The 546,265-nt window shown below is 41.9% G+C and overlaps 44 protein-coding genes, 1 long non-coding RNA gene and 1 other non-coding gene across 90 annotated transcripts; 23 read left to right on the forward strand and 23 right to left on the reverse strand.

The window, feature by feature from the left end:
* Positions 1 to 349: 349 nt before the first annotated feature.
* LOC135483053 (chondroadherin-like protein) lies at positions 350 to 1,864 on the forward strand. Its single transcript, XM_064763562.1, has one exon. The coding sequence runs from the start codon at positions 350 to 352 to the stop codon at positions 1,862 to 1,864; it is 1,515 nt and encodes a 504-aa protein (XP_064619632.1).
* A 2,970-nt stretch (positions 1,865 to 4,834) lies between these two features.
* Positions 4,835 to 27,063, forward strand: LOC135483339 (tubulin polyglutamylase ttll6-like). Its single transcript, XM_064764144.1, has 21 exons — positions 4,835 to 4,921; positions 5,533 to 5,772; positions 6,104 to 6,260; positions 8,505 to 8,545; positions 8,870 to 8,988; positions 9,391 to 9,521; positions 10,936 to 11,092; positions 11,356 to 11,499; positions 12,355 to 12,440; positions 12,758 to 12,983; positions 13,125 to 13,306; positions 13,663 to 13,848; positions 14,135 to 14,303; positions 14,544 to 14,558; positions 15,431 to 15,484; positions 16,692 to 16,910; positions 17,648 to 17,668; positions 18,467 to 18,505; positions 21,271 to 21,468; positions 22,130 to 22,373; positions 24,517 to 27,063. Exons 2-21 carry the CDS (start codon positions 5,562 to 5,564, stop codon positions 24,885 to 24,887), a joined length of 2,970 nt encoding a protein of 989 aa, XP_064620214.1. The 5' UTR covers positions 4,835 to 4,921; positions 5,533 to 5,561; the 3' UTR covers positions 24,888 to 27,063.
* Positions 27,064 to 32,070: 5,007 nt separating this feature from the next.
* On the forward strand, positions 32,071 to 77,048 carry LOC135483341 (sodium channel protein 1 brain-like). Of its 5 annotated transcripts, none has more exons than XM_064764145.1 (26): positions 32,071 to 32,996; positions 45,202 to 45,413; positions 48,332 to 48,460; positions 48,663 to 48,772; positions 50,333 to 50,548; positions 50,983 to 51,040; positions 51,283 to 51,427; positions 52,245 to 52,379; positions 54,088 to 54,132; positions 58,090 to 58,548; positions 60,300 to 60,390; positions 61,071 to 61,085; positions 62,667 to 62,893; positions 63,204 to 63,380; positions 63,674 to 64,015; positions 64,213 to 64,411; positions 64,542 to 64,639; positions 64,825 to 65,084; positions 65,226 to 65,541; positions 65,723 to 65,845; positions 66,083 to 66,400; positions 66,654 to 66,791; positions 67,159 to 67,269; positions 69,469 to 69,739; positions 70,305 to 70,316; positions 72,009 to 77,048. In XM_064764145.1, the coding sequence occupies exons 1-26, from the start codon at positions 32,661 to 32,663 to the stop codon at positions 73,139 to 73,141; spliced, it is 5,676 nt and encodes a 1,891-aa protein (XP_064620215.1). In that variant the 5' UTR covers positions 32,071 to 32,660; the 3' UTR covers positions 73,142 to 77,048. The 5 variants fall into 5 exon arrangements, with proteins under 5 accessions (XP_064620215.1, XP_064620218.1, XP_064620216.1 ...); XM_064764148.1 differs by lacking the exon at positions 54,088 to 54,132 and adding an exon at positions 56,792 to 56,818; XM_064764146.1 differs by lacking the exon at positions 70,305 to 70,316.
* Positions 77,049 to 78,008: 960 nt separating this feature from the next.
* Positions 78,009 to 78,884, forward strand: LOC135483054 (fork head domain-containing protein FD5-like). Its single transcript, XM_064763563.1, has one exon. It carries the CDS (start codon positions 78,009 to 78,011, stop codon positions 78,882 to 78,884), a length of 876 nt encoding a protein of 291 aa, XP_064619633.1.
* A 949-nt stretch (positions 78,885 to 79,833) lies between these two features.
* LOC135483342 (uncharacterized) lies at positions 79,834 to 111,159 on the forward strand. 2 transcript variants are annotated; one of them, XM_064764150.1, is made up of 2 exons: positions 79,834 to 80,213; positions 108,174 to 111,159. In XM_064764150.1, exon 2 carries the CDS (start codon positions 108,956 to 108,958, stop codon positions 109,829 to 109,831), a length of 876 nt encoding a protein of 291 aa, XP_064620220.1. In that variant the 5' UTR covers positions 79,834 to 80,213; positions 108,174 to 108,955; the 3' UTR covers positions 109,832 to 111,159. The 2 variants fall into 2 exon arrangements, with proteins under 2 accessions (XP_064620220.1, XP_064620221.1); XM_064764151.1 differs by lacking the exon at positions 79,834 to 80,213 and adding an exon at positions 104,231 to 104,439.
* A 3,282-nt stretch (positions 111,160 to 114,441) lies between these two features.
* LOC135483343 (homeodomain-only protein-like) lies at positions 114,442 to 117,913 on the forward strand. The gene is made up of 3 exons (XM_064764152.1): positions 114,442 to 114,665; positions 116,157 to 116,328; positions 117,069 to 117,913. Exons 1-3 carry the CDS (start codon positions 114,589 to 114,591, stop codon positions 117,144 to 117,146), a joined length of 327 nt encoding a protein of 108 aa, XP_064620222.1. The 5' UTR covers positions 114,442 to 114,588; the 3' UTR covers positions 117,147 to 117,913.
* Positions 117,914 to 118,118: 205 nt separating this feature from the next.
* LOC135483356 (protein madd-4-like) lies at positions 118,119 to 152,305 on the reverse strand. Of its 3 annotated transcripts, XM_064764184.1 has the most exons (17): positions 151,452 to 152,305; positions 132,930 to 133,088; positions 132,503 to 132,727; positions 132,128 to 132,266; positions 130,653 to 130,782; positions 130,040 to 130,241; positions 129,621 to 129,795; positions 129,341 to 129,488; positions 128,956 to 129,086; positions 123,800 to 123,961; positions 123,496 to 123,625; positions 123,004 to 123,217; positions 122,018 to 122,884; positions 121,574 to 121,753; positions 121,263 to 121,410; positions 120,582 to 120,623; positions 118,119 to 119,975 (listed from the first exon to the last, which is right to left on the reverse strand). In XM_064764184.1, exons 1-17 carry the CDS (start codon positions 151,491 to 151,493, stop codon positions 119,866 to 119,868), a joined length of 3,204 nt encoding a protein of 1,067 aa, XP_064620254.1. In that variant the 5' UTR covers positions 151,494 to 152,305; the 3' UTR covers positions 118,119 to 119,865. The 3 variants fall into 3 exon arrangements, with proteins under 3 accessions (XP_064620254.1, XP_064620255.1, XP_064620257.1); XM_064764185.1 differs by lacking the exon at positions 120,582 to 120,623 and having other exon boundaries at positions 151,452 to 152,304; XM_064764187.1 differs by lacking the exons at positions 132,930 to 133,088; positions 151,452 to 152,305 and having other exon boundaries at positions 132,132 to 132,266; positions 132,503 to 132,641.
* A 1,674-nt stretch (positions 152,306 to 153,979) lies between these two features.
* Positions 153,980 to 156,512, reverse strand: LOC135483898 (MORN repeat-containing protein 3-like). The gene is made up of 5 exons (XM_064764961.1): positions 156,254 to 156,512; positions 155,866 to 156,020; positions 155,564 to 155,723; positions 155,097 to 155,281; positions 153,980 to 154,826 (listed from the first exon to the last, which is right to left on the reverse strand). The coding sequence occupies exons 1-5, from the start codon at positions 156,396 to 156,398 to the stop codon at positions 154,758 to 154,760; spliced, it is 714 nt and encodes a 237-aa protein (XP_064621031.1). The 5' UTR covers positions 156,399 to 156,512; the 3' UTR covers positions 153,980 to 154,757.
* A 134-nt stretch (positions 156,513 to 156,646) lies between these two features.
* LOC135483899 (phosphoserine phosphatase-like) lies at positions 156,647 to 158,999 on the forward strand. Of its 2 annotated transcripts, none has more exons than XM_064764963.1 (6): positions 156,647 to 156,788; positions 157,090 to 157,245; positions 157,414 to 157,548; positions 157,927 to 158,072; positions 158,336 to 158,484; positions 158,771 to 158,999. In XM_064764963.1, exons 1-6 carry the CDS (start codon positions 156,679 to 156,681, stop codon positions 158,873 to 158,875), a joined length of 801 nt encoding a protein of 266 aa, XP_064621033.1. In that variant the 5' UTR covers positions 156,647 to 156,678; the 3' UTR covers positions 158,876 to 158,999. The 2 variants fall into 2 exon arrangements, with proteins under 2 accessions (XP_064621033.1, XP_064621034.1); XM_064764964.1 differs by lacking the exon at positions 156,647 to 156,788 and adding an exon at positions 156,889 to 156,943.
* A 549-nt stretch (positions 159,000 to 159,548) lies between these two features.
* Positions 159,549 to 170,296, forward strand: LOC135483344 (protein-tyrosine sulfotransferase 1-like). 4 transcript variants are annotated; one of them, XM_064764154.1, is made up of 4 exons: positions 159,549 to 159,704; positions 163,345 to 164,201; positions 164,460 to 164,691; positions 167,790 to 170,296. In XM_064764154.1, exons 2-4 carry the CDS (start codon positions 163,363 to 163,365, stop codon positions 167,814 to 167,816), a joined length of 1,098 nt encoding a protein of 365 aa, XP_064620224.1. In that variant the 5' UTR covers positions 159,549 to 159,704; positions 163,345 to 163,362; the 3' UTR covers positions 167,817 to 170,296. The 4 variants fall into 4 exon arrangements, with proteins under 4 accessions (XP_064620224.1, XP_064620226.1, XP_064620225.1 ...); XM_064764156.1 differs by lacking the exon at positions 159,549 to 159,704 and adding an exon at positions 160,863 to 161,032; XM_064764155.1 differs by lacking the exon at positions 159,549 to 159,704 and adding an exon at positions 162,323 to 162,449.
* A 3,540-nt stretch (positions 170,297 to 173,836) lies between these two features.
* Positions 173,837 to 176,061, forward strand: LOC135483900 (uncharacterized). The gene is made up of 4 exons (XR_010446394.1): positions 173,837 to 174,072; positions 174,745 to 174,856; positions 175,231 to 175,318; positions 175,622 to 176,061. It is a non-coding gene; the product is annotated as an uncharacterized LOC135483900 (long non-coding RNA).
* Positions 176,062 to 182,092: 6,031 nt separating this feature from the next.
* LOC135483346 (peptide-N(4)-(N-acetyl-beta-glucosaminyl)asparagine amidase-like) lies at positions 182,093 to 186,052 on the reverse strand. Its single transcript, XM_064764157.1, has 5 exons — positions 185,717 to 186,052; positions 185,051 to 185,326; positions 183,565 to 184,765; positions 183,201 to 183,314; positions 182,093 to 182,973 (listed from the first exon to the last, which is right to left on the reverse strand). The coding sequence occupies exons 1-5, from the start codon at positions 185,945 to 185,947 to the stop codon at positions 182,807 to 182,809; spliced, it is 1,989 nt and encodes a 662-aa protein (XP_064620227.1). The 5' UTR covers positions 185,948 to 186,052; the 3' UTR covers positions 182,093 to 182,806.
* A 347-nt stretch (positions 186,053 to 186,399) lies between these two features.
* On the forward strand, positions 186,400 to 191,050 carry LOC135483901 (coiled-coil domain-containing protein 112-like). Its single transcript, XM_064764965.1, has 12 exons — positions 186,400 to 186,415; positions 186,750 to 186,865; positions 187,189 to 187,310; positions 187,432 to 187,521; positions 187,732 to 187,807; positions 188,009 to 188,195; positions 188,455 to 188,541; positions 188,799 to 188,948; positions 189,231 to 189,467; positions 189,601 to 189,750; positions 189,979 to 190,074; positions 190,311 to 191,050. The coding sequence occupies exons 1-12, from the start codon at positions 186,401 to 186,403 to the stop codon at positions 190,455 to 190,457; spliced, it is 1,473 nt and encodes a 490-aa protein (XP_064621035.1). The 5' UTR covers position 186,400; the 3' UTR covers positions 190,458 to 191,050.
* Positions 191,051 to 191,771: 721 nt separating this feature from the next.
* On the reverse strand, positions 191,772 to 213,034 carry LOC135483347 (uncharacterized). Of its 2 annotated transcripts, none has more exons than XM_064764159.1 (7): positions 212,900 to 213,034; positions 210,854 to 211,588; positions 210,479 to 210,611; positions 199,610 to 199,832; positions 197,785 to 198,040; positions 197,280 to 197,502; positions 191,772 to 196,847 (listed from the first exon to the last, which is right to left on the reverse strand). In XM_064764159.1, the coding sequence occupies exons 2-7, from the start codon at positions 211,560 to 211,562 to the stop codon at positions 196,592 to 196,594; spliced, it is 1,800 nt and encodes a 599-aa protein (XP_064620229.1). In that variant the 5' UTR covers positions 211,563 to 211,588; positions 212,900 to 213,034; the 3' UTR covers positions 191,772 to 196,591. The 2 variants fall into 2 exon arrangements, with proteins under 2 accessions (XP_064620229.1, XP_064620230.1); XM_064764160.1 differs by having other exon boundaries at positions 212,912 to 213,021.
* A 142-nt stretch (positions 213,035 to 213,176) lies between these two features.
* On the forward strand, positions 213,177 to 215,449 carry LOC135483352 (glutathione S-transferase theta-1-like). The gene is made up of 4 exons (XM_064764172.1): positions 213,177 to 213,341; positions 213,764 to 213,851; positions 214,148 to 214,298; positions 214,388 to 215,449. The coding sequence occupies exons 1-4, from the start codon at positions 213,230 to 213,232 to the stop codon at positions 214,724 to 214,726; spliced, it is 690 nt and encodes a 229-aa protein (XP_064620242.1). The 5' UTR covers positions 213,177 to 213,229; the 3' UTR covers positions 214,727 to 215,449.
* A 290-nt stretch (positions 215,450 to 215,739) lies between these two features.
* On the reverse strand, positions 215,740 to 222,830 carry LOC135483351 (serine/threonine-protein kinase Chk2-like). 3 transcript variants are annotated; one of them, XM_064764168.1, is made up of 17 exons: positions 222,743 to 222,830; positions 222,063 to 222,208; positions 221,699 to 221,823; positions 221,298 to 221,376; positions 221,068 to 221,133; positions 220,709 to 220,799; positions 220,346 to 220,454; positions 220,084 to 220,134; positions 219,607 to 219,671; positions 219,423 to 219,522; positions 219,078 to 219,116; positions 218,727 to 218,774; positions 218,404 to 218,567; positions 218,073 to 218,188; positions 217,724 to 217,809; positions 217,419 to 217,481; positions 215,740 to 217,100 (listed from the first exon to the last, which is right to left on the reverse strand). In XM_064764168.1, the coding sequence occupies exons 2-17, from the start codon at positions 222,190 to 222,192 to the stop codon at positions 217,032 to 217,034; spliced, it is 1,401 nt and encodes a 466-aa protein (XP_064620238.1). In that variant the 5' UTR covers positions 222,193 to 222,208; positions 222,743 to 222,830; the 3' UTR covers positions 215,740 to 217,031. The 3 variants fall into 3 exon arrangements, with proteins under 3 accessions (XP_064620238.1, XP_064620240.1, XP_064620239.1); XM_064764170.1 differs by lacking the exon at positions 222,743 to 222,830 and adding an exon at positions 222,682 to 222,703; XM_064764169.1 differs by lacking the exon at positions 222,743 to 222,830 and having other exon boundaries at positions 222,063 to 222,667.
* Positions 222,831 to 222,860: 30 nt separating this feature from the next.
* Positions 222,861 to 225,432, forward strand: LOC135483349 (kelch-like protein 32). 5 transcript variants are annotated; one of them, XM_064764163.1, is made up of 2 exons: positions 222,861 to 222,976; positions 223,270 to 225,432. In XM_064764163.1, exon 2 carries the CDS (start codon positions 223,287 to 223,289, stop codon positions 225,018 to 225,020), a length of 1,734 nt encoding a protein of 577 aa, XP_064620233.1. In that variant the 5' UTR covers positions 222,861 to 222,976; positions 223,270 to 223,286; the 3' UTR covers positions 225,021 to 225,432. The 5 variants fall into 5 exon arrangements, with proteins under 5 accessions (XP_064620233.1, XP_064620236.1, XP_064620235.1 ...); XM_064764166.1 differs by having other exon boundaries at positions 222,874 to 222,905; XM_064764165.1 differs by having other exon boundaries at positions 222,879 to 223,029.
* A 249-nt stretch (positions 225,433 to 225,681) lies between these two features.
* Positions 225,682 to 230,630, reverse strand: LOC135483348 (kelch-like protein 13). 2 transcript variants are annotated; one of them, XM_064764162.1, is made up of 2 exons: positions 230,519 to 230,630; positions 225,682 to 227,451 (listed from the first exon to the last, which is right to left on the reverse strand). In XM_064764162.1, the coding sequence occupies exon 2, from the start codon at positions 227,440 to 227,442 to the stop codon at positions 225,682 to 225,684; it is 1,761 nt and encodes a 586-aa protein (XP_064620232.1). In that variant the 5' UTR covers positions 227,443 to 227,451; positions 230,519 to 230,630. The 2 variants fall into 2 exon arrangements, with proteins under 2 accessions (XP_064620232.1, XP_064620231.1); XM_064764161.1 differs by lacking the exon at positions 225,682 to 227,451 and adding an exon at positions 227,819 to 229,890 and having other exon boundaries at positions 230,519 to 230,624.
* A 434-nt stretch (positions 230,631 to 231,064) lies between these two features.
* LOC135483353 (serine/threonine-protein kinase TAO1-like) lies at positions 231,065 to 254,041 on the reverse strand. Of its 6 annotated transcripts, none has more exons than XM_064764176.1 (18): positions 253,892 to 254,041; positions 244,446 to 244,662; positions 244,167 to 244,238; positions 242,120 to 242,221; positions 241,775 to 241,970; positions 241,251 to 241,403; positions 240,857 to 241,032; positions 240,466 to 240,654; positions 240,029 to 240,199; positions 238,330 to 238,368; positions 237,293 to 237,460; positions 236,934 to 237,068; positions 236,592 to 236,720; positions 236,098 to 236,295; positions 235,669 to 235,908; positions 235,243 to 235,455; positions 234,878 to 235,060; positions 231,065 to 234,650 (listed from the first exon to the last, which is right to left on the reverse strand). In XM_064764176.1, exons 2-18 carry the CDS (start codon positions 244,575 to 244,577, stop codon positions 234,408 to 234,410), a joined length of 2,739 nt encoding a protein of 912 aa, XP_064620246.1. In that variant the 5' UTR covers positions 244,578 to 244,662; positions 253,892 to 254,041; the 3' UTR covers positions 231,065 to 234,407. The 6 variants fall into 6 exon arrangements, with proteins under 6 accessions (XP_064620246.1, XP_064620247.1, XP_064620243.1 ...); XM_064764177.1 differs by lacking the exon at positions 253,892 to 254,041 and adding an exon at positions 253,746 to 253,821; XM_064764173.1 differs by lacking the exon at positions 253,892 to 254,041 and adding an exon at positions 248,883 to 248,988.
* A 2,070-nt stretch (positions 254,042 to 256,111) lies between these two features.
* Positions 256,112 to 272,545, reverse strand: LOC135483354 (serine/threonine-protein kinase ULK2-like). Of its 5 annotated transcripts, none has more exons than XM_064764182.1 (24): positions 272,155 to 272,545; positions 271,467 to 271,559; positions 271,105 to 271,155; positions 269,665 to 269,697; positions 268,810 to 268,846; positions 268,395 to 268,445; positions 267,973 to 268,095; positions 267,325 to 267,398; positions 266,955 to 267,115; positions 266,596 to 266,678; positions 266,329 to 266,376; positions 265,956 to 266,071; positions 265,361 to 265,486; positions 264,372 to 264,414; positions 263,955 to 264,217; positions 263,665 to 263,758; positions 263,325 to 263,456; positions 262,643 to 262,669; positions 261,196 to 261,602; positions 260,872 to 260,994; positions 260,413 to 260,581; positions 259,971 to 260,119; positions 259,530 to 259,665; positions 256,112 to 259,228 (listed from the first exon to the last, which is right to left on the reverse strand). In XM_064764182.1, exons 1-24 carry the CDS (start codon positions 272,242 to 272,244, stop codon positions 259,155 to 259,157), a joined length of 2,703 nt encoding a protein of 900 aa, XP_064620252.1. In that variant the 5' UTR covers positions 272,245 to 272,545; the 3' UTR covers positions 256,112 to 259,154. The 5 variants fall into 5 exon arrangements, with proteins under 5 accessions (XP_064620252.1, XP_064620251.1, XP_064620249.1 ...); XM_064764181.1 differs by having other exon boundaries at positions 262,643 to 262,672; XM_064764179.1 differs by lacking the exon at positions 262,643 to 262,669 and adding an exon at positions 262,721 to 262,918.
* A 288-nt stretch (positions 272,546 to 272,833) lies between these two features.
* On the forward strand, positions 272,834 to 282,225 carry LOC135483357 (A-kinase anchor protein 1, mitochondrial-like). Of its 2 annotated transcripts, XM_064764188.1 has the most exons (9): positions 272,834 to 272,991; positions 273,268 to 274,095; positions 274,378 to 274,609; positions 274,831 to 274,973; positions 275,282 to 275,462; positions 275,593 to 275,808; positions 275,993 to 276,132; positions 276,890 to 276,916; positions 278,161 to 282,225. In XM_064764188.1, exons 2-9 carry the CDS (start codon positions 273,325 to 273,327, stop codon positions 278,221 to 278,223), a joined length of 1,773 nt encoding a protein of 590 aa, XP_064620258.1. In that variant the 5' UTR covers positions 272,834 to 272,991; positions 273,268 to 273,324; the 3' UTR covers positions 278,224 to 282,225. The 2 variants fall into 2 exon arrangements, with proteins under 2 accessions (XP_064620258.1, XP_064620259.1); XM_064764189.1 differs by lacking the exon at positions 276,890 to 276,916.
* Positions 282,226 to 287,221: 4,996 nt separating this feature from the next.
* Positions 287,222 to 292,281, forward strand: LOC135483358 (monocarboxylate transporter 4-like). Its single transcript, XM_064764190.1, has 6 exons — positions 287,222 to 287,853; positions 288,336 to 288,475; positions 288,730 to 289,020; positions 289,509 to 289,652; positions 289,915 to 290,808; positions 291,060 to 292,281. The coding sequence occupies exons 2-6, from the start codon at positions 288,430 to 288,432 to the stop codon at positions 291,233 to 291,235; spliced, it is 1,551 nt and encodes a 516-aa protein (XP_064620260.1). The 5' UTR covers positions 287,222 to 287,853; positions 288,336 to 288,429; the 3' UTR covers positions 291,236 to 292,281.
* Positions 292,282 to 293,051: 770 nt separating this feature from the next.
* Positions 293,052 to 296,470, reverse strand: LOC135483903 (tRNA modification GTPase GTPBP3, mitochondrial-like). The gene is made up of 8 exons (XM_064764967.1): positions 296,026 to 296,470; positions 295,604 to 295,739; positions 295,325 to 295,478; positions 295,037 to 295,109; positions 294,659 to 294,802; positions 294,299 to 294,464; positions 293,563 to 293,934; positions 293,052 to 293,310 (listed from the first exon to the last, which is right to left on the reverse strand). Exons 1-8 carry the CDS (start codon positions 296,438 to 296,440, stop codon positions 293,079 to 293,081), a joined length of 1,692 nt encoding a protein of 563 aa, XP_064621037.1. The 5' UTR covers positions 296,441 to 296,470; the 3' UTR covers positions 293,052 to 293,078.
* A 797-nt stretch (positions 296,471 to 297,267) lies between these two features.
* On the reverse strand, positions 297,268 to 304,290 carry LOC135483359 (sodium-dependent proline transporter-like). Of its 5 annotated transcripts, none has more exons than XM_064764194.1 (15): positions 304,192 to 304,290; positions 303,264 to 303,408; positions 302,735 to 302,866; positions 302,361 to 302,528; positions 301,256 to 301,343; positions 300,818 to 300,950; positions 300,408 to 300,542; positions 300,127 to 300,230; positions 299,758 to 299,882; positions 299,338 to 299,450; positions 298,945 to 299,076; positions 298,598 to 298,697; positions 298,385 to 298,485; positions 298,061 to 298,225; positions 297,268 to 297,786 (listed from the first exon to the last, which is right to left on the reverse strand). In XM_064764194.1, exons 1-15 carry the CDS (start codon positions 304,210 to 304,212, stop codon positions 297,598 to 297,600), a joined length of 1,851 nt encoding a protein of 616 aa, XP_064620264.1. In that variant the 5' UTR covers positions 304,213 to 304,290; the 3' UTR covers positions 297,268 to 297,597. The 5 variants fall into 5 exon arrangements, with proteins under 5 accessions (XP_064620264.1, XP_064620263.1, XP_064620266.1 ...); XM_064764193.1 differs by having other exon boundaries at positions 304,186 to 304,284; XM_064764196.1 differs by having other exon boundaries at positions 303,264 to 303,405; positions 304,192 to 304,196.
* Positions 301,537 to 301,618, reverse strand: Trnas-cga (transfer RNA serine (anticodon CGA)). The gene has a single exon. It is a non-coding gene; the product is annotated as a tRNA-Ser (tRNA).
* Positions 304,291 to 305,052: 762 nt separating the features above from the next.
* On the reverse strand, positions 305,053 to 313,276 carry LOC135483360 (sodium- and chloride-dependent glycine transporter 2-like). Its single transcript, XM_064764197.1, has 15 exons — positions 313,136 to 313,276; positions 311,731 to 311,893; positions 311,237 to 311,368; positions 310,731 to 310,904; positions 310,414 to 310,498; positions 310,085 to 310,217; positions 309,693 to 309,827; positions 309,242 to 309,345; positions 308,945 to 309,069; positions 308,395 to 308,507; positions 307,946 to 308,077; positions 307,605 to 307,704; positions 307,323 to 307,423; positions 306,912 to 307,079; positions 305,053 to 306,245 (listed from the first exon to the last, which is right to left on the reverse strand). Exons 1-15 carry the CDS (start codon positions 313,154 to 313,156, stop codon positions 305,997 to 305,999), a joined length of 1,935 nt encoding a protein of 644 aa, XP_064620267.1. The 5' UTR covers positions 313,157 to 313,276; the 3' UTR covers positions 305,053 to 305,996.
* A 679-nt stretch (positions 313,277 to 313,955) lies between these two features.
* On the reverse strand, positions 313,956 to 320,439 carry LOC135483361 (sodium- and chloride-dependent glycine transporter 1-like). The gene is made up of 15 exons (XM_064764198.1): positions 320,206 to 320,439; positions 319,526 to 319,658; positions 319,176 to 319,307; positions 318,800 to 319,003; positions 318,361 to 318,469; positions 318,022 to 318,154; positions 317,576 to 317,710; positions 317,023 to 317,126; positions 316,485 to 316,609; positions 316,169 to 316,281; positions 315,701 to 315,832; positions 315,414 to 315,513; positions 315,081 to 315,181; positions 314,732 to 314,896; positions 313,956 to 314,471 (listed from the first exon to the last, which is right to left on the reverse strand). Exons 1-15 carry the CDS (start codon positions 320,335 to 320,337, stop codon positions 314,271 to 314,273), a joined length of 2,019 nt encoding a protein of 672 aa, XP_064620268.1. The 5' UTR covers positions 320,338 to 320,439; the 3' UTR covers positions 313,956 to 314,270.
* A 1,984-nt stretch (positions 320,440 to 322,423) lies between these two features.
* LOC135483055 (serine/threonine-protein kinase dst3-like) lies at positions 322,424 to 327,746 on the reverse strand. Its single transcript, XM_064763564.1, has 10 exons — positions 327,501 to 327,746; positions 326,945 to 327,052; positions 326,548 to 326,803; positions 325,940 to 326,069; positions 325,611 to 325,729; positions 325,078 to 325,208; positions 324,569 to 324,737; positions 323,948 to 324,234; positions 323,307 to 323,534; positions 322,424 to 323,107 (listed from the first exon to the last, which is right to left on the reverse strand). The coding sequence occupies exons 1-10, from the start codon at positions 327,744 to 327,746 to the stop codon at positions 322,424 to 322,426; spliced, it is 2,358 nt and encodes a 785-aa protein (XP_064619634.1).
* A 584-nt stretch (positions 327,747 to 328,330) lies between these two features.
* LOC135483362 (uncharacterized) lies at positions 328,331 to 335,025 on the forward strand. The gene is made up of 12 exons (XM_064764199.1): positions 328,331 to 328,633; positions 328,940 to 328,996; positions 329,724 to 329,806; positions 330,083 to 330,234; positions 330,557 to 330,679; positions 330,887 to 331,052; positions 331,431 to 331,898; positions 332,471 to 332,577; positions 333,116 to 333,234; positions 333,427 to 333,500; positions 333,848 to 334,009; positions 334,223 to 335,025. Exons 1-12 carry the CDS (start codon positions 328,439 to 328,441, stop codon positions 334,575 to 334,577), a joined length of 2,061 nt encoding a protein of 686 aa, XP_064620269.1. The 5' UTR covers positions 328,331 to 328,438; the 3' UTR covers positions 334,578 to 335,025.
* Positions 335,026 to 335,111: 86 nt separating this feature from the next.
* Positions 335,112 to 341,534, reverse strand: LOC135483363 (ubiquitin-associated protein 1-like). Of its 3 annotated transcripts, none has more exons than XM_064764202.1 (8): positions 341,437 to 341,534; positions 340,664 to 340,725; positions 340,209 to 340,273; positions 339,985 to 340,044; positions 338,333 to 339,703; positions 337,360 to 337,593; positions 336,925 to 337,026; positions 335,112 to 336,627 (listed from the first exon to the last, which is right to left on the reverse strand). In XM_064764202.1, the coding sequence occupies exons 2-8, from the start codon at positions 340,707 to 340,709 to the stop codon at positions 336,502 to 336,504; spliced, it is 2,004 nt and encodes a 667-aa protein (XP_064620272.1). In that variant the 5' UTR covers positions 340,710 to 340,725; positions 341,437 to 341,534; the 3' UTR covers positions 335,112 to 336,501. The 3 variants fall into 3 exon arrangements, with proteins under 3 accessions (XP_064620272.1, XP_064620270.1, XP_064620271.1); XM_064764200.1 differs by having other exon boundaries at positions 338,318 to 339,703; XM_064764201.1 differs by having other exon boundaries at positions 338,318 to 339,703; positions 340,664 to 340,719; positions 341,437 to 341,527.
* A 422-nt stretch (positions 341,535 to 341,956) lies between these two features.
* On the forward strand, positions 341,957 to 343,537 carry LOC135483904 (uncharacterized). The gene is made up of 4 exons (XM_064764968.1): positions 341,957 to 342,055; positions 342,309 to 342,472; positions 342,714 to 342,776; positions 343,034 to 343,537. Exons 1-4 carry the CDS (start codon positions 342,043 to 342,045, stop codon positions 343,103 to 343,105), a joined length of 312 nt encoding a protein of 103 aa, XP_064621038.1. The 5' UTR covers positions 341,957 to 342,042; the 3' UTR covers positions 343,106 to 343,537.
* A 253-nt stretch (positions 343,538 to 343,790) lies between these two features.
* LOC135483905 (zinc finger CCHC domain-containing protein 9-like) lies at positions 343,791 to 345,787 on the reverse strand. Its single transcript, XM_064764970.1, has 5 exons — positions 345,456 to 345,787; positions 345,052 to 345,196; positions 344,705 to 344,797; positions 344,324 to 344,395; positions 343,791 to 343,933 (listed from the first exon to the last, which is right to left on the reverse strand). Exons 1-5 carry the CDS (start codon positions 345,705 to 345,707, stop codon positions 343,812 to 343,814), a joined length of 684 nt encoding a protein of 227 aa, XP_064621040.1. The 5' UTR covers positions 345,708 to 345,787; the 3' UTR covers positions 343,791 to 343,811.
* A 226-nt stretch (positions 345,788 to 346,013) lies between these two features.
* On the forward strand, positions 346,014 to 350,100 carry LOC135483906 (small ribosomal subunit protein mS27-like). The gene is made up of 10 exons (XM_064764971.1): positions 346,014 to 346,089; positions 346,424 to 346,513; positions 346,677 to 346,747; positions 347,003 to 347,067; positions 347,364 to 347,478; positions 347,815 to 347,893; positions 348,062 to 348,210; positions 348,466 to 348,711; positions 348,947 to 349,069; positions 349,410 to 350,100. Exons 1-10 carry the CDS (start codon positions 346,020 to 346,022, stop codon positions 349,806 to 349,808), a joined length of 1,407 nt encoding a protein of 468 aa, XP_064621041.1. The 5' UTR covers positions 346,014 to 346,019; the 3' UTR covers positions 349,809 to 350,100.
* A 491-nt stretch (positions 350,101 to 350,591) lies between these two features.
* On the forward strand, positions 350,592 to 357,737 carry LOC135483364 (ADP-ribose pyrophosphatase, mitochondrial-like). 4 transcript variants are annotated; one of them, XM_064764203.1, is made up of 9 exons: positions 350,610 to 350,663; positions 353,190 to 353,311; positions 353,642 to 353,889; positions 354,080 to 354,187; positions 354,412 to 354,498; positions 354,842 to 354,947; positions 355,206 to 355,349; positions 355,673 to 355,790; positions 356,095 to 357,737. In XM_064764203.1, exons 2-9 carry the CDS (start codon positions 353,198 to 353,200, stop codon positions 356,205 to 356,207), a joined length of 1,038 nt encoding a protein of 345 aa, XP_064620273.1. In that variant the 5' UTR covers positions 350,610 to 350,663; positions 353,190 to 353,197; the 3' UTR covers positions 356,208 to 357,737. The 4 variants fall into 4 exon arrangements, with proteins under 4 accessions (XP_064620276.1, XP_064620273.1, XP_064620277.1 ...); XM_064764206.1 differs by lacking the exon at positions 353,190 to 353,311 and having other exon boundaries at positions 350,592 to 350,663; XM_064764207.1 differs by lacking the exons at positions 350,610 to 350,663; positions 353,190 to 353,311 and adding an exon at positions 352,034 to 352,070.
* Positions 357,738 to 358,959: 1,222 nt separating this feature from the next.
* On the reverse strand, positions 358,960 to 370,240 carry LOC135483365 (TRPL translocation defect protein 14-like). 3 transcript variants are annotated; one of them, XM_064764208.1, is made up of 12 exons: positions 370,065 to 370,240; positions 369,164 to 369,231; positions 367,660 to 367,697; positions 366,931 to 366,968; positions 365,436 to 365,564; positions 363,729 to 363,928; positions 363,362 to 363,439; positions 363,006 to 363,101; positions 361,960 to 362,059; positions 361,039 to 361,130; positions 360,725 to 360,840; positions 358,960 to 360,343 (listed from the first exon to the last, which is right to left on the reverse strand). In XM_064764208.1, exons 1-12 carry the CDS (start codon positions 370,237 to 370,239, stop codon positions 359,998 to 360,000), a joined length of 1,476 nt encoding a protein of 491 aa, XP_064620278.1. In that variant the 5' UTR covers position 370,240; the 3' UTR covers positions 358,960 to 359,997. The 3 variants fall into 3 exon arrangements, with proteins under 3 accessions (XP_064620278.1, XP_064620279.1, XP_064620280.1); XM_064764209.1 differs by lacking the exon at positions 365,436 to 365,564 and adding an exon at positions 366,360 to 366,488; XM_064764210.1 differs by lacking the exon at positions 365,436 to 365,564.
* A 53,140-nt stretch (positions 370,241 to 423,380) lies between these two features.
* Positions 423,381 to 426,056, reverse strand: LOC135483367 (uncharacterized). Of its 2 annotated transcripts, XR_010446311.1 has the most exons (3): positions 425,973 to 426,056; positions 423,849 to 425,745; positions 423,381 to 423,811 (listed from the first exon to the last, which is right to left on the reverse strand). XR_010446311.1 is itself a non-coding variant. In XM_064764211.1 (2 exons), the coding sequence occupies exons 1-2, from the start codon at positions 425,985 to 425,987 to the stop codon at positions 424,534 to 424,536; spliced, it is 1,227 nt and encodes a 408-aa protein (XP_064620281.1). In that variant the 5' UTR covers positions 425,988 to 426,056; the 3' UTR covers positions 423,381 to 424,533. The 2 variants fall into 2 exon arrangements, 1 of the variants encoding a protein (XP_064620281.1); XM_064764211.1 differs by having other exon boundaries at positions 423,381 to 425,745.
* Positions 426,057 to 429,213: 3,157 nt separating this feature from the next.
* Positions 429,214 to 434,595, reverse strand: LOC135483907 (solute carrier organic anion transporter family member 4C1-like). The gene is made up of 10 exons (XM_064764972.1): positions 434,217 to 434,595; positions 433,651 to 433,926; positions 433,121 to 433,291; positions 432,567 to 432,791; positions 431,891 to 432,148; positions 431,394 to 431,589; positions 430,953 to 431,115; positions 430,379 to 430,575; positions 429,892 to 429,956; positions 429,214 to 429,694 (listed from the first exon to the last, which is right to left on the reverse strand). The coding sequence occupies exons 1-10, from the start codon at positions 434,404 to 434,406 to the stop codon at positions 429,384 to 429,386; spliced, it is 2,052 nt and encodes a 683-aa protein (XP_064621042.1). The 5' UTR covers positions 434,407 to 434,595; the 3' UTR covers positions 429,214 to 429,383.
* A 747-nt stretch (positions 434,596 to 435,342) lies between these two features.
* Positions 435,343 to 440,956, reverse strand: LOC135483056 (solute carrier organic anion transporter family member 4C1-like). Its single transcript, XM_064763565.1, has 11 exons — positions 440,389 to 440,956; positions 439,848 to 440,138; positions 439,410 to 439,583; positions 438,671 to 438,773; positions 438,298 to 438,419; positions 437,706 to 437,951; positions 437,182 to 437,386; positions 436,712 to 436,865; positions 436,329 to 436,513; positions 436,031 to 436,095; positions 435,343 to 435,785 (listed from the first exon to the last, which is right to left on the reverse strand). The coding sequence occupies exons 1-11, from the start codon at positions 440,627 to 440,629 to the stop codon at positions 435,502 to 435,504; spliced, it is 2,070 nt and encodes a 689-aa protein (XP_064619635.1). The 5' UTR covers positions 440,630 to 440,956; the 3' UTR covers positions 435,343 to 435,501.
* A 537-nt stretch (positions 440,957 to 441,493) lies between these two features.
* On the reverse strand, positions 441,494 to 445,389 carry LOC135483908 (uncharacterized). Its single transcript, XM_064764973.1, has 3 exons — positions 445,143 to 445,389; positions 442,693 to 442,845; positions 441,494 to 442,493 (listed from the first exon to the last, which is right to left on the reverse strand). Exons 2-3 carry the CDS (start codon positions 442,819 to 442,821, stop codon positions 441,759 to 441,761), a joined length of 864 nt encoding a protein of 287 aa, XP_064621043.1. The 5' UTR covers positions 442,822 to 442,845; positions 445,143 to 445,389; the 3' UTR covers positions 441,494 to 441,758.
* A 1,490-nt stretch (positions 445,390 to 446,879) lies between these two features.
* LOC135483909 (fatty acid-binding protein 1-like) lies at positions 446,880 to 469,757 on the forward strand. 2 transcript variants are annotated; one of them, XM_064764975.1, is made up of 4 exons: positions 446,880 to 447,036; positions 467,368 to 467,540; positions 467,771 to 467,872; positions 468,313 to 469,757. In XM_064764975.1, exons 1-4 carry the CDS (start codon positions 446,958 to 446,960, stop codon positions 468,364 to 468,366), a joined length of 408 nt encoding a protein of 135 aa, XP_064621045.1. In that variant the 5' UTR covers positions 446,880 to 446,957; the 3' UTR covers positions 468,367 to 469,757. The 2 variants fall into 2 exon arrangements, with proteins under 2 accessions (XP_064621045.1, XP_064621044.1); XM_064764974.1 differs by lacking the exon at positions 446,880 to 447,036 and adding an exon at positions 458,456 to 458,760.
* A 2,728-nt stretch (positions 469,758 to 472,485) lies between these two features.
* LOC135483368 (sodium-dependent dopamine transporter-like) lies at positions 472,486 to 502,167 on the forward strand. 3 transcript variants are annotated; one of them, XM_064764215.1, is made up of 16 exons: positions 472,486 to 472,736; positions 478,016 to 478,144; positions 481,091 to 481,178; positions 486,322 to 486,534; positions 488,295 to 488,429; positions 488,777 to 489,107; positions 489,416 to 489,554; positions 489,790 to 489,924; positions 491,507 to 491,610; positions 492,504 to 492,628; positions 493,085 to 493,197; positions 493,459 to 493,587; positions 496,094 to 496,193; positions 497,149 to 497,249; positions 497,605 to 497,772; positions 497,976 to 502,167. In XM_064764215.1, exons 3-16 carry the CDS (start codon positions 481,118 to 481,120, stop codon positions 498,093 to 498,095), a joined length of 1,974 nt encoding a protein of 657 aa, XP_064620285.1. In that variant the 5' UTR covers positions 472,486 to 472,736; positions 478,016 to 478,144; positions 481,091 to 481,117; the 3' UTR covers positions 498,096 to 502,167. The 3 variants fall into 3 exon arrangements, with proteins under 3 accessions (XP_064620285.1, XP_064620284.1, XP_064620282.1); XM_064764214.1 differs by lacking the exons at positions 472,486 to 472,736; positions 478,016 to 478,144; positions 496,094 to 496,193 and adding exons at positions 480,012 to 480,376; positions 496,646 to 496,745; XM_064764212.1 differs by lacking the exons at positions 472,486 to 472,736; positions 478,016 to 478,144 and adding an exon at positions 480,013 to 480,376.
* A 1,228-nt stretch (positions 502,168 to 503,395) lies between these two features.
* On the forward strand, positions 503,396 to 510,877 carry LOC135483369 (serine incorporator 5-like). The gene is made up of 12 exons (XM_064764216.1): positions 503,396 to 503,610; positions 504,266 to 504,433; positions 504,905 to 505,083; positions 505,319 to 505,401; positions 505,788 to 505,881; positions 506,380 to 506,594; positions 506,776 to 506,871; positions 507,155 to 507,344; positions 507,600 to 507,651; positions 507,970 to 508,006; positions 508,195 to 508,333; positions 508,697 to 510,877. Exons 1-12 carry the CDS (start codon positions 503,587 to 503,589, stop codon positions 508,881 to 508,883), a joined length of 1,464 nt encoding a protein of 487 aa, XP_064620286.1. The 5' UTR covers positions 503,396 to 503,586; the 3' UTR covers positions 508,884 to 510,877.
* A 105-nt stretch (positions 510,878 to 510,982) lies between these two features.
* On the reverse strand, positions 510,983 to 512,889 carry LOC135483370 (phosphopantothenoylcysteine decarboxylase-like). Its single transcript, XM_064764217.1, has 5 exons — positions 512,733 to 512,889; positions 512,374 to 512,469; positions 512,028 to 512,156; positions 511,627 to 511,795; positions 510,983 to 511,415 (listed from the first exon to the last, which is right to left on the reverse strand). Exons 1-5 carry the CDS (start codon positions 512,829 to 512,831, stop codon positions 511,324 to 511,326), a joined length of 585 nt encoding a protein of 194 aa, XP_064620287.1. The 5' UTR covers positions 512,832 to 512,889; the 3' UTR covers positions 510,983 to 511,323.
* Positions 512,890 to 513,087: 198 nt separating this feature from the next.
* On the forward strand, positions 513,088 to 528,982 carry LOC135483371 (NBAS subunit of NRZ tethering complex-like). Its single transcript, XM_064764218.1, has 39 exons — positions 513,088 to 513,205; positions 513,397 to 513,466; positions 513,680 to 513,803; positions 514,100 to 514,325; positions 514,574 to 514,671; positions 514,839 to 515,133; positions 515,344 to 515,412; positions 515,565 to 515,754; positions 515,939 to 515,988; positions 516,180 to 516,505; positions 516,620 to 516,689; positions 516,981 to 517,106; positions 517,284 to 517,576; positions 517,714 to 517,897; positions 518,001 to 518,137; positions 518,397 to 518,555; positions 518,792 to 518,921; positions 519,115 to 519,249; positions 519,395 to 519,568; positions 519,769 to 520,026; positions 520,292 to 520,453; positions 520,612 to 520,844; positions 521,057 to 521,169; positions 521,392 to 521,567; positions 521,872 to 521,993; positions 522,823 to 522,910; positions 523,144 to 523,449; positions 523,649 to 524,220; positions 524,487 to 524,597; positions 524,794 to 525,032; positions 525,293 to 525,411; positions 525,588 to 525,686; positions 525,999 to 526,201; positions 526,329 to 526,491; positions 526,629 to 526,873; positions 527,004 to 527,342; positions 527,519 to 527,642; positions 527,876 to 528,004; positions 528,205 to 528,982. Exons 1-39 carry the CDS (start codon positions 513,107 to 513,109, stop codon positions 528,493 to 528,495), a joined length of 7,047 nt encoding a protein of 2,348 aa, XP_064620288.1. The 5' UTR covers positions 513,088 to 513,106; the 3' UTR covers positions 528,496 to 528,982.
* Positions 528,983 to 531,338: 2,356 nt separating this feature from the next.
* Positions 531,339 to 535,956, forward strand: LOC135483372 (monocarboxylate transporter 12-like). The gene is made up of 8 exons (XM_064764219.1): positions 531,339 to 531,411; positions 531,550 to 531,624; positions 532,474 to 532,540; positions 533,323 to 533,529; positions 533,827 to 533,973; positions 534,274 to 535,059; positions 535,240 to 535,385; positions 535,634 to 535,956. The coding sequence occupies exons 2-8, from the start codon at positions 531,622 to 531,624 to the stop codon at positions 535,670 to 535,672; spliced, it is 1,395 nt and encodes a 464-aa protein (XP_064620289.1). The 5' UTR covers positions 531,339 to 531,411; positions 531,550 to 531,621; the 3' UTR covers positions 535,673 to 535,956.
* A 4,121-nt stretch (positions 535,957 to 540,077) lies between these two features.
* Positions 540,078 to 545,438, reverse strand: LOC135483057 (visual pigment-like receptor peropsin). The gene is made up of 6 exons (XM_064763566.1): positions 545,363 to 545,438; positions 544,332 to 544,489; positions 542,621 to 542,759; positions 542,148 to 542,248; positions 540,811 to 541,020; positions 540,078 to 540,443 (listed from the first exon to the last, which is right to left on the reverse strand). Exons 1-6 carry the CDS (start codon positions 545,436 to 545,438, stop codon positions 540,078 to 540,080), a joined length of 1,050 nt encoding a protein of 349 aa, XP_064619636.1.
* Positions 545,439 to 546,265: the final 827 nt, after the last annotated feature.

Here is a 546,265-nt window from a genome sequence, read left to right on the forward strand (position 1 = left end):
GTGTTAGTCACAGGTACAGGACTGGTCCTGTGGACGTTATTGACTGTAAGACAAAACTTATTCAGGAAATCATTCATTTGGATATCATTAGCTTTCGTAAGTTCCGCCTTCTCACCTGGTAAATATAGGTTCCCTAAGGAGTTGCGCCAGAGTAAAGTTGAACTTGCCATACGCCGACTTGGGATTGTACCGGTAGAATAAGTTAAGAGGTTAAGCAAGAGAAAGCAGTATGGCTCGGACCATGTTGTATTTGGTGCTTTGCTTCGTCCTTGTTCAATTTTCCTGGGGACAAACATGTCCCGAACCGGAACATTGTTCCTGCAGCGGGAATTCGGTGCGTTGTGTTGGAATGGAAGCTGCAGGGACCCTTAAGACAGCTGCTGAAGGACTAGCTGCAGACTTCCCAGCCACAGAGGAACTGATACTCGAAGACACCGAAATATCATCAATCGAAGCAGGTAGATTTAAGGATTTATCAGGACTGAAGAAACTGTCTTTCATCAGAGCTGGTTTTTCAGGAGGTGGGATAAGTTCATTAGCATTTGAGGGACTAACGCAATTGACTGAACTCACTCTCTCCGAAAATGCGAACGATCCCCCAATGGTCTTACCTTTCAAAGTGTTCCTGCCTTTATCTGGTCTTCGAAAGCTTGATCTCAGCCGCAACCACCTCCCTGGGGAATCAATCAGTGAAAACGTACTGCAAGGACTATCAGGTTTGGAGACGCTCGATCTTTCCTTCAATAAACTTGACACGTTGTCTGGAAACCAGTTACAAAGGCTGACATCATTGAAGACGTTGTCTTTGAGATCCTCCGGTGTATTAGTGCTAACTCTCACCACATTCACTGGACTTACAAAGCTGGAAAGTTTGGACATTTCAGGCAACCCTACCATGATTCTTTCCGATGATGCACTGAGTCCGTTTTTGTCACTTAAGTCCATTAACTTAAATTCGAACCAGCTACCAGAATTTAGATCCGAAGTACTAGCCCCTGTAAAAGCAACATTGGAAGATTTAGACTTGAGTGTGAATGATTTCGGCACATTTAAAGACAACCAGTATGGGTTATTGTCTAATCTAAAAGTGCTGAATCTAAGTGCAATGATCAACCCCGTTCACAAAATCGAAGCCGATGCGTTTACTGGTTTAAGCAGCCTTGTTACATTGGACTTGAGACGGAATCAAATGAGCCACATCCAGCCTGATTCCTTCAAGAATATCCCGCAGGCAGAGATCAAACTGGAAGGCAATTCTTTCTTCTGTAACTGCGAAGTTGCTGGTGTCCATCAATGGCTCATGCAAGACAACCCTAAAACTGATGTCGTCTGCATGATGCCGTTTAGACTTCGTGGAAAGAGTCTAAAAACAATGGATTTAGTTGATGACATTGGGTGTAAGACACCTAAACTCATTGTGGAGGAGAAGATACGTGCTAATGAAGGATTAACTGCGAGTTTTGAATGTGGGATGAAGGATTACCATGGTTACCCAAAGGTAACCTATCGTGTTGTGTCCGGGTCTCCCCTGCCATCCAATAGGACAACCATCAGGGTTGTCAATACGACAAGCACAACTGGGGAATTCACTTTGAAATATGTGTTCACTGTGACCAGAGTCAGTAGTTCAGACAGTGGACTTGTGGAGTGTTCTGGTAGCGGTGGTTTCGGAAGTAGCAAGGCTACTATTGACATTTTTTACGGCCAGGAAGGACTTCCTCTGTGGACTATCATTGTGATCATAGTTTGTGTTGTTGTGGTTTTCGCTGTCATTGTCATTACTGTCATCGTTGTGAAGAAGAAGAAGACGAAGAAGAAGAGCGAGAAATACTTATCTGTGCCTCGTCACAGCTACGTGGCTTGAAACAGCATCTATTTGTCAGTTGTAGATAGGTAAAAACGTGTAAAGTACCGCACTTCGCGATTGTGCGTATGTCCAGGAGACTCACCGCCGATAAGTCGGCATGAAGACTGATATTATTGTTTAGCATTGTGAAGCTACGTGATATCGGTATCGGTGTCTGAAACATTGAAAACATAACAATATCACTGTTGGACATTATGAATCAATTATTGTTTGTAATAGAGAACAGGTCACTGTATCAACGGATGGTTGAGAACATTGCAAAGATGCCTAAGGTATTGATCACTCGAAAGGGGACTAGGAGGTGGTCTCCACTGATTTGATTTCTATTACCTTTAGAGAATGACTCCTGATTGACTCAGTCAGTGGCCAACATCGCTCTCGTCTAAACTCTCCTTTTAAACTATCTGGTTGGTATCACAGCATTGGCATCACAAAAACATTGTACATGTTGGCTAGCTCGATTTCGTGGTACTTCACATCATTAGAACATTAAAGTGTGACCAATCTGAACTATTTTTTGTGTTTTATCTAAAAGTAATATGATAATTGTTGCATTGTATTTGTCGCACGGTGAAAATATATATACAAAATACTATTTTGTCGACTGCTTTCACACCTCTTCTTATTGATGTAGCGTGGACGCCTCCGAAAGGGCGTGGTCCCGGATGTTTCCTATCCGCAGGGGAACAGCAACGAGCTTGCTTGATGGCGGGAAAAAAACAAGGGAGACGAGGGGCAGGGCCAGGGGGGGGGGGGGCAGATTAAGTTATACAAAGTCGGCCAGGGGTCTCCTATTACTCATCAGTACTACATCAAACGATTCACGCTTATCTGAGAATATTCATGACTGTGGTTTGGCGGCCGCTAAACCACCGTTATCTCTGCGAGCTCCGGCTTTAACCGTCCATGGATGTACTGACCACTCTGAAAGATCGGCTTGGGGATAGATTGGCCTGCTATGCGTGCTGGTGTTATGCTGGATGATGGTGCTGGTGGCATGAACCCTTGACTGAGGCAACATCCAGGTGATGAAAATACCGCGCCGAAGGGCATGCATCTCTAACACAATAAACTATAAATAAGAAAAGAACTGTTCACTGATCAGCATCCAGAATATTCATGAACGCGGGGCCAACACGAAAAAACGTGATTGTTCCTTTGTCGCGCTTTATCCTGATTGCTCACCTAATGTGCAATTTGAACGAGGCAAAGGACTGATCGAAATCGACCTACTGCGATTATGTTTGACCGTGTGACGTAGAGTCAAGTTGTCATTTTCAAGACAATGGTGCGCAGTCATCCGTGGGCGCATGGGTGATATGAAGACAGGAATGTAAGGGCCTAGCTCCTACTCTATCATACATGCAATGAAATAACCATGGCAGTAATACTTGTCACATAAAAGCTGTTTGTTTCAGGATTACCTTTTTATTGATCCACCCTGTATTGTCCCATTTCAAGATGTGATAAAACGGGAGATTTTCCGGGTGGCGGGTATAGGGGTCAGCTTGGTCAATGGGAAGCAAGATCATCGTGATCTCATGAGCTGGTTGACCCGTGATTGAGAGGTTCAATCGTGAATGAAGAGGGGCTCGAGAACAATGTTATATCACGAAACTGCGGGAATAAAATGATGAACTGATGACCGAGTGATAGCAGTGACATCTGCTTGGATAATACTAGGTTCAGATTTTCCAACAGGATGTCCCATGGACATTTTAAAAGGTGCCTGAGCAAATTTTCACAGCGGTTTGGTCTTTTCAGTGGACATTGTGGATGTGACATTGTCTCAAATGAAAATGTAATCAATATAGCCAATGTGAATAGCTGCACAGTTGCGTCTATAGCCTATGGGTTGAATGCCTTGTTTCTTCGGGGCGTTCGTTGGGTGTTTTAGCTCTATTAGTGCTTTTACATGTACATGTATATATTCTGCTTTAGGTCTGAGATGCGAGGGTATGCCATGGATTTGTCTCATACACACGTCGACTACATCACAAGAATGAATATCCCTGGATTACTTCACAATCAATACTAGGATATGACGGGCCTGTTGGGTTCCCCCTGTTTGTTATCAGTTAGGCCTATTATATCATCGTCACAAACACCTCAAAAGCACGGGACACATGTGCGGAGAAACGTTTAATCGACGTAATATTAGGTATCCGAGACAAACATACTGTGCACACTATCACAATAATCAACGGGTTTCCTTCACGTGTCGTTTGTATGCCGCAAATCTAACGTTTGATGACATTCTCCGCATAGGCTTTTCAACTGCAACACGCCGGAAACAGGCTTAGCGTAGAGTCGAGACGACTCCTGGTTGATTTTACAGTGCTACGATTGAGAAGATGTGATTTGTGAGATTACGGGCAACATGCCGTTTTGAAAGCCTGCCCCTTTTCGATTTTACAGCTAACCCTGAAAACTCGTTGCTCTCCGACGAAAATAGGAGGGAGTGGGGCGGGGGGGGGGTCAGTGAAGAACCTCTATAGTCTAAGACATATAGGGGAGTCGTTCTTTCACAGGTGATCCAGGCCATTAAGCCATATATAAATTTCTAAGAAATCATGAGAAGAACAAACTATTATTAGTAGGTGCGTCAGAATACAATAGGCCGGACAACTTTTCCAGCGGGCATTTTCTCCTTCTTACACGTGGCTCGTGTTTCGGCGCGAAATTTAAAAAATCTTCCCAGCAACCAACAACCAATGAACTTTCGAGAAATCGTGTACCCTGTACAACCAGCCTAAAGTAGATATCAATGCGCGCATCGCGCACTTTTTAGAATATCAAAATCATATTTACTACTTTAAAGATATAACTACACATCTGTAGAGTATGAATATATCTTGAAATGAAAAATTTGCTTGCTTTGTAAATAGAAGTTTGGGGCAACTCCTTTGTATGCAGTTGAAATATTGTGGACTACTTTGTTTATCCCAATATCGTGCTTCGGCGAAGTTTCAAAATGGTTGCGGGTGGTTTGGAAGTGTCAGCGGAGTTTATTTTTGGTTCATTTACGGCCTGATAATGTCTTAGTTTTCCACTGTAAGTGAGATAGTTTATGTCCTTGATATGTGTTTTAATGGTTTGATAAATTGCATACATCAACTTGGCACAAGACGCTAAATCAAAGGCGTTGACTGTCATCGGAATTCCATGCATAAAATGTAGTGTGTACTAATATGTACATACATAGTCATGCATGCAATAAACCCTGTGTATGTACTATGTATGTAGGCCTAGTAATGGTCGTGGGATAGATGTATGTACATGTTGGCTAACGATACATCATTAACTGACATGCGTGTCGTCTCACTGACACTGATGAATCAAGTGAATGTGTGTAGTGTTGCCTATCGGTCATGCGAGGACGCCGGGGTAGAAAGTTGTCTCCCTAATTTCTAAACAATTTCAACACAGTTTCTGTGTGCGCCACTCCGCTTACCACTCAGCATGGTCGATGGACCCTGCCAGGGTCGGGATGGTCAGTGTCTTCATCGGAAGCATGATGGCATCTATTGTCTAAAGTTGGCTTATTACGCCAAGCCCCTGGGCTAGGGGGAGGCCTTCTGCCGTGTCCTGAGTGTGCAAATTTGTTTGCACTCTGGTATGTCTTTGACGAAATCGTCCATTTGTTTTTTATTTGTCTTTTCCAGATCCCACTTATAAGAACAGGACTTGCACAATGGACAGGGGCCAAATCTTTGGTAACCTTGAAGTTGACAATGACTCTCTCAGTGGTGAAAGTTCTGGATCTGATTCAGAGAGTGATGTTGAGGGACAGTCTGAACCTATCACTGTCAGAGAAAATGAAACAAGTGAAAGACAGCTGACATTATTCGATGATGATAATGACAACCCTTTACTGCCCTTGCCCCCTGAATACGATGGAGAAGGCAAGTACATGATTGATGTGCACATCAGAAATTGATAGGAACTTTGCCATTGTCTCATGAGTCTCACTCTCAGACCTCAGAGGGTTCATTGATTAGTTTTCTTAGCTCCAAGTTCAAGATCTTTTCTGAAAGTAGGCAGCTGGGAGTCCAGAACCAACCAATCCATGTTCATTCAAAGGTCATTTGATGCCATTCAAAAGCTTCTGTTTGGATATATGCAATGGGGTGGTTATACGAAAATTGTCAAGTGGTCAAAACGCCATATTCTGGCTAGGTCTTTTTGTCACTTAGCAGCTTAGCTTTAAAGAAAATCTACTTTCCTCTTTTGCAGGTGATGGTATCCTTATTGAGGATGATGAAGGAGAGGCTGCATTAAGTGATACCGAAAAAGCATTAGAAACAGGCAAGAAAAAAGGACAGACAAGTGAAGATAGACCAGAAACTGATTCAGAAGAGAAACCTAAGAAAAAGAAAAAGAAGAAAAAAAAGTAGGTACAGGTTACTTTGTGATGTCATTGTGTACTAATGGTCATCTGTCTGTAGTCCATGCCACATTTATGCCCCATATCATAGGCCCATGTGTGAAGTTTTGTATTTGTATGGTTTTTAGCTCATAAACAAGAATGTTATTCTTTGTGTGACCAAAGAACTGTGACAGAATTCTTCCATTAGACCTTCATTTGCTCATTAAGTAATCTGAGCCACTATAAAGTATGTATTGGCATGAGAAGTACAGTTTTGGCAGTGGCCTACCATAGTATGTAGGTCCTGTCTTGATCATTGGATCATTTACTGTCAACACTTTGCCCCTCAAACCTGTCAAGACTCAAACGACAAACTGACGTAATTTTTAGACTTCTGTCTCAAACTGAATACTATATTCAATTGCATGTCGCAGGACATTGATGATCTCTCTCCTTCCTGTAATATTATTTTTGTAGAAGTGATTGGTCACTCGTGTAGTTAGATCACTCCCAACTCTCTCAAACTCCTGTGAGGCTACGCATGGGGTGACCCGATGCCTCCTGCACTTCTTTCTTTTGTCATGCACTGATTCTTTGTCATGTCAGTGTCACATTTTGTTGATTGTGTCCTCTGTTTTCTTTTTGTGCTTCTCTCAAGAACCGCGCTTGCAAATACGAAAAATGGAAGGTGAATGATGTCATTTGTTTCCCAATGTCCTGACAAACCATTGTAAAGTTTCATCCTCATGGCACCAGTGATTTGGTTTTTATGCACTCTCTCCGAGTTAGATTAACATTTTTGATATCTAAACCATTAACTTTTGAAGTAGAAGGTATTTGAATGTCTCCAAGTTCTATAATCTATATTAGCCCTTTTCTAATCACAGAGGTTTGCCTTTCAAAATATATTTGAATTTCCTATTTTATTAGTGAAATTTTCTATTCATGTTTCATTTTCATCAACAAACCAGTGTTTCTTGTTTGACTGGTACAATGGGTAGCACCCGCTATCCTGTCACTCTTTATGATACGAAATACATCAGTTTGTCAACTCTCCTAGGAATTGTCTGTTGAATATTTCTTGAATGACTGCTGGTATTGGTGTATTTCTCCTTGTGTTTGGTGTTCTAAAAAAGAAAACTCTCCATAAATGTTGTGTAAATTATCACCAATATGCAATGTTTGATAGGCTGTTATCATGAACATGTCACGACTGACATTAGTGGTAAGTTAGCAGGCCATAAAGTGTTGTTTCTTGCCAAATAGCTCTGGACAATTGACGTTATAGCTTTATAATAATATGTAATAAGTCAAAAAAGTTTAGTTTTGAGACGTATATTATTTGCCTTGACTGTACTTCTCAGACATAAGATCAATGGCAAGTTCGACTTATGATTATGAAAAATATCTGGTTCTCATTAGTTGGATTTCTTTCCAGCTTTAAAGTTATGTTATAGGAAAGTTTTCAACAATCTTACAATCACTTCCCCCTTGTAATGTATGCAGGCTGTTGGACTAATAAATTCTTTATTTACAACATACCCTAACTGTAAGATTAAACAAATAGTGGATTATCTTGACTTTGCTCATAATGAGGTGGCATGGATTACTCCATTCTTTTAATAAAACACCTTCTGAAAAAGTGCTCTTTACAGAGTGTCAGTTTAGTTTATGGCCTTGGGCTCTATTCATTGAAAAAAGGTATACCAAAGACCAAGTAAAAGATCAATCATGTTCATTTCCAAATTGTATTTCACATGGTGGGGGGTATCACTATCAGCTGAGCCACAAATTCAATTGAAAATATGAGTTTGTGTATTGTTGCTGTGACAACCTTCATCAATTAAATGTAATGAATTGACAAATGGATGTTGTTGGCATGGTTTCCATTGATTGAAGTCATAAGGTCAAATGGAATTGGTTTCAGGTTTTTTGTTAAACATTCATGGTCCAATGAATTAGCTTTTAAAATAAGGACGTCTTGGTGAAACTTTGTTTGATTTTAGCTTGATGACATTTGGGAGCATGAGTGGAGATGCTCTAGATTCTACTTTCTCTATTAAGTCTAAGCCAGTCGAGGAAACACCACCAGGCACAAGTCCAAGGCTGTTAGTCCTCTGGCTCAACCTCCTAGATCATGGCTTGTACAAAGAATCTGCAGACAATACCTAGCTTGGTTGAGATGAGATCTGACACCTGTATGATATTGATATCGTTCATACCATTTATCAGAAAAGAAAAGTACATTGTTTCATTTTGTATTTCCAGATTTCTGTCCATCTGTTTGAGCAACTGCAAGTATGATTCAGGTAAGAACTGCTAGGAATATGTCTCTCTTGGAAGATTGAATACGTACTAACATGAATACTGGCATGTGGACGCATGGATAGTTGCAGAAGAAAATGAAGGGGGAGAGGCTTGCGTTCATGTGTTAAAGTGGGAGTTTTGACTGACAATGATATGCCTGGGTAACTGTCTTTTTAAATCTCTTTAAATGCTGACTGTCGATCATACCGTAATGTAAACAATTGGAGGTTAGCTTAGGTGATTCTGTAAGTTATTTAGATGCTTATAAAGAATGCTTTTCTTAAATTTCTTGCTGAAGGTGGTCATGGTTGTGTTTCTTCTTTCAGTGCGGCGTGTTTCGCGGAGGTATGGTTTCAAGGAGTGCGGAGATGATGAGGACTGGAACATGTTCTGGACAGACTTCTCGGTTGCGCTTGAGCGAGTCATGGATATGAAGAAGTATCAGGTAAAGTAGTGAGAGGATCGCGGAACTGGGCTTAACAGGTCTGCAGTTCACGCTTGTGATTGTGATGCCTCCAGCACATTCATTGGAAAGGACGGCTTATTCACATTCATATTTCAGATGGTCTACTGAAACTAGGGGCTCGCTGCACGAGTTCACAAGAAAATAATCAATCTGGTTGGCTAATCGTTTATCTGAATCATCGCCTCAGATGAGTTGATATGTTCAGATTATCTTGCAAAGATGGTGTCTCCACCATACCAAACACCTTGCTACGAAGGCAACCAACAGGAGTTTAGGGTTCCACTGTGTACCAGTAGATTAGAAATTAGTTTAGAAATTAGTTTGTAGTGGAGTGATCACCAATGTGCAGGTATTCATGAATATGGTGTTTTACTTTTCTAGAAAATCAACCACTTCCCGGGCATGAGTGAAATCTGCCGCAAGGATTTACTTGCCAGAAATATGAACCGGATGTTAAAGTTATTTCCCAAGGATTTCAATGTCTTCCCCAAATCATGGTGTCTTCCCTCCGAGTAAGTCGACCTCACGCTCATTCAACATTTTATTTCACTGATTTTGTTTCACGTTTTATTTATTAGAAAATCAACCATTTTCCCGGGATGATACAGGTCTGTAGGAAGGATCTTTTAGCCAAAAATATGACGAGAATGGTTAAACTTTTTCCAAAAGAATACAATGTCTTCCCCAAGTCTTGGTGCCTTCCAGCCGAGTAAGTACTAATCATTAGGCCATGCCAACTTGGCCATGAATGATTTGCTTCCTGTCCCCATCTGCACCGTCCCTGGCTACACTTTGGCTAGCTTACTGATCTCGGAACTCTGTCACATAGCTCCTACTGCTGATCATTCCGTGTACAGCACCCACATTTGTGTTTCAATTCTTTATACTTTTGAAAACTTTGTCAACACAAGACTTAGTCTTAGATGAAACTCCTTGCTAGGTGTGAACTGCTATAGAACTAAGCGGACATTTCATGTTTTCTCATCTGATCTTATGCCAATAGGTGTTTTGAAAAGATCTTATGAAAGTAAGCCCGGCATTAGTTTGAGCCTCAAAATGTGTAGTGTAAACTTTTGGAAATGACTGAATCATACCTCCAGGCTACATGACAAGAGAGTGTGCATGGTGTTGTATGATAGAACCTGTGGCATTTGTTATTTGTTTTATGAGTGTGAGTTTTATTCTTGGCAGAACAGCTTTTATGGGCTTACTGTTTGGTTCTTCGGGTAGGCCATGACCTGTCAATATCAAAGACAGAAGTATAAAAAAAAAAAAAAAAAAATATCAACCCTGAAAATTGTTCCTTCCTCTTGACTCCTACAAAACAATCCAGTACTCTCAGCTTCCATCATTTCATCTGAATTCCCTCTCCTGGCCTCATAGGGGTGATATACTTGGGTAGTGGACAATACTGTTAGATTAGCTTAGTCAGTTTTATAGCATTACAAAAACAAATGTTTTTAGAAAGTAGCTAGGGGTTGAGTTTTTATGTTTCATCTGTTTTACAGGAACTGAATGCAATCTGAATGAAATGTTCTTTAGCACCGGCCAAACTTATTGATTATATTGATCTTCTCACTAAATCATCTCAAAATGCTTGGAGGTTGTGAGAAATTAGCTATTGATTTTCATTAACTTGATTTATAAGCCGTTCAATTGATTCATCACATTGGGGTGAGATCAGCATGAATCTGGCATTCCTTTGATTTGAAAGTATAGAATGCTCCACAAATGGGGCGGGGGGGGGGGGGGGTGCAAAAATGGAATGAACACACATGGTCACACATCCACTGACCGAGGGCTGCTGGTTTTGCCATGTCACATGTGATTGTCCCTGCCAGCCATTAATTCGATCCTTGAAGAAGCAGGTTACCAAAACTATGGTTTCTGTCAGCTTGTTTTCAGTTGTCTCCATTGTTGTTCCAGTTACGGTGATCTAATGGCGTATTCCCGCCAGAAGAAACACAAGACATACATTCTGAAGCCAGAAAGTGGGTGTCAGGGCAAAGGCATCTGGCTCACCAAGAACGTGAAGGACATCAAACCACATGAGCACATGGTCTGCCAGCAGTACCTGGGCCGGGTAAGTTTGCCGTCGGCAAGACTAGAAACATCTGTGAACGTAATAGAGCTGGCCATGACGCTGGCTTCATGCATGTCAGCTCAAGGGATGGTAACAAGAACTTTCCTCCGTCCTTCCAGTGGCAGGTCATGCTTTTTGGAGTGTTCCAACTAAATCAGTTGATTCTTCAGGCCCATCATATATATCATTATCAAACTAAGATTATGAAATTTCTTTTGTTGGGCTTCAACTCACCATCTGACAATAACATCATTGTATTTCAGCCCTTCTTGATTGATGGCTTCAAGTTTGATTTCCGAATCTACACAGTAGTAACATCGTGTGACCCATTGCGGATATTCAACTTCAAGGATGGCCTGGCAAGATTTGCCACAACCAAGTATTATGAACCTACCAATCACAATACGGTAAGACTCTATTTCAACATTGCCCAAATGGCCCAATGACAAATAATAATTTTCCCACTGAAAGCTTCCACTTTTTTTCTAGTCTACTGAAATTGGTGGATAATCAGTGTTGAAAACTAGGCAGAATCTTAGTTGCCTGGATAATAAACACATACAGTACTGGTACTTATGCACGCATATAATATTCAAGTTTCCATTACAATATTTAGGGGGAGATTACAATCTGCGTGCTATGGTAGGGGGCCTGTGATTGTATACAAGCTTTACTAAATATCAACTATACATGGACTTGTGTACTTAACGTGTTATAATTCTATACATAACATTCAAAGTCTGAGGCTCAGGAAGGCTTATGGAGTCCATATTATATTGTGTATTACTGTCCAATTTCTTATTCAGATAATTCAGTGTAGACAGTTAACCTACATATCTTATGAAATCTCAAAATCTGCTAATAATTCACCCATCAGTTTCATTTATTTCGTTAATCTATGATATTATCTGTTCAATTGTGACCACCCCATGAGAGTTGACCCTTGTCATGTGGGTTATAATCTATTTTCATGCTTGAGTGCAGCTCCAATTGAAATAAATAACATTTCTGGGGCAATCTATCATGTCTTTTATGGGTTTGACTGATCGTTCATAATAAAGCTGTCAAAAGGTTCAATGATTTACACCTTTAATCAATGGCATTTTAGTTTTTTTCGATCAGTTTAGATTTATTACTTGCCCTGGTGTGCACCCAACTACATGTAGAATATGAATGAAGCATCAGCCCTGACTCATATGTGATTAATCTTACTCTTTTTAAAAGTATATTTGAAAGTTTATAAGGTGAATTCCTCTTTGCAGGAAAACGTGTACATGCATTTAACCAACTATGCCATCAACAAGCATAGTCAGAACTTTGTCAGGGATGACGAAGCAGGCAGCAAAAGGTATGGCTTCAACGAGAAATAGGTTTTAAGATATTTTTTTTTTTTGAGAAATGGTCCTGATAGTTGTGGCTGAAGATAAGGAGTTGATGTTGGATTATACCTTGCTAGTGTCTCAGTCACAACACTCGGCTTGAATAGGAATAACCCATAAAGAACAATTATGTGAAGCTCAGAATAAACTACGATTACCGGGTATGAGGAGATTTGATCCTGAAGTCCAGCAAACATAGAACATGAAGCATGGTGCTCACTGTCCAGTAAGCTTTGAATTTGACTACACGATTATTAACAAATCTTGTCTGTTTTCTGACTTGTAGGAGAATCACCACCATTAACAGATGGTGGAAGGAAAATGGCTACAATGTTGACAAAATCTGGGCAGATGTGGACGATGTGATTATCAAAACGTTAATCTCAGCTCATCCCATCCTGAAGCATAACTATCGGACGTGTTTCCCTAACCATGTGCGGGGAAGTGCCTGCTTCGAGATCCTTGGCTTTGATGTGATGTTTGATAAGAAACTCAAGCCATATGTAGTTGAGGTACGTATTACTAATGTTCTCCAAGGTCAAATAGATACTAATCCTTGTGTATATATGGTTGTGTGTCAGCGGTCTGAACAAATGACCTGTGATTGGTCTTGATCTGATGCAAAACTTTACATTTATCATTTCTTTGAACAGGTGAACCATTCGCCAAGTTTCCACACTGATGCCAAACTAGACAAAGAGATTAAGGAGGCATTGTTATGGGACACCCTGAACGTTGTCAACTTCGGTGCTGTCGACAAGAAGAAGTGTATAGAAGAGGAGAGAAGAAAGATCAAAGATCGACTTTTTGCCAGACAAAACAAGAAAGAAACGAAGTATGTTATGCTGCTGTTGTCAGTTGAGCTGTTATTTTAAAGCCCTTGAAGTTTTTGTCTGTAATCTGTGAAGAAATAGTATTCGTTGCTGTCCTCTGAATTGGTATTGTAAAAAGGCAACTACTACCGTCAAGAGGAAATCTTGGAATGGAAGCCATGTATCCATAACTCCTCTACTTATTTTAGAGCACGTCTGTTCTGGCCATTTGTGAGTGGTGCTCTGAGTATACATGTACATCTAAAGTGATCTATTTGCACTTCAGCAATATAATTGTAATGCTATGTGAATCATCCTTATCAAGTACAAACAGCTGGTTCAGCAATCATCTTAATGATAACATTTGTACCTTTTTCAGGGAGGATTTGGACAAGGAGGCTGCAAAGTTCATGGAATACCAAGAAAGCTATGAGGACGCTCACATGGGTAACCTACGGCGTATCTACCCTGCCGAAGGAACAGAGAAGTATGACAAGTACTTCCAGCACAGTGGCTCCCTCTTCCAGGAAACAGCAGCATTCAAGGCTCGGTCGGAAGCTGCACGGTAGGACTATGGTTTTATACTTCTGTACCAAAATCACAGTCTGGCTGTTCGTTGCTGAATGATGTTATTGTCTTGGAAACATGGCAGTGGCACATGACCCAATGCATTGCCTCAGATGCGGTAAACAAACATGACATTGTCCATTGCTGATGTGCCGTCTACAGAATGTTGCCTACACAGAATGATCGTGACCTATGATATGTTAAGAGTTGGGTATGAAGTCACAGAAATACAATTGGATGTGTTCCACTTTTGTAAAGCATCAATTAACACTTGTGATTTGCAGGCTACAAAGGGAAGAAATCATAAAAAAACAAGAAAAACTTGAGTGCATGTTGAAGGGGAAGAAGCGAGATGGACTGCGGCCTGAGAGTCCTGGTGGGCGCCGACGACGGAGCCGGGTGCCCAGCAAACCGCTGAACCAGATGAGGCGACTGAGTGGATCTCGCGCTGAGGTATGTAAGCTTTGGCTGTATTTTTCCCTGAAGCATTTTAGGCATCATCACCCTGTTCCAGAAAAACTGATTAGATTTCCTTACAGAATCCCTGCTCCTCCCTTTGCAGTTTGACCCCAAAATAGATTTAACAGATTCTTGTGCTTCTCCCAGTATTCTTTTCTATGATAATGATAGCCTAACTGTGTACTGGTCAGAAGTTGTTGTAATTGCTCATGGTGATTGGTTTCATTCCAGCAGTTGGGCCAAGCAGATGTGAGTTGATTGATCTGTCAGTCTGCGTGTGTCTTATTGACAATGAAGGCAGTTTGGAGACTGAGGGTATACGCCTGTTGCCGAGTTGAGAATGCAACACCATGCTGGTCCATGGCGAGGCACTGAATATTCTCAGTGGGGCATCACAGGCGCATTACAAGGTGTCTTTAAGAACTGAAATTGACAGTATCAAAGCTGGGTAAAAGTCGGACAAGGTTTTTGTCTGCTGGTAAACGACCATGTCCACTGAGAACTGTACCCTCAGTCTTCAACTGGAAAAGTTATCATGTCCAAAGAATATTAGTCTTGCATCTCTCTGTGGTAGCAAAATATGGATTGTGCATGTCCTGGAATGTTAGTTTTTCACTCTACATGTACACATGCAGTTGGTGCTCAGACAGGCAGCCAGGGTCTGGTTGTTCAAAACCACAAAATGTATGTTATCCCTAACGTTAAGTATCCTTGAGACGTTATCTGTTCGAGTTAGAGCTGACATGCATTTGAACAAAATCTTCATGAACAAGAACAAATCCCTTGCTGCTGTTGTAAGTGCCAATAGGATGTGTTTAAATGTTTCTGTCCGTACTTTGATATTCTGATATTTGATAACGCATCAGGTAAATATGTCTGATGGGGAGTTGACAACTGTTGGCAGTAGCCTTCAGGCCTTGTCAGTGGGAAGTTATTCTTTCCATACTTGCCTTACTTTGAGAGAGTTAGAAAATCCAAAAGTAGATTATATGATTGATAGGTGTTAGAAACGACAGATTAGAATACGACTTAGTTGTTTATTACTGGATTGTTTACTGGTGTGGTTCTCCTTTCTTTGCTTGTGACTTAGTTGTAGTGTTGCATTATTTGATTTTTGCCAGACTCTGACGAGATTAGGCACTCTACATTATGCCTTTAATCCATCTTTTCAACTTGTGAGTAAACATAGAGTTCTTAACAATCAAATCACAGTCAAATCTTCAGTATTGAGGAAAATCAAACATGTATCTTACATTTAGTTAGACAGGTTTGTCATGACAACCACTGAAAACCATTGACTAGAGCTTAGGAAAAGTTCTTCTTGGTCTGCTGCCCCTTAATAAAATATAAGACCTCATAGATTGGCAGTTGAAAAAACATGGTTACTTTTTCATTGGTTTTCCAAAAGTATTGAAGATTTGACAGCCCTTTCTCCTTACCTGAGTGCACACACAGTACAGCTTTGTTAGTTGCAAACACCCTGTACATATTCTTAGCTTACTAGTAGATTGCACTTGAAGAATGCTATTGTTTGAGGTAATTGTCGTTTAAAGGTGTATAGCCAGTGTCATTGAGCTGAAACAAAATCTGCCAATGAACTTGTTTTAGCCTGATGTAATGAGTGTTGTTTGGACAAATACTCAATTCATCTGTGTCAGTTGTAAGAACAGGATTAGGTTAAGCCCATCAATGAATAAGGGTTTGGTCCAGTGCACTTTGTTCATGTCTGTCACATAATTTGATTGTTCTTGTGATTGTAAATACATTGTTGTGTTTGTATAGCCATTATGCCACCATTGGCTACTGATCAGTGCTTTTCTCCAACAAGTTAATTGGTTAGCTTGATATAACAGCATACACCACACACATTAAGTGTCATGCATACACAACACACTATACATGTAGAACAAACACGTTTTTTGTAACCTCCACCTGGCCTTTGCTCTTGACGAGTTATGAACGTCAATTCGTATACCTGCATGGAAATCTTTAAGTATTGCATGGTCTGTTGTCTTTCGAACAAGTCGTTTGACTCTTGTTTATTTGATACGTAACCATTTCTGGGGTTCCATCATTGACTATTGCTATCTTATTTATTGTAGACAACTGACATGGAAAGATCTAGTGAGATTGGTGTTTAACACACTCATTTTTGAAGGGCTTTTGACATGCAATGTGTCCACCATATCTCTGTTCAATCCCAAAAGTCTGGGTTTGATAAGATTGTGCTTAAGATATTGACTCCTGCCAATTTGAGTCAAACACTCTTTTTTCCCTGAGCTAGGAACAGAAAACATTTGGTTCAGATATAAATTGTTACAAAAATCGAGATGGCCCATTTGTACCATTTTGAGAGTAACCCCCATTCAATCTGTTTTCCAGTGCCAGTCCAAGGATAACATGTCCTATGAAGAACCCGTCGATACCCTCAAACCCATGGAGATCTTGGAGGAGGAGGAACTTGAGCGAATCAGCTCTCTCTTGCAGCGCGACAATCTTGTCCGTGGTCTTGGCATTGTCGAGCATGTCTACCGTCTGCTTCACTGCACGCCGGGAACCATGGGATATCTGAAAGGACCGGAGCCACCTCGGCAGTACAATGTAGGTATTTTATAGATGCACGTTAGCTCAGTTTATTGACAGACTGAAAAAGTCACCAGTTGCTCTAGTCTATTTGCATAGGTAGTATGACGAGGAAATCTGATCAGAACCACACCTTAGGATCTCTAGATCCCTGCAGTGACACTTAAAATAGTTATGCAAGCAAACCTTTCTGTCCTTGTTTAGACACATTGAGGTGTAGGGTCAAGATTGTCTTGTGTTATAAATCGCCACTTACTTTTTCACTGTTATTGTTGAATCAACCCAAAAGACATTGGATTTTGCTCTCATCTTTTCAGTAATCACCAATATTTATCACACTTAATATTCTATGTTGCATACTTAGTATAAAACCACAGAAAAATTCAAATATTTGCAGAGTTTCATAATCGGTCTCAAGTTCCTAAGTCAACACAGTAATTGATATATTTTCATTTTGCATGAATCACATTGTTGTGAAAGATGGATGTCACTTTTTTTTCACAAATACTGAAATCATTGTTTTTGAAAAAGGGACTAAAGTTCTGTTGCATGCCTCAATTCACCTCACAATTTTGTGTTTTTTGATGAAAAGTGATACACTACAGTCACACTCCCAAGTGACTACAAATCAAAACTAGCCAATTTGTCATTAATAGCTCTTTCATCCCTTTTTTTCACTCATCAAAACACAGGCCTGTTTGTTAATATTCCGATGGCCTCTTCATCAAATTCTTCCTCCTCTTTCACCCTTGCAGTTCTCTGCGATGAGTTTAAAGGTTAGCATGAACTGCGTCCTCAGCCACATAATGATCACCAATGATTGCACCACACAGTGAATACCACGACCTATAATCGTCATGAGTACCTTCCTTAGCACTTGTAAACCATTTCAGGGAACCAAACAAATGTTGATCGAGCCCATTTGATTAATAAAAGAGATTGTTTTTTTCTTACAAGATTGATCATGGTGCCAGTCCTCTAACTTTACCTACCATGTCTTGTTTGGTAATCAAGTGTGGGTGCAATCATTCATTTTCAATCCATTCTAATTTAAGGTGAATGGATTTTGTTACTTTCAAAGGAATTCTATCAGTTAATCCAAATGACTGACTATAGCACAATTAAAGATATACCTAAACTGTATGGAATTGCATGAAAAGATGGTCAGCTGCATGGTTTACTCTAAATACACTTATCACTAGATATCATTATGTGGCTGATGTATTTGATGACACATGGTGTGGTGTAGCATCTAGTGCAATAGGCAATAACATCACCAATACAATGCATCCTCACTTGGGCTTTGGTCGTATTATTTTCATCGTTTCTTCGGTGTTGTCTGTTGCAGGCTGCACATTGTCAGGTGCAGTGTGCACACTTCAGTCAGCACGAAACATAGATCGCTTTTTTAGTCAAGTATTCATACATGTACATGTAATTATTTGTCAATTGGTTTAATCATCACGTCTGCTTATGATTGTTTGCACACCCTTTGGTCGCGGACGTGTTCAGTTCAATACCCCAACGTCTGTTTACACTGGCTTAGCCAATTATTTCTGTGACCTTCATTTTAGTCTGCAGGATCAGTTCGGCGTCTTTTCATGAACAAAGCTGTGAGTTGTGTCAATAAAAATAACTGTAGGTTTGGGAAGCTTTGCTGGGTGGCCAGATAGGGTCCTTTTTTGTCTGCAACTTGCTAATATGACATATTTGGCAAATAATTAAGCATGAAAATTGACTTTTGTCGTTTGAACTGATCCACAACAAGATCAATTCTACGATGTTGGAACTATCTGGCTACCATGTTGAAAGTAAAATCATTTCCTACTTTTGTAGCTCTCGCAGTATCTAAAATCCCATAGATGTTCTCTAAGAACAATGATCAATTGGTTACGGTATAAGCTTTTCCTGTAAAATTCTTCTCATGACCTATTCACACTCTAGAAACCAGTAATTTTTAGCTTAGTTCTAATCTGCCATTAAGCTTGGTTTCTACTGCAGTGGAAACCGCCAGCCAACACATGAAACAACACTGTTTTCACAGGCGTTGGATCAAGTTCAATAAAAGTTATTTGCTCAGCATTTGTAGCCGACTCATAGCCTGAGGAACGCAGGAAGTCACTGTGGACCAGAATTAGTCGAAGCCATGACTCGTTTCCTAAATTACATCCAAATGACTGTTTTCTAATCTTCTGTATGTGCTTTATGATCATACTCATCCCTTCTTACCAATCCTAGCCAGCAGTGTGAGGGGTGCAGTCTTCCCAGCTTATAAAACCTTTCCCAATAAAAGGCTTTACTCCTTTACTCCTCTTAGTCTTTCCCCAAGTGTGGTCATTGGTGAAACGCTCCCTCCAAGCCCAGTGGTGTTGCCCTTGGTCATACCATACTCACAACATTAACTGCAATATGCCTATGCATCTAATTTTCAGCCTCTGCAATGTGAACAAAAAAACCCTTCTTTGTCTGCAAAGGAAGTTGTCATAAGGGGACCGTTTGAATTCAATCAACGCTTATACCGAGAAAAGGGCTCAGATAACAAATATTACCTGTTCCAAGACTTTATCCCCAACTCTGTCTGGGATCAGAAAAGGGCCACGCCGTGTCGTCGATATTTGCATAAACCGCTAGACTTGTGCCAAGCGGCACATAATATCATGTTTAAAATGAGTAGCGGTAGCACAGAGGCGTCAACGGCCCAGTATGACTTGGACAGAGATGGGGAGTCGAGTCAGACGGAGGTTAGTCTGTTAATGCTACTCAAGTTACTGCTTAGTTTCAGTAGACCTTGCAAAATTTTGTCCGTTGAGGTTGCTCTGTGCTGTGATTGCACGGTCAGAATTTTGCAAAAAGGAAATTGGTGGTGACTAGGATCTCCATATCGTTGGGATGATGTGTTCTTTCGCAAGTCAGTGGCAAACCATTTGGAGTTGGCATTATCAAGGAGTCATTAGCATTGATGAGCTTATTGTGCTGTTGACTTATGGTCAAGAACCTAGAATTCTAGAATTGGTCAGATCTGATCTTTTTTTCTGCAGATGTGTGTTTGCTGATTTCAAGTCACCATCAATTTCCTTTCTAGACCCTTCGGGCAAACACAGGCTGAATTCAAGAAGAGGATCATTCCATGAATAGATTCTTTTGTCAAACCAAGCACTAATTCATTGGATGTGTCAGATTTCCTTTGGTTGACATGCCCATCAAACAAGAGAACTTAAAAGTGCAATGGCCCTGTTCTGCAACGAGAAATTCAGCTTGTTGGTTTGTCCACAGAGAGATGTCCAGGCCAAGTCACTGAAAAAGCACTTCCCACTGGCATTGGTCATCAACGTCTGGGATTAGGTGGCAGCCAACAACACAGACATCGAGATCACCAATGTTGGCACCTTTGCTTTTTCTGTAACTTGGACGCGCGTTTAGTGCTGTTACCCAACACTCTGAAAGTGATGTATTCTCAGTGTGACTATGAAAAATGCAGTGTATAGTTAGGATTATTGAATCTGTCTGCTGTTCTAGATTAGGCTGCTTGGTTTAAACTGGTTACGTTCAATTTTGGTTTGGTGACATTGGGCTCGTTTCAGTCAGGTCATCTTTGTATCATAATTCGTGCAACGACGCTGGCGGCAGTTGGAAATGGGACAGTATGTTGAAATTGAGGGAACAAGGATGAGCTGTATTCATGAACTGAATACTGGGTTCTCGGAGGTTCAAAAGCGCAAAAATTAAACCTAAAGTGTGACCTTACAATGTATGCTTTTGAGGGATTGAAGTAGTGACTAGTCAGATATTTAAAGTCGTCTAATTGCCTACAACCCTCTCCCTGTCAATCCTTTCTATCTGGAGTACGTTCTCCATCTTGCTCATTGTTTTATTTTCATGTTTTAGTTCAATATTTTACTGTTAAGATTTCAGTTGCTATGCATTGTGTACATGTACCTGTACAGTTCAACTTGTTCATTTGTCTGCATGTCTCTTGCACAGTTCAGTGCTCAGTACATACTATAGTTGTATTGTTGTGTTATGTTGCTATTTACATCTTCATAGAAATTGCATGTTTTGCTTTTTATTGTGGTTGGACTCACTTCATTGCATGATGGGGTGGTGGTAGGCAATCACTTTCAACACAGCATGAAAGTTAGATTTTATAAGTTTTATGTTAATTGCCCAATTTGAACAGGAAATGATGCCAAACTGTTCATTCAGCCACTCTCTTCCAAATCAGGAAACCTTGTCAGGCATCATTTTCAATCTTTAGAGAAGGGGTCTGTTCAGAACACGAAGTTGAATCAGAGTTAATTGTTTTGTTTAACTTTCATCTTATGAGTGGATTCTAGGAAAAGGAATTTGATGGTGATTACACTTGATCTTTTACCTTCAGATGGAAGAGCTGACAAGCCGGACGAATCATCTGTCTGTGAACGATCACAGTCACATGATATCAAGTACCTTCAACATCCAGTCGGCACAAGGGCGTGCAAATAGCCAGGTGTCGCAGCCGCCTGTTTATGGTGCTCAGTGGCAGTCGCAGCGAGCCAAGGGCAGTAGTATAGGCCAGTATGGAGTAGGCTCTCTTCAGGTTGGTTCCTCTTTCTCTGTAAGTACAGCCTGGTAAGGAAGGAAGCCTAATCTGTAGTTTGAAAGTCCCAAACCCTGTCCCAAAGTATAATCATCACTTTCAATTCAGAACCACCTTTTTCTCTAGCACTAAGATAAGTAACACACTACCGGTCTTTCAGAAGTAGCAGCCTGACACTAGCAGATGGTTGTTGCTTGAAGCCTTACAAAGAGTTCAGTTGAATATGGACCATTACTATCAACAATTTGCTGTCTGATCGTTGTTACACTCATTGCCAGTGAGGCTGTGATACTGTCACCAGTTTCCTTGAGCTTCCTCCTCTCACCTCCCTTCCTTCCTTCACAGGCTAATACAGTACGAATCCTTTAGTGAAACTATTGATGGTTGTTTCAGCGCAAGCTGCCCTTAGATTCATTTAGTTCTTTAGTTTTTGACTTTCATGGAAGTGACATAATCACATTGCTTGGCATTAGTTATTGAGTCTAAACAGATGAAAGTTGGATATTAACGACAGCAAAGGTTATCGTTACAGGCAATGTTTCTGTCGCCATTTTAGAATACATATTGAGACTTTTTGGTGAACATTATAAAAGTAGGCCTGTAGCTGCTTCTCAAAGGTCGTGACCATCTCCTAATGTAACATTCACATAAATCTTTACAGAGGCAACAGCAACAGCTCCATCAGCGATATGTGGCGAATAAAAAGCCGACGTATCCGAGTCAGCGGAATCAAGGACTGATGCCGGAATCTGAGTATCGTACTATCAATAACATGATGGAAGATGAGAAAAGTCGTGTTTATGCTCAAAATAACTGGAAGACGGACCCAATGAATAATGGGTCAGTGACGCAGCCAGGGAGGCGTACACATAGTGCTAGCTCCAATACTGGGAGGCGAGAACCTGGTAAGGAACGCTCTCTTATTTCTATTGTTAACTACCTGACATCAACGAGGCGGTGGCACTTCATAGTCTGACCCGACGGTGGGAAGTTATGTCTGCAGCAGTTTGGAAGGGCTGTTTTAGAAAAAAATGGTTTCAAAGTACTAACTTCCTTGCTATCAATCAACTAATTGTTAGATTCTTAGCCAAAGGACATGGAGTGTCTCTCTATCAAGTACTGTCAAGGAATTCTTTGATACTATGATGCCAAACTGACATCAAGAAACGCAATAGAACCACATTGGGTGTGACGTCAGGTTGCGTGTTGGATTCGACCAGACATTACACTCGATGTGGCACTGTTGAGTTCCTGACATCAGTCAGCCATTTGGTCATAAAGGTCATCTCTAGGTATAGACATAGTGACAGGTACCTCTTCTTGATCTCTACTTACAGAACAGACTTTCTGAATCTGATTATCAAATTTTTCAGTTCCTCGACTATTTGTCTTTCCCGAACTCTCATGATTGTAAGATTTCCATATCTGATTGGCATGCTGATAATCTCCTGTACGTCCAGGCAATAGTAGATGTCTGTGTAATAATAACTTAACAGCTATGGCTAGTCATAATATTCAGTGGCTTGGCGCCCCAAGTTTTGATGCTTTTCGCATATGCTAGATACGTTGAAAAATCTTGAATGGAAAATTAACTAGTTTATCCTTGGGGTCCTGTCAAAGATTAGAATGGAATGATAGAAGTATTGAATGTTATTTCTACCTGTTTTGCACATTGCTTGACAAAGTTCAATACCAACCCTGGGCGAAGATCCTAACAGAAATTTGACTGGTAAAATGTAGCCTGCATGTTGCAACAATCAAAGCCAAAGCTCTATACTATCACGATTTGTTGCGCAAAATATCTTATAATCTGGTTTATTATATTTTTTTGTCCTTTTCTTGGTTTCTAGGCCGAGTCTCAATGTATCTTTTCAGGTACAGGGTTATTGGGAGTGTGTGGCTCCTATTTCATAATAAAGCCCCTCCCACTTAATAACAAAACATTAAACTCTTAGCACAAGCTAAACATCTAATATCTAGTTTGTGAAAAGCCTCAAAATAAGACATTTGTAAAAAGCCCCAGCCATGCGTCAATACCTGCTTACCTGTCCTTAGATTCTAATGGCTGAGATCCGTACCCCTCTCCCCCTTCCCCACAACCAAGACGAGTTCAAATGGTGTCCAGCCCAGTCACTGAAACAAGACCTTCACAATTTTCCTTCATCTCTTCTCATCCTCATTTTGGTTTTTTCTTTAAAACAATTATTTTCAAGTTTTTTCCCTCTTACTTACTTTTGCCAGTAATCTAATCAATGATAAAAAATCCTCTTTTGTCTACCGGGTAGTACTTATACTTTTGACTCATTGCGCTATTGTATAGTTTGAAAGTCAGTAGGCTTGTTCCTTAGCAACTAAAGCCCATGCATTAAAGCTGCTTGGGTTTAGGTCTCACCTACATTTACATGTGTGATGTTGATGTAGGCATGCATTGTTGCAGCTTTGGAATCCAGGCTATAGTTTGGTTCATAGTTGCATACTGCAGATAAGTGAATAGTATGATAGTCGAGAATGTTCAGTGATGTTTGAGGACTCTCCTATGGAACCTTTATTGGGTTGTGTCACCCCTGAGTGATGCCCTCCTAGTTCTTAGTTATACTTCAGCCAGTTCATTTAGTTGCATCTGCTGTAGGTGCACAAGCTAGCGTATCTGTCACAAGTAGAACATTGAAGGTTATTGAGTTGATTTAGCCGAGTCGTGTCACATATTAAAGAATTGTGGGACATCATTGCAGTGGAATCTCCCTTAGCTTATACTTCTGTTAGCAAGACACCACGTCTATTAAGGATGCTAGGTTTGCTCCCAGATCGATAGTTTCCATTTAACTTGACCTCTCTATGACTCTAATCAGGACATCTTTCTATTAGAGAAGTTCTATTGTGATCATTTTTCAAGTAATCATCAAAATAGATATCTTCTTACCATACCATCTCAATTGAACTCTTACTGAGACTGAATTTGCATGTTGGCTAACAAACAATACTCATCATACAGAAAACTGTCAAACTTATTCATTCATCCGTCAAACTCTCGCTCACTCTCTTTTCCAGCTTCCAAATTTAACCCGCGTGGTTTGATGCAGCCCCTTGGCATTGCGAGCACCCCACCTACCACCCAGCTGTCGGCCGTACCCTTCTACCAGTCCATCTATCCAATACAAAACGCACTAAAAGGTGGCATTCCTCCGCCGATTGGCTCACAGAACCTTTCCGTTGTGTCTGCACCTGCACCTGTTGTCCAGCGGCCTGAGTTATCCTCGGCGGGGACAAATTCTCTACGCGGCGGGGCGCAACCGGAGGTACAGCAGCCAACAGATCAGGGATTACGCTCGACCAAATCTCAACGGATTCGTGGTGCATCTAACAATGTGAGGCTGAAACAGATAGAAATGAGAGAAAATCATGCGGTTGTGTTGAGTTGAGTTAACTGTGATTGAAACATGGGTAGTTCATTCAGTCTGCTGATAATCAATGGTTTCCTGTATACATCCCAAGATAGGGCTCGACAAGGCAAGCTGAATAGTATTAGTCTTGTGCATCAAGCCTGGAACGGTCTACTCTTGTGTTGATATCCCATGTGGACACTTACAAAGGTGACCTTTCAGTAAATCTGTCATCGAGTTACGGCTGTGGTGGTTGAAGTGTGTTGCAAATATGTCAGTGGTCAGACTGATCAGTGACTTGGCAATCATTTGCCGTTGCTTGTATTTGGGACTGAAGTCTCTTAGGCGTCAGAGGGCTAACTTGAGACGTATCTTGAAACTGAATATAGTTGTATGCAATTAACAACATTGTTGAATCTGGTGCCTGGAGTTTCATCACTTTCATGAGCATAGTTGAAGTGGCAAGTGGAGAATCGCATAGTGTTGTTATCCTTTGCAGCTGTCATCTCAGTGCTGTTATTTATGGTAGAGAGAATGTCTCATTTTGAGTGAAAGGTTTGAGTTGCGAGTCTTTACAGGTAAGAATTCCAGGTGCTTTGGTGACCTTGTTGAGATTGCATGCAATTCAACATTGGCTGTGATACTAGAGATTTTTTGTAATTATATTGAATGACATTGAATCTGTGTCTCTCTGCAGTGACTGTCAAACCGAAATGCTACATTTTCAAGTTGACTAACAGTTGCATATAGCAAGTATGGCGATAGTATGTTGAAGTGAGGTGAGGAGTTGTATGGACATGGATGGTATGGTGCCAAAATAACCCCTCAGGTTGGAAAGGAGACTTAAGACTTATCGAACTGATGGAGTCAGGCGTCACTGATTGGATATGCAAGTTAAGAATACTAATCAAACTGTGAAGCGTTGTGAGAGGTCGGTCTGTTACCTTTTGTATCTGCGCTCTTATACTGTACAAGTGTACGATTCAGACGCTCTTCGACTGTAGCACATTGCTTCACGTTGAGTTTGGTTCATTTCTTCTATGCACACTGGCCAAAAACAGTGGGAAATGTTATCTTTTTGTAGTACTGTTATACGAGCTTGGTATAAAGACTGGTGTACCATTGATTATTTTTAAAGATATCTGCTCTATATTTTGTATTTACTGTGATGACCAATTCCTTGTTGAATGGGTACAATATTTTCAAATGATTCCATCCACTTTTTAAATGTATAACATATGCAATGTCTTACAAACAGAGATGATCTGTACTATGATATAGAACTTGTAGAACCTGGTTATATTTGGAACAATTATGCCATATCTGTTTCAATGGTCAATTTTATATTACACCAAGTTTTTTGGCTGCAATTGGACAAAAATATTAGAGACCATTCCGTCCAGTTGCCAGATTTGTTAAAAATCTTTTAATTTTGTTCAATAGCTGAATTATATTTTTTAGGTTTCTATACTGTGTCTACTTTTGTGTAGGGGTTGACAAGATTGTTTTAAATATTCATTGATCTTGACACTGTTTTGAGATGTCATAACTTGGTAAACCACTGTACATTTTGTTTTCCTGTTGTTAACATGTCATACCTCCGTCCGTATCCACGCTGTCAAAGGGCAACATTCTTGTTATCAGTTGAAAGAAATATGCTGTTTAGTTCATTCATATTTCATTTTAGTACAAAGAAGTCCTGTTTACAATGACTGTGAAACCAAAAGCCAAAATGGGTTCCCAGGAAAACTAGCTTCTATGTTTAGATTTATGAGGAAGAGCTGATGTGAAGGACCCTTTCTTGAGATGGACAATGCTCTACTGGCTGAACTGTTCAACTGTTTGGCTGTAGGAGGGGTCATCGTTTGTATTTATCTCGCTACTTCATGGGGTTTGTTTGGGAAATGCCAAAAAGTTACATGTCTGTTCCATGTATGCGTTCTTGTCGGGTCATTAGTTTGTTTTCTGTAGGTAGAGTGCCAAATCATCGTCCAGTGGGGTTTCATAACAGACTGAAGTTTGGTGTGGAATAATTGATGTTAGACTGGATTAAAGTATATTTATTGAATAAAGCTTCTTTTATGTATATTTAATTACATTGTATATACTTGTTTTTCAATGTAAATATGTCTCGGAAGATTTGTAAACAGGAATGAAAGGGTTAATTTGTAATTGTACTGGAATTTTATAAATAAAACTTGTTGTCTTCCTGCAATCTCTGGTCCCAATTGACTTTACTTTGCTATGTCAGTCGGTACTAGTTACCCTTATTTATGTCACAAGCTACTGACCTGATCATGAGTATTGTCTCATGAAGCCGCCTGATTGAGACTTATCAGTGTGACCAGAAGAGACATCAAGGCCACCCGCAGTTTGGCAAGACTATCGAGAGCCGCTGGACCCAATGAGGTGTGGTTTAATAGTAAGTTGTGACTGTCTCCTCTCAAACTCTCTGTTGGCAAAGGGTGGTGGGACAACCAGGGTCGACTCGATCCAATTGTGAGACTTGTCTCTTGCCATCTGGGCAAGACAATGGGGGCAGCCAGGTTGATCTGGCTGTGATTTGACTCGTACTGCCATTATTGCATGATTGTGGGGTAGCCAGGGTCGAAATGATCTGCTTATGACAGTCTCACCTCCCTTCCACGGTTGGCAAGATGTTGGGGGTAGCCAGGTCCTATTCCATCTGGTTGCGATTGGTTCATCGCTCTCATCGTGTTGGGAAGACGGTAGACGGCCCAATTTGAACCAATTGTGGCAGTCTTGTCTTTCAAAGGTTGCATGTAAGCGACAGGTGGCGCTGCCTCGCCCAATTTGTCATGTTCTGAATGTTTCATCTCACTTACCGTGCTGGCAAAACAGTGGATTTGCCAAGGCCATTTTGGTTTGGTTGTGACTGTCTTATAATTGTCACTGGGTTGGCAAGACACAATTCGATGTTGCTCTGACTGCATCTTACTCATCGTGTTGACAAGACGGTTGGGCAGCCAGGTCCCGTTTGGTCTGGTTGTGGCAGTCTCCTCTCTGTCCTCAATGGTGGAAACAGGAACACGAGTGGCAAGGAGAGTAACATCATGACTCTCAATGTATTGACATTTGGTCAGCTTCCAGACAACGTGTGTCCCCCAAGGCATATGGGCGGAGGCTGCGGAGGCAATACCACTCGAAGTTCAGTGTTGGAGAGTATTGGCACCATCACTACCAATGTCAACATTGTCTCTGTGGCAGCAAAGCTGTGAACTGTCTTCTCTGTGGTCATGTTGAGGTGTCTCTCCCTCAGATAGGCCAGGAGTCAACATTGTCTCTGTGGCAGCAAAGCTGTGAACTGTCTTCTCTGTGGTCACGTCGAGGTGTCTCACCCTCAGATAGGCCAGGAGTCAACATTGTCTCTGTGGCAGCAAGGCTGTGAACTGTCTTCTTTGTGGTCACGTCGAGGTGTCTCACCCTCAGATAGGCCAGGAGTCAACATTGTCTCTGTGGCAGCAAAGCTGTGAACTGTCTTCTCTGTGGTCACATCGAGGTGTCTCACCCTCAGATAGGCCAGGAGTCAACATTGTCTCTGTGGCAGCAAGGCTGTGAACTGTCTTCTCTGTGGTCACGTCGAGGTGTCTCACCCTCAGATAGGCCAGGAGTCAACATTGTCTCTGTGGCAGCAAAGCTGTGAACTGTCTTCTCTGTGATCACGTCGAGGTGTCTCACCCTCAGATAGGCCAGGAGTCAACATTGTCTCTGTGGCAGCAAAGCTGTGAACTGTCTTCTCTGTGGTCACGTCGAGGTGTCTCACCCTCAGATAGGCCAGGAGTCAACATTGTCTCTGTGGCAGCAAAGCTGTGAACTGTCTTCTCTGTGATCACGTCGAGGTGTCTCACCCTCAGATAGGCCAGGAGTCAACATTGTCTCTGTGGCAGCAAGGCTGTGAACTGTCTTCTCTGTGGTCACGTTGATGTGTCTCACCCCCAGATAGGCCAGGTGTCTCACCCCCAGATAGGCCAGGAGTCAACATTGTCTCTGTGGCAGCAAAGCTGTGAACTGTCTTCTCTGTGGTCACGTCGAGGTGTCTCACCCTCAGATAGGCCAGGAGTCAACATTGTCTCTGTGGCAGCAAGGCTGTGAACTGTCTTCTCTGTGGTCACGTCGAGGTGTCTCACCCCCAGATAGGCCAGGAGTCAACATTGCCTCTGTGGCAGCAAAGCGGTGAACTGTCTTCTCTGTGATCACGTTGAGGTGTCTCACCCTCAGATAGGCCAGGAGTCAACATTGTCTCTGTGGCAGCAAAGCTGTGAACTGTCTTCTCTGTCGTCACGTCGAGATGTCTCACCCTCAGATAGGCCAGGAGTCAACATTGTCTCTGTGGCAGCAAGGCTGTGAACTGTCTTCTCTGTGGTCACGTCGAGGTGTCTCACCCTCAGATAGGCCAGGAGTCAACATTGTCTCTGTGGCAGCAAAGCTGTGAACTGTCTTCTCTGTGGTCACATCGAGGTGTCTCACCCTCAGATAGGCCAGGAGTCAACATTGTCTCTGTGGCAGCAAGGCTGTGAACTGTCTTCTCTGTGGTCACGTCGAGGTGTCTCACCCTCAGATAGGCCAGGAGTCAACATTGTCTCTGTGGCAGCAAAGCTGTGAACTGTCATCTCTGTGGTCACGTCGAGGTGTCTCACCCTCAGATAGGCCAGGAGTCAACATTGTCTCTGTGGCAGCAAGGCTGTGAACTGTCTTCTTTGTGGTCACGTCGAGGTGTCCATGTTGGGAAGGTGGGAGACAGAGAGATAGAGATAAGATATAGACATCCAGAAGTGATATGGTGCACGACTGTCTCTTCTGTCTCCGTCATTTCTTCAGGTAACAACATAGAACGACGGTAAAATACACAGGCCCGTTGCGGTGGCAAACTGAAATGTCCTCGTTCTGATGTCTTTGAACCGAGTGACACTAGTTCATGTACTACATGGTGGCCCAGAATTATTTTCCCTTCACAATGGATACACAATAGAATTCTATGATGCAAGGGAAAACCTTTCTGGGCCACCCTGTAGAGTTTCGTGAGTCTAGCAGGGGACTCAGCTAGCGCCATCTGGGCTAAAGAAGTGGAACTACTCAATTACTTAAAATTGAAAATTATCCCGTCTCAGGCCTGGGATGGAAATGCTCCCCCCTTTTTAGAGGGGGAAACGGGGGACGAGTTATTCCATGAACCCCAAACATGGTACTGACGACCGTTACCGATTACAGCTTATCTTTATTCCGACCTCAACCCTTATATAGCCTACAGTGCAAATTCTCGTCCAGTGTGGACGTTCTATGTGCGAACTATGTAGTATCGATGGCTAACGGCAGGGGAGCCAGGAGCGGGCTCAGGACACAATTAAATCTGCGATAGGGTCCGTGAACATTTTGTATACATACATTTTCTTGATTTAAAAAAAAAGCAATGCATTTAGTCTCTTGCTTCATCGAGGAGTGCATTTTCCTCTTGGTCACCTAAATCCCACACCCAAGTTCTCGTTCTATATCAATACGATAAACCTTGACGATAAACTATCCCAGCCATCCCTGGTAGCATGCATCTTCGGCCGGCCCGATATCGGCTGAATTATGGCATAGAGCGGCCAAGACGGCCGATGTTGGGCCGATATCGGACGAATTTCGGCACTTTCCCTCCAGATTTCACTCAAAGGTGCCGGTGTGACAGCGGATATAGTCCCCCTGGAGTCATAGTCCGGTAGCATTGTATTTGATCAATTAAGCAGCATGATCTATTGTACCGCTAACCCTAACCAAAACATTTTGCAATGCGGGCTATTGTTACACGGACTATCAGCCCTAGGACTGCTATCCCTTGCACACCGGCATTTGGCCAGTATCGGGCCAGTATCGGCAGGAATATGTTTCTTTGCCAAACTCCAGACAAGGTTAAGGCGATATTCTGGGCCAACGCTGGGCCGGGCCGTTGGCTGCCCTAATCAGATAATATTAGAAGCATTAAAAAATAAGTATTTTTAAAATTTCAGAAAAGTTCACAATATCACCCTTTACCGAAATATAACAGAATATTGCAAAACGTGCAGCCCACTTTAATGTAGGGGTTGCTAAAAGAAACGACCCACTTCATTACAAAAACCAATCGGATGAAAAAAACACTCTTGACTAGACTGTAAATGTTTTGACAGTGACTGTCTCATCTCACTCATCATGTTGGCAGCACGGTGGAGCAGCCAGGTCTGATTCGCCGGCTGTGACTGCCTCATCTCTCTCACTCAATCATTGCGAGTCAATCATCTGAGCTGCCACTCTGTTGTAGTAATGCACCACAACAAGGAGTGCTGGTAGAACGGCTCGTTGGTCTGGTGGTACGATCCTTGCTTAGGCAGCGAGAGGTCCCGGGTTCAATTCCTGGGCAAGGCCTTTTGTTGGTAAGTTGGCCAAACGTCTGTGCTGCCACCTGTTGTATCAATTTTTCACTGCATGGGGATCTGGGGCGGGAGGCTTGCTTGTTCCCCATTCTCCCTGGATGCAATCAAATTCTAATGAATGATACTCTTTTCCACGTTTTTATTTCTACTGTCTTCGACACGAGCTTGCAATTAATATCTCGAATATTTATCAGCGATTTACTAAAACTGTTTAAATTCATATCGAGCCATTATTTGATATGGGAAGGCACCTGACCTGTATGTCTCCCTGTACTGCTGTTGACAGACAGACTCCGTCGTTCGATGGCACATCCAGGGAAGACCTTTCAGACCGTGAAGAAATGACTGTGTACCCTGGAAAGATCGATAGCGAGGTCCCATTCGGTCTGGTTGTGACTTTCTCATCAATCTCACACTTCTTGTGAGACGGTGGAGCTGTCCAGCCCAAGTAAGCCTGGTTGTGACTGTCTCATCTCTCTAACCGCGGAGACACGACAGTGGAGGTAGCCAGTTCCATTCGATATCTGGCTGTGACTACATCTAGGTATTATCACCAATACTGTTAGCACACCTTGGCTACTCTCCAGGTTCGCAGCACGTGTCAGTCAGAGCGACCTCAGTGTTACTTTTTAGTTGATACATCCGTAGGCCAGGTGTCGCTCTGGGATTGCCGCTGAGTTCCGCCAGCAAGCGAGAAGGCCTTGCCATAACATGAATATAACACCCGATTTGATTGGTCGATTTCTGTGACTGCCTGGGGGTTCGAGCAGACGTCAAACCAAACAGTGTAACAATAGCAGGTTGCCGGGCAAGTGTATGCCAACAATTAACAGGCTTAGACTTCGCGAATATTTTATAATTCAACCGTGAGAGAGTAGGCCCTACACAACCTGTATAGTATATATATACATATATTACAGGCATAGGCCTTTTATTAAAGTTAATAAGCTGTGTCATTTTCTTGGTGAAATACTTTTAAACTATTCGACGGACCTGCAACACGTTTTTCGGCGGCAAATATCATTTCCAAGTTCTCTTACTGCTCTTCAGTTTATTTCGAAAAGTGTGGATTTGACTTGGTTATTTCGTTAGATTTGTACATATCGCCTATCTGTAGGCCTTACATAGGAAAACAGCCGACTAATCAAACCTGAGGATTATTGCGTGTTTACGTACACCTTCGAGGAGGTCTTTTTCAGGAATAGAGTTTTGAACAAAATTGACGCGGCTTGGCTTCTAATATGGCTTCATCGTCAGTTCGATCTGCTGGTTTGAGATGAGCATGGGCGCGCCTATCATAAGGCGCCGAGCTCATTTTGGAGTTGGAAATAATTGGACTACGGTGAAATAGTTGACCACTTGCTTGTAAATCCCACCAGTTTGATAATATCCCAACGTAGTCATGGGTGGTAAAAATAGTAAGAAGGAGGAGGAGGATGATGAAGAGGGGCTAGTATCTTACAATCCCTTCACCAAGGAGTCTATGACTAAAGTCCTCCTGAAAGAAGAGGAGGAAAAGAAAAAGGCGTTAGATAGATTAAATAAACCCAAGGAGGGTCGCTTGGTGGATGGGGAGTTGAGATTCGATGATGAGGATGATGACGGTGATGACGTGAACCTAGACAAGGATCCAGCGCTTGTTGAAGGGAATGTGCTACCAGAGGCACACTACGGCACGTGCCCTCGGGATTTACTGGGCAAACCTCTCGAGGAGATTGACAGGTTCATCAAGGACAGGGTAAGTTTAGTAATACGCGTCCCATGCAGCGTTCTTCATGGAAGCTCTGCCTTAGGTCTTTTTACCACTGTTAAACTACTGTAAACTGCAGCCAAATACATAGACCCCCCATCTAATTTTGATTAAAGATTACAACTATATGTATATAGGCGATAACTGGACCTTCAAAACAAGTTTTTCACTGAAACAACTTGCTTGGTGTTACTTATTTTTAACAGTGCGTCCAGTGTGCTTAACCGAAGGATATAACAACGCCAAAATCCAGTAGTTGCAGGTACATGTAGGTACTACCTCACCTTCTTTGGTTGTACCTGCCCCCGGCCATCTTTAATTAAGAACCAGAACCAGTTTAATTCCCCAGGTTACAGAGATTCTGAAAAAATTACATTCTTTATATCACCTCCGCGTAGATCTACCAGCAACTCAGCTAAAAATATCTGGAGCCTATTCCCGGTTTTAGCAAGTTGCAGGTAAATATATCACATAGGTTATTCCCTCTTTAAAATAGCTTGTTAGTCGGTTGAACTTCGAAGCAGTCTGTCAGTTTTTCATTTAAACAAACAGCGAACTTCGTAGTTGGAATTTGAACAAGTGTGAGGAGAGGCTGGATGGTGTTGGGAATTTGAAAGATAGCTTGGCTTGTGAGCAATGATGTGACTGCCAGCCATGCCAACTAGACGTCACTCGTACCTGTACTCTGTGATGTAAACGTTGTGCAATATCGTATCGCCACGTCGTGAGAAGATTATGCGTTATATTACCACTTTTTAATGGGATTTTATAAACGTCATGACGGAAATGGCGATTTAACGCAGAAGTGGCGATATAATATCGTGCAACGTTAGTAATTATCATCGATGCTAACATCGCCAAATTGGATCGTAGAGTTGCGGTTAGAATTAGGCCTATATCATGTCTCTAGGGTTGGGGTTACATGACTGCAAAGTACTCGAAACTCAGTACTCAGTTCTTATCAATACTCAATACTCGTCTCAAGTTGACAAACATTTGTTCATTTTCCCCCATCTCATATCATAATTGATCGTCTGCTACGTTATGAATCCACATCCGGCATAGATTACCTCCTTCTCTGTGGTCCACCAGTTGAGTAATGTTTCGCGCCATTGATTTCTCATCGCCGATCAATCCACGCCATCGTATTATGATTGCTTTCTTGGTAAACTTTCCTGTAGTTATGCGCATGCAAGGAAATATGCCATTGTTGCTACCAACTGCTTGCCACGTTTCATGCAGTCAAACAACAAATGAAGCTTTCCTCTCACTAAGTGATACATGTATTGATTATTAATTGAACTGACTGGTTACTGTGGTTATGTACCTTCATGTGTGCACAGGTCTTCCTCGCGGGAATTCTACATACAAGTTGATATAACGTCAGGCATCATTCGCAAAAAGCTTTATTGTTATTTGGGTGATACTAGTATTACAAAAACTACTTTCAATTAACTAAAATGTTTCATTTTGCCCATGTAGGCTTGTCAAATGGACTGTGTGATCTCAGAGCCTTGTTTGCCTAGATGCAATATTTGTGAAAAAGTAGGGGATACGTAAATTGCAATTCCTAAAGAGCCAACTTAAACTATAATTTAAGAAGTCTTTATTGTTTTCTTATACAAATATATAGACCAGTTATGAAGTATTCATTGACAAGAGTATAAAGTGGTGTACAAAAAGCCCTCCTCATTGTGTTTGAAAACCTCAAAAGTGTTGTCCAACACTCGCATAAGTAGGCACAACACAGCCTGACATTTTGTCAGTAGTACTTTGGCATTACGATTTATTTTTAGATTATGCCAACAAATCGTTCTACATCTCAAAACAGTTCATGTATCAAATAGTCGAGATCGCATGGTAACCTTTCGTTTTACTGGTATCATTTATAATACATCATTAGAGAAGGATATCAAAAGTAGTGGTATTTGAGACATGATTGGATCTATACATGTACAGCTTGAAAAATAATGAACTCGTTTAATTTTCGCACTGGAAATCGATGAAAAAAGGCCTAACAGTGGCCCTGCATCTAATCCTATACATAGTGTACATATGCTGTTACGGGAGTAACTGTGAATAACAACGGAATGAACCAGTATTGGAAATAGTTCCTATTGATTATCAGACAGGTAAATCTAGCATTGATTGGTTTTGTGTCAATAATGCATCAGCTTTCAAAGGCCAGATGCTTTATTCAATTTTCATGTCGGAAGATTACAGAAAAAATATGGTACCCCGGGCGATGATGATATCATGTATTGCTGGAGGTATACTATAGTGGTCGTATCTGAACTGACCAATGATAAATTGAAATACACTCTTAATTCTTATCACGGTGTCACAGTAATCGGGGTGACATTGTTCCATTCACCTTTCATTACTATAATAGAACGATTTGCATATTTTCCCATTGCTAATCATGTAATGGCATGTGCCGTAATGACCGTTGTAGCGGAACCCATATTTCCCCGGAGGCTCTTCGCACCACAACAATTGTCTGGTTGCCATGTTCCTCAAGTTGATGCCAGCTTCAATTTGAAAACGCCCAGATTAAAATGCACTCAACGGAAAAAGCGTTGCTTCCATCTGGTGACGAAGTACTAGTCTGAACAAAATCTGAAACACCTTGGTTACAATGTACCACTGTTTATTCATGTAGTGTATAATGTCTCGTTTTGGTTCAACGGTTATGGTTGGGCAACAATCTCTAAGGTTAGTGCAGAATTAGGAAGCTGTCAAAAAGCTGTGAAAATCACATCGATGTTTACGTTGGCCCGTTTTATAATAGAAATTGATACCTCACTGTCGTGACTAACTATGACATGTAATGTTTCGTTGGTGCTAAGTCACACTGTACAGGTCCTACATGTCTATTCAATACGTGCAAAATATAATAATAGTATAAAGACCTCCTGTCACCGATGCCTCGACCAGCAATAAGGACGTCCTATAACTTCCCATTCTTAGGTGTTTGATATCAAAAGCCTTTTCTCCACTTGGAGAATCATTTCATGGTTTGAATGGAACGAGAATGAATTGAGTTGATATCTCGTATTTATTGGGTCAACAGTTGGATCAAACCTTATGACGTCACAGACCTTGGTCTTAGAACTTTAAACTGAAATGATAAAAGATAAAATGGTGGTTTATTTACCTTTGCTAACACGCTAATCATAACAGTATTCGCTATGTCATGCTACTTTATACATACTTGATATTATGTATACTGGATTTTGGTGCCAGTTGACACCTAAGTATTGAGGTCGATTTTGCGTGGCTGTTTTGTCAACATTTGAGTTTCAAATAAATGTCTAAAAGAAATTGCTCGTCAAAAATTATTCCATTCATGACACAAAGACTTATTTGATAAATCTAAAACATATATGGAACAAATCTGTCAAACTTCTAAAACATTCAATGAAATGAATCAATTAATTATACGATGAAAGCAATCATTTTTTGATATTATTAAGAATATTGTCTCAATCTGTAAATGCATGAAAAGCTTTCATCCTCGGTTTCATTGTTTTAGAATCATTATCGTTTTAGGATGGGCCCAGCTGCATTGGTGCCATTTAAAATCAGATTTGAAATCATTCTTTAACCACCAAGCAAACCCAGCGGAGTTTCCTCATTGTTTTAAAGTCCCAAAGGAAATCTTACTCATCTGACGTAATGAGTGTATCGTGAAAAAGTCCTTTAAAAGATTGAAGATGCTTTAAATTGATGTGCATCTGAACGAATTAAGGGGACATTATACAGCACGAGGCTCAGGATGCATTAGAAGGGAATCCTTTGGTTGTGTGCTTCTCTTAGTGCCCACACTTCGACTTTCTGCCAAGCAATGAGGGCGAAGTACGTTGCCCGACCAGCATCTTGGGGCAAATGTTGATGGTGGGTGAAGAAGAACAATGTCTTTTCGGAACTCAATGGTGGTTCATTTTGAAGAGGTTTGGAGCGGGGTTTCAGATAGCTTTCCATTGAGATCGATTCAAGTGAGACTCCGAGACTCATTATATAAATACATGTACAATGTATACGTATAGACTTGCAGCCATCTCTTAGCGACAAGCCTCCGGCAATGGAATTCTGACTCCAGGTGCATTTGAATTGCTTTTACATCGTTTTCATCCTCATTTGATTACTTGTGCTGTGAAGAAGCTGCAGATTCATTTGATATCATCAGTATAGTACAGGTGTTTATCATACATTTTAAACTATGGAATGTGGTAAAAGATCGATCCTGATATGCCACGAGTCGAGGGGACATGTCCGCATATCTTTCAACGCCGTCTCAATCCTTTGGTGCAGAAATTGACATTGAATTTCCCCTGAGTTAGCTTGGCCTGATGAATTGGTGATGCTTGTACAAGATGAAGGTGGCAAAGTGACATATGGGCAAAAACTCCCTACCAGGCTAATAGAAATGCAGATAGAGAGTCAAGTGCATTACTTTTCACTGGCAAGAGGCAAAGAGGCAATGTCAGCCTTAATTGTATTCGCAGGGTGTGCTGAAATGGCCCCTGAAGTATAAAACTCCACGACTGTCTCGTCAATAACTATACATCTAATAAAGAATAAATCATGTTCATTTTAATGAATCGTGATACTGATGAAGTATACATTGCTGCACTGATGTCTATTGCGCTTACTCGTTGACTACAGTGTCACTTAACCCCAACATAAGCATACCGTTGTCAGTATACGTGTATTGGTATCATGATATTGCTACGGTTTGTTTTATGACGTGGTAGTTTTGGGACCTCCTCAGCGAGTTATAAAGACTTATGTGAATTTTGTCACTTTTTGACACATACTTATGGTTTATTTAGGCTTGCGGCTGGAACATAGGTCAGGACGACTAAAAAATCACGTTATTATAACGCTTTATGTTTGATTGGGCGAAAGCCATGCATGTTATTCTTAATTTGTACCCGAGCCCATACTGTGTATGGTCCATATTAGGCCTACTGCTATGTTATTTCTATATATACTAGTATTCTCAAGCTGTTGTAAAGAATAGTTTCATTAATCGCCTAGGTTTTGAACCTTTGCGGGGGTCGTTGCCGGTCCTCGGTGTAATTGCATGCAATCGTTTAGAATTGAACGAGGAATTAGTATCAAAGGCGAAATAAAAAATGTACCTCAGCTAGACGGATAGGCCATAATACTATATAGAACAGTTCATTGAAATTGAAAGAGTCTATCTCATTAACATACATGTGTTAAAGACTTATAAATGACCGTTTTCCACTGATTAGCTAAGATCATTTAAGTCATTGGCACATACATGTAGGCCTAAGAGGTCAATAGTCTTTTGAAAGATTTCAGCCTGAAAGCGCCAAGATACTCAGGATGTTCAGGCATATGAAAACGAAATGATCTTATCAGCTCAATTGAACTAATGGCCGACAAAAATGGCATGTTCCACTGTGTTCCCTTGTTGGCTAAAGTCATGGTTGCTCTATCAGTTATTGTGTGGAAACACTGAGAGTATTGGGGAACCTGAAATGAATGTTACAGCGGAAGAGCAGGTTTACAGCTAAATGGCCGAACACCTTGGTCAACTCCATTGTAACCATTGTGAGAACTCACTGATTTCTATAGTGGACACTCTGCTGCTTAAGACGCGGTGTATAGAAAACTCGGTTCCGCATACATGTCGTTTCCACGAGGTGTATACCCTTTTGATTATCACTTAGATAAATTGGTGTGAAAATCACATGTCGATGATATGGCTACATGTATACCTGTAGTGACCCCGTACATGCATGTACACGATTGTCGAGTTAATGTCTATAGGAAGTCTCATAGATTTTCGTTTTGTAACCCAATTAGCCAATTCTTTCTCCACGAGAACGGCTTCAAGTAATAAACAAAGATTTTTTTATTACTTGAAGCCGATTAAAATCCACTCCACATAAAATGCAGGTCGCATAAAACAAAGCATGTGCCGATACTTCAAAGTAGCAAATACCACAAATGCTATTTTGTGATTAATGCTTAGGAACAACACAATTCACAAACCAATAACCAATCTATTGATGGACTCTCCCTAGCAAAGTCACGGCTACTTTTGATAATTTTCATATTTATTGAAATATATTTCAATATGTAACGAATGTCATAGCATATAATATGAGAAATAAATTCGCAATCAATAAATTGGATGACAGGACCTAACGGTTTGCTTAGAGTTCAATGATTTATGGGATGAAACGCCTTTGTCCAAAAGCACTTCTGGAAAATTTCAATATTTCACTTTGAATGAGAGGTCAAAATTAAATCCCCTTTAACTTTTCACACCTGCGCCCGTACATGTAACTCTTAAATCAACTTTACACCACGGCTCCACCTCGATGTTCGCCTTCATTTTCAAGTTCATCAAATGTATTCAGAGAATGATACCCTTTTTATTGATAAAGTGTGTCGCAATCTGAAATAGCACATTTTTCTGAGTTTCTACCAGATATCCCGATTTTCATTCTCGACATCATCTGCGTAAAACTTGATTTTGAGTTTTGGTATGGTTTGCATGTGAATAAGCCTCATTCCCATTATATGTTAATGATCCTGAGTGATTAATAACGCCGATAACGTGCATGAAATGACCACTGACTACACCTCACATGCGATCTGACCATTATGTGTTGTTGTTGAGACATGAACAGGAGAGTAAGAACAAGACAATCTTCTTTCGTGAAGGTGAAAATTGAAATGAAAAATGATGCTTCCCGAGGTAGGGGCCAGAATGAGTTGCTCTAGAGTGGCCAATAAGTGTCTTTCTTCCTTCTTTTGATGCCGCTGAGAACAATCTTGAAGTCTGACTCAGTTCCCTATGCATTTTGTAACCTGGGGGCCACCAATTAGACCCCTAGTCCCTGCCTGTAGTCCATATTTTACAATATTAATTTGTAACAAGGCGTTCTTAAGCAGACCTGCTGAAGACAACGATGAACAATCTTACAAAGAAACATTACCAGCTATTGCGGGCCTAGCACACTCTGTTTTGAATAGAGGGAGACTCCATCATTCCTATTGTTTGAGATTGGAAAGGTGTGAATTAATCTGGCAATTAGCCTCCTGTGCATTGGTGCATACAAACACTAAAATGTTTGGTTTTTGCTGATTTAGGGTCAAATAAATCAGCCAAAAGTTTTGAAAGCTTCACAAATGATTGTTGCAAGGAAGTACTTTATGATAGTTTGCGAAATTTTGATTAATTCTAGGTGGAAAGTAATATTTTTCGCATATTTGTTGGGAAAAAAATTGAAAATCCTCCAATTTTCAACCCCCCTATGGACACTATGAATTTTTCTCCAATAAAGCTGAAATCTTGGGAATATAATCCTAAGAGTTATATCAACCACGTCTGAAGTCGGGAGTTTGTATCAAATGTATAGTTTCGGAGCTAGCGCAGCTAGAAAAGCCCCCAAAACCCACTTTCTCAGGAATTTACACTACGGGCTACGAGTGAAGCATTACAGATTTACTAAAATTTTCAACCTATAGATGGACACATCGAATTTCCATCCAAATCACTCCAAATTTTGCCAGTAAATACCTAGACATATATAGAATTGTGTCAGAAGTCGGGAGTTGGGATTATTTTAACACCCCGCCCAAAAAGCCAACTTTATTGATATTTCCTATGCATTTTCCATTAGGCTTGCCAGGACCAATTAAGCAGGTGCACTAATTGGCTTAATTGGCTAGGCCCGCAATAGCTGGTAATGACCTAAAAAAGGATGAATTAACCTTCTTTGTCGCTTATAAAACATAGCAGTTTTCTTTTGTTCTGACCTAAGCTGATACTGCAAATACACTTATCGCTGTGACTAAGTACAAATGCCTGCATTTCATTCCAACACTTGCAGCAAAATCACATAGATTTCAAACTATTTCATACTCATGTTCGGTATGGGTCTCAATCATTTCAATTTCATGCAAAAACTTGCAGTAAATCATAAGATATCAAATAATACTCCGTTTGTACTTGTTAAACTAACAAGCTGCGAAACCAATCCCGCGTGTTAATGGCGTATCACATACTTTTAAAGAGTTCCTATTACCAATTGGAAAGTTCTCCCGACCGTGAGCTTGATACCATGGCAGCAAGTTAAAAATTCATAAGATGTTTTCACTGAGTTTCGGGAATATTTGTCGTCCGTTTTCATTGGATAGTGAAAACAACATGAAATATTCACCAAGCCGCATAATCGCGAAAGTTCCATATGAATCCACTTCCAATATTATTGGTTTGAGTGATGGGGAATATATAGGTTCATTCCTCATGTTTAAGTTGAGAGTAAAACATTTTTTAAAACACATGTTTGTACATGTTTTGTAAGACGTTATATCATCAATTGCTCGTTCCTTGCTTGTGTTGATTCAAGCAGGTTCATACTTGCACTGTGCCTGATGGAAGACGGATAAACTGAGGCAGGTTTGGGGTTCCTGCTATAAATCCTCTCCCGCCCTAAAAATTGGGCGTGATTTTTTTTTTCAGGCAAAGCCTAGTTCCAATGTCTTTGCTTAGATGGTAGCACTTGACAGTGACACGTCACTTGACAGTGACACGTCACTTGACAGTGACGGACTCGTAAAGATGTGACAAATGTCATGCGGATTTATATACCTTGGCCCTATGTTGTATATCTGCTTTGGAGGACCATGTTCTTCAGAAATGACTTTTGGCAATGAGGCAGTACCGGCCTGGCCCTTCCCACTACAACTGTTAGAGGGTAGCGGATCGACGTCTATTTCAATGGACTAATGAGACAGCTGCACTGTATCCTGTCCTCACGCAAGGCAAATCACGTCTCTTGTCTTCCTGGATGAGAGAATTCCACTTGCGGACAACCTCAGCTTCATAATCTTTCCTCGATGTTGGTGGTAGGCGCATTGGGGGAAGCAACCTATCTGGAGACAGCCAGCTCTTAAAAATCTCCCATTTAATTGGTATAAAATGATATTACACTCGATCTAACGGTAGCACATGTATTGTACATGTTATGTCCTTACTGAACACTTAAGCACCAGGCATGTTTGATTCAATACCGATGTTGGTATAGACAGAGTTCTCTATATCTTCATGTTCAAATCAACAATTAGATTAGAGATTGTGTTTCATTGACAACGATGATATATGCGTGATCATGATTATGGGAAATAATATGAACATTAAGTTGTCATAAAAAGAAGGATCAGCACACGCGAGAGCGACCGCCATGGCCGAGGTCGTCACTGATGTCGCAGGTGATGAGATGAGTAGATATCATTTTGCAGTCTGTTGGTGTATTCAGATAACCAACTGTACCGTTCAGGAACCTATTAACGATAGGGATGTGTGTCCGTATTCCGGGGTACTTCTCTTCGCCTAACTCGTGTCAACACTTTTGGAAATAGTCCCTGAAGAGGTCAGTGGCCAAAGCTTGACCTATCGCTCTGCAAATAAAGACTGAACATATTTCCTGCTACTTTCAACATCATTGTTCGCCATAATGCTGATTCTTGTCATTATTTGCCCAAGAAATATTGGTCATCAATTACTTACAAACACGTCTATACCCTTGGGTCTGTTTTGACCTAGAGATGTGAAAAGTGCAATCTGGAACAGAACGCGCGCTGTGGCAACTGCCATCAGGCATAACCTTCAGAAGCTAAAATGTAGAGGAATAAAATCATGAAAGGTTTTGCCCATTCTCAATCGCACTTGGCCACCTTATCGCACAAGCATGTCAAAGTGATGATAGATGTTCTCAGGCACTAAGTTTAATGAACTCTAAAAACGATACCATGTGCAGGTGGTTGTTCAGACTTGTGAATTATTTAGTTCAGATCACGCGCTTTGTCCGACATCTAATCTAAACGCAAGGCGTCCAGATATATAGTTCTGGGTGTATCAAGGAAGTTAGTACTTTAGTAAGCTAAACGAGGCTAAAACGATGAAATAAATCTCGTGACAAATGCGAGCTCCTCCTTCTGTGACCTGGTGCATTGACCTATATCCTTGAAAGCTTTACTGACGTCTTGTAGACCGTTCAATGATTTGTGACTTCTTCATACTTTCCGCAAGAATTCAGATTGTGGTTTGCTCCTAGTTTGCGTCTCCTTTCAGGATGACCTCAATTCGTATTGTCGTCTCAATGGGAAATATTGAATGATATTTTCAATGTGTTGATATGAAACCCAGTTTGAAGGAACAGTTATGATCACCTTAGAATGACTTCAAAATAACTGTCACACATGCATTTTCCTGTACAATCTCAAATGTCCTTTAACACGAGCGACCAAAGAGCACGACACTCCAACATGCCCTGTAAATCATTAACAATCAAACATGTTCAATATATCATTAAGATTCATCAGAACAATCCGAGATGTTCATTAAGTAAATTAAGACAGTCACGGGAAACCGTGCTACACAAGAAAATCAGACTAAAATACTATACAAAATTCAAAACTTCATTGTGCATAGGTTATACCAGTCCTGTGCACGTCTAGGCAATACAATGGACCGACCCGACAAAGCGCGCGTTCACCTCGCTCTCTGGCGTGGAACTGACATTGAATACAGGCATTTCGTTATGTCATCTCGTAGGGTGCCAGGATAACTAAAATAATGCGTTGTATTTATGATGTAGATAAAGGGTGTGTCCACCACCCTGGGGTATTGTGCATGTTTTATTGGGATTTTGTGAGACGAGTTGTTGAGATACTATGATTATGTATTGATTTGTTGGTTCATGCAGCCTATTGCATGATTACGCCTTCGGTGGAAACATTTAATACCCCGCGCTATTGTCCTTTCGAAAATGTCCGTATCGTTTGGGGCTCTGGAGCGCGAACTTTTGAAGTTTGGTTTTAATAGATCAGAACTTCGAAACCAAACAGCCAATTCTAGTCAACTCCAAGGTTGGCCAGCGAATGATCATCACCCTATATAGTTGAAGATGATCGTTTGTCGTTATGTAGCCTGTGAGAGTTCGCATGGAATACCTCTCACCATGGTTCACAAGGGCATGAGCTGAGCAGTAAAATGCAAATCAACTTTGACCAAGTCAACCATTTCTTGACAATGTTAATCAAACTGGCAATCGAATGTTGTTTTGACTTTAGATTAACGAATTCCTCGATATGCACCGGCTTCAGGTATGAAGTGACCAAACGGCCTACATGTATATGATTCGTTCCTGGTGTGATAGAAAGATGATCAGTTGTTTAAGACAGGGGAAGCGTTCCCAAGAAAGAAGATATGGAGAGATTTGTGGCTTCTCTGCAACATCTTGCACATCCTTAGTAGTATCAGCGTTGATGAAATCGACAACCCTTGGCGTCTGTTGATAACTCTAGTATTTTAGAATAAGTTTCTTCATCTTTCGTTGTGCAACATTGAATTGAGTTCTCCCCTCCCTTACAAACGTAATACCTCTTTGATCAGTGTTTTCATGTGATCTCAAGTTGCTTTGGGCTAGTATGGTTGTCGTGTTAGTTGACCAAGGGAAAGCTTTGAATAAATATTGTCCTGATCTGACACATGGTAACAAACCTCTACACAAAGCTTAACCCATTGTTGTAGGCCTTTGCTGTTGGTCAAAGGCCGAACCTTTTGCCCTAAACTCTATAGGTCAATATCACTAGTTCTTGATTAGACTGCATGTAAGCCTATGCACCTAGCCAAGCCAAATAACATTAATGTGATAACACTGCATTGAGAAGATATTCTTATTCTTATATAAATCATTCCTTAGCAAGTAATGACTGCAACTGGAAGGTCATTGAAATCCATCTATTGATTCCATCCGAAGAAAACACATACACGTACTTGTAGTACTGTATATATATTATAACGAAAGATGCCACAATGGCCCTCGATACCTCCACCCATTATTCCGAAAGGATACAGGGGCCCTCCTTCAGTCACGTACCATCAAAATCGTATATGCTGTAATGTTTGAAGATGACATCTGATGTAAAAGTCAGACAAGTCGGCCGATGGAACAGAACGATGAAATCAATCAACGTGGTATTTCAGTGAAAAGAAGATATCCTTTATTGTACACCAATTCTTTGCTGGTAGACCATAAATTCTCACGATACGAACCAAACATGAAAATAATCTATTTGATCTTGTTATTCATCAGGTGAATACAACCAATACTGATGATCCTCCCCTCTTTCCTTTCAGTCATTCATCGTCATAAACACCCGCATCAAGAAGCGTTACATCTACCGTTTCTCTGCCACCAAAGGCTTCTTCCTGTTTACTCCATGGAACCCATTACGTAAGGGCTGCATCCTGATTGTGACGAACGAGTGGTTTGACTACTTCATCATGTTGACCATCCTCGCCAACTGTGTGTTCCTCGCCCTTGGAAATAGTTCTCCAGCAGTTGCAGAGTAAGTTGAGTTTTTGTTCCTCGATAAAGTCTTTATGATAAGCTTAAAGGTCTTGAGACTCTAACCAGAATCCGTCAATCGTTTTTATTGAAGGATTCTAATTCTCATTTCGGCTCAAACTAGGTGGTCGTAATGAAGAGATTCTTCGCTGAGGTTCAGCACTAATGCAAACCTTTGGGTGTAGTTTAGTTAGGCTTTGGGGTTTTTCTGTTGAATTTTCATATAATTTCACTACTGGATGAATAGTTAAGTTGATTTAATATCAAAGGTATTAAGTTGTGGATTAACCATGATCCCGTGGCAGTGTATTGTGGTTATTTCTTAATGCTACTTACACTTGTAATGCCTTTTGATATTGAACACCTACCGTACTTCCTGTGCACGTAGGGTGATGTGTGTCACACTTTTGAAAGATAGATTTTACTCGACTTACAATCGAAGATAGTGAATTAGGAATTATACATTGTCGCATCCAGCTGGCTGTGGTGATGTTACTTTGTAAAATGCGTTATTAACTTAAGAAAGCAACAACATACAAAATGGCTGACGTTTGAAAAATATAGGAAATTATAGGAAAATGATGTTAAAAGCTCATGTAAAGTAGGCCGAAGGCCTGGAAATAGGAGAATAAAACAATATGACTAGGTGCTGCGACGGTATATTGGATAACACACACCAAAATCAATAGAGAGCCTGTATAGTTTAGTGATGGAAGAAGCTTTGTCAGAACTGAGTTGGTATTATGATGCTTGTATCAACGTGTTCTCAGCGATATCAATAATAGATAACAGGATTGGATTATCAGATATTTTTACTCTAAATCAATTGGTATAAAAATAAATAGTAAACGAAGTGAATGTAAGAGTAGGCGAGAGCATTGTTTGGGTCCTTGGTCTTCACGTTGTCTCAGTTATCATTCAGTTGATCAGCATATTATCATTTGAAAGAAAGGCACACGTCGGAAGGGATTATTACCTACTATTTTAAGTGTAAACTTGTAAATCTCTCTACCAGGCATATGGTAACCTACAGCCGCTTCCAACCAATGTTGTGAAAGCCATTCACTTTGCTCTGCATGCAGAGTTCAGACGGTGTAGACAGACAGAGTATGAGGTAGACTGCTCCATTCCTTCACTCGGCAATCTTGGTTTTTACCTCCGTCTGTTCGGATGCCATACCTACTCCGTATCCTTCTCCATCAAGTCACCCCCGAGAGACCCAACCACCGAAGGGGAATCAACGTACTTGTTCAAACGAGAGGAAATTTCCACGGTTTTTTAATCACCTAAAGTTGTTTCAGTGAAAGTTCTACAGCGGGCTTATCTAAAATGGCGTGTCGATTGCAGTAAAATTGGCAGAGAACGTTGGTTAAGGTTTCATTTTCAATTCATTTCGTTGTTTATTTCACTTAATTGTTGGCATCTTCTTCCTCATTGGATATCAACAGTATGGTCTCAATGGATCTGTCCCTGAGACATGGTCTGTGCCGCTCACAGAGTGCTACCATTGTTCATGCAAGTTTCTCTACAAGGACATGTACAAGAGCTTCAGACTAGTGAAGTTAACAGTTGCCGATGCTGGTCAATGCTAATCATATTTTTGTTGGCCAAACATGAACTGAATTTGAAGAAACTGACTCGAAATCTCCCTTTGGGGTGATTTTCCATCCGGCCAATCAGTTCTTTTGACCTCAAGCAATTTTCTTCAATTTGTTATGTTTCTCTGAACGTCTTCTGGACGACGAGTTGCAAAGGTCGAGGGTCAACACAGCCTGCCGCGTGCAGACTCTTGCATTACATTCTGGGTCTGGCCAAAGGTCGGGCTAGGCTATGCTCAACACTTACATGAGTCAAAGAACGAAGCAGATACAGATGTCCCCAGACTCACCTCATTATTTCTTTGAGAGACAAAGAGTCAATTTGATTGATTATAGAAAGACTGTTATCCCTGATCAATGTTCCGTTTTCACGCCCTAGCTACATCAACATTTGTTCTCATGGTAACAACATATCACCTTGGGGCGATAGACTGTAGGCCTAACAGCATAATAGTCAAGATCACTATCAATACTTGCGATGCTACATGTGCATTTTGCTTCTTTCAACTTAATGATATTTTATTGAATATCACTGATGGTATATTTCAGCCGATTATTGGGGTACGTGTAGATTGATATGCGTATAACCTGAAATGTGCTATGGTATCAGCTGTTCAGTGTTAATTGCCGGCTATAGAAAACCCTGTTTGCCAGAGTTTAAATCGCTACTTATTCTGCTATTTGCCATCATATCCTCAAAGATTCCGATGGCCCACCTTTGAACCATATCTTCCATCTGAAAGAAGACATCACACCAACATAGGTGTTACTCCGAAAAGCTAAACGATGAAGTTGAAACTGCTATGATATGCTAAATGCTGTCCCACATTCATTTCGCAATAATTTGTTGGAGTTGAAGAAAACATATGGAAAGTCATATATGACAAAGATGTCATACACCGGATCCATTGAACTGATCATGTTGCTAATGTAAACGACTGACATGTTGGAAATGGTTGCTAAGGAAGTCTTCATGGATTTGTTGTTGTTGTTGGCTACCTATAGTGTTGATTGTCCTGTAGCTGATCAAGCTTTTTGTTAAGTTATATCGTACGCATCATCATCAGAGTACTAAACATAACACCACATTATACAGTCTGATGATTGAATTTGAACATCGGAACTTGGACACCGCGGTTGATCTTTCAGCATCTATATAATAGTTTCTCACATTATGTCTGTAATATATATCAATATTCTGTCAATAAAGTATTCTATCCAGAATAAGGGCTGTTTAGGTGAACGTTTGTTACTTTTATCATCTTTACATTAACAGCGATGTGTGGTATTCATGCTAACTCTCATTTCCTGTCTTCTACAGATATGTCTTCACAGCAATATACACCGCTGAAATGATCCTCAAGATGCTGGCAAGAGGACTGATTGCAAACAAGTACACATATCTACGAGAAGGATGGAATTGGTTAGACTTTGGGGTGATATTGTTAGCGTAAGTGTTGATCGCCTGCTCCTCCCCTTCCTCTTACAATTCAATCGCTATGAATCTGGTACCTTCACACATGCGTGATCTACACCACAATTCGTGGAACAGTGGGTTCAAGATGGCGGTCGGTGTTGGCAGTCACGTGACGTGAAAGTTATTCATTGTTTGTATTTATTCTGCTGTTGTCAATTTCTTTGTTCTCTTCCAGATATACAACTATCATCTTAGCAGAGACGAGAGTCAGTGGAGTTGGAAACCTATCAGGTCTTCGGACACTCAGAGTGCTCAGAGCTTTAAAAACAATCTCTATCTTTCCGGGTATGTTAGAGATGAGAATTGTGTAGAATAAGTGTTTTGCCATACGAGCTCAAACTAAATCTTTAGGTGCTTCTTAAGTACATAAAAGTTGAACGCAGTTACAGTTAACTGTTGAATGGCACGCAGTCTCTCGTCAATAATACATCTGTCATACCGAAGTTATGCAATGCTGATTGATTCAAATTGCCTGCGACACTGTTCGATTATTTTGTAAAAACACCTGTATGATATGTTGTTGGAACTATAATAGTATTACGTTTACTGGGAGACATATTTGCAGTTGTGGTTTATGAATATTGATGTTGATCAGAACCAGCCTATCCGAATAGCCAAGAGTAAGATCTCAAAGAAGACTGGTTTTGTAATACAATAAGACGTACATTCTTTTAGAATGTGTTACTTATACTGGAAAAAAGTTGTGATGGGTTTCAATACTGAACTACGTTGATCATTATTCAGTGATTGCTGGTTTGGTGAATCTCCCTTCTCGCTGGAAACAACGTACACGAGGAGCAAATTCTTCCTTATTACTATTGTCCCCACTCAATAAAGAAGCATATCGTATGGCCCACCTTATTGGATTGTCAAATAATCACATGATTATTAGAGTAACAAGTTAGTTAAAGACTGGACTGTGATAGCAATATGGCAGCTGATGCAGAAATTTGACAGGCTCATCATTCTTGAGTACTCTTGCCTTTTGGCACCCAATGTTACTCTATCCGCCCTTCCGTTGACAATAGTCATTGGATCGTTCATCTTGTTATTCAACTTAGTACATGGTGCCCTAAGGGTAACTGGCACACTACGACCCAGAAGAGCTGGATCAATGATTCTGAAGCAACGCGCGCCTGCTGAGGCCGCCCAGTTTGTACCAACTAGTGATATAACTAAGGAAACATGTTTTCTTTCCATGAAAGTTAAATCATTGGGTATATGTGATCAATAAGGGACCCCGGCCGGTTGTATAGATTTATACATAGGTCGTGAGGATATCGTCAACTGTTCAATAAAACAATTACCTTGCATGGCGTCATTGCACAGAATCGGGGAGTATTCAGTGCACTAAGCAGGAGAAGATTGGTGGTAACCATGGTTTATACTCAGAGGTGATTCCGCTTGGAATCGTTTAAATTGAATTTAAACTGAAAATAAAACAAAAGAAAGCCCTATATTTGGCCTAATTTGCCCCTGAGATTCAGATTGTGTGTACATTTCTGTTCAAAAAGTCACCCCCCTTGTCTCATTGAACACTGACAACATACCCAACACCAGTGCCATTTGGACACACTCCTCTTCCATGTTTTACAAACCTGGTTGCTCTCCTGACCCCAGGCATTTTTGTTTGAAGGGTCTCTGGGCTCAGTTGCTCAAAACGCCAGCGTCTAGTACAGCTGTCCGGCTATTGAGTTATACAGTAATTGCTAGTGTCACCTAGCGATGATTAGTGGCGATGTTCCCTGACCCAGTTTTCCGGTCCAACATGTTTCTGTAGTGGTCCCTTTAGCATCTCTTTGAAATAAAGAACAAACTCATATCCGCTATGATTTGTTTTTTCAGGTTTGAAAACTATAGTCAATGCCTTACTGCGTTCCATGAAGATGTTTGCAGAAGTGTTAACCCTCACAACATTCTGTATGATGGTATTCGCCTTGTTTGGATTACAAGTTTACATGGGAGTATTACGTAATAAGTGTGTCTTGAACTTTGATACAACCGGCCTATCAAACCTTAGCCATGTTCATCAGTACTATAACTCTTGGATAAAAAATACTAGTAAGTACATATATTAGAAAATGAAATATCGTCTTCTTTTGTTGGGCGTTGGTTTATTCAGACCACGATCTCCGGTAGATCTATGCAATGTAGCTTCAATAATATATTGCACATTTGATAAGCTTCTGTTAAGTGAAGTGTTTTACAGTAGCTTGCCCTTAAAGAAAGGTATGCCCTTCACCTGTTGCAAGTCAGCATCATAATAATGGTAGTTGTGGAGTCAGAATTCCCTATCATGCTATTCTTGCTATGTAATAGCTGTAAAGGATATTAGTGTGCAGCAGTACATGTATAAGTAAAACGATCTGAGATTGTTGATGGTTGTCAATGGTTTAATTTTCTTTGATGAATTGGCTTGGTATCATAGCAAAGTATTTCCAATCTCTCACTTTTGCTTTTAGACCTTCTTACACTTATTCTTTTGAATATTCCAGCCAACTGGGAGATGTTCGATGAGAGCTATCGGGTTTGTGGCAACATCTCTGGAGCTGGGTAGGTTACATCATTCAGACATTCTTTAATCACAAAATGAACAAAGCTTCCTTACTATTTAGAACATCAGTTGGTACGGTCAGAGTGCAGAACTCATTAACGGGCTAGCAATCCTCTCTCGGTCAGTATCAGTAACACAGCTGAATATGTCCATTATCTACCAGGAGAATACGTTCTCCTAATTCTGTGAGCAGATAGGGTCCAGTGGATGAATTTTCAAACGATATTTTCTTTCTATGCAGAGGTTGTGCCACTGGATATAGTTGCCTACCAGACATCGGGGAGAATCCAGACTATGGATACACAAACTTCGATCACTTTGGATTTGCGATGCTGGCGTCGTTTCAACTGATCACTCTTGACTTCTGGGAGAATCTTTACAACTATGTAAGTATCCTGTCGTGGCACGCCATGTGAACCTCTGGGGAAATGTGGCGCTTCCTAGTTATAATAAGTCTCCAATCCATATAAGACATTCTAAACTACGTTAGTGGTTTTAAAGATTCATTGTTCTTAAGTTGGGTGTTTTTAATTGCTTGAATTTGTTATTAAGGTGATTTAATATGGATATATGCATAACAAGAATGTCGAATTCTATCCCGGGGCTAATGAGAAATCTCGTTCAGGAGGCGATACTTACAATCAGCTCCTCCTGCTGCTTCATTAATTTCACCGATGATAGTTGTTGACAATGAAAGCGAACTTTAACATCACAGTATGGCATGAAGGTGACGGTCGCTGTATCCTTGATATGCAAACGCAATAGTTTATTGCTGAATGGTGACTCTGACCTTTGTTGTTATGAATTGTTGAAAGTTTAATGACAATATCTGAAAGTCTTGTTAGAAAAGTCATTCCTTCCATACAGCTTCACAGCAGGGTGCCGTGATTCCGATATTAATTTGCCTTGGGCCATCAACGGGAATTTTTCTCTCAGCGATTGGAAGCCTGATGCGTTATTGCTTGGAGATACTACTCCCGAAGGTGAAGAAAGGTCGATTTTCCTTACATCTTCTATTTGAGGTGATCTAGAATGAGATAGGTATTGAATCCTGTGCTTATAGGCTATCGGAACAATTCAAGTACATGACACACCAGCCAGGTCCCCTATAGGCATACTGCAGATGCCGAGACCAATATTCTCCAGTTCGGCATGTATCAGAATCGATAGTTGACCGTATGTTTTTCATTTGTATAATTTCAGATCATCCGAGCAAGTGGCCCTTGGAATATACTCTTTTTCATCATGGTTGTTTTCTTTGGATCATTTTACCTCGTCAACTTGATGTTAGCTGTCGTCACCATGTCGTATGAGGAGGAAGCATTGAATGATGGGAAGGTAAGAACACGGAGAATGAAACAGATATTTGAAATGGCCAAAAAACTAAAAGGCTACATTTCATTTTCAGATAAGAAGATTTGTTTTGGATATTTACAACCAAATCGATAAAAGAACGTGACCTACATGTATATCTATCTTGTAATGACACATCTTCAAGCAGTTTTTTATCTATGCTCACTTGTAGTAGGTGGCTTGAAACGTTTATCAATTCACGAACTGCTAAAAAAGTGTAATGTATTTTATCTTTCTTCAAAAGGAATCTATTGATCTAAATCTGCATGTTTGTGTGTGTTCAACTCCGTATTCATAAAGTCAATCTGTCTTATCATTCTAACACGACACTGTTTAGAAATATGGATTCTATGCTCGTACCCTGGGCTTGGGTGATAGAAAGCTAGAACTGATTGTTGATAGAGTATTTGTTGATTCTTCTCTGTTTAGATAATGATATGCCCATACTTCGCCCATGTGCATTTAGAGGTAATGTCTTTCATAGGCATGCTTTAAAATGTTAGTTAATGGTGTGTTGCTTCGTGGAATTATCACATATAAGAGGCTACCATTTTGTCTTTCCATTTTGGTCGTTTCTTTGTTGATGATGGAACGCTCCTGCATTTCGTTAAGAATTCTTGTGCCATCGTTGATAAGCTTCTTAATGTTCAAAGACTTCGTGTTCGACACTAATTATAGCTCCATTAAGAGTGCATTTCTATTGCATACTTGCCTGTCTCATGGCATGCGTTATACCCTGACTAACACCAATAAAACACTGGGTGATCATGAAATCGGGAGTTTCGTCCGAAGCCTTATTATATTCCTTGGCGATCTTCAGTTTACCCTTCGAGTAACCAGCCCAAACGTAATATTTAAAAATTTAATTTTTGAGTTGCAATGACCAGTTATATCCATCCTTGGCAGCCTTGAGCGCTAATGTGGCACACCTTATGACCATTCCTGTTAATGTTACTGCTAAGGTAATCAAAGCCACTTAAAATGTTTTACTGAGCAAATTGCGTGCTACAGTAGTGAAATGATGGCAATGACCTTGAAATCGTCCGCAGGTGGAGCCTAGAAAGAAGTCACTTTACATTCTTAATTAGGATTTGCCTATTAGGTATTCATGGACAAAGATTTTTTACGCATCCTTGCTCTCTTCGCCCATGTTTCAACATATCTATACTGTATATTCTAGTCACCACGGAAGGCGCTTATAAACGGCACGAGTGCAAATAGTTTGGTGTCGAGTCCCGAGCCTCCTGATCTAAACCCCAAACATGACAAACATGTATGTATGGGACTATCATACACATTATTATAAATAAGTGCATGTTACTTTCAGCATGAATACTTTTAGTGTACTTAAAACTATTCATTCGCATGGAATTTATATTACGTTAAGTCAAGGAAAGACAAAGTAAAAGAAATCGCTTGACATTCGCCATCAAAATTTGCTTCTCCAAGGTAATGGGTAAACATTTACTCCTGGCAGGAGTTCTCATGTGCAATTAAAAGGTTAATGTGCAAACATTTATGTGTGCTTGTATCTAAAAACAAAAAGAAGTCAACATTTCGGTTTTTAATTTGTCTTTCCTTGCATTGGAGTTTTACCTACCCTGATATTTGGGAAAGGTTGGATTATTGTATAGTAGTTTTAATCAACTTTTGGTTCATTTTGTTCAATTATTTGGGTCTGTTCTTTTATCAGTATCGTAGCGAGCAAAAGAAAGAGAAAAAGAAGGCAGAGAAGGAGGTATAGCCATTCACTGTTTTCTCGCTACCAACCGCACTCACCCGCAGATATGGCCGACAGGTTCCCTCACGAAGCTGACAGGCAGGGCAGACTTTGTCACTTGTCACAAATGTTGTTGGTTAGATTAGAAATCTAGAATAATAGATGTCTGAGCAACTCATCTTATGAATTACGTTGAACAACTTGAGATGCTGATTGCTGTTCTGGCATTCGCTGAGATGGCTTCAACTGTGATGTGGCTGGTCTTACCAAACATCATCTGAAATTGAAAACATGTGCAGGCAAGATACCCGTGCATGGAATGCGTACGGCATGAACTGCTTTTAGTTATTGTCAGTTGAATTTTGCAACGTCTTCAGGATATATACGATTTCAAAATTTTCACCCTCCCATGAGTGTTCAACGTTGATATAAACTCAAAAACCTATTCCTTACTTAGTTTGTTCACCAAATCTGTCTTGAAACACCATACTTCTGTTTCATATGCAGAGCACTATGTACACAAATGTACACAGATCAGACAAGTTACGACGAACTCCTTCACAAATCTCTTAGAATATCACAAACAAAAGAGAAGGAGGCACTAGTTACTCCTTCGTTATGTGCATTGACACATTGTCTGGCTTGTTACAGAGTAACTAGGTTAATAAGTTCTTTGTGTACTAGGAACAAAATACTAGTAATTTAATCATTTAACGGACTGAGTAATTTTGTGTTAAGATATTTCTAGTGCATGGTTTAGGAAATACTATTAATACTTTTGAAAGTTACGTGTGATTTATTTTGCATGCTTTGTCATATTCTGAGTCGAATCTGTGAGGCCCTGATATAACCGAATCAATAGCATCCCGAGGAAACTGGTGATACGCCTAATAAGTTCCTTCAACAACAACTTTTGCAGCATGCAAGGAAATTTCAATATCTTTGGAAAGCATGAATAATTATTGAATAATTATGTAATAATGTGTGGTTTATTTTGATCAGGATAAATCCGGTATCCTCATCTTTCTTTGATGTCATAAATCATTGACTTACCTTTGAATGACAGAGATATTGTACTGACGAACACCACAGTGCATGGTTGAAACACCTACTTCAGGTAATTTTCTTGAATTTCCTTAAAACCTATTGATAACCAAACTGATGAACAGGGGCACAGCCATCGATGATCTATAAACTGTTGATCGTGGCTGTGTCTATGGTCGAACTACTTATCATCATTATTGTACCTTATTCCTCTCTACCATCATGTTGGCCGAATATAATCACCTATGAAACCTATCTGAACCTGATTTGACAGAGATACTGCTTTAGAGTGGAGCTGCAAAGGTTGTTCTAAGCTAACTGTATAAGCTTGAATTCCCTCTCCTACCTTAATCAGGACATCGTCTATTTGGGCAAGGTTCTTCACCCGAATGATGCATGCATCATCAAAGATATGTCCTGATCGCTTACTCAAAACGCTAACAAAAGGTAGTACGGTGTTGGTTTACTCCTGTAATGTGGTCATAGTTGGTTGAGGGTTGGCGTAGTTTTGTCCGCTTCTATCATCTCAACGGAAGGGTTCAGGGGAATGGTAACACTAAGGTTATGGGGAAAGTGCTCTAAATACTTGCTTAAACCGGTGTGCAAGGGATAGTAGTCCTAGGGCTGATAGTCCGTGTAACAATAGCCCGCATTGCTAAATGTTTTGGTTAGGGTTAGCGGTACAATAGATCATGCTGCTTAATTGGTCAAATACAATGCTACCGGACTATGACTCCAGGGGGACTATATCCGCTGTCACACCGGCCTAAAGTGAATATCACGTTTATGAAAAGCACATACAAGAACATACTGTAGTTGCTTTATGATGGTATTCTAGATATATGTGCATGCTTTCAGCATTTTATTTAGAGCATTTTCGATGTACTTGTAGATGTTTAATGATGATTATAGTAGTATCCATTGTTAGAGATGGCTGGAGGAAAGGTTGGACAGTGACACCATCCATTGGAGAGTTTTCGAATGATGTATTTCTCCTATTCTTAGAATATCATTACTGTTGTGGTAATATTTATTCAGCATGGGTTCAAAATTATATGTTTTATCAAAATTTGTTTCTTGGATGTCACTTATGCTCATTTGTTTCAAAACTACATAGCAGGTTTTTGAATCTATCATCATCGTTACGAAAGATTTCATCGATGAGTTATTTTAATCATCAGCACATCAATAAAATTACATTTAAGAAGTAATAATCTTAAGCTTTGCAACATGTGCTCTTTTCACAGAAAACAATTGATATCTTAGTGTGATTTGCCTTCATTTGGACTTCACATGTACAAGTCAGTACCGGTGGTTAGAAGTAAAGAAATGGAAAATTGTGATAAAGCATTTGAAAACAGTGTAATGACTATAGTAATAAAGATTTAAGATTTAGGATGTACACGTTAGGATTTGGGAAAGACTGATGAGATTGACGATAAATGCTAATCTGGAGAGCAGTTGCAAAGGCATCGAAAGAACATCTCGTGTTACATCTACCTGGAATAGCTTATATACTGAGACAGGTGATAGCTGTTAAACTCTGGTAGAAAAAGTCCATTAATTGATTTCAACCTTTCCTCAAACATGTAGTAGCATACTAATCTTGTCTCTTCTCCTTTAACTAATTAAGTGGCACATGTACATGAAGTACTATGCTGTAAGTATAGATAGACCACATTCACCATCGCATGGTAACTCTCATGTCGTTATGCGCTTTCACCTTTTGGCTCCAATATAATTCTCTGGTGATAATTCGTTAACGACATAACTGCGTTGACAACGGTTGCATTGCATGTGGCGTGTTGTTTTATGCTCTCGTCACTTTATCGAGCATAACGTGGAGCATTTTGATATTCATTGTGATTTGTTGTCATGTCACATTCTATGTCAGTTCACTGCATGAACGATTTTTTCCCATTAAGGGAGATATCACTTGAGCTGTTTTTTCTTGACAAGCATGATATGTTTTTTAAGGAACCAATCTAACTGTTAATAAAGACACCGCTTTCTCTTGTAAATGGCCTCATATGGTTTCAAGTCTGTCAACCCCAAAATAAGCATCATCGATGAGGTTCCATTGTGCATCACTGAGAGACTTCAAACGTCAGTTAAATATGGTTATTTGATCCCAATGTCCCCAGTGGTCCTTTTGTCCGAATTTGTAGTAGGAATATCTCGATTGCAATGTCAACATTACAATAATCGTTGGTCGGAAGCAGTAGTTAGTGGAATAATTCCGATATTGACCTGACGTTTGATGGCGATGATTAGCTCATTGTGGAGCAATCTATATGTAATCAATGGCAGGTTGTGAGTCAATATGGTAACTCTGTAATGGTTAGAATGCTGTATCTAGTCATTATTTTATTCCATTGGCTCAAATCGGCTCATCAGTTCAGATCATTAACCATTCACATAATCATCCGATGATGATCAAAAAAGATCCCGCTCAGGTTTCACTGTGGGACGAATGTCATATCTGATGACCAATTTAGATGCTATTTTTAATGGCCTTGAATGGACCTGAGATATAGACTGTCTTAAGTATTTCCCTCTATAAAGTTAACCTAAGCCATTGCCCAAGTAAGGGTTTGTGCATGATAGATTATCCCATTCGTATGTCAGATCACCTGATCTTGATCGTACGTTTTTATTGTTGTACATCTGAATGCATATAATGTTGTCAGCGCACCATCATACGTGTCAGCGCACCATCATACGTGTTCTTTGTTATGCGTAAATCTGAGTGTCTTCTGGAACACTCAATTTTCGTCATGGTAAAATTTCTAAACTTCAATAATAACGGTGCCATATGAACAATAAATCGATATCAAGAGTTATATTTTATTATACTTAACTGCAATAGTGCCTGGGGGCGTCTCAGAGTTAAGAGTGAAGTGGATATTTATTGACTCTTTGTATTTTCAGGAAAAAGAGAAGGAAAAACAAGCCAAGGCAAAGAAGAAGGCTAAAGCTCAAGAGAAGATGAAGTTTGATCCGAAGAAGTTACAAGCTAAGATAATGAAGAAGAAGGACGATGGGGATCCCAGCAGTGCTACATCTACGAGAGAGAAAGATCCAGCGAATAAAAGTCAGGTTAGCCTGAAGGGCAAGGAGAATGGACAAGTGGTAGGAGGAGGCAAAGCTGCACCCAAGGATGACGGGAAGAAAAAGAAGGGGAAAGTTAGCCCGGTGAAGCAGGACAGCGTACAGAGTAATGACACTGGTGTTGCTAGTAGTATTGGTAGTATAAACAGTACATCTAAGCCAGATCCGAAGCTGCGAAAGCTCAATAAACAGAACAGCTTGGATATTATGGGCACGAAGAACAGTACGCCCGTCGATTCAGGAATGGGGAGCACGGATCGGTTGATAGAGGAACTAGAGGTAGGAGAAGACGACGAGAAGAATGCAGATGCTAAAGACAATTCTAACAAAGTGCCTGTTAGTGTGAATGCTAATACTAATCGTAGTGCCACTAATAAACCCAACGCCACTCAGCATAATAATCTACCTGTATCAGGTTCAAGCACGAAACATGATAATCAAATTAGAACTATTGCCGAGATTGCACCCCTCACTCAAGAAAACAAACTTGATGTAAGCAGTGACCTCAGAGACCTAGAAATAGCAGTTGACAATGACCTTCAAACCAAGGTCAGCGACCTTGGTACTGCTCCATCAAGTGATAATGCCAGCATCCTTCAAAATGCCGTTGGGAATGACCTTGTGTCTTCAGCCAAAGGCAGTGGTCTTAAGACTGCAAAAACGGGCAATGATCTTGAGAATGTCGGCAAAGAAACTCTCAAAAACGATGACTTTGATAACGGGGCAAAGGTTAGAGACTCTAAACAAGGTACTAGCATACCCGAGGCTAAGGTTGAAATAGAAAAAACTGTCGTTTCTGAAATTGATGCTAACGGTAACTCTGCGCCTTCCCAGTCTATGCAATCTGAACCCAAAACAACACCAAAGCAGGAAAAGCTATCGTTCGCACAAGTAGCTGATGGACTAACACAAGGGAGCGCCAGTAGTAAGAAAACATTGAAGAAACAGAAGAGCAAAAAGAGCGTAAGTTGACACAGTAAACTCCTGGTGAAGCTATTTCTGTCCCCTTTCTGTCTCTCGTTGGTACTTGTTTGCTGACTCTTTGGAAGTTCTATTCTTTCCATCCTAGGAAAACCTGGACCGTTCACACACGAAATTGCCCAAAGGTGACAGTGCAAAATCTCTCCTTTATTCCTTAGGATTCCTTACCATGCCTATGACGTCAATATTTTCTGCATTTAGTTACTCGTGCTTGTGCAATAGCAACAATGACCACGAATATAGCTTCAAGTATTTCAACTAACCTGCATGGAATTGAGAGACTGCTAGTTAGCTTCGTTGTGCTTTCTAACTACGTCATGGGGTTAAAAATAGCTGGGGCTACCAATGTGCAATTGCCATCAAACGTCCGAAGTTAACAAATGATATGGTCTAGCCCCATCTTCAACTCCCGAGTCTTGCTTGGCTGCTTTATTTCTTTCTTTGGCCACACGTTAGCTGATACCAGGGTTTGGCAGTGCCTATATGTCGCTTTCTAGCTGAAAGCATTATCGGGTATCTGGTGTCCACTTAACGAGTTTTGTGTGGTGTTTGTACCATTGTTATTTCACCCTTGACAACACTCTCTCATGGCATTCTCTACTTCTTTCACAGCGACGTATTTTGACACACTATTTTTGTTTTCTTGACACCATATAACGAAGTTGAACTTAAGTTAACCACTGGACTTTAAGTTAACAACTTCGCTCTTATTCATTCCAAGCTCAGCTTGAAAACACTAGCAGTCATGCTGGTCACTTACATCGCTTAATTTCGGATACAGCAACTGAGAAAAATATACATGTGTTAAGCTTCACTTCATTGCCATATTACATTAAAAACGCACGTCACATGTTATAATCGAATATATCAATATGTCATGAAAAGACACTTCTTACATATCTGCTTTGAGACGACACATGCTGGATGTTCAAAGATGGCATGGTTATGAACTATGCAGGCTAAAAAGTCAGCTCCTACTTCTGAAGTAATCATTTTTCGACTAAAGTATCCGTTTGCATACTGACTGTTCATCTTTATTAACCCATTAGCTAACGTCACAGCTCGGAGATGAAGATAAGGACGAATATGACAGTGATTCCGAAGATGATGGTGATACGCATTCCATAGTTGTTGTTGATGGTGAGTAGTAGTTATTCAGTGTCCTTTAAAACCTTTGATTGACCTTTAGAATATACTTGCATGTTCTTAGGAGTCTTGTAAACACTGATATATTGTCAGCCATTTGGTGATGACGGTTTAGGTCCTTTAACATTTGCATGACTACTTTAGATGGGAAGATTCCTGCTGTGGCCATATTCATGAGTTTTGCATGCAATATTTGCTCAAGCTTGGTGCGGAATAGTCATGCTGACAACGTCTGCGATTGCTGCACGCAATCTGTGGTTTTACCTCTTTAGGACTGTGACAATAATCTGAAAGAAGTCTCTGAGGCTATGTCATTTATCACATGGTCGACTTTCCTTTCAAACCAAATGTCCTCTCCTGACAAAGCTGTCCCATGTGAAACCATTTTGATTGTTTGTTAGTTACGAGTAATATTCTAACTTGATTTCGTAAGATGCAAGATACAGACACCAGAGCAAGAACTCCTATTGCGCTGGCAAATTGAATGTCATCAAACATCATACAAGCTTGTGCAGTTTTCCCATAGTTTGCATTTGGATAACTTAGGTAGTAACGAACATTTAAACGTGCATGTCCTTGATATATGCTAATGATAATCAGTAGAATCATCTAAGAGTACTAGGTAGTGATAGCGTCTCATTGCTTTCTCCTGTCTTGTCGTTTATGCGCTACAGAATATGGCATGAGAGGTGAGTGTTGTGTCAAATCACAAAACGTGAACATATTTCCTTCGGTGACGGGTCCTTTGCACTCTCTCGTCGGCTGCAGTGGCACATCCAGTGACTGACTTGTAGTTCCCATTCTGTAAAAGGAAAAGTAGTTATTTCCAGTCCTATTTCTTAAGCAAGTTTCAAGCAGACACTGACGAGAAACAAAGGTTCTGGGTGTTACTTTATTTGTTAAGAACCGATGGCCTACAACAACACACCAGCATGCATTCTGAAACAAACCATTAAAAGGTTTTGTAACATCGAAGATCGCATGGATGAGCCACTGCATCTGTCGTATGAACCTGATTCCCTTTTGAAAAATAAGGTATTTTTTGTTCAACTGCCGAATCGTTTATCACGTTCCTTTCACAAGGGTCATTACAATTACTTTGACAATCATTTTTATCAGCTCACTTTGTTACGAGAAAGTGTTGTTATCTCATTGCATGTGAAGGAATCACTTTCACTTTCATTAAATTCATTTCATTCCAGCAATACTTTCTTTAAGTCATTTAATGTCTCTTTGATTTAATATCTCTTGCCTATGCTGTAAGATATGAATTATGGTTCCCATGTCAGAACTTAGGTTATCAAACCATTGTTCCAACTATTTCTCTCGCTCTCTTTCAAATATTTATCACAACCATAGCCTCATTTCCGTAAAGTAGGGATCCTTAAATAACTTCTTTGAAAATCCTCCAACCTGTCAGTACTTCTAGGGAAATTATGTCTGGTGGTGGTTCAATGTACATCTGAATTATCTCGTTTACAATTCATATCTTCTTGTTTCAAAGGTTGTTGTGTTAAACCAAAGTGCTCTTGGACAAAAATAAGGAAACGACTCTTAAATTATTTGGGAATACGTACGCTATATGAATCCTCTTTGAAGCTTTATGTAAAGCAAGGCATTCGTAGCTGATCATCTCCATTTCAATATTGCACCTAACTGATATGTGTACAGATTAGTTTTTAGTTAAGGCACCACATGCTCACGCACGTTGTGTTGGTAGTCATCACTAAGCGTCTGAATTGCTCCTTTTATTTGTGGATTGATAGTTTCAAGCACAAACCATGGTTGTCTATTGCCTGGCACCCTGCCCCACTCTGACATCAGTCTTGTTTGTCATACAACCTCTGAATTATGTGAGAGGTTATACATGTCTGCACAGTATTATAAGGCACTCTGTTGTAAGATCAAGAAGCATCATAAGCATATGAAACGATGAAGTCAATTTCAATGTAGGTATTCAGTCTAATGGAAATGAAATAAGATTGGTTGTCTTAACTTCGACAGAAAATATGATATCTTTCGCTATCAGCCTTTCTTGACTATCTTCCTGCCTGATTGACATCATCAATTTAACTAATCATCAGAATATGAATTAAAGTATGTATTTACAAATAGCGTGACTTTGGGATCAGTAATGCAACACGTGGCTTTTCGTGTCCGCTGAGTGGTGGCAGTATGTTAGGTGATTAAATCTGTCCGGATTCGTTATAGGTCTTGATGAAGAAAGAAAAGCTTTTCAATCTCTGAAAATCTGCTCTTTGCCTTTTCAGAGGATACGGAGAAGGAATACAAGGATCGGAACTGTCTGAAGTGCAAAGCTTGCTGCAAGTGCTATTTCCCTTGGCTCAAGTTCCAAAATGCTATGTATAACTTCACAATGGATCCACTATTTGAGCTCTTCATCATCCTATGTATTGTGCTGAATACTCTATGTATGGCCATCGTCTCGCATGGCATGTCTGAAGACTTGAAATCTGGCTTGGAGTATGCTAATTACGTATGTATGACTCCTTTTAAGAACAGAGGCAAGAGAGCTCCTAAATATTGTCCCAATCGAAACCCTTACATCAAATGACCTTACTCCACAACTCATAACTCCTTGGTGCTGATTCTGATCATCAATGACAATGACCCTGGCCTTGAAACTATACTTATATGAGTTCCCTGTACCAGTTTTATGGTAAAATAGAGGTAACTGCATTGTCCATTTTAAAAGTGAAACATTCTTACCTCGGTTATTTCGAATATCTAATGTGAACCAATTTGAAATCTTTACCATTTCATTATGATTCTAATGGTTGTTTCAGGTCTTCACAGGCGTATTCACCATCGAGTGCATCTTCAAGATCCTGGCGATGCCAAAGTTATATTGGAATAACAAGTGGAACATCTTTGACTTCTTCATCGTAGTCGTCAGTTTAATTGATGTCAGTCTTCAAGGGATTAACGTGCCTGGATTATCGGTATTCAGGACAGTGAGATTGGTAAGTTTTTCGTGGAGATAATAGTCTGGACTATGTCATGAACTCATTTGCACTATAGTGCTGAGTTCCACTTCCAACAGAACCCAAGATTTCTTTCAACTGGTCATGCTTGTGACAAGTGTAGTGTGGCTGCTAACTGTCATGCCAGGGTCGTGCGGTTAATCCTTTTATAAGCAAAACTGGGTGGTATGCAACCGATGATGGAACAACTCAAGTTGAGTAATAGATTTGAAAAACTATGAGTGCGGTACGTGTGTAAGCATATTATAGAATACTTTGCCCTCTTCTTCCAGTTCCGTGTCTTCAAGCTTGCCCAGTCTTGGGCGACCATGCGCCTCTTACTCACCATCATCTTCAGCGCCCTGGGCTCCCTCGGCAACCTGACCTTCATCCTGGCTCTCTTCATGTTCATCTTCGCCGTGATGGGAATGCAGTTATTCCAGGATTATTATACAACTGCGTATTTCCCGGAGGGAGTACCAAGGTGGAACTTTACTGATTTCTGGCATTCGTTGATCCTGATCTTTCGAGTATTGTGTGGAGAGTGGATTGAGCCGCTGTGGGACTGCATGAGAGCCTACAATGAGACTTGCATGGTCGTCTTTATACCTACGCTCTTCATTGGAAACTTCATGGTAAGTCTTAATAAAGGACAGCGAACATCAACGTAAAATGCTCTTGAACCTTAACTGGAGGTTCTTCAGTACACCTACAAGTATATTTGCGTCGAACATTCTTTTCAACTGACTGACTCTTTCTTTGCAAAGCTTAAGGTGTCAATACTTTTGTACTTCTTATTGTGACTTAAGATGGTCTCTAATCTTTATTACAGGTTTTGAATCTCTTCCTTGCCTTACTGTTGAATTCGTTTGCATCTGACTCGCTCCAAAAGAAGGAGAAGGAAACGAAGCAGGAGACGTCCAAGTTTAAAGCAGCATTCCAGCGGCTGAAGATGATTCTGAGGATCAAGAAGAGCATTTCTGTTGAACCAGAGAAAAAGGAAGAAGAAGATGGGGGTGCAACCAGTAAAGGTGGGTATGGTATTACTGTGACGGACTGAGGGTACAGCTTTAAAGCTAATATATCCTTCCGAACTACATGTGTATATTACTACGATCAGGCTATGGCTCAACCACAATGACATTGCCCTTGTTCTTATAGATGATGAGGTTGAGATGCTCGAAATTACAGCAGATGGGAGTGCCAAAACAGTTGACAAGAAAACAGCTAATGGTCACGCTGGAAATAAGATGTCGAAGGTACGTTATTGCCTTTAAAGGTGTGGAGGTGTTTGTGAACGTAATAATTTATTATTGTGTTCTGTCGTTCTGCCTAAGGTTGCCGCGTCGAAGTGTGTGCTATGATTAGCAACATGTAAAACTATCACTGCCGTATACATATCATTGTACTCCAGAATACTAATAGGTTCTCTTTGTCTTTCCAGTCAGTAGAAGCCTTCTCCGTTCCTCGAGAGCAGTATTCAGAGTTTGGTAACACACTTGAAGCTAACAAGGTCTCAGTTGACAACGCCGATGCGGTGTCGCGTTCAAAATCCAAAACATCAATCAGGTCCAAACAGTCTGTGCGCAACGAAGAGAAGAGGAAGGAAATGGAGAAGAAGATGAAGATGTCTGAAGATGAGAACCAGGAGACTTCCGGTGAAATCGTTGTGCTTGATTGCTTCCCTCTTGCCTGCACAAAACGGTAGGTCTGCCTTTCCGTTCTCAATGATGGTTCTCGACCTAGATAGATGCAATCTATCTAATTTGATATAATTTGATAAGGATGCCTCTATTTACCAATTCAATAGGATATTCTTTCATAAACGTTGATGTATCTTTTTAGGTGTAAATGTTGTCACTGTTGCGATGATGCTGCATGCATGCCAAACTGGGTGAAGTTCCGCAAGGGAATGATCAGAGCTGTCGACCACAAAGTGTTCGAGGCCATAATTCTTATACTCATCCTGGGCAGCAGTATCTCGTTGTGCTTTGAAGACATCTACCTGGAGTTTGACCCTACAAAACAGCTCGTTCTGCAATATCTCAACTACGTATTTGCTATCCTCTTCACAATAGAGATGCTGATGAAGTGGGCAGCCTATGGCTACAAGAAGTATTTTACTAGCTTTTGGACTATTCTTGACTTCCTGATTGTACTGGTAAGTAGTAAAGAATTGTCTCGGATTTTGTTGAGATACACACTCTTGAAAAGTATCTTCAACCACGATTTCGAAATCTCACGAGATATCTCTACACAAACTTAGGTGTTGGCACACATGAATCATATGTACATATTTTATGTTGACGATACTGATGTGATTCCACTATGTCTCCTTCCAGATTTCCTGGACCAGCTTGATAGTGGACCTATTAGGTGGGGCAAACATATCAGCATTTCGTGCATTACGAACCTTACGAGCATTCCGACCACTCAGAGCTATTTCCCGCTGGCAGGGAATGAGGGTAAGAACTATCATCCACCTCAGTTTGGTTTAGGAAGGTATTTCTCTTTCAGTGATAAAGCTCTTATTTGTCTCATTAAGTAGGCTCCACAAATGTACCTGTGCTGTGCCCTTGCAGGTTTTATTGTGGAAGATTGCCTCTGGAAAGGAAGCGAGGGTGAGTTATCTGGGGCGAATTATCCTGCAACTATTGATAATCATGTTTCTTTTTTATAATGCTTTTCTCTTCTCTTTTCAGATTGTTGTTAATGCTCTGATGTTTGCCATTCCCGCCATCTTCAATGTTTTGCTAGTCTGTCTCATCTTCTGGCTCATATTCAGCATCATCGGTGTACAGGTCTTCATGGGGAAGTTCTTCAAGTGTATCGATACCGATGGAAACAGATTGGATCATACTATAACACCGAATAAGACGGTGTGCATAGCGAAAGGATACACGTGGAAGAATTCCTATGTGAATTTTGATGATGCTGGTCAGGGGTTCTTGGCTTTACTTCAAGTGGCGACCTTTGAAGGGTGGATGGAGGTCATGGTTGATGCCATTGATGCTACAGCAGTGAGTGAGGTTTCTTGAGTTTTTCTTGTGAGCGTATCCTTTACTCTGTGATTATGGTCCATAGGCTCTGTAATTTAAAGAAATGGCGGTGACAAGATAGCCAGAAACCCATAGCGGTACACAACTGGGTTCGTACAACAGTTTGAACATTTTCTTGGGATTGACATTAAATTAAAGTCACTATATCTATTCAGATTCGTCTTTGCATCAGTTTAATCACTGCATAACAATCTTGATCCCTCCTTGTTTGCAGATTGATGTCCAGCCTCAAAGAGAAGCCAACTTCCCAGCTTATATCTACTTCTTTATCTTCATTGTGTTCGGCTCATTCTTCACGCTCAACTTATTCATTGGAGTCATCATTGACAACTTCAACATGCTCAAGAAAAAAGTAGGTTTCAACAAATATGTCTATTGTCTCTTCATCAGGTCTTGAGTTTCCATCTGAAACTGTCCTGTTGCTGTTGACACTGTGACAGCTAAGTTTAGAGGTATGGCCACAACTGTCCAATTCGGAAGGTGGCCCAAGTTGTATTATTCGTTGGACAAGTGGGGCCCTTGGATTCCCACGACAAAGTTTTGAAATCTGATGCTGTTGAGTTGACTTGGCATGAAAACCAGTCGAAGTTGGCGTTAGCTATAATCTACAGAGACGTTCGCCTGTCACAGGCAAAGGAACCTAATGCATCAATTTACGCAGCTAACGTGATGATGCTTCCAGTTATTTGTATTACTTTCTGTTGTCTTCTTGTTTTTAGTATGAGGGGACATACTTGGATATGTTCTTGACCAGCAATCAAAAGAACTATTACAACACACTCAAGAAACTTGGCAATAAAAAGCCTCAAAAAACAATAAAAAGGCCAAGGGTGAGTTATTCAATATTGATTATCTAGTGTGTTCTGACATAAGGCCAAGTAAACAAACAGCCAAGGGAATGACATGGGGTATTTTCTGACTTAAGATGCATGGACGAAGATTCTTAGGGGCGTGTAGAATTATATCACTCTATTGTTAATCTATAAGTCTAGTTTTACTTGGCCTAATGTAAACTTCAATGTGACAATATATAACCAGTTTGCCTTTGGACAGTCATGTGTCAGTTTAGTTGTTGGCAAGTGTTAGAAAACTAGCAGTCCCAGTTGGTTAGGTCACTTACGTGCTTAATGTGCTTCTTGTTTCACACCAAATACCGTTACACATCGAATGGCCCACCGGTCTAGATGCATACGTCGAATAAAAAAAAAGTACTAGTACTGGTAAAATGACTACCAATAGCTGTATGGTCCCTACCAATCAATTATTCTGTAGTCTATCAAATTTCACTTTGTTAATGCATGTTATAGATATCTATTAATTCTTTAGTTTGGGTCCCAGAACTCTGAAAAGACCGTAGCGAAATGATACTTTTGCATGAACTAGTCCTTGCTTTCCCTTTGGATTGAGTTAACAGCTTTTCTCCAAGCTTGTAAGCCAAAACCATTCCCTTTTTATCCTTCCTTTGCTATAAAACAACGTTTTTGCATGACAACTCCTCTTAATATTTTTCCATATTTTTTTCGTTATCTTTTCCCCTTTTTAGGGCAAGGTTCGTATCTGATGCACTTGTGACATGCTATCTGTATTTGACAAGGCTGTTTTCATTCATTTCTCAAAAAGGACTCTTACACACCAAGAATGAGTTTGTCAATAGAAGTGAATCTTTACTTTGACTGTTTGGATGATGCCAAATAGAGTTTTGTTTCCCAAACTCTCATTGCAATAAAAGATCTTCTTTTGGTAAACTTTCGTGTTTTGGCTTTATGGAAGTGTTCTGGACTCAACATCATTTAACTTTTCAATTTTATTCATTCATTGCATTTACCTTGTATCTGATAAGGATAGAAAACTGCAGTAGGGGCAGGGGCTTTTTAACTATCAAATAATATGTTAACAATGGATGTCAAATAAACTCTTGTGATACGAAATTGTTCCACTCATTGCATGTAGATGAAACACGCTTCCGTAAAGACAGACAACGTTTGTTAACTATTGTGTGGCACTTAAAATTATTGTTTGGTGAAGGTGAATGTGCACTTGTTGCTTTGTGAATTTCTCACTCAAATAAATGGTCAGCTATGTAAGAAATCAGTTGATGTTGGCATCGGATTTTGATAAAACGCACCATTTATTGAGTTGGAAATAAATTAAGCGTTATTAGCCCCTCCCTCCCTCCCCCAGGGTGCTGTAATTAACCTTTTTTCAGCTCGTATTTGAATAATATACCATTAACCATAGTGTAGTGCATGATCTTAGTTCGTCAGTCCTTGTTGAATTCTGTCGTGTTCTCTCGTTAGATTCTATCACCCAATAGCTGACTTGGGATTAGTGGTAACAAGGAGTAAGAGTAACACTAAATTTAGGTCGAGCACGTCATCTAACTTGGCTTAATACTAGCTCTTTAGACAATGGGTGATATGAATAAAGACTAGCAAATGCTTTTATCTAAAACTTCATGTACATGTACATATACACTAGGCCTTTCTGTACAAAATTGAAGTAAAAGCATTTGCTAGTCTTTATTCATATCACCCAATATTTGGGCCACGTGTACTGTAGGAGGAAACTTGACAATCCTGCGCAAACTTACGCCTTTGCACAGCGCTGGCCTTACCTTACATGCTTTCCTTTCACACTACAGTACAAATATACAAATATATCATTCTGGTAGAGACGATCATATGCGTATGTTTCGCAAACGCTTAGAGGCAGCTGAAGAATGTTGCTTGCGACAAAAAAGTACTTATACACTGTAGAATGAAGCTTTATGAATACCACTCTAAGTACTAGACAGCGTTATCAGCACCACACTAGATTATGAATACCATCCTTAGTAGAATGATACCTTATAAATACCAGTTTTAGTATAGGTTGAAGCTTTATGAATACCAACGGTGGAAGTAGACCAAGCAACTTTACATGAAACTCCTAAGAAACAGAAGGGTGCATTATTACAAATGAACAAGAAGCTTGATCACACCATCCTGGTTAGTCGAATGAAACTTTATGATAGCATCTCTTCTTTCCAGAACAAGTGCCAGGGATTCTTCTTCGATCTTGCCATCAGCACGAAGTTCGAGCTGGCGATTGTCATCCTCATCTTCCTCAACATGATCGCTATGGGAGTCGAACATTACAAACAATCACAAGTCATCACTGACTCGTTAGAGATTGTCAATATCTGCTTCACTACGGTGTTTACTCTTGAAGCCATTATTAAGATCATTGGCTTGAGGTGGCATTACTTCAGAAGAGCGTGGAATGTTTTTGATTTTATCATTGTGATATTATCTATAGTCGGTAAGTAGATAATTTCTTTTTCTTTTCTGGTTGGGTTGATGAAGCGGTGTGTCCAAGATCACTGTTATGGGAAATCTGTTTGCAAGTGGAAAGATGTAGGTTTCTATTTGCTGCAAGGTGGGGAAGCAATTTGATTTTGGCATGTGTGTTAGCGAGTTTACTCCTTACTCTCAAAAGTCACTCGTCTTTTCCTTAATGTGTTAGTGTAGGTAAAGTGTAGACCCACTGAGAAATTAGTTGTCACTTCACAATTCACGCTGATGGAATGAGACAAGATACACAAGTTATATCGGTTGTTCTTGGTCATCATATGATGCAGTTAAGTTGAAGAACAGATTATCATTCAGTTCGAGTGACGGTGCCTTTGTGACATGTGTCTTTCCCACCATATCATTCTGTCGTGATAAGCTTTCAGAAGCAGCAGTTGGGTCGGTGGATCTTCAATGTTTCTTTCTCCGAAATGACTTCTGCAAGTTCATGTTTGGCCTGCTTATTTGGGTTAACCTTCGCTTGGGATCGTGCAGTCCCTCTCAATGTCATCGTCATATGATTTTATTTTGTTTAGATATATGTGCAGGTAATTTGTTTAGATCTTTTCTTTTGTTGTACATTCACCGTATTCTGACAATATGCACTTCGATGTACACACTCTATTCTCTGTAGGCAACTTTCTTAAGATGAAACTCCAAAGGACATAATGATTATTCAAATGATTCAAAATACCTGAAAACCAGCCGAAATTTCTTGTCAGATGAAAGCAAAACGAGCGCACTCAGCACAGTTTCGATCCCAATAATGGTTGGCTATTGAATTATCTAACCACAGCATTCATCATAACCGGCACGGCATCATCAATCTTTGGCTTCACACCGACCTTCGGCTCCGGTTACAGTTTTGCTAATTACTTAAGAACTGCTTAATACGTCTCAGACGTTGGCTCCATTACAAACAAACAGTTTCCCCTTCGATTCGATAGCAAATTAGGTACTGTTGTTCCCTTTACACGAAGGAATACTTACTTCAAGGAGCAAAGAACCCTTCAATCAAAGGCTCCAGGCAGGGGTGCTCACTTTTTGAAACAAGGCCAAACGCCCAAGCTTGGAGACCATAACTAGCACCCCGAGAATGATGAAAATTCTGTTCATGGGTAACTGAACTGAAATGTTGTATACGTGTTGGGATGTTGGTGTATAAGATTGATATTGGTGTTATCACATGGGTGTTCGTTTTATATGAGAACTTCTAAAAGTAATGTTTGAAGTGTTTCATTGAGTGAATCTACCTGTGCGAGTGAACCGTAACCCATTGATTGTTGTGGTCATATAACTATTAGATTTTCATGCGTTTCAAGTTGCAGGTTGATTATTTCAAGAAGAGCATAAATCTAAGCTTATTGTATGGTCACAGTTTGGGATACTAAATTTATCAAGTTTGGCAAAACATTTGATCATTGACAACAAAAAGCCAGCATCAAAATAATTGAACTGATTCAAAAGTTATTCATTTAACCTCTAATGATCAGAAATGTCGATAATGTCATTTAAGTGAACTTCCCCTTAGTTTTACCCGTTGTCTTTCTACTTTGTCTTTACCTTTTTTTCACTTTACCTTCAGTTGCAAATACATGCAATTTAGTATATTTTCACCATACGTTTTATACAATAATAGTAGATGGTACACACATTTATGTCCTCCAACGTAAATCCACCCCCACACGTCTGACTTACAAGATCATTGCATTTGCAAATTAGACATTATTCATAAGTTATAGTAAGACCAAGGAAACACACTCTGTAGTACTGAATACGACTACTTTATCTGTATTCCCCTTATATTCATCTTTTTCTTCTCTCTGCTCAAAGCTTTCCTAAGGTTTTCAATATTCATTTCAAAGTAATAATTCCACTTTAGTTTGTGATAACGGAACTGGTGTCGGGTAGTTTCTTATTCGCATTGGTCGGTGGTGAAGAGTGTATTGGGTATAATCTGTAGAAGAACCTCATATTCGAGATACTTGTTCATCGCTTTTGAAATATCGAGAGGCGGAAACTCCTTGTATACGAAGAGGAATCTCGAACGGCTGATGTCTCATGTTGAGCGAATGAAACCGGTCTCTCAAAAAAGGCTAGTCGAGATGTCAAATACTTTTTTAACCAATGTACATATATATCTAAAGCATGCCTCCTTTTCTATATTGAAGTGATTGTGAGAGGAGACCGAGAGCCCCGAAATCTTGCAGTTGTCTTATACTGTTCTATATGTCTTTCAGGTGTTATATTAGATGACCTTTTGAAGGACGTCTTCATCACGCCAACCCTGCTTCGTGTGGTCAGGATATTCAGGATAGGTCGTGTCCTACGCTTAATCAAGGCTGCAAAAGGCATTCGAAAACTCTTGTTTGCATTGATTATATCCATTCCAGCTTTATTCAACATCGGAGCACTTCTTTTCTTGTTCCTGTTCATATTCGCCATAGTTGGAATGAGTAGCTTTGGTAAAGTGAAGCACACCGGTGCGCTCAATGACTTGGTCAACTTTGAGACGTTTGAGCGTAGTATGTTACTCCTGTTTCGGCTGACAACATCAGCAGGTTGGAATGACATCCTCGACCCCTTGTTCATACAGCCCCCAGATTGTGATCCGGAGTATTATACCAATCCCGTAGGGGTCAAGGTTAAAGTTCAAAATGGCGACTGTGGTACTCCATGGCTGGCAGCTGCATATATGATCGCCTTTGTCTTCTTAACTTTTCTCATCATTATAAATATGTACATAGCTGTGATTCTTGAAAACTTTAATCAGGCCCACGAGCAGGAGGAAGTGGGTGTGACCGAAGATGACTTCGACATGTTCTACGTCATCTGGGAACGCTTTGACCCGCACGCTACTCAGTATATAAAGTATGAACAGCTATCAGACTTTGTGGCAGATTTAGATGAACCTCTAGGTATTCCGAAACCTAACGAAATAGCACTTGTGTCCTTTGACTTGCCGATTGTGAAGGGTGATAAAATCCACTGTTTAGATATTCTCATAGGGCTCACTAGACATGTGTTAGGAGATGTGGAGGCTTCGAATGAATTCAAGGAGTTACGATCACAACTTGAGGATAAGTTCAAGGAGTCGTTCCCCACGAGGATTAGCACAGATGTGGTATCATCAACGATATTCCGTAAAAAAGAGGATGTCGCAGCAAAGACTTTGCAACGAGCTTGGCGGCGGCACAAAGCTGAGAAGACCATGCGTCAGATCACAGCCCTGGCTATGGAGGCGGCAGGGAAAAGACCAGGTAGTGCTCTTAGTAGACGTTTTTCCTCGCAAAGAAGTTCGTTAAATGCTAGTTTCAATTTGCCAGGCACGAGTAAAGGCAAGACTGGAAATAAGCTAACGATTCCGGTATAACACATCCAAAATCAGTGGCTTTTCAGTTGAGTATTGCACACAGGCAGTGATCTGAAGAAGTGTCCTGCATGGTCAAGAGGGCCAACGGTACTGTATCTTGCACTCGGTTATTCCCGAAAGCTGAAATTGGGATAGGCCTAGTTCCGGTGGTAGTGTCCAATCAAAAGTGAAGAATTCGGCGTGCTCATTTGCATCGAGCCAATCAGGAGGCTCTATTGTGGGGTTAGTCCCCGTCAGATTCTGCTGTTGGAATTCGGCGAGTGGTCTGTTTATTAAATTAGATAAAACATCTTGGGAACTTCTGATATTGCTGTTTGCGATGCTCTTCTGATGATAAGCTCTGATATTCACTGCTCAAACTACAACATTTGTGTCTATTTAAAATATGTTTCGTGTTGATTGCCATGCTGCCTTTTAACTGCTGGTTTCGACCAATCAGGTTGGCGTATCTGTGATATAAATCAACGAACTGTAGCTTATGCATACGACCAAGAATACATAAAGACTAGTCTTTATGTATTTTTGATACCATAGTTATCATAAAATCAACTGATATTGCACTGATGCGAACGGTGAACTCTCTTCCAAAATGTGCTCCTTCGTTAAAATCCATCAGTGTAATCGCTCTCATAGTCATTTTTGTTCTCAAAAATATTAATAATCTAAATTAATAGAAATATTGTACATTTGTAGATAATGCTGAATTTTGATAAAGAATATGTGATTTCCAGTTGCCAAACTGCTAATATGTGATAGCCTACTATGACGCAGCTGTGTCTGACTGAGCAGCAGCACTTCATAATTTGGCTAGCTTTTCACTACATGTATTTCTATCGCAGGCATGAAGAGTGCCGAATACAAAATTCAGCAATGCCGCTGTGAAGACTGATATACATTCATGTCACTAACTTCACCTTATGTTAGGTCCATTGTCAATTCAAGATTAGACCAGTTGGTGACCACTTCGTCCTGAACAACCGGGCCCTATCGACATTATTTGCAACAGTCCTGGACTAACTCCATTTCAACCTCAATCTCGATCTTTTCTTCTGCAGATTCTCCTGGCGCGATGATCTGATGCTAAGGTTTTTAAGAAACAAGTTGGCGCAATCAACTTGTCTTAGCTTGCATTTGAGTGTGTTTTCTTTTGCATTACGGAAAGGCCATTTTTGGTGTAAAATGGGGGTTTCTTTATTGACTGCTAAAGGGGTTGTTAAGGAGGGGCAAGAGTCCTATTGATATTACAGTGACAGCAATTTGTTGGCCTTTCTGTTAATGTGGAATACTTTTTTCGGCATGTTTTCATCGATTCTTGTAATTTGATTTGAATTATTTTGCCTTTTTATTATTTTCAGAAAAGAGTTTTTACATTATCATGCAGATTTCTGTTTGTGGTTACGAATGCTAAGCACATTTATATGTACCTTAATTTTGATGCCAATGATCAAGGGATGGCCAGCCCGAAATTGATGTAGTATAGGCATACTTTATTTCTAAGATAAAACAATTGAGACTTTCAAAATGTCATCAGCGTCAACACAAAATGGCTCATCCCTTCGCGTGGTATTCATGAATAAACGATGTTTTCTCCCATTTCTGCATGTTTCCAAGATGCACCATGACTTCAAATTTATGCAAATGAGGTTGTGTCCTTCGTGAATATTCATTTTATAAATAATTTACTTGTGATTCACTTGTAATTGTGACGTGAGAAAGTGAACTTTGTAGTGTTGGATATCCTGTGTATTTGCATGTTAAGTTTCAGTTCATTATATAATGTCCGGTAAATTTTGCCAGTTGTTCATACTTTTTTCTCTGCCTTGTGCAATGTAACCTTCTGGGACTGACGATATCTTGTTACAAACGGTGAAAAGATGCAGCCTGGTGTAGTGGTGATGTAATCCGTGCTCAGATTGTTGGACTAGTATTTCATCGGTTTGAGACAAGACCACAATTGATTTTTTAAGCCTTTTAGCAGTTAAATTGTCAATGTTTGACCGCGACGCATCAAAGAACGCGTGGTGTTGTGAATCTGAAATTTAGATTATGTTATTCCGGACAGTCGGGCAAGTAAATGGTGAAAAATAAAATGGTGATTGACCACGGAAATTTTTTTTTAATCGACAAATTAGACAGACTTTGATATTTCCACTCTTTTCAGCCAACTGGCAGAAAAAACTCAAAACACGCCCCCCTATTACCCAATTAGCAAAATTCGAAATTAATTTTTTCATCAAATAATTTCTTTATATCTGTAGACTTGCCACAACAAATATTTTTTCAATACCTCTCCAAATATGTACTTGAGAGTAAAAAACATGCACTCGTCTAATAGATAGGCCTGGACCCTCCAACCTATGAATATTCATTAGTGGTCTTGTCTCGTTTGAAAGCCACAAGATGGCTGCCGCCGTTAACAAGATGGCTGCCGTTTCACAAGATGTCATATTATGCATGCAGCATGCTGCGAGAGGCGTCAGCTTCCCTGCGTCCCTTTCATTTTATGAAACAACTGTTCATCTTTCAAATTGTACCAAACTATCTTCAGTTCTTTAAGGTTTGCTAAACCCTTTGACTTGTACTTGTACTGTACATCATCACAGGCCTACCTGCCTGTGTAGCAAGGCACCATCTCTCGCTTCGGGCGCTCCAATTTGAGAAGATGGTCAACTGAACGCTGCTGCCTCCCACCTATGACAGACGAATGACCCAATGGTGGCAAGGTCAATGGCTTCTCAGGCTGTCCCTTGTGTTTCCATGTCCTATTCCCTGGTACAACCAATGGTTTCCCTGCCAAACAAAAAGCAAAACAAAGGTTCATTTTGTGTGTGTGGCCGGCAGTGTATGGTGTGGCGCGTCACAAGGTCACAAGGTCCGCTAGCTTTTTGGTACCAAAAGTGTCGGCAGTTTTACAACTTGACCTCTGTATGAAATAGGACACCTCCCTGTTAAGAAGAGCATTTGTCAGTCCCAAGGGTGTCCTTAATAGAAGGGTTCCACGGGTAATTAGAAATTGGCACTGTGCTAACTTAAAATAATTGTAGCATGAATACTTTTTACTCTCTTCTGCTTCTGTCGTGAATGGGGTTCTTAAGTGAGCATTGTGTTTTTACCAGATACTACTTCATCAGTAGGCCCCCGAAGCGGCGAGATTTCGTCATCATATCTGTCTAGGAGGGACTCCGCTGATAGATAGTACTCATTGAGCCCCAGTTTTAGGCCCAAAGAGTGAAGCCACAGGTTCCTCTTTGATATCTCGGCTGCCATGACAACGAGGATGACCTACCACACGACCTACTGGTTGTAACGGCTCACTCTGTTGGACACCAACAACACGGCTCGAGGTTTTCTTTCAATTTCTGTTCTGATCTCCAGATTGCATTTGTCTAGTCAATGATTTTATTCCATGTATCCACGAACTCTTCCAGGGCTGAAAAACCTAAGAATTTGAAGACGGTGGCCGTTTGCCTCCGATGCCTGTTGTGAGCAATTGCACACCTCGTGCTGGCTCGGGCGAAGCAGTTGAACAATCGATCAGTTGTTGTCACGACTTCCTATAGATGGTACTCCCAACTTGGAAGCTGTTGGCTCCTGACACAGATTCAAAGTACATGTAGTGTCACTACGTGTAAGGAGAAAAAAGTATGGAAATGGAGCTCATCGCTTTATGGCGGCGACTCCCGATCAATGCCTGCGAGCAAATGTTCACGCCATAGGATGAGGGCTATGTGCGATATCTTGATAATTGGTTTTTCAGTCCTGAAAGTGTACCTGTTTTTTTTATGAACATACTCATCGACGCTCTGGTGTAAATTATTATTTTTAGACAAACGCTCACAAGTGTGATATTCCAGTGTACATATACAATGTATGATATCAAATATAAATATTGTTTTCTATGATTTAACGGTTGTTTTCCCAAGTTCTTTCGCATCAGAAATACCAATGTCGTTATCATTAATGACGATTCATCGATACCATTCCTTAAATCACCTAGAATCAAGCAGGGTTCCTTACTTGCCGAGCTGGCCTCCGTGGGAAACTTGGGCGAATACCCATCCGCCACAACATCCCTGGCGCTTTGAGAAACATTGTACAAGTTGGTAAGCTTGGGTGTTCGACTGAAAGTGATACGCGTCACAAATTAGATCTCTTTAAGCACAATTGATCAACAATGGATTGATGTTACGGGCCCTGCTTTGGGAAACACACAATTGGTTGGCTTGGGCGTGCGATTGGAACTGAGGTGCGTCACAAATCATGGGTCGAAAGATGCCGGACGTCGAAACGCGGAGACACGTTCATATCCCCCACCCATCGGCAATCCGTTAACATGGAATAACACGGATGTCTATCCACGAAAGTCCGCGATAATAGTTATGTCTACAAAAGCATTCATGAATAAAATGGTTTATGACGAAGCATCTAACGGGATAGCTTCTTTCTTCGAAAAGCATTTGGCCTGATTAGTTAGCTTGGGTGTCTGACCGAAGTGATGCGCGTCACAAATTATACTGTCCCGGAGTTATCCAATTATTTTGAAACATTGACCAACAACCCAGATGGTAGGGGGATCGGGGTTGGAGTGATTAAGGAAAAATGAACACAACAATAGGGATAATTAACCTTTCCTTTGTTCTGTGTTTGTGGTTAATGTCAAAATATTATAAGCGTGATCGCAATCGTGTTTGGAATGAGGTGCGATCGAGTTGCGACAAATACGGCGCACACATTGCTGCCATATCCAATGACCACGCGGCCGTGTGACCAGAATATAAAACCATGCCCGGAGATATCGAAATCATATCACCAATAATAACCATACAGCCAATACAAACGACCTATCTCCACCCGAAGACAAACCAACATGCATCCTTTCAGTATCGAGTACCTGACCTCACCTGCCGTCGGGAAGAAGACAGACCGGCCATGGTCCCCAGCATCTCTTGATAGCGACACTCCAAGGACACCATCCCCAGCCAGCAGCGTCTCTTCACACAGCAAGTCTCCATCCTCCTCGCATCTGGGTCAGGAATTAGATCCCTCGGTGGCCAAGGCTCTGATCCTACTGGAAAGGCATGCATCATCCACTGGAGGAGCGAAAAGGACGTCTGAGAAGCCAGAACATTCTTACATAGCCATGATCTCCATGGCCATACTCCACGCACCAGTCAAAAAGATGCTACTCTCGGATATTTACCAGTACATCATGGATTGCTTTCCTTACTACAACAATCAGAACAAGGCATGGAGAAACAGCGTCCGGCACAATCTCTCCCTGAACGAGTGTTTCATCAAATGCGGCAGAGCTGACAATGGCAAAGGCAACTTTTGGGCAATTCATCCTGCGTGTGTCGAGGATTTCGCTCGTGGTGACTTCAGGCGGAGACAAGCAAGGCGACGGGCCAGGCAGTGTAACAATCGAGTTGACGATGGACGGCTTTCTGGAATGACTGGTAACGTCAAGTACAGCTGCTACGTGCCTGTGGATTCTCATACATCTTTTGCTGGATATCATCCTTATTCGACCCCATCTTACGCTCAACAGCCACCGTACCCCGTTACATCACAGATGACGCCAATGCCAATGGGTTACACCGGATATACGCAACGAATGATGACATCACCAGCAATGTTGCCATCTCCGGCAATGACGTATGACGGGTCAGCTTATACGTCACTTCCGTCTCCGATGTCTTACGTTTCTAAAGCATCGGGAAATATGTCACTACCGGCTTGGTAAGACCATTGAACATTGTGATGCTGGATATTTCACTTGATCGGGACATTCAGCAGGTGTGCGAACGTGCTATTTTATGTGCGAGGACTATTTGACTGTTTTCATGTACATGGCGATGCCCGCTCTGTAACGATTTTGAGTGTTTCCGAGCCAAGGTGCATCAGTTTTGTTTGAACCTCGGGGACAAGAACCACGATTATCAATGGTTCACATAACTATCCCATTGGCTTTCGAAAGTGGTTGCCTTGTGACTTCCCTAACCATTCAACTTGTCAATAGTTCCTTTATTTTGATGTTAATAACTGTACCTGTTATATAATAATGGCAATGTAAATATTGTAGCCATATTAATAGTGTAGATACTCTCAGGTTGTATGCAATACAATGTAATAATGTACAGAGAAGATTTACATGTATTTATCAATTAAATCAATTCATACTGAATTATTGTAGCGACTTGTATGTTAGTCCAGGATGTCCCCTATCACCTCACAACAACCACAACCCCCCTGGATCTCATTTTTTCCCGCCCAGTGGTATGAGCTATCTGGACCAGGGTTCCGCGAACATTGGCGTGCCCACGCTTCTTGAGGACGAGAATATAAACTGGAGAGAATGGAGATCATCCCATGTTTGCCTGCCGTAACACTGTAATGAGAAGCTGATCAGTGCGGTAATATCCCGCGTGGAACGCTATCAATCTTACCATTCCTTTACCAATGAGGATGCTTTATTACGCATGCATTCCTGAATTTACTCATCATGCGCCATGCAATCATCGTTTTATGCAAAACTATTCATAGGAAAAGCAATAATATTTCCAATTAATTCGTACAGCACTTGTGTAAGCACCAAAAAAAGTGTTGTATTGATTAACAGTGCCCCACCTGCTCCGATAGACGATACACGTGATACCAGGGGGAGCAGTGAGCCTTGGCAGGTACATTACTTAAACATTAGTCTAATGGTTCCATACATCTACGGAGCTTGTGTAACAAAGAGGAGGAGGCGGCCAACAAGTCCAATTGCTTGAACTAGCATGCTGACACATTGCATCCAATATGCGATCAGACTTTCAATGCCAATTCACCCTGTGGACGAAATACGCAGGTTGAGGCATTGATTTTCATGTCTGGGTTCAAATGTTTCTCGTAGTGAGGCGATCACATCGTGTACCAGAGCCAAGGATGCGGCCACGTATAGTCAATAAAAGTCTGAAACGTCTTTTGTCCTTATCAAGTGAGACATCGTGAAGGAGGATATATTAAGAGGTATTGAACGCACTCAGACAGCTACGGATGGATATCACGGTATCATCTTACTCATTGACAGGTAAGTCCTCATTACAGTCTACTAATCAGTAAAATCGAACTTTTGTTGTTGCACGCGGTTTGTGAAGCGACTAAGAACTGAGGCCTGGCCAATGATTGACGTCATCGAAGTACTTTCCTTCCTAACCTGACGGACAAACGTATCCTCTCAATACAACGTGTTCATCCGAGGTGAATCGCGTACTATTTCTCCGCTGCCGTTGTAACATTGTTTTGGTTGGTCTACATGTTGCAGTCTTTCCATACAATAGGCCACTAGAGAGACTTTTCAAATGGGGGAATTGGAGAAAAACGTGTCAATTTATCATCCAGCGTTCTCAAACAATGAGGAGAGAGTTCTCCATCGTGCACGTCTAATTTACCTGATTTCATTAAGGGAACATTGCAAGTCCGTTATTGATGCAAGACAGTGACATCCTCAATTACTAACTTGCTGATTACTCTCAATGTCTCCTCTTATGAAATGAATGACATTTTTGTAGCATTTTGTAACATTCTTTGATAAACCTGACAATTATTTTGATATAGCTGTCATCATTCCTTGCCATTGTCAGCCAAGTTGAACGAAGAACACTCAGACTCTCCCATAGCACGCCATCCCAAACAAACCGAGATTTGCTATACGTTTTTTTGTCTCAAATATCATCATGCAATTTAATGCTCACACGAACATGTTTAGAAATCTGACGACACTTTAATGAATGCGTATTGTGTTAAATTCTCGTCTGATCTCGTCTCCCTTCTTCAACTTGATGGATGGGTTAAGTATCGGTGATATAAAGCGGATAACGATCCATCATCACCCCAGGCTCTTTGAGACCATTTCCCTCCACTGCTGAGTAGAATTCCTTGTTACCCACTTCTCTCCTATTACCGTCTTACGCAACGACAAGAAAGCTCATTGTCATTTCATTCTACAGAGATTATGCCTTCGGTAGCGCGCGAGAGGATGGGCCAGGAGAAGTGTTCTCTTCAAGTAGTTCTTCAAAAATGATATATTTTGGCTTTGACAACTTCCGGTCCAGTTATCACCGAATCACGAAAAGTGAGTGAGTTGAAATCTGTTTGATCCTGCATTAAAAACAACTTGCTTGATAATTTCTGGTTGCAGTATATAGGTTCCAGCCGGTAGATTGAAAATAACACACACGATCAAATTGTAGTAGTTTCCCTGATGTCTGACTAATCTTCTCTGGGAAGATTTTTCTTGGTTATACAATCATGTAGTTAACGCAGACATAAAGATCCTTGACAAGTTGTATGTGAAGAAAACTCTGGTGGAGATCGTCTTTATAAGAAACTTTCTTGAAACTGATTTAAGCTTCTGTTCGGTTTCCTTGCATTAAAACATCGTTTTCCGCCTACATATCAATGTTCCCTCCGCATTAGGTTTTCTACCGATATTTTATTTTCGCGGTGCTTGTATATATTGGCAGTGGAAAGAGCACATTTTTTCAGCTGCTTCAAATAGTCACAACCTTCGCTTAATTTTATACAGCAGCTATTGAATGTATTCACATTATATGAGCAGCCTACTACTTAATTGGTTACCAGCCTCCGCGCCATAGGCCTTCAGTCGATATATTGATTATCCATATTTACACGGATGTCTGGTAGTGTACCTTTTCATTGCATCTCGCCAGATCGGCTCAAATAACATATTCATCTTATTCAATTTCACCTTCCTTATTTGTTTTGCTAAGATTTCCCTGGTGGCGACTTCACTTCTCGTCAGACACACCATTCATAAACCACAGCTATACACTGCTTGTCTCAGACAGGACTTCGTAAAGGAAAAGGAAAACTATACATATACATGTATCTCTTATCAAGTTTTTCTCAGGAGCTTTGTGGTCTTGACATCATACTGGCAACAAATAAGCTTTGTGGCCATCATTGCCTTAAATCCAAGATCCTCGATCTACTTTAAAAGTAGCCAAATACTCATTATTTGACAAATAAAGTCAATTAGGCTGCAAATCATGGATTGGGCAGGACGAGATGACAAAAAGGGGAACAAGTCTATCTTAGCGGACACCTTCCCCTTCCCCTTCATTCGCACAGCCACTGACTGCTATATCAACAAGGTAGAGGTGCGTGACCTTCTGAGAGATTTTAAGCAGCTTTCGCCCCCACGCATTCCATGAATCATCCTTTTATTCTCGTTGTGCGTTTTTCATTTGACTTTGTGCATAATCACTATGACAAAAAAACATGGTGTTCAAGTATACTGAAACTTTTAAGAACATCGAGAAATGTACGTGATTACATGTGCATTACATGTTACATGTTTGTGGTCAGAGTGGCTAGGTGTGTATAACACTGGATTAGACCGCTTTATTCCGCGGAAAACTATTCGTGACAAAAGCTATCCGCCATGGATTGACCGCGAAGTGAGACGCATGTCAACAAAAGTGAATGCTGCCCGCCGCTGCGCAAAAAACAGGAACAGTGACTCTTGTTGGAGGAAATACCGGCGCCTGCGCAATGAACTCAGAAATTTGACCCGTGACAAATACAAAGCGAATGTAAACAATCTTGGATCAGAAGTGCGTAGAAACCCAAAACGTTTTTGGAACTTCTATCACGCAAAAACCAAATCAAACTCTATACCAGAGACAGCGAAGCTGGGCAATGAGTCTTTTGTGACTCCTCTGCGCAAGGCAAAAGCCTTCAATGGTTATTTTTATTCCAATTTTTCTCATCACAACGACTTGAGAAAACCTGATGTTACCATGTATGATAATTATAACCTTGATTCTGTTAACTTTACAGCAGTTGAGGTGAAATCGGTATTAAACAGGCTGGACAAGACTAAGGCCTGTGGGCCTGACAGGGTCTCTAATCGTGTTCTGAGGGAGTGTGCCTCTACACTGTGTTCTTCACTCGCATTTTTATTCAACGTTTCAATGCAGACAGGTGTTTTACCAAACGATTGGAAAATCGCTAACGTTGTGCCAGTGTACAAGAAGGGAGACAAGCATTTGATTTCAAATTATAGACCCGTGTCTCTCCTATCTGTGGTTTCTAAAGTAATGGAACGTTGCATTTATAACAGTATCTATCCAGTCTTAAGTCCGTCAGTCTATAAAGGCCAGCATGGCTTCTGTAACAGGCGGTCAACGGCCACTCAGCTTGTTCAGTTCCAGCATAGACTGGGCCAGGTCTTAGATAGTGGGGGTCAAACTGATGTTATATATTTGGATTTTGCTAAAGCTTTCGATTCCGTTCCCCATTGCCTCTTATTACATAAGATTCGTTCCTTTGGAATCTGTGGACGTCTTCTGAGTTGGTTAACGTCGTATCTTACAAATAGGAAGCAGAGAGTTGTGATTAATGGCTCGGAGTCATCACTTTTAGATGTACTGTCTGGTGTGCCGCAAGGGTCAATTTTAGGCCCTCTTTTATTCTTATTGTACGTAAATGATATTGCTGAGGTCGTTAGTGACGGTACTGCCATGGATCTTTTTGCTGATGATTCCAAAATGTGTAGGGAGATAGAGTCTGTAACCGACTGTCTGCTACTTCAGACCGACCTTGATAAATTGTACGCTTGGAGTAAACGGTGGGGCATGACATTTAGCCCAAGCAAATGCATGGTCATGAGTGTTACTAGGAAGTTAAATCCGACACACTTCTTTTACAATATCAATGGTTTTGCATTGTGTCGGGTTGATAAATTCAAGGATCTTGGTATTGTCTTTTCTTCGGACCTGTCATGGTCATCTCATGTCAATGGTATTGCAAGCAGTGCAAGTAGAATGTGGGGTATGATCAGGCGTGTATGCGGGCGTACTGCAGACGTTAATTTGAATATCATGTTGTATAAATCACTTGTGCGTAGTCGCCTTGAATATGGTACGGTGGTATTCGACACACATGTGCGACGTGATCTTGAAACTTTAGAGCGTGTCCAGCGGAGGGTGACTCGTCACATTTTAGGCCCTGATATGCCATATGTGGAGCGTCTGCGAGCGTTGTCTCTGCTGCCCCTGTCGTACCGTCGGGAAATCAAGGATCTAGTTTTTATGCACGATTCTTATTATAATGTCCTGGATTTTAATGCACGTTTTTATATAACCCCGGCTGTAAGGGGCGACGGTTTACGACTGGCGCAGCCGAGATTCCACTCGGAGACGTTCGGTGCCTCATACTGGGTGAGGACACCGAAGCTGTGGAACAGCCTCCCGGTCCAATTACATAATTTGAAAAAAATGCATTTTAAATCGTCCCTTAATGTTTATTATTTTGACAGGTTGGATCGTTTGGATGTCGACGACATGTGCACTTTCGTCACTTTCTGCCGTTGTGCAAACTGTCGGCCCACTTAGTGCGCATGTCGCCGGCACCCCGACGACACAACCCATATTATCTGGTGCCATATAATAGGTCTCGACCTACATGGTTACCAGTGTAATGCATGTACGTTTTATTTTGTTCATAATCCAATGTCTTGTCATGTTATATCAAATATTGTACATGTATTTTACACGAATAAATAAATAAAAAAAAAAACAGCCAGAGAGAATCCCTAAATGTCGTCAACAAAGGCCTCATGCAGAGGCTTCTCATCTATTCACAACTTTCAAATGGCTTGGGGTGATCATCAAATATTCCCGATACTACTGTTACGAAAGTTCAAATTACTCCCACTGAGCCAGTTAATCAATATTTTGTATCTATAGTGGAGTCTATCCTACGACTTGTAATGAGGGGATAGCGAAATCACCTCCTTTTGAGGTCACGAATACCTGGATTGCTCTTTTGACGATGTTTCTGATTACGTTTTGAATGATATTGATTTACTCCGCTGTGCTGTAGCATGGCTTTTGCCATTAAATGATGCTTGAATCAAACAACGATTTCATGAGATTTGTTTTCAGCTGTAATGCATATCCCGTTTGATGTTTTCTCACCTAAACACGAGACACACTGATCTTAAAGCTTGCCGTAATGCACAGTTTCCTTGCAGTGTAGTGCAATGGAAATGAGTCGTTACATCCATTGGATCCATTGCTGGATATCCAATGGATGGTTTTGAAATAATAACAGCAAGTTGCAAGCAAAGAGGAAACGAAATGAATGTGAAGGTATCGTTTCAAATGTCTTCATCTTTGACACCTCTGCACCCTGTCGTATGCATCGCGGTTTCGTAAGTCGGGTGAATCGTCTGCAGAAATGAGCTGTTCCTTCGGTAGCAGGCAGCCTGCCTCATCAAGGAAACAGCGTTGATGGCCTGCTGCCTTGGGCCAACAAGATGGCTGTGTTTCCTGTAGACATGTCGACATGACACTTATATGGACTGGACATCAATACTGGCAGGCTTTTATTGTCTATCAGTGAAGGCCGATGAGTGATATGGAGACCGAGATAGCTTCCGAAATCTTTAATGGACAGCTGATGTCATTTTCAAGTTATATGTACCATCACTAATAGAGATATCTGGTAATTGTTGATGGGTTATTGCTGTCATATCTATATTAGAGGCAACCCTTTAGATCTGAATGGTGACATGTTGAAGTCACCTGTGGCTGCTGCCTGTATTTGATTCGCCGAAGGTACACAGTTCAGCAGTTTTAAATACCTGTGAAAGTGTCCACCCGCAACTTATGGTGACGGATCAGGTACGGGGTATGGTTCTTAATTCATAGAGATCTAAAACCTTCAGTACTGAAGTTTCACCAACTCGGGCAACTTCAGTGTGTACTGGCTAAAGTTCATGGTGAACAAACTTTTGCAAAACATTGAATACTGAGCCAGAAAATCACCAAGCAGACTATACAAAGTCGTTCTCTAGTTGTAGCCATGGGAACAAACGTTGAGAATAAGGGGCTGTAATCAGGAAGGGACATTATTCTATTCAAGACGATGATATGGATCACGTCGCAAACCCTTTGTGGCAGGTTACCATGTTTTAGTAAATAACAAACAAAGCTAGTGGTTTTTACGTCATACATTCATGTAATATGCATTTCGATAAAACACAAGATGTACATGTACTATAAGTGTACCTTCTGCAATGTTCCTTTTAGTAGCTCTAGAAAAAATATGGCTTTCCAATTCGTGTCCTTCGCATGAAGAAATGATGCTCTTTGCTAAACAACCACGTTTATCTCTGGTAACCACAAAGCATGGTAATGACTTATGATGTTCGATGGCGGATCGCGCCCTGTTTCAAAGAGCTTTTCGCTGTTCATATTCCGCCAACGACCAGAAACCATCGTCAAATGTAATGATCATGATGATGGCCGATCACATTTGTTTTAACGGGATATTGTCATGTGTTCATGCAATGTATTCTGCAAGTGCACAGAAACTCCTATAGTTAAGCTTATGGTGACGCTCCCGTGCTACTAAGGATAAAAAAAGTCGATTTACGAGTTTCGTGTAAATGAGTTCGCGTCTGACTTGATGAAACCAGAGACTTTCTTCCTTCCTCGTCCGTTAGGTTCGCGAAACCTGCCTAACTGAATTCACATCAACCCGATTAATTGGGAGAACGATAACCCCCTTTAATCAGTTACATTGAAACCTGAGAATATAGAGACGCCCTAAATGTCCACCGTATCGTTTCAATCTCTAATCATTGTCATTAATGATCACTATCGCACAGAAGTGTGGTCAATAAACTTACCATGCCTCTTTAGTATATGGCAAGCGAAAGTCAAAGCAGATTTCCAATGACGAGAAATACGCACTCAGTTTTTTTCATTGAGGTCCCAGGTCAATTCTCTTGCGTTCACACAGATATTCCTGATTACACAAGGTATTGGAGCTGACACTTATTGCAGCTTTATCGGATCAACGTGAAATCATATAAATAATGTGGTGGTAATATTTCATCCGGAGCTGCAAGATTTATAGACAAAGCTCTATCATCGACAAGTCTCTCGGTTCATTTTTCACACGCGCCGGCCGGGAAACACTGTTGATGGAGCGTCGAATATATCATACCTATTGACCCTAGAGATATAAGAAGGAAGATATCGCCTGGTCATCGGTAATCGAATCATGTCAATGGTGTGTCTGATAGATCACTCCTCAAAATCTGGATAATGAGGAAACAAGACAAGAGCAAAGATCGTACTTTGCCTGAGTGTTTTCTTTGAAAAGAGAGAGCATGACGAAACACACCTTAGCAGAAAGAAGGCTAGTTTACTTAGCGCTGTTTTCGCTTAAAAAGTATTCTTCTGATGAGATCACTCCTCAGAATCTGGCTAATGAGGAGGGAACGAGACAAGAGCAAAGACCATATATTGCTTTAGTGTTCTCTTTGATGAGTAAAGGGAGAAATCAGGACGAAAGACAGCAAAATATGTTCCTCATGGTATATTTGTCTTTTACGTGTCATCAGCAATCAGGTTTAGCTTGGACGACGGCTTTATGGATCAGAAGGAAAGAGTTTGTGAGTGCTCTTTCGAGTGGATGTACATTGCTTGACTTCTTCTTCAGCACATGTCGACCCAGTATCTTGAAATCTAAAGCTTGCATATGTATGTACACCTTAGGCATAATTCATGCAAGAGGAATAATAAAACAACAACCATGAAATATGTTAACACATCATGCCAGTTGCCACGTATGAACTACACATCTACATGTCAAATAGGCTTGCAAGGGCAATACACCTTGATACCGGTAGTTGATAAGAAGGTTTTCCACCAGCAGCTTCGTAATGAAGTACGTTTTAACAACATTTACGCCATCAAAACAGAGAATCCGCGGTATTGAGTGTGCTTTTTATCGGAGGTGGTCAATGAATAGAAGCTTCCAAACCACAACCAAAAAGGTAACTCTTTGAATGGTTTATCATGAAGAACAGGTGACCAATTTGAAATCTGTTCAATAGTTGGAGCTGAATGGCCAGAAGCGCAAGGTTGTAACGTAAATGAGCTGTGGTTGTAGCGGTGAAGCAGGTAAGGAAACGCTCCATCAAAGCCACCTACTGCCTCAACAATAGGTGATTGACTTCCCATCGCCAGTTATCGTAAACGGAGCCTTTAATGAGATGAAGAAGAGGATGAATTATTGGAATCAACTCGGTCCTTTCTCTCCCTTTGTATACCATTGACGGCACCATTCCTTTCAATGTGAACTAACTTTAGCCAAGGTGGATAAAGGATGATGATGTTAAGAGGTGACTTGGTCTCGGGCGTCTTGTGGGTCTTCACGGAGAAGCCGTAAATCTCTCACACTTTCTTCAGGCTTCAGCTACGGAAATGTTCTATTGCTGTATCACTTGATACATGCCATGGTGTCTGCGATGAAATTAAGAAAAGTGATTACAAACCCTTAGTTTTGAACACCTGATGCGCGGGTTTTGGAGAGACACTGTACAATTTCAGTGTTCAAGTCATAGTTTTAGATATCGGTGATCAAAACGAATCAGATTTCCAATACCATGTTCAAAAGACCACCGTTGCACCATTTGCATGGTCACAAGATCACCACGAGAAAGGATGGAACTATGCTCCTACAAAGCCTGCCGTATTGTACCCTAAAGGATGAGTGATTTAGAAGTGGTTTCAGGTTCTTAGTAGGTTAATTATATCTCAGTGTTCCCCAACAAAAACAAAAGATGAAATAAGCCGTTATTTGACAATAGAGTCTCACAAGATAGTTTTGGTATCAAGCGTTCCACATACAATGAGTGAAGACGCTGAGATATTGGACCAGGAACTGTCATGACTGTCTAGAATGTATTGAACAGAATCGACAGCCTTTCAGTGCAAGATTTGGGAACAGATGATCTGATCCTTCTACTTGAACTCCCACATGTTTATTATACTTAATGCCATGGCTGAAGGCTATCACATTTCATCTTTGCAATCTTTTCCATGACTCTTTCCGTGACAGTCTCATCATCGAAAATTAACGTTACTTTACAATCTCGGTAAGAGCTGATAATTGCTTCCTGTCTTTCAAAGCTGGTAGGACAGATTAATTGTTCTCTTAGAGTAAGATGAAATTGCTCATTACAAATTGAAATACATGCTCTGGCTTATAAACAGTTTGTTCCATGTGTGTTGCAGAATCTCCTCATCGAAGATAAATTCATTTGACACGTTTTTAAACAAACATTGGCTACAAAGGTTATATGAAATTGCTCTGTAGGCACCATGACATGTCCCATCAAAATGACGTTTCAAAGATTTAGTACCAATATCATGATATATTGTTTAGTCAGAGGGAATGAACCCCTGTAGATGGTCATCAAGTACGTGGCAAAATATCAAGCTTCCTCCAACATTGAGCGCTATCACTGCGAATATCAACGACTGTGCAAATTTGATTCGGAATATCTCTGCCGTGGATTACATCGTGCATTTCGGCTTGCTTGTCTGCCATACCATTAGAGCAATGCGAGTCCGCATTTCGTCCTGCTTAAGGTAAGATTGCTTTCACGGAAATGAGAATAACACTAATAATAATCCTTGTATCTGCACTCCCAGATATCCCAAGACCGTTCCAGTAGATCTGATGTCATAATAACTTTGAGATCAGGATTCATTACGATTATATCATGCTTACATTGTAACTGTAGCAACTTGATCAGTGAGTTTACAAAGTGTCGTATTCGTCAAGTGAAAGAACCCGATTGCGCTGAGAAGCTAAGAAGCTAAGAAGCTATAAGAAGGATTGAATGTCAATTAACTTCGGATTGACAGGGAAAAAACAATCCAATTTTCGCATGATAAGTGCTTCCCTGCACAGCTACGTATTGTGAAGATTGAAAAACCTTCGGGCGAAGAGTGAAAATGAAATCAGATTGGAATTCACTTTTGATTGAGCTCTCAGTGAAATCCTGCTGATAGTCAATGGTAGTTCAACGTTCGGGACTACGCTGAACGTACAGACGTAACTAATAGACTACGCTAGGTTTAAAAGAAAATGTGTTCTGATTAAGCCTTCCCATGTAGATAAAGCAAACCTTGATTTCAAACCATCATCCGTAAACCAAGTATCGTTTTCCTGATTTGACGTGATTGAACTTCGTTTCTCTGTGGCCTTTACCTCTGATGAGAGCAACATTCCTCTCCTCAAAAACGATTCAGTCGGCGCGTCAGTTGTCATGGTAGCTGTAGCAAAAAGAAGGTTCTATTTGGCGAACGTTAGCTATTTATGATTGACAATTTAATCGACGTGGGAGTTTAGCTTTTTATATCGATTACTAGTATGTTCGCACCAAAATACCAATGTTCGCATTATAACATTTTTTAAACTCGCCAGCACGACGACCCATAGCTCTTGACACAGTTATGGCCGATAGGGATCTTAGAGTGTACCCTTTCTGTTGAGGCTAATGAAGCACACCATCTGTCCAAGGCTATTGATCTCTACCAAAGGCATTGCTCTGATCACTGAGTCTGGGGATGAGCTGCAATATACATGTATAGGATATCTCTTTGATGGTGATCTTGCCTCTGCTGATGCAGGCTATAACCGCAGCATTGTTTGACGTAGATAGAATGCGTCGAAGAGATTCATCAGTAACAATCCAGCAAGCCTTTGTTCTAAATAACATGAGGCCATGCCTCTTACTTATACAAATAGTACGTCACTAAAGTACGAACCGTCTGCTTCTTACAAAAGGGAAGGCCTGCTGAAAGCCTTCCACAAAAAAGCAGCGTACTGTCTGCTAATAATGCACCATGGCGTTTGATCTGATCAGTTATTGATAAACTTGGGTTGCAGTGACAACGGGAGATGACTTTGATGTCCATCACATCGCTACTGCAGTAATATCATTCAGCTTGGGAGGCAGAGATGAAGTGCCCTTAACCTGGCTTGTCAATGATTCAGGCTATCATGATAAAGCCTTAAGGTAGTGATCATAGTCACCGGAATAACAGTGGTTCCCATCTGCTGGCAATACATGTACATATATATCTCACTGCTGCCTCTGAGTAAGACATGTTTGAAAAAAGAAGGCGTTAATCTTTAACCGATAACTTGCTATGTTTAATAGCTTGATAGGGGATTACTAACGGAAAGAAATATAAAATTCAAACTGAGCGTCTTAACTGAATCCGCTCGCCGGGTAGAATTCCGATCCGCTGCTTGCCATCTTCGCGTAACTCGCCTTGACTCTGTGATCGGTATAGCATCTGTCAGTTTACCCACCCCTGACAGAGTTCAGGGAACGGCTTGCGGAGAATCATCACAACGGGCATAACTGACGATTATCTTGTGATGTGTAATCTGTGACTTCCAAATATGATGTGGATACATGCTCTCATATCGGGCTGATCGGAGATGTGTCAAAGTGACTACTGAACATTTAAAGATGCCCACCGCGAACTCCTGATTTATAGAAATATGATGGCGCTATCGCTGCATCGCTGCATCGCGATTGTTGTCTTTCGGGGCATTTCTTCCAGCGGAGAGTTTTCCAAAGTCGCGAACGCTTATATCATCGTTCGACATCATGATCATGTCAAACAACTGGATAGAGGTTCGCTTACTTGGCATTTTTGGAGGGATCTTCGAAAACTCTATCAAGCAGGAACATAGGTTACGTCTTGTCTTGCATCAATTCGGCTCGGCTGAATTTCACCACTTTATGCCGAAACATTGCATAAAATTTTTTCTGTGCTTCTGGCTGCTTACATCCTGGTGCACTGATCCACCTTATAACCTTCATAGCTTTCTGTCATCGAGGACAATTATTGAACATTTCTGAATATCAGGTATTCGTAATCTGCATTCGGTACACAGGGCGGAGTAATTAAGTTTGCCATATGATACATTTGAATACAGCTCAAAATAGCTCAGCATCGTCATATCTATGAGAATTACATTCAGACAATAATTGTCACTGTAATCCTCTTGATAATGTAATACCAAGTAAGCTAATTGCAATCTAATTCCCCAAGTCCTTAACTGCTTTGTACAAGTAGAAAATGCAATGTTCTTTATACTTAGTTGTTTTGGAGTTTGATACCTCAATATAACTTAGAATGATCAGTAATCATATTACAGGATGTTACAAATTCATCGTGCACAGATTTCCAGGCTCAGGTTCGTGGATATCAGCATCAAGATTTTGAAAAGATGACGCTGAATCATAAAGCTAACTTCTCATCGATTCTGGAACAACCAGCAGATTTGGTCTGAAAACGCTACCATGCTTTCACCATTGATGCAATACGTTACGTGAAATGAAACCCGGGAACATCATCGGCATGTGTCTTAACCAAGTGTATCATGTTCAACATGTCAACTACAGTCGCTAATTAAGACATGATGCATAATATACTTAATAATAACACAATGTAATTATCTTGTTTGAAGACTTCCATTTATAACTAGATAAATTCGATCAGGGAAGTGCAGATTCGATCAAATGTTCAATCAGATTGATTTTGGATAGCCGATCAAGCTAATTATTTTCCCGATCGATATAGGTTTTTACGTTCATTCCGTTATTTCAACGATGATTGCCTGAAGAACAAGGCTATTTGTAGGTTTTTGAGTGTGAGACGGAAGCTGTAGCATGTAGCTATAATCAAACGTTTACTTGGCCTATTGTTTCCGACAGACAACAACAGGTTTCGGTGTAAATCCTAGCCTGAAGCCCTTTGCGGGATCAGTCAACATTCCCAGAGAAAGCATTACCAGAGAATGCCACTTCCCTCCCTTCACCCCAAGCCAACTTCTCTCATTGATTAATATGTGTCACTTGAGGCCTGCAGTGACCTTCTCGTGGCCGCTCTGAGCTTCCTGGCATTTCACTTGGTAATACCTCCCTAAACCGCGAGGAGAGGAAAATACAACTGACCCTCTTGTTCGAAGATACCCATCCCTTTCATGATCAGCATCTAAACAACATGCCGTACCAACTAAGTTAAAAGCGGCTTGGACCCACCAACCAACCATCTTTCCTTATCATCAATAAGAAGTTCCTCTTCAAGTCTTGATCCAATTGCCAACAGGACATCGCATGAGTTATGGCTTATGATTAAGCTATTTAGAGAGATTTATGATATTCCTTCGCAGAAGCCAACTTCATATGGATATTGGCCTGCTCCTAAATCACAGCTAATTGAATGTTGACTAAAATTAATTGAATGTATGCCTTTACACGAATGTCATGTTGTTTGTGCTAAAGAGATTGGATTGTGAAAGCTGCCCCATTGAAAATGATACCGCTGCGAAAGTATTAGTTCCCATGGAGAATAAGTCCTTCATCATTTTTCAACGACGAGTTAAGGCTTATGTCTGAAGATGAAACTAGAACGGCTGAGATGGCCACCTTGTGATATCATCCTTAGTTTCCCAATGTCTCTCCAGTGACTCTAGGACCCGTTGACACTGTGGTATTTATCTTCATGCAAACAATGCCCAGGCCCTAGTACCTGATAGGTTTCTAGCAACCATGACATATAGCGTTTATACCATCGGGAACTTCCATTAACTATCAGCGCTATATCCGGCGATAAAAGTCGGTCGCCAATTATCCCACCTTCAAAATATCACCGGCAGGAAAAGTCACCGTTGCGATAACCATAACTCCCGTTGCGACCCGTCAAACTCATAATAGAACATACGTATGCTCTCCTGGTCGGCGGTGGGGGTATATTAGCGAGCTTCCTGGGGGAATCATCGACGCCTGTCACTTGTAAACGTGTTACATTTGTAACTTTCCGGTCCCCTGACAATTATGTGAGGTGTATTGGCATGTAAGGGAGAAAATACCGCGAGGGATGCTGGCGAGTTCCGACGGCTACCTTACATTTTACACGAAATGGACGACGGGGTGTCATTCCTAATTCGGTTGTCAATCTCTGTTTATTGGTGTTTGAGACTTCGATCGCACTATCTCATGTCGTGCGCTGCTGGGCAAGATAAGCCATAGTTGGTCATCATTATTATCAACAATTATACTCGACTGACAGTTTCTGAAAGATGATGGTGTGACTTCATGAACGGAATCGTACTCCAGTGATACCTGTAGTGTATTGTAAACTTGTCAGAGTCATGAATTATAACATAAAACAATGGAGATATGTAGAGTACGGTGGCTGGAAAAGGACATTACATAATTATTTTTTCAACATGACAAATCTTTTTTTAGGAAATATCTCGATAATCTCGAGATAATATCTCGATCGGTCGAGATATTTCTTGGAAAAAAAAGTAATGACCCGCCTTTCCCACTTTCCCAGCCACCGTCTGTTTTATCTTTTCTCTCAAAATTGGACGAATCTATTGTAACACGACCACTCCGACCACGGTCCCATGAGTGGTCGTGTTACCGGGGTTCCACTGTATTCTACAATTTAGGCCCCCGATCTTATCCTGTGTTCTTAAGGACGTGTTCCTTCACACTAATCAAATGCTGAATGTCGCCGAATACCTTGTTTTGTCCCACAAGAGATATGATTCAGCAACCTGACACTGAAATTAGCACCCGCGGTTGAAATAAAAAACGAGATACTGGAGACATTAATGATCATGATAATAATGATTCTCATTGTCGTCAATGTATGCACAAAGATTGGTAGAGTTATGCACACACCAAGATTACAGGGAGATAATGTGGGACATATTGATTCTGGTACTAATTTGAGGTATGTGGGTTGAGAAGACGAAGGGAGATTACAAGGACTCAGATCACCTCATCATCCCGACGAAATTGGATAATGTCAATCCTCATCATCACCCATCTTGGTGATAAAGAAGACAGGACTAGCTTGGCTTCTTTGTACAAACAGCATGTGCTAATTTGGAGACTTTGTGATTAGACAAGGCACTACGTGTAGCTCCTATACAACGAAGAAAACTGCCATAATTGAGACGGTAGCAAGGGCCGGGTACAGGAGTTTGTTCCTTCGATTAAAGGACATGTGTCCACAAAAGTGAGCACCGTTCAAAGAATCGAACTAAGAACCACAGAGGTGCCGGTTGTTCATAATTTGACTGCACGACGTGGACAACCATATTTCGAAAAAAAATGAGCCAGATGCCCCTTTTTAGACGACGCCACTCGTCTATATCATCTCCGGTTTGATCGTCTACTCTCATCCTTGCTCAGCGTCTCAACTAAAGGATGCCCGTCTCCCGATCAATAGTGATCATATCCTATTTGACGGAATCTTAATCTCATCCTCTCCAAGATAAAGGTGTTATTCTTATCAGGCTCGACCCTCGCATTAGCTTATTTCAACCCACGGTTTAAGGGTTCCCCTCGCATTGTGAAAAAAATCACATCACATTTCATCGCCTATTTCTCTTCCGTTCTCCTAAAACTAATTAATTATCTGAACATAGCCATAACCGGGGGCAACAATTTGGAAATAATCATATCGGGAGGAGTCGGGATAACCTGGTTGTCGCCAAGGAAAGGCTCGCTTCCCGATCACGTTTCTCGTGACAGATATTGGAGAGAGACTGTGTCGCGGCTACAATCACCTGCAGGCCTTTTTAGATGTGACATTGAGAAGATCAGTCCAAAATGGAAGGAGACACCCCCCAAGCGAATGGCGAAGATGCAATAAGATATGTTACCATTCCATTTAGATAAGGCTGACACTAACTTTGTCGTTCCTTATTCTTTGGGAGAGAGTAGAGTACACCCCTCAGGAGATGCTCAATACTTACCGAAATCCAGGGTATAGTTACATAGTTTGTGAACGTGAACATGGAGCTGCGCGAGCTGCTCCAGTGGGAAAAAACGAAATTCCTTCTCTTTCTTGTCGACACGGTGTATATATCGGCCTTGGTGACCATAACAAAACCTGTCGAACTCACCCAAAAACTCACCAGATTCCCAATCGCTCATTACTCTATTATGTATCGAGTTTCATGAGTTTATTTGAAAGAACATCTTTTAAGATGTTCTTTAAGCATTTAGGAGTATAGCTATCCTTCGTTTGGGGTGAGAAAAACAGAAATACAAGTAGCAAAAATGCGGTCATGGGAAAATAACCACTAAAACCGTAAGATAGTTGGACTCTTGAAGCCTAAAACACTCACTAAAGCGGTGCAAAATCATAAATCAGTGGATTGAGAATTGGGCTCATTAAATCTGAACAGTTTTTTGTGGCCACGCGATGGAACTGTCTTGATTGGTGGAAATGAGATCAAACAGTCTTACATCTCTATTCTTGGATGCGGGTTGACAACGTGCCATGGTGACATGGGTAAGGAGGCTCAAATGCTTGGTAACGCTGATGGAGAAAGACGGTGATACGACTTTAGACTTTGCCCGGAGAGCTTGGATAGCCAACTGGGGTTTGATAGGAGCATTCCACTCTTTTTCGAGGTATGAACAAAGTCGGTTGTTTCTATATGTAGAACCTGTTTATAGCGTATTCCCATCAAAACCATATCAATATACGCAGTTCATCAAAACTACTGGTCTTCATGGTTCTGTGGTGCTGTGGAGCGTCACTCGTGATTTGGACTTACATGCAGTTGGACTAACGGCCTGTCATCACCACTAAATAATGATACTTATCTGTCTATAAGAAAATTCAATATCGGAAGACACTACTCGTGTTCCATGATGAATACCGTTATTTGAGACTTAATGGGTTTGGTGACGGATGTTGAGAACACTGTCGAGAGGCGAGTTTTATCCTTCATTGTTGGAGGATAGGGGACATTTTATTCGGGAGGGGCTTTCCAGGTGGCAAGGAATGGAATCTTTCGCCGTGCCTCAGGGTTAGGCTTCTCAATTGCGTGCTCTCTCACCCAATGATTAGATTTATTAGCAATCTAAAAAGGTAATTGAACTGAAAAATGCTGTCGTCAAGATTCAAATACCATTCGACAAGCAATTGACGAGGAACTAAATATCCAATATCGTTGTCATGTGATTTATAACCTCGCGACAGGCAGTCGCAAGAGACTGGGGAAACATGGTGGGTGTCCCCTTGGGGCATCAGCTGCTCATAGCTTGCTCCAATCTCACTATGTTTTAGAGACCAGTTTATTCCGCCCGCGGTGTTTCAATACACCAATTACGCGGCAAATGTTCGGTTAACCTCGCGTTTAGTGGCACATCTCGCCTTAAAACATTCTTTTCCAGTAGATTAGCGTGGTGGAAGGCATCGCTTGATGAAGCGCATCTGTGTCTATATGGCGGAAAATGTGCTTCATTTTATTGCCAGGTTTTTCGATGTTCGGCGATTATTCTGACAGATTGAATATGGGAGCAAGCCTCTGATGTACCAACCTAATCAATACATAACCACTGCTATTCTTTCATATAAAAGCGCCACATTTCACTGCCAAGAAAAACAAAAAGGCTTTTAACACGACACATCGGATATCTTATCTGAGGTTGACACAAGATGATCGCTTATGGACCCAGCACACCTTTGTTTGTCGAAGGACGAGTGCGGCCTCTTTTCCCGATATCAAACTAGAAATGGCAGTTAGAAATGGATTTTTTTTACATTACCCATTAGGCATTATAAACAATATGGAGGTTGCTACCTTGGTGTCTAGAAATCAGCCACGGCAACCATGGTTTGGTTCGTTGTTTGGTAATAAAGTGAAGCTGGAGACTCAAAGCCAACATACGGCAGTGTGAACTCAAGTGGATGTGCTCGAGTCGGTGATCCAGTCAAATACACCCGTTTGAACGCATTTGACACCTTCACATTTTGGGAGTAGATGGAATGGACAATGCCAATGTATCCGCTTCAGGATATATATACAATGTACTAGCATTCTTGTGAATATCACCTTGGTTGAGTAACAACAAGAGAAATGATAAAGCACCCACTTCTAGTCTAGAAATTAACCACTTGTCAAAAACGCCAATGAGCAATTACGCCCTGTTAGTCATGATTAGCTGGGAGACGAGCCAGAATTTCGTCAATTAGGCACGAAATCGTCTTCTGAGAGCGACGCGTAATGACTGAATACGCATAATGATTATAATCTGCTAACGGTTAGATTCATTCAGGCTTCAACTCAGCCGATTGTTATAGTAACTTCAAAGATCAGACGCTGGCATTAGATCGTGACAGTATCGTGTTCTCCATCAGAAATAATCAGCGGGAATGTGAGAAACCATGCTTGGTTGCTGATGTGGAAATATCTTCTGAAGAGTTAAAACCATCTTGTTAGGGCGAAGCTCGTATTCTGATTTTCCCGTTTCTCTCAAGTCAAACGGCTAGGTTGAGGCGGAGGAATCAGGCGTATATGTTGACGCTGGGCTGAACCAAGAGTGAATGTACCATTGGCTGTCAAAGGGATCAGGCAGTCGAGTCATATCATGCACACCATTAAGTATATCGTCAAAGATCAAGTGATGTATTCATGTACACTGTGTGTTTGGTCTGTTGCCTAATTCAGCAATCCTGGCACTGGTTTTCCACAATCAAGCCAACCTCAAGTTGATTTTCCCAACCCAAAAACCTATGCACGAGTTCATGGAAACTACACACTGTAGAGCAGTAATAGCAATTTCTGAACTTAAATTAACAAAACTGGCCTAATGAGACTAACCGTGGCCATGGCTGGTTTCAGCCGTGTGTCGCCAGTGCTATCGGAGACAAGGTAGCTTATTTTTTATGTTACTTAATCATTGTTTACGGTATATAAACATTACGTTGTTTCATCTCGCCGAACCTTTCTGGTTTACTAACTTGTTATCTATCATGTTAAGCTCAGGTTTACTTCCAAGCTAGAACTATAATATTAAGAAGTTCATAAGTTCGGGCTAATATGTAACATGTATACCAGTAACGAGTTTCACATGCCCAAAAATACTGATTAAGCAATGTTTTTAACAGGAATCGATGTGAACTCTATTGTCTAATACTACATGTAATTGCCAACTAGTTCATTCAAAATTGGTGCAACATGTTGTCGTGAAGCTCATTTCCTTGCAGGATTCTAAAAAGGTGTGCTTCAATATAGGAAGGAACTGCATGATAATCATTCTAAGGTAGGCATCGCATGTGGGTACATAGGGTTTGAAATTCCAATATCCTTAGCCCTCTCCCAGCCTCAGATGGACAAGAGATGCCTGTTGAACGTTTCGCTCGCCCCATTCTGTCAGCAGATTACTTGATGATACTCGAGGCAATAGTTTTTTCTCTCTCTCAAAATAATCTCCACAGCGTTTAAAAGCAGAGGAAACGGGGAGCCCTTTTTCAATACGAGTTCAGCATTTGGCCAAAGAGTGTCTTATTTCCTAACTCCTCGTGCAGATAGAATGTAAAAATCCGCATTGTCGTTCATACCAAAGATGTCGTTCATTTTAACGAACATGGAGCTTGTCACCATGAAGTCTCAACTACAATTTCCTCCGACACAAACTCTTATTTCAATTCAATGCATCAATTGTCCCAGGGAACCCACGAAATATACCCCAAATTCGTGGGCGATGACATTAGCCCGGATTCAAAGATGTATTATCACCAGATTAAGAGCCAAAGGCCCCATGTTTACATTTTCGACGACCATCATCATGATTTCAATGCGTAGGCCTATGGCTAGTAGAGATTGGTAACCATAGCTACATCAGAGTTTATATGAATAATTTTTTGTTTTGTAGACAAAAACTCACTGGTGGAGAGCGCAAAGGGAAATCAGCTGGTTTAGTAAGCCCTTTCGGAGTCTCTCGGCACTTTGGTTACACTGACAAGAAATCCGGCGTGTGTTTAAACATTTTGTTCTTTTCAGAAAGACCATGATAATATGTCATGTCAATACTACAACTGAAATGAAATTTGTCGATTCTGATGCTGGATCTGTCAACGATAATAAAACGAGTCTTGTATTTCCTTCGGACTTTTCGCCCTGGAAAAACAACAGTGTGGCTGGCCACAACGATATTCGATAAATGGTTATTACATCGTGCAGAGTTTAGATAATAACGCGTAAACCTGATACTCGTGCCTCAGGCTTGGTACAGGAGATGAAATACCGTTAATGGTACAACATAGCAATCAATTAAACAACGTGAATGATTAATGATGCTACATTGTCTCTGAAAGCTCTCTGGCGACACATGGCTGTACCAACCAAGGCCACTTGGGACACCTGCTTAACTCTAATTCTCGCTACCTTTCTGGAAAACCACTGGCCGTAGCTTTTCCTCGTTGAAGTGAGTTGTGGCCATTGTGGCATTTAGAGAATGAATTAATTTGATATATTCATTTCATTTCATTCATTACAACGAAAGCCATACGAGTGTTTGGATGAATTAGTGTTGCCGTTGGAGAAGTTCGTAGCGTTGGTGGTTATCCTGTTATGAAATGGACTATACCCATGTTATATTTAGAGTAACTCATTATTTTGATCGACAAGGGTCAACATTAGATCAGAGACAATTAGTCCAATCTCTACCGGTATGTTGTTTCAGATACAAAGAGGTTACATGCATCAAAGTCATGTTAGTCAAAGTCAGTTATCGGAGTTCTGTCAAGCAGGCCTTTCTGTCCTTTATACTGTAACCTCCTGGCGAAGAAGTTGGAAGTCGTGATCCGGTTATGATGACGTGACGGTGGCGTCCTTATCATCTCTATCGTAAAGGATCTTCTTTGATAAATAGCAGCTATAAAACAACATGCAAGGACGCAGGTGTAGCTACACTTATGAAGTCTTTAAAGATGTTTCCAGTTGATGGCTTGCTTGTTTCATAATCAGCAAGGCCACGGAAAGGCGAGAATATTGATCAGGACATTAAAAAGATTGATGTCCTCTTATCATTTTGCTTTTCATTCATTGAAGTTTCCACACATACCCATAGCATGGCCACGAATGTACGCAAACTGCCGAGGACGTTCTTCTCACCAGTCCTCTTTTCCTTTCACATAATGGTCATTGCCATCCTCTTAAACTGCACATCAAAGTGGTGATAATTAGTAGTGGCGATTGTCTTAAAAGGCTGCTTTGGTATTGCGGTGTTATCGCCTTTCAAAACATTGGTCCTCAGCTAACACATTTTTTGGTGTGGATTTAACAAAGCTCTCGATTACCTCTGGGCCTGGGCATATGCCGAGTGCTGACGTAACCTTACTTCACGTATTACTTACTCAATGCTAGTACTCAATGCTAGTATTAGGGAAATTGCATTGCATTGCGTTACGTCATCACTTACAACTGTCGGGTGACAATGGCACTACACAATGCAAGACTAAGGCTCTGGTCACGCTGTTGAACTACCGCTCAGTCACGACTCGTGAGAAATGGATCAAAACAATCGCGCCAAGACTAATTCTGACCAGGCAAAAGTACATTTTAAAGGAGACTGGTCCAGCACGATTCCCTATTAATTGGGTTTAATCGAGCTTGTTATATTAACAGCCACCAGGTACATAATCTCACATCGTTATCCAGCTGGAAAGTCCATTAGTGATGGACTCATTCGGTCAGAAATTCCTTACAAGTGTATCCCTTCGAGACCACCACCACTTAACTTGTTTAAATACTGCGGTGACAACCAATTTCATCCCAACTCCGCTGATAAAACATGTAAGAAGACTGGATCAATCTGCATTTGATAACCATGAAGGTGAGATCGAACGAACTTCAAGGCAAAATGCTGTCAGTGACCGGTGACCAGGGCGTTGTAATATGCAGCGCGACAACTAATGTAATTTGCATGTTCTGTGCGCATAGCGTTCCTGACTGTTGTGCAAAAATGGATACTACCCAGATCACTGACCAGCCTGCAGGTGTAGGTCAGACCTTGCCCCCGGTATTATTGCTTGGTATGCTAGGTCGATCAAGCAAAAACAGAAATTATTGGTTTTGAATTATTGATTACGTATAAGAAGGGACATATAGGATACAATCCGGATATGTTTTGCAAACATACGCGCAAGACGCAGTTTTAGTAATGAGATTTACCGATAATAGTCAGCGATGGAGATGTTACGTTACATGAACAGTCAGGCAAGGAGCCCGAACGGCTAGATGTAGCCAAAACCAGCAATTCTGCCTAGGCACTCGCCGATTCGGCAACCCCGTGTCTGCTATCCTGACCGTGTCATTTCTAGAAATTGGTTGCGCAAAAAGGGTACATTTTCACATGTCCTTGTTGATTTCAGCGATGAACTCTCTACTTTTTCTGTCAATGACCTTCTGTTATGGTCATATTGTTTACTTTAGGAACACTTGTCCATTAATTGTGTGTTTACTTGTAATGAAAAAGCAGGATGTCCAAATACCACGTGGCGTCTGTAGAAGGACCACAACATGGTGGTAGTTAAGTTGGTTTAATAGATAATTGCTTTGCCGAGACCCCAGGTGATGGGTTTATCGGGATGGATTTTTTTTTTCCTATCGCGAATGAGAATATCGAGACTATTATTTCTGTGGTCATTACTTCTTTGCTCCACACTACCAGTTGATCAGTTGTCAATCAGTAATGAATCTGTTGCAACAAGGTTACATGTCATGGCGTAGGATCCTCAAGTGTGAATTGATGCTCAGGTTCAGTTTGTATCACCGAAGAGCATTTGGTGCATGAAATAGGTCTTTGTTTATCCAACCGTCGTTCCCAACCTCTCCACCTTATGCTCACTTATTCACTATATTTTGATGAGACACCTTGTTTTTTTATTCTTTCCATAATTAATCAATTCGTTACTTCCTCGGTCATGAAATCTAAATCATTGTAAGAAATGATGAAAAACATATTGAACCATGTCACCGGTGATAAAAAGCCGTATATGATATGACACTTTTTATAGACTATACACCATTGATCTGGGACAGGAAGATCGTTTTTACGGTATTACTATCTGACAATATTTGCGGAAATTGTAAGATTACTTAATCCAAGAAAGTGCCGGCTCCTACTTCAGGCGCCGGTAACCTTGTTACGATGTATCCGTGTCTTCAGCGAGGGACTAATGACTTTACCGGAGGGGAATATTATCCTTAAATGCACCCAGTGGTCCTTTCCGCGCTTGAGACAATGGCCAATGCTTGTGTTGTGGGGCTTTGATTGACCGCTGCAGGCAGTTGTACTACATCAGTTTGATGATGATGTCAGGCTGAACACATGGTTACGAGTTAGCTTTGCTGAAATCCCTAAGCTAGGTGCCTTGGGCAAGCAATCGATACACAAAAGGATTTTCAGACACAACAACACCTTTTTCCTCACTCATCATTAGCAATCTAAAGAACAGCATTACCGAGAGCGTACCAGGTGATACTGAAAGTGAAGTGCCCTCCTCACGCCCTGACGACATGTGCCGCGGCTTGTTAAGAGCCTTATTTTACGGCAAAAAAGCAAAAAAAGTAAGAAAAACACTTGTTCAGTTTATAGCTGCACTTTGGTTAATAGGTTCAATTTGAGAAGACAAAAGAATTAGCATGTGCCCTTGTTGGTTTGCGAGCGTAATTGAGGTATCCAAGTAAACCAGTCCAACGGCAATCAACCACCTCGGTACTAGATTGCGTCAATAGTGGTGTAAACACTTTTCTTGTTCGAAAGCAATGACGTTGTCGGTATCGGGGTGTTGGAACTACTTTCTAAAACTGTCAGCTGAGTACCAGGCATATTGGCGTATTGGCCTCTTGTTATGGTGACAAGGCACAAGTCGCGGTAAAGTTTCCTGATGTGATCACGAGGGAGACGGGAGAGCGCCCGCCATGTTCATTAAAATTTGAAAATGAACAATATATATATGAAATATTGCTCATTCTGTAACATTGTTGTTGACATGTCAATTCTCAACTGACACATTACCACACTGATTAGTTGTCCCCATATAATTCAGCGAAGTTATTATCGAAAAAGTCATTCATTAAGTTGAAATATCAACTCGCACCTGCTCTTCGATTTTTCTTAATTAGCGTAACAATGATGGCAAGCCTTCTTTACATCTTGGCAGGACCCAGTACAAACTTGTTAATAAGCTCGGACGAGTTCTTGCCTCATTTACTAATCTCAATAGACGTATTTTCTCCTTGCTTGCTTCGTCAGCGCAGCGAGGCTGAGCGTGCGAGTGCAATCTCGGGATGTCAATCGATCGGGCTTCATATTGGGCTATATAAATCATCATCGCAATCTAGTAGCGATTGCAGTGAGTGCTGAACCACACAATCGCTCGCACTTGTCGATATTAATGTTCAGATTGGACGAGAGGAGGAGGATACCAAGTGACCACGTGGATCGTGTTATTTTCAGTATCACTCACCATCTGGCTCTGCACAGATCTATTCCAGCACACCAGGAAACTTTATGCAAACCAAATTATGTTGTCTTCTTTCTTCGGGTTGATATCAACTTTGGGATATACTGTCCGGTGAGTACTAAATCGGTGTCAAATTATCTTCCTTCACAGGGAAGAGACGACAAACTACCTTTCATGTAATTTGAATCATGTGCATACGCGTGTGCCTGGTTTTTGAAATAGTCGACGTACGTTTATATACTCTGTGGTATAACATTTAAATCGATTATTCACTTGATTGCAATGAGCAAAAACAGATGGATTGTATCGCTTTTTCTCATCTGTTGAGCCATTGAAATCTAAAACTCCAGTTAGAATTTCGATATGTTGATCAAGAAAATAACAAATTTTCCTCATAGATAAACAATCGTGCACAAGATTACCTTATTCAGTGAAGGTGTTTTCAATCGTTTTAACAGCGACAGGGACTTTCGACACGTTATTGTTGAGCTCTACCTTAATGTCATCTGTACCTTTAGCATGATGGGGATGAGAGATTTAGCACTGACAACGTTGGTCCAATACGAAAGGGGGAAAAGTTAAGTGTTTGGCATGATTTTCTTCTCAAGTGGAGAGATATACCGTATCTTTATACCGCCTGATATTTCCTGCTGACAATAAATACCTCTCTGTCTGTTGAAGAGCTCAATCATGTATTTCACCTGATCACAACTTCAGCAAATGTTCCAGGTGCACATTCTCTCTATATCGTGTCAACAATACCTCCTCCCGTGAATCACCAGTGAAGACAGTCATCTTTGCCTCCAGGCCAGGTCTGACACTATGAGTTTCCTCTTACCCACACACGATCCCTATTGAAAGTCTAGTCATCGATAGCCAGTTTTCAATAATTCAAGGGTTCTATTGTGATTAGCGTTACTTGGGTGACGTGTGTCTATTCAATATGGTACAATTGCTTTTTTTATAAAATGTGAGAAATCTTGGAAAGATATATCGTGTTTATATCGGTTTTTTATTGGGATGGTTTTCACCAGGAGTGAACAGCATGGTTAGTCATGACAGTTAAAGTGGGTCCTTTGTGATGCTGTGCTTCTATCGAGCCAAATCTATGCTTGTAGATGATGTACTGTACAATCTACATACTAGTATATACGGTAAAATCCCTTCTCAGAGGTCAATGTTGAGGCCTATGATTGGCAAATCAGAGGCCAGATCTGTAACCTTTTAGAAAAGAGGTTAAGTACAGTAATTGTCCAATAGCGGTCAGTGTGAAACAGTGTGCGATATCTTATCCACTTACGAACAGGATAAATCACTGTGGCTGTAACTCAATTACGAGCATAGACTAACATCGTTAGCCACAGCTTCCTTACCCTGAACCATGGATGAACTAATTAGGCGTATTTAATTGGTCACGGCAATGGGCACCTCGATACCTTCTAGCTATATCGGCGGATTAATGAAGACCCTAACTACATGTGACAAATGTGTAGCCCCCTTCTCTTAGGATCAGCAACTCTTAAAGTGGTAAAGGATTTTTTAAACTGGCGAAAATGTCATTCCCTTTCTGGCTCCTACTTTTCACATATCTAGTATTCACCCACACATGCCAGAAGTATGCCTGCTGCAGCAGATGTATTGGCCTCTGCACTATTTCCAGCCAGGCTGGAAAATCCTCATAAGATTCATAAAGATTCTTATTTGTACACATTGAACATGTACATGTACAATCTTACAACATCCTTGTAGAATTCTCGAATCTTACAGGAATCGTGTAAAAACGATGTCATTAGAAATGTACATCCCTCACATAGGATTATAGAGTCACATTTCTATAGAGCTTTTATGCCAGTTTGTTCATGTGTGCTTTGTGTAGTACATGTACATGTATTTAGACATTGCTAATGGTTAAAGTTTGCATTAGAGACCAGCTCGTTCATTGTTCTCTTGCGATTGTGGGTGCAGAGGAAAACTATCACAGATTGAATCCATAAAATCGTGTAAAGATTCTACATGTGCATGTATACGAAATAAAGTATGATTTTACGTCAATAAGAAGCTTATTGAGATTTTCGATCTGTGGGGTTGCATATGTATTTTCACAGAGCAATTAGAAACGTGGTTGCATAAGATTCTTTTGACCTCATCATTTGCAATCGTTCTGGGCCTGTCCTTTCCCAGGCCGTTCGTGAAAACAGTACAGGTGTTACCCGCATAACAGAAAATGCTATTTCCATGATTATTTTATCCAGGGACAACACGTTGTCAGCACGTTTTGTTAATGTATTGTTGATGCAAATTACATGGCATAATATTTCAATTAATCATTCAAACGAATGATAGCGAAAACTAGCTTATTGCGCACCGAGTACATACAAATGTTGATTTTGTTCTCCTGCTCCTGCAGGTAGTTATATACTAGTATTCAGTATTCGTTAAATCTAACCAGCGTACATCAAGCTTTTCCATCATTCTTGTAGGGACATGCTATTATCCCCTCCGCGTTTCTCAATCAGGGCATTGGGGGTGATTACCAGTCGAATGTTCAATTCACAACTCCCAAGGCCTCCCTCCTTCACTGTGAGCAAACTACTGCCTTGGCCATTGAATGAATGACAAATAGCTTGTCAGGGGAACGGATCCTGGCTTTTGCCATTAACACCGGCGCGTTTTGTCAAACCTTCTTTAAAATACATGTAAACTGTTGAATAATTTACCTCACCGACTATGGCTTAATATCAAGCATGTTCCCGAGTTCATATCCCGACCTCCATAATAAATATCAGCTCTTGGTAAAGCTAAGTATTATCGGAATCTATCCCGAGGCGGCCAGATGGCTTATATTCTCGACTGTAGTTTCATCACAATGATAACGGTAATGATAATCTCCTTGAACATCGCAATACCAATCTAACCAACTAATTAGAAAGCGCCCATTTTTTCAGCTAGGATACTATGAGATTTGGTCTACTTTATGATGAACTTGAAACTGATTGAGATCGTTCTGGCTCACGGCTCAGCCGCCTTCTGAGCTTTGTGACGTTGTTCTCTGTGTTCGTCAGAATCATCATGACGAAGATGTCCTTCCTTCGACGATCTGCTCCTAAAGCATTAAGGAGGCGGAGATCTATAAGTGTTGCTGTACCAGTATCTGCTTAGCAATTTTGTTACTTCACCGTGTTTTTGATTCGACCCCATTTCCAAAACACATCCCCTGAAAATCGGAATGTGTCTTTGGTGCTGTTGGTAAAGCTTTCAACCTTGTTGAAAATTGAGTCCCCCGTTGTCAAGCCGAGTCAAATTGTTAAGACTTCATCAGCAAATGATATCTGCTTGTACATTGACAGAAATTTAAAAAAGATATTGATAAGGAGAAAGCCATAAATCTTTTTTAACATTGGAAAGAATTCTGTACGAATTGGATGCTTTTCCCCATCTATATTCCATAAAAACAAAAGATGTGGTACTCAACAATGATTTATTCAGATTTTGCAATTCAAATCGATGCAAGAACCTTGTTCGCGGGGCTTTGCTTAAATAGAAGAATCCACGAGCTCATCCTTGTCAGCTCTACAAAGTGACTCACTTGATGATTAAGTCGATTAAATTACCTAACTTAAATAGTTGCATTGGAGTTTTTTCGATCGGGCCTTCTTGAAAGATGCCTTAGGCTTTACCATTAGATTATGATTAGAGTTCGTTACGTCAACCTTAAGAATAGCTAGTTGCAATATTCTATTTTCCCAATGTATCTTCACTCACCTGACTCAGAATAAATCCGACAATAGTCAATGATCCACAAAGCAGTCCATCTCACATTTCGCAACTTAACTTATCTTTTTCAGTTGCGGGAGAGGCAGCCTGATGGAAGGACGGCGCCAACACCTTTGATGTTCATCACCAGAATCTAACGCCTTTGACACCAGAGCGGGTCCCTACAAGGTCGACAGGTTTGGAAGGTTTGGCGAGACTGAAGTCAAGGTACGCGGGAAGTGCGATCAGCGGGCGGAGTCGAATGGTTTGAATGCCTGTGGTTTCTCAAGACTGTCGTCGATTCAGGTACTGCGGAAGTTTGCCCAGTGGGCGTTCTGGAAACGTTTGGAATGTTTCTCGAGACATGTCGCAAGTTCCGGGGTTCGATCCGTCAAACTAAAGTCAGCAATTGTTGTTGAAACGGACATACTGAACTGAACTGAACTGAACTGAACTGACGGACATACTGAACTGTCAATCTGTGACACAGGAATTCGACATAAAACGACTGATGCATTGGTTCAGTCTAACTGAGAAACTGATACAAGAATGATGAATGTTCATCGTTAGCTACAGCTGTTAGAGTGAGAAAGTTCATTTCGTTTGTTATACCAAATGCGATAAAGAGTGACATTTTCTTCATTCGTGATTTTTATCTGCTTTCATTTGAAACCAGTGATACATGTTAGTTTGATTAATCTGCAAGTGTTTTGGTGTGAACGAGTGACGTATGGGATTTATGTGATAGAATTCGAGTACATCAAAACGAGTGATGCGTACATCACGACGAGTGGTTGGCTCAGATTATTTGCAAATTAGGTGTCATTAAAACGAATGTCTATTCGACTCATTCAGTGAGAAAGGGAAATCCATCATGGATGTCAAAGAAAAGCGAAGAGAATCGAAATTTGCCGCAAGGTTGTCTCAGAAACGTGACAAGGAAAATAAACGGGCGTATAAGTCGAACGATATTGCGAGACCACTTTACACGAGCTCAGAGAAGGGTAAGTCGAGTAGCCAGAAATCAGATCTCAAACTGGGGACTGGTACTGACCAGGTTTTAACTTGCCTTAGTGATAGAAATCTAAATTATGCAGCAACAACTTTAGAGGAATGGGGAGTGTTTTCCGTTGGTTGGGACGAGATTCACGGAGATTTGTTCCATCTGGATGGACGCAGCCACGAGATGGGACAAAAATATTGCGGAATTTATGAAAAGGAGGTGGATTCACAGCTCGAGAGTGCTTTTGATACGATAGAGATTGAAGATATTGATAGCTGCGATGAGATGGAGTACGATTTAGATTCTTATGAGCGATATACACCAAAATACGACCGGGATGTGAACACTTGGACTAGCTTTGCCATGTGCCATGTAGATGTGGAAAGCCCGGGGAGCATCAGTACATTCAGTGGAGACTTTCCCATGGAATACTTCGCGGATGATATAGTTCCTGGGACGAGTCCCCCAAGTACTGGCAACACCATTGACACATCCACAGATTCTCTAATGGATGGTGCGAATTCTAAAAATGGCAATACCACTTTAGAACCCCATTTCATTTCATTAGATTCCGATGGCGACCCGGTTGATTTCCTCAATGATAACCTTCCCAAGGTCACAGACGCACAGCTCCGGGAGCAGAACTGCCTTCGTGATAAGATTGAGAGTACCACCTTTAGCACAACATCTCACCTTCATAACATGAATAATGATGAAATTGAACGCACTGCAATTGACAATCGGTGATAGTGGAAGTATTTTACCATTAAGGGTCCAGCACTTCCGTTTAGATTGGAATATGAGAATTTTCGGATTCGCGGCTCATCTTGGCGAACTTTCACCACTAAAGTGTTGCCGTTTTATCATTCAAGTGAACGGTCATCCTTAGCCCTGAGAATGGTACACGCATGTTGGGTAGTTTTAACTGGTGATAGTTTAAGTTTGAATTATTTCCTTTTAGTTTTTCTTGCATATTATTATCATAGTGTTGAATACTTTGTTTGTCAGCAACTTCGGATAAAGAAGTTCGGAACGAAAACCATGGTAACATGCGGACAAAGGCGATGCGACATCCTTGGTTGACCCCTTCCTCATCCCATTAATGCGGTGATGCTATTACCCAGGCGGGTTTCGCTCACGCTATCCTAATTCCTGCATGCAAACTTTCCCCATTTCGAATAAAGGAAGCAGTACTGGAGATGATGTCGCAAGGTTTTGCTTCATAAAAGATTGGCGACAAGGGAATAAATGGCATGCTTGCTATATGTTATCGCAGTTACCCCGCACAATAATGTTTTCTTCGCCGCAACAACGATTAGGATACACGATATCTAGCTGTTGGTGACATTTTTTTGGTATATAATAGGAGTTTTTCGCGAACAGTTGCTATCACTGTCGTAGTTAATTTTCAAATTTAAGATATCAGTAAAAACCCAAAATGATTCTTCGCGAAAACTTGGTATTGTTGGCATTGCCTCCCACGCATGCATCTCTTGAAGGATTATGGAAGCCATCGTAATTCAAATTTTGTATGAAGAGCATTTTCATTTGCCGTTGGCTGGTACTGTATCAAGTTTGTTATATACATACATGATGTATCAGAAAGCTTTCATAAGCCGAAGGAAACATACAATAGGGTTTATATTTGGTAGCTATGGCATCGGGAGAAACTGCTATTCATGAGTCCTATATGATACAGGGTCTCGAAGAAAGAATGCAATACTTCCTTGAGTATGGTGGGATCTGGTAGCGTTTGTTTGCCGTCGAGGCGGATGGTAGTGGCTGGGGGCGTCATCCATATATTTTGGAGTTTCAATCCTTAGGCCTTGCAATGGTTAAGAAGTTTGATTGGGACTGGAGGTTCAGTTTGTGACCAATAAAAAAAAACCCATAGTTGTGAACTGGAGGCATTTTTATTACCATGTTTATACTGCAAGTGTGGCACCATCTTCCCTCCAAAAGTTGCATCTGTCCTCGTTAATACGCTGATGTTCTAAAAGCAATAACTCCACAAGGTACGATTTGTATCCATAGTCTTTATAGAATATGAATAGATCAACATATACCAATTTTAACAGTGTTCTTGTTGTTGTTTATTCAATTAAAGATGCCAGTGAAGAAGGTGGTCTCGTGAGATTTATCTCCATTTCGAGAGAAGGACAAAAGGACAATGAGGCTAATGAGAAATGCGAACGGGTTGAATGCTTCACACTGACTATTTAATGTACATGTCAACTTCATACCAGACCTAGAGAAGACTAATGTCACCAAATTGCCATGACTAACCTTCCATTGGCATCTTCAATGGTATTACACTTATGAGGAAGTCCATCAGTTGCATGGCTATGTACCCCCATTTACTATAAAGTCGAAAGTGAATCGCTTCTGGATGCAGCCGTCGACACGCAGCCAACGCCATCGCCCTCTGAGAGACGAAAGACGAAAGGTGAGATATCGCATCATATCATTACCGGCGTCTTTATGCCGGAGGTATGCCAGGTCCACTATGGGCTAGTGCTTGCCCAGTGAGAGATATTGCACGAACGGAATTGTGTAGAACTTGTCTTTTATCCTCTATACTATATACTGGGCTTCATGGGATAATCTCCATGCTCTTTACTTATCGATCACCTACAGTTCAAGGAACAAGAATCTTTCTGTCACTCACAGCAGATCAGGCACAAAACTATCAACAAACCAAGATGAGTTAGTACATCTAATGCCATCAGTTAATATTTTCCCGTAATAGATGTCACTCGTTGTCCGTAACAAATCTGTTGGTTGGATCGATCGATTATCGGCTGCCTGAAGCTGTGCTGTGCAGTCTGTTGTTGGGCCAATATGTAGTGTGCTGCTGCTTGCAGCCAGGCGACCGTCCCTGTACTTCCCAGGCCAGTGAGCAGAAATACTCCACGAGGTTGTTGCTGAGGCTCCTAATCTTGGCGTCTTATCTGCAAACATTTTTACATTGTTGGGCTGTCAGATTCGCCACTGCATTAACCAGATTCTCCTTCGTACGCCAACTGATAGAGCATACGTCAGTGTGGGGACTACACTGCAGTCATCATCAATATTTCCTACGGATACAAGCTTACAATAACGCGAACAGGTTGATTGAAAGGTAGGTACGTGTACCGTCGTTTAATGTTTCTTAACTTATTTTGAAATTGGTAAAGCATCATGATTGTGTAAGAGATGCTGATGTTCTTGATCTACCATCTTTCACAGTTAACATGATCCTGTGAGATAAGAGTCGATTTGCCATTCAGTGGTTGGCCAGCCTGGTTCTCTTAAATAGCGCCAATCGTCGTTGATCAGAAGGGACTTTGCGTTGTTCAACGGGGTAGGCCTGCCATTGCCTGTGGCAGAACCATGGATCATTTTGATTAATGCACCAAAGTATAGGATATATTTATCAAATAAAATGACCCTCTTGACTCAAATGTCAAATAGCAAACCAATTCATCAAATATGTCCTTGTATCTTGTTTGCTGACATACTTCACATCACTCGACTTTATCGGGTAAGTGGTCGCTCTCGATTGCACTTCCTCCCGGGTTCGTTCACGAGCTCAGAATACAGGGACTCGCCTTTTGCCTGCCTGCGAGAACATTGCAAGATCCTGTGCTGTAGTTGACACAGGCCACTGACCATGGACCCGGAGCATCTTTCTCAGACAAAATCTTTACATATTCATACATGTACAATGAGCTATCAACATCACTTAGCAGACCTTTAATGACCATCTGTGAATGGGCCACGTTCTTCGCTTAGCCTAATGATGAATTCTTTACTGTACTTGATAGATAATTGCTAATTTGAAGAAGGCTTTTATTTGCATGGCCTTGGAAAACCGAGTAAAAAGAGACCTATCTGTGTAATGACGACTTGACTTCGCCTCTTCTAGATTTGTGATAATGGCTTGACTGTGTTTGGCCTTTCACAAGAATCATATCACCATCATCATCATCATCATCAACATCATCATCATTGCAGAACTGATCATTCTAGGCAGACAATGGCAGACGCCTCGAGAACGATTGTCTTTTCCATCCATCACCTCAGTTATGTAACTCAATTATTCCGTAGTAATCCTATTGTAACCTCTATTCGTTGCAACTCATGCATTATGTTTGGAATGATGAAATAGCTACTAATCACATTTCACAATGCACGCTGTCAAAATGTTGATGGAGTACGTCTAGTTGTGTAAGTGCCGCTGAAGAAACCATCACAAAAACAGGCAGATGTTTGTGCAAGTTCTTCCTAGTACTTCAGCAATCGACCCATGTTTGAAGGGATTAGTCACCCGCGTCGTTGTCATTTGCACGCAATATGACATATGGTACCACAATAGTATACGTTTTAATGACAATACTGATGATATGTCACCAGATGCTGCACTCGTACCCATGGTCGTCAATATGGAGAATGATGAGCATAAGATGACTGGGGATGAGGTACACATTACACAACGTATTCTGGTACACTCAAATGTCCTAGCTCTCCAGTGTTAGCTCTCGTATGTCGATCAAATTAAACATTATTGACAAAACGCTTCAAGCAGCGTCATGTAACTCTGTTCTATTGCACTAATAAAAATATTTGGATACGGGCGTTGAAGCGGGCAGTTATCAGTGCCAGGGCAGAGATTGAACCCAACAAGACCAAACAGTCTATTGTCTTCCTGTTCGGACTATAACAGTCAAAAAAGGGAAATATAGCACTCAGTGTTTGTAAATCCAATCTAGCACATCGTTCCTGCCAACAGGAAGGATTCTGCACTGAGCACGGATCTTTCGTTCCACAATGTCGATTTGTTACCTTCACAAGCCAAAGGAAGTCAGGTAAAGGACCTGCTCCTGCGTCCGTACGCAAAAGAATCGTCAGTCGATACTGGTGTATGTAGCCAATGGCACACTGGGGTACGACAAGTTTGCTTTCACACTCCTCCAATGGCCCTAGTTTGGCTGAGGAACAAAGCAACGAAGGGGGAAAACGAGGAGCCAATACAGCAGCTAAAGGATATCGATTTCGCCGATGACGTCTCCTTCCTTTCCCATGGTCCCAATGCCATGTAAGACAAGGGTACCGCTCTCGCTGGATAGATCAGGTGGAGAGATCGGACTGAAAGTCAATGTCCTGTAAACCGAGAACATAAGAATCATCTCAAGATAGTTAAAGTTGTTGATGTTAAAGTGAACGTCTAACCTCGCTCTTGACTGACTAATCATGCCTCGGCCCAGCAGTGGTCCCACCTCAGCCAGATGCTAACCCAGCTGACCGCCCAGCTGCCCTTACCATCGCCGGCGTGCCTATTTGATACCAAACGTGCAATAACGTACGTAAATAAAGTTTATGATACAAACAAACAGCCAATTAATGCTTATTGCATCCAGGGGTGCAAATATATGCATTTAATGATTGGCTATTTCTGTTCGGACAGTGTGCGTTTTGCCATTGTTGCAATACTTTGTGCCGAGTAACCAACATAAGGACCAGTGATGTATTTTCCAAGGGAATTCGTAATATGGGATCTTTCAACTGGGAGCCACTTCTATTGTTCCAGGAAGCCTCGAAGGTAAGCAAAAAACAGCATCCGTTGCTTTTGGTCTTGTTTTGCCTGAAACAAGGGAACCATACCCGTCTCCACTTCAAGGAAGGAGTGCCCTTCTTGATGAGTGTGTATCGTTGTTCTCCGGGTTCTATTTTCCCCAGGTCGTATGTTCCCCGGGTCATTTGCTATAGGCGAATGTGTGTCGCGGTATGTTTCACGAGAGACGACAGCACTCCTCGTGAAACGTCTCCTCGTGAAGGAGGGAGGGATACAGGCGCACAAAGCCGAAAGAGCGAAGATGGAGTGATTCTATATCCTATCATCACATTGTCATTGGTTTTCCATTGCTTGGCTGTTTCTCACCACGGGAGAGAAGGTATCTAAAAGAGTAGGTCAGGCTTTGTCAGCCTGTATTCTGTGGTGTTCTATCTATAGGTCACCTTAACAAAGAGACATACAATGAGAAATTATTGTAATAGCATGACTGTTATAATTGAGGCTTCGCTCTACTAATAGTGCTGATATCTTCTGGACTTCTTGCCATAACGTTCAGTTTTTGAAATTGTGCTGCAGTTGAGGATGTCATTGAGTAGCTGAACAGAGGATTTAATCAACGGATCGTTTGCAGTAAGGAGACTCTTTCTGGTTCATTTGGTGAGTGAAGTTCCTGTATAGTGCTTTCATGCTGTACAGCTCAAAGCACTTATGCCTTTATTTCATAACCTAATTTTGACTTGAAACCTTTCTGTAGAAACCATTGCAAGGAGCTCACATTCCGTGCTACTCTTGGCCATCCTGTGCCAGTTGAAAGCACCGACTGACACTGGCTAAAAGTTGAACCCATGACGTTCCAATCACAAGTCAGACGCCCTTCCACTGTGCCAGCTTACTTCCCATGCTGTCAAACATTGCTAATCAGTCATACAACGCCACCGGGACATGTCATGACTAGGCGCCATGATGATGAAGAACCAGCTGTCGATATCAGTCCACACAAAAAATGGCATGCGATCAGTATTCGTTTTCCTCAGACTACACGCAATACAACCTTTCTACAAACAGCAAGCAGCAAAAACACTTTTTACCAGGGACCCTCTTTGCACGCAAGTCGATGCCATTTTGAGATTCGCGGACCATTTCTTGTCAGTCATCAATCGGCCTACCATGTGAATAACGCGACTCGTGAATGAATTGAGGTTTAATGTACAAAACTGATCAATAATTCCTTTTCACCAATTCAACCATTTGTACCGAAAGTACCAGCAACTGCTTCTGATTCGAGAACACGATCGAATCCTGCATTCCCGTATGGCTGTTTTTGTGAGAACTTGCTTCGGTTGTGTTGTGAGCCAAAGACACTTGCCTTTACCTACAAGCAAGTCATCTATATTGTTTTTGAACTCTAATCAAGTGTGTGTTGTGTCTCTTATTGCAGGGGGGGGGTAGCAGGGACCATCTCTTCTCTGCAGACAATCTTATCTCTGATCAAGTGAGTGTTGTGTCTTGTTCTTGCAGGGGGATGGCAGGAACCGTTGAAGCACAGCTCTTCCCTCCTGACAAGCTGCCCAAGATTGAGGAAGACCAGTGTCGGAAGTTGGAGGAGTACTTCCGATCCAATCGCAATGCTACCTCGATAGATCTGATGATTCTGGCGGAGGAGGTCGGGCTACCAGAGGAGGTGGTCACGGTGAGTCTAATTGTTGGGAAGTTCAGATTTCGATCCGTGAAAAAGGTGATTTCTTTTCTTTGGAGAGACAAACTGTTTCATTGCGTTTCTGACTACAGGCAACGTGCTATCCGTCGTCAAAACCCCATCTCGTTCTCTCTTTCGTCCTCCAATCAAAACCTGAACCTAACTTAGTGTTGGCGTGTTCATATCGTTCGTGCCTTTCTATGTAGTAGTGCGGGCATATTCCTATCTTTGTGACACAAATCTTCGACAAAAAATCATTTAGAAGACATGTCATAAAAAGCGAATGATACATGATTAATGTCCTTTTCATGGGTTTGCATACTTGTGGTTCACCACACAAAGCACATAGATGTAAGTCTTCTCAATCAAGCCGAACAACCCTATTGACATAACCCTGATATGAATTAGATTAGTCTCATTTTCGTTGATTGATTTTCAAAAGTGCGTGGGTTACCTTGCTGGGTTATTGGCTGTCAACCAATGATCACTCAGTAAGTTCTAGTTCTTGAAAGTGAAATGTGTGTACAACAGAATGGTAACAACTGGGTTCTACGTCATAGCTAGAACTACAATCGAAAAGTTTTTACCACATATCTCCCTACTCCTGCTGGTTCATACGTCGTGGCCATTAGATATTTCATATCGTGGAGGTTCTGGATTTAGTTCCAGATAGCTCATACGATGTGTTGTAATCTAGCTCAAAATGATTCATTTGTGTTCGTTTTACTTTCCAGATATGGTTCCGTCACAGGCTAGCTGTATGGCGACGTTTGCAAGGCCTTCCAGCCAATTGTGGACACGTGAATGACTAACTGCCAAGATGCCATGACGGACAATACAGTTAATAGACTTGTCTCCTCCTCCAAGCAAGCTTTACTAGGGTTTCATACGTCTTGCTGTGGCGAGGGTGCGGGATGGGGTATGGTATGTTTTAACGAAAGCCAAATGATCTTGGAGTAAGATTATTTGTCTATAATAGTATATGATATACATGTAAATGTTGCTGTCCTCCAATGAATGTTAAGGGACGGTTGATATATATGTTATCTCCAGTCGAACGATTTTTAATGAAACACCGCACCGGCAGAATTCAAGGATCCTAATCGGGAACGCGGTAGTGTCACGAGCACGGCAATTTCGCGTTGAACGAACGCCAATGCAGCTGACGAGTAAAACGTTCATGACGCTAAATCCAGTTGCCTCGTAGGCTGCTAGCATCAAAGACGGCTTTAACGCAGGTGGGGCTTGCCGACAAGTGTTCATCATCATTTCATAGTTATAGATACAAATCTCTCACTTTACTTGGGACACTAGAATTCCCAACTGTCATTGATTTCAAGGTTCAAGCGATTCAGTACTTTTATTGTATGCTTATATAACGGCGAAGTCAGAGTTGAGAGCTGAGCGGCTTAGACCAAGTCTCAACCTGTCAAGATACAATCACGTCATGAAATAATTATGAATAGTGTAGGTCTATCCGTTTCACCCGTAAACATAAGTTTCTTATGTACATGTATAGGTGTTTGTACTTGTATATATACTTTGTGCCATAACGACGATTAAAGAATGTTAGTAAATAGCTATTCATTTCTTGTTTGATTGAACGCCTTCCTAAAATTCCGAGATGAGGTAATCCGGATTGTAAATCGACCCTACTTGGAATGTCTTTATAGTGTCTTTGACAATGAGATGGATTTATTACGTACTTTGTTTGAACTGTTATTTAGCTTTCAATACATTGTTTGCTTGAAGAATGAACACTAAACTAAACGTATTTCATAACATATACATATATTTGATTATGAACTCATCTATGGATAGTATACGACATCTTCATCAATAAACATATAAATGTAAAAAATACCGTACCAAGCTGTCAGCATGGCTATTTATCTTTAAGAGTACAACTACATTAAGAATCTAAAACTGGCCAGTAACGAGGGACTGATATTTACATCCCTTTTGATATTAATAAGCTAATTTTGGAACCTTGAACCATTCATGCGACACACGATGCCCACACCGACCGTCACGCAATGTGGGATTCCCGTAGCCATAGGCTTGTTGTTGGCATCTTTTGTGGCTGTCGCAATTGAGGAATGAACGGACAACCTGATAAAAGTCTTCATAGAAATATTCGGGCCGGTCAGTTTTGGCCAGTTACTTGTATATTCATTTGGCCTGTTGGGCACCGTGACTCAAAGAAAACTTTGCGGAAACCTACTTCGTATCCAAGCAGAGTAAATATGCTAAAGCGATAATACGGTAGTTCATTTCCCACATCACCACATTCAAAATGCACTATAATCTATCATAAACCTCAACGTTTATTAAAGAGAAGCTAACGGAATCGCAAAGAAACCTCTGTTGCTAGTCCGAGTTTTGATTGGTTGTGGTCAACCACTATGATCGTTCTGGTCGTGGATGGATCTCACAGCAGGTGGCATACGACTTGCCCACGTTATCGACACAATCTCTATAAGAAGAGGGTTTAGAAACAACTACATGTACATTCAAAAAGGCCTACGGGTACATCGATATGAATATTTATACTGAAACGTATCATACAAATACTTGTTTAATAGATAGTTCTAAAGAAGCACCATATACAAAGATATTTACATTGGAATTTAAGTTAGGTTGCTATACTTTGCTATTACAGAGACGTAGCCTACAGCTGTATGCATTATGTAAAATAAGCGATGTCCATATTCCTTTAATTGGGATCCTTTGGCTTCTCTTTTAGTGATGGGGCGGCATCCAAGCTCAAGTTACACAAAGTTAGAAGATCGCCATTTACAGAATTGCTTGGAAAGTCTAAGTAGCATCTTACTGGTCGAAAATAATAAAATGAACATAATGCAGATGACGATATGCCGGTAAGGCGAGCATGCGACGATGAAAACGATGACCTCCATTTCTTTTACACGAGTTTGTTGTGTGTAGTTTAGTGACATCAATGTAGATTTCTGAAGAGAGACAGTTGATTGGATGTTGTCATGCATTCGTATGTTATGATATTTTCGTACTGTCAATGAGATTGAGTTTATTTGACGGTCTTAACTATCCTTGACGCCATTTGAGGATGTTAGTGTAAAGCCGAATTCGTACTCTGATCTACTCAGTGCCATCGGCGTCATCCTGACGCCGATTAATGAACTATGATTAGGTCGGCGCCCAGGCTTTGATCGCGCGTCGGAGACCGAGTCGTGCGTTAGATTCAATTCGGCTGAAGAGGATGGTCAATTGCCATTTTCCATTGCGAGAGATGGGCCAAGACCGCGGTCAATCTTCGTATTCCCACCAGACCTGGAGAAGGCCTGGCATACACAGTTGTCAAATGTGTTATTAACGCAAAATAACACTTGACCACCTTCATTGATATCCACATTTCCAGACCATTTCCTTTGCTCTGCACCGTATCATTTCTTCATCGTGCAGGCTTCGCTCTCTTATGAAATACTGATATCCCTTCTACGGACATTGAATTCGAGAACTTTGATGCTAATAGTCCATTCCAGCGTCGTCTCGTCATAATCGGGACCCATAGCATGTCTTGCAGCACAGTTTTAGGTAGGCCTGGTAGCGGCATAGCTTCATCTTCTTGGCTATGGAACAATAGGGTGAACGGTCTGCGCATTCTGCAAAATAAAGTCAACATCGGAATAAAAATTGTACTCTCAATTCGACTATAGGAAGCTATCGCAAACTTTTCAAACGACGACTTGAGGTTCTAACTACATGTACTTGAACAATTCACTTTATCCACGACGGTTTTGAAGATTTGCCCTATTCCGTCTTCAGAACGGGCGATGTTGATAAAAAGTAGGTTGTCTGGAATACATGTAAGAAAGCGGTAACAGAGACACCTCTGAAAAGCTAAGATTAATAACAGCGGTGTTGGTAATGCAAAGAGAAATCAGTAAAGCATTTGCACGTCGAAATATTTAAGCATGGCAATTACAGAAGATGATGCCCAGGAAATCGTCGTAGCACTACATGGACTAATGTAACTCAAAGCTAATATAACCGATCGGTTCTACAAACTTTTGAATACAACATGCAGAGAAAGTCAAGACACTATTGAACACACCCCTTGTTAAACAGCAAGAGATGAAACAGGTCGTATGTACCGTACATTAAGCTGGTTTTACTTTCGCTTCAGTTCGGGCCATGCACTTTCGAGTTATGCGGTTCATCCTGCTATTTAACAAAGTAAATGGAAACTCATTCTAGGCTACACGTACCTTTAGATTTGGGTCTATGTTTGCTAGGTTTAGGCGTGGTTCCTATTGAAGGGGACATTAAAGAAATGGCACTTTATATATAGCATGAAACCAATAGAACATTCAGAACATAGTCATGCATGTCGGGGTGGTATAGATTATCAAAACTTTCTCAAAAGTTCTGTTTTTTAAGGACTGAGCTACGACAGTGAATCGGATATAAGGTTGACAGAGCAGTGGAAGAAGATATTGTGATGTAGGCCCACAAAATTGAACTTGAACAGGTCGGTAGTGCTGTGGAAAAAGCTATGGTATGCAGGAAAGTGCTCGGTCAAAACAACATCCCAACACTATTTGATAAAGACACGAGAAATAATAGAAGTTGAAAGGAAAGATAGACTATGTACATGAAGGGTTATAGGAACTTAGGAGGTATATATGAAGTACGACTATCGTAAAACATCACCATGATATCTAGTAGGCTGTAGTTGGCGGCAGTGGAGGTGTCCGTTACCCCTAACGACATAGAACATGGCGACAACACCCAAAACACGACTTTTATAGTGGCTTTTCATTTATCGTGCCCTTGCATTGATTTCAACCTCCCGAGTTTGAAGGAGTATCTATACAGAGAAGGTGTAATGTACAGTGTAGTCTATGTGCACTACATCTTAGACAACTAGCTTCCACATTTGTACTTACTCGCTGAACATGGCGGAGCCTGGCAATGCTTCTTGACCACTGGTCTATCTTTGTGTTGACAAGCTCTCCCGGCAGGTTTCTTACCCGCTTTCCACACACACTGAAGAACACGGGTCCGGATTCCCTTGCCACCACACTTCACAGAACACTGCAATGATATCGAGCAAGTTGTTATATCAGATTTCTTCAGGTGGCTTCAATTCTACCACTCTTACCCAAGCGCGTCACTAAAATGTCATGTTGCATATGCCATCCTAGGCACTGTTTACTAAATGAGCTATAAAATCGTTTAAAGATATATGGGTACTTACTGTTGACCACGGTGAGACTCTCCAATGCGCTTCACAGCGTCCGTTGGTACATTCTCGCTCCATAGACGGCATATCCGACTGCGAACAGTTCTTGAAGTCAAGCTTGGTGCCATTGTTGTAGATGCAGTGAGCTCTGCGATGCTGTACAGCCAGTCTTTCACCCACACATTTGTTGGAGCACTGCAAGCAAGATTGGGCAAAGGATACCGCCTATGAAGAAAAGCTGACCGTTTTGTCAATCTTCTTGGTGAAACCTGCCTGGCTAGTATCTCACTTAGGCTTGTGAGATTCAGCTTATGATTTGTGCCTTCTGCCACACTGAGTTATGCCTCGTTGAGAGAGACATAACCTGTAGCCTTTAGCGAGAAGTGGAAAGTTACTAAATAGTTCTCTCAGGTGAAATGTCTGGTTGTTTAAAAGCAGAGATGTTACTTGTCAACCTACCTTTTTCTTCCAACCTTTTGTCATCCAGTGCGGACATTCTCCCTGGCCACACGGCTTCTTCGTCTCCAGCTTCTTAGGTATATTCCTCGCACACATGTCTTCAGGAACAACCTTGAAGTACTCTTCCATGATGATCTCACAAGATATTGGTCGAATCTGTAGTCCGTTGCCTCCGCAGGTGGATGAACAGTGACTCCAGTCTCCTGTGACGACGTCGTACGGAGTCATCGAATAATTAAAGGTATTCTGCGCAGTCCACGCATCGGAGAGGAAGCTGTTCCTCGACGTGGCTTGATCCAGCATCTTTGCTCTGTGGTTCAGATACTTCTTCCGCTGCACGAAGAGTGAGTAGCCCACGTGGGCACTGTGGAAATGGACACTGATGTTAGACTTGGCGGCCCCGGCTTCGCAGGCGTACACCCCAGTGTCTCTCGGGCGGGATCGTACGATCATCAACACTCCAGACTTGCTCTTCCTCACCCGGCCAACCTGTTTGATCTGGCGGCCTGCCTTTGTCCACTTCAGCTGTTTCTTCTTGAAGTTTTTCACGGGGCATGAGACGATCAAAGAAGTCCCAGGTATGATCGTGTTGTCACCGCCTACCACTAACTTCATCCGCTTTGTCTTCCTCGTCTGGACGAGTTTAGTGTTGTCTTCGAAGATCTCCGGCGGTTTGACCTGCACTTCATTCGTGGTTCTGCCACCACCACCACATTCGGTGTTCTTGCAAGACTTCCATGCATCGGGCCTTGGTTCTGGACACAGCAACTCATCTGGTCCCCACAGTTTTCTCATTGTACCGTTAGCCATCTTCTGTTGACAGTAGACGTCGCGCATATGGAGACCTTGGCCACACATTGGGGTGCACTGAAACAAGAACAAAACATAAACCATTGGAAAGCGTAGGAACTGACAAACTCAGTTGAATATGATCAAGATGGTAAATGTAACCTAAAAATGTAGCTTTGTAACAAGACAGCACTTACCGCTGACCACGATCCAGTGATCCACACTCTTGGACAAGGGACTTCGGCACAGTAGCGTCCCTTCTTGGGGAGTTCATCAAGACCACAACGATATGAGGGGAGGACGACCTTCTCATGCTCGCTGGGACCATACCGCTGGACACACTCCACATGGAGCTTGACCACGCCTCCGCCACAGGTGACAGAGCATTCGCCGTAGTGTTTCACTACCCACCTGAAAGTTTAGTATCGTTTTTATATGCTACTGGCATGTTTCATCAAGGCGAATTTCAACAAGATTACATGGCAATTTTCAGTTTTTAGCAGATTCCGAGAAGAATGTATATTCCATCCGACCGATAGTGTTCAGTATAGCTAATCCAGGTGTATTTTCTTCTTTGACTTGAACTAGCTTTTTAAGCATATTCTTCTGGTATCGAAGTTGAAGTCGTGATCTGCTCAGATGTGGCAAAGGATATGTGGAATTGTGCAAAATTGACATATCCAACTTACGATGGAGGGCATGGTACATTATTGCATGGTCTCGTGATTGGCGCGGGTCTCCTGGTTGGATCACAGTAGATCAGGCTGACTGAGTTGTGCGTTGTATCTTGAAGACAGTCGATTATCGCCTCCCGAACGCCTTGAAAGAGAAACAACTTCTAGAAACAGCTCGATACGAATGAAACGTCTTAGTCAAACTTCCCATAGAGGACGATTAAGGGAGTATCCATTGATCACCTTAATAGCTTTACCAACAGTAATACTCAACATCCTCCGAGCCAGGAGCATCGATCTTGTGAGTTTAACTACTTACCTCCTAAGCATGATGCACTGCACGACTTGAAGCCAGCATATCGCCAGAGATACGTCACTCTCTTCGGCGAAAGTTTGTTATCTAAACCAGGGATGTCTACTTCAGGTTTCAGGCACGGCTTGTTCTTACACTCCTCAATATCCGATGGTCGAGGGCCAGCAGCTGGAAATTGAACAACATCGTACAAAAACCGGATTTCCCACGTTTTCTTGTTGTTTCTGATGCCGGTGGAGTGACTAGTCACCGTGTGAACCCACTTAATCGGACGAGTCAGAGAAGCTATAATTCTGATGTGTTATTTTGGCTACCGCCTACTGTTGGGTACTAGATTCTTAAAGTGTGTGAGCTGTCATCGTACAAATACGTACCGTATCGTCTTATTCTGAATCAATTTTGATAGCAGAGTATAGCAGCAGTTTGTACCATGTTTAAGCTTAACAGTTGAAAACTTCAACTCAGCCACAAAAGTCCGCCACAAAACATTCACCCCGACAAAAATCACTGTCCGGATCGTATCACCAAGATGTACGATGCGGCCAGGACTCGTGGCGGAACTGACAATGATTCCATGGTTATCAACCGATCAGGACTGAACTGTTCAATTGTAAATCAACTCCTTGGGTTTCATCTTCGAGGTAGAGAGTTTGGAATATGAGCCTGGCAACCTGTATGGGAATTGGGACGCTTGTTTCCCTCCGTTTTGGTCATTTATCAGTAAACATGTGGATGTGTGTGAGAATAAAGGCGAATTGGTTTAAAGGGAAAAAGAAGATAGAAAAGGAAATATGAAGCAATCAATCGGTTATGGCACTGCTTTCAATGATCGCTCAAACAGTGACCTGAAATTGAGGCGAAATGATCTGTTTGAAACGAAGTAAGCCACAAAGTTCATAGCTGAGTCGAGCACGATGAGAAGTAAACCGGTCTTCCGAGCGTAATTGTAAAAGAGATTATCATCGGGGAATGGGGCGCCAGCAAAAAGAACTACGACCCTGTCTAGACCAGGCAATGTTTCACAAATTGTAAACAAGGTTACAAGAGAGATGACAGTCATTGTGGCCTGCATCTGGCCGCGCTCTGGGCGTTCTTTGTTCGCCATTTTGAGCTGTTTGGTCATGGCTCTTCTGACGGAAATGATGAGAATGATGTTCATGGTATATATGAGTATCATGGGAACGAGGACTGTTGCTAGTATGTAATTCATTTGGCGAAAAACATCGGAATCTTCTCGAGACTCCAACTGAAGTTCTATTACCCCGTTGCACTGGTTTGGCCTCCAGAAAAGATGTTGGTGGTAAAACACGGGACGAGGGATGGCCAAACATAACGCCACAAGAATAATCAAGAACACAATTATTCCAACATTACCCTTGGTACAGCGTCTCCTGGCCCACAACGGGAAAACGATATTCAAAAATCGCTCAAAGGTAATTAAAACGATTAACCAATTCCGAGTCTGCAACGACGAATAGTAAAAGGGTTCCGTAGCATACGCTATAGCTGGCGCTAACAGGTGGTCAGAGAGAGCGAAAAGTGCAATTCTATTGCTGAAATATACCACCATGTGACGTACAAAGAAATAAATCAGGCAAACTGTCAGAAAGAACATGTCACACACGGCGAGTATGCGCAGTAAGAAAACAGATGTTGTTGCGATATTCTGCATGTGATGATATACGACGAGATTGATGACGTTAAGCACAATCCCCAAAATGGCGAGAGGGGTGATGCCGCATGTGTAGAGGTAAAACACATCGACGTACACCTTGTTGTATACACAGTTACCCTGGAAAGTGGTCGTTTGAGGGTAACTTTGAACGGCATCCATCCTCGGCGCTGCATCGGGGAAATTGGGCATCTTTAGGCGACAGTGCTGACTAGGAAGTACCAGAAACCCTCGCGCTGTAACAGATTCGTGGGGTTAGACGACATGTATGGTGGAGGTGATAATAACCCCTGGTGCATCAGAACCCCTGCCGATCCATGAAGGGTTACTTTTTCCTAGCAAATACTGGAATCACCAGACATTTTCAAGTGCGTCGATCTTGGTCCGATTGTTTAGAAAGGCTGAATCAGTGATTCAGAATCCACCATCTAATCACAACACCAATTTGCCTCGTGAATGTCATCAAGAAATGGAAACAGTCACCGGCCCAGAAAGCTAGTTACCGAAATCCTAGCATTGAGGGCAGGAACTGGCCTACGTTCTTCAATTCACACCTGCACTTGTAGCGGATTCGTCATTGCAGCATTTCGTTCATAAAGGCTATTTCATAGGATGATCTACTCCTTGACAGAGCAATAACTCGCATGAAAGGATGTTTTTTTTTCGAACTCATCGAAGACCTTGAGGAGAAACATGTAACTGGGCTTCGCACTTCGATGGCCTAGGCCACAATGTTGCAGTACAAGTCGGTATTTAGGCTTGTGTGTTTGCTTGACATCGAAGGGTGTTAACTGACGACGGCAGTGTTATCTTACCGAACATTTATGAAACCTCATGTCTGATTAGCCAACACTACTACCGTTACATGCAAGCACGGCGTTATGGCTTGTAACACTGTGTTTGGTACTGCTTGCTTCGATGCAGAATTCGTGACTGTTTCATCCAATTATGTCGTGGGATTTTACACGAATGGTGGCACATCATACATACATCATACATCTATTTGCATCGAATCGAAATTAAAGCTCCAATGACAGCCTCAAATGCTCATTTATAAGACGTAGGGATCGAATTTTATGAAGTACGTTTATGTTAAATCGTCTGATGCCCGAGGTGATAATTACAAATGTGTCATCGAAATGGAACTACCATGTTCATCAATTTAAACCGAATGCCCGAAGCAAGAGTTGAGATACCCACCAATTACGAAAAGTATCACCAGCCAAGTCACACTTGTCAATGTGAAAAAAATATTTGAATTATGGACAATATAGGGATAGGCGAACTGATGATTATAGAGAGAGATCTACTAGTATGACATTCCAGTATCTACTTTAGTATCGGCATACGTTGTATTTGTTTAGCCAAACACATGCAATGGTACCGGGAATGGTACTCAAATAGAATCTAGTAAAGTATTCAGTTGTTTCCATGCAAGATTCTAAGGTTCTAAGATGTGACGATGCCATCTTGGATAGGTTAGTTGATCGAAACCACCCCTGCCAGTACAACGTTAGTTACGTTGATGGCAGCGTTTGGGATAATAGCAAAAAATAGAGATTCCGAAGAAGGCTACCTGAGAGCAGAAGATGTGTCTAATAGAGCTATCACCAAATTTTTGCTTCCTGTTGTAAATGTGTAGATCGTAAATCACCATTAATGCAACTGCGTTCATTGTTTTGAAGCAATAAAATAGGAAAATAGGCTTACTGCTCTTACGCACTACCCTACGACTGGCCGTCGCCCCCGACTCAAAGCACAGTCGATCGATTTGTTTATGTGTTTAAAATGTAATATCAACATCTACAATATACACCATCTACCAAAGGAACAAAAAAATGGTGATTGGCACAGGTGACCCTCGCCACTTCATGAACTGAAAGAAGATATATATTAACTGACGGTCGGGTATATGTAACCTAAACGGACTTCAGCCGACGTGAGCATTTTCCCGATATTTGACCTCGTCCACAAATAGAACGGGCACCTATCCCCTCCCCGCGCAAAAGCGAGTGTCATGCAGGATATCATATCTACATCGGGTTTTTTTTGGCAGCAGGAGGGCCGTGGTAAGGTGCCATAAGCGCCATTTTGTGGAATCTTTTGCACATATTTCCTGGACAAGGAGTTGATCTGATGTTGTCCATGACATTGCTGCACTATAGGCTTAGTATAAATGCTATTTGTAACACGAACAAGAATCCATTTGAGAAACTTGCTGATAGACTTTTTCAATCAGAAGTACTTAGTCCCTTATACGCGCAATTGGATTATAGACACGAGCAAGCCAGAATGGTTGTTTCGTGGATTTCTGTTCTATCATGTTGAGGAAGTTGAGATATACTGATGAATGTCCGATCCGACATCGTGCCAGCTCGGGGTGACAGCGAAAATCAATGTGACGAATAAGAAAGTGCGGGATAGATTGGTGGGTGACAGTGAATCGTATGTGACTGAGAAGAGGCCGCGAGAGGGAATTGGTGGCTCGATGCGGCAGTTTCAAACGAGCTGGTTGAGGGAGAAGACTATGTCGGATGATCGTTAGAGTAGAAAGTATAAACTTCTAATTTTTTGTTGTGAACGATAGCGCTAACGTTCATATATTGTTTCCGGCGACTTGAAAACCTTCCTCTTCATTGCGCCATTGCGTGAGATTCTGCGGACGAACTCCTGGCGCCAGGAGGAGGAACTTGCAGAGAATATGAAATTGAGTGCTCAGAGTAAGATGTATTGACATAAGTGTGCTGTGTCAGGGTTGCCCGGACAGCAGGTGATGGTAATGGTTCATTCATGTTTACTGTTGCTGTTGCCTCATGGCAACGGTCGAGTCTGGGAATATACAGTCACATTTCTGGACTTGGCCAAATTTGGGTGAATGCGACGCCGGCTGAAATGTGGATTTGAAGGTGTATGTGCCTCCTGAAATCACTTGCTGATATAGCTGACTCAAGTTTTCCTCAATTTTCAGTAAATCTTATTTTTTACCGATTTCAAAAATACACATGTTACTTTCAAAAATGTAGGAAATTGTCGTAAATTCTTTTCAACATAAAGTAAATTTTGTGTGATTTTGTATATGGAAGTTTTCACGAGGCATAATGTAATGGAATGTGGAGAAGAAAAACTATGAGCCTATACCATGACCCAGGTAGAAGCTGGGATTTACAGGATTCGGAGCTAAACCTGCTGACCTTCACCAAAGTTTCGCCAATTCCTTCGCATGACTAAAATATCAAAACAATGCATAACGCTAGATAATGGAATCATTTCTTGAAAGGCTTTCGTGCGCAAACCAAAGAACTTCACTGAATTCAAATAATAGCGCATCAACTTTATCTGCTCGGCAACTAACTTCATCTCGTATCAACGTTAGTAGCATCCTCAACTAAAAGCAGATATTATAACTGAAATTACTTGAAAATCTATTTCCGATTGTCGGAAGGATAAGGCGTAGCCATGCAATATATGGTAATGGTAAAAAAAGACTTACTTAAACACTTGTATGTTGGAGCGGTCTGGAATGTATTTGTCCGATAGTTGTAATGGCGACATTCAATTGTTACAGCCCGGATTCCTGGCCCACAGGTGGTACTGCATGGACCCTTAAGGATGATGGCCCATCTGCGAAGAAATTATAATACATGTATAATTTATTGCTGGCAGGTCCTCCATCAAAGTGGCAACCACGCAAACAAATCTTAACGGATTCAGCATCACGGCGATCTGAAGCTTGTGTGAAATAAAAATGTTGTTCTATCTCACGCAAGGTTCATATCGCCATAGCTTTCAGAGCTTCAAATTCTGAAAAATTTTGTTACACTTTCAAGGGGTATCCATTTAGATGAAAATATCTCTCAGAGACATTTTGTTCTTACGCTGGTTTTGACTTGACTGGTGGTGGTTTGTCAGCCTGTGGCTCGTCATACAGGTTACTGGCATACGGCAATGCCGCCTTCGCTGGCATCGATTTCATGCTGGACTTCTCACTCAGGTCATCAGCAAACTGGAATTCGCCTGAAATGACTAAAAGGAAACTTGCATTCATTGTCTTGCTCTTCTTAACCGATGTTATGACGAATGACAGATCCAAACAGAACAAACCCGAGTTTTGGGAAACACACGAATACCAGACGATAAACATGATCACTGTCTTACCTTCTGCCTCCTTAGATGGATAATCATCAAATTCTGTCTTGTTTGCATACGGGCAGACGACCCCAGTGTGACAGGTTATGGCTGACAATGGGTACTCTGACGGCGGGCAAAGGAGCCGCGAGGAGCTGCAGTAGACCTTTCTATACCGCATCCCAACACCACATGTTACGGAACACTGAAAATAAAGCAGTCGATCAAACTCGTCTTCTGAGCAGACTTAGGAAAGTTTTGATATCTGTAGGGAGCTTGATAGTTACACACATTCTGAAAAGACGGCGATGGCGATACCCATACCGAAGCAATCGATCAGTCAGTGTGTCCATCCAGCACCAACAACGTAGTATGGTATCTTACAGTCCAAATCCCAAACTCCCCTGTGGAAGAGCGGGTGTTTCGAAGAAGGAAATGTCCGACCTTACCCTTGACCACTTCCGTGTGTGCCACACGGGACAGTTCCCTTCGTTGCACTGTCTGGTCGCCTCCGGCCGCTTGGTTGCACACCTAGAGAGGTCTAGTCTCTTGAACATTCCCGAGGGCTTCCTCAGTCCACAAAACACGTCCCTCACTCGAATACCCTTGCCGCAGGACTGGCTGCATTCGCTCCAATCTTCATTGACCCATCTTAACAAGTAAATTATAACCAAAACTGTTACAGCAATGTTTAAACATTTTGCTCCGCCCGGGGTCCTATGTCTGGCGTCCATCCTCATCGAAGACTGAAGATGGCGCCTGGGTCAGCCATTTTGGTAATCGTCATCATATTGAAGATTACTTCTTTGTCATAACTCACGTGTAATAATCATAAGATACTGATATTCTGTTCAGCACAAAAGCAAAATGCTTCAGCAGACAATGGTTACTCAGGTTAAGACTGCATTTCATCCAAAAACATGCATGGGAAGTTGTACCAACAATAACAAAATGCCGAAACCCGGGAACTTTAGATCTTCAGTCTGACGCTCTCTCAGCTGCGCTACTTCGGCTCGTGATGTGTGTCTGGCGGACATTTACAGAATACCAAGTTTGGCTTACTCTGGTGTGCACGCTCCTATATCACAGGTTTTGATTTGTCTCGAAGGTTTCAACGTCGGATCACACTTTCTCGTTTTCACCCTTCTGTCTCGTTTGACATCTTTGCAGTAAAAGTTCTGCGTTTGCCGGCCTGAAAATGAAGGTGAAGTAATAGGTCTCTGTTGCAAACGGGTTTGGTAGCCCTCCAGGTCGGTAGTGAGTGAGATTGGAAGCTTGCCGATACCGATGGTCAAAGCCATCCTTGGCCAGCAGATGCTACAAATACTGCATGTATATGTAGGAGATTGACGTTTCTTCTCCGACAGTAAGGTGGTTAAAAGCAGAGCCAGCATATTTCTGGTTCTGTATTCAACGGAGCGAGGATTTTGGCAGTTCGAAGTTTACACTTTAGAATATTTGCATAGACTTAGACGTTTTCAACTCTACTGAGATAAAGTACATCTGACCTCATTTTTACGTAACTTGTATACTTGACTGTATCAATTATGTCAACGATATACGAACGTCACGACCTTATGTGCAAATCAAAGAAGAAAAATGTCATTTCGTCATTTGTGTGAAAATTACCTTCTGATTGGGAGCTAAGTAGTTCAATAGCATGATCAAAAAATGCAACCACAAGTTATGTTTTACATCATCGACACATTCTTTTGCAATTAAGTTTTAATGAGTCAAGTAGCGCGACTTAAGTAGATCCAGGATGGAGATGAAAATAAACGTGTTGTATATCGGAGAACAACTGCTTTGAGGCAGACAAAACAATTGTATTGGTCTGGTTTTGGTCTGGTATTGGTCTCGTTTTTTAGAAGTCAAAGCTTGTCTGACACTCTCGAACGGCACCCTCGAATTACAGCGTGTGCAACAAGGTATGCTCTCCCGATTTCATGAATCCGTGTGGACGATTTGGATTCACTTAAGTAGAACTCTGTCAGAAGAACGTGATAACCGGCGGGTGTTTTGCTTTAAAATGAATTCATGGCAAGACTATGTATAGCTTTTGACTTCGGGAGCCAGACACTTATTAGATTTATTTTCAATCCTTCCGGGCATATGCATTATTCACCTTCAGGTGAATAACACTGGGTACGAGTGGTTGGGAATCCACCTAATTTCTTAACAATTGTGATGATTTAAAAAAAAGAGAAATAGAACAGCGTTTTTCTTTTCTCATATCAGTTCTTTCGTCAGCCCTGGTATGCGAGGTTCATTATTGTTAACCCACATATGAACGCGTACGTGCCTCAAACCTATTAAGCAGCTATTGATCTAGGTTGGTAAGGTTAATGTCTAATAGGGCAGTATCAAAGGGAAAACCCATTGACGGGTCGCTCTCTGTAATTGTTTTGAGCCTTTGTGTTTGACATGTCCGAACAAAACTTTAACATGACGAATCTTTGTTAGACATCGTAGGTGGCGAAACCCGTCAACTGACTTTCACTTTAATAGGACGAATAAATGGGATGAAGTTCTGTTACCTACACCACAGGTGACAGTACAAGGGGAGAACTCGTCTTCCACCCATACGTATCGGCTGCACGATGAACCATCACCTCTGCATACACCACAATGGTCGACCTGGGCTTCGTGGTCTAAGGTTCCATCACAACCTAAATCCTTAAAGAGAAGAGGTTACAATCATATTAAATGCAAGGACGATGTTCATATTTGCAAAGATTTTGGCATTTTCATTCGATTTTTCATTTCAAGTGAGCAGAATTGCGCTAATGAGGCGCTTAATAGCAAAAGATGGCCCAGCCATGACACCGGAAGTGGCGATGGTGGCGCCTCTGTAGTTTACAATGATAGTATTCGGATAAAGCTTTCAACAGGGAGAATGAGATCCACCGTACCTTGCACACACCCCGGAGGCAGATGGCATCCTTTCTGTGCAGGCATCTCGTACCATCAACAACATGGCGGCTTTTCTCTTCAATGATCCCTGTCCCCAGGCCACGACAGACCAGCGTGCACGGTAAACTTGTGTTGTGGTAGGCGACCCACTCTTCATGTGATCGCTTGGTGTTGTAACCCGCACATTGCAAATCTCGAAAATCTACGGAGTTCTCGGGACATGGCTGCAAAAGGAAGACCACATTTGAGGTTACTGTCGCTGAAAATGCATTGAACGACGAATACATTTTCAGGGTTTGTATCATTACTGGCGCTAACTTTGGCGCTTAACTCTCTTTCCTTGTATGAGGCTACCTGTGATTCAACCTGACTTTATATCAGGGTCCTAGTATTACACTCAATCACATGGAGGTGGTAAGTGCCTACCTGGGTGTTACAAAGTTTAAATCTTGAACGAGGCCCTTTGCAGTCTTCCACAGATGCACATTGTCTGACCTGCTTGGTCACGCCGCCATCACAGAGTTTCGTACAGCTGCTCCAACGACTCCAAGGCGTCCATTGGGCACGTATCACAGACACAAACAGCTGGAACGGGAGAGAAGGCGAGCATTAGCACATGATAGACAAGGAATCTGCAGAAAATATCACCTCATGTCATAATCCTATAAGATATGAATTACATCGTTAATTTACAAGCAGAAGGAATCCTGGTAGCAACATCGACATAATTTGAAGTGGTTTGTTAAAACCAAGTTCCACCTCTGCAACCCGGTTACAAAAAATCTTTTTAGTGATGTGGCGTTAGGTCTGGCCAAGCATAACTTCAGCTCAGGATTGTCAAAACAATAAATTATTGCTGTAATCTTAGCCGCGCTGGCGACTCCTCTTCCCACCTCTTCCCCCTAAACGTTCTTACTAAAATACTTGAATATGTCGGGAGGAAGTGAACTAACTTTGTGTTGTGATAGCTGCACAGAAAAAACAAAGCAAGCTAAAAATCATAGTGCCTAATCTACGAATGTTGAAAAAATCAGTTTCCGTTTCGCTGAGGAAATTCCTCAGCATATCAGACATGCCCTCCCACAAAATCATGTTTTGCACAAACATTAAAGTCACACAAGGCAATTCGGAAAGAGAAACCTGAGGCTATTTTTATTGTGCCACAGAGTACAAATGAAAAATATATCTGTTAAACGATAGGATGGTGAAAGGTACAAGAGACTCGGCCAAATTATACATATGTTCTTCGAAGTATGGTGAATGTTAACCTCAAGTACGTTGTTGAATTCCGCAAGAGAGTTCGGCAATACTTATGTCAATGTACAGATTGAACAGATCGTCATCAGATAGAGATACAACTAGCTGAATGTATGTATTGTTTTATTTTGATTTACTGCCACTTTGAAAAAGATCTCTTCAGGGAAAGGTTCCATGACTCTTGGGTTAAAGCCAACCGGCTGATCGCAGAAAGAAAGCAGTTTTTGATGATCTTTTTATCAGTTACATAAGATGGACTCTTGAAGGCAGCCCACTCCGGCCATCCAATATAAGACAAAATCCGCCGTCTAGTCGTACTTCCGCCTCCACTTCGGTTAATGATATACTCAAGTATAGTTCATGCGCCGGTGGTAAGCTTCAATATGCCATCTCTATATACATGTACTTTATCTTGTTTTCATCATCTTTATATAAAACCATTTCGCAGACGATGGAATCCCGGGAGAAAAAGCATTGCATACGAGACCTCGACATGTACCCGAGAATTCAAACCTTGAAAAAACCCGGCAACCTGATCTCGTGCGCAGGTATAGGGTCTACATGTTCATGGAAGATTTATATCCTGGCTACCAACTTATTTCGACCGTACTCTGACATTCTGAAAGACCCTGGATTTCAGTCGATTTCAACGGCATTCTCGGCAGTCTGGCATTTATTTGGCAGTTGGCGAGCGTTTGAGGGCGGCTGTTCTATATCATAGGTGAATGCTAACATTGAAGAGGTCGAGTCCCCAACATGCTTGACGTACGTGTAAGCGCGGTAAGGATCAAACACAGTGAAAGCGACGCAGGCATAACTTCTTTTTCGACCTTGTCGCGCGCTTATTCCCGGCCCACATGAGTACTGGGCCGAGTTGCTCAGTTGGCGTTAGCAGAATAGCGACCCACGATTGATGGCGTTTGCATAATTTGCTGTAGGAGATAACGCTCAGCTGAGCTAACGCTGGCATTTGCCTCTAACGCGGATTGAGTAACTACTGAGCCCAATCTACAATATATGGTTGGCTCTCAAGGGTATGCGTGATGCTAATTTTGTAGCCTAGTCGGTAGTTGGGTAACTATGTTGTGTTTATTCTCGTCACTTGCACACCAGCCGGCATTTCAAACACTCAGACGGTGGTATGCTTTCTAAGAAATATATAGGTTCATCACTTGGTGAAACGTTTATTTTAATTTTTTGTTGGTTACTTCGCACATAACCGCGCGAGTGGCCTGTCTATAGGGTCTGGTACGTGTACATACAAAATGTAGTTGGACCTGGTGTGTGTACGGGTTACCGTTTCAACAGGCACGGATCCACAAACGGCGAGTTGCCGCCAAAACGAGCTATTCTGCCTTGACACCCGCCTCTTCGACTATACCGTCTTATCTGGGATCCTACTTGCTGTCATTTCTGTAATGAAATAGGTTTGCGCACTGAAAAGGGTTTACATCTCTAGAGTTGGATTCGGTGTTCAATTTACAGTTGATGTCCCTGGTTTTGTGCTCACTATGGCCATTAATGTTCCTGGTTCAAGCTGCGATTTTCCCTTCGTCTCTTGCTCCAAAAATTCAAATACAACAATGCATGTGATAATTTTACTATCTTTTCTCGGACAGTTTGTTTTATCAAGATACACTCCACTAAAAAGGAGCGGTAACTAACACGATGGAGTTCACTGTCCTCTCGATCATTTCACTAATGGTGCTGTAAAAAAACAATACAGTATGATACTTGATGATCGTAATTAAACTCAAGACTACGATGATATTGTTGCATGCATGGGTGGCCTAATTTGACTTTTTCATACATATGAACTCCTTCTCAACACGAGAACACGCACATTAGCGCACAAAATGTAGGGCCTATAGGCTGAACTATAATTTTCCGTTGACTGTTAGTGAAATCGTATAAATATTCCATGAAGTACAACTTGTGTGCAATTACCATCACATCTTTTGATGCCCTTATATGTATTTTGGCGCCTGAACGTAGACCACAATGCAGCCAATGGTGAACCTCAGCAGCTACTATAACATCAACATGATTTTATTGTTAGACTCATCCAAGGCACGAGGTAATGATGAGGGCAATATGGAGAATCCAACTGTGTGTGACCTGCATACCATCTGAGGAGAGGAGGCGGCTACTGGGATCGGACATGACATTTCCTGTTGGGCTGCCTCATTGTACATAATTGTAATTAACAGGGTGGGCGAGTGTATCCCATGTCCTTCAGAATCTAAGTGAATCTCTCGTCCCACCAGTCTGTGACCAGAGGTTTTGGGCGTTTTTTACTTGAAGGTTTAAGAACATGTATCCACGTCGAGTTTTGGACTGGTACCTTTCACTTACACATCCGCCTTCAGTCATGTCGATAGCTGTTGAACAGGCTGCCTTCGTTGTTGGCCGTGTTGTTGTAGCGGCAATATATATCACATACTTGCACGGATTTTTTATCAAGCAAAGTATGAGGTACTTAATGACCGAAATAAGCCGCGTTCATCAGATACCGATGACATTTTGGAGAAAGCATGTTAAGTCCAGAGGTATACATGTACTTGTAGAGGAAAAGAGCAACATGCATGGTACACCATCTATTCCGACCGTAGCCTATTTGAAGGACATATATTTTGCCCAAGAATCCTACAGCCGGCTATGATATTCTAGGTGCAAGTATTAAAATTGGAATCAGCGACTCGTACGATAAATCACTTTTGTCGAGGGTGGCACTATAAACTATATTTCTTACGAAGATTCTTAGAACAAAAGTGTTCGTGTTGTTGACCTACCGTTTATAATATGATGTATGATGACGCAAACCTTTAGAAAAAGTCTTTCAAAGACTCTGCAAAAAGTAAGATAAATTGTCGGGCATTATCATTGATCTTTATATTTGCACAGTGCATCTAAATCATGTCGTATCTTTTTTCTAATTCTATGCAGGGGCGATAATGACAGATACCCGTCTGGTTGCATATCATTCTCGTGCTGACATATAATAACGGTTATCTTGGTACATACATATTTAGCTATTTTTGAGGCATGCTGTAATTACTGTAATTTTGTTTACAGAACAGTAGGAGTAAGACCTACATCTCTACCAAGTTCGACTTCTTTTGTTGGTGCATCTGGTGTCGGATTTAGTGCACATAAATAAAACAGCTATGTTACACAATGTGTATAATCAGTGATGTATGATTTTTAGTACCCGCCCGTCACTCGGACCCCTTTTTGTCAGTATGAGGTCGAATGTGAACCGTAAGCTGGTTGGAAGACGGGGCAACCGTTAGTATCTCTTGATAAAACTGGGCATCTGTCGTTTGCACAATGTTTTCATTTCTGGGCGACACAAAAAGCAGCCTCCAATCCTCCTGTAGCCATTGGATGGTTTACTGGTTTAAAGTTTACTGGAATCGGGTAAATCTGATTGCCACATGCCACGATTCACATCAGCAAATGAACATATCCTCAAAAAATGGTATCTTGGGATCCTACATGAATCATTACAAGATCGTCAATCAACCTGTGTAATGACTAATCCAATAGAAATTCATTTTTTGATTGTCTTAGCCGTATCAGTAGAGTTTGGTTGAAAGTATTCGAGACACGACAATTGTTATGCTTCGTGCCCTATTATTAAGATGAAGACTAACAGAAATACATCGGTCTACTTCTGCCTGCCATTCGTGACCGGAAGGTGGTGCGCTCCAACCAAGCTTTGGCTGACAACCTCTCGCTCAATACGCTGAACTTTTTCGGTGCTTTGCCCGGCGCCACTTGGCTACGCCGACTGAAAAGCATCACAAAAAGCTTGGCGGACCATCATGATTTTGTCATCAACTCCTATCTGGACCCTGTCATCACTACAGCAACGATCCTTTGGGGGTAATAAACTGCATATAACACCTATTGTATTTTATGCCGAAACCCGTCAAACACGTCATCAAACCAATGACATTAATAGCATACAAAAATGCAAACATGCAATTATCATCATAGAGTAATTATCATTGCTCCACGACAATTTGTCTTACACCCGCATTATACTACCAACAGTAGCGTTACTTTTTATGGCAATCTCATTAGATTTATGGGAACAAGTTCTTTGGACACTCACATCAATTAAAAAAATTACATCCCGGCCAGACGAGTCGTGTATTACTGTTGAATTGGGCCTAATTGGGTGATGCATTCTTTCGGGAACGAGGGAACTGACAGGCAAATCAAAGCGTTCTCCAGCAATAAAACAACCTCTGCCATGCAGTGGACATAGGAGAATTTGAGTTCAAGAACCTCTGATGGGTAATTCCCCCTGGTTTTAACATCTCTATCATAAAACCGCCCATCAACTTAAGTAATCGTTGGGAAAGGTACTGAGAGCGAAGGCCTATGTGATATGATGTGAGATTTGCTGATGATATCGTATCGTACAAGATGAAAGCTTATTGATACATTGGCTGTGTTTTCCAATGTGGAGATGTGACGTGAATGCAATAGGTCCGTTGAGCGGGACCAGACCACACAAGACAAGATCACTTCCCTCACGGGTGAGATAAATTACCTTACAGTTTTCACCCTTCTGATTAATAGGTGGCACAAGACTGAAATGAATGGAATTAAGTGTGTAATTGTAAAAAGAGAACCATTGCATTGCAGTAAATCATATTAAATGCAAACAACTTAGTCCCGGAATCCACGCGCAATCAATCTTTGTTATTCTTGTAGTTGGATCGCTGTGAATGCAGCGCAGATACGTTTTTTTATCGTTGTGTCATAAATAACAGAGTGGCTTATAGCAGACACACATATGACCAGAAATCATGCAGCAATGATTCGCCCAGTTTTTTTAAAGAATCTCCAAATCGCAGTTCAAAACCAACGCAAAGGCACTTCAGTTCAACGAATCACTTCACCATGATGAATGAACCGATTCTCAGTTGCGACAGTGTAAAGAATGATAAGGCACTTCAGTTCAACGAATCACTTTACCATGATGAATGAACCGATTCTCAGTTTCGACAGTGTACAGAATGATAAGGCACTTCAGTTCAACGAATCACTTTACCATTTTGATTGGACCGACTCTCAGTTTCGACAGTGTACAGAATGATAAGGCACTTCAGTTCAACGAATCACTTTACCATTTTGATTGGACCGACTCTCAGTTTCGACAGTGTACAGAATGATAAGGCACTTCAGTTCAACGAATCACTTTACCATTTTGATTGGACCGACTCTCAGCTTCGACAGTGTACAGAATGATAAGGCACTTCAGTTCAACGAATCACTTTACCATTATGATTGAACCGACTCTCAGTTTCGACAGTGTACAGAATGATAAGGCACTTCAGTTCAACGAATCACTTTACCATTTTGATTGGACCGACTCTCAGTTTCGACAGTGTACAGAATGATAAGGCACTTCAGTTCAACGAATCACTTTACCATGATGAATGAACCAATTCTCAGTTGCGACATGGTAAAGAATGAGAAGGCACTTCAGTCTAATGAGTGCCTTTACCATTTTGATTGGACCGACTCTCAGTTTCGACAGTGTACAGAATGAGAAGGCACTTCAGTCTAATGAGTGCCTTTACCATTTTGATTGGACCGACTCTCAGTTTCGACAGTGTACAGAATGAGAAGGCACTTCAGTCTAATGATTGCCTTTACCATTTTGATTGGACCGACTCTCAGTTGCGACAGGGTAAAGAATGAGAAGGTACTTCAGTCTAATGATTGCCTTTACCATTTTGATTGGACCGACTCTCAGTTTCGACAGTGTACAGAATGAGAAGGCACTTCAGTCTAATGATTGCCTTTACCATTTTGATTGGACCGACTCTCAGTTGCGACAGGGTAAAGAATGAGAAGGCACTTCAGTCTAATGATTGCCTTTACCATTTTGATTGGACAGACTCTCAGTTTCGACAGTGTACAGAATGATAAGGCACTTCAGTTCAACGAATCACTTTACCATGATGAATGAACCAATTCTCAGTTGCGACAGGGTAAAGAATGAGAAGGCACTTCAGTCTAATGATTGCCTTTACCATTTTGATTGGACCGACACTCAGTTGCGACAAGGTAAAGAATAAGAAGGGACTTCAGTCTAATGAATGCGTTACCATTTTGATTTGACCGATTCTCAGTTGGGAAATGTCTGCACAGCATGGGTCTCTGACACATGTGCCGTTTTGCCTTAGTGACATTTGCTCACGACATAAGTGCTGCTAATAAGACATATAATAAGGTGGTTGAGCGATCTTTCAATTAGCCCTGCTGAGAGTTTATGCGTCGACAATCGACAGAAGTAGGCCACCCAGAGTCGAAATATATTTACATAAGATCTACTACGATAAGATGAAATTGGCGAAAAGGCCTACCCCTCAGAACCGATTGGGAAGCCGTTGACACTAAAGATGGACACTGCAAAGGTTGTCACTTGTAAAAGCTTCCCAAAGCAAAAATAGGGCCAGAGTGCTGAAGCTTTCTTTAATCCCGGTCTCATTGGCCTTTAATCAGCGACCGCGAGCAAGCGGTTTGCAATCACTGCTCAAAAACTGAAGCAGTGTATGAAAATTACTGACCTGGCACCCTTCAGACCACCAGCGTTCATTGCAGATCATTTGGTACCCGACTAACGAGACACTAAATGTGAGAACAATATGAATAAACGTGCCGACAAAGCGGTCTGGCAAATTACATGAGGCAAAAAGTATACTGTTTAATGTAAATAGTAGTCGACCGCAGAATATCCATTATTTCATGTTCAATTATTAGCCCATTTTTATATCAAAGGATCGTTTCATTGAGAGGTCGCTGATTCATGGGTCTGGAAAAAATAGTAAATTTAGGTTTATTTCAAACGGTTTCAACTTACTACATCAATCGGTCACAACCCAATCATCTACCCAATCATTGGTAGTTTGTTCTCAAATTCTGGATTTTAATTACATGGAAAACTTTCATAATCATCATAATCATCATAATCATCATCATCATCATCATCATAATCATCATCGATTGTTGACCTTTGCCTATACCATGGCACGCCAGAGAGCAGGGAGGTCATCTTTACCGGAAGATGGTGTGGGTGCCCCTCACCTGAGTACTTAGACTATAACATCAGATATGACGAAGGTTTTTCTCAGCGAAATTATACACCAACAGTTAACATAAGCACATTTCGCGTTTCCCGCAGAGTTTATTGCTGTAATTGGATGTTGATACACCCACGCAGTTCGAAGCTGGCGACCTAATAAGATAAAAAATTAACGTTCTTTGTATTTGTTCCAGCATCCATGTAAGATCGTATGATAAATACAAGTTGCTGATGCCGGCTAATGTAAGATCGTGGCACCGGCGTGAGGTGAATAGTTGTCTCTTTTTGCATAAGAAGAGCATTATTCACGTCACGAAATGACGAGACACTAGAAATCTATCGGACTCTCATTTCATACAGGAACCCTCTTGGCGTCGTGAGACTAGAATTTGGCAAAAACTGCATCCAAAAACGGATTCTTTCACCGCTATGTCCAGTATAGTCCAGTACGAGTGTTGTTAGGGATACTGCCAGCTTTCTGGTCTGAACAACTTGTTTGGAAGCGAGCCATTCCGTGGTATTGACCACTTCAAACTATTCCTTCCCCAATAGTTGATCAATAAATATGTTTTTCGAGTCCCTTAATAGATACTTAGGAAGATAAGCTTTCTGAAGGCGAATTATATATGCCATTTGGGGATGTTAAAGTGTCTCACGAAAGAAACTAGTGATGCTACACACTGCAGTCATGTTGTTTACATGCAAAAAGAAACATAGAAACTAGACGCTCTGCATAATTTCTAGACTATTGAAAAACCTCATAAAGTTCATCTTTCCATGAGCTAGACCGGTACTAATGAAGACCAATTAGCATGTTATGTGACTGATTAAGGCATTAACCGCTCCGTTGAAATGGCTGTTCACCAGGTATCAAGCTATGTCTCGCAACTTTGAAGAAGAAAATTCTCAATGAAAAAAGTTCAGCCGACTGTCGATGAATGAAATGCAGATCAAATACATGTACTATGGAATGTGCATGGAAATTCTTTTTTTTAGTGGCGAACCAGATGTTTGGATCAACAATTCGTGTGGTTACTGTACAATTTATGCATCAATAACTGAGCGATTATCCATATATCAACAACTAACACACACTAAATCATGTAATCTGGAGAACAACAACAAGGCAAATATTGGTAGAACAGTTTTCCTCTCAGAACGTGTTTGAGTAGGTCTGAGAGAATCTTGTTTTTCCATGTCTGGATTGTCGTGAGAATCACGTATCATGGATAGGATCATGGATTTATTACAGAAGAATGTGTCGGGCCAACTTTAATGAACCAAGTTAAAGGACTACCTTTGAGGGGAGAACATTGTAGGACGCTCCAGAGCGAGTTGTTCATCCTCTGTAATTTCACGATCCATATCTGTGCTGCTGATTATATAGTTTACTGTCGGAAGCATCTGTTAATGTAGGCTAAATGTATTACATATTGACGGCGCTGGAGTCTGACTCTTTAAATAATTAATATAAATAAGACCACGTGACCATATTCTTCTTCTTATCGCATGATGTACGTTCATTTGATATTCTCAAGAACGTTCATGACTGCTGTTGACGCCTTTGGTTATGAATACCAGTACTAGTGGATATATAGGGCCTACGCCATCGCAATTAAATGTATGTCTTGATATCTGTCTCGATATCGGTGTCTATTTGAATTACTGAGACGTAAATCATCTTAATATCAAGAAGATCTAAACTGGGTTCATTTCCGTATTCAGTTGCTTTAAATAGCCGTACTTTTGTACGAGGTGAACATTATAACCTGGGGTTCACCTGATAAGGAGACGATGAACAATGTAACGATTATTCATTCACACTTCAAACGTACAGTTTTCATCCTTCATCACTGTTTTTTCTCTCTCAATGCAGTCGCTGATAACCACTGCTGTATGATAGTTACTGGTATAGGTTGCAAGCAAACACAATATATGACTTCCGAGCACATGTAACAGGTTATTGTTGATTGGTGCAACTGAGACGCCACGTCGTTAACAAGTTAACCAGATTGTCAACAGGCCTAAACCGGAAGTTCGTGGAAATACCGTATTCCCGTCTAAATGTGTCTACCTGATGATGCTTATGTTAAACTACCAGGAAGCCCGCGACTTCACTGCCGTAGAGTTATTGCTGTGCAGTTTTCAACCACTAGGCTACTGGTGGACACCAATTGGTCATTTCAAGTCCGTGATCAACCTTGACAACAACCGTTGTAAACATATCACGTATGAACCATTACGGTCAATTGCAACTCATTAAAGCTCAATAATGTCATCACCTTAACTGCGAAGTAATTGTATCTAAATTGGATATGCTAGTAAACACTAAGTTTGCAAGCAGTTTTAGAAGTTAAACGTTTTGGTTGAAGGTCAGCATTATGTGCCGCCTCGCCAGTATGCCATCCTCATCAACTTTTTATGGACAGAGCGCAAAACTCCACTTTCACCGCATAGTTTAGTGTCACTCAATAGTGTACAGGGATAAAGAATGGACCAATACAAGTAAACATTAACCCGAACAAGACTTTTTCCATCCGCCACTTAACTCAAACTCAATTTAGCCAATCACATAAAGTGGAAGCCGGTGCTGCTGAAAACCGAATCGAAGTTTGAGCATTCCACTGGTTAGATGATTGGGGTACCTGAGCATGTCGACATGGTTCAACTGAATGCTACCGGTATCAAGATAACAATCTCATTCATTCATTACCTAGTTCTACCAGAGTCGTATCTTTCAATAAATTTTATTTCATTTTTTTGCTTCGAGAGACCGTAGAGTTGGTATAACGTTACGATGTGCAGAATTCAATAACGTTACACAGTTTTTCAGTTCAGAAAAAAGCATTTCTTTGATCAAGAATCAAGCAGCATCGGCCAATGATCCACCATGGTAGGTAGTGTAGTGAGAGAATTGGTAAGCAGCATCGGCCAATGATCCACCATGGTACGTAGTGTAGTGAGAGAATTGGTAAGCAGCATCGGCCAATGATCCACCATGGTACGTAGTGTAGTGAGAAAATTGGTAAGCAGCATCGGCCAATGATCCACCATGGTACGTAGTGTAGTGAGAGAATTGGTAAGCAGCATCGGCCAATGATCCACCATGGTACGCAGTGTAGTGAGAAAATTGGTAAGCAGCATCGGCCAATGATCCACCATGGTACGTAGTGTAGTGAGAAAATTGGTAAGCAGCATCGGCCAATGATCCACCATGGTACGTAGTGTAGTGAGAAAATTGGTAAGCAGCATCGGCCAATGATCCACCATGGTACGCAGTGTAGTGAGTGAAATTGCTATAGCAGTTATGTCATTTCTTTGTATATAAACCGGCTATCTGGCTCTTTCAGACACTCTTGCCTTCCCTCACATCATGGCTGTATCGGTGTGTACCAGGTAACAGTTGGTACGTTCAATTCCTTCCGAATTTCTGCTCATTTTTCTCCCTGATTTCTTGTCTGAATTCCTGCCGATTCTCTGAGGGTGAGTAAAGCTGACGTTAAGAAGATTGAGTCATACTCGTCTGTTTTTTACTCTCGTGTGCACAGGCTCATTGGCCATACTCTTGAGCTAGTCTCAGTAGCTGCCCCCATGAATACGTTTCTCATTCTCATTCAAGAGCAAGACCAAGCAAAATCATCTGCCGTAATTTCTTCATGTATCAGTATTACCTTTGTTGCCTGAACGGACGAGGTATAGCAACGTTTTTAGCAAGGAGATTTTGCCGATATCAAGCTCCAGACATTAGGGATAGGAAAGCTCGACCAAATTGTGCTGCAGTCAACATCATTATCGTTTTCAAAAGTCAACGAGGAGCCTGCAGACTCATGACATACATTGGTGCAATTTTGATACAAGCGGTGGAAAAAGAAAAGTTGCATAAACAGACGTGTTTGGGAAAGAAAACGTCAAGCAGCGTGAGTTATTGGTGTTATAGCAGCGGGGAGGGTGAATAATTAGTCTTTTACACAGCTCTGGTAAGAATTTGACACAGATATCAATAAAAAGGATTGTCCTCTTTCGGATGGGTATGCTTTCATGGCCGATCTATTGAGTGACCTCTAAACTCTTGTTCCGGTCCACCAAGCACTAACTGAATCAAATTGCTCGGAAAACATGAGCAGTTATGAAAGCTTTTATGGAATGTAAACAAAATGCCCTGAGGTAAGAAAAATCGTCAAGATATTCACATCAATAATTGTATATCTTGAATAACCTAGTGCCTTTTGAAACATGTAAGCTGTCAGTATTTGAGCCGGCGTTTAATCTTGTGACCTTAATACTTCAGGTGACAAACAAAGTGACTTGTTTGATATGATCAATTAGACACGTTTCTGATCGATTGTATCGACATAACTTATAGTCCTTCTCAATGTCGAAAGTCAGGAATTTTGATTGCTATATTATACCAAGTGCAAAAAAAACGTGTTGCACGATTTCTGTAAGCATTTAGTGCATCATTTCTGAACACTTCCTTCCCGTGAATGCCATGCAGAAACTCAGTCCCTTTATACAGGAATTAACGACGCATCCGAACGACATCTCACTGCTCTACCAGCAACAGCGTACAGAAAGTAGTGACCACAAACACCAACAACATTTTATGTTGTTGTTGGCAAGCCTGAACATGTTGCATTATGAGGAAAGCAAGGATCAAAGTATTGAGTTCCTCTCACCGTTTAACCAAGATGGGATAAGTGCCACTGATATCGTCTTCTCGGCTTTGAGTCGAGAACCAAACCAACAAAAATAAGGGCAGAACAAATCTGTGCCCAAACAGTCTCTCGCAAACCTCCAAACAGTGGCTATCGAATCGATCCCACGTGGGCAATGTGCAAGGTATTCGCAAGTATATATAGGCTACTAATCTATGCTTTCCCCTCAGCAGGCTGTACTTAACCGCATTTTCTAGCCGCTATGTCAAGTCATAAAGGATGAGCAAATTAGACCACATTGATGTTACCTCAAAAAGGCAATGTTTCTCCCGGTATGTGTAGCCCTGGCAAACCTGTAATGCATCGAATATTTTTACATTCTTTGTATTCAGAGGCGGGGCCCAGTGAGCTAGAGAGTCAACGCATGAAGCCTATACAACAATATCCAAAATGCGGCCTGCAAAGTATCGATAATGGAATGAAATAACCCTTTTACAGCCTAAAGGGCGTTTAGGGTGATCGCCAGTTGAATTGCGATTTCCAATCGTCAGGTTATTGTTTGTTAATGACTCCATCAGTAATGACCAAATCTGGATTTCGTTATTACTGAAACATAATAATGATTACTGGCATACCAAGTCAATTTCATATATAATGTATTTCCGGATGATGGCTTATATCTTGATTGAAGTATGAGACACGATATAATACGATTAGACGCCGTACGCAGCTAGTTGACCCGCCTCTTCTTGTCGCCATGAAGAAGAGGCGATCAGGATGACAAAATTGACTGCATGAAAGTCTAATCAGGATCGCTTGACATTCCTCAAAGCTGAATAGGAAAAAGAAACAAAAACGAACAACTACAGTGAACGTCCATTACATTATAGGCTGAGGCGAAGCCAGTGCAATGACCTGGAGAAAGCGGCCGAAGACAGACAAAATTGGAGAAAATTTTATCTTTTCATGTTCGTTATATAGTTTTATCTAATTCAGCAAGGCAACCATCGTGAAATTTCGCACTTAATCTCAAATGGGTTATACATTTGATTTTGTAATCAACCGAAGTCGCGACATTAATTTGTAAACATTGTTATCTAAATTACAGAAATTGATGAAATTGATTTCCAGGTTCTGACCCCATTTACGGAACGATAGGATGCAGTCATCATCATGACCATTTGATGGCGACTTGAGAACATATGGGCTTGAAATGCGACATTAGGATAGTTTGACGAAGTGACCCACAGCGCTCGCATATATAGGAGGCAGCTCGGATTAGAGCTGTCCATCTTTGAGGGAGAGTCTGCTTCTTAGTTTCTAGGTTTAGCACCAACGTTGAAAGGCAACGCCCTGGAATATTGTCGAAAGGCTGGCCACTAAGGGAGCCAGTTAATCTGCCTCGAACATTGGTAGAGCACTTGGGTACAGTACATGCATACACTTGTCGGTTTGGGACCGACATATTCCTGCTACTCGTACATACTGTCTGAAGCGTTGTATCAGCGTCTTCATTAAAGTCCTTATTACAATCAAGCAAAAAACCCAGGTTTGTATGTCGTTTTATATTGCGCCTTTGTTAAAACAAGATTCAAGGCATCCTTTGTTGTCCGAGTCAGATGTCTGCATACCGACATACACGTATCCGTTTGTCGATACCATTTCGTTTGTTTCGTTTTGTTGCTTGGAATCCATTGAGACGATGGGTGATGCCATCATTTTGACAGCAATGATTATGCTATCATTGTGCCATGATATTTGTGTAACTACCAGTCCAACTCATATATCGAGAGCTGGTGAGAATGAGGCCTATGCTTTGTTAAGATATCGGCGAGACGATGATGATCAAACGCAGGCAATGGAATGCACGCAACGGTTATCAAAATATATCAACACATCTTGACACTCTGTGTAAATGTTTACGATAATGCTTGTCAGAATGAAACAAACAATTCGTAGACCACAACAAACTTACATTTGCTATCCGATAGGAAGACTGTCATCATATGTATCATTAGATACTGCTATGATTCAGCAATGCCTTTTGCATTTCTTTTCTCAATAAAGCCCGATAAAAATCACTGGCCGCCTGCTTGCCAAGCCATAATGCGAAGATGCAGTATCTTTATGGTTCTCCTGTTTACCACAGCATGAACTCTGGGTGATACCTTTTTCTCACGTTTGCGTTGAAAGACTGTCACCCCGGGCCATTCACAAAAAAGGCGTTCGAACTGACTGAACTCTGAGTAGTTTATTGACAAACTAGATGAATGCAGGAAATCCTTGTTACTGTTTCCATTTGAGGAAGCTCCCCATGGAGACTAAGTAACGTGTTGTCACTCTACCTCGTATGTCCCGGTGACAGCGACAGTCATGGCAACGAAGACATGTTCAACAACTGGTGCCACACTCATGGAAATTGTGAAAATCTACAGACTTGCAATGGATCTAATTCAAAGGCTGCGTGAAGGAAGGTACGGAGATGACAGCCATAATTGTCCCGAGAGTCAGTTGATGCCCAATTAAGTGATTCACAAACTGACTATGTCAAAGTTTCTTTCTCTTATCTTTTACAAATAATGGGGCACGATATACATTGATATATAAATTGTATTACAATACTCTTTCTATATATTAGTATCAAAAATGTGGGTATACATGTATCTATAGAGTATCTCAGCAGACGAAATGTAAAGGAGTACTTGCTGTAGGAATGGCTCCTCCTGGGGAAATGCCAACTAAAATTGTAACACAAGATGGTACTTTTCATGAAGTACACAGTGGCAGAGTCAACTTGAAAGCCAAATGGTTAATGTAACCACAACACCTTAGACCGAGACTGACAACTCCATTCTTTACGTTCGAGCAAGGAGCTTCTTTTACTGTTGTTTGTTGGATATTACCATTGTTTCGTTAATGATAATGGATGATGTGGTTAAGATGATGATAACAAGTTATGGCACACCCAGGTGAGATGCATTCAGAATGCAGCCATATCCCTATTACATGATGTATCACCTAACCTCCCGCCACCACCGGGGGGGCCATTCGGTTAAGGCTTTCATCTTCTGGAAATGATTTACATTTCCTCTACCAGAAATCATGACCTCAATATGACATATTTCCGTATCTCATTAAATATCCAAATTATAACACATCATTACTGAGACAATAGGCAACTATCAGCATGAAAGGGAACCGCCATTCACGCATTCATTCCGATGGTGGGATATGTTGTTACGTGACATTGTTCCAGGTCAAGCTTTCTTACATGAGGGCACAACGAATTATCAGTTCAGACTATGTAAGGAAAAAACTCGTCTGCCAAACCGATATTATGAACCGAAGTATGTCAAGTTAACTTTGATAATACGGGGTAATAATCAGTATATACACACTAATTCACAGTAATCACTTGAACCTAATGTCAAGTTAAATTGGATGATATCGAATACAAAAGATCTGTCAAAAATCTTAATATATTATGCCGACAATGTGTTATCTACGGAGACCTCAGCTTGAGTTTTTTGTCGCAAAACTCTCTTTGTCCATCAGATTTATGAAACTCAGGTGAGCTCTTCCGCCGCTGTAAACTTGGGAACGAAAAAACATGCGAATGATTGTGTCCCGGTTGTATAGTGCCTGAAGCGATGTCAAGATCTATCAAGTTGACATGCTGATTACAATAAAAGTATAGCGCAGGCATTGCTGTCGCCTGCTCATCAAATAACGTCTTGTCAACAAATAAATGGTGGGTAAAAAGCTATAAATGAGAAGCATCCACTTAGTGGAAGTAAAGGACTTCAGCGTGAAAATGATATGCTTTCAATGCTCTCAGACAGACAAACAAATAATAATTATTGTTGAAAATGGCGTTCTTGAGTATTCGACAAATACTGAAAATGTGCTTCCGATGAGTTGAGTTGGTTTAGTAAATGTTCCGCTATTGTTAAGACAGTCAGGCACAGCCACACTTGCTCAAATGTACATATCCCCCCTTAGTACCTCTTTTCTTGATGACTCGATCACAACTTGTCGGAACGGGCCACTGCAGGAAGGCTTTATCGAATATGCCGTTTATAAACTAGGAGACGTTAGGACTGACGCCATAAGTGGTACAGAATAAGTGCTGACGATTCTTCGCTTTGGCATTACAATGACTCCTTGCGATTGCTTTGATATTAGATAGAGCCGGCGATAAATCCACCTTGTCACTTACAACCAACAGTTCAGCGATAAAAGTATGCACCTTCGAGACTGAAATGTAATGCTGAAGACAATGAATGGTGCAGATACGGATCGCCGGGAAGAAATGTTATCATAGGTTCCACATTTCACCAAGTGCATTTCACCCCAGCAAACCAAACCCCTGTACGGCTTCCTCTAGACACAGTTCGAACGACCATTTGCTCGGGATTGTGGACGTAAAGGCGAGACGAAAGACCCTGTCTAGCTACATGCAGTAGATAACCATGCCTAATACTTGGAATGCCACGGAGTCCAAGCAAGGTGCAGTGTCTTCATTGAAAACATCATCTTTCATGATTCTGCCAGGAGCAACACCGCCCATTGATAGGTGAAGTGGTTTTAGATGTTTTTTTGAGACGGATGGAGATGATAAACTAACATGCAATGTCTGCTCGGAAGCCCGTGGGAGGGAACTATTTGCAGCAGACTTCTGCTGACCCAGACATGTGTACTTTTAATTCTTTAGTTGGACGAAATATCTGTTGACGGGACTATTAAAATACTCCACCGAGAGAGAGTGGAGGCCAAATTGGCGTAGCGAATGGTAACCTAGTGTCGGTCAAGATTCCAAATCACCGGCAAATTATTTCCTCCTAAGAGACATATACATGAATTTCTGCGGCAATCCTTCGATTGCCCCACCCCCTCCTCCTGAATTGACTGAATTAATGATGGGGAATACCAGGATGGGTTCGTCCAGAGCAGAGAGCGTTTTGTAAAAGGCGTGGTTTCAACCGAGCGCACGCTGGAAGAGGAGTTCCACAGGGTTCAGTACTCTGACCACGCGTGTTGAACATTTACACGAGGAGTACTATTAAGGATAAAGCAACGCTGTCCGATTCTTTCGGGGCTGATTCTTTGATACTCCAATGAATATGCGTACCCCGTGTTACTTAGACATCGGTGCTATCGACCTGACAGCTGAATGATGATAATTGATCCTGTTGTCCATGATCTATGAATGACATTTTATTTACTTTCGCCACAGAAATATCAATCAAATTGTCGCCTTGCCGGTGGCTGATTGACGCGTCGGCCACTGGCATATGTTTGGGTTGTTTGTTGTTTTAGGCAACCCCGGCGATTAAGAAAACCCGCCATTTGTCATTGAAATCAAATGAAACTGCATTTTGATAAATGGAAAATCATAAATCATAAATCACGCAATGTCAAAGCAAGTACAATACATCCGCTGCTCATGGGAAGCACCGACTCGACACCACGGTTTATCACTACCCATCCCAGTAGGTCTACTAGAGAGGTTTCCAAACGTCCGTAGTGACCCCCTCCGCCTCTTCAACTATATTGCATCCATGAAATTTGCCCCAAATGTTTGAGGTACTCTTGGTGTTGATTACATTCGGTGCCTGTGAGGGATTACAGACGGAGTCACCTCCTCATTAAAGTTTTCAAGTTTCAAGTGTTAATATTCACGAGCAGGGTCAGTTTGGTGAATGTTAGCCGTTGATAGATCAAGAGACCTTCAAGTCAACGGTAGCACATATACCAGATGTAAAAAATCATCTCCCTTTCTTCAACAAGGAGGACCTTTATGGTTTTATGACTTGCACAGCAGTATAGTACACAAATTTTATCCGTATCACAACATCATAAACACAATTCAAACAGGTAATTTACTGATAAGTTGTTTACATGCCGAGTAATAAAATTCTAACTTACCACCACCAGTGCGCAGAGTAAAGTTGTACGGCACATCCACATTTTGAAGGAATAGTCACAATGTGCTCACAAAGTCAGTCTCATCCGCGCTGAAAGATTCCCTCTCTTACGTAATCCGATATGAAGAAAGAGCTGACACTGATATCATTTTGAGTCAAGAGTCTAGAGTCAGTATTCCATTGATTCTAAAAACCTTCTCTGCAGCCCCCGCCAAATCCAACGTTAGCAGTACGCCATGAGACACCCGTCTGAAAAGAGACAAGGCAGGGATGTGCCAATAGTTCCCGCCAATAAAGCGTCCTCGGACACCCGTCTGAATAAAGAATAGACAGGTATGTCCCAATAGGTTACGACAAAATGAACTGTCCTCGGACACGAGTCTGAATAGAGAGGCCAGACAGATATCTTCCAATAGGTCCCGCCAATGAAGCGTCCTGAGACACCGTATCAAACACAGGTTGCGCGATGTTCCACTATGGTCCCGGAGTGGTTCAGACTATCTCATTCCATGCAGTGATGTGTAAAATGAAACTCATAAACTGGATGAGGACAAGATCTACAGGCTACTTGGTTAAAGTAATCCAAATCTACATTCATATGAATGGCCATTGATGTATTTTACTAGTTCAGTGTCCTGTCATTTAGACGAACTGGTAGAGAGCGCGCTTTTGACAGTCTGCCCCAAATATCACAGAATGTAAAAGACATAATATATCACATTTGACACCAAACGCTGCCCGTGGCATAAAGTTAAGTACATGCGTCTGTGCGAGGTGTGATGCGAAACGCCGGGCCGACGAACGACCAGTGACGCGCCGAGTTTTCCACCAACATGAGAGGCGACTGAGCCGCACTCGCCCCCTGGATTTACACCAATCCGTTCCCTCAAGCTACAAGCAATGACCTCTGCAGGAATTAATGTTTGTTTTGGGCAAAATGACAGGACAGAAATTGCATTGTACAAACCAGGTCAAAAGACTGGGTCTAACTATCATTAGCCCATAAATGAATTATCATATCGCACTGAAGAACTTGTCAGATTGAGACCTACTGGCATGATGATTTTTTTCTTCTAAATGATCTGATAAAAGTGTGTCCTAACCTATGATAAGTATAACCAGAATTGAATTACATCGGTTTGGAGAGTCTGTCCGGTACGCAATGAGCTTTCGGAGAGACATCAGTTTCCAAGAGGAACTTGATATGAGGAACATCCATATCATAAACCGGTATTTATTTGTTCATAATGTTATCATTTCTCGTAAATAACACCAGATCTCAGTATGAAGGTATAGATAGACCCACTGAACATTCGTTTGTTTTTCCTGATGGACAAATGCCAAAGACGAACTTAGATCTGTTCAATAATGCTTATATCAGGTTCTTAGGAATACTGTCTTGGCCCTGTTGATGTGGTTCTTCAAACATATCTAAGCGCTTATTCCATCATATGTAGAACAAATAAGTCGACAGTAATCGTCAAAACTCTTCACTCTAATCCTTTCCAATTATTCCTGTGGCAAGTTTGGGATAGAGGAGTTGCTGATATTTGATTGGTTGACCTAATTATGACGTTGTCCACATCTCTGTGTCGCTTTGGTCATGTCCTCGTCGGAGTGTCGGGAGAAGGTGAATGCGACAATGCCGTCGACGGCGACAAACATTTCTCGTTCATTGTACTGTTTAATGAAATGAATGAAATTTAGCGCTGAATTGGGTCATTTTAACAGGTGCTACAAGAATCTTGCATTCAGCGATAATACAAACATTTGGACGAGTTAAAATGTCAATAGAAAATGGGACAAAAGTTATCTGAAAAAATGAATGAACCCGATCAAGAATTCATATCCGATTAACAGAACAGTGTTCGTCCCAAGATCATTTAATACAATGTCATGTTTGGAAGTGTACGTGACTTTTGGGACAAAAGAGAGAACCGTACTTTTATGAAGATGACATTTGGGCCAGTTTTTGCCGTGAGGTTTGGCGCCTGGGCATTCAAGCAGTGAATAAGAATCACAAGACCTCGCCCAATTGCTTTAATATGCGTTCATCTTCATGAGGTCAGATTTTATTCCCCCCATCATTCTCTGTTCTATCTTAGCTGCAGCAATGAATGCCGTCTCTTTAGGCGCCAACATATCGATGATATATGGCTTCTGTGCTCTATAGATACCCCAACGACAGCTGGCGGTTGATGGCTTTACTAGAAATGAGCCGACCATGGGACTTTACAAAACAGATGAAGTCCGGTCTGTCGATCCTCAAACTTGTCTCAATTTAGGAGGCAAGAGGCATTTCTCCTTGGACAAGCCGAGATAGCTGTGAACTCAAATACATGTATCACTTTTGTCTCCTGTATTACTTTGTTCATCCTGACAACCCCAAGACTCCCTTGTTCAGGAACCACAGGAAGCCTGGATGTACTTCGTTAGGCAAATGTGGTTTTGAAGGTGCAGAAAGCTTCACAACCCTGTCAACAAACTAAGGAGACAATTTAAAAAAGAACAAACACAAATTTCACATAAATATTTATTTGTCTTGTTTGTCTATTTACAACACCTTTATACATAAATACATCAATACATTTCTTACACCATTATCTGATGATTTTGATTCATGTCAAGTTAACACTGACAGTCATATGTCTAAAGACCGACAAAAATCTGTGTTTTTTCAAGTTAAGAAAGACAGTGCTGCAGTTGCTTTCAAGAGCTTATAATTACGATCTGACTTCACAGCTCTCAAAAATGAAAGAGTATATCTCTTGAGTAGAAAGTATTGTACAATCTCCTAGAAAACTGCTAAAAGGAAACTGATCTTATATGTTGTATTTGGCATAATTATGATAGAAACTGAAGATAACTTATTCTACCAGTTTATTATTGATAAACATGTGGGTATCACATAATTAGATGTCAATTCCTACCAATGAACAGCATCTTGATAAGTAATCCCAAACACACTGCTAACATGATTTGACTATAAAAAATGTGATCCCTTTTTCAACTTAGATTAAATTTTATGAAATTTCCAACAAAGGAATGCTTTATCACAGCCTTTTCACTCAATACTGACAGGGATGTAAAAGGTCCTGTCACATCCTGATTTCATAAAACTCACTTGGTAGTTCATTTTCCCTACTTCTGTTAAAGGAGAAGATGGGCCATACTATTCCAAATTTCATTTTTTTAGATACTGTCAGTACAAAACGATCTAACACTTTTTTACATGCTATTTTTTCTTCTTTTTTAAAATCGACCAGACAATGAAGTTGATCATTCAGAGAAAATGCTTTGATTGATCTTAGTCTAGCTCCTGCATAAACCTTTCCTCAGCTTCAGCTAAAACCTCTTCAGGATCTTTTAATTTAATCTGAAAGTGAAATAAAGACAAGGACACTGAATAGAATGGCAAAGGAACTGATCTCAGAGTGACATCAATACTAGTGTTCTACAACTATTCCCGAATTCTCAACTCAACTGCAAACTAACTAAAGCAAATTGAAAGTGGGCATTGCTGCTTTACATTCAGGGTAAGAAGGAAATCAGAAAAGTAGTTTAAGCATTACTTAGTTTTTGCCTGATAAACCATGATGAAGATTCAAGTAAACTGCATTACTGTATGTGACATGCCGATACTTACTTCATGAAGCGGATATTGTGTTGGGTTTGGTGCTCCTTCTCTACCAAAGTCTATCATCTCACCACATTTAGGAATGTCATTTAACCAGGTGCCCTCGTACAGTTGACCTTTGTCCAAATAATAGAATTTACCAGGGCCATTCTTCATATCATTCTTCCATGAGCCTTCATAACGGTTTTCATTTGCTGAAACAAAGCTAACAAACATGAAAATATGTTCTATACACCAACTGATACCACGAATTACTTTCTTTTTGGGACGCCATCCATGTTTGTGGAGTGAAGGTGCCTTCAAATACTTTTAACACTCATGATGTGCAAAATCTCCATAGACTTTCTCTTATTCCATAAAAACACTTTTACTTGTCACAACCTTGCCAGGAGTTGTTTTTTATTTTATTTTAATGCTGCTGCGCCAGGTTAAAGAATATTTCAGCAGCAATGACAGCGATAATGTCTTATACTTACGTAATCTAAGCATTCCTTGGCCATTTCGTTGGTGATCATACCACTCTCCTTCATAAATAGAGCCATCTGAGAAATACATCCTACCCCATCCACATCTCTTGTCAGCATACCATTCGCCTTCATAGTACTCATCATCTTTGAAAAACTGTGTGCCATAACCCTAGAGGAAAGAAAAGTTGTGTTAAAGACAGTTGGCCTAGACTGTAGTGTACTGCTTCTAGGACAATGTTTGAACTTGCTTGAAGAGATAGTTGGCCTTCATTGAAACCAGACAGCACTTCTTACACATCATTGACACTTACATGTCTCATGTCATTCTTCCATCCTCCCGAGTATTGTTTTTTATATTGACCAGGTGCAACTGGAATACTGTATGTTCCAAAGCCATGTCGCTTTCCTTTACGCCAGTCACCATCAAATATTGCACCATTATCCTTCCACTTGTAAGTACCTTTGCCTATTAAGAACAGAACAATATTATTACATTTACAATGTGAAGATATTAGCTGAATAAAGACATGTTCAACTTTTTAACAGATAAGGGCCTAGAACCCTGCTTAATTAATGTCGGCCTAGATCCACCCAGAAGAAAAAACAATCAAAAAGGCCGAGATGGAATGATGCAGCATTCTATTCAAGGCCAAGGGGACTAATACTCGTAGGGCCTAGTCAGTTAATCCAGTTTCTTACCATCCTTCTTGTTATCCAGCCACTCTCCAGTGTATTCATCTCCATTGACAGAATACACTGTGTGTCTCACGCCCTTCTTTTGAGCCTTGTAATCCCATTCTTTCCACAAAGGCTGGGTTTTCCGTTCTTCTTTCAAATGTGGCATATTAAGGAACAAAATTCACGTCTTTCACTGGAAATGGAAGGTATTCTAAACGCAATAAATACAGATTTTGTGCTGTCAAAATCAATATTTTGGTTTCTTGTCCACCATGATGTTTTTGTGAACGGTAACCATAGTAATCGGAGTTCTCCAATAGAAAGGAGGTACAAAGATTGGGTTCGCCACTACGGCTCAAACGGAATTCGTCTCAAGTGTTGGTTTCCTGGTTGCGCTTGGTTGCATCAAAAATAAGAACCCGGTGTAAACGTAACACCTGTTATACATGTTGCGCGTATTAAAAACACAATTACATACAAAGTACACACTTTCAACGAAAAACTTGCATTCCAATTTATTTCTCTTATCTAAAAGCTGTTTTCTAGATATAAAACGGTTAGTGGAATGCAGTAGGATTGATAAAAATTAAAGTACAAATCATGAAATTAATCGATGCAATGCATGTCCCCGGGTCCTCCCCTTTCATCAAGGCTTTTGTTTTGCCTAATCTTGTTATTCTCTAATCATATTCTGGTCCCCAAGTTCTCATGGTAATCAGGGGTAGTAGATGTTCAGGATAGACCATTCTGCAATTGTCCTAATGTTTTTGGTATCAATACTCCCTAACCACATTAACCAGGCCAGGAGGGGTCACCCTGTTTTGTCGATATCTGATTATCTCTTTTAAATATTTCAGCTTAATCTTTCAAAACACCATGGGTAGTGTAGACGTTCAGGATGTCTGGAACAGAGTAAATGCTGTATGCTTTGATGTTGACTCCACAGTATGCATCGATGAAGGCCTTGATGAATTTGCTGCTTTCTGTGGTGTCGGTGAAAAAGTGGCAGAGTGGTGAGTGTCAAGTCGAAAATATATCATCAACAGATGAGGTTCAAAGTTATTTCAAAGCTTAGGCCTAGAGGCCCTTCCTTATTAAGTATTATGTCAAAGGAGTTGCAAGTGACCAAGTCGAGCATTATGATTCATCTGTTCAGGACAGCAATCCACTTTCCACTTCAGGACCAATAAAGCTATGGGAGGATCAGTAACATTTAGGGAAGCTTTATCAGAAAGGCTGAAGATTATCCAGCCAACTAGGAATCAACTAAGTCAGTTCCTGGAGTCGCATCCACCCAAGCTTACCCCAGGGGTAAAGTAAGTATTCAAGCAGAAACAAAGGCTAGTTTTCTACATGTGCTGTCTAGTTAGGACTGGGAGACAGTCAACCTCATTGCACTCTGTATGGCTACTGTTCCATTGCTAAGAAAATCATGTTCCCTTCCTTGTGTTCGAGTATTAGAGTGGAATCCTAGTCCTGGAATTGACTAATGTCGAGCTCTCTCAATTGCCATGTAGGCCCTACATATTCTATTCAAATGCTCCTTCAGAACAACTAAGGATCTGTTGCATCAACCAGGGTGTTAACTGAAGTGCAAGTGATGGACGACTTACATGACTTAATGTAGAGTGTACCCAGTGCTCGATCCACTGAAGTAATCACTTACTTTACTGATGTATACTTGACTTTTTCAGGGCCTTGGTAGAGCTTCTCCACAGTCGTAAAGTTGATGTCTATTTAGTATCAGGTGGATTCAAAAGTATAATTGAACCAATAGCAAAGGAACTCAATGTGCCCATTGACAATATTTATGCTAATCGGTTCAAGTTTTATTATGATGGTGAGTAAATGCCTTCAAAGTGGAGAATTATTGTAAGTGGTGCGTTTAAGCTTACTTTACACTGTATAGTTCCATTTCCTAAACCAGAGTACATCATGTACGAATGAATGCCTCAGATTGAAAAGATCAGTCGTTCTTTGCAGAATCAGGCTGTTAAAATATTACCTGAGGCGATATGTCGTTCACACTCCCAGTCATGTTCTTGATTCTGTTAAAGCTAGATGAAGGTTCGTATATGCCTCTGTTCCTTCTTCATTTCACAGGTTCGTACGCAGGGTTTGATGAAGATGCCCCAACATCAGAATCTGGTGGTAAACCAAGTGTTGTCAAGCTGTTGAAAGAGAAATGTAACTACACTGTCATGGCGATGATAGGGGATGGTGCTACAGATATGGAGGCCTCACCACCAGCGGTATGTCACGTTGATTCTTGCACTAAAATGTCCATTTGTGAGCTCTGCCAAAGCTCTCCCATCAGTTGACAGAACAATATATGTCTGCCCAGACATTTTCGCTTAAGAGTGAAGCTTATATGCAAACTCACCTGGCTTGATTGAGACAATCTTTGAATGAGAGGTACAATGTGGATTCTAACTGGGATGGTAACGTAACTGGCTACTCTAGAGTATGCAGCACTTCCACAACCAGAATTCACTTTGATCTTAAAAACTAGCTTATGAATGTTGTATCTTGTTTCAGGATCTGTTTATTGGTTTTGGAGGCAACAAGATTCGAGAAAGTGTCAAAAGTAAGGCGCCTTGGTTTGTGATGGACTTTAAAACTCTCATTGATGCACTGAAATGATGAGGACTTTTCCGAAGTAACAGTTGGGACATTTTCAGGAATATGGATTCCCACATTGTACTTGTTAGACAATTAATTAGAAGATCAATATGTCTATTTTGGGAAATAAAAGTTATTTGTTAGATTAATAGAGTGCATCTTTGTCTCTGTGTGGTGTGATGGTTCAGTTGCTCAATCAGTTGCAATTGTCCATCAAATTCGTGACAGGAGTCCAGGCTTGGAAAACTCTCAATGATGGTCTTCCTGGACAGCAGTGTGGCACTGTGTCGCTGTCATAATCAAGTGTCGTTTCAGTGTCTACAACAAGAGACCATATAATCATAATCGCATGCCATTGGTTCTCTGGAAGGGTCAACTTGGCTCAGTGATTAGGAAGACCGCCCTGGTTGTGCTTCCCCCTCCGGCTGCAAGGGTAACTCCATTGATTTCCCACTGCTCCCCCTCCACTGGTTTTTCCTCCAATATCTAACCCCCCTTCTTAACTCCTATTATCTTCTAATTAATTGTCAGCCCTCTCCCCAATCCCTCTGTCACAATCGAAACCGTCGCCCTTTCCATCACTGTCGTCAGAATGAAATTGCGGTCGTTTCGCCCCCAATCGTTTCGGTCCAAATCAAAGTCGTTTCATCAGTTGCCTGTCATTCCAGATTTTAGAAGAACCCAACATATTTTGTACTGTGGTAATAATCCTTGGCACGAATTTTCCCGTCAAAACGCAAAATTTCTTCCAATTTTACCACGACTGAACCCATGACAAAATCACCCATTCTTCTTTTGTTGGATACTTTTTTATGCAGCTGTGGCGTCAAATGTATTCGTTCCGGTTCATGTAAGTAGAATTTCATCACCCTCCCTGTTTTTAATCGGCGTTCTATTTCTGCTTTTGGTTGAAAGGCCCGTAATTTGGCGTAAACAACAAAATCGAAATGTCAAAAAGAAGCCATCACCCAAACGTAGAAAAGTAGACACATACATGTATATGTAAACTTTTTTTCAGTGACCATGGGCATCTGCCATGCCATCATAATGTGTATTTGTTCAACATGTAAAGTAGTATAGGCTGTAAAGTGTAAGTACTCTGGTCTCTAATAGGTCGTTGCACTTGATTTGGGATGATGTTAACAAAGACGTTGCGTCACATCACGTTACAGTTATGTAAAACAGTCAGAGTGATGTTGTGACGATGACCAACACTTTGTAAACATTATTCCCAATCAAGTGCGTGAATCTATAGTATGGCGGCGATGCTGTATACAAATTCTGGCAAAGACCCGGACTCCTGGTAGGGGTAACTCATGCACTGGTGATTTTGAAATCAAATCGGATAAGTTTGGTTACTGCTTTGATGTAAACATTTCCAGATTGTGAAACTCATTGATGTTTATGGTCAGGTTCAAGGTCAGGCTGACTTTTACAACGTGTTGTGTGTCGATATCCCTCCTTCACCGACATCAGAATGGCTGTCACTACTCTTACTTGGTTGTCCCCCACTTCTGAGGATACATTGTTAGTGTTACAAAAGGCTCACACTGAAAGGCAAGCCCTAATTATTCATGACCAATAAAAACCATAACAACTGTGCCATTTAATTCTTGCTCATAGTCATTCTTGCTCATGTACAAATTTGATAGCGAGACTCAACTGATTTCCGGGTCAACTAGAATATGATGGCATGCCTTGCATATGAGGCATTTTGTAATGGATGTTATCAAACGTGTAGTTATCAAAATTGTATTCGCTTGCAACTGAACCAGAAGCCTGTTCATTCAAGACTTTATCATAAGGCTTTATATTCTTGATTGAATGTGATTTGTATTTTCTGTTTACTTCTCCCTGGTCCAATCGTGTCAGTGGCCTGATCAACAGTTTTCCTGTCGATATAGTTTGGATGTATAGCCGAGCCCCACAACCAATTACCCCACTTTTAACTCCAGGCCGAGCATTATAAAGAGCTCAGAACCTTGACTGAAGAGGAAATTGGTTCACTCAATGCTGTCACCGTTACAAGTACATGTAGCACAGCTGGTGTCTCAGTTCACTGATGCTCGTCGGTGTGTTTGTATTGTCAATGGGTGTTATTCTGCAGATGTCAGTCGTCAGTCCATAGTTTGAGGTAGTTACATTGTGTCAGTCTCAATATTCAGCTTCAAAGACAAGGTCAGTTACATCACATGCTCGTTTCTTTGTTCACTGTTAGTTGGTTATCTGATCTCATTTATGGTATCTTTTCTGTGACTGTGTCAAATATAAGTTGGAGTCTTATGCTTCTCACTGGTATTTTCACGATCAATTTTTGGCAAACTTTCCATATGGTGTCTCAATTCCAGTTGGAAGCAAGGTGTATTAAAATCATGTTTGTACACCAGGCTCTGATTGTTTCCTTCATTCATTTCGAGTCGGAGATGAGTATATTAATCATGTATATCAATGTACACCAAGCTGGGTTCATTTCCTTCGTGAGGTGACAGGATGCATTAGTAATTGCTGCAGTCATAACAGGCATGCTATGAGAAAATAGGAGATCATCATGCTAATCAAACATCGCCAATATCGGATCATCAATGTCATGTTGACCAACCTTTAATGTCAACATGGATTGAAATAAATGGCACTTCTATCTGAGCGTGACTGTGCATCTTTCATTGTTGGAACAACATGTCAACTTTTCTATTTCTGGCAAAATTCTTGTCTGAAAATTTGGAAATGGCATATTGCCTTTTTCAATATCAGTTGGGCATATCCGACCTTTTCAAATTGAGTATTAGGTGATGGTGCAGTGCAAGTGGAGTGGAATGGGTGGCTAGATCAGGATAAACTAATGAAATCAACTTGCTTGAGTCTTGGCTGCATGTCTTACTTGATGTTTTAGATTGTAGCCACACCTAACACTGAACATCTTTGATTTGGATGAGTGATATCCCTTCAGCCCATTCTAGTGCCAACCTCAATGATAAGTCACTAATAAGTGGAACGTTCCCAAAGGGAACATGAATCCCAAATAATGATGATGATGATGATGATAATGGAATGTTCTGTCCTCCTAAAATAACTCTCTAGTGTCGCTAGAAGTTTTAATGTTTCTCTTATTACCGAGCCATCACCCCTTCTCATACATGATTTATGTTGGTAATGGGTGTCGATGGTTAATGAGAGGCATAACTGCCAAATCTTGATTAAGAGATCTCCTCGCCGGTCATTAACAAAGGAAAAGGGTTGACTACCAATGAGCCTAGGAACTGAGCATGTTTACATTTCCAAGCGTGACTTTATTGTGTTCTCTGATCGGCAGTGATCTTCAAGACAAACAGGATCTTGTGTGAAAACCCAATGGCCTACTTCCTTGTTTCAATATCTGGGTAGGATATTAATTGGAAAAGTCGGATGGGTGACATACATTGATTTGATAAACTACTGTATCATACATTGTAATCATATAGGTCTATGTTCCATTTCTATGCAATGCTTTCTGCAGCACAGCACAGTGTTTTAACTTCTTTGTGCTGAGTGAATCGGTTGACATATACAACGGTGAAAATGGCATTTCATATGGTAAATTCAATATGTGGGTCAGCAGGTTTGTGTTGTCTATGTGTGCTCTAGCTACATGTAACTTATTGTAAGGAAATTTTAGGAAATTATCTGTATTTATGACTGCCTTTGGTCTGTAGATGATTGCAGTCTTACCTCAAGGTAACTTGAAAAGCTACTTGAAAAGTAACTACTAATCCCCGGCTGCTTCCAAACTCGTCCAAAGGAACAGGAGTTTGTTGTGAAGGAACGTGACACTCAAGAAATAGGTGATGCCATTCATATGATTTGTGGCATCATAATTTATTCTATCTTTGCATTTCTCACTTTAATCATTTATGATATCGATGGATCAGTTTCATGACTCTTCACTGCCTGTTGTGGAATATGTTGATTTGCTTGGAAGCATCAGTGCACAAACCTCATCAATGCTACATTGTTTTCATGGTTTTATGAGATCAAAATCAGAAAATGTTTCAAGCAGCTCCCCTTGGTTGTTGTTGATGTATTAAGAGCGCTTTGCGATAGTTGTTTTTAAATTGTTCATTCCCAGCAGCTGCAGAGTTATATCAAATGTCCATGTTCACCCCCCCCCCCCCCCCCCCCCAGCCAATGGCAGGTGGTATTCTGACTCCCAGGCCTTCATTGTTTACCAACGACACCTCTACTCCGCAGCTGTAGAGTCGGATGAAATATCCGTCTCTGAGCGATTTAAGACAATCACTGTGCACATGTTAATGTCACATCCAATCTATGTATATTTGATTTGTGTTGGAAACAAGTTCGATTGGTATTAAGTGTGTTACACATGTTGTCTACATAAGCATGCACATAATACTCTGATTGGTATTTTCTTAGCAGATTTTGATTCTGAATAATTTATTTTCATGGCAGTGCCTTAAACCTACTTGTAACACTAACATCTTTTGTTATCTTTTCAGAAAGTGTATGATGTGACCATGGGCCTGTATCGAGGTGATAAGTATCGGTTAATTTCGCTGGTCCTCTTCATCATCCTCCTCTGCTACATGTTACATGACCTATACAGCCCGGGCCCGAAACATGACAATGATGGATACCTCAGCCGAAAGGGAATGGCAACGAATTATGAATCCGGCAAACCAGAACCACTACATTTTGTCAGCTACGAAAAGAATACTCCACTGATATGGATAGGTGGCGTTCCAAGGAGTGGAACGACGCTAGCACGTGCCATGTTAGACTCACATCCCGACATCCGCTGCGGGGAAGAGACACGCGTCATTCCTAGACTTTTATTCATGCATACAAAGATGCAGATGTCACAAATTGAAAAGTCGCGTTTGAATGAAGCGAAGGTCACCGAGGAAGTCTTAGACGCCGCGCTGGGCTCGTATATTTTAAATATTATAGTAAAACATGGAGAAATAGCAAACAGACTGTGTAACAAGGATCCTTTTGCTTTGAAATCAATGGATAAACTCTTACAAATATTTCCAAAATCAAAATTCCTGTTAATGATACGAGACGGTCGTGCTGTCGTCCATTCCATCATTGAGAGGAAAATAACAATATCGGGATTTGATACTAAAACTTACCGTGGTGCTTTAAGGGACTGGAATCGTGCAATAGATTTGATGTATAAAAAGTGTTTAAAGTTGGGAACAACCGTTTGCTTACCAGTGAACTATGAGCATTTAGTACTCCATCCGGAATCACAAATGAAACGGATCTTGGAATTCTTGGACGTACCGTGGAATAGCATAGTGCTTCATCACGAGATGACTATTGGAAAATCAGGAGGAATTTCACTCTCAAAGTAAGTGATCTTTTAACCTACTCATCATGTCAATATTTGATACGGATCCATTATAAAAAAAACAAGAACTTCCTACCAGTGCAACATGTGCGAAAGCATCGTCATTTGAGGATTGAGCTCTGGCAGAGTTTGTCTAATGATTTTTGTATTGCATCACGCGCACTGCCTAACAAGATAGAGTAAATTGGACTGCTTTGAGCAAGATTAAAGTAGATCTAACATAAGATGATCAAAAATTAATCTCATTTCTCTCTGCAGGCGGGAAAGATCAACAGATCAGGTGAACAAGCCAGTCAACACTGAGGCGCTCTACAAATGGGCAAAATTTATGCCGATTGACGTCCAGCGGGATATGGCCACGATTGCACCGATGCTCAAGGTCCTTGGTTACGACCCAAACAGCAATCCACCCAAATATGGACAGCCAGACCAGCAAGTTGCAGAAAATACTCGAGATATTTGGGAGCAAAAAAAGATCAAGGAATTCCAGGTACCAGATGTCGGCGATTCCTCTGTCGATCACAATAGAGCGAATCCTTACTAATGCTTCTGACCCGCTCGCTACCACAACAGTCATGACACGTAAGATGTACTCATTAGATGTGTCGTGTGTTTTCTGCACTGAATTTGGCTCCCAGGTTGCCCTTTAACTTTCAAGAGTTCAACTATCCTACAGGCCTAGCTTGTTTCTTTGGGTAACACTAATTCTTGATAGACCCTCGCCATCCCATGAATATTGGTTCAACTGGGAGCCCTTTTGCTCACAAATCTTCAGTGTCTACACTTCAATTTAAGATTTTACAATGTGTTTTAGCCAGAGTTCCCTCCTGACTGTTGTAGTTCTGCAGTGCACACTGTTCTTTTTCACTGAACAAGTTTGATAGAGATATAGGTTTAGCCTTGTCTGGCTTGATATTGATATAATGCCATATTGACTGATGAAGCTTAAATCTGTCATTCTGTCTAGCTTATAAAGTCTTGTCACACGAGCTGTGAAATGACTGCAACCCACGATAGCTCATAATCATGGTTCTGCTGACGTCATTGAAATGATTGCTAATGTGCACTATCGTCTGTCAACAACGTGAAGAGTCACGAAAGACGTAGGTTTTACCAGAAGACTGAAATCATGGCTAGATGGAATGTCTTTCCAGTTCAGAGCAAGTGGTACTAATTTTGTTTTTGTATTGCGCTTGTCTGGAATGGCTTGGATTACTATACCTTCTTTCGTTGTTTTCTGATTGAGTTTAGACGATAGCTACAAAATGTAGTTCCTTCTTTTGAGAAACATTTTAAAACAACTCCTTGACAGGCTTTCAACACCAATCACACCAACGGCCTCACAATTTGCGCCCTCTGAGTTCCTTTTGCCATAACTGAAGGTAGTCGTGCATTCCTTGTGATAGTCAAGCACGCATCGCCAAGATCAATCAAGTTGTTAATGGCATCATGAGTAACTCGCTCCCCAGGCAAGGTGACAGTAATCACTTCAGTGACACTGCAGCCATTTACTCTGTGGACTTGAATGTATGGATATTGGAAAGGTAAATGATGGTTCAGAGGTAGTCAGGAGATCAGTGGGTTCTGAGGTAAGGTAATGAGAAGACTAGGAGAAGGTGCAGGGCCTAATCTGTCTGAGGAAGGGATGGCATCCTTGTAACATAACGGAGCACCGTGGTAATATTTAGGGAAAGATTTGCTTAAAATGCCCCATTTGAATACTTAGTTTCAAAGATTCATTCAAATTGGGGGGGGGGGGGTGCACCTGCTCCTCTACGCCGGCCCCTGGATCTCCACTGAGAGGGCAGGTTTTGTCTAACCATGCTCAGTCAGCCAACGTACAAAAGTCCAAATCACCTCTGAGCAAGTGACCATGTCCATCAAGCCTCGAGTTGTTAAGATTAGTCGGAAACATCATTCATTTTGTCTGCTGACATGGCAAGCTCAAGAAGTACCTGACAGGGTTGTATTAACTTATTGGCATGCCTTCACCATCACCAATACATGATTTATCAGCTACCACCCGTTTGGATATGCGGGACTAGATATGGGACTGGGAAGCAAGGCTGTCCATGGTTGCTTCTTGTTTCTTAAGTGGAAGATGCTCTTGGACCAATGGAAAGGTGACAGTGGTTTTTATATCGTGGCAAAATCCTGTTTGTTATTTTGATGGTGTCTCGGTAAAGCAAGTCATGGATAAGACCATCATCAGCAGGCTTTAAGTATGGTGCTGCTGACGTCACCAACTGGGTCTTGGAAACCCTGGCCAATGAGAGTGAAATGACCTTTGGGGAGGCTTCTGCACTCAATGGCTTAGTGGAAGCAGTATTGATAAACAGATTATCTGACACACTGGTGGCGGAAACCCATACTAGTTGTTGTAGCCTGCCCTGACTGCTGTTGTGTGTCAGTCTGATGACATGATTTATTGTGTTATTTCTTCCTCATTCCCTCCTGGTGAGGAACTAATGAGCTTGGCATGTTGGCTGTGAGGGATGTTGCCCTTGCGTGTTTGCTTTGACTGTTGGAATTCACTGGCTGTCAGTCGTCTGTGGTCACGTGGTGATTGCGGTCTTTCAGGGTTTGACCAAATTGTCCTTGTTCGGTTTCTTGTTAGGTGTTACTAAGTATCACAAGACATGTCATGGTTGGGGAGTTGGCTGAACAGCTGGCTGACTCAGTAAGTGTCATTGTCTTTTAGTCAGTTTCATTCACAGTGTTGGTTGCTGGTTGCACAGTAAACCCTTGATTTCACAATGTTTCCCCATAACAGCCTTTGTGAGGGGGTCGGGATTGCAGCAATCTTGCTACAACACCTTTCTCTTTTGCAAAAACTAAGAGGTGTTTTGAATACACATAGAACCACATGAGGCTCTGTAATTTGTCTTAATTTAGTGTAGGCTGACACTTTTATTGCTCTCTCGTGAGAATTCATTGCTGGAGCCACAACTCACAGTAATAAGTTGTTGTACACAGAAAAAAACACTGTGTGACCAGGTCTCTTGGGTTAAAAATACAGGAAGAAGATTCAATTTGTGCTATTTATGGTGTCTCCATAATCTCCTAAATTTGATTCAGTGACGAGTAAATTTCGTAAGGCATTCACATGATGAATGAGTAGGAAATTAGCTAACGAGATTAGGGGACTTTATCCTGCTCCTGGGCAAACTACTTCATTGATTAAGTGATCTAGAATAATGCATCATGTAGTTAAAGCAGCTAATGTGAGACAATTGAGTCTCTCTGGATGCCTCTTATGAGTGGAGCACTGAGGGACAGAATAATGTCCTTTTGGGCTTTAGGCTGATTGGCATTAGCCAAGTCACTTAGAATTCAAGTCGGAGATTGTCTCCGGCAATGCTCTGTCAATATCAATCAAAAATTTTTTCTCAGAGGCGAACACATGCACTTTTGTACTCCTAAAATTGATTTTATTTTGAGCTGTCTATAACATGTTTAAAGGACAAGTGTCTCTTGAGACAATGCAGGCCTGGGGCACTATGCAGGGCTGGTATTTTCTCGACATGCTCCTCCTTTTAAGTGTGATAGCCTTGTTTTTCTAAATGTTGCTGATTTGTGTCTTTTCAGGTTGCCTCAAAGACTCCCGCACCATAGACTTGGAATACGCACAAAGGAGCTTGCTAGAGATAGCTCCACGCAACGACTTAAACTGCCATGGTTACTTGTTGTGGAAGCTGGTTGTGATATCATACAAGTATTTTGTAATCTCAAGTACATGTAGCCTTGTATGATGATTGTAAACCCAGCTGATATGATGATTTCAGAAAGCATGCTATGTTAACCTGATGACCATGACCTGGTTATTCTGTACCTCATATCATATAGTATTCTAAATATGATGCTGCTATGTGTATCCTAGTCGAGGCGGGTTAGCAGGAAAGGTACGCTACTCACAAAACTGAATTGCACTTTTGTAATAAATGCCTGAAACCATTTTATATTGTATATTTTGTGTGGGTTGGGTGAGATGCATTTAGGCAGTGGGAAGATGGCAGTGCACAGTGGGTGGGTGAATTTGTCTGAAGTACATTCCCTGCTAGCCTGAGATGTCTTGTGTGATCTTGTGTAGTGTCTGTCCTGAAATTAAACCCATTATGCCAACAGTGTGCAAAAGGTGGAGAGTATGTGGTCCTTGTAGCACAGTAAGCATTCCAGTGCAAGACTCTGTTTGGTGTTACTGTGTGCTTTTTGTTCCAGTGTATGAGTTTGGGACTGTAACATATTTGGGGATGATGATATTATTTTGGCTTGGTGTCTGCAGTGTCTAATATTGCCTGCACAATCAGTGTACACATGTATTGCATTTACAAGTATACTCCAACTGAATACTCTGTATAGGTATCAAGGTTGTATTGGCATGCTACTCTTGGTTAGAGTTAAAGGTTTCAAGCCCTAGAAGAACAACAACGAGCTAGATAATTTATATTACATGTATTTAACTTAATATAATAATAATTATACAGGTAAGTATGATAGCCAGGTCTTGGCCATTTTGTTCAGTTGTCACAGAGCCTGAGGTTTGGGAGCAGATTGGGGGCTCATGTGTATGACAGTGACATCCCTATGTCTATTGTTATGTGTAACTGTGAATGTATTTTATTTAGATTCATAAAACAGAAATTATTTTAGGAGAATATAATTTGTATAGTGTGTTTTAGTATACTGGTACCTTGTACTTATAGTCTATATTATTTATGCCAGTTTACTCAATACAAATTGAGCTGAAAGTCGGAGACCACCCAATTACCCTCAGTTATGTACTTAAGGATACAGTTTGCTTTGGTTGGATCAAATTCTTGGAAGAGATAGCTGGCCTACAATCAAAGAACTGGACAAAGACACTTATAACAAGCTAATTATCCCACCTATTAACAGCCTCTGTAACAGTAGTGACCTTCAAACAAAAAGCAATGAGCACAGTTCACAATTCAAGGTCACAATTTGCACACTATACACATTCAAGGTCACAAATTTGTACACTATGATTTACAATCCAAGGTCACAATTTATGCACATTACACATTCAAGGTCACAATACATGCGCAATACGCAATCCAAGGTCCCAATTCGTGCACTCTATACAATCCAAGGTCCCAATTCCTGCACTCAATACAATCCAAGGTCCCAATTCGTGCACTCTATACAATCCAAGGTCCCAATTCGTGCACTCTATACAATCCAAGGTCCCAATTCGTGCACTCTATACAATCCAAGGTCCCAATTCGTGCACTCAATACAATCCAAAGTCACAAGTCATTCACAATACTCAATCAAATTAAGGTCACAGTACATGCACAATACACCATTCAAGATCTCAATTCATGCAACTGTCTCAATTTTATAGGGATGAAAATCCAGTGCATAACATGTATACTGTGTATACATGATCATCGAGTGCTTCTGCAGTTAGGTTCCCAAGAAGATGGTGTGTTAATGATCAGTTTTGGAATGCTGCGATGTATTTATAATACATTCTTGAACAAATATTTTGAGTCGTCTAAGGGGTTGCTGATGGGCATGACTATCCACATATACAGGGTTTCTCTACCTGTATAGTGGTTCGGGTTGGAGTATCTTATGAATACCTCTCTTGTTCCCTCTATTCAGACAATGAGTTAACTGTAAAGTAGTGATGGACGTCAACAATTCTGAAGTGCCCACCTTTCCCGCTGACATAAACAGTATCTTTGTTGATGTTTATTAAACTGAGTAGTACTAGTAGTAGGCCATACTGTATAAAGTATCAAACCTGTTGCCTGATAGGTAGAATGTCGTCCAGCCTACACTTCCAGCACGATTTGGCAGTCAAGTAATAGAAATGAGATATATAGAAATTGCTCAATTTACTTAACACTGAACTCTTCTACTAAATGTCCCAGAAGTGTTGATGGTCATTAGTCCAAGGATAAAGTCATTGGCTTGCTATATAAAAAGGTATCGTTGGCATCAGTTGTAAAATGACCTTCCGTTCTTTCTGGGACAACCTGTGTGTGAGATGGGCTTTGATGTTTGATGATTTGTTGTTTGTTTGTTTATAAAATGGAGGTCATTTGATGAAATAAATATACTCTATTCTATGACATAAGACTTGGTTATTTTTAAGTTCAGTACATTTTTGATTGCAATGTTATCATTAGGAAATAATCTTTGAATTGCCGAATTAGCCCTCTGAAATGTTTGTTGCCCCTGGTACTCTATCAAGTAAAAGACTTCCCTCTCTTGCCCTAAGCATGTATAAGTCTACTTAAAAACCTTAGCAGGTTGTCGTCTGCTCACGAGATCCTTCAAGGACCGCGCCCCGTTTCCGACCAGATACCTGTTACTATAGACTTAGCCATGTAATTTCAGCTAATTGCTACCATTAGCTCCTCCACCCACTCCGACCATCCCAGCAAGGTCATTACTGACATTAAACATGACATTTGATTTATTTCTGTACATGTTCATTAGCTGTAAATACCATTAACACATGTGTTCCGAGTTTTTTGCTTCTTGCACCTTTTTTTCCAACTCGATAGGCCATTAAGCCAACACTGATGATACTGATAAATACCAATAACCAAAGGCTAGAGACGACTGACATATTCAACCTCGGGTTGGAAATCAACTCTTCAGGTCAATGTATTAGCGTCGAGTGTTTTCACGCCTCCCCAGCTAGTCTTCAGACAGTTGCCATCTTGAATGATCAGGTCTCTGAGCCTTGTTCATCAAAGAGCCGGTGTCAACATCTGCTCCAATCATTGATCGGCGACCTGATGTCAGAGATCGGTATAGAACTGTCAAAGCTCATGTTCTTGCTACAGACTACTGTTTGCCCTCTGGTTCATGCATCATGGCCCTTTAATAAAACCTCCATGTTGGTATCCGTTTTGTTGGCCCAACACTGTTCCCCTGGCGTGGTTAATCAATCAACTTGTTCCTTCGGTTCATTTCTTATCCAATCCAATTTGATCTTGTGTTCTTGAAGGAAAGTTGCACTCTCTCCCAACTTTATCGCCGACGAAATCAATCCATTGATTTTCCGCACAATGAGTCGATGACGAATGGTGAAACCGTTGATATTATCAGAAGTTAATGAGGTGGCGATGACCTGATGTAGTCAGATTGCTGGACCAGATCTTAGTGTGCGATGTTGGAACTTGAGACGACTGGCTTGTGGCTGTTCTGTTACAGAATTCACCATGGCGCAGAATCACAATGTTTTCATTGCTTCCTTGTGCCTGTCACTGATTTGAGGGGTTGAATTTCTGAAATTTAATGCTGATCAATAGTTATCCCTTCATGGATGCTTAGATGAGAAATCAGAAAAGAAGTTTCATACGGATGACTTCTTTAGTGTTTTTAGCATCACAATTTGTATATGTTTGACACTTCTGATTTCTACTGATATGATCTTGTGAGCTCCTGTATACTGAGTGAACCTATCTTTGTAATCCTTGATTTACTCGGTCAGTAAATCATCATTAAAGCAACTAGAGGCAGTGGGATGTCTGCCAGACATCCATATTGATCAGTGCTCCACCCAGATAATGGTCCGCTGGTATTTCATTTCCTCCAAAGAGGAGAAATCACATTCATAGGGCTTAATGGTGGGACTTGGAGATTTATGATGGCCATTGTAAATGCCTTATTACGCTATACCAGTCTCTAGAGGACAATACTGGGCTAAGTTAGAAATGTCCATGATTTAGACAGTAATTCTTCCATGGGTTGGCCTACAGATGGCACCAGTATGACTGATACCATGGCAACCACAAAATAACCTATACTTGTGGTTCGAATTGGCCTTCCAGAAATCTCTATACATGTATTTGTATAAATCCGAAGACGCTATTGATGTTGTGGTCTCCGGATTGTGACCAGTTGAAGACAGTCCCTGGTTACTCTTCCATTGTGACTTCCTCATCTCTCTCATCATGTTGTCAACACGGTGGAGCAGCCAGGACTGATTCGGCCTGGCTGTGACTTCCTCATCTCTCTCACCATGTTGACAACTTGGCAGAGCAGCCAAGACTGATTTGGCCTGGCTGTGACTGTCTCATCTCTCTCACCATAATTATTGTCAACACGGTGGAGCAGCCAGAACTGATTCGGCCTGGCTGTGACTGTCTCATCTCTCTCGCCATATTAACAACTAGACAGTGCGGCGAAGATTGATGTGGCCTGGCTGTGACTGTCTCATCACTCGCATCATGTTGTCAGTACGGTGGAGCAGCCAGGATTGATTCGGCCTGGCTGTGACTTCCTCACCTCTCTCATCATGTTGTCAGCACGGTGGAGCAGCCAGGATTGATTCGGCCTGGCTGTGACTTCCTCACCTCTCTCATCATGTTGTCAGTACGGTGGAGCAGCCAGGATTGATGTGGCCTGGCTGTGACTTCCTCACCTCTCTCATCATGTTGTCAGCACGGTGGAGCAGCCAGGATTGATTCGGCCTGGCTGTGACTTCCTCATCTCTCTCATCATGTTGTCAACACGGTGGAGCAGCCAGGACTGATTCGGCCTGGCTCTGACTGTCTCATCTCTCTCGCCTTATTAACAACTAGGCAGTGCGGCGAAGATTGATGCGGCCTGGCTGTGACTGTCTCATCACACGCATCATGTTGTCAACACGGTGAAGCAGCCAGGACTGATTCGGCCTGGCTGTGACTGCCTCATCTCTCTCACCATGTTGACAACTTGGCAGAGCAGCCAAGACTTTTTTTGCCTGGCTGTGACTGTCTCATCTCTCTCATCATGTTGTCAGCACGATGGAGGAGCCAGGACTGTCAAACAGTTGTGTGAGCTCACTAGAGCTTGCACTTACATAATAGTGTAAAACTAAAATTTATATAATATATATATATGTGTATAAAACCGTCATCGGATGCGCATCCGATATGCCACGAGATCCTTCACCGTCAATTCCCTGACCGTCTTCGGATGCGCATCCGATATGCCACGAGATCCTTCACCGTCAATTCCCTTACCGTCTTCGGATCCGATATGCCACGAGATCCTTCACCGTCAATTCCCTTACCGTCTTCGGATGCGCATCCGATATGCCACGAGATCCTTCACCGTCAATTACCGTCATCGGATGCGCATCCGATATGCCACGAGATCCTTCACCGTCAATTCCCTTACCGTCTTCGGATGCGCATCCGATATGCCACGAGATCCTTCACCGTCAATTCCTTTACCGTCATCGGATGCGCATCCGATATGCCACGAGATCCTTCACCGTCAATTCCTATACCGTCATTGGATGCCACGAGATTTTTTGTTACCTCACCGTCAATTCCTATACCGTCATGGATGCCACGAGCTTTGTTCGCGTTGTAAAGGTTTCGGGGATACGACTAATGCATGCGAGCACCGTCGGCGGAACCCCAGCGCCCGCCCTCTCGATCTATCCGTAAGAACAAGCCACTCTCGTGACCGTCACATTTACGGACTCCGGACCTCCAGACTTTAGAGACCGAGCTTTTCTTTACCTTACAATTACTGTATACTCGGCGCCTCACTTATATGCGTTGTTTTTTTCACATACATTGTTCTCGTGGTTTACGGAAAAGTAGGCCTAAAATGTTATAGTGTCTAAAAACAATATTCAGTTAATGGAATTACACTTTTTTCCATTACTGCTTGCTTGATATTGCCCTAACAACTTTTTCATGAATCAATTTTGAGCATTATGTTTACAACGTAGTTATTATAGCACGAAATATGAGTCTAAAATGCCAAATACTTGCAACTATTATGTTAATCACTGAAATCTTAGTGTACTAATTGCTCGCTATAAGCTAGGTTATTGCGCCCCTAAACCAACGTACTGACAACGCTACCTCCCCGGAACTCAAACTTTAACGTGAGTTAATTGTAATCTTACTCTCTATATACCAAAGTGATTTACCTAGGAATACAGTTGCACTTCACTGAAAACTAATGATGTGTTGATGAGTTCAATGAATCCTTCGATTCCTTTGGTTTTCTTGGCGAACTGACGTCCGACAATCAATGACCCGTTGACGTGTACCTGCAATACGCCATTGCCGTAGTGTGTAAACAGATCTATTTTTGGACGAAACTCAGCCCCTCACAAACTTTGGTCCATTTCGCCAATGATGACACTGATCTAGACTGTACCACAGCACTTTAAGCTGTAGCAGCGCTAAGCAAGAGTCAAGACAAATGTCTGCTGCCAGCCGCTGCTGGACCAACCCCCTCGCCCGCCCCCCCATCATGATATCAGATTCAGAGGCTTGGCTGAGCCCTGTGATTTAGCCAAATTCAATATGATTCTTTTCTACTGTGATGTTAAGGCCCTTATGTGTCATGCAGCGTATTCGGTAGCACCGGTACACAACTTATGTTAAACCGCGACGTCTGCTGCAATTCAAATTGCATATGACGCCAACGGAATTGTGACGACTTGTTTCTCAAATCTTTTGGTGAACAGTGATCACGGGCTGTGGGAATTGCGAAGGGATGGTGTAGAGTATCGCCACAACAATGTTGATATGATCACTCGTCGTTTCAGTGGGCATGACTTGGTACATCCAGTGACCCAGCAAAAAGTAGCCTCGGTACAGCCAGAAGTAGCAACAAATCGCAAAAGGGGATCCTTGTCTGACTGGTGGCTGGACCACATGGTAGGTCACCATCAAATAAGGGAGTGGATCCAGCACAGCTGGATAGAGGGGGCCCTGTTGAGGGCGAAGCCTGAATATGGTGAGGGCTCGCCCTCACAATCACATGAAAGCGCAGTAGGCGCTCACCCACGAAGGGAGGTCTGGGGGTCTCCAGCAGGAAAATTTTGAAACTGAGATGCGCTCAGATGCATTTCCCAAGTGTCTGAGAGACGATGTTTACTCGTTAATTCACTGCAAAGAAATGCATAACGAAAAAGCCACCTAGGTTTTCTTCTTTGAGTTGTGAGGAGAATATTTCAAATCATTTGAGCAGCAGTGTCTAACCTACAACGCGGTCAATGATTTCCACTGAGTTTTTCTTTTCACTGTTTCAGACACTTGTTGGAAAAGGAAGGACCAAAGGTGCCATCGTCGAGGGCCCAGATAGATGAAGAGATTGAAGCCTGGGCTGCACACAATCCTGTTAGTAACAAAAAAAGAAGGAAAAAATGCTGTCCCATTTGTCCATATGCCCAGCGCCAAAACCCATTTATACATCTGGGTAGTGAGGCAAGTGTCTAAGAGACCTGCCTGAGTCTCTCACCGACTGTAGGATTCGAACCAGGGACCTCTTGACCTCTAGTTGAGAATCTGAGCCACTAGTCCATAGTGTGTTGTGTAGATTCACGCTGGTCTTGCTCTTCGATCTTGTCACGTCACATCCTTGTCCCTTGCTCTGCCACAATCATGTACTGTATTGAATTGAATTCTATTTTCTGTCTTCAGAAAATCTAGGAAGAAGTCGCCACCCACTGATGATCTCATCCAAGTTTACCAAAGACTCCAAAGCAGTGTAGGAGAGGAATGGTGGCCTGTTCGAACAGGCATGGACTGAATCGCCAGCTCTCATCTCCCTAGTCACTCCGATGGCCACGTGTCGCTCCTCGATCAACAGCGATTTCAATGAATGATGCGTTGATGTGGGCAAAAAGTGAATCCTTTCTCGCCTTTGAACTCTGGTGTTCGTCGTATCAATCCATTTTGATTGTCGAGCAACTTGTGGGCACACCTCAACTTGTTAGTGGGAAGTAATTTGCAATAGAGTGACTTACTTTTATTGCTATATTTTATTGTATTTTTTCACTTCACATCATTGTTATTTTGAAAAATCCTGCCAAAATTCTGTTGACTGTTTGTTGTCGACAATAGTCTATGTTTCATGAATAACAAGGCTGTGTTCTGTACATTGTATTCCGTCTTTAGTCTCCTGTCTTTGCATCTGTTTTCATTATTTTGTTGCCTTAAAAGAGGGCAACGTTAAGTCGGTGAATTGGTTTGGATGGAGATGACCCTTAAGAAAAAAATCTCAGATTCACCATGGTAAAATCGGAGTTGACCATGCTCACCATGGTGAATGCAGCGTTCACCATGGTGAATTCAAAGTTTACCATGCTCACCATGAATGTAGAATTTACCATGCTCACCATGGTAAAATATTTCACCGTCCCAATTCACTATGGTGAAGTGCTGTCAGATTGCCATGGCGAAATTGAGACACATTATTTTATCCTTAGGGTAGGCCCCCTACACCAACACCTAACACTTTCTCAACCCCAATACTTGACCTGACCCAATGTATGTCTGCCCTTATCAGCCCAGAAACTCCCCAACCCAAGCAAAATCATGAAGCCCATCGCACTATTGTCCATCTTCTGTCATGGTACAGGCAACGGCAATTGCGATTGGTGAAATCCCAATATCTTTCTGTCTGCATGGTCTGTGGGATGTGGAAACAATCAACCTCTGCCAGCTGCTTATCTATTCAGATTGTGAAGGCCTTGACACAACATAAAAACTCTGTCGCGAAACAACTACCCTCTGCCAGCTGGTTATCTGGTCAGGTTGGGAAGACCTTGACACAACCTAAAAATTACACTAAGGTCACCGCTAATGAACTTTGGAGACGACAGGGCAGCCTACGTAACAACCAACCTCTTCCAGCTGGATATCTGGTCAGGTTGGGAAGACATTGACACAACCTTCAAAGGGTCCTTTAGCTGTACAAGACAACATTACACTGTGATACAAGACAACTGATTTGGTTGTACCGTGGTAATCATCTCACAAGGACGGAAATGGAACAACCAACATCTGCCAGCTGGTTATCTGGTCAGGTTGGGAAGTCATTGACACAACTTCAAATGGTCATTTAGCTGTACAAGACAACTGATTTGGTTGTACCGTGGTAATCATCTCACAAGGACGGACAATGGAACAACCAACCTCTGCCAGCTGGTTATCTGATCTCACGAGACTGGCAGTACACATTATCTACCCGACAACTCTTTAAGTACAACTTGAGTACTACTTGGGACCACAGTCATCTTAAACGTGCCACCAAAATGACGTCAATATCTACATAAAAATACTTTACTTGATCAATTTGTCTACAGTGTAATTTTGGAAAGAAGCCCTCAAATTCGTTGTCAGTCCTCGTTTGATTTTTAGCCGCAGCACTAGCAGCCAATAGCTGGTCTCAAATCATCCACAACAATCAACAGAACATTGGGTTTCTGGGAATGTGCGATACCTGAAACAAATGCCAACACAACCGAGATGAAAGTGGATACAGAATTGTGACAAAGATACTGATGATAACATCACACATGCCAATGGAGTATTTAATTGTGCTGGCTCCTCAATTAGAAATTACTCGAAGAGAAATTTGTCCAAGAGACATCTCCAATAATCATATGGGCAGTCTCATCAGTCAGTCGGTCCTAAAGACATTTCCAATAAACATGGGGACAATCTCTTCCGAGTGGTAATCTGTCCAATTGACCACGACCAAGTATCTGATTTATAGTAGGGGCCTATATGTAGACTAGGCCTGTGGTCTGCTGGTATGACCCATATTTTGGGTATTGTAAATTGTATACTAAAAAAACTCTTACATAAGAATATCAATTGGTGTAATAGGTATCTATCGATAAAATCAAGATCACTTTCAGGTTGATATTTCTTGAGATGAAAACGAAAGAACATATTAGTGAAGGCACATTAGCAAAACCAAAATATTGATCTTTCAGAAATTAATTAGGTATCAAATTTTCGTTTATCTGCTCAACGTTTTGAAGTGGTCGTGATCGCGTAATAGACGAACGCCTGCTGACCAAATACTCGTAGCACAGTGACATGTGCATATCTTTGCTAATTTTGACTATTTTGCTATACAGCCATGTATATGCAACATAGTTAATTTATTCTAAGATATGCATGCATGCATGCCATGGTGACCAATATTGAGGATCACCGATTGTTGATGTCTGGGGCATGACCTATCCTCCCATTGCATGCCCCTACATCCTCTATATAATGGTACCGGTACTGTTTACATCAGTCAAGGAGACACATATTGATGGATACCATCGGTATGTGGTCTTGAGAAGCCGGTTCCAATGACCACTCGTACTCTGGAAAGAAGCTGAGATTGCTCTGGGACTCGCCAGTCCCCACGGGCCCGGCTATAAAACACCGGCACCCCGACATGCTCGTCTTCTATGAGAAGGAAAAGGAGGTCCTAATCATCGAGATAGCTGTCAGCTCCGACAGACACGTCCTAGCACGTGCGGAGGAGAAACGATCGAAGTACTGTGACCATCTCATCTCTCTCATCATGTTGTCAACACGGTGGAGCAGCCAGGACTGATTCGGCCTGGCTGTGACTTCCTCATCTCTCTCACTATGTTGACAACTTGGCAGAGCAGCCAAGACTGGCTGTGACTGTCTCATCTCTCTCACCATATTAACAACTAGGCAGTGCGATGAAGACTGATGCCGCCTGGCTGTGACTGTCTCATCTCTCTCACCATATAGACAACTTGGCAGAGCAGCCAAGACTGATTTGGCCTGGCTGTGACTGTCTCTCATCTCTCTCACCATGTAGACAACTTGGCAGAGCAGCCGAGACTGATTTGGCCTGGCTGTGATTGTCTCATCTCTCTCGCCATATTAACAACTAGGCAGTGCGGCGAAGATTGATGCGGCCTGGCTGTGACTGTCTCATCACTCTCATCATGTTGTCAACACGGTGGAGCAGCCAGGACTGATTCGGCCTGGTCAGAGCTGGTTATTAATTCATAAGTTTTCAATCAAAAGCTCTCCTCAAACATTATAAAAGACAATCACTTTATAGTCTACGGATCGGAGGACAAAACTCTGTAATGCAGGTCACCTCTCACATTTCCCTCTGATAAGGATAATTCGCTTATTTCATGCCAGACTGAAGTACGAAGTGAACAATGGTGAATGACCAACGTTGACAACAGCTCTCAGTTACTCTTCCAGCTGGTTATAAATTCATATTTGAAAGTCTTTTAATCAAAGGCTTTTCTCTGACAGTACTCAGTTACAAGATAGTCTTCAAGCTGGTTATGAATTGTCTTCATATAAAAGATTATAAAAGACAATGGCGTTGTTGTCTCGAGATTGTGACCAGTAGAAAACAGTCGTCGGACTCTTCCAGCTGGTTATAAATCATCAAATATCGGCAAGTAACGCTCTGAAGGAAATGGGAGTCGTGACAGCCACAACCAGACCAAAATGGGCTAGGCAGGTCTACAGAATTGCCAACATGGTGAAATAGATGTGGTAGAACAAGACCTAATAGGACCTGGCTACCCCCATTACTACCCCCAAGCAGCTCCTCTGTCTTCCCAACACGTCGAGAGGTATGGGACAGTCACAACCAGACTGAATAGGACCTCTTTGCCCCTCCCTCTTGCCAAGATAATAAGAGATATTTCACAGTCATAACCAGACCAAATGGGACCTGACAGCTCCATTGTCTTGCCAACACTGTAAGAGAGAGAGGTAAGATGAGACAGTCACAACCAGACTGAATAGGAGATAGTTCCTCTACCATGTCGCTGACACACGGTTGGGGAGACGAGGCAGCCACGACCAGGTCGAAAAGGACCTTGCAAATCCACCAAAATGAGACGGTCACAACCGTATCGGCCCTAGCTGCTCCAACGTGTTGCTGACTCGACGAGAGAGCTGAGACAGCCACAACCAGACTGAATAGAACCGAACAGCTCCACCGTCTTGGCAACATGATAAGTGCGATGAAACGGCTACAATCGGCTTGAATCGAGTAAGGTAACTCCACTTTTTACAAATAAGGTGTGAGAGATGAGACAGCCACAACCAGACGGAAGAAGACATGGCTGCCCAAACACGAAGAGAGATGAGACGATGATAATCAAACCGAATTCGCACTGGGGGCAGCTCAAACGTTGACGCCGAAACTTGTGAGGCAGTCGCAACCTGATCTGGCCTGGATACTGTGGCACACATGGTGAGGCAGGTAAGACGCCTTGCCAACATCGGGATAGAGAAACGACAAACCAAACCCAGACGAAACTAACCCATGGTACGATGAGACGGTCACAGCCGAACCGAATGAGGCGCCGGGCGCTCCATCGCCTCACCCGTACACGGTGGAAGACCCTCACCATATTATGGGTGACACGTTTTAACTGCCAGGGCGACTATCACGCCTCCGCTTTATCGTGTGTGATGGGTCTTATTTGATGTAGGTGTTACACTCCCATCTCCTCTCACCTTGTTGGTAGGAAGTGGAGCTGCCTTACTCGATTCAATCTTGAAACCGAGAGACCGAATCGAACCAGAGAGTTGAGACGGTCACAGCTACATTGAATGGAGCCTGGCTGTTCCACCGTCTTGTTTTATTGGGAGAGTTAAAGCGGTCTCCACAACATCGAATAGGGCATGACAGCTCCACCGTGTGAGCGATGAGACAGCCACAACCAGACCACATTCGCCCTGGAAGCTCCAATTCGTCGCCAACATGGTGATAGTTTAGACATCTACAAGCGCATTGGGCCTGGCTGTTTGACATTGTTGCAGATACGGCGTGTAAGATGAGACAGCCACGCCTGTCATCTCCACCGTCTCGATAGCACGGTTAGAGTGATGCAACAGTCAAAATGAGCCCGAAATTGCCCTGGTTGCCACACCACCGTGTCCCCGACGCGGTGTGAGAGATGAGACGGCCACAAAAGGACCATTCAGCCCTGGCAGCTCCAACGGTAAAAGGGCTGAGACAGCCACAACCAGATCGTATAGCCTGGCTGAGTGACTCTGTTGCCTACATGATGGGCAGGATGAGGCAGTCACGACCAGACCGAATAGAACCTGGCAGGCTCCTCCGTCTTGCCAACACGATAAGTGCGATGAGATGGTCACAGCCAGATTTCATCGAGCAAGGCAGCTCCACATCTAACCATAACAAGACCAGGACCGAATAGGAAATAGCTGCTTCACTGTCTTGCAAACATAGGAAGGGGAACAGACAAACAAAACCAGTCACATCCACATCGGATGGGGCTTTCTTCTACACCATTCAGCCAACACGGTGGGAAAGATGAGACGGGCACAACCACACCGGATGGGGCCTACCTGATCCATCGTCTCGCCAACATGGTGAGGGACTATACAGTCACAATCAGACTACATACAGCCTCGTAGCTCCACCTACCGTTTTGACAACATGGTGAAAGAGACGGGAGTCGAATGGGGTCTAGCCAACATGAGGAGTGAGGAGACGGTCACAACCACACTGAATTGGGCCTAGCTGCTCCACTGTCTTGCAAACATGGTGAGATTTGAGACAGTCACAACCAGATTGCATCAGGCCTGGGAGCTACACGGTCAACCAACATGGTGAGAGACGACACAGCTAATAGGGCCTGGGATCTCAAGTCTTCCCAATATGACTGCCGAGGCGCCGAGATGGTCAAAGCCAAACTGAATGGGGTCCGACCGCTGTGCCATCTTGCAAAAATGGTGAGAGAGACGAGACAGCCACTACCACATCCAACCATTGACCCACCGTCTTCCTAGCAAGACAGACAAGATGGTCACAACCACACTAAATGGGGTTAGACAGCTGTGCTGTCTTGCCAAATTGTGAGAGAAGAAACAGCCACTACCACATCCAACCGAGCATGGTGTCTCCACAGTCTTCTTAGCAAGACAGACAAGATGGTCACAGCCACACTAAATGGGGTTAGAAAGCTGTGCCATCTTGCCAAAATGTTGAGAGAAGAGACAGTCACAACTAGGTGGAATGATGAGGCTCGACTCTTCCACCATGTCACCAATGCAGTGAGAGAAACAAGACAGCCACAAGTAAATAAAATGCAAACTCAAATGAAAGAATAGTTACACTTTTTTTCCAGATTTTGCAATTTACATGATGTCCTCCAATGACATGGTATCCTTAAAGCAAACAATTTTCATGATACTTTTCGAGTACAATCATATGCTTGGTAGTCCTATTTCAAAAAGACAACCTACAATGATGAGAAATGGCACAAAAAGCAGTAGTGAACTAGTTTATGATACAGAGGAAGCAATGTTATAATGCTATCAGTGCTGCTGAACTATTCTTATGTAAAAATATCATTATATTTTGTAAAAACAAATACAATATTTTCCTAACAATTCCACCATACCCATTAATAACTTAGTCAGGACAGTATCCATACCCAAAACAACAACAAAAAATTATCCATTTTTCAAAGGAGACGAGAGGCAGGAGCATGCATGTACCCTTTTATCACTCTGTAACACCAGAACCAGTTCCCTTAACTGGCCATGATATTGATCATCTGGTGACCACCCAGCTCCTGCCTTTAAGGAATCATATGATGCTCGGCATAAGTACATGATATATCGATTACCCAATTATCCTGGCATCAACACTGGTGTAGAAACTCAGCTCACCCCATAGCTAGCTTTTTGGCTGCCCGAAAATCGGCAAAAATGTGCCAGCTGAACTGATCTTTAGAATGATTTTCCAAGCCCTTGAGAAATGTTTATGTATGATAGCAGCAGACTGCTGCGTGGATGATCGCAACTTTTGGGCGACATAGAAATCCTCTGTTACTTGAACGTGATCCTGAGCTCGAGAGGATGTACAGCTGTCTCCTCAGTCCCCTGTCTGAAGAGCTGTGTATGCTGCCATGCTACGTCACCATTCCCTCCGGACATGTCCGCAGTCAGTGTCAAAACATCACTCCCACTTAGGTCCATGGTATCAATCTGTGAACCTGAAAATAACAATCAAACTCAATAAAGTATCTTAATGCATTAGATTGCAAGGTACATCCATTATAAACAATAGCCCCCACCCGACCCAAACTTTATTAGAACATACGCCTACAGGCAAACAGATGACGCATCGTGACTAATTAAGTTTCAAGCCATCCCCCTCAGGTGTGTAGATGATAAATTGGAAGCCCTCAAGAAGAAAAGTTCAGCACTGTGATTGACTTACTTCCATCGAGCATTACACAGGAGGCATCACTGCATAGTGTCCATCGGATAGTCCCACTCTCGTATGTTGCACTGCAAGCCTTGATGGTTACATGGTCCACAACCAAACCAGATTCTGAAAATACGAATTTTAGAAAACATTGTGTGAACATGTACAAGTCACATATCCATGCAAGATACAATCTCTTCTACTCTGTCAGAGACTCCGATCTGAACGTACAAAAAAAACCCAAAACAGAGGTCTCAATCTGTAAATATTGTGATTCACTTTAAGATTAGTGCTTTAAATAAAACAAAGTCCAAAATAAGACAACAACAAGATTACCAAGTTGTACCTTGTACAAGGAACATTCATTCCAACCTACCTCTGAAGTCAAACTTCCATTTGATGCTAGCTGCAGCTGATCCTTCTGTCCTGGCCAAGTACACCATCTTCCAGTCGTGCTCCTCCTTACGAAACACGTTCTCCACTTCAAACAGGCACGAATCCCACCCCATCATTTCAGAGCCGTCTCCGATCCTCTCGTATTTATCACTCGCACAGCAGTAACGTAAGTGGAACACCTTCCTCTCCCTTTCCTTCGCTGTCAGCTTGAACAACTCTCCAGTCTTACAAGCCGTGGAGCTTGCCCCAGTTTCCCCTCGTGCCAGCCGCCATGCAAGCGAACCTGATGACCTGCCTTCCAATTCACCTTGCTTTACATTCTTTGGTCTGAAAAACTCACCAATCTCACGGACTGCTCTTTTCTGAAGTTCTTTCCTTCTCTCCTCAGTTAGAGATTTCTGACGATCGTTGCAGAGTTTTGTGATCTGATGGGCCAGCCACCCTTCACGACACTCTGTGCGCCTTTTTAGAATCTCTTCATTGTTACAAGTGTATCGACAGGTGACATCCTGGATGTCATCTTTTGAAAACGCCAGGACATAACTCAGTTTCTTCCCCCACCCAACTTCGTAGGTCAAAGGTTTATCACAGATATTTTCACAGGGATCACAATGAAGCCATTTTTCTTGAGCATGGGAGTATACCTCAGCCCAGACATGGTCAGTCCAGTCCAGGACAAACCGAGTTTCAAAACCAAGTGCTCGGCACAGCTGGCAAAAACAGTTGGCCCACTCGCCACAGCGGCCCCGCTTAGTCTCGAGAAGCTTCCCTGGATGGTTATAGCGGGGGAATCTCTCGTATCTGCGACACTTGCTGCACCAGTAGTTCTCTACACGACTAGCACCGTACTTCAAATCTTCAGGAGTTGGCTCAGCACTGCCACAAGCTTCAGGAGTCCCGCCACACACCTCACATGGAGGAGCATCAACCCAAGAAAAGAACTGTGATTTAAACCAAGTCAAGAGTTCAAGCAGTATGAAATCATTCAGATCAGGAAGTTTGGAGTTGCTTTCACCTTCTTTCAAGGCTTCCTTCATAGCCTGTTCTTTCTTAGTAGCCAATTCCTGCAGGGCTTCTACTGGAATACACCTCTTGGCCATGAACTGCAAGGCTGGATTCTCATACAGCAAAACTTGGGCAAGCTGAGTTCTCATCTTGGTGAAGAAGGAAAGTTCTTTGGACTGAAAGACAAATTGGAAATATGTTATTGTTCTGTCAACGGATCAGTATTCACACGGGTAGACAAATGTTACTAACCATTACAAATGAATTACATGCTTCTTCTACTTGAGGTATTGGTGCAAATGACCAATCTTTTCAGGGTACCAAACACTGGGTGTAAGGCACCAGAGGTCCGCATATGGAGTAATACTTTTAAATGCATACAAAATATCACAATATCGAGAAGGGAAGTATATTGAAAATCACTGGTTATGTCACCAACAGCACATAATCAAGAGCCTTACCATTCTGCTCATGTAATCATTAGGCTCTCCTTGGACATTACTCGCACTTGCTGAAGGCACACTGGTTGAAGTCGCACCAGCTGGGGAGGGCAACTCAAGGTTCCTCTCATTGCCACCAGATGCTGCTGCAGCACCATAGGGTTCTTGCCTCTCACCACTGGCAGCATTGGATTTGACACCATACTTCTCTCTCCTAACTAATAACTCCTCTCTAATGGCTTTCAGTTGGTCCAAGGATGTGGTCATTGGGAGATTGAGGAATTCGCCATTGGTGTCCTAAAGAAAAGCAAGCAAATCTGGTTAACTAGTATAGGAGTGGATCAGAAAACAGGAAACAGCAATTAATGAAACAACAACAAAATGAAAGTTTATGTCAAATCAAAGGATTGTCCAACTCTCATGTCTCAGTCAAGAGATGTCTCATTCATGTGATTGTGCTCTATCCGTCATTCTTTGCAAATCAATCAAAGCGTCTGAATCAATCATGCCCAGTCACAGTGTCAGTGTCACTGTCAGTGTTGTTCACAATCACATGGCAATTCTCGACAAGGCGATGGCCACATAATGTCAACGTTACAACATAACTTAAGTTATAACCATGGAGGTATTATTAATACCTCCATGTTATAACATACATCAGTGTACACACCCAACAACACTACTAACCTCCTCAAAACCCATTTCAAAAAGACATTGCATTCCACCAGCAACCGGCAAAACTTTGCTCTGTACGTGCTTGTTAGCAACTCTTATCTTCCTAAATTTTTCATTGTTTGGTTGGTCTAGAACATTCTTCGCAAACCTAAGCAGTATTTCGGTGGCATCGAGAAAGACTTCTCGAGTATTTGTGGAAAGTTCTTCCACACTTGTGAAGTTGCTTCCTAAAATCGGAGCCATTTTCGATGGTGTTTTGGCTTAACTTTCTCGAATGACCTATACGAATGACCACTTTCGGTTGGGTGTGGCCAATTTCTATCAATCTGCTTCTTACTTTTTGAATCTCTGCAACAAATTACAACCATTTTGTACAAAATAAGTACATAGCCGGAAAACCCCGAGTGTTTCCGACTGGTTACGAACAGAAGATAGGACTTAATACTGTAGTTTACTGCTCTTCAAAATATTAATTTGTATCGATTAAATAATATTCGTATCATGTTTATGAGTAAAAACTGATAAATTGACGCAAGTAAGAAAAACTACTTAAAACTATTTTAAATTGGCGGAAATATAAAATATTATAGGTAGTTCACAACTATGACTAAGTCACATATTCCTACGCGGAACGCCGAAAACGACAGAGTTTAAATAGAACGATAACGCGTTTTTACATTTGGGAGATTGGTGAAGATGGCGGCCTCCATGGTTTGCAGTTTTTTTGTTTTTTTAACATTATTTGGGCATTTTCAGCTAAACTGGTTACCTTTATCCCGATATTTGTGGTCCAATAGTTAATTCAGTGATCTCTCCATTGTCAAACATACATATCAGTATTGGTCGATTCCTAGAAATGTGTAAATTATGTCCTAAGACTAGGAATAAACAGTATTTGTCTGTGCATTTTGGCAGTTCTTCATCAGTCACCACAACCCTGAAATACTTTGCTTTGGACTCTGTACCACTGCACTGATGACCAGTATGTGCCTCCATAGATGTGATGAAAGCATGATACCTGAAAGAGAATTTATATTGTTTTCAGGCTGTAGACAGTTCATCTGATCCACCTGGATCTGGTGGTTTGTGGGCCACAAAGTCAAAAAATGATCAGGCTAAAAAGATTGAGATTTTGAAAGAGTTGCACCAACTGGAAATAAAGTAAGTTAGCACTCTATTGATCTGTTTGTGCTGCTCCTCAGTCTGTGAATCTAGCAGAAGATTTGAAAATGTTGCTGTTTACAATACATCAGGATTCTCATTAGCATACTCTGTGCACCCAAACAAAATCTGTGTGTAACCCAAACAAAATCTGAACCTCTGTCACTAGTTCCGTCAGTTTTGTAAAATGATAAGGATCACTTTGATAACGGTACTAAAGTTGTCATTACAGCTTACTAGAGGCTTTGCGTGTGATCAGTCTGCTTGCCTACTGATAGGCCTAAATGTCAGTGGGAGTATTTAACCATCTCACTGGTTTTCAGGGAACAGAATCTTGATAAAGAGAAGGCCACCCACGTCTACAGTAAGAGAAGTGACTTCCGCAAAGAGTTCCTGGCCTTGGAAGAAATGGACCAGAAGAAGGTCACGGAAAGGAAAACAGAAAGTATGGCAGTATTCCTTTGTTTATCTTAAGACTTGCAGACTTAAACTATTACTCCATACAACATTATTCTCATCATGACTCTAAGCCTTTGGGATCATTTCTTGAATTATTTTCCTTTCAGAAGTCAGACTCCAACAGCAGTTGAACAAGATCAGAAATATGGTTGCCAAGTTTCATCGTGAGCTGAAGGATGTCAGACCAACACCTGAATGTAAGTTGGATGCCTTCACTTTTTCAGCTCTTTATTGCAGTCCTATGGTCTCTTTATGGCAGTTCTAGTTTGGTTCTGAATGGACTTCATCCACCTGGTGGCAGATTACTGTAGGCTTTTCTCTGTAATGTCATGTGCTTTTTGATAATGGTGTACAGTACATGTTTGGTGCTTGCCTTGTCTCATGACTTTTTCTATTTTCTTTTCCAGTTGTTGAGAAACTGAAAGTTATAATGGAAGACATCGAGCAAAATATCAACCAATTTAAAGAAAGTCAAAGAGAGAAGTGAGTTGTATTTTACTTATAACTGTAGTTTCAGTTATGGCCTGTTGTCGCTGCAATGCTTGATGGATGGGGAGCTTAAGAATTTGTTTATTTTAATTGTTGTATTCAGAAGTATTATAGTGTGCTTATTCACTTGTGTATTGATAGCTTTTGCTTACTCTGTGTGACCTTGACATACATGTATGTTGTATGTTTGTACAGATTTGATGACCTCCTCAAAGATGAGCGTATCGTCTCACAAGAACTAACAGCCCTGGAGAAGAGGTTTGAAACATGGAATCAGATCCAGCCATTAGAGATTGACCCACCTCGATCAGCCCGTCCTAAACCTCCCACCTCCGCCAGGGATGTCCTGAAGGATCTACCACCTGAGGTTGCAGCTCTGGAGGTGAGGGCGATAAGTTTGAATAATGTCATTTAGATTTGCATGCTTCAACTTAAAAATATCTCATTGAAGTTTTTATTTAGAGCTGTGTATAAATACTTTGGCAGGTCATCTCATTTTGTACCACCAGCAAACAAAGCCGTAACCAGGAAGGGATTTGAACCCACCACCCTTAGATTGGGAGTCAGACACCTTAACCACATCACCACAATTCACAATTTATTAGCTTTTCATCTAACTGTTGTGACATTCATGTTTTCAGAAATTCCTGCAGCAAACTGGTGGCATAAAGGGAGGCTGGGATGAATACGACCATCAGACATTCATGAAGTTTAGGAACAGACACAAGGTACAAAATAGTTCCGGTTCATATCTATAAATGGTGTGATGCTAACTCTTTCTTTGTCCTTGATTTCAGCTCTTTTTATGTTTTGAAGGTCTTTATGTCTCTATCATAGACACTCGGAGAATAAACATACTAAAAACCAGTCCTAGGAACTCGAAGAGCGTAAACCCAGACCAAGTTGAATCATTGTGAAGTCCAGATCTTCTAACTTCTAACAAATATTGTGCACCGTAATGAAAGTATTTGTACTTGCTTTCAAGGGCAAGGCCACATTCCTACGAGAGGCCATTGCTTCACTCCCTACCAAGACGGACACGGAGGTGATTGACCATGAGAAATGGTACCAGGAGTATCTCGATCTGAACGAAATCAAGAAAGTGGCCATTCAGAGGTGGAGGGAAAAGAAAGAGGTAATGATGATACACTGGTGGGACACTCTCCTGAAGAGTGGTCTTTAGAAATGTACTACATGTACCACCATTATATGAGGAGTTAGTCATAACACGGTGTAGAGGGGTGAAGATAGAGTAATGGTTTGTCCTTGCAGTTTGATCAAGCTGAAATTCTTCGTATCTTCTCATTTGCTTATGCAGAGGCATGTGCTAATTCTTACCAATAGACATCTAGCCTAGATTTGAATCTCTGGACTGATGGGGTGAGCACTGTCTCACAAGTAATTGATCTTGTTCTAGGATGAAAAGGAAGGACTGCTCACGCAGGCTGAGAGGAATCAACAGAAGAAAGAAGAGGAGCAACAGAGGAAGGAAGAGGAGAAACGAAGGTTGATGGAGAGGGAGAAGGGTGAGAGGTTCTCTAAGCTAAATGCTTGGAAGGTGCAGAAAGAGTTAGAGAAAGCACGAGAGGATGAACTGAGGCTGAAAGAACACCTTCAGAAAGCAAAACAGAAGGAGAAGGAAGAGCAGCGGAAGGTGGGTACATGCTTTGTTCCAGTCCTGTCCTCAGATTTTGTCTGAGCTCCTAAACATTACCCCAGTAGTCTCGGGGATACTGAAGTGCTTTCAGCTAGAATTACTTGTAACTGAGCTGGAATGTTTCTTTCAGGCTGAAGCTAAGGCTCAGTTAGAGGAGTATCAGAGACAGAAGGAGGATGAAGAGGAGATGAAGCGGTTAGAGGAAGATGCACGGCTCGAGATGGAGGAGGAGGAAAAGAGGCAAATGGTACAGAGAAATGCTGCCAGGATCAAAGAGAAGGTAACTGCTTCACAGACGTCTTGAGATATTTTGTAACGGGAGTTCTCTCCTCAGATTCACTGGACATTGAATTGTGAAACATGGACTGAGTCAAAATGGTTCAGATGGCCCTTCCTTGTAAACTGGTAGGGTGCATTCAAGCTTGTGCTAGATGATGTCAAGTCAAGTCACTAACCCAACAACCATAGATACTTCATCAAATATCAAAGTCTGATTAACCTCTTTCAGAATAAGAAGATTATAACGGAGAAGAAGGCCAAGAGAAATGAAAAGTTTATGGAGGAGATCGAAAAGGAGAAACGGTTACAGAAAATGAGGGGAAAGGTAAGATCATTGTTCTATCACTCGTGGCCTACACGTAGTCCTTCAGTGAGGTGGACAACAGATCTTAGCACACAAGAAAAACACCCGATCCAAGTAGAAAGGAGCCTGTGATGGCCGATACTGAACTGTTGTGGCACACATAAACTCTTACTGGAGAAAATGTAGAGAGACAGAGCACCTCTCACCGCTTCTTCATCTGTGTTCTTATATTTGATTTCGCTTTCTACCTGTTCCAGGTTGTTCAAGCCCCTCGGGATCCTTCCAGACTCTACCAGCCAACTGAGGGGACAGAGGCCAGGAAGAGAGACACGGCGTCCAGTGGTGGACAGGTGTATCACCTGCAGCATAGGGCTGTACCAACTTGGAGACAAGGTGTCCATTGATGATGACTGCTGGCAGATGGCGGGACCATCCACGTTTTCTAACGCACGCTGCTTGGCATGAAATAACACATTGACTTGCAATGAATTGTTTGTTACTGACCAAGTTTCTGCTGATTGAGTTGCCAATTTTTAAAGAGATATATATCGAGTGGCAAGTGTCAACCAGTGTAAAAGGTCTTGCATCTTTAGAGTATACCCCCGAGTTATAGATGTGCCGTCCATAAGTCTTTCTGCAGGCAGGAAGGTAGTGTTAAAACTTGATAAAGGGGCCAACGTTAAGACCTTGATATAGCCAACTTTCAGCTGTTGAGTCGTGTTAACTGAATAGTGTTTTATGCTGCACATCTTTTACATTTCCTCAAGATTTAGGAGCATGGTGTCAATTGTTACCCCAACATAGGTTAGACCATAGTAGCAGAGAATAACTTGACATTCAGCTTGTTTGTTTTGATAACACACAACTTTGAAGACAACTATTTTAGGCTTTACAATGACAATGTTTAAAGTTTTTATTTTGTGTATAATGACTTGAAACTCCCTGTTATACAATGTTGCAGTGTTTTCATCATGACCAAATAAAACTGTATGAACTCCAGCAATGTCTTTTTCCTTTCATTTGATTGTGACTGTTGGTACATGAAGGTTAGATCTCCATGCACAATTGTATTGTTTTGTGCTCCTTTATCTGGTTGCAGCCTGGACTTGAGGTCATGTGTTGAGTCAAGGACGAGCTGCCATGTAAATTTGCTTCTCAATTGATAGTGACAACTGGTGCATTTCTAGTTTGATGATGGGACATCCTGGATATTCAGAGACAAGCTGTCGTCCCAATATTCCTTCATTGGGACAAAATCTCTTGCAGGGCTGGTGGTAGAAAGATACCAGCAAATCCAGTATCTGCCGTGCACTAGACTTTCTACAGGGTGTTGTGTCAAATCAACCCCATTAGCTCGGACTGTACAAAGGCTTCTTCAGGAAGACCACTGAAGTTGCCAAGTAGGGTATTAGGGGCCGTCTTCAAGAGCACAGTAAGAAGCTCTGGTGTCTTGATGTTGTCAAAGGTACATGCATGAGCTACATGTACATTGGGTGATTGGCTACTTCAAGTAGGCTACTTGAGTTGCCAAGAATTGTAGGGCTGGTCTTGAAGAGCACACCAGCCAGTGAGTGAGACACAAGCTCTACCAGTAGCAGAAGGGCCCTGATGTTGTCCCAGGAAGCCTACATGAGGTACTTCAAGTAGATGCCATAACGAAAACGTCTGTCCATTAGTGGTTAACTCTTCCATTCAAAAAACAGAAACTACTAGAAAACTGATGTTTATGTAGAAAAGTTACCATCTTTTTATTACATGTATGTTAAAATCCTTTGAAAATCACAGAATACCAAACAACTACACCATCGATGAAAATATAAAATCTGGCTCATTAAAACATCCCAAGTCATGTCACCAACATGTAGTGTATTAACTGAGAAGTCATCGTAAGAAACTGAATAATCCTATTCAAGAAACTAGAAGTACATGTACATGTTGAAACATTTTGCATGTGAAATTCCTGCATTTGGAGAGATGGACAAAACAAGAACCATAATCATGATAACAGATTAGCAAGTTCCAATTCTTGACACAACAAAATCTAAGAATTTTTAGGTGACGATAGGCAGAGCCAGGTAGGCCAGATTAACTTCCTGGAAGGTGTCTCTTCCTGTTACCGTGATAGAAACTGAAGTATTTCTTAAACAGCATGTATCATACAGTACATGTTGCACTAAGTTTAACACTTGGGAACATCAATTCAGCTACTGACAACACCAACACAGACAATATTGAGGTAGCCTAGGTGATGATAACCTGAAGAATATCGATGCATATCTGACATGATGAGATAGCAGGAAAGCAATACTGAGTATTAGTGATTTGAGCCCAGGCGTGTTTTGGTGTTGACAGAGTCCGAGCAGAGGATGTCATCAGAGCGCAAGATACCATTTTGGTTACATCACTGACCCAGTTTGGCATAGTGAAGTGTGACGATATCAACAATAACGTCATGCCCATGTGATGCACTGTATTGATGATGGACATGGACTGACATCTGAAATGACTGACCTAATGACATCACTGCACAGCTATTATACATAAGTAGACATAAACAGAAGTAACAGAGCCAGACTGGCCAAATGGCCATGACGTCTTCTAAAGATCAATGGGCTGTGGTGAATGCATCTGATTTAGATCATTTTTGTGTAAAATTCTCAGGCAAGAAACTTGCCATTAAGGATATTCCATAACAATGAAAAGCACTGGACAGACAAGTTACAAATCTCACATCTAAACAAACAGTAAAGACAATAAAGTGAAGTGCTAAGCCTGAAGATGTAAAGTTACAAAATAAAATATTGAGTACCATAAAAACGATAGACTCTATTGACAGTATATACCTTGTTACCAATACAAAAGATATTCGTCTATAGTCTGTCCAGAATAGGTATCCTTGTTGTTTCAGGGTTGGAAGTCAGTCCCGATTCAAGTGATAATTCTGTACACAATTCACACAAATTCAGTCCTCATCAATTGAACAGTATCAGCTAGTCCTTGCCCAATTCTGGCAACAAACTGTAGACCGATGATAACTTGATGAAGACACTTTGGGAGCACTAGCACCACTCTACCAGCCCCAGACCACAAGGATAACTTGCTGTTCAGACTCTAACTTAAGTATATGATAATCCCATAGGCCTCATTCAAAGGCACCATCATCACTTGGACTGTAATTGTAGACTTGTAGAAATTATCTTCCTTTTTAAATTTTCGATCAAACTGATCAAAGATGTTATAGGTATTCTTCAAGAAATACTTTATATTCAAGAATATGCTATCAAACTTCAAAATACCAAACATTACTTTAATTTTTTAATACCAAATCATAAATTTCCAGCCACGAAATTATGGCCAAAATACTGACATGCATTGAAACGTGCTGCCATAAAATAGCCTTATAGTGAGTCTCTTACAAAACATACTTATATTGTGATTATATAATCTGAATATATCTCATCTTCTGTCCCAGTGCAGTAGACAAGGGGTAGGGTGCACTGACAGACAACACGAATCATCTCAATGACAACAGATTCTACACTTTGATTCAGTTTCCCAACTCAAAGACCAACACACATAGTACATAGTGACGTGTTACCAACTCCTTACGTCATCTCTGTCAATGCCCTTATAGATCCAGTCACATTAGGTGACACTCAGACATGTGATGTCTCACTCACAAACCCTCAAACTCTCTAGCTTTTCACCTTTCCAGGGTTAAATCTCTCAAGTTCAAACATTCTATGGCACAGTACCCAGCATAACCTTCTATACAACAACAAGCAAACTATAGACAGCGCTGAAACAACTGACAGTAAACTTTCCAAACTTCAACACGATATGCTAAAATGTGTGGAACAGGACACCATTTATCACAACAAGGCTAATCACAATGGACCAGACATGTACCAAATAAACACCAACACCTAATATATACAGATTATAATTGCTCATGGTACAGCATCGGGTATGCTAACAATATCAAGCAAATTAACCTGATTTTCCTGAAGAAGTTTATACTCAGCAACAGAAAATGTGATTGTTGCAGTGTACAATGTATATGGTGATAATAATGAACAAAGGTCATGGGTCCAACACCTTGTTAGAGACCCAGGCAGTGGAGCAACAGAATGATAATAGAGAGACTAAACATATTAGCCCAGCTACTGGCTGGTATATTCCGGTTCAAGCTCAACTCCCTGGGGAGTATCACATGTCCTAACTGCACTCACGACTAACATCCACATTTGGCCAACTCTGCCAGCTTGGCATTCATTTATTCCTGGGTGGACCTCGAGAAGCTAATAGGGGCAAGTGACAAGACGACCAAAAGTATAGACTCAATATATGATATATTTTCAAAAATCAAGACTGCTTGCACCATATACTGACTGCTTCGTTGTTAGAAACATATCCCTGCGTTTGAAATTCAAACTTTTCAACAAAATTACAAGAAAACAAGAAACCTCCAAGAACTACTGATACAACAGAATTAAAATTCATACAAAATTTTCAGACTGTTTCGGTTCGAGAGCAATTTTATAATCTTAACAAAATATGCTGCCTCAGCTGAAATCAGCAGTGAAAAATCTCAATTTCACGTAAAACCTGATCAAGTTGTTCACTGTACAGTATTAAGTGAGTGACATATTCCACTTTAAAAATGTCTTTCTGCCTAAAAAGCCCAGTCAGTTGTGCAAATAATTGCTCTCGACAATAAAATTATTACTGCTTCTTATAATCTGATGAAAGGTGACTTTTTTCAGCAAAAAAACAATCTGCATCACTACATCTAATCAATGTGAAATCATTTACTGTCCACGTGTGAAATTGCACAGTCTTCAATGTAGCATCACCTGTGTGTGCTGACCTTAATAAGCGACAACAAGAGGCGTGTTCTTCAGCCTGTAAGGAAATGTCAAAAGATAGCTGGGAATAGCAACAGTAGAAGCTGGTCACATTTCACATCAATAATGTACTATAATGCAGATGGCTCCGTGCCAATGCAGCGTGAGCGTATTGATCGAGAGTATAAATAAAACTTCCATCAACAATAATCATTAAATGATTTTGACACAATTTCCTGTAAACTGCCAAATTTTCGTGATTCACAAAAATTCCTGAAAGAATGCCAAAATTTTCATGATTTGAATTTTGCAAATCTATGTTACTCACCAAGTCCATGAAATTAAAATGCCCACAAGATTAAGTGGTCTACAGCGTCTACTGTTAAAATCTACCTAAATTCATGATTTAAAAGTGCATCCGAAATTCTTTCAGCTATGGCCCATGGACTTGATGCACCTAAGCAACTTACGCCACAACCATAAATAAATTGACCTGAAGCCGCATTGAAACCATAACATATGCTGCATTCAAATGGAAATAACTTGGAATTACAATAAAAGTTCAAGAAGTCTATATTTTAGTGACTAAATCTAAAAATATTTAGCACAGAACTATTGTACATAAAATCTATAGCTGCACTGGAAAATTCTAAGCTTAGCTGAAACGTCAAACCTTGCCATTTGTATTTGTTAACAAGAAACTATAAAATTCATCTCAGTTTTTGAAACAAGGAGAACTGCTCAACTGAGTTTTTTAGCAATTTGACATTTCTAGTGAATGAACCAAGCTCAAGTTGAAGCATTTGGAAATGCATAACTAAGTTCCATAAGCATTAGTAAATAACTTAAGCTGCTTTTGAAGCTTTATGAATTGTACATCTCAGTTCTTATGAATATTTACACACAAAACCGGCCATGTTATAGTAGTGGCCATACTGATATCACAGGCAGGTTATGAGATACATGATCAAGTAGGTTTATACACCAATATAGAGGATCTAGCATGTACAACAATATTTCTCAATCTGTCAACACTACCCAAACCCAAAACTTGCAAACATCACGCAATTCACTGTCAATTTTTTCATTATTTCTTCAAGGTAGCCTTCATTCTTCAGAGTATAACAGGAGTTCAAACTTTGCTCTCATCATTTTTTGTCAACATGGTTGATAACAACGTATATGGAGCAACCTTACCTGCTCGGCACATTTCTTAAATGTTTCAAAAGTGAAGCTTGCAGAAGTCTAGTGGGTTTCACGGTGGTGATTGACAGACTGATGTTAGGACGACGACAACATTAGGTGTAATAGGATGGTTTTATTTCATGTCATTGCTGCTTCTTTTTGCATGACAGACAGAATATTAACCCTGCGTTAAGATATGTATGAGATAAAATGATAACGGATCATCAAATTTATACCATTGTGATGTTATGTAGTATGGTGGGCAAGTACGACCAGGCATGACAGAACTCCATTCTCCTCATCCAAGTTCATCTCAACTCAGATGGATCCTTCATTATCTCTCTACTCAGAGGGATCCTTCATTATCTCTCTACTCAGAGGGATCCTTCATTATCTCTCTACTCAGAGGGATCCTCCATTATGTCTCACCCTCTTACTGGTCTTACTAATCTGACCATCTGGTTGGAATACTTCATTCTTTCATCTCTTTTGGAGGCACAGGATCATCATTTTTCACCTTCACTAGCCTCATTGTCAACAATATCTGACATGGCCAACTTTTTCTTCACAACGAGTCCAAGGTTGTCCTCCATTTGAATTGTGATCATCAGTGCGTCACCAGAGAGGTCTTTGATTTGAGCAGCGGGAAGTCTGAATAGCTTGGGTGCTTCGTCGAGGAATTCCCAGTGATGGAAGACGATGCCATCGGGGAGATTACGCACTTCGATCTGACGTAGGCCATTTGGAGATGTGACTTGTCCTCTGAAGAAAGGTAGATGTTACTCATCATTAAAAGGAATAAGCTTAAGTAAGGTATTGCCTAGCCAGATCCAGAATAGGATACTGACTAAACCCATCACAGCTAAAACAGATTTCGAATAGTTCAAAATATCTCTTTTATACAGTATTAACAGACTCAGTTTTGACGGTAGTGAGAATCTAAACTTTTCTCTCAAGTCTCCTTTAATCCCACTGATTCAACATCAGCTCACGATTACGCACAGACCGCCGTCAACTATAATCAATGAATAGTCCCTGGAGTGATAATGTGAGGCAGGTTTGAACATCTTGTCTACTGTGACTAATTAGAGGCAACAGGGAACTGTAAAGGTGTAAGGAGCACTGATACGTGCTTGGGCAAGTGTTGATAAAAACTACAGGCAAAATCACATTTTTGAGGTGTTTGATACTTACTTTGAAACAATAGGTGGGTCTCCTTTTGGTATGTTCTCAAATTCATTAAACCAGCGGTGCCACCTCAACAACAGTGCAGAAGCGCGATGCCAGTGGGCGCCACCATCTGCAAACTTGACGATGGGAGACCTTGGTGGTGTGGAGGAGGAGGAACTTGGCAGATGTGCTGGCCGTACTCTGATCGGAGAGGAATGTGCCGAGGCAGGCTCACTTCTTGGCTCAACTGAAATAGAGAGGGATCGTTTCATGTACGATACAGAAACTGCCTGCCCTAGGAGAGACGATTTGATTGATCATCGGGACTGGCGGTACTGTGGTCAACTGGTGGTACAACTGGTGGGGTTGGCATCTAGCTGACCTGCCAGGGTGAGACAGAATTTCTCTTCAGCACCATCTAAACAGAACGTCAGGTGTTCAATCTGTGACTGGGCCTTGGTGTCATTCAACTGTTACATACTGAAGTTGCCTGATCGGTATGTGACTGATACAAACCAACTCTCTTTACCTGGTTGCATAATCTTTTTCAGTGGAGGTGGTCGAATCTTGAGTTTCTTCAGCAATTCACTTGGTCCCAGGTCTTCAACTATAACATCCTCTGAGCCATCTGGATATGTTATGAAAGTCTTCTTAGTTTTCGTCCCATCGTAGTTATTGATGATGACTGTCTGCTTGGTCTCCGGCAGCAGGCGATGGAATGCACACTCGACGTGGATGATGTCGACGTTATTTGGAGCGGAGTGATGGCGTATTCGGTTTTGAACCTGAATCGTAAGAAATGTTGCACATTATAATCAGTGGCGATGGACTACCAATACCACAAACGCTATTGAACCAAGAAGAGCCACACAGAGCCCCCGACCACCAGCTCAGGTCAAACGTAAGCAGATTTACGCAAAGGTTTTAACAAAGAATATCATTCTCATCTTCAGCCAGTATAGGATAAAAGGGTTAAATCTGAGGTTTTTGTTTTTACGCTATGACTAAAGATTTCGTTGTCTCTACAAGCCGACTGAGCATTAGTAAGTAAAATGTGTGGGAACACTGACACGTGCAGCTCAATAATGAGCCGAGACCTTCGCTCTTCCAGAACGACTGATGATGAAGTCAGCATTCAATATTGTTACTGTTCCACTTGAATATTGTCACGGTCATTTCACCCAGTTTAGGCAGAATCAGCTGTACATTGTTTGCACTACATTCTGCATCAATCAAAACTCAATTTCAGTTGAAACTGGCCTGTAATTTGTTCCATTTTCAATTCCAATTTCATCAAGTATTCACAAAAACAGTTGGTCTTTGTGATATGAAACAGCAGATAGATGGAGACAAACTTGAAGTATCATGGACTTCACCGCAATGTTACTTGATACCAACATTGAATACTGGATGCTTTATTTTGCAACCAATTTACAGCGTTGATTGTCATGCAAAATGGCTGTTGTGTATCACTAAACCATATTGAACTGTGTACAAATGTACAGGGGGCTACAGCAATCATAGATTGAAACAGACAGTTCAATCCGCGGATGACAGCATTATCAGCGCACTTTTTATTGAAGTGCTTCAGAGGTAGCAGAGATCACTCCATGACTCATGGATAATCGGCTTCACTGGAACGTTATAAAACCTTTTAATAAAGCAGAGTACTCAGCTGACTCAAAGTTTTTCATAAACCTAAAAACTTATCTTTTGTGCACGAAGGCTACATGTATATCTGATGATATGGATAAGAGATGACTAAACATAGCACAGGCATTCTAAGGGGAGTAAAACAGCGGCCCTTGGGCTTTTTACTGAACTACCTTCAACGGTAACAAACATAAGACGTGCTAGCATTTTGAGTAGATGAATTTACAAAACCAAATTTGAAAACCTGTACCCTTCATAATACGAGTCCACGACTGAGCCCAATAAAATGTACCGTACCAAAATGGATACCTCTCTTTTCTCTATACAACCGCAAGCAACCCGAGAAGAATGTGTAACCAATACCTCGACAAATCCAATTTAATAGCAGCAATCCCTTGAGAAAAAGACACTTAAGACATTCTAACAGATTTTGGAATTTAACTGAGAATAGCATTGCATGCTGAGCAGATGAAGATTTGTGGAATTGAAGAAGAAGGATTCATCGATTTCAGATAAAATTACTTCTGACGTGGTTGTAGCTGATGGGTATTGATCTGAAACAGGTGAAGACTGGTATGTTTTGGACACATCAGGAAAACAACATGGATACTCTAAATGTCTCAAGATCTGAATGACCAAAGCAGGTAAACCCTTCTCCTCATGATTTGTCTCTGAATCACAAGGCTAGCAATGATACGTACCCTTCTATGAGCTGGAATGTGTTGGGGACTGTACGGGCCCTTATGGATGGTCTGACCATTGATTGGCTTTCCCTGAGTTGCTGGCTGCACGGTGAAGACCCGATGGAGATCGTCGAAGCCGCGGGCCATGATGCCTGTCGTGGTATGTCCGAGGTCGAATGTGTGACCGAGCTCATGGAGAGAGGCACCAAGTCCTGTAGCATAGTTGGCCCAGTAGTACTGCCTGCAAGTAGAAAAGTGGAGGGCAAATCAACAATGCGTCAAATACACAACTACATAACAAGGCTTACATCAGCTATGCACAACACTGATTAGGTCTTTCTTTCAGATATGAAGCAACGGAAAGCTGAAAAACACCAAGCCTAAATCAATCATTTTTTAGCCAACCGTATGACTGACTGCCAGATTCTGCTTTACATTCTTGCTAGGCTGCATGCACCTCAGCCAACCAACTGAATTGCCCAACGCCATCTGAGACCAAATCATTCACTTCTCCTTCAGTTAGCCGCAACAACCCTGATCAATTCACCTTTTTCTCCACTGAGCATGTTGAATAATAGAGGTCTCATTAACAGTCGAGACACGTTGAATATCTCTAACAGGGCGGAGTAATGGGTAGGCGGCTAGGTGTGTGATAGATGAGGGGAGAGCTCGAGTTGATGAAGTAGGTGAAGAAGCCAGGGATATCAACAGGCAGACAGAGGCTGGCAGATCACCAACACTGTATTATTGATTCTGGAGCGTTGGCAGGGTGGTAGTGGTTTGTAGCAGTCTTACAATGAGATGGCCGGGACAACGCTCTCTTACGAGTATGTGGGTTTGCTCACCAATATTTATTACAAACCCAAAAAACATACCAAAATAACTGATTGGTTTATTCATGCCTCATTGCTTTTTTAACTAGGGTTGATTTGCCCATTGTTTGGTTTTGACTCACAACCTGTCAGGGGTCTCAACCATACAATGACCAGCTCTCTCATGTTTATACGCTCATGCTGACAAGTTGAATTGGAGCTAATGATGAAGCCTGGTACTAAAGTAGTATAATGAAATGAGTTGTATATTCTATCAGTCGGTGTTGACAGACTTGTCAATCAAGGTACAGAAATCCAATAACGGAGACAAGAGATATCAATAGGAAACACAACCACCATGTCATATGATACAGCATGTTCAATGGTCATCATAAAGTAATAATTGCCTCAAAGTTTTTTTAGTAATTAGTTGACATTATTTTCATATTAAGCTATGTTTGTTCAGGTGGTCAAAGCAGGGTCCCTGGATCAGCCTGACATGATGAAGCATGCCCTTAGAGGATGGTTTTTGTAACAGTTAGATTGTCTGACCTTACGAAGTAATGTTTTTAACCAACCCAACAACTGGTAGTTTGGAATATGCATGAGCAAAGCCAGAATAGAGATTTGCAAACAAAAGGTCTACTGGTTGACCAAACAAGACATCCAATAAAAGTGCTGTGATGCCAACCTTTAAGATTGCCCACATTTTTATCACGTGAACTGCAAGAGCTTTGCGATGAGACACATTCCTCGGCGTCCAACATTCACAAAGAGCTCAATCAACAACCTGCTAACACTAATTATGTTGACAGTCAACACTGACTTCCTCAGCCGGGTGAGCTAGCGGGGACAGTTTTATACACGAGCCAGCAGGGACCCGACAGAAGGGATGGTGAGTCTGGTGGACTTCCTCAACCAAAGCAATAAGGCTCGTCGTGGGGTGGTGTTCATTCCTGTTGCATTCTCAAAGTAGGCATACAGGGATTGATTTTTTGCTGTCATATCACAACCAGCAAGTCACAAAGTTCACATGCAAAGGATATCAAAATATTTTCCGTGTGACATCACACGAACGGATGTGGTTTCATCTGGCATTGATTTCCAACCACTGGCAAGCATAACAGATGGTGCAAGAGCACGATATATGTGAGTGATTGATCAGATCGATTCGGGCGATACACATCATGCATACAGGTATCATAGTCTGCCTGTGGAGTGTGCAACTGGAACAACTGACAGACTGGGCTGACAGTACCAATACCAATGTCAAGAAGGTACTGCCGGTACTCTACTCGTTATGACACAATATGTCTTCAGTATGAAATTTGGTACAATTACCTTATAACTGGAGCCTTGTGGTTAAGATATCTTTACTGTCATGCTCACCTCTATACTGCACCAAGGAAGGAAACAGTTCTTTCCAAAACGAGAGGAGTAACTCCATCAAATGATAGAGAAGCTCTCAGTCAGTTAGAAATCTTATGACACATATACTGCACATCAGCTAGAGCCGATGCTATAAACAAGACGCAGTTGATTTTTTATTATCCTACATTATTCACGACATTAGAAAGAGCATCTGCCACAAGACCCCGCTCGTGACTCTAACAATCCCGATCATTACCATGGATTATGCCAGGACAACGGCAGCACAGCGAGACATGTCTCACAAGATCGTCTTAACTCCGCTTGTCATCCATACAAACTATGCCAATTAACTCCTATACTAATTAATTACCCAAGCTAAGTCATTTAATCCACTGCTTTGACTGAGCGATGCCTTTTTAGCAGCTGAGTAAGTTAGTCTGAGAAGGCAGATGAGTGGGATGACATTTTAACACTAGTCTCGTGTGTTTCGTGTTCTTCTTCAATGAGCCAAGAAGTCATTATCTGATGCATCAGAGAAAGAGGTATTCCCATAAAATGTCTCCCACTAATCACCCCAACATACGAAGAAAACCCTTGAGGCATACTGAGGCTCAGTGGTATGTAGATCGAGCACTGATGAAACGTTCATAAAGGTTTTCAGACATTAAGTTTTTTCTCAAGTCTAGAAATATTTGCACTTCAGAGTTCAACTATGGGGGATGGGTCTTTTTAAGGATGTGCCCCAGTTGGATATAGGCTGATGTCTTCTATCATTTGAATCAAAACAATACAGTGCTTCACACTGATTAACTCAGATGCTGTATCTGCATCACTCATCAAGACTTTTTGAATTCCTGTTAACGGTTACATTTATCTGCCCATATTTCTTCAGAAAATCAGAAATGTTTGCCAATGAGGACAAAAAGAAGCGGAAGTGTTCAAGAATTCAATCACAATGATAAAGCACCATTTTATAGCAAGAATGGTGAAAAATAGAATCTTTATCACATAATGGAACTGTTTGAGATGCATGGATGGAGGAAGTGGTTGCTTAGGAATGAAGATGCAGAGCGGACGACAGTGATGAGATGCGTGCTCGTGGATCAATTGGATTACGCTGGGGGCATGGCTGGGGTCTATCAAGTGAGGGCTTCTGGGGTCAGGTATAGGGAGGATGCCATGGACTAATTCACAATACTGATTGGATAGGCATAATTTGCATTTTGGTAAAACCCACAGCAAGACGCTAAACACTTTCTGTGTTTTTTTGCTTCCAGTAGAACCAAAAGCATAACATCAATGACAAAAGAGAAACAGTTTCTCTAAATTACCATTTTCTTGCGGATTTCATTACGGCCACCACAACAAATGGGGCTCTAGCTCATAATGGGAATGGGTTGCATACCAGTTGCCAAGAAGACCTGGGCTACAAATCATCATAGAAAAGAGATATATTTTGCCCATGGCAAACAACCTCAGTGGAGGACGAAATCTAGTTTTCTGTCTACATGCCAGCTGGTTGAACTTGACGTAATCTATGGATGGAAACAGTGTAAACAACCCAAACTTCATTACTCACCAATAACCCGCTGCAAAATTTGACAATTTTCCAATTTAACCTAAGAAGATGGGAACTGTATTCAATCATCGTTGCATCAGATTGTGAATTAAATGCACTTGTAGCAGCATGTCCCAGCAGATCAGATTATCAGGCGCTGCACCAGAGAGATTCGGCAATCGACATTTCAGAATGATCCAAAAAGCTTTCAGATGCCCAAATCAATTTATGTGCAGAGAACCTCATCGAAGCAGCTCCCCAGAGTGATAAATGAATTACATTTGGTACAAGGGGCCAGAATAACTGGGAAGTTATATGTACGTTATGCATTAGGACTTTTCTTCCATCACAGTATTGCCAGATCTCAATGGCAGTCTGTATGGTTCACAGCATGAGTCTGTGAGCGGTAGGGATACCAACACTGACTTTCAATCTTCCCGATTAGTGTGAGCATTATTGATGTGAGTCTCTCCATAATTTGATGATATATCACCAATATAATGGTTTTGTCTCCCATAAGCCAGATACCAATAATGTATTGGCAAAGCTTTCCGTAGACATTTACGATAAATACTTTACAGCTGACGATAAGTAGTGCATTTCCAGAGACAAACTTGATTCAGTTACCCAGGAACAATATGACCACCGGTAGGGGAGAGTGGGGTAGCATGAGCCGTCGGGCACCATGAGCCAGGCCACTTCCAGCCAAACTTTCCTCAAGGTGGCAGTGCAAACGTCCCTCTATTGGTGAATAAAAGAACCACTCATTCATTTTCCATTGTCATGTCTTTGCCAATTTCAAATTTCTTGAGGAAAAAGGTGTAACCAGTTTGGCTGGAAGTGGCCTGGCTCATGGTGCCCGACGGCTCATGGTACCCCACTCTCCCCTACATTTGGATGAGAACCTCTAAGATCTGTTAAAAAAAGATGCACATTTACAACAAAAACAAATTATTAAATAATGGACATACAATACATGTATGTTTTAAGAGTTTACTTTCAAAGTAATGACAGGCTACCACATGAGAACCCAAATGCCACAAAGTTCACCACTAATACAGCAAATGGGCCTAATCCTCAACTCTCTACGGATTACATGGTTTATTGTAAAGCCAATTTGTCACTCTGATTGTATATTCTGCATTCACATGACCAACATGTTCACAAGTGGCTAATATTGACCACAAGGGACACAAGCATCATTCGTCTAATGGTACTGTTCCAATGTGTCAAAACACGATAATGGTATACGCCGCTCTTGAGGCCCTGTCCAACCCAAGAGACTGATTCGTTTTAGCCAACAATTCTAATATGACGATACAAAGAGCTTGCAGAGTGTGAGTTTGCAATAGCTATCATCAGCCAGGGAGGTCTACATGACATGAATACGGACTCCACTCTTCATTTACTCGAGCTGCACACCAGTGATGGGATCACAACTCTGCTGGTTCCAGACGTCCAAACCAGGAGTTCATCAAAACATCCCCTTTACGTCCAAAAGAGAAACTCCTCATGGAGAAATAACCATACAAAACAGAAACAGCCATCTTTAATGATGTCCCCACCGCCATCACCGTGATAAGACCTGAATCTTGACGATGAATAACCACAGAATACTCCATAGAGACCCAGCAGGTTTATGGTGTGACAGATTCAAGACGTGTCTACTTCAGATTGACTTGGAAGACAAATGAACTGGAGTCAGGCAATGACAATAAAAAAGCCCACTGTGGATGGTGGTTTGCCTGTTTTGAAGCAATGAACATTGTAAGAATGATTGTCATATTCAAGACCTTCTCTGATGTACACCTTTTTCTGTACTTGGACCTATAACTGGAGCAGAGTATGGATTGATAATGATTAATGTACTACTGGAAGCCAATAGTCCTAGCACATTGACATCAGTTCTTTGACATGATAGCTTTGAATGTTACATTGGAGACGGAACACGATCACTCCTCCAAGCCAGGTCTGATGCAGCAGCAATCAAGTCGAAACCCCTGCACCATAAACTACAGTAACTCTAAGTAATTACATCATAAAAATCCCTCACCTCCTTCATGTCAATTATTGATGCCATTACTGAAATGATGCCTCCACCAAGACCAAGTTTATTGAAGTAATTTTCATCATATTTTAAAACAAAGTTAACTAAACCATCTTGTTAGTCATTCAGAGCCAAGAGAAGCAATTATAAGTAGCTTCATCAGGTCGATTTTTTTTGTCTGACAGAAGTTAAGTCAATTTTGAAAGCTGAATATCTCGTCTGCATCGTTTTTTCTTGCCATTGGGCGCAGTTTTAGACTGAATGATGCCACAGAGCAAGTCGCCAGAGTCACTTACTCCATCAGTTTTTATATTTGATTACGCATTTTTCTTCTAAGTCCAATCCACAACGGATCCCGTTAATGGCAGAAAAATGCATCTTAAACGACATAATGCTCTCAAGGAAATTGTTCCAGGGGGTGAAATATCCGAGTAGACAAGCCAGGAAGTAATATTCTCATACTACCTATTTGATTAGTCATTCATATCCTTTGGAATCATGTTGCCATGGAAACCATACAAGATAATTTGGGAAATAAAAGGCCAGCCAACTTAAATTTTGAGGGATGATACCTGAATAAAATTTGTGAAAGCAGATGTATTTGTCATAGTTCAAAAGTGTTAAGGTAACCACAGCGTTATCAGCCCAATCTTAATGACACTTCTGGGATGATATTGGAAAACCACTTTAGCACCAAATCGCAGCTGATGAGCCATAGCCATAGCTTATGACCCTGACAACCACTGGCCACCACGGATAAGCTATACCTAAACCCAATAATAACGGCCATCCTCTCGCTATAAATCACAGCTAGCCACAAGCAAGGCTCCGGCATAAAAAGGACATAGAACTAGTTGTGATGGGTTTGTTCTCCAAGGATGAGATTGTGGCAACGCCATGTTGATAAGTTACCACATTTGGTTTCTGCTGGTGTGCATAAGCCAGTGTGCCATCTGAGAGGTTTGAGTGTGTTGATTCAGAGACTAAAGATGACTGGCAAACACTGTCAATTGTTGACACAGAATACACTACAAGAAGGAGACAATCACTAGGTCTTCCATTATTCGAGGTCATGAGAAATGAGTGTAGAAACAACCAGTATCAAATATGGTTCTGGTAACATGAACAAAAATCTATCAGAATTCTCTTTCATGGTATCCTTTGAAGTATTTCAATGGTAATTAGTCTCCATATGGCATCCAAGACTGATTGATTTAAGCATACAGACACAACTTATCCTATAACATTATACCAGGCTCATACAAGGGTTTGCTGCTGCAGTGCACCCACCAATTTCATCTATTAACTCAAAGTTAAACTCTTGTAAAGGAAAGAGCGCCCCAAATGCCTAATCAATGGAATTGTGGGCTTTCACTCGACTCAAGAGAACACTCCTGTTTCAAGTGGGTGGCTTGTAATGCTTCAAGAGCACTTGTTTGCAAATGGTTCCAGCTGCTCATTGCCATAATATAAGAAAAGAAACATTGTGAAATGTTCTCAAATTTTCACTGATTGACATACATGTACGTTTGAACTATTCGACAAGTACTTCACTGCATGGTGTAAGTCAAAATTAAGGCTAAAACGACTGATCGCAGGCCATCGTATGGTTGATACAATCTGTAGTGTGGTACTTTTGGCGATCAATGAAACCACAACGGGACAAATGTCAGGAGACGCAGAGAGGCCAGTGACCTCACCATATTGACATCTGCCCAGCACATATCCAGGATTCCACAATATTGCTAGTGTGGTTGAAGATACAATCATCTAGTATCTAACATGAGGCACCCATCATCGAGTTTCTCTTATCATGTTCTCAGCGTGATGACCGCATAATCAGGTGGGCAAACACGACACAGCATCTTCTCTTTCATGAGGAATTCATGATTGTTGGTGGAGAGGTACTCACAGACTAGGAGACACAACAGAGGAATGAGAAAAGGGGCACAAGGAGGTATCTTAGGTAACTGTAAGGCCTTCCCTCAAGACATTCTTTACCATCCTCTTGACCTTCTTGACAGGTCAACATAACATACAAGACCACATCGTCCTCCACAAACAGACCAACCATGAAATGTCAAACAGCCATGGTCTTCTGTCTCACAAACAGAGAGAAGGGTTCACTATGAGCTTTGTTGCTTGCATCAAATGCTTTCCTCACCGATGGTGCATTGTTTGTAAGATGGTTAACAGTGGCTGAACTGTGGATTTATCTCCTTGTTGACGCAAAGGAAAGGTCAAGCTTGCATGGCTCTGAGAGATTACATCTACTATAATTTGATGGTGAGACTTTCATCAAGAAACCTCTTCGTCTCAGATTCTGACTCAGAGGGAATGCCAAAAGGTGTCAATTGGCTGTCCCCAATACAATACAGAACCCTCACATACAAAAGATACCAACTGTTCACATCAATCAATATACAACCAGATATGTTTCCTCCATCACAAACATGGGATAACCCAAAGCCGGGCGCAACCGGTAGAATCTACATGAAAACGTCCCATTAACTTTATCAACTAAACAGATCAGCTCATGAGTTGCTATGGAAACAGAATCAAACACAATTAATACATCCCAGTGTTACAGGAGTAATCCGGGCCTGTCGCCTCCATAAATATTTGATCATTCTAAGAGGACAGCAGTAAAATGTCTCAAGATGAGGCATTTAGCTAGCTTTTTCAAGCTTATGGTAGTGTACCCTGCATGAGTGGGGAGTATGTCTGGGGGAGAGGGGGGAGGTTACTCGATGAACCATTCAGATGAGTCTGGACCACATTCTCATTGTCACTTGACATACACTTCATCGGATTGCTGTGCAATGAACATTTGATATTTTATCACTCGAGAGTAAAGTGATTACTACAATGATTCATTCAGCTACCCTGACAATAGACAAAAATGACAATAACATCATCACACATTTGATCAAATTTCAATAATTCATACATTGGCACATGAGAATGGCATCCAATTCCAAAGAAGATTTATTATTCAATTTCTGTTCATAAGAAGGAAATTACAGTGTTTTTCTCCCATCATCATAGAAGATTGATGCGTTCACATGAGAGAATGACGGTGATAATTCATCCATCACTATGCGCTTGCAACATGCAACGAAATAAACAATCAATTTTGAAATGTTGGGATGAACCAATCAAACATGTCAAAGGAATTCGACAGTGTGTCTCCAGTTTGTAGCAAAATAGTCTGTGGGGTTTTTCTCAAACATCCTCACATTTGGGGGTCTGTGGGGTTTTTCTCAAACATCCTCACATTTGGGTGAACCTCACTAATCCCCTTTCTCTGGCATGTTTGAAACTCGGGGTGGGGCACTAATGACTAGCTTATAATACGAGCTGTAAAATCAATCTGTATTTCAGTAACTCTCTGGAGACTTCAACAATGAGTGTCAGTCAGAGTTGCCCTTCCAAACAAAATTCAATGCTTATCCACAAATCCTAATTATCTTGATGAAATAATACTGTAGCTTGTAGCAGACAAAAGGCCCTGATAAAACAGTAATCGCTAAATGCATGCTCTTGGTCATGGTGTGCTGCATTTCATCAGATCCATTGGCGGAATGAATTATTCGTGTGTGATTGACAGAGAATGGTACTACATGTACTTTAGCTCTAGGAGGTGGTGAACCGTGAACTAATAATACAACTTCATTATGAGTATCAAAATACTTATATAGCTAGTCATTATCGATTTAATATAAGTAGTGTAAAGAAAGTCATATGATATGAGTGGTAATAGACCTGAACAGGTAGTAATAATGGATGAAGGAGTGGTCATCAATGACACCAGTCAAGTAATGGGCAGACACGCACTGTCTTTTCTATAGGCCAAAGGCACATTGTGAGTGTCACTTAGTATTACACTGAACAGACAAGACAGGAAATTTTATAAAGTTGTTTAAAACTGTCTTTTTAAAATCGTCTTTGACTTTTGACATGTACTATATAATTGGCCTATTGAAATAAGAAATCAAAGACATAAACAGGGCGGTCCTAAAAAGACCATGCATCCTAACTCAAGTCTGCTCTGCAACAGCTGATTCATCACCTCCACAATCAGTCCCGTTGCCCCAATGGCCCATATGTATGATCTTCAAACAATGGCTTTGATCAATTCCAGGATTTTCTCCATGTACCTATTGATTTTCTTCTTTGTTGAAAGATGACTTTGTTTTCAACTGGGACAACCACAGCTGACTAATATTTCGAATGATATGAAACGTATGTAGCAGATGGTAGCTTGGATTTTTTAAAGGACTTTTCCTGCATAATGCATGTATTGTTGTGATTTCCATCTAATTTTGTATGATTCCCCTAGCTTTCCAAAGTATGATGGCAGTGTGCTGCTGCTCACCTCCCCCCACCACCAATCCATGCGATCATTCACCGGTCATCAGCAGGTGAGACGGGCCACAGAGCCATGACAGATCAGGACAATGTTACCTAGGCAACCAATATTTGTTACCATAAAGCTACTTAGAGATGTAGCAGAGGCAAATGCACTGTTTCAGAGAAAGGGGCCATTTCCCACGAATCAATTGAGGGAGTTTGCAACTTTACTTGAGGCTTTAAGACTTCGATGGTGGTCATAAGATCAGAATGGAGGAGGTCACTCAATAACAAGAACAAAACAAGTAGAAAATCAACATTGAATGGACCACTCATACGGTGGCGGTGCAGTCTTCATGAAGCCTGAGCACTTTCTCTTACTGTCTTGGTTCTGACGAACCTCAGCCAATATACAGAATATACAGCTCAGAACAATGATTGGAGAATTAATCAAGTGAAGTAGATTCAGGCAATCAATCCAACAATTTGATTTCCATCAACGAAACCATCACAAAATTTACTTAAAGCACTAAGTTGTGTTCAATACTGCTTGGATCGATTCTGTCACATCACTGCAGCAGCGTAAACAAAGTCTAAAAGGTTTTGATATTGACAAGTCAATGAGATTGTCAGGGACAGATGGGGGGACAGAATAATTTCAAGATCATAGACGAGTTTCATAGAATGACAAAATAAAACCATCAGTCTCCAACAATAACTCTTTTCAGTTTAGAAAGTTGACTTACCTGTAGGCGCTATCATCCATGAACTTGGATTTGTCCATTTTTCTACAATCTGTGAAAGCGGGCACAACGTCTGCCAGTGATTCGGCCCAGGTATGTAAATTACCTGTTCCAAATAAGGCAAGACCACCACCACCTGAAAAAACAATAGAACTCTTTATATTGGCTATAAATCTTTGGTTAAAAAAGTTGAAGACATAACACCCATTAGGCAATGGCATGAATCAAGGGTGTTGTATTCTGATTCACAAGTCTCCAAATTGTCAAGCACGGTCAGATATCATTTTAAAGATCTAGCCTTCTGACATGGTAGTTCGTTGGACTAATCAATGAATTGAGGGATTGTCTTAAACATGAATAAGAAACCTCCATACTCACCAAGAGCAGTGTGACCTTTCGTATGATGTAGTATTTCCCCATGAGTCTTTGGAATAAATCCTAGTGGCACAGTGTAGCGTGTGAATGACATGAATGCGTACCATTTACAAAAGTCTCTTTGAGGCATGTCGGATGTCATGAATTCTCGAGCAAAATGTGTCCACAGATCCCCTCCGGACATGGAATGAGCTTCAGCTAACGTGAGAGATGTTGTAAACACATGACATACAGGCTGATTATTCTTATCCGTTTCCAACTGAAATGTCGTCCTGCCCAGACCATGCTCATGCATCTTCTCCGCAGTAAATGTCTGAATCAGTTGTGCGCCAAGAATAATCCGTTTTTTAGCAGCAGTGGGTGAATTATCAACACCCTCAGGAGCCTGGAATCGGCCAGTGTCATCCTTACATTTGATATAAACTGGACGCACAAAACACTTTCTGACAGGCTTTGCGTAATAAAGAATAAAATCTATCTCAGTATCCTGATAAAGAAATTTTATGACATTTTTCCCTGGTGTTAATTCAACCAAGACTTTGAATTTGGATGAACAAATGGGCCATGATAGTTTTCTTGTTGTATGGTCTGTCTCATTCCAGACTTGGATTTGATCATCCTGAGTTGCACTGGCTTCTACCTCACCAATTAGCAACGGTAGAGAGTAGACAAGTTTTTCCCCTGAGCTAATGTTGTTCACTTTGACTTTCATCTTGATCACTCATTCATAGAGGCAGCCTGAAAGGTGAAAGTGATTCACATGAACTAACTGCTGGCGACAACTTTGTCAAATCTGTAGTGCTCTTTTATTCTATACATTCCAATAATATTTCAGAGGTAGAGATATGCTAATTGCGCACCTTGACCTGGGGTCATCACAGCATGATGAGAGAATAGGGGTAATTCGAGAGGCTCTAGGAAAATTCGTCCCCGGATAATTCGTCCCCGGAAAACTCGTCCCCGGAAAATTCGTCCCCTAGGAAAATTCGTCCCTGGAAAATTCGTCCCCGAGGAAAATTCGTCCCCAGATAATTCGTCCCCGCGGATAATTCGTCCCTGGAAAATTCGTCCCCGGAATATACGTCCCCGAGGATAATTCGTCCCCGGAAAATTCAACAAAAGTTGAAAGTTTCTGACATTACTTTCTAGTAATAACTACTACCTACTCCTTTCGACTTTTCTCATTCAGTGTTATATCTCTATTTACTACCCTACTAGCTAGTTACCTACTCCACTTTTTTCATAGTAGGTAGAGGTAGGCAGGCGAAATAATTTTTTTTCTTCTTCAAATAGGTATTTTTACTGGTCAGAATGAAAGAAAAGCTCTAAATTCTTCAATAAAATATTTTGCCTGCCTACCTCTACCTACTATAAAAATAGTGGGGTAGGTAACTAGCTAGTATGGTAGTAAAGAGAGATGTTACACTGAATGAGAAAAATCGAAAGTAGTAGTTATTACTACAGTCCATTCGACAAGACATAAGAGTCTTGGAGAGTAAAGTCAGAAACTTTCAACTTTGTAAAATTTTCTGGGGACGAATTTTTCTCGGGGACAAATTTTCCTAGGGGACGAATTACCCTCGGGGACAAATTATCCGGGGACGAATTATCCTCGGGGACGAATTATCCAGGGACGAATTTTCCTAGGGGACGAATTATCCTCGGGGACGAATTATCCGGGGACGAATTTTCCTTGGGGACGAATTATCCGGGGACGAATTTGCGGGGACGAATTTTCCGGGGACGAATTATCCGGGGACGAATTTTCCTGTAACCAATTCGAGAATAGGTACGTAAAAGCTAATTGTCAGCGGATACCTTGTGACATATCATAATATGGGCAGCTTCTGCGAGAGAATGTGTTAACTTGAAGGAGATACAACAAGTATAACAACCACAGACACAACACATGCAATGTTAATGTAGCCTATCTTGTAGGGCCTAGCCTATGCACTGTGAGTGACTGTATATGAATGAAGTTAGAAAGAAAGGCGCAGCCCAATACAACTACATTTGGTGTTTTTTCATCATTTGTATCGAAATACTTACGACTGGACACACCTGGCTCATCAGAACATCAAATTGAATCACTCTACGATTTGAATCCAGTTATCCAATCGCTCAGCACATTTGCAGAGCGATATTTGAAGCAACTGAAATCTGCTTGTTGATTGTTTTTTTCTCAGAATCAAACAGTCGCCACATGGAGCGCTGTATACAATGCAAATCTCGTCATCGAGTTCACGCGGTGTGCTTGGTCGTTCTACAAATGTATAGCGCTATGTTCAAGGAAACGAGGTTGCAAGGTGCGCAGCCTTGACATTAACCTTTGGCAGCATTTGTAAACATTGCAAAATTGTGTGTCTGGAGCCGTCTAAAATGGCCTTAAAATTCTATTTCGACCTTTTGTCACAACCCGTAAGGGCAACATATATATTCCTTAAGATGAACAACATTAAATTTACACCGAAAGTGGTAAATCTTGGGAAAGGTAAGGGTGCATTATGGCATTTTGTGAAATGCATTTTGACTAGCTCATCAAAGACCGGCCATGAGCTCAGTTATCAGTATCTGGAATCGCTCACTTTGCAGATAGCATTGTGGCCTCTTCTTATGGGTTGGCCAAGGGCCATCAGGAACGAATGCACCAGTGAACAGGAGGAGCCACAAAACTGCTAGCTGCCACAGGCTAATGTGCCTGGGACTAATCAATTTTAGACCAACCCAGTGGTGTGCAGGGCTGTACCCCGTGGGACGGGTCCCTACGGCCCATGCCATAGCTGCCCTATATAATTCAATATCAATATCATCAAATTGATGAAAGAACAAAGCAGCTCCCCAACTGGACGGTGTTGAGAGAAAAAGGTGAATTATTTGTAACAGTAATGTTCTCTTTTTTATTTCATTTTTCAGGGGAACACTTCACTGATGAATTTGCTGAAGTAAACCCATTCAAGAGAGTTCCTGTCATTGATGATGATGGATTCAAGCTGACAGAGAGGTTGGTAATGACACTGCAATGTGAAAATGAAGGGTGAAAGAATTTGCACTTGATATGTATGCTGCAATTTGAGTACTTTATGGTGGTTGGAGTAACAGTTGTCTGTTTTGTTGGCTACCCTTCTTCTAAATTGCCTTAATTGGTCTTCTGCAGGGCTAGTTTTCCTCAATTTTTAGAATTGCATGTGTCGTTACTCTATTGTGATTGTTTCAGCTGTCCAGACCAACTTGGACCAGGTGGCTCTGGCATATCTTCATCTCAGTTCTGTTTAAACTTTGATCACTCTTTACTTCCAGTGTGGCCATTCTTCAGTACTTGGCAGAAAAACACAATGTTCCCGATCATTGGTGGCCAAAAGACCTTAATAAGAGGGCGAAGGTTAATGAATACATGAATTGGCAGCACTATAACCTGAGATGGAATGGGTCAATGGTCTTCCAACACAAAGTGAGTTTGTTCTAACAATATTTAGTCTAACAGTGTTCTGAAATACTGATGAGCCCATTTTCTATGACCTGTATTACTTTCCCTTGCAGGCTCTAATTCCAAGACTGACTGGCAGACCAATCGATGAGAAGAAACTAAACAGCCATTTGAAGAAACTAGATGATAATTTGGATAGCCTGGAAAACATCTTCCTGAGAGATCAGCCTTTCGTAGCTGGGAATGAAATAAGCATTGCTGACCTCTTGTGTATATGTGAGCTTATGCAACCTCAAATGGCTGGCTATAACTACGGTGAAACACGACCAAAGTTGCTGAAGTACATGTCACTCGTCCAGGGCCAGCTGGAGCCCCATTTTGATGAAGCTCACAAAGTGTTGTACAAAATGCGTGACATGGCTACAAAGAAATTTGGTGTGTCAAAGTTGTGAGAATTTTCATCAGATGTGAAGTATTTTAGGACTGACCAAAGAGTACGTTGGCACCAACCTCCATCAGTAATGTTGTATGTCACGTGGAACTTCGACTCTTTCATCAAAACGGACATTTGGAACTGAACATGAAATCAGAGATAGAAATGAAATTTGAATTTATGAAAAGAATTGTTGCTGGTGCTTTTGTCTCATTGATTATGAACATTGTTTGATTTCATGTTACATGTGTGTCTCAGATCTGCTACACATGCAGGTCATGTGCAAAAACTTCACCTTGTTTCATTTTAATTTGGAATTGGGTTTTCTCGGGACATACAGTAGAACCTCTCTATTAAGGACACCCTCTGGACTGAAAAGTGCTGTCCCTAATAAAGAGGTGTCCTGATTAGAGAGGTGAAATTGAATGGAAATAATCAATTTGGGACCAAAACAAGTGTTCTTAATAGTGAGGTTGTCCTTATTAGAGAGATGTCCGCTAAGGGAGGTTCCACTGTATATTAGAACCAAGTATTATTTTCTGCTAGTCTGGGGTTTGATTTTATTCAAACCTGTGGAGTAATCCCAAGTGAGAATAGGCAACCATTGTTTAATAACCAAGATTTGCGATGCTGTTTATGATTAAAAGTGATTCATACCGTATGTACATGTGGTGTAGAGACTTGTTTTCTATTCTAAAGTTATCGAACAATAATCAAGTGAAAGCTGTTGCGTTGAATGAAACTGTCTTTCTTGTCAGGTTTCTAACTTCAACACCTCACTGCTCGACAGCCAGTTAGGACAAGAAATGCAAAGCTTTGAACAAGTTTATGAATGGACCAAGACCAGTTCAGACAGCTCTGGTTACCTTTCCCAAAAAGCTGTTTATTGGGAGAATTTGAAGATCCCAGCCAGGTGCGTAGTTGGTGTCGGCAATGACATGAACCCAAAGTCAAGATCAGGAGAAGCATGGTGACTGCTCAGGTGCAGGAGAGGACAGGATAACCTTTGGCAATGACAACTATTAAGAAACGTCTCCTAAAATGGTTGTTTATTATTCAAATAATGGCACGCGATATACATATTATATGTATGTTTAAAACACAATACAATACATCAACAAGTATATCCCCCAGAATTCAAGTGACAAGATTGTATACCATGCTTTGAATCCAGCTCAAAATACCACGCATTTACTTGTTGGTACTATTATCAACAGCTCGCAGCTGATATGACCTTTTGAGGATGCCCCATCCATCAAAAATTACAATCGAAATCAACAAAAGTCAAAATTAAAGCTTTCAACATGATACAATGTAACCTCAAAAGGAACAGAGGCTACTTTTCTTTGAAATAAAATGCTTCACTAAGTCCATTGTACGTATCATAAAGAAAACATCCAATGGACAAAGATTACCCAGACTGTGGGACTTAGTTACAATGGTCCCCATGAAGGAATCCAATCATAACAAAACCATACACAGGGCAACAACAACAAAATGCCCATGGTGGTGAAATGATCGTGAAAAACACGAACATAATAAAGAGCATATTTACTCCACCGTTTTCCGCTTTTACTATGAAAGGTAATACATGCAAAAAAATAAGGTAATTTTCTTACATATTCTCAATATTTACGACAGAAATCAAGACACTGCTGTGATCATACTATCAAAGGGATCCACCTTGCCATATCAATGGCACTCTTTGATTGAACATTTTAAAACGACATGGTGAAATACAAATTCATGAAACTGAATGAAGCCCCCCAACTGGTGAGCATATCTTTAAAGACAGCAGATATATGATACATACAACATATAAGTAGTACATGTATGATACTAAATCCTTGTGGTCCTTCAGGAATCTAACATACAGTACTATTCTATTCATTGATCCAATAGCATTGAGCACAATATAGCCTCCTCTAAATCTTAAACATCCAGATCTTTTAACAGACAATCTTCACATAGGATATTGCTTACCAGAGAAAACGGTGAGCATGGTTGGTTCTCCAACACAACATTCTAAGTCTATGTTTTTTTAACAGTGATCATCAGTACCAAAACTTTAACTACCGCGTAGGCTCCTGTAGTCTGACGTAGATTTTACCCGGGCCTACATGTACATTCACCAACAAACAGGTCATGACCAAATGTAAAAACAAAGCCTGCATAAAGATCCTACATTGGAGGTTGAGACAAGGCACAATACATTAAGTATACCGGCAGGTTTGTAGCATACATCAGGAATGACTATCTCTTGCCTCATCAGAACAGTTCTACAATATTGATTGTTCTTTCGTTTCAGTGGGAAATGTTCCAGATCATTTTGCTCTTTTCTTTGGAGAAGACTGCTTTTCAGGACTGTCCCGTGGTCTTTTCTTTCCTGGCAGCTAAAGAGAGGAAGAAAATAACCTAAACACAGGAATACAAACTAAATCAGAGGTACCTGTATGAGCAGCTCCTCGACACCCCCAAGAGCCTCTGAGGAGATCAAAGATAGTGAGGCTTGTTGCCAAGTTCTTTGAGGCAGTCCTATGGCGAGTGTTACAACCCTGCAGATGATGTGTCCATGCCATTGCCATTGTTCTCTATTTACACACCAAAGGTTGGTGAAAAGAACAAAATGGAAAGACTAACTTAAAGTTCAGAATTCATCACAGAAAACTCATGTGTGGTAATAACTCATTTTTGAATGTAAGAAGTTTTACCTGAGGTGGCTGCATTCCATCTGGCCACATCAGTTTCTGAGCCTTTGCCTTCACATCGTCATCCTGAAACGTCAAGTTACCACAGAAACATGATTTGTTTGCAACTTGTATCATATCAGGCATTTAAAATTAGATTATCAGTGTTGCCTAGAGGTCCAGGTTTTGTATTTACTGAACAATGGACCCCAGCTCAAATGGGAATTCTACCATAACACTCGGCAAACTAAGTCATCAAAGTGGGAGAAGGCAGTGTTTCTTCAGGTTTTCCCCTTTATCAAAACAAGAATTGATAAAAAGCAACTCACGTCCAGCCAAGGATGATTCAATGCCTCAACTAATGTGATCCGCTTCTTTGGATCAACAGTTAGTAACTTCTTGATCAGATCTACAGCTGAAAAGGTAATGCACAGAAATGAACCTTAAGGAATCTGCCATTTTTACTGATGTTAAATGCAGAAAGTCCCAATAGATGAATTTCTCAGACAGGTAAGTTATGAAAGAAATGGTTTATTCCCGTTGTCATTTGCTAGACACAAAGATGAGATCAGCCACATCTACATATACTTGACAAAGAGCTGAAATCTTGACTCTTTCTGTTGATCAGACTACATGCCTAAAAGTGCTTCATAATTGCTTAACAAAGCACATATGTACCTTTGGTGCTTATATCAGCCCAATAATCCTTGGGAAAGTCATATTGTCCAGTCGTGATTTGCTTGGAGAGATCCATGTCCTTACGCTCATCTGTGAATGGTGGGTAGCCAACGAGACTGAAAGATATAAATCTAGTTTACCAACCTTTCAAAAGAAAAGAGGCTAAACCTTGTAGATACCTGGAGAGATTGCAGCCAGCACAGAAGCTCATTCAGTCAGCAAGTTATAGCCTGTTTCTAATCAAGTTTTAACAAGCCAAAACTATTCCTTGAAAATGCAATAACTTATCTTTAATAGACATTTCAATTTAGTATTAAAGCACAGCACTTACCATATGTATAGTATAACTCCCAAACTCCAACAGTCGATGGATTTTGTATAAGACCCTATTCCTGCTGTTAGGAGAATTTCAGGCGCCAAGTAGTTTGGAGTACCACAAAACGTCTTCATCATTGTCGCAGAATCAACAAACTTTGAGAGACCAAAATCTGTTACCTGAAACAATATCATGAATATTATGATTTTGGTTCAGGAAGCCTTGGATCAACATCAACACTAACATGTAAGCCTATGCCTCTTCTCTCAAAAAGAGACCTGTAGATGGCTGCAGTATTCTTTGGAATAAGATTTGGGAATTATCACCAAAACTCTTACCTTTATTAGCGTTTCATCTTCCTCTGAAGCTAAAAGGATATTTTCTGGCTGTAAACGAGAGAGAGAGGCGATTACCACAGGCACATTGGAGAATATATACAGTACAGTGTCAACAATGCAACTAGTTGAGCTCCTTATACATGTACCGGTAAGACTCGGAAAGGCAGCAACAAGATGTGACAAAATACACAATTGGGAGGACTGACCAAGGTCTGTTTCAAGGCAACCTTGGATATCATGAGGTGCAGCTAACATAGCTCTCAGCCTGGCAACATTATGCCCAGATGAACTCCATATGATGTACTTGATGAGACCTCATAATAATGGATTATGGTTGACTATAAAACTCACCTTGAGGTCCCGGTGTGTAATACCCTGGTCATGAAGATACTGAAAGGGAGTGGATATCTCGACACTGTAATAGTGTATGATACATGTACAATATTTATCTCTGTCTTACAGAACTAGCAATATTGAACCACAGGCAAATGTGCTGGACTGAATGTTGATTGGTAATGGTAGAAAAATTTTTGCCATCTACTGAATTTTCTGCAACAACATGTGACATTGCATTTAACTGTAGAAGTAAAGACCATCATGAGACACATAATCTGCAGGCTAAGTTGCTGGGCATTTGAGCTCCCTGAGTAAGAGCTTATGGATCATATATTTCACAGATAAAGGCATTAGACTCACCTTGATTGCCGTAACCATTTGGTAGAATAAAAGTTTGGCAGTGGCTTCACTGTATTGGCCGATACTAATGACTTTGTCAAACAGTTCTCCACCCTGTACCCTGCAGAGACAATGAAAATATACAATGCCAGGACTGACCAAGTTACGGCAGCTGTGTGTGTGGATTGAAAGGCATAATACTTACAATTCCAAGACAATGTATATTGTGTCCGGGGAATCTATCACGTCTTCTATACCTATAATGCAAGGCTGCAAAAAGAGGGTCATAATGTTTAAGTTGTCATTTGATTATGCTGAAATAGACACTTGAAACCAATATCTGTGCCTGGTTCTAACATCTCATTAGGAAACCAAACGAACCCTGGGCCTAACTTGGCAATTCTGGTTCAACTTCTGTTGTCTGGACACTCTAGAACAAGAGTGATTACAGGATAAAGCTTCCGTCACAAGTCTGGGACGGCAGGACAATGCAAAACTGTGAGCAAAATGGGCAGCATAAAGTGCTCATCTGAAACTTGCCAGGCACAAGTACTAAAGAGGTTCTTAATTTAAGTATGGTACATGTACATGTTAAATATATCTGTCGAAGTCAGCTCATTCAACATGCATGATATTTCAAGGACTTCTGACGTAATTACTGTGTACCAAGTATGTAACTTACATGTTTTAATGATTTAAGAATGTTGACTTCGCCCATAACATCTAAATTTCCCTGAAATATAGTAGAAGTTAATGACAGCTTCATTCCAGTGCATTTGCAGTAAATATTCATATTCATTTTTCCTCCTCTGCATTTGAAGTTGAAATCTATCTTCTCCATGGAGAGGATTGAAACCTGTAATGGTTAGGTTATTCACAATATAAACTAGTGGTTTACAGTAATATTTTTTGTTGGTGACATCTATTGACAGGCTGGAACTCACCACTGGTGTCTTTCCTCCAATAGAGAACTTCTTCTTTGATATGATTTTGACTGCAAACATATTACATGAGCCCTTCTCGAATGCCAGCCTCACTTCACCACAAGCACCTCTGAAAGTAACGAGATACAAAGAGGTATTTCATCAAAGTTTAATAGCATTTGAAGATAAACCTCTGAACCTCTTGAAAAACATGCTGGCTCAAAAATAGTTGCCTGTCAAGCAGGCCAGTCTGACAGGAGTTAACCCCAGAATGACCCATAATTTCACAAATTCTGGAGAAATGCCTTCTTGAAAACATCTAAATAAGGAAACATCTCAATGAGGTGAGCAATGAAAGGAGACAGATAGACCTTAATGACGAACCTTCCTAGCACCCGTGTCAAAGTATATTTGGCCGCCATCTCCTCTGGTAGATTGAGATCTTGCTTGGCACTCGAGTCCAAAAACACAAATGCTGCAAAAAGAAAAGTTGCAACCTCTACAACTCCTAACAAGCAGAGACAAATCCTTTAACTACTGGAGGTGAACAAAGACTATTCCACTTCAGTGAATCTTCGGCCTCAATATATCAGTTACAACTGTAGTGTTCTGACGACACTGTTCATTCCCAAATTCATCACATGTTTTCGTCTTTCTGTATCAATTGCTCATAAAAACATCAATGGAACCTCTCTAGAGCTTAAAACATGACACGTAAAGCAAACTGACTTAAGTTCACTCACCCCGATTTTTCTTGAAAGCCAGTGCAATTTCATCATTATTGTTCAACACCTGTTTATTTCCTTTACCTGAAATAAAGAGATCAAATCAAGCTATTAAGGGCAATATGTTCAGAACATGTCTGTATTTGAATGACAGTTAAATGCATGGACATCTACATGTACATTGTATATGCTAACTCTGAACTGGAAGACTACAGAGTTTACAAACCTGATTAATGGTGAACACTCACCCACTTTTTCCCCGTTTACAAATGTCCCATTGCTACTTAGATCTTCAAGGAATACATACACACCAGTGCTTGTCTTCTCCTGTAAAATTGCAATGCAAATTAGACACATGTCAATCAATTAGATTGGGTGAGATCTGTGTTACAATAAATGCTGGGTACGTGAGGGCAGAGTTTGTCCTGTAGATTTAGTTATCTTATGAAAACATCAGATCACTTTTTTGGTAAATCGGCCTTCAAATCAAAATTTTTCTTGTACAAAACTGGGAGGTCAGGAATGATGATCAATCATGACCTCCGAAGATCTCATCAATCTAATTGTTCACAACGCCTCACAGATTTAGTTACAGACCAGTCGGTTACTGATCATTACAGTTCTGTACAGAGCATGGGAATTGTCTTACCCGGGTTAATTGGAAGTGAACTTTGCTATACGCCGAGAAGACATTCTTTTGTTTGGTGCATGCTGAGGTGAAACAATAATCACAGGATTCTCCTCGTCCAAAGGAATGTGTGTCTTTCATGCAGTCTACAAAAGAGAGACAAATTTAAGTCAATCACGTTAGGTTCTTTGACCATGAAGACATCATTCATTATCATGAACCCTGTTACTCCAAGTGGAGCATAGGTCGTCAACAAGATTCTTCCATTTCTTCCAGCCCTGGGCAGTTCTCTCAACTTGTTGGGTTCAGTTCATCCCTTAGTGCCCAAGCCTCCTGTCAGACTTACTTCTACCAAGTGCGGTGGAAATACTGCATCATCACTCACCTACAGATAGAAATCCATCTCCAACAGGGAACAGCCTTCCCCAGATCTCATCATGATCATGGGTCGCCCCATCTTCTTCATCTGAATAAAATGAACAGTCTCCGACTTCTTGAGTGGCCAATGATGCCATGGCCAGACGTTATTACCTAAGGAAATTTGATAAGTGGTAAAACAGGTAGACTAGTCAGAGCCCAAACAAACTTCGTCAAAATTTTCTATTCTAAAACCTCGCTTTAGGCTGCCTGTTACATTACATTGTATGATTATTCAGTGAGAAGGAATAAAAGGTAGGGCCTACCAGATTACTGATTATAGCGGACACAAGCCAAGGATATTTTTATGTAGGCCTAACTGAACGCAGTAGTAATGACACCTTTAATTGCCACCTTTGCCTTTATCTTGGTGAAATTTGACAGTGAGTGTGACTGTCCTTCCACTTCGACCAGCATGCATCATATTCAGCACTGTAATCATGCAATGCCAATGCATGAATGCCATGAATGCAAGCGTGCAAAAGTCTAAGACAGAATGGCAACAAACAAGGTAGGTTTGCATGAAAAACCGGTCAACAAACTAACTGTCTTAGCGTGGGTCAGAACCATGAGAGCTGAAAACTAACACTAAAAAAGCTTAGACTATTTATCTCTAACATCAGTTTCATGAACACAATATGTTTTTACCACGTAACACTGCACACAATCAAGATATTTGTGTTGTATTTCTCAGTATTCATCAACTATCGAGAAAATCATGAATGAAAAGGTCAAGGTCGTCCACTCCGATTGCTGTCAGTCTCCACTCGGCACGCCGACGACGACAAATTGTCAGTGTGGTGCATTGGTGGTAAAACCGTTATTTCTCCTAAAAAAAGCTATTCTTTGTTACCAAAACGAAGTCATCTTGAGCAGTTAGTTGTAAGCACGCAGGATATCAAGAACATTTCATTGTAATAGCCCAAATTATCACAGTTAAGTTTATAGTTCGCCTCGAGCATGCATACACAGTACACTACACTACGAGACATGACAGATGACCACTGTTTTAATTTCTGTAGGCCTACAGCCTTTTTCAGGATTTATTGATATTCTTTCAAATATTTTTCTTGTAGGATTCGCTTCACTACAGTTTCCTGATTAACCTTACCACAATGTTTTTAATCCATCTGCTATACGAGTTCATAATCATGTGTTGATTCTTGTCTTTTTAGGGAAACGTCTGAACATAATGTTGCCAACCAAGATGGAGGTGGAGCCAGCAATCCACAATGAACGACTGACCAAAAAACTCCAATCATTTTATGAAAATGGAACTATGTGCAACGTGACTCTTAGATCAGAAGATTTCTCTATCAAAGCTCACCGACTTGTTTTGGCGTCATGCAGTGAATACTTCCTTGCTATGTTCAGTGGAAATTGGGCAGAGTCAAATGAAGGAGAAGTTCCACTCAAAGGATTGACTGCGGTTGGACTTCAGGCAGTAGTGGAGTTTGCCTACTATGGCAAATTCTCACCAAACTCGCTAAACATTTCCGAGATTATTTCAGCTCTTCATCAGTGCATGGTTATCGATGGGTTAGAACTCTGTGAGAACTACATGATTGATAACTTGGATGAATCCAACTTTGCACAATTTTTTGAACTTTCAGAAACTTTTCAGTTTAATCGTGTCATGTCCCGCATAGTTTGTTTTATCTTGGATTTAATGCCAACAATGGTCTCAAGTGAGAATTCGGACATAAATCCTTGCATTTTTCAAGTGGAACGAAACTTGTTAAATCTTGTGCTGGCAAAATGGGATTATTCGGCAGCTGGCTTTGGTCAGTTTGCTGCAATGATGCTTGTTCTGCAGTGGGCTAGATCAGACCTGAATGATCGAAAACAATATATTACTGGGCTGATGACAAGCCTCCTGAAAAGAGAAATCACCACGTCTGCTGCTGGTGAACTGTTGGCGTATGTTGAGGAGGGTTCAGCAGAGCAGGAAACCTGCCTATTAGTTACTGGATCATCAGACTCACTATTGGCTTACAACTCGGAGCTAAAAAAATGGTACGAGTTGCCAACAATTGACATCGCCAGAGATTTTCGCGGAACTGCTGTGGTAGATAATTGTTTGTATATTTGTGGTGGATTTGATGGAACTGTATGTGCTGAATGCTACAAGTATGTTCCTCACATAGACCGCTGGTTTTTGATCAAGTCGATGCAAAGAAAACGAGGATTCTTCCCCCTTGTTGGTTTCTCTGGCAAACTTTATGCTATTGGTGGGATGCCATCGGAGAGTGATGATTATCACAAATCTGTTGAGTTTTATGATCCAGCAGCAAATTTGTGGTGTGAGGGTGTCCCTCTGCCAAAATCACTCGCTGCGCATGCTGCTGCTCCACATGGCGGCAACATATATGTAAGTGGTGGTTTCAGTGAAGTAGAAGACGTTGGCTCGGATGAACTCTTATGTTACAGTTGTGTAGAAGGTGCTTGGTCATATAAGAAAAGCATGCTTGAGGGACGATTGTCTCATGCAATGGTGGCTCATAAAGATTGCCTTTTTGTGTGCGGTGGTGAAGATGACTCTGATCAGCTTCATTCTAGTACAGTCAATGATCCATTGATTGAGGTCTATGACATATCAACTGATAACTGGACTAGAATGAATATCTTTGAAAGACCAGATTTTACCTCAGTGCATGGTTTCTGCTCTTTTGGTGACCTTCTCTACTTCATGTTTGAGAATTGTTTACTTGAAGATGTAGGACCACCATGTCCTAACAAGTCGAAGGACTGGAAGTTGTTAGTGGCAACTTATCAACCTAGTGCTGGAAGTATGATTAGTCTGTGTGAGGGTGACTCCATTGTTTGGATGGCTTCCAACTCGAGTGGCCTAGGGCGATGGTCTGCCCCTGCCTGGGTGGTTAAAATACCTTCTCTGGTGATGCAATACATGTCATTGTACGGGTGACTTGAATAGTTTAAATACCGGTTCTGGTGTTTCTAAGTAAGGAAATCACTGCTAATCTGTTTCACGATGACACTGTGATTCTTGAACCCGTGAACTTCACAGTGCGGGATGTTGGCCAAATGTGACCCGTCACAGCAAAACCAGGCGCATGTCGCTCTGAGCTTGGCAGGTTGAGACGGACTGTCTGTTCATTTCTCTATTGTCTGCCTTTTGTGAAATATGAGCACATCAATTTCTTCCATTATCTCCTGGTGTCATTTAGGCTCATCTTCTGTGCGACAAGCCCTGGTTTTGCTGTGACGGGTCACAAATGGGGAAATAAGAGAATTTTTGGCATAGACTCCTGGTCTCAAACATCAAGCAGATGATCTTAACAAGGACACAATGATAATATCAACTGTTCTATTTTATTACAAAAGTACAAAGAGTATTGAAGCAAATTCAATATTGTTCTCTGGATCATATGAAGCAATGTAGATATACCCCTCAGGAATTTCCCAATTTTTGAAAGCAGTATTTTCCTCTCCATAATAATATACGTAGAGCAGACTATCCCCATCCACATACCCCAAAAGGTAGCACGTTTGTCTAAGGAGACGAGATTGCATCCACACCTAATGTATTCAAACATGTCAAACTATCCTCACCTATTCAACAGATTCTAATCGAAAGTGATTTTGGGCATAGTCGAGTAAACGAATGCCGGGATCATGAAGGATGAAAAGTTCTTAATGTGACTGTGATCAGCACTGGGGCCTGCTGAAGTTTTATACACTTCGAATAGCTGACGAGTTTGGTCTTGATAGCGATAAATGATAAAGGAGTCCTTGTGTGCCCAATCTACAATACAGAAGTACACAGAGTCGCCAGTACTGAGAATACCACACGGATTTTTAGTCATACCAAACAGGTCCAGTCGTATCCACCTACTGTGTTGCGTTGACATATCATAATACTCCAATTTAGGATCAGGTATCTCATACAGGTCATTAGAACCTCCAAACTGATATAGGCAACCATTGTGAGCCACCAGGCCATGGCCACGTCGTGCAGATATCACTGTATTACCCTCAATCCATAAACGTAACTCCGGTTCAAAACAAAACAACTTGTTGGAACATTTTCCATGCATCTGTGTACACCCCCCAGAAACGTAAATACGTCCCTGATAAGCTGCAGTAGCATGGCCATATAACGGTATTGCCAAGGGAACACATTCTGACCAAGTATTGTTTGTTGTGTCGTAGACTTCAACTGTGTCAAGTGTACAATTGTTATGGTCTAACCCACCGAGAACTAACAGTTTCCCGTTTGAGGCAACAGTGGAGAACCTGCGACGAGAACTGGGCAGTGAGCGAATAGGAAACCACCTGTCCAAACAAGAATTGTACTTGTAACTACCAGCAGCAGCCTTGGGGGCATATTTTGTAACCGGTGTATTCCCATAGATGAAATAAAGCTCAGTATCCAGCTGACACAGACAGTATTCCCAAGACTCCACTCCAGAAATAGGGAGAGACGAAATTTCACGAGGAATTCCCTCTGGTCCTTTGTAAGCCACAAGTTTATCACAGGCATTCCCTGAAAAATTTTTGACAGCAGTAATAAAACTTAGGCCTCCATGCTCAGCTTCCAATCTCCTATCGGCAGCTGTCAACTGACAGTATCTCATCACCTCTGCCGCATCAAACTCATCTGGACTCGCAGCAGCCACCAACTCTGCCAAACGTTTCCCCCGTTCATCAGAGTCAAACTGTATCCATTTAACAATGGCATCATAAAAAGCAACCTGCCCAAACCCAAGGGCTAAGTCCTTCCATGTAATGAGAACCTCTCTGAAGAAGTTGTGAGTCGCCGCTGAAATCAGGTTGACCACATCAACATTCGTACTCTCATTCTCAACATCACAGAATAAAGGCATGACATGACATGCAGCAAATGTGACTATGTCTTGATGGAGGTTTTTGAGATCGTAGAGTTCTGAAAGTGTGAAAAGATCACGCACATCATATTTTTCAATGTTTTTACTGAGATAATCCTCAAAGAGCTTGTACGCTTTCACCACCTGGCAGTGATGAATTGCTGACAGAATATCAACAGTGTTTTCAGAGTCAACTGTTAACTTCCCATGGTAACAAAACTCTACCACAGCCTTCAGTCCGCATGGAGTCAACTCATGAAGAGTGATGCTGCTGTCCTGCAGTCCTTCCGACCAAATCCTGGAGAACATAGCACTGAAATAATCACTGTTTGCTGCCAAGACAACCCGGTGAGCCTGAACGGAGTAATTTCCAGCCTTAAGAGTAATATCACACAGGGACTTGTCCTGATAGAATGATAGAAGATGTTCCATAACTTGGCTGTTGTGATCTGTTTTCTCCAACTCCATGACTCCCAGAGTGCTCTCAATATTTTCAGCCATCTTCAGTGCCTATAGAGAAAAAACATATTTCTTATAAATCACATGCTAGAATCGCTACAATGGGTTGAATGCATACATGGATGGCATGGCTGAGAAATAGTCACGGTTTGCAGCCAAGACAACCTGGCCAGCCTGAAAAGAGTTATTCCTAGCTGCGAGAGTGACATCGCACATCATGACATAGACTTGTCCAGATAGAATCACTCGAGGTGCTCAACAGTGCCCTGTGGCCTTCACACCCAATGCCAGGACCTCAGAATATGATACCATACAGCTGGTCTCAGAGTCGGATGTATGCTCCTCCCCTCGCACATGTTGCTTGGAGTTCAGGATGTGGAATAGTTTAAACAGAACAAAAGTGGATCGACATTATATGTATTAATGTCATATTTTTATTTTCATACTGTAAACTGGTAAAGTGATTTTGAACAATACAGAGGTAGAGGTTGCGGCCCACAAATGTAATCCACTTAAACCGCTGGCAACACATGAGACTGTCACATGAACTGGGTATACATGTACAGTATTGCTCCAGTGGAATTAGTCCATTAGTCATGTGGCGTGTTCTTGGACAAATACATGTAACAGTTGTTGCACTATTTACGCCAAATCGACTGCATCACAATAAACTTAACTCACACAATCATTTTGGTTTTAGTCAAACATGTTAAATGCAACCCGTTCACTCTGTATGCATTTTACTGATGAGGACCTGGGCATACATTCAGCAACAAACTTGGGGAACCTTAAAGGACACCAATGCTTCGCCCCAACTCCCATCCAACTTGGTTGGTCATAGAGCTTTGTAATGGTCCTACTCTCTGGATCATATTGAGCAACATACAAGGTATCCTTGCGCTGCGGAACATGCACCATCACTTCAAACCAAATGTAGAACAGATTGTTACACACACAAACACCATATGGGTATGTATTCAAATCATCCTGGAATATATTCAGTCCAGTCCACATATTGGAAGCTATGTCATAGTACTCAGCAGAACAAACCCTCACAACGCAGTCACTTTTTTCACCGCCAAGCTGGTAGAGTCGGTCGCCGTGAGCAACAAGCATATGGTTGCAGCGAGCAGACAACATGTTCTTCTTATAACCCCATGTTTTAGTCACAGGATCGAAACAGAGTAAACAGGCCAAAACATCTCCAAAATATTCAGACTGCCCGCCGCTAACATAGAGTTTTCCACCATGTACGGTAGCAGCATGGGATGCAAGAGGTAGAGGCAATGAAATACTGTCTGCCCAAGTATTGTCTGCTGGGTCATACACCTCTACACCCCGCATAGGGAAATGATGATGATCAATACCACCAAGTGCATACAGCTGACCCTGCAAGGCAACGAGTGGGAACATCTTGCGGCCATTTTGTAACCGTGATATTGGCAGCCACCGCTCTAACACAGGGTCATACTGGTGACACCTGTCCTCCGCCACTTGACATGGATCTTCAGTGAAACCACCACAAACATACAGACAGTTCTCCAATACTGTTACACCAAATGAATCAAACTGGAGTTCTGGACCAGGGATGTTTGCCAGAACATTCCAAGAGTTTGTTTCTTCATTATAAACTGCTGGATCATCACCATACATAAACGTAACAAAGCCCAAGTTGGTTTCATTTTTCGTATTCCTCTCCTCTAGTGTCAAGTTGAAATAGTTCACCACGTCTCGTACTTCTGGAATTTTAACTTCACCAACTTTTCCCCGAAGAATTTGGAAAAGTTTTGGGAGATATTTTTCTCTTTCTTCCAAATCAAACTGCACCCATTTCATCAGCAACTCAATCGCTGCAAAGAATCCAAAGCCAGAATCAGCCAACTTCCATTCCTTGATGACCAGAGGAAAGAAAGTGGCATCCATACGATGCAGGCAGGTCAAGAAACCACCATGAAACATTTCAGATGGCATGAATTGTTCTACAGCAAAAGTCACCAAATTTGCCAGCAATATGTCCAAGCTGAAATCATCTGCCAGCTTCAATAAGTCGAAGAAGTTTGTTATATTGACTTCCTCACTCAGATATTCCTCTATCAGCTCATACGCCTTGACAAGCTGACAGTGGTGAACAGCAGAAACTATTTCTGAGATGTTATCAAAACTCACAAGCAGTTTTCCAAAATAGCAGAATTGAATAACTGACTTCAATCCAGATGGCGTTAAACCGTGAAGAACAATTTCACTGGTTCCTGTTTCTGTCCAATTGCCGGAAAACATGGCTTGGAAGTAATCACTATTAGCGGCCAAGACGATTTTGTGTGCACGGACAGAATAATCTCCTGCTCGTAAAGTGACATCACACATGGTGCCATCATCATAGAATGATTGCAGATGAACTAAGACATGGCTACCATGATCTTCGGTTTTCAACTCCAGAATTTTTTCGGATACAACGCTTGGTTCATCACATTCATCCATCATCTCAGACATCTGAAATGAGTGGATAATTTGACTGTAGGAATCTATTGTCACTTGTGGCTAATCAGTCAGTGACACAAAAACTGGCAGGAATTTCACTCAGTCTCAGTGTGCCACCATCTTTTGTGGCTAAACTTTAGAATCCCTGATCGGAAATGACGTAGTTTGATCGCATTCAACTATAAATCCATTGAACAATGGTGCTTGGTTAGTCAACCGATGACCTTTTTTTGGGGTGTGATCGGGGATTGTAAACTCGTTCCTCTTTTGTTTCTATTTCCTGACAAAATTCTTTCCCTCCTTTTATATATTCAAATCTGAAAGTGATGTAATGTAGGCCTATTTCGATTTTGATGGAATCCTCACAAACGGTTTGACCATCTAGGACCATATGGGCACTTCCAGGCACTGCACTGTCAATGACCGAAACTGGGTAGGCCCTAGATAGAAGACAAGTGGAACTGGAAGTGGGAAAAACGTATCATTTACTGTCAATGATGTCACAATGTCCGTTTACACACAGTGTTGTGTACATGATAATCATGATTATCATTGTAGCAGCAAGAAGACCAATTTTTATCTGGCATATTTTCAAATAATACAGAGCAATTGCAACTACAAATATGTCAGAGAAACGCACCTTGTAACAGTCATCCAAACGAATTCATCAAATATCGATAATCTTGAATAGTTTCGGCTTTTTTATGCTATTTTTGTTGCTTTCGTCGACACAATATTTTTGCTGATTGGGCCTTCAATAAACTAGTGACGCACCACTACCACTGTGGCCGTAACTGCACCAGCGCCCACCGAAGACAAATCTCGAGGTGTCGTTCGTCGAGCCTTGAGCCCAGGGCACTACTGGCAGACACCCGTCCTGTGAAAGGGAAAATCATGACTGCATGACTGCATGAGAAAGTCAGCTTGGCCCTAAGCACATCAATTCACTCATGTATTACAGGAGATGACTACAACCAGTGTTTACCACTCCAGGTTGGGCAGAACTATTTAGAGCAGTGTAAAGTCTCATGATACCAAAGTACAATCCAGATCAAAGTTCCAGTATCAAACCATTTTCACCTGCGCTGCGAACGACCTATTTTGGTAACTTGCAATGAGGAGGAGCATGCAAGTGAATCTTGTGCCTGAAGATGAAGGTACATGAAAGAGTGAAGCTAAAACTTAATTGTCTTTTTATCAAGAGGGATGGTTTATTGATGAGCTTACCAATATATATTTAAAAATACATAACTTCTCCGATGGGTCACACCAATACTCCATTCAGAAACAACCTGTAACAATGGCTGGCCCAATACACACACTTGAACAGAGGAAAGCCATCAAATACCTACAATCGTTCACAGGAGCGAGGTTGTCAACAATCAAATTTGGTGGAGTTCTGGAATTATGCAAACATCTCAAATTACTATAAACCAGGAATATAAAACAAAATTGAGCGCAACAACAAACTACATCAAGAAATGATCATTTACTTGACAGTCAATGGAAATGGTATCCAGTAGTGTCATGCGGTCATTGTTCAATTAGGGATTACAAGTCTGGTACAATAGGAATATGTGGCAAACAAGTTCTACCTTCTTCAGATTAACAACCCTTCAATAGTGCTCTGCTCTTTTGTGACATAACAATCAGGGGTTACATCATTTTGGCCAACATGACAATGTTAGCCTCAGTGCTGAGCACTATTTAACGATTGTACAGCCAAGTTCTTGTTTACACCCAATTGTTTTGTACACGGCCTCAGACATTTTGTACAAATGTGAAGGATTACAAACAGCACCATGCCAAGATTAGCAGATCATTTGATTGAGAGGTTGGATACTGTTATTTAAGAGCCTTGATCAACTCCCAATAGAAAAATTCGAAGAAGACGAATCAGTGCCACAACAAATCAAATGCACACACTCAGAACACATCAGCCAACTTCAGACAATGCCTAAAGACACGGCGATCCTTTGTTCAAGGTGAAACGCATGTCTGGTCAGTACCAAAACAAACTTCTTCGAATTCGTCTATTATCAAGGGTCATGCGGATTATTGTAAATGTACAGTCAAAAGAAGGTAATGTAAAGAGAATAACTTCACTGACCAAAATAATGGCAGAGAAGTATTTGCGATGCAGGCACAGACATACTTTTGACAAACTTAGTGGAATTGAACTTTGTTGTGGTAAATTATTTCTCTTTTCAGTACCAATGCTGGGGTAACTGTAATGTACTTTGTAATGTATACAACAAGAGCAAATCAAAAAGGAATTGTAAAATAATAAACTATGAAAACCAAGTTGGTTTTACCTCCAGATTTCTGAAATCTGGAGACTTGATTAGCGATATCTTGTTGAAAACTGTATGATTATGGTCAGCCTCATCAAGAAAGGTCAACTGGTCTGATATAAAATTGCCATACATTGAATGCAACCATTGTAAGCAGTATATTTCTTATGCATACATGTATATCTATAATTACAATGAGTACTGTCAGTAGGTTAAACAGGAGACTCTTGCTCAAAGCTAGCTCAGTCATTTTATACATAAATACGGATGAAGTTTTGGAAACGGGTCAGGCCCGAGAGCAGTACAGCGCTCCCCCCCCCCCATACCTGAATTCGCTAACACACCAACATACTGTAGGAGAGGTCATCCTGACCTTTGGATGTGCAGTTCTCTCGAAGATTTGTGCATTTCAAACAGTTATCTTCATTCTAAATCGTGATCCTGGATGAAGCCAACAGACAAGTAAGGTGGTTCAGCACAAGTCAGCACTCGATGATGGTCGGCCGCTCACGGCAGCGTGCTCTTGTTAGCATATTCACAATACGATGACAAGTCCATCAGGCTTTCCCACTCAAATTTCGAACTAAGTTTCCAGGATATCACCCCCCCAAGTATTTTCATCTCCACATTGGACTAAATGAGAAAATAAAGGGTGTACAGTGTATCCCGATGGAATACAATGAATTACAATGTCTGCACAAATTTAAACCGAAAGGACATGGTTGGTCTTATAGGAAATAGAATAGTTGATACATTCAATCGGCATAGTGAGAAGGTCTTGGACATCTTGGTGATCATCTAAAACAGACCAGGATAAAGTGATTCACCAGTCTTCCATTTCTTGTAAGAGATGAACCGACTCAAACCTGTAACAGATGACCATTGTTTCTGAGGAAGTTGCTTGCTCTATTCCTGTAGAATATAGTAATGAGTGGTACCCGTATTCCAATGTTGGCGCGGCCACAGCCGATTTTCTTTCTTCATGAAACAGTAAAACAGACAACACCATTATCAATCGCAATCCCATCCCTCCCTCGTGAAATGTTTGTTCCACCAAAAAGAGACCTGCCCACAAATTCACTTCAAACATGTCAGAAGAAAGTGATTCATTCCAACAAGCTGACATCTTTCAGTCTCGCCAATGACTTACTTTTGTTCGTAATTTTCCGTCTGGAAATTAAACACACATTTTCCTAAAAAGGCATATATTTTCATCATAGCCACATCCCAAAGAACAGGGCCGAATATCATACAGTTAGCTAAAATGTTTTCATTTATGTACTTTACATGATTGCAAGTTTGGCATATTTTAACCACTAGTTTGACTATAGCCTACTCGTCTTCATTATGTACAATAGTTACAAAATGATAACCAATTCAAACAAGAAACCAGGCAAGTCATTGCATATTATGTATCATAGATTCACCAGTACCCCTGGCAACACGGTCTATCAGTGCATGACCAAACCTGGCACTCAGAGACACTCCTCGTAACACGCCAATTGATTCCCAGGTTTTGGTTGATTATTGGTCTTGGTAGAATATATGATTAAGATGTAAATGTGCCTTCCCAACCCTATAAGATGATTCGAGAGGACATCACTCCAATGACCACAATATGCAATAACAGAGACTCGGTTTCTGTTCTCTGGTTTTGAACTGATTTCTGCATACTGATTATAAAATGACTATGAACATATGATATGCAGACCACAAATCACCCAACAGGGACCACCAAGATGATGTCGATAAAATTAAATGCAATCAAGGCTCCCTGGTTATACTATGATACAAATTCAAACCCACACAGGACTCGCAGTAACAAATTCCCTTCAAAAACAACGTCATCTATGTCACCCCATTAACCCTCTTGTAGCTCCACTTGTGTATTATATTAAAAACTGAGTACGGTAACAACTTTGTCACATAGTATTTTGGCCACAAACCAACCAAACGATGCAGTATTTGAGTATACATTCCTGATTAGCAATATACAGAATACAGAAAACAATACAAAAAGCCTTCATAATCATATATCCAGTGAATATTCCCCAAACTAAAATTTTAAGTAATTGCCACAAACAGTTGACGAGAACGCCTGCATCAGTACCAGTAGGAATACCATTAGTCCTGTGAGGACTGACATGCGTTCTGAGGTCTGCATAGGGATAATACAACTAAAATATTTTCAATAATTTTACCATATACATGTAGTCTATAGACACAGGTTAACTCTTAACTGTTATTTAGCTGTGCAAATGAGTTGGAGCTAGAGCTTGTGCTTAGACTAATCATGCTCCCTCGAACACTTTCGTCATCTGCATACGAGTCTTGTGTAGCCTCGACTATCTGCATCGCATTCAAACCTAATCTCGTACTTTCTCCATCAAATTCTTCGATTTCAGCTGCCTGCCTTTCATGGAGTGCTCGTATTCTCTCTGAGCGTTCAGTCTGAAAGGTCACAGTCTCCTCCTCCATCTGCAAGAAAAGGAAGATTAGTCGTGTATGGGAAGAAATGGTTATTCCAACACAAAACAGTTCCATAGAACCCACAAACAAGAATCACGTATCAAACATCGATACTTTAATCATGGTGTGTTTAGAGCTAGAATCCTAGCCAAGTGGTTGTGGGTTCGAATTTTTTCATTTAAGATCAATTTCAAGAGATCCTTTGGCAAACCTGATGCATGATCAATTCTACTCACCGTCTGCTCCACTAAAGCCCGCCGCAGTGATACCCGTTCTTCCAATTGTTTCTTTTCCCGCTGGTGCTGTGCTTCTGTCTGCATTTTAACTTTACTCTGGTATGCAATAAGAAGCTCCAACTCCTGTCGTAATCGATTCTTCATATCGTTTTCCTCAGCCAGTTGAGTTTCATCTAATTTAATCTGCAAAAACAAAATACTATAGTTATCAAACCCACCGTCTTCAAATCAAATCTTAGGCATGGCTTATTTAACATGTGTAACATAGCAGTACTCTTGAATGACACACAATGTAATTATCACATAATATCATTAGACAGCATATGCTGCCGAGAATATCTATGGCCATAGTAAAGTGTACTTACATTTTGCTGCTGCAGCATCTCAGCTATACTGTTTTCATACTGCTCGCCTAAGATGGCCAACTTCCTCATCTGTTCTTCCTTCAGTTTCTTTATCACTGTTTTTTGCTCCTGTTTTGGTGTGTTCATCAATATCTGTTCCTTAAGAGCTTTATATTGTCGCGTTTGGATTTTCACAGTATCGTGGAATTGTTTACGTATTTGTTGTTCCTTTGCCTGGAATAAAATCATGAAAGGAATGATGAACCTGCCTTCTGATAAATCACATTCTTGAGTTTATGAAACGCGAAAAGGCTATTACATTTTTGGTGATTTCGCTGAGAAAATGTAACAAAATATCATATTTCATCCTGAAAAGTCTGAAGTATCGGAGTTTTTTCCATTTGCTCTGTCAGTGCCAGTGATAATGAAACAGTTGAACCTCCTTACCCTAAGGCTCTTTGGCTGTTGCTTTATCTCCAGAGCATGTTTCTTCCTGAGTTCTCGTTCCGTGCGTGCAGTATACTCTCTCTGATTGGCCAGTTCTGTTTGATGCTGACGACGCATTTGGTCATCACGTAGGCGGTGAATCGCTGCCTGGTGCTTGTACTCTAAATCTTGTAATGACTCATGGTGGCGTAAAAGCATTGAATGGCAGTAATCAAGTTGAGCCTGACGTCGATTCAACTCCTGAAGAGAAAGGATATTATCGTCAGTGTTCAATTCTTACAAGAGCCTGATATCCCAAGACTAAGTCCTCCCAGGTGGAGCTCATTTGATGGGCACTCCTTCACACCCCTCAACGCCTCATTGAACACCTCATGTTGCAAAGCATTCTGAAAGAGACCAGCGTTATAGGAAATCAACCATGATAGTTACCTCTCGAAGTTGATCCTGATCAAGTTGGTGTCGTTGTAGGAGCTTTCTTCTCTTAAACTTTCTAACTTCTAATTCTAAAAAGTCTTTATGCTGTTTCTGCAGATTCATCTCAGCGGCGGCTAATTGTGTCTGTAAGTTTTCTTTATGTGAGCGGAGGGACTCTTCTCGAACCTTCTTTGGTGTACTCTCGTTAAAGTCCTGCAAACAATTAATCACTGTCAGCAGGAGTGGAGAATTCATGTCATGGACAACAAATTGAGGTCCAAGGAACAAACAGGCCAGTTAAAATTGACAGTTCAACAGAAAATGGGTATGTCCATCGAATCTGACCGACGTCGGAACTGTGGCAAACAAGATATCACATCATCTAACATAATACACAACATGGTAAAAAAAAGTTTGATCTAAACCCTTGTTAGCTCCAAACACAATCGATCATATCAGCAGAGGTCTATTGTCTATTGGCATCAGCCAGGTTGATTGATTGGACCTACCTTCTTGGCTTGCTCAACAGTAGCTTTGAACTCCTTCCGCTGGCCATTCAGGAATGCCTTCATCTCAGATTCCTGCTGCTGTTGGATTTGTTTGTTGATTTTCTTCTCCTGAATCTGACTACCCTTCAACTGAAGTGAAAGACATGACAATGATGAGTTGCTGGCAGGGAGTAGAGTATGATATCGCACCAAGTAGCAAATGAATGGCGTGAGTATTGTTATTTAGATTTGTAACAAGACGACCACCGTTTTTCGAAGAACATAAACTCCAACTTTCAGCAAATCTATCACATCGTGAATCTTAGGAGCAAGACCCATAAAGATGCCATGCTGGCTACTCACTCTTCGTTCTTGTTCACCGTTATGTTTGACCTTGACTTTGTCGAGATCCTTGCCAAACTGAGCCTTTAACTGATCATACTCCTTGTCTAACTTCTGCTTGTGATCATCCATCTCGATCTTGAACTTGCCTTCAACCTAAACAAAATAGAAAATGAAGCAACTATACTACAAATGGCCAATAGGTAATACTCTGAGGTGTCTTATCATGATTACTTCAGTGGCAACCCTTTCACCACAAATTCATGCAACTTCAGGGAAAATCAACCTCCACAAACTCTCCTGGTTCCTTTAAAGCCCTTTCAAGGTAGAGAAGTAACCTTTGGCCAAATGGTCCCGTAATGTTGTTATCACTTGTATACCTGTATAAGCTGCCTCTGGTGTTGCTTCCTCATTCGTTTGTAGCCAGTCATCTGCTCACGGAGCTCATTCTCATGATCGTGTTCAATTTGTTGTCGAGAGATGATATTCGTGGTTCTGATCGTAGCAAAGTTGTTCGCACATTGCTCAGCACCTCCACTTCCCGAACCCTGCAATATCAAGGAGAGGAGTTCAGAATCATTGGAGAGAACAAGCAATGTGATGGCATTGGAGATTGATGTAATCAATGGAACAGTTTAAAACCTTCATCGTCTTTTTTAAGTACGTTTTTATGTCATTCACCTCTAATCTTCCCCAGATACGAGTAGCACATGAGTCAGGCAGATATCAAGACATTGCAACATAGCCTTGCACTAAGTGTGGAACTATTTCAAAACAACATGTACATGTAGTATGAATGTTACAGATAAATTTCAAAAAGTTTACAAGGAAAACTGTTATTAGAAGTACATGTATGATTGTGAAATGATTATGATTGATCAACATGTGAAGACACGTGAGTTTGTACAGCATGACCATCCACCTTTATCAAGACACTATATTGAATAATAAAGCTACTAAAACTAAAAAAGAAATATTGTTGTTAATTCAACAGTTGATAAATAAATACCGCCTAGATGACCAGAATATTATCACCATGCCAACTAATGGACTAAAGATGGCTGCTATGTTACCATGACAACAGGTCAATGTCACAGAAAATACAATGCTGAGGGGCTGCAAATATCCTTAGAACAAAGACCAGAGCAACTGTGATAGTCTCACACAACCGGAGGCGAACATTTTTTGATATATGTGACCCGCTCTACCAAAACTAGGCGCTTGTCGCATCTGAACTTGACAGGTTGATACGGACTTGTTGTTCATTTCCCTATTGTAGACCTTTTGTGAAGTCCGTATCAACCTGTCAAGTTCAGATGCGACAAGCGCCTAGTTTTGGTAGAGCGAGTCACATATTATTTTGTTTTCAAAGTATTTGCAGACCCGGTGCAAAAGCTCACTGTGACACAATACATACCGATGACATAGAGTACCTATGTCTAAGATAATGATGAAGCTAAAATAAAAGTCAAAATAAACTATCAAAGCTGCCGATTCTGAAGACTGGTCAACAAGCTCAACATTAACACCTGGAGAAGCCTTTAAAAGAAACCTGATTGAATGAAAATAGAAATGCCAGTTTTACAAAGTAAAGTCTATTGAAACTGATAGCATTGGACCTAATTTATGATGCAGTTTGTACATGCAGTTTTGATGCCTATTTAAAAGCAACTCCAGGTTGAAATGGGTTCTCTTGCAACAGACACACCCTAATGCTTTCCCCGCAACACAGACTGACAAGGACGTGTGATAGAAATGGTTGTTTCTGTTGCCAATGTCTGACTCGAGACATCATGGCCTGTGCACAGATAAAGCCAGGATGACCGCTATTCCAGCGATCTGTGACTCGGGGACCAAGCAATGGCCAGTACTTCATCCTCACAGATATGGCCAATATACCAACACGCGACTGTATGAAGTCAAGCCAGAGCAGCAGCAACGTCAGCAATCTGCGACTAGGGGTCATAGACATGGCCAGTGGCATTCAAATGATGAAAACTAAGCATAAGGAAAAAGCTTGATCAACATGGAAAAGCTGGCGCTGAACCACTCTTGACATCTTGGCAAGAACAATACAAGAAAACAGCCATAGTGTAAGTTACAAAGACTACACTTATCAAGGTTGGGCTTCAGAGTAAACTTGCAAGTACATGTACAGTGACAACATGGTACCAATGATTTAGATATGAGCAAGGGGGAAGGTCATCCTCTTATGATAGTTGGAAAGGGATTGTCTCATTATTTCATCGAGTCTCATTAACTTGTGGCTATTTTCTTGCGCGTTGAGAGCCAAGTGAGTGCTTGGAACAATTGACAGCAGCAATAAATAAAACTAATCACCAAATAGCATGCATTGTGCTCAAGTGTGAAACCACATGCTACAACTTACAAACAGTAGTCTAGTAGAGGGTTTCGTTTGTGGGGGCTATAACATATATAAGAAAAGACAACTTCAACTTTCTGTACACTTCCACTTATTTTCATGAAAGTTAAACACTCAATTTCTAACATTCCCTCAAATCTGAACAAAATGGTAACAGTGAAAAGCTTGTCACAGACCACACCCTACACATATGTCTTAGGATTTCAGTTGGTTTTAAGTTAACAGACTGTCGTCTTCCCCCCCCCCAACGAAATCTTTTGATAGTGCCAGCAAGTCCTTCATGTTAAGCAATACTAAATTTCTGTAGGGTCAATATTACTGTGTCAGTTTTGATACTGAAAGCGGTGCCACTCATGAAAACTAAACTAAGACCATATCTGTCACACGACTGTGAAATTTGTGAAACTTCTCCGATGGGACTTTTCCTTCATAATTGTTGTCAATATAGTTCAAAATTCACATTTGCGGAAAGGAACACAAACAAAGCTTTTTACGTCTCTCAAGATAGGCGTGGTCATAGGCCCACTCTGAAAAGACGTCATTCTGAGTTGGACTCCGATGCCAGGCAGTGGAGAGAGGAACCCTCACTGCCAACACAGGATGAGAAAACATAGCTAACACCAATATGATGAAAGATGTCGTCCCATGCATGCATTTTAATCCAGTGCACCCTCTGTAATGCCTGGTTATGAAGACAATCCCACTTGGTGATAGAACCGGCAGTGATACTAACCCTTCTCTGTCTGGCTGAGAGGCTGACTATTTCTTCCTCCCTGTTATCTTCTGGAAGACTGTTCATACTACTGTTGCGACTACTCGTACTGATGCCACTGCTACTAGGGATGCTATGGGTACTAGCAACACTGTTTGATTTACTGCTGTCACCTTGGGAACATGAATCATCCTGAAACAACACATACAATGATAAATAAAACTGTAGCTTAAAAGCTGAAGTCACTCTTAGTCTTAGTCTTTTCTTTCTGATTTCAATGAAAAGTCAAAAAGTCTTCCAGGAGAGCGCCAAATGGCAAGAACAAGTGGTGATCATCAGTACTGACAGGCTGCTGCCCGAAAAGATCCGAGATTGGTCGAAGCCTTGAGTGCTTCCTCGACTGTGAGACATTCGTACAAACAGCAGCAAGTGCAATGCAGGCAGTGAACCATACTCACCTGAGAATCATCACCCGCAATCTCATCTGATGGCCCATTGGTCCTCTGTTCGCTCTCCCTCGCATCAACCATAAGTATCTTTTTCATTTTCCTATACTGTAAATTGTCTAGCTCTCTCACAGCATCTTTCGTCCGCTGAATTAGGTCCAATATCACATTCGGATGCCGTGGATCTGAGATAAATCGGTGCTGGAAATGAAACCGAAGAATTAGGTATTCTGGTATTTTCAATTAGTCCGACCAGTAGTGATTTCGGTGAACAAAAACAAACAACTTTTGCTACAGCAGGCACAGAAGACAAGATTTGCTTTAATCTACCACAACACACCAAGGACACTTTTTCAACGAATAAGGTTTTCTTCTTTCCCTCCATTTATGGCGATGAACTTACCTGTAGTAACTCCCGCGTCGACGGTCGCTCTGCAGGATTTTTATGTAAACATGAATCTACAAAATTTCGAAATTCATCGGACCACTCTCCTCCGGATAACGAAGGGGAGTCATTCTGTGCTATATGATACAAGGCACTCATAGCATTCATGTTGAACAGCGGTGGCTTCCTCTCAGCTGCAAAGGCAAGAGGTGAGAAATGAGAGTCAAGAGCCTGTCAGCATGGAGAGAGATTCTACTTTCTGTCCAAACAGGCACTACATAACTTGACCTACACTGTTGCAGCACACAAAGCTCTTCCTTTTACTGCAACTGCAGGAAAGAAACAAGAGAACACCATTGCAGGAGGAATTTCATGAGACAAAGTGTAATCACCATGTTGATTGTGTACTCACCTAATTCAATACATGTGATCCCTAATGACCAGATATCCACCTTGCCATCATACTGCCCCTCATCCATCGCCAGAATCACCTCAGGGGCCATCCAATATGGAGTACCAACAAACGAATTTGCAGGACAACTTATAGACGCTGAACCAAAATCAGCTGAAACACAAAAGAGACGAAATCAGCATCGTGGTCAGTTGATGAACAAATCTACAGGGTTTCAATGTTATGTTCGAGTTGAACAATCAAAGTATGGGAAATGTTTCAGATTTGTTTGAATTCTTCGGCGAAACAAGTCACATACAGTAAAGCTTATCTTCAAGCAAGTCTCAATTTTCAAGTACACTTGCTGCAGTATGTTGTTCATGGTTCAACATACTTTCCCCGAAATACTATGGCATGGTTCTTATTAGGCTTAGTTTATAAAAGGAATCGGCAATACTTCAATGGTGTTTATTGATCAAATCCAACTACATGTAACACCAAGATTAGGCTAAAGTTCCAACAACGCAACAGTAGAGCAAACTTACCAAGTTTCACAGTGCCATTCTCCGTCAAGAGAATATTACCCGCTTTTATATCACGGTGAATTTTGTTTTGACTATGAAGATATTCAAGACCTATCAACGCATCATTAGATATGGCTGATATCTCTTCTTCCTTCAGTGGTTTCTTATGCACCTCCACGATATCTGACGCAGATCCAAGGCAGTATTCCATGACCAGCTGCAAGATCAGAAACAATAGAGGAAGCTTGTAAGAAGTGGCTTTTAAAACAACTCATCTCTCCATTGACAGGGTGTTCATCTTCCAATAAACAATTGGAAAAGGATTAGAATAACATATTTTCTCATGTGAAGTCGAGATATACCTACCCATGCTGTGTGTTCCCGAAGATAACATCCTCGGTAGTCTATTGTGTTTTTACTTTTCAGTTGCCTAAGGAACCGCACTTCCTTCAAGATGTCCTGCCATTTCTGAAAAACGGAACAAACACTTGTCTTTTTATGATGACTATTCCAAGAAGAAGGGTGTTGACCAATAGATTATATACCATGGCCTAATTCAATGGAGTTCAGTCTTCTAATGATTCTTTTAGTTCGATCAAACAGCCACTCCTTATTTGACATACTTGATGATTAAGTCAGTGGTTATATGAAGATCTTAGTCTCCACAGAGCTGGTCATAACACAATTTGGCAAGTTTCATTTTTAGGCCAAATCAACCTAGCCGTGGCCTGTCTGAAAATTAGTTCAGTGACACTGGGTCAACTTAACATCTCTTCATAGCTTCACCATATTTTAAAATGATGTGTTGCATGCATGGACTATATTCATATTCAGCATGTATGTCAAGTTGATAGAAGTATTCTACATGCCCAACACTAATACCCTGAATGCATTGCCAGCTAATACATGTATATTGTATCCTCTACTGTACTGACTGTGTAATCCCTTAATGGAAAGATTAGGAAAGAAGAGCTTGCAATGAGAATACACTGCTCCCAATGCACAATGTGCAAGAATACTAAAAAAACCCAGCTTAGCTGTTTCAAGTTTGATGAAGTCGCAGTCAAAGTAAATTTCTCATTTCAAAACATTTGGAATCACGTCGAAGAAGACTCCTCACATTTTGTGTATTGTTTATGGCCAGAGAGTTTAGCCTTGTGGGTTAATATGCTCAGCCAAGTGCACCCATTTGGTGTGTTACTCACGCTTATACGCAGAAATACTTTCTACAGAAAATATTGCAAAAAATACAAACAAACCCGTGTGGCACCAAGCCAAATGATGAGTGATAAAGTTTTGGCCAGCACTAGGCACATCAAGAGGTGGTGAAGTCTCTCATTCAAATGATATTGGTTGCAATAGATTCATCTCTTTGTGAAATTGGCCAGGTGGCTTTGCTCCATTGGAGCGAATGAATGATTGAATACTACACTACAAGTGCACCATGTTACATGCTGATCCAAATCAGGGGGATCGGTGATCAAGTGTAGAGTGGTCCAGAATAAAAGGTGCTTCACTGACATTGAGTCTGATGACACCTAAGTTAACTGTCAATCAGAGTTATCAATAAACTTTCAAAGTCAAAATTGATTGATTTTTCATGTAAAGTGCATCCTCCATTTCTCAATGCGATCGATGCAGGGATCCATGTGTGCAAGAGGTGGATTTAAAGTAAATGCCCGGCAATCCATGCCCCATGCCGGTCTGACATCCTCACTGACCTCAGTACGTAAACTACTGGCTGGATACACACATACATGGCACAGATCATCTGAATGAGCTACAGTAGAACCTCCATGTTAAGGTCACACTTGGGTATCCCGATAACAGAGATGAATCAAAATGTCAGGTTTGGGACCAAAACTAGCGGAAGGTGTTTGCTAAGAGTGGTTCTACTGACATCAGATTGCATGAGGCATGACCTGCTATGTTCACACTGGAATTGGAAGGGCTTACCAGACTTTTAACTTCTTACTAAGCCAAGCTGGCATATTGTAAAGTCATCAACTCTTGACAGTATTTAGGATCTTAGACACTCAAATACAATGCACCCAGAAATGAGAACATGCACCTTAAGAGGGATATCAACCATACAAATTCCTACCACAATTGCAACTACATTGAAAGAACCACGCAACAATGCCTGCAATGGCTGCATTATTCAAGTCCTGTATTATTCAAGTATTTACTTTCAAAGGATTTACAAAGTGAAGGCCCACGAGAAAATCTATCAGCAGTTCCACTTCTAAAATAAAGAGTTAATCAAACTCAAATATTCAACTTATCTTCTGTGGGTGCTGGTATTTTTGATAGTACAACTGGCAGGTATGTTTACTTTACGCAACAGACACAGACTATAAAAATAAGAGGCAAAGGCATGTCATGTTCAATTATCATCGTCTCTTTTACTTACCTCTGTTGACTGTTTTCCCTGATATGACATCTTTTTGATGGCCACAATCTCTTTGGTGACAGTGTTCCGTGCCTGGAAATAAACACAAAATATCATGGGATTAGGATGATTTGAATTGAAATCAAACTCCTTTTCAACAAAACGACAAGTACAGTTTCAGGTAAGTGCAAATGTACACAAGAAAAATGTTCTGGTCCTCATCAAGATGGCAAATAGAAACTGCCTTCACATTCTGCTCCCCAACAACATAGAACATGAACAGCTTTACGTTATACTTACATAATACACGGCTCCAAAACTGCCATGGCCGATCTCTCGCAAATCCGTGAATATTTTTTCAGGGTCATCTGTGGAGAAGAGTTGTGCTATATCCGGGTCCTTGAGGCTACCAGCCTTCGGGTTGGAAGGCATCGCTTTGACTCGGCAGGGCTCGGATGATGCCCCCTCTGAGATGGTGAGGTGGGATAAGAATACCGCCTGTTTGGTACATGGAGCTCTGGAAAGAAACAACAGGGAAATGGATGAGACGTTTGAGTGGAGAGAGGGTCAGTCTGATGAACTCTGACCAGAGATCTATAGAATTTGTGCAAATAATACCCAAAACAAGAAGCTGAAAGTGCAAGTCTTCTTAGCACCTGTAATTAAGTGCATATCTGTCATATGATAGTGCCAATAACTTTCAGTGTGCCTTCTAAATATTGGCTTCTCTGCAATAACAAATCCTTAGAAGCATTCAAAGGGGTTCTAAAGTTTTTTTAGATTTGTCTCTCTTGTGTAAGAAAGATTTTGGAATACCTATACTTGAGTACATACATAAACATTGTCCCTCTACCCTGGCCCAGTCTCATGTTGTTCAGCACTGTTTCTGCACACAAAACAGCAGGTCATTATATACACATTTTAGATGAATTTGATGCGTTGCATTCTGCTGCAACAGTTGAACCAGATAATGATCATGTGACATGGTTTACAACAATAGCCCTGGATGAAACTGACATTCCAAACATTCACCCAACAGAGAGATAATGATGTCACAGGTCAGTCAATTACATTCACAATGCTGGAGCTCAGTGCCAATAGATTATGTGTGATGTCAATTATGCACAGGTTACAGACAATGGCCATCAAAACATACCCAAGTAATGCATACTGAAACAAACACAACTAATTATGTAGCCTATAAATATAGACTCTTTTCTTCTTCAGCTCCTTCAGCAAGCTCTACACTTGGAGGTCTTATTCCCTAGCAAGTATTCCACCTCTATGGCGGGATGAGTCTATTAAAAGTGCCACTACAAGTGAGACCGAAGCCAATAAACCCAATTGGCGTCTAACTGAAGGACTGTGAAGAGTCAGGAATATGAGTTCCTGGAAAGCCATGCAATTCCAGCCAGATCTTTCGCATGGCTCTCCCCGGGATTCCTCGTAGCCAACATGTCAACCACTTGGCTCTAAGGCTCATCTCTACTCCCGTGAAGATCTTGGTGGTCAAGATGCGAGACCAGGGGAAATAATCCTATAAACATCTCTCCAAGAGATGACTTCCACTGTTTGCAATCGTGATATTTAAAAGCTACTAACACTTCAGCTCTTCATGTTTCCCTCACGAGACATGTCACTTGCAATTTTTTAATCAATTACTAAGCTGTAACTCTCTCTGGAACTCTACTCTCATCATATTCTTAGCATCAGTAACAAAGCCTATTAATGCCTTCTGCAGTTACCATGGTTACTGGATAAAAGGTAACTTGTCCTCAAGACATCAATTTATACAATTGGGCAGGATTCAAACTGCTATGGAATGGAGATTATTATATGACATTTATTTTATACGTGAGCGGTTTGTGAGACAGGTTCATCTTCACTGTTTGTATCCTTTCCCAGTTTATTGAGACCTGCATGTAGGCCATACAATGGCAACGCATGAAACTCGACTGAAATAGAATCAGAATGCTCACGCCTCACTAATTTAGGCTTGCAATGCGTCTTCCAATGTTCAGATTTTATCTGTCAAAAATGGCCAGGGCCATTGTGCTCACCTCATGTGGAGGAAAGATGGATAAAGAGCATGGTCTTGTGTCATGTAGTGTTAGGTTTGATGTAGGTCCAAGCAATTACAATTTCCCCAAAATGGCCAATTTACAGTACATTCGACCTCTGTGACCTTGAAAAGTAGGTCAAATCAAAGAAGACCCGGGTGACACATTGAATGGTTGTTAGAATTAGATGTACCTATGATATAAAATTGGTGCCAATCGGGCAAGTCATTAACTAGGAATAATGGCATTTTGAAGAATTTAGGATTTGGCCCCCTACCTGAGATCACCTGACCAAGGGGTACATGTGTACTTAATTTGTGATCAATAGTCATTGCAGTTAAGAAACGTGCCATAGTTACGGCCTGACGGCGAATTTACGCCATTTGACCTCTGTGACCTTGACAAGAAGGTCAAATTAAAAACCTGTGTGACATATACTGTATGGTGGTTAGATGTACCCATGATATCAAATTGGTGGCAATCGGGCAAGAAGTTAAGGAATAATCACATTTTTAAGGTTTTTGGATTTTGCCCCCTGGTGGTCAAGTGGTGAATCATATTGGACCAAACTTCGGTCCCTGAGATCACCTGACTAAGGGGTAAATGTGTACCAAATTTGGTATCAATAGTCATTGCAGTTTAGAAACGTGCCATCGTTACATCCTAACGGCCAATTTACACCATTTGACCTCTGTGACCTTGAAAAGGAGGTCAAATCAAAAACCCGGAGGATATATGATGCACCTTTGCTAGAAGTACCTACCATATTTTTTTCAAAATTTCCCAACTACTATTAAGGGAGATATTGCATATTTTCACTTTTAACGTTTGGCCCCCTGGTGGCCAAACCATGAAACGAATCGGACCGAAACTTGGTCTCCCAGGTGTCATTACATAAGGGTACATGTGTACCAAATTTCAACTCAATAGCTCTAACAGTTACGAAACGTGCCCTGCTAACGGACGACGGACGACGACGACGACGACGACGACGACGACGACGACGACGACGACGGACGACGGACGCCACGGTATGGGATAAGCTCACCTCTGCTAAGAGGTGAGCTAAAAAGTGACCTGGTCAGCTCAGACATCATCTTGTTTGAATGCATGGAATCATAGCTTGTTTTGGACCTGAATCCCCTTTCAAAGCCTTCAGCAGCTCCCCCACCTAATTCCTACCTTCACACAAGCAATCACACCTGATTTTGGTCAAGAGGCTGATCAAATCAACCAGTGACAAAGAATTCAACAAAACATAATCTCATGTGTGTAGTATCCTTGTCCTCTGACTGAGGTGCGAGTACTGTAAGGTATGTGAGCTATGCATATGCACTACCAATCCATCAGACTAAAGCCCATCATGTAGAACAGAACAGTGGTGTACTGACCCATGCATAGGACAGCATACATACTTGCTGGCTGTATGTAGGTCTTCCTTGCTCTAGGCCTTTCACTAAGTACACTTTGATTCTACATGTAGGGTACAGCAGGTGTGTGTGTGTGTTGGAGATAGCCTATAAAACACAACAGACTACACTGTTTGTTTGCATTTGTGTCAAGGTCATAGCATGGAATTTGGCCACAAGAAATTCAAATTATCATCATGATTGCAATGCCTGTGTATATGGACGGCTTGGCAATCAATTCAATCATAAACTTGTGACCAATGTCACTTGGAGACTACATCAGTACACCACTACATGTATGGTGAAACAATCATTCCACCCTTCAGGACCAGGACATGCTTTGAAAGTATCTCACACTATAGGCCATCTGACTGAAAGCTGGATATGAATTTGTTTCTTTAAGATAGGGTGGAGTAGTTTACTATACAAAACATGTATACCTATCTTCAAGTGTCTACTGGACAAGTACATGTATGCAGGTGACAATACATCAACAGTGTGATAAAACATCTGACTTTCCCATTCAAACCGTATCAAATAACATTAACAACATTGAATCATATCTATTTCAAGTAGGCTCAATTGGAATGGATCCATACTGCAGATGTATTATAGTATAAAGTGTTTTCCTGGTCAGCCATGTTGGACAGTAGTAGAACAATGATTTGTCATACTTGACTAAACTAAATCAAATGCTGTCATGGTCATTTCAGCTTGATTTCTTTTGTCTGTCCCTCCACCATGGCAGGAGATGATGTCACTTGAAACCACTCTATTAGTGTCCATGTACATGTACCACACATAGCCGCCCACAACAATCAATTAGCCTGTTCAATTCAAAACAAGTCTTTGCCTTTAGTCAGGCATGAGGGATTCTACAAGAAATCGTATGTACTGTAGTGTAGGTGCTGTACTAAGAAGCCTACAGTTTAGGCCAGGTGGTATAGCCTACATACATACTATACATTACAACCACTGACTCCATCTGAAACAGATAGCAAAAGAGCAACTGAGTACAGTGTCATTGTCAGATTTAGCTCATATTTCAAAACCATAAACAAAGGTAGAAAACAATAGCATTCATTGACATTTCATCCCAGGATGAGATTCACAGAAAATCAGTTCATCTTTTCACTGTGACTGCCAAATGACTAGTATAGGCAAACATGTAGCTGACCTGAATCATGTAAATGGAACCGCATAGATGTCTGTCCATGTTATGTCTATTTCCATGCACAACAGTAAAATGTAAAGGCTACATAACCTACCCATTCCTGATATTCTGCCTCTCCAATACCATCCTTGCCAGACTAGCCGCTGACATTGTCATTCAGTCACAACAACAATCAATCCTTAAGTTAACGTCCAAGACCAATCGAAGTGCATGTACAGTTTGAAATGTTCAGAACCTGACTCACATCTGTTCTCTGAAGCAACCAGTTTTTGAGTATAAATCCATCCTCTAACTGTCCTGCTTCAATTGCCGCATTCACAGTGAACTCATGAATAATGAATTCTAGGAAATGGCACCACATATTACATCCAATACAACTGATGTATGATAAAATGTAAGTCGACACCAAAAAATATATCAATTAGTGAAAGCATGAGTTCCACTTCAATGAAACGGCCAGGGGCCATTGTGCTCACCGTATAGATATTTGGTGCTTTGTAATTCATCCAGATTAAGAAACATTGTACATGTATAGCATATAGGTCAAACCAAAGTCGGTATGACATGTGATGTATCGTTGCTTGGAGTAAGTACCATAAGAATATCATCAAAAACAAGTCAATAATAAACGAGATATTGCACTTTTTACCTATTTTAGTTTTGGCCTCCTGGTGGCCGAGTTGAGTACCAGATCAGATCGAAATTCGGTGTCCGAGGTTACATGACGTAGGGAGTCATGTGTATCAAATTTCAAGTTCAAAGCTTTAGTGGTTAAGAAACGTGCCATAGTTACAATCAAACGACAAATTTACGCCATTTGACCTCTGTGACCTTGAAAAGCAGGTCAGATCAAAAACTCATATGATATGTGATGTATCCTTGCTAGGAGAACCTACCATAAAAATGTTATTGAAAACGAATCACTAAAAATAAGCAAGATATTGCACTTCTTACTTTTTCCATTATGGCCCCCTGGTGGCCGAATAAAGAATCAGATCGAGCCAAAATTTGGCATCAGAGGTTATCTGATGTAGGGGGTTATATGCACCAAGTTTCAAGTTCATAGCTTTACTGGTTAAGAAACGTGCCATAGTTTACACTCTAACGGCCAATTTACGCCATATGACCTCTGTGACCTTGAAAAGTAGGTCAAATTGAAAACCCGTAAGATATGTGATGTATTCTTCCTAAGGGTACCTACCATAAAAATTTTATCGAAAACAAGTCACTTATAAGCGAGATATCACACTTTTTAGATATCCACATTTGGCCCCCTGGTGGCAAAGTTGAGAATCAGATCAAACTGAAATTCAGCACCAGAGGCTATGTGATATAGGGGGTTATATGTACCAAGTTTCAAGTTCATAGCTTTAGTGGTTAAGAAACGTGCCATAGTTTACACTCTAACGGCCAATTTACGCCATATGACCTCTGTGACCTTGAAAAGTAGGTCAAATTGAAAACCCGTAAGATATGTGATGTATTCTTCCTAAGGGTACCTACCATAAAAATTTTATCGAAAACAAGTCACTTATAAGCGAGATATCACACTTTTTAGATATCCACATTTGGCCCCCTGGTGGCAAAGTTGAGAATCAGATCAAACTGAAATTCAGCACCAGAGGCTATGTGATATAGGGGGTTATATGTACCAAGTTTCAAGTTCATAGCTTTAGTGGTTAAGAAACGTGCCATAGTTTACACTCTAACGGCCAATTTACGCCATATGACCTCTGTGACCTTGAAAAGTAGGTCAAATTAAAAACCCGTATGATATAAGATGTATATTTGCTATGAGTACCTACAACACAAGTTTCATCGAAAACAAGTCACTAATAAGCGAGATATCACACTTTTTAGATATCCACATTTGGCCCCCTGGTGGCCAAGTAGAGAATCAGATCGGAGAGAAATTTAGTGTCACGGGTCATCTGACCTAGGGGGTCATGTGTACAAAGTTTTAAGTTCATAGGCCTAGCGGTTAAGAAACGTGCCACTGTTTTTGAACTAGGATACGACGACGACGACGGACGACGACGGACGACGGACACTGCGGTATTGTATAGACTCCCCTACGGTGAGCCAACAAGTGCTGAAGTAACTTTGCATGATGAGAGAGATAATGTATGGCTCCACACAACATCATGTTGGTATTCGAACATGTCAACTGTGTCACTGATATTAGTTTACAGTCCAGGCAGCACATCCGTAAATTGATATCTTGTGCATTACACATGCATGACAGTGTGACTGTCATCCCTTACCCTGTGACAGTCTATTTTCAATGCTTTCATCACTGCCACATTATTCCAAATCAACTGACCAAAGATCTCATTCTTTTCTTAGTCCAAGAAATTCCAATCTTGCTAGTTGAGACGGTCAACAAGCATTCTGCTTCCAGGAAAAGCTTTTTTACTTCAAAGTGAAGGACAGACCCTGATCAAATACATAAAATACTCGACTGGAGAAATGAAATAAAACAGGCTGTCACCCTCTTCACATGGTGACAACTGTATTATGAATATGAAACCTACAGAACCTTCCCTCCCCGATTGAAATTTTTACCAGGATCAATTTATACAGCAAAGAAAGATGCAGCCTCGTGGATTACACATGTAGCCTAGTCAGTTGCACATCACTACATTCTGGTGATGCTAGCGCTATACACCGAGTACTTCTATTCTACACATGCTGGCACCTTGCATTGCATTAGCACTCCAGCAGATCAATATTGATCAACATCTAGGGGCGCCAGACTCAGGGTAGCATGGAGGTAGAACCAGTCAAAACGGAATAGGAGACCTCAGTGCATGTATTGGATGGAGGAGGCATAATTTTAGGACAATTGTTTCCATCCAGAGAAAAGGGACAGAGATAGAAATCACAAAACCTCCGTAGTCCACTTTTTGCAAGTCTTATTTCTTCAGTCTTTCAGATACATAAAATAGCTATAATATACACACTTGTTGATGGTTACAAGATGCAATCTACCTTTCAACAGAAGTTTGTTTGGGTGCTTACCAGCTATGCGTTTCACCTTGAAACAAAGGGTCACCAGTGGCTTGGCATTGTCCGATGTCGGCCTAGGCCCCCTGCCGTGTTCTGAGTGTGTGTTTTTGTTTTGTTCGGGCTCTGATTCGTCTTGGTCAAAAAGGCCTTTGTAGGTCAGGTGGAGCTGCCCAACACAATGACAAGTGTCACAAGCCCAATCAAAAAAACCTGCAGGGAAACGGTTGGGTGGCACAGGTATGTATTGGTCATGGACTCCATGTTGCATGGGCAGACGTCGCTCTCTCCAATTGTAACCTGTTGTGGCCAGCGGTATGTAGTCTGAATATGGTCAGCTGCTCCCTTCTTGTCAGTTTGTAGAAGCTGGCGTTTGCATCATATCCCTGGTGCTCGTCTTTCTACTTGTTCCAATAGGCAGCTTTGATGTTTTTTTTTGCCTCCTTATAGGTTAGGGAAAGGATGTTTTGCTGTTTCTTGCTTCCTTCCTTGGCTAGGTGGCCAGCCTTCGCATTCCCCTTGATATTGCAGTGAGCTGGGATCAACTGTAGAACAACATTTTTCCTGCATAAAGGGCATTAAGAGCGATGTGGTGAGGTTCTGCATTTCCTCTTTCCTGGGATCTTGCAGGGCTTTTAGAACAGAGAGGGCATCACTGCCATCAGTCGTCTGGTCTTATTCCTCTTCTGCTTCAGTCTCTTGGCTGCCTCTTCAATCGCGACAGCTTCAACTCTTTAGTTGCTGGAGTATCTACCTGTAGATATTTTAATTGTCTCTTCCTCATCTTTGTACTTGATAAGGATACCTCCTCCTCCCATCTCTGAACAATCAGTATAGGTCCACTTCGTGTTTGGGTACTGCATGTGGATGTGATCCATCATCAGAGCCTTCCGTGCCTCATCAGTTTGGAGGTGTTTGCTGAGGATACCAGGGATTGTGTCTTTGATCTCCGGTGACATTCGGGGGTCGAGTGTTGGCTTGGGTCTGCTAGATAGTATATCCCTTGGTGTGCTGACTTTCAGTTCAGGGTGATTACTTTCCAGTGCCTTGCTTTGATCGGTGAAGCTGCCTCATTTCAGCCTCTAGTCTACGGAAAATAAATTTTGGCCATTTTGAAAAGCTCTTTTCAGTTTCACAGGCAATGTTTGTTTACCATGGCATAAATCTAAGAATAAACAACCTTATTCAAGCAATTTACTAGAAGTTGGTTCATGATATTTTGAATGCTTTTGGTGATGATTCGATTTAAAACATGACTTTTATGTCATGGTGAACTTGCGCTGCCTGTGAAAATGTGCCTGCAATGGGCCATGGCCGAAATATATTTTCGCATACGCATACGGTCTATGGTCGTGGACTACCATACAGTATGAAAAAGTCGCGAACACAAGGGAAGGTAATTTGTCACTGTTCCTTACACAATGTAGGCCTAGTTATTGTATGCACCGCCTACCGGTAGGCGGTAGGCCTACATTACAATAAAATGTAAGGAGTGAAGGACAGCCGTGGAAATAATCCCAGAGTTGTGTTGCGTCCATGACTCAAAAAATTGTGAACCCAAGATCATTTTGGCTAAACTTTAGAATCCCCGATCGGAAATGACGTAGTTTGATCGCATTCAACTATAAATCCATTGAACAGTGGTGCTTGGTTAGTCAACCGATGACCTTTTTTTGGGGTGTGACGGGGATTCTAAACTCGTTCCATAATTTTTGCTGTTCTCTACAGGACAGTCGTGGAAATCATCCCAGTCAATGAAAATTGGGCAGTGCATTTCGTATGCAAAACATAAGCCCTAAATGGAGACAGACAAGCCGAAGGCCAAAAGGGACAACAAAATCGGCCAAGTTCAATGACTGTCTGTTGAGTTTTTGGATTGAAAATAAACATACTGAAACAACAAGTACACACATGGCTATCTTCTGAAACATTTTCATTAGTCCATACTCACCAAAGAATAACGTTAGGGGTAGAAAACTGCTTTTGAAATGAGTAATTCACATCCTATTTTCAGTCTGAAAATTCTTCGAACATGGATGTTATGCGCATGCGCATTAGCTACATTAATTTTCACGGGTGCATTTGACGAATTCTCACCTTTAATCCAAAAGAAATATGTTGCACTTCGTCTACTGAAAACTAAACGATCCAAAAATCACCATAATTTTTCTCAAAATTGGGTAAAATAGCCACAAATCACTCCGTTGTGTTTTGTCGACGGACGACAACCATGACGTCATTCCGAGGAATGATAGGTATGTTACGGGCGGCCTAATTATTCATGCTTTCATTGGTCAGTATGCTTCATAAATAAAGGAAAACTTCACCAATAAAACATAAAAATGCACTTCTGTATCAGATGTGAATGCCCATGAGACTTGAAAATATTAATAAAAGTTGAGACTTTTGGATAAATGTTTCATATGATCGTCATATTTGCTGCGGATATGTTGGTTTCTTATAAAACAAGCATCAATTTTGCTTCGGGCTGAAACGAAAAGTTGGAATGCGGATATGACCCAACTTGACAGATTGTTCAGGTCAACTAATTAATTACGTTGTAATTATTGTGCTCAAAATCAATTAATGAAAATAAACATTGGAGTAATATCAACCAAACAATTGTACAGGAAGTGAAAGTTAATTGACTGATACTGATTACTAGACTCAAAATGAATTCAAGTGTTTCAGAATGACAACCATGGGCATAAAACATAACTGAAAGATAATGTCCTTAATCCTAAGAATAGTAGTAATAAAGGCTCACACTCCATTGAGGTGATTGTCCAACTAATCTCACCCAGGTGTTGCTCACCCTCAGATAGGCAAGGAGTCAACATTGTCTCTGTGGCAGCAAGGCTGTAAACTGTCTTCTCTGTGGTCACGTCGAGGTGTCTCACCCTCAGATAGGCCAGGAGTCAACATTGTCTCTGTGGCAGCAAGGCTGTGAACTGTCTTCTCTGTGGTCACGTCGAGGTGTCTCACCCCAAGATAGGCCAGGAGTCAACATTGTCTCTGTGGCAGCAAGGCTGTGAACTGTCTCCTCTGTGGTCACGTCGAGGTGTCTCACCCTCAGATAGGCCAGGAGTCAACATTGTCTCTGTGGCAGCAAGGCTGTGAACTGTCTCCTCTGTGGTCACATCGAGGTGTCTCACCCTCAGATAGGCCAGGAGTCAACATTGTCTCTGTGGCAGCAAAGCTGTGAACTGTCTTCTCTGTGGTCACGTCGATGTGTCTCACCCTCAGATAGGCCAGGAGTCAACATTGTCTCTGTGGCAGCAAGGCTGTGAACTGTCTTCTTTGTGGTCACGTCAAGGTGTCTCACCCTCAGATAGGCCAGGAGTCAACATTGTCTCTGTGGCAGCAAGGCTGTGAACTGTCTTCTCTGTGGTCACGTCAAGGTGTCTCACCCTCAGATAGGCCAGGTGTCAACATTTTCTCTGTGGCAGCAAGGCTGTGAACTGTCTTCTCTGTGGTCACGTCGAGGTGTCTAACCCCCAGATAGGCCAGGAGTCAACATTGTCTCTGTGGCAGCAAAGCTGTGAACTGTCTTCTCTGTGGTCACGTCGATGTGTCTCACCCTCAGATAGGCCAGGAGTCAACATTGTCTCTGTGGCAGCAAAGCTGTGAACTGTCTCCTCTGTGGTCACGTCGAGGTGTCTCACCCTCAGATAGGCCAGGAGTCAACATTGTCTCTGTGGCAGCAAAGCTGTGAACTGTCTTCTCTGTGGTCACGTCGAGGTGTCTCACCCCCAGATAGGCCAGGAGTCAACATTGTCTCTGTGGCAGCAAAGCTGTGAACTGTCTTCTCTGTGGTCACATTGAGGTGTCTCACCCTCAGGCACACCAGGTTATAACCTAATTGTGACAATGATAGTCAGGCTACAACACAATAAATTGATCGGGAAGGTGGGAGAGACAGTTGCCAATCAATAAACACAAGAATCTTTCAAACACACAAGACTCAATCTGAATATTGAAGACATACACTGATTATGACTGTCTTCTCTGTAGCAGGGTCGAGCTGTATTGTCAGATCTTGGGCAACCGTGTACTTATTGCACGCTATAATCGAGGTGATTACGCCCCTAAACCAACTGTTCTGAAAGTATCACTGAGCAGTTTATGATGGGTGTTGCACAGGATTGTGAAGTCAAATTTCCACAATCTGCAAGAAGACAGTACCAGTTGCGTTCTGAACTGAAGCTGCTGCTGCATCATAGCTTGATCTTGGTTGATGGCTCCAGCATACAGCCTTACAGGATTAAGACCAAGACAATACTGAGAAATTGAATAATATAACAAGAATACTCAAGATACGATGTAATGTTCGGTCATCAGAAAACATTTTATTGATGATTTAATAAATAACTATTTACATAATATACAATCAGGTTGGCTGGACACACTCATACTTGGTTGACAAGAACCATCACAATACCAGTACATATATTAAAACATTCACAACTGTTTAGCATTCAATACCCAACAATTATGTACATAACAACAATGGATGTTGTCCAACCCCCACTTATCGTACGTAAACATTTATTACATCACCCATGAAACAGTATGGCATTACACAGAGTTATAATACAACATTTCAGCAAGATCAACTGGAATTGATGGCACCAGATTACCGTTAAATCTTGTGAAGTGTACTCCAGCCATTACATGCAAGGGTAGGTAATATAATCACATGGGTTTTCATATCTATTTTAAGGCTACTTCATAGTCAAATCTTATAAAGTGACAAAACAATAGCATTTCTCAGAGAGGAACCCCTCTGGAGTTGGTTCATTTTGAAATGACGTCTGAGGAATACCGAGAATGAACATTGAAATGTACAGGTAGGCTCATCTGCAGTACAAACCTCAAGACCTGAAGTCCTTCTCAGAATGTCGCAACTCTTACCTAAGATTCCTTATCACTGTACAAACAACCATGGCTATACCGCCTGGAAGTAGAACCCATTGGCCATATTCTTGGAAACTTAAAACTTGCAGTTGTCCACCCAATACAACAAAGACTTGGGCCACTGAAATGCTCTGCCAGTCGGTAAGAACAGGGTTTGCTTACGACAGCCCGTACACAGTGCTTGTAAGAGACCTACAATGTACAAGTGATTGTAAATACAACAAGAAAGTGCACAGATTGATAACAATTTGAATATGACTACCGGTAATTAGTGTAGGTACTAGCAAGAATTGATAAATTCTTGGTTCGATACGTGTACCTGGTTGATCCCTTCCTTATGAAATCAATGGGAGGTCACGTACTATATGATATTCAAAACATTTTTCGGAGACGATCATGAAATATCAACTCTACAAACAACAACAGAAGTTTGATTAGAAAACCAGGACAACACACAGGTGATTATAATAATGATAATAGTAATACCTGGCGCATTCTCTGTAGCACAATATTGCCAGCATTGAGTGCTACGTCAACAGCCACTCCAATTACTTCAATGAGTGAAGGAGAAATTAAGGACTCGAATACCACCAGGATATATTGCACTTAATCCGCTCCTTTTATACAAACTATTTACAATCAATACATCGACGAAATCTCATACTACAATAGACACAGCATAATCTTACAACATTATTAAAACACAATCATAGAATACTCAATTCTTACAATGTCTGTGCACATTTGATTTAAAAACAAAGCTAATGAAAACCATGGTGACCATGCACCGGCTCGCAGACTTGAAGTTTGCTCCTCCAACATACTACCCTGTGTTCATAGACACCACCTGTTGCTGCCAACAAGTGGTGAATTTGTCATTACTAATCAAATGTCTATATATCGCTTGAGTTGAAAATAAAAAGGAGAAAACACTGTTTGAATAAAGCAGCTGATCTAAGCACAAATACTTACAAAGCACACATAATACACGCGTACGCCAAAGACCAAAACAGTGGAAGTCTGCATTTTATCCACCTTATACAGAATATTTAAATCATCTCTGTTTTGAAACCCCAAAGAAAATTGTATTTACCGAGACAGAAACATGCTCGCATTGACAGTCTAAACATCTATGTCAAGCCATTTTTCCCTCCCCAAAATAATTTTCAGAATTATGTACTCAACAACTTATTGTACATGTAACAATGAACTTCTAGCCAGAAATCACTAAGTATTTGATATTGTACACGAGTAGCACTGTCATAATTTGGAACACACTGAGAAACTGAATCTATACACTTGCAATTATATAGTTTGTACTTTGATTATGATGACAATGGCAAAACCTCAAACCTTCCCATTACACCACATATACATGTCTATAGAACGAATACTGATCAGCTACAGCTTACAAAGGCTAGTGTCATGATTGAACGAACTGTCGTCATAATATTGCTGTACTTTCAAGAGATGTTCAAAATATGATATAATTTACTTCCACACATGAATTAAGTATTGACGATATGATTGAATGTACAGGATGGTACATGTAATTTACAAGAGAATATTATGACATTGTGAATCTAATCTATGCTTTTTACTACGATCTATTTTTTAGACGAATTTTTTTTCCACATTAAATGACTACTTATAAGTTGTAGAATCTTAACTTATATCTATGTCAAATTAATTGAATCTGGAGCCAATTCCCTGTGCATGGTAGTCCCCAACATGCTGTCTCGCCTCAAAGGAGGAGAAAAATGAAGCACAGCGCTCTCCACTGATACATCGTCAATAAAAGATCGTGCAAATCCATCTGCACCAACAAAATTTGATGGAATCTTGCACTGAATTTCCAGCTACTTAGATGCCGACAAACCAAGATCACTTACTCAGAATCACAACTCCAACATATCAGACAGAATATCTCCTCAAATTGCACTGTATTCGAGATCGCACTGGGATTGGCAATGCTCTTTTCCCAGTATTTTTGAAGACCACAATGTCTAGCCTTTGTCAGACCTCGGCCCAGGAGAAAATCACTTGTATGAGAAACAGTGTACTGAAGATCCTGTGAGGGTGAGTCACAATACATGCAATATGAAGATAGAGATCCACATATGTGATAAAATATATTCACTTAACAACCTGAACACATCATTGACAGTCGCTCTTCCCATCATGGCCTCACTTGCAGAGTAACCCGTATTTTTCTTCAAGTGTGTACCGACTCTAGTCCAAGTGACCAAGAAAACACACCAAAGACCTTGTGATATATCCTATCTGCAGCGTCTCAATTATCATGTTGAAGTGTTCGCAGGAGATCCTAGTCCATAGTCAATGGCAGTGTTTCCATCTTATTCAAGTCTGTCTCCTTAACGTGCCTATTCACGATAATCCAGTCTGATACCTGAACGACAATGTTCATGTCTGGCCTATGATATCAGGAGGCTTCGTACATGTACACTACACCCTGTCCCTGGAGGTTGAAAAGCCTCTGCTCAACTGATTCTTTATCTGTGAATGTAATACAAGTAAATGAATAAAGCAAATGTATACACAGAAAATGTCCTTAGCTTCTCCCTCAACAAATTGTGGATAATTCACACCTATTTCAAGGTAGCTTTGATGCATTTACTCAACCTCATGTCCTTGGTGTAACAAAATCACAATTGATCCATTAGCGAAGAAGTAAGAGACAGCCATGATGTTCCTTGACTTTCAGAGAGGCGAGTTCCTTTAAATTGCTTAACATTTAGTTGGTTTTCTAGACTTTTTAAGGCCTTCGATGAACATTAATACCGGTTGTTCTACTTACATTTTTCAAGTAAGACCCTGTCTTTTTTGGTCTGTGCCTGCTGTGCTAAGCTGTGCAACAGAATCTGGGCATTCTGATAACGTCTGAAGCACTCACGGGGGTTACCAAACAGTTCATCGAGTGCTGCTGTCTGACACTGAAAGATAACAAGAGCAATTTCTATTGAATGAAATGATACGTTTCAGGAATAAGAACAAGTTCAAGTTTAAGGATGTCGAGCAGACCACTGCAAGACACTGTCCATCAGTCCTTCACCAGCCCTGACACAGACACCAGATCCAGGGATCAGGCTAATGTCTCATTCAAATAGCAAAGTGTCAAAAGTGACTTGATAAATCTGCATCGGGATCACTCGTCACCAACCTGCACCCCACACCACCTAGCCTCGGCAGTGACCATCTGCCAGGTTACCGAAACTGACTCTGCATGCATGGTACCTACCATTTCTATGGCATAGCTATAAATCAACTTCTCTGCTGTGATGGTGGTGGTTTCAGGATTCAGGCCGGACACTGGTGGTATGCCCTTCCTATGTAAATGTTTACAAACACTCAGGCACTGGTGGTACAAGCTGTTCATCTCCTTCAGGACTGGAACAATAACCAATATCAGATATTACTTGTTTTCAGAAATGACAAGGTTGAGGTTTTAATCTTCTTTAATTTGACGGATAGATAGCGACATTTGCTGAAGTTTGTATAATCAACATCCCCTTTGCTACTGGATTGCAACCCATCATGCTGATGACCTTAGGCCCTAGGCCTGACCTCTCGACTGGGAGAGAAGAATGATAGTGCTCTCCTCACTATCTTCTACCTGCTCTCTCCCACAAGATGCCACACCAATGTTGCCAAAAATGGAGGGAAGGGAGGAGGTATCTCACCTTGTTTGACAGCAGATGACGGCTGTAACCTTCTCATTCTGATTTCATTCTGAGCAAGCTGTATCGATGATGATAACATCTGTAACGCTCGCACGTACAACACCAACTGCTCCAGGCGTCGCTGGCCTTCACTGATGAACGATATATGGTCAAGGGTGAACGTGTCGTTCTGAAAAAGCCAATAACATTGATGAGAACTCCAACAACACACATAAAAGTAAATGCTTTTACATATGTAACATAACAGGCCCTTCAAAGAAAGTTGTTTTTTTCACAGACAACTGCATTTAGTTAGTTTGTAACTGCATGCCTAACCTTGTCACTAAGACAGTGCAACAAGGTTCAGCAGGACTTTCGTACCAATAAAGAAGGGTACAGAGAGACCGCATGGCTACCTCCTATTGAACCACACATTGTGCTGAGGCTGAATTACTCCTCTGAACAGCACAACCGACTTACTTGTTTATTTGGTGAGATGATGGAGTCATTGAGTGGTGTACTCCTCGTCTGTGCCAGCTCTATGATGCACTCCACCAGAGCCACAACAAAATTCAACTTGGAGATGGTTTCATTATGTTCACGCTGAAAGAGATACGCTTGGTAAGAAAGACGATATAAATTGGTGTTGCTAACCTTACAGAAAGTTCTAATTCTGATGTCAACACTTCAGCAATACCATCTAGGGACAACAAAGAGAAGCGGAAGATGCAAAGAAATCAGACCCATTTTACAAAGTTTGTGGTTGTAGAAAACAGTTGAGAAGCCTGTGAATGCATTACTTACATCCATGAGGGTTTCCTCAGCCAGCTCAGGTGCCACGAATATCACAGGGCCTTCCATGTTAGGTGGAGACCTAGCATAGTTCCTATGAGGAGATGATGGCTCAATGGCACTAAGGCTCCTGCGCCTCCCCACTTGTCTATTCATGTTCATATTTTCCTTGCCATGTTTTGGTGATGTCACGCTGAACGGCATCCCATGCTGCTGCTCGTACATTGGACTCGTAGCCATGCCGCCGTAGAAACCCGAGTTAGGAGGTGAAGTGGCCACTCCTCCACCACCAAATGCTGCCCTCAGTAACTGTTCCCGGTCGCCCAAGATAGCTCTCCCACTGTTAGGTGATGTCGCAAAGTCTGGATTGGTGACTGCTCGGTCTCGATGAAGATAGTACGGGGCAACCTGATTCTCTTCTGCAAGATGAAGTAAGGAATGATTGGGCATTGTGTCTGAATTACAGAGCATTGGAATAACTAGAAGGCATTTTTCCTTGAGGACGTCCTCTTCCAAATCAACAGGTTCAAAGAGATTATCGGTACCCTGAAGGCAAGCTCACCCAAGATCAGACATACTGGTTTTTATAGATGGAGAAGTAATTGCAGCAGTCTACCATTGAAATGACGACGCATTTAATCATGTCTTACAATTATCAGGAAAACTTTCACATAAAAAACAAATGCGCATTGTTTTGGTCAGATCTTGAAAGCCCTTATCAGGTCTGAGAATTGTGTTTTTAACATTTGACCAGGAACTCTTTATCAGCCCATACGTTACCTAACAAACCAGGGCTGGGTTGTTCAAAATCAGGTTAGCTTTAACGGTGCCGTTAAGCCTTAACATGAAAATTATAATGGGATCAACTGAAAGAGATAACGTCCATAAGGATACTTAACGTAACCGTTAGAGATAACCTGACTTTTGTGCTTTTGAACAACCGGGCCCTGGTCAAGTGTCACTCAACTACACAATCCACATTTCAAGTACAATTATAAACTAAACAATCATTTTTCTGATGAAATCCGATCTGTCTACACAATGTACATATATTTTTATCATCAAATCTGCTATAAGCTACTAATCAGTCTGCAATCAACAATCTCCTACACTTTTTTCTAACTTTAAAGCAGGAAGCCACATTTCACACACAAGTTAAAGTGGCCACACTAGACATAATTTGGAAAAACTTATTACCGCAGAGGTAGTGGTGCACCAGGTCCATAAGAAGTGAGCATGAGTGTTTTACACAGAAAGGGATAGAGGGAAAGATGTGAAGTGTGTTAGCTCAGATCAACCTGTGCCTATTGGTCAGATCACATAGCTCTACTTTTTCTCTTGGGAAGTTCTGCCTGAACAATGAATTCATTCATTTGAAAGAAACCACCACCCCCTTCTCTGTAGAATTCATCTATTGAAGGATGGTCATGCAGTGCATCTGTGCTAAAAAGCTTTGTACCTGATCGTAGTATTCTTCTCTGCCGACCTGCTGAACAAAAAGCCAAAAATTATAAGTTTGATTTTGAAGTGAACTAACCTTCTTCCCACAGACTAGCCATGTCAGGACATGTTTTATGCTTGGTTGTGCCAAACGGTGGATTCAGTGGTAAGGATGGACTGTTAGGATCATGATGACTGCTATGGGAGGGATAACCACCGATGTTGATCATGAATTTCTTGGTAGGAGATCCATGGATGGTCGGCAGATTTCCGCCATAAGGGGGTGGAGAGATTCCTGTGTTAGAGAATCTGAGTTTAGTTTCTACTTTTTGAGGAAAGCTTCTGAGAAAGTGATTAAAATTTGGAATTGAGCATACTCAGTCAAAACCGTACATTTCACATTGTCATCCTAAACAGATTAACAAGTGGCATTAGAGTGCATTTACGAAGGAAAGCTTTTTTAAGGTCTTTCTCAAAGCAGGTTTTAAATTTAACAATTTTTAGTCCACATCATTCTTGTTCTTTTTTATATCTCCTTACTTTCTGGGTCATTTATGAGTTCTCAAACATGAGGTCCCAAACCAACCTCCCTGGAAACTTAACTACGGGTACTATCAAATAAATGGTGTAGAGAGAAAGGGAATAGATCTAAATAGAGTGGATAGGTAGTGGAAAGATAGATCTGCCCCATTCATACTCACCAGCAAACCTGTTGGTTGATTCGTTATTATTCGGGGGTGTATTGCTGGCGTTCCTGGTCGGGGGAGGTGTGCCTCCACTCACACTGCTTCTCTTCCATGTTGTACTCGGAGGGGTACCAATCATGAACTGAACTGGAAGGGAAAGACAGAAAGATAAGAGCAATTAAAACATCAACAGGTGAATAGAGCAAATGGTAGCAATAGCACTAGCAGGCTTTCAATGGATTTGCTCGTTAGGCCATCTAGCAGCATCTCACTTGACTGAATGGATGCCCTTCTTCATAAATCTTTCCATTAAAAACGTATTGTTGTCAATCCATTGCAAATGTAATCTTCTTACCTGAGGGTGGTGACAATGACCCGATATCTGGCCCAGAACTTCCTACAGAATTCCTCTTGTTGGGTATTGCCATGCCTTGTGAACGGGGCATCAACTGAAAATGATAGTGATAATGCATCCGTTAGAAAGATCATAACATATGACACTTCAACACCTATGGAGATGAACAAGGCTTTGGATAAAGAATTAGCACCTTAATCATAGACCTTGTGGCAGGTGTTTCTAGAACAAGGCAAAGGAGAAGCGTGTCACTCCTGTTCAATATGACTGAAATAAATTTAGAGACTCACATGTGGGGATGATTGGTCACACCTGTATGGACTAGTTGGAGAGTTTTTCTGTAATTGTTCGTAAGCTTTGACCTGCGTTGGTACAGGAATAGCCTGAGAGGCTGGGGAGGATGTGGGACTAGGCACTGGCAGCGTTGACGGGCGGTTAGGACTCATTTCCTGAAAGTTTCCATTGTTGTTTCGTTGACATTGGTCGGCGTTGAGTGACGTTGGGTGGCCGTATTCATTCGAGGCTCTACTTCGGTGAGATGTGGCATTCTCATCTGGAATAGATTAAGAAGTTGTTAAACAAATATTCATATCTATGTGGTGTTCATATCCAAGATGCTCATCTAATGATAAAACTAGCCACTGCCTTCCTTTGTAGGAGTGATGTTGACATGAAAGCATAAAACAACAACTGCAAAACCATCTTACCTGAGTTCTCTCCGGACAAGTGTTCTGGCACCATGACAAAGTCCTGAAAAAAACCAGGTAATTTATACATAACCAGGACACAATCAATGAATTTGATGAATTCTTGACAATAAAGCCTTTTATAGAACTTGAGTAAAGTCCATCATATAACTGCATACTTGAAATGAAAATGTTTCTCTGAAGACCAATGATGTTACTTTAAGAGACAACACACAAGTTATTAGAAGATTCAGGGGTCATGCTGATCGATATCCGACACATCCCGTCAACCAAATTATTCGGGGATTCCTGTAAAGGTTCACCTGCCACTCTCAGCGCTGACCAATGCATATGCAAACCAAAAATCAGGAGACTTTGGAAGGTGAGCACTACTATGTAAAGAAAGGATGGATGGATGATAACAGAACACTGCGTTTACTAGCTTTGACAGACTTCCTCTGTGCGAAGACTACCTCTGTGCAAAGACTACCTCTGTGCGAAGACTACCTCTGTGCAAAGACTACCTCTGTGCAATATTCTTTTACAAGGCAATGCAGTAGTTTATCATCAGTAGTTTATAGTGCAAATAAGGTCCAAGCCATTCGTTCTGAGAGGAGAGACATTAGCAAATAGGACAGTCGCAAGCAAGGTCAGGAGGCCCGTTTTTCTGAAGTATTGAGTCAGATATTCTGGCCACATCAGCACCAGTATTTAGGACAAATAAGACCTCCACATCACAAAACTCAGGTGTTCTGACCACTGACAGCCACGAGTGTTTCCATTTTCAACATCAAGTTGTCTAAGCAAACACAGTCAAAGTCTTATCAGAAGTTATCACTATCAAGACAGTAAATCAATACTTTCCTATTGAAAACACCAGATGTCACCATGTACTTCGTTCCCAGAAGGGTCAACAATTAGATAAACCTGAGAAACTTTCTGAACAGAGAAAACTGTAACTGCAAGCATAGTAACACAACTGCATCAACTGAACAACAGTGAATCCTTACCTCCGACGGGCTACAGCTTCTTGGGTTATTATTATCTAGATCTTTGTTGACTATTTTTACAAATCCAGCTAATTCATGCGGAGAGCCTTCATAATCTTTCTGTTTAACTCGCTGTATTCCTGGGCTCTGTAAAGAGTTAAGCAGCCACCCTGTAGTATTTGACATGCTTTTGAAAGTTGCAGTTTCAGAGAGACAGATCTGGCAGCACCAAGTGAAAAATTGAGACCAAGATGACCAAGTAACCTGTACTTACATGTAGGTGTACACTGGCCAACAAACACTTCACATGAGGTCAACATGAGTGTTTAATTTCCAGACCACATGCCCGTAGAGTGGACCGTATCACAAACATGCAGAGCAAATTCAACCATTACTGGAGTGTGAGAGTTTGAATTACACTTTGTCTAAAGAACTAAGGGTACTGTTGTACAATGACCAGCAGCCATTTTGTCATTGTAAACACACTTCTGACACCGGTAGCAGGGCAATCACCGGTAATGGTGGGTTAGGTGGTAGATGAGTGGAAAGATGAAACTGGTACTAAGAATGATGCTCAGCGAGGAAGAGATTGCTGGTGATTATAAGTCCTACTTACTGGAGGTGTAGCCGGCATAAACCCAGAAAGGGGCGATGCACTCACTGTCTTGACGCTCGGTGAATCTGATGCTGAACTAGAACTTGCTCGACGACGAGGCACAGCCATTGGTGCAGCTGAAACAAGTGGGATAGATAATTCAACAGACGGTCTGCAGTATTCCTGTTGGTCTGATTCAACTTGTTACACTTATTTGAACTGTGGCTGCGACGCTTGGCAAAGGAATACACAACAAGTAGCTAACCTGCTCTCGGTGCAGCAACCCCTAGTAAGCACTTATTACAACTGAGGCAATTTCCCGGAGACTTCTCCCAACCGGAACGATCAGTCAGGTCTCTTTCAAACACAATGGTATCTTGGTATCTGCACTTACATTTCTTCTCCCTGCCTTGTGTCAGAAATGGATGCATGAAAAAGTCCTCTGAAAAAGTAATTTACATTTGTACATAAATCAGCTGAAAAAATAAATAAATGACTGTCAAAATATGCTTGGAAGATTTTGTTGTTACAATGTGATAAACAATCTGTTAAGAAGGGACCTGGTTGCAGGACACCATAGATTATTACAGCAATGAGCTGATTATTATAGTAACCACCAACACTGGTGACTCTTCAGATTACAGGTAGAAAATAAACTTACCAAATTCGATCCTATCTCTGGCATTTCTTTTCAACATCTTCAAGAGCAGATCTTTCAGTTCTGGCGAGGTCCCGGGAGGAATACTGAAGAGGGAAAGTTCAACAGTAAAGGTCAAAGGGTTCACACACACATGACAACATATATAGGGTCAAAACAATCTCATTCTGTCATCATTCAGTATTGCATCACTTCTGTGCCTAAATGCCAAGGATAACAATGCCACGTAACCATTAACAAAGACACTTGTATACACAAAAAGGCAGTTTTGTAAATTACTAAATTTTCCAATCAGCTTAAGATTTGGGAACTTGCTGCTGAAGTTGTCACACAGAAGTCTTTGAAGAGAGATTGCTACTCACTTCGGAGCAAGATTGGCATGTTTCTCATAGAACTGTTTCAACTGCTGAGGTGTTTGAGCCTGGAATGGTGCTTTCCCCGTCAGACACTGGAACACAATTGTGCCAATACTCCACAGATCAGCCTTGGCATCGTACTGTAGAGACATGATCACCTCGGGAGCCTGCAGCATGAAAGGATTAGGTTGAAAACAGACGTTTTTGTCACCTCATTTCTCACTTATATCACGTCACAACAGAATATCAAAGTAGTTGATGTACTATCTTTTTAGGGAAAGAGGTTTTCATTGCAGGTATGCCGCTAACTATTCTGATGTTGCCGCTCTTTATCATTTGGTTATTTCTGTTGTTCAAGTCACATTCAATGCCTTACCATATACATTGGTGATCCACAGAGAGTGGCAGCCATCACTCCGTCTTGAAGAAACCTGGCAAAGCCAAAGTCGGCTGAAAAAAAAGTTTTATTTATAGGTGGGACGGCAGATATCATGGAAGCAAAGTAAGGGCCAGTAAGGGTTACTTATGTTGCATAACACTTGACAGCACATTATCATGCAAGGAGTCAACTGATCGTGTGGCAAGGTGTAATAATGTGCAATAATGACTTGAAACAGACATAATAGCAACATAATCTGGTCTGTTAGGAATGGTACAAACACAAGTGGAACCATGCATGTCTAATGTCCACATATAGGTGTTATGACATCATTTATAATGTGAAATGATCAATAATAATGACTACTTTGATAACTGATCATTTGGTAGGTACTTATTGGACATGTATGACAAAGGTCAGCTGTGTCCTTGCACACAACCACAATAGGCCCGACACCATTGTTTAATATTACTTAATCAGTTTTTGATCAGTGATTACAGTTACATACCACTACACAAGCTTGTGACCATAAATTCACCACACAGGTTCACCTCTTTCATAACAAGTCTCATTAAGGCCAGAACAAGGCATGCCTAGATCACTGATAGCACTGATCAGAAATCACGAGACATTGAGTGGTCTTACCGATTTTGATTCTGATATCTGAAGGTTGGGGACTAGGTTTACCAGCATGGCACAATAACAAGTTCTGTGGTTTCAGATCGCGATGTACTATTCCTTTAGCATTCAACGCTCTCATCGCACCAGCTGAAAATAGAATTGGTCATTCAGCTAGTAAAGCTTCAGAGAGTATAATCAAATACATGTGCAGTACAACCTCTCTTTAAGGACACCGTTGGGACTGCTAAATGCAGTCCTAGGTAAGAGGTCTCTTGATTACAAAGGTCAAATTGTGAAGAGACAACCTATCTGGGACCAAAATCTTTGTCTCCACAAGAGGGTAGGTCTAATGCACAAATACCCCATTCATTCACGAAACTATACTTTGAAAAGTACAATCCATAATCAAGGTCCATAATGTGAATGAGTCACTCCAAGAAACTCACCAATTTGTTTGAGAAAACTGGTGATGGTGTCTTCACTCAAAGTTCCTTTTGCTGAAAACGGGAAGAAAATAGCTTTATTCGAACACTTCGTTTCAATCAATCAATGATTGATACACAGACAGAGCATAAAACAGCAAGTTATCCATTAAAGAGAACTTTTGAATTATCAAGTTCACCTTATTGATGTTCATCTAGAATTGATTTATAGGCAAGTCTGACGTAATTTAAGCCAAGAATACATGTACATCAAAGGAGGCACAAAAGCTTTGTTCACCTGAGTAAAACTAGCAAATTACCCATGAAGTGGGCAGGTCACATAATATAGGACTTCTGTCATGTTGTAGCAGGCAAGCAATTTGTTCTTGTGTTAGGAGACGGTTTTAATTGAACAATAAAAACTAAAAACAGTTTGTACCTTGCAGGTAATCGGCAAGATCCCCTCCATTGCAATACTGAAATAAAGTGAGAGTGTCAACAGGGACTTTCAACCGGGTACGCCACGCATGGAGGCAGAGCAGATGATGTCTTCACTGAAAGACACCATTTTGGACATCAAATTCACATCACTGACCCACACGGTACACTTGGTTGTGGAGGCCAGAATGGCAGCAGTGAAGTGTCCGTAGTGCTATGGCCTTGTAAACAGACACCTCCTCCACATGTCACACTCTTTACAAGAAACACCAACTTGATGTCCCAAATGAGTGCCCAAAATGACCTCAATGGACCAGTCGAACTGCTCTTCAACAGCAACATTTTGTTACATGAAATTCGCACTACAAAGCATACACGTCCTATTTGAGATCAACTGCTTTGAAAATTGTTGCAGCACTTGAGTTGTCATACCAGCATATTGTTTGTTTGCAACATTTTTGTATTGAAAATTCCATATGACAATTAGTAGGACAGAAAGTGGTTCCTTGGCATCAAAACCAACAATCATTACACACACATTACGAACTGCAATATGAAGAACATGCTTCATCCAATTGTCCAAATAATGATAATTTGGTGAATTGAGATCACCCATCTGGATGCATGCAGAAGTATAATTGCCATGTTTGGACACGATTATCCTCTAACCCACAAAATCAACGACAAGTCTGTATTGAGCCATGATGGCCAAGACACATATTTCACAACCGATTGGAAATAATACCACTCAACATTGTTAGGTTTTAACATGTTTGCATGAAAAGATTGGGAATGAAACTGTATTCAGTATTCAGAAGCATCAAATGATGAATCAGTCTGAATATTATCAACTTACCTCCATGACCAAGTACACATGATGAGTCGTTTCCTACAACAAGAAAGAGCAACAATCTGGTGAAGATGCGACTCAGAAGACATGCTGTATTTTCAGAGGACCATGTCCAGGTCTACTATGTAAGGTATTAAGTACATACTTTTGTTACATGATTTGTAAAGAACATATTCTTAACAACGACTAATAGGAGAGTCTCATCTCAAAGGTACCACAGATGATTTACTATTTTTAGGTATTCATGCTGATCAATACATTGATTTCTAAACCAGCAGAAGTTGAAACAAAATTTCAGATTCCAGTTCTCAAAAAAATATTGGACACTGACACTGATTGCACCAGGAGTGACCTGAGTGACACACATGACTAAGACCTACTATTATGACCATGAAGTAGGCCATGGATACGTATATAACATAAATGAGGTGGCAAAATTCCAAAGTGTTGAACTTTTCATGCTGTGTGCCATCTCGAAAGTCTAACATATTGTCTCTACGGGCCAAAATAGAAGTCATTTCTAAGGGCAAAAATATAGTTGTCGCTCAGTCCGAGCCTGAGGGCAAAAACAGAAGTTATCCCTGAGGGCAACAGAAGTTGTCTCCAAGGGCCAAAATACAAGAGTGTCTATAAGTACAGAATTTATTTTTTCTTTTAATTTACTACTTTCATGTGCATTTTCTTGAGGTAAATCAGACTGCAAAGAGTGGCAAATATTTTCATTCAGGCTGTTTTTCACAACTCAAATAAACGATTTCACTTTTATTTCATAAGCAAGTTATAAGTTTCCTTTAGCAACACACAAAAGCTTAAAAGCTACTGGCAGCAAGCCCAGAAAAGTCATAACAAATCTGACCCAAATCCTCCAGTACTTATGTACTACAAGGTGAGCCAATCACATACAAGCTTGGGCGTTCCATTAAGTGGCTCAGCCAATCACAACATAATCACTCGCCAGTCACCTGGATGTAAACAGTAACACATGCTAGGCCTTGCATAGTGTTGCATGTCATGCATACTAAGCATGCAATCACTATTGTGCTGGGGGAAACTTTTAAGTTTTATACTGGCACAGGACCAAATGATTTAACAAAGGCACTCACAGCTATAATGAATTATCACATTCACTTAGATGGTCACTGCTAACCAACAAGACCTGAGTAGACAACATTATTTGGGTCATAGCCCTGGCAATTGGGCGTTGTTATTTCTTCGGTGAGAATTTCATCATCTACAAATTGTGGTATGCCAAACAAATCGAGCATGTTACACGAACATACACTACAGAATACAGTTCAGTACTTAGAATCATTAAAATACAGATTCTTTTCTGTAGTAGTTTTTGACATCGTCGTCAGAATTCTTTCAGGTGGTCAGTTTGTTTGAAAGGCACCATGCACATCCCATTTTCAAGCATTAGCTGGAATCAGATTTCCTTTTACCTACCTTACAATCAAGCAAAGCAACCACATTTTCATGGTGAAGATCAGACAGCTCCTGGAAAAGTATGACAAAAGAATGAAGTTATATAATTTATTACACATCTTTTTCAGTAAAAACCAATGTTTTTTTACAAGTAAACCTCTGTCCTTTGGAACCACAACATTGTACATGTATGAATTTACCTTGAATAAAGTGGTAAATTCATTAACAGAGAAAACTACTTTATTTTAAGTGACTAGTTTTGGTTTGAAGCTTCTCAGGATTTCGTGAGCATGCAGATTCTCTTGTCTTGTTTTAAATCCAGTAATTTAATTGAACCTTGTAATTCATGCTCCCATTAGTGGCATTACATAAGGCCTACTCACCTTTAAGATTTTGATTTCCTTGCTGAGAAGATTCTGTGATTTAGCCAAGTTCTTCTTCGTGATGCTCTTGATTGCCACCACACTTTCATGACTCTGAAAAATGATTTGAAACAATTCTGTTCATTAGCAGATCAGGGTATCTATACAATTAAACATATCATATAAGACGAGTTATGGTGTTGGCCACACTGGTGAATGAAAATGATCAGCCCTATTATGACGACTGCGCAGCATAGGGCAATCTGACGAGCTGGCCCTTAGTCTTACATTAATACAAGTAATGTATTGTCAGAAGACATCGCATGTCTGTCATGGCTCATGCCTATAATCACCATTTAATACGTCATGGTGTTTAAGAATGACCCAGATCTGTGCCTCGAGGTAGTTTGAGGCCTGATGATCGGCCTCAGACCTTGGTCACAGCGCAATGTCAATGTGGTTCTTCTGGCGTGGCGTCAAGTCTGATGTTACTTCAGTCCAAGTAGCCTACAATTTCCCCAAAATTGTATAAATGGGGATATTCACGTCTCCATTCTCATCCACCACAAAACATCCGATGCCAAATCTCATCACCAGCATCAGCACAGGTTCACATGCTTTGTAGTGTCTAGTGCATTCATGCACTGTGTACACCATGAATGAACTAGCTTTGTCCTGAATTTGCTGAAACTATAGAAGGTCTTCTTACCTTTTTTAGTCTTCCCTTGAAGACAACAGCAAAGGCCCCATGACCAATGAGGTCCTTTTTGCTGTACTCATACTCCCCGATGGTTTCCATGACGAACCGTCGAGTGGAGAAGCCAGTGGATAGAAAATAATTGTATGCGAATCTGTCTGATTCATCTGAACAACTGCGCCATCTTCCTATTTTTGGATTTTTGAGAGTGGAGGCCTCTCAAAACGTCCCTTCAAACTCAATATCAATCAGTAAAGTCCCAATATTTGACTGTACACGCTTCGTTTATGACGTGTACTATCTGGATTGTCGATTATATCAATCCATTTTAGTATTTTTCGATCACAAAAGGAAATTTATTCCGAGTGACAATGTTGCCTCATCCTTTCATCATCTGCAGTGTTCATTCAGGGTTTGTTTTGGTCTGGCCTTTCAACTTTCGCTTTAATTATATGCATACAGCTACACATATAGTGCGCCTAAGAACTCGTAATTACAACACGGTTTCGACTAGTGATCAAGTAAATCAGTGTCACAAAAATATGGAAGCTGCGATTTACTGTGAGTATGTATATCTTAATTTCATCTTATCTACAAGGAACGTATCTTGAAATTGCGCATAAATTTATCCAATTAAATTAAGAAAGTAGTCCTAAGTCTCGAACTTTCACGGAAGTTACCGCGAGAGCAGGTGCCCATGCTTGATGGCGATGTGATTTCCACGTGTTGTGCAATTTGTGCGCGTAAAATCTCATTTACGGTGCTACAAAATACGATTACATAGTTGTCTACGTGTGCAGTAAAGTTCTGTTTATAAAGATCGTCGATAATAGGAGTTTTCAAGCTCTGGTAAGCTTCCCACTAATCAAAAAAGGTTTCTGAAAATTTCCTTGTTTTGGAAAATCCACCATATTGAAAATTTTCAAAACATTGTGCTGGTGCGCACTACATCATGTACATGCCAATGTAGCCTGCACAGGTACACTGTATACATTCAGTACATGAAGCATGTATTGGTGTATTAATGTGATAGGAGTAAATATGCAACTGCTTGAACTGAAAGAGACAGTACACCACTTTTCCTTTCGTTTCATATGCATTGAAATAAGGTCACTCTATTTTCAGATAAGAAAGGAGATTTTCCCAACACTGCCAACTAGGCGCAGAGACAACAATTAGAAAATGGGGATGAGTGTTCGAGCCGTTGTGGCTTGTGCTATACCCACAGCTGTTGCCGTTATTGGGTTTATTTTCTTCTGGACAAGAAAAAAACCAGAACCAGACAAGCGATCGACAATGGACCCTAAAAAGTCTCATGTGCAGAAAGTAGAGTCAGTTCTTTCTAAACAAGACAAAGTAGACAGCTTGCAGGATGTTGCTATGACATCTTCAGGAATGGATCTAAACCATGTTGAGGAACCTATTATCCTGGCCTCAAAAGCAGTTGACATAGAAACAGTCCCTTTCGTCGAGGAAGAGATCCTGTGTGCCGAAGCACAAAGCAATGAATTTTCCATAGCTCCATCATATGTGAATGACATTCAGTCTGCCCCAATGACTGCTACTAATCTCAGTGCATTACATTGTTATCAGGACAGTTCAGAAGATAAGCCTGAGGTAGTGTCTGAACATGAAACCTGTGCTCCTGTATCAGCCATGGAAGCAGAGAGTAGTGATGGACATTGTGAATGCCCTACTTCTTTGAATGGTGCTGAACCTGGGTCATCACCACAAGAGAAGGGAAGCAAAACAGCAGGTGTATTGTCGGACAGAAAAAGAGTTGACAGCGGTCTTGAGGATGTGCACAATTACGTTGATAAAGTGGACAGTTCACTTGTAAAACCAGCACCGGAAAGACCGGACAGTATACCACTCAGTCCAAGACGTCCAATGCCTGCCGACAGTCCTAATGAACATTTGAATAATTCTGACTCGGTGTCCGAGGCTAGTGAGGTATGAATTCATTCCTGAGGCTAATGTGACTATTTTCGTTGGTAAAAAAAACACGCTGTCATGTACATGTCATTTGTCCTCATGAGGATTACTGAAAATCATGTTGATAACAACTGGAACCTAACCTTGCTGAGTGTCATGCCCATGTTTTATTGTATTACTATTCTACTTTGTTGTAAGGAGTACGATGTAATACTTATCTTCAAAGTTCAATTTTGTATGGATCTATGATTCCTATTCTATTTTCATATACATATGTTGGACTGTGTACTTTCATTGCAGGTGTCTAATGACAGTGGTAAAGGTGCCAGCGTTGCTGAGAACCATCTGATCAATCTTCAGATGAATGGCGAGACTCACATCACCTACCAGTTTGCATTTCCAAGTGAACTCTGTGGCCGTATGGTTGGAAAACATGGCAGGAATATCAATGAAATTAAAGACCGTTCTGGAGCACAAATTACATTGCTGCGACAGCCATTCACCAAGGATGCACAGGTCTGTTGCCTGGAAGGTACGTAATGTAGAAGATGAGATGGATGAGTTACATGACAGGTTCGATTAATCTTTACTGTCAATTACAGACAATTACTCTTGTTGCACTTTGTAGAGATGTGGTTATGCGTGCAGAGGAAGAGAATCTGTAAGAATTGATAGTTTTCACATCTCCTGTCGTCGACGTCTGTGACCTTTTGTGTGGGATGTGTGACTCATTGGTTTCTCCTCTCATTTCAGGCACTGAGACAGAAATTCAACTTGCTTTGGAAATAATCAAGAAGCGATTTCCTTCAGATCGTTTCCCTAAAATCAACTATGACCAGATTGATACCCAACATCCCCCAGCGCAGAGTCCAGTTCTCTCTCCTGACCTCATGCAGGTAAAGTCAAATAATACCAGAAAAGATGATTTTCAGAGCTTAAGGGTTTATTATCATGAGTCATCAAGCTTCTTCTATATGTAAAAAAAAGAACTGTGTGAACTTTTTGTGGGTTTTATGCTTGGTCTTCCCAGAACTGTGTTTCCACTTAAAATTAGAGATAAAAAATGAACATCTGTTTTGCACGTGCATGTTGTGATTTGGAGAAACATTTCAATATGATCGGTTAAGAATTAGGCTGCCTTGCATTTTCATCTTGAGATGATCTGATGCAAAACAAAACATTAATGGTGAATATTCCATTCCAGCTGAAGTTGCCTGCCGGAGTGTCGAGCGATGCGATTGTGTCTAGTATGGTGGATGTGAGTCATGTCTTTCTCCAACAGCCAACCCATCCTTCTTTTCCCTCACTCGAAAGGTTGAACCAGTACATGAATACGTGCTACACCCAAGACCTCACTGTTCCACCACTGCCAAAACCAGTTGAAGGTAATATTTACATCGATTTCAAATGACATTTCATCAATATTTTAAAATTTGAATTTTAAAATTGTACAATTGTACTTTCAATGAGGCTGCTTCTATCTTGGTGTATCTAGCTGCAGTTTTCTTGTTCCAGGTGGAGTGATATGTGCTGCCCCAATCATGGATGGTTGGTATCGAGCCCAGGTCATGACGGTGACAGAAGACGAATCAGAATGTGATATCAAGTTCTTGGACTATGGCGGATATTCACGGGTGACTATAGCTGATCTTCGACAGATCAGAAGTGACTTCATGACACTGCCGTTCCAAGCTACTGAGTGCTACATGGCTAACATTGCTCCTCTAGCAGGTAAGTTCTATAAGTTTATTCTAAGCTCACTATTCTGTTCCTTATCACATTCTCAGCATGTGGCAATGGCAGTGGTGAAGTGGGAACATCTATGGGATTTTGTGTTGTTTTTTAAATACTTAAAAGGGTAGTATTGTCTTATTTTCTCCATCGTTCAAGAACATTTTATTTCTATACATTTCAGATGAAGAGGTGTTCTCGATAGAGTCTGCCGCTATTCTCGAGGAGTTGACACAAGGTCACTTACTGCAGGTCGAAATAGTAACGTATGACGAGGAATCGGGAATTCCATTTGTGAACATGTACAGAATGGACCGGGACAGCGTAAGTGTTCTTATTCAAACTCCACTTGGCTCCTTCCACTCATAGTTCCTCTTTTATCAGGGAAGTATTGTTGCCTTATGCCCCATCAGTCCCTCAAATGAAGAAGTTAAAGCATGCACAGCCTGTTGTGAATGGAGGATGTATAAGCAGTGATGATTCATGAGGTCAATGCCTCGTTGTTTCATCGCTCCCCTGCAGTGGTCTTGTGCAGTCGGCTTTGAAATGTCTGACTGAGGATGCTTGCTAGACAATATTTGGTTAGCACGATATCACCAGTTTTCCTGTTTGAATGTTTGATGTTTTTATTAAATTCCTTTCTTCCTGTTTTTCCCTCATTTTTACATGTTTTACCTGAGATAACTGAGTTCGCACAGCTTTTGGTTTAAGTTGGGAACCTTTTATCTAACATGGTGCAGCATTGTCAGAGAAGAGTGTAAAAGATCCATGATTCACTTATGCAAAAGCATCTTTCTAAGCGAACATTTACTTGATTACGCATGTAGATATGTGTGTGATACATTTGATTTGTAAATATCAGTAGAATGTCTATTACGACACTCTAGTCTTAGAATTGAAAACTGTTGGTTTTATGGAGACAAGGCCATATTGCAGCTCGGACAATACTAAAATGGAAATGACAAGGCTCAAACCATGCTGTTAATGTGTCCTTGACAGAGACTTCCTCCTCCTGGGTGACCACAAAGGGAGGTTCTGTTATCGTCGTTGTGTAAACTGATTGTGCTTGCTGCTGTTTCAGATAGGTGTGCCTGTCAGTGACAGTCATGTAAGTGAGAGTTGGTGTTTCTGTTGTGCTGGGCTGTTCTTCAATCATCTCATCTCTATCATTTCATTCATACAACTCATCAATCATTGATTCATAGCTTCTACATTGAAAATGGGGGCGGGGGGGTTATTTCCATCCTACTGGACTTACATGTATGGTCCATGCAACTGAGAAATGATTGTCAACTTAGAATCTATTAGACCATTGTTTGGAAAATTCAAATTATGCATTTTACCCAAAAATCTCACTTTTCAAAAAATCTACTTCATTGGCCATCCAGTCATTACCCTCCTGCCTGCTTTTACTATTAGCGCATCTGCATATGCATTGAACTTGGAACACCCAAAGTTTTTCACCTCAGATCCATTTCCTCTGTCATTTCCGTCAAACTCCCTCTGTGGTGACAGTTAGTGTTATATTGTAGCTGAGTATTCCGATCACGAAAATTTGAAGTTTCATTGGATTAGATCGTGTAGTTAGGATACCATTTGATCCACACACGAGAGCTTTCTATTGGTGCGACGTGCAAGGTATTGAACATGACCAATGTGATTGGAAAGTGTCTGCCCATTGGTTAAATCATAGCTTCAGTTGTCATGTTCCCTTGGTTGTGTTTCTGGTCAGCAACGAAATGTGCTCATTTGCAGTCAACAGAGCTGTTGCAGTAGAATAACAAATATTTGCAATAAACTGCGGTAGAAGTCATCTAACATGTAGACGCAAGGAATTAATATGTTCTTCGACATTTTGTCAAAATGTAAGTAACAAACAGACTGTAACAGTTCTCTTGTAACCCTGGATGTACAGATGTGTACAAAAGCAGCAACTGTTATGGAAATGCCAAGTAGAGCAAGGTACATTGCGCACAGCTGTATCGGCCTCTTGAAGCAGACTTGAATCCATTATGGATGCAAATCTGTCAATTGATGGAATGTTTACTTGCTGTCACCTGTGTACATTGTCCATGTGATCTAGGGTGCCTCGTTACCTGTTTGTATACAATGTGGTGGTGAATCATTGAGGAAAGGGTGTATCCAATAATCAGGTGGATTAAAGATGTTGTTTGTTTTAATCCACCCATATCCTGTTTCTGTCTTGAAATATTGAATTTCTGAATGAAAATAGTTCGGTTGAATGAAGAAGGGTGAGATGTACTATGATTGCCTTGAGGCATGTCCATTGGAGAAGTTGACCATTGTCATAGATTATAATTCTAAATGTCTGTTTCCTCTCTTTTCCTGCAGGTGGCATTCATCAACCGGGAACTTGTGAATCGTGGTGTGGTCAGGTGGCTCGAGGCTGCATAATGTAGGGTTTTTCATTGACCAGGATGTCTGTGTGTGATGCGAAGGGAGATGGTTAGCTGCTGGACTTGAAGTGAAGACGGACACTCTTCAGATACGTACAATATTGTACCCGCCCCCTCCACTTAGTATTGTTCCTGTGTTTGAACATTTTCTCATTTTTCCATACACTTGTATGTATTTTGAATTGTCCAAACCATTCAAAGAGTCTAGTGGTTGAATCTGTTTTGAATTGTGCTGACTGATCATGTTATAGATTACACTCTCCATGTTGATTGCTGTTATCATATATGTGTACAATTCTTTTGCGGTTATAATTTTGACTTTTTAATTTGTAAAATTATAATGTACATGTAGGTTGGCCATTTTTGAAGTCTGATTGTACATGTACATACTTTTTGGTTTTTGTGTGCTATGGATAAATAGCCAGTTGAAGGCTGCTTGTAACACATTGCTTGGAAAGGTTAGTTAATTATAACTTGGTATTGACACAGGTTTTATGTTTTAAATTTGTTTTTTGACTCTGCCAAGAATGAATTTCTGCACTTTAGATGCTGTCACTTCAAGTGCGACTTTCTCATAAAACCAGTTGTGACCACCTCAAGAATTTTTGGAGCTATGCAAGTGACAAGCGAATATATGTCAAAAAAACATTTCCCACTCAACAAAATTTGAATTTTTATACCAAGAGTTAAGCCCGTTAGTTGATCAAATATATTTATAAACTATCTCACAAAACAATGATGTAACTTTTGTACTAATTGTAGTAACCCACTTGACTGTTGTGCATATTGAGATGAACTGTATACTTTTCTAAAAATGGTGGTGTGGTCTTATGATATGGGTGTATTGTTGTAAACGTGTGTAAATAACCTGCAACTTTTCAAAGTCTTTGAACTGCCATGATGTCTTCGGGAATAGTTGTCATCCATTTATCGAATTGAATTCGATTGTTTGTATTTATGGTAATGGCAGTGTTCATCTGTGGCATTGTGCAAGTGATGGTACAGGAGGAGTGCCTCAAAATAATTTGGGACCAGCACTGACGAAGGTTGCACCTGTAAAGCGTAAGGGTCAGAATCCAGTGGTCAATTAAAAAAGCCAGGCCAATAACTTGCATCATAATAAAAATTAATGAAACGCCTGTGAAAATCGTGAGGGAAACATCCCAATTTCCAGTTGTAGAGGAACCTGAGCTGAGAGAGGTACTGGTACATCTGAAAACGTGCATATATGATATGCGTGTACAGTTTCTAGAAGAACGTTTGTTTTCATTTTCTGATGCTTTCCTGATGCACCCTATGTTAATGAACAGAGAATACTTCGTTAGTGCCGGCCTGTAGCATTAGTTACTCTGCTCTGTTGTTTCTCTGTTTCGTGGGTTTGGTTCTACAATGAAAGCAACAGTTTATTTTTCTCAATCTTTTACTTGCTTGACAGCAATTGCCCGAGTCGAAGTAGTAAAATCTGTAAATATACATAGACTCTTTGACTTTTGTTAGCTTTGGCACATTTGATTTTTAAGTTGTTACAATTCTTTTGTGAGCATTTTGTTAGTTTTGAACTCTAAACGTTTTTACTTAGAAGCTGGCCTTTCTCTGTTAACATCTGCTTTATGTTTTCCTCCAAATTCTCGGTCAACTTGTTGTTGACAAGGTTATATTTGTTATCCATGTGCAGGGTCACAGTGATAAGAATTCATAATAAAACTCATTTTGTTGATTGAAAAGGAGATTTGTTGCTGGCCACTTAGGTATCTGAGAACTTGTATGTGGTTCTTGTCAAATTATACTCTTGACATTTACTGATTTTGAGCCTACTTTATTAAATCAACTGATTCTGTTTGAGTGTTTCTGCATGAAGTAGTAGTCCCTACATTTAAAATGGACCCTTAGACCACAGTGATCCAAACTGATCCTTACAAAAGCAAAGTTCCTGCCACCATGTTCTTTTGGCAGCAGCATGTTTATTTGCCGATTAATGCATTTATTTTATGTTTGTATAAGCATTATCTAAATACTACTTTACAGTTGGAGCCATAGTCATTTCTCACTGTTCATGTTCATAACACACATTCTTATTCAACAACAGTTCATTATTCCCCAAAAGAGCGGCACTGGGCATTTATCATTTATTGCAGTAAAACCTTGTTCAGTGATCCCCATGGGACCAAATTCACTATATCCATAGTTAACTGTTTCCAGGGTAGATTTCAATGCATTGTGGCAATATGGGTCATTGAAAACAGTTCATTGACTTAAAAAATGACACAACAAGAGGGTGAAAAGTGACATGAATCCCATGTGGACCAACCTCTGGAAATGACTTGTTCATTCTTACATTGATGTGTTAGAAATGACAACATGAACTCAAATGTCAATCAATGTCAATCAAGCATGACAGGCTGCTCAAGTTAGGGAACCAGCTTTGTAATGTTTCTGCCAAGTGCAGTAGTCTCAACAATAGATTATAAAAACAGAAGTCAGGTATTTATGGGACTTTTTGCAGATGATGTAATGTGCTAAGAGTGAAATGTGACTCGCCATGACAAAATGAGTTGCATGTCGCTCTGAGCTTGACAGGTTGAGACGGACTGGTTGTTCCTTTCACTATTGTCTGCCTTTTGTGAAATCTGAGCACATCAATTTCTTCTATTATGTTCTGGTGTCATTTTATGCTCATCTTCTGTGTGACATGCGACTTATTTTGCCATGGTGGGTCACAAATGTGGACAGGTCCAACTTGGTTTAGTTTGATGAAATCTGTTGCCAAGTTTGTTTCTCTGATCTTTCTTTAGGGCCCTCAGGTCAAATTCATGGATATGTAGAATGTTAGTAGCTTATCATATGGGATCTTTGTATTTGATTCCTGTGTACAAGTAGCCTTGTTTTTATCTTGTTTTGAAGAAGACGTGAGTTTTGAAGATGTCAATTATATGTATATAGATTGGTTCTGGAGTGTTACTGCATTAACTGTAGATATGTTTGCTTAATACATAAAATGAACATTGTGTAAACAATGGGAATTTGCATTCTTCTTTAGCTGGAATTAAATGCTTCTGAAAAAAAGTCAAATTCTTTGTTTTTTAAAACTTTTTACATGGCCTCTTAACCTGAAATAACCAGTGGTTTTAAATATACATACTCAGCCTCTCGATATTTCAAACAAAGGTAGGAGTATCAAAAACCTGATCTCAGGATGGGCCGCTCTATGAGAGGTGCACAACCTGGCCAACATCATGCCTGCCTTGGAGTGAGCTAAAATATCTCGGTGAAGTTATTAAAGATGGACATAACCTGGCCATTTTTCTCACTACATACAACAAGTCATGATTTACTGCCTTGGTCTGGGCTAATATCTTTTCATGCTCCTGAATTCGAGACATGCAGCATATGCATCGTCCGTCGCCGACATCATGATCGAATGCCTTGCACTGAGCTAATATCTCCCTATCCTCTGGATGACGGGTACAACCTTACTGCCTGTTCACTGTGCCTCTTCTAGAACAGATCATTGGGGGAGACAATGTTCCAAGGGACATGAGAGTTTAGTCGTTATGCGCAGTACAAAACAGTTTGATTTCACATCCAGCAATTATTTGATTTGGGAAGGCAAATTATGTCTTGTATGTCTCCCTGTAGAGACCATGTCACAACCAATCTGATGACAGTAGCTGCTGTAGCTAACAAAATTAGTTCGACAAATTTACTTGCCCAAGTTTCCAATGTTGATGTGGGTCCCAAGTTAGATCAGAAGAAGCTATCATTGATGTAATTATGTATGTTTTTGGTCTGTTTCAGTGCACTTGGGCAGTTGTAGAAATTTTGGTAAGATTAAGGTGTAGATTTTTCGGTGTTTCCCTGAGCTTTACTTTCAACAAGCCGATGCAGTTTTAATTTGTAGATGATGAATAAAAAGCCTCATATATCATATACTCTATGACATTGTAATGATACTTTGTGTTTTTGCTAGTAAATAAAAGTTTCATTTTCAGTATTGTCCGCAGTGAGTGTTTTGGTCTTTGTTTCTGTTTGTTTATCGTGGTTGTGCCTATGTCCTGATCTGGTGTGAACTCCACCTGAGGGCACTCAAACTTGGGCCTCTATCCTTCCTATTGGCCTGGTCACATTATAGGTTCATGTTACAAAACATGAACGGAAGTGATCTTGGCTATATCATTCATTGGTCTGCTTTGAGATGGATTATCAGGTGTGGATCTGCTCGTGCTGTCCTTGGCTCTGGGTGTAACAGCACTTGTTATCTCGCCAGGTCTGGTTGTGACAGTATCTCCAATCTCATCAGGTCTGGTTGTGCCAGCATCACCTGTCTATCAAGTAGGGTTTGGCACAGTATATGCTGTATTATCAGGTCTGGTTGTGGCAACATGTAATGGTCTGGTTGTTGCAGTATCTCCTGTCTCTTCAGGTCTGGTGTTCTGATTTCATGCAATCCCTTTATGAAAGTGATCAGTTATTCACCGTGATAATGAGACACATTTTTCCTAAAGTCCACCCTGTAGAAACATAGTGCACTACGTTGGGAGAGTACACATCTAGATCAGACAGAGTACGCATAGTCAAGGGGCATGGCACGTCCAGCAAAGACTTGGTACACTCTATGGCAATGGGAAAAGGCGAATTAACACAAGGCGAAATGGGTGTGAATCATTTGGCCTGGCTGTGACCGTCTCATCTCTCTCACCATGTTGACAACTTGGCAGAGCAGCCAGGACTGATTCGGCCTGGCTGTGATTGCCTCATCTCTCTCACCATGTTGACAACTTGGCAGAGCAGCCAAGACTGATTTGGCCTGGCTGTGACTGTCTCATCTCTCTCATCATGTTGTCAACACGGTGGAGCAGCCAGGACTGACTCGGACTGGCTGTGACTGCCTCATCTCTCTCACCATATTGACAACTTGGCAGAGCAGCCAAGACTGAATTAGCCTGTTTGTGACTGTATCTGATTTATAGTTGGGGCCTATATGTAGGCTAGGCCTGTGGTCTGCTGGTATGACCCATATTTTGGGTATTGTAAAATTGTTATGACAAATATATTAAAACAACTCTTACATTAGATTATCAATTAGTGTAAGAGGTATCTATCGATAAAATCAAGATCACTTTCAGGTTGATATTTCTTGAGATGAAAACGAAAGAACATATTAGTGAAGGCACATTAGCAAAACCAAAATATTGATCTTTCAGAATTTAGTTAGGTATCAAACTTTCCTTTCTCTGCTCAACGTATTTGAAGTAGTCGTGATCGCATAATAGACGAACGTCTGCTGACCTAATACTCGTAGCACAGTGACATGTGCATATCTTTGCTAATTTTAACTATTTAGCTATACAATTCAATACAGCCATGTATATGCAGCATAGTTAATTAATTCTAAGATATGCATGCATGCCAAGGTGACCAAATTGAGAATCACCGATTGTTGATGTATGGGACATGACCTATCCTCCCATATGCAGGCCCCTCCATCCCCTATAGTGGAACCGGTACTGTTTACATCAGTCAAGGAGACACATGTTGATGGTCTCGAGAAGCCGGTTCCAATGACCACTCGTACTCTGGAAAGATGCTGAGATTGCTCTGGGACTCGCCATCCCCCACGGGCCCGGCTATAGTTTAAAACAGCGGCACCCCGACATGCTCGGCGTCTTCGATGAGAAGGGAAAGGAGATCCTAATCATCGAGATAGCTGTCAGCTCCGACAGACACGTCCTAGTACGTGCGGAGGAGAAACGATCGAAGTACTGTGGCTGTGATTATCTCATCTCTCTCATCATTTGTCAACACGGTGGGGCAGCCAGGACTGATTCGGCCTGGCCGTGACTTCTTCATCTCTCTCTGTGACTACGTCATCTCTCTTGCCATGTTGACAACTTGGCAGAGCAGCCAAGACTGATTTGCCTGGCTGTGGCTGTCTCATCTCTCTCACTATATCAACAACTAGGCAGTGCGGCGAAGACTGGTGTGGCCTGGCTATGACCGTGTCATCTCTCTCATCATGCTGTCAACACAGTGGGGCAGCCAGGACTGATTCGGCCTGGCCGTGACTTCCTCATCTCTCTCTGTGACTACGTCATCTCTCTTGCCATGTTGACAACTTGGCAGAGCAGCCAAGACTGATTCGCCTGGCTGTGGCTGTCTCATCTCTCTCACCATATCAACAACTAGGCAGTGCGGCAAAGACTGGTGTGGCCTGGCTGTGACCGTCTCATCTGACTCATCATGTTGTCAACACGGTGGAGCAGCCAGGTCTGATGCGGCCTGGCTGTGACTACCTCATCTCTCTCACTATGTTGACAACTTGGCAGAGCAGCAAAGACTGATCTGGCCTGGCTGTGACTGTCTCATCTATCTCAGCATGTTGGCAACACGGTGGAGCAGTCAGGACTGATTTTGCCGGGCTGTGACTGTCTCATCTATCTCAGCATGTTGGCAACACGGTGGAGCAGCCAGGACTGATTCGGCCTGGCTGCGACTGTCTCATCTCTCTCACCATGTTGACAACTTGGCAGAGCAGCAAAGACTGATCTGGCCTGGCTGCGACTGTCTCATCTATCTCAGCATGTTAGCAAAACGGTGGAGCAGCCAGGACTGATTCGGCCTGGCTGCGACTGTCTCATCTCTCTCATCATGTTGACAACTTGGCAGAGCAGCCAACAAGACTGATGTGGCCTGGCTGCGACTGTCTCATCTCTCTCATCATGTTGACAACTTGGCAGAGCAGCCAACAAGACTGATGTGGCCTGGCTGTGACTTTCTCATCTCTCTCATCATGTTGTCAACACGGTGGAGCAGCCATGACTGATTCGGCCTGACTGTGACTTCCTCATCTCTCTCACCATGTTGGCAACTTGGCAGAGCAGCCAAGACTGATTTTCGCATGGCTGTGACTGTCTCATCTCTCTCATCACGTTGACAACTTGGCAGAGCAGCCAACAAGACTGATGTGGCCTGGCTGTGACTTTCTCATCTCTCTCATCATGTTGTCAACACGGTGGAGCAGCCAGGTCTGATTCGGCCTGGCTGTGACTACCTCATCTCTCTCACTATGTTGACAACTTGGCAGAGCAGCAAAGACTGATCTGGCCTGGCTGTGACTGTCTCATCTCTCTCACCATATTAACGACTAGGCAGTGCGGCGAAGACTGATGCAGCCTGGCTGTGACTGTCTCATCACTCTCATCATGTTTTCAACACGTTGGAGCAGCCAGGACTGATTCGGCCTGGCTGTGACTGCCTCATCTCTCTCACCATGTTGACAACTTGGCAGAGCAGCCAAGACTGATTTGGCCTGTCTGTGACTGTCTCATCTCTCTCATCATGTTGTCAGCACGATGGAGGAGCCAGGTCTGTCAAACAGTTGTGTGAGCTCACTAGAGCTTGCACTTACATAATAGTGTATGAAATTAATATAATATTATATAAAACCGTCATCGGATGCGCATCCGATATGCCACGAGATCCTTCACCGTCAATTCCCTTACCGTCTTCGGATCCGATATGCCACGAGATCCTTTACCGTCAATTTCTTTACCGTCATCGGATGCGCATCTGATATGCCACGAGATCCTTCACCGTCAATTCCTTTACCGTCATCGGATGCGCATCTGATATGCCACGAGATCCTTCACCGTCAATTTCTTTACCGTCATCGGATGCGCATCTGATATGCCACGAGATCCTTCACCGTCAATTCCTATACCGTCATTGGATGCCACCAGATTTTTTGTAACTTCACCGTCAATTCCTATACCGTCATGGATGCCACCAGATTTGTTGTCTTTGTAAAGGTTTCGGGGATACGACCAATGCATGCGAGCACCGTCGGCGTAACCCCAGCGCCCGCCCTCTCGATCTATCCGTACCGCGCCACTAGACTGTCAGCGCTCACGGACTCCGGACCTCCAGACTTTAGAGACCGAGCTTTTCTTTTCTCATCTCTCTCACTATGTTGACAACACGGTGGAGCATCCAGGACTGATTCGGCCTGGCTGTGACTTCCTCATCTCTCTCACCATGTTGACAACTTGGCAGAGCAGCCAAGACTGATTTGGCCTGGCTGTGACTGTCTCATCTCTCTCACCATAATTATTGTCAACACGGTGGAGCAGCCAGAACTGATTCGGCCTGGCTGTGACTGTCTCATCTCTCTCGCCATATTAACAACTAGACAGTGCGGCGAAGATTGATGTGGCCTGGCTGTGACTGTCTCATCACTCGCATCATGTTGTCAGAACGGTGGAGCAGCCAGGATTGATTCGGCCTGGCTGTGACTGATCCTCACCTCTCTCATCATGTTGTCAGCACGGTGAAGCAGCCAGGATTGATTCGGCCTGGCTGTGACTATCTCACCTCTCTCATCATGCTGTCAACACAGTGGGGGCAGCCAGGACTGATTCGGCCTGGCTGTGACTGCCTCATCTCTCTCACCATGTTGACAACTTGGCAGAGCAGCCAAGACTTATTTTGCCTGGCTGTGACTGTCTCATCTCTCTCATCATGTTGTCAGCACGATGGAGGAGCCAGGACTGTCAAACAGTTGTGTGAGCTCACTAGAGCTTGCACTTACATAATAGTGTAAAACTAAAATTTGTATAATATATATATATGTATATAAAACCGTCATCGGATGCGCATCCGATATGCCACGAGATCCTTCACCGTCAATTCCCTTACCGTCTTCGGATCCGATATGCCACGAAATCCTTCACCGTCAATTCCCTTACCGTCTTCGGATGCGCATCCGATATGCCACGAGATCCTTTACCGTCAATTACCGTCATCGGATGCGCATCCGATATGCCACGAGATCCTTCACCGTCAATTCCCTTACCGTCTTCGGATGCGCATCCGATATGCCACGAGATCCTTCACCGTCAATTCCTTTACCGTCATCAGATGCGCATCCGATATGCCACGAGATCCTTCACCGTCAATTCCTTTACCGTCATCGGATGCGCATCCGATATGCCACGAGATCCTTCACCGTCAATTCCTATACCGTCATTGGATGCCACGAGATTTTTTGTTACCTCACCGTCAATTCCTATACCGTCATGGATGCCACGAGCTTTGTTCGCGTTGTAAAGGTTTCGGGGATACGACTAATGCATGCGAGCACCGTCGGCGGAACCCCAGCGCCCGCCCTCTCGATCTATCCGTAAGAACGAGCCACTCTCGTGACCGTCACATTTACGGACTCCGGACCTCCAGACTTTAGAGACCGAGCTTTTCTTTACCTTACAATTACTGTATACTCGGCGCCTCACTTATATGTGTTGTTTTTTTCACATACATTGTTCTCGTGGTTTACGGAAAAGTAGGCCTAAAATGTTATAGTGTCTAAAAACAATATTCAGTTAATGGAATTACACTTTTTTCCATTACTGCTTGCTTGATATTGCCCTAACAACTTTTTCATGAATCAATTTTGAGCATTATGTTTACAACGTAGTTATTATAGCACGAAATATGAGTCTAAAATGCCAAATACTTGCAACTATTATGTTAATCACTGAAATCTTAGTGTACTAATTGCTCGCTATAAGCTAGGTTATTGCGCCCCTAAACCAACGTACTGACAACGCTACCTCCCCGGAACTCAAACTTTAACGTGAGTTAATTGTAATCTTACTCTCTATACCAAAGTGATTTACCGAGGAATACAGTTGCACTTCACTGAAAACGAATGATGTGTTGATGAGTTCAATGAATCCTTCGATTCCTTTGGGTTTCTTGGCGAACTGAAGTCCGACAATGATCCGTTGACGTGTACCTGCAATGCAGTGCCATTTTTGTGTGTAAACAGATCTATTTTTGGACGAAACTCTGTCCCACACCAACTTTGGTTGATTTCGCTAGTGATGACACTGCTTCTAGGCTGTACCACAGCACTTCAAGCTGTAGCAGCGCCAAGCAAGAGTCAAGACAAATATCCGCTGCCAGCGGTACTGCCAGCCACTGCTGTATCAACCCCCTCCGCCCCAGGCTATTGTCTGAAAAAAACTATATCATGACATTGAAAGAAAATGGGTCATTCTTTGTCATTGTGGCCAGGGTTGTTTATGATTTTCGACATGATTTCATATTTTGTAGGGTTAGAGATTGGTGATGACCTAAATTGAACAATCAACTAAAAGCAGAGGGCAGTGTGGCATCACCATCGCATGATCCAAACATCGACCGGAAAATGGAATTGGAAAACCTAGACTGGCAAGAGGCTGAAGAACATGACGGTTAGTTTGGAATTTAGCAGCCTGGAGACTTCTTTTGAGTAACATATCAAAAATTTTTCCAGCAGGACTTAGTCTGATTTTTATCAACTTGTGGCTCAAGTAAGTACAATGTTTGTACATGATCGGTGAATGCCTTTTAATAATAGTAGGAATACGCCTAATAATCTCCCATGTTTGTCGGGGACTGCTACAGATTTCTGAAATACATTCCTTTTTGTCTCTTTACTCGAAAGTGTTTCAATTCAACATTTCAGGGACCAGTGCTGAGAGTCAGTTTCTTGGAAAAGAGCAATCAGAAGCACCTCCAAGTGAAGATAGTGCAAAACTAGAGCCTCACATGATGTACAAGTATGAACAGGCCAAGCCCAGGGATGGTGGCTGGGGCTGGTTTGTGGTGGTTGGCTGTGCCGTTATGCATGTACTACAAGTTGGCACGGAGCGGACGTTTGGACTGGTTTATTTGGAGATTGAGGACATGTTTGGTGGGAGTTCCGCTTTGACCGCTTGGATTGGATCTATCCTGACTGCTTTTAGGATGGGTTTTGGTTAGTTTTGCAATTGGTTAGATAGCGACAGAGTATCTGTGTCTGGGACATCTGATAATATCTTGTGAAAATATAACCTCTCTGACCTTGATGTTCAAACAGATTAGAGACAGTACATTTGCCTCAAGATATTAAACTTCCAACTTCCTGGAGCACATTTCCAAGGCCAGGTATGGTGAATGATTTTGAATTGCTCGGTATTGGGTTGAGATTATTCTGGCGGTACTGGCTAGTCTTGTCATGCTGGCAGAGGTGCAAGGTGGTTCAGAGATGTACCAGTAGTCTATACTACGAGAGTACTCACAGTGTAGCACTCAAGTCAGTGATTCAGGACAGATATTGGAGCGATGACTTAGCTGTCAAATTGTTGTACGTAATATAATCAGAAAAGTAACACCTTGCTGAAATACTTGTGACACCACTAACACATCCAACCGTGTTTGTGATTGAGACTATGACATCACTAGTAGGTCATGTGCTTATTTCAGGTCCAGTTGCCAGTATTCTATGCAACAAGTTTGGATGTCGCCGCGTTGTGATGATTGGGAGTGTCGTGGTTCTGATTGCTCTGATTCTAAGTGCTGTGCCACCCAATAAAGTCTACTTGGTCTTTACGTGGGGAGTCTTGTTCGGTAGGTAGTTTTGAACAGAGTTTTGCTTAATTTCGATAAGAACCTTTGGTTTAAGAGTTAGAATTTGATTTTCATTTTGTCCATTGTACCTTTCATTATAAACTATTAGTTTAACCATGTGAGCAGATTAGCTAGATGTGAAGAACAAAATCTGCCATCTTCTGTCTGTTGTGGCACCAATTCGAAGTTCTCCAAGCAGTTTTGAATCGGTGAGCTAACTGAAATGAATGCTTTCATGAACAATGTCTGTTGGTCTTTTCAGGTATTGGTGGTGCTCTGGTATACACCCCGAGTTTCATTGCAGTCGGACAAAACTTTGACAAGAGACGCGCCATTGCTAATGGAATCTCCACGGCTGGCGCTGGTGTTGGCCAGTTTGCTATGCCCCAGATCTACCGGTTATGTCTCAATTCATATGGCTATATGGGCAGTATGCTGATTGTGGCTGCACTCAGCTTTAATATGTTAAACTGTGGTGCTTTATACAGGCCTTTAAAACCAGTGAGAAAGCTTGTGGAGGTCGAATTGGCTGACATAGAGCTACAGAATTTAAAAGATGGCAAATTAGAAGATTCAAAAGATGGAAAAGAGGAAGCTAAAAAGAGGAAAAAGGGATGTTGCGGCAGAACAAAGGTTGTTAAAGACAAAAATGATAACAAAGCACTGGCAGTAAAAAAGAAACTTTTTAACCCCGAGTTATTTAAAGAACCCAATTTTGTCTTATTTGCCTTCTGTGTTGGATTGACGACAATGTCTTATATTCCAACAACAACTTTCTTGCCTGCTTTAGCTGTGCAGAGAGGTTTTACTAAAACTGATGGCTCTATTCTGCTATCTGTTATTGGGGCGTCTGATATGGTGGGGAGGCTATCTTGTGGGTTTGTCTTTGATCAGAAGAAGGTTCGGTCAGCGAGACGCTATATTTATTGCGCAACCCCATTTATTTTAAGTTTCTTTATGTGTATGATTCCACAGTGCCAGTCTCTTTCTCACTTTATCGCCCTCTGTGTTTTTTATGGCATCAGCGTCGGCATGTTCGTCTCTCAGATTGCCAGTCTCCTTGCTGATTGGTGTGGGAAGGAGAAACTCGCCAGTGCACTCGGTCTCCTGATGTGGTTCCGTGGAACGGGCGTCCTCGTTGGACCGACAATTGGTGGTAAGTCTGTCTTCACTGCAAAGACATGCTGTCTTGTGTAGCTCATAGTTTCACAGCTCATCAATTGGAGGCACCCAGTTTGAATAAAAACAGGAAAACTTTTGGTTCAAAATTTTCTTTTCTGTTTCCAACAGTCATAATGTGAGAGGTCCTGCTTTGAAATTGACACTACCGAGGAAATCCAACGTGGTGATCTCTCCTTCATCTGCACTTTTAACTGTGTTAAATAAAAAGATGTCTCTTCCATACAGGTCTGATCAAAGATGCCACTAAGAGTTACAACCAGACGTTTTACTTCCAAGCAGCCGTCGCATTTCTTGGTGGCCTTGTTTATGTTCTGCTACTTATTGTGATGAGGGCGCTGAAGAAGAGGCAGAAGGAGAAGAACGGGGGAATGGACCCCGAGGCCTACCCAGCAGTGGATTAAACATGACAGTATTCACTACATGTATAGACGAAATGCTCAAAATAATTTGTATGATGATTTATAGCCTTGTATGAAATTTTGATAAAACTTTAGTGTGGCATTGCTGATTATTAATGCCACAAAGGATCATTAAGCAATCATGTACACGTCTGAAACGACATTTTATGACAAGTTTTTATTGCTGCGATTTGATAAATGATCTATTATATGCATCAGGTAGTCACCATAAGATGCCTTGATTATCTTTCACAGGTGATGTTATTTATAGCCTGCAAATGATAAGCCACTATTAAAGTCGGCCAACTTCAATAGAAAATCAAACTTGTATAGGAAATAATAGAAATAGTCTATAGTATATACCTTTGTATAAATCGGGTTTATATGAAATCTCTTACATGTATGCATTTTAGAAATGCATATTTACACTTTGGTTGTCAAACTTTAGATAGATGTCATAGATTGATCACTCAAGATGGCCAGCAACAGTCTATGACAGGTTGCTTTGGTTGAGTCTGCTTCATTTTCTCTCAGTCCTGGTTGAATCTGTTATAAATCATTGTTTTCGTGTTTTACTGAACCAGACATTTACTTGTACAGTTGGCACCAGAATCTCTTTATTTTGCCTTTTGAACAGATTTTTCCCTTTTTTGTGTGCAGTAGATCTTTATGATATTGGAAATGGTTATATACACATGTAGATCTGTTAGTCTGAGGATTTAGTTTATTTCTAAAACAGAGATATTTATAACTGAGTTTCAACAGAAGCTCATTGTTGTTATAACAAAGTTGTTATTTGGTCTGAATGTATGTTTGAGAATCAGATACCGGTAATGGTCAGATGCCTAGCCAATGTGAAACTGCTGCTTTTCAATGATCTTTCGTACCGGGAATGAAGTTGACAGTCCTTCCTCTTAGGACTGGGGATGATTTATACCTGTATACTGATGAAAACCTTTTATATTAGCTTCATGTTCGACTGAACGCTTGACTTGTGATAAATTATTTATATTGATTTATACTGAATCTGAATAAATTGAACTACGAAATCTGTGTCTTAACTCATTCCTTATCACTGTTGCCTATGTGACTTTCATCATTTCCAATGGTCTTGACCTCTCAAACTTGGCATGATCAATGCCAGTGTTCTCTGATCAAATTCAATGGTCCTTTAAGGACAACATCGCAAACGTGGATCTGGCAGATGATGAGACCGTTTCACAATCTTGCCATCTTGTAACCTTGCACATTCAGCTTTGTACAGCTGAATGTCTTCTTAAGACCATGCAGAACACCCTATCAAGGACAAAGTCACAACCTTCTGTGACAGTTTGCATCTCCAATCTGTTACACCATCTCATCCGGTCACAACCAGAAAATATTCTTATGTTCGAGGACAAAGTCACGAACGGAGGAGTTGAAAGATCCTGACCATCTCAACCAATCAATAGGCACAACCAGAAATTGGCAGGGAATGTCATAACCTGAGCTTTCGGCCCACAACCAAAATTTCAAGGACGATATCACCTTCAATATTGGCCAGTCATGAAGAACACCAAGAATGAATAAAGAAAAGTTTTTCATTATTCTTGATGATACTAAAACTGATCTTTCTGTACAGCTAGACATCGCACACAGCAGAACATCTCTACTAGGGACACCACTGGGACCGACAACTGCTGTTCGTGATAGAGAGCTGAGGCGACTGCAAACACAGTGTCCTTAACAGAAAGGTCATCCTGCTAACAAAGGCACAGGTCAAGGGAAACTTCATGGCAGTTGCTAAGAGTTGACAAAGAAGTCAAAATCTATCTTTTGAGTTAAAAAATAATGTAAAATATTTTATTCATTTTCCAATACAAAAGTCTCTGAAAACAACATCGAGAATATCTTCTGAGGTAATCTTGCCAGTGATCTTTCCAATATTGCGCAATGCTTTCCGGAGCTCCTCTGCCGCGAGGACAATGTCCATTTCATTCATATCGAGGAATGTCTTTAAAGCCTGGAGACAGTTGGTCAAATGCGCCCGATGACGAGCCTGTGTCAAACTGGGATTGCCAGCAAGAGGATTACCACACCTGAAATGTGAAGAGAGAACGCTAAAATGATATTCATTTCAGAAGCATTTAGGTTAACTTTATTTAGACAAGGGCTGATCTGAAATTAGATCAGGGGGCTTGATGACTGTCTTGACGCAAGATTCATGAGACGCATTCAGCACACCTTATTTACAGTACATGTAGGCCTACCGACCGGTACTACTTTTTGTCGTCATGACCATAAATATAATGAAATCACAATGAAGCTGGAGAGTACCTTGATGTACTTACATGTCCTTAACTTTCTGCGCCAAAGCCTCCAGAAAGTCGTCAAATCCGTCTTGAGTAGTACAAGACACTAGACACAACTTGAGACCATCAAATTCCAAATGCTTCAAATCCACAGCAGACGACTTCATCAGATCAGATTTGTTTAACACAATCACCAATTCTTTCGGATTTATCACAGAGGTATTGAAGGTGTCAATGTTTGCTTCTCCTTTTTCTAAGCCTGGCCTACTCCAGGAATTATTGTCCATAAGACCCAAATTTTCGAAGTGGCTTCGGATGAAATCTTGCATTCTGAAATTCCTATTGGATTTGACCTGGTTATAAAAATGGTCAGCCTCTACCACCATTACTTTAAGGTCAGAAAGCTGAGCCCTAAAAAGAGAAGACATGTTCACTTTTTAGAAATCGTCAAAAAGGTAAGGAGGAAGTGGAGCGTCATTATCACTATAAAGACCACAGACTGACACTGTGCGGTTGTTGTCCAAGTTGGGCAACATTATTTAGGCTTTAAAATACTAATGACAAACTTGTGTCTCACCAATGACACTGCTATAGCCTGAGCCAAGGACCATCTATCTTTGCTAATGCCTAGGTGATGTTAACGCAACCTCAACAATCTCTTACTTGTATAAAGCAAGGCTAAATCTATTTGCAGAATGAAAACTACAGCCATGCCATAAGCAGAGGTCTTGCTGGTTTCCAAATATAGTCTTTATAACTATTGTTAGTTGCTCACCTATTGACAGCTCTTTTAACTCCCTCTTTTTCTATGACATCCTCAGTTTGTCTTAGGCCAGCCGTGTCACTCAATAACACTGGATATCCGCCTATATTGAGGGGCGTCTCCACCACGTCCCTGGTTGTGCCTGCTATCGGAGAGACAATGGCTGCTGGTCTCTGGCCTGCAGTAGAATGAAAATGGACATTAGGTGGCATTTCTTAGCAGACTGTTCCCAAAAACAATTGATACAAAATCAAGCCATCAGTTTCCTCAAGGGAGTAATTCTGATATACAATGTACTTCGCAAGGTTGTTGGGATAAGATCTCTTGAGATAACCCACCCATAATCTCCTCATCTTTTCACCATGTACTTACATATAGCATTTAGGAGACTGCTTTTCCCCACATTTGGTTCCCCTAAAATTACCACATGGACGCCATTGCGCAGTCGTTCTCCTTGACGATTGTCTGTCAGATGCTTCTCAACTTCAGCTTGTATGCTTGTCACGTCATTTAGCACTGTAAAGAAACAGTGGTGTTAGAAGTTTTGCATCTTGCTGTGAGAGTACTGGTATGCATGTCAAAAACTCATGACTTTGAGTTTTTGCTCATGTGGATCTGAGAAGAAATCTAATATAATAATTTTGTATTCAACATGTTAACCCTAATGATCAAAATACTTGGAATTTTATCCAAAATATGAATCTTGCAAGAGACACCAAGGAACTTTATCTATGAAGTCTGTGAACCTACCATTGTCCATCACATCATCTTCAATATTCTGATCTTCACTGAAGTCAATGTAAGCTTCCACGTTTGCTGTACACTGTAAGAGTATGAGAAATACTGTGCAGTAGTAGTCGTAAGCATGTTTCAACTATTCAACCTAAAATGTTTTAAAATGATTTTCTGATTAACGATGACGGATGAGTCGTTAGGTCTGTAAATACAAATAAGATGTTGAACACCATCCCCAGAGTGACTTCAAGACTTCAGTATAAATCCTTGTGTTTGTCTCACAAAGTTGCATCTATATCTTACCTTGAGAAGCCGTTTCCTCCAGTTGGTGTAAAGCTTGCTCAGACCCCCCTCCATCTGTCTCAAGGCCTGTTTTCTCTGTGCCTCCGTTTCTGCATGGATCAAGTCAGCTAAGCCTTCAACTTCAGTCAAGTCCAGCTTTCCATTCTGAAATGCCCTGAAAGAAAACAGTAGAAAGTAAATGAATGAGACCAGGGTTTGAGTGAGCACGACCATGTATACTGTATTGGTTAGAACAACTGATGACCATTATGAGAATGTGGATTCACCCCCTGAGCTCACCTTTTTGTGTATTCCCCAGCTTCTGCATGTCTCAATCCTGGTATCTTCTCCAAGGCTTCTAGCACGGATGTTATCACAGCACTCCCCCCGTGGATATGCAGCTCACAGCAGTCTTCACCAGTAAAGCTACGAGGACCTAAAATAACAGATGATAGAGTCAGTCTCTAGTTTGTTTTGCAAGAGTATGAAAGATTCATTGGAACCACACATCTCGTCTTCATTAAGAGCTCAACTGTTGGGAACATTTGGGACATCGTAGTCAGCATAGGGCTTTATAAAATCATCCATCTATAATCCTGTAGTGTATCATCTCATGATCTCTCTACTGTTTACTTGTCTTACAGTATGTCCTCTGTGGTAAAATTTCAAATCAAGGTAGGAACATTGAGTGTTTACGCTAGTTGACAATTTAAAGTACTCACCCGGGAACCAGAGAACAAGTGATTTATCCAAAGGCTCAGTCGTTGATGGACGGTATAACGTTTTCAGCAATGCCTTGCGAGGTCTGGGGAGATGTCCAAGTTTTGTCAAAAGGAGCAGAGCATTCTTACTCTCTCTTCCTGAAACACGTATCACCGCCACACCACATTTTCCATGGCCAGATGAGAGAGCATAAATGGTGCTGTCAGCTTTCTGTATGTATTGATCTTCATGAGACTGCAGAGAGAAGTATCTTTGGGTAATCCTCCTGTTGTTTGCAGGTGGTGTTTGGACTGGAAAACCATTTCTTTTCAGTTTCTTACAGCACATTCCACTTTGTTCGAAGACATTGTTTGTTGAGATCAAGCACAATTTTGGCAAATTCCAGCAGGGGCGGATGTACCTCCAAGTTGACATCTTTAGCCAGACTCTTTCATGTCATGCATGTCGAAGCATTACGCAATGTAATTTTCGTGAATGGAATATGACCGCTATCCCATTTCGTTGTTACGATGCAAGAAATAAGAAAATTTCCAGATTGGCCAAAAATCAATCAACTCATTGTCTTTTGGCATGTTTGCCTTCGGCGCTCGTGTCATTCCGTGCACGGTATTTCGAGACATGGTTTGAACACACGGTCCATGAACGCGTGTAGGCCTACTGATGGAAGGCAATTTCGGTTTTTACTGGAGGTTTGCCCTTGTACAGAGGCGGATGAACATACATAGGCCTACTATACATACCGGTGAAAACCATTCGGCTTGTTCCAGTAGGTTTCATTTTACCCGCAATGTTTTGAGATCGCTAAATCACTCATCTAAACAGCTCGATAGTGGTGATGCAAACGATGAGAGTCAGGATGAGTAGGTTTGAACTTCATACTGTTCAAGAGACTGATATTCGTGAACGTATTCATACTGGTGAAAAACCATTTGATTTATCTTGGAAGATTTCATTCAAACTCCATACGGCTCGTGAACGTATTCAAACGGTGTAAAACATTCAGCCGTTCCCTTCTCAAAAGTTTGTGAACATGCACAGGCCCGGCGGCCCGGCCAGCAAGCGCACCGCTACACATTATTCATACCGGTGAAAAACCATTTGGGTCTTACGCAGGTTTACACTTCCGACTCCGGAACGTATTTCTACTGGTGAAAAACAGTTCAGATTGTCTCTCGGAGCTTTGAACTACTCCATCGTTATCGTTGATTTTGAAACTGATACATAGCACTCCAAACACCATGCAAAAGTCAGAATTTATTTATTCAGAGGGAATGTACATGTACATGACTGTATGATATGATACTTCTTGAAAAATAATTGATTGCTTTTTGTAAAATGCCACTGTCGCACTATTTCCACTATATACACAGAAATACACATTATTTCACCTGCCCAGTGGATATGAGAGACATGAAACTACCGACAAGTGGATGATCTCTATACTCCGGACGCATTTGACCGGCCTTGTCTTGTCGCCCGATATAATTAGAAAAACGCAATGTACTGCCCCGGGAGACTAATGATCTCCTGCAGTCCAATCGGATTCACAGTGAGTGAAGTGGGTGAACATACTAAGCATGATCTGGGTCGAAGGCAGGGTTCTGATAGGCAGGAGGTGACATGGGGGTAGCTGAATCCTTCTCTTGCTGCTTGCTGACATCCTCTTTAGATCCCAACTGCTTGTCCTCCTTGCAGAGGCCTCCACTCCCCACACAAGGTCCCCAGTCTGGAGGCGGACAGAAGAGACTCCGCAGGCTCAGCTGCAAAAGCAAAAAGCTTAATTAGTCCAAGTCATCGGTTTTCATTGCACACAAAACAGGGGTCTCTGATTAGGCAAAACACAATGCAATTGAAGAAAGGACTTCTTTAAAATACATTGCATAAACCTACAACAATCACAACTAATCTTGGGACCGTTTCTCCACATGTCGCAGCATAATTTCGGGCCAACTGTCCACATATTGTATGTCGCAACATATCTTCTGACCGATTGTCCGCGCCATATGTTTTATTCATTACTGATCAATCACGAACCTGGTTAGTGCTTATCCCTTGAATGATTGTCACTATCATCATGGTCGGAATGAACTGCATGGAGAGCACCGCCAGGCCCCAACCAAGACCATCTGCCCACCCGGGGTACACATAGTTACCGTAGGAGACTGGGGAGTGGTATATGGACGAAAAGATGATGATGAACTAAAACATAAGAAGTGATAATGTTAGGTTGTGCCTCAGCCTATTCAGGCTGTGCCATAGCCTGTACAGTCGAGTTAATCTTCATACACAAGTTATTGCAAATTGATGCGGCGCATTTTATTTTCTCCTGAAAGCTTTTGATAGATAGAGTTGGCTTACCAAGAGTATGGCTGGAGTGATGAACGTCCAGCAGGCTAACAAGTAGTAGTTCGGCTTGAATCCCAGCATCATCTCAATGTCACAGCTAAACCGGCGGAAACCTGAAATGGTAATTTGCGACCGGTTTACTTTTGACTTCGGCGACGCGGGCAAATGCGCAGTTTTCACAAAGGAACAACCTGTCAGTCATGAAGTCTTTAGCGTCCTTCTTACCGTATATGTAGCTGATGATAATCGGCTCGAGAAGCCCAACTACCATTAACGCGGTAGACCCAATATACCAATCCATGAGGGTTAAAATGTACTGTCCTCCCTGAAACAGAAAGGATTTCATCACTTCACCACAAGCACGAACTTCATGCGGTTCAGTCATGAACGTATTCATAACGACGACAAACCGAATCTCTCAGATGTGTATGTAAGTCAGAGTGCCACAAGGTTACTGTAACATCGGCCAGGAGCCAGGCTACCATAGTATGGCAACAGAAGAGGACTTTATGAGTGAGACAAAATGCTCGTTCCTTTAAAAGGAGACATGGTAGGAGCAAAGTTTTGTCTACCTGAGTGACGAGAGGCAGTCCGAGTAGAAAGGTGACCACACAGAGTCCCAGGGTCAGCCAGGTTTTGATCGGGCGGAACTTGTTTGGATATTCATCAACAAAGGCTGCCACTACAGTCTCCATCATCGTAAACTGAAAAGAAACGTCTTATATTTTGTGGGTATTCATCAAATCTTTGTACCCTGGATTCTATTCCTCTTAAATTGCTCGATCCGTTGAAGTATATTTTGTGGGATACACTATATCGTAAAACACTTCATTGGTGTAAAATGCGAATTTGAGAGAAGTCGTGGCTTTGAAGAGAGCTATGCGGTATGTGCAGTACTAGAATGTACTAAACAATCGTGAAGGCCCCTGGTGAATTTCTAACATGGAAAAGGAAGGACATCGTACCTGGCTGTCAAGTCCTAAAGTAATCAGCATGAAAAAGAAGAGAATTGCCCAGAGCGGGGCGACGGGCATTCGTGATATCCCTTCAGGGTAGGCGATAAAAGCAAGACCAGGGCCTAGAAACAAGAAGGCAAGGACACTATAAAGTCAACAAACAGAAATGGCGACATTTTTTGTTTTGAACAAAGTGGACGTCACCACTTGCGATAGCTCTTGATCAATCCTTCTGTATCAAAGAACAGCCACGATTGGCTTGGCCGCATCATTTATCTGGAATTGTCCACAGTAACATTTACCAGCGACCATGGATCTGACTCTTGGTAGCGTGGACGACCGTTATGTGTAGCAATGCTACAGCTACAACCCTCCTATCTACACGGAGCGATCTGAAGAACAAAATACGTATGGTATGCATGTACGTACCACTCGCGGCCAACTCCTCGACGGGTCTGCCCATCTCTTTGGCCATGAAGCCCATCACAGAGAAGATGACAAAACCGGCAAAGATACTCGTGCCGCAGTTACATACAGACACAACGATCGCATCCCTGGAATAACAAAACGGACACAGTCACAATCAAGTCACAATCACGAAATTACAGTCTGTCCACGTGGCCAAGGATACCGCAAAACTATCAGATTCCACCTAGCTCCAAAACGAAAAGTTGTCCCGCCGACATTCTATGCTATGGATAGACAACGGTACACTTAAAATGACGGAACGGTCATAGTGAAAGACAGAGGAAATCTAAAACGACTCCTCACACGCCCTCGACTCACTCATGATCTCACCTGTAACAGTTGTTTTTGAACTGGTTGTACGAAGCCATGGTAATGAGTCCTCCCCAAGCTGGGCCTAGCGAGTAGAAGATTTGCTGGGCTGCGTCACTCCATACCTACAGGAACAACCACATTGAAAGGAGGACAAGGACAAGAAACACACATTTAGACCGCAATTGCTGGAGGATTTGAAGAGATTCAAAGACCAGTTCCGCAGAATATTCCATGATCAAGAAATGTGAGAAATTTAAGTTACTTTCCTAAACTGTGTATATTTACGAAATCGGACCTACCTTTACATCTGCCAGTTTGGAGAATTTCGGAATAATGTAGAATTTGATGCCATCTATGGCGCCATCTAATGTCACCCCTCGGATGAGGAGGATGACCAACACCACGTAGGGGAATACGGCGGTGAAGTAGACGACCTGGAAGGTAAGATTCAATTACATGTACTACGAGGAGGAGGACATCGGTAACCTGAGGTGTACCATTACCGTTTAGATCCTGATGTGTGAAAAGCTCTTTTGCGGCTTGCTGAACTGATCGAGAAGGTATCATTCTAGAAGTGATCTTCAGGTTCACCATTGTTCACTGTGACTTCAGGACTGACGTTGGTCACATCCGTCCTCGCCGCTGACTAAGCTTTAGTCAGGCTACATGAGCTGACGAGAACACCACTAGTACCCTCTCATTTCCTTACCTTCCCCGACGACTTGACGCCTTTGGCAAGACACGCGAAGACAATGATCCAAGATAGGAGAAGACACAAGGCCAGCTGCCAGCGGATGACACCAACATGATCAATACCATCAGATAACTGAAGGACGTATCGTCTGCCGAAGAGAGAGGAGACCCGGTTACAAAGACAGGAAATTTAGAGAATTAAAGTAGCTGGATCGGTGTACGCTCTCGAGGCATCTGATTTTTACGCCAAAGAATCCGTTTGGGAGGGACGATGTCGAATGCGTCCTATCGTAGAGTGGAATTGCAGCGTAAGGTCAAGTTCAAGAGTAACCCCGTTGCTTGAGAGGACGATGAAGATGGAGATTCCCAGCACTTTTCGTCGACATGAACTCGAGAATGAACTGAAATTCATGTTTTACTTTGATACGGACATCATTCGGTGATGGTTACTTACTCCCAATACTCCTGACTTGGGGTGACCTCAAGACCTGTCAGATTCCTAACTTCTGTCTCATTACAGGCGATGGTACCATTACAAGAATCTGAGAGAAAGTCAAAGTTGTAAAGCAGTTTTATGTTATGAGAGAATGATACCAATAATTGACAAAACATAATTGATGGGCGCCTACTGTTGTGAACACCAGCAGGTTTGTTGGACCGTCTAACAATGATTACCCACCTTATCCATGAAAAACAAACCATTTGGAAAGTTGGTCATAATGGTGCAAAATAATGCGCTGCGAGTAGGGTTCGAACCTACGCGGGAAGATCCCATTGGATTTCGAATCCAACGCCTTAACCACTCGGCCATCGCAGCATATAGAGCCAATTCAGGCGACGCACGGTTATCTGTTGCCAGAACTCTTGTCGCGATCGATGTCACCATGTGCCGCACACTGATTATTCAAATCTTTTGTCTTCTTTAAAACTAAATGCTAAACTGTGGATGGAACTCATCCGACTCAGCTGATTGGTTTAGGTGGCTCTTTTTCCACCAGCCTACCAGCCTGTCTGTTAGTCACACTCACTCCGAAGACAGTCACAACCCCAGTCGAGGAGACACCACTAATTGTATATTGCGTCATCATTGACTCCTAAGAGATTCGACCTGGTATCACCAGATGTTCGTCACGACCGGAGATCTAGACCGACAAACCAAGGACTGGTTCAAACCCAGGTATACACCTTTCCAGAAATGGGGCGCTGAGTGTCCGAAATAGTGATGTCATAAGGGGAAACGAGGCCTTGTGGTGGAGGGACCAAGGAGATAGTCATAGTTGACCAACACACTTGAATGCCTTTAATGACGGACAAGGGGGAAAAAGTTAGTTCCAATGCAAGCCACCAATTTCGGGAAGCATGTATAGGAGCTGATATTTGAACTGGTCTCATCCTGAGGTCGTACAAAGCAGATCCGATACAAACTGATAGCATGGTTATTGTCATGTGACCTGCTGTTGGTCTCCGGTCGTGTAGGATGCCCGTTCCTGGTTTGATGGCGAGACTTCATTGACAGAATTGCTAATAAAAGGAATATGGCCATGCAGCCTTAGACTGACCTGTCTTATTCCTAATGTAGCAATTCTCTGTGTTCCACCAGTTGTCACAGCTCGCCCAGGGCACCTCAGCGGCAAAGGAGGAGAATAGGTAGAAGATGGTGTACATAATGATCACATTGTAGTAGATGCATGTCAACCACGTGATGCACACTGAGGCATAGCCAATACCTTAAGGATAGAGTTAGAGTTGGTTGTTCATTTCGGACAATAAAAACAGGGTTCTGAGTTTAGTTCCTTAACTGACCATGATTGGTCGAAGTGCCGGGCTTTGGTTGGAAATTTGGAAGCCGCACTGCAGATACCAAGGGGACAGAGATAGCAATATACACTTTCAAGACACAATATCATACTCTCATTCGTTTCGTGTTTCCTACCTTTGAAAATAGGTGATATCTTCCATACGGTCAACGCCCCCAGGTGAGAGAACTGACCAAGACAGAGCTCCATGAAGAAGAGAGGCAAGCCAGCAAGAGCCAGCATGATCAGATACGGGATCAGGAATGCACCTAGAATAACAAATATAGAGATTTGCAAAATAATGACTACTTTCAGTGCATGTAACAGCCACAGATGCAATATATACCTTCGTCAACGACGAAAAATAAGAAAAAAAGTAGAGGAAGAAGAAGAGTGCGTGTATGGAGAAGGAGGACTGTAATTCGTGTCCACTTTGTAAACTCATGCTTCAAAACCAGATGAGATCAAAACTACAGATTCCTAATAGCGCTGCTCGATCTAGATATGTTTTCTTGTTTCCAGTGCTCAAGCTACGTGTATTTCCAAAACGAATGAGAAGTCGCAAACAAAAGCACTTCTTCGGATGTTTAAGCGAATTCTGTTTCTGACGGATACGAGGCAAAGGATCTTAATAATGATTGAAATTCTTAAAGACGCATATCTCACCTCCTCCATTTCTATAGCAGAGGTACGGGAACCTCCAGACATTACCGAGGCCCACAGCATACCCGATACACGAGAGAAGGAAGTCCATTTGATTCGACCATGTCTCCCGCTGATTCTCGCCTGTCCCACTCACGGGACCCACCTGCTAAAAGAGGAAACATGCAACAATAAAGTACATTATACATGCAACAAGATTTCATGAAAAGCTAAGAATTTGAGGATTTCGTACGTTGACAGACTGCCTTCGTGTCATCGGGAGTTTAGAGCCGAACGAGGTTTCATTTTGTTTGTCTTTCATTGCGTCACATCTCCACAGTGACAAGCAGGAAAAGTTTGGTAGACTTTTTAAAAAGGCGACTTTTTGTTTGCATTTCTGAAGTCCCATATCCCTATAGTCTTGATAAATTTTTGATAACAATGATAGTGCGAGTGCTATAGGAGGTCATCCTGCTGAGCATTTTTTAAAGACGGCCTTATCAACAAATCAATCACATAATTTTTCAAAACTTTTCACGAGACTCTCAATCTTAACAGCATGAGTACATTAGACTTTAAATACAGTATAAACTACCAGAAATTCTGCATACTTATATTTAGAGTGATTCAACAAACACCTGAAACAGGCCTAGATTTAGACTGTTGTTGGTAAGGAGAGAGCAAGCTCAAGTGCTCGTGTGTTGAAACCCGTTCTTGAGAATATTTATTTATGCTGAGTTCGCGGGTATCAGATAGACCAGTTCTTCCCCCAATAGTAGGCCACACATGACATATTTGTGGTATAACCAATCGCTGGCCAAGAAGCGTCTATTTTGTAATTCGTTGACTGTAAGTGGTCCTATTGGGTTTTCTTCCTCGTTGTCGGGTGCAGAATACTTGGCAACCAGCAACCAGCAGTGATCAATATACATGTAAATCAACTTACTCTTACCTTTGCCTCTTTCTTCACCATTATTCCTCAAAGCGAAAATCATGCCACGTAACGGCTAAGCTCCTACTATTGCTCCACTCCGGGTATGCCAGGCTTAAATTTGATAGTCTCATTCGGTGTTTGAGAGCAGTTATCGTGCTCAATGGTGTCATATCCTTAGGGGCTGACCATGCAAATATTTGTCACAAACAATGGTATCGGGTACTCATGTATGAATAAGAGGGTCATAATTTATTTGCTAACTTGCTGAAGAATTCAAAGGATCTCATGCACTAGGCCTGATGGGCTACATCGTGTCCGGAATGTAGAGCTTAGGATACGTGGCGTTCCATCACCCTGAAATGGTGCAATGGCCTATATCTTACTTGTTGCCAAACTCGTTATATTTTGTAATGGGCAAAGGAACGAGCACTCCATTGCAACTAACTGATACGGCCCTAGCTCAACCGCTGGTGGCCCGTTTGAAATGCAGCCTGTGGGCTGGCCCATTGAAATTGCTGGCTGGGAGGTTGTTCCATCAAAATGGGCAAAGTAGCGAGAACTCCTTTGACTGATAACAGCCCTAGCCCGTATGGACCACACCTAGCTCACCATCACAAATAGCCTGATAGGCTGGGTTTGGCCGAATTGCTGTCAGTAGGTGTTAGAGACAAGCGCTATAGCGTAGCCCAACAAACTAAGCATCATCTCCTTCAGTAACTTTCATTTACCAGGTACAATAGCAGCGTTATAGGACTTAACGCCATCGTTACTACTGACGCCAACCATGTCTTAAAACACATAATCCATATTTGACACGCACCTTTTGCTGACCGGTTTGCTACAGGACTTGAATCAGAATCTTATAACACGAAGACAATGTGGTTTCAATGTCTTTATTACAAATAGCTAGTATAGCCAATATATCAGTCGTGCTGGTGACAAAAGTACTAAAGATAAGATGTTTGTCTTTATTTACTCGTCGAATCTACCCCAAAACCCATAAAAGGCGTGGCAAGGATCTTCCGAGCGGGAAGTTTTCTCGAAACACAAGAGAAAATCATGGTCACTTTTGAAAAAGAATTTCAGCTGGATTTACCCGGCCAATTCCAAAATTAGGACCCCCGATCCCCATCTGGCTACGTCTGTCTATACGTGTTATAAACTTTTCGTGATCACCTGGATGCAAAACAAGAATCAGAATAAGAACGAAAACAAGATGTTTACGATATTTCAGTTCCTAATGATTGGTTGTGTTTGGATCTGTAGCTAACTATCTAACTCCAATGACCATCTTGCCCACCATTACTCCATGTGCGCAAAGACGGAGTTGCGTGACGCAGTTTATCAGATGAGAACTGACACCAAACTTGGCCAGCAACACTCTCTTGGGAGGTACCTCTGTGCCTCTCTCAGCGAGGAGATATGGTATGCGTAAACGCAATACGTAACACGTAAACGCAATACTGCATAACATTTGACTCAGACCAAATATTTATGTATTGGAAGTCAATCAAGCTTTGGAATAGTCAAATAAATTGAAATTGACCCATTTACGAAATTGCTCAAGACTTGATTGTACTATTTGGTATGGATACAATATACATGTAATGGCCTCTATTGGTCATGCAATGAAAGGGTATTTTCGAAAAAATAATATCATTACGAAGATCACGATGGTCGATTAGTTATTTAAATGATGACCTGAAATGGATTGGACACTGCTTATATCAATATAGGATTTCTACCGCGGTGTTGTCAAATGCTTGACTGCATACGAATATACATGATTTTGCCTATATTACGGCCTAGTCAAATCGCAATCCTCAATAAAGCGATGCTGGGAGGGAGTCAAATGTTGGGTTATCATAGGCCGCGTGCCGCATCTGATGCATGTGAATTGCCTCCGTTCTGGCCGTAGCTTCCTCTTGCCTCATCTTGAGGAGCTGCGAGGACGGTGTCACGCCATCAATCAAGCCATCATTACCAACAGCTGGACCCCAGTTCTTCGGGGGTCGGAACATCTTCCTTATCACCTCCATGGTTGTCCTTCCCTCGAAGAAGTCAGTCAGTTTCTGAAAGTCGAGTTAGAGTGCATGGTTGAGGGCGAAGAGTGTTCAGGCCTTGGCCAGTTGTTCAAAACAGGTTATGTGACTAACTTGGCAACGACTCTAACTCGGCGTTATCTCCTCCAGTAAAGTTAACGCAATGATAAGGGTTGACAATAAGTATCATCGTTTTGGCTAGAACTTGAAGTCCCGAAGAAATGAAGCGAATGCCAATTCCAAGGGTTGAAGTCTGTCTTTCAGAGAAAGGCCTCCCATGCTTGGAATTGGCATTCACTTCATTTTGAAGGAGTTTTAATTACTTTAGGATTTCGAGTTCTAACCAAGATGGTGGTACATATTGCCAACCCTTAAAGCCGGACTAAATTGAACAACCAAGCCATGGTGTCACCGTGACGGCCAAATATACCCACGACAAAACAGTATGGCATAGAAGTAGTACGCAAGCACAGAGCCATCCATACTTGATATACGGTATTATCCTTCTATCATATGACATCACCTCGATTGACGGGTTGTTCAAATAGAAGGAAGAAATAATTCTCAGTAAACTCTACACTTCATCTAAAGCTCGTTAGGTCACCATTCCTTCATCTGACGACTGATGCCTATACGTGATACTAATGCGTATGATAGAAGATGTTATCAAATCTCTGCATGCCATCGGATCATTACCTTCATAGTGGTAACCTGCGAGATGAACGTGATGAGGAAGAGGGCGGGGATGAAGACGAGCGAGATGGTCCCCAGGAGCCAGCCGATGCCCTCCGCGTACGGCGGGTAGGTATAGTTGGAGTCATAGTACGGCGTCACGTAATTGATCGCAGACATCACCACAATGAACTGAAAACAGGAAAAGTGACTAGGCTATATTATGTAAACAACGTACCTAAGTTTATCATGTAGTCTGGAACAGCAAACTGGTATGGTTCTTTTATATTGGGAGCAATTAGAAGCAACATCAAAACCAAAGCCGGCCAAAATGCAACATGAGTTCATTGAGTGAGTGCAGTTTGACCGTGAGTGAGACGAGTTACAAACGTCTGATTAGGCAAACCAGAAAGCCTATCACAACGCAGCACTTACCAGTAGTGAGGCTGGGGTAATGAACATCCAGCAGGCCAACCAGTAGTAGTTGGGCTTGAAACCTATCATCAACTGGATATCATCGCAGAAATTCCAGATGCCTAAAGGAGATGAAGGGTAAGAATTGTATATAAGTGAGGTCAACAGGGGTCACCGCCATGGACCAGATCTTCTTCAGCAGATTCCGCCCCGACAAAATCCGGATGACGGAAGCAACATATGCATGATCAGCAACGAGAATTTGAAGAACATTGATTTTCATTAAGCTAACTACTGACTCACCATAGCAATAGCAGACGACGATAGTTTCGAAGAAGCCCACAATGATTAGAGCGGGAGCACCGATGAACCAGTCCATCAGTGTCAAAACGAACGTTCCGCCCTGAAAGCAAAAGAATCTTCTTAATGGACCAAAAGGCAGACTAAGTCGGACAAGACGCCGTGATGGTTCTTATGAATCAGGTTCAAACAGCGAAATCGAGACATGTGATTAAACATTTCCGGGGCCAAACCAACTGAATGTACGTCCCTCAGTTCATTCCCTGTTAGGAAGGAGACACAGCACATGCCAAGTACCATCCAATGCTTCAATCCCCGGCCTCTCCCCTTAGCCACTAACATACCCTTGTCACACACGGTATTCCTGCAAGGAAGGTGATAATGCACACGACAAGTGTCACCCAAGTCTGCTTGGAGCGTAGCTGCCGAGGATAGCTGTCGATTATTCCGGTAATAGCCGTCTCCATCATTGCAAACTGAAAGGTAAACACATGATTGTCTTAACCTGACGAATCATCTTTGCGCCACTAGAAAGTACTCATCCGTCGTAACCATTGGCTGGTCATCGTTTATTTACGTGTTTTAGTTTTTCTTTGAAAGCCTAATCTCTTAACTTCTGTTGGTATGAAAACCAACGTCCAAGTATGTAATGTCACCAGCCCACTGTCAATAAAACCGCTGCATTTCGTGAATTCGTTAGAAGAAAGGAAATTCGTCGAATTAGGAGCAGTAACAGTTGATCCCATCCAGCGTAACCCATACACTCTATCGCCTCGATGACTGTATTCCTTACCTGACTATCAAGCCCAAGGGTCAACAGCATGGTGAAGAAGAGAACCCCCCAAACTGGGGCAGCCGGCATCCTGGATATTCCTTCTGGGTAGGCAATAAACGCCAGACCGCTACCTGTTAAAAGAATGACGACAAAGCGTCAAGATACTGCGCGTTTCTGGTCTCCTTATAAGAAATATGATCGTCAAAGCATTTAGTATTCGAGCCGATGGTCAAATATTTCACCTATTTCTCTATCTAGCTGAAGCGGAACACGCTGGTCAATACGATGTCTGGGATGGAGCGGAGAGCTTCACGCAAGGTTACCCGTGTATGTTTTTATATTAATCTATGCAGCCATATCGAATTCCCACCACCCGAGACTTGAGATGACAGAATGCTGGAAGACAGTTGGCCAATATCAATACGATGGTCTCGGTCAGCGAATATATGAAATGTAGTTTTTGTTTTTCAACCAAACATTTTGCAAAGAATGATCTTCTTTCTTGGTGGAGTTGTGTACTCGAAAATGGAGCTCGATCCCCGCCAACACGTTTCATAGTTGAACTTACCGCTGAGGATAACATCTTTAACTTCTTTGCCAACCTCACGCGCCATGAAACCTATGACCGAGAATATAGCAAACCCAGCGAAGACGCTTGTACTGCAGTTAATCACGGCTACGATGACCGCATCCCTGAACAGAGAAAAGATGAGCGATATCGTCAGATGGAGGATTATACATCATGATGAGTAGATCGTGTTGAAAGCTTCCACTGCAGTTTTGCATAGACATATTGAATACTTTTCATAAGGGGAACACTTTCTAAAATTCATTCGCATGAACAGACAAACATAGTGGGACTTACCGGTAGCAGTTGTTGTGAAACTTGTTATAACTTGCAAATGTGATGAGTCCACCCCAAGCCGGCCCGAGTGAGTAGAAGATCTGAGAGGCTGCATCTTTCCACACCTGAAATTAAAGAGTCGATATAGCCTGGCATGTTGACAAACCACCCGGCTCACACGTCTGTTGGACCAGGTAAGAAACCAGTCTGAACATGGCAGCGGCCCCAGGTCAGGTGACTATTGCTGATAAGGCTTGGATTTCGTGCTCGTCTTCTTTCTTCACCTCATGCGATCATTGGCCAAAGAACTTTCAAAATACAGCGTAGAGAATACTGTAGTGCTCATCCGTCTCCTCTATTGGCGTACCGGTCGTCCCTCAATCCTAAAGCCGGGCACGCAGAGAGTAGTGTGTACTGTGAAATATTAAGAGGAAGAAACGGTATCCTCCCTGACTATACTAATTTGACTTGCCGTTGCATCAGAGAGTTTCTCGAGAGTCGGCACGATATAGAAGTATATTCCATTACTGGCGCCCGGCAGAGTAGCACCCCGGATAAGCAGCGCAACCAACACGACGTAGGGGAAGAGGGCGGTGAAGTAGACAACCTGAAAAAGGTAAAACCGGGCAAGAATTTTAGTTATCAAAGATAGTTGCATCGTTACACGGGGAAGGGAGGGGGGGGGGCTCTGAATCAAATTGGCGGTTGTCTTTGGGTCTGGGTCGATGCAGTTTATTACGAAGTGACCCAAATAAAAGTCAAAGGTTGTAGTAAATGAGAAATTCGTAAAAACACGCTGTTCTGCAGTCTAGTAACCTGGTGTTGATGTGAATTTCAGCAAACATGGTTGAAAAAGGTACGTGCCTTTCCTGCGGACTTGATGCCCTTGACCAAACAGAAGAAGACGATGATCCAGGCGAGAATGAGGCAGATGACAAGTTGCCAGCGCACGGTCCCCAGCTCCTCAATACCACTACTTATGTCAAGCACGTACCGTCTGAAAATGATAAATGGAAATTGGTTAGTAGTCGACGAAAACGTTCCGAACGAGCAATAACTGATCGCAGCTTGTGCTGCTGAGTTCTGCCATATAGGTCGTTGTTGTCATTTTATCAAAAGATGGAAAAACGCCCGGAGGTAGAAGAAGGAGTAAGCCCGATCTTAGCAGTGTCCCATCACATACACATACTCACTCCCAGTATTCCTGGCTTGGCGAAGTTTCGTTTCCGGTGAAGACACGAGTAGCCGTGCAGTTCGCCATCGTATTATTGGTACATTCTGAAAATGAGTGATGTTATTTTAAAAGAATATAATGGGATGCCCAAAAGAACGATAAAGTTAAACTATGAACAGTGACTTAGCATCAGGAAAGAGCAACAGACGATATCGGCAACCATGAAATGGCTATCATTTCAACACCCGGGGCAGCAAGATCATGGAAATAAAGGAAAGAGTCGTCTGAACATTCACTGAATGCGGGGGCGCGAAGTTTTATTCACATAGTACGTACGAAGGTCGGAGAGTTCTCTCCTGTAGCAGTTGGGTGTATTCCAGTAGTTGTTGCACGACGCCCACGGTACCTCGTAGGAGAAGGAAGCAAAGAGGTAGAAGATGATCCACATGACCACCACGTTGTAATAGGCACAGGTCAGCCAGGAGATGATCACTGAGGCATACCCTAGCCCTAAAGATAGCAAGTGGCACGATTTAACATATAACTCAAGCTAAAACATGTTCAAATTTCAATAACTGCCAAATGGGTATCATTGCATGCCAAAACAATGTTATGACGGGAAATATACTTGGAACACTGCAGCTTTACTGCGATATCAACCATGCTAATAGAAGATAAAAGAACAATACAGTGATTTAATCGTTGCTTAACGAAGGGATGTTGTGATGTCAGTCTGGGATCTCTCCAGAACATCCCTTCCAGATGTATCGAGACGCACGGCATACAAATACATGAATACAGAAATCAGCGGCGGCAAATTTTGCCAGAACCTCGTTGCTAACCTCTAAAAGCTGGTGATATCTTCCACACTGCCATGGCCCCGTAGTTTGAGAACTGTCCGATCGCCAACTCCATAAAGAAAATTGGTAGACCTGCGATTGCCAACATCAAGATGTACGGAATGAGGAAGGCACCTGAAAATGGAAGAAATATATAGACTGGTGAACGAAATGTAGTGATTGCTAAGAATCCGGCAAACAAGCGGTTGATGTGCCATGCTAGTACTTGTATAATGAAGTAAGAACGTAACATGTACAATATCCGAGCAAATGTGACTTCAGTATTTCACTTCCGACATTCTCTCAACAAAATGTTGACACTACAGCGAGGAAGCCATGAGGATCATTGCTAGCTCATGGCCAGCCGCCTCCCGTTTCAGTGCTATAGCTGACGCGGGCATTTAGAACGATGTGTCCCCTCTCTTCTCTCACTGGCAGTGATTGAGTTATCTAAAATATGATAAATTGCCGGCGGCAGACTCTGATGATAGACTTACCCCCTCCATTCCTGTAGCAGAGATAAGGAAACCTCCACACATTACCAAGACCGACAGCGAAACCAACACACGTTAGGATGAAGTCCAACTGTCGGCCCCAATTTCCCCTGTTACCAAGCTTCACTTCATTGCCGCCACTGGCAGTGCTGTCAGTAAGCGGCGGCTGAAAGTCAAATCACGCAAGTTTTCAGGTGAAAATAACTCTTTTTCTTTGATTTCTGTGAAAACGACTGTGACTTGATGTGTTTCTTATGGCGATGTGGCATGTGGCTTTTGCGAAGCATCAAAAGAGATAAAGGCAAACACCTCAGCAAAACTTTCAAATGACAAACTATGTATTAGAATTGATTACTCATACCGGGCCAAGTGAATATCAAATGTCTTTAAGTGCATACAGGCGACATGCTAAGTTAAATCTTAACCCGAGCATACAGATATCACAAAGGAATCCAAACACTGTGCGTTTCTCAAAGACCGGGGCGAGGTTTTGATCCGTGACTCGATATTGCCGACCTTCGTTGGAAATATCAGCGAGTGATCGATCGTGGTGAACTCGAGGAGTGTGCAACTAGGTAAAAAGTGGTCCCTCCTCTGCTGAAAACGTCACATTTGATCTAAAGGCAAACCAATGGATTATCCAAACTCAGATATACATATGTAAAATTGGTGTATTACAGGCAAGCAGGTCGTAAGAGTTTGCAATATCCCAAGATACACATGTGGAATATCAGGAGACCAATGATTCTTGACGGTCATATCCTCTGTAGAGCCAACCGTAACCCGTCAGAATACAGGGACTCGACACTTTTCCCAGGGTGGCATTTTCTATTTCTACACCGTCATTCTAAGAATGGCGACCACCGAACGATGCCCAATCGTAAATGAGAACTAAGACCATCACTAAAACAAGGGGTATTGTTTCTATTCCCGTAACACTGGTACGACTGAACGTTTCACCGATTCATTCCGGACCTCACTAGGATGTGACGAACGGCCAGACCTTGGCATACATATCAGCTGTATTCCTCTTGGTCATCGCCTAGTTCTCGTCACATTAAAGGGTGACTAAATGAGTTTGAGCTTTTTCACGTCGCCAACCTATTCACCGGTCACGCTACCTCAACAAGGAGCACGAGATCCAAGGACCAAAGGACCAAGTCACTAGAACTGCTCGTAGAAACCACCCATCACCTTGGAGGAGGATTGCTTGATGATTACGAATCGTTCAAAGCTTCTCCCTCAACAAAACTAGTCTATGTTGACGACATCGTATTCCTACAGTACATGTTCAGTCAATATTTTGGTTTCAAATGTGACTTGCTTCGCGCACGAACGTCAGAAAACAGAGATGGGGAGAGTGAGTACATGTAATTCGAAAAACTTTGTAAAATAAAATGTACAATACCTTCTCATCATCCTTGCCCATGGCTGCCAATACTGATGTCAACGATAGCCTAGAACCGCACCTCGCTTCTGAAAAGGCCACTGTTGATAGCCAACAGTATAATCCTAGCGCCTTTCTTGGCCTAGTTGGGCGTTTATCATGAAAGACAGGTGGGGTTACTTTGGATAAGTCTTTTGATATTCTCCATTCAGCTATGACATCAGGTTATGAGAAAGCAATGCACTCAGAATGTATAGCATTCATTATATTTATGTAAAGAATTCCTGTTCTATGAATCGTTTATTTTGAAGGTTTCGACAGAGCTACAACAATATGACACGATGCCGGACAAGATCAATGATTTAGATGATCTTATGGTTGGGGGTCTGTTTTAAACACATATAGCGCGGTCACCATTTGCTTAGAGGTGCTTTGGGCCAATCGAGTAAGAGCCACCCTTCATTTTCTATTTGGCCTCACAAGAAGAACAGCGTACGAAATACTATGATAAGAGAATATCCGATTGTTGAAGAATGCAGAAGTCCATCCATAACGGTTACATACGTTACGTATCCTTAACGACGTTATCTCTATTAGATAATAGTGAGGTTTCGCAACCACCCGGTTAGGCCCTACGACGACGTTTATCTATTGTGTGAGTTCACCCGAACAATAGATAAACGTCGTCGAAGGGCCTAACCGGGTGGTTGCGAAACCTCACTATTCTCATTTAAGACGAAACGATTCTTGTAAACCCAGACCAGCAGACGACGATCTGAAATGTAGTTATTGTGTGCTGTCACTATAGTATTATTAACCACAGAACAAGCTCGACTATAGGTGATAAACTACTACTTTTATTACGCAAATTTGTACATAAAACATTATAAAAGGTACAAAAATAAAATTGACAAAGTTTACTAAAAGTCAGTCTTGCGAATTAAGATGCGGACGGAACTGGACTATTTGCATTATACATAGGTATTTATACCATTTACCACATGCAAACTCCATCATGCCATCCCCGAATTAGATGACTAAGGACTTCTGCATCTCATCCATATACGATGGACAATTATTTGGCCTTCTACTACTCGTGTCAGGCAGTTGAAATGAAAAAAATTCGTCAGGCAGTGATCGGCCGGGTATCACTTTCTCAAATGTTCGATTCATAAGCCAAGTCACAGGTATTCTCGTATGCTTGGCTCTCCTTCCGTCTTATACGCTCCTCCATCGCGATGGTGCCAGCATCCTTATGCCTATATTCCGCCCCGGCAGGTCCCCATTCTGAAGTCGGACCCGCCAGAGCCCAGAAGGTTCGCCCGGTTAATGGAAGTTGGAACAGTGCTTTGAAATTCTGAAGGAAAGAACCAATGAATAGTCTCCTTTAACATCAAGATGGAAAATATGAAAATGATATTTGGATGCGATTTGTTGATGCTCTCACAGATATCTTTCTGACAGAAGTTTTTAAAAGATTATCATATCATACCTTGGGTTACGCCGACACCATTTTGGCATTTGGACGAGTGTGATGATCAGAGTGAAATCATAACATATTTATCAACCATGTAGCAGAGACTTAACCTGTTAACCAAGTCGTTGTGATATACGTACCTCCCAGGTCCGCACGTGTTTGACAAACTGTACTATCATGAGGATGGGTATACATATGATGGAGGACGCGGACATCAGCCAGCCTAACGCCTCCGCCCAGCCCGGGTACTTGTAGTCTGCATAGTTCACTGGCACGTAGTTAGACATCGAAAATATGATGATGAACTGGAGAGAAAGAAATTTCACAGAGAAATGTAAAGAGAACAAGATGAAAACAAAATGGTCGTTCGCGTGTTACAAGATTGTCTTCCAACATGGCTGACCGTGAAAACTCAGTGCACTGCAATGCATCTCGTATAACTGTAGCTTCCAGATGTCTGTGTATTAGGCCTATATTCACTATTCTTACCACAATAAGGCCCGGAGTAAGCACGGTCCAACAAGCCACCCAGTAATAGTTCGGCTTGAAGCCTATCATCATCTTGATATCTTCGAGGAAACGGGGAAAGCCTGGAAATTACCGGAATAGACCCGTTAATGAAAATAGATCATCTGAGCAATATTGTTGGCCATAAAAATTCATGGAGGTCACCTACAAATTGTAGATGGACATGCTTCACTCTAATTTCGCTCGGACGTAATGTACTTCTTCAGTATCTAATATGACTACAGTATACCCTAAAGGTCAATCATTGTTTTGTATTGGATAACGAACTTGTACACAGTGCAAAATCCTACTCACCGTAAATCCAACTAACTACGAATGTCTCGAGTAAACCAATAAGCATGAGAGATAAACCACCAGCATACCAATCGATGAGGGTCAAGTAGTAAATGCCTGCCTGTAAAAAAACGGTAAAACGAATTCTCTTTAGTTTTCGTAGGCTGCTGTAGTTAGAAACTATCACAATCTATCATCATTTTGTTTTTCCATTGCTTTGTTGATATTTAGATGTCGTGAATATAAACAGTCTATGTCCATTATGACCTTCAAACCGTTTAAATTTTGAGTGAAGAACCTATATTTACGTTGGTAACGAGAGGAAGTCCCAGTAGGAACATCAACACACATAGTCCAAGTGTGATCCAGGTTTTAATTGGACGGAGTTGTCGTGGGTATTCATCAACGACTGCACTGATGATAGTTTCCATCATGGTGAACTGTAAAAAGGAGAAGTGTCCGAAGATGTATCACGAACGTTGTTAGATAGAGAACGGGCGGGAAGGATGACATGTTTAACTTTCGTATGGGCATCAAATTTGAGATTAAAACAAAGACATTAGACATGGATTGTAGAGAGATGGATCCTGATGAGGGTAAGTACAGTAACAAGCTGAATGGGCCGGCGACAGAGGTACGGAGAACAACTGCAAGGCAAAGCCCCATTGTAACGAGTAGCAGGATCGGTAATACAATGTTCCTTCCCGTTTACTCCGCTTTAACAACTCTCATTTATGGGCCATCTGGCAGACCTTGCAGAAGGAAGAAATGCTTACCTGGCTGTCCAAACCAAGAGTAATCAGCATGAAGAAGAAAAGGATCCCCCAGAGTGGAGCTACTGGCATCCGTGAGATACCCTCCGGATAGGCGACAAATGCCAGGCCTGGACCTGAAAAAGTGTCACACTGTCAATAGATGTGTACGAGATGGGAGGAAACATAGCCATCGTCTTATTTGTGCAGAGTTGCCAATTACATGTACATGTAAATCACATAATTTGTGCAGAGTTGCCAATTACATGTACATGTAAGTCATAACGAACTGCAGGCTGATTGAACCAGTGTTCAAGTTGTTGAGCCAAATGACACCTACCCGAGTCCGCCACTGTCGCTACCGGCTGCTGCACGCTGTAGGCCATAAACCCTATCACGGAGAAAATGGCAAAACCGGCAAACACACTTGTTCCACAGTTACACACGGCGACGATGATGGCGTCCCTAAAAAACAGAATGGGATGATGAACTCATTTTTCATTTGATAGAATTCTTACTAAGACGTTTTGCAACAATGCCGAAAAGTTAAGATTGTTTTTCAAGTATCCATGAGTAAAAACAGCTAGATCGTGTCTAACTAAGATCTTTGTTAGAAAAATCTGTTTCATTTAGTTGATAAGATATTGATTTAAAAAAAGAGAAGAACGATGACTGGGGAACCTTGAATCTTTCAAGGATGTTATATTGGAAAACGATGACACAACTTTCCCGTGACGGAAAAGACTTTATGACAGCATCCTGAGCCTTTCACATGGTTATACTTCAGTACTGTGTGCAAGGGAGGAGAATGAATGGTGTGATTAGGGGTATCCTTGGCACGAGTTAAATGAAGTTATTATACCAGTGCATGTTTATACCTGTAGCAATTGTTATTAAATTTGTTGTACGATGCCATGGTAATGAGTCCTCCCCATGCTGGCCCTAGTGAGTAGAAGATTTGGACGGCTGCATCACCCCATACCTACAATAGGAACGATTAAAAAGCTATAAATTTAGATTAAATTTTATTGATTTGAATATGAAAATGCTCCCTAATTATACTTTATAATTGCAGGTCTTATACCAGAAGTTTCCATCACATATGCAGTTGGTTCATTTATGGCAATGCTAGAACCATGCCGCTACAACTGTGAAAGATTTGCACCATCCTGGTCAGTTTTGCATTATGGTAAAGTCCGGTATTTTCCTCACAAACATTAACTAATTGTTTGGTAAACTTTCTCTCTATCATTTTTTTCTCCATATTTATGTCAGGGAAACATCCTATACTGATCAAAAATTATGACCCCCACGCGCGAGAACGAAACCGAAATTGACCTCGTTTAACGATAGTCAAGGAGCTGACGATATAGACTCCCTCATCTGCTGGCCGAATATCAGGACGTTTCATGAAAAAGAGGCGCATCCTACCTTGGCATTTTTCAACTTTTCAAAGTCAGGTCTGACGTAGAACAGGACACCTTCAGCTGATCCTGGCAGCGTGACGCCCCGGATGAGGAGGATCACCAAGACAACATAGGGAAAGGTGGCTGTGAAGTAAACCACCTCAAAGAGAATATCAGGCATAATCACGTGAAGTTGAACGCAACCTTGCTGGACCAAGACAGAGACGATCTTTCCATAGAATGTACCGTACAAACTGTGTTATGTTAGTATGAAGTGATTTTGATTCATAATCTGCCTTGGGGAGATCGTTTTTGAGCTCTTTTGAGGATCTACATGTACTCACTATAGAGTACATGTATATCATTAGGGTGTCTAAAACCGGACGCACACGTAAAGTATGACTCTGGCGGAATTGTAACAGTAACGAAAACCCAAGGGGAGTAGCTTGATCTCTCCCGTAAACAACTCACCTTCCCGGATGACTTGACCCCTTTACACAGACACGCGAACACAATAATCCAGGCCAGCAGGAGACAGAGCGCCAACTTCCAGCTGACTGAACCCATCTCGCCGATGCCATCGGAGATCTCAAGTACGTAACGGCTGCAATGAGGAAAGGAGCGTGATAATTATAACTACTAAAACCAGAGACCAGAAAATGTTCGGCCAAAACCAACCAAAGTTTGAATTATTGCAGCTGATTATTGCCTCCTTTTTGTGGTGTTTAGAGAGCTTAGAATGCAGCTTAGACACCACTCGTTATCATCCCGGACTGGAGTTAAGGCACCAACTTACGATCTTACACTTACTGCCAGTACTCTAAACTTGGCGACGTTCTTCCTGTCAAGTTCACTGCCGGCAAAACGGTACAATTTAAAAATGATGTCACACCGTCCGCAGATGTGCTGTTTACGCACTCTGAAAAGAAATGATTTTTTACAATTAAACGTTGAGTTTAAACTGGATCAAAGCATTGTAGAGGGTGGAAAGGACTACACTTTGGTCATCCTCTGGTATTCATTCACCTGTAGAGATGAAGCCAAATGGTTCCTAACTGTGTTCAAGCAGTCTTTGAAAGACTCTGGTTCAAGTGAATGCGAGGGAAAGGTGCCTTCGCTTCCACAACGAATGCCGGTGTAACATTTTGCTATTCTCAATGATAAAGGTAAAGGTTTTGCTTTTCGTCCATCAGACAGAATGATATCACCCAAGCCCGGGGCAATTTACCCTTGGAATGATGACACATACCTGTCTGATTGAGGGCGTCTCCCTTTTCATCCCTTTCTATTGTCTCTGACCGGTAGCATAGTTCCGTGTTCCAAGTATTGTCACAGCTCGCCCAGGGCACCTCAGCGGCAAAGGAGGAGAATAGGTAGAAGATGGTGTAGGTGATGATCACATTGTAGTAGATGCATGTCAGGAACGTGACCACGAGCATCCCGTAGCCTAAACCTGCGGTGAGAGAAATGCCCGTGATGAATTTACCAACGAAATTTCTCTGGTGTGATGATGATGATGATTTCTGGTGATTGATTCGTCGCATAAAGGGCTATAACGTATCCCTTGTAGCCCCTCGTCTGCCCAATGACTGGATCCTGTACAATCATGTTTCACACGGCCTTACCTTTGAATATGGGCGAGATCCTCCATATTGTGATGGCACCAAGCGAAGCAAACTGGCCGAGGACCAGCTCCATGAAGAAGAGCGGAAGCCCGGCAAACGCCAACATGATAACGTACGGGATGAGGAATGCTCCTGAAACAGAAGTTAGTGCAATTAGTTTGTCGAGGCACGCCGTTTCTTACTCATCTTGACCACCAAGGTTTTTGAATCTTATCGAGCCTACATTTGAAAGGGGTGTAGACCATGAGGTTCAAGAGGTTTCCAACCAAGCTCTGCTGATTTATGAAAAACTGTGACACCTCAAATCAATTTGCCCTGGATGCAGACGATTCGACCCCCTGAATACATACCACCGCCATTCCTATAACATAGGTAAGGGAACCTCCAGACATTACCAAGTCCAACAGCATAGCCAATGCAGGAGAGAAGGAAGTCAAGCTTTCCGGTCCAGGTCTCTCGCTCAGGCTCTGCCTCGGTCTGCTCCTGGAATAATACATATCTAAAACAGATACTCAAGAATTGAACATTTTTTATGCCCAGAAAATGTCTTGGCGGACCAGGTTCTGTCATGTCTGTAACGAGCGGTGCCTCTTATTGCTATACCAAGACCTTATATCTCGCAATACGAAAACTATCATTACTTCATGGTTTATCCGACGTACATGTACTTTGAAATTGTTGGTGACTTTAAAGACTCTGTAGACTGATGCATTGTAAATGCAACATCAATGCCGACATCCAGAATAAAGACACCCTAGGAAAGAAGGTTGCGGTAAAGCAGTGAGACTCCCATTACTTAACGTCGTTGTTGGTGGTGGCTCCTGGATCGACAGTGATTCGGGACGGGAGTGCTTTCACGCCAAGGCATGTTGTTGGAGGGAAGAACAATGTTTTGTCATGGCTTACTTTACATAATCAAATGGTGTCTTGGCGTTCGGGCTTGCTTTCTTTGTCAGTCCCCCAGCATGGCAGATGATGCCGTCACGTGAAAGCATTATATCTATAACCCTTTTTAAAGTTTCGGACTTACGGCTAAAACAGACTTGAGTTCACCGTTCTCCTTCGGTTCAATGGTTTCATCGACTTCTGTGGGCTTCTTACGAAGAATGAAGTTTTTTATCGCTGTAAAACTGAGATCTCTCGGCTTGAATTCGGAGACCATATCAGCAGACGTTTTGTGTTCACATTGGAAATATGGTTCCCAACTATCGAACAAATCCCTGTCACCTACTTGTGCAACGCTCGAGCATTTAAGTCAGAATGCGAACCCAAACAGACTTGTTTGCCCAAAAAGGAATTAGGCCACGAGATATTTGGACAATTACTGCATGATGAATAGAAACAAGATGAATAGACGCATTCGAGCTTGAGAAACGTAGTCGTCATTGTAGGCGACCACGACAAAGAACGGCCATCGTTGCCAGAGATTATCAGTTTTTATCAGGGTATATAGGGATTATCAGATTATCAGGGCTATTGCCTCCAACCCCAAGCAGGGTCGGCCAGGTTGTCGAACCCAAAAGCCTCCAAGTCAAAGTTTTTTTCTAAGAACGTAAGAAGTTAAATTCATAATAACTCACAAATTGTTTATGGAATATGCGATTTCGCCTAAGGCAATCACATCTGAAGCAGGTCACTGGTAAGATTACTGATTATACGATACATAAAACAGGGAGCTTTCCCGAAAGCCAAGGCCAGCTAAGTTGACCATCACTGACGACTGTGCACGATAAGAAGTTACCTTCAAAATATGACTATGTTGTGATAAAAAGCTTTATTTGATTCAACAAATTATACAAATTTAAGTTTTCGACAAATTGTAATAATTGTACGATGAATAACAAATTCTATATTAATAAAGGATATGATACAGCAGGTTCTATTAACGATGCGATACGATACGATGCTAGCGGTTATATCTATCTACAACAAGTTATATCAATATCCAATATCTTACAACAGGTTCTCTAAATGATGCGATACGATGCGGTGCTATAAAAGTTATATCTATCTTACGACAAGTTCTCTTAAACGTTGAAATATTAACGCCGGATATGTTGTTGATATAGGTGTGATGAACGAGCATTTGCTTCTATTCGCAGCTGTGCAAGAGGCAACATCAATTAGTCATACAGGGCAGAGACCTGTATTCATCCACGACCGGAGTCACATAGAGCTTATCAAAATGTCAAGTTGTGGTAAATACATGGCTGGGATGGACCAAAGTGGAATTAATTCTCAATCGGTGGTTGATTCTTAATCTACAGAGTCAGGCCATCACAAAAATATGCTTTTTGATAATATATTTAAGAAAATGTGGTCTCACTGGTCAGTTTAGAACTTGTACTTTGACAGGGCCATATCAATGCGCCAGTGACGTTTTGATGGATATGGTGTACGGAAATCTTTTTTTCTCAGGCAATCGGTGTTGGAATTTTTAAAAACTTTATTATTCTATTGGCAAAGGGTTCTTCTTGACACATATAAAATTTTGTGCAGATTGATTGGTCCAATGTGTACTTTTTTTACCAAAACCTATGCACAACAATGTACACGTAATGTACACATGTTTTAATAGAGGACTCTGGCCTACAAGTCACACAATTCGGAGAACCCCATATGAGTCAACAGTGCATTTTTGAATGTGCTAATTGCTTTTTTTTTATAACAAAGAAATATGAAATTTTGCTGGTTAGTATATGAAAATCATATTTCAGTTTTTTCCGCTTGACACCGTCTGTTAGGAACAGAGTTGGAATATTGAATCTGCTGACTATTGGCTGGTGTTGTGGTTCGCGGAAGTTGGCGCACCCGAACTCGAAATGAGGTCAGAGGCTTATGCATAAGCTTGCATAAATCTCACTTAGCCAGCTGATCACTTAAATGGAAAGGGCCAAGTTACAGGGATATCCGAACCTCAGGGGCGAAATGCTCGTAACGCGAGATCGTATCTATTCAGTTCAGAGCCCCTATCAGATTATAATTAGTGACAGATATCATCTGACATCTGTGTTGTCACATCCGACAGTGAGTCGGCAAATAATTGTTGAATATCCAGTTCTCATTTTTTGCTGACAGAGAACCAATTTTACAAACTGAAAGTTTTATCAAGCACTCACAGAAGCAGGTCCAGACATTTGTTGACCACAACTAAAAAAATGAGCAATCTTATAATTTGACGTTCGCTGGCATGTACCGTAATGATAACGTATATTTAATATAAGTAGACTCATTTTCATGACTCATTTTCATGTCACTAACTTTTTCGCCCCCGAAGCCTTCCTGATGCGGTACCCTTGCATGATCTCCCGTGGTGTGGGCTTGGCTGGTCCTCTTTCCGTCGTGGTGACCAGCTCTGATGGTGAAATCGACAGATGGACAGTCTTGGGCCTTTCGTAGGGTGGATGTGATGTCATCGGAGAGCCTCGGGTCTTTGGTATAGTCGGCCTGGCGGTTGTGGATCGATCCGGCGGCGGCTGTAGAGTCGACCTAACGGTGGAAGCCCAACGCATTGTTGGTTTTGCCTTCGCTGGCGACGGGTATCCATTCGGTGTGGTTGGTCCACTTGGATGATAAGCTACGACGCGTGACTGAGTCGCCTGGTTGGTGCATTCATTTGAAACGCGCGTTGGACTTACACAAAAGACCCCGCTATGGGATAGAGTCGTCTCGTCGGAAGGCTTGACTAGAAAAGGCTTTCCTCGAAATTTACTAGTCAGCCCAATCATCAGCTTCTGTGGCCTTTTGTGTGAGGGAACAGGTCCATTTGTCATCAGTTGTCTCCCAGGGGAAGCGCATCTTCGATCTCTTACGTTACAATTGGACTTGAATTGCGGGGAGATCATTCTAATCTGTGGAGATTGCGGCTTTGGCGACAGATCTTGCTCCCAGATTTCTGTTACGATTGACCTATCTTGGCCTGTCGCGATATCCTGAAGAACAACAACACCTACGTCATCACACTGGAGTTGGTTTTGAAAATACCACTGCATACTCATTATTGAAATATTTTCAATAAGACCCTGATTCGGTGACCGTCTACTGTCTTTTTCTTGATCCTCTTCTCTATTTTTGGGAGGTAGGAGATTTCTGATTCAATTCTAAAATACTCCGCTAAGATGGTAAACTTACGTTAATATGGCCATATTGAAATTGTGTCGGAGTCAAGGGGGCCCTGCCGGTTAACCTGCCATCTGGTCGACGGGGACTGGGACTCCTCGGTCCCAGGTCTTCAGGCGTGGCTCGCTGCGGTGGACGAGGGTTCGGATTGACACCCGATGGCGAATACGCGCGAGTTTTGCATCCACCAAGGCTTTTGAACTCCGGGTTTTTCAGCGGAGAGTTGACTCGCTGCACGATCTAGAAGTATCAAAGTGGACCAATTGAGATTTGGTATAGGTATGGTACATGCCTGTGCACAAGCAGGCAAACGTAAATATTCTTTCACTTTGATACTATAGGCATGATAAGTGCTATGGTCTTGATAACTTGAAAAATCGATGATACTACGTGAAACTATCTGAGCGCGAAGTCTCATTCTTGCCATATAGTATATTGACCCAACAAACCCCTTAGCCTGAAGTCTCATTCTTGCCATATCGTATATTGACCCAACAAACCCCTTAACCTGATGCTTTCCATCTTCATGTGAGTTCGTTAAACGTAAGTTCAAGAAGAGGATAATTCGTTGACTGGTATCCGTTGCCTTCTTTCATTGGCTTATCATGCAGATCGTAGCAGCATCTTTGGATTGGACGGAGATTGGTTCTTACTGAAAGGGGATATTTCCTGACGTCGTTGGAACAAACTGGTTTGTCAGAGTTAATCATTTCCGCTGGATCCTTCACCTCGATCTCTGTCGCTGGCACACCACGTGTCGGTCCGGCACCACCTCCCCTGGCACGCGGAACTTCTAGCACAAACTCCGCTGGATCTTCTGGTGAGGGCGTTGGAGCGAATTCCGGTTTCTTCTGCACTATATTGGCGAGGCGAGATGAGTTGAGCTTGGGCGGCTTACCACCACGAATGTTCGCTGACATCGCCAGGACAAGGTTGTTGCCTGAAAGAGTTGGTTGAGTATGTCACAACGATCCAATCGAAACAAATCAGGTCTAAAAACATTATACATCCAAGGGAGTAATGAATCTTGGACCATGCGTCGGGGAGGATGTCGGCCTGGACATTGTAAGCATACGTGATGGTCGAACACTAGTGATCATTACAAAGTCCCATCACGCGCACCCAGAGCTTTCTGTGAGCGTGGGCAAACCTAGTAGATTCATTGTCGCTGGCTTGTGGTTATGGCTGTTCTTCCAGCAAAAATACCACCACGGACCTCTATATACATGTAAATAGAAGTCCGTGATACCAGACTGATAACAAGTGATACCTACTCCTGCCCTGAACTCGGCTGCGGAGCGTGACTGTCTCCTGGACAGCGTGCTGCACCATGATTGTAGCGACTCCTGGTCTCTTCTTCGCAAGCGCTGGCACAGGGTCATGCGTGTCTGTGTAGATATAAGGGAACTTAACCTCCACAGTACCCTTTTGAGCTTTAGCCAGCTACAAAATACAAAGGTCAATGTGACAAGTTAGTTGATGAATTGATCATCCTTGAACATTATGAGAAGTTTAGATGAGGGAGTGCATATTAAAATCAAGTAAAATCATACTTGTACCAGTTTTAGACGCCTGACATTCTACATACCCGAGACAGTCCAAATGGCCAGAAAAGGCAAAGTGTAGCGCAGTATGAGCGCTCCTTGGTTTCTGCGGAAAGGTTTGTGGTTTAGGCTGGGAATGATGTGAAGCACTTTGAAACAGTTGTACAGTATAACAGGGGTCAAAATGAGATCATATTTCTATGGATCTAAGCTACAGGGAAATGCCGATATGATCTTACCGCTTGAGCACTGATGATAGTCTTTGCAGAGATTCGCTTCCTGGCGAGCCAAGGGTGGTGCATGATCTCGATGATGGAGAGGCGAGACTCCGGGTCATACTGCAGGATGTTGCGGATAAGATCGCGACATTCTAACCGAGGAAAGCAAGAAATGTAGGAGAGGGAAGAGGAAAAGGAGAAGAGAGAAATTAAGTCAAGGTGAAGGTCGCAGATTACATGGTATCTTGGCAGCTAATACTTGTCGCCACGCAACAGTCGTTAGAAACAAATTTGGACGAACCATTGGTAACACATTGCGTACCCAATCAGAGGTATCGTCCAGTTAGCGGGAGAAAGAGGACGTGGGGAGAGAGGCAAGCTGAACTCGCGAGGCAGTCCACTCGTAATGCTTTGATACTACCTTCAGGGGAAGGGCGAGGCCGGGCCACTGCTTCCGGAGTGTATGGCAGACGGAAAAGGAGAATCGAACAGAGAAGCAGAAGCAGGTTCAGAACAATATTAGGAAATACTTAACTTTGATTTCAATGACTCACCTTTGGAGACTGTCCAAGCAAACGAGAATTTCTGCTTGCGCATCATATCCTCTATGACAGGAATACGATCGTCGTTGAAGGGGATTTTACCATTTACCATGATGTAAAGGATGATACCCCTGAAAGATAATCAGTTGATGAATGTGTGTAGGCCTATGTGATATTTCATGTCCACTGGAATCGTGACACTAGGTGTCCTCGCAGCGCTTCGGTGATTTCTCTGTTTCGAATTCACGTCACACTTTCCAAGAGGTATCAAACTATCATATTTTCGTCAGAAGGTGCTAGTCTAGTCTAAGTGGCAATGTTGGTCCTGTGTCTATACTTACAGGCTCCAAGTGTCGGCAAGTTTGGCATCATAGTTCTTGTTTGTCAGCACCTCTGGAGCGACGTAGGCGAATGAGCCGCAAACGATCTTCATCGCGGGGATGTTTTTGACGTTGATGCCGGAGCCAGAATCTGTTGGGAGGAAAAATTGGTGAGAGCTAGAAACAAAAGCTTGTAATATCAGTCAAAACTAATCGCTGATAGTCTCTTGCAGTGACCAGAGGGTCGTAGGTAGTCAAGGGCCCAAGTAATACCAGTCGAAGAGGGAAGTAGGAAGCTGTTAGAAAGAAACCTGAATGGAAAACGGAGAATTACACTGCTCTGCTATATGAGAACAGCGAATAAGGAATCTGAATGGAGAAGGTTGACCCCGAAGAGGAAATTATAGACTGTTCTATTATGATGAAATGCCCAGGAAGGGAACCTGGATGGAGAAGGTGGACCCGAAGAAGAACCTATTCATGCAATACGTTCAGATAAAATTCAGATTACAGCAGTGGTTTGCCTTGCAGCCATTGTCGATCACCAGATAATCACCATATGAATAATAGATTAGACTCTGGCAAGAGGCAGACTAGGGAGACTAATGCGGGTTGGCATCGATACTCACCGGAAAGTTTGACCATGTCGTAATCGTCGAGCAGAAATTTCTCTAACTTCAGGTCCCGGTGTGCAAACTTGTGCCTATGGAGGTGTAGCACCCCGCGGCAGACCTGTCTAAAGTATCTCTTAACTACATCAGCCGGCAAACCCAAATGAGTCGTGTGGTCTTTTCCAAAGTTGATTTTGGTAAGAAGGTCACACTCACATAGTTCACTTACGATGTAGTAGAAGTTGTCTGTTTTGAATGACTGTAGGTATTCGACCTGGGGAGAAAAAGGGCAGTTGTTTGGAAAATGTTAAACAGGTTATGCTCTTTCGTATTGTATAAAAAAGGCTTTGAAACTGTCAACCTGGCCATCGTTGTTTCCAGTTCCACTGGCCATAAGCAGACGACAGTCACTTACCACATTATCATGAGGTGGCAGTTGCTGGTGGATCTGTATGTCTCTCGGCATGTACGTTTTTAGGACCTCCTTCTTCGAATGCTGGATGTCTAAAATCTTGATCGCCACCTGATATGAAGGACGGAAATAAACTTCGTGTGATTGAGGTTCTTTTTGTCTATCACCATTGCTTCCAAAATGTTATTTGACAAGTAAAAAATATGCCCCCTCCAACCGTAAGCCAAGGATAAAAGTGACAAGTTGTCACAAAAAAAGACAAGAAGAACACTCATAGTCATAGTTTGCAAGCGGCGAGCGGCATTTAGTGATCCCCTCCCCCGGAAACAATGCGACGACAGTCGAATAATGATATATATTGGCCCCCCCCTCCACCATTGCTCTCCTCGCAAAAACCACGGACCTCAACCTTTATCATAACCTAGCAGCTGTTAGTCCACCATTCACCAGAAGGCAGGGAGAAAGGGGTTCAATGTAGGTCACATCCATTACAGGTCCCCCTAAGGGAAAGAATATGATAAAACAGAAAATGACAGGCATCGTAAGTGAGTAAACATACTTGACTGTGTCCTTTCCTCTCGGCGTACTTGGCCAATCTGGGGACTTTCAGTTTATGAGGCAGCATCTGGGCGGTCCGAACAACCGAGGATGAGCCTTCTCCGATGTACTGTCCCAGGCGGTAGCCATAGCGCTCTGCCTCTTGACTCTGGAGTGCAAAGGATGAAGCGGCGTAGGCGGGACACTTCTTTTTCGTCTCTTTTACTTCATTCACATACTCGATAGACATGATGTCGTCGGACTGCATGTTGACTTTTTGATTAGGCTCGAATGCGATCTCAACTGTTTCACGGGTTGACCCTTTGGGATATGTGTCAGTCGACGCACTGGTTAGAGTGTTCCTTTACGTCCCCATGACATTAGGTCAAGTTCACCTCCTACTTAAACACGACCAGTGATGTGACTTAAGAGAGTTTTGCTACTTTTGCACGATTTTTTTGCGCAGTCAGTACCAACAGATGTTGGATGATACGACGCAAGCTTACCAAATGCGAGGTTGCCAGGTAATATCACCCCGCCTTGCGTCGATAGCCTATGACGTCATGCGTTGCCAAAGTGACGTCACATTCATCCCAACCAGTGGTCGCCGACATCATGACGCCCGTCAAAAGTGCAGATCATAAAAAGGTTGCGCATGCCTCCGACTACGACTATACAACTGAGTTACAGCTGCCTAGTGTGATATCATTGATCAAAGTGTATTCGTAGTAAAGCCTGTTAACCTCCCACAACCCTACAACCATATGGTCAGCCTTGACCCAATGTGTAAATTGATGATTTCATCATTCCAGTGAGTGAGTGACGCGAACCATCCCGGAGGTAAATTTCCACTCAGAAGTGGAGGATGACGATAAAACTACTTGAAAACTCAAGATCAATATTGTTATTTCATGCTGGGAGGTCTATCAGGCAAGTTTCTGTTTAATTTGTCTGGCGTACATGGCTCCGTCATCGAGACACGAGGATGGAAGGATTACTGAAATACAGCTTGACATGGGAGGGACGCACTCTGATCTTGAGGAATCTCAACCACAGGAGAAGAAGAGATCGAAGCTACGAAGTTTCTTCCAGCTGACAAAGAAGGGCAGTTCACCAGTCAAATGGTCGATTATCTTTATCATATTTGTTGCTCTGGTAAGTAAAAAACGTGTTTAAACTTTTTTAGTACATACTTTGTCCACTAATTATTTCAATGTTTGACCGGGTAGACTGCTCTGCCGCCGCAATTGCTGCAGTGCCATAGCGCGAGTCCAAGAGAGGGTGTGTGGAATGCCCCCCCCCCAAGGGTCACCAACAAAACGTCTTTTTCGAGCTTTTCACGATGATTTTCGATGATTTCGATGATTTTCACACAAAAGGAGGATGTCCCCCCCCCCATGACTGTAATGATGATAAACAATAAATAACTGTCAACTTGCATGGTACCTTTTGTCGTTTCAGTTCGGAAGTTCGTTTGTGATTACGTTCCTTTTCCCTTTTCTCCCTCACATGGTGGTGGTAAGTGTGTTTGCTATTATTCATTACTATCATCATTGGGATATTGTTTTTTCCCCATCTGAAAGGTTGCCGATATACATTTAAATTACTGGTATACCCTCGCTAAAGTTAAAACTTCGGGAAACCTACTTATATGCTTACAGCCTTTTTCATTATTTTTGATGAATACAAGTGCATGTATTGCTTGACCTGAGGCTGTACCAGTGACATTTAAAATCGAGGTTATCAAGAGCCTGATTCGCGGGAACATGGCACTTGGTGTAGTTATTTTTAGAGCAGGACAATGATGCTTTAGGAAAATAACAATGCGAAGTGTTGAAAGAACTTAATTGTCAGTGATTAAGTAGGTGAACTCTACTTTAGAGTGATGGATGACATCTTTCTTCAAGATATGGGTGATGAGGTTTATTTTAAGGAGTTGTAGTTGCAATACGTCATACATAATACTTTATCATGATATTTTATCACTTCATCCATCTCCCAAATCAGAAAGTTGGTTTTAATGGATCACATAATGATACCGTGTATCATTGATGATTGATAGCCAATGAAAGGAGACAGTTTTTTGTCCCCTAGTTGAACTTATTTGCTTTCCGAGAAAGTACTTTTAGTATGTTGAGACTGTTTACATTGCACCTGCCTTCCCGTACAAACCATCAACTATCGATAAGTACAGTACCGGCTGTTGGATGGAGTCAGAAGTCCATCAGTCTCTTCTCGTTTTTAGACGCTTGGTTACAGTGAAGAAGAAAAAGGTTACTACGCTGGTCTTGTTGCATCTTCATTCTTCTTTGGAAGAGTTTTTGGAAGGTAAGCAAAGCTGAGGAGTTTTGTCTTCCAGTAAAACCAGTGGATGGTTCAGTTTGTTGTTCAAGTGTGCCAGTGGCGTTGCCCCTTCAGCAGATGAGTGTCAGTGAGTATCATCGATTGCCTAGGTGGGCCGTTAGAGGTTGGTGCAAAAGCCAGACGACCTCCTATTGTGTGCGGTGTTAACGGGTTTGACCAGTCTAGCCAGGGTGGGCTCATAATCAGTGGCCGATCCAGTTAACCTGGTCACCAATGTTTGTTTTAATGTTACGCTTCCAGCTACTTCTGGGGTTGGCTGTCTGATAGCAAAGGACGTAAGCCCGTGATTCTCATCAACCTGGCGTTGACGGGCATCACGACGTTTGGCTTTGGTTTCACAAAGACGTTATGGTTTGCCATAGTTATGAGGTTCATTACAGGAGCAATGAATGGTAAGTTGTTACATCCCTCCCCAGAAGACACTTCGTCACACTATCCCTCCCAGGAGGACACTTTGTCACATCCCGCCTCAGAAGACACTTTGTCACATCCCTTTTAAGAGGACACTTTGTAACATCCATCTTACGAGCAGACACTTCTTCACATCCTTCCTCAGAAGACACACGTTCTGACTCCTTCATTCAAAGTTGTCACAACCAGGTACCTGTATGTGTCTTCTCGCCACCAAAATGATGGGTCATAAGAAAGGGAACCACCTGAGACCACAAGAACTGAATATTCCCAGTTTAAACGTCTGCTGTCTGCTGTTTCCAGGTGTGATATCAACAGCCAAGTCTGTACTGTACGAAATATCAGATGATACTACACAAGCAATTACGATGTCTTCCATTTCACTTGCGTGGGGGATGGGCATTATCTTGGGACCAACTGTTGGTGGTACGTAAACCTACACTTTACTCTTATAAGCTTCTATCCAAGTGCAACCCAAGCAGGCCACGAAGAATCAAATTCATACTTTGTCCTTCAAGGAGAGGGATATCCTTGTCTTTATAGCCTCAACGGCTCCTGGCCTCTGAAATCATAGATGACGACCTGTTGCTGAAACCCAGGTTTAGGTTACTATGCTAAACCGTTGCCTTCCAGGTTTCCTTGCCAACCCATCAGATAGATACCCCGATGTGTTCCCCCAAGAAGGCTTCTTCAAGGAGTATCCATTCTTCCTCCCGTGCATGGTTGCCTGCCTCATATCCTTCTTTGCCTTTGTCATTGTTCTCCTCAAACTGCCAGAGACACACACTAAAATACTCAGGTAGGTTGTGCCTGATTGCCAAGGACACCTAAAATGGTAGAGCTATCGCTCATGTCATTCTGTCTCTACCTCCAAACTAGATGATCTCCTTACATTATGAATTGCTGATAGTTCTGTATAGCTGTGGTTCTCATAAGTGCAGCTCAGAGTCACATTGTTCGAATCTTGTAGGCGCATCCAGATGTCGCTGAAATGCCAACCAAGAGGACAAAACTCAGGACTGCTAGGTAGACTGTCACACACTCACCAAGAGTACATAGTATCACTCAGATATACCTACGATGATTTTTGTGACTGACGAGGAGGTACCTCGTTAATTTATCTCCTCTATTTTAAAAGGGTTGCGAATTCCTTCTGTCACAAAGGCTACTTTTTCAGACAAAAAAGAGAGAAGGCGAAAAGAGCTGAGGAGGCTGTGAGCAGAGGAGAGGAAGTAAGGCGACTGCTGGAGGTCGGAAAACATCAAGGCAACGAATCGATCAAGTTCATTAAAGTGCAACTGAAGAGTGTGATATCCCTCCCTGGAGACATGGCGAAGACGCTGCATCTAAAGACATCAGAAAGCTGCGGTAAGTTTTCGGAGCACGTGATGAAGCGTCCTCGCACTTATAGTTGCTCTGCTAAAATGGAGACGAACTCCAATCGGAATGATGGTCTCAGGAAGAGGACATCGTGTGAGGAGGCAGTGGATTGCACACTAGTACGCTCACAGTCTGCTCCACTGATGAGGATGGACTCGACTGCTGCAGTGGCTGGACAGGGCCAGGGAGGACAGTGCAGGCCAACGACGTCAAGCCTTTGCTCGCGGTGGTTAACTGAGAGTGGATCTCTATTAAAACTGTTACGGTTAGTAGCTTGATGATGAGAACTAAAAAGACGATTGTTGCCATGATTTCAAAGAAATTGATTGCGGCAAGTTTGTCATGCTACAGATGAAAACATTTCTTAGCCCAAATATTTTTTTCTCACTTGTTTTTTTTTCTGCTCAAAATGAAGAAGCAGGATCAGCCCCTAAAATATTTTGGCTTTGAAATTTTTCAAGAATTGTGAGCTTATGGTTCAACAATTTTGATGGGAAAACCTAATCATGCATTTTGTCCCCAGATTTTCAACTTCACTAACGCGACCACCCCGGTAATGCGACCATTCAACTTCGGTCCCATGAGTGGTCATGTTACCGGGGTTCCACTGTAGTTCTCAAAATACAGGGAACCTTGTCAAATTGATGTTCAAACTACTTGAGTTGTGACAGTGTCGGTAGGCCCTACTGCCACAATCACTGAATGTGACTGGGATTCTTTGAATTAGAAGAACCCAGTACAACTTGGTGTCTGTGTCTGTGTCTGTGACACACACGGTGTGCTGCCCAGGTTACAAACAAACATTTCCTGAACTCTGTTTCAATAATTGAATTGCAGGATGCGAGATGTCCAGAAGAGTGTTGGGATCTATACATTACTGTCCTTTGCTGTTGTTGGCTATGATCAAATATTTGCGATTTGGTCTTCTACAGATCCAATGTATGGTAGGTAGCCACATCCTCTTGCAAACAGGGCCTTCAACACGACTTCTCCTTAAGTATGGTATCGAGTGAAATGGCTGTATATTGTCAGGATGAGGTAGCCATTGCTCGTATCATTTGCAAGCTTGCTCTCACACCAGTTAGAGACGATAGTCTTGGAAGAACAGACATGTCTTCGTAGACCACAGGAGACCGGTGTCTCTCTTGGAGGAGACATGTCTTTGGAGACAACAGGAGCCTGGTGTCTTTCTTGGAGAATACATGAATTTGGAGACAACAGGAGCCTGGTGTCTTCCTTGGAGGAGACATGTCTTTATAGACCGCAGAAGACGAGTTCCCCCTCCGAGGAGGCTTGCCTTTGTTAACAGCCATGCCATATGGGCAATTCCTCTGAATGTAGGACTGTCTTTAAAATGCCATGTCATTAGGAGATGAATATCTCTCAGAGAGGGATGCTCCTTCGGGGAGACTGTCTTTGTTGACACAAGACATTGAATGTATACATCACTCTATCAAGTCATAATCAAGTGACTCTTTTCAGGTGGTCTTGGGTTCACCCCTGTTCAGATTGGCTTAGCGATTGGAGGAGTTTCTGTGCCACTGTTAATGCTGCAGTTATTCATCTTCCCCAAGTTGGAGGCAACGCTAGGAGCCAAGCGGGTAGGCTTCTACACAATCTAAGTAACTCTTCATATAGCCTACAAATATCGTATTTAACCAAGTAGCTTTCCTCAACGATACCAAACTGCCAATGTCAGGGCTTCTGATTAACTTGAATATGGCAACTAATGTAGAAGCAGCCTGTGCCCTTCTCATCACTCTCTCCATTTGAAATATTTCCAACCTTTTCAGACGAATCATTGGTGCTGTTTCATCTTAATGATTCTGATCACAGCCACCCCAGTCATGTCCGCCTTGGTTGACAAGTAAGTGATATCAATTAAGATATAGACGGTCCAGACAGCTGCCCCCTTCACCATTCACGAAGTGTCTTAAAAACAACTGTGAATGATGTTCACGACATCCTCAGCCTGGCTGGAACTGTCCTCACTGAGGACCTGTGGCTTATTCACCCACACCTGCCACTATTTAACTTGGCAACACAATTTGCCATTGGAACAGTCTGTTCAACGATTTCGATACTGGGATGTCCAGCGACAAATGGCAGGACCACATTTAGGAGAGAACTGTCCACTGTGTATTACTGTTGGACCTAACTTACACAAATTTTATAAGATCTGTGACCTTATTAATTACTTGTCTTTGCTTTCAGACCAGTGCCACTATGGTTAATGCTGCTAGTGATCCTTGCCCCGAACAGGATTGCTACAATCTGCTGTTTCACATCCATGGCACTGTTCATAAACAACTCAGTACCACCAGAGCATGCAGGCGCCGTCAATGGACTGTCGGTGACATTTGCCGCAACAGCAAGGTCAGTGGGTGTTACAACATGAGGGACGAGCAAGATCACTGGTGGGGTTAGACGAACAAGCTCAGCCGGGTCTTAATGAAATTCGAGGTCAGGGCAGTTGATGTCTTTCTGTCAAGGTACTGGGCTGAAGTCTGAAGAAGAGGCCAAGTCAGAAGGAGCAAAATCTCCCAGAACCAATTTCATATTTGAGACATTTTTGTTCTTTATTTCCAGAGCCATTGCTCCACTAGCCTGTGGCAGTATCTACGCATGGTCCATTGTCCAGGACTACGGTTATCCTATTGATGTCAATCTTATGTTTATCATCTTTGGCCTGGTCTACATGGCTGCCGTCATCTTCAACCTCTTCATTCCCGAGAGGTTGAACAAGCAAAGGAAGAAGAGGAAGAGGATGGAACCCACAGATGATACGAAAGCCATTCAGCAACCAGGATTGCAAAGAAATCAAGCTGACAGTAAAAGTAGTCCATGTGCAGTTGAGAAGCATGATGGGTTGCGTGGAATTGAGATTGTATTTGAGGAGGAATGTCCTGATGAGGACGCGGAAACACAGAGAGAGAGACATTGATGACAACTGCTTGTATAGGCCGTCTATTATCATCAATGACAACTTTTTAAACAAACATTACTAGTACAAGGAATGACTGATAATGTAATTTATGATATCGATTCCTTGTCCAATATTTATTCAGTGATCATGGCTGTCAATATTCATATCAGACAGATCTGACGGCTGGTGTTTAGTTTCACCACGATTCCCAATCATGGGTTGATAACGCTTGGTTTAAACTAACAGTCCATATTCCAAGGTGCATCAACCGAGGACCGTTCATTCAATGAATGTCTACTGATTCAATAGATAATTTCCTGTATTAAAAAGTGTATCATTCTGCTATAAGTTATTAGATGTATCAGTATTTTTAGGCTACTTATGACTTTGTATCAATCTGTGTAGGTTACATGATTTGTCCTATTGTTTGTTACCACTGTAATAAACTGACTTGTACTATTCCTGACGAGGTTTCTATCAATCCTGATGCTTCGCAGCCAAGTACTCCTTAACCTCCACATGAAACTGATGGATAGTAATCGCACTGAGTTAGAAAATGTCTTGGATTGCACACTTGAAAACAATAATGGAAAAGCATTTCAATGACCTTTCTATTTATTGCATCAGCAAAAAGCAGTACAGTACCGAAGTTGATAATCATCCTTGGCATAACATTTCATGTGCTTTCGATCCAAAGCACATACAAGATAAGATTTACAAGCGTAAGAAATAATAATTACAAGCTTCAGGTCAAATGTACATCTGCTGGAGTCCCACTGCTTCATGATTTTCATCACTACATGTACATACCACAGACAAGTCTGTTCGGTACACCACAGGCACCTCATATGATCACCAGAGATCCCAATCCCCTCTCATCCCCCAACCATGTGCATCGTTTAACAGGAGTGCAAAGCTGAGGTCAATGATGATCAGAAAGGAAAACAGTCTCATCATTAAACAGTTGTGGAGCTCTTGGTGTGGGGAAACAAAATGACAACCTAAGTCAGCTTTTGATTTTTCCGATATCAGCTAAGTTTGGCCTCTTCACCACAAAAGGGACTCTTCTGGGAAGAGGTGAATGCATCCCCCTGAAAACCTTTGTTCAACTTCAAATCATCTGTACAAATGTTACAATGCAGTTTGTGAGGACCAAGTCTATGTTCATCATGCAGCATTGACATCACAATGACAAAAGCACAAAGGACAACACAAGTCCAGGGTAATACAAGAGTAGAGAGGATCAGGTGAACACTAAAAACATACTGGCAACCATTTCCCGACTGATCAAAACCAGCAACACTGTGAAAAACCTGATTGCCCTCTGCTCTTTAACAAGTTACGAGACAACACGGAACAACAAAATAATTATCACAGCACTTAATAGATTACTAAGTTCAGCATCGGCTGACCAAAGGCAATCAATGTTTTTAAAAATCTATCTGGCAATGTAATGTACAATGTGAGTCTCTATAAGGGACTCATTTGTAGGCATTGTCCTGCTTTGGAAATCTCAACTGACTGTAATTTGTACAAAATTCCACATATCATATGTACACAAATACATGCAATCATAAGAATTGAAATAAAACCTACACTTCACAGGTCAAACATGATTTAGACATCTATACTTATACAGTGTCAAATAAACTCTCCCCAATTCCTTGGCAGTTTACTCCAAGAAGGATTCCAATAGGGTACACATATCATCACTCCACTGTAACAGGCCGCGTTGCGATGCAATACCCCAGTGACAGTCATTATATCCTCCTGCATGAGCGAAGGTTCGAGAGGTTACTGCTACAGATCTTATTAGTGATAACATAGCACTTTTTACAGCTGACTAATGTTGCCAATCACTTGGTTCGTGTTTGACAGAGCAAGACACAGGGTGCATGAATATAGACTAAATCACGGCCACGACATCTACAAGGTGCCAGTGTCATGCTGTGAGATAATCTAATGCCTTGTCTCTATTGTTATCATGCATCACTAGCGCTTCTCGGACTTTCTCGTGATCAAATCCAAGTTCTTGGAATTGTGACTGAAGTTCCAGGTAATTCTGGGCCTGGAATGAAAAGAAACACATAAAAGCTGCATCCTATTTATTACAAAACAGTAGATGAATAGGGATTATAAACAGTAGATGAATAGGGATTATAAACAGTAGATGAATAGGGATTATAAACATAGGAATCTTTGTTGGGGCTTCATGAAGTTGGAAGTCATTTTGACATGCTCAATTATAAAGGTCACAAATTCCAAGTCAAAGTCCACCAAATTTGCATAGCAGGTGAAATGTTGGAGAAGCTCAATTAATTTCCAAACTTAAAAGATTTGAGATGCTGATTTTTGGAAATCCTACCTTTTCTAGATCATTATCAAAAAGAAGCAAGGACGTTTCTGCATCTTCTGTGGAGAAGCCATTCTCCGCTAATCTGGTCACCTGACAAAGATGGTCAACAACCTGAAGAAACAAATAATCAGGCTGAGAAATAGTGTCAAACATGTCACAATGCAAATCAACAACTTTTAAAGGGATCACCTTGTGAGTCAATACAACATAATGCTGGTTTCGCAAAACACAAAAACTTGTACCTCATTCGAGTTTGAGAAATCCAGGATTCCTGGCTTTTGGAAACAATGCCCCATTGGCATTGTACACATCAACCCTCATTGTAACTCGAAATTGATGACGAAATCAGCAAAATAAGATTAGTTCTCCTCACTGGGTGATGATGAAGACAAGTTTTGCCAATAGTGATACAAACTACAACATCGACTTCTGATCTCAACTCACCTGTTTTCCATCAGCACCAAGTTTCTGCACAGCCCTTGCCACCTGTGCCCTCGGAAATCCCATGTCAGTGATTGACATCGTAAACTGTTGCTCCTCCCGTGAAAGCCTGGCAAACGGGTCAGGAAGTGACGCTGTGGGACTCTCGGAACTCGTCGGGGTACTGCCACGACTTGTATCTGAGACGCTGTTTCTCATGTTCGTGGAGGGTGGAAGTGGCGAGTATCTGTTCCAGGTCTGAAAGAGACAAGGCTCAACTACATAGATAATGGTCTAATGTCGAACTGAAGAATTATGGTATTTTTCACTGTGGAGCTCTCATTTCACCTGAAGCCTCGGTTTTGACCAACTTTTTAGCTCCGCCCTCGCGTTGTTTGGTGAGGCAACCAATACCTCTAATTTGGTAAATAAATACAAACATTCTTGGTACTGGAAGAGTAAAGACAAATCCTCAGATTTTGAAAACTGCACCAGGCAAGAACCATTATCTCACCATGCACAATCCCTAATAATATTGATTTGCTGTATCCATGTTGATTCACTATAATCCTACAGTTGTCATAGCCATACAAATACAATTGTACAAATACTTGTAGGCCAAAGCTAGAAAGCCTGTGTGAAAGGATTATGCTGTATGAATAATACCAACATGTGCACACAATCAAGATAACCTGTCACAATGTAAATTGCTTTATTTTTGTAGGGAGAATAATGGTCTTGTTACCTCCAAAACTGACTCTGTCATGTCCCTTGATTTGGACGAAACTACTACACAAGTAACTCGTATCTGTTTGCGACACTAATTTTCATAATTCACAGACATTGAGACAAGTCATTTCAATAGAAAACAATGTAACTTGGACCAAATTGCTTGATTGCATTATATTATAGAGGTCTAGTGGTGATAGGACAAGACAAAGAAGTTTTATCTAAGAGACAGAGTGTAGAAAACAACACTTACATCAATTGAACCTACCTGCTGATTCGAGGGTCGAGGGGGAGGCGAATGTGACAAGAGATAAGAAGCTTTCGAACCGTCATCCAACTTTGATATATCTGGGGTACTCCTGGCACTACGGAGACCAGACAGTGGCCTCGTAGAGTAATCCTCTTTGTGGTATTCACAGTTTGGACCAGTCAGCCCATATGAACAGGAGGCATTAAAAGACTGAGCCATGATATGACTCGGGTCTTTTACTGATGGTAATAAATCCTCAGTGGCTGCAATGGAATGCCGCACATATGGATTTAAATTGTTCCGGGTGGCAATAGTTGGAATTGAATCTCGATCAAAACTACTGTACTTTGCAAAGTTATCTAAGTTACTGTCTTGTGAATACATCGGTCCATTTTGAATGTTCCTGTCTGGTATTTTAGGCAGGCCACCCGCAGATCCGATAGGTGGCAAGGGATTGCCTTTTGATCCTATTCCACGATGTAAAACAACATTAGCACTGATATTCGGCAACGAGTAGCGATCAGTTCTCGCAGAGACGTTAGTAACAGCACCATGTTTTATACCATCATTGCTCAATCTGCTCGTTTTGTCATTAACATGTTCACCACTAAAACTTGAAGGTTGTTGTCCTTGGATAACATGAGAACCGTGAGTGGGTGGAGGCTCTGCATTGGCATTGTTCAAGCTAAATGAAACACTTTGGCCAGCCGTATTGATTTCTGGTTGAGGTGAGATTCGGCGCTGGCGAGTAACGTTTCCACCAGGCTCTGGAGAGGGTTGGATGTCTGGAGCAGCTTGAGTGGCAGACGTTGGTGGTTCATCTCCATTGACTAAAGATGGCGATGTGGCACTCGTGTCCTCCACTGGAGATTTTGTGTGCTGTGTCTGAGCTACTTGTAAGACCTTCCCCAATTCTGCCATGTCATCCAAAACCTCCAGTTCAAGGTCATCAAATGGATCTTCAACTGTTTCAAAATCCCGGATTCTGAAGGCTTTTGTCTCTTGTTTAGGAGTTGCCCTTCTAGCTGGAATAATGGGCGTTGGTTGTAAGATAGTTGAACTGAAAGGCAGGACAAAGGCCTTAGAGGCATTCTGATCAGTGACTGCTGGATTTAAATTGTCTTGTCGAGCAAAGGAACTAGAATTGTTCTCATAAGATGTCCCTTGTTCTGCGTGAGTAGGCTCTGAAGGGAGACTATGCGGTACTCCAGCAGAACCATCGAATTCATCAGATTCATTGAGATTTGCTGTGTTCTCGAGAGTCATTGCTCGGGAAAAGTCCTCAATGGTTGAACCGATCTGTTCGACCTTGGCTCGGTCCTCGGCAGCCTCTGCCTCCACCATGGACGCATACTTCTCCAGGACTGCGGCCTCCAAATTGAAGTCATACTGGAAAGACACAGAGTGAGAAAAACTGATTCAATTAAGTTGAAAGAGTAGACTTGAAACGCAGACACTTTTGCTTCTGCCTTTCGTTGACTGTCATTCATTTGTTAGATTGTACTGAAAAAGTTGTGAGCTACTAAAATTTATCCCACATGTTGTCTTACAATGATTTTCTGACTGACACAAGAATGGTTTTTTAACTGGAATCTCAACATCTTCTTTACCAACAACTTAGTGTTTCCTTGGCTCTAGAGTTGGTCAAATCTCACCACTTTGCTACATACCTCATCTTCAAGAACATCGCAGACGTGCCTTGGCTCAAAAGCAGCAGACGATAGAAGAACCTGAAAGAAACAATTCAATGATTCAATGATTCAATGACCTTCTGTTTGCATTGTATTAGATGAAGGAATACTTTCAATACCAAATAAAAAATGGAAGAGTGAGCAGTTGTATTGTGCTTTGAAGCAATATTACTGTTTATGAAGGTAAATTGTTGAACACATACCCGAGCAGGAGGTCTGTATTTTTCAGCGATAACAATAGGGACACCATCTAAGGATGAAGGACCACCTGGAAATAAACACTTGAAAACTTACTGACAACAAGTTCTGAGGACAAGTGTAGTATCCGAGAAGAAACAGGTGGGAAAATATTTAACAATAAAATATATGGCTGCCAAACTGAAGCTTAGTTTTCAATCCCTCAGACTCGATGGTCATATTCGCTTGGTGGTATCTCAATGTCCTGCTCATGTGACAGGTATAAGCAGACCTAAGTCAGTGCAAGTGAGTTTAGTACGAGATAGTTTGAATTGCAGCCTATCATCTAGTCAATTTCTTGTTTTTGGTTGCCAGCACTGAAATCTACTGCTATCCTGTTCATTGGTGGGCATTAAGTTGGTACCTGACAAGTTTCAGCTAAAACCAGTCAAATTTTACTCACAGAATCACCTACACTTACCAGTAGATAATTGACCATATTCTCTATAAGCTTCTCTATAGGACATAGTGACCTCACTGAAACTGAACAAAGTTCAAATTAGACCATAACAAGGTGAAACATTTTAAAAAGAGGTGACTATAGCGACTACACCAGGGGGAGTAGTGGCCTATGATGAAACTACCCGATTCCTGACGTCACCAGTGTTTGTAAGGCCCAATGGGAGCTACTCAATGGCTACTCGTTCAGCAGACTAGACTTGTTGCCTCTGCCTGTCTTTGATGTCGATCCTGAAGCTGAATTCATGAACTGGGATGGGAAATACGAAATGAGATATCCCAGATTGGATCCGGATTGGTTGCCTTTCATCGGTATATCTAATTGTCACTATGCTTAGACATATTTAGATGTTAGATCTATCAATGAGTTATCGCTTTGCGTGGCTTTTGCTGGCCATGGCCCATGATTTATGATATGCCATCGCCATGTCCATCCACTCCATGATCATGATGAAATGAAGTGCTCAGTACAGACATGGATGCAAGCAAACCATCCATGGATGAAATGAGAGCGTGGATGAAGAAAATGAAATAAACAGGCCTAAAATCATGAAATAACAAATAAAGGGGTGCATCATCATTATAATCATGTCATCATCATCAATGAACACAGATCAGGTGACTCATCATCACCTGCCAGATCAGTGCTGTTGTTTAATTTTTCCATCCTTATCATCAATAATAAAATGATACTACTCAATCACTGAACCTTTACTGTTATGAGTGGGTTATCACCTTAGGTCTATCTTGACAGAACCACGGGCAAATTAAAATGAAAAGTCAAAATAATGTGAAAGAGTGATATCAGGAACCATCTTGTTTTTCGTTCTTCATCCCAATCTCTATACTCAGATTCGCTGTTGGTTAGCATTATGTCTATGTAAAAAGTACAACCATTTTGTACAAATGATGCATATTCTGCGAAAAAAGTCCACGGGTTCTGGTAGTGATTGAAAATACAAATTGCTAAAATAACCATTTGTGATACCTTTAAAACACATTTTTAGTTTTTAATATTATTTTCAAATGAAACTAGCAATTATTTTTTGCAATTTCGAGTTCTTAGTTCAAACCTAAGCAAATGTGATAAAACTATGTTTTGTAGCGATGAAACACATATTTTACAAAGCAGTGAAAAACAATAATATTCCTACACTTAGCAGTGATTTTTGCCAGAGTCAAAGAGGATGGTGACAACGCTCCGTCTCCAATGGAGAGTGAGTTGTCGAGGATTTCCACCAGACGGCGAGTTAGTGCTTCCGGTTTCGAGCACAAGAAAAAAGATCATTTTTTGTCCACAAAATCAACTATTTTGATAACTGGCTCAATCTGTTGTTCAAAATGACTTCATACGGTGATCAGTTGTTATTTTCTCCTTCTTTAGAATTCAACTACATGACAAATATTTGGAAGATTTGGGAAATGTGAAGGGATTCCCAAGTATTATTTTCATTTTCATGAATTTGACTTGAATAGCCACACCACTACATGACAGCCAGTGGCAGTGGATGTATTTGATAGTACTTGGTCCGGCTACTTGACTTGGCAACTTGGTCTTGGATTTGGTCATTATTATCACTTGTTGCAACATATGATTTTGTTGGCAGGTTACTCGGGTTATTATCCCGTGGCACAACAACGAGCTCCACCGCACCAGCTAGGTCGACCAGCTGGGCAACCTGGGGGAATGAAAGTTCCTGCCCATGTTCACCACCATGATCTAGACGGGGTTGAGATGAAAATAGCAGACAAGTTTCAACAAGCAAGCAAGGTACACATCATGTTAATGCTCAGGTGTAGAAAGTGTGTGGCTAAATGATTACATGCGTTTTCTCTCTGATTGTTTGCCATCATCTCATTGCAAGTCTCAGCCATTGTGTCCTATTAGAGCATAAACTTCTGCCCTATGCGCTAGATGCTAGCATTGCAGTGTTTGTCATCAATAATCTTGTCATCAAATCACTTAATTTGTGTACGGGTCCCAAAACCATATTTTTTCTTTCACTTTATAGGTCCTCGCATCTCTTGGACTTACGGACATCGGTCAACACAAATCTCAGATAGCAAATTTGGAGGTAAGCATATCATCATTGTAAAATTGATTAAGTTGATTTGATGAATGACAATCGATTTATCCTGAATTGGTCTTGCAGCATGGGGACAAAGTCACAACCAGTAGCTATAGGCTGGTATAGCAGTTTTAAATGCCTGCTAGGATCCTTTCCTCTTGTATTGTGACTGATTAAGGTATGCTTCTTAGACCCAAGACCTTCAATACCTCCGAGATTGTTGGTGTAACTTTTCTTACAACTTGAGTGTTCTCTTCTTTCAGTATTCCTTTGATCTGGAAAGACGAGTGCTGGAGCAAAATGGTGACAAACGGAAGAAGCTTAGTTATAACTGAGAGATGCTCTGAATACTGACATACTTGTTAAAGGCAGATGGTGCTAGAACAGTGGTGAAAACATCCTGTTCCATTGTTTTTTTCCATCCATTTGTGCGGGGGGGGGGGGGGCTTCATTCAGAGATTTATTTTTGGCCAAATTTTTGCAAAGGCCAAGGAACCAGTCAAGTTAATTTAAGGCCTGCAGTAATTTGCAAAGACACTTGTCAAAAGTTTTATCATAAAAGGGTAAACCACTGTGAATTTCTGATTTCAGCATTGGAACTGCATGGCTGGAGTCCTGGCCTTTTATTTATTCTTGATGTAATTATATTCATTATGACATATATATTGTACACTTTTCACTCTCATTAATGAATTATTCTTAGTGTTGTCTATTCAATATAAATTGTGTCTCTCACCAGACAATTCATTCTAATAAATACTTCCTATGGTAAACTTGCCGTTGTATCATCTCTTGCTACGGAGATGTTCTGGATGTCTTATAGCACACCCTAGAACAGTAAATGTCCAATGAGGTGTGATGCCCACCCATAAGACAGAGTCACAATCTGAACAGAGCACAGTCAAATTGAAAGAGTTCTCTTGGGGTCAATCATTTCTCAATGAGTAGTCGGACAACAATACAATCTGAACAACAGTCCAACTGTATAAGTGCTATAAAGCAACAAAGAAGATGGTAGTATTCTTGATACATGGTATTTATTTAAAACATGACAACTTTTGAGCCCTTTTTTACAGGAGGACGAAACTTTGATTTAATCAATGATGGCTCTGCATCTGCACTTGCTAGAGTATGTATTCTCTCCACTGTGGCATCACCAACACCTGGAAATGAAGCGACAGTTGGTTAAACAAGTAAAAACGTTTACCTTTGCATGTAAATCAATGGTGTGAACCCTTGGGACAATGGGGCTCAGGAGCCTTTTCTTCACTCTGCTTCAATTTCAAAGTCCACATAATTATGTCTTGGAATAATTGCTAATGGAGGCAACAGAGAGGAGTTAGGCACAGGTGGTTGTGACATTGTCTTTATGCCAGATCACCATCTTACCCCTGGTCTGAAGAGACAATCTACCACAAGTGTTGGGTGGGAATCATCATTGGAATTCAATATGCAACTTTAGAACCCATCCAACAAGCAATTTCTGCTACATTCATCACTGTCTTACTCTTACATACTCTAACTGGCCATTCAAAGATGACACTGGAACGTACCTTTACTTCTTTGTAAATCTGGGCAGTCCTTTTTAAAATGTTCAACTGATCCACACAGTCGACAACATCCCCCTGCAAAATGAGTTCACAATCTATAACAAACAACTTTGGAATGAATTGCCCAAGCTGAACGTGCCAAATTGCATTGGCTGATCACTTCAAGATTGATACAGATTTCAAGAAGACCTGACTATCAATGATCACAACAAGATGATGACACCAACATGCAGTGATTTTACTTTGTATCAGAATGCAGGTTCCGCCACTAGCTCCATGTGTTCTCAGAACAGCACCACTGCCAAGTTCTCCACCAGTTATTTCAGGGGTTGATTTCGCTAAGGTAGAGCTGAAGACTGTTTTCCCTTGAGACACTATACTCACCCATCGGGTATAAGCCTTTTGGGTTGTCTGGACACTGCTTTGACAAATGACCCTGTTCTTTACAGATGAAACACTTAGCGTATGGAAATGAACCTGGAAGCAAAAGAAAAAAGGTGGTGAATGAACATATGCATCATGTGAACTTAGTCATCAGAGCAGCAAAAAGGCTGAACTCCCTCCGCTCTGGCCCATAGCAGCAATATAAGGGCTGAACTCCCTCCGCCAAGCAGAAGTTTCTGGGTCATTTAAAATTAATGCTTACTGTGACAACAGTAATGAAGAGCAGTGCAGCTCCCTTCTTACTCCTTGATAAGTCAATACCTGAAGCTGATGATATAACACTTTACCTGGTGGTAACTTGAGGCGACACTGTGTTACAGTATGCTCTGTCGAGCCACATTTGAAGCAGATCCCAACTCCATGTTCCATATCATTCTTTCTTTGGGGGCACTCGGCAATTGTATGTCCAGATTTCCGACAATTAAAACAAACCTGAAAGAAAATTGATTCAAGAAGAAAATAAGGTTAATGAAACATTCATAACATTGATCTGACTAAAGGGATAGGATTAGGATCATCACCAAGGACACCAAAAGAAACCTGATCAAGTGTGCTATCCGGAGCAGTCAATAAAAACCACAGCTAAAAAGGTGTACTTCATGATGTCTTGATCATGTATCTTCATGTCCATACCATCGGCATTTACAAGCTCCTTTTTCAATAAACTGAGAATACTGATAAGGTAACCTACTGCTTGCTTTTCTTTCACATCAATCCTCTTCACTCGCCTATTTTCTCTCCTCTCCTCCTTCTTCCTCCACATTTCTTCTGCTGTATCTTTATCAAGCTTTTCTTTCTGATGTGAAGTTGATTTTCGTTTAGCATGTTTAGTGACCCTCCCACTTTGCCTATCTCCAGACTGTGAAGTCTTCAGCTCCGACCACTGAGACGCCTCATGGGGTTTCTTTTTATTAGCTGTACCACCTCTTGCCCATCGTGTCATTTTAGAGTTCGATCAATCACTAACTTCAATACTAAATTACCCCCAAAATGCAAAATTTACACTTTCTGGATGCGGCCATGTTTTTATCACGTGATTGGCAGTGTTGGAAAGATCCTGTAAACTACGGCGTTTTCTTTTCTTTGTTACTCAGTTGTTGACAATAACATATAAATTTTGAAGTATAAAATACAAATAATATGCATTAAATTACAATAATCTTTGTATTGGATGCTTAATTAGGGAGATAATTAGTCCAAACTTTGGGATTAGTTTTACAGTCTCAATGTAGGTGGCGTTTTCAAGATGGCTTCCATGATGAGCATGTGGGCGAAAAGGGCATCAAAAATATTCAGTTTTACACGAAACTTAGTTAATGCTGCTGGTTAGTTTTTTTAATACTATCAGTGCAGTGCCCTAGTACGTGTGCAGCGCCTTTAGGTTGGGGTAAACCCCAGAACCCCCTGGTTGGGAACCTGCTGATAGCGGTCATCCTAAATTGTGTGACGTCCAGTGGCGAACAGTGCTAGTGGCGTCCAACTCCAACGCGAAATAATAGGGTGTATATGGTTAAAAATGTTTTCAAGCTCCTAAAACACTTTCAATAAACAAGATTTAGAAGTTTGGTGGAGCTTGCAAACCTAGTTTTTGAATACCTTCTTTAAAACCCTATTATGTTTTATTCCAAAAGCAATATTGACATTGCTCTTTGATTTCAGGTCGAAGGTACATACTCTCTGAAGCCTACTCCTGCAATGAAACATGGGAAAAAAGATTACAGAGTCCTGTTTTTCAAAACGTTGATGTCAGTAAGTATGTCGGTGCATTTACATACATACAAGCTTAGGATATGAAACTGATTGTGGGAATTGAGAAAGTGTTTACCTATCATTCATAAGTACTTGATGTTCAACTCTCCAACTTGTTTTTTCTGACCTGTTTTCAAATTTGATTTATTAATCTATTTTGCAGATGACTTTGTGTTGAAACTTCATGATAAATTTGAAAAGGAAGGCTCTGTCACAGCTATTGACATGGATATTGTAAGTGTTCGTGAACAGCTTGGGCTAACTTCACAAAAAATTGAACAAGCTCAGGTGATGTTTTGAAAATACCAATACAGGCATTTCATGTAAAGGCCAGTGATCAGCATATTGAACATTGTTATCATTACTGAGGAAAGATCTGAGATGTGTGCTTCAAGTGAACTTCACATTCATTCTTATCAGACAGTCATTATTTATGAAAGTGTGTGATTTGCCTCATGAAAATGATTACCCTTTATCTGTGTATTTTAGCTTGCAAACAAACTTCAAGATGTCAGCATCATTCAGTTAGATTTTGTGGATAAATTGTTCTACAGGTAAGAAATAAAGAGGAAGTCATGAACTGTTCCAAGTCTCTGGTACTGTTCTGTGGAAATAAGGTGACAATTGGTCATTTGAACTTTTGCTAGTCTTGGGAAGTAATTGGAATGTGGAATGAAGAAGAATAAATCTGATGAACACCAAAAGGAATGTTGACAAGTACTGATCCCACGTGTTTCGTTAGAATTCAATATCTTTTTCAAACCAGTTTTCCCACCCTTTAAATACACCTTGTATTTTTGCCCAGATTTGTCATTCCTGATGTCTCATTTCTGTTGTCATCTTGTTCCAGATTCCGGCACACCCAGGATGCTCTCCAGATCATGCCATCCACACCATACTCTTTGATACGGGCGTATATTGATCAAGGAGAGAGTGACAGGCTGGTCGATATAATACAGGATAAGGTCAGTTTAGATCAGATACCACAAGTGTTCTCTTGTCTTCATACCGTGCAAACAAGACACAAATCTTGGACCCATTTCGAAACCTGTGGCAGGAGAGAGTACTATCTTTTTTTCCACCTTCACACACGACATTATGAAGCAGGACCACCTGTAGAGAATCTGAGTGACAAACTTCACTCTGTTTGAAGCCCAGTGGAGATTGACTAGGCTGGATTAGACCTCAATGTTGGGGATGAAGGCTGTCCTGAAGGTTACTGCCCTAATTGTGACATCCACTGACCTAAGAATTTGATGCTGTTGTCCTAATTTATTGAAGCATTTACTTCTTTTTTTCAGATTGGTTATGGAATGTTTCCAGACTTCTACTCGGCAAATATTCTGATGGACCACCTCATAAAAATGAAAAATTACTTGGGTTAGTACATGTAGTTTGTGCTATTTCATTCTATGACCAATTCGCCATTGTTTGGAATAACCACATCTAGTTATTCAAGTATGTTCCAGTGCTTTTCCATGATCGTTACTGTATTGTGGTAGGAATCGGCGTGTTCTTCATTGTGTTATATACTCATCAATGTTTCAGATGCAGCCCGTGTAGCTTGTGAAATGGCATTGCAAGAGGACCTGTCAAATGAAGTGACCAGGCTGCTGGTGTTAAACAGCTGTCACCTGTGTTTACAGAACCCTGTGGAGATCGAAGAAGAGGAACCTGAACCACCAGCACCCCCTAGTGTACGTTAGAATCACTTCAGTACAGAACATTGAGAATCGATACACATCACAGGCGACATGGGAGGGCGCCCCTGAATGGCCTGATTAAAAGTTTGTGTGACAACCACTTTAACATTAACTTTAAAACAAAATGAAACTGATTGTGTATTCCCTTCTTTAGTAACGTCAGGAACCGTTTCCCTCCATTCAAGATTTGGAAATTATTTTAACCCATTTGTAGGTCCTGCATGTGAAGTCTGAAATTCTTTTCTTCAGGATGAAGTCACCTATATGAGAGTACCATATATAAGGAACCCCCACTATGATGATCATTTTGACCTGACCGATGAAGATGTTCTCCTTGGAAAAACTTTAAATTTTGTTGGTAGATTACAGAATGATATCATAGGCCGTAGTTCCCAAGTCATTGGCTTGGCCAAGTATCAGAAGTTTGACAAAGCTCTTGCACTAATGAAGCAGTATTTGGAGACAACTGAGGAATCATCAATAACAGAAAATGTGGTAAGTTCTTCTTCTTTTTCCCAACTCTTTCCTCAACAAATACATGAGCTATGTGTACTGGGGGAAAACATTTAAATTCATGAAAGATTCAGATCTATCAAGCAGCCTGCATTGAGAATGGCAAGGGTAGTTTTGTAGCAGATGTAGGCCTTAGAAAATGTAAGTAATCATCTGAAAATCTAGTCTTTTGTCATGTCTCAGAACTGTTGTGCCTAATGCTTGTCTTGCTTTTCAGCTTGATATCTTGAAGACAACGTTGGACAAAGTAGAAACAGTTGATCCAGAGGAAGCTAATAACCCAGGGATGCCAAAGAAATTGACCGCAGAAATGAAGGAGACATTCATGAAGGAATTGGAGGTGGGTTATGATTATCTCATTGAAAATTCTCGATTGTTCTTTTGGTCTAAGCTGGGAGTGATTTGTTACTGTTAAGAATCTGGCACATGACCATATTTCTGAATGACTTGCTGATTGCTTCAACACTTGAGAATGAGTGTTTTTGTGATTTGTGTGATGAGAATTATACATGTACTCTCAGACAGACTGCGCTATATTTTCACCCATATATATTAATGGTTAGGCCTACTGGACTGCTGGAGACAATCAATGAGACAAAACAGTAATGCATATACTCACCAAAAGATCTTGTGCTTGTACTAAAACAGCTGTAACTTATCCTTTTTCTGTTGATTTCCAGGAATTATCAGCAAAACTGAAAGCGGCAAACAAGGTTTCAACTGAAGACTTGCACAAATTAGTAACGGACTATGTCACATCTGAATTACCAAAATACGAGGAAAAGGATATTCATGATCAAAAACGTATAATGGAAGAGTGGTCTGTAAATCGCGAAGAGAGTCTAGCATCTCAGGTGAAACGATATGAAGATACACAGAAAAAACAAGAACTGATTCGAAAAATGAAAGAATTACGAAAGAAGGAGGAATTTTTGAACTATTATGCCATGAAGGACAAAATTCTGTTAGCGGAATCAAAAGTTCCGAAACCGAAAAAGAAAAAACTCAAAGAAGAGATTGATGAAAATGTGTTGGCTTTATTGAAACAAAGTGAGAAGCGTGAGAAGAATTTGGTCTAGTCCTTGTGCTTGGACATGGGCATAACAAACCCCTTGCTGATGGTCATTTTACAGATGACCTCTATGGTTGAGAGACACCCTTGGGATAGACATGTTCTGATGATTATCGGGGTGGTCTCACTTCAGTTAGGACTTTATGATAAGTGGGAGTAGAGTTGGGAAGGAAACTGTTGCCATCTGGTCATTGGCCTTGAAGAGAAGTATTTTGAAATCTTTGATTATGCACAGCCAAGAGGTTGGCCTACATGTGTGCACAAATGGAAAGAGAGTTGTTTGGAATAAAAATATTGCTTTATTATATAATTATGTGTGTCAAGTTCTTGGTCCTGTGATCCATTGATGACTAGGTTGTGACTGGTTGTGACGTGTGAGGACACCAGGGTCAAAATAATGAGGACCCTCTTAGGATTTGTCATAAAGCTAGCTGCCCCAGTGAGAGGATTCTGTATGCCAAGATTTGTTTGTCTCTGTTTTAGCATTGGTGTCGCTCCATATTTCCTTCATCGTGGCTCTGAGGTACTGTCACATCCTCTTGGGCCTTTGAAAACATTGACTCTTGGTTCAATGTTTTGCCGTAGTTTCTTGGCTGTCCATATGGCATTTGCCCTTCCCCTTGGAAGACTGAAGACTGTTTATTGAGCATGGGCGGGCCGGGCCATGTGTGAGATCCATCCTTGAGGATGCAAAACCTCTCGTGCATCAACGATGTCACATCCGACCACATCCATTCCATAACGAAAGTGGGCGTGGCACTTTGTGATAGTGCTTCCATCTAGTGGGTAACAACTGTACTAATATAGATCATTTTTCATTTTCTTGTATGGTTTTACTAGTCCTTTATTTCATAATTCTGAGGTAAGAAACTTAAAATATTACATTCTTTCGAAATATGTCACCATATAGACTGATCATACCCGGTTGTCGAAGCTACTGATCATGAAGATCGCCTGGAATAAGCGAGATATAAATGGCCTTATAGTGTGTGTATACTCCACTCTATACTATTACTGCTGTAGTGTATGTACTATACTGTCTATGTACAGAGTGTATGTATGTATTGCAGTAGTGACATGCACAAACCATTAGGCTACCAGTAGTTTAGATTCATGCACTTGGTTGGGAACAACGTTACATAGTGTTGGCCGTGGTCATGTCACGATGCATTGCAGCTCTGACGGATTTTACCTAACTCAGTACTAACGTGACGTGACGCTACGTCTTCGTAAACGTTGTTACCAATCAAGTGCATGAACCTATAGTAGTAGTAGGGCCTAGTAGTCAGTACACCAGTGCTTTCACACTCGCTGTGGGTGTCTTTTCTTTCCCAGCAGCAGGCCAAAGTCTGAGCAGACTTACTGCTTGGGTGTTGGCGCTTGGCAGATGTTTCCGATCAGCAAATCTGCCAAAAAATGTTTGGGATCTCATTTAAAAAAACTTTATTGTCCCTGACTCGGGCTGACAATGACATCGCTCTTTTTGTTTTTGGGAAATGGCCATCCTGTATATTGCCTATTGGTTGCGTATCAGCTTGTCAATCTTTTTAAACATGTCTTGGCTTAATACTGATATGTGACTCTTAATTGGTAACCATGGCATCCATGGAATCTAGGAGGAAAGTATTTGCAAGGAAATTCAATGTTGGTGTTCATTTAAAAAAATCGATGCTTGATAATGATATTATGTATGGAGCTTCCTATCAATCATAGTAAGGAGGGATAGTTTCCATGGATTCCTCCCCAGATAATTCGTCCACAAGGATAATTGTCTCCGGAAATTTATCTCTTGATTATTTTTTTCTAATCTTAGTTTCGTGACCAAACAGGACTTTCAAGATATAGGTAATGAGTATACCCATGAGGCCCGTTTATACAGATGAAGAGCGGCATCTACACCCGGTCAACAGGTGGCGTGTCTGCAGGCCACATCACTGGCCCATGTTGGAATAAATGAAATCATGCTGTTCCTCTGTCTATCATGTCTACTCAATGACTTTAGTGACCCATTATCAATCCTGTTTCAAATTAGGATTTAAGGCCATGCTGTTCTTAAAATACCACAGTATGCTGTACACATACAGGCCTACTTATTTTGCCAAGAAATTACTCATTCATGTCTGACCTTAGGCCTTCTATTGAAATATTTCCACATCTATTTCACATGTTTGGTTGTTGTTTTGCTGTTGCCATGTCAGCAGACCTTTGATATCATAACACTCCATTCATGAGAGACTATATTTCCTGGATTTGAAAACAGCTGTCACATGTGAGTAGAGATATTTACTGAACACTAATTGAGAGTAAGTTTGAGTGTAAGATGTTGGAAACGAGAAAGACTCTGGCTCAGCCGCAGTTGACTAGAGTAAAGGTAAGCCTACCGCTCTTGATACTAACACGATCTGATAGTCTGCCCCCCGCTAGTAAGTAACACACGAGAGTAGACCCCTATCATGTCTAATGTCTACAAAAATGTTCTTTTGGTTAGTGATAACATTGTCCATTGTCATGTCACACTCACAGACCTGATATAGAGGTCTTCTTCTCATAATCACCAACTATTCACAATTCAAGACCATTCTAAGTTCACAATGGGACACCTTATTTCTTCTGCTACTAAGATTGACATGTACATCTATGCGCATTTAAACAGTTACACAAAGATAAAAACAAACATTACAAGGGCTACATGCAGTAGGCCTTGCCTGACAAGACCAACTTAAGTCACTTGTAGAATAGTAGGCTATCACCAGCCCGTCACCTAACTTGTGTTAGTGGCCGTGTGGGACTACAAATCTGTTAGGATTTCTATGGGGAATCATAGAATGCATGAGTAGTACACTTTAGTTTGTATTGTTAGGGCACTGTTCAAGACTACTGACTTTGACTGACTTTGACTGACTGTGGTTTCTTGGCTTTTTATTTGCATTCCTAAGAATAAAGATCTTGGACTAGTTGTAATGTAAGAACTTGGCTTCTTCAGACTTCACATTCATACGTCATACATTCACAAATTCATACATTCATACATTCATACATTCATACATTCATACATTCATACATTCATACATTCATACATTTGTACCGGGTAATTGTTTTGTAGGTGTTCAGTTAGTTCAGATGGGTCAAATAACTGAACTAGCTCTGTGTATTGCTGTACAATGCTGTACTTCCATAGTAGACCTGTATGCAGTATGATTTCACTTTTAGGATGAAAGAATTTCATTACTGTTCTCGTTTTATACCAGAACATTATATTCCTGGTAGAACTAGAAGGGCTAAATTGTATGAAGAGATATTACATGTATTTACTGTTGAATAAAATAAAAATCATTTTGGTCCAAATGTTTGAAATGAGTTTCATTTGACTTTGTCCTTTCTTTGACAGGCATCTTGATGTTCATTCTGAAGCTTGCTTGCTATACAATTGTGTGTTCAGTCCTTGTGATCGGTTTCTCTTGCCAGTCCTGCAACCTTGTCAAGTTTATTGAGAAACCAGATGATTGTAAGGTAGGCCTATTATGATTTGATTTTATTTGGTTTGACAATCTCTTACAATCTGACCAGGTCAGTGACTGGCTTTGGAAGACAGACTTTGTGATTGTCCAACTTGTCCACAGAACGGTAGGCCTATAGGTTTCCACAGGTTCATCACATCATTTAAACCGGAGATCAGACTGTCCAAGGCTAGGTGAGCACAAGATCCTCTTAACACATCTGTTTCACTGTTTCAGAAAGATGGCTTCGCTGCTTCTACTCAGAGTCAGAACTATTCTCACTTCAACAGTCAAGAGTCTCCGAAAACATCTCTTAATGAAAATGCCATCTCTTCTCTTACAGACCCATGGTTACATGCTAGCTGGAACTGTAAGAAGAGTTATTCAGCCAGTCAGGATGTTTTCTAAAAAGTTGATGACGGCACATATGAAGTGTCGGAACGATCCATATCCTCGCAATCCTGATGTAAAACGGTTCTCAGTACCTGAGGATAAAGTGCCATGGAGTGTCGAGTTCCCCGAATATGCACCGACAGATTACACTGCCCCATCAGTTCAAAGGCAGCCAGTTTGGGCTGATTATGATGTTAGGTAAGCGATCAGTGAGTACCAGAGATCTCAACGTGAGGGCGTATGATCCTTCCCTCCCAGATGGATTGTTGGATATCTTGTGCGCAGATGTGCAGTAGTAGCTCACTGCGCCTGAATTCATAAAGGCATTCATAATTGACATTTAACTGAAAACACTACATGCATTGTTCAACTTTCTGTTTTTCTTCAGGGACAAATCAAAGTGTGAAGGCATCACATATCTGTGGAACGAACTGACGGAGAAGGTCGACAGACGTAGTTTAACGGGACCGTATGAAATAGCAGATGGATTACCGAGGTGAGTAACTCCTTTCGGCTAAAGTTATCTATGGAGGAGAAATTGCATACATGAAGAACCTGCCCTAGGGATATGGCCTCGGTCATCGTATTACGAGCCTTGTGATACAAATTGAAAGTGATAGAAAGGCCAGAAGCTGACAAGGAAAATGCTTGCTGTGCAGAATGTCTGTTTTTGAATCATAAAAAAGGTGTAAGTAATAATTACAATAATCTCATTTGCAGAAATCCAGTTGGTCGTACAGGGATGTGTTCTCGAGGTTTATTAGGGAGATGGGGACCAAATCACGCGGCTGACCCTATTGTGACCAGGTAGGTAAGAGGAAAGCTTGTTTGAGTCTTGTAAGGTGTGATAATTCCTTGAGACAAATCCTCTCCGTAATGAAACGACTGCACTGAAGGTAGTCAGATTTCACGAGATCCATTCCATTGTTGTGACCTCAGTGGCATGCTTTGTTAACCCTTCCCCCTTCTGACGTCATTTCTCCATAATATGTGTTGACATTGTCGTCGCTATGTTTGCACGAGCCTTGACTCGTGACTCACTGCACCATCTACAGGAATTTACCAAAAGTCCACTTCCTTTTTGATGTCACTGCTATTTAGAGTCAGCCCTGATTGTTAAAAGAAGGTTTTTATATTCATTTTTTGGTAGGTGGAAAAGAAATGCCAAGGGTGAGATTGTTAAAAAAGGTGATAGACCTCTGCTGCAGTTTGTGTCTATCCAGCGGACTGATACTGGGGAATGGGCTCTACCTGGGGTGAGTACAGGTTACTGTTTTCTTCACTCGATCCTTCAGCACCATAATGTCTGTGAGCTTCAGCATGGCACAATGCAAATATGATTGATTGATGTTGTGATGCTGCAGGTAGCAGTACCTTTGAGTCGATTCCTCTTCCATCGCATTGATTTTTATCAGTTTTCTGATGGCAAATAAAAAGAGACAGGTCGACACAGTGGTTCTACTTCTAAAAATAACGCTTGACTTCATTTATGATCTTGTCATCTTTTATGTCAGGGTATGGTCGATCCTGGTGAGATGGTTTCAATAACGTTAAAAAGAGAGTTTGGAGAAGAGGCTTTAAACACACTGGAATGTTCTGAAGAAGATAAGGCAAAACTAGAAGAAAAATTACATTCATTTTTTAAAGGAGGACGAGAGGTATGTCAACTATTTGTTTCCAGTGAGATATCTGACCTCTTTTTCCTGGGTTACACACTGCACACAATCTGTTCCAAGTCTTGAACGCGGTCCCCTTGCCTCTCGTTGGGAACAATGTCTGATCCACCACAATCAAACACATTGGTGTCGTCTGCTTGAAGAATGCCACATGCCAACTGTTAAGTAATATTGCATTTGACCTGCAACAGATATCATCATCAAGATGAGGGATTTGACCCTGATCTCTGCATTGAAGTTCATGTTGTGTCAGACTCAGAACCCCTTATGCCTGACCAATGTTATCTGTTTGTCTCCATTCATAGGTATATCGAGGTTACGTTGATGATCCTAGGAACACAGATAACTCATGGATGGAGACGATAGCAGTGAACTTCCATGATGACACAGGAAACACAGTCGGCTTATTTAAGCTCCATGCGGGTAAGATTGGAAACATTGAGGTTGACTTGTTGATGTGACTAATGCCTCTTTATACCATCAGGTAATCACCGGCCCAGTAAACGAAATCTGTGTTCTGCTCCGTAGGAGAGGAAATAAAGACAGCCTCATGGCTATGCAGTTAATACAAACTTCTCAGAATTTGCCGGCAAAACATTCCTGGAGCAAAATGTAGCTCAGGTGTCTGAGGAAACGTCTACCTAATCAACCATCTGTCAATGAGATGTGAGTAAGAACTGCGAGGTTGTGGGTTGTTTTATACAAAGATGTCTCTCTCCATTTCCAGGTGATGATGCTAAAGGTGTAAGGTGGAGTGATGTTAGCAGTACCATTAAACTGTATGCCAGTCATCAAGACTTTATCAAAAAGGTTGCAGAGATGCATGCAGCGCACTGGTGATCAAGGAACACTGCCATATAGGTTTTGTAGTATGATTTTATACAACAGTCTACACTATGAATAACAGATCGTATATTTCTGTGATGGAATTACATGTAATCAGTAGGCAATGTCAGTGTTGGGTATAAATTAGCCGCAGTTCGATATTTCATGGAGTAAATCTTGTGTTAAATGACTTGATTGAATTTATATTCGGCGCAAGTGTCAACTGAAAGGATGATATCGGCAAACTGTCTGTGAATGGATTATGACTAATTCAATACTGTTGGATTTGGCAATGAGGTGGCCTTTGATTGGACAGATTTATTAGACTTCTGCCAGCTGCCGGTCTCATTTATAGCTATAGACAAAGTGACCTGTTATAAAGGACAGGTGTATATTGTCATGACAACACGTTCAGTAGAAGGCATTATTGTCTGGTATAGGTGTTAGACAACCTTTTGAAGTTAAATTCAACCCGTCCTATGTGTTGTAATGTTTTGGTGTAAAATTTGACGCTAACAAATTTAGAATCTCTGATTCAATTGTAAAGTATGTCATAGTGTAAGGAAAGGGTTAATTGGCACTACAGACTTCTACTTGGTTACATCGTCTGAATTCTATGGTAAAAAGGTTGTTGTAATAGATCAATGAATGCAGTTATGTGCATGGCTGATTCAAGGTAACGGGCTGCATGTTGAGCAAGTGACATGTTATTTTGGTGCTGACAGATTTGAGTGTTCATCTGATGAAATGGGGGAAGCACTCTGATCGCAAGCCTGAGTGCCCATTATAGAAGTTATAAGCAAAGAGTGCATGACAAGCAAATTTATTGATTTGTCTGGTCAAACAAAATGACTGAAGACTAAATTAGTTCAGTGTGCAACTATCCCTGGCACTGGGCAGAAGAACAGTACTCTGCCCGACGTGTGACTCTTGCCAGGTTTTAGATTATTCTACGATTGGTAGGGTGTGTTGCCACTTTGTTGAGATTAGTTAGTATTGTTGTTGTACATTGAATGTTGTGTACATGTGGGTAGAGTATCAGGGTTTTGTGCGAAGTTCCTGTCCAAAATAGTAACAGGGGCCAGTGACCTCATCGAGTGCCAAAGACATCATTCAACGTCTTTTAAAATCATCCAACCGTTAGTACATGTAAGTGGCTCCCCAATCGGGTTCTTTGAGTTAGATGCTAACGGACAAGGCAAGGGCCACGACGTCACAAGTTGACAGATCTGATATACTTGTACAGGGTGATTGCTGTATAAGCTGCAAATGCAATTTGAACCTCAGGCACTAAAGGAGGGAAGGGTATTGTTTGTGCTGTCATTTTAATCTGTTATTGAGATTATCCTTATTCTGGTAACAGTCACGGTTGATATCTGTGTCACATTTGGTTCATGTGGACATTGGTCGCTGGAGTTGTCCTATTTCTGAATGGGTCTTTCTCAGCCAAAATATTGTTAAGAAGTTATGAATGTATTGTTTAATAGTGGTACTTACAGTCATTTCAATAGTAAAAAATATGAAATAAAACTAAGTGGTATTCAACTAACTGTGTTGTTTCTCCTTTGGGTGTCAGATCACCACCCTGTCTCGGTCAGTTCGATTCTTTCACACCAACTCCCACCAGCACATGGCCCATGATTGGCCAAGGCTCAGTCATGGCGCACAATGCTATCCTTGGGTGATGATGGTGATGACCACCCTGTCTCAGTAAGGTCGATTCTTTCATACCAACTCCCACCAGCACATGGCCCATGATTGGCCAAGGCTCAGTCATGGCGCACAATGCTATCCTTGGGTGATGATGGTGATGACACCCTGTCTCAGTCAGTTCGATTCTTTCATACCAACTCCCACCAGCACATGGCCCATGATTGGCCAAGGCTCAGTCATGGCCCACAATGCTATCCTTGGGTGATGATGGTGATGACCACCCTGTCTCAGTCAGTTTGATTCTTTCATACCAACTCCCACCAGCACATGGCCCATGATTGGCCAAGGCTCAGTCATGGCCCACAATGCTATCCTTGGGTGATGATGGTGATGACCACCCTGTCTCAGTCAGTTTGATTCTTTCACACCAACTCCCACCAGCACATGGCCCATGATTGGTCAAGGCTCAGTCATGGCCCACAATGTTATCCTTGGGTGATGATGGTGATGACCACCCTGTCTCAGTCAGTTCGATTCTTTCACACCAACCAGGCTCAGTCATGGCCCTCAGTGCTCTCCTTGGGTGATAATGATGGTGGATGATAATGAACACCTTGGCTCTTGGTTGCAACAATGAGCAGTAGTGCTAGGCTCCTCAGAAGGCAATGATCTAGTGGCTTGTGGCTAGTATATTGAGGATCAGAACTCCGTTGCCTAATCGATGAAAGGTACAAGTCACTGTCTTCTCATACTCTTGGTGACTTAGGATTGTTCCTGTGAAATCGGTAAGACAAGGACTCCTTGGTGTTCCAGTTCATGCATTTCAGTGCCGGTGGTGTTGTTCAGTTCCATACTATCAAAGCCTGCATGTTCTTATGGAAGAAATGCAATATGGATTGATGTGGGGTTACCCGTCTGGCCGAAGGGTCATCCTGATTCATATTCGCACACAACATACATGTAACAAGACCCATGTAAAACGTTTTTAGTGTTCCAGTTCCTTTTTGAAAACGTTCTCTTGACTTAGTATCATTATAGCATCCGAGGTCGTAGAGAAGCAACTCCTCATGGTCATACTCTTCAGGGTTTGTAAATAAACAACACAAGACAGAAATTCATTAGCTACATTGGATGTTCAAATCTTTTCTTTCACAACAAACAATGCAGGTCAAAAGTAATGTGAAAAGTGTTAAAAATCAAAACAAGCCAAGCGGTAACTGACCATGGTCATTTGATTTTGATCGCCAATCAGCTTTCACAACAAGATTCATTGTTTCTGTAATAGTACACACACTTTCAAAAGAAGTGAACCAAAAGCAGCTGTACAATGTAAACTAATACCTTAACGTTCATTTGAAAGTTTTGTTTGAGACAAAACAAAACATGATCAAATTGAAACCATGTTAGAAAAAAAATCAATGACAAGTTGCCATTTTACAATATCAAGAATTGGATCATGTCAACTGTTGCCCAGCCCTTTACCTCCAACTCAACCCATCATAGAGGGCAAGATGAGACATGAAGCAAATAAAGTGAAAAAAAAGTAAATATGATGAAAAATGTTACATCGCAATCTGGGAAAAGGTTACAATGATAGCCAAGAAGTCTTGAAACCCCACAACCAAACAAGCCAATGAAATGGATCGAACATAACTTGTCAACGGAAAACCCCATAATCAGTCATTATGCTTCAATATATTTCACCAGGAAATTTATTTGATAGTAGACTTCATGACTGGTGCTGTATTGGAGTAAGGTAAAACACGGACACTCTTCGACTCGACACAATAAAATGCACGAAGAGAGCGGTTTTCTTTGCCAATTCATGGTATCTAGAGTAAATATATATAATGGCCAGGAGTGTTACTTAAACTCTGCCAAAGATATCGAACAGAGAAATGCCTCCAATTTAACACAATTAGCAGTTCTATCTGACAACTTAATGCAAATATCAGGAAACAAAGCCTAGCACTTGAGTCCAGACAAGATTTTCTAGCAAGTAACTGCTGGCAAACTTCAAATGAATGATAGAATAAAAAAAAACCCTGTCTAATCCTCCTTTAGAACAGATGCGTTATATACACACATAACCGGAGGCTGTACGAACTAGGAAGGCACACACTATGAGACTAGAAGCGAGATATTATCAAGACTAATCCACCTCAGTGACACTGTCTCCACGCTCTGAACTAGCATGATCATTCTTTAACAAATCATCCTCGCTGAAGGCAAACTGTTCTTCACCATTGATAGCAGATGGGGAATTAGCAATGATCTTTTGTATCGTACAAATGTCTCTCTCGTCAACAAAGTCCAGGGACAGAGCACTGAAGTCTTTTGAGAAATGTTTCAAGTGTGCAAACTGGTCCTTCATGGAGAGATTGAACATGGAGTAGTTGGGGTCGTTGGTGACTTCCTTTGAGATCTTTAAGAAGGGTGGCACGTCAAGCCGGTCACTTTGAGTTGTGTAGGTTTCCAAGAGAATAAGGCCATCACATCTGCAAAGAACAACCAACAATGTACGACTTCAAATATCAGATATACATGTAGTCTTTTTTCAAACTTGACCTCGAATGCTTGCAGATGGAAAGTTGACCTCAGTTGAAAGTTTCTTAAGACTTTTGTGACTTCAGCTGCATGATTTTACAACCTGAGTGTGCTATCAGGCCTAGGAAGCAGACACTCCTGGTGGTACACCGACAGCTCAAGAGACTGCTCAATGTGCCAAACTTGGTCAATTTGTGTACCGAGTACTGGATAGATGGCACTGTCATTACTTGTTAGCTGAGAAGCATATCTGGAAATCTCTGAGAATCACTTGATGTGGGAGACCAGGAGCTAAATAGCTACACACAAGATTTGAATAGAAGAGTACATACGATTTAGGACAAGGCTTCTCATAGATGTCAAGCTGGTAGTACTGGTTATTCCAGAGGAAACAGCGACGTTTCTTGTATATCGTGTGATGTTTGTCATCTCGTTGAGCAAGCAGGATCTGAAATTGGAAATTTGAATTGATATATTCAACCACAATGAAAACATACATGTACTTCTGTAGTGTAAACAGCCATTTTCTTTAGGCCAAACTTGCTCTGATCCAGGAAATGTCATTTTGGTGACAGATAGATGGTCCAAACTTCACCTGATAAGAATCTACACAAGCTTTATCAACCATAGGACTGAGCCTCCATACCTGGTAGTCTCGTCCTGAGCTTTGCATCTTCAGTTCCACACTCTGATTCTTAATCTCGGGCCGCCTGATCGTGTGGGTATACGTCCAATTGCCTGAAATCAGATAAAAGTCGTTAGCCAACAGTTCGTGAGACAATCCTTCCCCGCCCAGGAGTAGAAAATTTTGTATTTAACTGGTAAGAAGGGCACAGAGTTCTCCATCACATTTTGAACTAAATCTCAGGGGAAGCCAGTATACTCTGTCCAACAACAGCTGATTTACATCCACTTGGGGTTTGATGACAAGTGTGATGAATAAAGCACTGATTTCTGGCCTGGTGTGGAATTCATAAGGTTTGCGCAAATCAAGTCAGGGATACAATGAAGTTTGGAACTGACAGAAGATCTGGAACTGTTATGGAACAATGATGAAGTTAGTGATGAGGGAAAATCGAAAACAGCACAAACATTCTTTTGGAAATATCATCAGCCATACCATTGTTTAGTTTTTACGGAGAAGACATTTGAGCACACAGAAGTATTTTCAGGAAATGATGAACAGAAAACCGTCTTCATAGCATCAACTTCGATCCACGTGAGGAAGAAGCCAGTAATTCTAAGACCTGATACAACTATAACATGTCCAAACCAGATGTCATCAATTTTATCACAGGTGTTCTCTTAGAAGAATCTTGCTGGGACAATAATAGGCAAGAAAAACATGCAATCAGTGTTGAGTAGATGACATGTGCCACAAAAAAGGGTAGAAGAACATAAGAGTACACATTGGACAACCAAACTCGTGGAACTTGATCACCAAGTTGACAAGCGACAGAAGGCTGAACGACAGCTGTTTCTGGTGATGTCAATGCTCAACACTGAAACTACCACACCAGAGTATAGAATGGAAAGTTATTTGGACAAACTCAAGAGGAATAAATACCATTCTGCCCCCTTCTTCGGATTCGTGCCTGCATCCTACGACTCGGGGTCACCAAATAATCATGCACCACAATGAAGTCCTGATATTTTTCGGGGAAATGCTGAAATGACAAGAGTAACTTGGGGGTTAGTATAAACTACTAATCATGCATTATGAGAGGAGGAAGTTGATGATACTTGTTTCAATGCTCTTTTCGTCACTTTTAAGCACACATGTCAGGTACATGACTGACAGAAAGAAACCCAACAAAAGCTGTGTTATGATGATAAATGATTGTATGTCTTGGGTAATGATGATGGGAGTGCTCGAGCGATAGACTTACCCAGTGTACAAAGCCACTGGACAGAAGCCATCCAAGCCATATACACATGTGACAGAGTGAACCACTAAAAAACAAAACCTGGCATGATGAGATTAAGGGGAGCGGAGCAGGGCCATGTCAGCCCCACTCCACATAGTTGGGGAAATATGTTAAAAATTACTATTCAAACCCATGTATAAAGCTCACAGATAAAACTAAAGAGAGGTTTTCTTGTTCTGATTACTGGTCTGCAGGTCTGCTGAAACAGAAAGCCATTTGAATGGAATCCTCACGATCGATGAAGTATCTACCACACAGCACCTTGCACAAACAGCGAAGACTTTCATCAGCAAACTTTCACCATGTTTATTATCTATTATGAGAGGGCATTTTCAATGTCAGTCAACATGACATGGTCATGGCTGTGTGAAATTAACCTGGAGTCTGTTAGAGCCCAACAAAGCGATTCTGCAGAGTCGTTTATACCATAACATGTATGGAATGAAAGCATGTGAAGTCAAACTTTAGGCTGTATATTCGAAGTCTGATTCTGAACTGACATGAACACTACACATGGGTAAGAACAGTACTAATCCTAATATGCCAGCAAGTGGGTTTCCTGTTTTCTCCAATCCTGATTTGAAAAAATAAACAAAAATATACCGGTAAGCATCACGAACTGGAGAAAACAATTTTTTGCTTTGGTTGAAAACATTTTGAGGAAACTGGGTTTTTTATCACTTACTTCGTTCAGAGCGAGACTGGCAACGAGGAACTTGCGCTTCTTACTGTCAATAGACAAACGGTCGGATACATCTATTCCGAGGCGCTGACATACAGCCTGGAGAAGAAACACAAGTGTGACATGGCAAATAGATAGATATAGTTTATCTGGTTGCTGTCAATGGATCTCGGGAGGAGCACATGCCCATGACGAGGCATCACCTTTTGGCAGCCTGAAGATGTGTGTGCAGGATATTGCAGGTTTACTGCAGGAGGTCACATGAAACCAGCCAAGTTGTTGAATTGCTACAATATGCCATACCATGATTGAGATATGAAGGAATGCAGAGTGACAGATCCCTGCCACAATGTACTTACACCAATCATTCTCATCAACTTGAGGTCGAAGTTTGTGGAGTTGTCCATCACGTCATAGTAGGGATGGCCAACCCAAGCCTGCAAGAGAATGTCAATACATTACCACTGAATTAGAGGCACAGAATACTGGATGAAGTATGAGGTGAAGGTGGGGGGGAGCATCTGATTTATAGAACCAAAACTCTGTCGCCTCTATCTCAGGTAGCCTGATACTAGGTCATCAACAGAGCTGTAGAACAGGCACACTCAAATGCATCCACAAAGACTTCCCCTAAATTGCTTTACCCTTCATTTGCAAATTCAAAACTGTCATTGTAAGGAATTGCACTATCACTGCCCTGTCCACACCACTCAGAGGTTATCATACCTGAGAAGCCATGTCATCAAGGTTTCGTGCTCCGTCTAAATCCTCGTATCGTGTGGCATGTTCCTCTGTTGTGTAGAACTCCTCTGCTCCCTTAGCAGCTGAGACCATGTGAATGATCTGATTATAGCGACTGTCCCGTAACGTCACTTCATTCCAGTTATTAGCCTTTTTCATCTTTTCCCATTGTCCTGGCTTCATATCTAAGGAAACAAGCAACTCTAAGTATTTCAGTATGAAATGCTTCGCAGATTCAAACTGCTTGGCAACAGATCACAGAATGGATTTCTGTTTGTTTTCATTGAGGACGTCAAGGAATCCAACTGGAAGAGACTATGATTATAGAAACTTTTACAAATATTGTAAAAGGTTTTACATGGAAGGCACTTCTAACCGCAATACATTTTAGCTTCAGTTGCTTCCACAAGTCGGTCTCAAGTTATTAGAAGGTAGTAGTCGACATTTGCAAAACCAAGGCTGTCCCGCATGTTGTTTATGAGAACGCTTTTGATATGGTAATGGTATTGAGGCAAGTCAACTTGAGCTGAGACTTCAAATTGCATGTTGATAGGGCAATAGATAACTAATCCAACTCTCTCCTGAAAGCTGAGCAATTCGTAACTGCCATCGTTACCCAACACAAAGCATACGATTAGGTCTACCTAAAACATTGCCAAGGCTGATTCAACTTCTGATAGTCTGAAGTCAGTCAGAAGCATATACATAGCACCTTGGTAAATAAAGCATTCGATGTGATGGGCTACAAAACGACACAGCTCACACTATAGCAATCTCAGCATTAAAATAGCATGCAAGTTACTGTTCTAATCCTATCAAGCATACATAAGAGTCTATTATGACTTAGTCTCAAGGTTGGCACGAAACCAGCAGCTGCTTGTATCACCTGTGTGATGATGTTCAACATGATCGGTACATCAATTGTAGAGGTAGCTCGGAGCATTGAGGGTGAAAATACTAACAGGGAATCTTCGGTAAAGTTCCAGCACAAAACAAACCTCGATCATACGCCGAGAGAAACAGGAGTGAAGGTGCACCTCCTAAATGGACTGAATACCCTATACCCTAATGCCGCTCCTTATTGATTTTGGTGTGGCAAAAGAAAGACACCCTCACACCAAAAGACATACAGAAATAGAATAGAATTACATATCAAACAGACTAACTGACTTGAGGCAAATCATGCAGAAAACAAACCGAGGAATCCAGAATGTTAGTTGACATTGTTGTCATATGATCTGCCAACTCCAATCAACATGGCAACAGTAAGACCCAATGAGATTAACTTCCCCTCACAACACATTCAGATTCCTCAGTCAACTAATGAAATAAGAGAAGATACGATGATGTTGTATTATGTGGGATTGTTGAAAGTATTTCGGGAAGAATGTGAAACATTAGGTTTACATGCAGTCACTGAATTAGAGGTAAAATGTAAGAACTCATAACATGTACGTTTTACAAAGCAAAAGAATCTGAAGCAAAGATTCTAATTTTGCTAAAAACTAAAAAGATGCTGGAGGTACCAAGTAAAATGATCATGGATAATCATGGATGAAGATTACACAGATCGGCTCAAGGACTAGGGATCCGCCCATGACTTCAATGACAACTGAAGGTCAAAAGGTTGATGACCCTGCCAAGGTCAAATTGCTGACTCAAGGTCGTCTCCATGACAATTTCACTACTTACAAGCTGTAGCATCCATGGTACCTCGATCACAAATGACGATGCAATTTCCTGAACACGACTCAGCGAGATCAAAATATGAATTCTCTATTGACATCATGGCCTTCAAAAGATTTTCTTGGAACGTGTAAGCTGTAACAGGAACAAATAGTGCAATCTGGGTTATAGTTAGGGTTAAATGTTTTCAGCCATGTCCGACTGACCGACACCGTCAGTTGTTTTTTTGTCTGTCAGGGTTGTGTTGTGCTTTGGTCACAAGGGCTCTTTCACAAAATGACACCCAAACTTGACTCGCCGTCAGGCAACTTGTGAGTTTTTAAGTTAATTTTATAGCAGTTTGAGACTATTCTCAACAATGCCCTTCAACACACATTGGCTGCTAAAACTACCCTCCTCTCCAATTACTGTCCTTACTAGTTATCGAAAAACTGGTCCGTGGTAGACCAATAAGAACTCAGCGAGAAATGTCGTTTTGATCGAGAGGCCCATAGACACACAGATGGAACAAGTCAAAAGCTCTGCCTACTGCACACCGAGGAAGAAAAGAAAATTAGTGATGCTCTACACATATCAGAGGGTGCGACACCAGAGCAACTCAGAACATTACGAGACAACAAGGAAAATAACATGACACAAGGTGGCCATACAGAAATCACGTCAAAAGATTGGTGTAGCACCCTCCGATGCATAGAAGTAACTGCCATGAAGACACTTCGCCATACTTCTTGACCTATTCTTGCATTGTTTTACTGATCAAATTCACCGTGTAACTTCTCATGACCACAGTCACTCCTCGCCCATTTGTAAGAAGACAGTGTCAGATTATGCATGCATCCAAAGTGCTCCCCAAGGCAGTTATCCTGTGATAGGGTGTCAAGGGTTAACCACATCTAGCAGGCATCCAATCATTTCCTTGACTTTACTTACATGCGGAGGCATCCATCACCCCGCGATCACATATTATCAGACAATTTTGCGACGCGTTGTTTGCCAAGTCAAAGTAGGTTTTTTCAATCATCATCATTGTCTTGATCAAGTTCTCTTGAAATTCAAAGACTGCAACACAACGTGATTAGATTAACATCCTCCCCACTGCCCCAATTAAGATGCCACAAGTTGAATTTTGCAAAAAGCCTGTTTTCTCATAATGTAGTTTATCCCAGAACACATTCATCATCATGTACTAAGCCAGGTGTTTTACCCATGGCACATTTTGTCCTATTCATCAATATAATGGAGTGCTATTTGTCCCGAGGGACCGACATTATTTTCTTGGAAGACCCATGGGCCTACCAACTAGTCTAAACAGAGACACGTGAGGAGGCTCTTGATGATAGATGTCTGTCACTTACATTACAACTCACCCCCCCCTCGGTCAGCCACATGACACGTGATGAATATGATCGAATATTCTACAAGTGTTTTAGATAATTTTCTTTTAAAATGTTGGCAGCAATGAAACAAGATTTTGTTGACGTTCTTCTAGAATAGTTTATACCTGAATCTTCTGATAACTCTGTCCACTTTACACCACCACTGAAAATAAACCAAAAACATTATTTGTACTTGTGGAGGGAAAACATACAGGTTGTGCCACAAAACAAGGTATGAGGAAAACAAACTGCCTGAACATAGCTTACACAGAACACCAAGGCAACAACAGAGATGACTTAACATAGCCAGTGTTATTGTTGTTTAATGTTCCGACACCAGACTGTATTCATGGCCTGTATGTGGCACCTTATAAAACAAGGTAAAAGAACTGTAGCTAATAATAGACTCAAGGCCTGCGGTTAGGCCTTGCAGTCTATAACATGTGGCGGTGATCAACTTTTAAAAGTTATGTGCCCGGGTGAAATTTCCAGACAGGCACAAAGCTTCTTAGCTGTAGATCAAGGTTAGACCATGAAACATTCATATGCCTAAGCCTCAACAGTCCCATCCACTGCAAAGAGTGGCTGTTTCGATTGCCTGACCACAGCACATGTTTTGTAACAGATTGTAAACAAATTTGTGATGATTTTGGTTAAATATTCATACCTATGAATATATACATATATATCATACCGCCATCTGGATATGAACGTTTGGTTGATACATGAATTGTTGATTGCCTTGGCCTATTACAGGAATCTGCATGTAAGTGTGATTAATAATGCTCATCAGGTTGGTGCTTCTATCACAATCAACCTACATTTCGAATAATTTCATATTCCTGACTACATACCTCATTATAACTGTAGCACATTCCGGCACTCGGTATACCTGAAAAATTATTTTTACATAACACATTAACATGATGATTGATAACTCTCCCACGTTCTCACAGAAGTGAAACATCGCAAGGGTCAAATTCACTTTCAAAAACCCAACAACTTGAATTATCAATGACAGCCAGAGTAAGCCACAGCATTGCTTTGGTTGGTAACCATGACAACACATCAGTAGGCAGGCGTAGCAAGGTTCATGTCTAGACTAGAACTGGTCCATAGATTGGACAATTTGAAGACTGGTGAACTGGGGAGGTTCAGTTGATGGTTTACTCTCGATCAGATTTCTGACAAACAACTGAAAATTGATGGGTTTTCGGGAAGTTCCCTTGTTAGAGAAAATCAACATCAGGTCGGCACTAGGACTGGAGTGTTGGACCCTTGTCAAGGAGGAGCTCGACTGCAAGTTATGAGCAGCACAATCTGACAAGAAACAAAAAAGATCCTGGTATTAGCCTGCATGTAGCTGGTTGGAATCTCTCCTGAGCCCAGACAGGTCACTTAAGTTACCACTCATGGATCACTCGTGGCAACATTACTGGCATACATGTAGAAACCACCTGTAGGAAGAGAAAAACAACACCCATTTCATGGTTTCACCACCACAGTCAAGGCAGAATGCAATTTGTTCTCTCTTTCTGCCTTGCTTTTACTCTTTCTGACATCTAGCCGATAATAATTTGGACCAGTTTTTCTTACTGTGGCTCATCCGAAGGAAATCAGGGCTAAATGTTCGATTCTCCAGCCCAGAGAGGTAAGCACAGGGGTGAAGAAGGGAACATTAACCCACGATTTCCTCAGGATGTCCGTGACCAGACGTGTTATGCTTGAACTGAGTCAACCGCATATTGAAGACACACTACAGTGGTGATGCGTACATGTAAATCATCATCTTTCATTGATAACCACCTGAATCACAGAACGGCCTGTGTAGTCTGGTGAGATCCACCAATGTCGTAATGTTATCACATATTTGTAATTTATCTCAAATTGAGAAGAAGTTCTTTGTTTTTCTGGCATTGGAAATCCTCCGTCGATAGCACTTGGTCCGATGCTGACAGAAGGGCCATATCTCATGTCGGTAACATTTGGGCAACTTGAAAAGTGACAGTTAAATTCACAACAACGTTTTATATCAGTATCACCGACACATTCATTTGCTGCAACTTGAAAGCAAACAGTTCTACGAGTCAATTGCCAACTGACTCTTCTGCCAAAAACTGATTCAGCAGCTCAACATCTTGACTCACCAACCATTGACTCATCATCACTATCATCCAAGTCATGTGAGAAGAGGATGCGATGATAATTCTCAAAACATTTGGGGAGTTATATTATTATCCCAGACTCTGTAGAAAATTTCAGTAACTGGGCAGGGAGAACCAACAGCCTCTCATTTAAGAAACTGACACTCCTCAACGGAGTTACAGCTGCCCCAACACCTTCTTAACTGTTACCTACCTTCCAGCCCAAATTTTCAAAGAATGTTGAGAGTCTTGATTGCCCAGTCGTTTTTCCACCACATGGTCCTGTAAGAAACAATAACACTTGCATTTTAGATTGCAAAAGTGGATGAGTTGGAACCTTTGAGTTAGAACCAGTGAATCAGCATCTGTCAATTAGGCATAAACTGTCTGCTTTGTTGAGATATATTTTACATTTCACAAGGCTCGAAGCCAAGACAAATGTACTCTGGACTGAAAGAAGCCACTGGCATAAGCCCCTGTGACCCTTTGTAAATTGAAACTTTGTTCCAGCGAAACGCATGATTAACGATGCGCGATATTGTATCGCCACTTCTGCGTTATGATATCGCCATTCACATCATGACGTGAATTCCTATTAAAAAGATATAACGCGCAATCTTCTCGATCACGTAGTCTACTAGTCAGGACGTGGCGATACAATATCGTGCAACCTTACTACTGGTGAGCGCCAAAACAAACTTCTACGAAAAGGCCATTTATGATTTATGATTGATATTTTTTTACATATTACGGTCGTTTTGTTCCGGGAGACCTACCCACTTCCACTGCCCACACTCTGTAGGCTAGTCGGTCTTGATTGAGAGCAGCCCTGGCCACCACGCTAGGCCTAGGCCTGGGCACGCTGGCTGGCTGCATGGATGCCTGTGACTATATCAACTCTTAGAGTAAGATCGGCTATAGCTGCTATAACATTGATTGATCCCATACTATAATGATGTAGGTTAGGTACATGATGATGCATATAGGCCTACTACCTACATGACCTATGCTGTGCATGTGATTGTGAACAATCAGAACATGATGAATCATTGAATGGTGGAAAAAATAAACAAGACTTAGTCTATAGCAGGAAATTCAAGAATTACTCAACTTACCCCCAGTCAAAACCAACTTATACACTTTCTTCCCATTTTTGGTAGTTTCCTGCGACATTCTCCTAACGGTGATATTATTCGTCAACTGAAAAGCTTTACAAACATAGCGTAAATACACAGGCATATGTAAATGAATGAATAATGGCGGGATGTAGTGGCTGTGTTTAGGTCTCATTAGGGAGTTTTTTGTATTCATGCGCGGCCAATTTAACCGTAGTTCCTAAAATAATTGATTTCTCGGTCCTCACAGTACGTCAGTGTTGATTCAGTAGTTGTTTTAGCAAAGACATGTTTTTTTTTGAGTTTCTGAAACCTAGAGCGCTACTCAATAGGCGGCTAACAAGAAACTACGCATTTACTGTTGTTGCCGACGTATGTGTACACTAAACTTGGAATGTGCGTCGGCCCCGTGTTGAAATGCCGTCCAGTGCCAGTTGGTGCGTTTTTCGCTGATTTGTGCAAAATTCAACATATCTCAAATGTTCGATGGTTGACCCTGGTTTTTTTGTGGATTTTTGTGGAGTGTAACAAACTGTCTTTCATGGGAGAATGGTCACTGTATGAATTATTCAGAAAGAAATGTATAATATATGGGGTTTTTCGTGATTGTCCGGCCCAATTGGCAATATTACCATTTGGGATGGTGAACAGAGCTAGCAAATGCGATGCTTATGATTTATTTAAAGAAATAAAATGCCCGATTTAACATCCTGCAGAATCAGGGGAATCGGGCGTTTCCAGTGATATACGACACAAATGGATTGTCCTCATGCATTCACTTTGAAAACGCATTTTAAAATAGATGTTACGTGCTGTTAACAGGGCACGTCATCATCGCGTACATTTGTGAAAAACTCCCTAACGAGACCTTAGCTTCGGGAACACCATTATGACGTTGTGACATCATCAATGGAATTCCGAGTGGTTAAATTAGATGAAAACACGTGTATTTGTTGACATGGTTGCGTCGGTAAATCCACAATTCACCATTGTAAACTGACAGCACCTCACCATCATGGTAAATTGGGACGGTGAAATATTTTGCCATGGTGAGCATGGTAAATTCTACAAATTCACTACATATGGTGAGTATGGTAAACTCTGATTTTACCATTGTGAATCTGAGATCTTTTTCGTAAGGCCAGGGTCATCTCCATTCAAACTAATTCACCGACTTAACGTTGTACTCTTTTAAGGCAACAAAATAATGAAAGCGGATGTAAAGACAGGATACTAAAGACAGAACACAGTGTACATGACACAACTTTATTGATTCATAAAATATAGACTCTTGTCGACAACAAGCAGACAACAGAATTTTGGCAGGAGTTTTCAAAATAACAATCGATATGAAGTGAAAGAATACAACCTGACCTGTAAAAAACGGCGATAGCAAGCTGATGGATGCTTGACTAAATATAACTGGTGGTTATCTTGTAATATGCCTTTGTCATACATGTACAACTGTAGTTTATACTTTGTGGTGCTGGCTTACATAGGACATTTCCTGTGCCAACACCACTCTGTACATGTTTCTGTCGTCACTATTATTGTATACGTGGATGTACATGTACAGTAAAATTTCAATAAATAAATAAATAAACAACCTAACAATATGGAATGGTACAATCTGTTAGATGGAGTTGGGATGGTGGACAATTAACAGCTCGCACCAAAATCAGCATGCAAGACACAGAATGATACTTTTGGTGGCTCTTGCTCCGCAAAGGGCAATTAAGGTGAACATGACAGATAATTTCATACAATAGCATGAACAGGTTAAAACAGCCGAACACACTTTAATAAAGGAACACCTTGGGCGTGAGATATATAGGTTGGTTTTCATGGCCCCAGCGAGTTGTGGGACCATAACTTTTCTTCCAAAGAATGGCAAGTCATCAGACTGCAGTATAGATCTCACCAAAATGGAACATATCTGTTGGCCTATTTAAGACTTGCAAGTCATTCCGAAAAGCATCTCACTACACTTGCGAACTTATCATTCAAATACATGTTCAATAGTTTCATTATCATTACTCTACATATAGGTCGTTCAAGCACTTTCGCAGAAGGTTCGAATCGCCTGCTGCTGCTGGAGTGACATACGTCCTCGATGCTACATTGGGGCCAAAACCTTTTTTTGGTGCAACGATTTAAAAAACTTTTTAACGTTAAAACGGCCAAACAGACTTTAATAAAGGAACATATTGGGCGTAGGTCCACGGAGTTGTGGGACCGTGACTTTTCCAAATACATGCAGAACGAATGGCAAGTCATCAGAGTGCAGTATAGATCTCACCAAAATGGAACATATCTGTTGGCCTATCTAAGACTTGCAAGTCATACCGAAAAGCATCTCACAACACTTGCGAAAATCATTCATTGTTGCTGTATGAGAAGGCGCAGTGAGGCGAATGGCCAGGCTCCGCCATCTGTGAATTGGCGGCCGAACTGGAATTCAAAGAGAAGCAACCCCGAACTGCAGAACAAATCCGCCATATTGCTGACATCACTGGCGCAAAAGACTATTTCTTTTGACCCCGTTGACCTCGATTTTAAAAACTTTTAAAAACGGCCATTCAAATGTTAAATCAAATGCAAACATAACATTTTATATCATTAAGGTATATGAATACGATATATTGAGAACAATTTGTACAACTATCGAACTATACGAATACTCGGATCTATTTCGGACAATCACTCTGCCCCCTGCGCGACCTAGTCACAGTTGCTGCGCGTTTTCAATACATCGCATAATATAAGAGGCGAAAGAAATCTCCACCTTGACATGAACGACTTGGCGGTTTAGCGCTTGGAGTGTTTGACTGTGGCTCGGCTGGTCACGGGTTCGACTCCCGGCATATCTACCGAAAAGATTTTTTTTCTTTTTTTCTTCATTATTTTGTTAACTTATCATTCAAATACATGTTCAATAGTTTCATTATCATTAGTATATCTTTGATGAAAACCCCTGAACCCGATCTTTACACAATGAAGTACACGCTGACTCTACATATAGGTCGTTCAAGCACTTTCGCAGAAGGTTCGAATCGCCTGCTGCTGCTGGAGTGACATACGTCCTCGATGCTACATTGGGGCCAAAACCTTTTTTTGTTGCAACGATTTAAAAAACTTTTTAACGTTAAAACGGCCAAACAGACTTTAATAAAGGAACATCTTGGGCGTGATATAGGTCCACGGAGTTGTGGGACCGTGACTTTTCCAAATACATACAGAACGAATGGCAAGTCATCAGAGTGCAGTATAGATCTCACCAAAATGGAACATATCTGTTGGCCTATCTAAGACTTGCAAGTCATTCCGAAAAGCATCTCACAACACTTGCGAAAATCATTCATTGTTGCTGTATGAGAAGGCGCAGTGAGGCGAATGACCAGGCTCCGCCATCTGTGAATTGGCGGCCGAACTGGAATTCAAAGAGAAGCAACCCCGAACTGCAGAACAAATCCGCCATATTGCTGACATCACTGGCGCAAAAGACTATTTCTTTTGACCCCGTTGACCTCGATTTTAAAAACTTTTAAAAACGGCCATTCAAATGTTAAATCAAATGCAAACATAACATTTTATATCACTAAGGTATATGAATACGATATATTGAGAACAATTTGTACAACTATCGAACTATACGAATACTCGGATCTATTTCGGACAATCACTCTGCCCCCTGCGCGACCTAGTCACAGTTGCTGCGCGTTTTCAATACATCGCATAATACAAGAGGCGAAAGAAATCTCCACCTTGACATGAACGACTTGGCGGTTCAGCGCTTGGAGTGTTTGACTGTGGCTCGGCTGGTCACGGGTTCGACTCCCGGCATATCTACCGAAAAGATTTTTTTTCTTTTTTTCTTCATTATTTTGTTAACTTATCATTCAAATACATGTTCAATAGTTTCATTATCATTAGTATATCTTTGATGAAAACCCCTGAACCCGATCTTTACACAATGAAGTACACACTGACTCTACATATAGGTCGTTCAAGCACTTTCGCAGAAGGTTCGAATCGCCTGCTGCTGCTGGAGTGACATACGTCCTCGATGCTACATTGGGGCCAAAACCTTTTTTTGTTGCAACGATTTAAAAAACTTTTTAACGTTAAAACGGCCAAACAGACTTTAATAAAGGAACATCTTGGGCGTGATATAGGTCCACGGAGTTGTGGGACCGTGACTTTTCCAAATACATGCAGAACGAATGGCAAGTCATCAGAGTGCAGTATAGATCTCACCAAAATGGAACATATCTGTTGGCCTATCTAAGACTTGCAAGTCATTCCGAAAAGCATCTCACAACACTTGCGAAAATCATTCATTGTTGCTGTATGAGAAGGCGCAGTGAGGCGAATGGCCAGGCTCCGCCATCTGTGAATTGGCGGCCGAACTGGAATTCAAAGAGAAGCAACCCCGAACTGCAGAACAAATACGCCATATTGCTGACATCACTGGCGCAAAAGACTATTTCTTTTGACCCCGTTGACCTCGATTTTAAAAACTTTTAAAAACGGCCATTCAAATGTTAAATCAAATGCAAACATAACATTTTATATCACTAAGGTATATGAATACGATATATTGAGAACAATTTGTACAACTATCGAACTATACGAATACTCGGATCTATTTCGGACAATCACTCTGCCCCCTGCGCGACCTAGTCACAGTTGCTGCGCGTTTTCAATACATCGCATAATATAAGAGGCGAAAGAAATCTCCACCTTGACATGAACGACTTGGCGGTTCAGCGCTTGGAGTGTTTGACTGTGGCTCGGCTGGTCACGGGTTCGACTCCCGGCATATCTACCGAAAAGATTTTTTTTCTTTTTTTCTTCATTATTTTGTTAACTTATCATTCAAATACATGTTCAATAGTTTCATTATCATTATTATATCTTTGATGAAAACCCCTGAACCCGATCTTTACACAATGAAGTACACACTGACTCTACATATAGGTCGTTCAAGCACTTTCGCAGAAGGTTCGAATCGCCTGCTGCTGCTGGAGTGACATACGTCCTCGATGCTACATTGGGGCCAAAACCTTTTTTTGTTGCAGCGATTTAAAAAACTTTTTAACGTTAAAACGGCCAAACAGACTTTAATAAAGGAACATCTTGGGCGTGATATAGGTCCACGGAGTTGTGGGACCGTGACTTTTCCAAATACATGCAGAACGAATGGCAAGTCATCAGAGTGCAGTATAGATCTCACCAAAATGGAACATATCTGTTGGCCTATCTAAGACTTGCAAGTCATTCCGAAAAGCATCTCACAACACTTGCGAAAATCATTCATTGTTGCTGTATGAGAAGGCGCAGTGAGGCGAATGGCCAGGCTCCGCCATCTGTGAATTGGCGGCCGAACTGGAATTCAAAGAGAAGCAACCCCGAACTGCAGAACAAATCCGCCATATTGCTGACATCACTGGCGCAAAAGACTATTTCTTTTGACCCCGTTGACCTCGATTTTAAAAACTTTTAAAAACGGCCATTCAAATGTTAAATCAAATGCAAACATAACATTTTATATCACTAAGGTATATGAATACGATATATTGAGAACAATTTGTACAACTATCGAACTATACGAATACTCGGATCTATTTCGGACAATCACTCTGCCCCCTGCGCGACCTAGTCACAGTTGCTGCGCGTTTTCAATACATCGCATAATATAAGAGGCGAAAGAAATCTCCACCTTGACATGAACGACTTGGCGGTTCAGCGCTTGGAGTGTTTGACTGTGGCTCGGCTGGTCACGGGTTCGACTCCCGGCATATCTACCGAAAAGATTTTTTTTCTTTTTTTCTTCATTATTTTGTTAACTTATCATTCAAATACATGTTCAATAGTTTCATTATCATTAGTATATCTTTGATGAAAACCCCTGAACCCGATCTTTACACAATGAAGTACACACTGACTCTACATATAGGTCGTTCAAGCACTTTCGCAGAAGGTTCGAATCGCCTGCTGCTGCTGGAGTGACATACGTCCTCGATGCTACATTGGGGCCAAAACCTTTTTTTGTTGCAACGATTTAAAAAACTTTTTAACGTTAAAACGGCCAAACAGACTTTAATAAAGGAACATCTTGGGCGTGATATAGGTCCACGGAGTTGTGGGACCGTGACTTTTCCAAATACATGCAGAACGAATGGCAAGTCATCAGAGTGCAGTATAGATCTCACCAAAATGGAACATATCTGTTGGCCTATCTAAGACTTGCAAGTCATTCCGAAAAGCATCTCACAACACTTGCGAAAATCATTCATTGTTGCTGTATGAGAAGGCGCAGTGAGGCGAATGGCCAGGCTCCGCCATCTGTGAATTGGCGGCCGAACTGGAATTCAAAGAGAAGCAACCCCGAACTGTAGAACAAATCCGCCATATTGCTGACATCACTGGCGCAAAAGACTATTTCTTTTGACCCCGTTGACCTCGATTTTAAAAACTTTTAAAAACGGCCATTCAAATGTTAAATCAAATGCAAACATAACATTTTATATCACAAAGGTATAAGAATACGATATATTGAGAACAATTTGTACAACTACCGAACTATACGAATACTCGGATCTATTTCGGACAATCACTCTGCCCCCTGCGCGACCTAGTCACAGTTGCTGCGCGTTTTCAATACATCGCATAATATAAGAGGCGAAAGAAATCTCCCCCTTGACATGAACGACTTGGCGGTTCAGCGCTTGGAGTGTTTGACTGTGGCTCGGCTGGTCACGGGTTCGACTCCCGGCATATCTACCGAAAAGATTTTTTTTCTTTTTTTCTTCATTATTTTGTTAACTTATCATTCAAATACATGTTCAATAGTTTCATTATCATTAGTATATCTTTGATGAAAACCCCTGAACCCGATCTTTACACAATGAAGTACACACTGACTCTACATATAGGTCGTTCAAGCACTTTCGCAGAAGGTTCGAATCGCCTGCTGCTGCTGGAGTGACATACGTCCTCGATGCTACATTGGGGCCAAAACCTTTTTTTGTTGCAACGATTTAAAAAACTTTTTAACGTTAAAACGGCCAAACAGACTTTAATAAAGGAACATCTTGGGCGTGATATAGGTCCACGGAGTTGTGGGACCGTGACTTTTCCAAATACATGCAGAACGAATGGCAAGTCATCAGAGTGCAGTATAGATCTCACCAAAATGGAACATATCTGTTGGCCTATCTAAGACTTGCAAGTCATTCCGAAAAGCATCACACAACACTTGCGAAAATCATTCATTGTTGCTGTATGAGAAGGCGCAGTGAGGCGAATGGCCAGGCTCCGCCATCTGTGAATTGGCGGCCGAACTGGAATTCAAAGAGAAGCAACCCCGAACTGCAGAACAAATCCGCCATATTGCTGACATCACTGGCGCAAAAGACTATTTCTTTTGACCCCGTTGACCTCGATTTTAAAAACTTTTAAAAACGGCCATTCAAATGTTAAATCAAATGCAAACATAACATTTTATATCACTAAGGTATATGAATACGATATATTGAGAACAATTTGTACAACTATCGAACTATACGAATACTCGGATCTATTTCGGACAATCACTCTGCCCCCTGCGCGACCTAGTCACAGTTGCTGCGCGTTTTCAATACATCGCATAATATAAGAGGCGAAAGAAATCTCCACCTTGATATGAACGACTTGGCGGTTCAGCGCTTGGAGTGTTTGACTGTGGCTCGGCTGGTCACGGGTTCGACTCCCGGCATATCTACCGAAAAGATTTTTTTTCTTTTTTTCTTCATTATTTTGTTAACTTATCATTCAAATACATGTTCAATAGTTTCATTATCATTAGTATATCTTTGATGAAAACCCCTGAACCCGATCTTTACACAATGAAGTACACACTGACTCTACATATAGGTCGTTCAAGCACTTTCGCAGAAGGTTCGAATCGCCTGCTGCTGCTGGAGTGACATACGTCCTCGATGCTACATTGGGGCCAAAACCTTTTTTGTTGCAACGATTTAAAAAACTTTTTAACGTTAAAACGGCCAAACAGACTTTAATAAAGGAACATCTTGGGCGTGATATAGGTCCACGGAGTTGTGGGACCGTGACTTTTCCAAATACATGTAGAACGAATGGCAAGTCATCAGAGTGCAGTATAGATCTCACCAAAATGGAACATATCTGTTGGCCTATCTAAGACTTGCAAGTCATTCCGAAAAGCATCTCACAACACTTGCGAAAATCATTCATTGTTGCTGTATGAGAAGGCGCAGTGAGGCGAATGACCAGGCTCCGCCATCTGTGAATTGGCGGCCGAACTGGAATTCAAAGAGAAGCAACCCCGAACTGCAGAACAAATCCGCCATATTGCTGACATCACTGGCGCAAAAGACTATTTCTTTTGACCCCGTTGACCTCGATTTTAAAAACTTTTAAAAACGGCCATTCAAATGTTAAATCAAATGCAAACATAACATTTTATATCACTAAGGTATATGAATACGATATATTGAGAACAATTTGTACAACTATCGAACTATACGAATACTCGGATCTATTTCGGACAATCACTCTGCCCCCTGCGCGACCTAGTCACAGTTGCTGCGCGTTTTCAATACATCGCATAATATAAGAGGCGAAAGAAATCTCCACCTTGACATGAACGACTTGGCGGTTCAGCGCTTGGAGTGTTTGACTGTGGCTCGGCTGGTCACGGGTTCGACTCCCGGCATATCTACCGAAAAGATTTTTTTTCTTTTTTTTTCTTCATTTTTTTGTTAACTTATCATTCAAATACATGTTCAATAGTTTCATTATCATTAGTATATCTTTGATGAAAACCCCTGAACCCGATCTTTACACAATGAAGTACACACTGACTCTACATATAGGTCGTTCAAGCACTTTCGCAGAAGGTTCGAATCGCCTGCTGCTGCTGGAGTGACATACGTCCTCGATGCTACATTGGGGCCAAAACCTTTTTTTGTTGCAACGATTTAAAAAACTTTTTAACGTTAAAACGGCCAAACAGACTTTAATAAAGGAACATCTTGGGCGTGATATAGGTCCACGGAGTTGTGGGACCGTGACTTTTCCAAATACATGCAGAACGAATGGCAAGTCATCAGAGTGCAGTATAGATCTCACCAAAATGGAACATATCTGTTGGCCTATCTAAGACTTGCAAGTCATTCCGAAAAGCATCTCACAACACTTGCGAAAATCATTCATTGTTGCTGTATGAGAAGGCGCAGTGAGGCGAATGGCCAGGCTCCGCCATCTGTGAATTGGCGGCCGAACTGGAATTCAAAGAGAAGCAACCCCGAACTGCAGAACAAATCCGCCATATTGCTGACATCACTGGCGCAAAAGACTATTTCTTTTGACCCCGTTGACCTCGATTTTAAAAACTTTTAAAAACGGCCATTCAAATGTTAAATCAAATGCAAACATAACATTTTATATCACAAAGGTATAAGAATACGATATATTGAGAACAATTTGTACAACTATCGAACTATACGAATACTCGGATCTATTTCGGACAATCACTCTGCCCCCTGCGCGACCTAGTCACAGTTGCTGCGCGTTTTCAATACATCGCATAATATAAGAGGCGAAAGAAATCTCCACCTTGACATGAACGACTTGGCGGTTCAGCGCTTGGAGTGTTTGACTGTGGCTCGGCTGGTCACGGGTTCGACTCCCGGCATATCTACCGAAAAGATTTTTTTTCTTTTTTTCTTCATTATTTTGTTAACTTATCATTCAAATACATGTTCAATAGTTTCATTATCATTAGTATATCTTTGATGAAAACCCCTGAACCCGATCTTTACACAATGAAGTACACACTGACTCTACGTATAGGTCGTTCAAGCACTTTCGCAGAAGGTTCGAATCGCCTGCTGCTGCTGGAGTGACATACGTCCTCGATGCTACATTGGGGCCAAAACCTTTTTTTGTTGCAACGATTTAAAAAACTTTTTAACGTTAAAACGGCCAAACAGACTTTAATAAAGGAACATCTTGGGCGTGATATAGGTCCACGGAGTTGTGGGACCGTGACTTTTCCAAATACATGCAGAACGAATGGCAAGTCATCAGAGTGCAGTATAGATCTCACCAAAATGGAACATATCTGTTGGCCTATCTAAGACTTGCAAGTCATTCCGAAAAGCATCTCACAACACTTGCGAAAATCATTCATTGTTGCTGTATGAGAAGGCGCAGTGAGGCGAATGGCCAGGCTCCGCCATCTGTGAATTGGCGGCCGAACTGGAATTCAAAGAGAAGCAACCCCGAACTGCAGAACAAATCCGCCATATTGCTGACATCACTGGCGCAAAAGACTATTTCTTTTGACCCCGTTGACCTCGATTTTAAAAACTTTTAAAAACGGCCATTCAAATGTTAAATCAAATGCAAACATAACATTTTATATCACTAAGGTATATGAATACGATATATTGAGAACAATTTGTACAACTATCGAACTATACGAATACTCGGATCTATTTCGGACAATCACTCTGCCCCCTGCGCGACCTAGTCACAGTTGCTGCGCGTTTTCAATACATCGCATAATATAAGAGGCGAAAGAAATCTCCACCTTGACATGAACGACTTGGCGGTTCAGCGCTTGGAGTGTTTGACTGTGGCTCGGCTGGTCACGGGTTCGACTCCCGGCATATCTGCCGAAAAGATTTTTTTTCTTTTTTTCTTCATTATTTTGTTAACTTATCATTCAAATACATGTTCAATAGTTTCATTATCATTAGTATATCTTTGATGAAAACCCCTGAACCCGATCTTTACACACTGAAGTACACACTGACTCTACATATAGGTCGTTCAAGCACTTTCGCAGAAGGTTCGAATCGCCTGCTGCTGCTGGAGTGACATACGTCCTCGATGCTACATTGGGGCCGAAAACTTTTTCTGTTGCAACGATTTAAAAAACTTTTTAACGTTAAAACGGCCAAACAGACTTTAATAAAGGAACATCTTTGGCGTGATATAGGTCCACGGAGTTGTGGGACCGTGACTTTTCCAAATACATGCAGAACGAATGGCAAGTCATCAGAGTGCAGTATAGATCTCACCAAAATGGAACATATCTGTTGGCCTATCTAAGACTTGCAAGTCATTCCAAAAGCATCTCACAACACTTGCGAAAATCATTCATTGTTGCTGTATGAGAAGGCGCAGTGAGGCGAATGGCCAGGCTCCGCCATCTATGAATTGGCGGCCGAACTGGAATTCAAAGAGAAGCAACCCCGAACTGCAGAACAAATACGCCATATTGCTGACATCACTGGCGCAAAAGACTATTTCTTTTGACCCCGTTGACCTCGATTTTAAAAACTTTTAAAAACGGCCATTCAAATGTTAAATCAAATGCAAACATAACATTTTATATCACTAAGGTATATGAATACGATATATTGAGAACAATTTGTACAACTATCGAACTATACGAATACTCGGATCTATTTCGGACAATCACTCTGCCCCCTGCGCGACCTAGTCACAGTTGCTGCGCGTTTTCAATACATCGCATAATATAAGAGGCGAAAGAAATCTCCATCTTGACATGAACGACTTGGCGGTTCAGCGCTTGGAGTGTTTGACTGTGGCTCGGCTGGTCACGGGTTCGACTCCCGGCATATCTACCGGAAAGATTTTTTTTCTTTTTTTCTTCATTATTTTGTTAACTTATCATTCAAATACATGTTCAATAGTTTCATTATCATTAGTATATCTTTGATGAAAACCCCTGAACCCGATCTTTACACAATGAAGTACACACTGACTCTACATATAGGTCGTTCAAGCACTTTCGCAGAAGGTTCGAATCGCCTGCTGCTGCTGGAGTGACATACGTCCTCGATGCTACATTGGGGCCAAAACCTTTTTTGTTGCAACGATTTAAAAAACTTTTTAACGTTAAAACGGCCAAACAGACTTTAATAAAGGAACATCTTGGGCGTGATATAGGTCCACGGAGTTGTGGGACCGTGACTTTTCCAAATACATGCAGAACGAATGGCAAGTCATCAGAGTGCAGTATAGATCTCACCAAAATGGAACATATCTGTTGGCCTATCTAAGACTTGCAAGTCATTCCGAAAAGCATCTCACAACACTTGCGAAAATCATTCATTGTTGCTGTATGAGAAGGCGCAGTGAGGCGAATGGCCAGGCTCCGCCATCTGTGAATTGGCGGCCGAACTGGAATTCAAAGAGAAGCAACCCCGAACTGCAGAACAAATCCGCCATATTGCTGACATCACTGGCGCAAAAGACTATTTCTTTTGACCCCGTTGACATCGATTTTAAAAACTTTTAAAAACGGCCATTCAAATGTTAAATCAAATGCAAACATAACATTTTATATCACTAAGGTATATGAATACGATATATTGAGAACAATTTGTACAACTATCGAACTATACGAATACTCGGATCTATTTCGGACAATCACTCTGCCCCCTGCGCGACCTAGTCACAGTTGCTGCGCGTTTTCAATACATCGCATAATATAAGAGGCGAAAGAAATCTCCACCTTGACATGAACGACTTGGCGGTTCAGCGCTTGGAGTGTTTGACTGTGGCTCGGCTGGTCACGGGTTCGACTCCCGGCATATCTACCGAAAAGATTTTTTTTCTTTTTTTCTTCATTATTTTGTTAACTTATCATTCAAATACATGTTCAATAGTTTCATTATCATTAGTATATCTTTGATGAAAACCCCTGAACCCGATCTTTACACAATGAAGTACACACTGACTCTACATATAGGTCGTTCAAGCACTTTCGCAGAAGGTTCGAATCGCCTGCTGCTGCTGGAGTGACATACGTCCTCGATGCTACATTGGGGCCAAAGCCTTTTTTTGTTGCAACGATTTAAAAAACTTTTTAACGTTAAAACGGCCAAACAGACTTTAATAAAGGAACATCTTGGGCGTGATATAGGTCCACGGAGTTGTGGGACCGTGACTTTTCCAAATACATGCAGAACGAATGGCAAGTCATCAGAGTGCAGTATAGATCTCACCAAAATGGAACATATCTGTTGGCCTATCTAAGACTTGCAAGTCATTCCGAAAAGCATCTCACAACACTTGCGAAAATCATTCATTGTTGCTGTATGAGAAGGCGCAGTGAGGCGAATGGCCAGGCTCCGCCATCTGTGAATTGGCGGCCGAACTGGAATTCAAAGAGAAGCAACCCCGAACTGCAGAACAAATCCGCCATATTGCTGACATCACTGGCGCAAAAGACTATTTCTTTTGACCCCGTTGACCTCGATTTTAAAAACTTTTAAAAACGGCCATTCAAATGTTAAATCAAATGCAAACATAACATTTTATATCACTAAGGTATATGAAAACGATATATTGAGAACAATTTGTACAACTATCGAACTATACGAATACTCGGATCTATTTCGGACAATCACTCTGCCCCCTGCGCGACCTAGTCACAGTTGCTGCGCGTTTTCAATACATCGCATAATATAAGAGGCGAAAGAAATCTCCACCTTGACATGAACGACTTGGCGGTTCAGCGCTTCGAGTGTTTGACTGTGGCTCGGCTGGTCACGGGTTCGACTCCCGGCATATCTGCCGAAAAGATTTTTTTTCTTTTTTTCTTCATTATTTTGTTAACTTATCATTCAAATACATGTACATGTTCAATAGTTTCATTATCATTAGTATATCTTTGATGAAAACCCCTGAACCCGATCTTTACACACTGAAGTACACACTGACTCTACATATAGGTCGTTCAAGCACTTTCGCAGAAGGTTCGAATCGCCTGCTGCTGCTGGAGTGACATACGTCCTCGATGCTACATTGGGGCCGAAAACTTTTTCTGTTGCAACGATTTAAAAAACTTTTTAACGTTAAAACGGCCAAACAGACTTTAATAAAGGAACATCTTTGGCGTGATATAGGTCCACGGAGTTGTGGGACCGTGACTTTTCCAAATACATGCAGAACGAATGGCAAGTCATCAGAGTGCAGTATAGATCTCACCAAAATGGAACATATCTGTTGGCCTATCTAAGACTTGCAAGTCATTCCAAAAGCATCTCACAACACTTGCGAAAATCATTCATTGTTGCTGTATGAGAAGGCGCAGTGAGGCGAATGGCCAGGCTCCGCCATCTGTGAATTGGCGGCCGAACTGGAATTCAAAGAGAAGCAACCCCGAACTGCAGAACAAATACGCCATATTGCTGACATCACTGGCGCAAAAGACTATTTCTTTTGACCCCGTTGACCTCGATTTTAAAAACTTTTAAAAACGGCCATTCAAATGTTAAATCAAATGCAAACATAACATTTTATATCACTAAGGTATATGAATACGATATATTGAGAACAATTTGTACAACTATCGAACTATACGAATACTCGGATCTATTTCGGACAATCACTCTGCCCCCTGCGCGACCTAGTCACAGTTGCTGCGCGTTTTCAATACATCGCATAATATAAGAGGCGAAAGAAATCTCCATCTTGACATGAACGACTTGGCGGTTCAGCGCTTGGAGTGTTTGACTGTGGCTCGGCTGGTCACGGGTTCGACTCCCGGCGTATCTACCGAAAAGATTTTTTTTCTTTTTTTCTTCATTATTTTGTTAACTTATCATTCAAATACATGTTCAATAGTTTCATTATCATTTGTATATCTTTGATGAAAACCCCTGAACCCGATCTTTACACAATGAAGTACACACTGACTCTACATATAGGTCGTTCAAGCACTTTCGCAGAAGGTTCGAATCGCCTGCTGCTGCTGGAGTGACATACGTCCTCGATGCTACATTGGGGCCAAAACCTTTTTTTGTTGCAACGATTTAAAAAACTTTTTAACGTTAAAACGGCCAAACAGACTTTAATAAAGGAACATCTTGGGCGTGATATAGGTCCACGGAGTTGTGGGACCGTGACTTTTCCAAATACATGCAGAACGAATGGCAAGTCATCAGAGTGCAGTATAGATCTCACCAAAATGGAACATATCTGTTGGCCTATCTAAGACTTGCAAGTCATTCCGAAAAGCATCTCACAACACTTGCGAAAATCATTCATTGTTGCTGTATGAGAAGGCGCAGTGAGGCGAATGGCCAGGCTCCGCCATCTGTGAATTGGCGGCCGAACTGGAATTCAAAGAGAAGCAACCCCGAACTGCAGAACAAATCCGCCATATTGCTGACATCACTGGCGCAAAAGACTATTTCTTTTGACCCCGTTGACCTCGATTTTAAAAACTTTTAAAAACGGCCATTCAAATGTTAAATCAAATGCAAACATAACATTTTATATCACTAAGGTATATGAATACGATATATTGAGAACAATTTGTACAACTATCGAACTATACGAATACTCGGATCTATTTCGGACAATCACTCTGCCCCCTGCGCGACCTAGTCACAGTTGCTGCGCGTTTTCAATACATCGCATAATATAAGAGGCGAAAGAAATCTCCACCTTGACATGAACGACTTGGCGGTTCAGCGCTTGGAGTGTTTGACTGTGGCTCGGCTGGTCACGGGTTCGACTCCCGGCATATCTACCGAAAAGATTTTTTTTCTTTTTTTCTTCATTATTTTGTTAACTTATCATTCAAATACATGTTCAATAGTTTCATTATCATTAGTATATCTTTGATGAAAACCCCTGAACCCGATCTTTACACAATGAAGTACACACTGACTCTACATATAGGTCGTTCAAGCACTTTCGCAGAAGGTTCGAATCGCCTGCTGCTGCTGGAGTGACATACGTCCTCGATGCTACATTGGGGCCAAAACCTTTTTTTGTTGCAACGATTTAAAAAACTTTTTAACGTTAAAACGGCCAAACAGACTTTAATAAAGGAACATCTTGGGCGTGATATAGGTCCACGGAGTTGTGGGACCGTGACTTTTCCAAATACATGCAGAACGAATGGCAAGTCATCAGAGTGCAGTATAGATCTCACCAAAATGGAACATATCTGTTGGCCTATCTAAGACTTGCAAGTCATTCCGAAAAGCATCTCACAACACTTGCGAAAATCATTCATTGTTGCTGTATGAGAAGGCGCAGTGAGGCGAATGGCCAGGCTCCGCCATCTGTGAATTGGCGGCCGAACTGGAATTCAAAGAGAAGCAACCCCGAACTGCAGAACAAATCCGCCATATTGCTGACATCACTGGCGCAAAAGACTATTTCTTTTGACCCCGTTGACCTCGATTTTAAAAACTTTTAAAAACGGCCATTCAAATGTTAAATCAAATGCAAACATAACATTTTATATCACTAAGGTATATGAATACGATATATTGAGAACAATTTGTACAACTATCGAACTATACGAATACTCGGATCTATTTCGGACAATCACTCTGCCCCCTGCGCGACCTAGTCACAGTTGCTGCGCGTTTTCAATACATCGCATAATATAAGAGGCGAAAGAAATCTCCACCTTGACATGAACGACTTGGCGGTTCAGCGCTTGGAGTGTTTGACTGTGGCTCGGCTGGTCACGGGTTCGACTCCCGGCATATCTACCGGAAAGATTTTTTTTCTTTTTTTCTTCATTATTTTGTTAACTTATCATTCAAATACATGTTCAATAGTTTCATTATCATTAGTATATCTTTGATGAAAACCCCTGAACCCGATCTTTACACAATGAAGTACACACTGACTCTACATATAGGTCGTTCAAGCACTTTCGCAGAAGGTTCGAATCGCCTGCTGCTGCTGGAGTGACATACGTCCTCGATGCTACATTGGGGCCAAAACCTTTTTTGTTGCAACGATTTAAAAAACTTTTTAACGTTAAAACGGCCAAACAGACTTTAATAAAGGAACATCTTGGGCGTGATATAGGTCCACGGAGTTGTGGGACCGTGACTTTTCCAAATACATGCAGAACGAATGGCAAGTCATCAGAGTGCAGTATAGATCTCACCAAAATGGAACATATCTGTTGGCCTATCTAAGACTTGCAAGTCATTCCGAAAAGCATCTCACAACACTTGCGAAAATCATTCATTGTTGCTGTATGAGAAGGCGCAGTGAGGCGAATGGCCAGGCTCCGCCATCTGTGAATTGGCGGCCGAACTGGAATTCAAAGAGAAGCAACCCCGAACTGCAGAACAAATACGCCATATTGCTGACATCACTGGCGCAAAAGACTATTTCTTTTGACCCCGTTGACCTCGATTTTAAAAACTTTTAAAAACGGCCATTCAAATGTTAAATCAAATGCAAACATAACATTTTATATCACTAAGGTATATGAATACGATATATTGAGAACAATTTGTACAACTATCGAACTATACGAATACTCGGATCTATTTCGGACAATCACTCTGCCCCCTGCGCGACCTAGTCACAGTTGCTGCGCGTTTTCAATACATCGCATAATATAAGAGGCGAAAGAAATCTCCACCTTGACATGAACGACTTGGCGGTTCAGCGCTTGGAGTGTTTGACTGTGGCTCGGCTGGTCACGGGTTCGACTCCCGGCATATCTACCGAAAAGATTTTTTTTCTTTTTTTCTTCATTATTTTGTTAACTTATCATTCAAATACATGTTCAATAGTTTCATTATCATTAGTATATCTTTGATGAAAACCCCTGAACCCGATCTTTACACAATGAAGTACACACTGACTCTACATATACCCGGTAGGTCGTTCAAGCACTTTCGCAGAAGGTTCGAATCGCCTGCTGCTGCTGGAGTGACATACGTCCTCGATGCTACATTGGGGCCAAAACCTTTTTTTGTTGCAACGATTTAAAAAACTTTTTAACGTTAAAACGGCCAAACAGACTTTAATAAAGGAACATCTTGGGCGTGATATAGGTCCACGGAGTTGTGGGACCGTGACTTTTCCAAATACATGCAGAACGAATGGCAAGTCATCAGAGTGCAGTATAGATCTCACCAAAATGGAACATATCTGTTGGCCTATCTAAGACTTGCAAGTCATTCCGAAAAGCATCTCACAACACTTGCGAAAATCATTCATTGTTGCTGTATGAGAAGGCGCAGTGAGGCGAATGGCCAGGCTCCGCCATCTGTGAATTGGCGGCCGAACTGGAATTCAAAGAGAAGCAACCCCGAACTGCAGAACAAATCCGCCATATTGCTGACATCACTGGCGCAAAAGACTATTTCTTTTGACCCCGTTGACCTCGATTTTAAAAACTTTTAAAAACGGCCATTCAAATGTTAAATCAAATGCAAACATAACATTTTATATCACTAAGGTATATGAATACGATATATTGAGAACAATTTGTACAACTATCGAACTATACGAATACTCGGATCTATTTCGGACAATCACTCTGCCCCCTGCGCGACCTAGTCACAGTTGCTGCGCGTTTTCAATACATCGCATAATATAAGAGGCGAAAGAAATCTCCATCTTGACATGAACGACTTGGCGGTTCAGCGCTTGGAGTGTTTGACTGTGGCTCGGCTGGTCACGGGTTCGACTCCCGGCATATCTACCGGAAAGATTTTTTTTCTTTTTTTCTTCATTATTTTGTTAACTTATCATTCAAATACATGTTCAATAGTTTCATTATCATTAGTATATCTTTGATGAAAACCCCTGAACCCGATCTTTACACAATGAAGTACACACTGACTCTACATATAGGTCGTTCAAGCACTTTCGCAGAAGGTTCGAATCGCCTGCTGCTGCTGGAGTGACATACGTCCTCGATGCTACATTGGGGCCAAAACCTTTTTTGTTGCAACGATTTAAAAAACTTTTTAACGTTAAAACGGCCAAACAGACTTTAATAAAGGAACATCTTGGGCGTGATATAGGTCCACGGAGTTGTGGGACCGTGACTTTTCCAAATACATGCAGAACGAATGGCAAGTCATCAGAGTGCAGTATAGATCTCACCAAAATGGAACATATCTGTTGGCCTATCTAAGACTTGCAAGTCATTCCGAAAAGCATCTCACAACACTTGCGAAAATCATTCATTGTTGCTGTATGAGAAGGCGCAGTGAGGCGAATGGCCAGGCTCCGCCATCTGTGAATTGGCGGCCGAACTGGAATTCAAAGAGAAGCAACCCCGAACTGCAGAACAAATACGCCATATTGCTGACATCACTGGCGCAAAAGACTATTTCTTTTGACCCCGTTGACCTCGATTTTAAAAACTTTTAAAAACGGCCATTCAAATGTTAAATCAAATGCAAACATAACATTTTATATCACTAAGGTATATGAATACGATATATTGAGAACAATTTGTACAACTATCGAACTATACGAATACTCGGATCTATTTCGGACAATCACTCTGCCCCCTGCGCGACCTAGTCACAGTTGCTGCGCGTTTTCAATACATCGCATAATATAAGAGGCGAAAGAAATCTCCACCTTGACATGAACGACTTGGCGGTTCAGCGCTTGGAGTGTTTGACTGTGGCTCGGCTGGTCACGGGTTCGACTCCCGGCATATCTACCGAAAAGATTTTTTTTCTTTTTTTCTTCATTATTTTGTTAACTTATCATTCAAATACATGTTCAATAGTTTCATTATCATTAGTATATCTTTGATGAAAACCCCTGAACCCGATCTTTACACAATGAAGTACACACTGACTCTACATATACCCGGTAGGTCGTTCAAGCACTTTCGCAGAAGGTTCGAATCGCCTGCTGCTGCTGGAGTGACATACGTCCTCGATGCTACATTGGGGCCAAAACCTTTTTTTGTTGCAACGATTTAAAAAACTTTTTAACGTTAAAACGGCCAAACAGACTTTAATAAAGGAACATCTTGGGCGTGATATAGGTCCACGGAGTTGTGGGACCGTGACTTTTCCAAATACATGCAGAACGAATGGCAAGTCATCAGAGTGCAGTATAGATCTCACCAAAATGGAACATATCTGTTGGCCTATCTAAGACTTGCAAGTCATTCCGAAAAGCATCTCACAACACTTGCGAAAATCATTCATTGTTGCTGTATGAGAAGGCGCAGTGAGGCGAATGGCCAGGCTCCGCCATCTGTGAATTGGCGGCCGAACTGGAATTCAAAGAGAAGCAACCCCGAACTGCAGAACAAATCCGCCATATTGCTGACATCACTGGCGCAAAAGACTATTTCTTTTGACCCCGTTGACCTCGATTTTAAAAACTTTTAAAAACGGCCATTCAAATGTTAAATCAAATGCAAACATAACATTTTATATCACTAAGGTATATGAATACGATATATTGAGAACAATTTGTACAACTATCGAACTATACGAATACTCGGATCTATTTCGGACAATCACTCTGCCCCCTGCGCGACCTAGTCACAGTTGCTGCGCGTTTTCAATACATCGCATAATATAAGAGGCGAAAGAAATCTCCACCTTGACATGAACGACTTGGCGGTTCAGCGCTTGGAGTGTTTGACTGTGGCTCGGCTGGTCACGGGTTCGACTCCCGGCATATCTACCGAAAAGATTTTTTTTCTTTTTTTCTTCATTATTTTGTTAACTTATCATTCAAATACATGTTCAATAGTTTCATTATCATTAGTATATCTTTGATGAAAACCCCTGAACCCGATCTTTACACAATGAAGTACACACTGACTCTACATATAGGTCGTTCAAGCACTTTCGCAGAAGGTTCGAATCGCCTGCTGCTGCTGGAGTGACATACGTCCTCGATGCTACATTGGGGCCAAAACCTTTTTTTGTTGCAACGATTTAAAAAACTTTTTAACGTTAAAACGGCCAAACAGACTTTAATAAAGGAACATCTTGGGCGTGATATAGGTCCACGGAGTTGTGGGACCGTGACTTTTCCAAATACATGCAGAACGAATGGCAAGTCATCAGAGTGCAGTATAGATCTCACCAAAATGGAACATATCTGTTGGCCTATCTAAGACTTGCAAGTCATTCCGAAAAGCATCTCACAACACTTGCGAAAATCATTCATTGTTGCTGTATGAGAAGGCGCAGTGAGGCGAATGGCCAGGCTCCGCCATCTGTGAATTGGCGGCCGAACTGGAATTCAAAGAGAAGCAACCCCGAACTGCAGAACAAATCCGCCATATTGCTGACATCACTGGCGCAAAAGACTATTTCTTTTGACCCCGTTGACCTCGATTTTAAAAACTTTTAAAAACGGCCATTCAAATGTTAAATCAAATGCAAACATAACATTTTATATCACTAAGGTATATGAAAACGATATATTGAGAACAATTTGTACAACTATCGAACTATACGAATACTCGGATCTATTTCGGACAATCACTCTGCCCCCTGCGCGACCTAGTCACAGTTGCTGCGCGTTTTCAATACATCGCATAATATAAGAGGCGAAAGAAATCTCCACCTTGACATGAACGACTTGGCGGTTCAGCGCTTCGAGTGTTTGACTGTGGCTCGGCTGGTCACGGGTTCGACTCCCGGCATATCTGCCGAAAAGATTTTTTTTCTTTTTTTCTTCATTATTTTGTTAACTTATCATTCAAATACATGTACATGTTCAATAGTTTCATTATCATTAGTATATCTTTGATGAAAACCCCTGAACCCGATCTTTACACACTGAAGTACACACTGACTCTACATATAGGTCGTTCAAGCACTTTCGCAGAAGGTTCGAATCGCCTGCTGCTGCTGGAGTGACATACGTCCTCGATGCTACATTGGGGCCGAAAACTTTTTCTGTTGCAACGATTTAAAAAACTTTTTAACGTTAAAACGGCCAAACAGACTTTAATAAAGGAACATCTTTGGCGTGATATAGGTCCACGGAGTTGTGGGACCGTGACTTTTCCAAATACATGCAGAACGAATGGCAAGTCATCAGAGTGCAGTATAGATCTCACCAAAATGGAACATATCTGTTGGCCTATCTAAGACTTGCAAGTCATTCCAAAAGCATCTCACAACACTTGCGAAAATCATTCATTGTTGCTGTATGAGAAGGCGCAGTGAGGCGAATGGCCAGGCTCCGCCATCTGTGAATTGGCGGCCGAACTGGAATTCAAAGAGAAGCAACCCCGAACTGCAGAACAAATACGCCAAATTGCTGACATCACTGGCGCAAAAGACTATTTCTTTTGACCCCGTTGACCTCGATTTTAAAAACTTTTAAAAACGGCCATTCAAATGTTAAATCAAATGCAAACATAACATTTTATATCACTAAGGTATATGAATACGATATATTGAGAACAATTTGTACAACTATCGAACTATACGAATACTCGGATCTATTTCGGACAATCACTCTGCCCCCTGCGCGACCTAGTCACAGTTGCTGCGCGTTTTCAATACATCGCATAATATAAGAGGCGAAAGAAATCTCCATCTTGACATGAACGACTTGGCGGTTCAGCGCTTGGAGTGTTTGACTGTGGCTCGGCTGGTCACGGGTTCGACTCCCGGCATATCTACCGAAAAGATTTTTTTTCTTTTTTTCTTCATTATTTTGTTAACTTATCATTCAAATACATGTTCAATAGTTTCATTATCATTTGTATATCTTTGATGAAAACCCCTGAACCCGATCTTTACACAATGAAGTACACACTGACTCTACATATAGGTCGTTCAAGCACTTTCGCAGAAGGTTCGAATCGCCTGCTGCTGCTGGAGTGACATACGTCCTCGATGCTACATTGGGGCCAAAACCTTTTTTTGTTGCAACGATTTAAAAAACTTTTTAACGTTAAAACGGCCAAACAGACTTTAATAAAGGAACATCTTGGGCGTGATATAGGTCCACGGAGTTGTGGGACCGTGACTTTTCCAAATACATGCAGAACGAATGGCAAGTCATCAGAGTGCAGTATAGATCTCACCAAAATGGAACATATCTGTTGGCCTATCTAAGACTTGCAAGTCATTCCGAAAAGCATCTCACAACACTTGCGAAAATCATTCATTGTTGCTGTATGAGAAGGCGCAGTGAGGCGAATGGCCAGGCTCCGCCATCTGTGAATTGGCGGCCGAACTGGAATTCAAAGAGAAGCAACCCCGAACTGCAGAACAAATCCGCCATATTGCTGACATCACTGGCGCAAAAGACTATTTCTTTTGACCCCGTTGACCTCGATTTTAAAAACTTTTAAAAACGGCCATTCAAATGTTAAATCAAATGCAAACATAACATTTTATATCACTAAGGTATATGAATACGATATATTGAGAACAATTTGTACAACTATCGAACTATACGAATACTCGGATCTATTTCGGACAATCACTCTGCCCCCTGCGCGACCTAGTCACAGTTGCTGCGCGTTTTCAATACATCGCATAATATAAGAGGCGAAAGAAATCTCCACCTTGACATGAACGACTTGGCGGTTCAGCGCTTGGAGTGTTTGACTGTGGCTCGGCTGGTCACGGGTTCGACTCCCGGCATATCTACCGAAAAGATTTTTTTTCTTTTTTTCTTCATTATTTTGTTAACTTATCATTCAAATACATGTTCAATAGTTTCATTATCATTAGTATATCTTTGATGAAAACCCCTGAACCCGATCTTTACACAATGAAGTACACACTGACTCTACATATAGGTCGTTCAAGCACTTTCGCAGAAGGTTCGAATCGCCTGCTGCTGCTGGAGTGACATACGTCCTCGATGCTACATTGGGGCCAAAACCTTTTTTTGTTGCAACGATTTAAAAAACTTTTTAACGTTAAAACGGCCAAACAGACTTTAATAAAGGAACATCTTGGGCGTGATATAGGTCCACGGAGTTGTGGGACCGTGACTTTTCCAAATACATGCAGAACGAATGGCAAGTCATCAGAGTGCAGTATAGATCTCACCAAAATGGAACATATCTGTTGGCCTATCTAAGACTTGCAAGTCATTCCGAAAAGCATCTCACAACACTTGCGAAAATCATTCATTGTTGCTGTATGAGAAGGCGCAGTGAGGCGAATGGCCAGGCTCCGCCATCTGTGAATTGGCGGCCGAACTGGAATTCAAAGAGAAGCAACCCCGAACTGCAGAACAAATCCGCCATATTGCTGACATCACTGGCGCAAAAGACTATTTCTTTTGACCCCGTTGACCTCGATTTTAAAAACTTTTAAAAACGGCCATTCAAATGTTAAATCAAATGCAAACATAACATTTTATATCACTAAGGTATATGAATACGATATATTGAGAACAATTTGTACAACTATCGAACTATACGAATACTCGGATCTATTTCGGACAATCACTCTGCCCCCTGCGCGACCTAGTCACAGTTGCTGCGCGTTTTCAATACATCGCATAATATAAGAGGCGAAAGAAATCTCCACCTTGACATGAACGACTTGGCGGTTCAGCGCTTGGAGTGTTTGACTGTGGCTCGGCTGGTCACGGGTTCGACTCCCGGCATATCTACCGAAAAGATTTTTTTTCTTTTTTTCTTCATTATTTTGTTAACTTATCATTCAAATACATGTTCAATAGTTTCATTATCATTAGTATATCTTTGATGAAAACCCCTGAACCCGATCTTTACACAATGAAGTACACACTGACTCTACATATAGGTCGTTCAAGCACTTTCGCAGAAGGTTCGAATCGCCTGCTGCTGCTGGAGTGACATACGTCCTCGATGCTACATTGGGGCCAAAACCTTTTTTTGTTGCAACGATTTAAAAAACTTTTTAACGTTAAAACGGCCAGACAGACTTTAATAAAGGAACATCTTGGGCGTGATATAGGTCCACGGAGTTGTGGGACCGTGACTTTTCCAAATACATGCAGAACGAATGGCAAGTCATCAGAGTGCAGTATAGATCTCACCAAAATGGAACATATCTGTTGGCCTATCTAAGACTTGCAAGTCATTCCGAAAAGCATCTCACAACACTTGCGAAAATCATTCATTGTTGCTGTATGAGAAGGCGCAGTGAGGCGAATGGCCAGGCTCCGCCATCTGTGAATTGGCGGCCGAACTGGAATTCAAAGAGAAGCAACCCCGAACTGCAGAACAAATCCGCCATATTGCTGACATCACTGGCGCAAAAGACTATTTCTTTTGACCCCGTTGACCTCGATTTTAAAAACTTTTAAAAACGGCCATTCAAATGTTAAATCAAATGCAAACATAACATTTTATATCACTAAGGTATATGAAAACGATATATTGAGAACAATTTGTACAACTATCGAACTATACGAATACTCGGATCTATTTCGGACAATCACTCTGCCCCCTGCGCGACCTAGTCACAGTTGCTGCGCGTTTTCAATACATCGCATAATATAAGAGGCGAAAGAAATCTCCACCTTGACATGAACTTCTTGGCGGTTCAGCGCTTGGAGTGTTTGACTGTGGCTCGGCTGGTCACGGGTTCGACTCCCGGCATATCTACCGAAAAGATTTTTTTTCTTTTTTTCTTCATTATTTTGTTAACTTATCATTCAAATACATGTTCAATAGTTTCATTATCATTAGCATATCTTTGATGAAAACCCCTGAACCCGATCTTTACACAATGAAGTACACACTGACTCTACATATAGGTCGTTCAAGCACTTTCGCAGAAGGTTCGAATCGCCTGCTGCTGCTGGAGTGACATACGTCCTCGATGCTACATTGGGGCCAAAACCTTTTTTTGTTGCAACGATTTAAAAAACTTTTTAACGTTAAAACGGCCAAACAGACTTTAATAAAGGAACATCTTGGGCGTGATATAGGTCCACGGAGTTGTGGGACCGTGACTTTTCCAAATACATGCAGAACGAATGGCAAGTCATCAGAGTGCAGTATAGATCTCACCAAAATGGAACATATCTGTTGGCCTATCTAAGACTTGCAAGTCATTCCGAAAAGCATCTCACAACACTTGCGAAAATCATTCATTGTTGCTGTATGAGAAGGCGCAGTGAGGCGAATGGCCAGGCTCCGCCATCTGTGAATTGGCGGCCGAACTGGAATTCAAAGAGAAGCAACCCCGAACTGCAGAACAAATCCGCCATATTGCTGACATCACTGGCGCAAAAGACTATTTCTTTTGACCCCGTTGACCTCGATTTTAAAAACTTTTAAAAACGGCCATTCAAATGTTAAATCAAATGCAAACATAACATTTTATATCACTAAGGTATATGAATACGATATATTGAGAACAATTTGTACAACTATCGAACTATACGAATACTCGGATCTATTTCGGACAATCACTCTGCCCCCTGCGCGACCTAGTCACAGTTGCTGCGCGTTTTCAATACATCGCATAATATAAGAGGCGAAAGAAATCTCCACCTTGACATGAACGACTTGGCGGTTCAGCGCTTGGAGTGTTTGACTGTGGCTCGGCTGGTCACGGGTTCGACTCCCGGCATATCTGCCGAAAAGATTTTTTTTCTTTTTTTCTTCATTATTTTGTTAACTTATCATTCAAATACATGTTCAATAGTTTCATTATCATTAGTATATCTTTGATGAAAACCCCTGAACCCGATCTTTACACAATGAAGTACACACTGACTCTACATATAGGTCGTTCAAGCACTTTCGCAGAAGGTTCGAATCGCCTGCTGCTGCTGGAGTGACATACGTCCTCGATGCTACATTGGGGCCAAAACCTTTTTTGTTGCAACGATTTAAAAAACTTTTTAACGTTAAAACGGCCAAACAGACTTTAATAAAGGAACATCTTGGGCGTGATATAGGTCCACGGAGTTGTGGGACCGTGACTTTTCCAAATACATGCAGAACGAATGGCAAGTCATCAGAGTGCAGTATAGATCTCACCAAAATGGAACATATCTGTTGGCCTATCTAAGACTTGCAAGTCATTCCGAAAAGCATCTCACAACACTTGCGAAAATCATTCATTGTTGCTGTATGAGAAGGCGCAGTGAGGCGAATGGCCAGGCTCCGCCATCTGTGAATTGGCGGCCGAACTGGAATTCAAAGAGAAGCAACCCCGAACTGCAGAACAAATCCGCCATATTGCTGACATCACTGGCGCAAAAGACTATTTCTTTTGACCCCGTTGACCTCGATTTTAAAAACTTTTAAAAACGGCCATTCAAATGTTAAATCAAATGCAAACATAACATTTTATATCACTAAGGTATATGAATACGATATATTGAGAACAATTTGTACAACTATCGAACTATACGAATACTCGGATCTATTTCGGACAATCACTCTGCCCCCTGCGCGACCTAGTCACAGTTGCTGCGCGTTTTCAATACATCGCATAATATAAGAGGCGAAAGAAATCTCCACCTTGACATGAACGACTTGGCGGTTCAGCGCTTGGAGTGTTTGACTGTGGCTCGGCTGGTCACGGGTTCGACTCCCGGCATATCTACCGAAAAGATTTTTTTTCTTTTTTTCTTCATTATTTTGTTAACTTATCATTCAAATACATGTTCAATAGTTTCATTATCATTAGTATATCTTTGATGAAAACCCCTGAACCCGATCTTTACACAATGAAGTACACACTGACTCTACATATAGGTCGTTCAAGCACTTTCGCAGAAGGTTCGAATCGCCTGCTGCTGCTGGAGTGACATACGTCCTCGATGCTACATTGGGGCCAAAACCTTTTTTTGTTGCAACGATTTAAAAAACTTTTTAACGTTAAAACGGCCAGACAGACTTTAATAAAGGAACATCTTGGGCGTGATATAGGTCCACGGAGTTGTGGGACCGTGACTTTTCCAAATACATGCAGAACGAATGGCAAGTCATCAGAGTGCAGTATAGATCTCACCAAAATGGAACATATCTGTTGGCCTATCTAAGACTTGCAAGTCATTCCGAAAAGCATCTCACAACACTTGCGAAAATCATTCATTGTTGCTGTATGAGAAGGCGCAGTGAGGCGAATGGCCAGGCTCCGCCATCTGTGAATTGGCGGCCGAACTGGAATTCAAAGAGAAGCAACCCCGAACTGCAGAACAAATCCGCCATATTGCTGACATCACTGGCGCAAAAGACTATTTCTTTTGACCCCGTTGACCTCGATTTTAAAAACTTTTAAAAACGGCCATTCAAATGTTAAATCAAATGCAAACATAACATTTTATATCACTAAGGTATATGAATACGATATATTGAGAACAATTTGTACAACTATCGAACTATACGAATACTCGGATCTATTTCGGACAATCACTCTGCCCCCTGCGCGACCTAGTCACAGTTGCTGCGCGTTTTCAATACATCGCATAATATAAGAGGCGAAAGAAATCTCCACCTTGACATGAACGACTTGGCGGTTCAGCGCTTGGAGTGTTTGACTGTGGCTCGTCTGGTCACGGGTTCGACTCCCGGCATATCTACCGAAAAGATTTTTTTTCTTTTTTTCTTCATTATTTTGTTAACTTATCATTCAAATACATGTTCAATAGTTTCATTATCATTTGTATATCTTTGATGAAAACCCCTGAACCCGATCTTTACACAATGAAGTACACACTGACTCTACATATAGGTCGTTCAAGCACTTTCGCAGAAGGTTCGAATCGCCTGCTGCTGCTGGAGTGACATACGTCCTCGATGCTACATTGGGGCCAAAACCTTTTTTTGTTGCAACGATTTAAAAAACTTTTTAACGTTAAAACGGCCAAACAGACTTTAATAAAGGAACATCTTGGGCGTGATATAGGTCCACGGAGTTGTGGGACCGTGACTTTTCCAAATACATGCAGAACGAATGGCAAGTCATCAGAGTGCAGTATAGATCTCACCAAAATGGAACATATCTGTTGGCCTATCTAAGACTTGCAAGTCATTCCGAAAAGCATCTCACAACACTTGCGAAAATCATTCATTGTTGCTGTATGAGAAGGCGCAGTGAGGCGAATGGCCAGGCTCCGCCATCTGTGAATTGGCGGCCGAACTGGAATTCAAAGAGAAGCAACCCCGAACTGCAGAACAAATCCGCCATATTGCTGACATCACTGGCGCAAAAGACTATTTCTTTTGACCCCGTTGACCTCGATTTTAAAAACTTTTAAAAACGGCCATTCAAATGTTAAATCAAATGCAAACATAACATTTTATATCACTAAGGTATATGAATACGATATATTGAGAACAATTTGTACAACTATCGAACTATACGAATACTCGGATCTATTTCGGACAATCACTCTGCCCCCTGCGCGACCTAGTCACAGTTGCTGCGCGTTTTCAATACATCGCATAATATAAGAGGCGAAAGAAATCTCCACTTTGACATGAACGACTTGGCGGTTCAGCGCTTGGAGTGTTTGACTGTGGCTCGGCTGGTCACGGGTTCGACTCCCGGCATATCTGCCGAAAAGATTTTTTTCTTTTTTTCTTCATTATTTTGTTAACTTATCATTCAAAGACATGTTCAATAGTTTCATTATTATCATTATATCTTGATGAAAACCCCTGAACCCGATCTTTACAAACTGAAGTACACACTGACTCTTCATATAGGTCGTTCAAGACCTTCGTAGAAAGTTTGAATCGCCTCCTGGAATGACATACGTTCTCGATGCCGTTGCTATCATTACGCCACGACCGAGTTGTTTTTCCTTGATAATATAATTTGTAGCATATTCCTTTCAGCGATTAAAGAAATGCACAAGAAGCAGCTAACCATATACGCGCCGTATATATCTTTTGTACGAAATCAAATAAGGTTTGTTCTCGTTTAGATATTTCAATTTCACCGCTTTAGGCCTATAGGCCTATTTTGGCAGCCGGTACTGAGCAATCGCAAGGAACATTCTGTATGCCATGGCCACCTCCGTCCTATAACCAATATATCGTATATATATACTTGTGTCATTCCTGGATAGAAAATCGGTCAGCCAACCTTTGAACGCCTGAATTCAGCTTGTTGAGGCTGATGCTCACGGTATTCCAGTTGTCGCTGTTGTTACGGAAGCTCATCCCACCACGACAGGCATTAACTTTGGGCTTGAATCATCAGGTCTTCGCCCGAGAGTGGTACTCCTCGTTGTCGTCTTTCCTCCATCCACTCACGCACCGAACTGTCAACCTCTGGCCAGAGTGCTGAAAGGGTGTGATTTGCCTAACCATATTTCCACGAACCCTAACCCTTGATTCACCTTGTATGAGAAATGGATGAAGCCTTTGCTCACTGCTGCCGCATCTTCTTTTTCACCGAAGCCAAGAAGCTAACGGACAAATCATCGAAAAACAGTGATTCTGAGGAACATACAAAATGGAATGTGGTGACAACTTTGGCAAGCCAAACACGCCGGGTGGGGGATGAATGGGTTAAAGCAGCACTCACCGATGCCTCTTTGTCTCTGCCGACGCCTCTGCGACTTCCTACTGGTGACTGGATGATGTCTCTCACGTAGTTCTTCCTGTTCCAGCAGCCATCGATGCAAAGTAGTCGGCGGGGGGGGGGAATGTTATGTTCCCTTGCAAACTGAGCCGATGAAATGCCACGAGGGTGCCTTATGTTTTCATTGTTGAAGTCATCCAAGAGACGGATTTTTTTCTTCTAGATAGTATGATCGGTAACGGCGAGGGGGTCAGATATCAACATCGTCATCTACTCCATTATCCATACGCCAGACATCATCTTGGTTTCGTCTTCAAACGAGGAATGTAATGCAAACATGCGCTCACAGAGGCCTTGCTAGCCGACCTTTTCTTCATATTGTCACATTTCTTCAAGGCCTACTCGCTACCGTGACAAGAAAGGCTATGGTGAACCAGCAGAATTGACATAGTGTTGTATGGAGAGATGCGTAATCAACTTAACTAGACCAAGAACCTGGATATTCAACGACTTTCCATTCGAACAAGTTTCGCGGGACGATCGTTTAACGCATACAATACAGTATATATTGAAGGCGATTCGCCCAATTCGTGATTAGATGTCATATGCCATACAGTGACAGATGAAGCGCTGTGACAGGCTGATACAATCAAAAGGTTCTCTGAGGTCGTGTATCGTCTTTGGTGGTCAGAGAAATCGTTCAAGGCGTCTTGCTGTTGTGGAAAAGAGTCCGCCAAAGATTGTGACTGGTGGCAAGAGATGCCAGCAATGCTTCTTCTGTATGAATTCAATCACTGAGTCGGTTGTGTTATTGCATACGAATGAAGATTCGATTGACCATGAGATGAATATATTGAGATGTGCACGCATCTACATCTAGATGTAATCGTTAATGGTTCTGCGACGAGCTGGGACACGAAGGAGAGAGACATATACGTGCAGCTATTATGACAACATAAACAGCTGCCATGGAGAGGAGTTTGACAGCAAATGTCGACACAGAAATTCAAAAGATTTTTGATGGTTACCAGTAAAATAAGAATGGAGCAATCTCTGCTGATGAAAAACCCCACAATATAAAACAAACATTGACACGACATGTCAAATGTAATCAAAAACCGAGACAGTTTAATGAATGAAGTGACGTTTGGCTTTAAATGAGCAATTCCCTCAAGAAGAGTAAACATTCTGGAATGATGCGGAAATTGCTCAAGCATCGTTGGCGGGGTCTATGAATCTTCATTCGGACATTAGCAAGTGCAGTATCTTTAAATCAACACTTGGCGGGAAGTGTAGTGTTGGAAGAGCGTTGTTTGCTCGGTAACGGTAACAAACTATGGCAGACAAGGTAGCCAAATATTAGGATCCGATGGATTAAATGCTTCCCAACTTCTTACTGGTACGAAACTAGATATTATCAACTTTGAAATTCTGACATCAGAATCAAACGGAGGAAAGGAAAACAGACCGCCAACCGCTGTCCCGAGCGCGGAATGGCCAGTTGTAAATCATTCGTATACTGATAAGGGCCCTGTTGCTTTATCTAATGAAGAGGTTGGGATATCATCAGTTTCCACCAAGACCTGATCACGATGTGCTCGTTCACTGGCGTAATGACCGACCATCCCGACTCAATAGATCCTTATCAAAAGATGGAGAGGTTCAGCCTGATTAGTGCAATATAACATCTCTCAACTCCAGTTGCTGGACCATGATATACATGTAGATAAGTTAAGAAAATCTTATTGAGGAAACATGCAATTGAGGCAAACTTAGAGCCTCTTCTTCTCATCAGAAAATAGTATTATTGCTTCAGGACATCATGTACTGTCTTTGTAGAGGATATCAGATGAGGAGGCGCAGAATACTGTATGATAGCAGAATGAAGAAGTAGCGCCTATTTCACGTTCAAAGATCAATGAATCTACTTATTACACATCAATGTGGCGCTCAGTCTCGCTGGGCCAATGACCATGATTAACTGCCAAAGGATACGGTGAAGTTTGACGTTTTGGCCCTTAAAACATGCCGATTTATTAGCGACGTGCGACAATCCTAAAGTCGAAGGATACCAACGAACTACGCGGATGGATCGGCATGGTCCAAAAGATGCATGCAGTAAGTTGCCGACAATGATGAGTAATGCAGACAGTGATGCATCCTAGTGTCGCCGCTCTTCTTTCCCTCATGGCGCCGTGCACTTTTTTCCATGATCATACGTTCGAACTTTTTAGCTCTGATATGGTGCGGGAACGTATTCATCAACAAGAACATAGCTATAAATAACGATAAAGACATATTGATAGGATAGAAAATTGAAGGACGTTGGCATCTCATTCGTCATTAAAATCTTATCGGTCCAGTCGCCCATGTTGGCGGGTTTTCTGAGAATGTGCAGTAATAATAGCAAGAACGACTCGTTGGTAGCTTTTTGTTAGCATTCTTCATCATCTTCCATCAAACCCGAACTTGCGTCTCTTGTCGCCTGGTTCGCCTTTGTCACAATCTTTGTCAGCAAGTCCCGCAATACCTTAGACCCATCCATTGCCTTTTTCTTCGCAGCCTTGTAAGCATAAAATAGTCACGAGTGGATGAGGGATTCTATAATTTTCTACTCATGAATGAGAAACCTTTCAATGGGACCTCGAGTATACTTAAAGGGTTTCCATTGCACGTTACTTGTCATGAATGCGAATTAGCCTCCAATGTTGAAGTGGGAGGCTAATTCGCACCCGTGAGTAGAACTGTATTTATTGATATCAAATGTCAGTTACAATATCGATATCGTTTATTGACGCTTCACTTCTATGTACAATGTATGAAAGCATGTGATTTAATTACAGAAGACGAAGTACAGGCATTTTCAAGGGAAACACATGTTAAAGGGAGTATACATATAGTTACGGAAATTTTCGTTTTTGGCAACCATGTTTGCAGTCACAAGGCAATATCAGTTTGTAAGGCAATTGGTAAATCATGATATCAATTCCACATCCAATCAGCCCGGGTTACAGCCAGCTTAGCACTAACGAGGGAACACAAAGGCCTTCTTTTGGAGCAGACGACCAGACGCCGCTAACATTTTCAATAAATCAATAACAATGTTGACAATAATGGCGCGGGTGCAGAAGGAATGATCAAATCCAAAGATTAACCGCTTCTCCACGATTATCAACAATGACATCGACCATTGTTTACTTGATTTGCATTTCCTGTCAAGAATGAAACATCCATCTTACCACAACTCTCTGAAAAAAATTGATCCATCAACGTAAGGCTTTTCTTCAGTTACTGGCATGGATTCTTGTCGTTCACTTGATCCTGCGTCCGCATTCGAATCTCGAATATCTCCCTAAAAGGGTCATGTTCACAAACAGTTCATGTACAAGAATGGTTTCTTCAAGAACGCTGACTATCATGGCCCCTAGTTGCTCAATCGGCGTTAGGACTTAACGCAGCCGATTGAGCAAACGGACCCAGAATGAGACTATACACACGAAACTGCAAGTTATAAACGCAACAAGAGTATTCAAATATCCATTTCCTTACATTACTCCAATTATAAATACATTTTTTTATGTACATGCACATTTTAAACACATTACTTTTGATCCTCGTACAGAAGTGACTAAAAATACTAGTATAAAAATCATAGTGTTTGTGTGCTATACATATGTTGGTCTGTGATACTGATTCACCTTCATGTCCGTGTAATGTGATAGAAATGGACAGAATACAGAGAGAGCTGTTCCCATGATGGCGAGCATGTAGCCCCAGCCTATTTGACACGTCCCTGCATCGTATATTGAAGAGTGATGACAGTAGAGCTGCACGAACATCGAGTCCAACCCGAGCGGGAAGATCACGAGACCAGCGACCATTATCATGACTGGAAAGAGACAAAATAAATACGGTGAGAATTACGCAACATGCATGTCCATCGATTTCAATGGGCAGATCTAACTTAGTCGGAGTCCTGGACTGCAATTTCCCAGATACTTGAAAAAGCTAAGATGCTCCACTGGTGACTCTGAAATTCAATTATAACATGATAAGACTGGTGATTCGATTATCATACTACTGCTGATGACAGATATAAACCTAGCTACCCTTTACTGCAAGTATACCAAGGCGGACGGACATTTTTTGATATTCAAAACAACTTCACACTGTGGGAGCATTTAAAACCAATCATGTGTATTTAGCAGCTTGTAACATTGAATATGTGTGTGTAACACGGGGAAGTCACGAACTATGAAGAGGTTTTCAGATAGCATTCATCGACGCCGCCCTTTGCTTGTTTCCACAACAGTTGTTCCAGTAGATGTGTGTGTAACACGGGGAAGTCTTGAACTATGAAGAGGTTTTCAGATAGCATTCATCGACGCCGCCCTTTGCTTGTTTCCACAACAGTTGTTCCAGTAGATGTGTGTGTAACACGGGGAAGTCTTGAACTATGAAGAGGTTTTCAGATAGCATTCATCGACGCCGCCCTTTGCTTGTTTCCACAACAGTTGTTCCAGTAGATGTGTGTGTAACACGGGGAAGTCTTGAACTATGAAGAGGTTTTCAGATAGCATTCATCGACGCCGCCCTTTGCTTGTTTCCACAACAGTTGTTCCAGTAGATGTGTGTGTAACACGGGGAAGTCTTGAACTATGAAGAGGTTTTCAGATAGCATTCATCGACGCCGCCCTTTGCTTGTTTCCACAACAGTTGTTCCAGTAGATGTGTGTGTAACACGGGGAAGTCTTGAACTATGAAGAGGTTTTCAGATAGCATTCATCGACGCCGCCCTTTGCTGGTTTCCACAACAGTTGTTCCAGTAGATGTGTGTGTAACACGGAGAAGTCTTGAACTATGAAGAGGTTTTCAGATAGCATTCATCGACGCCGCCCTTTGCTTGTTTCCACAACAGTTGTTCCAGTAGATGACAAGACCAAAATCGATGGAAAATAACATTTACCCGCAGCTTATGTTGCAGATATTAGAGTTCTTGTGATTAGGAGAGTTTAAACAGAGTAAGTTGAACCATAACGTTTTTGTCATTTGAAACCAACAGCTTTCCTTCTCGCACCAGTGTCAACAGGTGTCATGTTTATATCCCCAAGTAATGCGAAGAAGCTAGTGTCAATATGATGTTGTAGTTTGGAAGCAAGGGTATAGCCATGATAGCTCGTCTTATAAATTTTTGATGATAGGGATATGCGAACACCCACTCCAAGGATTCTGCCAGGTACACCTTCCCAGTCCTATACATATACAGAGAAAAAGGAGATATACTAGTAATATTCCAACAACTTGAAGACTTGAATTTATTCACCCGACATAAGTGTCCTTAAAATCTTTCCCCAAATTAATAAGCTTCTGTGAACATTGGGGAAGCTGTGTTATCATTGCACGACCAAGCACGGAAGTTCTCTAATGGTCCAGAGGCTTGGTATCAGTTTACAGCCAACCTAGGCGTCGAGAGCGATGGGACCCAACCAATGGGGGAAACAAGTGATGTCGATGTTAGAACAGGTATCCAGGAATGGTTGGGTATAGGCTGTAAATCTATCGGCAGGTGCGTCTGCATCCCTCCTTTCCTAATAAAGGCGGAGACTTTAAGATGGACGCTCACCTACGCCTTCCGAACGTGACAACGTATTCCTCTGTAACAAAATCAAAATGAGCGAATTGTGTATTAGAAGTTGTATGAAAATGTTGAAGTGTCGGCCTCGCCCTCAGCAGTCTCTCCCTAACATGCGTGCAATACTTCAGGTTACTGCCTCTGTTTAGCCAACTATAAAGCCTCTTCCAAACATGGCTTCCGTTGCCAACAAACCTTATGTATTTTTATACACTTCATATGATACAAGTGATGGTAAACAAACAACATCAAATTGGAAAAAGTGGGCAACAATAGTAGCACTAGGCAACGCAATTTATTTCCTACTTATATCAAGGTTGAAGTGTTTGATGCGAGCTGCATATTGCTAAATGTTGCGTCTCATATTTTGCTAGTTAAGGGCATTGTCAACATCCTCATGCGCCTCACGTTTTTAATTTTCTGTTATTTATTCAACCATGCATGAAAAGTGCAGTTCCCGCTGCAGTATGCAGTTCTTTCATATGATACTTGATTCTATCAGAACTCCAACCTCAGCGAAATTCTTATGCGCGATGCTTTAGAAGAGATACATGTACGTGTATTACACTTTGATAACTTAATTTCGGAAAACATGAAACTTTATCTTAACATCTTGTCAATCGTCGCAGACCTTTTTTTAATCTTGATGTCTTGATGAGAAGATTCTCACATAGTTGTTAGTGTAGTTTCCTCAAAGACTTTAGGGTAGTTCAAACTGCCCGTTGTCTACCATTACTCACCAGTGCCTCACCATACGCCACTGAGTATCACCAGTGAAGTCCCAATAACCGATAACTGGTTGATCTCAAAGTTGATCCACCGGGGCAAATCCCGACCAGACCAATCCCGCATGAGATAAGCAGGAAATTGTAATGTGGAGCTGCAAACCTGTGGTAACAGAGGAGCCATTCCACCTGATATATTGCCAAACCAATGGCTACTGTAATGGACAATTTACCTTGCCTTGCCGATTCTTTGGAAGGAGGAATGGTAAACCCTTATGTTATTAGTTTACCCGAATGGCCTATTCACACGGGTAACGGGTACCTTCATACCTCCACTGTCACAATCAGCATTTCAGTGATTCTTTTCAATCTATTGCCAGCAAAAAAGAATGACCATCTCGACAAGTGGAGCTTAGCAAACGTAAGACTGGTAGCTCCTTGATTCCCTGCAGATGAGATAGCGACAAATCACTCTCAGCAGCTTATTTACTCTCTGTAATGACATGGTATTGTTGGGTGATATGAAGAGTGATTACATTTCAAACTAGCTCGTGGCTAGCTTGTGTACTGTGCCCTGGAGGGGCATGACCTGTCATCAGATGAGGACCCTGAGGACATGCACAGCAAATCTAACAGGCAAATCACCAATTCCCATCTCTGAAGGAAGGATCATGGTCAGTTTGTACCAAGTAGATGTTGACAACCTACCACCAATGGGCGCAGCAACCGCCAATGTCGCGGATTTGGATGCATCAATTAAAATCAAGCAATGTCATCCTGCAGCTAAATGATTCCAAACACGAACAATGCTTGCTGATATCCATACTGGCGCCGGAACCTCCTTGAGCAAGGAATAGAACCAATAGTTAAAACAATAGACAATTGATTTCAATCATGGTTTAATGGATGCAGAGATTAACAATGTTAGATATGTACACTTGGAAATACATAACCAGAATCAGTTTTGCGTTGAATTCAGTACTGGTTGTGACACAGAAAACGCACAGGAACTTGAGAATTCACATAGAGGCGGCTGTTCTTTATCATATTTATTTCTGATCAATCCGTGATAGGTATACCAGCAGCAATAGGTGTGCCATGCTGACTCGGTGTCGCATCGTCTTGTTTGCAGATGCTCGCTAGACACCATGGCGCCCGCAAGTGGTTTCTTTGGACAATCCCTAATGGAAAAGTGGCCATTCATTGTTAAACTCAAAGGAATGTTCTCCTTGATGGCAATCCTGATTCTATTCCCGCAGAAGATGAGACATTTCTGAGATGGAATAAATACTTGTGTCGCCGACCTTGTTTGTCAATTACTCGCCCATGCACTTTGCCCGGACCGAGGAGTTTGCATAATCTGCTCGTCGCTCTCAGAAATGTGCACATTTCATGATTGGTGAATTGCTCGAAATGTCGGACATGTATCCATCTATATAAAGGCATCAAAAGTACACTCTGTTGTTGCATAGTTCTTGGCTTCCAAGATGATGAGGAGGTGACATTGGCAGTTGCTTGCTGCGAGCGATAGAAAACAGATGGCCAAGGTCACTCTGTCATCGCTTCACGCAATGATGTCATCGGTTCCTGTGATTAATCAAACAATGCTTCCACTTGGTAAGGATTCTGACACAACATTTGATGTGCGTGTACGGAACTATGACATCGTATTAAATTCTCAATAACCGGTTGTATAGACAAACAAGAGTATAAAATACATACTACGTGTAGCACTTTTGTCCCTGAACAGTGACATCAACAATGCATTATGATACCTGGTTACTCAATCTACCGGTGCATTTCTTTATATTGCCGGTTTCTTGGTTGATTATGAAGAAAGGATCCCTAATTGTCCATTGCACTCGGCTTTGACCCCTATCATGGGACCTAGGCAAGAATAGAATCAATTATTTAGCAAGCAATCAGACGATCTATTGTCCATTTAATGCCAATCTGGCCAGGGTATTATTTAACGCAACCGCCGTTACTCCTGGTTGCTTCTTGGTAGTTTCACGGCTGTGGTTGCCATCTGATCCATGCCAATACCAGGATCAATAGGTGCCGTGTCAAGTCCAGATGTAAGGTATCGGCGACGCAAGGAATCTTTTATACCTAAAGGTCTTACTCATACCAACAGCTCTTGCAAATCTTTTTCGCAGACAATGCTACCGGTAGACTTCTGACCATTGCCTTGATAGCATGGTGGTAGTTCGAATGCAGTCAAAAAAGTGAATGCAATTCAAACGCTGCACTTGATATAACCGGCAAATCACAAATGCATAATGCAGATTGAACGTATTATTAACTGCAACCAGAATGACGCATTCCTGTTTATTGAATGCAGAACAATAAGTTGAAATCAAACAAAGAGAAACACAATCAACTATTGGGCACGCGATTTGAATAATCATTGTTTTATTATGGTGTTCATTGCAGCGGATCCCCTGCCGTCTGCGTTTACTCAAAGTTTGTTTAATGAAGAGCGTGCCATCCCGTTGTTAATAGCTATAAGTCGCCCCGGCTAAGGAGGGGCTTGAGTGGCCAGAAGAACTGGATGAGGGACCAGGAGTGCCTCGTCCTGATTCACACTGATTCACACTGACTCACACCACTTCAACCTTCCACTAAAAATGTTATACAATCAAGTTATCAAATCTCTCGATTAGAGTTTCGTATGAAATTCCATTTTTGAGTGCCTTTTTGTCGTGTTTGTTTGTTATCTGGTTCATACACCATGCGTCAGTATGCTGCGTCCAAACGCACGACTGGAGGGGCCAACATTGTCAATGTGGGAATAGCAGCTCCGTACTCATGCCAGAAGCAAAACTGCCAATAGTTATTTCCCAAATATTTTGGTTAAACTACAGTTTACGTAACTGAATCACCACTGAAATCAAATCCCTTTCCTGCCTCCCAATACAACCGATGGTAAAAACATGTAAGCTTGCCTCTCACCAATCACCCAACGTGTCAACAACCACATTCACGAGGGATTTCGCATCAAGGAAGTGAATGGTTGTGACATATTTAACAAAGGCCGTTTTCCAATTATTCGCTATTTGCATCCGTGAGATTACATGTATTGTTCAGAGGTGACATGATCAGATTTCAAAGACAGAATAGGAAAAATCTTTGTCACACCTGAACTAGTGTAATCAGCAGCTTGAAAAAGAGGAGCCAGTGTTATAGAAATAACAGTTTAGAAATGTCAACATACAATATCTATAATCTGATGAGTGTTACTTAATTGTGTGTTGGGTTGACATTTACAGTCATGACAGTACATCACCACTGTATGGCATGCATTGGCGTGATGCCGTTTGTAACTGCATGTCTGCAGTGAGACATGTCCTGGTGTTGGTGCCGCTGTGATCTCTGATCTGGTGATAGCTTCTCTCTTGATGTTGTTGTTGCTATGAATATGTGCCGATCAGGTAATAGCTGTTGCTGCTATGTATCTGTGATCAGGTGATTGCTTCTTTCCGCAAAAGTGTTGGTGTATTTTGTGTAAAAGATTTGTACGGGCGGCCTTTTTAATTTGAATAAAAAAATTAAACCGAACTGTAAGCTGTTTCTTCCCGTTCTTGATAAGGAGGTTCAGATGCATGAGTTGCACTTGTCACAAATGCCTCAAGATATGCTGTAAGTCATTCACTCCGAGTCATTCTCTCGAGTCTAACCAAACCCATCGTCATCACAGATATCAACTCCAATAATGAACAGCTGATTGGCAGAAAATGACTGCATTATCTTCGCCTACCTGTGATGACTCTATTATCTGGTTGATGAAAAGGATAATATTTCGATAATGCTGAAATTGGTATTAACGAGACAGTTCTGGTACCTTCGAATACGTGTTTCTTGTTGCCAGTTCGATTCCTTGATACAAAACCGTTTTATGACATTGGCTGTTTGCAGCATTCTTTACCTATTGAGCTACAGAACCAAATTGGCCAAGTATACATTTGTTGCCATCTCTCGATTTCTCATTATAGTTCCTGCAACCTTCCCTCTTCAACTGCAGTATATCTCCTACATTATTCATTATTCATTATCCAATGATGAAACACCACTCTTCTCCAATGAAGGGTGTTTCCAATAATGACATCTGATACCGCATAAACCCACACCCAATTGATTTGTATTTACAAGTTGAGCCGATTCCGTCAGAAAGAAAGCCTGCTGACAAGGTATTCGACGCTGTTTAGTTACAGCGAGCCGTCGAACAACAAATTAACATTACACCATCTCTCTCTCTTTATTTCGAGCTCAGACATGACAAAACCAATGGTATCAGCCTGACACTAACTGCTTTAGTTCGTGGACAAACCATCTCCTGTCTAACTTACCACAACGACCGATTGATCCTGCGGTCACGCCAGAACAAATCTAACCATTCATTCACATCATGCACCGACAGGTTCTCCAACAAAGACTGCAGTTATCTCTTAATGCCACATTAATTATCATGAAAGATTTAAATGTAAATTGTTTTAATTTGCAATGAGGCGCCGATACCATGATTGATAGCGGCGAATATTGATTGGAGATCATCCCAACTTTCAGTTGGTAGGGCTGGAGGAGCAATGAAGAAATACTACATGTATTTTGTTGGAATCACTCTTCCGTCTCCAGTCAACTTCCATAGTATATTCTACATTGACTGCTGTTCTAACCGAAGTCACGACAGAGACAACAACATAGACCTTATTACACCCATAACAAATTTAGCCAACTCATGGCCATCCGAGGACCATCTTTGATTGATGATCCAGTCCACCAATATGATACTTTGATCCTTCACTGATCTACATAGTCATCTCCTGACCATGAAGCGTGTCAATGAAAGACATGTCTTACACGAGTGTTGAGCATGTCACCACGTGTTTAATATGCTGGGGTCGGTGGCTTAGCTTATGGATGAGCTTCCATGACCTTTGTATTTCGTCAAGGACATCTAACAGAATAGAGAAGGGCTCATTCCCGAACAGCTCCTACCAACGGTTCAAGTGCTGGACCGTTGATGCTTCGTATCGCTTTGCCTGTCAAAGTAGATTTCTCTCTTGGAATTCCAACGTTCATCCAGTCTGTACACTTATGCAGAAGTGGACATTAACACCATTCCCTGGCCCAGTTCATCTTAGAAACCCCGAGTAGCTCCCATTAGATACTGGCCAGACTGAGGAGATGTATAAATGTGTCCCCTCTTTGCCACTGCATGGGATTACTGGTTACCAACCCATTTCGGTTTCTCCGTACTACAGCCTCTCAGCCGTTTCCACCAAGCACGTAGTCATATTTGAGACAGCAATGGGACCCAGCTAAGACCACGTCCAAGTCCATCAAGATCATTTGTTCTTAATTGCCGTGAAGTAGGCTACAAATCAACTTACTGTAATATATGACAGTCGTTACCAACCAATACTGCATACTAACAATACTGATATGAATTGAATAAGGGCCGATGACAGGAGGCTGAGATCATGGAGATTTGTACGAAGGTGGTCTGTCATCTCGGTAATTGGAAATATGTCAGTCTGTCAATGTTTGCTCTGATAATAAACCAAGCTAGTTGTTTAGTTAATCCCTCAGTCTAGCCTCCTTCGGAACTCTATGGTTATCTTTGGTTACTTCTATCCAGGAAGGCAGTTTGCAGTGTTTCTCTACAACACCAAAACAAAATATTCAAGCGTTTCCGACGTTTACCTAGCTTTGGTTGATTATTCCTGGGCTTTAGAGTTAACTGGGTGATAATTACTTGGATAGTCTTGACAGAATGTGATATATTAATTGACAAATGTGATTACCTATCGTGTGGAGGTTGATATGCACTCAGTAACATGGCCAGCAAGTCTATTGATTGACGGGGACAAACATTGATATCTCTGCCAAGGTTTGACTTATTGCTTAAGTTCAGAAGCCATAAAGCTGTTCTGCTCGACGTCCCATTACAATGTAACCGAAAGGACCATCACTTACATTTTGAATAAAGAAAGTCGGACTCAGATATTAAATGAGTTGAGAGTTGAGTATCTAAGCCATTCTTATCTGCAGTCGATGTTGCAACTTCTTTGTAAAGCAGAGCACGTCGTCCAACATCCATTGACTTTGACTTAACCTGCTCGACCATATCACACAATATCGACACCTCGATTTGTGGTAACGTGTGAAACGGAAATGCCATCTCTCTCATTTAGCATTCAATACCTGTCCGGATCTTGGCTATACATCATGGTCAATATTCGGTCAAGGAGCTGAAAGCCCATGTTGAAGATGCGATCTACGATAGATCGGAGTAATAGCTAGTCGGACCATAAGATTAGCAGGGTTGACGCTGGTGCCAAGTTGGTAAAGACTGAGCATGCTTTTGCTCCTCATCGGCAACGTTCGTTTCATGATGACCATGCTGGCTGGTCTACGACAAACCAGTGGTGATCTCCTTTCCTCTCGCCTTGTTAGAATCAGTTTTACCTCTGTTATAGACTTGACGACGTTGGAGGTGGAATTCCATAGGCGATTCTGTTCACCAGAGACGATGTTGCATTTGGCGATGATCCTACTACTGCTATAACTATTCTTTTCCATTCTCTGCATTCATTTCACCTCTTCCGATATGGCAATCACGCTTCTGCCACGTCACCGTACGTGTACCATAAACACGTATTGTACCATACTGCTCGGTATGTTCAGGTTTTGGTGACCGGTGATGAGCTCTTGCCAATGATAGTTGAAGATCCTCATCAACCAGCTTGTAAACATTGGTTTAACCACTTAATAACATCCCACCACAAAGTCAATATTAGTTCACAGGTATCATACAGATAGCTTGGAGCAATGAGAGCTTTTGATGTCAATGTCAGAACATGAGGAAATGTATAGGGTGGCAAAATCAACACATACGCTGTTTATTAACCGCAGGTAGTGGTACAAGCTATGTGATTTCAGACAAGAAACCACTTGTTACACTTTTGATACAAATACAGGTGGAATACAAATGCAATGGCGCTGAATAGTTGATGATAGGGGCACTTCCTTCTAGAGCAAAATATAAACTGACGAAGTAAGCTTAGTCGTCCACGATTTAGGGTCTTGATCGGATGAACCATTCGTTTGATAGAAGATACGCCGTGAAGAATTGGCAAGCAAAATTCCTCATCGTTTAACTCTACCATCGCTATTTTGAGTACATGTCCTCATGATCAGGTATGCTGCCTGGCAATCTACCGTCTAAGCATTTTTGTTACCGCTGTATGAGACTGCGTTAATTGGAGCTTGGAGCAAAGTCTAAGATTGGGGTGGCAGGCGATCACCAGTGATAATATAAAGGTGTGGCAATTAGCAGACATCTCAGGGGACCACTGGGAAGAATCAAATCGGAGATTCGCTCAGCAAATTGCTGCTGTGGCTGCGGACCATTATGCGTAGCAAAGGTTCAGAATCTCATTATCAGTCTTTCCCAGTAAATCTGGTTGCTACACCCAACCAGTACATACCAGGCTTGCATTCTCATCAGTTATTCCAAGTTCGTTGAGTGCATTAACCTGATAACCTTTCTCTTCTCTTCTCTTTCTGTTATTTTGTGGGATCCATCACGCAATTCTAATATTCTCTCGTTCGGCGCAATATAACGACATCGGCATTATTCAAACAAGTCTTGTCACCAGCTCTGGTGTCAGGTCTGAGGGCTTAACAGAAGGAGATAACGCCAAGTTACGTGAACGCCAGCGTTAGTGACAAATTTGTTTTGAATGAGGTTCATTCAGGCGCTGTTCAGAAACACTTACCGCAAGTTGCATTTTGAATATATCATCTTCGGCAAAAAGGGGATCGTTTCTGGCAGAACCGGGGTACCTCATGGCTGGGATCAATAGACGTTTCCGTTCAGTAGGTCGAGAGTTAGGCCACAGGAATGTTTTGATAGTAAGAAATCGCTGAGATCGAAAACAGTTTATCGGAATAGACTAACAGCAGGCAGCTCGTGTTCGAGGAAAGATTGACCGCAGACGATAGTGCCGAGGAGATGTCAGACGATTGAGTGACAGAGGACTTCACAGAGGTTGAGATTGGGCAGGAGAGGAAGACTGAAGCAGGAGCCTGAGTTATACTTCTCTACTGGCAAAGGGAAATCGTGGTGAATCTCAGCGGACACTGGCTTCACGCAAGATTTCTCATTAAAACCACGGATGTATACACATCTGTGTTAAAACAAAGCTCAGGCATTACGCCAGCATTGCTGAAGGCGACGTTCGGATATATATATATTACCAGTATATACATATATATATATAGCGCGATACCAATATACTTGCATCACAAACATAATATCCGTCTAAAGTGTTTTCCCCTCGAGGTCTTCCGAGTTCATGGACTGCTCTATGTATTGCTATAAAACCGCTTGATAAACCTTTCGCCATATTCCCTTTATGATATGTTAAATGCCACATGTACAACCTATGGTCATCCTCTTGGTACCGTAACCTTCTTTTAAGTCAGTATGGTATCAATGCCGAATGTAATAAGAAGAGTGGATGAGCTCTCTCCTTGAGTATCCCACCGACTACTTAATATATTCTTCGCTGAGGTTTGCAGGGGTTATTCCACATCGACGTGGTTGGAAGCAATCATGTTCAGTTATTCTATCTCTAGATAAAAAGGATGCAATGAATGGACATCAAACAAATGGCAGCCAGTAACCCAAGAAACCTTACCACTTCTGTGATAACTACTTCTTTATTGCACTTTCCTCCCCACAGCGCAGTTCAATAACCTTTTATTCCCAGGTGCTTCATACCTAACTTTACAACTCTTGCTTGCCTTAATGTCCTCATCTTACATTGGAGCATAAAGTGTTACTTCTTCTAGAATTTCAGATAGTTTCCTACTTATCTGCACTCGCCCGCAACATCACATCTTCCTTAGTTCTCGCAAACAGAGCGTAATCCTATTCCTCGAGCACTTTAAAGCTGCTAATAATTCTATTTCGTACGCTTCTACAAAATGTCGAGCCCAGCATTAGGAGTAGACACACTTGAAGTTGAATACCGGTAGAAACCGTCTGATAAATAGAGCGTCCACCCTAGACATAGCTTATTGTAGGTATCTAGTTTCTGGAAGCAAAGCTTATTTCCAAGGCACGCATGCTTTTTCAGCAAATAATACAAGACCACTTTACTCTGCCAATGAAAAGGGCAACTTTTGATAACATCTATGATCATTTTTGTGCACTTATAGCGGAATCTATAATACAATAACGGCGTGTATGATTTCGTTCAGTGACTTGTTAAGAGTAGGATGTGAGTAGGCCGTGCCTAGATGCAGGATTTTGCAATCACTCTACTCAAGTTGCAAAGTATTCGAGCATCAGGCGACTTTGTCTTCTAATCTCCTTTTTATTCTTGCTTAACGAACATTGCCTCTCAGAAAAAGGCTGCTAATATTAAATCGTTGTGGGTTGAGCAGAAAATAACAACGTACTTCAAAAAGGACATGCGATACGGTTTATAATGACATTTACCACTCAAATTGCTATATCAATACCATCAGCAGTGTATGCCACACCATCACCAACACTAACGACAATGGCCAAGACCATTCGCGAGATAATTATCTGATTGAACGAAGCAAATAAACCAAAACGAATAATTATCTCAGCTTCATTTATAGAAATAATAGTTGTAGTTATAGATATATCATTGCCATTAAATATATTAATCTGAGGGACATTACTGGTGCTGATACATGTACGTGTTGATATTTGCACCACAGAGTTAGAACTGACCCGGGGCTATACTTCGCAGTAAGTGGGTTGGATGCCTATGCTTGTTAGAGCATTGTCAAAACTCGCCTGTAATCACCGCGAACTGCTCGATAAGCAGAGCTGAGGAGGAATTATACAATCATTTGATTGTCCTCAATAGTACCACAATTTTACAATATGTTCACGAAGAGGCAGAGGCCGGGCCATCGAACGACCGCTTGCTGAAAGCGAGAGGCGTGATCGAAATAATAAGTCTGGCTATTTCCCCTGTGGACACCAATAACTAACGACCATGCAGTGAACGATCAGGGCCAAGATTGTAGATACCAGTATCTGAAGCAGACTGAGGTTTTAACTGGATCAAGCAACAACATGAGAAGTATAGTCACCTTTCGAATGTTAAGATACCTCGGGTTCGAACCGTATCAATGCCACGAGCTCACAATGAAAAACCAGCTAGATCCACTTTTACAGGTCCTCAAAAGTAGCATTCTCTAATTTCTATACATTCTAGTCAAGACAGTTACCATGGTTTCACGGCGTTTGCCCACTCTTGATATGCCTGACGACTTTCGTATTAACAATTTAGTAACTTGCCAGTTTTCGATTCGGGTTTCCACTTTTGTCACAGAAACCAGTGAAAAGTCATTAAAAATGAAAACGTACATTGATTGGCAATCAACACCTCGGCATGACTTTTCTTTATTACACAAAATAACAACGTTGGCGTGATGTTTCATTGGGCAAATAGATATTTATCGATAGATAGTAAAAACCGATGTTCTGATGCAATGAACTCCTGGCGGATGGTAGCAGTGCGTACACCGGGGCCACTGCGCGTACGTCAACAAACCGATGCGCAGAATCCACCTTCAACTGTCGATATCTGTTCAATGAGAGTGTCAAGTTCAAGTAGATTGCTAGTCGGATTTCAAACAACGCCATCAACTGGAATGAAAATATTTATTCACCTTTAGCCACCTTGCTTCCTATTACCGGAGTTCAATCGAGATTGCTGACAGCTGTGGACTGAGTGCGGTCCGGTGAGGTGCTAACTTGTTAAAGAACGCGTATAATGATTGATTCATTGATTTTCATCAACTGCTTCGGCCTTGGTCGACAGGGAATCGCGATCTCAAGTTCGGGTTAGACCCAGAAGTAGAGTTCACGTGTACCACAGATGGTGTACATTTTGATGTATACCCGTTGGTTAAACCGGACTGCACACCAAGACGGTATGCCATTTACTGGAAGTAGCTAAAAGAAAGTCGACATCAATTCAGTTGGGTTCCAATCCTTCTATAACGTGTAAATATCTCGAGCAGTATTTCCATGTTAGAAAAACGAAGATGAGGAGGCCAGTCTCAAAACATTTTCAACCTTTAAGCGAGCACTTCTCAGCATCATCTAGCTGATTGAAGACATGGTCACATGAGATACATTTCATTAATGATACTAGAAATAACTTTAATCCACATACAGACGTGACGCGTGATCAGCTCTCTCAAGTAACATTCTCTAGACGACATCGTGTCCGTTGATTTAATATTCCATTTCATTTCATCAGAGAATGAGACTTGTGGATTGGTTTAGGTATATACAGTCGTATTTCATGCTCATTAGCCTCCCTCTTTAATCTTCCTGGCGACATAAACGGGAATCTTATCTTCATTAGGGAAATTTGATCAAAGTCTTAATTTTCAATCTCGACATTACATTTCTCTGATTTTCCAAAGGGCCAGCGTCGCCGATGATCGATCAATCATCGCAATAGTGGCACTCCTACTCCAGCGCCTTCCCAGTATGGGTGTGCAGTTAAAACATTTAACTTTAGGTATTCGGGGCCGAATAGAGTTGCATTGAGATCTCGAGAAAGGTAACACAAACTATATGCACGCATTTGAAAGGAAAATGCCGATGGGAAGGTAACTTCCTCCGATGGTTTTTCATTCAGATTGGCCTCAAATAACATCAAAATGTGTCAAGTTTTCTAGCATGCCTCGGAAAACGTATCACAAGGGCATCGTGCATCACCATCTCGTGCAGAACAGGCATCACGGATAAGCTGGTTCTAACAAAGCCATTGGGACGTACCATGTTCTAAACGCATGTCATGCTCATTGGTCCGCACCTGTAAACGTGTTAACAAGTCGATGGCTGACTGCCATCACGTCAAGGTGAGAGAGATGGAAGGTAAACCTCGACTTCCCTCAGGCAGATGGTAGTGAATGAGTAGCTCGAACGAATGTAAAAAAACTGGCCAACGATTTCAGACACAGAGGCATGTTCTTGTCATCACATCTTACTGTCAGTTTAGTGAATATTTCAGTGAGTCTAAGCAAGGCATTAGGGACGGAGTCATTGCGTTTAGACAAGCAAGTGCTCTCTGCTACAAGTTACGATGAAAAAACGGCAGTAAAGGAAAAGAAAAATTAGATTTTTAAGGAATCATTCTGTCAAATCGATGTTATCTTGAAAACAATTTCCGTTTCAAACCAGAATATTATTTGTTAAAGTGTTGAACTTTCGAAGCCAGGATGACACTTCATTTGCTCAATTGCCTCGATTTTTAATTGCGTTTGATATCTCGTGTCAGTTGTTGTTCGATGTTTATATTGCGGCGCTTCATTTGGAGGTCATTGTTCATTTTTCATTAAGTGTCATCGGCAATCGTTTGAAGTTTTGTGTAGCCAAGATATCACCATGGTAACTGTTCGGATGTTTCACACTTAAAAACAAACTGTCTGAAAATTGATACTTTGATTTGCCATGAAGGAAGCAATTTCCTCAGTCTTTTTAGCGGTTCAAAACGTTATTTCTTAGCAATTTGAGACGAGTCTAAAGCTCGGCGAAATACTTTATGTATTCCAGTAGTTGGAGGATGAACTGAGAGAGAGAGAGAGAGAGGTATTGAGATTTCAAAGCAAACTTAGAAAATATCGTGTTCTCTTACTTGGCTGGCGATCGATGCAGCCTTTAAGACCAGCGCAGCACTCCGGTTTCATATTTTTTGCCCGTCACATCGGCATGTGCCATGTCTCGCTTTTTGGTTTTCCTGTTCTACCTGTGATAGCGGTCATCTGCAGACACATTCTGACGGCAGACAGGCTCCAGAAAGCTTGTTTATGACATGACTGATCGATTTTACACCTTACTTTCGACATGTGGAAATCATAGGATGCTTTGTAAACATAAATTTCGACCGTGTTTTTGCACCTTATGATAATAAATATGAAATCTCGTTGTGGGGACGAAACGACGATTATTGCACTCTATCGGTTGTATACGGTGGCTGGGAAAGGACATCACATGATTCTTTTTTCAATATGAAACTTTTTTTCCCAGGAAATATCTCGATCGATGGACTTATTATCGCGATCGCTCTAGATAAATAACTCGATCACCCGAGATAACATATCGATTGCCCGAGTTATTTTTCTCAAGCGATAGAGATATTATCATCATGCCACGCCTTCAATTCTCAACCCATCGTGAATTTCTGTTTCGGTGCCAAACCCGGGCAATATCCTCCCCTCTATTTGCATAAAGAGCGTCAACGTGAGATGTAGTCCGATTGTCAACATTATGTTATTGGTAGATCGCGTAATTGGTGTTTTGGGTTAATACCATTACGTTGGTCACCATGGTGCTAGACCGACTGCTTGTCTCAAGTAGATCATTAAATAAGTACATTCCATCTCACTGTCTCTACTGACAACACACTTTGCCGAAATGAGTTTTTCATCCAATTTGATCACCAATGACTGTGGTATGGTCTTTGAGAGCAATTGAACACCTCTGTTGTGTCATGTTATTACAATTAGTGTTGTGTTTGGGGTACGAAACCATGATCTTGGAAAGAGTGGCTTCCTAACAACCAGAAGTAGCCAGTGCAGTCAGCAGGAAGTGTTATGTGTCGTTGTCTCAACTATACACATAACAACAGTCAGGTTCATTCTGAATACGTTAATGTTGAAGCGATTACCTGGCCAACCGCAACTTACTGCTATCGAGCCATATAGCAATAGCTTTGAAAGCCACTCGTTCAGAAATTAAAATCATCACATTGTTAAAATATGTCATAATCCGTTTTGGTATTTCAGTTGAGAGTTCTTTGAAGGCTAGTTTGTGCTGCTGCCAGTTGAAGTGTTGCGAGCTTCTCATTAGAGGTGAAATACACATTCAACACGGGAGCGTGAAGGGATTGATCAATAAAAGATAATAGATGAGATGAGAAGAAACCTTGGATTGGCCTCACCCTACAAGCCTAACAAGCCTGCATGCTATATCGTGTCCTTTCACAGTGGTCCTTTGATAGGAGAACGCCAGAGCTCAACATCTCTTGCTTGTTCTTACAACACAAAACAACAGTCCGACAGCTGCCGCACTGTACATATCGAAATAGATGAGCCGCAACAAGGCTAATGAAGTGTACCTTTGATGTTGTGCTAAGAATAAAGCTTGTTGACCTTCGGAAAAGTGGCCAAACAATAGCAGGTCATGCTGGAGAGTGTAACAAGCTTTGAGCAAGAATCTAACCAAAGAACAACTGCATTGTACCAGTGGAGTTTGCTAAAGACCAGAAAGGAACAGCATCATGTAATAACAAGCATGATAAAGGCAGTAGCGAATAGCTTACGTATATCGTCTAAACAGTGTCTTTCGAAAGACTCTGGTCTTAAGTAGCATGAGGAACTTCCCAAAGGTATCACTTCGTAATACTCACTGACAAGTTGGCCAAGACGAATTCAACCTGGTCGCCTCTCCCCAATTTTTACAGAGAAAAGTAATTCTTTGAGCTACTAAGCTATGTCCCTTGGGAAACATTGGCTCAAGAGTAAGGCTTCTTCGTCTTGTTGCTAGGAAAAAGTATATTTCTTAGAGGCACTGAGCTATCGGTTACACAGATTGTGTCAAAAGATTGCAACTGTTCACCAGAGTCTCTCCCATTTCTCTGTGCGCGGACGAAGAATGAGCTCTGTTCTGTTTTGCCTCCTGGCCAGGATTTGAGGTCAGGTGAGGATCTTTAACCATAGTTTGTTCCTGGCAAAACTAACACTGCCTCAACCTGGCGTGTGACAATTCAAGATGGAAATCGAAGCAAAAGTTTAAAAAGCATAGTAGACGGTAGCGACCTCAATACTCCACGCACACCAAGTCACCAGGCCCAACGGGAACAGTAATAGACCTCACCAGATACGGACCCACTTGGAAGATGACATTTGAATTCCCGATCGTCTGATTCGCATGTTCAATGAGTGGTCTCGTGGATTACGATGTCCCCAGTCTGTCTGTGGCTATGAACGATCTAAATAGAATGAGACACCGATAATCATACGAGACATGTTGAGACTGACTGAGGGGGACAGGTCTTGCATACTAAAGAGAATGCTGTCCAGTCCAGTTTCCATGCATTGGTAAATTCTCTAATCGACTACTGTTTTGCTGCAGTATTTTATTTCTTCACTTGGACACTTGGCACGACTAACTCCTGAAAAACACCAGGACCATATCCAGGATTCTAGTCATGGGGCAGAACACCACTTTTTCACAATCTTGCAACCTGAATCTGCATGAAAAAAACCGTTTTCCGGTGAGGAATATAGGGTAACACAAAAGTCTAGATAACGTGACGGCTCTACCCTCATCATACGACGTACATGAACAGTACCTACACATGGACGTTTATGTTTTTGGGTCAGATACTTAAACTGACCTGACGAGGCCAGGTTCCTTATTTCTGAGCAGAATGAGGGCAAGTTCAATTTTGAAAACATTGACTTGTCAAAATGAATAAAAGGCAATATGTGATTTAATGACATGATGCGAGTTGCTGTGTCATTCACATTGAAGAATAAGAGTGATGCCCCGTCCCCTTATTGAGTCTATCACGACTCCATTGACCAAGGGTAATGTGGTGTATCGGAGAGTGATCGTGCTGTCTGGTCGATCTGGGTCGGAGCTGCCAGATCGCTGCAAGATGATTTTCTGTTCTGTTAGTATCTTCCTCAATCTCTATGGAAGGAAGTAAAGATGGTTTTTACATCATATAAACCTCTTTCTCAGTGTATATACATGTATGTGACGTTTAGTGGAGCAGTGAGAGCAGTAGTAACTCTACTTCTTTCTATGATACCTTCTTCTCATTGACATATATTCAATCAATATTTGCAAATTAGCAATGGTCTCAACAATATCAAATGAGATATATATATATACATGCACATATCGCAACAGCTGCAGGGAACAACTGCATTGACCTGATTTCACATCATAAGTATGCATGGACAAACAGTTACTGATGAATTGATAGTAATGTATAAAGGCTCTGATTTGTTGTCTTGTGCAAGTTGCATCCGCCCTTTCCATCAACAAGTCAGTGACAATTGGAAAACTACGGTTTATCAAATTATCTCCAAATCTTTCTTCAAACGCTAACTGGTTCTGACAATATTCACTCAGATTCCGTACGTTACGTATGAAAACAACACTTAGATGCTTGTGAAAGTTCTACTTGGACGAAGGGGAAATGTTTCAACGTACCTGCTGATACTTGTATATATCCTGTCCATACGGCGAGTCTTTTATCACATGGTTTGGGTGCACAAAGTGTCAACAGGGCCAACAAGCCCGCAAAACAAAGGAAAGCACATCCTCCCCCGAACAGAATACAAGCTGCTTTCCAGGCCGAAGATGGCAAGTGAGCAAAGTCAAAGTATCCACCGAATATTCCACAGACTAGCGGGCTACTTTGTGAGTATCTTCCTGATTTCAAACAATAACTATACATTCCGAGGCAGTTCCGCGAGTCCGGGTTGATGAACCAGTAGGGCTGCATGAAGGCAAAGCTGCACGTCCCTGCCACCATGACGGAGAGCAGACTCCACAGGATGCCTATGGGAGTCGTCATCTTTCTCTAGCAAGATAAAACGACAAGTTTCTTTTCACAGGAAAGCAACCGCCTGTATTTACAGCCAAGTTACAGTAGCTGGGGTCAAGGTATCAAGTTATTAATCAAATGAAATCTGGCATTGACCAATAGTCGGAGGCGTAAAAGCTAAGCATCGTCATCTTGATCACGACAGCGAGAAACCGTCACGAAACCTATGAAGAACAATGAGAAACTCCAACCCTGATAATCTATAGTGTTTACATTTTGCAACAACAGTATGCAGACAAATAATCACCGAAACGGAGAATAGCATGAATAACCACGAGATCTCGGAGAAAAACCTCGATTGTGACCGTGTTTTCGCGTTTCGGTCACCTTTATCAAAATGTGGTGTTGCTTTTTTCATCAAAGTACGAGAGTAGAACACTCACGAAAGTAAAAGCGCCTACCGCCTTGCCGTGATTGTCAGTCAGTAAAAGCGCCTACCGCCTTGCCGTGATTGTCAGAGTCAGCACAAGAACACCGAGTTTTTGATAGATCCACCAGAATCATAAACTTGACGAGCTGATCATTTCTCTCGTCTGCTCACATAGCTAGAGACACGTGCTCGTGTTTGTGGTTGATCGATCGACCGGGCGCTCGATTGTGAGCCAGGCGGAATCCTGGTGCTAGAGTGAGGAACTGGATGGTTTCAACTGATGGTTTTTTGGACAGATGGGGTCAACTACGACTAATTCAAACATTTAACCATTCCCTCAGCACTGCGATCAAAGGCATATTTAAAATCATAATTCAATATTCGAACTTCCATCTCGTACATTTGCTTATGGAGGTTAGAAGTTTTCTTCCTCGCACATGACATGACTCACACATTATTCTGATATTGAAGTCGGGGTATGTGGGACCGACTCGAGAAACCCGACGCGGACCACGTAAACATGAGTGATAGCAAGTGACAAGTTCACATAAAGACCATGAGCTATATGTCATTTTGACGGATACAAATTTATGTTAACTTCGCACGATAATTTCCTAACTGCGTCTATGAAATTGGTACACATTATAAAGCGACAGCCTTCCAAAACCTCGACTGATTATGCAAAAAGCTACTGCCCTACTACAGCTGTAACAATAATATATATACATCCCGCAATCTGTTGCTGCAGGTTATTGCTTGGCCTTCTTTTCCTCCATCATTTTACGTCTCAAGGTTTGAGCCTTGGTCTCCTTGAACTCTTCCTTCGACTTCTTCTCCCAAGTCTTGTTGTAGACCCTGTCCTTCGAGAAGGGGTCCTTGCCCGTGATATATCGCTTGTTGATCTGCAGCTGCCACGCCTTCATTCGTCTACGCTTCCTCCTTTCTTCAGGTGTCTCTCCTTCAATCACATCATCATCGTCGAATTCATCGGAGTCGTACTCAAAGTCCGAGTCGGGCTCCTCATCGCCTGCCATTGTTGGTCTCCTCCTACTTGCCCGCCTGGAGCCTGCCCCGCCGGCTGCCGCTCCCCCAGCAGCTGCCGCGGCCTTCTTCCTCGCTTCCTCTTCCTTCGCCAACCGCTTAGCCTCTTCCTCTTCTGCTTTCTTCCGTTTCTTTGCTTCTTGTTCCTCCCTCTTCTGCCTCTCCTTCTCTTCTTTCTCTCTCTTTTTGCGTTCCTTCTCTTCCTCCTTTCTTCTCTTCTTCTCTGCAGCCGCTTCCTCCTTGGATAGCTTGCCAGACCCTCCATCACAACCCGTGAGAGCCTCACTATCGGGCCCAACCGTATTTATGAAAGGCTTGTCACCTACCACATAAGGCCAAGTCGACATGACAACAAACAGGGTGACGGCGCATCCCCATCCTCCGGTAAACAGGTTGATAATGTGAGCCCCCATACTCAAGGCAGAATCAACCCGCCTGATGAGGGTGTCATCAACGCCGTCCACGTAAAGACCAGCGATTCCTAGGAAAACAAGTCCTATGGACACAATAAAGCCTGCGATGCCAAGCCCCATCGAAATCTGCACGTTGGACTTGAGTTTGTTTGTTGACGCCCTGACTGAGAACAGTCCGGAGGCCAGGAGAATGCCACCGCCCCATAATCCAAGACATATCATCCATCCAAGACTCTGCATCACCAACATGATGATGCCACTCCCGATCGCCATGATGCCCAGGATGATCTGGATCCCGCCGCACACAAACGCCCTGATGTTGGTGTACCGGAAGCATCCACCGCCATCTGTACTGTAGGCTGCTTTATTCTGTAGCGTCATTGCCCCTGACTTGTTACTCTCACCGATGTTTACAGATTGACTGTTTCTTTTTGGCCTTGAAGGTTGGGTCCCAATCACAACACTAGCGTTTCCGTCACCACTCTCTTCGTTGTTCGATCGCTTTGTCTGGAATTATAGAGAATGACTTTAGTCTAATGAAAAACACTACTTTGAAACATGACCCCACAGAAAAACTTCGCCACCCAAGTCGCAAGCAGTGAAAATTCTGGCTCCTCGTTTTTGCTTTTCACCAACTCTACTTCTTACGGTTGAGGCTCAGTCCGCAGTTGGGTTACTTGATATTCGACCCGCACTCCATCCGAATAAAACTTACTAAAGTTTAGCAAACCTACCGTATCTGTGCTCATTCCTTACTGTTTACCCAAAAGTGTACGATACGATCCACACACCTCTGCCATGGTGATTGTCTTACGAATGATACACAGCGAATACATACCTCAAAACTGTTGATCACAACAAATCCGTCGCTTCCTACGCCAAAACAAAGCAAAGCACGTCCAAAGCTTGCAAAATTGTTTTGTAATTGGTTCAAAATAGTTCATTTCTTTAGGTGGGGTAAGCTGGGATAAGAATGTTTGAAAGCTTGCAATATATCAAAAGAGAAGGACTATGCTTTGCACACAATGTTGAAATCGCGCCTCCAGCAAACTAGTAAGTCTCCTTAGACACTTTGTAAAGAAATGGATAACACGAGGCTCATCCTTGGTTGGACGGCGAAGGTTGCCGGAGCTGTGAACAGGCCCATTGGCAATATGCTCTTCTATTATAAACATGGTTAAGCCATTCGACTAATGCCTTATTTCTCAACTATAACATGATAAGCACATTTAAGCTTTCTGCCTACCAATTAAAATTATGTATTCAAGCTGCAGAAGTGTGTTTGTCATTACTTTTAGAAAAGATGAGAACAAAACATGTCCATGTATCTCGATGACGAACCCGACACCGACAATAATAAACCTCGCATCGTCGATTTGTTTCAATTACAGCTAGAGCGCTCGCTACCTAACTCCGTCTGATTGCTCACGTTCTCTTATTTCCCGATGTTGCAGATTCTGTAAAAGTTTGAGTTGCGGTCTCAATCATGCGATTGTAGCAATTTTAAAACGATCCGTCGTAATTATCTACGTAATTGTCCCGCTAGTTTGCCGGGCTATTTCGTGGACTTACTGCATGATATAACTATCAAATGCCAGCTTTTTCAGACGTTGGTTTTACATTTGTATGGATGGTTGCGGGCTTGTCACATCGCCAAAGCGCCAGCGACACATGAGAAAAGGTAGAGCCAAGCTGATCAGCGGAGATGACGACCGTATACCGGTTGAAAGATGCACATTAAAACCTTTTCTGAGCGAATTCGAGGCTGATGTTGCCAGATCTATAGAATTTTGCAAAGACGGAATAATGACGTCTACGTAAAGGGTCAAAAAGTCAACAGATCTTTGAGCCAGAGGTCAATTACTTCGCTCTACTTCGCTTGGTTATTTCTCATGCATCGGACAGAGCAATGGTAAACCCTACATTTGTCGCATCGTGGAGTAGTACTCCACGCTAACCTAACCGCCGGTCGACATGGGTTGCGTGCACTATTGCTCCATTTGTCGATGTCCAACACACACGAACAGTGATACATGCAGTAACCAAATTGTCCAAGAAGTCGGTCTTTGCAAGACTTCAACGCTTTAAGAGATGGTTACGCAGACATTGCAAACGTTTCATTCTGGATACCGGTTTGGACAAGACTTGTCCACATTAAATACTCTTTTCAACTTTGTTACCAAGTACTTTTGGTTACCAACAGTTGCTCTTGGTATCCCGGGCAACATAATCTGTATCTTGGTGAGCCTTCGTGAGGGGAACAGGAAGGTGTCCACGTGTATCTATATCGCCGCTCTTGCTGCTGTTGATACGATACAGTTAGCTGACACTGCAGTTGGATTTACTGCTCTCTTTTGGACTAAGACCAGCATCACAGAACTTCAACTTAAGTAGGTACCATCGCTTTGCCGCATTTGCAATAGAATTCCGAGGGAATAATCTACGTGATAGTTTTAGCTGCTCAGCTCAGTTGCTCGACACGTTAGTCGCTCCTAGAGTGCTGCTGGTAGGTGATTTGCCACATCAACACCATGATACACAGTCGCAGGCAGAAGCTAAGGTATTCCTTTCGTTTCACCTTGTTGTCTGCACTGTTTAAGGCTTTATTATTTTGTAGGTCAGCACATTCAGCATAAATTTAACTTGCATCTACTGGTATACATTTTTCGACGATCAGAGGTCATTTTTCTTCAGGTTTATCACCTACACAGGCTTCACGATGGCGATTCTGTCCGGAACGTTTCTGGCCATGATGTCAGTCGACCGCTTCTTGGTGGTGCGGTTCCCCTTGTCTGCCAATGTTCGTTGCACCACCAAAAAGGCGACAGCCGCAGTAGCATGGACCACAGTCATAGTGAGCGCACTGAACCTTCACATATTTTTTTTATTCAAGTTCGTTGAACATACTAGTTCCGGTAAGTGTACTTTTAGTGCCACGTATATGCTGGGTCATTGGGCTAACGCACGACCATATGATTTTACGCTATCCGTGGACTTAAGAGGTCCGATTCGCATTCATTAACTCCGGCTTTTTTCTGCAGTTTCGGTAGGGATGGTAGAGAGGTGCCTAATTTGCGAAAGCAAAACTGCACCTCATGTCCGCGGATAAAGCAACTTTGCTCATAACTAGACTAAATGTAGGCATGAGTAAGGTTAACCCGATTCATACACGAAGTCTCTGATCATAGGTCTGTCTGACTAATATCACTGAAGAACTTCTGAACGCTTTTGTCTCGACTCCGAGTTCTACCATTTATTCCAGTCATGGCGATTACCAATGGAATCCCATCACCTGCATATGGTCCCATTGTATCTCGTATGTGGTGAAGCCGAGCGCAGATGAAGAATCTGTACGGTCAAAGAATCGACGTTACACATATCATTCTAAAAGATGTGCATGACATTTCAGGTCAACAGACCCTTGCTCCAAGAGTACCCGGATATCCCTGGTTAGAACCACTCATTTCCTTTGCTCACTTGGTTTTTGGTAGCCTCGTCCCCTTTTCTATCATCGTCATCTGTAATATTTTGATCATCGTGACCCTACGTGCAGCAGCATCCGGAAGGAAAGAGATGGGCGTTGCAGGTGAAAGTGGGAAAAACCAGGAGAAAGGCACGCGTCATCTGACCCGGATGTTGATGACCGTCTGCGCAGTGTATGTCGTCACCTCCGTTCCGTTTCGGTTGTATGACCTGGTGATGTCGACATCTGCGTTGAAGGAATGGTACAATATGACCAAGCAATATTGGCGTCTGCGCCATGCTACGCAATTTCATCTTTTATTGTGTATATGGGATTGGAATTATGGAGTCAACTTTTATTTGTATTGTATCGGCGGCGGGAAGAAATATCGGGAAGATGTCAAGGCTTTGGCGAGAAAGATATTTTGCAAAATTCGCTGAAAGGTTAAAGGTTTGGTTAGGATATAGCCATCTATTGGCCGAATGAGTAACAAGAAGGGAACGTGTGTGGAAAAGAAGGAAGATAACATGTATATTTGTTTTAATACTGTACATCAAAATGGGTGTTTTTGAACCGTCGGAAGTCATCGGAAGGTATATATACGCTACGTGTACCTCTTTAAGGTGTAGAGTTTAACAAGTGATGATAACGACCACGCCGAGCGCACAGCCCATGCAAATGATTATGCCGCAGTTGTTTTTTCCAACATTATCATTCGCTCTTGTGAATTTGTTTCATTTATCTCACAGTTAGTAATGCTGGGGCCATTCTCGGCAATAACTGTAGTAGTCTTATTTGGGCAGTGAACAAGATGAGCACAGAAATATAAAACTGCACACACAATAAGGACGGCAAGATTGATCAAAAACATGCGAAGTCCCAGAGCATTGTTGTCGTACACCCAACACGTCCCTCTCTCTCCACACTTCTCCTGCCATTGTATACAAGCACTGTCTATGATGGAGCCATAGAAAATCGGGCTTGGAGTGGAACCTGAAATGAAAATATGATGAATAGGGTCAGTGGACAGGCACTATAAAATGCACTTTAATGCATAGCCAGGTAAACACCCATAATGGATCGTCCATTAGCCTGATGTTATGTGTTGTCTTTATAGTTATCCATCCTGCTTTTGCACTATTGCTCAATGCTCTATCATTCGAAGGTGACATGGTGTCCATCCAACTTACCAAGGCTACGGGCTATAAAGCCTTTAACTGCGATAGCGTACGATCTCTGTCTGTATGGCACACACCTGGAAAGTGATCAGATGGAAGTTCAGAAAGGAGTATTTCGAGGCTTACGTTGAGAAAGAGTAGATGCTATATTTGGCAGTTGGACGAGTATCAGAAAGAAACTCGTTCCAATATCATACGAGTCGAGCTTCACTTTTGACCACTAACTTTAAAGTCACCAAAATAAAGTGTGTTTAGGTTCGAACAAGGAATACATATACATCATAAAAACGAAGATACTCTATGGGGCTACCGCTGATCAGAACCGTGTACTCTCATTTGAGGGTCACTCACGTCCGTCTTCCTGACATAAGTGAGGTCGTGATGAGTTACCAAGACAACTAATCGAATTCGCTGCTGACCTTTGCTAACGTAACATACATGGCCACACCAACTCAAACGATGCGAGGGAGTTTTTCTTTCGAACTAAACTTAGTCTTACCGCAAAATAGCACTGACAGTTGGTATAGTTGGCATGAATAAACAGAATATGGCGACAGTGAGGAATACGATGAAGACCGGAAGTAGATTACAGGAAGTAGGGCAGCGTCCACTGGTTGCCATCGACGCCCATTGAGTTGCATTGTACGACTCGCTGTCACCGAGATACTGAGAGATGCAGCTACAGTTGCCATACATCTGGAGAAACAATAGAACCATGATCAAGGTGATACCTCAGATCTATGAGTGTCGCTAAGAGCCATCTTTAAGTTCTCTGGAAGTTTAGATTCTAAGGAAATATGTATACAGAGAATATAACAGCATGGAATGGCTGCAAGGTGAATGCATTCACCGTTACTTTGAAGTATATGTTGTTGAATTGAAAAGAAAGGAAGGTTGATATTCCAATTATAAAGTCTTGTGTTAAACGATATCATAAATGCAACAGGAGATACATGAGCAGTTTAACAATCTTCCACGTGTAGGCTTACTACTGCGATTGATGACGAGAAGTCATCATATCAAGGCAAAGTGGAATTTCCGATGTCTCCACGCACAGTATTCCAGTTTAATACCTTATCGTTTGAATCCCACGATTTCTGGACCGTATCGCATCCAGCGTGGCAAGGGGAGAAGTATTCCCTATTGTCTTGTCCACAAATGGGTTCCCGAGTCAGAGTTGAGCAATTACAATGTGAGTTACATGTGTCAATCAAGTTGGCTGTCATGGTGGATGTGCTGCAATGAGACGAGGTAACATACCATACGGACCAATTGAGTAGACTGATCAACTCTGCTGGTAAGCTGACTGAAAAGTTTGTAAACTGACAAAGGAGTTTGGTCACAAGCAGATGACATAGGACGGGTACTTAACGGTTTTGAACACGGAGCACGAAGAATGGCGGTCATGTATAGACAGTACTCTATGAAAGCTGTGTAAGAAGTGCACGGCGCCTCTTCATTCCACTGTCTCGATCATCTCAGCTATTTCACACTGGCATGACTAACATACGTACTTTAATTGGTATTGCTGATTCGTGCCCGGCATGTCAGCCACGTCGCACATGGCCAGCATAATGGGTTGAGAAGCGATGCCGATCACTAGGAAGATAAGACTGAGGCGGATCATGCCACGGACCTCTAGTTTGAGCCGCCTTGGCAAAAAGCCCCCAAGCATCTCTGCACCTCCAGCACCGGGAATGACGATCAGACCTATAGTCAAAACAGATAACAAATTGACATAACGGAGCTGCATATGGCCAATGACAGTGATTTCTCCAGTATCTCTCAGCTTCATTTCCGTGAAGACCACACACGACTTCTGTGCAGAACCTACATAGCTGGATGGAAATAGCAATCCTTGAATAGCGGCAGGACTGTGTCCTTGATCCTCGTCTCATGACACAAAATCAACATTGTGCATGACCACGGATTTCTATACCAGTCCGTGGCATTACTGACGACAGAAAATCTCCGATTATCACTAACATGCCATAGTATGTAAACGGGTTACCTGTCAACATAGCTGCCCAAGATGGTTCCACGTTATACTGGTTCTGAATGAATTTTGGTAGGAATGCCCCCATCCCATTGATGAGCATGGCTTGACAAGTAAGAGCCACAACCAAGAGCATGAATGTGGAATTCCTCAGTAAGAGTAACGTATTCTTTGGGAGATGCTTCAATGTGATAGTGCCCTGGAGTACTCCTTCGTTTTCTTCCAATGTCCCATGCCCGTTGGACATGCGATCCTTTCGCAATGATTCCGCCTCTGCAAGATGTCAAAAGAAATATTAGAAGAACATCACTAGATGTTGCTCTTCGTCAGATTCTAATTGATCTTCATAAGGGCATCCATATATCATAGCTACAGTGATATGAGAGAAATCCTATGACATCGCCTTCAAATCAACAGTGACATCGTTCTTAATTTGGCCCCAGAAGATACCGAAACGTTCTTATTACCTTCTTCAAATCTTCCTCAGCAGAATTTCGGAAATTTTCTGCACAGCCGGTGTGGTTGACCGGCTTCAGTTTTCACCGTGAAAGAGCATCGGTAAGGCCTCCCCTAAGGACAATCTAGTGTTGTGCAACACCACTATCATTTGGTAAATGTGATCTGGTCACATTCCTGAGTTCAACTACCATGAAAACGCGACAGACTGACTTGCAAGTTCGTGTGCACTCACCTGGCAGTTGTTTTCCGAGGCAGCATAGCATGGCACTGCAGAGAAAGGCGAGGAAGGACCCAACCAGGAAACTGATCCACCATGCTCCTACCCATCGTGGATCCTCAGGGGTGATGCCAATCTCATCGGAAGGGATCTTATCCACGTCAACGTATAAAGAGAGGAGCTCGCCACCGGCGATGAACCCAGTGGCCGGACCGAGCGTACTGGCAAGGGCAAAGATACCTTGAGGAGAAAGAAGAGACATTTATAGCAAGAGTTTCCTGACGGTGGAATCAAAGTGCACCAAATAGAATTAGCACATCTTTGAGCAATGTATTTGGCTGGTCTTGGACGCTACTGATTTAGCCCTAGTTGTAGTTTGCTTTGATTTTGGTGAATTATCAGAGGTCGTTCAGCGCAAAAGGACCACGATAACAATATATATTACGAGATGAAAAAATTCGCGGCAGGTTTGGAGATGCAAATTTATCAATGGTTGATTCTTTTAATTGAGGTACTGTCGTGAGAAGGTACTGCAATGTTAACATGACAGGCTTGCTTTTTCAACGTACCGATATAGAGGGGTGTGGAGTGGACCTGAACATTCTCATCAATATAGACCACGGCGAGGACATAAAGGAAAGCTCCGCCAACTCCGTGGAAGGCTTGGGCGAGCATGAATATGTAAAGGGCATGGGAGTGGAGATCAATGTCACTCCGGTCACACATGGCTGTGGTGTTGGCTGGAATTGGAACATATCAATAAGATAGAAGCAACATATTAGAACTTGCGAAAAATGACATATCATTGTATTCAGAACTTTAACACCAACAAGAGCAGTGGATGGACATTGAACACACCTTAATCAGAAATTGTAAATTTAAATAGAATAGAAATGGTAAGGTACGTAACCTATATTCCATACGAGATGTCAAATACCGATATTGTCGCCAAGATTTTCTTCGAAGAGTTGCAGAAGGTCAAGAGAAGCAACGAGATAATTTGTTACGTACATGCGAAGATGTCATAACAGGTAACTGGTTGCAACAAAGGGCACATCCACAAATAAATGGCCGTACTCTGACCCAAACCATGACTTACCGCTACATACGTCGAGAAATGACTGCCCAAGCTCATACTCCTCCGATACGAAATGAGGCAGAGCCATTAAGAGAGAGCCGAGGCCTGTGAAAGCACAGGCGATGGCCATCGCTCGGGGTTTGTGCCAGTTGTGTCCGAAGAATCCGATAGGTAAGATAAGAAACAACTGGAGGACATCATAAGCTGACACGATGAAGCTGACCTGGGTGCTGTCCAAGTTGAAGCGCCGTTCTAACATCTGCAGGTTGATGTTCACCGAGCCAACCACAATGAAGGCTGAAGAAAAGGGTCCACAGTAAATCCACGGGTGCAATTTGAGGGGGAGAGGGCTCGAGGGTTCGAACAACCCTCCCCCATGTCGGTAACTTGAAGGATTCAAGATCTTATGCCTTAACTAAATGTGTGTGGAATTGATAAATGCCGGTCGTATCGTACCAGCCTCTTGTCTGTAACACTTTTTCAACCTCTTAATCTAAATCTGTGGGGAGGCCAAAGAGAGGACATGGGGGTTGGCCTGCAAATAAACATTCGATCGACTCCCTGCGTAATGATGAGAACATACTTACATTGGATAGCGGTAAAGCAGCATAGCATCACAAGTGCCGTTTTGGAATTGTTGAATCTCTGCAGCCATCTTGGTCGCCATCCCCAATACCCAAGCTCCGTGCTGATGTCCACTGGTTTCTCCACAGCGATGTTGGAAATGTCATCTTCACTGGAATCTGTGTCTGGTAGGTAACTATTTCCTCTGTCCATGGTCAGTGAACAAGCTTGTTTCAAACTTAACACGTGGATAATCACTCCTAGTGACCCTGTGGTCGAGTGGCGGGTACTTAAACTATAACTAGATTTCACAGCTTGAACCTTGGAGCTGTTATAACAAATTACACATCACTCTAAATTGTTTACAAACAAGACCGCTCTTCACGACCAAAGCAAAATACGACTATCTAACTCTTATTATTTACCGTAACCCAATAACCATTCCGATACACCGAGTGTGAAAGAGAGGGGTTCTTTCAATGATTGAAGTAGTATTGTCAACTTTGTATGAATGACCTCATTGCTTGGACTACTTCTCGCATTGACGCAATCGCGAGATCGGACATGTTTCGGACATGTTTCGTCAAAAATATCATATTTGACAACTAAAGGTACTGAAATGACACCCTTTTCCAATACATGTATATATGCATTTAAACATGTCTTCGTGAAATAATGTAGGTCAATGCCTCAAAACAAAATATTGCTGGCCACTTATCATTTATCACTAAGGAGCAAAGAGCAATAGACCATGTTCATAGTGCAGAATTTATTGTTTTCCCATTGGCTGGCCAGTCGTCTGCTCATCAGCAACTTGATTGGCTGATATCGGTTACTCTGGGGTAATTTCACATGCTCCACTCCCAGAGGTCACCCTTTGGAATCAGAGCATCTCCTAGCATCACCGAATCGTTCGGGGTCACAAGAGGCAAATAACTGTCTACTAATATAAGCTCTCAGGTGTCAAAATAATTCATATTTGGCACTGATAATTATCTCTGGAGGAGGTAAGGTCGTCTACATCCAACACACACAGATCAAAGAAAGACTTCACACTTAAATACAAATTTATGTTTTATTGACCAAACAACAAACCATCCTTTGAGATTCAAGTCGATGATGAAATTCACAAAAGCTATAACGCGCGAGAAGCCCACCATGTAGTTTCCATTGTCAGTCAAGTTGTTATTTTAAAAACAGGTTTGCATTAGACAAAACCTCCGGTCAACATGTAGTGGATCATCACAAACGAACAAGCACACAGATGCTGACGTAATGAGACGAAGGTCCTCCGAGTTGCTCGAGATATCAGGCTTTAATATCACCAGTCTCGTCTGCGGAAGATGACCCCGACTCGGAGTCCGTGCTCTCCTTTGGTATGGCAATCGTGACTTTGGGTCTGTACGTCAGGAGAGTTATGAGCAAGAAGAAGGCAGAAGCACCCGTCATGGCAAAGGACAGGCCGAACATTCCCAGGCTGAAGTGCTTGTTATCATAGATCCAACACGTTCCTCTTTTCCCACAATGCTCCTGCCATTGGAAACATGCACCGTCAATGACTAAACCGTAGAGGACCGGACCAGGAATTGTACCTGAAGCAAAAACGATAATTGGTCTTGGTTTTGACGTAGCCACTACTCTTTATATCAAGCCCCATAGGAGTAACAATAATGATTTATTTCGTACATGATACAGAGTCTCAGCCACTAATAAAAGCAGATCGGCCGTCGATCAGCAGAATTCCTACCGGAACGAATTTAATTGGATTCCATGCGTATTTGAAGTTCTTTTAAAAAACTCATTCGAGTACACAATGTAAAAGTATTTTCACCCTTACCAAAGATCCGCGCGACTAGATTATACCACGCCATCGCGTAGGTTCTTTGAGAACTCGAGACAGACCTGTGGATAGAACGATTGAATATTAATGATATCTAGTATCTATAGGCGACGCGATGTTAACGCTCATATAGGGCTAAAATTTAAGCCAGCTTTAGCCTCAACGCTGGCCTCAAAGGCTTCTCGAAGTTTCGCTGACTTAACAGTGGCCTTCGCGTTAGATCAGGTCGAATTCTGTGGATGACATTACTTAGATCGACTATTGCACACACGAATGCTGTGGAGTTCAATCTTACCTCAAGACGGCACTCAAACATGGCGTATTCGGCAACAGAATGCTGAATAACGTTATTCCACTTAATACGGCGAAGACAGGAAATGAGTAGCAGGCTGTCTGACACTTTCCCTCTGTTGCCATGATGTCGCTGGTGTTTACCTCTGAACCCAGGTATTCCATAATGCAACTGCAGTTACCATAATTCTAAAAACAGAGAAAATCAACGGCTCTGTTAGAACCGTACTCGTACTCACTCATAAGCGAGATTCTTACGATCTCTTACGGGTTGCTTGGCCCAGGTAATGAGCACTCTAAGGCTATGTTCTACAAAGTCGTCTCCAAAAAGCTGGTGATTCTGCTTGCGAGCATCTTCAAGGTAAAGTGGTTATGTTTATAACTTGCATTTTTGTTTTTCTCCATTCCCTCATAGCTGAGACATCCGGCATGGCAGGGCGAGAAGTACTCTCTGTTGTCTATGCCGCACACTGGCTGTCTCTCGAGGGTGCTGCAGTTACACTGGGCATTGCAGTTCGCCTTCAGGTTAGAAATATCAGATCTGTAAATAAATTGTAAATGTTTTCGCGACTTAGCGCTTTATTTTGCATTGACACAAAAATCGTACTTCGGCGGCCTCCATCCCGGACGTTTTGTGGATGAGGAAGAGCTATATGCGAATTGGGCCTCCGTAAGTTTCCAAACGTTTACTTGGAAATAAAAATGTGAAATGAAAGGGATTTGAACCGATGGTGTCTCGACCAGATATCCAGGGCCACTGTGCGAACAAAGCTGGTTAGCGAACAGACCGGAAAATGATGACACCATTGAAAATATCAAGGGAGATTAACTTGGTTTAATCACTACAGATCACTTACACTCTGGTAATGTTGTCGTATGGTTGGTTGATGCCGGGCATGTTCGGAAGGTCACACCTCAACAGTAAGATGGCTGACAGGAGGGAAGCAATGGCCATGAAGACCAATGATAGCCTGACCATCCCGGGGATGCCCATCCTGAAACGCTTGACCAGATAACCTCCGGTCAAGTGCGCCGCAGCAGCACTGGGGATCATAATAACACCTGTTGGTGGAAAACAACAAAGGTAATAAGTATCCACATTCCGTCCACACAATTTTGGGGAAACCTTTCTTGCACGCAACTGGGGGAGACTCTGGGGAAAACTTTCTTGCGCGTATGGCTTAGGGAAAGACTCTTTTACCACAACATGTTGCCGCGCCTGAGTTGATCAAGCAGTTTTACCTCTTTTGTTGAAAACGTCAGATTATGGGGAAGGACTAAGACTCATGATGGTGTTATTACCAAACACAAAAAGATTTAAAGCAAAGTTGATATCAACCTCATGTTAGGACTCCTCTCTAAAGCAACTGACAATACTTACCAGTCAGCATAGACGCACTGGACGCTTCAAGATTGAATTGGTTCTGAACGAATTTCACAAAAAAGCTTTCGATTCCGTTCAATGTGACACTCGTGGCTGTTAGGGACAGTAGAAGAAGAACGAAGGTGTGGTTCATCATCAGCGCTAGGGTATGGCCGGGAAGGTCTCGGAGTGTCTGTCCTTTCCTCAGGATGAATACGTCCCCGTCATCTGAGGTGACAGTTTTTACACTTTTTGCAGGCGCCCCTGGAACGACATACCTTGTGGAATACACTGAGTAATTGGCAAAGTCATTGCCACAACCACTGATCTCACTCCAAAACTAACCTTTCGACAAATTCAAGGGTTTCGCCATGGTTTCTCATCTGCGGTGCTTTAGCTGCACGGCAGCATTCACCCTTTTTCGAAATCACTATTTGCTTTCTAACATCCGTGAATGGCGAAAGAATGGTAGGTGCAAAGATCTCTGAGCGGAATCAAAAGGGAAAGAGACCCACACTGGCCTGACGCAAGAGGAATCCTAAGGAAATGTAACACTGAAAAGCCTTTATTGTGTGTTGTCGCAACTGCTTTAAACAGTAGGCCTACTCACCAGGCAGTCGCCGCCCGAGGCAAAATATCATTGCACCGCAGAAGAAGGTCAAGATGGACCCAATGAGGAAACTGATCCACCAAGCTCCTACCCATCGAGGATCTTCAGGGGTGATGGAAACTCTGTAATAGATCACAAACGCTGTGGATGAGTCGTGTCGTGGTCACACAAGTCATGATCAAAGCGATTGGGCATGTCTTCCTACAAGTAAGGAATCTTATGGGAGACCAGAAGTATCGTAATCGGTAAGCATCTTATATGTGACCCGTGAAAGGGCTAGAATAACTAACCTAATTGACACAAACGATTGGAATGAAGCCAAGGCCTTTTCATGTTTATTTCTGGTAGATTCCTTGTGCTAAATCGAACTTACTTATTTGTGTCGATTCTTCCAATATCGACATACGTGTCGAGCATCTTGCCACCAAAGATAAACGCTATGGACGGACCAACGCACGCGAAAAAGGAAAATATGCCTGAAACATCAAATGAAATTATTGTGACCATTGCGGTGGCAATTCAGGCACAGGGCCCTGGGACAGTCACACATGATGTGGCCATTCCCTGAGAAAGGCAAGCACAGGCTACTCGGACAATCCCACCGATGTGGCATTTCCCTGAGCAAGACAGGCACAGGCTACTCGGTCAGTCACACACAATGTGCCCTTTCTCTGAGCATGGCAAGCACAGGCTACTCGGACAGTCATTCCCTGAGCTTGGCAGGCAAAGGCTACTCGAACAGTCATTCCCTGAGCATGGCATGCAGGCAAAGGCTACTCGAACAGTCATTCCCTGAGCATGGCATGCAGGCAAAGGCTACTCGGACAGTCATTCCCTGAGCTTGGCAAGCACAGGCTACTCGGAGCGTCGCAGGCTACTATACATGGACCGTACAGTCGCACGTAATATCTGGCCATTGCCCATACATGTAAACTCTAGTGTAAGCAAATGGTCCGTCGACAGTAACACATTTTCTTTAATGCCAAACGAGTTATGCACAATTTAGCGGAGTTTTATTTCAGGTTTTAAATAACTCTGGTGAAAATGACTGAGATGGGTATTACTCGATCAATCACTTGTTTCAAAATAAACTAAGCTGGGATATGACTTACCGAGGTACATGGGTGAAGTGTGTTTGTTGACATTCTCGTCAATATAGACAATACCAATGCTAAAGAGAGCGAGTCCTCCGATGCCATTGCAGACCTGGCCAAGGAGAAAGATATACACGACTGCGCTCCGGTGTATGTTGTTCGTATCATCACAAACATCACCAGTGGAATTAACTGAAATATGGAATAGAGGTCCCTGGTAAATCCAAAACAGTACGCCAACTTAAAAATGAGCATTACTCGTGAATGAGGATAGTGTCTCTTGTCAATTGAGTGATAGGCATCAGTCTGTCAGTTTAGATGACCTTGGAGTTAAAATCAGATGATTCCAACACAGAACACTTAGATTGTGATTCAGTGACCATAAATGTCTAATGCTAAAACATGTAAATCTGTCAACGAAGGTAAAATCTTGTGAGATGAACAAAGGGAATATACCTCTGCAGACGTTTCCTAACGAACTGCCCGGTGCTTCTGTTGCCAGCTGGTATTCCCCGTAGACGAAATGAGGCAGGGCCATGATGAACGAGCCGAGCCCGAGGCTCAGGCAGGAGACAGCCAGGGCTCGTGGCTGATGCCAGGACAGGGCATAGTAACCGATAGGGATCGCAAGCACGGCGATGGTAATGTCGTAGAATGATGAGATGAACCCCAGCTGGGTACTGTCCAGGTTGTACCGGCGTTCTATCATCTGAACACTGACAGGAATGGAGCCATTCTCGATAAAACCTGGAAGATAGAGTTCACGTACAGCTTTATTTTGTTACCACAAGCGCATTAAGACCTCGTTTAGGGACAGAAGTTTTTTCTGCGGGTGGGCCCCTGTCAGCCCATATCAGGATGACAGAGAGTATCATTTCACCAAGAGGTTTCTCAAGACATTGGTGTATGAGAAACATCGGGGGGGGGGGGGGGGGGGGCTGGTGTGTTAGAGAATAACCTAATGATAACCTCGATTGCTTCTTTGAAGGGATCTTACCTTGCATTGTACAAAACCAACACATCAAAGCCAGCGCGAATTTGGGAGTATGGCACTTTTGCAGCCATCGCGGCCTCCAGCCAAAGTAGCCACATTCTGTATCCTCGCAGAGAACATTGACACCTTCTTCCCTGCCTGGTGTCTCCTCCTCTGACCGAATCCGCCCCTCCCCCAAACTCTGTCTCGTTAGCAGGATGCGATTGGAAGCGAAACCTTCGTCACAGTCTTCCGGCTTAGTCATTTTCAAAGCAGTCCAGCCAAAGAATTTTATGATTTTGCAACGAAATTCTTAATTGGGAGTATGATTTTTTCCGTCCACCACCAAAGCTCAGCAGATGACCTCACTCTTCGTCGGCTTATCTGCCCTGTTATGAGGAGTATGATCCTTTCTCTTCAACACCCGGGTTACAGCGCTTTAGTACATAGATAATGATCCTCTTTCTTTACGACTGGTTGTCATCCTAAAGTAAAATCCAATTTTGAAATGCATAAAAGGAATATTTTCCCCATTTCCTTCTTTACAGAGCTGTTTGATTTTGACTGCACATTAGGTATAAATGTCCATGGATTGAGGTTATTGACTTTGCTTTTTGGTATATGTAATACGTTAAAGCTGCCAGCAATTGATTATAAACTACTTGATTGAATGCAACAGCGCGCTGTAACAGGTGTCGAAAGCGACGGTAAGGGGCGGATGTCCAACCATGTGGTTGTTGCATGGCCAATTCACGAGTTCAACTTGCTGGACATGCAGAGAGACAGTCAATGCATCTGTGTCAATGTGTAGTCTACTTATGCATACTTGGTCTAGCAGAAGACCCTTTCTACCTTAGAGAAATCACCTCTAAGGTTCTACAAACGGGTTGATAGCGGAATTGTGTACATTTTGAGGAGAACCACTGCAATACCAGATGCCATTAGGCCAGTGATATTTTCTGTTGAATCCTGTTTTGATTGTTTGTAATGATCGATCGTGGCTGGTACAAAGGCCTCTTTAACTAGTTCAGGTTTTCGAACAGCCAAGGCTTGCTCGTGATCTCCATAAGGCCTATACGAGCTGAAACAACGAAGTGGTCGATAAAATAATTAACTTTAGTTTCTTTATTTAAACAGAATCAATATGTTTGAGACAATTTACCTTACAAATGAATACATCTAATTCCCCTACTAGGGGCGAACAACATAATAACCGAAGCCAGAATGAACCCGAGTCGTCATTAATTTGTTAATAAGATGAAAAGGGCATTTCAGACTCTGATGGTGAATGATAGCAAGAGGACGCATCCCTCTGGTGATGATCTCTAAGATTGTCTCTGCTACTGCCGAGAATTCGTATAGGATTCTTGCTATTGCTATTGCCCGACTACATATTACCGGACTTGACTGTTTGCCGGGTGCCGGCATATAGGCATGGTGTAGGTGGGTCGGTAGAGTCTATTTACAATGTCATCAATTCTGTTGGTCCTTTGGAGACCAGACGCTAAAGGCAGACTCCGACTGTCATAAACCGTAACTGTAGTCGCTTCAGGTAACCGCTTACACACTGGGGTACCACCATTTGACGCATGCGTAGGCGTCCTCACTCGTTTCGTCACTTCCTCTAACTCCGTCGAAGTTAGCGTTTTCTCATTATTAAAATCATCGGGAATGATGACTTTTTCTTCCTCCTTTATTTTCGGTCCTACCAAAGGTTGCACTTGACGACGTTTATATTTCTTCATCTCCTCCTCTCCATCGCAGTAGAAACAAAAACCGATCCTCTTGAGACAGGTTGCGGTGGTGGGCCTCTGGAGTCTCTGTACGGTAAGGCTTTCATCACCGGTGGAGGAGGCGCGGGAAGAGGCGGTCCTCGGCCGCGGTGGCAGTTTGGAAAGGACAAAGTCAAGGTTATCCAACCTATCGTCTGCCATGTGAGCCTCAAAGCTGAACGTCGGCGTCTGTAGTCGTCTGACGATTCTATTGATGTGACGTTCATTGACACGTTTAGGCACCCTGGTTCTTTGATTTTCAAATTGGTGCTTGGCACAGCACGGCGTCGCTAGGCACGCACTTCGCGGTCTCTTCTGATAGTCCTTCCCATCATTGTACAGATTGAGTTGTGAAACCTGCCAACAAAGATAGGATATGTTGTTTAGAATGAGAATTGTAATGGGCGTAAGAGGCATGTAGCCTACAAGGTCACGTTCCCAGTGGTCTTTCTGTCATCCTGGATCCCGGTCAGTTAACTTAGCTTTGGCCTCACACAAGAGGTGATTTGAGTCATTCTGAAGGTCAAACCCACTATTGTGTGTTCTGTCCACATACCTGTGAAGAAGCGGTTGGTTTCATCATGCGTCTGTTGATCTCATCTATCTCACTCTGGTTGGCCTTCCTGAAGCCATATGTCTTGAACGCCGGCATCTTCCGCCGCAGGGCATAGTAGGATCCAGACATCTTCGGGACAAGACACGATGAGACCTAAAATAGAAAAGAAACGAGAAAAGATTTATAGAACAGGTTACGTTTGATATGCAGCGTCATGGTTGAGGCTTTCAAATTTTGAGCAGTGGCATCTTCTGGCGCTGGGCAACCTGCAACCAGTTATGGTGTACCTGGTGTATTATGATGAAGGAACTGAACTTAATTTGAGGGTTACACAATGTGGATTTAGACATCAAGAATTGATAAAAGGTTGCCTTTATTTAGCTTGACAGCACTTCTATATACCTTTCTGTTGTGGTCAGCCAGAGACTTAAATGATTAAACTACCAATAATGGTATCGTGAAATCTAGAGAATGATCTTAATCCTACGAATTTGAAGCACTTTATCTTATTGAAAAGGAGTTCGAATATGCAAGGTAGTGTATTATCAGTCAAGTTAGTTAATAGTAGAAGTTTGAGGCCAATCATAGTTTGGGTGCATCACCTTGCACTTATCTCGGAACTGACACAGAATAGAGTTTTATATACTGTACTGCTTTCTTTCTTCCTTTGCTCTAAAGAAAGACAGATTTCAATTGATATTACTAGCATTGTGCAAGGCGAAACCTTACTCAAGATAGGTTAACTTATTATAAAGTTTTATGTTAACATTTATACCAAAAAATCTGAACATCCACTTTAGTCACACTTCACAGCGCGTTCACTGTGAGACTCTCTTTGAAAAGCTTTCCATTCTGATTACCATTCTGATTATAAATATCAGGCTGTGATATGTCGCCGGGACAGTTTATATTGTTGGTAACAAAAAAGGGGTTATAGACCAACGCATGTCAGCATGCTGCTGTGCAATGCTATTTTCAAAGAGTTGGGCCGGTCTGTACAACCTTGCTTTATTCTTGTAGCATTCCTTAGAGCTCTAATATCCCATTGGGACATTGTAAGCTGACGTTGGAAAGGTAAAATACTGACAGTACATGCATGTTATAAGCCTTTGACGAATATTATGTTTAGGCGCTATTTACGGCCATTGTTGGTTGCTACTTAGTTATCGGAAAGCCAGCTTTATCACTTCATCACATTTTCTTACAAATTGTGTGTCTGTTTCAATAGCAAGAACTATTACTTTATCAATTAAATCAAACCCCTACGGGATTACGACAAATATCGTCACTGGCAATATAGGCAACGTTCCTATTTTCAGTGTTTCCCAGAAAGACCACAGCAAGAAGAAATATGTCTTGTAAATAGTGGAATCCCGAAAAACATGCAATTTTTTGTCTTCAGGGACCCATACAGAATGAGGAGAATCTGATATGGAAACCTTCAAAAAAATGACACGACACGAGGTTGTTATGGGTGACAGATGGTTGCAACCCCAATGGTGATTACGAGATTGAGCGTGGCGGACAATAGGCCCGCCAGCCTAAAGAGCACAGGTCGACCTTTGCATAAAGTTATCATAAAACCTGACATGAAAATCTGTTGCCATCGACGAATACTGTGCGTACATTGACACCATTAGCCATTTTGACAGCTTGGGTACCCGGTCAACCCGGTGCGGGTATTCTTCCCTGTCGCTGTCAGTCATTCATTTGGTCAATCGATCGTCCACGCTCTAGTGCTTCGCATGTACTTAAGAACTTATTGGACTATGGGGACAAGTCATCGTGGTTCACCAAAAATGATAAGATGTTGGAAAATCCAAATGTAATTGTAACGTTATGGCTGTCTAATATCACCATGCACATGTAGATCAGAGATGTTGACAATAGTGAGCTTTCGCAAACCCTCGAAACGCCAAAGCAAGCGCCTAAGACTCATCGACTACAACCACATGATCACACTGGTAGTCGCTGTTGACAAGTGGCAAAGATCTGTGCGCAGAGACTCGTATTTGAACCGCAAATTGCTAACAAACGAAGAAGCAGTTTTGCTTTTCTATGCCTCTCAGTTATTGCCGACATCTATCAAAGGAATTCGACCCGCATCCTGGTCTGAAGATTCGAAGAAAGAATCGTAACGCATCGAAAGACCAACATTTGGCTAAATGTCAAAAATCACACGAAAGTGACAAATTCGAAGATTTTTGTTTTTCTCATCAACAGACGGAAGTTTTTTTTAACTTCATGATCAGTAAAAACGTCCCATTCGTTGTTACGGTTGACGTATGATATGACAAATTTGTTGTCGAAAGAAATCATAAGCAAGAACTGCCATTGTTGAAGAAATGTTGCTTGAAAAACCTATTTTTCTGAGATCAGTGAATGAAAAAGCTTTTAGAAGATACATGTATTTATAAACAAGTGACTTTTTAGAGCGACTATATACTTACCGGTATGATTCCTGGGAGTAATCAACGTAATGGAGAACTGATCCCTGACAACGATGGTATTACTCAATATCCCACGTCTGGCGCCCTCGGACGCTCTCTCATAAGTAGTACTTATTTATAACCGTCGATTGTAAAGTAGACTCAAATCATGTTGTTTGTCACACTATCGTTAGTCAATAACGGAAGACTTCTCGTTGGACGCCTCGCAAACACTAGCGTACTAAGATCCGTGTCGAACCGATCTCGGTACACCAGCAAATAGCGAGAGTAGACAAACAGAGACCATTATGGGACCAACTGCTTTAACAATAAAGTGTTATTAAAGAACTCTTCTAAGACGATTAGGCATACACGAATCCCGAAGGTCTTGCTACGCTGGAAATATGACTATATATACAATGAGTCTTCGGGCGTAATTAGGCCTTTAAGCCGGGTTATGGGTTCAGTGCGACCTATCAGATTATCGAAGCTACGAGACAATGATAAAAAAATATTATTATGGTGCATTAAATGTGTTGAGACATAATGATATCAATTCTCAGACTGAGCACGCCTTCGGTTGGCCTATTAGTATAACCATGTTCATAAGACTATACTTAGTCGCACAAGGCTCACAAGAACGGAAATTGCGTCCTGCTTCCAATGGGCTTACAGGAAAAAAATGATAAATTGGCGTCTGAGTTGCATATCATTGCATTATTGATTTGGTGTTTCAGCGCTTTCTTTGCGAAAGCAATGGCGTTTGTAGACTGGCCACACTGCATGTACTTCAACTGAATTGAAAAAAGTCACTCAGTAAATGTTATATCTGCAGCGCGTTTGGTACAGAATACCATAAGCAGATTGTTCTTTCATCGTAATTGCGACTTCGATCCACGCTACGCCCCCATACCTATTAAAAAGGATACGCTACTATTACCGTATATCCGTGTTCCACCTCATCTCAAGGTCACCTTCTCCAACACTCGCTCATGGTGGCAAAGTGACAGCTATAATGTAGCTAAGCTCCTTTTAGAAACAACATCGGTGACTCATGGTCGTCATAAAAATATTACTCTAAGTAAAAATGAAAAGCGATTTTTCGAGATTTATAGAACGAGGTGGTTCTGGCGTCGGAAGTTATCAGTGTAAAGGAGATTTCGCCGCTTTCAGCAGGCTCCTAATGGAAATGAGGGAATCAGTTAACGTATTAGTTCAGATGCAACTTAATCAAGCACTGAGGACAACGTGATGTGCACTGGCAAAACGACTAACCCAGCATGTGCGTGGCGCCAATATGAAAGACCATAGTACAGGAGAATGCTAATGCGTTGATGAAGCAGTGAACATGATTCGCAATGTCAATCCTTCACCAACCACACTGATCAAGTTTAAGCGTTAACTTTGATGCGCTCTCAGTTGCTAGGTTTAAGGTTAGGCTACCAGTAATAAGTTCACATCCTTACACAAGCATTTCCCCTTCCTCTGTGATCTACGTATTGGCCTACCATAAACATTTTCGTTTTCAGCAACCATCAATACTTTATGTGGTGCATTGGAGCAGACGACAAGATGGAATGTCCAAAGCAACTATGACAGATAAACAAATGATTTATTCCGGAGTCTGCAGACCAAATTCATCCTTCTCCCAATGCGCGCGCATCTTAACTGAAACGTCATCATTAAAGTACCATTTCCAGTGATCAAAGAACGCTCCAATTAGCTACAGCACGTGATAGCGCTTGTGAGTGTTACGTCTGCTGAGAGTGATCATTTTGCCGAGACCGAGATTCAGGCGGGAAGTAAGGCTGCTACTGTGAGACTTGTTCTGGAAGGATGGCTGTTGATAAGATTGTCGGGAGCTGGACAGCAACTGGCGAGACCGAGAACATTGATGAGTATCTGGCTCTTATTGGTGAGTAATTGACAACATTTCAATTTACCGAGTTCGTGTCTGTTATCTGGGCGCTTGGTCCCTTCGTTGCTTTAAGTATCTTACACATCTAATATGTGAGCAGTCCCCAGGGAGCAGTCTATTGTTCCCTTGGATTCTTTATTTACTATAGACTGTGTCAAATGTCTTTCCCATTGCGATGATTGCAGGTGTACTTGTACTTGGGAGTGGTAGATGAATGACACAATGGGAAAAAGGCGTCCTAGGCCCAGTTGATCAAAACTTCCATTAGTCCAAAAGGTCCGTGGGTTGACGCCAGTCAAGTCAGTGACCTCCCTTGTTTTAAACAACCAGACCCTTTGGTCTGAAAAAGTTTGCTCGACCAGGAACTGACATTCTATCCAACATGATGGGACCCTTGTCGTTCGATCTGTCGACACGTGCACCAGTCCGTAGCTTACATGGCAAGCACGTCGATGCTCGTGTAATCAGGTTTGAGACTCATTCCCGAAGAAGGGCTACTCGATCAGGACACTTGAGTCTAGAGATAGAGAGAAAGTTAGTTGTTGGGGCGACCCGATCCGCTTAGTAGTGCATGTATCATGTGTGTTCGTTCTCATCATGGCCAGGAAGCAAAGGAGACCAATATTAGTCTTACTCTCGTCTGTTGCCTTTTGTTGTTTAATCAAGTTAATTGTGTTTTGCTTCCACTAATGAAACCAATGAATTATTTGATTGGATGTCCACTCGATCTGTTGTTATGTTAGTGTTAGGTTATCTGAAGTAAAACAATTATTTCCCTATTGTAATCCGGCATGGTTCTTTAGCATCCGAAGATGTAAGTATGTATGGTGACTGTATCCTGCAGCTGCGGTAGTCTGAGACAACCCACAGCCACAATCAGCCCTTCATGATCATGTTTTACCACTTCGCACGTTGCCTCAAAGGTTGTAGAGTTGTACGTCATGGGTGCCCAGAATATTGGTTCAGTGTCACCAAATACAATCATTACTCATCAACTGGTGTTTGACCCAGACGAAGCGCAAACACTGTTTTTGCCATAAATTGTTTTTTCCCAGAAAGATATCCGATTTGATTTGCTAAATATGTTGATGAGTGTTTGTCATGGTAATTCATGTTCTTAATCAAGTATTCTTTTCGGAAGTCCCTGAATGCGAATAGAGTTGTTGTTCATGCAGGACAGGTCGTTTTTATTCAGTGCCTTGACCGATTCCTTGGTAAGATGAAACAACACTGGATAAACTTTAAGTACAAATTTTTCATTGAAGAAAATAACGAACTTTTTAAACATCGCTGATAGCATGCCGTCGAGATGCATCGTATTTTAAGATTATTACATCTGGTATTAATCACCGCAATTAGAAAACATGCATCCGATAGACTGTGCTTCCCTGATGAGAAGCATTCACCTATGGACAGATGGTCGCTTGGTTTTTCTTTAAAAAACGCCTCTACTTTAAACATCTGGTGCATTATGTTTAAGAATATACTATAGAGGATGCGGGGTTTATTTTGCGAGTAGCCATGATCTGGTGTTGCTCAGTATGAAACACCCCCTTAGGTAACTTGGGGAAACCTTGTTCACCTGGAGATGTTTCGCCGCGCTGTTTGTAACTCTATGCTTCAGGGGAAAGAAAACCTTGCTTTTTCCTTGAAGAAAGAACAGTCTGCTCATCTTATCTCTCATGTTCTTGGGCATTGATTGATGAAGTATTTTTTGGTTCTGAAGTAATTATGGCGAGTTAAAGTACATAAGGTGACGTATTTCTAAAGCACTGTTCACTTACTGTGCATTTGCCAAAGCGCTTGCGCTTCAGACACCGCGTTCCATAGATATCAAGAGCGCTTCACAACATGGGATTTTGAGCGGAAGAATCACAGTGAGTCACATAGGTCGACTTCACCTGACCGGTGTAACGGTTTTGGTTGTTTCCCATATTTCAGTGTTTCTATCGGCCTATAGATAGCTCGAGAGACAACGACTGTTGTAAAGGGAAACAGACACAAACGCTGCGTTTCTCAGCGTTCCCAAACAATGGGGGAAACTCTTAAAACGGAAATGCTTGAAAACTGTACAGCGGGTTTCGAATCCACGACCATTCGATTCAATTAGCTGCACTGAGATTCAACCGCCAGGGTTCCCAACTTACGCAATGGCAAAGCAGTGCATTAGCAATAAAAACCGTCTCCTCTCTGAATATACTGCATTTCCTCTGCCGTCCTTTGTCTACAATATTACGATGACTGTTCACCCGCTTTGATGACGGTTTTAGCTAATACCTTCAATATTAAAAGGGTTTTAGAGTACATCACTGCTGAGGTATTGCTGACAGTTATGCGGTCTTGACAGTTTCCTGGAGTACGGCGACATCATGATGTACATGCTTGATGTAGCTGTTCTTCTCGGCGAGCCTGGCTTCCTTGGAGAACTTAAGAGCTACCTCCATCTTGTTCGATGACTGTTCGGTATTCCGTCGACAGTTGTGAACCATCTATACATTAACCCCGTTGACACTCTCTCTTGTATCTTTAAGGAAGTCTACAGATGGGGAATATATATAATAGGGGGAAAAATTATGGTCTCCTCGTGACCGCACTCTCAGAAGTAAAGATGTACATGTACATGCAACATGTCAACATGGTGTAATGAGCTAACACGCTTTCTAACAACCGGACTCAGTATGGTTCATCACCAGTCGATGCCTTCGTCTTTCTCTCCCCTGCGCACTATAAACAGCTGAGGTTTTTCTAGTTTCTGTCATAAGAGGGAGAAGAGTGGGTGGCGGTGACAGAACATAACAAGTTTTCAAGATGCAGGCAAAGAATTCTTCCTGCTTGATAGAACCCGACGGTTACTAATTGACGGTTGAAGATAGTTGAAGATAATTGGCATAAAGAACCAGCCGATTTTCTGGCTGGAGCGGCAGAATGACTCAAGGCTAATAAATCTTCCATAAAATACCCAGCTGTGGCTAGGAATCAATCTGAGATAGATAGCGCAAGAAATAAATCAACTGCTAGTTTTCCAACCTCGCCCATAAACACTTACTGTGTAGAGCTGGTTGGTTTTTTAGTACATAATCTTAGGCCAACCTTGATATTGCTCTTGCAGACATTGGAGAGCACTGTTACCATGGCATGCCTGTTGACATTATACAAATACATCAAGAGTTCCCAGCTAACAAGATACGACACATTTTGACCATAAACCATTTAGAAGCATTTATTGAAGTGCCATGACAGGAGATCATTGCTGTACTTTTGGCCTAAACTTATCACTCCCAGGACATAACCATGGGAAGCAAGATATAGCCACATGCATATTGGAAGTGCAATAATTTTGACAGAGTAGCTTAACAATGGAAGAATTATCTAGGAGGTGACCGAACATTCATTAATCCCTTAATTTGTCACTCAAATTGAAATTGACCCATTCCCGAAAATGTATTACATCAGTGGATCTACTATTGTGGCACGGATACAATATAAGGGCCTCTATTGTTCATGGAGTCAAAGGGTCTTTTACATAGATCACGACGTAACATACGAGCAATCATTTGAATGAGGATCAGGTGAACACAATAAAATGAGTTACACCATAGAGGAGTTCCATTATGGTCACATTTGGTTGGCTGATGAATGACTTATTCTTACGGCGGGTCATGGTTTCTCTTGTGGACTGTTGGAGAGATCATGTGTGTAGCAAATACTGCATACACTCCACAAAAGTTTATGAAATGTTGAAAAAGACATGTATATTTAGAACCTATGTTAATGGTTGTGACAGTCAGGTACCATTCAATCCGCAGTCTGATTAGAAAATGTCAACTAACGCGTCATCTGAGTACCCTGTCTGGGGAGAGGGACAGTTACCATGGAAACCAACATATCATTCCCAAGACAATGCGTGTACTGGTAGTTGAAGTATTTTGGGCAATCCTCAAATGAAGTGTTGATGTGTTCCCTGTTGTTTAACACATTACTGTTGGCCAGGAAAGCCACCACTGCAGCCCCTTACTCTCGAGTCACCCTCAACGACATTATGGCTGTTGACTTCGTCAAAGACAACTCCGTTTCTTCATCTTAACCGATTGTCTTTTCCCATTTTAAGAGCAAATAATTACAGTAATATAAAGGGCGACTGAGTCTCATAGCATAACCTCCACAACGAAAGGATCAACAGTCTTTTTATGACTTCAGTCCAGTATTCGACGACAAAAACCATGATTCTGATTATCCATTCATTCGCCAGATCGTCATTTATATTACGTCGTTGCGTGGAGACCTGCAGACCGGGCCTTTTGACCACATTACCAGTTGCCCCCCTTGGCCTTATGACAACTCAAGTATGCCTTGATTTGTGTGAAAGTAATAGACATTACAAAGCGGTAACATTTCATTAGTTCGCGTCACGTCACCTCATATATGTTCGTCATGAGCATTTCTATTTCAATCTGATTGACGGCGTGAGTGATGAATATTCGGTCAACTCCCCAATTTTGCTTCGAATGCTGAGCTGACTTGCTGATCTACCGCGTTTGGTTTCCTTGATGGTGAACGGCAAATTGGAAAGATGGCCTCGCAGATGCTTTGGTAGCGGTAGCGATTTTTGCCAATAGTTATCGGCGGCGCTTTTTAACAGAAGTAAGTAAGCGGGTATCGGAAAGATTGGTCGATAATGAAGTAACTCTTATTTATACGTGTTAACAACACGTACCGGGTAAATCTTGTACGCCCCACGCGTATGGATCATTTCGTCCCTCAATTTTAGCAGCCACAACCGCTTGCAGCAAGTCTATTGTGATCGGTGACTGGTAATCATTGGCTTGACCATAAAACACAATTAAACGACTTCATTCCCCCTTATTCATCGACGCTCCCCTCTGTTTGAAGTATTCATCAACGCTCCCCGGTGTTCAACAGAGGTACAGATGATTACTACAACGCCAGTGCGTTTTTTCCCGCCGACTCTAGCCGGCAGCTCAGCACAGTTAATTGGGTACAACAGGTAATTGTAGTGAAACCCCACTTCTTATATTCCCAGACGAACATCATGAAAAAGGCATTTCCGGTAGTTTGTTTCACTTGTCCGAAAGAGAATCCCAAAATAACGATTACGTCTGTCTCAGCTAACTGGTAATTTGCGTAAATGCGTAAAAAGGAGATTGTTTGCACTTGAAGCTTGGGTCTAGAGTTAATTAAGCGGTGAATGATATTGTAAACGTGTAAGCTTTTATCTTACCGGTGAACTCCTTGTCTCTCGGGCTGTTCGGTCGGACTTCTCGTCGAATACAGCAGGGTTGCGCTAATGCGGTTAGCGGTCTGAAACTTTGGGGGTTGAGGGTAGTGGTGGTGGTGGGGATTATCTAACTTCGTATTTGTTACCACTTCTATGTTTTGTAACAAACCTTAACAATCACACTGAGATGCATTTCAGCCAGACACCACAGCGAAGTCAAGTCGACGCGACGGTGGGTTCTGATCGAGGGCTAACTTTACTCAGGCTTACACCATGGTAACCGATGTTTAACCTCTGGAAACCAAGATGTTACTATGACATTTGAGAGATAATGGCACAACGAAAGAGTGCACTTGATATCATCACTGAGAAGGGAAGGATCCTGTAGGAAGTGAACGCTTTGGGAAGGTGGTTGTGCTGTTAAAAACCCATTTCTCTCATCTTGTTCTCCGTGACTATCTAGATCCTTAAAATCGCGGCAACGCGTTGTTGGAGGATGCTGATAATGCCAATTGCGCTTGCGCCGCGGATGTCCTGCAGGAGCACATCATTTAGGTTCCACCGCAGTGGACATCATACCGGTCATTCGTCTTCTGGAGATTGCTTAGGAAACAAGAGTCATTTCTCAGTAGTATTCAACTTTCACCGCAGCCTTCATGGTAAACACAACTCAGTGGGGTCCGTCTCTCAGAAATATGCAAGGAGAGAAGCGTTGCAATGAAAATATATGTGTTTATCTCAGCATTACACGTGATGGTGATATTTATGAGTCCAGCAGCGTGATTCTGGTATGTTTATTTCCTTGACGGTGGTATGATGGTAAGCAGCGGCAAACGTACTCGATGACTCCTTATTTCCTGGCTACAATCTCGTTGACCGGCCAACCGAAGTTATTTCACCCCAGGAAGCAGATCGGCACCCGCAGATGATGTGCTGGAAAACCTCCATTAATGAATGTGGTGGTTGTGGTGTCTTCATTTTGATCACCCCACATTCTGTGTATCACTAAACATGGTCAGTTTTTTCATCACATCCCTGTTTACCTTCAACCAGATGTGACTTTACCAGAAGACCATCTTGTCGGTTTTACGGTACTTCTGTTCGCTGTAGAGACGATTTCGTTCTGGCCACTGCCTACATCACAAGGACCAATTTGTATGTGTACACAGATAGCTGCTGCGCATGCGTGGGTTGGTGCCATCAATCTTTGTGACAGACTGCATCCTGCACGCTACTGCACGTGTTGGCCGTACAATGTAGTTCTACCAACAACATCCTTCGATGGCATGTTGGAATCCATCTTCAAAAACCCGTTGCGGATGATGTACAACATCATTAGCCTGTTTACCATAACAAAGAAATGGGGACTTGGCAAGGTTCCGATGTCTGATAAGCAGTCATTTCCAACCCTCTGTGCGGCCCGCCTCTCGTCTCATACGCCAGACATCGTTTCTCCCGTCAGTGCAATAGGTCTTTATGGAATTGCGTCGGCACCAGAAGGTTGTTAAGAAATGTTCTATGACTTCGCACCCAACCACCCTCTCGTCATACTTAGTCAGTAGATCAATGAGTTACTGACAATGTGACACAGAAAATGGAAGCCGACGTTATTACTTTTAGGCTAAGCCAGTGAAGTTCCACCATTTGACATGTTGTTGTATTGGTCTAGCTCAAAATACGGGCATCTGTGGAAACAAGATGGCTGATCTAGCGGCCATGTTTGATTGACGAACTGGGTCGGACGCGATCACGCTCAACCACAACATGGGTTTTGTCGACTAGGGGAAGGATTTGTGGAGGAAACACCTCTGCCAACGGGATTGCACTTATAATATGGAATCAGAATATCTGATGCCGGAGTACGTTTAGTGAGATTTGGACCACCCAAACTTGAAATGGAAAGTCTTTCAAGGAAATCAACTCATTAATGTATCTTCTACATCGTATTACCTTTTTATTATCTTGGTGAAATCGATAAGGAATTCTATCAAGTTAATAAGACGCTGGAGAGTCAGCATCAATGTCGATGGAGCTCGACTTGATACCAAGATATACCTCCTTCCATAGGCAAACCCACCTCAAGAGGCGTCAGGTATTTGGGTTAGTTCGTCAGGCAATAAATACGGAAGATATTGCCCTAGTTATCTGTCTAACTGGAATTGCTTAGGGATGTTGAACATATAACGACCGATGATGAATGCTAACATGATAACTTATGCTATCAACTCAACAGACAGCCGTCTTTCCAGTGCTGGAGATAGTGCAACCACCAATAAAACATTGATACAAGGGCAAGTAAACGAAACGTTACATTCTGCCTGACGTTCTTGGTCATTTCTCTCGAATCCGGTATTCAAGAAAAAAGAATACGTCTCTATCACAGCCTACTAACACACCAGTCCCAAGCTTCAATCAAGCGTATTGTACAAAAAGACATCCATTCACAAAAACATAATGCTGATAACGCTATTTCATCTCCAACTTAATCGCCTATCTGTGGGTTTTAGTTCCACATTTTGATAAAATTGGAACGACGGCCAAGGAAGTCGAGCAAGGAAGCGAGGATATGAAAGGTCAGCAAGGGCCTTTGACATTTCATAATCAATTCATCCCGTACTATTTCTGTGGGTGACATTTTTCAATCTGACTGTCTCAGACAGACAAACTGCGTCTTACCTTTTTCAATTCATCTGCTGCGTAAAGTTAATTCATTTTGTAATGAAGATACTAAAGAAGACATGTATCCGTCGAAATCAGATGTTCTATATTTAGTGCCAGCCCAATGCCATACGCTCGTTCACCTTGTCCATTTGAACATTAACAATATCGAAGCAAAAATATCAAAGATAAATGTTGTCCTCAGCCTCTTGCACCCGCTAACCTAGCCATTGATCACGCCAACCGCGCCAAGCAGCATCGGGCAGGCGACACACTGGCCACACCATTATCGTTTTAGCCACTTGAACGATGAAAATATGATGTGAGAATACTAATGCTTTTTAAAAAGTAAATGTCTGATCTTGCTTATCTTGAAAAATTATGTTTGAGATCTCTCATTAGCCTCTTGGGAAAGGGAGCAAGTTATTCTCCGAATGTACTACCATTAAGCGACGCCGTAAGGCCACGCCAATACAGATGTAGATTTCCGGGGTGTCTGTTTCAGTTCGGATGGTGATTGCAAGGGCTGTGATCTGATGGTCTGTTATCTTGATTCGACAGCCTGTCATGTCAGATTTGTTGGAAAATAGTCTCAACTGCACCAGCTAATGTTGGCTTGTTTTCTAATCAGTCTAATAAAGATAACCTTTACCAATGAATTCACCATTGCACAACTTTTGTATCACATTTTTAAACAGTTGTTTCGTGATATAATATATACAAGGGGCAAATCGGATCACATGCGCAAATGACTCCGCCTGGCCTTTATGATAATCTTGTCGGCGTGAGTTGACAAGGCATGATTACGCGATCTGGATGATCCAGAGCCAGCGGTTCCAACGAATGGCCGGCGATCGCGGCGAGACTGAGGCGTGATCGAGTGTCTGCGCTGAGATCAAATTCTCGTTTAGGTGCTGGTCTCTCGGGATGAGATATGGTCACGTTGCCAGGGCAAACCGCTTCCCATTGGTAAATGGACATTACGGTGGTCGTAACGGCCTGTAACGAGTGGAGAATAATCATCACGTTGGGAAGGGAAAAGCATCAAGGCATGTTCGATTTTGGTCGACATCCTGAGGCTTATAGTGTTTGTATCACCGGTCTCATCATTAAAGATCACCCAATCACACGCTAGGTGCCCGGGACTAGGTATCAATACGTGAAAGACTTCAGGTTGCTTTAATTATGAATTACAGGTTCATCTCTCCTGCGCATGTGATAAAAAATGAAATTCATTTTTTAACTGTTCCGACGCATTTTTATTATCTCAGTGTCTTGTCTTCAGTTCAGATCAGAATATGAACTGCTCGTCGATATGGGAGGGACGTTTTTGTAAACATCCTCTTTTTGTATAATCTTAATCTATCATGGTAAAACATGAACTAAGGAACGCCATCTATCTACGTGGTATTTCCGCTTCGGGGAAAGGTTCTTGTGATAAATGGCATATCAGCTGTTATCCTATATAGGAGGACTAGAACATGAGTGGGATAGGCCTAATAACAGGAGATGAACTCGCAAACGCGGATCCTAGAGCCGGCATTTGGCGGAAGCCATCAGCACAAACTGAAGTTCATATTCTTGAATGGTTGTATCAAAACAGGAAAACATTCGTCGTGTTTTGGAGCATGGACGATGAAAAAAGTCAACGGAAGGTTTACTGTTAAAAAGAATTTGCAATTACGCTGAATCATTCCACGATAGAACATGCTTGAACACCGGTACTTTGATACCTGGAATACCATTATTCAGTTTCGATGAATGACATCGCTAAAATCACTGACAGTGATAATTTCGGTTTATAGGCCGAGTGTCCATCCAGTTCCGTTCAATAAATCAACTGTACTCGGAATGTAATTTGTTAAGTTTTCATGTAGATGACATTTAGGCCTACTGGTAAAAATTTCTGACATGATTGAACTCACTGAGTATAGTCATTTACTTAAACGATTGGCAGTTAAATGTTAGTATGATCGTTAGAATAACTCTTCACGTAAATGAATGAACTTCCGGACTAAATATTGCTCTGGACCATTCTGAATTAAACCAGTTATATCAACCATTCGGCAACTTTGGTTTGCGGGGTCAGGTGACCGTTAGCAGACGACTACAAATCCTCCTCGGCTGATATCGAGGAGCAATCAATGAAAATATGTTAGTCACGTGTCAAGAGTGGCTAAGATTGTTCGAACATCGGACGCAGACGATAATGATGGCAATTGACAAATTTTTCAAAGAATTCTTGTGACTCAACGCTGCACGTTATTTGCTATACTCGAGGGAATGAATAATCCGACTCGATCCATGTACCTCGGGGTGATGGGTGATGCTGACTTTTAAAGGGACCGTGTTTGTACTTAAATATTGAGGTAAACCAGAGAGTTGATCAAGATTGTGAGAGCTATCATAACTGTCATCGTAAATAGGCGGGAGTTGGGAGGTGAACCTGGCAAATTCGTCATCCCCTATTTTCTAAACTTTACTCTGGTCAACATTCAAGGAACTCCGCATTCATTTACACTGCCATTAGATAATGTTACACCGCTAGCTGCATCCCAACAGGAGCCAGATAATGCTTTATCTACAAAATTAGTAATTCTAACCAGTTGGTGCTACATAGCCTAGCCACTTTGGCAACAAGTTTTAAGATAGAAAGTACAATATCTGGTTAAGTATTTTCACAATCTATACACCCAGGGCACGTAATCGCATTGTTCAGAAAACACACTATTATCTCAGCTAATAGAGGTCCAGCCAGGTCAATAAAGAGACCATGCATTTATTACTAAAGTCAATATTAACAGAGCTGATTTGATATTTGTCGCAAAAATACTGTAGTGATAATATTTATGGAGATGAAAACCGACTAGGCATTCCTGTCAGTGTTGATGGTCTCGCCAACGTAAGATACAGGCAGTCGACCTGATGATGCTGTCGCAGCAGTCTAACAAGGTGTCAACAACGAAATCTTTATACTTTTATCTGTTTCCTTCTTGCACAGTGCGGTCAAGGGAGAGAAGAGTGCTTATCGCTGCTGTTCGAGTTGGCAACAATTCAGGTTGCCCCAGAATGTTGCTTTGCCAGTGGCCTTCATAATCAACATCTTCTCGGTCATTGCTCGAAGGTTATTAAGATTGTCCAATTAACCCTGTCTTTCCAAGCTTACTGCAGAATCCAAAATTTGGTTCATCTTGCCATAGGTTGTCTCATGTTTTGCAGTCTGCTGAATTCTTCGCCACTGTCTGTTGATATATCGTCTGTTGGCCTTATGGATCACTATGGGAACAATATTATCATATAGGTAGTGTTGTTTGCTATGAAAACCTCTCACTTGAGTAATATTTGTTACCTGCCTGCCATTTTCACTAGAATAACGTTTACTCATGCTGGGAGTGAATGTTTAAACGCACCGCCTCCACGGAGCAGGGAATTTCAAGACGACTGGGCGCGATGTTTAGGAGGCCAATTGTTGCTTAATGATTATACGGAAGGATATAGAATCTTCCAATAAAGCTTCGTCCCGCGGATATTATCCTAAACTTTTTTCCAAATGCATCCTGCCCTACTCATCCTCAGTGACCCAACCGGAGCACATGTCATGTGACCGGCCGATCACAAAACCAGGACCGGCGTATAAAGCGGTTTGGCTCGGCGTGTTGTGCAGTTGAATCGATTGCTCGTGCGAGAGAGGTGGCGGACGCCTATAGGTGTGGCTATAAGTAACCCGGCATCACAGGACAGACTGATGATCATGTCACTGGACCAGGTCGTGGGCAGCTGGGAATACGATACCAGTGAGAATGTCGAGGAATATATGGACGATTTGGGTGAGTTTCGCCTCAGTTTAATGTTGCTTTTTTGATTATTGCTAGGTTAAACCGATCTGAATAGATAGAAAGAGAATTGTGTTATCGAGTACCACGTTGGTAAAGATAAAATTAGATACATACGCACTGCCAGAATGATAAACGGGTAATACCGTTCGAGATTCGACTGCTACAAAACGTTGACGCTCCAAATCGACTTGGAAGTTTGGGTCAACGGACTCACTGTCATTCTGATTGAAGTAGATGTCTTAGTTTGTTTCTGCTGTGAGTTTCTTTCTGTCTTCTTATAAGTGAGAAGCCTGCTTTACATTTTAAGCAATTGTGTTGAATCAAACTTTGGTCAAGAAGAAAATGACACTGGCACTTGTCGATTTGAATTTGTGTTTGGCATTTAAGACTGTTTGGAATGAAGATTGTTTCTGAAACGAGTAAGATGAAGGCACAGATTAGTATAAATGAAATACATGTGTGGTCATAGATTTTATCTTCTGGTGTGTAGTTTTGTTATATGGCAGAAGTCCCTTGCCGTACACCTCCATCAGCTCCATTCAGCGCTCACGATTTCTCTATGGTAACACGCTACTGGTTAGCGTCGGCGAGACATTCATCAAACAGGAAACGAGTGTGCTATTTCCAGCCAATGTCTTCCTTCACTTCGCAAATAAGGGCTCGAAGCTTGGCGCTGAAGCCGTTCATCAGTCATGTCTGTGGTAGTTGCATGTTGGAGGAGAGAGTTACGCTGTTGTCTATTCTCCGTTCTGTCAAAGAGTTTTTGAAGAGTCTCGCTGATCATTCATCATTCACCTGTTGCTTAATTATCTTTTGATTTCATAGCTTTCTTTATATCACACCGGTAATTGGATTGTAAGCTGCTAGGTATGCCAGACCAAATAGTTAGGTGGCTTCATTCTTCTTCAGCGTTCAACCTGCCTAAGTACTATAACCTCAGTCCTGTGGCGGAGATGAAGCGGCTTGTCGCCCGAAGGTCCGGCTGTGTTCCCCACAGCTTTTCTTCGACCTTCGTGTCCTTGTGAAGGTGGCTATTAGCACGGTTAACGTCTGATATCGCTGCTCGTAATAATCGTCTAACCAATCTGCAACTACTGGGTATGAGAAGCATCTGCTCTGCAAACGGTTCTTGTTTGAATCCGTTGAAGCTTCTCCGAGTCTGCCCGATGTTCTGTGCTGCAGAGGCTTATATCACAAAAAATATAAATCCGATCGCAAAGTACGATTTCTTCTAACATGATTATGCTCACCATATACCTCGTCTCCGTCTTACAATACTGTGATAACACTGAGATATGTTGCTGGGACGACAGGTTATTCACATGATGGATATGATTAAAGACGCCGAAGAGACGAATATCAACTGAATACGCTCTCATTTTTTTAAACCGTGGATGTGATCGGTTCTTTATACCTTTATTTTGTATGTTGTTATTGGTTGAAGGCAGTGCAGCATCTGGTAATAACGCCTTGCAGTCAAGTCTTATGGTGGTTGAGCAGACATAGCGCTACTTGTCACCAAGAACCTCTTCATTTGGGATAAGTCCCCGGGAACTGCCTACTTCTTGTCACTTGGTGTTGTGTGTCTCGTCTGGTGATGACTTAGGATACTTCAGACGGACACATACGAACACGTTACATACTTAATGACGGATACTTATGTCAAGCTTGTTCCAGATGACGATCTCGCAAAAATGGCAAACAGGGTCGTGTATAAGCCCCAAGTGCCAAGCCTAGCCTTACCAGATCCAGAGGCGGTCCATTCGCTATCCCTTCATACGTCCCTCCGTATTGGTTAGGCTAGGCCGGTCCACTGCGTCGGGAGTGAATCATACATTTAGCCTCGCGGTTGGTGCGGATATCACCATGCACGGACCTCACTATTGTATGAGGTCCGTGCCGTTACACAATTCTGACTTCTTCTTTTTCAGGTTTTTGGGGAGAAGTTACAAGTATGAAGTTTTTGTCTTGCCTTATGCATGTATTTCAAGCTAGCTTTCATGATATTGTGCAATGTCAATAATACATGAATATGTTCTATGAACGCGCCAAAACCCCGACTTCTCTGAGTGCACTTGTCCACTTCACTCCACATTGCCAACACGCGCCGGATATCGAGCAGCCGGTAGGTTAAAAATGATCGAGGATGGAATATGAATGTACTATGTATAATAAGGGGAAGCAAGTAATTCTGGATAGAAGTTGGCCATTCCTGATGAAAAATACAGGAATGCGTCAATAGCTACCGATATTAAAGTAATGAGTGTTGCAAATGATGATCTAATTAATTGTGAATTGTGGTGATTTACGTGATATTGTTTCACTTTACTACAAGTGAGTCAATAGAGTATATGCTTAGTTGAGCATCATTTGAGTTACGGAAGCTTCCTTTCATATGTAGAGATGGGTCAAACAAATTGGCACTCTCAAAGGAAGTTCAAAAGCCTACCGCATTAAGGTCAATAAGGTCGTCTGGAAAGCCAGATGGTTTCCCAGTGAATTTTCAGACCTGCAGTCCTGGCACATTGTACGTGAAGACTCAACCAAATCCAGAAAGCAATACAGACGCAGCTAAGATGTCACACTCATCATCAAATATTGACATTCGTTTTCATACTACCCTCCATGTAGTACTTGACATGCTGTTTGCCCAGATCCGTATAGTGTTCGCGAATATCAATTTAGACATGATTGCAAATACCGAAAGTCCTTATCTTAATGATTCATCATCTTCATGTGCCTTCATTATATCTCTAAACTTTGTTATATTCTGTAGCCAACTGCCAACAACATATTATTTGCAGTAGGAATCAATGAAATACATGCACAAGGTTGATATGTTGTCAGATTATGTATTTCAAGAATTACTGCAAAGTGAAAATTTGATTTTTGAGAAACCATTTGGGGGTCTTGTCCACAATGTCCTCTGGGTCACGCTGTTCAAAAATCACAATCGGGATTCTTATGAAAGCTTCCTTCCGAAAAATTTTGGCCACGCAGTGAGATATTTTCAGTAGAGCACTCACCCAAGGAGACTCCACAGCGCTGAAGTTTATCTTCAATCTTGTAGGACTCAATAATCAGTCTAAGTTTCGTATCGCCATGATTTCTTGCCTACCTCACATCTCAAGCGAAACACCTACACGAGGTAATTTGCTACCGACACCGTATGGGTAAGCTACTCTGTATCCAACACCCCCACCATAGCAACGATACAATTCCTCTTTTCTGCAAAAGATGTGTCTTCTTTGGCGATGAGTTATATCATGAAGTGTGTGCTTGGATTCATATGCTGTCTCCCTGCTTTCGTATGAGGTCAAGGCCATTCAATGGATGCATCGCATAGGGATGCATCTTCTGAGGATCGTATTAAAGATGACATTCTTGCGACAACATGGGGGTGGCGATCCCCTTGCTCTCATCTGGCCAAGGTCAAGGTCATCTTCCGTCAAGGTCATCTTGCGTGAAATTCATTGGTTTTCTCTTAGTCTGTTCTTGACTGGCGGGTTTCTCTTGATATGGATGTCACCATAGTACTACGGACCTGGTGTGTGGTGGATGAAACGTATACAACAGGTACTGTTTCGTCTGCATAGGAGAACCTTTTGCAACGTACGACTATCACATACCAAGCTTGTGAACCTACTCGGATCTATCCTGGTGGGGCCAACAATCGATGTTGTCCTGGGCAGGCATCTGTCATTCCTATTGATACACTATTGATGTCGGCATCTATGACTCTCCATCACAAGCTTTAAAAATACAGCGAATCTTCACGAATCGTGCATTGTTTATGACACATGGCTTGAACGCCGATGTTTGATTGTTTATTAATGAATGGTCTATCGTCTGCTCAATGAAGACGCTCATTAATGAAGCTGATATATTGATTGACAGGTTGTCAGTTACTATGTTTTACTGTCTGCTGCACATCCTATGAACGATCTTCTTTAACGCTTAAGTGCACGTTCTCTCGTTAGTCAGGGCCCCGAGGGAAGGGACAAGCTATATGTAGTCAGTGTTTCTGGTCCGGATTGGATATGTTGGTGTTATACCGGCCACTGAAAGAACCACGATCGACTTGAGTTAAGCCAAAAATGATTAAAGAAAGACTCTCAAAGCACTAGTTATGAGGCCGACAATACATTTTTTTGTGTTCAGATACTTATTTCTGCCCTCGTGCAGTTTTGATGGATGTGAAATCCTGAGGAATTCTTGATGCAAAAAAGAATGCCTGACACCCTGATGTCCAAGAGGGGAAGCTGAATGCCAAACCTCATATATCTCGATCTCAGTGGTGTCCTTAACCTGTTTCAGTGCGCTCCCGTGGTGTGTTAATCGAATCTTCTTACCGTGATCTCATCAATGAGTTCAATCACTGATTGGGTTAAGACTTGGGCATCGAGGGAAATAACAATGGTTGGATAACAATAACATGTTAGATTACCTCCTCGAGTTACTTGCTAGATCTTACAACATCATTGACACTAACAATAAAGTGGCCTTAGTCAGGTGAAGGCTAGGGATGGTGAGGGCACACTCTAATTGACAGGATGGCCGATTCCCGCTTTCTAAACGTTTTCGGAGTTAAATGGGACGAAATTGATATTCTGTTTGCACTCGTCTCGAAAGAAGACTCTTGCAACTCAATGTCTATGTTTTATAGTCTAAATGGTATAAGCAATGCATAGAGTTGAACGTTAAGGCACAGTGTTTTGGTATTTTCGCTCAGGGTCACAGTTGGAAATAAGGAAGACAAGCCAATTCTTCATGAATCTCGATAGAAGCCAGCAGCTGTGAGACATGGATATGCTCCTTTAGTTCACCCAGTGCGTTCTTGCTGCTAGACTTAAGCAAGTCTACCTTCCCAGTGATCATTCAAGGTGTTCATGGGCTAACACAGGTTCACACCTTCGCCGTACGTTTGTTTGATACCGCTAATTAGGCTGTTATCATAGTGTACGCTTTCATTGAGGCTGTTCTTCAAATCTACTTGAGTATATGTCCGAAAACGCGTTCTAGCAAGTAGCAGGTCAGGTTATGCGCACGTGGCACTAGAGGTACAGAAATTTGACATTCTATGCGCTGATTAAAATCGAATCCCGGCCCAACCTTCCGATCACCATCGATACTTTTCACTTGTCACTCGGCGTAACCGAGTGGTACAGAGGCGAACAGTGACCAGTTTGGACACATCCTTAGCTACCCCGCTTAGCCAAATTGTTGCTTTCGTTCACTTGGAGCTGGTCAGTCTTGAATCTCAAGATCTTATCATCGCTTAATAGTGATAGAAACCACAGGAAGCCTAGATGACACTACCAATGTTTGATGTATTCTGCTGTTCCGTGAATACCCTCTCCAACATGAGCATTCCTGCCAGACCTGCACAAGACAATATTGAGATTGTAGACCATCTTCGGAATAAGTATTAGTCTGTGGAAACATCTTAAAAGGTCATGGCTTCCAGAGAGATATAATAAAAATTCTGTTCATCAACTGGCTAGGAATTCGAACTGATAGCGACGGTTCATGGTCATGAACGAGACATGTGGCGTCCTTCAAGGGCCAATAAAGATGATTTGTTTCCTTAATGGAGTGCGCGAACTGCACCCAGATTCTCTCAAGAATTGATCAGGACATTAATCAGGTCTCCAGCCTCGACTGGTGGATCAAGCTCTAATATCGACATTTATCACCAGCTGACAGATTTGTGGCGGTCAGTGGCCACACTTTCACCAACCTTTGGGCAGCGACATTCATGGATTGAAATCAGTCTCGATGTCTTGATTATTGCTGTGGTAATGTTGTGCTCACTAGTGTCGAAGCCGAGTTGATGGGTTCCTTTGCAACCCTTTGCTGTATCTTTCTGCGATTTGTGTCATCTATAAATTTGCTTTTCAAATTGACCTAAATATCACAATGAATTCTTCGCCAGTGGTATCTCTAAAGATGACATAATAAAAGAAATACAATTGGACAAAATGGCGTTTTGTGGGTTCTTCTAACAATCGCCTCCACTCTGACAACATCAGATATCTTCCAGATCACAATATACATAAATCAGCTATCGGTATGAGGGGAAAGGTAATCCGTGTTTAGTCTGGGATTTGTGTGGAAAGAAATTGGCTGAATGTGAGCCATGAATATGTCTAGCAAGACATTCTTCACCAACCGCCTCGAGTAATGGCCCATGTTGGAATTGCCAGCGTGCTTGGAATACTGAACGGAAGGAGGTGTCGCTGAATGAGAGAGAACAGTCAGTTTGGGATTTTGAAAAGTAATATGTGACAAGACTGCGTTTTTTCAGCCAATTAGAAGTGCTGGATGCTGCACCACCGGTTCGTCAGAAGAATTCAGCCAATCGCGAGAACTCACTTAATCACGAGGAGTCCCTTAACAAATAAGATTGCTCGTCAATTCTGCGCAAGGAATGGAGAGAATTGCTGAGTAAGAGGTTAATATGGCCCTTTGTCGAGTCGCATGGAGAACAGCATTTAACACATAGATACCACATGACACCTAATAACATTGTCTTGAGCTTGTATAATATTCTGTCATTCAATTTCATCGTTTGGGACCATGAATACAAGAATGACTCTTCATAATGTACCATCACCTCTGCATTTGGCAGTAACTAATTCGCTATGTAGGCGTAATACCGTTCGCTTGAATTGATGTCGGAAGTCTCGTGTTCTCGAGTTGTTTTCCTAAACTATTTTGGAGATTCACCGAGAGAATATTTAGTCTGGCGTTCTGAGTTCATGTGGTGAGATCACAGGGTTCGATTGGTGTCTACTAATGCCGCCTTTGATAGGAGCTTTCTGCGGAATGCTAACCATTAGGCATCACAGCCCGAAAGCTTCGTCTTATTTTCTTTTGAGTTGTGCTGTCCGTGGAGTTTCTGATCCTAGGTATTGTTAAATGTTAGCCTATGATATGGAACATTAGCATACAATATCAACAGATGGTTGAACGAAACAGGTGGTTCTCTCACTCGATGGCTGTGAACTGCATTTTCAAGCCTAGCTTCAAACTCCTGTCGCCGACAAACGCGAGGTTGTCGGTAAGTTTGGTTTCTAACAAAATGTCACATAGTAACCTTAATAATCAAAAGTTGATTTCAATTGATGCTTGGGACTAACTGGACGATTACCGCCATTTAGAAACAGTTAACGGCTTGAAATGTATAATGTAGGCTACATCAAATGCACCTTATAGGCACTTCACACATTTTGGCGTCATTATGAACAATTTCGCTTTTTCAACATGCAATTTCGGTTCATTCAGATTGAGATATTGACCTTGATGATATAGATATGGCTTAAATACCACAAAGTATACATATAAATAGGCAGTTTTGGTGAAAGCAGAATATCATCTAGGGCTTGGTTGATCAAAACAAGGAAAGTCGCCAACTTGACGTGAAGTCTTGGGCAGAAATACTAGGCCACAGGTCCACAAAGAGGAGGTAACATATTGGATGATCAATAGGCCTAGTTTAGGTTCATGCAACAACTACTGTGCGTATCTCTAAAAAGGATCAATTAGTATGTGATGAATATATACATGTACTCTGTTCCTTTTGTTAATGTTCTACACGTTACCCATCGAAACGAGTGTATACTTCAGACAAGTCCCGATATGCGTGTCAGCTAACGTGATGCACTGGGATAGTAGGTTATCCGTTATGTCTGAGTGGTAATCAATGCTAATTAGATAATTAATAATCGTGGTAATCGGCATGTAGACGGTAGTACTTTATTGAATGAGGTCGACGAGGTTTACCGATCATGGAGTAAAAATAGGCCTTTTGGAAAAGAGCTACAGTTATAAACTGGGCCGAATAGTCAGAAATAACGAGTATCGAGTATGGGTCTTGGTCAAATCTTTCGCGAGTGTCGGTATGTGGTAATGAACATGATTCTTGAGCGGATATCGTAACCAAAAGTCAAATGAATCTTAATCGCACATACCGTCTGACCTGCATGTTAACTGTAAGTCTGTATCACATGTGATAAGAGATTGGTTTGACTGGTAGTCCGTTCCTCGCATTGACTTGTTCCAATGATAGGCATGTCAAGTTGTGTTCGCCATCATCAGCTCTCACCGTATCAGTCGACCTGTCGCATATTGATGACCTGAGTGGAAGACGACGCGAGGACGGGTGATGGGAGACGAGATCTGCTATGATACACATGGAACACCAACTCGCCTATCTCTGCAATCTATGCAAACGACGTATGAAAACCTATAAACGTCATGACATCGCTGTCCCCACTTCCATCACATTTGTGACATGATTATCGTTGTACACCACTGGGACGTTCCAGTGGGAAGACTAACGTAAGGCGAACCTAACCACAGAGATGATCGCAGTAGATCCCGCTGTATAATCTGCTGGTGTAACATCGTTCCTCAGAGCTGCCAATCTGAATAGTAGAGCCTGTTTATTTACTCAGTGGACGTCCGAAGGACTACCAATCTGTTGACATTGGCAGATTTCGGCTTCCCACTGGAACGTCCCAGTGGTGTACATTACAACAGCAATGTATAGGATGCTTGGCTCAGAATAATGAATGCGTCCTCCTCTTATTTCAGGTCTCAGTGATGAGATGAAGGAAAAGGCCCGCCAATCACAACCAAGGTATGAAATAGAACACGATGGCACCACGTGGACATTCCGAGCGATCATGGGAGATTTCAAACGCGAGACCAAATTTAAACTTGGTGAAGCATTCCAAACATCAACAATAGATGGACGAGAAGTAACGGTGAGTTCCTAATTCCTCAAGGCTTGTATCACAATCTAAAAAACTAGGGGTGTCGAGCTTTTGCCAAAGAAGCTTTCGAACCAAGAAGACGTATAAACCAAGATCTCAGTGAAGTAGCGGACTAAGGAAAATTGACATTTCACAGAATCGGAACTATTGTCGAATAAAGAGTGACGAAGTTTCATCATACCATGTTCTTTTAATGACAGTCTTTTTTTCGTAATTTTCAGAGTACTGTTCGACAAGATGGTAATAAACTAGTGGAAGAACAAGCCCACCCGGCGTTCAATTCAACCATTACTAGATGGGTAGAGGGAGATAACTTAATGATGGTGCGTATCGTTGAACACACACCGGGCATTCAATTCCGGGTAGACTGTTTGACTGACTGAGCTTTACCCATTTTTGGTATCATCTTGACTACGCACAACCGGCATTTAATTCCTATGGTAGACTGTTTGACAGAATGAGCGAGCTTTACCCCTTTTTGGTATCATCTTGACTACGCACAACCGGCATTTATTTCTCAGCCATTCGCCTCTTTCTTCATGATATTAGCAGGAATTTGGGACACTCGTTAGGTATTAACCAAGATCATGCTTGGTCGGCACAGACAGCATGGCCATGTTTTGATTGGTCAGAACCAGTCACCTAACAGGAAGTCCCACAAGTGGCGAATCACTAGATGGGTAGAGGGACATAATGATGGTACGAGTTGAGAGATCATTCGAAATTAACTTTGCAATGTCACATCCACCTTCTCTATTTTCAGACAATCACTGCAAAGAGCGTTATGTGTAAAGTCAAGTACAGGAAGACTGACTAAACAACAGGATATCATCATCTTTCACCGATAGGTGGCGCCTGTGTCATCCAGTATTCAAACTGATTGACAACATGCGATTTGGTGAATGGACATGTACGAGTGGCGTCTAAGCCGTCACGTAGAGTCAAATACGTGTGCGGCCAGTTTGGCCGTAGTGGAACATAACTTCATCTCTGTGATTGTTTTTGCTGGTTATATCATGACGTTCTGCACATGCGCAATCCAATGCTATATATACTAAGGTCGTTTATAAACAGAAAAGTTGTTTTGAAAAGTTGGTTTCTCCGGCGATACATGATCCCCTCCCCCATATGTCCCCATGCCTTGTTCCAAGTTGTGACGCCAGAATAGTTAGCTGAGCTTTGTCTCCATAAGGACGGCACAGGTTGGCTGAATGTGCGGCATACACCGCCTGGTGGAGACCACTCGATACCTTCTCTAAAACAGGTTTGGAGCTGAGAACAAGAATTCACCGGAATTTACCGTTTAAGTGTCATAAACTGAGAATGTGAATCAGAAATTTCGTTGTTCATCGATGTAAATGGTGAAGAGGCATGTTCAATCATGGTTCCTCACGTTTTAGCTGCGTTTTTACTTACTATAGTTGTCCGTGCAAGGATCTAGTTAGATATCTACTATATAGCGTTGGCAGAACCCTTCAAGAAAGTTTTAATCTACAACGTGTGGAGAAAGGGAATATAGGGAACTCCCAGTGGAGGTCACCAGAATCGTGAATTGTTTGGTTAGCCTGGCACTGTTGTGGCTGAAGCCACGCCTGTACCACCAGCATGTACGTGCCATGGCCAGACGGCGCTCGGCTCGTATTCAAAGCAGGTGAATCCTTTAGTTGGGTCGGACCAGGCCGGTCTAGCGAATCGCAATCGGGAATTTCGAACTAGTAAAAAAGTTTCAAAATTTGCTTGTGAAGTCACCCGGTTGGGTCGACAATACCACAGGTGTATGAAGATCAAAACAACAGCCCAGCTGACAACACTTATCAAAGAATAGATGAAAGACTATATTTTGATGCGTGATGTTAGTTGGGCTGGCGCCTGTATTCAGTAAACCTGTGACTCCACCAGCGCCATCTAATCGTATTGCTTCTTGAATGTCATTGTGGACGGCGCGTTCTTGTTCCAGGTTGAGATTGGCCCAACCCATCAAATTGTCACCGATTTTAGTGAGTACTAGTCTACGAATCGTATCCATTCTGTCATAGGTTATTCGATCTCATCCACCCTATAAGCCGTATTTCATTAGTTCACTCAACGTTTTGGTTTGTTGGTCGACATAAACTCCGACAAATACATCTGACAAGCGTTCTTTCCTTATGAATATCAATGTACGTATGTAATATTTGCAACGAATTAAATGTGGTGCATGAATGTTCACTTCATCGTTCGCGTAAGTCCATAGGGAGTTCTCGCAAATCACCCAAAACGCCAGCATGAACGCCTATCTCTTGTTTGACCTCCTGATAACGAAGACGAACAATATAGGATAGGCGTTCACGAGGACGTTTCGGGGCTTTGCGAAAACTCCTATTGTCACAAGAATAGAATCAAGTCGGATTTGTCCGAATATCTCGTGATGCAATCGTACATGTGTAGGCCTATGTCTCGCAAAATCCGCTGAAGAAATCGACATTTGATCCCAGCGGCGTTGGTTAGACAACCAGACCCAGCCTGGCAGAAGTGATACCAGTGGTTCTCGAGGTTGGATTCCCAGAATCGAGATTGTTTGGTTAGCCTGGCACTGTTATGACTGAAGCCGTCAGGGGCTTGCCATCTTGGCCTATGATATAAGACAGCCAAGTTCAGTGCATCAACCTTTATCGTCAGTTGCGTAGTTGTCACGCTTTCACAACCATGGCACCAGACCGCCTTCTCAGCGGCACCACCATCAGTGAAAGGGATACCAAATGCTTCCTTCATCTCATAACAGGTGACACCACTGCCACAGTCCCAGGGTGATAGGGAGCCAATCGACACACACCCTATCTGCAGCTATTAGGACAAATATGTGCTCCCTGGACTCGGTATCGATTGAGAAAACACAAATGTTTTGAAACCCCTTAATTCCTCATGTGGCGTTCGCTTCCATGCGCAAGCATACAACCTAATTAGACCCAGAAGTGCATTTCCGGTCCACAAATTACTTTCCTCAGATGTTTGAGTCTAATCAGGGCGACTAGTAGACGACACCGAACGTCGCCATCTTGTTTCCGCTCGACGCTCCGTGGGGCCCTCCCGCCTTTGTCGTCCGCCATGATAAATTGCTAAATTTCAGGAATTAATCTGAGTACGTTTCATGGGTATGAAAGGAATCAATACATATCGACAATGTGCTGTGATTAGTACCTAATGATAGATGGGAAAGCGCTGCCAAGTGTATTGATCCGCCCCGATCAGTGCAGACGATACGGTGTGTAAACCGTATTACTGCTAAGGGTGTTGTGAGCATGCGCCACAGATCAGAGCCCCGGCGACGAAAATATACACAACCCCTTCGCAGACATAAGTGTTACTACAAGGATGATGACACGGTTACAAACTGCGCAGTGGAAATACTGTACAGACCTTTCTGACGGCGATGGGATGCGCAGGTGTGACGGCAGCGGAAACGAGGCGAAAAACCCTAACAGGTCCGTGTTAGGTTTAAGGCGTCGATCTATTGGCCACCTTTTGACCATAGCAACGGTCGAGCATCAGGGGTACTGGGCTGCTATACTCACACGTCTACGTTGCTATTAAAGGTAGTTAAAATGACGTTTGGCTAATGCCGACGCCAATTCATCCTATCGGGAGCATGGGGAACCAAGATAATGATCAAAATCTTCAGCAAAAACACCTACAAACACGCTCCCTCCCTCGAGATCATAGATTGTTCAAGACCTCGCCTCCCATGAAACTGATTAGATTCTAATTGCTCCTAAACGATGACCGTCTATTTTTATCAGAGGAGCGATTTTGATAATCAGGAGAGCAGCGGTATAACGGATCATGAGAGCGGATCGAGTGGCTACGGTTCGACATGTAGAAATAAGGGGTGTGACAGAATGAAGTCTCGGTCCGACTATTATTCTCGTATACAATTTCCCTAATATGTCCAGATTGGTATCATATAATTTGACGTCTGCCTCAGTGCCGTATTATCGCCATTCAGTGCTTAGTTTGTTGTATTTTAGAAGTGAAATTGATATCGCACTGTCGGTATTATTGTCAAACCAAACGCCACTCGACTGATGCTGCCGGCCATTTTTTCCAAATGTTCTGCTGGCGCCGCCTCGATTTTGGCCTACATTTTAATATGCTCGCGTTATTTAACGACAAACAAACTACGCATGTGTGGTGTTCTAAACCAAACTTGTTTCCTCGCCATTGGAGAGCGAGAGCTCGTTAGACCGGCTGGAACAACACGGCACACTATTTGTATCTGAACTAGGCTAAATGTGTCATTGTCATTATTTGCAACGTTCGACATTTCATTATGATCACATAAAACAAGAAGTAGAAATAGTTGCATTAAGCCAATTTGACTGCCTCCTTCCCCCGAGAACCTGGAAAGACATAAGCTAAAAAATCCATCCCGCACATTACAAACGGATGCGAAGACACGCCCCTTCTATTTAATGAGCTGTGAAAATACCGCGAGAGACACATCAACCACAGGAATCGGGATGGCGGAGCGAACTTCCGCACGATTCCTTCGAAGGCACATTATCATCGATTGTGGGAAACAAACTAGATCTGGACACAAAACTGTGTTATAATAGTATAACCGAATTACATGTAGTATATGTTAGCAAAGAACTCAGGTCAAATATCGATACAGTATGTTGCCTTCCATTCTGCCATTAGAAAGATTGAATATATGACACGTTGAGCGACTTGTAAGTGTTGAAACTCGAACTTTTAGCTGTGTCACGGACTTGATAGTACCAGGCGCGTTCATACAGCCACAATCAGACTGAGCCATTGCTTCAAAGCACTCATGAAACATCTCCAACATCACAATAGGCAAACCTGACGATCCAACCTGGAGTCATTTGCAAACCCAGCATTCCAATTGGTTGCCGTAAACGATCACGTGACACTCGATTGCGCATGTTGGCGAGTTTCCTGGCCGGGAGATTTGTAATGGTGCTTCCCGTTCTCCCTCCCCGAAGCGAAGTTATGCATTAGCGTTAATCGTCCTGTGTGATGCATGTTCAGAGAGTCGGACAGGATTAGAGGAACTCCAGGGCGGGATTGCTTGCATACAGGTACTTCACTGGGACTACACCTTCCTTGGGCCGCTGATTTAGTGTTTCATTCCGTGGTAAGAGTAACGACTTCTGGAGGATACATCGGATCCTATGCAACGGAAAGGTAGGATGCATTTTTCAAAGGATATTGGCCTATTCATAGGAAACGCATAAGAAGTTAGAACTCTAAACATAGGGTACCGTCCAAAACGGTATCGAAACGCCCTTCCAACGATTATCATTGGAAGATAGGACACTTGATACTGACGGATCATTTACAGAGATCGTCAGTTTTTTAGCATCTGGGTAACCACCAGTCGAGCATGATCGATGAGCATTTTGTAGTTTGGACAAAGAAAAGTATAAAGTATACCAGCACGGTTCTTTCGGAGGATTCTGGCCTGCTCACGGTTTCAACAACAACCACATCTTAGTGTTATATCCTGGCATAGTGTAGCAACTTTTTAATGAAAAAAACAATGAAATGGTTGCATTATCTGAAATATTTAGATGTAACATTAGTATAAACATGTATTGCACGAGCATTTTTGACTTTGTGATGTTTTACTACACGTACATGAACACCCACAAATCCAGGGGTGCGAAACATTGTCATTACAGTGAGTCTACTTTGTAACCACAGGGAAGGCTAACTGTGAGCCTTGAAAGGCTTCCTTTTCACAGTGTGATTGTACCAATAGAATAACAACTAGACCCTATATGTGTACTCTAAATAACTTTTAACGGGATATGTCCCATTTGTTTAAAATGATACTTGCAAGATTAACACTACTCAAAGACAATTGCTTTATTCGACGTAATGATATAAATATTTGTGCAAGGAAATGTTTATGGTGTAATGTTCTTCGGTTCTGCGGCCATTTCATTCAATTCAATGCAGTGCTTTAAAAACATTACTTATATGCAACAGAAACAGTTACATATCTGCTAAACAAAGGCTATCCTGGAGAGGGTTGAAAGGGTTGAAAGCCACAGAAGTGACATAAGACCCTACCAATTCGTCCCCAAGGCACGGTCAGAAAACAGAGTCAATAATCTTGTCATTAAAATGAACATAAAACTTGTTACGAAATCCTTTGTCAGTCGGCTTTTAAGGTTCGAAGGCACTCCCTGACATCGTTTCGTCCGTCAAGTTCATGTCTCGAAACGGTGGTATCGGCTGAAGCCCCCAAAGTGACCAGTTGATCCAGTTCATGAACAGACGACAAACCCTCGGTGTATTTGGCCTTCCCATACACGTTGAAGATCTTGACCTGCAGTGCATCAATAGCATGTCACCACGCGCTGATATCTTGGAAGTTGATTATCTTTGCGGCCTCATCAGCTCTGTTCAAGCACCTCATGATCATGATGATGGCGAGTGCAAGGCTGACTGCATCATGAGCCTGCATGTCAGAAATTCAGCCAGTGGCTAAAGAAAACTTCGTCAAATCTGTAGTCACTAATTGAAAATGTTATTTGAGAAAGCTTCAGGGTCGAAATCGCGACTCGTTTCTTGACGATTTCAGCGCGCACATACTTTCTGCATTGCAGCTGTGTTTGCAGTGGCCTAGGGACTTTGTTTAAATTTTGATAGTTTTAGTCTTTATTGCTGATCACTAATAATGATTTTCGCAAGTGTTGTGAGGTGGTTTTTCGATAGGCCAACAGTTACATTCAGTTTTGGTAAGATCTTCATTGCAGTCTGAAATCAGTATGTAATTCATTTTGTAAAGTTCGGGCAGGGGTTTTGTACAAGATAAAAGAACATTATTTGCCTCGCTTTTTCAAGGTAGCGTTTCTTGATACATGTTTTACGTTGCTTATAGCCATACGTCATCATTACAACCAACTCACCCTTCATTTCAAGCTGGACCTAGAAATTAGCAGACGAGCAACATAGTCTTTCAACTTCTTTACCATTTTAGACAAGAGGAAGCTTTTTCAAACGTCAGACTCTCGACGCATAGAATATCAGATAGGCCTGCCTCGGAAACCACTTAGGACCTCCTCGGGATATGGTTAGCATTTACCAGAAGCATAACCGATGATAAACCGGGTTACATTTCCCCTCCAAACTTTTAAAACGAGTTACATGCATTAGTCTTTCTTCTGTTTAGCGCTGGCACTCCCATCCAGGAGACCATTACTGGAATTCAATCGGCGAAACGTGAAATTTGAGCTAACATTTTAAGTAAAAAAATATGTCAAGATTGGCCATATGAAATTAGGAGCATTGGTCATCTCAGGATAAAAGTCTACATTTCAAACGGCAACTAACTTCTTGAAAGCTTTTCCTCGGACCAAGTGATGATTCAAGTATGTTTGGCAACACCGGCCGTCTCATCCACTTTCTCGCTCAATGCCATCCATTACTGGCACTCTATCAACGGCAGCTCGCCTTTCGCCAAACCGGACATTGAGCAAGACTAAGTATAGCAATGTCGGACGTCACTTTTGATAGTTTGGAACTTTTCGCATCTCTTCAAAGTGAATTGTGCTGGTGATGTTTTGAAATTATGCTTGACTGCAATCTGGACAGAGCCCACGATCATTCCCACTTATCAATTATTACTAGACTGATGTCCTAAGCTACTCTCTCTCCTCGTGTTTTCTTTTTCAAAGCTGGCACTAAGTCATTTTTTTCACCTTTTTTTTCTGCTGAAAATGAACCAACATCATCAGTCCCAAAACTTTTTTGACTTTGAAAATTGTTCAGAATTTTTGAATTTTTTTTACCGGCTAACCCTACCCCTAACCCTGAAAAAATTTCTGAGTCCAAATCTTTTTTTTTACTTGTTTTTTTTCTGCACAAAAGGAAGCAACATCATCAGTCCTAAAACTTTTTTGGCTTTAAAAATTTTTCAGAATTTTGAACTGATGAAAAAATTTTGAAGACTGTCACACTAATGGGTTTATTCTTCGATGTAAGTTCATGATCGCAATATGATGCAATTCCCATCATCCAATCTACCATGGGCCATCATCGAATCCATAATGGGAGACCCGATGTTAAACAGCTTCAGTCTATGACACGGCAACCTTTGCCACTGTATTCATATTCATGTGAGAGCCAAGAGAAATATCTAGCCGACACCTGAAAACAATACCTGCATACAATCCTCGGGAAGAAATACATTTGCAATTTGTTGAGAGCAAAACTGTTTGAATCACAGCTTAGAGAAGAGCGTACTTTACATATTTACACATGGGTGGTGCACTATGAAGTTTCGCTAGGTTTCAGGGCAGGATTGGCTAATTGGTTCAGCTCTACCTTATGAAATGACCTTACCCGTCGCTTTCCAATGCTTCGAGCGTATCGTGTAGATATTTTGAAAACGTATTAGCTTTTCATGGTACTCGACCGTGCTCAAAGGGTTTTATTGCAGCCAAAGTGAAAATGTCTGTTGTAGCTTTCTGACCGTAATTCTACCAGGGGTCCATACAATGGGTGCATTAGTGCTCTGGTGAGATGGTGACTTATGAGTTGTGCTGTCCATCCATTGGGTCCCCACCACACGTGAGATCCCGTAATGAAGCGTAATCAACGATCACCAATATCGCTGGATGACTTCTCAAGAATGCTGCACACTCCAACAAGCATTAATATGGACATCGATAAGTTACTTTATCATTAATTTACTTATAATATCGGCGTATGTTGAATATGGTTACTCTGACAGGCGTTGATGACGGGGATGTGTACACGGCGGTTAATTTGTATTTGAGGATCCGCTTCTGTTGTCGCAATTTCGTAGGCTGAGTGACAGCTCGCATGTTGTGTCAATCAATGGTAATTTTGCAACTGAAGAAGACCTTAAAACTTATATACCGAACTTGAACACTCCAGGTTCCTTTTGCTTGCCAGTACCTTTCAATGATCACAATATGTTCAAGTTCTTCAACTACGTAATTAACGAAGAAGGCTTATAATAGGCCTATAGTGAAGACCGTGGTAAAAGAGTCCCAGGTCAACGACTTCCACTTCAGATGGAAAAATGTCACAAATGTCCATTTGAAATACCCCTTGTGAAATGGTCGCAAGTACACTTCGTTGGTTGTCCAGCAAGTGGAGGGGCCCTGCCTGCTCAGCCTTTTCCAGGTGTGTTACTACTTTGGCTCTAGTGAGCGGTTATATGTTGAACGACGGTAATTTGAATGGAGGTTTTCCTCACAACCTCAGCCAGACGAGACATCGCTAAATTACCTCAGACGTATCACCGAACCATACTGGAAGCCGTCAGTGAGCTTTGCACAGTGCTTTGATTTAAGAACGTATTCTGGGGCAACATAATATACACTTTTATACTCTGGTGCGGCAAGGTTCTCTCGAAACTTTTCCACGTAAACTATTCATTAATCACAGATGAAGCCAGGCCCTTGAAGATAGATTCATGCATGTTTTACTGTATCACGTGGCTTGACCTTCTCTAAGACCTCTTGAGATGTATTAGAACACACCAGGAGCTGGTGAAGCGACATTCGATCACGGTTCGAGTGTTGACCCAATCTCCCCTCACTCTTGTGGTCGAGTTTACACAGTTAATACCTTTTCCTCCAATCAGTTCCTTGTGGCTTTCACTCCAGCATGGCTGCCGTTTCCATCACGAATCGGATATTAGAAGCAAAGTCAATGAACACTTGGCGCTGCTTTGTAAAGAAGCATAACATAATTATCTTTTTGTACATTTTTAAATTGGTCTGTCTTGTCGCCCTGGTTAGCTTACCTCTCTTAAGGCCACTAGGGTCTTGTTCGAGGTGGGAGCAGTCACAGAGACGTTTTCATGACTGACATCAGTGCTATTCTCATGCAGTTGTCTCATGATAAGGACGCAATGATTATTTTTAGGTCACAAACTGTTTCTGAGAGCTAACGGTATCTGTAATGTGAGAATAGGGGACTAGCAAGTGCAATCCATGTGCATTCTTATGCACATAGCTCAAACCAAAGCTGCTGGCGATGGGAATTCATTTGGCCATATCCAGGCTAATGATGAATGAATTATTTCGCTATATTGTCTCTTGCCTGGTCAGTAACTGTAGGGCCGGTTTAGTGGTTGACCCTTGTTAAACGCTTGATCCCTTTGCTGTGGTATCGGTTCACTTCCGATGATGAGAAACATGATATCCAACAACAATTACAATCAAGTCCAATTTGGTTACCGAAGAGTGATTGCCCACAATTGTTTGAAGTGTGTTTTCAAGATTCTCCGAGTGATGTAATATGTTCATGATAAAACTAATATTTCACACTTTTTAAATTCTAATAAGATAACTATTACCATAGATTGCGAGGTAATATCTCATAGGACATGATAGTATTGTTTGTTAGCTATAAGATTTATTTGCATGTCCTGATTTTTTCATCCCCAAAAACTTATTTTTCCCGATTATGTTTTGCAGGGTCGTGTTATGCCCGGGCGTATAAACCGCTAAGAGTGGGATATCGCATGAACAATACTGGGATGTCGAACAGAAACAAATGACAGGATATCAAATTACGACAGTTGGAAATATAGTATTGTAAAACAGGTAGGTCGATCACTTTCCATTGTCCCTTTGATGCATGATGATATCGAGTAGATTTTCTTGCTCAGCATCATCCAATTATGGTGTCGAAGCAAACATTTTGAAATGAATCAAAGAGTGTTCCACCATCATGTCTTAAAGATTGGTGGAGGTGATGGATTCCCCTTGACATGCATTTTACTCCTCTCAGTATAAGTAATCATGATCAGATTACAAGATGGCCAAGACATTAGGCTTGATGAGGCAGCTTCCAAGTGCTCGAGCTTGAATGCTACTCATAAATGGCAGCTAATTACCAATCGAGTATAGACATAATTGTTGCCTTGGGTTTCATTTACCGCGCTATGAACGAATATGTCGAACATTTTCAGAAGAACAATCAATGGCGATATCGTTCAAAGGATATGTCAGAAACTGAAAGAATGGTAGTACATGACACGGCAATCATCAACATATATCCACCAAAATAAATGCATTCTTGTAGGTGCGTTTACCTAGAAAATATACTCGTCTATGATACTGCTAATTTGTCCTTAGGACAAGTTCTTATAAGCAAGAGGAATTCATGCTAGACCACTGCGAATGTTAACTGAGTTCCTCGTTCTGAATGAACCCATCGTCGAACTCCCCGTCACAAATAAGCCTGCTTTCATGATCAGTAGAACTCTCCCATTTGGGAGAACAAAGGTTGTAACCAGCTCCTAGCAACCGCGTCACTCCCTAATGGAGGCCGGAAATGGTACTGAATTCTGATGAAAAGATTACTGTGACGAATTGTAAGACATATGTTGATCTTGCACACGTATGAATCCGTTCCGATTGATTGATTTTTGCCGATGGGCTGTTTGCTTGCTCCAGGGGTGATGATGCGGCCTGAAATGGTCGCACGAGTGATCATGAAACTGCATGCCATGGATTGAAGTTAGACAGGCAAAATACGCAAATTACGAAGTTACGCCTTTTGGTGTTGCTCATCAGAAGCAGTGTTCTTCTGTGGAACACTGATATATTACGTGATATTCTGACAACGGAGAGGAACACAGGAACAGAGTGGCTGAGGCTTGGTGTTCCTGTCGAGCTTGGTACTTCGACCATTGACCGTTCTTGATATTTGTCCGTGAACGCGAGGAAGCATTGGGCATCATTATCTTTGGAACACGACTGCCACTTGTTGTATTGGTACGCAACAATAGCCTGACCAATACTTCAGGATTCGTCAGTTATACGGGTATACCTTTCAGCGTTGAGTAATTCTAACTGCTCTTACATATTCTAATGAATGCAGAACTAAAAAAATATCTTGATAACACATGATCAGACCAGGAATTGCCCACAAACCCTGCATATCTTTCTGCAGCTTGAACATAATCCATCATGTAGATTACTGGGCACGCCCCTGTCGCCGGCCCGAGTATGCAGGCTCCACGTTCATGTTCGTCACAGTGCGACATGAATTCGTTATTGAATAAGATAATCTCACATTGGTAATTGAAAAGGAAGCTTTTGAAAGAGGCAATGTCTTTGGCGGAATGTGAATGTCTCTTCCACGACATCACTCTACCCGGATGACGACATGCCCAAATACATGTACTTGCGTCTTGATTTTTGAGAATAAAGAGCAGCAGTGTAAGAAAATGTTTGTCGTTTTGATAAAGTTTGGATGGATAGGCATTCCGTCACAGGCTGGCATTGATGCAAGTCACCATGCTGACCGTTTACAGATTGGTAAAAAACCTTTAGTATTAACTGCGGCATCCCCATTCGCCGATACAGCAACTGGGCAGTACTCTCATCGGCCACTCATGGCCAACCCATCCCGGTTCACTCTCATGATCTTTCATCGCAGTTACAGCCAGTTAATTACTCTATGTTTGCCTTCCATTGAAGAGGCAATCAGCTTTAATGACTCGTTCCCATTGCCTCATCAACCAGGTCCCAGTCCAACTCGGAAATAGTCGCGTAATTTAGGAAATGGGACCTTGGGTTTGTGTATGTACACGGTCTTGATTAACATACAGGATTCTGGAAACAGGGGGTTCGCAGGAAACTTTTGCGTAACACGAGAGAGTGCTTTATTTGGATACCTAAACATTGTGTGCACTTAATTCCCGCTGTGTCGGTTGTTTTGGCTACTCATGGATTTAGAATGCCAGTTGTTGGGCGGTGGTTCAGACGGTAGCGTTTGCTTGGCAGTCCTTCTTTCTTGAAGTCAATTTCATCACTTCCGGTATAATGGTAAGTGGACACTTTCAACATTTCAAAAACTTCCCCAACTTGTATCAATGCCTCCATCGTCGAGTACTGTTTTCGGCCACTGAGGCTTCGACGAACAATCCCGATGTCTCTCTAAGGTCAATGTGGACACAAATCTCCCCTCTCCTTTACGGAGGGTGTCTCCTTGCTTCCTGTTATAGTGCAGGTACTTCTTTTAACAGCCTTTAAGTTACTATCTTGTAATATTATTCGTTCCTCTGGAGGAATCCTCTGGCCATGCGAAAATGATGTTCAAATCCACCTGTATGTTTGGTGGATTTTCCACCTGTATGTCTATAAGAATGTTTGGTGGATTTTGCGACCATGGTGGACTTCACTTCATTTGATAAGCAAACAATCTAGAAGGAAGGATATATAACATTATGGGCTATGTCATTGATCACCTTTGTTGCAGAGAGAAGGAGGAGTTTAAGAGGCCATTGAGAGGATGAACTCCTTACTCAAACCCCTAGCCGCTCGATCTCCGGGCTCCATATTCGGCTCGATATTCTTCTCGAGGAGCAGAGCTCCGAGTAGTGGGAGCAAAACTCCATGCTGCTTTGTCTAGTGTATATGTCTCTGTCTTTCAGAGGGAAGTTCTGTGCAAGTAGGCAATGACACGTACAAGCGAGGGAGGGGAACTCCAACCAGAGGGAGTGAAACCCCTAGTTACTCTATCTTATGTCTATCTTTCAGAGCGAGGGGGTGGTGAGCAAGGAGGCCATGGCACGGACGAGTGAGGAGGAGAACTTCGACCACATGAACAACGATATGCAAATGGAAGGTAGGAAGGAAATGCTGTGCTTCAGATGTAGCGTGAATGGACATATTCCATCCTGCTGTTTATAATGGTCATTTTGAAACATGCTGTCCAAGCATGGTACCTTAGTTGTTCATACGACAACTATATCTTATCATCACAATTTGCTTTTACCGAAGCCTGTGTATCAAACAATTCTATTATCTCCGTTTCTTAGTCTGTAGCAATGTTAGGATGTCGATAGTAGTTATCGGTAGGACGAACTGGTGTAGTACTACCTAACTCCCATGCGAATGGCCTTTGGGGCTTGTTTTTTACTAAGAAATGAATCTAGATATCAGTATTCTGAGGTGCCACCGTCTGCCACGATATCAAAGAAACATAAGTCAGATTTTTGCATCGCCTTCTAATGTGCAATTCAAGGCCGTTGGATGCAAAGAGTCTACCGCGTTACATCGCTGTATATGTGAGCTCTTCGACATTCTGCCATCTAGATGCGTTTTGGCGATCAGCAACTGCCTCAAAGAACTTATTTCATTGAGGAGAACTGGCACTTGGCCACATTCTAGCGTCGTCAGTTGTTAAATCATGAATTGATAACGGTCATGTGGTCATTTTGGTGTTGGTTGTTGATTCCTCTACGTGTAACACGTAACTGCAGTGAAGCATTATGGGACAACTTGGAATTCCTGCTAACTGACTGATCTACATAGCAACTACAACCACAGTGTGAAGACATTTACCAAGACTGTTTGAAATACATACATGTTCATCATAATATGTTGACCTCCAGGATCTCCCGGAATTTGCAGGTTCATGTGGTCATCAACCTAAACTCTCGGTTTCGCCAAGAACCGATGTTGTATAGGATGGCCTTGTTCATATTATACTGCTTTTCGGTTAAGCTAACATTAAACACTCAACTTGTGCATTTGCATCAAACGCCATTGACTCAAAGTACACAGAAATCACGCAAAGCCAAACAAGGTAACAATTCTATTTGAAAACCCAGCAAATAGTCACTTGTTGTGTCAACCAATATAATTAGGCATGCTACAGGAAAATGAAACATTTTCTGCTGTTTATCAATAGTTACCATTTCGTGGAAATGCAGCCAGGAATAAAGTGACATAGTGGTATCAGCAATCGACGATGTCAATGTTTTCAATCGAGGCTCTTGTTCCCCATACTATAGTATCGAATACTTGTTCAGTATAGCGGTCAAAGACGGACCTTTTTTTCCAACCCGATCTTTGCCCCTCGCTACTGCTGCTGGGAATAAGTTTACACTAGCCCCTCAACATAATAAACCAACATGCGATCAGTATCCTGTCATGAGCTCCCCATCGACCGCCGAATCCATCCCCATGCTCCGGTCTACCACATAGTGGGCTAATTATAAGAGTGGGGAGTTACCTTATGACGTTTGATTGAGGACATTGAATGGGGGTTGATACATTCATACACCATTTCAGGTATGCAAACATGGTATCGGCTCTTCTGTCCAAAGGAACCCAATGATAGTCATCTATTCAACATCGGCTAATTTTAAAAAGCTTTGTGACACATTATTTAAGATGACACAATGATTTGTATAGTATAACGTTTATTTCAACACACCAATACATATTGTTTCGAATATTAATACATATGGGTCAACAGATAATATGCAATGTGACAAAGTTGAAAAACAGGCATGCAATACATGAAAGCGGTAAAGTTACAAGACAGTTGAATCAGAGAAAAAGTAGAGGAAAGTGGAAATATTAGCAAACCGATTCGAAGTGAGATCAGAGTCGGTTAGCCTTTCCGCTGGTTATGAGAAGAGCCGAGATGCACGACAGCCAAGCAGTGGAGACGGAGAATCACACTGGCATGATTGGTGCAACCTCTCGGACAGTGACCGCGCATCGCCCGCACTCTGTATGTCATTGCATGGACAAAGGCCTCGGCGAGTCCAATTTGAATATCAAGTGGGGGCATTGTCCAGGACAAAGGGACAAATAGGGCAATTGGAGGGAGTCCGCGGAACGCTCAACGCACACATGAGCAGTGGTGAAGTAAGACATGTTAGGTGATCGCGCTCATAATCTTTAAAATCCCCTCTGCCGTTAGCATTGTAAGCCTAAACTTATGCAATTTCAAAGAGTATTAAAAAGCATATTGAAACGAGCAAAAAAGCCGAGAGAAATTATTTACATGACATAAAGACTTTTGCACAGAAATGTCACAAACAATAGGCAGCTATTCTATCACTGAACAGACGGGTCTTGAAATGCAGCAATCCCTTCGTTGAAAAAAATTGAAATCTGTTCATCAGTGTCTGCATATAAGAAAAAGGACAACTGACATTGCTAGTACAGCGGACGTACCAAATCTGTGCATTTTGCAAATATAATCTATACCTGACGAAACATGACTTCAACACCCTAAGATATGCAACATCACACATCAGCTATCCGTCAATATACAATGTCAAAACTATTGAATTTAATTCAAAGACATCAGCTGGTATTTGTCGGCTTATTAGCATTTCAACGGACGTGAAATCATTATGTTAAGATGGTAACTCCACCAGTCACAGAATCTGTGCTTCTGAGTATGGTTAGGAAACGCGAGTGCCACAGGGGTCAGGAAGTACTCTGGTCATTTCGTGTATGCTGCAACTAGTTACAAGCAATTTTCCTCCCAGAATCACAGCTTGATCAAGGACTGAAAATCAGATTATACCAGTTCTATGCTCTCCGTCGTTTTATTTCATGGATGGTGTTGTTCTTGAAGGAGACCGGTGCTTTTCCCAGGGAATCTCTGACCAGGATCTTGAAGTTCATCCCGAGTTCATCTCTATCTTCCCCTGTTTATTTGTTGAAATCGACCACATTTCATGTTTGTTTTGTTGTGTCTTTTCCTAATGATCATGGATCCTGCGCAATTCGTATGCGAATGTCATAAATTGGATATTGTAATCTTAACACCCCTTTCCCCCGCCAAAGTGCTGAAAGTTCATCTGACTAGCTGAAATGGTGGAATAGGGAAACGGCACTGAACGCTTTCTTTAGGGGGAATGTATCTTCCGATAGTCTTCAAAGAAACCTACAACAATTCATCGGTATTCCGAACTTCATTCCAAAACTGAATGGCAAATCAGCGATTTCGTGTGCGGTAACAATGAGATAAGAAATCAGGCGTAAATTTCGTTTTCTTACAAATTGAGTGAGACAGTTTGGAGTTGTTCCTGTTTTGTTCAAACAGACTGCAACTATCCTTTTGATTTGTCAAACATAACAAAACATTTACGAGACATTGTTTCCATGGAAAGGAATCATTTCGCGTAAAAGAGGAGAACTTTTGGGACCGTCTACTTTCGCTGTCTCAGTTCATTCAGACCTAGCAGCAGTGGTCGTCATTGCTATTCCCTTTGCCTTTTCTAATTAAACTTGAATGGAGTCAGAGCCCATGGTGCCGCTTTTGATCGCCTTGTAGGCTGGTAGACCGATCAGCCTCTGGGATTCAGGACTTCCCAGTAGCAGAGGACTGGTAGACTCTGACTGTTCGGGAAGGTGTAGATCTTGGATACAATGAAGCGAATCCCCCGTGGATCGCTTAAGTTAGCACGGGCTGCCTCATCAGAAGGCACGGAGGAGGGTAGGTGCCCCTTCTTCGAGGTCAATTCATTTAGTCTTAGCTATGTTATCTTGCCGTTTCTTCGTAACCATGTCGTCCCTTTGTTAGCAGAACGTAGTTTAGTCAGGTACATGTAACTTTCAATGGTGTTTGTTAAGTGTTCCGATACCATACCTGTCCTGTCTTTGCGTTACAGTTAGCACTATCCTTAACGGCGTTCCATTTACAGAATGATTCAGACCTGTCCGGAAAACAGAGGCAGTTACTAAGACGCTTATTCTAGCAAGTGTCACGATAATTAACCCAACCTATGTATAGTACCTTGTCCAAATTGGTTGGTTATCTCTGTAATGTGTCATGAAAAGAGACCTTTTCTTGGTAGAAGCGTTGTTGAATCTGAATATAGCTTCTACGACATTAGCTACAAACAAGTGCCATCAAAAAACCTAGTTGATATCATCGATATTATCGAAATTTCCCCTCAAGCCAATCAAAGTGTAAGGAGTTGTTAAAGACAGTGCACTTTAAACCACAATGATGGCCTACTTTTTAAGACGTTCTTTGATCTCGTTAAATCTTGATCACTTTACGAAATATTTAGTGAAGGAGTTGTTGTTCTTGAAAGTATGCACAAGTACATCAATGTCAAACACACAATCAGGCGCCTCAAGCAGGCTCTTCAGAACCAGACTAATTTGTTTACCAAGTTACATCTTGTACCGTGAACTACATACTAGTTTGGCATAATAAACCTGAGGTAAAAAGTGGAGAGCTACAGGATAACTTAAGGAGTTTGGCAACAAACCATAACTTAAACCTGATTTAAACGGGTTTCCATCGAATGCACCATGAGGAGTAATGTAACTTCTTGAGGCTATGTGGGGTAAGGGGGCGTCCCACTACTGTTAAAGCAAGGTACAATAATAAGGCTTAAGTCTGGCTTCGAAGCCTCACAGGCCGAGCATGAATGATTCCAAAGGCACGCAACGACTTTACCACCTCATGGTCCCAGATCAATAGCTGCTGAGAGTAGCCGCCGCAGTTACCACCTCTACCCGGAATCCTGCTGGGTCTTATTTCCCAATGAGAATGACCCTCATTGATTATCAAACGGCACATCAATACGTTGTTTCATAGGTTCCATTCTGAGGCAAATTCACGACTGATTTCAGTCTGAGTCTGTCGACGCTGTACTTTTAACTTTCATGTACTTTGGCGTCTGAAACGGACTGTTAACATTTCAATGGCGAACCTGTTCATCTGCGTGGTATCACAACATTGTTAACGGTGCATGGTCCACGCCACCCCTGAAAGTTACTTGCAAGTTACACCAAACAAAAACCTATCAAAATGGGGCGCGACAGTGTACTTGGCGTGGTAATCATGATAGATAATCTTTCAGCGCGGGGCCAGCGTTCCTTGTCTTCAATCATTGCCGCTGGAAATACTGTGCAGAAGTTTCGGATTGCGTTTCTGGGTCAAAACCTAAGGGTTCAAGAAGACATGACTCCCCATTTTAGTGCTTCACCTAATTTCTTTCCAGAGAAATTCCTCAAAGACAACGACAAAGTGAACAACGTGAGTGAAAACAACGTGAATGAGAAAGAAGAGCAGAAGAAGCTGCATGAAAACGTCGATGATGTGGAGCGGGAGACTTGGGGCAAGAAGGTCGACTTCCTCCTCTCGGTCATCGGCTTTGCCGTGGACCTGGCGAATGTTTGGAGGTTCCCCTATCTATGTTATAAAAATGGAGGAGGTAAGTAGAAGTTTGTTTTTTTAATTTCGGCTTACAATAAAACGTGCAAATCAACGGTTTGGGCGATTCGAAACTTCGGGGGACTCGACCACGCCAACATTTTCCGAATGCCACAAGAAGCTAAGATGGATCTCTAGAGTTGCGAGCCGGACGCGAGCCGGACTAGTGTCTCTACTGTTTGGCCAGAGGGATGCGTATACATTGCATCAATATTCATCCGAATATGTTAGCCGACCCAATCCCCTTACGGCAACGTCAACATCACAACCAGTATAACATACAGTCGGCCTCGGGCCGAAACGCGCTGCAGTCTTCGCTCTTCAAGCTCAGTTTTAATGCAACCTGAATATTGAAATGTTTTCATAACTTGTCATAAAATGAATCGGCCGGGCGTCAATAGAAACATGGTGCGACACGACTTTTACATTTAGCGACCAATCAATCTGAGCTTGTTTTTCATTACCTGTTGTAATTACGGCGGTAATTTCTTTCTGCCATGAGCACTGGTGATGCTGTGATTCGTGAATAGGTCGCGCGTGACCTCGCACGGGATCTCGGGCTCTCCGCCATGGTGTTAACCTGAGTGGCTCTCAATGTGAAACTAGTAGTCAGACGGTTTCTCATAGCTGTATGAATCAAGTTGGTTATCATGTGAAATCATTGTCCGGTATGTGATTGAAGCGAATATCCCAACGCATTCCGTAGACTCTAAATAATTTGGTTTGGGTTTCCATTGCTATACAGAGTTTGAACAATCACGGAAACCCCAAATCATATCCTTTCATAGGTTTTACTCGACGCGGGTCCACCTTGGCGACATTGGCTTGGGACCTTGATGCGATTGAGTTGCGAAGGTTATTGCAGAAAGTGGTACATGTAGTATAACGTATAATTTCGTTGGCAGCATCCTCTAGATAATGGGAGCGGTTACTAACAGAAATAGGGCCGAACTCATCCAATGGCAAACTACATGTACTATTGAAAGTTCCAATACATTACTCTGTGAGAAACACTATTATCCGATTTGATGTTAGCACTGGAAGTTTCAGAATAATGCCATATATGGCCATGTATAGCAATGGTTAAGTATCCTCATAGCAAACTACCTTCTCAGTACTCTTTTGTAGCAAATTAATCAGAATTCTTAAAGTGCCATTAAGGGCTATGTTCGTACTTGGTGACCTATAGCCTCATAATGACTCTTTCCTAGACTTATCACAAAAGACTCCTAAGTAACGCTCTTGTACTGTGCATGTTGGAGGATGCGGGGTCATTGATGGCCTTCAATGGCTGGTGGGTTACATGGCTAGGGGAGCGAAGGCATAATGATATTGATATGAGAGGTGATATAAGCGGGTGCAGACAGAGGAATTGAAGACCGATGACACGTAGAGAAATGACAGTTATGCTGATATTAGCTGAAATCAAACTTGAAGATGGTGAAATACGGGTCCACATTTATAGCATCGTTAGAAGTGTCTACATCTGATGCTTACAGAATTTGCCGTTACTTTACCAGAAGTTGGCGGTATTTTCGTCAAGTGCTTCTTCTTTTAGCAGTTTAAACAAGTACATCGGTATATTTCCAATAAACAGCTGGTCTAAATAAACAGATAAAATTAGAGTTACTAAGAACCGGCCGAACTCGAAAACCCGAAGAGTACATGTATATCAGTAATTATAGTGTTTTGCAAAGCATTTGGTGTTTGACTACCAAAAACACAAAATGGTCACCTAATGCTGCCCGTTCTCCATTTCAGGCGCCTTTCTGATTCCATATGCACTTATGTTGGCAGCCGGAGGAATTCCCCTGTTTTATATGGAATTGGCTCTCGGTCAGTTCCAACGGAAAGGTGCCATTACATGCTGGGGAAGAATATGTCCCTTATTTAAAGGTAGGGTGCAGCAAATAGACGTGATAAATGTTTCGGTATCTCTCTATGGACGTCGATGGCGACAACTTATTTGACTGTTCAATGAGACTGGGGGATGCGAAAGAGATTCACCCAGAAATAGGCCTTGTCTGTAGTCTTTACAGTCGAAAATCACGATAACAGATCAGAGCTTATATGAGGCACCTGGAGTGTTCGTTCGTATTCTTCATTTGTTCGTTCAGGTTGCTGTGGTCGCGGTGAATGACCAGTGATAAAGCACATGAATGCATGCATATTGCACATGTATTCTTCACAAGCGCATGCATGATCTGTCTATAACCAGTGTCTTCTCTCCTTTCTCTTTTCAGGAATCGGATATGCAGTTGTCCTTATCGCATTCTATGTAGACTTCTTTTACAATGTGATCATCGCGTGGGCCTTGTACTTCTTCTTCAGTTCCTTTACCAGTGATCTTCCATGGACCTCTTGTAACAACACTTGGAACACGCCTAACTGTCACGCTGGCTACCCGGAGGGAGAGATAGACACAGAGCTCGCTAATAGTTCATCAACAAATTATACAATAAACAAAGAGACTTTAATGAGCACAGTATCTAGTGCTGTGGCTACCACTATAAATGCATCTCTTAGTAACGTAACAGAGGCACCCAGATTATCACCGGCGCTGGAATATTTCGAGTAGGTAGTTTGTTTTCTGGGTCGTACTTATCGCCGACATTGCTAAATCTGATGAAGAATTCGTATTCGAAAAGTTGTACGTTTGCTATTCGTATACTTTATATCTTTCTTCTCTTAGTGATAGACATCTATCACGAAGATTTCGAAGTTCGTGATTGGAATCAAACGCGTTATGGCTACTTTTGTTGGAAATACTCACCTGGTGTGTTGCTAAAATAACAAACTTCGCAATCACCAACGTTCTTAAACAGCACCACCAATTTCCCTCTCCATTTTTTACTGAATGTCAATGTCCTTGTTATTTCTAGGCGGGGAATGCTTGAGCTGCACCGCTCTGGTGGCATTGAAAACCTAGGGAGTATAAAATGGCAGTTAGTGCTTTGTCTCCTGGCCGTCTATGTGATATGCTACTTCAGCTTATGGAAGGGCATTTCTACTTCAGGCAAGGTAAGCTATTGGGCCGAGCAATCCCCCTCACTGGAGACAAGGCTCGATTTAGCAACATCTCTCTTCAGTGTTTGCGTGTCCAACCACTGTTTCGGATACCATTGGTTTAATTTGAACACTTGAATGCCTTTCCATTGAGTACGATTTCCAACACTGTCCTCGTCGTTTTCATCATCATGATTAGATTGACAATCTCTGTCCGGCTGTTCATCACGTTGTTACATGGTCGTTCCAGGTAGTATGGTTTACCGCCCTCTTCCCCTATGCTGTTCTGTTGATCCTGCTGGTTCGAGGGGCGACTCTCCCCGGAGCCGCCATGGGCATCAAGTATTATCTGACACCCGACTTCTCCAGGCTTCTCAAGGCGGAGGTAAGTTAAACACTGCAATGTTGAGATTCCGTCCACCCGTCCTATCCTACGCGCAGAGGTAAACGCATAATCAGAGTCATGAGCGAAAATGGCATTAGAGGGGGAAGTTTTGTAAGTGCGCTTTTAGCATAGCAAGGTTGCATTAGTTGGTTGCTTTGCGGAACTGAGATAGAGCCAAAGTTTTACTTATACCCTAACAGAATACCACAATGTACATTTCCTGCACAGCCCATCAGCACACGTTCAGCTCAACACCGAACATCCACTCAAATGCTTTCACCATCACCGATCATTAAAGTTATCCTATGTTGTCTCTACAGAGTACTAGTCCCATTTAACCGTACGCTTTAATCATTTTCATCAGCTTCTGATTCAATATTGTTTTTGTAAATATGCAGCATGAGTTTTTAGCTGATGTAATTCTGCAATTACTTTGAGCATTGCCGTGTACAAAATCTGTCCCTGTCCATTGATTGGTCACGTGTCACCTGATCGATCGAGCCGCGACCGGAAGTGACACTCCCCAGACTATAGTGTCCTGACGTCCGGACAGCGTCCCGCTATACTGTAACATTGCCTAATTAAGAGGCTAGGCGTTGGACACATGTGGTCAGTTGGTTGGCGTTATGGGTTCGCTGACCGTGAACTGAATTTATAAAAGAATGACCTGGATAACTGTGCAAATGTTTATGCTTTGCACCGCGAAATCATCTTTCAGATTGTACCAACAATTTGTCATTGGTCGAAAAGTCTTTGGGTTAGGTGCTCTCGAAAAATGTTAGCTTTCTTTAGTTGCAACATTGCACATGAACATTGTACGTTAATGTACTGAATGACATTATAGCCAATTGCAGTGCTAAACTGAGCCATATACTAGTGTCGATTTCCCTTTATTCCCAATCAGACATATCAACTAACCTTCCTAACATACCAAGGTATCAGCGACAAGCCCGTAATTATCACTAACAAAACCCTATAGCTATGTTTAACTATGGCCCATTCTAGTGAGTAACGGTATTTGGTTCGGCACGGTGGCGGTAACGAGCCCTACACACGGCGAGTCCCCGCTTCCCAAAGGCCCCCCGGTGAGTTACATTTCCCCTTGGTTTGAAAGTGACTGCGCTCACGTAGCTAAAGAACCGTAACTCATTGATCACCGAGGCACAGGAAGTTGAGATTTTTTTACAACGTCTTGGTTATGCATTGCAAAGCACTTCATACCCGACTAACCGTCAATACTTTCAGGCCGTGGCTAATGGAATTTAATCTATCATGAATTGGAGTAGATTTAGATTTTATCCCATCTTCTTATACTAAGAGAAGCATGTGTCATTTAATCTTGCCGCCAGCCGTACGTAGCACGATCTGAGGTGACTAGCGCATCGTGGATGTCGCAGGCACCTCGCACTTCACTCTTGGTCGGGCGAAGATTCATGTTTAACCTAAAGTACGATTCTTTGGCCCAGGGATTTAAACAGGTTGCCGCGGTGAGCAGCCCTTTCGGCATCGAACACCCTGCGAACCACTGAAACCATATCTAACTTGAGCTGTAATTCGCCAAAACTTCCATTTTCCATTTTAGGTGTGGGTAGATGCCGCCACGCAAGTCTTCTTCTCGCTTGGACCTGGGTTCGGTGTCCTGCTGGCCTTCGCCAGCTATAACAAGTTCCATAACAACGTATACAAGTAAGTCGAAGACCAAGTTATCGTCTGCTCTAAACCGACTGTTCGTATTTGGTATGGTGCCGGAAATCTAGAACGCAGTGAGAGAAAGTAACGTTTTACTCTGCACCGTCGTAACGATGTATTCCACAAGCAACCAGAAAATCATATTTCCGGGAAAAACATATCGAAATGTGTGTACTTGCTTCAAAGTGCACCGACGAAAATCAATTTTCCGCGGATATTTTTCAAATTCTATATATTCTCAGTTGATGTGAATCCCTCGCCTAATGCATCGGTGTGAATGCGATATTCATAGGCATGTATGCGGATGTAGTATCTTGATGGAAAAGTCGTGTTATGGTTAAATTTCCCGCACTGACGCTTTCGAACAGTGAAGTTGCAGGATAAAAAACCATTCGTATATGATATTGATAATCATAAAACTGCAATTTTGCGTTCGTAAAGACGATGTGGTGTACGATGCCACACGCAATCTGCGTTGTTCTCTTCAAAACTCCGAACTGAATTAGCAGTTCTCCCCAAACCTGCGATAGCGTTGCCGAATAATGTGTTCGATAAGAATGATGGACTTCGGGATGTGAATAATCATGTTTACCTTCTTGACACCAGATCTGATTCTCTTGCAAATAACTCATATTATTATGTTAATATCGCAGAAACTGAAATATTGATCAGTTTTGTCATTGATCAGACAATTATTGTCTGTTTCAACGCGTGACTATACCAGAACCGCGACTACTTCAGCACAGTTTCGAGCACTGTGGCGTCGCATAGCCAAATAAGCCAGTGTAAGGAATTGAACTCAACTGCCCCAGCCTCATTATGGTTTTTTCCACTTTACCTCCTTCTTTCGAAACGACATCTTAATTTAACTGGCATCTGTCCATTTGCAGAGATGCCATAGCGACGAGTATGATCAACTGTGGAACTAGCTTCCTCTCCGGGTTCGTCATCTTCTCAGTCCTCGGTTACATGGCGCAGAAATCTGGCAAGGAGATCAAGGATGTGGCCACTGAAGGTAAAGACCTAGCAGGTTGAATCATGATGTAACCCACTGAACCCATTGCTAAAGCAGCTTCATATTCAGTGCCCAGAGCGGTACCTTAACAGTCGTCCATGCTGCAATCCTTGGGAACTGTTGTTCTCCTCTTTACACCTGATCGTGCTGGGAATGTGAAGGACCAAGCACTTTCATCATAATACCCCAAGCATCCGTGCTCAGAGTGGAACAGCACCAAGCAGTTCTGCTTCTGTTGCAGATTGTCGTTCAAAGCAAGTTCAAGGCTAATTTTCCCTCCTGAACAAGTCGCGCCCAACATAGATGCACCTATTAAATGTTTGACTTTCAGTCCTTTTGTCTGGCGCGGGAGGAACCTCTAGCACGGAGCAATCGTTCTTGCTCGAGGTGAACATCGATTCCCTCGATGTTCTAAGAATCGGTCTTCAGCTACACTCCCGGTTCGTATCTTTGCAGGTCCTGGGCTGGTGTTTGTCGTCTATCCTGAGGCCATAGCAACCCTACCTGGGTCCACATTTTGGGCGCTGATATTCTTCATGATGCTCTTAACATTAGGACTGGATAGTTCGGTGAGTAGTCAGGACTCGGAACACCTTTGGTGAATGGCAATGGGAGAGATCGCGTCCATGCCACATTATTTGTACGACGTTCAGTTACTGATCGTTGTGAAGGATAACTCCGTACACCATTCAATGTACTCCCCAGGGGTTCATATAACTTACGCCAAGAACATCGTTGCTGAGCACTACACGCCCGCCCAGTTATCAAGTAGGATCCCTGATACAGGTTCCTGACATCAACGACACACACTTTCTTCTTTTCCCCTGCAGTTCGGAGGCTCTGAGGCGATCATCACCGCCCTAAGCGATGAATTTCCAATCCTGAAGAGAAAGCGGGAGTTCTTCGTTGCTGGTCTCTTCTCACTCTACTTCACCATTGGCTTGGCCAGCTGTTCTTACGTAAGTATCGAGTCATGTCGCAGGTCGACATGATTGGCCGCACCCCAGAGATGGGGAGTGTACCGAACTTCGTGTACTACGATATATAGTTTTAGCAACCTTTTTTGTCGGCAGAGGCGGTCGCTTGCTCTATATCTTACTACAATCTGCACGCTTTGCAGTAAGTTCGACACTGTTACCAAATTCCCATTTGCGAGTAATCAAAGCAATAGTTGCTGTACTTCGAATCGATCATACAAACGCAATCATGCTTTAGCTTCATGTTGCCATCTCCTGTCCTTGTCGGACCTACCATCTCTTGCTTATCAACATCAACCAGTGGTAACAATTTTTAAGCCTGACGTGTGAGATGACCGGTTCCCATGTTCCATACCATTCTTGCCCTGTTCCGAGCAGAGGACCAGTTCCCCTGCTCCATACCATTCTTGCCCTGTTCCGAGCAGAGGACCGGTTCCCCTGTTCCATACCATTCTTGCCAGTTCTGTGCAGAGGACCGGTTCCCCTGTTCCATACCATTCTTGCCCTGTTCTGTGCAGAGGACCAGTTCCCCTGCTCCATACCATTCTTGCCCTGTTCCCAGCAGAGGACCGGTTCCCCTATTCCATACCATTCTTGCCCTGTTCTGTGCAGAGGACCGGTTCCCCTATTCCATACCATTCTTGCCCTGTTCTGTGCAGAGGACCGGTTCCCCTGTTCCATACCATTCTTGCCCTGTTCTGTGCAGAGGACCAGTTCCCCTGCTCCATACCATTCTTGCCCTGTTCCCAGCAGAGGACCGGTTCCCCTATTCCATACCATTCTTGCCCTGTTCTGTGCAGAGGACCGGTTCCCCTGCTCCATACCATTCTTGCCCTGTTCTGTGCAGAGGACCAGTTCCCCTGCTCCATACCATTCTTGCCCTGTTCCCAGCAGAGGACCAGTTCCCCTACTCATACCATTCTTGCCCTGTTCTGTGCAGAGGACCAGTTCCCCTGTTCCATACCATTCTTGCCCTGTTCTGTGCAGAGGACCAGTTCCCCTGCTCCATACCATTCTTGCCCTGTTCCCAGCAGAGGACCAGTTCCCCTACTCATACCATTCTTGCCCTGTTCTGTGCAGAGGACCAGTTCCCCTGTTCCATACCATTCTTGCCCTGTTCTGTGCAGAGGACCAGTTCCCCTGCTCCATACCATTCTTGCCCTGTTCCCAGCAGAGGACCGGTTCCCCTGTTCCATACCATTCTTGCCCTGTTCTGTGCAGAGGACCAGTTCCCCTGCTCCATACCATTCTTGCCCTGTTCCCAGCAGAGGACCGGTTCCCCTATTCCATACCATTCTTGCCAGTTCTGTGCAGAGGACCGGTTCCCCTGTTCCATACCATTCTTGCCCTGTTCTGTGCAATGGACCAGTTCCCCTGCTCCATACCATTCTTGCCCTGTTCCCAGCAGAGGACCAGTTCCCCTACTCATACCATTCTTGCCCTGTTCTGTGCAGAGGACCAGTTCCCCTGTTCCATACCATTCTTGCCCTGTTCTGTGCAGAGGACCGGTTCCCCTGCTCCATACCATTCTTGCCCTGTTCCCAGCAGAGGACCGGTTCCCCTATTCCATACCATTCTTGCCAGTTCTGTGCAGAGGACCGGTTCCCCTGTTCCATACCATTCTTGCCCTGTTCCCAGCAGAGGACCAGTTCCCCTGCTCCATACCATTCTTGCCCTGTTCCCAGCAGAGGACCGGCTCCCCTGTTCCATACCATTCTTGCCAGTTCTGTGCAGAGGACCGGTTCCCCTATTCCATACCATTCTTGCCCTGTTCCCAGCAGAGGACCGGTTCCCCTGCTCCATACCATTCTTGCCCTGTTCCCAGCAGAGGACCGGTTCCCCTATTCCATACCATTCTTGCCAGTTCTGTGCAGAGGACCGGTTCCCCTGTTCCATACCATTCTTGCCAGTTCTGTGCAGAGGACCGGTTCCCCTGTTCCATACCATTCTTGCCCTGTTCTGTGCAGAGGACCGGTTCCCCTGTTCCATACCATTCTTGCCCTGTTCCCAGCAGAGGACCGGTTCCCCTGTTCCATACCATTCTTGCCAGTTCTGTGCAGAGGACCGGTTCCCCTGCTCCATACCATTCTTGCCCTGTTCTGTGCAGAGGACCGGTTCCCCTATTCCATACCATTCTTGCCCTGTTCTGTGCAGAGGACCGGTTCCCCTGCTCCATACCATTCTTGCCCTGTTCTGTGCAGAGGACCAGTTCCCCTGCTCCATACCATTCTTGCCCTGTTCTGTGCAGAGGACCGGTTCCCCTATTCCATACCATTCTTGCCAGTTCTGTGCAGAGGACCAGTTCCCCTGTTCCATACCATTCTTGCCCTGTTCCCAGCAGAGGACCGGTTCCCCTGTTCCATACCATTCTTGCCCTGTTCCCAGCAGAGGACCAGTTCCCCTGTTCCATACCATTCTTGCCCTGTTCTGTGCAGAGTACAACTCGCGATACCTCCCTCTTCCTAACCCCATCTCTCCCATGTTGCAGGGCGGCGCCTACGTCGTCAACCTGATGGACCGCTACGCGGCTGGCTATTCTATCCTCTTCGCTGTCTTTTTCGAGTCTGTCACCATCTCTTGGTTGTATGGTAAGTGGTATCGTGACCTTGACTTTTGACGACATCGGTGCCATCTAATGCCATCAAAATAGACATATTTACGAAACGTGTTTGTTACGTTTTCGGTTTTCAATGGTTTTGGGTGTCGTGGCACAAGATGGTTCAAATGTCGTCATAAAACTCGTTACTTCTTTTTCACAAAACTGGTGGCGGTTGTCTTTTATTTCCCACCCCTCCCAACCTTTACCCACTACACTGTCCCTTCATCCCCTTACACCATGACACTGAGGTTAGACCACTGGCAGTTGGTCTAAGCCGAACTGACTGGCGTGCAACTGTCGATCTGCTGGGAAGCGACCATTAGCTAATCTTACCCAACTGAAGATGTTTAACCTCACTGCCTCCCCTCCTTCAAAACAAACCGCCACTTGTTCTTACGAGGCTTAGTCAACAAGCAATCTTACACCAATGGCTGTTTTCAGGGCGGTTCATACGTGGTTGAACTATTTAATGCGTATGCTGCTGGCTATTCCATATTGTTTGCCGTTTTCTTCGAGGCAGTGGTCATATCATGGGTGTACGGTAAGTAAGAAGCAAGTCTTGAGATGCACGTCTACCACCTATTCGGTAAGTCGGCAATGTTACATTTCATTGTAATGGTGATGACATGGAAGGCGATCCGCAATGACAGGCTATGTTTTGTTTAGGTCTACTACCTTGGCACGACCATTCCAGTTAATGAACGTACCAGGAGAAGCTGGTTACTTGTAGGGATGGACTATAATGTGCTCAGCGTTCAGCAAGGCTGCTTTCTAGGAGGACAGCGGAACTAGTCTGTGTTAGAGCCACAAGATGGTTCTGTTACCACCTTTGTGTTAACACAGCAGTTTTCTGTTATCAGTCAAGGCTCTGATACTCTGTTTCATCTGTGTTACATTCGGCCACATTGCAAGGTTCTGCTTGAAAGATTCATCTCTGTTTGCAGGTCTTGATCGTTTCTCTAACGACATCGATGCGATGATGGGATTCAGGCCAGGCATCTACTGGAGATTCTGCTGGAAATTCATTGGACCAATTTTCATTCTGGTAAGTGACTATGAGCAGAGAGTCGGATCGTCGCGTTCATGCAAACCGGCAGACGCATACTTTCTGGATAAGAATATGACGGTATTTCTTTGTACGCACTGGAGTTTCCCTGGAATTCCTTTGCGAACGCTGACTTGGCTTCCACTAGAAAATAAACTGTGGAAGCATTCTGTGTCAGAGTATTATCCATCCCTCTTTATAGCTCGCTCGTACAGTTGATGCGATAGTAGATCACTCGGGTAGTCCGGGCTCAATCTAATGTTGATTCTGAAACAGTTACAGTAGTACCAGCTTTTAGTGGTACGTCCATTACCAGCTTGAGGTTCAACCATTATGCCTCTGTCTCTTGTTTCAGTTCATCATGATTTTCGGTTTGATAATGTACGAACCCCTAAGTTACGATAAGTACGTCTACCCGTGGTGGGCCAATCTTCTTGGCTGGTTCATGGCACTCTCCTCCATGCTGTGTATACCAGGCGTAGCCATTATTACATTGATAAGAGAAAAGGGGACGTTTATGGAGGTAAGATATAGCTCAAACCTAGGTAGCTCGGATAATTTAAGACTCAATTGGACCGCGGTACAGCGATCTTCCAAGAAGAAGCCACGAATGATCCCTTGGCTCGATCGCAGCCTGCTTGGGAAGAGCTGGACTATGAATGCAAGTTTACGCCAAGTTTGTTCTCTAAATGGTATTCTAACGTCCAATTCGTTTGTAAATTTCAGCGTTTAAGAAAATCGACCACCCCTTGGAAAGATACTCGCGTATACAATCGCCCGGTGGCGACAAGCACAGATATTCATTTACTGGAGACGCATTACCAAGAACCGGTGAATACTGTATAGATGTGTGGCAAGAGGGACTCCTAACCTATATGTGATACAGGAGTCAGTGTCGAAGTTCAGAAGAGTGTTACAATCGGAGTCGCTGTCACACTTCGAATCCCAGTCTTCAGCAATAACGATTGCCTTATGAATCATTACAAATTACCATCGGAAACTTGTCTCGAAGTATATACTGGATATTCCTTGTGCGGTGGCTCGTTTACATAAAGGAATGACCGAGATTTCGAGAAGCAGAGTGAGGAGTTGATGCCACCGTTCCTTCTCACCGTGAATCAGTCCGGATTCCCAGCTGGATGTAAGGGGTCAACAGCTTCAACTCGTTTAACTGCAAACCGGCTGATAAGGTGGTCTAAGAATGGCGTCAATCTTGCCATTCTCAAATGTTTACAGAAACCCAAACGAAAGAATGTATGGGTGTGAGTGAAATGCTTTCTTGTCATAGAAGGAACAGGAAGCGGCTTTGAGTCATGGCCGCATCGGCGGATAAAGTGCACCACATCCGTATTATATGTAGTCTTCAGTTCTGCTATTTTCTGATGTGCATCCAGTCGCTGGATGAGCGCACAACTGGTGTCCTCCGTCAGTCAGCTCATGAGAGTCGGGTAACTGCGGGAATGGATGGACCTCGTCTGGTTTGTTTTGGGGGTAAACCCGGAGTAAACCAACAAAGATGGCTGAGTTGCCGTTGCCACGGATTGTCTGTGAGGCTTCTGATTTCGGTGGATACGGCGCTGATAGACCAGGCAACACTCGATGGTGGTGACGATATCCCGTCTGGATACTTTTGTATTCGCGAAGTACTATTTTGTAAATAGCCTAATAGGAAGATAGTTCTGTCATCAGTGTATAAAATTTCGCATGTATCAAGAAGCATGTCGGTCTTAGTTGTAGCAACATAAGGTGTAGAGTTCGTATACAAATAGGTTAAATTATATGATGAATATAAGTGTAGATTGTTAGCAATTGAACTACTGTCAGTTATCAATGTAAAGCTGTTGTAGATAAGTATTGAGGAATTTCGAGGATGTTGTAATATAGCCATCTGAGATGTGAGAAGAAATCCAGTTTTCTATGCAAAAACGATGAGGCTAACACTGTGTCTGTATCTCATGTTGTTGATGATATAAGTAATGTAATTGAGAAGGAACCTAATTACCAAACAAAGCGCTCGTTCTATTAAATCGGGGGTTATAGTGTACTGGTACTGTATAAAATGGCTCTTTATCACTTCCACTTGGCCCATCATTAATCCCAGTACGGTAACAGGGGCTGTTCCGATGTCTTTACTTCTTGTCTACCAGTGCACAGGAAAAATGCAGTAGAGTCTGGAAGTCGTTGACCGAATCAATGGCGCTTTCCGAATAAATGGTTCGGCGACTGGTGGCGTCATCGTCCAGTCGGGACACCAGAGATATGGGTATCAAGCTTACCATCCTAGACATGTTAGTTTATGTAGATATCGGGTTTTTAGGAATCACTTTTTGCTGATGCAGAATATTGAAATGTAGCATACATAGGGGCTACATATCTTGCTCCTTGACTGAACCTGTCATTCCACTTCGCACTATCCCGTATTGGAAAGGTGAAGTGAAGGGATAAATTAAAGTTGTATGAATGTTAGTCGATACTACGTTTGGACCTTACGGTTCTAAGTTCGGTATACGCGTGTGGTATCTTTGTAAATACATGTAGTAGGGCCCAGTCAGGCCGTAAGTCTAGAATATCTGTCAACTAGTTATAGCTCTCGGTTTGTTCTGTGGCATTAATTATGTGCAATATCTTATAAATAAATAACGGCAGTAACTTAGCTGCATGTTGACAGGGACCTATCGTCCTGGGTACAGACAATGTCACAATATCACGGTGTTCAAAAATTAGTCTATCTACCTGTATCTTTCTTAGACCAGGTGTAGTTTCGGATATTAGTAAAAAGCTCGTCAAAGCAGCATTGGTCATTTGGGTGATAACATTATGAGTTTGCACGTTACAGATAGTCAGTCACGAACTGAATGAACCAGCACCATGAAATGTTGTCAAAATTTGATAGAATAGTCTTGTCCATACGAATATACGAATGATGTAACGAAAAATATGTCACCTCCTGGTCTAAAGCCGAGTGTAAAATACTTGACTTTCGGAAAGAAATGGACAATGGAACTTAATTCCTTCTTTAGAAAATTAGCTGTAGTCAGTTTCATCCCATTTGATACCGATATTGTGGGAAATGGTCACTTTAACTACATTGAACAGGTCCATATGTTATAAGTGTGATGAACGCTTCATGTCCCAAACCTGAACAATAGTGCAGAGAGCATGTCTTTGTTGGTTGGCAGTCGCCCTGACAATAGAAACGATTTATAATACCCGAACCGGTGTGACAGCGGATATAGTCCCCCTGGAGTCATAGTCCGGTAGCATTGTATTTGATCAATTAAGCAGAATTAAGCAGCATGATCTATTGTACCGCTTACCCTAACCAAAACATTTAGTAATGCGGGCTATTGTTACACGGACTATCAGCCCTAGGACTACTATCCCTTGCACACCGGATCTGATGTTACGTCGTACAAGCACTGTCGTTCTGAACGGCTGTTAATAGAAACGCGGATTCATTCGATTCAAACCCAATCAACCTGACGTAACACACTATTGTTCATATTTTGAACATCTAAACATCGTTCTTGGACATCTCTGTGCAGTCGTCCGTATGCTGGCATGTGAAGTTTGGTCTTCGCATCCAATGACCCTCCTCTCGGGCTCTCGTGGGAATACGGACTTTTTGTAGAATATGTTTGGTACGTTTATACGACATAATAATTAATCAGGTAATACTGTCAAGATCGTATTCACTGTAAGAAGCAAGAGTCTAGGATAATGTGTTTGTTATATGTTAATCAATGTGACTATTTCTATGTTATTACTCATAATGTGACGTACTATTTCATGATATATTCGCGTGCCTCATCTCAAGTTCCGGTTGGGCAGAGGGTTCGGGGGCTGAGGTGTTTACAGTTTATACTTTGGCGGCGTTTGGATGTTAACGACAAAGACGGCCATTAATTGGGGGGGGGGGGGGGGAACGTGCCCTCTTAAAATACCAAGGGAGCCACCTGCTTATGAAGCACGAGTGGGACCGTCGTGTTAGTGCATGCCGGTAGTTCCCCCATACATATGCACATTTCTCCTTCATCCTGTTGTAACTTTAAAAGAAGGTGGTAGATGAACTAGGACACAAGACGTTGCATTAGAAATCAGTGACACATCGGGCCTGAGTTCCAAAGACCAACATTTACTTGTGATTATTACAGTTAAGTTTTTATAGGTTTAATCCTAGTGGATGGTGTCAATTGAATGAAAAGCGACTGGTCTTTCGGTGTGATTGGTAAAAGTTGAATTGAATACCAGACATCGTAATCTCGTGCTTTCCTTATCCCTGGTGAGATTTAAATGAGATTCCCATTTCATAGAGAGAGACAGTCGCGTTTCATTCATTCAGCAGAAATGATTACTTTGTTATTTGACAGACTGTTACATTTGATTATTGAGAATATTACAAAAGTCTACCTTTTTTGCACGATTTCAGATGTAATGTCACATTTTATTGAACAACGATGGATACATGTTAAAGTGTACAGAAATTTTGAAAGCTGGCACCAATTGATCACTTTTTGACCAGCTGTTCTAAGCCTCTCACCATATTGATAGACCTCATACTTCCCGCCGAGAAAGTCTTCTCGAGGGCAGCTTTGGTAACTGATGCATCTCATAATCAGGTAGTGACAAGCCTATCTTCACTCGGCCGGGCGTAAATCTCATAAAAACTGAACCGCTCGGTCTGCACATCCGAAGATCTCATCATGTCGCCAGTGCGATACAATGTTAGGCCTACCCGCGAGGGCTGATTATTAAAAGTTGATCAGTATCATCTGTTTCTGTTAGTCATCCTCACACCAATGAAATGAAACATTATATGGCACTATTGCTATTTACCTCATATTCATAAACATACTTATATGCATGTAAAGTGTTGTAACGTCCTCGTCATTATACAATAAATACGATTAGAGTTGGACATCTCGGAGTTCCTTGATTTCTTAGTCACGATAGTGGTGATCGTTTGGCCAGGAACACCAGTGAAATGGGCCGCCAATTCGGAATGAACCACCTTACTATTCTCCTGCCATCTAGAAGACAGTTTATTTCTCAGTCAGTCATACGGACGATTTAGCGTCCATTGGACAGCCCTCGTCAAAAGTGATGAACAAGAAAAGCCAATGCTAGCTGATCAGGCCTCTTTGGGAGAAAACATAGATTTATAGTATGAGTTTGCAACAGATCCTACGGACGATTTAGCGTCCACTGGACGGCAGCGTCCGTCAAAGAGATAAAAAGAAGTCTTAGCAGGCCTATAGGCTATGGACGATTTAGCGGCCATTGGATGCTTTTGGGGAAAAGTTACTTCTTAGCTCTTTGGCACCAGATCCTACAGTGTCCGAAACGGACGGCAACGTGGAAGAGATGAAGGGAAAACTAATACGAACAGTTTATGGTCTACATTGACGATTTAGTATCCATTGGCTGCTTTTGAAGCCAGCAGACAAATCTAACGTCCGTTGGACTTAGGCCCGTCCTTGTACCTCTGCGTAAGGTGATGAGCGTTCACATCAGTCATCGCGGTAAACTTGGAAATGGTCCCTCGTCCGTACGGATATCCATAAGGAAAAGCGCATGCGTCACTTGTCCTAAATGGAGTTCGTTCGCAACCCCAAGCGGACCCGGCGTACCCGAATGTGACTCGACTCGACTCGACTGTCCTCACGGCAGGCACGCATGCGCGCACTTCGAGCACCCACGGGACTTACATGACTTACGAGATCGACTCGACGCGACTTGACTCGACTGTTTTCAAGGCAGGCACGCACTGCGCGCAGTCTGAGCACCCACGAGACTAACGAAATCGTAACGAACCTCCAACTAATATTTTTTTCCAATGCATTGTTCTCATGGTTTACGATCAAATTAGCTAATACATGTAATAGTGTCTAGAAATAATATTTGGTTTATGAAATTACACTTTTTTTCATTGTTGTTCGCTTAATATTGCCCTATCGCCCTTTTCATGAATCAATTTTGAGCATTATATTTATAACGTATTTATTATAATACGAAATATGACTTTAGAATCGTGTCACAGAAATCTTAGTTTACAAATTACCCGCTATAAGCTAGGTGATTGCGCCCCTAAACCAACTCCCGGAACCCGCAATGAATCCTTACATCTGGTGGTCGAATAGGAACTACGTACTGATTGCAAAATATTTAGCGTTTGGCTTTTGAGAGGATGATGACAGGATGATGGATGGATGTTGATGTTTCCATCCTGAGTTTTCGCATATGACAGTTTGATCCCGATTTCTGGTGATAGTGGTGTTAATTGTCTAAAGAGGCTCTTTTGGTCACCATCTGTTGTCAGTATCTATCGACCAAAATCATGTGCAACTGTTTGAATGCGCAGGTGAGTACACTACCACACTAATCCATACACTATGACAGGATGATAGTGCAGTGGTCTACATTGTTTCAATGCATTGTACAGTAATCTCGCAGATCAGCTGTCTAAAACAGGCAAGTGATGGTGATGTCACCATCAGATATGCGATACGGCTGATCTGTCCAAGGAGGTTCTAACTAACTACTTCTATTCTGAACTGTCAAATCATTTTTAATCGAATCACAGGGATTTGAGGCATTTATACTAAATTTAGTGAGTTAATTTTGCCAATCCTCAGTCTTATATAGGCTAACATACTAGCACCAGGAGGTTTGAAGCTTATATTGGTATCCGTAGTATTATTACTGATCTAAAGGGAATTGCTGAAAAACCTCTATCTCGCAAGGCCAAAGACACCCAAGCCCTGGCCTTGCATGACTGATGATGCTGTCTTGAATAGAGAGGCGTCCTGATAAGACTGGAGATTTTCAATTTAAATGGAAAAACATTTGGGACCAAATCGAATGGTCCTGCTTATAATACAGATGTCCCCTGGGGGAAGACTCCTATGACAATGTAGACAAGAAGTGAGAGGTAACTATGCTGTGACTCACTTGTTCCAATAAAAGACTAAAAGAACAAGTCTGGGTATGACGTAGATGTTTTCGTTGTCCTTCAGATCAACTGTTGCTGCGGTCCCACCTCTTGTTCACTATGTTTTCCCTGCTGCCCGCCAGTGAAGGAGTCGACGTCGACTCGGTTGATGTATGTACTCTTCCTGACGATCATCACCGTGGTGATGTGCCTGATGTTGGCTCCACAGATACAGGACCTTATGCTTCAGAACGTTAGTAGAGGAAAAGAGTGGGTTATATGGCGTGATTATGACATTGAATGATTGAAGTCTAAGACTTCAGATATACCATATGGCATTCGAAGTCAAAGCCTATTACTCTGTTGTCAAGCAGCAAATGCTTGAGGACACTTGTAAACTCCATGGACTTCAAAAGACTTAAAAATATTTGTCCTCCCTGCCACTGACTCAGTCTACATTGTACAGTACATGTTAGGAATACTAAGTTCTTATTCAACATGTTCATTACAAGATCCTTTGCACTATATCATTCATTGGTGTGTTCCTAGACCTATGGTTGCTGCCGAGTGCAGATTGAGATGGACCACCTGGCGATAAATGTGACCTGTTGAAATTCTCTGAATAGTAATGAACAGCTACAGAATCAAGGTATCTTCTGGGGATTACAGAAACGGGTATCCCAATTACGGTGCCCTTAGGCCTTGCATTTGTTCACTATTTCAGGTTCCTTACTTCAACGACACATGTGTCTATCTCGGTGCCGGTGGAGCCTGTGAGCTACTGACAGGCTACATGGCCGTCTACAGACTCTGCTTTGCATTTGTGGTGTTTCATGTCATAATGTGCTTCTTGACAATCTGTGTTAAGTCTGGTGAGGGATGTCGAGGTGGTCTTCACAACGGGTAAGAGTTAGCTATTCCCATATTTATCCGTCACAAGAATATTATTTGCCGTGTAAAGGAAACACTGACTAGTGACTATGATGAACCAGCTTAGCTTAGCTGATTCGCTTCAAATTCTTCAACTGACTGATCAAAAGAAATTCCAATGTACTTGTAGATTGCTACGGGTCCCCCCTCCATGTAAATGCTCAATGCCAGTACATAGCCTGTAAGTCATATGACTTGTTTCTTTCAGGTATTGGTTTGTAAAGTTCATCATCCTGGGTCTTTTCTGTGCAGCAGCCTTTTTTATACCAAACAGAAAAGCGTTTAGCCAAAGTGAGTAGAGTCCACATAGAGTAAACCTGCCCTGGCTACTCATCCCCCCCCCACCCCCCCCCCCCCCAGTTCCTGGCAATTAAATTAAGAGTGGTCTTTACTCTTATTCATGCTGTTAAATCCTCTCTCAATTGTATTTGGATTGTCGATCTCGTCCCCGAACTATTGGCAAAATGAGTGTGCAACTCTGTGGAATCATCAAATAAACATCATTTTACCAATTTTCCTCAAACTGCTGTACATTTACCAATACCAGTATGTCAAGCCTCACTTGAACTCATCGTAGTTGACCTCATTTTCTGACAATATTATCATGTCTTTTACACGGAACCAATCTTATTTTATTCGTCATTGAAGCGCATCCTAACTTGATCATTGTCTTCCAGTCTGGTTGTACGTCGGGATGGCAGGAGGTGCAATATTCATCGCAATACAGTTGATCCTGCTGGTTGACTTTGCCTATGTCTGGAATGCCAGGTGGTGAGTAAATAATGGTTACCCGTACCCCGAGTTCCAACCTCCTCTCCCTGTTACTTGTTCCCCTCTTGAAGTTCCTTCTTGCTGATTGATTGTCTGTGTGGATGACAACCTGATATTGGAGGGGAGTGGCCAATATTCATCGCAATACAGTTGATCCTGCTGGTTGACTTTGCCTATGTCTGGAATGCCAGGTGGTGAGTAAATAATGGTTGCCCGTACCCTGAGTACCAACCTCCTCTCCCTGTTACTTGTTCCCCTCTTGAAGTTCCTTCTTGCTGATTGATTGTCTGTGTGGATGACAACCTGATGTTGGAGGGAAGTGGCCACAATGTTTATGTCTTCTGAAAGGAGGACACCTAACGCTTTACCAGATCGGAGACTTCGTGTTCATCAGAATACATGTATCCACCAGTCTGATGTCACTTAAGTCGTCAACTTTTGTAGCAGCTTTAGAGAAAGTGTGTCCCCATGATTGATAATTTAATACACTATTTACAGGAATCATAAGGGGCGAAAAGGCAGTAAATGTTGGTATGCATTGATCTACATTGTGGCAGTTATCATCTTTCTTGGGAGTGTTGCTGCTGCCATTTTCCTGGCCTATCACTTCACTACCTTGGACCGCTGTATGGAGAATAAGATCTTTATCGGAATCAATGTGCTCTCTTGTGCTGTCTTCTCCATACTCTCCGTACTTCCATGTATTCTAGGAGGTGAGTCCGAACAGATTTCCTTAATACACTTGCATTAAAGTTTTGTTTTTAAAAGATTATAGAAGTTTGACCTAAATATTGGTATCTTATAATTGATAACATAACTTGTTGGGTAGCACGCCAGCGCAAGCAAGATACTTGAGGATAGATGTCTTCACATTATCTCTTTATTTCATTTCAGAGAATCCCAATGCAGGAGCTCTTCCATCATCTATAGTGTCTGCCTATGTGATGTATCTGACCTGGTCAGCTATGCAGAGTGAACCTCCTGTTCTAAGTAAGTGGTTGTGACAGTATAATGCTCCAAAATAATGGCTGAACTTGGTCCCCCAGCCATGTACTTGATAGGGCAAAAAGTGAAGAACAGATCTTTATATGAATACATAATAACTAATCTTGACGTGTATGTATTAGATTCGGATGTCCTAAGGATTAATTGGACCAGTACTTCATGTATGCTGAAGGTGATTGTTAAGCAATAATGCATTGCAGCATTTCATTGTTGACCTTCTACGATGATCGAAACACATCTGTGCTCATGGTTTTCCTTTATGTTCCAGTCCCCATCGAGTACCCTGAAGATAACCCTGTGGCCTTAATGAAGCTGGGAGCTATCATACAGGATCCTGTCACCCACAACTATACAAAGATATTTTGTCGGCCGAAACCCAAACTGTTTGGAGGCAAGGCAGACATGGTGTCTGCATATGTGGGTCTACTTGTAGTCGTCATTACAGCTGTCTATTGTTGGTGAGTATAAACCAGTCTTGATTCAGTCTAGTGTCAACTTGGTAAAGGCCCTTACTGGCAAGTCAGTTGTCAACCTTCAGGTTCATTAGAGTGTCTACTTAATATATTCTTATTTCTATTTGCCCATTTTAGAAAGCAAATTTGACCTAATTCTGCTCTTTTGATTGGACAGTACCACCGGAACTTTCTCAAATCCCTGAATCGCGATGGTTCATGCTTGTTGTGTCTCATTCATGTCCATTATCTTCCTTCCAGTCTTCGAACCTCGCAACAAGCCTTCCGCCTTGGAGTTGCAATTGGAGAGCCGGTGAGCACATTGTTTGCATGAATATTACTTCTTCAATTCTTACCTTGGTTGCTTCGAAAGACAAACACATTCGATTCAGGTTTGGAAATTGGGCCACTCCTTTTTCCACTGAGCGTACATCATTGTACATGAGTGATAGCTTATGCCAATGGCAAGCAAAATCACACAGTTTCCATTACTCAGTGTTGATTCCAGCAGTACAAGTACCAATAATCCATATGGGGCTCACACTCAGTTTTCTATTTGAGGTCCAAGACAGATTTGAGTGTAGATCAAGAGATGATAACCCTTGCAATGATGATATCCTCTAACTTTCAGAATCCCAACCGGAGGCTCTGCAACTGTTGTGGCAAAAGTAAGTATAGGTAGTTGTATTTCATTGAAAATGCTCTAATGCTCACATCTCTTATCACTAAGTGAGGCTTTCATTCGACACTTTAGTCTGGCATCTCTTGTTCAATTGCCAAGCTGAGTACTCTATGTGCCTGTCAGAAAGTTTATACTGTTGTAGGTTATGCTACAAAAGTCTTTCTATCTTAACAGGGACCAAAATAGCCAACTGTGGTGGCCAGAAAGTGATATACAATGACACAGAGAAGGTCTCCTACAGCTATCCTTTCTTCCATGTGATCATGGCACTGGCGGCACTCCATGTCATGATGCAACTTACAAATTGGTTCAAGTAAGTGGGAAACAAGGGGAGCAGTAATTCCAACATAGAGCCATCCTATTCAATCATCTCTGTCATTTATGTTGGTGTATTGTAAGTTACAGAGTTCTTGTACCCTATCTGACTTGGTAACGGAAATGTCTTCTTTGTTTGGCATAAGAGCCGGATTCTGTTAGTCTTCATTGAGGGGGGCAGTTACTTGTCATGACCATGCCAAAACTTAATCGAGCAGAAATCTCTCGAGTCAATCATCTTAGGGCTGAGACACATGTGAGGTCAGCCAGGGAACGACTGTGATGTACAACTGCTCAGAAAAAGCTGTCTGTCTTGAGTGTCGGCCATTGATTGAAGTTTGTACTCCATTCACCATTGCAGGCCAGAAAATATCAACCTGGAGAAGTTTGGTTTCAGTTGGACGTCAGTTTGGGTAAAGATGGCATCGAGTTGGCTCTGCATCTTCATCTATACGTGGACCCTGTTCATCCCCCAGTGCTGTCCAGGCAGGGATATTGCCAAGTTATACAGGGAGGAAACTGAAAGTCTCCAGGATTCAACTGTTTAGCTACATAATCTCGTTAACGATACCTCACCATGTAGCAATACAGGTTTGCGTATTGAGAGCCTTGAGAGAAATTTTCTGAACTTTCCAAACCTCATGAATGTTTTCATTTGAAAGTATTTTTGTGCCTAGTCTTCAATATTGTCCTTGTCTTGTGGATTATGGGAAGATTTTATTCTAGAAAGTGTTCAAGTATCTGTCAGTAGTATTATCCACTGAGCTGTCTTAAGGAAAGGGTGGTGTGTTACTTTGTACCAACCATAGTTGAAATAGTTCTCCATGGGGTGTTATCTGATTTTGAAGATTTCGCTTCACAGTATTTTCACAGTTTGGAAAATGCAGCATTTTTTAAGGCCTAATTTTAAGGATACGATTCGCTACATTTTTGGAACAAAAGATGGCGAAAAATGTTTTTGCATTCACTCAGTTATTGGTGCTAAGAAAATATTAGGACTTCCAAAATTTGCGTCTTTTGAGGATCGGGGGGGGGGGGGCAGGGTTATGGAGAATAGCTTGCAAGATTCACAGGAGAGATGTTGACATCAGTGTGTGTGGTATATTGTTAAGACATATCGTACATATGGAGATCTGTGGAACTTGGGACCATATTCACTGAATAGTTGAACCAATCACAGACAAGTAGCTTGATTACCAAGGCCAAGCCGGAACATGAGGTCATGGCCATTAGACGGCTTGGTATCGCCAACCCATCGTCTGTGTAAATTGAACATATTGAATGATATTAAACAATCATGTGCTCAATATCTAACATAAATTAAATACTCAGAACCTGTCTTAGATTGGTGAGACAAGAGTATATCCACTTTTGAGCAGATCTTGCTCCCTGTTTGTAACCTTGGGTGACTCGTGTTGAGAATATGTGTGATAACTTGAATCAGAGATTCGTGTATTTTCGATTTGGAATAAATCAGGGAAAGCACACATGAAGTTCTATGATCGCACATTATTTTAAAGCAAACAATGCACGCAGTTTTAACAAAAATATAATCATTTTACTTAATGATATCGATAAAGAGATTTAGCAATGTTTATTATAACTTTTATGGGTGAATATATCAGGGTTATTAACTCTGTGTGTAAGGACAGTGAGATATTGTTCACCATTTTCATTGCATCGATATCCATCATTTTGCTGGTCACATATGAAATCTTTTTTCATTTCATTTATTTCATTACTGAAAGCATTTTATACTCATGTAAAGGAGATTCTATTTTAGTGCTTTGTTATGTTTTTATAGTATGTATATAATTGTAAGAGTTATTGAATTTGTGTACGAATTTTATGAGATGAATCATAAATTAGACTCTATGCAAGGTTTAAGCGAAGGCATGCGAGTTTCATGGACTGTTGTGAGATGTAGAATTTTGGAATTGGTATTTTTACAAACAAGAATAGGTTAGAATCTCTAATCTATCCTCACAGAAACCAATCTTGCTTGCGAAAATCACTTGAACATATTAAACCAGTCAGATACCGTCGGGATCCAACTACATATGTACATTCATCATATTACCATGCAGTTCACATACTTGTATTATGTCACCCACGAAAATGTGTATTTGATGGACATTTTGCTGCCCTTGCCATTTTAGAGGAGTAGGGGCAATATTTGAGCTTGTTTGGCCTGGTGCAGTACTGCTCTCACAATGAGCTGTACCTCTCTCACTCCCCTCAATGAGCAGTGCTGGCATATTAGTTGTGAATTGTTCCGTGAACATACATGTAGACGTCTGTTTATATTGTATGTGTTTATTTGGCAACGTGCTTCCTTGTGACCGGAGTAAGGTAGAGAATGTAAATTGTGCTAATTTTGATATCATTGGAAACTCTGTAATATTGTAATCACTTTCAGTATGTAACTTTTTTACTCTGTTCATAAAACCCATGTTAAGAGTGTGCATTAGATTATGACTGCTCCAGAAGAGTTAATTTTGTTACTTGAATTGAAGATTCAATAAATTTGTTCCGCCTCTGGGTAAAACAGTATGTCAAGTTCTCTTTGTACGAGTTCCTTCGCATGGACGATTTGAAGGGTGAGCAGGATCCATGAACAGAAGACCAAGAACAACAGACTATCCTTTACAAAATTTATTTGAGGTTTCAGTCTGAAGACATATTTGACTCCTCCCATAAGTTAAGCACAGCGGGTCACAGTCTTGTGATCAGCCTTGAACTGATCTTACCACTAAAAACATGCTTGCATTAAGTAAATGATTGCACAAGAAATGCCCCAGACTAATACAGAGAAATGCACAGAATTGCTTGGATCAAACCTACACCTCTACTTTTGAAATGGAAGCACTCGATTTTGGAAGGCACATAGCTTTCATAGCAAGTCCCAATAGAGCACCAATGTTCTAAGAGCACCAGCTAACAATGCAGCTACAGAGGTAGAACCTTATCTAAGTGACGGGACAATTCTCAGGAAGTCTTTGTTTCTTGTTCTCGTATTTCCTTCAGGGCTCCTTTGATGCACTCAACGATTGAAGACACCTCGGCCATACCACCAAATCCTGCAAGACAATCATTGGAAGTGATTGAAGTATGGTGTATGTATTTCAATACCACATTTCTCACTGTATAACTGCTAGTGTCCTCATGAAAAAATGATATCAAAGTTGAGCACGTTTGTTGTTTAGGAAAAACAGCTTTACTTGCAACTGAATGTCAACTTGTCTCCTCTGAGTTTAGCATAAATGTAATAGACCAGTCAGCAGTCCCTACCTTTATCTCCACAGGCAAGCTTCTTTAATATACAAGGAATCTCTTTGTAGCCAAAGCTCTTCAACTTCAGCACTTGCTCTCCTGTTATTGGATGATTCCACATATGAGTGTTCATGGCAGGAGCAAAATATAATGGCTTCTTCACATCCCATGCTCGTACAACACAAGTCTGAAATACAAGGAAATGAGAACAGGACCATGCAGTGGCAAAATATACTGATAATATTGGCTGAAGATGAACTAACAGTCAGTATTTTTAGCAGATGGTGGAGCAATGTATAAATCTTGCTGGTATAACTTGTAAGTGTGATTCTTAGACAAAGACAGCAGATGCTCTTCAGTTGTCTCATGGCTTTAGACACACACCCTAATAAGAAAAGATCATCTTGCTTCCAACTTACCAGCAGATTATCACAGATTCCTGTGGCGATTTTAGCCATTGTGTTTGCACCAAGTGGAGCTATGACTAGGATGTCAGCCCATCTCCTCAACTCAATGTGAATAACTGGATCGTTCATTTTCTGCCAGCTCTGAAATGGACAAACAGATTGGAACATTATTATTCATTTCATCGATTCCAATGGACATTCTATAGGGCCTATATCCTATTCAGTCATTGGTTTCTTGACTGTCTTAAAATTCCAGCAAGTCAATAAAGAATATTTTTAGGTTTGTAGTATTGGTCGACCCTGGCTCTAAGTTACTGGTCTAAGTTCAAGGAGCAGGAGCAGGAAATTAACAACCTACCCTCCACTCATCCGCATCATCCCAAACTGTGATCGGAAGATCCTCCACCTTGAAAAAGTGTTTCGAATTTTGCGTAGGCAGAAGCTGAATCTCAATCTGAAAGAAGTGAATGAAGAAAAAGATCTGTTGAGTGGATAAGGAAGGATAAAGCGCCCAAAGTCCTATCACCACATTGAGTGCTTCAATTCACATGACACACCACACAGGCCCTTTGTCTGTGGGCAACGGGGTGTCAAGTTGTAAAGATTGTGGCCGATTAACGCTGCGTTAAAAGCTTGAAAGGAGATAGGCCTTGCTAATTTTAGTTTTAACCAAATCAACGGTCCAGTTGCTTCAAAATCAAAGAAATCAGTTCTTACATCATCATCTGCTATGTTTTTGAGGCCTAGAATTATTTCTGGGATATATTTTGATGCTACACTGCCAGTGCAGCCAATCAAAATGTGCTTTTTCTCCATTTCTTGACAGTAAAGATGGAAAATGTATTAAAAATGGCAAAACTGAGAGAATTGAGGGGTTCCCCCGGGATTCCCAAATACTCTCGAGCAATCACTGAACGATTTCATAAGATTATACATAACTGAACCAATTAAATTATATCAAAAAGATACAGTCATAGTAATACTTCAATATTATTATTACTATGCCCTAATATTAAATTAGTATTATATGACTCTTTTGTTATCTCAGTTTTATATCTGACCTGTTAGAGAGTAGTCGACGAAGTGCCAACATGGCGGACGGCGAAATGAAAAGTCGGATTTTGCCAGATGAAAATATACTCTATGACCTCTCTGTGCCAGCGGAATGGCAACAGGAGTGTGAGAATGCGGTCAGTTGAAAACAAAAATACTGCCTGATGCAAAAGTATAGTAGCAATTGTGTGGTAAAGCCGTGTAAGCTGCCCAAATCGTGCAAAACTGAAAAAGGCACCCTTATTTCGACAGGTCCCCAACTCGAATTACTTTTAATTTTCATGCAGTGGAAGTGAAAACACCTACTGCATGTGTCATTTTCTTTCAGAATCGTCATGAAAAGGCCAAGGAGAGGTCTCAAGTCTCAATTGTTGGAAGATTTCAGTCTACTTCCCAATGTAAGTTCAGAGAAAGTAAGAATACCTGACATGTTTTAGAGCAGACAGCAGGGGCAGGGCCAGACATCCCCATACCTTAGACAGTAAAGACAGTTCAGGAACTTCGGCTTTGTGTTGTAGACAGAGCAATGCTATACCATCTGGTAATGACACATCACTCTGATTATCATCTGCAGTTCATTCTATTTTGAACAAATTTCTGTTTTGTTGCAGATGTTTTGTGGACCTTTCTTCGAAGTATTGGTTTCCCCCTGAGAACAGCAAGTCCGTGTGCATTACCTCCAGATCTTGTCCGACTTGTCACTTGTCAACTTCACTGGCAGATTGCTGTAGGAAAGTAAGTTGACTGAAGAAAACCCAGATTCCTTCAAACCCAAAGTCTGACAATGCCAGGTGTCATTGAAAACCTGTTTCAACTCATAAAGTTATTATGTCACAAGCAAAGTTTGAAACATCAATTAAAACGAAGCTGGTAAATATCGTCAATTCCTTGTGCAGTCTTGAAATCACCTAATTAGCCTACTTGCTTCATCATCTACAAAAAGTACAAGGAGCATGTTTAGCTGTAAGAAATCACTCCTTGTTGAAAGTATAGTTGGTTATTCCATCGTTATGTTATTTTCTATATTCCAGTGATGGCAAAGATGTTGCCATACTCCAGGATCAGACAGTTGAGATTAGGTCAACGAGAGATGAATTCAGCACAGTTCATGGGCGGTGTGCAGTTTCGAGGGACGCCCGCCCACAGTGGAGGAAAATTGTCTGGAGTTTGGATAGTACCATGTTGGCTTGTTCAGACAGTTATGGGAACGTTGATGTATTTGATGTGGTGGGAACCAAGTTGTGTACGATACCTAGTGTAAGTAGTAAAGAAGTGTTATGCCAGCTTGTGACCAAAGAAAGTGTCTCCAAAAACAGTGCACTCAAATATCTGTGAATGGTAACTGACATATCCAAAATTAATGTTCAAGACGAAGGTTTGACTCACTATGACATCCTTGTTGACTCAATATCCAATGACTATGAATCTCTAGCTCAAGAAGTTGACTGCAATATCTAAACTCATCAACCAGTTTTACTAATAACCTGTTTTCCGTTGACCTTCAGGCGACCTCCAACAACCCAAACCATCCCATTGATCTCAGTAGAGCAATCGCTGGACTCGTCTTCACAACTTACAAACCTCCGACAGAAGATGATATTTGGTAAGTCACATTCTCTGAATGATTGGAGGGTTGGTAATGTGGCCTTGCTGTTACAGACTTGACTGGGAACCGGATGGTTTGTGGTCAACGTCATCACTACCTTCTGCATGTGACCTGGGATAATGCACCATATTCTTATTCAGTTGTGTTGTTATTTTACTTATTAGGAAAATTCAGCTGCTTGTGATCAATTATCAAGGTGCACTTGGCAGTTATCTGATCAGTCGAGACAGTGGTTATAGGAAAGAGCATAGCTTCTACTTCACCTCGCAGTACCCCAGTGGCCTTAGCTGTGTGGAATATGATCACCAACACAACCTGATACTGGTAGGAGGCACTGGGAGGTCAGTCACAGATGAGGGCACATCTGCTGCCACACAACAAGGCATCACTGCTTGGAGGTCCATCTCCATTTCTCCTTACTACAAGATGATTACTGATTATGAAGAGGACAAAGCCAAAGTGAGTGCAGTTTATCTCAGCCTTTACTTGTGATTTGCCTCAAATTTCATTGAAACGGTTCATGAATTCTAGTGGCAAACCTCAGATGATCTACCCTAAGGATTCTATAGTCCACAGCCACAAAATAGTAGGAGCTAACTTGTCTTCAAATTCAACATGAAAGGACATCAGTCATTTAAAATAGGACCTGATTCATATTTTTCATTACAGATGCAAAGAAGTCGCAGTTTTTTGGCCAAGCTTGCTGCAATGAAGCCAAGATGGTCCAGAGAGCAGCCAGTAAGTTTAATCTCCCTGATTTCTGTACCTGCTCCTTTGAACGATTATACTAACAATGATCTCTGGAATCTACAATGTGGCTTTGGAAATTCTCATTGATCCTGGAGTGAAGTTGAAGCATCTTGATGATTTCTCCCCATATACTTTTGCAGGATGGCATCTTCAAGATGTGTATTTCTCCTGATTGTAACCTCCTGGTATCAATCCACCATTCAGGCAAGCTGTCACTGTGGGAGATGCCCTCCCTGAGGTTGAGGCAAGCATGGACTGAGGCTGATCAGCCTGGCCTCGACGAGATTAATCCTGCTATTGTTGAGAATCCAAGGAGAAAGATTGCGAGGGGTAAGTTCTTGTCTCTAGTGTGTGTGCTTTGTGGGAAACAATCACCTGGCCCTGCCCTTATCTGTACTGTGGAAAGGAGTCTACTCTACTGGCACAGTTGTGTTCATGAAAGCAACTTGTGGATGTACAAGTAAGAAATGATTACCAATTGACACATTTTTCAACTTGGTCTCTTTACTTTCAGAGTACACCACTTCTCCAAGTGTCATTGACGTGAACTGGTGGTCTGACTTGGTGAGTATATATATGCATTTATGTAAAACCATATCTCGTAATCAGAGAATGCAAGAGCGCGTAGTGGAGTTCAAAATCTCCTTCAACACTTGTGTGAGAAGCAAACGTTATGATGGAATGCCATGAGAAGTAGATGTTATCGTGGGTGTGGTTAACGTTCTCTGAGACTAATGGTTTTGTGTTCATTTCAGGCGCTGATTCTTGCGCGTTGTTCTGGGTCCGTGACGGTGTCATCCGTCAATGAATTAAGGAATCTTCTTGGCAAGTCTCCAGAATGGTTTGAACCATCACCGTTTGTGTCAACTGCTCATGACGGAGGTTTCCTCGGTCTAGAGTGCGAGTGCAAGTATTCCAGCTTGAAGCGTCACCTGGTGGTCAGCGATGATGATGAGGAAGACAGCGATGATGAGGATGTTGATGACATCACGTACTTCCAGCGGACGACGTACTACATGAAGCATGTCCTGTATTACGTGACGGACAGTGAGAGATTCAGACCACCCAGGAAGAAGCCAAAGTAAGACTTCTTTCCAATGCTTACTTCATGATCTTCAGTTTCCTGCCATATTCAAAGAAGACTTCAGCCCCTTTGTTTTTCATCTTCTTTAAAGTTAGAGTTACTCTTTTTCAGAGTTGTACACAGGACGTATCGTCTAATCTCTCTTAAGTCGACCACCCCAGAGGAACTCTATGCCAAAAGGGTAAGCAACTGATGTCACCTTGATGAGATGAATTAATATCTGTTAGTAATCACTTCAAATCTATTCGATCATACTACTTGAACTCAATGGACTTTGACCTATATTTCAACTTCATATCTCTAAGGACAGATGATGTTCTTAAAAGAGTGGTTCTACTACATATACAATGTGAAGGTTCTACACCAGCAAGTTAGAAATCAGGTTGTTGTTTAATAAACGGGTATTGGATTAATCCTTGGATGTATACCATTCTGGATGCATTCTAAGATCCCCATTCTGTCCTTTTTTTAGCTTGACAATGAAGAATATGGTGAAGCGTTGGCACTTGCTCAGGCTTACGGTCTTGACTGTGATCTCGTGTATCAGAGACAGTGGAGGAACACACCTGTATCTGTCGCTTCTATCCAGGACTATTTGGTGAGTATATTGCAGACTCTGCTTTGTGAGATGGTGCAGTCTTTTCAGTTGGTCGCTTGCCTTGCAAACAAAGCAAAACTCTCCCTTGGATTCTCCAAAATATCTAGTTTTGCACTCTCTTACTGATTGTCACAAGGTAGGTTGAAGTTTCTGTCACTTTTTTCCCTTTCTTTCCAGAGCAAGATTGTGAAGCGATCATGGGTGCTGCATGAATGCCTTGAGAGAGTTCCAGAGAGCATAGAAGCCATGCGAGAGCTGCTCCAGTATGGGCTGCGCGGCACTGATCTGGAGGCATTGATAGCTATAGGAAAAGGAGAAGACAGAGGGAGGTTTATTCTCTGTGATAATGAAGACTACTTGTCCCTTGAAGAAGAGTTTGATGGCTTTGACCTTGAGGCTCATGAGGAGAGGGTGAAGGAGGCAGAGAGACAGCGCAGAGCAGAATTGACAAAACAGGTCAACTTTAAAATGTAAGTTACCAAACTCGAGATCTCTACAAGCTAAACTTGAATTACCCCCCAATTTCAATCTACAAGTACATGTAGACTAGCCAAACCTCGTTTTGACATCCAAATGACCTCTTACTTCATTGTGCTCCATATTGCAGGCTTAACCTTGAGCAAAGAGAACTGTGTCGCGCTCGCACCAAGCTGCTGCAGTATCTCGACAGGCTGGCCACTTATGAGATGATTCTTGGCGGTGCCCATGTCGCTGAGGAACACTTTGACCACAAGGTCTATGAAAAATTTCGCGCGCAGAATATCCTGGAGGCTACAGTGGACTTTGCCAGGGTAGGTATTTGTCGCAGATTTCCTCATGACGTTTGGTGTCTTTGCCTCAGATTTGCCCTCAGCCTTGAGTTCCCTAATTTTCCTTTCACCCTGTTCTCTCCAGGCTTGCGACTACCGAGCAGTGGATCATCTCCTCACCTACCATGCTGAAGACCTCGTCCCTCACAGGTTGGCGATCATCTCCAATTTCCCTGAGACGATGTCGCCAGCGGACTATCGGGATCTCTTACCTGAAGCAGGGTGAGTAAAAAGAATCATTGTACAAAAAGAAAGCCATTGTACTAACTTTAGTTGATGCTTAACCTTGTATTTTATCTCCTGTCCAAGGTTTATCTGATTTGAATGGTTCTTTGACTCAGTTTAACATTGCTCATCTCTAATTGCTTCTGGTACGTTCTTAGGTTTTGATACATTTTCAGTTAGTATCTCATTGAAATGAAAATGAGAAAAAAAGTGATGCTTTCAGTCTCATCCTATTAATACCCTTGGTCTTTTTCAGTATGCGTATTGATGACCCTGAAGTGTTACCCTGGCAGTGTGACTTGTGGAGAGAGAAGGACTGGTGTGAGGGTGATATATGTAGGGCGGCCATTGATCCAACACCTATTGATCTTGGTGCTGGTCTCTATGAAGATAACACAGACTACCTCCAATTTAAGTAAGTGACCAGGTTGTGTTCCTGTTATGAGAAGCTTGACTGCTGTCAGCCTTTTACTAATAGTTGGCCTAATGTGATCCTTATACCAAGTAGTTCAAACTTCAAAGACCACAGTGCTACAGGCTGCTCAAACTTGATGATGCCTTGTCCAAGCCAAGCTGCTTCAATCGTAAGTAACTCGGAGTTTGATATGTCTGACGTAGCTCTAATCTCTACTTTCATTTACCTCTTTGTAGGACTGCCTCTATTTCTAAGAGTTTATTGACCGAGTGGTACATCCATCGAGCCTGTGAGATTGAGAGGCTTTCGCGACTTGTTGATTACTCCCTTGAGCTCATCAAGTTTGGAATGGAAAGAGGGGTGGAGGTAGGTTCTCGACTGATTGTCACATTGAGGGAAAGTGTTTACATGGCTGAGTTCAATAAAAAAGTACTTTCTGGTTGTGAAAGTGGACATACACACTTTGAAGGAAATATTGGAAACAACTTCTTGCTGAACCTAAACTATCAAAACCCCTATGTTGGAAATGTTTTCCATTACTTTCTCTGTTCTATTCCAGGGTCTTGAAGCTCTCCATGATGACCTTGTGACCCTAGAAACATTGGTTTATGAAGGTCATGCCGAGGACAAGTGGACACTGAACAAGTTCCAAAAGCTCTCGAGCATTGAGAAGCTGTGTCTTCTTATGTCCAAGGTTTGTAGAGTGTCCTAGCATCATCACCCAGATCCAGAGGTATCTTGCCTCTACCTCTGCAAGGTTTCATGTTGACACCTGCCCCACTGGCCAACACAGCCCCTCTGTCAATATTCTGGCTTCAGTTGTACTATCTTCCTTTCAGTCGAGTGATGAAATGTTTGAGAAGAACATGCATCGTTGGTTGGTGCCATTCTTGGAGCGATGTGACCGCCTGAATCCTGGCAGTGGCTCAGACCTGATGAGGAGTTACCTGGTTGATCTGGCTATCACGGATCTCACCCTCTGTTGCAAGGTGTTTGAGAACTCGAGATCACATGTGAGTTTGATATATTACCAAATGATGATAGATTTCTGCAGTTTACAGTTGTAGATTTTGACGTTTTGCTCCAGCTGATTTCTACTGTTATCAGTTTGTACTTGCAATTAAGATCCAGATGATTGTTTTGAAGAGTTGTGTCTTTGCCTCTGATCAGTTGTCTTTACCTCCTAACTTCATTTATACATTGTGTGTTGCAGCAAAGGCAGCCTGTCATCAAGAACGAGTATGAGCTGATGTCAATAGCCCTGGAAGGTGTCTATGCCTGTGAAAGGGATGACCAGCTTGCCTTGTCTACAGCAATCCTCGAATGTCTACCACAGCGGAAGAAAGAACATTCTGGGGATATCATCAAACTACACAACCTGGTCGATGAGCTTGAAAGACACCTCCACGCTGCCTCGATCCTACAGAAACATGGACTTCCCAAGACTCTGGCTTATATCAGAGACACCCAGGTGAGTCTCGTGGATTTAAAAATAAACGTTTCTTTCATTTTGTCTAAGTGCTCATACACGAGCAGAGAACTGTCTGGAAGCTAACAAGAAACTACTTTTGTGACAAAGTTCGCAAGTTTTCTGGCTATGAAGATGCTTTTCCTGCTTCACAGGTTCTAGGCCTTGTCTAGTCTGTCTGGTAATATCCCATAACCTGCCCAGGTCCTTTCAACCCATGCTTCTTTCCTGCTGTGGATCCTGGTCTTCACATGTTTTATGTTTCCAGAGAGACTTTGAAGAGACCAAGAACCTGTTTACCAAGTTGTCACGGTTCGCGGGAAGACGGGTGCCGCATCCAAACGAACTGCAATGGAAGACTCTGCTCCATGATATGCTGGACCTGTGTACAGGGTTGATGAAGTCAATGCAACCAAAGCTAGTCTATGAGGTAAATATTTCCATACAGTGCAAGGTATATGTAGAAAATGATTGGAAAAGTTACCAAATGTCACAGCCAAACAGACACATTACAAGTACAGTCACGGATCAGTACCAGCTTGGCTGTTTCCAAGACAGCATCATTACATCTTTTCTTTTCCACTTCAGATTTTCACCGAGAGTCTCCTGTGCTCCAGCAACCTTAACAGTATCAAACTTGCCAGTGAAATGATGGAGTGTGGCAGCAATGAGGCTCACAGCAGCACTGGGTCAGGCCTACCGAGTGTCCTACTCCAACCGAAAGTCGAGTACAGGAGAGCCTTTGAACTGGCACTGAATGCAGCGAGGGAATACTTCAACTCATCTGCAAACCTCATTGATCCATGCATGCATTTAGCCAAGTAGGTCACAAAGTTTATATTCGCTGAGGTGCATATTGTTATTATTAGTAGTTGAGCTGTATAGGGCATTGCCAGGGGTCAGTGCCTCTGTAAGTAAGGTTTTGAAGTCTCTGAGTTTTAACCAGGCGATGTCGGAAAGGACAACATATTTCAATCATAAATTCTTGAAACAAACTAATAGGTATGTTCTACTTTGGTTTGGTTTTTCTTAGATCGTGCCTTCTGCTGATCAAAGATAAAAACGTTGAAATCCAGCAAGAACTTGACCTCATCGATTCTCTCGGCCTATTGAACGAGTTTGGAATGAACATACTTCCACTTCAAGGTAAATACGACAGCTTCAGCCTTCCAGAGTAGAGCAGGTGTGTGCTGCTATCACAGTGGTTCATGTGAGCAAGTTGTATTCCATCTTCATGAACAACTGATAGCTTTCAACTTAAAAGCAATTGGCTTCCTTAGTCTCTTTTCATTGAATGCAAATGCAAACCCATGTCTGTCGGACCCTAAATCTGCTCTATTCCTAAACACGATCTGTTTCTTATTACAGTGCGTCTCAACAAGGACAGGCTTGACTTGGTGCGCCAGGCGCTCAACTCAAAATCCACGAACTACATTCATGCGGAGAAGCTACTAACCCTTGGTCACCTGCTGCGGGTGGGTGGTGAGGATCTGATGGATGAGGAGGGGAAGGTATTGAAACTGGTGGCTCAGGCTGCATTAAAGGTAAGATGATCTCCCTTGTACCCTTATCAATCACATAGGCATTCATCCTCACTTGGCTGGTGTATGAGAGTGCGATTCAGAAGCATTTTGCAGAGACACTGAGCTAGGCATTCATCCTCACTTGGCTATTGTAGGATAGTGCGATTCAGAAGCATTTTGCAGAGACACTGAGCCACCCCAGTTTTGTGAGTCACATAAGGACAGTCAATTGAGTCTACATGTTTGGTGTTACAAGTTTAGTCGTAGCATACAACTTGTTTAATATTCTGATGTAGTGTCACTAATTGGGTTGTTTCTGCTGCAGGCCAAGGATTTCAGGATTGCCCACAGTACTTGTATCAAGTTGATGGCATCAGGATATGGGCCAGTATGGACAGAATGTGAAAAACTGGCTGAGACGAATGAATTTCATGATATTCAAGCAAAGTAAGTGTTTTAGCATGTTTGGTTGTAACGTGTTGTCTGCATGCATGTCATGTTTGATCACTGTAACAAACGGTTTTTGTATGCGGTGAAGTTTCCCGATCCTGCATTTGGCAATGTTTCTGATCTACTAGGGTCCGAATGGTTTCCTCTCTAATTACCATTACAAGGCCCCCGAAGGATGAAAAAGTTTAAGTCCAAAAAGTTTTTTCACTTGTTTTTTTTTCTGCTCAAAATGAAGAAACATCATCAGTCCCAAAATAATTTTGGCCTTGAAAATTTTTGTTCTTCATTTTTATTTTGCATGAGTCATTTTTTTAGTTTTGCTGTGTCTCCTTCAATCTTTGGCCTTCTCTGGATAGCAGACGACTAGCTCTGGAAGCAAGGTAGACTTGTGTATCATAGCTGTCTCGTTTAGGGGCCCTCAAGACCACCATCTTCTGCTTAATCCTAATGCCTTCATCATGTTCAGTTTCCCTCCAAGTGTGACCGTATTTCTGCATGTACATGTACTGTATCCATTATTTTCTTTCCCTATACGATATCCCTTTTCAAATGTTGCACCACATCGTTTTTGAAGTGTTCCAGCTGTACATTGCTACAAAGTGAAACTGATAACTATGTTCTAATGTTTCCTTTTAAAACTGCAAGAACTTGTTTTCAATGAGTCTTCAAATGCAATATGCAAATTGATGTTTATGTTCAAAGGCCTTGGTCAAGATTTGCTGAAGTGTGAAACCTTGACTTGTTTTACTGACGATCATATACAAACAAATGTTGGATAAGACGGGCATTACAACTTCAGGAATCAGCACAATGTTCTCTGTTTCAGAGTGAAGTTGTTGTCCTTTGCTGTGACCCACTGCACACCTGATATGATTGAACCAATCTTGAGGGCAAAATGTCTACTTGAGACTCAGGTGAGTGCTGCATCAGTTTCAGTTCTCTTAGAAATATCTGAAAGTAGATGGGGGGGGGCTGCTACTCCAGCTGGAAGTGGCTTGATGAGACAACAACAGTGCAGTATTGATTTGGTTTGAGATATCAGGCCTCCTTGAATGTATTGAACACCATTCAAGCCTTCCCATGTATTGTACACAATTCTAGCTTTCGCAAGTTTAAAATATACCATTCCCTTCACTCCTCTCTCCAGATCATCTTCGAGAAGGTCAACACAATAATGGAACCAGAACAAAACTCACGCCTCAGTCCATTCTCTGCACGTGGCGCCCTCGAACAGACAAAAGAGATCCTAACATCGACCAAGCAGACGACACGCCATGTGCTGTCGACAGTCAGCGATAAGTCTTGGTGGAAGAATACGTTAAAGACGCTCCACCCGATGAGACAACAGAGTGAGATGTTGATTGATGAAAGAGATGATGGGAACCAGGCGATGGAGATACAGGGATGTCATCCATTTTATGCAGGCATCATGGAGGGAGCTTATCTTGACAAGGTAGGGGTACATGGCAATGTGACTTTACTAATTAACATTTTGAAAGTCAAAATGATGAAAGGTTCATGAGAATTGACAACTTCAGAATGTATTACCAGGCCTATCACTTTGTGGAATTGAATGGTAGTTGGTAGAAGACATGTATTGATACTCGTTTTCATTGCATCTATATGTTCACCAGTTGCTCTGTTTATTACAGAGTCAAGCAAGATATGACAAATCTACCAGCATGGTACGTGAGGATAACCTGCATGAGCTGTTGTTCCGTACAGCCAAGCTGGAGGAGACCCTGACTGAAGGAGGCACTCAGCAACATGCCACTGAAGTGCTCATACAGTTGGCTCAAGATTCCATCAGCCGAGACACTACTTTAGGTCTGGCGTATTTGTTGACTCTGAATAAGATGACCGATGCTGAAGGTTGTTTGGACAGCCTACCAAGGACTGGTCCTACTCTTGAACTAGCTGCCTACTACTATGCCCTACAAGTGTACAACATCTTGCAGCCGTACAACGAACCTCGCTGGAACTCCCTCTACACCCAACCTCCAGCCAAGGTCATCCAGGGCGTCATCAAACTGGTCACCAGGAACAAGAAGGATGAATGGTCACCGGACGTCAAGGAGCTGATACCTAATCTGTTGAAGTATCATGATCTGTTGAGCGACTTCACTCAGGCTCAGATACTCCAGGGACTTGGCAGGGGGGTGAATGTTGGCCGATTTACTAAGGATCATGAGTACAAGAGGGAAACCATCCTCGGCTTGGCCATGTAAGGCTTTCTTCAGTATCATCATCCATGTCAACACAGTATAACTTGGTTCATCGCAGAGCAAAGTACAGCTGTTCCTTTGAATGATTCAAAGAGGTCAGTTGAGAGATTGGTGAAAGATTTGAACTTCTCCCAAAATGAAGGTGAATGTCCCAAACTGATCAATAGTTCAACTTGCATGTAGACATTGCTCTCATTAGAGATTCAGTACACAAATTACATTGTGCCAACGACAACATTGATGAAATATTTCCCCTCTATTTCAGGACGCTTGATGCCCATGTACTTAAGATAGCCAAGACCCTGGCTGAGAAGTATGACCTACCACTGTGGGAGCTCTACGTTACTCATCTTGAGTTTCTCTTCTCAGATAGTGGGTAAGTTGTTTGGCCATGTGCTCAGATGGCAGCTTGTTCTGGCTGTGACTAGAAACAATCTTTCTCATGGTGGTGCAGCCCTGGTTATGATGTTGGCTTGATTTTTCTACTTTCTAAGCCAATCTTACCCCTGGTGTGCAATTTTGTGTGAACTCAATGCCAATCCTTTATGAATACAGTGGTGGTTTCTTTACAGCCTTGCGACAGACGAACTTGAGAATCGTGTTAACGGCATGAACGTGCTTGCCTTACTCAAGCAGAATGCTGACCAGTTCCGTGTGCGCATGAAGACTTACATCTACCCGACGATCGAAGGCACTGACTACGACCGCTTGATCTATTACTACACACTACTGGATGGATGCGAGGGCAAGGAGAAACTCTCGGCTGACACTCACATCAAGTTGCTCAAGAAGATCAAGGCCATTATACCGAGTGAGTAAATGTGATGATCCCATTATCGAATGAAAATTGTTAGCTGCAGGTTTTCAAAACCAAAACTATTCACTGTGAAACTTGATTGGTTTGACTACTATTATCTCATCATATCACCATCTTGAGTAGACTTCAGAATGGAGCTAGTAAAATGAATGGTCTGTCAAGTCTGGAGGTCCAGAATCTGGTGTGGATATTGCTGGCAGTATTGTGATAGTTGGGTTGTCCACATTCACTCATTGTGGCCTGTCTGTTTATAGATATCGACTACAAGAAGTTAACAGATGTTGAGCATGATTCCCTGGATCTGATTCAGCCTCATCTGACTGCGAGTAACGTGCAGGGCATTGCCAAGCTTGCCCCAAAGATACCAGATAAGGTGAGTAAGGGTCGGTTACTAGTCTGATCAAATCTGTCACATTTTGTCCTTGTAGCTTGAGGTCAAAAGGTCTGAAAAACTTTTGACTGTAAAAACCTTAATGGAATATGAGTTCTATGAAGAAGAGATTCCTTTGTCAACTGTCTTGAACCTTTTCTTGTCATTGTATCTTGCAGGGTGATGGTTTCCTCAATATGAGTGGTATCTTTGCTCTCTGGGCTCAGCATGTCTTCTGGCAGGGTGACCAGGCCAGTAAGAAACAACCAGAATCATTGGTAAACATCTCTTTGAAATCATTGCATGGACGTGCAGATTACCTTTGTTCAAAGTTCTCTCTGTCATTTGTATCTGTTGGATGTTACAGATTGACTCTGGGTGCGTTAATGACACCCTGCACCAATGGAAAAGTCTCGAGCGATTACACTCCCAAACAGTGGGATTTACATAAATCAATAGTCTGGGGTAAAAAAAAGGCAGACGTATCTGAAGCTCAACATTTTAAATGTAAACAGGCTGGCCTTTATGCAAATCCATGCATTCATTGTACTATATGTCATTGTTACTTCAATGAACATCAACTATTTCAGGGTGAATGGATGCATCGCTATGAATTGAGTGCAGAATTCTTACAAAAGCTCATCCCGGTGGATGCCATTCGCTTCATTGATGGCATCACATTCGCCGAGGCATCATCCAAGCTGTCTGTTGAGTGTCGGGCGGAGATCGTGAAGAGAGTGTTGAAATATTCTCGCCAACAGGGTAGCAAGAAAAAGAAGCAGGATGACTCAAAGTGAGTGGCTCATTCTAATTTACTTACATTGTATTATGAATATTCTGCAAGTGCTCTTCAGTATAAAATATGCCATATTCTTTCGTATCTGACTCGGACTGGAATCGGCTGATTCGTCTTCTTTCAGCCTTACTGTCACTTGGGAGATGGCCAGTCAGCACTTCCAGCAGTCTAGTGTCCATCTTGAGAGACTGAAGCAGGAGACGTACCTGGCCATGGTGGCATCTGATGATGAAAAGGTCAGGAGCTATGCTGGCGAGTTTGACCAGTCAAGGTCACTTCCAGAAAAGGTAAGCGGGATTTTCATGCTTTTTGGAAAGTAGTGTGTGCACACAATGCATACATGTACTCTTCCTGTGGTTGATATGTGTTGACAGTGGTCGAAGTTGTGAAGACACGAATCCAAATCTTTTTTTGCATTTTTCAGCTTGAGTCTCTGTTGATTCGTATGATCCTCGATGGCCAGACCACTGAGATGATCGAGGACCTGCTAGAGTTTGCTCCGCTGGAACGATGGACGCCTGCCACGGCAGTCAAAGAGGCTGTGCAGCACATCGTCGACCAGCTCCGGGATCACGGTGGGCAGAACGTCAGCAGCATTCTACGAGAGAAGACTCCCCTGGAGGGGTTGAAGAACTTGGTGGATGCTGTCCGTGACCATCAGGAAAATGAGTGAGTGTTCTATTGGTTAGAAGTATGCTCTTCAGCATATACCCTTGCGTTATGGCTATAAGCATCGGCTGTAAGGTTTTTAGTTTTCTTTTCCATGACGAAAGATTTCAATATCAACGTTATATTCCAGAGGTGAACTGGTTAGCCAAGATGATGTGTTGTTATTGGTGCGGCCATTTGTCTCAGACAGTACGATTGCCATTCAGCCGAGGCTGGACATCCTACAGATCCTGGAACAGGCATTTGAACTCTCGGATGAGGACCTGGTCCTTCTCATCCTATACCGGACAGAAGCCATCGTTGAGACGACTTGGAAGGATCGGCAAGTGACTGCAGATGACATTGTGTCAGATGGGAAGAGAGAGGGATTGTTCCTGAGTCTTCTTGAGTCCAGTTGTGACATGAACCAGTTGCTGGCCCTGAGGAATCTGCTTCAAGTTTGGCCACCCCTCCAAGCTGCTCAAGCCAGGTAGGTTCAAATTCAAGACAATCGTGGCTAATGCTAGATTGAAAGTACCGTTGTCAATTGATGGAATGTTCTGTGAAGATGTCAACTGCAAAGAGCCTATAGTGCATGACCTCCTTAGGGTATTATGTCGTAAACACTTGCTTGTCTCCATGGTGTCTGTACTCTGCTCATTTCAGCCCCCCTCAGTTACATCCATGGTGCAAGCTCTTCCATCTGATGGTCACCAAGGATCCAGAGAGAGGTTCTTCCCATGTTGTTGATTCACTCAAACAGTTCAAAGTGTCACCAATGTCTAGTCAGGTAGGCTCTGTTCCCAAGACTAGAAGTTAACCGAGGGTACACGTAAGGAGACCTGAGGATCAACCTGGGGATCTCCTTCTGTCATAGAGATATACTAGGTCAGTTAAAGTTCTTACCAGAAGTGGCTTTGTTGATGTCCACACCAAATGAGTTGGGCTGTGCGATGTGTCTATCAAATACATCTGTTTCCTTGGTACCTTTCACGCTTCTCATGAATGATGTTCTTTCTCCAGCATATCAAGTTCTTGTTTGAAGTGATGCTGAGCCAGGGGCAGCCTGTGCCAGCGGTGAAGTCTATCTTGATTGCCAGAGATGATGACCTGTATGAGACTGCCATCAACGAGCTACAGTCACATACAAAGGTAAGACATTTAAGCAGAATGCCTCCACCTTTCTCGAGAAATCTTCTTCAGTCAGGCACTCAAATAGATTCTCATGATTACCTGTCAATTATTGCTCCGTATTTGTTTACAACTTGACACTTATTGACAGAAAGCGCCGGTGCGTGTGCCAATGTTTTGTCCAGTAACATGTGATACAGTGGTATTTCGTATTCTTCCAGGCATATAACGATAGCGAGATGTTAAAACTGCTTCTTCAGTGCCATCTAGCATCTAAGATTGTTACAACCCACTATTATCCACCATTAATAGAGTACTTGCTGTCACATCAACCACCAGATGAGGAGTCACAGGCCTATGCTGATATTGAAGATATTGCCCACGAGTTGGCGGAGAGTGGATTCGATACGGAGGCGGGATCATTACTATTACAACACCGAGGTACCCATCCTGCGCTCCGGACTTTTGATGCTGCGCTTGGACTATTATCAAAATGGTTTAAGAAGGATTGAAATGACATTGCTATTGTGGTCTGTGGAATGGAGTTATCTCCCAAGACGCTTGGTTAAGAGTAAAACTTTCCTTGTGGTTGTCACCTGGAAATCTGTTACGAACGAGAGCCTCAAGATAAGTCCCCTCTATAGAGGAGCTATCTGTAATTGCCTCAAGACACTTGGAATACATGTATGCTCAATTCATATTTGAAAGTGCTTCTCGTGGCTTAAATGTGCTATAAACGTTACAAGAGGTGAAGGTGCTGTGAAAATTGAATCAATTATTTGACTTTGTGTAATTTATTTTGATTAATGAACCAACTTATTTTTGGGGATAGGGCCAGAGGAATGGGTTTGTGTGACCCAGGTGATGAGTGGATTCATAAACTATCGGGTTGGAATATAGATTTGAAAAATGCCACAATTCAAACCATGTGAGAGCACAACAGTATGTGTAATGATATGATGATATGATTCCTTGTTCGATTGTGCAATAAAATATACTACTACTGCTACTACTGCTATGACTTGAGCCACTTTGTTCCGTATCCTTTCTGGAGTGCTTAAAAGACTTGAAAAACGGTCTCGACATGTTTGTCACAAAGTCATGAAAAAGAGTCCTTGTCTGGCTGTACTGGTATCATCTTTGATGGACACATTGTCAAAAACGGTCTCTTCCAGCTGGCTGTGACAAGTCCTTGAAATTTGCCCTGGCTGTGATATGTCCTCAAAACTTGTCTGCTTTCGCCAGACACAATGTGAAAAGTGGTGTCTCCCTGGCTGTGACAAGTCCTTAATACTGGCCTGCTGTTGACCTGACACAATGTGGAGAAGAGTCTTCCCCTGGCTGTGACAAGTCCTAAATACTGGCCTGCTGTTGACCTGACACAATGTGGGGAACAGCCTTCCCCTGGCTGTGACAAGTCCTAAATACTGGCCTGCTGTTGACCTGACACGCTGTGGGGAACAGCCTACCCCTGGCTGTGACAAGTCCTAAATACCGGCCTGCTGTTGACCTGACACGCTGTGGGGAACAGCCTACCCCTGGCTGTGACAAGTCCTAAATACTGGCCTGCTGTTGACCTGACACGCTGTGGGGAACAGCCTACCCCTGGCTGTGACAAGTCCTAAATACTGACCTGCTGTTGACCTGACACGCTGTGGAGAACAGCCTACCCCTGGCTGTGACAAGTCCTAAATACTGGCCTGCTGTTGACCTGACACGCTGTGGGGAACAGCCTACCCCTGGCTGTGACAAGTCCTAAATACTGGCCTGCTGTTGACCTGACACGCTGTGGGGAACAGCCTACCCCTGGCTGTGACAAGTCCTAAATACTGGCCTGCTGTTGACCTGACACGCTGTGGGGAACAGCCTACCCCTGGCTGTGACAAGTCCTAAATACTGGCCTGCTGTTGACCTGACACGCTGTGGAGAACAGCCTACCCCTGGCTGTGACAAGTCCTAAATACTGGCCTGCTGTTGACCTGACACGCTGTGGAGAAGAGTCTTCCCCTGGCTATGACAAGTCCTAAATACTGGCCTGCTGTTGACCTGACACGCTGTGGAGAAGAGTCTTCCCCTGGCTGTGACAAGTCCTAAATACTGGCCTGCTGTTGACCTGACACGCTGTGGAGAAGAGTCTTCCCCTGGCTATGACAAGTCCTAAATACTGGCCTGCTGTTGACCTGACACGCTGTGGGGAACAGCCTACCCCTGGCTGTGACAAGTCCTAAATACCGGCCTGCTGTTGACCTGACACGCTGTGGGGAACAGCCTACCCCTGGCTATGACAAGTCCTAAATACTGGCCTGCTGTTGACCTGACACGCTGTGGGGAACAGCCTACCCCTGGCTGTGACAAGTCCTAAATACTGGCCTGCTGTTGACCTGACACGCTGTGGGGAACAGCCTACCCCTGGCTATGACAAGTCCTAAATACTGGCCTGCTGTTGACCTGACACGCTGTGGAGAACAGCCTACCCCTGGCTATGACAAGTCCTAAATACTGACCTGCTGTTGACCTGACACGCTGTGGAGAACAGCCTACCCCTGGCTGTGACAAGTCCTCAAACCTGGTCTACTCTTGGTTAGACTCCCTGGGCAGCCCATCGCGTCATTCTAATTTGGTCTCCTTATATAGGGTGAGGGACGAGGCCAGTCCGGAGTGTACTCTTGGTCCGACAGAAAGTGAAAAGCGGTGTCTCCCTAGCTATGAAAAGTCCACAAAACTGGTCTGCTTTCGGCCTGACACACTTTGAAAAGCGATGTCTCACTGGCTGTGACCTCCAAAAGCTTGTCTCCTCTTAGCCAGAAACGTCGAAAACAGCGTCTGCCTGGCTATGACAAGTCCTCAGAACTTGCCTGCTCTCAGCGAGACACGATGTGGAGAATATTCTCCCTCGCTGTGACAAATCCTCAAATAATGGTCTGCTTTCGGCCAGACACACTGTAAAAAGTGGTGTCTCCCCTGGCTGTGACAAGTCCTCAAAAAGGTCGCTGTCGGCCGGACTCAAGGTGGAAAGTGGTCTTTCCCTGGCTGTGACAAGTTCTCAAAACTGATTGGCTCTTCGTCGACCTCAGTGTGAAAACCGGCTGTGACTGTAGATTCATGCACCTGATTATGGTCCTGTATAAACTATCAAGAGAACGCCATCTTCAGGGCATTTCATCACTCCGTTTTTTCATTCCGTTAGGACACGTCTTGATGACATGCTCAAGCGTCAAAAGGATGCTTTGATAATGGGCATGGGCTAAATATCAATGGCTTTGTCTCGGCAACCCGAGTGTTCCATGCACGAGTGACTTTTTGGAACATCTTCAATGTGTTCATAAAAGAATAACCCGACCATAGCAAACGGCATATGGTGATTGTGACCATGAGACCGACTTGTAAGTTGGTCTCATTGTCTCAATCACCGTTTGAAAAGCTTAAAGGTAGGAGTTCCCATCTGCCCGAACACACATAACTTGACACATTTTAGCGTGCCTTAGGCCTAATCCTGCGGACTATAAGGGGACTGGTACCTTAAAGTTTAATATAATCCATACCACAATGAATATTGATCATCTCAGCGGAAAAGACACTAACACAACCTCAGCACGACCAGGACCATCACATCGGACACAGGCCTATCGCGGTACTAGATGGTAAGTCATTTGACTATGTCCTTAGTCTATTCCGGACAATTTAATCCCATCAAACGGTGAACTTCGTGTACTTCTTCTCCTACTGCGTTTACGCTGAGCCCAAGCGGGTTTTTCTATCAAATGCATGTACGTCACACCCGGTCATGCAGCTTTTCTGTCGTTCGTTTCTGCCCGGGAGTTTAAAATTCGCTCTCTGATGGAATCATTCTCGGACGTAATACACCTTCAGGACCTGGAAGCGCTTTTTCTTGTCACTGCGGTTAGGTGCCAGTTGAGTTTATTGACCAGAGAATGTCCCTGACAAGGACAAAGGTACACCTACCGATTATGTTGAAAACTGAGTGCGTCTTTGTCGGTGACAGCGTCCCCGACAGTCTATTCGTCTGTTGGTTTGAGGCATGTCTTTATATCTCCCAATATGGATGTATTATTTGGCTCTGCAGAACCTGAGATGATAATCAATGGTGTGGCAATATCACAATTAACATGTCCTTCCTCGAGATCAGCCGGACAATTCAAATACCCGTTCCCGCAATGCTTAGTCACATCCAAGAATAGTCGCGCTGAGACTACCCTGACTTGAACTCAACCAATCATCTGTCTGTTAAAACAAGTGGCCAAATCAATGCGATAATTTGGCACAGTTTAAATGATGGTGATGTGTTTTGGTGGCAATCACCGGATCCGGAATCCCTCAACGAGGCTTATCACGTAGCGATTATGACGTATACATGTCGTGTAATTGGTTGTTACAACACGGATGAACCTACTGACAGTAATGATCACGATTCTTCATGTACATGCTATCGTGTAACTGGTTTATGTAAAGTATATCATGTGTCGCTTTAGGAGGACCGAAGACAAGAAACCGTGATGGAGGAAGAAGAAAGCCGTGCTGCTTCAGTCTTTGGCATCAGTGAGTATGTCTCAGTGTATGACAGTGGAAACAACAATGTCTCTTCGGGGTTCGAACCCCAGACCTTCCATTTGCGAGGCGATCACCCTCCCGGCTGATTGAGCTTACGGTAAAACTCGCTTCAGCCTGCATTGGGCTTTGTAGTGGGAACAACATGCATGATAAGCATATCAACCCATCCTTCCAAAAGTTCACTCAAATTTGTTATTTTATTGCTCGATCTTACAATAAGACAATGCAATATAAAAAATACACATACACAGCACAGGACAATACATATAAAAAAACTAGTGAAATTGGAAATGGGTTAGGACGATAATAAACAGAGTGTAGGCTTCTGGAATGATGATATGATTATATGACAATAATAATGAGAATGATAGTCAGGTGAGAATCGATTTGTCCTAGTATTGGTATCAGGTTTTTTTCTTTTATTGAGACATGTTGTAAAAAAATTGATAACATATTTACAGATTTCAGTATCATCGTGGTTGTATGACATGAGGAAAGATAACTTTTGTTCACTATCAAAAGCCTGGAAAGATGTGAAGGGATCTAGTGTCGAAATGTAACTGGTAACCTTAAAAACACAGTCTCGTCTTTTAGGCGTTTTGACAATGGATTCTTCCTGGTACAGATAAAGTCTACATTTTACACAGAATATTAGGCACAACTATAAAGACACCCCACCCCGGACCATCGTTTGTGCTTACTTTCAACTTTTTGAAACGGAATAGTCTCTTTTATCTCACGAAGCGCAAACGATTATTTGTGCATTTCAGATGACGATGATGCAGACGAGGACGCCAGCATCGAGACGGCCCGGTCTTGGGTCGTGATGGTGTCAGCCTTCCTCGTACAGGCCATCCTCATCGCCAGCACATACCTCCCAAGCAGTTACTACATCATCTTCCACGAAGAGTACGAAACGGGCCTGGGCATGGTCTCCTGGATTGGAGCTATGAACTCATCATTGTTTTTATTCATTGGTAAGTGGCTGTCTTTGAGCTCTTTGGTATTGGTTGCCAATATTGAAAAGGAGCGCAAAGGTATGGCGTTCCACTAAGAATCAATCGAATGCCATCTGAGGCTTCTGCATACATTAGTTTCATTTGACATGTTTGAGTATATCGTTCTTGTCGAGACTTGCCCACATGATACTGTAAGACGGGTTGGATTCCTGTGCGATTCTCTCTGAGATTTGGTCATGTCATTATGCTTTGCCCGGTGAACATCACAACAACACCACATCCTTCCTTAACGCGATGATTGCCCGTTTCTTCCAGGGCCTTTGAGCAGTACCCTGTGTGAGTGGTTTGGTTCCCGCATGGTCCTCATCACGGGAGCCCTCGTCGCCTCCATGGGAATGCTCATATCTGGGTTTGCCGCTCGCAGCGTCCCCGTCCTTATTGTCACCATGGGAGTCATACCAGGTAGGAAGCACATATTTACCAAAAGCTGAGGATGGATCCAATTGGCCAGTAACCCATGCAACTGGGGCCCAATCGCAGTGGCACACAAGATACGCTTACAAGACCCAAAACTGAAGAAATACTATAGTTCTGACAGTAAATAGTATGTCTTCAAACTTTGCTGTTTCTGGATTTTACGGCCGCGAGGTAATGCCTGCGAATGTGATATGTTTTTTATGGCATCCGTTATTGACCTACTGGCCTGCGTCTCACTGCCATCTGCCTTTGCAATGACTCTCGCTCTCTTTCTTACCCTTCCAGGTCTCGGTATAGGCCTCGCCTTTACCCCATCCGTCATCATAGTCGGCTACTACTTCGACAAGCACCGGATACTCGCTACAGGCTTTGCCATGTCGGGTATAAGCGCGGGAATCTTTTTCTATCCGCCAATAGCTCAATGGCTGATCGAGATAGTTGGTTGGAGGTCATCTCTTGTCATCATGGCTGGATTCCCTCTACAGGCGATCTACCTTGCCATGCTGATGAAGCCGGTCAAAGCCAAGGTGATGGCCAAACTCATGAGGAGAGAACGAAAACAGAAGGGCTACGTGACGCAGGCGAATCAAAAAGACATCCGTGCTCATATAGAAATATTACAAAAGAAGAAGTTCTTGGTGCTATTACTCGTGTATCTGTTGGTGACGTTTGGGATCTCGGCAGTATTCTATCACATGATCGCATTCGCCCAGACTCAAGGGTTTAAGGGGCAAGAAGCTAGCATGCTGTTCTCAACCATAGGGATAGCGAACCTCGGCGGCAGGTTGTTCTACTCCGCCATCGGGCAACATCCCAAGGTTCCAGTCAATTGGGCGCACTTCGTCTCGTTCGTCATCGCTGGACTAGTCACGCCCATGTGTGCCCTCATCCAGGGATCCTACGCGGGCTTCATCATCTTCGCCATCATTTTCGGTTTCTTTGTGGCCCCTCATGGGGTCTACATGCCGGATCTTGCCGAACAGTTTCTCGGACTCTACCATTTTGGGATTGGATTTGGTTATATTGCCATGATGGCGGGGGTCGGGACATTAGCAGGTCCACCAGCTGCAGGTAGGTTCACCAACGCGATCTGAGCGTTAACCACTAATGCTACCCGGCGTTATCATATCGAAGATTACCACATGTGCCTGATAAACCTTTGATGTAAGAGCAAACATACCATGTATAGTCGAATCTATAGTTATTTCCCAAGCCTTTCACTGACAGCCTCTCCTTTCTGTTTCTTTGCAGGCTTTATATACGACAGCACAGGGTCATACCGGTGGACCTTCGTGACAGGAGGTGTCTCCATCCTCCTCGGAATGGTCGCCTTTGCCGCCATCGCCATCCGCTGCAATGACCTGCCGTGCCGCGCGCGGGAAAAGCCCAATGAAATGGTAACGTGATACTGTCAACCGACAAATTTCGAGTTCTTTTCTCGAGTTCTTATCATTAAAGCGGGCATGCAGCTCTGGAAATGACATATATACCTGTGGAAGTTCAGAATATGACACATGTTAAATGCTTCTAGAAAATTGTTGATTCTAGTCAGGTTATATTCAAAGATAATCTGGCATCTCTCCGAACATGACCGCGCATTTCGTTGACCTAAATGTATCTTACAATTCTTCCCTTGTCGTTGCAGGAATGTGAGACGATCGACAGGCCAGCAGCAAAACCTTGAGATTACATCTTAAGCCACCATTAGAGATAAGTCGGGATAAAATCACGGTTAGTAGTTCGCCGGGATCAAGCTGCTCCTATCTCTTGTTTATCGTCGGGTGTTTGGCTCGTAGGCCTACTGTCGTCTGTCTGGACGTGTCGTCTCTGAAGACGAATGTTGATGTTAGATGAGGGAATGATGAACTTTATTAGTGGAAATAAACATATTGACGTATCTGCTAAAGCCTCTGCAAGCAGCTTCATTCACCTATGGTATGATGATTAAACTTCGACAAGATGTATGAAGTCACTTTTTCTTGTTACTTTGACTGACACACATACGAGATAACTCTTTCCTGTAGAATGGCAGTGATACACCGTAAATGACAAAATTCGTACAGTAATTCATTAACCAAAAAAGCTCGCAGAACTTTGCCACCAGATAGAGCATTTCCATGTATGAGGGGTCAACATTGCTATGTCTGTGTTCCAAGATTTCATAGTACGTCCAGATAACAGTTCGAGGAATGTTGAAGACGATGTAAAACAATGAAACAAGGAACAGATTCACTAGGACACTGCCAGACTTGTCATCTTTGTGTACGGCAGATACAGCCTTACTCTTCTCCTGGGATTGAAGCAACCCGATAATGATTATCAGATTGAAAATCAGAATGAGAAGACACGGGATGATGACGTAGCGAAGACTGTCAATAATGAAGTCGACGGTTACATTTTTATAATAGCAATACAGAAAATCCGAACCTGCCGCGCCAAAGTAATTGTCAAAGAAAATGGCGACATGTATATTAGTAACAATGCTGACTATAAAACTGGCGGCGATGATGCACTTCCGGTTCTTGCTGGAAAGCAAAGCGCGTTTGAAAGGAAACCAAACAAATATGGCTCTCTCTATCGTGAAGCTGGCTAAACAAAGCGAAGAAAATGTGCCGCTGGTGTAAAAGCAAAACTTGAACAACTTGCACGTTACACTTAATGTACCATAAAGATTGAACGAGGTATTTCCAATAACATACGGCATACCGTAACGCAGCCAGTCTGGCATGGCAAGGAATAGTAGAACGGCTGTGTCGGCAATGGTGATGCATGTGAAATATTGGACAGTTGGGTCACTGCCGTGATTGGCCCGGAAGAAAACTACCATTGTCAACGTGTTGCCCATCGCCCCAACGATGATGATCACCAGGATGGCATATCCATGAAGATATCCAAGGATATCCACCACTGAAGGGGAACCAGAATATCCTGTACTAACGCTGGACATCTAGACGGTGATCAAGCTTAGCCAATGAGCAGATGTATCATCTGGTTCAGTTGGAGCAGACTCTTTCAAATGAATTTATTTGAAAGACCGTGGTTCGAAAAAGGAACAGAAACACAAAAATGTATTGGGCTTCTTAGATCATGTCGAAACGCAGATCCATATGTAAATGTTGATAGCTCTGTTGGTGGAAGTTGTACACTCATTGTGAGATGCATACAGTCGGCGAGTCAGAAGAAGACAAGGAGTATTACATCATGTGTATACGTAGGTTGAGGGCGCCTGTACAAAAAGCCCTTTGCCTATGACATGCAAAAGGCCTATACGAAACAGACCACCAAAACCGACTATAGCGTGCGTCTACACAGTATGTAAAGTTCATAACATGCAAATATACACTTGTAAAGTTAAATACAATTGTGATGTGTTGAGCACGTGACATAGTTCCGGTGACAATATGAGCATGTTGTTTGGAGAAACATTAAATGTAATTTGACTTGTTCATGCAGCTTTATGAGCTATAATCGTCATATTAATTCTGTCCATTGCTATTTCACTCGTGTCCTTGTAACTAGAAATAGAAATGCAGTATAAAGCCAGGAAGACATTGTGTTATAAAATGGAAATAAAGACATGTAATGTACACAATGTTGAAATCACTTTCTCTGCGGTTTATCTCAAGTATGTTTGTGTCCGAGAGTATATGTAATATGCAGGGTTCCAACCGATTTTAACATGCCTAGCGAGTGAAAAACGGCAAAATCGGCTGCTCCAAATTCAAAATTATAAATTTTCATGATTTCCGCGCCCTCCGCACCCCGTTTCCAACTCTAAAACAGTTGATTTAGGCACCGACCAGCATATCACATATACTCTACACCCCCACAAAAAACCTTAACACTAGTTTTCTAAAAACACCTAACTAATAAAGGGTTAAAATCAACTACTCACGCAAAAACGTTAATCCCCCGAGTCACTCCAAACGATATCCAACAATTCTAACATTTCCATGTTACACACACATAAAATACCCGTTGGATATCGTTTGGGGTTAACGTTTTCGCGTAGTTGATTTTAACCCTTTATTAGTTAGGTTTTTTAGAAAATTTGTGTTAAGGAACTTTAGTGGGTTTTTTTGGGGGGGGGGGGGGGGTGTAGAGTATATGTAATATGCTGGTCGGTGCCTAAATCAACAGTTTTAGAGTTGGAAATGAGGTAAGGAGGGCTTGGAAATCATGAAAATTTAAGATTTTGAATTTGGAGCAGCCGATTTTGCCGTTTTTCACTCGAGTCGCTAGGCCAGTTAAAATCGGTTGGAACCCTGCATATTACATATACTTCCGAGTGTTCAAGCCTTGCGGGCTCATACACTGGGTTTGGCAATATGGAACCTCACCACCACCACTGTCAACAACACGCAGGGTTATTGCCCTGTGTGGCCAAGTTCCTGACTGGCGGGCTCGACCCACCATTCCTCGTCACTGGGTTTGGCAATATAGAATCTCACTACCACCACTGTCAACAACACGAATATAAGAAAAATGTTTAAAAACATCACACATATCTCCAGCCGCATCTTTGACAAATTATCTCCAACTGCAAAGGGATATCAATAAAGCAATGGAGCTTTTTGAAAACGTGACTTCTGCTTTGCTGCTAGAGGATCTTAACGGTAACTTGAGAGCCATACGTTTCTTATAATGATATGCGAAGAAAAACAGCGCAGAACTTTTTTCACAAGATGTTTAGTTTTCCTTTGTTGTCAATCTGGTTCTGATAGGAAATAAATCCAACACACACTTGCTGAACACATATCCCCGTGTCTCCGTTAGAGAAATCACCATAAAAGCGATGTTTCTGTTAGTTGTTGATATTTTCTCTTAGATACGTCTATATCCTGTCGGCGTTGTGTAGGAATGCCAGGCAGTGGTCCCTTATATCCACGATTACTGCTACTCCATTATCGCCACAAGGAAACAAAACCTTGTCCAGGTGTACCCTCGAAAATGAGTCCACCAACCACTGATTGGTGTTCCACGAGGATGGAAATATCAATCAAAGATTACCCAGACCAGGATGCAAGTTTGATTTCACCAGGTGTCAGTAAAGAAAGCTCCTCAATTTGCTTTAAAGGCAACATTCATAGGAAGGGGTCATAGAATAACATTTCGTTATTGGTAACGCTCTTAAATCCGTGATAGCCAATCCACGTCGAAAAAACAAAGCACAATCTTCAGGCAAATTGATAAGTACCGCAAACATGACGGATAACTAGGGTATCTTCGTATGTCATGTATCCTAGAGATGAATTTGGCAAATCTTTCACAGTCTACCAAACCTCAAAACGATGTGGATACTAGTACAACGCACTGACGATGACACGAGTAGTCCAACATCATGTATCTCGGCAACGATTCAGAATATGTGTAATCCCGACGAGGCAATATAGAAGCATCGTGCTTGACTAATGATCGCATAAGTCACTCGCTGATTAATTATTGAGGGGCACTTGCCCTGGGAGATTGAGCCAAATACTGGCGGGTTATGTATTGCCTATGCGGCGCACCACCTCTGGCTGGACTGGAGCACAGGCGTTACTGTCCATTGCTATATCGCTTACTGCCAGGGGCTGAATCAACCTTGTATCATTGGCCAGTTAGTCAGCGTCCCTTGAGTATCTGCGTAATGGACGATTATCAAATACATGCGTAGGTCAATGAAAACACCCCAGACAGTGATCACGTTAAGCAATTAGAAAGCTCCATTCGGGATTTATTTTATATGCAAACACTAAGGGATTTTCGGACGCACAATTTGGGGAGACTACCGGTCCATCGTGCGATCAAAGAACATACACAATACGCTTGGGTATGCGTTACCAACCACGAGATGTTTAAATGCAGTAACCACTTTGTGTTAAATGTTACTTTTGGAAGGGCGAGGCGTGGCAAATCGACAACCACCAAAGCTTGTTAATTACGTACTGGCCGATATTGCATTAGATTCACGTTGTCACTTGTCACCATCAGGTGCCGGTGTAGGCCTATCAACCAACATGAAAGACAAGGCAAAATCTGCTCTTAGGATTAAAGAATCCTATATAAACACAGCCATAGGTGATTTATTAGACACATACAGTCCATGGCTACATGGCGGCACCTGCAGTTGGGTCCTGTCCGTCTTGGTTCAAATCTATCCTCCGTCTTTGGATCTCTATAGACAATGACAAGGGTGTGCCAGCTGGGATTGTGCTGCTACTAAAGTCCAAGCCCGGCCGGCTCTCAGCGCATTGTCCACGAAACATGTTGTAAAGTGCAGCACGGAAGTTCTTATTCGTCATAATGTATATTATGAAGTTTGCCAAAGCGGAGGACTTGGCAAATACAGGTGGTAGGACATTGGCAAGATAATACATATGAGAGTCATCGCGGAGATTGAAGGCCTTCATGAAAGAAACGACAGCATAGGGAACCCAGCAGGTCATGAAGGCAATGGCCATCATTAGCATCATCTGAAATGAAAAGCAGTCTATAAACTGTATGACTCCATCGTAAACAAGTACATTGTATCGCACACATTGACGCAATAAGCTATAAGGGACTAATTATACTCGCCATAAAAAAGTTGATGCTGAAAACGTCATGTTGACGATCATGCTTGTCGGAAGAGAACTGACTGCTAGTCTTGATTTATATCACCCACACATTTCCTTGGTGTGGCGAGCTTACCAATCACTTATTGAGATCTGTGATAAAGCCAAAAGAATATGTTAGCAAGAGTATTTTACTCTTGCTGGTCTACAATTCGAAAGATATTGCTTCTGGAATGGGGTTTTTACGTCGTATCTGTATGTGACAGACGATTGCCTTTGAAGTTACCTTAACTAATCGTATATCCCCTGGTTTGATGATCTTTGATTGCCTGAGTGTCCCATGAACGGTTCGCTTGCTCTTCACCACCTCCAACACGATTAAGATGTAACATATGATCATGCCCATGAATGGACCAACGAAGACTAATATAAAGATGCATACGATATAGGCAAGGTAGGCTGGCGTTGGCTTATCCCACTCGATTTCACATGTGAGCTAGAAAGACAAGATACAAATGATGTAGGCAATGTTGGCTTATGTATATCCCACTCGATTTCACATGTGAGCTAGAAAGACAAGATACAAATGATGTAGGTAATGTTGGCTTATGTATATCCCACTCGATTTCACATGTGAGCTAGAAAGACTAGATACAAGTGATGTAGGCAATGTTGGCTTATGTATATCCCACTCGATTTCACATGTGAGCTAGAAAGACAAGATACAAATGATGTAGGCAATGTTGGCTTATGTATATCCCACTCGATTTCACATGTGAGCTAGAAAGACAAGATACAAATGATGTAGGCAATGTTGGCTTATGTATATCCCACTCGATTTCACATGTGAGCTAGAAAGACAAGATACAAATGATGTAGGCAATGTTGGCTTATGTATATCCCACTCGATTTCACATGTGAGCTAGAAAGACAAGATACAAATGATGTAGGCAATGTTGGCTTATGTATATCCCACTCGATTTCACATATGAGCTAGAAAGACAAGATACAAATGATGTAGGCAATGTTGGCTTATGTATATCCCACTCGATTTCACATGTGAGCTAGAAAGACAAGATACAAGTGATGTAGGCAATGTTGGCTAATGTATATCCCACTCGATTTCACATGTGAGCAAGAAAGACAAGATACAAGTGATGTAGGCAATGTTGGCTTATGTATATCCCACTCGATTTCACATGTGAGCTAGAAAGACAAAATACAAGTGATGTAGGCAATGTTGGCTTATGTATATCCCACTTAATGTCACATGTGAGCAAGAAAGACTAGATACAAGTGATGTAGGCAATGTTGGTTTATGTATATCCCACTTAATGTCACATGTGAGCAAGAAAGACCAGATACAAGTGATGTAGGCAATGTTGGCTTATGTATATCCCACTCGATTTCACATGTGAGCTAGAAAGACAAAATACAAATGATGTAGACAATGTTGGCTTATGTATATCCCACTTAATGTCACATGTGAGCAAGAAAGACTAGATACAAGTGATGTAGACAATGTTGGCTATTATCCATTGCTTGGTTAGACACTCGTTTTGATGAAATCCATCATCAACTTGAATCAATGAGGCAACTGGGGAAGCTAATGGTTGAACTCACCTGATTTCGTGCATATCCGCTCCACCCAATGAGGGGGCAGGTGGACCAAAATAAGGCGAAGACCCATATCGCTGGTATCACCTTGACTGGACTACAGATGGCTGAAAATAAAGAGAGGTGACAATTGTAATAGTATAAGACAACAGTGACAGTTTACCTCTCATAAGATTGACACCTAAGGAAAGGGCGGCAAGAATATCATTATTTATATACTGTATTTAATCCTTTTTGGCATAGTCCTTTGTTACCGATGTCTATTTTTTTCGTTCTCTAATTAACAGTTGTCATTTGTCCGTGCATTTCCATTGTCTTTTTTCCGTCACTATATTTTTTATCCATTAGTTTCCCATGAAACCTTAGCTGTGTCCAAAGTCCTGACCTCCGAGATACGTCGTGATGTTCATCTCAGTTCTGATTATTTGTCACTCGTCGTCTTGTCACCGGTGTTACATCATGGATTATGTATTTCTTACCTAATACTTTCGACTTGTGCACGATGAGCTCACATCTGGAAGCAGCTATGAAGAAATGTGTAGCCAGTGAGGCAAGGCCCGTGGTATAGGCAAAGAATCCACAAAACTGACACACAACATAACTGAACGGCCAGCAGTGCTGAAAAGCGAGAGGCATCGAGAGATTAGGAATGATTTGAAATGGAGACTCTGTGGTGACGTCGTGAAATACATAGCGATATATGGCAAATCTCACGACGAATTACTAATTTTAGTTCCAAAGTAACCCACGTTTCATTTTGCAGTTACATGTAGTTGTATCCAGTTTTATTTTGAAGGTGATGGACATGCACGCTTACCAACATCGTGCTCGTGTTGAAAAACGGACGAACCGACTTGGCCAATTTCGTCGTCGCAAATTCATAATTCGTCTATATCACAGATCAATTGATTGGCAAAGGATCTTGCTGGGCTGGGTACTAAAAGGGAGAATCCCTTGGATTGTGATGCTATAAAAAACCAAGGCGAATTTTCTGCAACAGCCATTCCGAATGACATCCTTGCATAAACATGTCATTCGGAACCAATTTCCCGCTGTCGAGGAACTAAAGGCGTTGGCATATTCTGTCTTCAATGGCAGACGACAAATGCGCGCTGATTAGTGCGTTACTGGCATGCTAGTTAGCCTCTCTACGATCCGTATCATTTCTATTCGGTGATCATGTTTATTGAATAATTGCGGCGCTCGAAAGCGATCATGCCTTTGTGGGACAGAACCCTGTGATGACGTGCGATCGGCTATATATGACACGAAGCTGTTGATGACACAATGCCAAGAATAATGAACTGACGCTTTCAACGTACAAATTATTGTGTCTAATATTGAAGGGTATTTACAATAGAACACATGTAACATATCAGAAAGTAACTCGTACATACTCTGTATCTGACGGCCTTTAGGGTTGAGATCAGGGACAACACGGATTCTTACATGAAGTATACAGCTAGAAATGTACACAAACTCGTCCTCTTTCTACAGAGCATTATCCGTATACGGATAAGGGCTGGAAGAGGAAGACTACAGCTAATAATTGATCCGTTTTACATTTCTAACTTATTCCAGATTGAACATTCAAATTATCATAAGCTGTTTCATAACCAGACATATAGGATTCATTTCTTTCCGGCTTTAGTCGAACTTTTTCCAGAAGCTCAAAACCCAACCTAGACTGATCTATTCACTTGTAAGTAAAAAAATTCTCCCTTGATTTAACAACCAACGCGTGACCGAAATTAGTCTACATCTGGAAGCAGACAGAGGGAAACGTCAGCGGGATTATATCACAAAGGCACTTTTAATCATTTTCTAATTGAACTGACGGACAATATAAGGGGAAATAGTGTTTTCATTACCATAGGACTTTAAAGATCTTTGCAACATTAACTCGCTGATCGAGCCTTATTTTAATATCATACGCTCCCATTGTAAATATAGCTCGTCATCCAATTAATGGTAAGGATGCCCTTTTAAGATCTGCTCGTTAATCGCCTTAGAGGGAAACATCAAAAACGAGGGTTTGACGAAGGAGGAAGCACAATTTCATGTTGATGTTGATGAGGCACCTGCTCCCCAGGATTGATGTTTACCGTAGATGCTCTAAAATCTGTTTTCGAAAACAATTTGAAAGACTGTGATTATATATTGATGGTAATACAGAAAAGTGTTACTGACCATTAGCAAAGCGACAGAGGTCAGCATCCCAGATGTGCAGAGCATACTGAAGTCAGAAATGGCCAGGTTGATGAGGAAAGCATTTGAAGGAGCCCTGAGCTTCCTGTGAGTTATCCACGCGGCCACAACTAAAGCGTTACCAATCATCCCAAGGACGGCTGAAATAAAGGTCAGGAATTTCAGTGACATGAGAGCCGTATAGCGCAGACTGCGTACACCCTCTTGTATATCGTTTGACATTATTTTAGCCGGGCGCCTGACATTACAGATATGCGTTTGGAAGAAAATGATGTAGCCAAATTTGACTGACTCTTTCGTTAGCGGGTGACACTTATGACAGTATTGATATAACACACAAAAATTACGCGTGATACCACAACAGTTTCGCCAAGTACACCGGCATTATCATCTGTTGACAGGCACCGACAGAAACGGCGCGGGGAGCACTGGTTTGGGTACTTATTGACAAGATTATCATGCAAATTAGTAGCCTGATTTCAGACCGGCTCGTCTCCTCCGTTGATTACTACTTGGATGAGCGATACTCCTCAGCCGGCCTAATTGGCGAGAAAAGCTTGAAATAGATGTAAAACCTCTAATGAGCCATTCTCCCAAACCCAACCTTCTACGACATTTCGCGAGGAATAAGTACAGTGGAACCCCGGTAACACGACCAATAATGGGACCGAGGTTGAATGGTCGCGTTACAGGGATGGACGCGTTGGTGAAGTTGAAAATCATGATTAGGTTTTCCCGCCAAAATTGTTGAACTCATTCAAAGTTCAAAATTCTGAAAAATTTTATGTAATGGCATGAACTTCTAGTGGTAACATATTGCCTCCGTAGCCTCAGCCTATTGACGCGTGTATGGTCAAGATGATTTTATAATTGAGCACCTTCAGTAAGTAAGTGTGACTTGCCTCTTGAGGTGCTCAAAAATAAACGATGGAAGGTCATTAAAACACAATGTCTGGCAATCTAGTCAGGTTACATGCATATTAATAAAAAAAGATAACGATGAGATCACTTACATGCGATTGCCATGTATCCACCTAGGGCGTCCAAGACTCTCGTGTCGAACTGTCCCGTAGTCTGGTTGCACTCCATGCCGTGGCTGACCCGTTCAGCGGAATTTAATGACCCTAGTCCCTGAAGAGACCCTAATAACTAAGGTGCTGTCGATGTCATGGTAAAGTTGTCATGGAAACTCCTCTTTTTCAGTCAGCTATTTTCCTCATCAGTCATCAACTGCTTGATATCGACTGACTTTGGTTGCTGTCATTATGACAGCTCTTCTAAGTAATTACGATTGTTAGCGTAAATCTGCATCATGCTTCGCGGCGGCGGATGTCACTAGGGCCGAGGTCGACTTGGAGCCGAGGGTCATTAGAGTAGGATTGTCACGTGAGCTTACCTCATATCTGAAATAAACATGCTGTGTTCCACAACCTACCCGCCGTTTATTATAAGTTCATATGCAAATCACGCAAATCACATGATTTTGCTGCTGCTGAGTGCGCATGTCTGGTACTGAACTGGCTCAGTAATGAAAACAAACCATGAAAACGTTAGAAAAGGAAAGTTTATTTATTCATTTACACTTATACAATTGATCATACCTGCAAAATCACATTGTATTTTTTGTTTTCATATGTATTCCCATGGCCATTGTCCCCGTCTCAACAAAGCTTGGCAGCGAGGTGCTAATTACTATGCCGCGGTCGCGACCGATTACGGCAATTAGGCCTGGTGGTCGGGTTAGCGGGGTTGATTTTCAGTTTGGGACCGGCCAAGCCAGTGGTCGTGGTCGGGGTACCGGGGTGGTCGTCTTAGCGGGGGTCTCTTAATGGTAATTAGAGAGGAAACCATTCGGGGCCGGAGAATCGTGGTCGCGTTAGCGGGGTGGTCGCCAACCGGGGTTCCACTGTATTGGA

The sequence above is a fragment of the Lineus longissimus genome, chromosome 2, assembly GCF_910592395.1.
Source record: "Lineus longissimus chromosome 2, tnLinLong1.2, whole genome shotgun sequence".
Lineage (NCBI taxonomy): Eukaryota > Metazoa > Nemertea > Pilidiophora > Heteronemertea > Lineidae > Lineus > Lineus longissimus.

What these genes read in the sequence shown, in the direction of transcription:
- LOC135483363 (XM_064764200.1), bottom strand. Translation starts at nt 340,709, where the DNA reads ATGTCCTATAGAGAAGCTTATAGAGAATATGGTCAATTATCTACTG. An exon ending in GCGATGTTCTTGAAGATGAG is followed by an intron (nt 339,704 to 339,984) that starts GTATGTAGCAAA and finishes GTGTCTTTCCAG; the next exon opens with TATGACTTCAATTTGGAGGC. An exon ending in TTGATAATGATCTAGAAAAG is followed by an intron (nt 336,628 to 336,924) that starts GTAGGATTTCCA and finishes TTTTCATTCCAG; the next exon opens with GCCCAGAATTACCTGGAACT.
- LOC135483344 (XM_064764153.1), top strand. An exon ending in GGAGGAATTTCACTCTCAAA is followed by an intron (nt 164,202 to 164,459) that starts GTAAGTGATCTT and finishes TTCTCTCTGCAG; the next exon opens with GCGGGAAAGATCAACAGATC. An exon ending in AAAAGATCAAGGAATTCCAG is followed by an intron (nt 164,692 to 167,789) that starts GTACCAGATGTC and finishes GTGTCTTTTCAG; the next exon opens with GTTGCCTCAAAGACTCCCGC.
- LOC135483357 (XM_064764188.1), top strand. Translation starts at nt 273,325, where the DNA reads ATGGGGATGAGTGTTCGAGCCGTTGTGGCTTGTGCTATACCCACAGCT. An exon ending in TCTCTCCTGACCTCATGCAG is followed by an intron (nt 274,974 to 275,281) that starts GTAAAGTCAAAT and finishes ATTCCATTCCAG; the next exon opens with CTGAAGTTGCCTGCCGGAGT. An exon ending in ACAGAATGGACCGGGACAGC is followed by an intron (nt 276,133 to 276,889) that starts GTAAGTGTTCTT and finishes CTGCTGTTTCAG; the next exon opens with ATAGGTGTGCCTGTCAGTGA.
- LOC135483905 (XM_064764970.1), bottom strand. Translation starts at nt 345,707, where the DNA reads ATGACACGATGGGCAAGAGGTGGTACAGCTAATAAAAAGAAACCCCAT. An exon ending in TCGCCTCAAGTTACCACCAG is followed by an intron (nt 344,798 to 345,051) that starts GTAAAGTGTTAT and finishes TTTTGCTTCCAG; the next exon opens with GTTCATTTCCATACGCTAAG. An exon ending in AGATTTACAAAGAAGTAAAG is followed by an intron (nt 343,934 to 344,323) that starts GTACGTTCCAGT and finishes CTTCATTTCCAG; the next exon opens with GTGTTGGTGATGCCACAGTG.
- LOC135483343 (XM_064764152.1), top strand. Translation starts at nt 114,589, where the DNA reads ATGTATTTTCCAAGGGAATTCGTAATATGGGATCTTTCAACTGGGAGC. An exon ending in TGTTCCAGGAAGCCTCGAAG is followed by an intron (nt 114,666 to 116,156) that starts GTAAGCAAAAAA and finishes TTGTTCTTGCAG; the next exon opens with GGGGATGGCAGGAACCGTTG. An exon ending in TACCAGAGGAGGTGGTCACG is followed by an intron (nt 116,329 to 117,068) that starts GTGAGTCTAATT and finishes TTTACTTTCCAG; the next exon opens with ATATGGTTCCGTCACAGGCT.
- LOC135483352 (XM_064764172.1), top strand. Translation starts at nt 213,230, where the DNA reads ATGGCCTTAAAATTCTATTTCGACCTTTTGTCACAACCCGTAAGGGCA. An exon ending in AGTGGTAAATCTTGGGAAAG is followed by an intron (nt 213,342 to 213,763) that starts GTAAGGGTGCAT and finishes TTCATTTTTCAG; the next exon opens with GGGAACACTTCACTGATGAA. An exon ending in GGATTCAAGCTGACAGAGAG is followed by an intron (nt 213,852 to 214,147) that starts GTTGGTAATGAC and finishes CTTTACTTCCAG; the next exon opens with TGTGGCCATTCTTCAGTACT.
- LOC135483359 (XM_064764191.1), bottom strand. Translation starts at nt 303,561, where the DNA reads ATGAAAGACAAACAAAATGAAACCTCGTTCGGCTCTAAACTCCCGATG. An exon ending in GACTGCCTCTCGTCACTCAG is followed by an intron (nt 298,698 to 298,944) that starts GTAGACAAAACT and finishes TTTCTGTTTCAG; the next exon opens with GGAGGACAGTACATTTTAAC. An exon ending in TCACTCCAGCCATACTCTTG is followed by an intron (nt 298,226 to 298,384) that starts GTAAGCCAACTC and finishes CTTATGTTTTAG; the next exon opens with TTCATCATCATCTTTTCGTC.
- LOC135483365 (XM_064764208.1), bottom strand. Translation starts at nt 370,239, where the DNA reads ATGAGACCTAAACACAGCCACTACATCCCGCCATTATTCATTCATTTA. An exon ending in TGTGCTACAGTTATAATGAG is followed by an intron (nt 366,969 to 367,659) that starts GTATGTAGTCAG and finishes GTTTATTTTCAG; the next exon opens with TGGTGGTGTAAAGTGGACAG. An exon ending in AGAGTTATCAGAAGATTCAG is followed by an intron (nt 365,565 to 366,930) that starts GTATAAACTATT and finishes TTCCTGTTACAG; the next exon opens with CTTACACGTTCCAAGAAAAT.
- LOC135483342 (XM_064764150.1), top strand. Translation starts at nt 108,956, where the DNA reads ATGGATGTCAAAGAAAAGCGAAGAGAATCGAAATTTGCCGCAAGGTTG.
- LOC135483055 (XM_064763564.1), bottom strand. Translation starts at nt 327,746, where the DNA reads ATGCAGTCCGACGACATCATGTCTATCGAGTATGTGAATGAAGTAAAA. An exon ending in TGCCACCTCATGATAATGTG is followed by an intron (nt 326,804 to 326,944) that starts GTAAGTGACTGT and finishes TTTTCTCCCCAG; the next exon opens with GTCGAATACCTACAGTCATT. An exon ending in CAGCCGAGTTCAGGGCAGGA is followed by an intron (nt 324,235 to 324,568) that starts GTAGGTATCACT and finishes CAACTCTTTCAG; the next exon opens with GCAACAACCTTGTCCTGGCG.
- LOC135483341 (XM_064764145.1), top strand. Translation starts at nt 32,661, where the DNA reads ATGGGTGGTAAAAATAGTAAGAAGGAGGAGGAGGATGATGAAGAGGGG. An exon ending in GGTTGATAGAGGAACTAGAG is followed by an intron (nt 58,549 to 60,299) that starts GTAGGAGAAGAC and finishes TTAACCCATTAG; the next exon opens with CTAACGTCACAGCTCGGAGA. An exon ending in TATTCAGGACAGTGAGATTG is followed by an intron (nt 63,381 to 63,673) that starts GTAAGTTTTTCG and finishes CTCTTCTTCCAG; the next exon opens with TTCCGTGTCTTCAAGCTTGC.
- LOC135483368 (XM_064764214.1), top strand. An exon ending in GCATTTCTACTTCAGGCAAG is followed by an intron (nt 489,555 to 489,789) that starts GTAAGCTATTGG and finishes TGGTCGTTCCAG; the next exon opens with GTAGTATGGTTTACCGCCCT. An exon ending in CAAGGATGTGGCCACTGAAG is followed by an intron (nt 492,629 to 493,084) that starts GTAAAGACCTAG and finishes GTATCTTTGCAG; the next exon opens with GTCCTGGGCTGGTGTTTGTC.
- LOC135483898 (XM_064764961.1), bottom strand. Translation starts at nt 156,398, where the DNA reads ATGCCACATTTGAAAGAAGAACGGAAAACCCAGCCTTTGTGGAAAGAA. An exon ending in GGAAGAATGACATGAGACAT is followed by an intron (nt 155,724 to 155,865) that starts GTAAGTGTCAAT and finishes TCTTTCCTCTAG; the next exon opens with GGTTATGGCACACAGTTTTT. An exon ending in CACAATATCCGCTTCATGAA is followed by an intron (nt 154,827 to 155,096) that starts GTAAGTATCGGC and finishes TTTCACTTTCAG; the next exon opens with ATTAAATTAAAAGATCCTGA.
- LOC135483909 (XM_064764974.1), top strand. Translation starts at nt 458,679, where the DNA reads ATGATCATGTCACTGGACCAGGTCGTGGGCAGCTGGGAATACGATACC. An exon ending in GGAATATATGGACGATTTGG is followed by an intron (nt 458,761 to 467,367) that starts GTGAGTTTCGCC and finishes CTCTTATTTCAG; the next exon opens with GTCTCAGTGATGAGATGAAG. An exon ending in TAGATGGACGAGAAGTAACG is followed by an intron (nt 467,541 to 467,770) that starts GTGAGTTCCTAA and finishes CGTAATTTTCAG; the next exon opens with AGTACTGTTCGACAAGATGG.
- LOC135483348 (XM_064764161.1), bottom strand. Translation starts at nt 229,890, where the DNA reads ATGTCTGAGATGATGGATGAATGTGATGAACCAAGCGTTGTATCCGAA.
- LOC135483362 (XM_064764199.1), top strand. Translation starts at nt 328,439, where the DNA reads ATGGCTCCGTCATCGAGACACGAGGATGGAAGGATTACTGAAATACAG. An exon ending in TTATCATATTTGTTGCTCTG is followed by an intron (nt 328,634 to 328,939) that starts GTAAGTAAAAAA and finishes TTGTCGTTTCAG; the next exon opens with TTCGGAAGTTCGTTTGTGAT. An exon ending in TTTGGAAGAGTTTTTGGAAG is followed by an intron (nt 329,807 to 330,082) that starts GTAAGCAAAGCT and finishes TTACGCTTCCAG; the next exon opens with CTACTTCTGGGGTTGGCTGT.
- LOC135483354 (XM_064764179.1), bottom strand. Translation starts at nt 272,244, where the DNA reads ATGGAAACCATCGGGGAGTATGAGTACAGCAAAAAGGACCTCATTGGT. An exon ending in TCTTGCCGATTACCTGCAAG is followed by an intron (nt 268,446 to 268,809) that starts GTACAAACTGTT and finishes TCCCGTTTTCAG; the next exon opens with CAAAAGGAACTTTGAGTGAA. An exon ending in GAAGCTGTAGCCCGTCGGAG is followed by an intron (nt 264,415 to 265,360) that starts GTAAGGATTCAC and finishes GGTTTTTTTCAG; the next exon opens with GACTTTGTCATGGTGCCAGA.
- LOC135483356 (XM_064764184.1), bottom strand. Translation starts at nt 151,493, where the DNA reads ATGTGGATGTGCCGTACAACTTTACTCTGCGCACTGGTGGTG. An exon ending in TACTGTCACCTGTGGTGTAG is followed by an intron (nt 130,783 to 132,127) that starts GTAACAGAACTT and finishes CTTCATTTTCAG; the next exon opens with GCCGGCAAACGCAGAACTTT. An exon ending in TCCAACATACAAGTGTTTAA is followed by an intron (nt 123,962 to 128,955) that starts GTAAGTCTTTTT and finishes TTCAATTTCCAG; the next exon opens with CTGCTGGCCCTCGACCATCG.
- LOC135483346 (XM_064764157.1), bottom strand. Translation starts at nt 185,947, where the DNA reads ATGGCTCCGATTTTAGGAAGCAACTTCACAAGTGTGGAAGAACTTTCC. An exon ending in TTGAAATGGGTTTTGAGGAG is followed by an intron (nt 185,327 to 185,716) that starts GTTAGTAGTGTT and finishes GCTTTTCTTTAG; the next exon opens with GACACCAATGGCGAATTCCT. An exon ending in ATGATTACATGAGCAGAATG is followed by an intron (nt 184,766 to 185,050) that starts GTAAGGCTCTTG and finishes TTTGTCTTTCAG; the next exon opens with TCCAAAGAACTTTCCTTCTT.
- LOC135483907 (XM_064764972.1), bottom strand. Translation starts at nt 434,406, where the DNA reads ATGGACAGAGGAAATAGTTACCTACCAGACACAGATTCCAGTGAAGAT. An exon ending in CTGCTTTACCGCTATCCAAT is followed by an intron (nt 433,927 to 434,216) that starts GTAAGTATGTTC and finishes CCTTTTCTTCAG; the next exon opens with CCTTCATTGTGGTTGGCTCG. An exon ending in CCTCGGAAAACAACTGCCAG is followed by an intron (nt 432,149 to 432,566) that starts GTGAGTGCACAC and finishes GACATCTTGCAG; the next exon opens with AGGCGGAATCATTGCGAAAG.
- LOC135483358 (XM_064764190.1), top strand. Translation starts at nt 288,430, where the DNA reads ATGGAATTGGAAAACCTAGACTGGCAAGAGGCTGAAGAACATGACG. An exon ending in AGAGGCTGAAGAACATGACG is followed by an intron (nt 288,476 to 288,729) that starts GTTAGTTTGGAA and finishes TCAACATTTCAG; the next exon opens with GGACCAGTGCTGAGAGTCAG. An exon ending in TGCTTTTAGGATGGGTTTTG is followed by an intron (nt 289,021 to 289,508) that starts GTTAGTTTTGCA and finishes TGCTTATTTCAG; the next exon opens with GTCCAGTTGCCAGTATTCTA.
- LOC135483901 (XM_064764965.1), top strand. An exon ending in TGTCAGACCAACACCTGAAT is followed by an intron (nt 187,522 to 187,731) that starts GTAAGTTGGATG and finishes TTTCTTTTCCAG; the next exon opens with TTGTTGAGAAACTGAAAGTT. An exon ending in TACAGAAAATGAGGGGAAAG is followed by an intron (nt 190,075 to 190,310) that starts GTAAGATCATTG and finishes TACCTGTTCCAG; the next exon opens with GTTGTTCAAGCCCCTCGGGA.
- LOC135483351 (XM_064764168.1), bottom strand. Translation starts at nt 222,192, where the DNA reads ATGGCATCATTGGCCACTCAAGAAGTCGGAGACTGTTCATTTTATTCA. An exon ending in TTGGAGGAAAGACACCAGTG is followed by an intron (nt 220,135 to 220,345) that starts GTGAGTTCCAGC and finishes ACTATATTTCAG; the next exon opens with GGAAATTTAGATGTTATGGG. An exon ending in GGCTGATATAAGCACCAAAG is followed by an intron (nt 217,810 to 218,072) that starts GTACATATGTGC and finishes TTACCTTTTCAG; the next exon opens with CTGTAGATCTGATCAAGAAG.
- LOC135483369 (XM_064764216.1), top strand. Translation starts at nt 503,587, where the DNA reads ATGTGCAACTGTTTGAATGCGCAG. An exon ending in ATTACAGCTGTCTATTGTTG is followed by an intron (nt 507,345 to 507,599) that starts GTGAGTATAAAC and finishes TCTTCCTTCCAG; the next exon opens with TCTTCGAACCTCGCAACAAG. An exon ending in GAGTTGCAATTGGAGAGCCG is followed by an intron (nt 507,652 to 507,969) that starts GTGAGCACATTG and finishes TCTAACTTTCAG; the next exon opens with AATCCCAACCGGAGGCTCTG.
- LOC135483364 (XM_064764203.1), top strand. Translation starts at nt 353,198, where the DNA reads ATGTTCATTCTGAAGCTTGCTTGCTATACAATTGTGTGTTCAGTCCTT. An exon ending in AGAAACCAGATGATTGTAAG is followed by an intron (nt 353,312 to 353,641) that starts GTAGGCCTATTA and finishes CTTCTCTTACAG; the next exon opens with ACCCATGGTTACATGCTAGC. An exon ending in TGGGCTGATTATGATGTTAG is followed by an intron (nt 353,890 to 354,079) that starts GTAAGCGATCAG and finishes GTTTTTCTTCAG; the next exon opens with GGACAAATCAAAGTGTGAAG.
- LOC135483053 (XM_064763562.1), top strand. Translation starts at nt 350, where the DNA reads ATGGAAGCTGCAGGGACCCTTAAGACAGCTGCTGAAGGACTAGCTGCA.
- LOC135483906 (XM_064764971.1), top strand. Translation starts at nt 346,020, where the DNA reads ATGATGAGCATGTGGGCGAAAAGGGCATCAAAAATATTCAGTTTTACA. An exon ending in CAGCTATTGACATGGATATT is followed by an intron (nt 346,748 to 347,002) that starts GTAAGTGTTCGT and finishes TGTGTATTTTAG; the next exon opens with CTTGCAAACAAACTTCAAGA. An exon ending in TCGATATAATACAGGATAAG is followed by an intron (nt 347,479 to 347,814) that starts GTCAGTTTAGAT and finishes TCTTTTTTTCAG; the next exon opens with ATTGGTTATGGAATGTTTCC.
- LOC135483371 (XM_064764218.1), top strand. Translation starts at nt 513,107, where the DNA reads ATGGCGGACGGCGAAATGAAAAGTCGGATTTTGCCAGATGAAAATATA. An exon ending in TGTGTCTTCTTATGTCCAAG is followed by an intron (nt 519,250 to 519,394) that starts GTTTGTAGAGTG and finishes TCTTCCTTTCAG; the next exon opens with TCGAGTGATGAAATGTTTGA. An exon ending in AACCAAAGCTAGTCTATGAG is followed by an intron (nt 520,454 to 520,611) that starts GTAAATATTTCC and finishes TTTCCACTTCAG; the next exon opens with ATTTTCACCGAGAGTCTCCT.
- LOC135483056 (XM_064763565.1), bottom strand. Translation starts at nt 440,629, where the DNA reads ATGACTAAGCCGGAAGACTGTGACGAAGGTTTCGCTTCCAATCGCATC. An exon ending in GGAAGAATCGACACAAATAA is followed by an intron (nt 438,420 to 438,670) that starts GTAAGTTCGATT and finishes GATCTATTACAG; the next exon opens with AGTTTCCATCACCCCTGAAG. An exon ending in CAGTGCGTCTATGCTGACTG is followed by an intron (nt 437,387 to 437,705) that starts GTAAGTATTGTC and finishes TTCCACCAACAG; the next exon opens with GTGTTATTATGATCCCCAGT.
- LOC135483903 (XM_064764967.1), bottom strand. Translation starts at nt 296,440, where the DNA reads ATGTCAACTTGGAGGTACATCCGCCCCTGCTGGAATTTGCCAAAATTG. An exon ending in GCTGGGGAATACACAAAAAG is followed by an intron (nt 295,479 to 295,603) that starts GTGAGCTCAGGG and finishes GTTTTCTTTCAG; the next exon opens with GGCATTTCAGAATGGAAAGC. An exon ending in GGAGGAAACGGCTTCTCAAG is followed by an intron (nt 295,110 to 295,324) that starts GTAAGATATAGA and finishes ATACTCTTACAG; the next exon opens with TGTACAGCAAACGTGGAAGC.
- LOC135483339 (XM_064764144.1), top strand. Translation starts at nt 5,562, where the DNA reads ATGGACAGGGGCCAAATCTTTGGTAACCTTGAAGTTGACAATGACTCT. An exon ending in GCCAGCAGTACCTGGGCCGG is followed by an intron (nt 11,093 to 11,355) that starts GTAAGTTTGCCG and finishes ATTGTATTTCAG; the next exon opens with CCCTTCTTGATTGATGGCTT. An exon ending in GTCTTTTCATGAACAAAGCT is followed by an intron (nt 18,506 to 21,270) that starts GTGAGTTGTGTC and finishes TTTTACCTTCAG; the next exon opens with ATGGAAGAGCTGACAAGCCG.
- LOC135483353 (XM_064764173.1), bottom strand. Translation starts at nt 248,944, where the DNA reads ATGACAATGTCAGCGGCTAGTCTGGCAAGGATGGTATTGGAGAGGCAG. An exon ending in TTCGGGAACACACAGCATGG is followed by an intron (nt 241,971 to 242,119) that starts GTAGGTATATCT and finishes CTGATCTTGCAG; the next exon opens with CTGGTCATGGAATACTGCCT. An exon ending in ACGGTGAACAAGAACGAAGA is followed by an intron (nt 236,721 to 236,933) that starts GTGAGTAGCCAG and finishes CTTTCACTTCAG; the next exon opens with TTGAAGGGTAGTCAGATTCA.
- LOC135483908 (XM_064764973.1), bottom strand. Translation starts at nt 442,821, where the DNA reads ATGTCTGGATCCTACTATGCCCTGCGGCGGAAGATGCCGGCGTTCAAG. An exon ending in AACCAACCGCTTCTTCACAG is followed by an intron (nt 442,494 to 442,692) that starts GTATGTGGACAG and finishes CTTTGTTGGCAG; the next exon opens with GTTTCACAACTCAATCTGTA.
- LOC135483904 (XM_064764968.1), top strand. An exon ending in AGTTTCAACAAGCAAGCAAG is followed by an intron (nt 342,473 to 342,713) that starts GTACACATCATG and finishes TTCACTTTATAG; the next exon opens with GTCCTCGCATCTCTTGGACT. An exon ending in CTCAGATAGCAAATTTGGAG is followed by an intron (nt 342,777 to 343,033) that starts GTAAGCATATCA and finishes CTCTTCTTTCAG; the next exon opens with TATTCCTTTGATCTGGAAAG.
- LOC135483372 (XM_064764219.1), top strand. An exon ending in CACCATGGGAGTCATACCAG is followed by an intron (nt 533,974 to 534,273) that starts GTAGGAAGCACA and finishes TTACCCTTCCAG; the next exon opens with GTCTCGGTATAGGCCTCGCC. An exon ending in AGCAGGTCCACCAGCTGCAG is followed by an intron (nt 535,060 to 535,239) that starts GTAGGTTCACCA and finishes GTTTCTTTGCAG; the next exon opens with GCTTTATATACGACAGCACA.
- LOC135483370 (XM_064764217.1), bottom strand. Translation starts at nt 512,831, where the DNA reads ATGGAGAAAAAGCACATTTTGATTGGCTGCACTGGCAGTGTAGCATCA. An exon ending in AAAACATAGCAGATGATGAT is followed by an intron (nt 512,470 to 512,732) that starts GTAAGAACTGAT and finishes CACTTCTTTCAG; the next exon opens with ATTGAGATTCAGCTTCTGCC. An exon ending in GAATCTGTGATAATCTGCTG is followed by an intron (nt 511,796 to 512,027) that starts GTAAGTTGGAAG and finishes CTTGTATTTCAG; the next exon opens with ACTTGTGTTGTACGAGCATG.
- LOC135483349 (XM_064764163.1), top strand. Translation starts at nt 223,287, where the DNA reads ATGTTGCCAACCAAGATGGAGGTGGAGCCAGCAATCCACAATGAACGA.
- LOC135483054 (XM_064763563.1), top strand. Translation starts at nt 78,009, where the DNA reads ATGCATCCTTTCAGTATCGAGTACCTGACCTCACCTGCCGTCGGGAAG.
- LOC135483347 (XM_064764159.1), bottom strand. Translation starts at nt 211,562, where the DNA reads ATGAAAGTCAAAGTGAACAACATTAGCTCAGGGGAAAAACTTGTCTAC. An exon ending in GAAAGGTCACACTGCTCTTG is followed by an intron (nt 210,612 to 210,853) that starts GTGAGTATGGAG and finishes TTGTTTTTTCAG; the next exon opens with GTGGTGGTGGTCTTGCCTTA. An exon ending in ATGGATGATAGCGCCTACAG is followed by an intron (nt 199,833 to 210,478) that starts GTAAGTCAACTT and finishes TTCTACTTGCAG; the next exon opens with GCAGTACTACTGGGCCAACT.
- LOC135483360 (XM_064764197.1), bottom strand. Translation starts at nt 313,156, where the DNA reads ATGGGCAAGGATGATGAGAAG. An exon ending in CCAAGCCAGGAATACTGGGA is followed by an intron (nt 310,218 to 310,413) that starts GTGAGTATGTGT and finishes TATCATTTTCAG; the next exon opens with ACGGTACGTGCTTGACATAA. An exon ending in TTACCCCAGCCTCACTACTG is followed by an intron (nt 307,080 to 307,322) that starts GTAAGTGCTGCG and finishes TCCTGTTTTCAG; the next exon opens with TTCATTGTGGTGATGTCTGC.
- LOC135483057 (XM_064763566.1), bottom strand. Translation starts at nt 545,438, where the DNA reads ATGGAGTGCAACCAGACTACGGGACAGTTCGACACGAGAGTCTTGGAC. An exon ending in CCTCTGTCGCTTTGCTAATG is followed by an intron (nt 542,760 to 544,331) that starts GTCAGTAACACT and finishes CTCGCTTTTCAG; the next exon opens with CACTGCTGGCCGTTCAGTTA. An exon ending in GCGGATATGCACGAAATCAG is followed by an intron (nt 541,021 to 542,147) that starts GTGAGTTCAACC and finishes TTGTCTTTCTAG; the next exon opens with CTCACATGTGAAATCGAGTG.
- LOC135483899 (XM_064764963.1), top strand. Translation starts at nt 156,679, where the DNA reads ATGTTGCGCGTATTAAAAACACAATTACATACAAAGTACACACTTTCA. An exon ending in GGTGAAAAAGTGGCAGAGTG is followed by an intron (nt 157,246 to 157,413) that starts GTGAGTGTCAAG and finishes TTTCCACTTCAG; the next exon opens with GACCAATAAAGCTATGGGAG. An exon ending in GTTCAAGTTTTATTATGATG is followed by an intron (nt 158,073 to 158,335) that starts GTGAGTAAATGC and finishes TTCATTTCACAG; the next exon opens with GTTCGTACGCAGGGTTTGAT.
- LOC135483361 (XM_064764198.1), bottom strand. Translation starts at nt 320,337, where the DNA reads ATGGTCTCCGAATTCAAGCCGAGAGATCTCAGTTTTACAGCGATAAAA. An exon ending in TTTAATAACAATTGCTACAG is followed by an intron (nt 316,610 to 317,022) that starts GTATAAACATGC and finishes TCTGTTTTTTAG; the next exon opens with GGACGCCATCATCGTCGCCG. An exon ending in CGTAGTTAGTTGGATTTACG is followed by an intron (nt 315,182 to 315,413) that starts GTGAGTAGGATT and finishes GGTAATTTCCAG; the next exon opens with GCTTTCCCCGTTTCCTCGAA.